The 499,816-nt window shown below is 42.8% G+C and overlaps 26 protein-coding genes and 5 long non-coding RNA genes across 63 annotated transcripts; 21 read left to right on the forward strand and 10 right to left on the reverse strand.

Annotated features, from left to right (window-relative positions):
• The first annotated feature begins 2,031 nt into the window (after positions 1 to 2,031).
• On the forward strand, positions 2,032 to 11,181 carry shkbp1 (SH3KBP1 binding protein 1). Of its 2 annotated transcripts, none has more exons than XM_028045228.1 (17): positions 2,032 to 2,220; positions 3,370 to 3,423; positions 3,507 to 3,552; positions 3,623 to 3,755; positions 4,542 to 4,622; positions 4,727 to 4,897; positions 4,963 to 5,053; positions 5,133 to 5,323; positions 6,574 to 6,689; positions 6,774 to 6,861; positions 6,954 to 7,070; positions 7,975 to 8,145; positions 8,217 to 8,372; positions 8,487 to 8,583; positions 9,105 to 9,289; positions 9,362 to 9,464; positions 9,896 to 11,181. In XM_028045228.1, exons 1-17 carry the CDS (start codon positions 2,165 to 2,167, stop codon positions 10,617 to 10,619), a joined length of 2,580 nt encoding a protein of 859 aa, XP_027901029.1. In that variant the 5' UTR covers positions 2,032 to 2,164; the 3' UTR covers positions 10,620 to 11,181. The 2 variants fall into 2 exon arrangements, with proteins under 2 accessions (XP_027901029.1, XP_027901028.1); XM_028045227.1 differs by having other exon boundaries at positions 2,035 to 2,281.
• Positions 11,182 to 12,906: 1,725 nt separating this feature from the next.
• Positions 12,907 to 69,899, reverse strand: LOC114161699 (estrogen-related receptor gamma-like). 5 transcript variants are annotated; one of them, XM_028045198.1, is made up of 32 exons: positions 69,503 to 69,894; positions 60,228 to 60,298; positions 58,455 to 59,004; positions 55,019 to 55,236; positions 42,574 to 42,810; positions 42,393 to 42,463; positions 41,582 to 41,767; positions 41,322 to 41,424; positions 41,167 to 41,226; positions 40,616 to 40,738; positions 38,748 to 38,924; positions 38,542 to 38,670; positions 37,108 to 37,542; positions 36,440 to 36,571; positions 35,516 to 35,629; positions 35,130 to 35,249; positions 34,930 to 35,043; positions 34,737 to 34,856; positions 33,269 to 33,394; positions 33,069 to 33,194; positions 32,173 to 32,295; positions 31,863 to 32,084; positions 31,293 to 31,559; positions 31,129 to 31,200; positions 30,920 to 31,048; positions 30,709 to 30,849; positions 29,579 to 29,731; positions 29,416 to 29,511; positions 28,984 to 29,152; positions 28,621 to 28,910; positions 28,180 to 28,332; positions 24,766 to 28,117 (listed from the first exon to the last, which is right to left on the reverse strand). In XM_028045198.1, exons 1-32 carry the CDS (start codon positions 69,697 to 69,699, stop codon positions 27,975 to 27,977), a joined length of 5,367 nt encoding a protein of 1,788 aa, XP_027900999.1. In that variant the 5' UTR covers positions 69,700 to 69,894; the 3' UTR covers positions 24,766 to 27,974. The 5 variants fall into 5 exon arrangements, with proteins under 5 accessions (XP_027901003.1, XP_027900999.1, XP_027901001.1 ...); XM_028045200.1 differs by lacking the exon at positions 32,173 to 32,295 and having other exon boundaries at positions 69,503 to 69,899; XM_028045199.1 differs by lacking the exon at positions 40,616 to 40,738 and having other exon boundaries at positions 69,503 to 69,896.
• Positions 69,900 to 72,254: 2,355 nt separating this feature from the next.
• ilkap (integrin-linked kinase-associated serine/threonine phosphatase) lies at positions 72,255 to 79,315 on the forward strand. Of its 5 annotated transcripts, none has more exons than XM_028045313.1 (10): positions 72,258 to 72,553; positions 73,715 to 73,822; positions 73,949 to 74,066; positions 74,166 to 74,272; positions 74,340 to 74,433; positions 74,511 to 74,598; positions 74,674 to 74,804; positions 75,750 to 75,869; positions 78,901 to 78,982; positions 79,072 to 79,315. In XM_028045313.1, the coding sequence occupies exons 1-10, from the start codon at positions 72,511 to 72,513 to the stop codon at positions 79,213 to 79,215; spliced, it is 1,035 nt and encodes a 344-aa protein (XP_027901114.1). In that variant the 5' UTR covers positions 72,258 to 72,510; the 3' UTR covers positions 79,216 to 79,315. The 5 variants fall into 5 exon arrangements, with proteins under 5 accessions (XP_027901116.1, XP_027901117.1, XP_027901114.1 ...); XM_028045314.1 differs by having other exon boundaries at positions 79,075 to 79,315; XM_028045315.1 differs by lacking the exon at positions 75,750 to 75,869 and having other exon boundaries at positions 72,255 to 72,553.
• A 384-nt stretch (positions 79,316 to 79,699) lies between these two features.
• Positions 79,700 to 91,214, forward strand: LOC114161713 (arf-GAP with coiled-coil, ANK repeat and PH domain-containing protein 3). Of its 4 annotated transcripts, none has more exons than XM_028045244.1 (22): positions 79,700 to 79,877; positions 79,998 to 80,085; positions 80,227 to 80,284; positions 80,438 to 80,557; positions 80,641 to 80,694; positions 80,766 to 80,824; positions 80,926 to 81,109; positions 81,187 to 81,231; positions 81,317 to 81,412; positions 81,484 to 81,558; positions 82,372 to 82,475; positions 83,023 to 83,074; positions 85,489 to 85,589; positions 85,672 to 85,962; positions 86,038 to 86,107; positions 86,277 to 86,371; positions 86,444 to 86,520; positions 87,016 to 87,224; positions 87,307 to 87,416; positions 87,952 to 88,062; positions 90,379 to 90,440; positions 90,726 to 91,214. In XM_028045244.1, exons 2-22 carry the CDS (start codon positions 80,033 to 80,035, stop codon positions 90,872 to 90,874), a joined length of 2,175 nt encoding a protein of 724 aa, XP_027901045.1. In that variant the 5' UTR covers positions 79,700 to 79,877; positions 79,998 to 80,032; the 3' UTR covers positions 90,875 to 91,214. The 4 variants fall into 4 exon arrangements, with proteins under 4 accessions (XP_027901045.1, XP_027901046.1, XP_027901044.1 ...); XM_028045245.1 differs by having other exon boundaries at positions 80,016 to 80,085; XM_028045243.1 differs by having other exon boundaries at positions 79,701 to 80,085.
• An 841-nt stretch (positions 91,215 to 92,055) lies between these two features.
• LOC114161756 (galectin-9-like) lies at positions 92,056 to 117,790 on the reverse strand. Its single transcript, XM_028045327.1, has 9 exons — positions 117,785 to 117,790; positions 103,811 to 103,871; positions 99,743 to 99,831; positions 99,094 to 99,298; positions 94,673 to 94,792; positions 94,464 to 94,571; positions 94,283 to 94,371; positions 92,821 to 92,977; positions 92,056 to 92,370 (listed from the first exon to the last, which is right to left on the reverse strand). Exons 2-9 carry the CDS (start codon positions 103,841 to 103,843, stop codon positions 92,224 to 92,226), a joined length of 948 nt encoding a protein of 315 aa, XP_027901128.1. The 5' UTR covers positions 103,844 to 103,871; positions 117,785 to 117,790; the 3' UTR covers positions 92,056 to 92,223.
• On the forward strand, positions 94,799 to 107,092 carry LOC114161797 (uncharacterized). Its single transcript, XR_003599072.1, has 3 exons — positions 94,799 to 94,907; positions 106,236 to 106,395; positions 106,479 to 107,092. It is a non-coding gene; the product is annotated as an uncharacterized LOC114161797 (long non-coding RNA).
• Positions 107,908 to 111,158, reverse strand: wdr74 (WD repeat domain 74). Its single transcript, XM_028045289.1, has 2 exons — positions 110,439 to 111,158; positions 107,908 to 108,471 (listed from the first exon to the last, which is right to left on the reverse strand). Exons 1-2 carry the CDS (start codon positions 111,045 to 111,047, stop codon positions 107,941 to 107,943), a joined length of 1,140 nt encoding a protein of 379 aa, XP_027901090.1. The 5' UTR covers positions 111,048 to 111,158; the 3' UTR covers positions 107,908 to 107,940.
• Positions 113,513 to 123,376, forward strand: iws1 (interacts with SUPT6H, CTD assembly factor 1). 3 transcript variants are annotated; one of them, XM_028045234.1, is made up of 17 exons: positions 113,513 to 113,737; positions 114,666 to 114,748; positions 115,252 to 115,972; positions 116,613 to 116,678; positions 116,775 to 116,991; positions 117,063 to 117,120; positions 117,192 to 117,298; positions 117,389 to 117,539; positions 117,671 to 117,753; positions 117,835 to 117,964; positions 118,652 to 118,769; positions 118,848 to 118,959; positions 119,865 to 119,921; positions 120,447 to 120,503; positions 120,980 to 121,091; positions 121,802 to 121,953; positions 123,057 to 123,167. In XM_028045234.1, the coding sequence occupies exons 1-16, from the start codon at positions 113,707 to 113,709 to the stop codon at positions 121,925 to 121,927; spliced, it is 2,229 nt and encodes a 742-aa protein (XP_027901035.1). In that variant the 5' UTR covers positions 113,513 to 113,706; the 3' UTR covers positions 121,928 to 121,953; positions 123,057 to 123,167. The 3 variants fall into 3 exon arrangements, with proteins under 3 accessions (XP_027901035.1, XP_027901034.1, XP_027901036.1); XM_028045233.1 differs by lacking the exon at positions 121,802 to 121,953 and having other exon boundaries at positions 113,515 to 113,737; positions 123,057 to 123,376; XM_028045235.1 differs by lacking the exons at positions 119,865 to 119,921; positions 121,802 to 121,953 and having other exon boundaries at positions 113,516 to 113,737; positions 123,057 to 123,376.
• Positions 123,350 to 129,005, reverse strand: ostn (osteocrin). Of its 2 annotated transcripts, XM_028045364.1 has the most exons (5): positions 128,901 to 128,989; positions 127,869 to 127,958; positions 125,745 to 125,977; positions 125,538 to 125,648; positions 123,350 to 125,444 (listed from the first exon to the last, which is right to left on the reverse strand). In XM_028045364.1, exons 2-4 carry the CDS (start codon positions 127,956 to 127,958, stop codon positions 125,561 to 125,563), a joined length of 411 nt encoding a protein of 136 aa, XP_027901165.1. In that variant the 5' UTR covers positions 128,901 to 128,989; the 3' UTR covers positions 123,350 to 125,444; positions 125,538 to 125,560. The 2 variants fall into 2 exon arrangements, with proteins under 2 accessions (XP_027901165.1, XP_027901166.1); XM_028045365.1 differs by lacking the exon at positions 123,350 to 125,444 and having other exon boundaries at positions 125,538 to 125,644; positions 128,901 to 129,005.
• Positions 129,006 to 143,496: 14,491 nt separating this feature from the next.
• On the forward strand, positions 143,497 to 147,659 carry gmnc (geminin coiled-coil domain containing). Of its 2 annotated transcripts, XM_028045323.1 has the most exons (5): positions 143,497 to 143,902; positions 144,457 to 144,569; positions 145,079 to 145,158; positions 145,355 to 145,471; positions 146,328 to 147,659. In XM_028045323.1, the coding sequence occupies exons 2-5, from the start codon at positions 144,476 to 144,478 to the stop codon at positions 147,057 to 147,059; spliced, it is 1,023 nt and encodes a 340-aa protein (XP_027901124.1). In that variant the 5' UTR covers positions 143,497 to 143,902; positions 144,457 to 144,475; the 3' UTR covers positions 147,060 to 147,659. The 2 variants fall into 2 exon arrangements, with proteins under 2 accessions (XP_027901124.1, XP_027901125.1); XM_028045324.1 differs by lacking the exon at positions 143,497 to 143,902 and having other exon boundaries at positions 143,968 to 144,569.
• A 3,333-nt stretch (positions 147,660 to 150,992) lies between these two features.
• On the reverse strand, positions 150,993 to 179,114 carry LOC114161795 (uncharacterized). The gene is made up of 3 exons (XR_003599069.1): positions 178,333 to 179,114; positions 153,666 to 153,668; positions 150,993 to 151,027 (listed from the first exon to the last, which is right to left on the reverse strand). It is a non-coding gene; the product is annotated as an uncharacterized LOC114161795 (long non-coding RNA).
• On the reverse strand, positions 159,690 to 172,524 carry il1rap (interleukin 1 receptor accessory protein). Of its 2 annotated transcripts, none has more exons than XM_028045259.1 (12): positions 172,003 to 172,524; positions 170,109 to 170,179; positions 165,945 to 166,140; positions 165,781 to 165,864; positions 164,424 to 164,646; positions 164,176 to 164,344; positions 164,024 to 164,098; positions 163,223 to 163,355; positions 162,842 to 162,987; positions 162,228 to 162,371; positions 160,468 to 160,611; positions 159,690 to 160,391 (listed from the first exon to the last, which is right to left on the reverse strand). In XM_028045259.1, coding segments are annotated over exons 1-12 (1,836 nt in total). In that variant the 5' UTR covers positions 172,005 to 172,524; the 3' UTR covers positions 159,690 to 159,942. The 2 variants fall into 2 exon arrangements, with proteins under 2 accessions (XP_027901060.1, XP_027901061.1); XM_028045260.1 differs by having other exon boundaries at positions 164,024 to 164,095; positions 172,003 to 172,523.
• A 636-nt stretch (positions 179,115 to 179,750) lies between the features above and the next one.
• On the reverse strand, positions 179,751 to 215,974 carry LOC114161774 (fibroblast growth factor 12). Of its 3 annotated transcripts, none has more exons than XM_028045348.1 (5): positions 215,698 to 215,974; positions 185,932 to 186,042; positions 185,303 to 185,406; positions 182,935 to 183,133; positions 179,751 to 181,411 (listed from the first exon to the last, which is right to left on the reverse strand). In XM_028045348.1, exons 1-5 carry the CDS (start codon positions 215,723 to 215,725, stop codon positions 181,260 to 181,262), a joined length of 594 nt encoding a protein of 197 aa, XP_027901149.1. In that variant the 5' UTR covers positions 215,726 to 215,974; the 3' UTR covers positions 179,751 to 181,259. The 3 variants fall into 3 exon arrangements, with proteins under 3 accessions (XP_027901149.1, XP_027901148.1, XP_027901147.1); XM_028045347.1 differs by lacking the exon at positions 215,698 to 215,974 and adding an exon at positions 200,497 to 200,921; XM_028045346.1 differs by lacking the exon at positions 215,698 to 215,974 and adding an exon at positions 191,152 to 191,845.
• On the forward strand, positions 199,006 to 220,970 carry LOC114161801 (uncharacterized). Its single transcript, XR_003599076.1, has 3 exons — positions 199,006 to 199,020; positions 211,623 to 211,627; positions 218,381 to 220,970. It is a non-coding gene; the product is annotated as an uncharacterized LOC114161801 (long non-coding RNA).
• Positions 201,078 to 203,424, forward strand: LOC114161798 (uncharacterized). The gene is made up of 3 exons (XR_003599073.1): positions 201,078 to 201,189; positions 202,475 to 202,631; positions 202,710 to 203,424. It is a non-coding gene; the product is annotated as an uncharacterized LOC114161798 (long non-coding RNA).
• On the reverse strand, positions 219,322 to 228,051 carry LOC114161726 (protein MB21D2). The gene is made up of 2 exons (XM_028045270.1): positions 227,699 to 228,051; positions 219,322 to 223,463 (listed from the first exon to the last, which is right to left on the reverse strand). Exons 1-2 carry the CDS (start codon positions 227,943 to 227,945, stop codon positions 222,199 to 222,201), a joined length of 1,512 nt encoding a protein of 503 aa, XP_027901071.1. The 5' UTR covers positions 227,946 to 228,051; the 3' UTR covers positions 219,322 to 222,198.
• A 3,124-nt stretch (positions 228,052 to 231,175) lies between these two features.
• On the forward strand, positions 231,176 to 235,511 carry parlb (presenilin associated, rhomboid-like b). The gene is made up of 9 exons (XM_028045290.1): positions 231,176 to 231,320; positions 232,936 to 233,140; positions 233,200 to 233,340; positions 233,418 to 233,466; positions 233,874 to 233,966; positions 234,132 to 234,352; positions 234,434 to 234,535; positions 234,620 to 234,717; positions 235,036 to 235,511. Exons 1-9 carry the CDS (start codon positions 231,244 to 231,246, stop codon positions 235,154 to 235,156), a joined length of 1,107 nt encoding a protein of 368 aa, XP_027901091.1. The 5' UTR covers positions 231,176 to 231,243; the 3' UTR covers positions 235,157 to 235,511.
• A 618-nt stretch (positions 235,512 to 236,129) lies between these two features.
• On the forward strand, positions 236,130 to 239,457 carry LOC114161779 (claudin-19-like). Of its 2 annotated transcripts, none has more exons than XM_028045355.1 (6): positions 236,130 to 236,825; positions 237,603 to 237,954; positions 238,140 to 238,304; positions 238,415 to 238,496; positions 238,591 to 238,704; positions 238,805 to 239,457. In XM_028045355.1, exons 2-6 carry the CDS (start codon positions 237,738 to 237,740, stop codon positions 238,896 to 238,898), a joined length of 672 nt encoding a protein of 223 aa, XP_027901156.1. In that variant the 5' UTR covers positions 236,130 to 236,825; positions 237,603 to 237,737; the 3' UTR covers positions 238,899 to 239,457. The 2 variants fall into 2 exon arrangements, with proteins under 2 accessions (XP_027901156.1, XP_027901154.1); XM_028045353.1 differs by having other exon boundaries at positions 236,132 to 236,825; positions 237,611 to 237,954.
• Positions 239,458 to 242,689: 3,232 nt separating this feature from the next.
• exoc3l2b (exocyst complex component 3-like 2b) lies at positions 242,690 to 277,868 on the forward strand. Its single transcript, XM_028045214.1, has 15 exons — positions 242,690 to 242,988; positions 258,931 to 259,434; positions 259,971 to 260,212; positions 267,249 to 267,502; positions 267,578 to 267,841; positions 267,917 to 268,035; positions 268,713 to 268,827; positions 268,944 to 269,054; positions 269,416 to 269,516; positions 269,924 to 270,040; positions 270,990 to 271,125; positions 272,103 to 272,225; positions 273,012 to 273,167; positions 273,944 to 274,065; positions 275,386 to 277,868. The coding sequence occupies exons 1-15, from the start codon at positions 242,705 to 242,707 to the stop codon at positions 275,669 to 275,671; spliced, it is 2,934 nt and encodes a 977-aa protein (XP_027901015.1). The 5' UTR covers positions 242,690 to 242,704; the 3' UTR covers positions 275,672 to 277,868.
• Positions 277,869 to 278,476: 608 nt separating this feature from the next.
• Positions 278,477 to 317,662, reverse strand: col4a4 (collagen, type IV, alpha 4). Its single transcript, XM_028045672.1, has 46 exons — positions 317,592 to 317,662; positions 312,338 to 312,478; positions 312,123 to 312,165; positions 308,705 to 308,776; positions 303,112 to 303,246; positions 302,975 to 303,019; positions 302,775 to 302,891; positions 302,626 to 302,694; positions 302,516 to 302,551; positions 302,379 to 302,441; positions 302,026 to 302,061; positions 301,776 to 301,817; positions 301,068 to 301,148; positions 299,199 to 299,243; positions 298,968 to 299,030; positions 298,845 to 298,889; positions 298,715 to 298,768; positions 298,526 to 298,586; positions 298,359 to 298,463; positions 297,554 to 297,706; positions 297,393 to 297,482; positions 297,116 to 297,273; positions 296,947 to 297,036; positions 295,939 to 296,193; positions 295,675 to 295,858; positions 294,596 to 294,841; positions 294,448 to 294,516; positions 293,701 to 293,850; positions 292,635 to 292,814; positions 292,381 to 292,539; positions 292,164 to 292,307; positions 291,936 to 292,043; positions 290,905 to 291,083; positions 290,562 to 290,625; positions 290,363 to 290,437; positions 290,170 to 290,277; positions 289,981 to 290,088; positions 289,434 to 289,505; positions 284,715 to 284,852; positions 284,519 to 284,626; positions 284,275 to 284,430; positions 283,488 to 283,727; positions 283,291 to 283,407; positions 282,474 to 282,662; positions 282,097 to 282,383; positions 278,477 to 280,998 (listed from the first exon to the last, which is right to left on the reverse strand). The coding sequence occupies exons 2-46, from the start codon at positions 312,382 to 312,384 to the stop codon at positions 280,762 to 280,764; spliced, it is 5,223 nt and encodes a 1,740-aa protein (XP_027901473.1). The 5' UTR covers positions 312,385 to 312,478; positions 317,592 to 317,662; the 3' UTR covers positions 278,477 to 280,761.
• Positions 317,663 to 318,020: 358 nt separating this feature from the next.
• col4a3 (collagen, type IV, alpha 3) lies at positions 318,021 to 347,278 on the forward strand. The gene is made up of 52 exons (XM_028045373.1): positions 318,021 to 318,144; positions 321,531 to 321,587; positions 323,314 to 323,403; positions 323,531 to 323,575; positions 323,985 to 324,029; positions 324,206 to 324,268; positions 325,505 to 325,558; positions 325,633 to 325,659; positions 325,748 to 325,822; positions 326,410 to 326,472; positions 326,550 to 326,585; positions 327,221 to 327,268; positions 327,369 to 327,443; positions 327,540 to 327,584; positions 327,662 to 327,724; positions 328,276 to 328,320; positions 328,951 to 329,004; positions 329,078 to 329,119; positions 329,266 to 329,347; positions 329,973 to 330,008; positions 331,288 to 331,452; positions 331,580 to 331,672; positions 331,759 to 331,854; positions 331,969 to 332,039; positions 333,300 to 333,488; positions 334,178 to 334,346; positions 334,440 to 334,532; positions 334,784 to 334,888; positions 334,975 to 335,069; positions 335,898 to 336,048; positions 337,557 to 337,670; positions 337,756 to 337,923; positions 338,067 to 338,156; positions 338,237 to 338,371; positions 339,745 to 339,843; positions 339,944 to 340,033; positions 340,140 to 340,276; positions 341,025 to 341,151; positions 341,224 to 341,304; positions 342,083 to 342,184; positions 342,257 to 342,304; positions 342,377 to 342,565; positions 342,641 to 342,771; positions 342,855 to 342,927; positions 343,795 to 343,866; positions 344,416 to 344,541; positions 344,615 to 344,713; positions 344,872 to 345,099; positions 345,349 to 345,520; positions 345,661 to 345,775; positions 345,887 to 346,062; positions 346,946 to 347,278. The coding sequence occupies exons 1-52, from the start codon at positions 318,049 to 318,051 to the stop codon at positions 347,028 to 347,030; spliced, it is 5,025 nt and encodes a 1,674-aa protein (XP_027901174.1). The 5' UTR covers positions 318,021 to 318,048; the 3' UTR covers positions 347,031 to 347,278.
• Positions 347,279 to 354,952: 7,674 nt separating this feature from the next.
• sst1.2 (somatostatin 1, tandem duplicate 2) lies at positions 354,953 to 356,688 on the forward strand. The gene is made up of 4 exons (XM_028045358.1): positions 354,953 to 355,148; positions 355,224 to 355,408; positions 356,280 to 356,489; positions 356,568 to 356,688. Exons 1-3 carry the CDS (start codon positions 354,968 to 354,970, stop codon positions 356,475 to 356,477), a joined length of 564 nt encoding a protein of 187 aa, XP_027901159.1. The 5' UTR covers positions 354,953 to 354,967; the 3' UTR covers positions 356,478 to 356,489; positions 356,568 to 356,688.
• Positions 356,689 to 363,451: 6,763 nt separating this feature from the next.
• Positions 363,452 to 364,789, forward strand: LOC114161773 (uncharacterized). Its single transcript, XM_028045345.1, has 2 exons — positions 363,452 to 363,856; positions 363,971 to 364,789. The coding sequence occupies exons 1-2, from the start codon at positions 363,760 to 363,762 to the stop codon at positions 364,693 to 364,695; spliced, it is 822 nt and encodes a 273-aa protein (XP_027901146.1). The 5' UTR covers positions 363,452 to 363,759; the 3' UTR covers positions 364,696 to 364,789.
• Positions 364,790 to 370,222: 5,433 nt separating this feature from the next.
• On the forward strand, positions 370,223 to 373,191 carry sst1.1 (somatostatin 1, tandem duplicate 1). The gene is made up of 2 exons (XM_028045366.1): positions 370,223 to 370,445; positions 372,814 to 373,191. Exons 1-2 carry the CDS (start codon positions 370,299 to 370,301, stop codon positions 373,024 to 373,026), a joined length of 360 nt encoding a protein of 119 aa, XP_027901167.1. The 5' UTR covers positions 370,223 to 370,298; the 3' UTR covers positions 373,027 to 373,191.
• An 8,184-nt stretch (positions 373,192 to 381,375) lies between these two features.
• On the forward strand, positions 381,376 to 408,054 carry ece2b (endothelin converting enzyme 2b). Of its 3 annotated transcripts, XM_028045229.1 has the most exons (20): positions 381,376 to 381,408; positions 388,457 to 388,543; positions 391,211 to 391,346; positions 392,498 to 392,713; positions 392,796 to 392,920; positions 393,716 to 393,862; positions 393,945 to 394,010; positions 394,254 to 394,442; positions 396,270 to 396,412; positions 396,916 to 397,030; positions 397,107 to 397,112; positions 398,916 to 399,026; positions 399,111 to 399,209; positions 399,338 to 399,415; positions 399,538 to 399,641; positions 400,355 to 400,465; positions 400,559 to 400,626; positions 403,275 to 403,465; positions 403,584 to 403,679; positions 404,942 to 408,054. In XM_028045229.1, exons 1-20 carry the CDS (start codon positions 381,376 to 381,378, stop codon positions 405,116 to 405,118), a joined length of 2,298 nt encoding a protein of 765 aa, XP_027901030.1. In that variant the 3' UTR covers positions 405,119 to 408,054. The 3 variants fall into 3 exon arrangements, with proteins under 3 accessions (XP_027901030.1, XP_027901031.1, XP_027901033.1); XM_028045230.1 differs by lacking the exon at positions 397,107 to 397,112 and having other exon boundaries at positions 404,942 to 405,118; XM_028045232.1 differs by lacking the exons at positions 381,376 to 381,408; positions 388,457 to 388,543 and adding an exon at positions 390,410 to 390,748.
• Positions 408,055 to 409,663: 1,609 nt separating this feature from the next.
• On the forward strand, positions 409,664 to 425,979 carry LOC114161707 (anoctamin-7-like). Of its 4 annotated transcripts, none has more exons than XM_028045224.1 (23): positions 409,664 to 410,093; positions 413,694 to 413,745; positions 414,008 to 414,135; positions 414,331 to 414,438; positions 414,510 to 414,646; positions 414,734 to 414,791; positions 415,198 to 415,308; positions 415,380 to 415,545; positions 416,158 to 416,248; positions 416,400 to 416,496; positions 416,999 to 417,142; positions 417,221 to 417,358; positions 417,433 to 417,528; positions 417,669 to 417,771; positions 421,147 to 421,258; positions 421,414 to 421,468; positions 422,333 to 422,430; positions 423,291 to 423,421; positions 423,510 to 423,730; positions 423,801 to 423,931; positions 424,013 to 424,103; positions 424,843 to 424,962; positions 425,069 to 425,979. In XM_028045224.1, the coding sequence occupies exons 1-23, from the start codon at positions 410,004 to 410,006 to the stop codon at positions 425,216 to 425,218; spliced, it is 2,628 nt and encodes an 875-aa protein (XP_027901025.1). In that variant the 5' UTR covers positions 409,664 to 410,003; the 3' UTR covers positions 425,219 to 425,979. The 4 variants fall into 4 exon arrangements, with proteins under 4 accessions (XP_027901025.1, XP_027901026.1, XP_027901024.1 ...); XM_028045225.1 differs by having other exon boundaries at positions 423,525 to 423,730; XM_028045223.1 differs by having other exon boundaries at positions 409,669 to 410,093; positions 423,291 to 423,439; positions 423,525 to 423,730.
• On the reverse strand, positions 419,970 to 431,043 carry LOC114161800 (uncharacterized). The gene is made up of 3 exons (XR_003599075.1): positions 431,033 to 431,043; positions 430,403 to 430,405; positions 419,970 to 420,103 (listed from the first exon to the last, which is right to left on the reverse strand). It is a non-coding gene; the product is annotated as an uncharacterized LOC114161800 (long non-coding RNA).
• On the forward strand, positions 426,732 to 448,029 carry ano7 (anoctamin 7). Of its 7 annotated transcripts, none has more exons than XM_028045216.1 (25): positions 426,732 to 426,755; positions 427,205 to 427,275; positions 427,384 to 427,499; positions 430,965 to 431,016; positions 431,255 to 431,382; positions 436,480 to 436,587; positions 436,659 to 436,795; positions 436,870 to 436,927; positions 439,545 to 439,655; positions 439,727 to 439,892; positions 440,196 to 440,286; positions 440,420 to 440,516; positions 441,074 to 441,217; positions 441,296 to 441,433; positions 441,923 to 442,027; positions 442,175 to 442,277; positions 442,999 to 443,110; positions 443,266 to 443,320; positions 444,508 to 444,605; positions 445,838 to 445,980; positions 446,066 to 446,271; positions 446,344 to 446,489; positions 446,958 to 447,048; positions 447,193 to 447,312; positions 447,406 to 448,029. In XM_028045216.1, the coding sequence occupies exons 3-25, from the start codon at positions 427,410 to 427,412 to the stop codon at positions 447,562 to 447,564; spliced, it is 2,658 nt and encodes an 885-aa protein (XP_027901017.1). In that variant the 5' UTR covers positions 426,732 to 426,755; positions 427,205 to 427,275; positions 427,384 to 427,409; the 3' UTR covers positions 447,565 to 448,029. The 7 variants fall into 7 exon arrangements, with proteins under 7 accessions (XP_027901017.1, XP_027901018.1, XP_027901020.1 ...); XM_028045217.1 differs by lacking the exon at positions 426,732 to 426,755 and adding an exon at positions 426,794 to 426,811; XM_028045218.1 differs by lacking the exon at positions 426,732 to 426,755 and having other exon boundaries at positions 426,877 to 427,275; positions 447,406 to 447,612; positions 447,703 to 448,029.
• Positions 448,030 to 448,799: 770 nt separating this feature from the next.
• eif4h (eukaryotic translation initiation factor 4h) lies at positions 448,800 to 457,214 on the forward strand. Of its 2 annotated transcripts, XM_028045349.1 has the most exons (8): positions 448,800 to 448,945; positions 451,620 to 451,807; positions 452,750 to 452,814; positions 452,954 to 453,050; positions 454,209 to 454,292; positions 454,575 to 454,724; positions 455,151 to 455,266; positions 456,799 to 457,214. In XM_028045349.1, exons 1-8 carry the CDS (start codon positions 448,896 to 448,898, stop codon positions 456,802 to 456,804), a joined length of 756 nt encoding a protein of 251 aa, XP_027901150.1. In that variant the 5' UTR covers positions 448,800 to 448,895; the 3' UTR covers positions 456,805 to 457,214. The 2 variants fall into 2 exon arrangements, with proteins under 2 accessions (XP_027901150.1, XP_027901151.1); XM_028045350.1 differs by lacking the exon at positions 454,209 to 454,292.
• A 6,749-nt stretch (positions 457,215 to 463,963) lies between these two features.
• Positions 463,964 to 465,834, forward strand: LOC114161788 (von Willebrand factor A domain-containing protein 7-like). Its single transcript, XM_028045368.1, has 3 exons — positions 463,964 to 465,170; positions 465,433 to 465,518; positions 465,614 to 465,834. The coding sequence occupies exons 1-3, from the start codon at positions 465,053 to 465,055 to the stop codon at positions 465,728 to 465,730; spliced, it is 321 nt and encodes a 106-aa protein (XP_027901169.1). The 5' UTR covers positions 463,964 to 465,052; the 3' UTR covers positions 465,731 to 465,834.
• A 13,934-nt stretch (positions 465,835 to 479,768) lies between these two features.
• Positions 479,769 to 485,390, forward strand: rffl (ring finger and FYVE-like domain containing E3 ubiquitin protein ligase). The gene is made up of 7 exons (XM_028045322.1): positions 479,769 to 480,025; positions 481,342 to 481,522; positions 481,922 to 482,119; positions 482,224 to 482,451; positions 482,534 to 482,738; positions 483,643 to 483,666; positions 483,740 to 485,390. The coding sequence occupies exons 2-7, from the start codon at positions 481,343 to 481,345 to the stop codon at positions 483,925 to 483,927; spliced, it is 1,023 nt and encodes a 340-aa protein (XP_027901123.1). The 5' UTR covers positions 479,769 to 480,025; position 481,342; the 3' UTR covers positions 483,928 to 485,390.
• The last annotated feature ends 14,426 nt before the right edge of the window (positions 485,391 to 499,816 follow it).

Below are 499,816 nucleotides of genomic sequence, written 5' to 3' on the forward strand. Positions count from 1 at the left end.
ATTTTAGGGTGTGTCTAGGCAGAGTTAGTTGGCTGCTGGAGTGGAGCTACAGTTTTTTGACCTCTCTCTCTTTAGACTCTCTTGTTTACTCTTTATTATTTTGTGGAAAAGTAACATTTGTACTGTTTTTATTTCTGAAGTAAACCGAGGATCCAGTCTGGGTTTTTTTTCATTTCGTCATCAATGAGAAAGGCGGAGATGAAGCTTATGGCTTCATTATTTAGGAAGATGGTAGTACAAAACCGTAACAACCATAATAATTATAGTAATATTCAACAATAATCCAAGAACAAACACTAAACATAATGAGTTGGATTAATTCAATGCAAGAAAATCCTGTGAATGTGTTTATGTGTGTGAAGTTAAACAATCATCTGTTGTGCCTGTAATTCTGAAAAAACTTTGATTTAATTAACTGGTTAATAAAACGTCTTTAGAAGATATGTAAGTGAAATGACTTTAGTTTTTAGTTTTAGTTTTTTGGAGTGTGTGGCATCACCACCAGGTGTTAAATCTATTTTGAGGAATTCCAATAATGAGTTCCAGATATTGATTAATAGAGCTAGATTATCTTTTTGATAATGGTAATCCTTTCCAGATGTATAGATTCAGTAAGAAGGTTTGTCCAGATGTTAATATGTAGTGAGTTTTTTCATTTCCAGTTGAGAAGTTTTACTTTCTTGGCAATAGAGAAACTAGAAATGGATCTTTGCATTTATCTGGAAAATGTTCAGTTTCAGTGTGGTTACCAAGTAGACAGGAGAAACTGGGACTCTGCAAGCCAAAATGGCGGAGAGATTTTGGTTACTAATATCCAGAAGAGTTGAACAGGTGTGCAGGTCCAAATGGCATGGAAATAGTTGTCAATACGTTTACAGTGTCGGAAATGGTAAAACCCATTTTAAACATTTTTCTCTGAGTAATGTGGCACCTATGACATGTTTTATACCGTATTAGTTGTAAGTTTGTGTTACTGCTGGCGGAGAACATGTTACAGATTTTGATCCAGAAGTCAGATCAGTTTCCCATTTGTGTTCTGGGATTGCTGCTGTTATGTCTGTCCAGGAAATGAATTGATACAATCTGGATACAAGTTTACCCCTCGTATCAAACGTTTTCATGAATTCTGCTAATAATTTTGGTGTTTCCAATAAATAGTTGACTAAGGATGTTTTGAATTTAATGATGTGTTTAAGTTGTTGGTAGTGGAGAAACTCTTCTTTCCCAACTCCAAGCCTCTGGACCAAATCACCAAAAGATATAAATAATTTCACTGATTATTGTGAAATATATGTTGGATTTGAGTGATTCCCTTTTCTGCCCATGATGAATACTAGATTGATTTGTTTAATGCTTGAAAGTCTGGATTGTGCCAAATTGGAGTATATTTGCAAGGATTCAATGATGTTTTAGTGATTTTTCTAACTTTCAGGCTGTCAGAGTAGATTTTATTGTGGGTGTTTGAAAGTAATTAATTTTTTTATTGATTGTGTAAAGAAAGGTAATTCTGATATTGAGGTATTTTTACATTGTTTTGTTCCATATTTAACCGGAGGTGTTTCCCAGGCTGGGTGTTTGTGGACACTGCAGCCGGATAATGGGAGGAAGAGGAACCCAGCAGGGAGGAGGAAGATGTCCGACACGCCAGAAGGAAGTGGAGCATCTCCGCTCATCTCTGCTGAAACAACACTGTAGATCCGAAACCGACACCTGCTCAGTGAATGCAGCTCAGCATGTAACATATGGCTGTAACTTTCACTTAGTTCATGATGTTTTTATTCATTACAGTGACCCAGAAATTTACTTTTTTCCTTATTCATCATAAAATGTTATTATCCCAAAGGAGTTAGCAGGACTCTTGTTCCCTTTTTGTTTAAAAACTTGTTTCTGAACACTAATGGGATCCGAAACACGTGAAAGATAACATGTTTTCTGTTGTAATAAAAGAAATATATATATTTTAAATGTCCTTTTGTTGGAGTCCGGAACCATGGAAAATCCGGTCCGGAGTTTACGTCGTCTCACTTGTCCGCAGCTCATTTCCGGTTTTTAGCTCCCACCTTCATCGTGTAGCAGGAAGTGCTTTGTTGAGCTACTTTCTGCTCAGAAAATGGATTAAATTCGTATTTTTCTGGATTTATCCGAGTCACTCGGTCTCTGGAGAATGTCTTCCCCGGTGAAGAGTGGGGATATTATCCACCTGAATGTCGGTGGGAAGAGGTGAGGAGCACCGGAGGTTCTGGGCTAACTCGGCTAGCTGGAGAGATGAGACTAAGCTAATGTAGGGGCTTCCATTGTCGGACAGCTTGCCATCCTTTCAAGATTAATTCTCTCTTTATCTAAATAGACCGTTTTATACGACATAAAAGGGAATAGTCAGGGTTTTATATAAAGAATTGTTTGATTTACACCTTTTTTTATTACCCCATGTGTTCATTCTTAGGTTGAATAAAAACAAATGAAGTTATAATTCTAAATTGGTTGGGTTTTTACTTTGTGTCCGAAAATGGACGCATGCAGATGGAATATAAAGCTTAACTGTCACTTTATGCTAAAAACTACAAATACATTAGATTTGCACAAATAGGAGTATTATTTCTGATAGTCTGGATTTAATAGATTGACTTTGGAGATGAAAATTATACAAATATCTCCTTGTCCGATAATGGAACCTTAACAAACTAGCTGCAGGAATGAGCTTTTTCCCGTCAGACCTGGTGTTGACATCAGGATCACTAAACTGGAACTCTGACTGGAAGCTTTAGTTTCTGTTAGCAACAAACATCTTGACAACATGAAACAGTTCCGTCTTCCTTTCTGCATGACAACTTCCCAAAGTTGGTGGGAAAATGAAGATTTGTTAAGTATTGCAATATTTGGTTGACTGCATGACGTTTCGCTGTCGTCAGCGTCCTTGACTTGTGAAGAAATGGATCTTTGAGTAGCAGAAACTTACCGAGTATGGAGATAAAAGAGGAGGGTGAGGAAAATACGGTTAGTTCAACTAGGTGCTGTTAGAGCTGAGCTGAAAGTTAAACCCCTGGTAGGAAAACTTCCGCTAATGCGCTAACAGAGGAGCTAATTCTTTCATTTAAATACCATATGGTAAATTGTTTTAACATAGCGTCCACTCAATACCATTTTAATATAGCATTTAGCATTAGCTTATGCTAAGTTGGGGTAGTGTTTTAGCAATAGTGGAGCTACTCTTTATGCTTAGTGATTAGGGTTAGCATAGCTAGTGGTGCGCAGCCCTAATCAGAACCTGATGTTTCAGCTGGTTTTGTTGATTTAAATGTAATTAAATGAATTTACTAGTTGGATTAAATCCTTGAAGAATAAAGCGATGGGCTCTGTAACATTTTACAGGTTCAGTACCTCCAGACAGACGCTCACCTGGGTTCCTGACTCCTTCTTCTCCAGGTGAGTCAGCCTGACTTTATTTATCTCCGTTCAGGCTAAGACCAGCTTCCTGAACTCTTCTTCTTCCTCTTCCTGTTGTTCAGCCTGCTGAGCGGCCGCATCTCCACCCTGAAGGATGACGAAGGAGCCGTGAGTGTTCCTGGACTCTTTTCTGGTTGAGTCGTCTTCCTCTTCGTCACGCTGCCGTTTCTCTCCTCAGATCTTCATCGACCGCGACCCGTCGCTCTTCGCTCCCATCCTTAACTTCCTGCGCAGCAAAGAGCTGTACCCGCGCTCCATCAACGTGCACATGCTCATGCACGAGGCCGAGTTCTACGGGATCACGCCGCTGGGTGAGAGCAGCTAAAGTATTCACACCCTTCGCTGGTTCTCAGCGCCTCAGCAGCAGGTAGAGGGATGTTCTGCTGACATGAACCATGTCAGGTCAGGTTGATGTCTAAAAACGGCCCCACAGCATGATGCTGCCTCCGCCGTGCTCAGGTCAGGATGAGGAAACGTGACGTTCGGGCGTCACGTTTCGTCCTGAGGCTTCTGGTTCTCCAGCTGAACATAGATCTTATATTTTAGATTTCTGTTCTGGTTCTGCTTGGAAACAAGAAAACCTGGAGAACAGTTCAGTTCAATCCAAACTTACTTCATTTATCCTAAAGGGAAGTTAAATGACACCATCACTTGTTAGCTAGCACTGCTAATCCACCTCCTTTGCTTTTGCTGCTCCTCTTTAAATCTGTCTGGCCGTCTGGTTAGAGGAATGAGCAGAGAGATGTTGGAGTGGGGGATAAGATGCTGCAGCCATGATGCACTGAACGCCGTAATAAATATAAAACTGGTTGAAGTTCATCCAGTTTGCCCGTCATGATGGAAGAAACGGATTGAAATTCTCTCTCTGCATCCATGAAGCCTCCTTCCAGCTGATCAGGGGTCAAAGTTCAGGTAATATTTGAGCTGCTAATCAGCTGTAAACCTCTTTGCCATGGTGACGCATCACAGCTAAAAATTCAGCAAAAGTCCTTCCAGATGATTCCAGAACCAGAGGGAATAACTGTTGGAAAAAACCGACCCGCTGCCACCAGGAGGCGCTGTTCTGATTATTAAATCATTTTTTCATTTTCTTTCAGTGCGAAAGCTGCAGCTGTGTGACGAGTTGGACCGGTCCTCCTGCGGAAACGTTCTGTTCAACGGATACCTGCCTCCCCCAGGTACAGCTGGACCAGCAGCAGGCCCGGTTCTGGACCTGACCCGGTCCTGGACTCGACCCAGTTCTGGTCCAGACCCGCCCTGATCCGTGTCCATGTCTCCCCAGTGTACCCAGCGAAGCGTCGGAACCGCCACAGTGTGGCCGGGTCTCAGTTCATGGCGGGCCGGGCCGGGCCAGCGGAGCGGGCGCCGGTCCGACGCAGCAACACGATGCCGCCCAACCTGGGGAACGCCGGGCTTCTGGGCAGGACCGGCGCCGAGGACAGAATGTCTGCAGGTAACGGGTCGGACCGCCGCCACGGCTCTACAGGAAGTGATGTCACTAACTCTGTGGTTCTGCAGGAGGATTGTCTGATCCCGGCATGGTCCGGATCATCTGCGGCCATCACAACTGGATCGCGGTGGCGTACGCTCAGTTTGTCGTCTGCTACAGGTAAGCGACTCCTGCAGCGCTCTGATTGGCCGGTTGGCGGGCGGAACCAGGAAGTGAAGGTTGTTCTTCCTGTCGTCAGGATGAAGGAATCCAACGGCTGGCAGCAGGTCTTCACCTCGCCGCGCCTCGACTACGTGATCGACAGAGTCGCCCTCAACGCCAAGGTGTTGGGCGGGTCGCTTGGAGACAACGACAAGATGGTGGCCGTCGCCTCGGTGACGGAGATCATCCTCTGGTCCATCTGTCCTGATGGCAACGGGAACGAAATCGGTACGATTGACGGTCAATTTTCAGATTAGCTGCTTCAACCTGCAGGAAGTAAAAAACATTTATACTTATATTTATTTTTGTTTCCTGATGCAAATCAAAGTTATGAGTTTACATTTCTATGAATGCTTAGAATTAAAAATTATGTTTTAACGTTTTTTATAAAACGTGTTTTTTGTTTAGATTTTATATTTTTGGTATGGTTTTTATAGTATTTTAAATTTTTATTGTGTTTCTTCAGTTTTATTTTTTCTTTGAAAATTTTCTCAATTTTTATTTAATTTTTTAGTAATTTTATATTGTATTTCAGCTCTACTTTTATTTAACTTTTCTACATGTATTTCAGTTTTCAGTTTGTTTACTTTATAAAATATAACATTTTTTTTTTTTTTTTCATTTTTTAAATTGTTTTCAGTTTTTAATCTTTTTTTGTGCTTTTTTCCGTTTTCATTCTTTGGTCTTATTTTGTAGTTTGCATGTTGATAGGTTTATTTTAATTCCTAACCTGCAAAGAATCAACCAGAGACACGATTTACTTTTCTGCAGAAGAGGAGAGTAGACCCGAGACACGGAAAGCCGCTGTCAAACACTGTCTGGGATCAACTCTGCCTGATCTCTCTCTGCATTTGGCTTTATTAGAAAATACAAGGAAGGAGGTTGGGCTTTTTCACATAGTCACACAAAGAATTTGACCAATGACCTTTTTCTACAGGGTGTTCTGGAACCTTCTGTGGACATGCCCTTACAAGGGCATGAGGCTGACCGCAACTAATCCGTTACACATGAAGCTGATAACACAGGAATGTGCAAAAGTCTCTAGCCTCCAGGCAAACATCCTAAAAATGGTTAATAGTGTTTCACAGAAGAAAATGAGTCAAGTAACATCAAACAGAATAATAATATGAAAACATAACCTTTCAAATAAACTCACAAGTAAATGAACTTAGATAATTTTTCTAACACATGTTTTTCTCTTTTTATTGAGGAATTTTTAGAAATAATTTTTCAGCACTTTTACATCGCCTCAACATTATTTCTTAAAAAATATAGACTTTAAAGTTTAATTTGATCAGAATCAAACTAACAAAAGCCTTCTTGTGGTTTTTAATATCAATGAGAATCATTTAAATTACTTCTTTCATGCTGTCTAACTGGGATCAGGCTTGTTTATGATAATCAGACCTGAGCAGAACCGGGACAGATCTGAACAGAACCTCAGAACGGCCTGTAAACGCGTGTGCTGCCCCCTGCAGGCGTGTTCAGCCTCAACGTTCCGGCCGAGGCGCTCTTCTTCGTTGGTAACCAGCTGATCGCTACCAGCCACACTGGGAAGGTCGGTGTCTGGAACGCCGTCACCAAGCACTGGCAGGTGGGTGGAGTCAGGTTCTGGACAGCTTCAGGTCCAATGTTGGTTGCTAGGCAATAAGCCCCGCCCCCTCCCCTCTCGCTGCAGAACCAGGATGTTGTTCCTATCAGCAGCTACGACACGGCCGGATCCTTCCTCATCCTGGGCTGCAACAACGGATCCATCTACTACATCGGTAAGACTGCCGTGTCCAAGTCCATTGCCATGGCAACATGGTCCAAGTCCATCACCATGACAACAGGTAGCTGATGTTTTTGTCTCCGTCAGACGTCCAGAAGTTCCCTCTGAGGATGAAGGACAACGACCTGCTGGTGACGGAGCTCTACAGGGACCCGACCGAGGACGCCATCACCGCCCTCAGCGTCTACCTGACCCCGAAAACCAGTAAGGACCAAACCACTCATACTGGGAGGACTGGGCAGGACACACAGCCAACAAACTGAACATTACAACATCCACAGCTAAATAAAGAATAAAAGCATCAAATTAGGACTTTGGTTTAAAAACAAAATCAAGTAAAAAGCGAATGTTGATATATATAAACCTTTAAGCTGTTAAACATCAAACAAAAGCATAAAAATAACATTAAAAATATACAGTTAGGAGGGGTCAGAGTTTCTCAGAGCTAAAATTAAAGGTTTGTGATCTAAAAGAAGTGTGAATAATAATTTAATGAATTAAATAAGAAGGAAGACATTTAAAACTGATAAAATAAAATAAAAACAAACATTGAATTATAACCTAAATAAAAAGCTGTAAAGAAAAAAAGGTAATGAAATATAAAACAAAGCTGTTATAAATGGTTGAAAGGATTAATTTAAAATATTTAAAGAAAATAAATTTATTTATTCGTAAAACTCTAATATGAATCAAAACATTATTGTTTTTTTTAAAATAAATATGAATAAATAACAACATTTATTTATCCTTCTCTGACAAAAGCCAGAATTCAACAGTGGCATTAAAAACTAAAATCACTTATAAAAGGAGAGAAAGTTTAATTAAAAACATTTAAATATTTGTAATTAATTATATAATATTTTTTAAATATTAAATTTCATCCAAAAAAACAAACAAAAAAAATAAAATAAGCAGATGGATTAGACACAAAATTTTAATCTTTAAAGATTTGAAATGGCTCCAGTTTTATCGGTGGCCACAGGGGGCAGCAGGGGGCAGGCGGAGGAAACGCTGCCCCCTGCAGGTCAGCGTCAGCATCACATCAACTCAACGCTTTTCACTGTTTTGTAACGAATCTGCAGTAGAATCAGAACTGTGGTGTGTTCAGGTGACAGCGGGAACTGGATCGAGATCGCGTACGGAACCAGTTCTGGTACGGTCCGGGTCATCGTCCAGCATCCGGAGACGGTCGGTTCCGGTCCACAGCTCTTCCAGACCTTCTCTGTCCACCGCAGTCCCGTCACCAAGATTATGCTGTCTGAGAAGCACCTCATCTCAGGTACCAGGCCCGGTTCTGATGGGTCCAGGCGCCGGCATCAGGTTCTGATGGTTCCTCCTTATGTTTTCCAGTCTGTGCGGACAACAACCACGTTCGGACCTGGACTGTGACCCGGTTCCGAGGGATGATCTCCACCCAGCCCGGGTCCACTCCACTCACCTCCTTCAAGATCCTGAGTCTGGACGACGTGGACGGACACGGAGGCTGCAGCGCCGGAACCGAGATCGGTCAGCGGGTTCTAATGGGCTCTGTTTGGTTCTAACTGATTTTATTTGATTTTGTTGGGTTGTACTGGGTACTGTTGGGTTCTGTTTGACCTAGCTAGGTCTGTGTGGTTCCAGGTCCGTACGGGGAGCGGGACGACCAGCAGGTGTTCATCCAGAGAGTTGTTCCGGACACGGATAAGCTCTACGTCCGGCTGTCGTCAAACGGGAAGAGGTGAGGGACGTTTCCTGATGACGGACCAATCAGAGGCAGCCTGGTGGCGATTGGCTCCCAGTTTGGAGTTTAATCATGGCGACGCTTTCATCTAGTATCAGCTGTTAGATCTGAATCGAATCTGGATTGAAGTATAAATGAAGAAAAAAAAGCATTAAGGACGTTCCATCTCAACGTTTTATCTGATGTTAAATGTTTAAAGACTTCCTGAAGCTGATGTGTCTCACTGATCGATTCAGTTTAGATTGTCAAAGGATTGTGGAAGAAACATGTTTTTATTAAACACAAACTTCTGAAAAAATAGGGAAACATGTGAAGATGCTGCTAAACAGAATATTAATTATTCAGAACAATTCAAAGAAAATATCCTGAAAATACAAATTAATTGGGATAAATCAGATTTTTTAAAGTGTGAAGGTCAGATGAAGCAATTTTCCTGCTTCAGTAAATGAGCCCCTCCCACTTCCACCACCTTCAGAGTGAGTAGTCTCTGGGTTTGTTGACAGCAGCTGTCTCTCCAGGGTGTGCGAGGTGCGGTCGGTGGACGGGACGTCCATCACGGCCTTCATGGTCCACGAGTGCGAGGGCTCGAGTCGCATTGGCTCGCGCCCGCGCCGCTACCTGTTCAGCGGCCACGGCAACGGCAGCATCCAGATGTGGGACCTGACCACAGCCATGGAGATCGCCGGGAAGGTCGACATCAGAGGTCAGTGGCGCCCTGAGCACGTGAGCGCTCTGATTGGTCAGAGGGGATGACGAGGTGTTTTTGTTCCGGCAGCTCTGGGCGGGCCGACGGAGGAGGAGCTGCTGGAGCTGCTGGATCAGTGTGACCTGGCTCTGACCCGGACGCCCGACAGCACGCCCAGGACCTCCACCTGCAGGTACAAAGAGAAAGACACACACCTACATCTATTCATATTGAGCATTTTGTCTTGATTTCTGTGCATTTCTGTGCATTTATGCCTAAACCAGACATTTTCTTAACCATCAACTAGTCTATTTCTTACCTGAATCTTAACCAGAACTGAACTCATACCAAATATCTAAATCTGACCAGTGGAGCTAAGAAAAAAGTGAGGACCTAGAAAACGTCCTAACTTCCACAAATGACCTCCCTTCACTGGTGAAAGCTGTGAAAAAGGTCCTCAATATGTCCTATAAACAAGCACACACACACACACACACACACAGATGCTTGTCACACCAGTCAGGATCTTTTGTTCCTTCCTTCATTTCAGGGTTTCACACACACACACACACACCTTTTTAAATTAGTGAGGAAGCTTACTGATGTCACTTCCTGTCTCTGCAGCCTCCACTCTCAGCTCAGCGACAGTTACCGGGCCGACCGTTTCCGCGGTTCACCCGGAGCGTCGGGGTCCTCCGCCTCGCTAAGCGGCAGCCTCCCTCGGCAGACTCCGCCCCCAGCTCCCCTCAGCAGACTGCCCAGAGACACCGCCCCCTCTGCCAGCTTCCAGGGCCTTTATGGCCCCACCCACCTCCAGAGCCCCGCCCACCATCAGGGCCCGAGCCCCCAGGCGCCTCGGTACCACCCGGAGCGGGAGCGGGACCGGGAGGCAGTCCGGCGCGGCAGCTTCGTGGAGCGCTGCCAGGAACTGGCCAAGGGCCCTGAGGCGGCGGCCAGCTCGGCCTTCGGCACGCCACCGTGGTCGGAGGGCATGAGGCGCAGCGTGGCGGTCTGTAGCGAGCTGGAAGCCAGGTTCAGCCTGCGGACCCCCACCAGCTTCACTGTGTCCCCTGGAGCCCGCTACACCCTAGGGACGCCGTCCTCCATGTCTGCCTCCCCTCTGCCCTCCTCCTCGCACCGCAGGGCCACGCCCACCTCGCCCACAAGCCCCGCCTCCTCTATCCCCAGTCCAAGCCGCTCCTTGACCCCCGCGTCATCCCCTCGCCGTGGCGCTGCGGCGTCGCCCTCTGAGGCGGCGGCGACACCAGAGAGTCCGGCAAGTCCAGAAGGAACCGGAGCGGCGGCGCCGTCCAGCCCCAAACCACACATGAACGAGACCAGCTTCTGATTGGCCGACCAAATTGAGACGTTCGGATTCCTTTAAACCTCTGGATGAACTGCTTTTCTCCAGCAGGTGGCACTACAGAGGAATGAACTCTGCAGCTGGAATTCTCCAGAACCAAACCCGGTCCAGAAATGAGGATGAAGGTTTTTCTTCACTGCATTAATTAATTTCACTCAGAACCTAAGAGAAAAGATGGACCGGACCGGATGGGACTGGACTCAGCTGATGGTGTTTGTGACGTTTTCTAACTTTTATATCTGACAGTTTTCTGCTCCGGTTTCTAGAGAAGATTTATTTTTATCATTTCTACCTGAAGTTTGATTTAAAGCCTGCAGGGGGCAGCAGGCGATTCTGTCGGATTCTCTGCCACCATCAGTTCCCAACAAAAAAAAAAAAACTCTGTTTAAGCTCTGAAGTATTTATTCCAAAGGTTTTCTATAATGCTGATGTTTATTTGGATGTTTTGTGTCTCTGCAGTTCAGCAGAAGGTTTATGTGAAGAAAAACACTTTGTATGCAAGAAGTACTTCAGTACAACATAAATATACTTTTCTGTATTTCTGCCACTTCCCTCTCTGGCACTTTTATCCAAATACTTTCAGTTCAGCAGCTGATTAAATAACCAACGGTTCTGAAAGAGGAGACGCTGGTTTGGCACAGAGGGATTTAGTGGATTGCTGCCGAAGTCGTTTTCAAGTCCTTTCATAGTTCAGTCTAAAATCACAAACTGTTTAAAAACAGAGAAGGAAAGAAAGTGACAACATGGCTGACGGAGCAGAGAGATCTAGCAGACCGGCATTTGTGGAAGCATTTATTAATTGAGCTCAGACACTGAGGGACAAAATTATCCAGCCTCTGCTGGATCTAATGAACTTTATGCTCACAAACAACACGCTGAACCGCCCAATTTCAATCTTTTCATGCAAAAGAAATCTGACTTTTTTGTGTGAAACTAAATCAGATACATATCCGATAGTTTCCCAGCATCTACAGTCTGAACGGTCACGCCGCATTTTATCCGACTTCTACTTCACTGAAGTGAGACGTGTCTTAGTTCTGCTCCTGAAGAAGACAGACCTGGTCGATGTTCTTACGTTCCTTCGTCTGGTTCTGATCGGGTCTCCATGCTGTTTAAAATCTGTCCATGGACGGCGGCGGCCATCTTTCCAGCTGCTGAGCGGCGACTACGCTTTGACCTCATTAACCGTTCAGAGAGAAGTTTGACTGCAGCCATTTAATTTTAGCATGAACAACCAAACAAAACAAAAAAAGTCGGATTTCAACAGAAATATAACAAAATATGAAGACCTGCTGTGTTTCCTGCTTGGAGGATGTTAGTAACAAATAATCAGACAACTTATTCCTCCTAAATTTGTCTGAAATAATCACATTCTAGCTGCTAATTGTCCATATATGGTCATGCCTTCCTGGTCTAACAGGCATGAGAGAGAAAATAATTGATTTCTGGAAAAAAAAAAAGTATTCTGGTTTTGTTAGATTTAAAATGTTGATTTTCATTCTTACTGCTGTATTTAAATCTCAATCTGCTGCCTTTACTGCCACCTAGTGGCCGGAGGGACAACTGCATTGATTCGTTCTGATTTCTTTAATGAGGTGTGAAACTTCAGAAAACCGTCCTGAACCAGAACCGTTGATCCGAACCAGTTCAGTGACCTCTAAATTAAAATAAATGTTTGTTGTATAAAGTCTAATAAAAAACTAAATTTTTGATACAATAAAATGTTCTCTCCTAAATTCTCCTAAGTATTAAAACCTAAATTCACGTTAAAGCAAATGTTTCCCTAAGCCTTTGAACGCATCACTTGTGTGACGTTTGAACCTTAGTGATTGTGAAACGGTTCGTATTGAACACTCAACAGATTTTGTTGTAAAGGTTTTGGATTTATTTTGCCTGAGAAAACGGGAGAAGCTGAGATAAAACTTTACACAGAAATAACAAAAATACATGAAAACGTAAACCCAGGAAACATGATGACACTCCCTCCTCAGTCCCTGAGAGATAAACGTCCATAAAGGGGGCGGGGCTTACACAGGAAGCCCTGATATCTGATGCTGGTATTGATCGTTTATTGGTTAAAAATGTGGATATTTTATTCCCATTTTGCAAAACTGCTAGAAATCCAGTTTCTGTCTGCTGGTTTCTTACAGTTTGGTCACATGTTCTGCCTTTCTTCCCTCTTATTGACCTGGAAGTGAATTTGTGGTCTGACCTGGACGACCTCGCTAATGACGGCAGGATAGAACCAGAATGGTTTGGGAAGAGAAGCTGCTCAGCTCTTGGCGTCCAGCATCTCCAGCAGCAGTTTGTGGATGGGGACGCGGCGCTGGCGGTGCAGCCGCCGGAAGGCCTCCATGGCGCGGGCGGCGCTCTGCCGCAGCAGTGGGAGGCTCATCAGCAGCCGGCCCGCCCGGTGCGGCTCCCCGCGGGAACACTCGTAGTCCTGCAGCGCCTCCTGCAGGCCGTCCTGGAACCGCTGCAGCGAGTCCGGAGAGTCCGGCGGCTCGGTGTCTGAGGGGCGGAGACCCAGAGGTCAGTTACTGCACAAACCCAACAAATTAAGGCCGAGGAAAAAACAAAGGAGACACTGAGAGCTACAGCTGATCGTGATCATCAGTTATTGATTGGTTAATCCGTCCCGCTGTGGCCCCGGGTCACGCTTCCCTCTCATTTAAATCAGTTCATGGTAACATTCACCGCTCATTGGATACACCGCCGCCTCCTACTGGTCATGGGGTGTTACTGCAATCTGATCACAAAACAGCTTTATTATGAAAATATCCCTGTTTACAGTGAAACACTGAAATGTGTCCATTTCTTTATCAAGTCAAAGGTTATTTATATGGCAGCTCAGCTGACCCAAAGTATTGGTTGTCAGTCAGCGAGGAACATTATGCTAACTGACCCCTTCAGTTTTAATCTGTTGTTCAGTTCACAGTTGCAACATCGATTCCTGTAAAATAAAAGTTTCCTCTGCAGTTTGTGGCCGTCGACGCGCGGAGCGGCCATATTGGATCTCACAGAAAAATTCCCTGACTTTAAAAGTGGGAAGTAAAAAAGAATCTGCTGAGTAATAAAATAAGTCAGCAGATCCAGGAAATGCTGAGTCACTGGTTGCTATGGTGACTCAGAGGGAAGTGAGAAACGGAAACGAATGAATGCTGTTAAAGTCCAGTTTGCTTTGATTGATGGTTCTGCTGGTTGTTTCACTGGGATCCAGTTATTATCGAAACATTTTGATCTGTAACTTTGTTTTGAAAAACAGACTTCCTGTTTCCAGGCAGGATTGCCACTACCAGGTTGTGGTTCTGGTTCTGATGTGGGTCCGATCCTCTTTTCTGAGGAACCTCTTGTAAGCATCTGAAAACTTCTGGGATCCCCAGGAATCTGCAGGTGTTTTTCTGCCTGTAGGTGGCAGCAGAGAGGCTGGTTTCTGCTCAACAGCTTGAATTTTGAATTTTGTCCCTTTTCCTGCCCTGTAGCTGTTCAGTGTTTGTAGGTTGAATCAGGCAGGTCACCATAGTGATTGTTCCATCATTAAAAGTATTTCAGGTCATTAGGAATCCAGATTTAGATCAGCTCTCAGTGTTTTTTCGTGCCGTCTAATAAAACGTTTGTACCTGAGTTGGCGAGCGCCATGGCCTTCATCATCACCGCCTCCTCTGGGCTCATCTTCATCGCCCGGTACCTGGCCGCCAGGTGGCGCACTTCCTGGTAGATAGCAGCCAGCCCGGCGGCCCGGCACTGAGCCTCGTCCAGGCACAGGTTTCTTGCAAACACAAGCTCCTCCCCCGGCCTGCCCTGCGAGCGCCAGGCCACGCCCACCAGCAGCGCCTCCATCCAACCGCTCTGCAGCAGCGACATCTGGTCCACCAATGACAGCTCAGAGAAACCTGGCGGGGAGTGAGAGCGGAGCAGCGAGGCATCAGCGGATCGGTTTGAGACGCTGGTCTTCTACTGGAAGCCATCTTGGTTGCTTCAATAATGTGAATCTGTTTCAGGAGCCCGTTTACCTGGGATCTGCTTGGCCCAGCCAATCAGAACCAGCAGCTCCCGGTTCAGAAGGTCACAGAGGGTCAGGAGGGTCCGCAGGCTGCCGTCGTCCGTCGAGTCGTCCTGATTGGCTGCCAGTGGGGCGGGCTCTGTCAGCAGCAAATGGGAGATCAGCTTGTTCCCTGAAACAGACAGATGGGACCGTCAGACTGGGAAGTCTGGGCGGACTGGGAACCTTCAGAGGGAACGTCGGGGAACTCACTGGAGCCGAGCGGCAGGCTGAACGGAGCTCTACCGCAGGAAGCCCTGCCTGGCTCCACCCGCCTCCGGTACTTCTGCCGGCCTCCTCTGACCCGGTCCAAACGCACCCCTAAACACACAAACAGCGTTTTAGAACTCCAGTTTCTGACGGGAAAAACTCAGAACTTTGATACGACGTTTGTTCTGATCGGCGCTGAGTTCTGGAGCTGGATCACATTTATGAGGCATTTTGTCTCCTTATTAATATTTTAGTTTGTCCTTCCACAGATCTTTCTTTTCAGTCACAGAGCAAATGTCCCATTAAAGTTTCCTAAAAGCTGCTATTTCAACAGGATGTGAACTTTGACCTTAAAGCCTGAATTTACATTCAATTGCACAAAAACACCAGTTTTTTTTCTGTCAGTTAGATGTTAAATTAATCAGAGGATATACATTTGAAAATTGTGTTTACAGTTAGTGAAAACTGAAGTATGATGCTAATTAGCAATGCCAGGCATTTAAGGAAAACTTTTTATTTTAATATGTTTGCTTTAATGATGATTATTGATGATTATTGATGTCAATCAGGCCTTTGAATCGGAATAAAACTGATTTCTGAGCAGCTTTTTCTTCATCACCGTGTTTGGATGCAGCTGACTGGTGGAAATCAGCAGAACAAACATTTAGAAAATTAATTTTTATTACACAACACTTTCAGTTTATCAGTCAGATTAAATGCGGTTCTGCCCAAACGTATTTATCTATGAAGCAGGTGTAGTTCACACTCCAACCACTAGATGGTCCCAAAGCCCTTCTAACAGTATCGTTGAGCCCGATGTATCAGCCAGCTGAACCGGGTCCCATCCTACCTTCCCGCATCATCCCGGCCTGCAGACACTTCTGGAAGCGACACGCCTGGCAGGCTTTCCTCCGCCGCTTTGTGATCTCGCACTCGTTCGTCACCGGGCAGCTGTACTCGATGTTGCCTTGGTAACCAGAAAACAGGAAACGCGTCAGGCCGTCTTTCAACAATGAAACAATGCTGCTGTGGTTCTGATGGTTGAGTTTTTAGCAGTGATCCGATGGGGCCAGTGGAAACTTTAATTATTATTATTGTTTAGGTATTTATTGGGCTGCAGATCTTTACTGAGGAACGGTTTGCATGAACTGAAATCATTTTTAAAGGGTCGGTGGTTTTTCTAGGGGTGTAATTTATCATTGTTGTAAGCTGGTAACAGTTATTTTTTGATATAAATAACTTAAACTGATTTTACACTCAAAATTATCTTAAAAATGAATAATTGAAAATAATTATGGGTTAATAATTTCCTGGCATATTTTAGTGTCACATTATTCTCTGCTGCTGATGAGGATGATGAAGGTCACCTTGGATGGTCCTCTTGAAGAAGGCCTTGCAGGCCTCGCAGGACGCCACCCCGTAATGATAACCAGAGGCAAAGTCTCCGCAGACCAGACAGAGCCGCTTGGGCCCCATGGGGCCCATCTGGGCCCGGCACTGCACCTGCCAGAGAACACCAGGTAAACCCAACATGAAGCCTGGAAGACGCTCCAGTCTCATTTTAGATTCTATTATACATCATGATACATTTGTAAATATGAAAACCAATAATCCCTGAATCTAATCTGGATTACGGAGCTTCAGCACAACCGGAAAATGTTTGTTAGTCCCGATGGAGCAACAGGAACCAGTTCCTACCTTCACTGAAAAAGAGTCCGACTGAAACTCCACGGCGCCCCCTGCAGGGCTTCCGCTGGAACTGCACCCCGCTGGAGAGTCAGGAGTCTGGTCCCCGCAGGAGGAAGAGGAGGATGGGCTGGAGAGGAGGAAGAGCGGAGAGGGGCTGGGAGGAAGGTGACGGATGAAACAGGAAGTAAAAGAGGAGAAAATAAAAAACTTTATTTCTATTTGATGTAAAGAAAAGAGAAAAATGATTCAATAAACGTTAAGATGCTGCAGCTACGGAAACCCAGGAGGGCCACAGCGAGGAACGCTTCTTAAAATAAAATAACTTTATCCTTATATTTATCTGCGCACCTTTTAAGGTAACTTTATCTAAATTCATGAGTCTATTGCATTTCTGACTGTTTTCTTATTTATTTCTGTGTTTTATTAAACAGACATGAAAACATCTGGTTATTAAAAATCATGAGGAGAACCGGTTCAGAACCAGCGAACAAAAAGAAAAACATCTGACAAGAAATGGAAAAGTAAAACTTCGAAGCCTCTATTTGCATTTTATTAATGTTTACAAACACTGATGTTTATATTTCCAAACATTTGAGCCGCATAAATAAATGAGTTCTGTTGTTTCTGCATGTTTGCAATAAATTTATGATGGATTCACTTTTTTAAGGTTTTATAATAAATCATCTGATTGTTTCTGTCCAACTGCAGACGTCTTAATATCAGAATCTAGAATCGCTCTGAAATATTTCCATCCATTTTTATATTTCATGGCCGCCAGCAGGCCTCAAAGTCGTTGTCATGGTAACGTTCAGCAGTCTGTCTGCTGGATGTTTTACTGCAGCTCTCTGTTATGAAAGACTATAGAGTTAAAGTTCAGTAAAAATTCAGAGGATCATTGAACTCACCATGGGGAACCGAGGAAGAGTCCAAAGTCCTTCAGCTCCATCCTGACCCAGTCCGGGTCTGCGGCCCCACGTGAAGCCGCCCGAGGCCGGACTCTTTTATTCGGAGGCGGCAGGGGGCGGGGCCTGCAGCCTCAGCCAATCAGCAGCCAGCAGACTTCTCGGCCATTGATTGGGACAGTGACAGATGTAGGCCACGGCCGCCGCAGCCGAGGTCAGAGTTCAACCTCTGCGCTTCAATAACATCCAGAAATTCATCACTGGAGGAAAATCCATCCATCCATCCATTTTCTGTTCACCCTTGTCCCTAATGGGGTCGGGAGGGTTGCTGGTGCCCATCTCCAGCTACGTTCCAGGCGGGAGGCGGGGTACACCCTGGACAGGTCGCCAGTCTGTCGCAGGGCAACACAGAGACATACAGGACAAACAACCATTCACACACACACTCACACCTAGGGAGAATTTAGATAGACCAATTAACCTAACAGTCATGTTTTTGGACTGTGGGAGAGAACCCACGCATGCACAGGGAGAACATGCAAACTCCATGCAGAAAGACCCCGGCCAGGAATCGAACCCAGGACCTTCTTGCTGCAAGGCAACAGTGCTACCAACTGCGCCACTGTGCAGCCCCACTGGAGGAAAATTCAGACATTAAACAATAAAAACAGATTTACAACGTCATCATTTAAAAAAACACTCTGAGGTCACAAACATTTTAAACGATGTTAATACACAATAATGATTTCAGAACAAGGTTACATTTTACAGTAAGATGTGTATCATTTATATTTGAAGGAGGAATTTGTAGCAAGTTCTAACCGACCCCACAGAAGAACCAACGAGTCCAATTCATCAGCTGCTACATTATTAACCCGCCGCCAGAGCAGCAGAACCTCAACAGTTTCCACAAACTCTAAATTGTTCTTCAGGCCCATTTTTACGTTTCAGTGCAAATTGTTGCATTTTCGTGCAAGTTTGTTTAATTCTGCTATATTTTAGCGGACGGCGTCACAACCGAACCTCTGTGGGATGAAGCTGCTGCTCTCGGTTCCTTTGGTCCAGTTTGGTTGTTTTTTATTTTTTTTAAATTTTTTTAAGTTTGGTTGATGATTAGGAAGCGGAAGCGGCTAATGGTAGCATTGCTTGCTAACTCAGGACTGTTGCTATAACCACCGACGTGTTCACGTGTTGTCGCCATTAAAGTGTCCAGTAATACAAAGAAGTTGTTGGATTTTTCGCGTTTGTGCAAAAACGTTGCTATAGAGGCTAAAAAGTCACTTAATACATGGATAAAGTTGCTACGTCACTGGTTAAGTTCACTGAAACGCTCTCGGTTCAGTCTGCCCTCTAGTGGTAACAATGAAGCAATGCAATCACCATTAGTAACTAGTAACTAGTAACTAGTTACATTTACATTGAGCAACTTTTTTGTATTTTTACTAAGCTGTACTTTTTACTTTTACTTGAGTAATTTTATTATGAAGTATTTTTACTCTTACTTGAATAAATTTCTGGATTTTCTTCCCACTAAATGAAAAACAAACATGTTTTATAAAATCCACCAGACAGACTCACAGCTGCAGTTTCTGTTAAAGTTTCAGAAGTTTTTTTATTGAATGAAACTGATTTGGAAAAATGTTCTTTATTTTTTGTTACTCATATTAATTATTGTCATTTTGGTCCTTAAAATACCAACATTTCAACTTAACTTTATATTTTGGTTCGTCTGATGATGTATCTTTAAAATATTAAATGATTGATCATTTGATCAGTTACTCAGTACTTGAGTCGACTTCTTACCAAATACTTTCTACTTCTAGTTGAGTAAAATAAGTTGAAGTAGTTCTACTCTTACTTGCGTATAATGTTTGGGTTCTAAATTATTATTGGATGGCAGAAAAATGTCAGAGTTTAATATCTGGACAGGATCAGCAGAACTACGTTTGATTTTGGACTCCAGCTTCCTGAGTCGCAGCTTGACCTTTGACCTCAGGTGGTTTTAGGAGTTTGTTAGATTGATGTTTGTTAGAAAAACCACATTTGGACACTTTTAGGGTCTAAACTTTAAATTTAATTTTCCTGTCCAGTAGAGCATCAACTTGAAGGTAAAAACTGGTAAATGGTGGCATCAGGTCCAATCTCAGACCTGTAAGAACTGCCGGCGTTCCCAGTGGAACTAGTGAAACCAGCAGCTCCAAGTTCTCTGGACCTGCTTTGAACTGGAGCTGCTGAGGCTGCAGTTCCTGCAGCAGGTGAGAAATAGTCGGTGTTAATCTTACACTCAGACGCTCCTGGATCAGCCTCACCTACATCTGCTGTTTCATAAGAGCTGCATAACTGGACCGGCTGTCTGTCTGTCCGACCAGGACACGGAGCCACCCGACCCGCGGGTCAAAGTTCCTCTGAAGCCGTCCACAAGCAAAACTATCAGAGAATAACAACAGATGAGTGGCAGCTCTTCATGGTGTTATTAGTCATTCAGTCGTTAATCTGAATTAATATAAATCATTTAAATGTTGATTTGATTCTATTTCATCTGAAGATGGTGACAAAATCACCAAGAGCTGCGATGAGTAAACACACAGTGTCCTGAAATTCATGAGACTCTAATCAACCAAACCAGCAGTAAACAGAAAACCAGAGAATAAAAGGTTTGGTGTCTAAATGAATGAATGGATGAATCTCCATCAGAAGTTTGTGAAACCTCGTCAGGAAGGAGTTCTGCTCCACCTGGTCAGTGAGGTTCTCCGTTTGGATGTTTTCTCCTCCAGGTCTCTCAGACTCGTCCCACATCAAGTCAGAGTCGTTCACAAGTCATTTTAGTCCAAGTCTCCATTGAGTGAAATCATCGGTTCCTCATTAAATTCATGCCGTCTAGTCCGGCTCTAACGGCGTCGCTGCTCAGAAACCCAACCTGCTATTCCTCCATGTTTGATCTTTAGCTGAACCATCAGAACCTGCAGGTCTGGCCCGGAAAGGTGAAACTTTGGAGGCGACAGATTTGTCTCAGCAGCCAATCAGTGAGCAGCAGGCTAACCTGAGCAAAAATATCCTGGACTGTGAGACCCGGCTCACCCGGCCCGCTCATCCTCATCTTCATCAATCAGATCTGGGTCAGCGTGGCTCTGAGTCAGCCCTGTAACCCAGATTGCTGCAGGGCTTAAGGTCCACTCTGGAACATTTCTCTGCCCTGGTCCAAACATTTTGCAACCCGGACCCGGTTCCAGCTGCGCTCGGTTTGGAACCGGAGTGTAAATAACAACGTTTAATGTTTTCAGCGGCCGAAATGGGTTTTCTCCCCAGGGTGGCTGGGCTCTCCCTTAGAGAGAGAAGCTCAGTTATCCGGGAGGGACTCAGAGTGGAGCCGCTGCTCCTTCACATCGAGAGGAGCCAGTTGAGGTGGCTTGGGCATCTGGTCAGGATGCCTCCTGGACGCCTCCCTGGTGAGGAGTTCATGTCCCACCAGGAGGAGGGGAAAACCCAGGACACGCTGGAGGGACAATGTCTCTCTGCTGGCCTGGGAACGCCTTGGGATTCCCTGGAGGAGCTGGAAGAAGTGGCTGGGGAGGGAAGACTGGGCCTCCCTTCTGAAGCTACTGACCCCGCGACCCGACCCCGGATAAAGGGATGGATGGTGTTTTCAGTCACTGGAACAAAAGAACTGCTGCAGTTTTTACTAACATGGTTTTAGTCGTGTTGGCGTCTATGAGCAGACATTGTGGAACAGGTCGGGTTTACCTGGAGAACCGGAGTTTAAATTTATACTCGCTGATGACATCATTATCCTTGGTTAATGTACTAACTCATTTCCTATCAGAAACAGATTCACTGCTTCAATAAAAATTATCTAAAATCTTTTATTTTTAAATTTTCTTAAATAAAAACACAATTTAAGTCTGACCGACCCAACTTCAACATTTGACAAGAAAATCGGATCAGTTCCCTGAGAAAAACTGTTAAAACCAAGTTCACATAAATAATCACAGTAATTTACTGGATGGATAGATTTAACCTGTTATAGATGTTGGAGTAGTAAAAGATAAGTTCTTACTTCTACTCAGTCCTTTAAACATGTAAATATACTTTACAATTATTCCTTTGTTTTAAGTGTGTTTTATTTGAATATAACTTTATTCTTTTATATGTTCAATATGGTCAAACTTGGCTTGACTAAACTTTAAAATCAATCCACAGACGGCGGCGGCCATCTTTACTGCCGTAAACAGAGCGCTGCTGGGTGACGGCTACGTTCTTCTTCTGCACATGCGGGTCGCTTTGGAGGCGTAAACCGTTCACACAGAGGAATGAACGTGTGAACGTGTTCATGTTGCATTTAATTAGCAACATGAACAACTGGGCAAAATAATAAAATTGAGCATCAAGACCTGCTGGGTGAACATAGCCTTAGTCACTTTGCAGGAACTACAGTTATAGAAAAATAAAGTAAACTGGTTTATTGATTTAGTCGATGTATAGAAGATCCGGTCATTTAGAAAGTAAGCTAAGACTTTCTTTGCTAGCTTGAGAAATCCAAGATAACAACATGATGCTTAAAAACCAGATCATGAACTTGCAGTTTGAAGCTGACAAGGCTGATGGACCAGTTTGAAACCTGACTTCAAACTGGTTTGAGCCTCTTCGGTCCATTAAAAGCAGTGTTGTATAGTAACGAAGTAAAAATACTTCACTACTTTACTTAAGTATATTTTGGAGTACTTCATACTTTCCTGGAGTATGAACATTTTTGATGACTTTCACTTTTACGTCACTATATTTCCGAACTTAATTGCGTACTTTTACTCCGCTACATTTTCAATGTGTGGTTTAGTTACTCGTTACAAAAAAGCGAGAGAGAGAAACAAAGTGTTTTGACCCCACCTACTGATTAGCAAGTAGCAAGCAGGCTACCGAACAAAGTCCGTAGCCTACTTGCCTGGGCTTGTTCATCACCACCAATAGGATACACCTGTTTCGCTTCTCCCATTAAACACAAAGCAAGTCTCGCAATCAGCAGCAGCCACATGGAGGAGGAGACGGAGACCACAACGACTGCAACTACGTCGGACACGGCTCCAGGGGAACCACCAGCTGGTGATGAGAGCCCATGGCCTTATTTAAACACAATATACTCTTTCGTGGGTGTTAAAGATTCGTCGTACCGCAGTTTATGTTATTCCTGCCCGAAGATGTGGAAATTCTATCTTACAAAAACTCCCCGTCCAACTTGAAGAAACACATCGAGGTAACTTCTTATGAAATGGTTATAATCCTCCTGTTTCAGTAACTATAGCTTGGTCACTAGACACTACTGTATTGTGAAACGTTGACCATAAATGAACTTTGTTTGGCATTGTTTCAGTTCCATACGTGGTGTATTTAGCTTAGGCCTAATGTTGACTGTAGCAGGCTACCTAGACTCCTCTGTTCAAGGGGGGACAGAAGCCATAGCGATAGCATTTTAGACTCAATTTAACGAATATAGGAAAGGCATGCAAGTTCAAAACCAGGTTTACAGATGCCAATAAGCTGCATTTCCCTCCCAATTCTTTTTTTCTTTTGCATAATGACCAGTTGTGTGCACCACCTACTGACTGTAGCATTGACTGATTCACTGATTTGTGAAGTAGAGTAATCGTAACAGATCTTTTTCTTCATGTTGGCCGCATTTTCTGTACTATTTATTTTTCTCATTTTCAGCACTGACCTTACTTGAAGGGAAAACTTGAGGCTTACAAAAACTTTGTATTTTCTGTCCTGGAGGGTTTACTAAGAAGCTGGTTCAGTTGTAAAGCAGGTTAAGTTAACCTTGTGCTATAGGTAAAGCACCTAATTTTCTTAACTAAATGATGCCTGCAGGTATATCTATTAGCAGGTTTAATTTTGCCTGCACTTGGTTGTGTACATTATTTTAAGTGTATTTGACAAGTTTACCAAAATATAAAAAATGTCATTCAAACTGCATTTGCTTTGTTTTACTTTTTACTTGTACTTTTCATTACATTACTTGAGTACATCCATTTTTACAGTAATTTCCATACTTAAGTACAAGAAGTTTCAGATACTTTAAGACTTTAACTCAAGTAACATTTCAGTCAGTGACTTGGACTTTTACCAAAGTCATATTTTGGAGAGGTACTTATACTTTTACTTGACTCTGAGATTTCAGTACTTTATACAACACTGATTAAAAGCCTCCGGGTTTCTAAGAACCAGTTCAGGAGTATCAGAAGAGAAGGACGGGACTTCCTTTAAGGAGAACAGGATGGATGTTTCGTTACTACGTGCAGTTTTGACCCAAACCGCCTGTTCTGATGCAGCGTTACTGTTCGTTGAGTCCAGTGAGATTCTGTTTTCATCTGAGCAGCGATTCTGGACGGGATGTGTCCTGAGATTTAAGCTGCGCTGCTTGTTCTGTGAAAGTGAAAGCTGATATTCCGCTGGCTCATAGGTTCAGCAGTGCAGCGCCTGGACCTCGCTAATCCGCTTAAAACTGGCCGGTGTGAACGCGGGATTGGCCTATAATTCAAAGTAGCTTAGAGACATAGATCTACATAAACAGAGTGAGCATTAAGGTTATGGATCCAGGTGGAAGATTAGTACCAGGCTGCACGAGAAAATCACCTGCAGTGACTCAACAACTGAGCTGCAGCTAACAAGCTAACGCTATGCTAGCAAGTCTCATGAAAACAAAGGTAATAAAATCCGCTGTTATGTCATGCAGGTTTATAAAAATGGTTCTTAACTGGAGAGAAAAATAACATCATGATGAATCAATGCTGACATTCTTGCCCCCCTACTGGTGAACCATGGGAATTACAACTTTTCTTTTTTTTCCAATTCTCGTCAAAAAATTTTTATTTCAAATTAAATAAAAATCTGTTTCAATAATATTTAGTTATGTAATCAGGAGTCATGTTCAGCTTTGCAACATTTTTAATTTAGCCTAATTTAGTGACATGCTGTTATTGTTTGTCGTCTTTTTAGCCCTTTTTTGCAACTCTCTCCTTCAAGAAGTTCTTCTGTCTTTATACAACCTGCAACTATTTTCAATCTGTCCTGCTGTTGAAGTTTAAATATAATAAAACAAACTAATTTGGTTGTGTGTAATTTTCATCCTGATTAGCCTTATGCTAGCTACTATCTTTTATGACGTTTTAACAGCCGATAATGGAAACATGTGAGGCCCTTTTGGGACCTACAGTAATTTATTTATAGTTTCTTTAAAATATTGCAAGTTTGATTTATTCCTAAATAGGTCAGAAAAACCAAAAACCACAACAACACATTTAAGAGTTAATGTGTGCAAATGTATTTGCAGTCCTTGTCAAAGAAACAAGAATACAAAACAGTTTTATCAAACTTTAAAATAAAACTATTTAAAACCCAAAAATATGGTTTCAGATTGGTTATGAAACCCACTGTGAGGAACCTGGTCTTTGGCAGATACAGTGCAAGTTTTACTTGAACCTTCATGTGCTGAAGAGGAAAAATAAAGCTATGACATTTGATTTAGCATAATATCACATAAAGGAAAGTTTTATACACACATTTCATTTTCATTTCAAATTTCTGCTGTGGAAAAATACTGCAGGCACATCAAAATAGTCATAAAACCAACTGAAAACAGAAATTAAACATATCACTCACTGTTTTCCACTGAAAATGTAATACAAATATTTAACAAATAAGTTGAATATTTGGTGGAATATCAGTTCATATTTAGATCTGTACAACAAGTTTAATTAAAAATGTTAATTAAAAAATCATTTCAAATAAAATGAAGTTGAAATAAGTATATATACAGTAAAAATGGTTATATTTGAACTAGTAACTACAAAAACCAAGAGCTTTGCATTTACTTCTAAACTACAAGTAAACACAGGTGGCTAAAAACAAGCTAGCTAATATGCTAGATAGTAAAAACAGCCAGAACTATTTACAATTCAACTATTTAAATGAGCAGATTAGATTTGAAAGTTGTGATGAGTTCAGTCACAACTTTCTGCTTTTAGCCTGAAAACTCATCTGACACTAAGCAGGAGGCTGTTAGCCACGTAGCGCTACTACAAAATGTAACTAAATACATTTCACAAAAAATAGTCTTAGTGGAATAATAAAGGAGTGAACATATTAGGATATTTGATTTTTTGGATTAAATAACACTTGCTAACTGATTAGCACTGGTGCCAACTGTTAGGAAAAAACTAATCATATTCAAAATGACACACGTTAAAGCCATTTAAAAGGTTTTATAAAGGTAACTTTCAAGCCCAAAAGTGTTAATTGTTTTGACAGTAACACGTTTGAGCTTGATTATTAGCATCTGAGCTAACTACAGCCAAACAGCCTACAAGCTAATAAGCAAACCAAACGGCTCATTTCAATAGTTAGCGGTTGATCGCTAAATGTTTTTCCCAAGTATTTCAGCAAGTAGCAAGCTTTGATTTTAGACCTTTAGATTTCAATCCCTTCAACTATTTACAGTTAACAGGACTGAATGCTAATGAATGCTAAGGACCTCATTAATGTCAATACCTTCTGGTTTTGTCTGTTGGCTAGTAAGTTAACAGGTAAAAATTAAAGAAAATGTTTTTAACTACTCATTGTTAACCCATAAATGACTTTGGTGTATTGAAAATAAAAAAATCACTGCAACTTTAGAAACAATTAAATATTAGCAAATAATCTTCATATCAACTGATCTTTAAAATCTTTGCTAGCATTACCTGGTTACCTGATGTTCCAACTGTTGAGGACCAACAGTGAGTGCTTTAATTTTTATACAAGTATATTTAGGTTGAGCAGAACCAACATTAAAATATTTAATCAAAAACTAGAAGATATTTTATTGCCTTAAACTTTAACATCTGCATGAATTTTTCTTAAACATAGAGTTTTTATTAAACATCTGAAGCTCTGAGTTCTATTATTGTTATAATTGTTTGTTTTTTGTATCAACTTCTCTGGCCAACAATATTAAATTTGGTCCATTCAAAGCCTCTTCCTGTGGATAATGTGACTAGAAACTAAAACAGTCATTTGGGATGAAATGTTTGATCTACGGATACATAATTAATTTAAAACAGGATGTGGAAACATTACTTTATATGAAGCAAAACTTCAGCTCCGTCAGTCTGAATCTGCTTCATGTGACTGACGTTCAGCCCATAAACGTCCTCAGGAAGACAAACTCTGAGCGCTGCAGACAGCAGGGATTTGAACCATCAACCTGATTTATTATCGTTAATGTTGTTTAATCTGTAAGTAAGCAAATAAATAAAGTTTATTTACTCAAATCTGGGCTGTAGAAAGGCCACAGGGCCCACTTTGCTTTATATCAACACTCCTAATCTGCTTTTGTTCAAATTCGAAATGTTAACGTGATAAATCCAAACCTGTTGAGAGAAATACGGTGATGTTGACATCAGGTGGCCTCAGAGCAACAATGCTGGTCAGAACAGGAGCAACAACTACACACAATCCCTGCTTCACACGGCAAGACTTAGAAATTTAGACGACAAAACTTTGTATCAACTTTGGTCCTGTATCGATAGGTTGTGGATTATTTTTAAAAGATTTTTTTTTAAAAACGATACCAAGAGATCTCTGATGATTTCTACTGGACTTTCTGGCGTGCCAACGCAGCTGTTTCAGTTTGCTCTCTGTTTCTGATTGGCTAAACGTAACAGACTGCTGCTTTCTCGTTTGATGCCACATGATGCGATACCAGGCCAAGACGATCCGATATGATGAAAATACCTGATTTCAGATCGGAGCGGTTCCTTCAGAGCGGCTCAGATTCCTGAACAAACGGCAGGAAAATTATCCTAAGTCATACTGATAATCCTTAAGATTATTGGAAATGAAAATTGGGACTAAAATTGACTTAAAAAATTAAATATTAGTGGTGTGAATAACAGATTTTGTCTCAGCAATTGTTTGAAACTCACCACAGAGAGCTTTTAAATCCTTCCTCATGGTGCCGGTTTGTTACGTCTCCTGTTTCTCCTGACTTTCTACTCACAGGATAAATTTTCACTTTTTACTTTGGTCATAGGTGGACGTTTCTACGCATCAACACCGTCGTTTTGAAGCCGTTTTTTCCATCTTTGTTTCTCATGTTTAGTTATTTTTTGGCAGTGAAATAAATAAAACTGTCCAGGATTGAAACGGAAAAGTTTTCTGAATGTTGATGTGCCTTTAGATGAAGACCAGAATGTGGTTCTGTTTGTCATGGAAGATGTTAAATCAGCTCTTCTGTCTTCGGTCGGTTTAGTGCAAACAGGAAGAACTGAATACTTCAGTGTCATTCCACCTGCTAAAGGTCAGAGGTCAGCAACCTGCTGTTAATGGTTCTGTTAAGGAATCAACAGATGATTTAAATTTAAATTTTATGAAAACTCCTGCCTTTAGCAGGTCAGCTCATGTAATTAATAAATGTTTCACAACAGAATGGTAGTCCAGTGAGCGGCCGGGTCGCTGGTCCCGCCGGGTCTAAGCAGCGATGCAGTGGTTGCGTCTGCGCGACATGACGTAACCTCTCCTGCAGACGCATCGGAAGGAGCCTTCTGTGTTGACGCAGCGAGCGTTGACGCACGGGAACGGCAGCGCAGCAGCGTCTTCACACTCGTTAATGTCTGGAAAATGGACAGCGAGTCAGAGACGGCCAGCGCGGCGCGGCGGCGGCGGCGCTACGTACCGATGCAGCTCATGGAGGTCAGGTCCAGCTCGAAGCCCACATAGCAGTCGCAGGTGTAACCCTCGGCAACGCGGATGCACTGGCCGTTCTCACAGCCGTGCAGAATCCCACAATCCTCGGTGGCACTCAGGCTGGCGTGCGTCTCGTAGCGCCCTGGAAGAACGACTCAAAGTATTCACACTCAGAAACTTATTTTAATGGGATTTAAATGAGACTAAAAGGGGAAACTATTCATGTTTCAAACATTAATAAAAACAGTTTTTCTAGATCGGGGTCTTCAACCGGCGGCGCTAAACGAGTTTTATTCTGCTGGACTGATGGAAAAAATGTCTCTTTGGCTTGTAAAGGCTGCAGATCCCTGATCCTGACCTATAGACTACGTTTCCTCCGTAAGGAAGATCAGTTCTCATGTTTTCTGGAGTTTTTCCACCTCACACTTACTCTCATACACCCTCCGTGGCCCGCCGCCCTCGCCGCCTCCTCTGTCAGTGAACGGAGGAAGCCCCGCCCCCGGCCTCCACCCCCTGAAGCCTCCTCCCTCCTCCTGGTCACCGTACGGCGGTCCGGGCCGTGGCGCCAGGCTGAGCGGCGGTGGGTCGGATCTGGACGGAGGCAGCGGCCGGGGCACGAAGGCGATGTCGGACCGGGGGTCCGCAGGGAGCCGGAAGGTGGGCGTCCTGGGCGCGGAGCCGTCTGGGGAGCCGTAGTCTCCATCCGGGTAGAAACCGGGGCTGATGAGAACATCAGAGCATCAGAAAACACGAGAGGCAGCTGGACGTCGGGAGCCGGCGCCGCTGGCCTCACCTGAACTCAGAGCCGCCGTAGGCGTCGTCCGGCGGGCTGAAGGAGACGGGCGGCCTGGCCCTGAAGTCGGACCTGCTGCGCCCTGCTAGCGAGTAGTCGATGTAGTCTTGACTGAAATCTACGTCAGGAAGCGGCTGTGCAGGAAAGAACTCCGGACCGTAGGGGGCAGCTGGAAAAACCAGGAGACGATCAAGAACCACAAAACGTCTCAAAGATTAAAGCTTCAGTTCAGCAGGTGAAACTATAATAACAAAAGTTTCTAGATATTTATTAAAACTGTCTTCATGTTGAGACGGTTTGCAATGAGTCAGATAATCTGAGCAGATCGATCTCCTCCACATCCGCCCCGGTTTGCTACTGCTGTCTGAAGGAACAACCAATCAGCTGGAGGCAGACGCTGCACAGCCTGATGAGGTCATCATCTTATCGTACCTCCTCGCCCCGGCCCGGTTTCTGGTCTGCCGGAGTCTGGGAAGCTTCCTGGGAATGCCGCTGCAGAGTAGGAGCTGCACAGAGAGGCGTATTCCTCTGCAGACAGACAGATGGCCGTTAGCATGCCGCAGCCCACCTGCGGCGGCTGCGGCGCGACGCTTACCTGAGTCGGTGCGGGGGCAGAGGGCGCAGCCCATCCCCCAGCCCTCGCCGTAGAAGCAGCAGCAGTCGATGAAGGTGACCTGCGCCCCCAGCAGGGGACTCTGGCACAGGAGGTCGGCGCTGACGTGCTGCCAGCACACGGACAGGTTCTCATCTGGAAGCAACACAAACAGCAGCTCTGTCGATACGCAGGCGACACGCCGCAACCTGCAGGCTGGCGGCCGGAAGGAGGTTTGACCTTCGACCTCCGGCTGAACGGCAACGCCGCAGGCGGCCATTTTCTTTGTCTCCACAGCAGAAAGTCAACAGAATGTTTTCATAGATGAACCGTTTTTTATTTATGTAGGTTTTAAAGAAATGGAGGGACAAATGTTTGGGCCACTATGAACATGAAAAATCTGAAACGTTGCATTTTGCGTATGATGTGTGATTTGTCAACGACTGTAAACTAATCTGGGATTATTAATCTGGGTTTGACCAAAGGTTCTGGGCAATGAAACGATAATCGTAAAGAAACACTTGATCAATACGTTGATCATTTCACTGAACTCTGATCCAGAAACGCAAGGCATTCTGGGAAATGGGAACTTCTCATGGCTAGCTGAGAGAGGTTGGTGGCATCAACTAACCCACTCTTTGGTTACCTAGCAACAACCTGCTGAGTAACTTGCGCAGCAGCAGTTTGAGGTTTGGACAGAGTGAGGAACTGTTTGGGTTTAAACATTCTCACTTGGATTTAAAATTTTAAAAATGTTAAAATCGTTGTCAGAAATAAAAATGTGAGTTAGCCAGAAGTCCATGACCTTGTTTAGATGTTCTGAGACATAATAGTTCAAAAATGTGAACATGGAAAATGGATTGGATTGAAAAATATGATCCAGACAGAATAGAAAGAAATGTGAGCAGCAGCAGGAGATTCAGCTTTTCTGCTCTCACTGAAACACCAACAACGTTTCTGAGGACTGAAAACTGGAGTTTCTGTTTTATTTTCTCTCCGGTCCAGAAAGAGCAACCTGAGCACAGCATGCTGGATAAAACTAATCGTTGATTCCCGACATGGACTGATCTGAGAAGCTGGGTGTTTTTCAGCCCCGTTGGTATGTGATGAAGATGAGGATGAGGAAGGGTTACCCCTGGTGAGGTGCGAGGCGTTGACGCAGTTGCTCTGCGTGTCGTCCACCACCAGCGGCGGCGGGCAGCTGCAGTAGAACGACCCCACCGTGTTCACACACTCGCCGCCCACGCAGCTCTCCTCCTCACACTCGTCGTAATCTGCAGACGGGAAACGGGTCAGCGGGCTCAGCCGGAGGTCGGGCGCAGCCGGACCCAGCTGTGTCCGTACCGATGCACTCCAGCAGGGCGGAGCTGTAGACGAAGCCGCTGGAGCAGTAGCACCTGTAGCCTGGGATGTTGTTCACACACACGCCGTTCTTACACACCTCAGGCTGGAAGCGCTTACACTCGTCCACATCTGGGGACACACAGCAGGAGGCTGAGAGGCCGCAGTTGCTACGGCAACCAGAGGGTCAGACATGGCGGGTCGCAGCGTACCTGAGTAGCTGAAGGCGCTCGATCCCACCGTCACGTAGCCCCACCCACTGGGACACAGGGACAGGAAGTCAGCTGCAACACAAACGGCAGCCGTAAGAACGAAGCAACGCAACTGCGGCAATGCAGCCGCAGCAACGCAGCCTGCTGCGTCCTGCAGGTCCCACCTGTGTTTGGGGCGGGGCAGGCGTGGGCGCGGCAGCCCCGCCCCCAGCCCTCCCCCGCGGTGCAGCAGCACTCCTGCTGGGTGGTGTTGGCTGCCAGCAGGCTGCAGCCGCCTGCCGCCAGGTTGTAGTAACAGTCCCTCAGATCACCGGGCTGCGCCGCAGACTGGCGGTGCAGAACCGCAGAAACGTCCACCGCACTGATCTGGACCCCGGAGGAGGAAGAGGAAGAGGAGGAAGAGTGTGTGGACTCAGGGCGGGACCCGGACTCTGGAGAGGCAGAAAGACGCTGAACTTTAAAAGATGTAAACAGAAAATCTTACCAAATATTTGTAATAAATTTATTTGTATAATCCTTTAAAACAACCTCCAGGTCAACCAGAGAGATTCACGGTTAGTAAAATAAAACAGTTTGAGGCTGTCACTCTGAACTATGAGAAAATATGACAAAAGGTTAAGGAGAGATTTTATAATAACCATAAACGATGTGAAAAAGTTAAATCATAGGGTGGAAGCCATGAGGAAGCAGTTCACACACAGAGAGAGCAAACTCATCATCTTCATCATCCTGACCTGAAGCAGACGATGGAAGCTGTGGTGCAGCGGGCAGCGAGAACGTTGTCGCCGCCGCCGCCGCAGAGGCTGGAGCTGACACGGCCGGCCCGACGCACGAGCCGTCGGCAGCGACCCGCTGACCCGCCTGGCAGGCGGCGAGGCAGCGGAACGAGCCGATGATGTTCTCACACCGCCGCGACGGGCAAACGGAGCCGCCGCTGGACACGCACTCGTCCACGTCTGGGGACACAAAGAGACGGGAGGGCTGAGTGAGGACGCAGACGTCCTGGACGGCGCGGCGCTCCGGCGGCGCTCTGGGCAGGCTCACCGAGGCAGGCGGTCTGCTCCGGGTTGGCGCTGAAGCCCGAGTTACACTGACACAGGAAGGAGCCGTCGGTGTTGACACAGCGGCCGTCCGAACACACACCGGGCCTCACACACTCATCCACGTCTGGGAGGGAAATTTAAATATGGCCGTCAAGGTAAAAATATGAAAACCTGAAACGGCTAATCAATTACTGAAATAATCATCAACCAATTTATTAACCAATTGATTATTAACTGGAGGCCGTTTGTTGAAAACACAGAGCAGAATCAAGTCAAAACTGTACGAAAACACAAACAAAAATGCCACTTTTTACATTTTAAATGTGGCATTTTTAGCTTCACTGGTTCAAATTCTGGTAAAATCTGATATTAAGCATCTCCTGCAACCAGTTATTAATTAGCCTATAATTAATCACCATGTAAAGCCATAATAACGCTATTTATGCTCAATCTGAGCTTTTCTCAGGTTAGAGGATTTTTAGCTGCAGATTTATTAAAGCAAATGAAGGAATGCTGCTCCTGCATTTTAGAGAATAAAATAATTATTTTCTTACTTACATTTTTTTAAACTAAGATTCAACTTTTGATTGAACCTTTTAATCTATTTCTAAGTTTTTTTTTAAAAAAAAGCTTACGAGGTTCAATGAAAAATCTGCAGAATGGACTTTTAAAAATCTTATTGATTATCAGAATAATCAATGAATCAACATCATCAGTTGCAGCTTTAATGTTCAGCCAAGTCTGGGTTTGCTAATTAGCCTGTGGCTAAAAACCGTCAGTTTGTTTTGTCAGGTAACTTCATCACCTTGATTAATAAACTTCAATCAAATGAAAAATCAAATGAAAAGAGAAGTTTGACGGCCAGAAACCAGAACTCTGAGTCTGAACGTGGCTCACCGAGGCAGGCCGTCCTGTTCTCACTCAGCCTGAATCCAGGTGAGCAAACACAGGTGTATGATCCAGGTGTGTTCACACACTCCCCTCTGGAGAAGCAGAAGTCGCCCTCCAAACACTCGTTAACGTCTGGAGACATAAACCTGATCAGAAGCTCAGTTTAAAAGGTAAAAACCAACCAACCTTACTGGCGCTGCACTCACCTGTGCACCGCCTGCCCAGGCCGGAGCTCCGGTATCCGGGGCGACAGTCGCACCTGAACGAGCCCACGCTGTTCACACACACCTGCTCCGCGTCACACGCTCCGGCGCTCGCACACTCATCCACGTCTGCAGGACAGAGCTAGCTTAGTGAGCTCTTCCTTCTGCTAGCGCGCTAACAGAGGAGCTAATTTTTAGCTTAGCGCTTAAACGTTTTCGCTAACTTTTGAGAACACTTAGCTTCAATGTTCCCAGAGAAAAGAAAAGTAATTGGCTTTCAGCTAAATAAAGTTCCATATCTGTGTTGAAATTATTTTCCGAATGTTAAGAAATCTTCAACAAATATAAACAAATATAAAAGCAAAAGGCATTAAAGAAAAAAATGATAATATCAAAGTTAAACTGTTAGTCTTTCAATGACAGATATAATCTGAACTAAAGTTAGCACTTTAGCATTAGCTTCCACTAAATATTGTGGTGATATAGCGCCTTAGCGCTAATAAACTAATATTTATTAGTGATTTAGTTAGCGCTGTTTCAAACGTTCAGAGCGCCAAAGGTTCCGGTTCCACCTCTGAATGTTACATCAGTTCCTGGTTAGTAAGAGTAAAACTGAGTTGAGGTTCAGTGGAGACGAACTGAAGACTTTCATGATGATGATAGTGATGAATCTGTCCAGCACTTTGTTTGATTTAGGCACTGAAAACCAGGTGACAGACAGATATTCCTCCAGGACCCACGGACCGTGGAATATATTTTTAAAGACCTTCTCAGTCAGAACCAAGAGCTGATGCAACAAAACACACATTTCATCTAAAACAAGACAAGATGTCTGCAGGAGAAACATGCTGGAACGTTTACGGTGAGTCGGATAAAAACCTGAGTATCATCAGCAAACAGTTTGACTCTTATGGCCCAAAACGATCTAGATGAGAACAACCATAAAAACAGAACAAAAGTGGGCCAAGTACTGGTCTGTGTGGCACACCAGAACTAGAATAAACAATTAATGCTGAACTTTAGAAATGTGAGGTTGGTAAAGTAAACATAAAGTCCAGAATGACGTTCAGGGCCGTCGTCCATTTTTTATCAGCACTGCTACGAAGGTCCATCTATACGACTGTACTCTGAAGTTCCCATGATGCAATGTTCACTTCCTTTAAACACCACAAGCAACGTCAGGTGATGCGCCATCTGGTGGAGTGGTTAGGTACTACACATATCAGCAGCTGAAAACAAAGCTGTTGAGTAAAAATAACCCTATATCTTCTTTATTACTTATGTGACATTTTGTTTTAACTCTCAAAATATAAATAAGAAAAATTATAAACTAATTAATTTCACGAAAAATGATGATAATACTTCCAATAATGTGGAGGATCCATCAGATTTCTGTGATTCTTCAGTTTTTACCTGAATAGTGTTGGTCTGATAACAGAACCTCGGTGTGTGTTTGTGAGTGTGAACACACCTGTGCACTGCCTGTTGGTCAGTGTGTATCCTGGACGACACGACACACACCTGTACGACCCCACAGAGTTCACACACATCTGCCCCGGACACTGAGACGGCTCCGCGCACTCGTCCACGTCTGAACACACAGCGGACCCGGTCACCGACCCGACCGCTCCCCCCGAGCGGCGCCACGACCAAACCGCGCCTACCTGTACAGGTGTTGTTCTGGAGCCTGTAACCATGGCGACAGACGCAGCGAAAGCTGCCAGGCGTGTTCTCGCAGCGGCCACCGGAGCACGGGGACAGCCGGCACTCGTCGATGTCTGCGAACACGACACAAGAATGGGAGCTGGACGGGTCCGGTCCAATCAGAACCCGGCGTCTCAGGTGAGAGGCAGGTGAGCGTTACCTGTGCAGATTCCGTTTAGTAACCCGAGTCCCGGCTGGCAGGGCGAGCAGCGGTACGAACCCGGCATGTTGACGCACTCCTGACCCGGACACTGCAGCGGATCCACACACTCATCCACGTCTGGAACACACACAGGTAAACACACACACAGAGGTAAACACACACACACCCAAACACCCCCACACACAAACACACACACACACACACACCCACAGGTAAACACACACACACACACCCAAACACCCCCACAGGTAAACACACACACACACACACCCAAACACACACACCTCTCGGATTCCTCCAGTCACATCAGAGCTCCCAACATTAACTTCCGTTTATAACGTTTATTTTTAGGAATTATTTCCTCGTTAAGCTGCTACCTTTACCTTCACAGGTGTTCCCAGCGAGCCTGTAACCATGGTAACAGACACACCTGAAGCTCCCTGGGGAGTTTTCACAGCGCCCGTTACTGCAGGGATTCTGCTGACATTCGTCCACATCTGGGATTCAACACGAGGAAATAAATTCATTTAAACAATATTTCAATATTTTTTTTATACAAATTTATTTCTATGTTTAACCTTTTACATTTTATTGACATTTTTTCCAGTTATCTTTCAACAAAGTCAATGTTTTTGGCATTTATTGCTATAAAAAAAATGTTAAACTAGAAAAAGATGTATGAAATTGAAAAAAGGTTCAAAAATACTTTTTAAAGTTCAAGTTTGTCCTTTCAGCTTCAGATTTAGTTTTAATTTTAACTTTTTCTTCAGTTTCAAAAAACCATTTTTTGAACAAATGTAGCTCCGTACTGTCAGTTATGATTCTTCTTCCTCTGAATCTGATAAAAACACTTAAATCAAAAAGTAGATTTCAGTTTTTTCCATTGAATCTTTTTTAATTTAAGTTATTCTTCAATTTAAAATATTTTTGTTCAGTCTCAATACTTTTTTACATCCAATTTTTTTCACTTTCAGTTCAAAGTTGTTGAACAAATTTTATGGCCTGAATTTAGCTCCGTACATTTTAATGAATTACTAACAACTGAATTATTGCTTGTTATTTCTGGAGCTTTTGATTTTTTAAAATTTGGTGGAAGATATATATTTGATAGCTTACTGTTTTCAGATTTAATAATATTTCCTATAATTCTGACTGAATTGTTCTTTATATGTAATATTTTGCAATGTTTTCTCCATTAGTCTTGATTCAAGTTTGTAACAAAATTATCTGAATAATTTATGATTCAGGATGAAAAATGAAACAAATGAAACATTTGGAGGTTTCGTCCGTCCAGTGGATTTTCTCACCGAAGCAGCGGCTCCGCTGAGCGTTGGGCTGGAATCCCTCATCACACTCACAGGTGTGTTTCCCACCTGGCAGATCCACGCAGCGGCCACGCTCACACACACCTGGTCTGATCTGACACACACCACGGACAGCTGCACACGCACACACACACACACACACACACACTAATTAATACTCATCGGCCTTTCACAATAAACAATAACATCATGAACTAAACTGAGATCAATACTTTCCAATCTGAAGATGAATATTTTGTTATCAATATATTGAAAATGGTCTCGAAACAATATTATCATTTATCACAATAATTACTGGTCCAGTAAAATTTGTTATTGTCTAAACATGATGCTGCCAGAAATTCTTTTAAAAATTTAAAAATTATTGATTTTTAATCTGAAATTATAAAATACTTCAGCGTATGAAAATGTTTGTAACTTTTTCTTTAAAAAACAAAACAAAACCTAAACTCAGAACCTTCTTTTGGGTCTGAAGTTCAGAAACTTTCAGACTTTAGAGGAAAAATTAATCAGAATTTGGTGAAACTGAATCATATTTAATCTAATGAATCTATTTCAGATATTTTGACGTTTTAACAGAAACTGAACTGGTTCCTTTACCAACACACAGCCAGAACCGGATGATCAGTTCTGGTTCTGGCTCTACTCACGCTGGACTCTGGCGGGCCGGTTGGTCGGGTTTGCAGCCGGCCGTCTCTCCGGACCAGGCGGTTCTGGTCCAGGTCTGGACCCGCGCTCTGAGGTCCGGGGCGGGGCCGGGGTCGGCAGAGAGTCTGCTGGTACCGGCGCCGGGTCGGGTCGCAATACAGAGGAGGGGAACGCCAGCGGCGGCTGCGGCCTCGCCAGAGCCAGGTCCAGTCGGATATTCTGGATGTCCGATCGGCCATGTTGGACCTCCAGTCGGGTCTGAGCGTTCCGGGTTGCTGAACCAGCAGGGGCCGTCGGTCTGGAACTGGCGGTCAGACCTACCTGAGCAGGGACCTGGACCTGGACTGGACCGGTTCTGGTACCAGACGGTGACCCGGACGAACTAGGTCTCTGCTGAGAACCGAAGGCTATAACACCGCTGGACCCGGGAACTGGATCTGCAGGGAAGAAGGACGTCCGGACCATTACTGAATGATCATCGGCATCAAACGTTCTGGAGGTCCGATTCTGCTGAGGAGAGAAAGGAACCCAGTTTATGTTCTGATCCAAACAAAGAGGCGCTGGTTCCGCCTACTGCCCACTGAAGAAAGAGGAGAGGAAACGGACCTTCCTCCCCTTCAAAATAAGAGCATGAATATAAACATCTATCTGAAGGATTCTTAAAAGGCGATAATCAAAACTTCAACACAACTTTATTCATCTGAATAAATCTGAATAGAGCTGTAGAAATTTTCATTTAGCGGGAGCTAAGTGCGCTAAATATTTCTAAGGTTAGCAAAACCGCTACTCTAAAATGTTCTCTGCTAACAACTGCCAAGCTAATTTTTAGCTTAGCATTTTATTTATTCAGAATAAAATAATTTAGCAGAAGCTGAGAGCATTGACTGTTTCAAAACTACCAAAACACTAAAGAGATAAAAAAAATTAGCTTTGCTGATAATTGTGGTGCTAATTGTTAGTTTTGGAAGTTATCCAGAAATGTATTTCAGTGAAGCTATGTATGTAAGCTAAATGTTTTCAACCTTAGCAAAAGCACTGAACCACAAAGCTAAGCTAAAACTTAGCTCCACAAATAACCATGGAGCTAGCTTAGCGCTTTAGGATTTATTTGGAACTTTCAATGTTAATAAAAATACTAGTGCTAAATGAAAATTAGCTCGCTATTAGCGGATTAGTGAAAGTGTTCCCCAAACTGCTCATCAGTTTTGCCAATTAAGAACAACAATCAGTTTTTAGGGAGCATTTTGTAACTGAGGTATTTTTGCTCAAAGTGAATTTGAATAAAAGGTTTTTCCAAAAGTAAAAATAACAAAATCTGATTTCTTTTTTTTTTTTTTTAACCCATAAACAAACACTTTAACATGTTTAATGATTAAAACCTTCAGAAGCGGCCCAGATAACGTGATGCGCTGCGTTGGATCCAACTGGACGCTAACCTGCGGCGTCCAGCGCCGTCAGCAGGAATTCTCGGCCCGTCGAATCGCCGTCCGCTCTTTGGCTGATCTGCAGAGTGGAAGCCGAGTAATGGTAACCCGGGCCGGCCGGACAGATCTCCTTAAAGGCGACTGGGGAGCAAACAGAGCAAGCAAACAGAAAGACTGACGAAAAGCTCCAGAGAACCACTGGAACAGAACCGACCCACCTGAACCAAAGTAGGGGCACCGCACGCAGTCGGGCCCCCAGGCCTTCCCGACCCGGCTGCAGCAGCAGATCTGCTTGGTGATGTTCCGGACGATGGGCAGGGAGCAGGTATACGGACCCCGACTGGAGCCCAGGACCCGGTAGCACTGACCCTTCTCCTCTGAAATCACGCTCTGCGCTGAGGAGGACACAGAGACGGAGACACGTCACCGAGCACATTCTGGTCCAAACGGGCCGAGACGCCAGTGCGCCACATGCAGAACCAGAACATGCTGATCTCTAGCCAGCAGAAACACACAGGGTCCAATTCCTGGTGCTTTCAGAGATAAAGGCGGATACAAGACCAGAACAGAGCCGAGCAAGACCAGAACCGGGTCGAGACACAACAATCAGGGAGATGGATGGGAAGTTCTGGAACCAACCAAGAATCAAACACATCTGACGTTTTTTCAGTCAGGAGCAGTTAGAAATCCACAGATAGCGCAGCTAGCTTTTCCTGTAGCATGTTTGCTAACTTTGAAAACGTTCAGCTCACTTAGTTTCCCTTAAATCAATTTACTAAGCTGATTTGTAAACTTTCAGTTAAATAAAGTTCAACATCTGTGTTGACGTTTTGCTTATCGAATAGTAAGAATTATTCCACTTCTTAGACGTTTATTCATGCTCTTATTTTTTTTACCCCCTCCAGGGTCTTTTGTGGCTCTAGTGTCCCTAATATGAAAGCAGGCTGACAGGAAACGGGGAAGGAAGACATGCGGCAAATATCGCCGGGTCCAGGACTCAAGGCCTCGTGGATCCCGTTATCCCGTACGCCACCACAGCACGCTCCATTCATGCTCTTATTTTGAAGAATGTTTACTTAGCAGTTCCATTTCCTGTCCCCATGTTATTCTGTACCCAGAATGCATTTCTGTAGTTGTACAGGAAGCAGTTAAAACCAATGTCCTGCTGCTTTCTGACCGCAGCACTACCGTGGTCAGTTAGCAAAATCCAGCAACTATAAAACTGAAACCAAAAAACTGTTAAAAAAAAAAATCAAAAATCACTTCCTGAAGCGCAAACCGGACAGGCTGGTATGCAGTAGCACATTTGACCCTGTTGAGGGCGATACGATGGTGTCGCTACTAGCTAGCACATGGTGGTTATCAACATGATTGAACTTAGCGCTTTAGCATTAGCTTACTAAATACTTTGTTGATATAACTTCTTAGGTACTGTTAAATACCACGTTGGTACAGTGCTAAAGCAAAGCTAACGTTTATGATTAGCACTTCCTGGTTAATGCAGTAAATATGCCAGTTAGTGTTGCTCACTACTGTCTGTTCTTTATTACGTTCTCCTACTGCTCTCTTATCGGTAAATGTTGCTGACATTAACTTTCTGTTGTATCTGTTACAGAGGTTACTCCTGGCTTGGTGTTCAGCTAATCAGCTAATCCACGCTCCAGCCATAGATTTTACTGCTTCCTGTATCTCAGATGAATCTCTTCTGGATCAGTTTCTGGGTCCGAAACAAGACAGACGCTCAGGAACTGGAGCAAAAAGGTTTGGATTTAAAAACAATCCTGGAAAATGAAAGTTTTGAGAAGAGAAAACAGAGACGATGCCATCAGACAGCAGCCAGACCAGCATCCTGCAGCTCCTTCCTCCTCCGTCGACCCGGAGAATGCCGGTCGGAATGACGCAACTGCAGCCAGGACTCACCGAAACCACCTGAACGCCTCACCTCCCACCTGATGGGAGCCTGCGCAGCGCTACCCGGACGTTCAGGAGGATTCTGGAGGTCCGAGTTGCGTTATTCCTCTGGTGAAGCCGGCGGCGGAGAGAGTGTGTTTGTGTGTGTGTGTGTGTGCGCGCGCGTGTTACTTACAGATGCAGATTCCATGTGTGGCGTCGAGGATGAACCCCAACCGACACACACAGCTATAGCTCCCCCTGGTGTTCACACAGATGCCGTTCTCACACAGCCCTGGCTGCAGGCACTCATTCACATCTACACACACCAACACACACACACACACGCGTGAGTGACGGGATTTCACTTCCATGACTCCGACACTCGGAGACGGGAGGAGAAATGCTGTAACCCAGAGACCTGAAGCTCAGCTCAAAACCACGCAGGTTTCTGCAAGAAAATTAATCTGCAGATTAAAATCTCCTGATTATTAAAACGGGAGCAGATGTGATTTAGAGGAATCCTTGGAAAACAACTTGAATAGAAAAAAATATAAATATAAATATTTTTCCAGGTTTCTGTAAAAAAAAAATTTGAATACAAAAAGGAAAGCAAAACCTTCTGCTCATCTTTTCATGTTGTATATACTGGAGGATTAGCGCCCCCTTCTGGACTGGGTAAAGTCATCTTTGGAGCACTCCACCTGCCTCTGACCTCTGACCTCTCTGTGTGAGTGTTTAACTCACCGACACACTGCGTTCCATTGGTTCGCTCGAAGCCAACAGGACAGCTGCTGTTTCTTTGACCTGCGAACAAATAAAAGATTAATTCAGAAACGTTTTCTTCAGGAAATCAGCATTTATCTAACTTTGTGTCCTCTGGGGGTTTGCTGTGTTTCTACCTGGAGCTTCAGGACAGAGGCTGCAGTCGGTGAGACCCCAGGCCTTCCCGATTCCCCTGCAGCACACCTCTCTGCTCCTCAGACCCGGAAGTGGAGAGCTGCACTGCAAACACACAAACACAGCGAACACAGATCACACCGCAGGAATAATCTGCTCCAGGAGGATGGAAACTGGCTAAATATCACAAAAATTCACAGAAAACATCTTAAAGTTCACCGTCTGTCAAACAGGAAGCGGTTTGTTACCTGCCTGCTCTCACCTGTCCGTCTTTCACCTCTCTGAAACAGTATTTGAAGCCAGACTGCGGGTTGTAGGTACCGCCGCCCCTCAGAGTCTGGGCCTGGATTCTAGCGCCACCTGCTGGAAGCGGAGCCTGGGCCGGAGCGCCAGCCGAACCCGAAGAGGAGGAGGAGAGGGTCCGCGGGGCCGGACTGGACCCGGACACCTGGAGCGACACGGAGGCAAAAAATCTGTGCTTTTGTTCAAATTACACAGAAATGTAATAAATAAAAACAAAGATAATTAATCACACAAGGAGATTAAACAAAAAAAACTAAATTATTAAAAATACATACAATACATATTGTCAATTAATATTAATGAATCATAAAAACTATTAAAATAATTTTTAACAACCTTTAGAATGAAATATTAAAATAAATGTTTTTTTAAATAAAGTTAATAATACGGGGAATTTTACATTTTTTACAACACAATGCAAAATGAAAAAAATATAGGAACTACCAAATGAAAATATTTGTAAAAAATCAAATAAAACTTTAAATTTAAAAAGTATTCAAATAAGAAATTTAAAAAACAAAAGTGAAATGGATAACATAACTAAATAAATCGAAAAATATTAGTAGGAATTTAATAAAAAATAGAATCAAATTACACAATTTAAAATAAATTCAAACTACATTTGTAAAAAAAAGACATAATTGAAAGAAAGTCAAATGAAAATCCTAAAATAAATCAAAATTCAATGAAATTCATAAGAAATCTGAAACCAAAATATTTCTTAGTTTTCTGAGCAACTTGAACAGGAAGTTGATTCTAACTGGTTTTACCTTCATCACCTGGTGGATCTTCACGCTGGCCTCTTTGGGGTGCTGAACTCTGACCTTTACCATGCGGGAGTCTTTGTGTTTGGTAAAAGAAACACGAAACTCACAGACAAACCAAACGTTTCTCTGAAAACATCCAAACGTCTCATAAACACTTTGACCAGCGAAAGGTGTGGCGGCTCACCTGCGGACGGCGGCGCCGCCCGGTTCTGGCCGAGCGGCAGCAGGAACTCCGACCGCATCAGCTCTTGATTGGCTGTCGCGGAGGAGGGCCGCGGCGGCTGGACGATCTCATTGGTGGAGGCGGCGCCGGGGGGCGGGATGGGGATCTGGCAGAACTTCCCGGTGAAGTTAGCGGGGCAGAGGCAGCGGTCCATCTGCAGGCAGACGCCGCCGTTCTTACAGAGCAGCGGGCAGAGGACTGCGGAGGAGATGGACCGGGTTCTGCTCAGTTCGGGTCCTTTTGGGTCGGAACCAGCAGCAGAACCGCTGAAGAGAGGCTCAATGATCACAGCGAGAACTGAACTGCATTATTATGCTTTTAAATTTTATTACTGTTAATATTTGAAACCTCTAAGCTTTTAAATGTGTTTAAATCCTGGAAGCTAACCAGGGATGAACATTAGCGTTAGCATGAAGCCTCCATGTTTAAAAGGCCCAGCTGAATTAGTTTGTTCCTGTTAAATAAAAAGAAACTAAAAAACATTTAGACCATCTAATTATTCCTAGTTTGTCACATCTACAGTAAAAACAACAGAAACGTATAACATTTATAATTAAATTTAAGAATTTGTCCAAAAATATGAAATTATTTTTACTGTTAAAATTTAAATGCAAAAAAAAATTGGAAATTTTTGTAAATATGTTGCTAAATATGAAATTAAATTTCTAACAGACTTTAAATATAAAAAACAAATACGTAACTATTAAATAACATTTTAATAATTAGTGGTCTTAGTTTAAACCTACAAGGAAATAGAACAAAATTAAATATAAAATCATTTAAATATCAGATCTTAATAATCCACTAAAATATGGGAGAAATGATAAAGTTCAATATTCCAAGCAACATTTTTAATAAACTTCCAAAAACTAATCCAAACAATAAAATGTTTAGTAAGACATTTTATTTTCATTGTTTGAAAAAAATTCAGTAACAAAATGTTTAATTATTCCACATTTTTTACTGAATGGTTTTGCTTTATTGGAATTCCCAGTCTGTAATTACCAACATTCCCAGTTCATCCATATCGGAGCGCTAACAGGTGAAAGGTGAGGATGGCGCCAACAGAACCAGCCACCACTTCCTGCTTCCTGTTTGAACCGACACCACAGGAAGTGGCTGCATTGTTACTCCGAGAGCCGCTGGAGTCCAAAACGCCGCCAATCAGACGGAAACTCACAGAAACCTCTGGATGTTTACGGTGCTTTTACTTTGGAGGAAGGACCAGCGCCATCATGGACCCAGAGCGTGAGTGTGTGTGTGGGTGTGTGTGTGTGTGTGTGTGTGTGTGTTTGCTACGCTCAGGTTAGCTGCTACAGAGCGGATTTGTCCTGCTGTAAACACGGTCATCAAACTGAATCACAGATGGAGCGCATCAACGCTCAGAGTCTGGAGCGAGTTTCAGTCCCAAACCCAGAAAACAGCCGAGCTCGGGGTAAACAAAGGCGCACTGTGACATCATGAACACAGAAAAATCACAGAAACACAAACAATCTGTTGGGCTCAGCGTAGGAGGAGAAAACTCTGGAGTTTAAAACCTCCAGCAAGAGATCAGATGAAAGGCAACATGGTGGGTTTTCCTTCAAAAAGACAAATTTAGTTTATCTTCTGTAAAAACAATAGAAGGGGTAAAACATCCAGGGGGTAAATACTTCTAAAGGCACTTTATGACCCCACAAAGATCTTGGCTCAACATACAGCTATCAAAATGTTACACAATATGAAGTGAAACAGAGAGAAACGTGTTAAAACATTACTGCAAAGAACATGTTTCAGGGATTTATATTTTAAAAATAAACCATTTCAAAACTTTGACTCCAATAGAAGCAATAATCAATCACATGATAAACGGAAACAAACTTAATGATTTCCATTTCAATTATTTTTTTTGTTTTTCTCTTTCTACCAAAACTGGAAGATAAAAGTCTTCAGTCTGTTGCTTTGGTCTCAACTAAACTCTTTATTGAAGGATAATTTTGTTTCCAGAGACTTTATAATTCATTTTATTTATTGTTTGTTTTGTTTATTTTGGATATTTAAAACATCTTCTGGTTCCAGTGTCAAATGTTCATTAAAATTTAAAGTTTTTAAAGATTATTGATCTTTGCAAATGTTTTCTTGCATTATTACCATTATATTACTGGAAAATGGTCTCAAAACAACAATACTATCATTATCACAATAGCTTCTAGGACAATTTATCATCCATAAAAACATATTATCATGAGGCCTGGTTTCAGGTTATTTCAGCCATTAACAGAAGAGAACCAACAACTTTGTCAAAAGTGTCAAAGTGTTTCCATTGGAGTTTTGAAATGTTGAAAAACCACTTCAACCTTGCGCAAAGATTTTAAGAAACAAAACTTATTTTTTCAAAATTGACATTTCCATTAAGCAAATTTATTTTCACAATTTCCTGGTCAATGGAAACGCAGCTAGAGAGGAAAAAATGCTTGGATATGTTACAGTAAATATCTGGTTTCAACTGTATGATGGATAAAATGCAACTGAAGTACTGCACAGCCAGACTCAGGTCGTCTCTCATGTTATGGTGATTTTCTGGCTGCACGGGAAAGCCTGACCTGGAGGCTTTTATTTGGAAAATGTCGTGTAAGCAACAGTAAATCATGCAGAGGGAGTCAGAAGGACTGCGACCGTTGAACTCATTACTGCGCCGCTGTAATGTTGGCTACAGTTTATACAAACAGAGAAAAACAAGACACTCCTTCAAACATTTCTGCTCTTCATGTTAAATCACTAAAAACTGAGCAGAGAACAGCTGTGAGGTTAGGGGAGTTGACCTCTGACCCCATGATGTCATCACCCCCACCCTTTTACCTCCCAGAGCGCGTGTTTGTGTTCATTACCTCACTGCAAGTTCAAACATTCACACATCACCAGCAAAACATCCTGCACACATCGATCAGAGTGTGTGTGTGTGTGTACTTGCATATGCTACATATAGAGGACCGATTCCTCCACTTTCACCCACAAATTTGAGGTCACTGTGAAAAGTGAGGACATTTTCGCTGCAGCTCTACTTGTTAGGTTTAGAGATGTGGTGTGAATTAAGCTTTGGTTAAGATCAGGAATAGACTAGTAATAGTTAGACTAGGGAGTGATTTAGGTTTAGACAGTAGTGGTCACTACTAACTAAACAACTAGCTGCGCTAACCATAAAGCAGTAATTGTAAACATTAGTTATTTTTTAAGTGCTACACCAACACAATATTTAATCTAAGCTAATGCTAAAGCTCAACACCAACACAATATTTAACTAAAGCTCAAGCAGTAAATTAAAACATGTTGTGTTTTTGTTTAACACCTCTGGCTGTTTATTTATGCAAGTGCTGTATTCCTCTGTATACAACACATACTCATTTGCTTGTTTGTTGTATACTTGCAATTTGTTCAATCAAGAAAATAAGTTTATTTATATTAAATATTTCAGCAGCAAGGCAGTTCAAATCTGTTGCACCATAAAAACACGAGAATAACAAATCATAAAAACATCGTAGAGTCAACAATGGAGAAACCAGTAACAAACAAAATGAATGGAGATCAATATAAAGTCCTAATATGGTACAAAATATTAGGACTTTGTATTGACTTCTGTCTGTCTGTCTGTGTGTGTGTGTGTGTGTGTGTGTTCTGGTATTTATAGTACTGTGAAAACCGTGAACACAACACGCATTGCAAGGACTCAACTCTGTAGCAAGAAAAAAAAACCCTACGATTTCTGATCGACTCAATAGATTTGATCAAGATTAAATATGCTTGGAAATGTTCAGGAAGTAAATAAAGGTTGCTTTCTATTGACAGAAATACTTATTTTCAGTTATTACAGCTAGGAACTGGAGACCAGGCCTGGAATCTGAGTGACGGACTCTGAGTTACATAAAGGCAATTAGAAAGTCGGCCTTCTATCACCTGAAGAACATTTCCAGGATTAAAGGACTAAAGTTCCAGCAAGGTCTAGGGAATTGACTTTAAAATACTTCTGTTAGTTTGTAAATCACTGAACAGCTCAGCACCAAAATAAGTTAGACACCGAGTAAATCAAGACTAAAACCCATCTGTTCAGAGCTGCTTCGACAGCAGCTCTGAATTTGCTGAGTATTTGTTTGAAGATTCAGATGATATATGACAAAATGTGATGTTTATTGCTTGTTTCATAACTGATGACTGAACGATGTTTTTATGTTTTTCACTTTGAACTGCCTTGTTGCTGTAATGTGTTACACAAATAAACTTGACTTATTTTGTTTTGAGAGTTGTCAGCTAATGAAAAATGAAAGCCACATGTCAGCGCTGTTTCCTCTCCCTGTGACTCTTTTTCCATTAAACTGGGCAACATTGTGTACTCATTAAGTTAAAATCCTTTGAGTTGCAGAACATAAAAGACATCTGGATCTTTCCAGCTTTTCATGTTCAACAAATCCAGCTTTAAAAACAAACACACATGATCAGAACGAGCGAAAAACCAAGTTCATCCGTTCAGTTTTCATATAATTTACGAGGAAGCTGCTGATCAACTCATCATCTTCAGAGTGAAACCCCAAGAACAGCAGGTGTTTAGCAGCTCCTGCTCCAGGGCGTTAGCACAATGCTGGTGTGGAAAGACGACAACAATGACCTGAGAAAAGCAGCTGTTCCTTTATTCTCCATCAGGGTGTGTCAGGTGACATCCACCTGTGCTGTTTCTGGTAAACGTTCAGAGCCTGAACCTGAATTAGCATGTCAGCGCTAACAGAGCTCGGCGTGTTGAGCGAAGCTGCTCTAGCTCAGCCATGTGACCTGCAGATCGCTGTCTCTGAAGAAGAGCCAGTGAATATTTGGGCCTTCTGGACTGATCCCAGATCAGGAGAAGTTAAATCATTGCTGTCGGCAGCAACAGGTCTGACAGGTGCTTTCTCCTGAAATGTTGAAGCTTTTCTAGTTTTGATTCAGTTTATGGGACCAGTTGGACTAATCTAATCTGATCTAATCTGGTCTAGTGCTTTTAGTGGGTTTGTATGTTAAATCTGAAAGGAATTGATTAAGTTTTAACATTTTTATAGGTAAAATACACACAATTTATTTTTTTCTTAACTGAAAAACAGTTAAGAAGATTTGACTAGACTGATCAAGATCAGTCAAGTCAAATGGAGAACAACAGCTTTTAAGCCATAGATTCTCAGATGTGGACTTTGATTAGGCCACTCTAACCAAACAATGAATCAGCTTTGATCTAAACTTGTTTTACAAAGTGGGAATTGCGGCTCCCTTGGGGACCACCAGGAGGCGCCAGGCGGGCCTGAGAAAGCTGAAGGGAGGATGACAAAAATAAATGCGACAGTAAAAAAAGAAAAAAAAGGATCTCAATTTCTTAAATAAATTTTTCTTTATTGTTTTTGTTTATGTTGTTAAAGGCCCATCTGAGGATGCGCAATGCTAACTGGCTTAGGCTAGAAATTATATTTTTCAGTGTTTGTTTATACTAAACACTTGTCGCTATTTAAAAAAACAAGAAAGAAAGAATAATTTTTTCTATGATAACATATAATCTGTTTTTCAATCATTATAGCAAAATATAAATTAAAATAATTTGTTGTAAAGTTAATTTTTCTGACTGGCTGCCAGTCAAATCAGTCAAGCTAGCATAGCGAGCGCGAAGTGGAAAAGTTTCTGAAGCGAAAAAGACCAAAAGAACCTGCAGAACCTCCTGTAGATCTGAACTGATCCTTGTATCAAATCATGAGATAAAAAAAATATAAACCCCAAAGACGAGCCATGCACTCTTTAGACTTGGTAACATCTTTGCTGCCTGTGGCCAAAAATAAACTCGTTTAATAGAAAAGCACATCGTTATTTTATGACAAGCTGCTTTACATGTTCCATTATTTCTTGGTGCACAAAAACCTATGAAGTTTAACGTATGTGATATTTCTGAGGTCATCACTGTTCCATTTTTTAACAGAACAAAGTCTGAGCGCCCCCTAGTGGAATTACAGGAGTTATCTGATTGGTGGTTTGAACACAACCTAAAGCTTTTCCCGTTATCCAAGCCTGAATGTTGCCAGGTTTAGTCCCAGATCCTGGGAACTTACAGACTCTGAAGCCGGGACCGTGAGCGCCGTCTCGCCTTCCTGTGGCTCTGCCGTCGGCGCTGTACAGCGTGGTCACGTTGCCCTGCTCGCAGCGGTTGATGCAGCCGTCCTGGTTGCAGAGCACCTTGCAGATGGTCGGCGTGAACCTCACCTGAATCCTCTCCAGTCCTCTTCTGGCTCCCGTCTGTCCCCGCGTTGGCCCAGGAGAGGCCAGGAAGATGAAGAGGAGCGGGAAGCAGGCGAGTCTCAGCTGCTGCATGTTCACAGTTGCAGGCAGAGTTTGTGAATTTGTTGCATGGCCAGAAAGCCTCAAAGCTCTGCGCTCTCTGACTCTGAACTCGCTCTCCGTTTCTTGCTAGTTGGTGGAGTGAAAACAAGCGCTGGAGGAGGGAAAAAAAAGGGAGGAAGAAGAAAACGGCATCTCCCTCCCCTCCCCTCCCCGGTCAGTTTTCACTAAACCCTCCAGAGTGTGAGCAGGCAGAGAGAGCTGGAGATAATTGGAAGCAGTGTGCAGCGCTGGGCTCAACTCCAAACTAAATGTTTAGCAGGAATCTGCTCCATTGGTCGGTGTGCGGAGCGCCAGTGGTTACTCCTCTTCCTCACTCCTGAGGCCCCGTATCTCTGGTTTCGTAACGTGCTGCCGAGCTTTAGAGGATGTCAGGCTGATGATGCAATCTGGTTTTGGGTTTCAGGGGTCGGGTTGCTCAGTGTCTTCATGTTGCTGCAGGCTGAGCAGGAACTGATGAGTTTACTCACTTGTTGTTGACATGTTGTTGTCTGCTGAACCTGATGTGTTGCTGTCGTGTTTACATGACGCATCTGGAGCTCGGATTCCTTCCAGTTTCCTCTGCAGCTCCTCTGAGGAGCTTCAGGCTCAGCAGCTGGGCTTTAAAGCTGGTCAACTAGACCTACAGCTCAAAGAAATAAAAACGTCTCCAGATATTTCCTAGGAAGTGATGAAGTATGATCTGTCGGCGAAATGTTGAAGCCTTGGCTGAGAAACACATCAAGGGAAACATCATGTTTATGTCCAACTGCTTTTCTACAAGGAAAGTAGAGTTTCTGGTATTATTGGGATGTAAATTCATCTTAGCTTCGTTTATTTTACCTCAGCTCATGCTAATTTATCTGACCGTATATTGGTTTATGTTATTTTATTAGCGCAGGCTTTGTTTATCTTAATTTCTCTTTTTTAAGCACCTATTTAAGATTAGCTCAGTTGGATTTGTTGTAGTTTACCTCAGTTTAGTTGACCTTATTTTAACATTTACAGATTTGAGTTAAATGTTCGTTTTGTTATATTTTTGTGATTTCTTGCACGGGAACAAACTCAAACATCAGAATCTTGTCACAGTTTCCGCTCTGACTGAGCTTAGCTTGATTCTCATCTCCCTTCAGTGCTCTGTCTGATTATTCTCCCATTGAGTTTGATTTGTCCGGTTGAATTTCAACTGGGATAATCAGCAGAAAGAAAGAGGATTCATGAAACATTGATGTTGTTGTTTTATCTTTGTAGTCTGCCTGCAGTTTTGGCGACGGCAGCAGAGGAAGTGAACGAAGCCGTTCAGTCCGTGTTGGTCACACTTCCAAATATGGAAGAATTAAAGTCGGAGCAAGAGGAATGTTTAAGAAATTTTGTGCCTGATAGAAATGTTATGGCTCTACTCTCCATGGATTTGTGTAAAATACACGCAATTTCCGGTAAGCTTCATCAAGCTAACGCTAGCAAACATTAGCTATTAGGTAAAATCAGATCCAATCATTTAAAGCTTCAGCAGAAGCCTCCAGAAAGAAATCACTTCTCAAGAGCTGAGGGTTCAGACAGACGAAGCGAAGCGAAGAACTAGCAGCTGGTTTTTACCAGGCGTGGTTCAGCTGATACGTCTGATGTCTTGGTGAGTCCTTTGATTGGAAGGTGTCCAGAAAGTATCACTCAAACTGGTTCCGTCAGATGGAGAAAAGCATCAGCTCCACACTGAACTCAGAGTCTTAAGTCTGGTTAAAAACACCAATCATGGAGTGCTGTGGTGGCGCAGGGGCAAAGCACAACCCATGTATTGAGGCCTTAGTCCTCGTGCCGGTGGTCGCAGGTTCGATTCCCGGCCTGGCGACGTTTGCCGCATGTCTTCCCCCTCTCTCATAACCCTCTTTCCTGTCAAACTACTTTCAAATAAAGGCCACTAAAAAAGAGCTTTTTAAAAAAAGCACCAATCATCTGAATACCAGAGGAACACGTCATACACCAGGGAGCCCGCTGTTTGGCAAACACTGTTAACAAACATGAACAGGGATCACAGAAGCACACAGGCCGTCCACCATCTTGCTACTAAGCTCTTCTTCAACAAAACACCCACTGTGGTTGGTTCGGGTGTTCGTCACACTGAAGAATACCACAGTGACCGACTGGAACCGGACTGGACGTTCTGGAACCTCGCTCTTCCAGTGGAAACGCACGACATCAATTCAAAACCACATCCAGGAACCAAAACAGGCTCCAAACCACTTTGCTGGAAAGTCCTATCAGTAGCCTTCAAGGAATCGCCGTCCAGAAAACCAGAGCAGTGAATCTTTTTTGTGTTTGTTTCGTCATCGAGTTATTAGTCCATTAATTTAAATGTGGTGACGTGTAGAACATGCAGGACAGTGGCCAGTCAGGAACAAGACTGAAGGTCACTGCAATAAGGAACCAATGTCTGGCCCCTGAACCTGGATTTCCAAACAAACTTCCAGCCTCATTGCAGAACATGATCGAACCTCCTAAACATCCTGCTGCAGTCTGGTTACTCTACAGGGCTTCCTTCACCACCAGCCCAGTTCAGTCCGCTTTAACCCGCCTCCAGTCCATTTGTCTAGAAAGTCTGGTCTGGTTGGTGAGGTGTGCTAGTCGACCTTTGACCTCTGGTCCTCCAAACCTCTGTCTGGGTTTGGCTGAAGTGAACTCTGGTTGGTTTGAATGTGAACCCCAAGCGGACCAGAGACCGCTCCAAAAGCAGGAAGTGGACTACAGCGCAGGGCATTCTGGGTAAATACAACCAAAGCTAAGGTGTTAGCCTAGCGCTGGCAGTAGAAATGTCTCCTTCAGCCAAAGACTAAAGAGAAATCCTCCAACCGCTAAAATCTGACGCCTCCATCTTGTTTCCATCTGGTGAAGAAGGAAGTTGCTCTCAGTGTCTTCAGAGGTTTTTGTGTCGTTTCCTTCAGTGGTTCTTGGTGCAGCGCCCCCACAGGCCAGGAGGGGAACAGGTTGGTTTGACTCAGAACCACAGCAGCTGGAGGTGGAGCAGGTGATGAAGTTCTGGTTCCAGTAGAACCGGGTCGACCGGACCATCAGGGGGATAAACAAGCTAAATGTCAACCCTAAATCTTTTCACCGTGATAAATGACAGGAGCTTAGAGAATTTTATGTACTTCAACACATTTACATTCTGTTTTTGAAAGTGCAGTACCTGATTCCTTGGATCAGAGTGAACAGTAAAGGACCAGCTGAGGCTGTATTATTGGAGCTAAAATAATAATAATTATTATTAATAATAATAATAATAATAATAATAATAATAATAAGGCTCTCAGTGGGTCAACTTTCTCCCACTGGTGGTTTTTGTAGTGTTTCTGCCTCACTGATCCTGGCTTTACATCAACCCTTATTCAGTCAGGACATGAGATCATACACAAACACATGCGGAAACAACCAGGCTCTATTCAGCCAAACACTGTGGTCCTCTGCCCTACTGGGGCTCTACTGGGGCTCTACTGGGGCTCTACTGGGGCCCACCAGAATGGTGTCAGTCTCACCGGTTGATCCCTGCTGTCAGGCCTTTGCTTGTTGGAGTGCATCCATTTTCCAGTGCCTTCACTGGACGTTGGCTCTGCTGGTGGGAGGCCAGCAAGCGAACGCAGAGAGCCTTAAACGGGCAACTTTTTCCTGCTCCGTTTGAAGCATCATGATGTTATTAAGAATATACAATAGAAACCATGGATACAGAAGGAAAGAGCTCAGGTTGTTCTAATGTGGGGATCATTGTTGTAATCAGCAGGCAGAAAGGTACCTACAGTAAAAAGCACTCAGTCGTTTCTCCTCCTGATGGTCCGGTCGACCCGGTTCTACTGGAACCAGAACTCCATCATCTGCTCCACCTCCAGCTGCTGCGGTTCTGAGTCAAACCAACCTGTTCCCCTCCTGGCCTGTGGGGGCGCTGCACCAAGAACCACTGAAGGAAATGACACAAAAACCTCTGAAGACACTGAGAGCAACTTCCACTGAACCCAGACCGAGGTTGGGAGGACCAGAGGTCAGAGGTCGATTAATGTTCACACCTCACCAACCAAAGCGGACTTTGACTAGACAAACGGACCGGAGTCAAGTTAACGTGGACTGAACAGAGTTGGTGTTTTTTGCAGTCTTTGTGTTTGGACTTGATAAAAGCATCTGCTGATGGAAACACAAAGATCCCAACAACAAAGATGGTGAAAGTTGGATCTCTTGGCAAAACTAAAGTTACTAAAAGTTACAGCTTGGCTTATGTACAACAGAAAACCATCATGTTAAAAATTTTTTTTTTTGCACCAATGTCCTTCACACGTGAATGAAACATTTAGACCTTTAGTTGATCCTGATGAAGAACAGTCTGAGGTATTTTCTTCCAACAGCTGAACAATAACAGGAACTGTTTACTGGTCTAATCGCAGCGATCAGGCCTGAACCGTGTGACTGATTTAACACCCAGCTTATCGGAGGTTTACAGCGAACGCCAGGCCGCCGGCTCCATTAACACATCAGGGATGGAAAACATTCCAGCAGCAGCCTGCGCTGTTTCACTTTATCTCCCAGAACCAACTTATCAGCCACAAAATGATCCACGTTCTGTGGTATGCTGCATAAATGACCCTGTTCATTTACTTAAACAACAACCAACCGACTGTCTGCAAGACAGGAAGGAGAAACACACTGAGCTCCAACATTTATAGGAAAACATCAGGCTGGATGCTGTTAAAAATATAGGAAAATATCAAACAGGGCAATTTGAGGGAAAATAATCATTTCTAGAATGCATGTAAATTTAGCATCATAATACTTATTTTATTTTGACATGACTGTGTAGTTGCTGTTAAGAGGCTAAAATCAAGAACACTAATCCTGAGCCAAAAAATAATTTATAACAGATAAAATCTGTCATAAAAACATTTAAAATAAGAGCTTTAAAACTAATTTGATATAATTTTCTATTTTAAATTGAACTGTTTAATATTTAACTCCTTAAAGAAGGCAAGCTTCTAAGAAACCTCAGGCTAATGTGGCGCTAATGCTAAGCAAAAATGACATTTATTGCCATGTACTTTATATCAGCCATAAAACATTTAAATGAATAGTTTTACAATTAATTTCACAGAATAATGTGTTTTAAATCAATCTGTTTTAATATTTACTTCTTAAAGTTTAAGTCCTAAGAAAACCCAAGCTAATGTAGCGCTAATGGGAAATGCTAAGCCAGCTAATATAAAAAAAGCTATTTATTTTCACAAACTTATTTCATATCAATAGATGCCTTCATGTTTATTCCAAAATTCTGACAGAACCATCTGAAGCCGAGACTCACTGGACCAGTGAGTCCAGGCTAACAGGAAACGTTTTCCTGTTACCCTGTGCGAGCCGTTGCCCCGGGTTACAGCCCTGGCAGCCATCATGGTCTGCTGCTGCTGTAGCTCATCTGCTTCAGAGCTCCGGCTGTTTGGCCGTCAGAGCTGCTGTTCTGCATCGTCTGGTGGTAACGAGTGCTGCAACTGCGACGCCACTAATTTACAGCTTTTTCAAATGTCTTGATTTAACGGTTTAAAGGACGTTTCCTCAGCTTTAGCTACATTTAGCTTATGAAAAACCAACAACATGTTTGTTTAGGATGTACGCTGCCTCACAAACGTCACACAGAACGTTTTGACACAAAAGAGCATTTTTAATTGTTTTTCCACAATTTTGTTTTTCATAAAGAGCAAAAGTCTAATAATTATAATAAAAACGTTTTTTAAAAACTCAAAGGTCACCTGAGACTTATAGTCAAGTGCGTTTTATATGTGTAATTTTTTATTTTATTTTTAAAGTCAGTGCATTACACTAGATATCTGAGCCTTTCCCCTCTGACCTCTGACCTCCACAAACACTTCCTCCTTCTTAGACCAGTGGGTAAATTAGTTCCTGTTATACGACTGGCTGATTTATTACTTATCTTAACAATCAGGGTCTTAACAATCTAACTTATAAAAAGGAAACCGACGGAAAATTAATGATCATTTCAAAGCAGGAAACAGAAACATGACAAACTGACCTTTAGGAGCAGCGAGGTGGGAGTCGAACCGACCTCTCTGGTTCTGGAAGGCCCTCCTGGTGGATAGTGAGGAGGAAGAGGAGGAGGAGGAAGAAGTCAGTGTGTGTAGCTTCCTCTTCTCTCTTGTTATGTGCTTCATCAGCAGGGCGGCCATGTTGCCTCCTCTTCCTCCTTGTGATAAAGAGTTTCTCAGCAGAACGGACTGGGCCTCCCTCAGACTGACACAGAAACAGAAATATTTCCATCACAAACAGGAAGGTGTTTACTATAAAATCCAGCTTAAAAAATTTAACTATTATCAAAATGTTCCGTATTTTACGTCTCTATAGGTTCATGGCGCAGTGAATATTTCAAACTTTTTTTGCTTACAGAAACTAAAAATACAAAAATCAGGATCTCAGAAAATCAGAACGTTCTGAAAAGTTAGAGTATTCAAAGAACGTTGAGTGGAAGGAAAAAGTGTGCACCATCAACAGGGATAGCAGCAACTTGGAGAGGATTGTTGGGAAAATTCATTCAATAATCTGTTGGAGCTACAAACATTTTATAATAAGCTTTTTTGGTACCTTTTTTATTTTATCTAATGAATAATACACTAAACAATTTCAACTTTATTAACATTTTTGTAGAAAATGGATCATAGATGAGAAACATAAAGAAACCCCAAAGTTTCTACATTTTCTGTGTTGTTTCCTTATTTGGTTTTGAGGAAAATGTTTGCAGTTCCAGTTACGGTAAAATGAAGATGAATGCAAAAACTTTGTTAATACGTGTTAATAAATCTACATCAATATCTGCTTAATATCTTCTATTAAGCAGATATTATTTATCTGTAAAACATGCTGCCATGAAAACGTGTCCAGCTGCATCAACAGACCAGAAACTAAACTCCAGTTAGAGCAGCGCAGCTTCAACGTGTGTTTACTCAGGTTAGTAAAAAAGTATTTGGTAAAAAGTACTGAGTAACTGATCAAATTATCAGTCATTTAATATTGAAAAATCACATCATAAGACGGACCAAAATATAAAGTTAAGTTTAAATTTTGAATTGAGTTTCATTCAATAAAAACTTATAAAGCTTTAATTAAACCTGCAGGTGAGTCTGTGTGTCTGTCTGGTGATTTTTGGTTAAAACATGTTTTTCATTCAGAAAATCCAGAAATTTTATTCAAGAGTAGAAATACTTTATAAAGTTACTCAAGTAAAAAGTACAGAACAGTATAAATACTCCTAAAAGTATTTTTTGTTTTTTTAAAGTTACTCAGGTAAATGTAACTAGTTATTACCAAACTGCAACAGACCAATGCTTACAGAACAGATCTGCTCCATTTTAGATTTGAGGGCCTCCCAAGATCCTTCAGAGGGTCACAAATGGTCCCCGGCCCGCACTTTGGACTCCTCTGATCTAGATCCACCACACTCAGACGAAATCTTTTCTCCGTATTCTGGCTTTCTGCGCTGTGCTGCGCCAGGGAGCTCAGCGCCGGAGCCGATACCAGACTGAAAGCCTGATCTCGGTTCCCGTTCCTGGTGTGTCCGGATGCTGCAGCTGCTGGTTTTTAGCAGCACAGCGAAGCGGACAGGGCAGATAAAACTGCCAGGAATGGGAATCTGCAGGGGTCACAGTGCAGAGATCTGAACATCGTGTTCCAGCCACAAACTGTCTCAGCGGCTTTAAATCAGCCCCCAACAAAAACCAACAGGCCAAACCTCAGGAAGCCTCTGGGGTCCTCCATGTTAGCGCCGTGTTGCTTAGATAAGAAAATGCTGCTTGGAGCAACTGGAAATGAAAAGACGAACATCGTTACAAAGCAGCTGCGCGGCCAAACCGAACTCAAATAACGGCTCCAAAATAAACGTAGATAAAAGAGCAATTATTAAAACAACTAGGAAGAATAAGATGATGTTGTGATGCAGTCTCTCTTTTAAAACAGGCTGGGATGCTGATAGGCCAGGGGTGGGCAGTCCTGGTCCTGGAGGTTCGGCGTCCTGTAACTCTTAGACGTCTCCCTGGTCCAACACATTTAAATCCAACAGCTGAATCTCCTCCTCAGTGCAGTCAGGTTCTCCAGAGTCCTGCTGACGACCTCATTATTTGACTCAGGTGTGTTGAAGTGGAGACACATCTGAAAGTTGCAGGAGACCTTTAGGCCCTCCAGGCCTGGAGTTGCCCACCCCTGTGATAGGCTAATGCTAGGCTAACGTAAGTTAAACCAAGCTAAGCTAAAATAAGGGAAGGAAAATGTGAACTAAACTAAGTAAAAATAAACTAAACTGACCTAAACTAAGCTTAGCTAATGTAGAATTAGCCAAGTTAAGAGATAATTCAATATAATTTAGCTTGTCTAAATTAAGCCATGATAACCCAAAATTAGCCAAGATCAAATGAGCTTAGATCATCACAGTTTAGTTATAGTTTAGCTTAAACTTAGGCATCATAAACTAACGGGCCAAGTTGTTGATAATTTCCAGGAAAACAGGTTTTCAGCCAACAGCTCTCTTCCAATCCCTCTGCTAGAGTTAAAATCCTTATTTTTATCTTTAAGGCTGAGTTTGGTGTTTTTCAGGGATTTACCAAAGAAACTGGAACAAGCAGAGATGAACCTGAAACTCTTTTGTGAAGTTTTCCGTGTTGAAGCAGCAAAAAAATGATTTGAATGATTCATAGCCATGAAATAGGTTCATTGATCTGAAAATGGGAAGGTTCCGGACTGAAATGGAACAGTCAAAGTCCCAGGAAATCCTCAGAATAACTTTAATAAACCCTGAATTACTTGCAAACATTTCAAACGAACATGTTTTTATCCACAGTTGGTACGTTTAAAGATGGATTCACTCAGAATCTCCCACAGGCGTCATGACCCAGGCTCTGACCTCTGACCTTCACCTCTGACCGCTCAGTCAGAGCATTGAAGTTTGGTTTATTCATCTACATTTCGGACTCTGCGGCAGAGAAATCCCAGTCAGCTGGTTTACTTCTTTACAGACAAACAATCGGGTCTTTGTTCTCTTCTGCTTGAAGAAAACTCAAAGTAGACGTTTCAGTAGAAACCAGGACTACTGTCCTTGGTCCTTTTGGACTCTTTGAATCTATAGCCGGAAACTGCTGATGCAGCTGTCTGTTTCAGGGCTGAGTGGAAAAAAACGAGGTTTACTGCATAGAACAGGTGACAGTCTCCACCTGCTGGCTGAACAGAAAACTTGATGATGTGAGATGTACTGAGAAACAGACGAGGAAAGGAGTAGAGAGGAAACAGTGGTAGGACAGAAGAACGTGACAAGACTGTGAGTGGAGAAAGCCAAAGGTTTGAAAGGTAGGAAGGCACTGCAAGTGAACGGCTCAAGATAAAAGATGATGAGAGAGTTGAGGAGATCGCACAACGTTTTGTGACTAGGTGTGAGGAGACGTCAGAGGACACAAGGGATTGACTTTTACCTTGGGATCTGCCTCTTCATCTCCTCTGGCCTCCTCTCTGCTCCAGTCGGATCCTCATCTTCTTTAACTTCCAGACTTGCTTGCAGCTCCAGGGACTCGGATCTCAGTGGGTTCCTGTTTTCTCTGTTAGTTTGGGGCTTGGACTCCAGGACATGTTCTGAATCTGAGCTTTGCCTCTCTGGATCTGGATCTGCCCTCATCAGACCTGTGCTTCCGGGAGACGTTCGGTTCAGAAACCTTAGGGTAACATCTCCTTGATCCCCCTTCACGCCTTCAGCTTGACCTGCTAGACATCCAGACTTCAGAGGACCAGAGTCGTTACCGTTTAATGGCTTCTGAAACGAACCTGGAGGTTCAGGTTTCCGACTGGACCCGATTGGTCCAGCTGCTGTGGTTGTGGAGGCAGGATGGCTGGATGTCTCTGGAGGCCTTCCCACAGGAAGAGGAACTTTGGAAAATTGGCAGCGGATGCCATAGAAACCTTTCCCGCACAGACAGTTGTTGGGAAGTCCACACGATGATCCGTTACGGCAGGAAGGAAAACATCTGGCTGAGGGAAAAGAGGACAGTTATACTCCACACTCCTGCAAATGTCAAGCACGGTGGTGGAAGGATGATGGTTTGGGAATGTTTTGCTACATAGGGATATTTTGTGGATAAGTCAAGCAATGGAAAAATATGTTGGGACATCATATCATGACTCTTGGTTATTGGAAATGAAATATGATTATGCTAACAGTCACAGAATCTTTTAACAGGGCAAGAAGGTTGGGACATGGAGTCAGTAAGGCAGAGGTGGGAATCCACAGACTAGAGACTGGAAAACATGAGGTCCAATTCAGGTCTGAGTAGCTAGACCCAAAGAAAGAAGAGACCCTAAGAAAGGGAGCATGTCGAGTACCTCCTGGTGGGTCAGGGAGCCAGGCTAGAGGCGGCGACCAACAGCCTTCAGAGGAAACGTTTTCACCAGGCAGAAAGCAGGTGAACTCTGCCCGTTCACCTCCAGGGAAACGGGCAGAGTAGGAGGATAGAAGCAGAAATGTCAATAACCTGAAAGGACTAAACGCCTCCACATACTTCACTTGGTGTAGTACTTGGTAGCAAGTACTTCACTAGAGGAAGAGTCAAAGCAGATTGCTAGTGTCCCACAGTAAACTACTCGGCAGAAAAAAGTCTTGACATCGAACTGTATACAACCAAGACAGGCTGATGGTCGCCGTGACTGCGGCTCTCTGACTGATGTGTCATGGCGGCCCTGGGTGGGCGCCTAGCCCAACTAGCTACTCGAATCTGCTAACTATCAATTAGGATTACGGAAAATGTAGGAATTTATCCCCCGGCTCAGAGTAGACCAGAGTGTGAGGGAGTCTGCATGCGGCACTCCTCGCAGGTCCGCTGGACACGTCCGAGCAAAGTACTCGGTGTCGCACAGTAAACTGTTCGGCGGCACGCAGTGTCCACGTCCAGCTGTTCTGTAGATAAGTTAGAGTCGGCGCCACCTTGTGGTCACAAACGAGTCAAATTTCGAAGAGCCTCTGATGGAAGCGATTATAAATAACTTGTTTGATACGTGAGTCAGGGAACATATTGGCTCTAACCTGGTCTGGGTAGATTTATGATCTGTCTGTAAAAAGATCATGTTGGAAAATTTGACACCTTAAAACCTGCAGGAAGACTAGGAGAAAATAACACCTGAACGTCTTCATGGCGAAAATTAAACGAACATCTGAACTTAAAATGAAATAAATCCCAAAGTAGAAAGTAAATGCTTACGCTTGGTGCACCTCCTGGTTTTAGGGGACACAGTCCAGCCGAGACAACATCGACCTCCACAAACACGAGGTCTGCGGAGAAAAGGGTCATTTATGGTCTTAAAAACACTTCATTTATCAGGAGTTGGTCTGTTATTGAATAATGCCTCGACTTTCAGGTCCATGTCAGAAACATCAACCTTTCTGTTTATCTGCAGACTGTTGGACATTCAGCTGGTAGATCAGGGGTCCCCAAACTTTCTCCTGTGAGGGCCACATAACTTGTCCCTTCTCTGATGGGGGGCCGGGGTCAGTTTGTAACAGAAAAAGTGTGACGATTGTAAGAATGCTAAACATAAAAATGTATTGTTTTTCAGAAAGCACAATCAAATAACCTTTTCTGGATTCTTCAGAGAACAAAAGTCAGGAAATAACACTATTTATGAAATAAATAATAACCAAATAACACTGGGTTCTCCACATAAAAAAAAGGGTTAGGGTCAATTATATGCATGTATAAAATAGTTACTAACTAGTAGTGTTACAAAGGTTCGGGTGTTTATTACTTTGGACTGGGAGAGGGAGGTGCGCCACCCGGTGGCGAGTGCGTTATTGCACATTCAGCAGCTGCAGAAGCATTATAGCTCTGGGAGTGGAGACACGCAGCTGCTGCTTACCGTTTCGGTTGAGGTCGATGTGCGTTCTTGACTCACTGTAGGTAATTGCTGTTATATGTATCAAGGCAGTTAATTTAGTAGTTCCGTCTGTATTACATGTTGATGTTTTATGCATAAGAGTCGCCGGTTTAATGCAACCTTTTACTAACTCCACGTGGGTTAGCCTGTTAGCTATCGGTTGTAGCATTCAATATACGTGTGGTTAGTTTGTGGCCAGTAGATGTCACTGCAGCAACTTGTACGTGATAATGTGTACAGTGAATTAACGTGGGCTTTATTTCTGTTGTGATTTAGACCACATCACCTCACCTCCACATCCACACCCCCAACTCCAAGCCTGTACTACTGTTGTAATAACCAAATAAAGAGAGCTTCACAAGTAGGAAATCCCCTCCTCAGTTTGTCCTGATCGACACACAGTGGCGAGTGTAACATTCCACCAGCCTCAAGTTTTGAACATAGAACCTTCGCTACAATTTATGGTCCTTCGAGCCGGAGCGGGACACTTACCACTGTTTCAGCATGCAGTTCAGCCGTGAAGCAACGACGAGACCAAAGCGGCGAACCCGCCCGCCTTCGTATTTACAGGATTATGAAACCAACAACCAGGAACACCGGTTTCAGCCTCTGTTTGATTATCGAGGTGTGCGAGCTGAGCCAAGATGTGAGGATAGCTCGTATTCATCGTCGGAGGAGGGAGCTGCCAAGATGACACCCCTCAGACCCCCATCTACCGCAGCCGGATGGCCCAGTAAGCAGTGGGAAAACACGGTAGATGAGTGGGTTGGTTACCCCGAACAGAAGCTTACCGAACCGCAGCGGCGGAAGAGCTTGGCAGAAGAGGATAACAGAGATTATTCTACTGGCTCTCCACATCACAGGCAGCAGCAGCAGAGCTTCGCACCATACCACTCGGAGCTGGAGCAGTTAAAGATGAAAGAAATCGAATATGAGCGGGCTAAAGAAGAAGTACGTTATGAGTTAGCCGAACTCAGGGATTTAAAGGAAGAAATGAGGAGGAGAATGGGATATATGCCACAGAGTACGGCTATTTCACAGCAGCGGTTTGAAATCCCATCACCGACATACGCCCCGCCTCCTCCTTCGACATGGTGGAGTCACGGTGAGGAGGGGGAGGAGGAATGGCCTGAACCTCCACCGTGGCCCGAGACAGAGGAGGAGGGTGAACCTTCTCCATCAACCCAGCCTGTCTCGGTCATGTTGGAAAAGCTGATGAGTGATCTACAACTCATAAAGAATCGGACCATGGCACCACAGGGCGGAAAGCCACGGTTCATGAGATCTGTCCCCACACAAGAAAAGATGCCGATAGATCGTCGGGGATCATTGAGGCCAGGAGGCCCGGCTCGACCAACGAGTTTGTATTCTCCTTCGATGTTGCCAGTTGTCACAGAACAAACCTATCAAGGTCCTAGGCCAAGCATCCCCTACTTCGCTAGACGAGATCCCAGGGACTTTGCTCGGTTAAAGATAGCGTTGATTAATCTATTACCACCAGAAGGGACAGAGCTGTTCAAGTACCAGATCCTGGTGGATCACCTCAAACTCGAAGAAGCTAAACTCATAGCAGACTCTTATTTGAACTCCGCCACCCCATACTCAGACACTATGAGGGCTCTAAGTGAGAAATTCGGCCAGCCACACCAGATGGCATTGAACAGGATTGCCGGTGTAATGGATGCTCCAGACGTCCGCCGAGGTGACTCGGTGGCGTTTGAGAGGTTCGCTCTCGAAGTTCAGTCTCTGGTCGGGTTGCTCAGGACTTTGGGTCCAGAGGGTGATGCTGAGCTGAGATGCGGATCTCATGTGGCCCGTTTGTTGAGTAAACTACCTGCAGAGCAGCGTGCAGACTTCCGTCGAGCCATGTTCCGCCATCCCAATGCAGTCTACACGTTAGTGGATTTCGCTGAATGGCTCCAGTACGAGACCTGGTGTCATAATTCGGACAATTATGATTCCGGAGCAGGAAATAAAGACAAAGCAGGACATCAGAAGAAGAGGGCCACGACGGTGCTGCATGGCACCAAGGATGGTTCTGTTTCCAGGGCTTCGGGGAGCACGGGCATCAAATCGAATCGTTATTGCCCATACTGTGAAAGTAATGAACATTACCTCAGCCAATGCACGGGCATTCAAAGGTTGTCTAAGGACCAACTATCGCAGTGGATAAAGGATCACGACAGATGCTGCCGCTGTGCGAGATCTCACCATGCAGCCCAGTGTGATCTTCGGAAACCCTGTAACCTGTGTCAGGGGAAACATCTTCAGGTGCTTCACGATGTGAACACCAGAGACACTAAAGACACCACTAGAGAGGAGAGTTGCCTCATCAGCACCACTGACCAGCTGTATTTGGGCCGACCGCTGGTGTACGGCAGAGTTCTGCTGAAGGTGGTCCAGGTCACCTTGCATCACGGGAAACAGAGCCTCAAAACCTATGCCTTACTCGATGATGGTTCTGAACGTACCATGCTCCTGGCTCCTGCTGCACACAAGCTTGGTCTGCAGGGCACCCCAGAGACTCTGAATCTGAGAACCATAAGGCAGGACATTCAGACCATGAGAGGTGCTTCTGTTTCCTTTCAGATATCTCCTTCCTTCAGCAAGCGCCGCCGCTTCGCGGTGAATGGAGCCTTTACGGCCGATCGCCTGGTCCTGGCAGAACAGTCCTACCCGATTGACAGACTCCAGAAACAGTTCAAGTATCTGTCCGATCTGCCTCTACATCCTTTCAAGAATGTGCAGCCTCTGATCCTCATTGGGACTGACAACCCTCACCTCATTACTCCCATTGAACCGGTTCGGTTGGGTCCATCGGGAGCACCAGCTGCAGTCAGAACGAGGCTCGGATGGGCTCTCCAGGGACCAATGAGAACAGAGCACAGTGGTCTCCAACACTCCCAGTGTTTGCTTACATCTGCTCCCCCCGCTAATGCGGAGCTGCTGAGGAATGTGGAGAAACTCTGGCAGGCTGACGTTCTTCCCTACCAGAAAGAGAAGACCGTAACTCGTTCCAAGTTGGACCAAGAAGCTGTAGACCTGTTGGAGAAGAGGACCGAACGGGTGTATGTTGATGGGATTCTCCGTTACGCTACACCACTGCTATGGAAGAAAACCATGCCTGTCCTCAAAGCCTCTCCTGAATCAGTGATGTTCAACTTACGGAGCAATGAGAGAAGATTGAGTAAGAACCCAACAATGGCTAACACATACCAGGAGGAGATCCGGAAGCTGGTCCAGGCCGGTAGTGTGGTGAAGTTGGGCCCCCAAGACACTGCATCAGAGGGGGAGTCGTGGTTCATTCCTCATCATATGGTGAACCATAATAACAAGGACAGGCTGGTGTTCAACTGCTCTCACCAGTACCAGGGCCTTAATCTGAACGACTTCCTACTACCTGGACCTACCCTCAGTGCATCACTTATAGGAGTGTTACTGCGGTTCCGGGAACATGCCGTCGCCATCAGCAGCGACATAAAAGGGATGTTTCACCAAGTTCGCCTCCTTCCAGAAGACAGACCCCTCTTAAGGTTCGTGTGGCGGGATCAGGTCAAGGACCGACCACCAGACATTTATGAATGGCAGGTGCTTCCCTTTGGCACCACTTGTAGCCCCTGTTGTGCGACCTATGCCCTCCAGCGGCACGTCACTGACCATAGTCAGGATGGAGAGGATGTGCGGTTTTCTGTGGAGCGGTGTTTTTACGTCGACAACTGGCTACAAAGCTTACCATTTGTGGATACAGCAAAGGCCTTGGTGGAAAAGCTAAGAGCACTGCTTCTCTCCGCAGGATTCGACCTTCGTCAATGGTCAAGTAATGCGATGGAGGTGATCAGCCACTTGCCAAGTGAGGCCCGTTCCCCTGCTACAGAGCTCTGGCTGACCCAAGACAAGCACGATCCATCTGAAAGCACACTTGGGCTTAGCTGGAACCCTCAGCAAGACCTCATTGGCTACAAACACAGGCCTCTCAGCTATGGGACCTTGACCATGAGGAACATCTACAAGGTTCTCGCCTCCCAGTACGATCCTCTGGGTTACATCCTACCCTACACGACTCGGGCCAAAGTGTTGGTTCGTCAGCTGTGGGAGAAGCGGCGGGATTGGGATGACCCGTTGCTCCCCCCGGATGTACAGCAACTATGGGCGCAGTGGGGAGGTGAACTCCGACTACTGCCCCAGGTCACCTTACCCAGACATTACACGCATGCGGCTGAAGATGCTTCGATCATCAACAGACAAGTACATATCTTCTGCGATGCTTCGGAACAGGTTTATGGGTCCGTGGCGTACCTCAGGTCTGAGGATAGTCAGGGACAAATACACCTAGCCTTCCTCCTCGCTCGCTCACGGGTAGCCCCCAGGCGACAGCTGTCCATACCTCGGTTGGAGCTTTCTGCAGCCTTAACAGGAGCCCAGCTAGCCAAGCTGTTGAGCGCAGAGCTCACCCTGAAGATTGACACTACCACCTTGTGGACAGATTCCACCACAGTGTTGAGATGGATACTTTCGGACTCATGTCGCTATAAAGTATTCGTGGGAACCCGAGTGACGGAGATTCAAGATTTAACAGACTCACAGTCCTGGCGTTATGTAGATTCAGCCAGCAATCCAGCTGATGACATTACCCGGGGTAAGACCTTGCAGGAGTTGTCTGAGCTGAACAGATGGACAAGAGGACCCCCCTTTTTACTTCAGACTCCAGACTACTGGCCCACGCCACCAGCAACCCCACTCGAAGAGGAACCCATAGAACTTCGGAAGTCAGCCTTTTGTGGTGTGACTTTGATGTCTACCTGTCCGAACTCAGAATCTGAAGCCTACAAGGACTGGCAGGAGTTGCTCGAGTCAACAGCACAGACCCTGCAGGATGCAGAGGGGACAGATGGAAATTTGAGTGCGGAAAATTATCGCAAGGCGGAAAGACACCTTATCAATAAGATACAGCACGACAGCTTTCCCGAAGAGATTAGGCTTCTTAGTTTAGGCAAGCCGGTTGCCATCAACAGCAGGTTGCGTGCCTTGGCACCCCAGTTGGATGAAGCAGGAGAAATCCGAGTAGGTGGCCGATTGAGGTATGCGACGGATCTTGAGCTAGGAGCGGTTCACCCCATTGTTCTGGATCCGAACCACCCGTTCACCAGACTGCTAATACAGGACTACGATCGTCGTTTGTGCCACCCCGGTCCCGAACGATTGTTCGCTGACATTCGTCGGAACTTCTGGATATTACGAGGAAGAGAAGCGGTTCGACGTCATCAGTCCAGCTGCTCTGACTGCAGACGATGGAAGGCCAAGCCTACGGTTCCTCAGATGGCCGACCTGCCAATTGCGCGTCTACGCCTCTTCAAGCCTGCGTTCTACTCCACAGGCACAGACTGCTTCGGACCATTTCAGGTCAGAATCGGGAGGCGCAACGAGAAACAATGGGGCATAATCTTCAAGTGTTTGACTACCAGGGCAGTCCATCTTGATGTACTTACCCACCTTGATGTTGACTCCTTTCTTATGGCCTTAAGGAGATTTATACCCCGTCGGGGTACGCCGGCGGAAATTCTCTCAGATCAAGGAACTAACTTCCGTGGAGCGGAACGAGAGCTACAACAGGCCATGACAAAGATGTCTTCGGACCTGCAGCAATCCCTCGCCAAGCAAAGGATCGCTTTCAAGTTTAATCCCCCTGGTGCATCTCACTTTGGTGGAGTGTGAGAGAGAGAAATACGCTCCGTGAAAATGGCTTTGTATGCCACCGTCGGGGCTCAACCATTGCCCGAGGAGGTGCTGAGGACAGTTCTTATAGAAGTGGAGGGCATTCTGAACTCGAAGCCATTAGGCTATGTTTCCTCCAGTATCGCTGATCCTGACCCTATGACGCCAAATCATCTGTTGATGGGGCGGCCGGATGGGTCGCTGCCTCAGGTTGTGTACCCGGCAACTGAACTTCCCAGCAGGCGTCGCTGGCGGCACTCCCAGGTGCTGGCAGACCAGTTCTGGTCCAGATTCATCAGGGAATACCTTCCCAATTTACAGGTTAGGCAGAAATGGCAGACCACTCAAGCTGACCTGAACGAGGATGCTGTGGTCATGCTCATGGACCCGCACCTTCCCAGAGCCTTGTGGCCCGTTGGACGGGTGACTAAGGTGCATCCCAGCGCTGACGGCCGCATCAGGTCGGTGGATGTTAAAGTGAAGGACAGAGTCTATACTCGACCAGTAGCAAGGATGGTTGTTCTTCCTGCGGCACCTGAAGAAGCCAGCGATCAGGATTCATCATTGAAGACTTAGTTTGTCTCCTTTGTTTTGTAACAAATGTACTTCGTACATTTGGGGGCGGCTGTTACAAAGGTTCGGGTGTTTATTACTTTGGACTGGGAGAGGGAGGTGCGCCACCCGGTGGCGAGTGCGTTATTGCACATTCAGCAGCTGCAGAAGCATTATAGCTCTGGGAGTGGAGACACGCAGCTGCTGCTTACCGTTTCGGTTGAGGTCGATGTGCGTTCTTGACTCACTGTAAGTAATTGCTGTTATATGTATCAAGGCAGTTAATTTAGTAGTTCCGTCTGTATTACATGTTGATGTTTTATGCATAAGAGTCGCCGGTTTAATGCAACCTTTTACTAACTCCACGTGGGTTAGCCTGTTAGCTATCGGTTGTAGCATTCGATATACGTGTGGTTAGTTTGTGGCCAGTAGATGTCACTGCAGCAACTTGTACGTGATAATGTGTACAGTGAATTAACGTGGGCTTTATTTCTGTTGTGATTTAGACCACATCACCTCACCTCCATATCCACACATCTCCAACTCCAAGCCTGTACTACTGTTGTAACCACGAATAAAGAGAGCTTCACAAATAGGAAATCCCCTCCTCAGTTTGTCCTGATCGACACACAGTGGCGAGTGTAACATTCCACCAGCCTCAAGTTTTGAACATAGAACCTTCGCTACAAGTAGTTAATAATAAATAAAGTTCATTACTAAGGAACATTTATTTTATTGCAAAAGTCCAACTTATCAAATAAAAATGCACATATATGAAAATACTCTGGTATTGTTCAGGGGGCCGGAAGAAATGTGGAGGCGGGCCGCATCTGGCCTGCGGGCCGTAGTTTGGGGACCACTGTGGTAGACAAACAGTCACAATAAACACATCCAGCCCGGATGCTTCCCTCCATGTCCTAACAGCGCCCCCTGTTGGCTGAGGAGCCAACTGAGCTTCAGCTTCATGAATGATGGATCACAACCCAACTACAGTAAGGGACACTGAAGGGTTTGCTCTCCATCTATCCATCCGTCCATCAATCCATCCATCCATCTGTTCATCCATCCATCTGTCCATCATCCATCCATCCTGTGTTGTTCTTCAGATCCTCTCATGGGTTCTGCTGGTTCTGGCTCAGAGGTTCTGGTTTCGGTTCAGTCCCTGAATGCGTGGTGTCCATGTTGTTGTTTTGGGTTCAGGTTGTTGTTTCGGTGAGTTTGGATCCGGCCTCAGCAGAGGATTTAGTCATTACTCACGGCGTACTGGTCGTATTGAAGCGGAGGAGGCCCGTTGACTGGATTCGAACTGGACCCAGTGACCGCAGAACCACAGACAGTTTCACCTTCAGACTCCAAGCTCTGCGGTTCTGCCGGTTCTCTTCCGGATGACGGGCCTGGAAGGCATTTTCTGCTCGTGGTTCATGAAGGAGCTGAGTGCCTGATGTCTGTTTCTGCCCTGCGGCTCAGAGAGTCTGAATGTTAGGAAGCAGGAGCTCCTCTGCTCTCTGAACACTAAAGGAGGAAATGTTTGAAGCTCAGCAGGAAGCAGCTGCTGCCTCCCCGGTTCCAGCACAGCTTTACCTCTGGTCCTTCAGGCTCATGTGTCTCGGTTTAGTTTCTGCTGCCTGGAATTCTCATTCAAACCTGAACTCAACTAAAAAATAACAAAATAAAATATTTATAGTTTTAAAATACCCAACAGATGACTAGATCTGCTTGTTGAGCCTTTTGCAGGAAGCAAAGCCATAGTAGTGAGAAGTAAAAAGCAGAATGATGTTTTTTTCTTTTGTTTTTCTCTCACCTGCTCTGCGTTCTGATTGGTTATGATGCTGCCATCACCTGACCGCTCTCACTCTCCTGATGTTAACGTTTCACTTTTCATATCACTTCTTCTGTTTCTGTCTCTGCTCCGTTTTCTCAAACCTTCAGATGGCCGCTGGTTCTGGTTCTGGTTCTGAACCCAGTTCAGAAGAACTGTAAAACTCTTCTGTGTATAATTCATGTTGCATTTTATGGATACAGGAAACATGTATAACATAAACACTAACCATGATAAAGAATTCATCTCCTGTGCTTAAAACACAAACATTTAACAAAAAACGCAAAGAAATCACCGATAATCAGCTCAGATATTAAAATGATTAATTGAAAATATTAAAAAATAAAACAGATTAAAAGCGTTCAGAGAATAATTTGCTGTCAGTCAGATGATGTCTTATATTTAAAGACATAAAGAAAAGTTAAAGATTAACATTAACATTTAACCAGCACTAAGTTTTATTTTAGTGAGTTTCTGTGATTTCAAGTTCCGGCCCGCGGTGTTCCTCCTGCTGCTCACCCGCTCAGAGCTGCTCTCCTCCGGGCTCCACCTGCCGGTTCTCCGGTGCTCTGGCTCCGGAACCCGGTCCGGACTCCCCCCGGGTCGGTCTGCAGCTGTTCGCCGGGTCGCACGCCTCCGTCCTCCGGCTGAGGAGGCTGCGACGCGGCGCTCCGGAGCATCCAGCCGGTCCACAGACACAGGAGCCCCAGCCGCATGATGAGAGCCCGCAGACTGCGCTGAGCGCGGAGCCCGGCCTCATTCACCTCCGGGTGATGCGTTCAGGGTCACCGCTGCGGTGGGAAGGTCTCCACAGACCGGGCACCGTTCCAGGGCCGGAGGAAACTGAACCAGGGACCAGGGCCGGACCAAGCCTTTTCGGGGTCCCCCATACTAACATGTCAGCACCAGATTCTTTATCATTTCTAGCTACTATCATAGCTAATGCTATTAGCATCATTTCTAATTAGCTTACATCATGCTGGTGTTTTGGTTGTTGATTTTCACTTTAAAGGAATGAAAACCTAGAAATAAATAATTTAGGTCTTGAAATGCAGAGTAAATAAAGTGTGCCATTTTATTTTAATTATTTGAAAGTAGACACTAAATTTACAGAAAACAAGTTGACAAGTTTGATTTCTGATATTTCCCCAAGAGTAGCAGCAGGAAGAGATTAATGTGTCACCACTATAAAAATAATATAGAAAATGATTTCCATGTGTAACATGGAACTGAGAAACGAGTCTGAGGAAACAGCAATCCGGAGTCGAGACGCCAGTGATGCTGCGGTGAAATGCAGTGATGCTGCGGTGAAATGCAGTGATGCTGCGGTGAAATGCAGTGATGCTGCGGTGAAATGCAGTGATGCTGCGGTGAAATGCAGTGATGCTGCGGTGAAATGCAGTGATGCTGCGGTGAAATGCAGTGATGCTGCGATGAAATGCAGTGATGCTGCATGTTAGTATTTAGCGAACTGGAGATCGAATTCTCCGTTTTTCGCTCAGAGCTTCTGATGTTGAAACTTCAGAACAGCCTGCAGAGATCATCATCATCATCATCATGGCTGAAGGATTCCTGTTTAACTCTCAATACATAGAAAACAAAGTGCATTTGCTTTTCAATCAAGAAAACATCATTACAGTCCTTGAATATCCACATCAATGGAGACCCTATTGAGCAAGTATCACAAGAAAAATATTTAGGAATAATTCTGGATGCTCAGTTAAATTTTAGGAGCCATGTTGATAAAATCAGGAAAACTGTTAGATCAAATATAAACTGTTTTAAAATGATTAGAAATTGTTTAACACGTCACTGTGCAGAGATGTTTTTGAACTCAATAATCCTCACATTTTCCCTTTGGAGCTGCTGTCTGCTTATAATCAGGCTTTGAAGGTTTTATATCAAAAGCCAATCAGATTCCATCATCGTCACATTTTGGCTAAATTCGGCATTTTGGACTCTCCTGATTGATTTTTAAGTGTTTAAATGGATATGCACCTACACCATTAAGCAGTTGCATAGAGAGACTGCAGGGCAACAGCAGATCTACTAGAGCAGCTTCAGATGGAAATTATAACTTTCTCTTTCTAAGAACCACTTTTCCTCAAAGTCTGTCTGAGAGAATCTGCCGTTTTTAACTCACTTCCTGTAGATTTAAAGTCTGTAACCAGTTTTAATACGTCCAGGAAACAGAACTGAACCCATTTTTCATGTTTCATGTTTTACTGTTTGTTTGTAGATGTGGTCAACATTATGCTATGCTATTTTAAATGATTATTATTTTAACTTTTAGAGGTACTTTTTAAAAGCCCATCTAGGGACAAGTGCTGTGAATTAGCTGTTGCTATTGCACTATGATGCAAACATGGGACTGCTGTTTTATTCAGTTTGTTTATGTTGATGTGTGTCTGTCCCTACAAAATAAACTAAACAAAAAAAAAAGTAACTTGAAATCATTGATTTGCAGTGTGATGTGGAATTGAAGGACAAATGTGCATCAGTTGGCTTGGACACATTTTACAAGTGTCTCCAACCAGGACATCATAAATTGGCAGCACTGGCTGCAAAATGTCCATGTTTGGGGCCACCTGCCTTTGTGAGCAAATTTTCTCACTAATGAAGAAATTAATGTGTCACCACTATAAAAATAATATAGAAAATGATTTCCATGTGTAACAGCATTTAGTCTGCAATATTTAATGCCATTTATATGTCTTTTATTTTGAAAGATACTAATATTATTTTGTGGATTTTTATTCTGAAAAAAACTAATGTGATTAATTTGAATGACAAAATGTTTCTTTTACTCAAACTATATGCTTTTATTTTGAGCTTTGTATTGTGAACATTTTTATGCTACGGTAAAATATGTAAGCATATATTTGCAGAGTAATAAAGGAAACAGTCATAAATGTGTGCTTTTATTTTTGAAAGAAATTGCTGTACATATGGGATGTTTTATTTTTAATTATTTGATTAAATGTTAGCTTTTAACATTTAAAAACTACTTTAAAATGTGTGTAAATATTAGTTTGTAAAGATTTTTCTTTTTTAATTTTTGAAAGAAATTATAGTAATTATAAAATACTAGCTTTTATTTTGGAAGAAACTCAAAGAAACATGTAATATTTTATTGTGAAACTTTAGACTACTTTTATTTTATTTTTGAAAGACATTTATAAAGTTGTAAATGTAAATGCAAGTTTGACAGATTGGAAGCATTTATTTGGAAATAACTTCAAGAACTCAACGAGCTTTTATTTTGAATGAAATGACCGGAACTTGTATTATCTTCAGCTAGCTTTATGCTAACCGTTGAATTTGGTCCGCATCCTGACTTTCTGCGGTAAAGCGGGACGAACCCGACGACCTGTTCACTATTGGACCGTCGGAACCGGTTTAAAGTATAAACGGGGTTTGGAGCCGATCTGTTTGCGGACCGGGTCAGAACACTCACACACACAGCGGAACCGAACTGAAGGTTAGTTAGCCTAGCCTGTTAGCTGTTGGGCTATTCCAGGAGAAGAATGGACCTGTTCGACGACCTGCCAGAACCGACACAGACGTCCGGTGAGTTCATAGCGACCGGTAGCGGCAGCAGCTGAGATAAGGTACGGTTTGGTACCAGAACCAGTCCGGGTTTAGCAGCTAGAACCAGCTTCTCATTGATGCATCTGATTAAAGAAAACATCTGCAGTGGACTCAGAACCAATCAACACCTCTGGTTCTGCTGCAGAAATCTAATGATTACTGTTCACATGAACTGATCTATAGCGGACCCGGAACCGAACTGAGTCCAAACCACAGCCAGTGATGGTTCTGCAGGACGGAAGTGGTAACATGACTTTAGCTTAAGAAAATCAGATAAATCACTGAAAATAAATCAGTTAGGGAGGCCGATATATCGATATCGGTCCGATAAGTAAAGCTGGGTCAATATTAACAACAGATGTTTATTTCCTTTGTGTTGCTGCTTGTGTTTCTGGAGGGAGTCGGTCTGTTTGTTTGGTCATGTGACCAACAGGGAGGTCTGTAAGCATCGTGGTCACATTATTTTAATGATGCTGAAAGGTAGGAAAATATAATTAATATCGGCCATAGCAGCAATATCAATATTGGATATCGATGTCAATTAAAGTTTTCGTATCGGTGAAACCTTAAAACCCATAAACGTGAATCATCTGGGCATTTTCTTCTGTCCTTTGGAGCTAAACTGGGACCATAAAGTTTTAAAGAAATAACAAACTTTGAAACTGAGAAAAAAAAGTAAACGGATAAAGATTTGAATTTAAGAAATGTCCAGTATTGTTTTGTGAAACAGAAAACAAAATATTGAAAATCTATTTTAAAGATGAAAAAAAGATTTCAAACAAAAAAACTATTTTGAGATTGAAAACAAAGATTTAATACTGAAAAAAATTAAAACCTAAAAATGACTTGAAACTTAAAACATTTAGGAATAAAAAAAGATTTGAACCTGGTGGAAAATTGTAATGAAAATTTGAAACGCACAAAAATGAACTGAAAAACAATTTTGAAGCGAAACAAAAATGTTTGAAACAGAAAAGAAATATCCAAATTTTTCTGTAAAGAGAATCTATTCAGCTGTATAGCAGCTAATGATCATAGACCAAAATAAGCTAAGCTAAATTCAGCCAGCTAATGCTATGCTAATGTTAGCTTGGTGATCTGAATGACATTCTTGTCTTTAAATGTCTTCTTTGTCTCCAGTTGCTCCTCCAGCTCAGGATGAAGAGGACAGAAGGTTCAAACGGAGGCGAGACGACGAAGAGGAAGAGGAAGAGGAGGAGGACGAGATCAAGAAAGTTTGTAGAGAAGGTTTTCAGCTGTTCCACCACAATGTTTGTTTTCTTCCTTTGCTCTCATGAAGCTGTCAGCCGCTGAGTAGATGAGGCGAGGCAGCAGCCGACCCACTCCGTCCGTCCGTCTGTCTGTCCGCCGCAGGTCTGCCCCGGCTCAGAGGCTACGCGGCGGCGCGGCGCGGCGAGCGCGAAGAGATGCAGGACGCCCACGTACTGATGCCCGACATGAGCAGCTGTCTGTCCTCGCTGCCGGGACACGTGTAAGACCGCCTCGACTTCCAGTCTTCCTGACTTCCTGTTTCCTGTCCTGCTCTGGTTCAGGAGGGAATCAGTCTCTGGGTGTTTCTGTGTCTCTGCAGCTCTCGCGTCTCGTATTTCGCCGTGTTTGATGGTCACGGCGGCGCTCGAGCGTCTCGATTCGCCGCTGAAAACCTTCACTTGAACCTGGCCAAGAAGTTCCCCTCAGGTGAGTCTCACTTCCTGTCCAGATGGGATCTTCTGATGAACGCTTTTTGATGGCGTCTCTGTTCCAGGAGACGCTGAGAATCTGGACAAGCTGCTGAAGAAGTGTCTCCTGGACACGTTCCGGCAGACAGACGAGGATTTCCTGAAGAAAGCCTCCAGCCAGTAAGACATCAAAACGCTTGGAGCTGAAGGAGCTCAAGGGGACGCTTGTTGAGACGCCATCTTGTTTCTGTGAGCAGGAAGCCGGCTTGGAAGGACGGATCCACGGCCACCTGCATCCTGGTGGTGGACGACACGGTGTACTCCGCCAACCTGGGGGACAGCAGGGTGAGCTGGGCTCGGCGCAGCGCCCCGCGGTCCTGCAGGGGGCCCCGCTGAGCAGCAGCTGCTGTGTGTCTGCAGGCGGTGCTGTGTCGAACGGAGGCGGCGGCAGACGGCCAGAGGAAGTCGGTCACTTTAGCGCTCAGCAAGGAACACAACCCAACCATCTACGAGGAGCGCATGAGGATCCAGAGGGCAGGAGGCACCGTCAGGTCAGCCGGCACGCAGCAAAGGATTGTGGGAGGTTTACCTGAAGCATAGAGGTGATGGCAGCCATGGGAACAATTTTTACAGCGTTGAAAAGGAAATATTAATATCATCTATAACAATAATACTAATATTGGGGTCGTGCTGTGGTGGTGCAGCGGGTTAGCACGCTCCACGTTTGGAGGCCTTAGTCCTCGACGCGGACGTCGCGGGTTCGACTCCCGGTCCCGACGACCTTTGCCGCATGTCTTCCCCCGTCTCCTCACCCTCCTTCCTGTCTGCCTACTGTCGAAAAAATACGAGCCACTAGCGCCGCAAAAACTCTTCGGAGAAAAAGAATTAATAATAAAAATAATAATACTAATATTGAATATCAATATCAGCTCACACCTTTGTATCGGTGCATTATTAAAACCAATAAACACGCCGCATCCGGCCATTTTCTCCAACCCTGTCGGCCCAAATTCCTTACAGAACTGAGTTCTACGGAGCTACATTAGGGCCGAATGGTTTGTCAAAAATATTATAATTTGAAACTAAGAAAACATTTTGAAATAAAAGACATGGATTTGAAACTGGAAAATATTGTAATACAAAAATTATTTGAAACTGGGAAAAAAAACAAAATAAGAAATTATTTTAAACTGATAAACAGAAAAAATGCAAACAAAATCAATAATAAATTGAATTGTAAAAAATTTAAACTAAAGAAATGTAAAGAAGAACTCAATTAAAACTGAAAAAATAATTTAGAAAAATAATTTGAAACTGATAAAAATTATATTGAAAAAATCAAACTGAGAAAGTGAAATAAAATTTGAATCTGAAAAAGAATTGTATTCTAAACATTATTTGAAATCCAAAAAAGGGATTTGAAACAGAAGAATGAGGTTGTGTGTTCCAGAGACTCGTCCAGCGTAAAGCGGCGTCTGTCTGTCCGTCCCCCACAGGGACGGCCGCGTCCTCGGCGTCCTGGAAGTGTCCCGGTCCATCGGAGACGGTCAGTACAAACGCTGCGGCGTGATTTCTACGCCCGACGTGAGGAGGTGCCAGCTCACAGCCAATGACAGGCAAGAACGCAGCCGCACACGCTCCATGCTCCAAAACACCGAGTAGAGTAGGGAGGAGATCCTAAAATCAGGACGATCCACTGAATAATAACGGTCTGAACTTCTTCCTTCTCTCTCTGCATCCATTTTTCAACTCCTTTAGGCTCAAAGTTCAGGGATTATTTGAGATGCTAATCAGCTGCGTCCAGTTGTTGCCATGGTTACTCAAACGCAGAAATCCTTTCAGCTGCTCAGCGTCCATAACAAGAAAGAATAGTTGTCCAAACTGGCAAATATTCAGCCAGGAAATGATGAACAAAAATTAAAAAGAAGAAATCAGAGCAGAGCAGCTCCAACATGCTGCCACCAGGAGGCGTTATTCTAGATTATTCTGGATTATATTCTAGTTCTCTAGATGGAGGAAAGGGAAAACACTTCAAAATCAGGTGGGAAAACTGTTTAAAGAGAAACCAGTCTAAAAACCAGGCAGTGTTTAAACTGGTCCATGTTTAAGTTTAAACAGATTATGTGATTGACCCGTTTAATCCCACCGGCAACAATTGTTGCCAGACATTTTATCTAACTTCTAGAAGCTCTAAAAGAATAGTTTTGAGTTTTGGCAGCTAATTTAAGTTTTAAAAAGAAACAATAATGTGTCAACTCTAAACCATATCAATTTCATGTATCTAGTGTGAAAGGTCACATGACCAGAGCTCTTTACTTCCTGCCTGTGATCCTGTAGGTCAATGTCTGTCACAAACCTGTACAAGTCAGTAAAATACTTTAACAAATATAAAAAAAATATTTTGTACATATGTTCTTTCAAGTGTCTTTTACTAATATATAAAGAAAATGGTATCCCTTCATCCATATTTTGATCATAAGAGAAGTGAATATGAGCGTGGCAACAATTGTTGCCGCTAGCATAACACACAAACAGCATTATGCTGTGAGTCAATGGTTTGCCTGTTTATTCTATATGCCCTGCTGTTCCCTCACAGCTTCAATTATCAGATGTTTTAGATCTTCTGGACCTGAAGGAACCTCAAAATGATGTCTTCTACATCACACAGTTGATGTACCCTGCTACTGTTACCCTGCCAACAGGAGATCCTTTACACAAAGAATAGAATAGAATAGAATTCAACTTTATTGTCATTGCACTGTCACAAGTACAAGCAACGAGATGTAGTTTGCATCTATCCAGAAGTGCTCTACGAGATATAGATATTTATTTACAGATGTACAAGACTATGTATGTATGGACTATAAGGGGTTATAGCAAGAGATATAGATATTGTGTATAAATATAAATATGGGAGCTATATGCACAGATTATACAGAATATACAAGAATGTTAGGGAACGGATTATAGATAAATAATGGCAGATAGAATTTACAGGTTGTATGTGTGTGTGAAGAAAACAGTCCGTGATGTGTGTGTGTGTGAGGATAGTCCATGTGTTATTGTTGTATGAGAGGATAGGGGAGTACAGTCCTTATAGTTTATGTTTTATGTCAGGAGGCGTTCAAAAGCCCGACAGCTGTGGGAAAGAAGCTTTTCCGGTGCCTGGTGGTTCTGGTCCGTAGGCTTCTGTAGCGCCTCCCAGAGGGCAGGAGGGAAAAGAGTGTGTGTGCTGGGTGAGTGGAGTCCTTTGTGATTTTCCCAGCCCTTTTCAAACACCGCTTCCTGTAGATGTCCTTGATGGCAGGGAGCGGTGCCCCGGCGATATACTGGCCAGTTTTCACCACCCTCTGCAGCGCCTGCCGGTCGAAGACAGAGCAGTTCCCGTACCAAGCTGTAATACAGTTGGTGAGGATGCTCTCAATGGTGCAGCGGTAGAAGTTCGTGAGGATCTCTGAGGACAGGTGGTTCTTCCTCAGGGTCCTCATGAAGAAGAGGCGCTGATGCGCCTTCTTAATGAGTTTGGAGCAGCTGGTCGTCCAAGTCAGGTCCTCGGAGATGTGGACTCCCAGGAACTTAAAGGTGTCCACACGCTCCACCACTGTCCCCTTAATGTGAATGGGTGGATGTGGGTCAGCGTTCCTCCTGAAGTCCACGATAAGCTCCTTGGTCTTCTCGGTGTTCAGCTGCAGGTTGTTTTTGTCGCAACACTCAGCCAGACGGTCTACCTCCTCCCTGTAAGCGGCCTCGTCATTATCTCTGATGAGGCCGATCACCGTGGTGTCGTCTGCGAACTTGATGATGGCGTTAGAGCCGTGGACAGGTCTGCAGTCGTAGGTGAAGAGGGAGTAGAGGAAGGGACTCATCACACAGCCTTGTGGTACTCCGGTGTTTATGATGATGGTGGATGAGAAGTGGTTGTCCAGCCGGACATGTTGAGGTCGACTGGTCAGGAAGTCGAGCAACCAGTTACACATGAGTGGACTGATGCCAAGGTCTGTGAGTTTGGTAATGAGTTGTGATGGGATGACAGTGTTGAATGCTGAACTAAAATCTAAGAACAGCAGTCTGGCGTAAGTGTTCTTACTGTCCAGGTGAGAAAGGACAGAGTGCAGCGCTATAGAGACTGCATCCTCTGTGCTCCTGTTCTGCCTGTATGAAAATTGGTGGGGGTCTAGTGTGGGGGGGGAGACAGGATCTGAGGTGTGCTAGGACCAGCCGCTCCAAGCACTTGGTAATGATGGGGGTAAGGGCTACCGGGCGGTAGTCACTGAGTCTGGTTGGGTTGGGATTCTTGGGGATTGGGACGATGGAGGTAGACTTGAAGCAGGTCGGTACCACAGCGCGGGCCAGGGACAGGTTGAAGATGTCCATCAGCACTCCTGCCAGCTCCCCAGAGTGTGGCCTATGCACTGAATGACGACTACAAGATGACGCCACGCCTGAAACTTTAGGACAGGGCCACAGTGTAGTATTTGGTCTGGTAGAACTGGGAGAATTTCCTCCCAGATTTGTTCACACTAACGTTTTCGCCTGACTTTGATGAAATGACCAAATCTATATAAATATAAACAGATTATGTGATTAATCTGTATAAATATAAACAGATTAATCTCCTCCAACAGTAATAAACGTGTTTTTCTGCAGGTTCATCCTTCTGGCCTGTGACGGTTTGTTCAAAGTGTTTTCAGCCGACGAAGCCGTCAAGTTTGTTCTCAGCGTCCTCCAGGTGTGTTGTCCATGTCGAAGCTGTACATCCGCCTAGATACGGCTCAGGTCTGACAGGAAGTGAGGTCACAGAGGTCCTGTGTCTTCCAGCAGGAGACGAGCGTGGAGCAGAAGGACGAGCTGACGGAGGAGGAGCTGCGCTTTGAGGCGGCGTGTCAGCAGCTGGCCAGCGAGGCGGTGAGGAGAGGCTGCGCCGACAACGTCACCGTCATCCTGGTTTCTGTCTGCCACTGAGCGCGCTCAGAACCATCATCATCATCAGCAGCAGCAGCATCATCCTGCCGGCTTCACTCTGCATGTCTCGTTTGTTTGCAAATAAAATCTTTTTTTTTTATCTTGTGTGGTTTAGATTTTCTGTGATTGACTCAGATGATGCGTTCAGGAAAAAACTGACATTTATAAAGCAGAGCTTATAAATGTATATATATACAATTTATATATTCTACAGCTTTGAAGATGAAAAAAGAAAATTATTCTGATATTGAAAGATTTCACGTTGTTAGTTGTGATACTGCATTATGAAAATTTTAATAAAATAAAATATGGAAGGAAAATTAAATATAAAATTATAAATTCAAAGACTTTTAAGACTTCTCTAATCATTAAATCTTTTGTGATTTTCTTTTTCCAAAATGAAAATTTCAGTGAATCAGGCAAGATTATGAATGTTTTTTTTCTTGGTGTTATTGGCGCTCAGTGACTGCAGTCCCACTCCCAGCCTCTGGGTGTCGCTTTCTCCTGTTGAACCGACGCCAACGAAACCGGGTTATTATCTGACAGTAAAACGGAGACAGCTGTCAGGGGAATAAAACAACAGAAACACGACATATCTTCAGTTTTATCCGAACCGAGCTGGTATGCGGATCGGGCCGGGCTCTCCCGTAGGCTCCGTGCAGGTTTGTGTTCACAGGGTGTCATTTTAAAGACACGTATCACCGGAAGTTAGCGGATTCTGCAACGGAGCTAACAGGCTAACTGCTAACTAACGGTTAGGATGTTGAATAAACTTTATTAAGACTCGGTGACGTTACCAGGGATCCTGTGTGACGTCATGGAATCCCTTTTAGACTTTGAGGAATGCATCAAGGACTCACCTGAGTTCAGGTAAGTTCTATTTTTATTCAGAGGTTATGAATAAATAAGAGACTAATTCAGCTGTTAATGATTATACCGACTATCAGCTGAAGAAACATCCTGGAAAGGGATTCCAGGTTACCCTGATGATGGTTTGTTTTATTTCTTCAGGCTAACTCTGGATCAGTTTGAGGCAGATGTTTCCCTGCTGGAGACTCATCTGGATAAGGTAAAGCTCTGGTTTAAATCTGGATTTTCCTCATTCTGGTCACCTGACCTGCTGCCAGTGTATTTAAAACACGCCTTGTTAACTTTTCCAACATTAAACCTTCACCTGCTGCTGGATGGATAGTCTCTCTGCTCACTCTCTCTGACCAATCAGGTGATGAAGCTGTGCGGGAAGATGGTGGAGGCGGGACAAGGGTACAACGCAGCCAATCAGCTCTTCCTGAGCGGCTTGGCTGAGCTCCTGTTGTATCAGAAGAAGGATTCGGTGATGATGGTGAGAAGTTGGGGCGCCATCGCTGCTGGTCTGATTAGTTGGGATGGTTTCCTGTATGTGACTTCCTGTTTCCTGCTCCACAGAGCTGCCTGAACCAGTTCCAGCAGGGTCTGCAGGAGATGCTGAGCTTCCACACCGTGAGTCCTTCTGTTGTCTTCTTCTCTGGCAGCTGGAACTGTCTGGCTGACCTCTGACCTCTGCTCCTCAGATGCTGCTGGACCAGATGCAGAGAGCCATCATCCAGCAGCTCTCCAGCCTCTGCTCACAGTGAGTCACTCCTCATCCAGTAGGATCCTGATCTGGTTCCAAGCTGATCTTGACTCAGTCATCATCGGTCCTGATCCAGTCCTGCTCTTTGTTCCTCCCAGGTTCCAGCCGCAGCTAGCCGACACCAGGAAGGAGTTCGTTCGGATCGGAGAGGATCTGGAGACGGCGGCGGCGAAGAACGCCCAGGTGTCGCGTCACAAGGCGGCCGATGCGGAGCGGGCGAGCCACCTGCTGCTCGCCACCCGGAAGTGCTACCAACACTTTGCCCTGGATTACTGCCTACAGGTAGTAGGTTCCGGACCGGAGGGTGGAACCGAGCTGACATTTAGGTTCTTTAAACTTTGGTTCTGATTCTCTTCCAGCTCAACACCTTTAAAACCCAACAGAACATCGACGTCTTGAACTCTGTGAGTCGTTTCTGCAACGTTTTGGATAAAAAACTTTATTCGTTTTGTTGTTTTTGTGAGCTGCGTTAACAATCTGGTTTCTCAGGTGTTCTCCTTCGTCCACGCCCAGTTCACCTTCTTTCACCAAGGCTTCGACCTGCTCAGAGACCTGGAGCCCAGCATGAAGACCATGGGAGCTCAGGTTCTGACCTTTGACCTCTGACCTCTCTGGTGACCCCTGTTGGATTATCTGACCTGATATTTGTTCCTCAGCTGTCTCAGCTTTCTGCCGCCTGCGCCGCCAAGAGGAAGGAGCTGGAGAACCGACACCTGCTGGTGCAGCAGCGGGTAAGGAGCCGCCTCCCATCTGGGTCCGGTCCGGTCCGTTTCGGCATCAGACACAGCTACAGATCCCAACATTTCACTGAATCCTGATGATTAAACTGAAGCAGGAAGACTGAACCGAAATGACTCCCACCAGCGGGTGGCAGTATTTCTTCCTTCTGCTGCCTCAGTGTGGCGAGTAACAAAATTTTAGACACTTGGATTCTTTCCTCACCGTTTTCTTCAGGTGTCGTGTTTCCGTCAACTTCTTTTTTTAACTTGCATCAGAAAGGGTTCATGGGAAGGCAACATTCAAAATAACTTCCTCAGTTTCCTCAAAGAGGAAACACATTTCTGACGTAGCGAACGTTCCCATCCACTGGTGGGTCTGCGCCTTACCAGAGGCATCAAACTCTCAGAAACCTCCAGCTGCGAAGGAACGGCTCTCAGGCTCTATGCTAGTTAGCATCCACTACTTCCTGTTAGCATTTGCTACGTCCTGTTAGCAACTGCTACTTCCTGTTTGTTATAGCCATGTGTAGCATCAACATCTGATGACATCACACTCTGATTGACATGTCTTCATATTTTCTTTTTTGTTTTTTTATGTTTTTGTGAGACTTTAAACTCAAAATTTGCATGAAAGTCAGATGGAGATGTAGCCAGTATGTTTCCATCTGCAGTTTAATGAGGAAAATATATTGCAAATATTTCTACATTAGCACCACAAAATGAGATCTCTGTATCCGGCGTTCCCACTGCTTCTCCGTGTTTTTGGTCGTTTACTTTTAAGATGTGAATGGTCAGCAGGAAGTGACGCTGTCGATGTTTCCTCAGGACGCTTCGGGCGAGCTGATGGTCAGCTCGTGTCCCGACAGCGGCGACATCATCCAGGGTTACTTGTTCAAACGGTCCAGGAGGAAATCCAAGACCTGGAAGAGGTACGGTGACAGGGGCCGCCGTTTGGAAAGTCAAAATTAACACCAATAATTTCATAAGAGGAAACACTGGGATTCATCTTTCACAGTCATTTTTCATCATGTTATTTAGTTTAAAACTCTAAATATTTAGAAAACTAAGTATTTAGTATGAAGCTAAATATTTATTTAGGAAGCTAAATGATTATCATCAAACTAAATATCAGAAAATTATTTAGTTAGTTTGAAGGTAGATATTTAGCTTGAAGAAGCTAAATATTTAGCTAATTATTTGGTGTCAGAGCCTGAATGCGTAGTTAGCAAGCTAAACAAAAATCTTAAATATTTAATTTCTAATGGTAGCTATTTTGATGAAAGTTGACTATTTAGTTAGTAAGCTAAAAGATTATCTTCAAACTAAATACTGTAGTTAATTATTTATCTAAATATGTATTTATGTAAAATTTTTATTTAGTTTTTAGTTTGCTAGCTAAACTAACTGAACATTTAGTTTGAAGGTAAATTTGTGCAGAAGTTGCTGAGGCCCTCTGGCATGTTTCCTCTGCTTCAGGTGCTGGTTCTCCATCAGAGACAATCAGCTGATCTACAGGAAGTCCCACAAGGTAAGATCCTGCGCTGCTCCCAGGAATCGCTCACCTCCAGCAGATCGTCTCCTGATTCCTTTCTAAAGTCGTCCTCAGTTTCATTTCCTGTACATTTACATTATTTATGATTCACAAACTTTGACCCAATGAAGCTGATCAAACTGAGAATCTGATCTCCTCATGAATCCTGGAAAATGTTCTGATCCGTAAATTACTGCTGCTGATTCACTCACCTCCAGAAATCCAGAATCCGCTTGTTTCAAATCCAGAGTCCAGAGTTTAGATCCTCCAATCATAAATGTTCAGCTAAATCAGGAGATTCTGTGAAATCGTTCAGCCAATCCGGCGGCTCTCTGTCGGTCATGTAACCCGTTCCTGTTCCAGGAAGACGGCGCGTTAAGGCAGCAAGCGGCGGCTCCATGGTGAGTCTGTTCTCTGACACATTTAGGTTTGGGTTCTGATGGGATCCGGATTCTGGAGTTTCATTCAGAACCGGAGGCGGTTCTACATCCAGAGTCAGAACATCTGCAGTTCTTACAGCTGGAAACCTGAGAAACCTTCAGAGACGCATTAAGACAGTTACAAAGTCAGTTTTAATCTCCATGGCAATCATTCAGCTGTTCAAAACGCCTGGGTGGACGTAGCCCCGCCTTTGAGGCGTAGCTCCTCCCATACTCGGACAGCAGCAGTTAGCAAACAGCTGGTGGTACTGCTGAGCTCCTTATAGGAGCTGCTGCTCAGAGCAACGCTGGTAAAAACCTTAAAGGGTTAATAGAGGAGCCATGTTGGAACGACTTCCTGGAGGAAAGAGCAGGAGCTTCTTAAAGAGACAGAGGCCCAATTTCAAGGCATTAAATCAGGAAGTAAAATTTCTTTTCAGTCATATTTGACATATACAGTGTTTTAATAAGAACTGAAGGTAACATAGTTACTAGATTATGCTATAAAATGTCTCTAAATAGTTGGAAAACACGTAGAACTGCCCCTTTAAATCAAGGCTAGAAATCCACCCGGTGTGATTTATAATATATGGATTATTGATCAGCATATTTGATGTGTATTTGCTTGATGAATTGATGACATTTGACAGAATTAAGTGTTTGAGATTTTATGATGTAAAACGTTTTGAACTTCCTTGTTTCTGAAATGTTTTCCATTTTTAAAAGGATCCAGGACTAGTTGAACATGTTGACCTAAATATGTTGCAATTTTCCTATTACTTAAAAAATTGCTGTTTGTGATACGCCAAAACTCATAAATACTTCATAAATGCACATCTTTTGTTACATTTTTCACCCATGGCGGTCGCCATTTCTTCACCGATGGGTTGATGACGTCATCTGGTCCAATCTGTACTGGAGTCTAGAGTAAACACAGGAAGGCTAACTTTACCCCAGTAGTTGTTTATCATATTGGATTTTACTGGTTTAACTTTAGATAATGCCACACTGTGTCACTATCAGCTGTGATAAAAAATACATAAATAAAAAAAATGGAGACGAATCTGGATAATTTCCCACATGTGAGAAAGGAGAGCGCAGTGCGAGAGCTGGAGAGGAACAACAAAGGGCCCAATCTGGACCCTGGACATTTCTCCACAGCACTTTAAGTCATTTATAGCAGCAGAACCAACGACCGTTACCTTAGCGAGCTAAAAATAAATGCCGCGCAGAGCTGGACAGGAGCTACACTGTCTGGGTACTGACATCACCGATCTGACCGGACCCATGGAGGTCCGGGTCGGTGTTAGCACCCCTACCAGACTCTACCCAGCACAGCTGATGCCGAACCGGACACAGCGCTGCATACGCTGGGAGAATCAAAGACAAGCAGCGCTAACGGAGCTATTACTACTGGAAATGCTGAATGTGAAACCACTACTAACACCGAACAAAGTTCAGACCCTAAACCGCTGTTGCCTAACTGGACTCAGAGCTACAGAAGTACTTACCGAGTCTCATTCATTGTTTCATTATGAACCTGAAGGCAGCAGCAGCTGCTACGGCCAACTCTTCCTCTTCCTCCGTCTGCTCCTCCTCATCATCACCTCTTGTTATTTCTAGTTCTGATCCATTTCAATTTGCTCCGGTTCAAATTAAAAAGGCTTAATAATGTTACTCATCACTGTTTTGGCTGGAGGAGCCAGGCAGTTGGACCATTACGCGTCATTTACCCAGAACGCATTGCAGCGTGAACAACTTGGTGACATTCCTGTGAAAATATTTTATTAAAATTTATGAAGGCTAAATAACCTACAGTACTGTTTTTACATCTAAGATAAATATTTCCCAATAAGGTCTATTTTTATAACTAGTCGTGGATCCCTTTAAACTGGACTAACTGGATATAACCATGACAACCGAAAGCCTGTTTTAGAGTCATGGCGACTGTTGTTGGTGATGTCACTGATGATGTCACCTGTCTCCCCTCAGGATGATGCTGCCGTCCTGTTTGAGGATCTTCGGCTGTGCGCCGTGAAGCCGGCGGAGCATCTGGACCGCCGCTTCTGCTTCGAGCTGCTGTCCGTCCAGAAGTAAGACGCCGCCTGCGGCACCTGCAGCAGCATGGTACCACAGGCGCCGCTCATGCACTGTGTGTGTGTGTGTGTGTGTCAGGTGCTGCGCCCTGCAGGCCGACTCGGAGCCGCTGCAGCAGGCGTGGCTCACGGCGCTGCAGGGCAGCATCGACCTGGCGTACCGGGAGCGTGGCGACGCCCGCCTCATCCTACCGAGCGCCGGAGACCCCGCCCCTCTGCCGGCCACGCCCCCCCAGAGGCCGGCGGCTCTGGCTGTGGCCCTCGGGGGCCCCGGGAACCAGCGGTGCTGCGACTGCGGCGAGCCGGAGCCGCGCTGGGCCGCCGTCAACCTGGGAGCCACCGTGTGCATCGAGTGCTCCGGGATCCACAGGTGAGCCGGAGTGCTGGGTTCTGATGGAGCCGGGTACTTTTGGCGGTTCTGAGTTTCTGTGTCTCTGTGTCCCAGGAGCCTAGGCGTCCACCTGTCCAAGGTGCGGTCCCTGACCCTGGACTCCTGGGAGGCGGAGCAGCTGAAGGTACGGAAAGCTGCCAACGGCGATAATGCTCAGAGAGAATCAGCAGTGAATTTTGCTGGATGTTAAACTTGCCGGTTCTGATGGCGATGAGCGACGTTGTTATGTTGAAACTGTAAGCCGCTCACACAGAGAAACATGAACGAGCCTCCAGGAACTTCCTGTTTTCCAGCTCCTGTGCGTTCTGGGAAACGACGTGGTGAACGCCATCTATGAGGCCAGATGTTCTGAGGACGGCCGGGTCAAGCCCCGACCCGACAGCCTCAGGTGAGCCGGTTCTGCTGCAGGGTCTGTGCCGTTTCCGCTGGTTCTGATGCGAGCCGCTGCTCTGTGCCGCAGGTCCGAGCGGGAGGCGTGGATCCGGGACAAATACGTGGAGAAGAGGTTCGTCCAGCGCCGCCCTGCAGGCAGAGCCGGTATGTCCACTGAAAAACCCATCTGATATTAACATCTGTGGAGGTGCTCCGATTTATCGGCGTCGATTTCCTGAGTTTTGGTGATGGGCAGATATTTACATGAAGCCGACGGTATCTTCCTCAGGGAAGATCTAAAAGCCGCTGTTGGACCGACAGCCCGGCCCACCGGGTCACGGCTACAACTCAGACTTTCCTGCTTTAGTTCACAACATTTCAGACAAAAAACCTCGGAATCAGCAGGTCAGACTTTTTGCATTGAGTGTCGGTGACACTGTGTCCGACCAGTGAGGACGGATCTATTCAGTCTAACTCTATGCTTTGTGTTGTGGGCGGCGTCTTGGCGGGCTGCCAGAGTTCAACTCCTTTAGCAAAATAAAATGTTTATCTCAGCCGTAGTGGAGTTGTCAAATAAATGTATAATTCATTATATTTCTGTCTGTGTTTGAAAATAATCAAAATGTTTGTTTTCTGGTTTCGGACGATATTTAACCTCAGATAACGGAAGTGAAAACATCAGCGCATCGCTAATGTTTCCCTGTGATTCTGCTGCATCGCCTCAAAAAGGGGCAGGGCTCCGACTCTACCAGGCCTCCGTGGCCGGAGACCTGGTTTCCATGGCGACGGCTCTGGCGGAAGGGGCGGAGGTCAACGGCGGCGTCGCCGAGGAGGAGGGGCGGACGGCGCTGATCGGAGCAGCGGTCGGAGTGAGAGACGTTCCGGCGTTTTTCTGTCGAACCGATTCGAACTTTCTGACTGTGACGCTGCGATTCCATCTGCTGCCTGCAGGGGTCGCTGCTGGCCTGTGAGTTCCTGCTGCAGAACGGAGCCAACATCAACCGTAGAGACCTGAGGGGGCGTGGCGCGCTGCACGCTGCTGCCACCGCTGGACACACGGGGTAACTGCACTGGCGCACACTGATACACCAACACATTCTCACTCCCGACTCGTCATATATTGACGAGTCGGGACGTTTTCTGACCATGCGTCACATATTGACGCGAAGGGGGTACCCTTTGCGTCAATATGTTGACGACTTGGGCAGGGTCCTTCAGCGTCACATGTTGACGATTTGGGAATGTCACATGTTTTACATGGATTTTTGACGCGAAGGGTTCTCGTAACTGCTGCCGAACCTTCAAAACCCAACGATTTGGTTAGGTTTAGGGCAAAAATTATGGTAAGGCACAGTGTAAAACACCTCGCGTCACATATTGACGCGAAAGGGTACCCTGCGCGTCAACATGGGACGAGGACGGACCGTCCCATGCGTCAAAATATGACGAGTTGGGAGTGAGAATGGGTTGGATACACACACCCATACTCACAGAAACACACACACAAATACACACACACACAGATAGACACACACCGATACACTCTGAAACACACACTTCACAGCCAACATGCCTTGCTCTGATTGGTCCACACAGTCAGGTGTGTCTGCTGCTGAAGAGAGGAGCCAATCAGTACGCTGTGGACGAGAATGGGCAGGACCCGCTGGCTATCGCCATGGAAACCGCCAATGCTGACATCGTCACTCTGTGAGTCTCACTTTCATCTTCATCACATCTTATCTTCAGGTTCTGATGGATCTCTGCTGGTTCTGATGGATCTCAGCTGGTTCTGATGGATCTCTGCTGGTTCTGGATTGTGACCCGGTCGGTCGGTTCTGCTCTGTGATGCTGGCCGCTGCCAGACATGGAGGAACTTCTGAACAAATGAATGAAGGGGAAGCTGGTAATCATTTCAGTTTTCTCCAGCAGGGGGCATCACATCACCATTCATACCATCACAACCACTTTATTCTGACCAGTGATCTCCTGATCGATCCCACCGAACCACAGCCTGCGCTGGCATGTTCCTCCTGTCTGTACGCTGCCAATAAAATGGTTAAAAAACATTTAATATTTAATATATGACCTGATTTTCCATAATTTAGCTCATTTATATAATGTACAGTGTTTTTGACCATTACTCTTTGCAAAACTATTCCAGTTGCGTTAAGTTTGATGGTTGCTGAGCATGAACAGCTTCAAGTCATCCTGCAGATGTTCAGTGATCTTCAGGTCTGGGGGCGGATTTCCTTTGCAGAACTTTTGTCCTGTGTGAGAATGCTTGAGTAGATTTGGAGCCTCGTTTTGGATCGTTGTCTGATTCTTGAACATGATTCTCAAGAATCTTCTGATATTGAGTGGAATCCATGCGACCCTCAACTTTAACAAGATTCCCAGTGCCGGCATTGGCCACACAGCCCCAAAGCATGATGGGACCTGCACCAAATTTTACGGTGGGCAGCAAGTTTTTCTTGGAGTGCATGATGCCTTTTTTATGACCAAACAGCTCAATCTTTGTTTCATCAGTCCTCTGCACCTTATCCCAAAATGAAGCTGGCTTGTCCAAAGTAGAGTCGCTTGCAGACCGTAAGCCACTCTGATTGTGGCGTGATTGAGAAAAGACTTCTGCCGCATCACTCTCCCATACAGCGGCTCCTTGTGCAAAGTGCTCTGTGAAATGATGCACAGTAACGCTGTCTGCAGCAATGTGATGCTGCAGGTCTTTGGTGGTCTGTGAATTTTCCTTGACAGTTCTCAGCATTCTTCTTCTCTGACTCGCTGGTATTTTTCTTGGTTTGATACTTCTTAACAAGAACTGTCCCTGAGGTTTCCATTTCCTTTCTCTCTTCCTCAGTGGAAACTGACAGCTGAAACCTCTGAGACAACTTTTTGCATCCTTCCCCTAAACAATTATGTTGTACAGTCTTTGTTTTCGAGGTCCCCATGATGCCCCTCTTCAGAGGACATTCAGATGGAGAACAACTTGCAATTGGCCAACTTAAATCCCTTTTCTCATGATTGGATACACTTGTCTACGAAGCTCAAAGCTTGATCAGGTTACCAAACCAATTTTGTGTTTCAGTAAATAGGTGATAAGTATTTAAGTATTCAAATCAATAAAATGGTAAGGGTTCCCAAATTTCTGCACCTGTCAGATTTAGTTCTGAGGCATATTGCCCATTTTCCGTTAGTCCAATAATACTGAAATATCAACTGTGTCCATCAGTTATTGGACTTCCCAAATGAAATGGCTTAATAGGGTCCCACACTTTTCCATATGACTGTAAAGAAAGCAGAAAAGAAACATAAACCACAGACTGTTAGATTAGCTAATAGCAGCTATAATATACTTATTAATAATCATAAATAATCATTAAGTCTAAAACCATTCTACTGCCACAGACTGAATGTTCTGATCTTTGAAATTATTTGAATGTTTTTCCTTGTTGAATCCTGAAACATAAAGTGGTATTGTTGTCAGTTGCTATGGTAACGAGTCTGAGTGTAGGCTGGCCGATTCAGAGAAGAAATGGGGTTTTCCTTTTGCTGTGGAGCATAGCATTAATTAATAACACCTTCATTTCCAAGTTTCATAGAATAAACTGAATTACTCTACGGCGGCTGTGGATGCATGGAAACGTCTTTTTGCCTCCAGCTTTGTCCGCATGCGTGAAATCTCCATATGTAAACAATAACATGCAGGCGTCGATATTTGTAAATCTGATTATGGTTAAGTCAGAGCCTCACCATGAATCTCACCACGTCACTGACTCTGAACTCTGAAATGACCAAACGTCCATTTTTATGCTGCAGATATGAACAAAGTCCTGAATATAAACTCAATAATGAGAAACATTTCCAGTCTGATGATGAATATTCACTAAACATTTCTTCTGCCATTGGCAGCTACAAATTACAAGAACCAATCACCTGATTCCTGAGCTGTTAAAGGGATACACACACGTAAACTGGGGTCGGTTCTGGTGGTTGGGTTCTGATGGGTCTGAGCTGGATGTGTTTCAGGCTGCGAATGGCCCGGATGAACGAGGAGATGAGAGATTCAGAGGGAGTCTTCAGCACCACAGGTCAGTCGCCTCGTTAAGGAGAAGCTTTCCTTCTTAATTGATGTTAACTAATTGTGTCATTAAACAATCACCTCGTTAAGTAATTGTTTTGTCACATAATTCCCTCATCAACTTACCAACTTAAACTCATTACCTGTTTCACTCAGTGCCGCGTTAACTTGTTAACATCTCCTTACCTCGTTAAGATATTGCTTCGTTAAGAGCCTCATTATTTAATTGCCTGGTTAACTACTCACCTCGTTAGCTCATGACCTCATTAAGCATCGTTCCTGGTGTGTCTCCCAGGTGACGACAAGACGTTCCAGGACATCTTCAGGGATTTCAGCGACATGGCGTCCAACGACCCGGAGAGGCTCAGCAGGAGGCATTTCGGCCGAGGAGGCGAGGAAGAGGAGGAGGATGAAGGAGGGGGACATAAGAGCAGCTGCTGCTGACCCTCCAGGTTACCATGGCAACGTTTTTAGAGACTTTGGACCAAACCAACTAGGATGAAGATTATCAGAGAGTTCAGCTGTCGGTTCTGATCCGGAGCCACCGGGTTCCCGGTTCTCTGTTTCTTTAGGAGTCGGGCTTTTATCACTGTGAATGGTTCAGATCATTTCACCAGAACCAGAACCGGCCTGGAGGATTCACGGTTGGGTCCAGGAGGTTCTGGTTCTGGAAGGAGATCAACACTAACCCGATTGTTCATCTTGTTGTTAATCATGAGAATCCAGAATGTCAGAAACATTTCCTGGTGAATAAAGTCAGAATCGGTTCTGAACGGGTCCAGAAGCTGTTTGTGTTCCTCTGTTTCCTTCCTGCCTCGGATCAGAACCGGTTCGCTTTCATAACCAAGCTGCAGAATACACAAGAGGTCTCACTCTGACACTTTTACAGACATTGAACTCATCATCAACCAGTTAATTTAACAATTTAGAATTTTTCCAGGAAAAGCTAGCTAGTGGGCTAATGCTATGTGCTAATGCTATGTGCTAATGCTAGTGGGGTAATGCTTTCAAAGTTAGCTTAACCACTAAATGAGAAGCTAGCTCCTCTCTCTTTGTTCTCCCTGTATTACATGTTGAACACTGTGTTTTCCTAGGATTTAGTTTACGTGATAAAATCTTCAGTTCTGGGAATATTAAACTTTCTGGACAGAAGCTCATTAATGACTTGCAGGAACAGAAAAGCTGCTATTTATCCAGAAAATCATCTCAATATATGAGCTGGTGACAAACAGGGTGTTTTTATGCCCCCTGCTGGCAGAACCATGGAAGTTCCCTGATTACTGCAGCAAACATCCACTGCTGCTTTACGGGCAAAACAAACAAAAGGTAACATAATAAAGGGGATCGGAGAGGCAGCCATCTTTTCTTTAAGGCGCCAGAATGATGAAATCCACTGTATCTTTGTTAAGTACAAAAAAACCTCACAGTGAACCATGACACATTTTATTGGTGTTCGAAGGAGCGATGGTATGGATGTTACTGAATGAAGTTCTGTGTGCTGAAGCACCTGGGGGCCGACGGTGAACCTCGCTGTCACAGTTTGGAGCAGTAACAGATCTGAGACACAAGCTGGTTACATTCGATAAAAGCAGAAACAAAGTGAATAAATGAAGCATAAACAGAAACCAATTTAGACATTTGTCATTTTTATCACAGATGGAACCATAACAAATCTCATTATTTGGCTGCCATCTACATCTTGACCACTAGATGGCAGTGAATACCACAGCCTGCTTCTTTCAACGCCAGCAGGTTCCAGGTTTTCAGGGTTGTTGGCTCCTCTGGATCAGAACCTAAACGATGACGGAGGTCAGCTGGACGTCTCCTTCGATCTCCAGGCCGGTGATGTTCTGCAGCGGGGTGAAGCGGTGGTTGTAGTTGTGGGCCTGCATCCCGTTCACCACCAGACGGAAAGACTTGTTCTCACAGATAACGGTCAGCTGCAAGAAGCAAAGGTCACAGAGGTCATCCCAGCTGCTGTCACTCTGCTGTCTCTGGGATTTCTAACAGAACTGATGAAGGAAAGTCATTCTCACTTCAAACTGTTTCTGGCCTGGGAAGAAAATGTTTCTTTCCACATTTAACAGAAATAATCAAAGATAGGACTTTATTGGACAAATATATATTTTTCCATGAATGAGGAACATGATTGAAACTGGCAGCACAACCTAATTTATATTCATTCAGCTGATGATCATCACTCCTAAAGCATTAAAATGTCATTCCCAGATGATCAGTTGATCCATAAATATGGGGAAAAAACAATGAGATTGTAACGCACCCTGGCCTGCAGCAGCAGAACACTGAATTCCACACCACTGATCCCAGTACACATGCACTGTTCAGAGTGGGTTCACATGGGTTTGAAGACGCATTTAGAGCCCTCGTACCGTGAAAGGCTGTCCTCGATGGAAGGGCATGCCGCCGCCGCGCTCCTCAGAACCCCACTTGTCCCACTGCTTAGTGTTTCGGACCACAACGTTCTCGTTGAATCGTGGATTGTAATGTAGAGCGATGCCAGACTGGTGGGTGAGGTTCATGTGGAACCTGAGAGGAAAACAGAACATGGCAGAAAAAGTTTTTAATGTCAGAAATGAAGAACAAACTTTACTGAACGTCAGAACAGATTCAGCAAAGACTGAATATGAGTTATAGACAGATTTTCCACTAAAGTTAGACAGAAACTTTAGTGGAAAATCTTCGTCTAGTTTAATGTTGAGCATCGGACTTATTTACTGCGCCTAGTAAGGGAAGGAGCTACGATAACGCTACTTTGTGCACTGAGGATGCATGAAGCCATGACCTTACCAGAACCGGTCTCTGTTTCTGTTCAGGTTCATTGTTTCTGCTGACTTCAGACTGAGTCACTGTCTCATGACAGACGCTGACCTGCTGAACGTCCTGCTGCACCAGCCGGATGTTCGGCAAAATGGTTCTGCTCCGGTTTCAGGGAACACCGGACGGAGGCTCTTTTCCTATCTGGTCAAGGTTTTCTCCTGAATTAATCAACATTTTCAAATCCTGAAAGTCCGACTGTGATAGAAACAGGTTTTCCCGAGATGGACTGAGGGACTGATGAGTCCACATGTCGTCGTCTGAGGAACGTTTGGAGGAACAGCAGCAGAACTCAGAGACTTTTATGGGTTTTATTGGATGTTATTCTCTCTGTGTTCTCTACAAGCTGATCGATCCTCGTTAAACTCCACTTGTTTCAGTATTTGATGTTAGACGTTAACAGAAGTGGACACTAATGCTAATCCACTAATAATGGAGCTAACTTTTCATTTAGTCCTTTAGCATCTTTGAACACGTTTAGGAAACGTAGCTTCCTGTAAATAAATTTTTCCAGATTGTGTTGGTATAGCATTAGATTGTGCTAATTACCATGTTGGTATCATACTTCAGCATTAACGTTTGTGAAATATTGTGTTGGTAAAACAGTTTAGCATTACCTTCCGCTACTTACCGTGTCAGTATTGCCCTTTAGCATTAGCTTTTGATAAATACCATGGTGGTATTTTGCGTAAGCTTTAGCTTCAGCTACGTATTGTGCTGATGATAAAGCGTTTACCATTAGCTTTTGCTATGTACCTTGTTGGTACAGTGCTTTCGCATTAGCATCTGCTAAATATTGTGTTGGTATAGCACTTTAGCATTAGCTTTAACGAAATATCATGTTAGTATTGTGCTTTAACTTTTTCTGAATACCATGTTAGCATAGCGCTTTACCATTAGCATTAGATTCCACTAAATTCTGTGTTGGTATAGCGCTTTAGCACATGGTTAGCGCAGCTAGCTTTTCAGTTAGCGGTTTCCACCTGTGACCGTGACGTGATGAAGGTTTGGTTTCACCTGGTGGCGCTGGGCTGGACGACGCCCTGGATGGTGATGGTCCTGCCGGGCTGGAGTCCGCCGCTGATGAAGTTCCTGTACGGAACAACCTGCAGAGAAATGGAGACGAAACTACCAGTGAGAAAACTCAAATCTCTGGGAGCTAAAACATTGAGGAGGTTTATGTTTTATCTGAACTCACAGGCACAGCAGGAGGAAATCCAGGCTGAGCTGGGAATCCAGGCTGGGGGGCGAAGCCGGGGTAGGACGGGAAGGCGGCTTGGGTCGGGAAAGCCTGCTGCGGAAACGGCTGCACAGCAAACAGTTTGCTTCAGTCACAGGAAGTTTTCTCTACTGGATAGCTTCATTATCACCTCAAACTCCCTGAACACAACATGTTTTGTTGCTCACCACTGGAGTGGAGAAGGAAATGGAGGAAATTTCCACCCTTCCGCCGACTGTGATGGTGTCAACCTGCTGGAACGGGATGCGATGCCTGTAGTCCATGAAGTGGCTGCCGTTCAAGCTCACCTGCAGGGAAACAGCAGTTCACTTTCATTACTAACAATCCTTCAAACTGGAAGTACGTCTGCCTGACTTCAGCTCTTTCACTTCGATTACCTCAAGTTTGGAGAAAACAGAAAAAGTAAGTAGCTTCTATCTAAATAAATTGACTTTAATTATTTTAATCCATACTTTGTCTTTGTTTTACTTTTACTTATTCCTCCCACAGTGATGGAAACATGATTATAATGAAGTTCCTGAGAACTTGTGAGCAACGTTTCCACTGAAAGTTAATGGGACGGCAGTGAGTGAAACCAGATGTTTGGACCTCAGCAGCTCAGCAATACTTAATGCCAGAACCTTCATTCAGTGATTAAATGACTCACTGCAGGCTGAACTTTAACTGACCCGCTTATCATTTTGATCCCTTTAACAGTTTTCACACAGTTTAAGTTTGAGGATTTTTTCAACTCAGTACTGAACAAAATGTTTTGACCCATTTAATATTCAGAAATTTTTCCATGACCGCAGTCTCATCCTCACCGGATCCAGTTTCTACCTCCAAACATTCACAAATCATTATCTTCTTGAAAGATCCAGACTTTTTCCTGGTTTCCACTTCTTGTTTTTCAGTTCAGTCTGAACGCTTCAGCTGATGTTCAGTTCTGGTCGGGTTTCAGCCGGTTCTCCCCCGGGTCTGATCTCTGAACATCTGGTACTGCTAGCTACTCCAGCTAACCTACAGAACTACAAGATAATGGCTTCCAGTTAGCTTCCTGGTAGCTTCCCGTTAGCTCCCTGGTAGCTTCCCATTAGCTTGTGCTAGCTCCCTGTTGGCTCCCATTCGCTTCCAGTTAGCTCAGTGTTAGCTTCCCATTAGCTCCCTGGTAGCATCCCGTTAGCTTCCTGTTAGCTTCCTGTTAGCTACCTTTTAGCTTCCCATTAGCTGCCTGGTAGCTTCCCGTTAGCGTTCTTGGAGCTTCTTGTTAGCTCCCTGGTAGCTTCCCGTTAGCTGCCTGGTAGCGTCCCGTTATCTTTCTGTTAGCTCCCTGGTTGCTTCCCGATAGCTTCTTGTTATCTTCCTGATAGCTTCCCGTTAGCTCCCTGGTAGCTTCCCGTTAGCTCCCTGGTCGCTTTCCGTTAGCTCCCTGGTTGCTTCCTGTTAGCTTCTCGTTAGCTCCCTGGTAGCTTCCCATTAGCTTCATGTTAGCTTCCCTTTAGGTCCCTGGTAGCTTCCCGTTAGCTCCCTGGTCTCTTCCCCATTAGCTTCCCATTAGCATCTTGTTAGCTTCCCGTCACCTTCCTGTTAGTTTCCCATTAGCTCCCTGGTAGCTTTCCGTTAGCTCCCTAGTAGCTTCCCATTAGCTACCTAGTAGCTTCCCGTTAGCTCCCTGGTCGCTTCCCCGTTAGTTCTCTGTTAGCTTCCTTTTAGCTCCCTGGTAGCTTCCCGTTAGTTCTCTGTTAGCTTCCCTTTAGCTCCATGTTAGCTTTCTGTTAGCTCCCTGGTCTCTTCCTGTTAGCTTCCCGTTAGCTCCCTAGTAGCTTCCCGTTAGCTCCCTGATCGCTTCCCCGTTAGCTTCCCTTTAGCACCCTGTTAGCTTCCCGTTAGCTCTCTGTTAGCTCCCTGGTAGCTTCCCATTAGTTTTCTGTTAGCTTCCCTTAGCTCCATGTTAGCTTTCCGTTAGCTCCCTGGTCTCTTCCTGTTAGCTCCCTGGTCGCTTCCCCGTTAGCTCTCTGTTAGCTTCTCGTTAGCTCCCTGGTAGCTTCCCATTAACTTCTTGTTAGCTTCCCTTTAGGTCCCTGGTAGCTTCCCGTTAGTTCTCTGTTAGCTTCCCTTTAGCTCCATGTTAGCTTTCTGTTAGCTCCCTGGTCTCTTCCTGTTAGCTTCCCGTTAGCTCCCTAGTAGCTTCCCGTTAGCTCCCTGATCGCTTCCCCGTTAGCTTCCCTTTAGCTCTCTGTTAGCTTCCCGTTAGCTCTCTGTTAGCTTCCCTTTAGGTCCCTGGTTGCTTCCCATTAGTTTTCTGTTAGCTTCCCTTAGCTCCATGTTAGCTTTCCATTAGCTCCCTGGTCTCTTCCTGTTAGCTCCCTGGTCGCTTCCCCGTTAGCTCTCTGTTAGCTTCCCGTTAACTCTCTGTTAGCTTCCCTTTAGCTCCCTGGTAGCTTCCCATTAGTTTTCTGTTAGCTTCCCTTAGCTCCATGTTAGCTTTCCGTTAGCTCCCTGGTCTCTTCCTGTTAGCTCCCTGGTCGCTTCCCCGTTAGCTCTCTGTTAGCTTCTCGTTAGCTCCCTGGTAGCTTCCCATTAACTTCTTGTTAGCTTCCCTTTAGGTCCCTGGTAGCTTCCCGTTAGTTCTCTGTTAGCTTCCCTTTAGCTCCATGTTAGCTTTCTGTTAGCTCCCTGGTCTCTTCCTGTTAGCTTCCCGTTAGCTCCCTAGTAGCTTCCCGTTAGCTCCCTGATCGCTTCCCCGTTAGCTTCCCTTTAGCTCTCTGTTAGCTTCCCGTTAGCTCTCTGTTAGCTTCCCTTTAGGTCCCTGGTTGCTTCCCATTAGTTTTCTGTTAGCTTCCCTTAGCTCCATGTTAGCTTTCCATTAGCTCCCTGGTCTCTTCCTGTTAGCTCCCTGGTCGCTTCCCCGTTAGCTCTCTGTTAGCTTCCCGTTAACTCTCTGTTAGCTTCCCTTTAGCTCCCTGGTAGCTTCCCATTAGTTTTCTGTTAGCTTCCCTTAGCTCCATGTTAGCTTTCCGTGAGCTCCTTGGTCGCTTCCCCGTTGGCTTCAGCATTAGCATTACTGTATCTGACATACACTAAAGATTTTATTTTAGCAGAAAAGGTTTTGGACTAAACTGTTACTCTTGTTAGCCACGTTAGCACCAAGTACAGCTAGTCAGTCAACCATCGCTGTGTTCAGGGAAGCTCTGATTAATAATCGAGAAATAAATATCAAGCCTGGAAACTTGATATCGTAACGGACTGAATGTTATGTTTTTAACTTAATCTTTGCTCGTCTTGCGGGGCGCAGGCGGTTGCCACGGTAACAGGTGTGCTTAAACTACACAGAGAGAGAGAGAGTAAAAAGGTACGAGTGGATTTGAGTTGATCACCTGTTCGGGTTATTTTACCTTTGTTTCCCTTTGCTGTGGCTCATTACAGCCGCTGTAGTTTCTAAACGTTGGACTAATTACCTCGTTAGTTTGTGAGTTTACGTCATTCACAACAAACATCAAATATATTTCATAAAACTTTAACAAACAAATGGCTTCTACCGCGGTAATTATGTGAAATTAAATGAATTATATCCCAACTTCAGAAGATTTGCCTTTACCTTTACAGAGCTCTTTGGTTCCTCCTATCAGTCTGTAGCTTCTCATTTTGAGGTCAAAGTTCAGATCTACCATAACTGACTGACACCTGCTGGCCTCAGGTTTGCAACCAGCTTGTGACTGAGAAACCAGTAACTTCCTCCCAGATGATGACATGAACTTGTTAGTTCCTCTGTCCATTTAGCAGCTGATTTATTGTGAAAATCCGGTAGAAACGATTCACTAATCAGTCATGTTACCTAGAAACAACCAGGCTTTGTGTCATGGTCTGTGTTTTTCTCTGTGTTTATTTTTAGTTTTCTGAGTCTCCATGTTGTCCCATCTCCCCAGGTGTGTCTGTTCCCTGATTACCTCCTGTGTATTTAATGTCACCTGTGTCTCTGTGTCTTTGTCGGCTCCTTGTCTGATGTTTGCTGGTCGTCGGGTCCGTTCCTTTATCCTGTTTGTTACCAGTGTTGAGCCTCAGCTGTGCTGCCAGGTTTTTTTGGACGTTGGGTTTGTTTTTCATTATTAAAATAATCATTTTCTCATATCTGCCTGGATCCTCAGCGTCTGCCTCACGGACCTCACACCACCACTTCATGACACTTTGTGAGTCTTGAGGTCACGGGTCGGTTGTGGGCGGAGCTTGGTAAGGTTCTGGTCGTGTTCTTGTTGAATTCTGGTCAGGTTCTGGTCTCGTTTTGGTGGTGGTCCGGTCAGGTTCCGGTTGTGTTCTGGTCAGGTTCTGGTCAGGTTGTGGTGGTGTTCTGGTGGTGTTCTGGTCAGGTTCTGGTCAGGTTTTGGTCGTGTTCTGGTCTCGTTTTGGTGGTGGTCTGGTCAGGTTCCGGTTGTGTTCTGGTCAGGTTCCGGTAGTGTTCTGGTCGGGTTCCGGTTGTGTTCTGGTCGGGTTCCGGTCAGGTTTTGGTCGTGTTCTGGTCTCGTTCTGGTGGTGTTTCGGTCAGGTTTTGGTCAGGTTCTGGTGGTGTTCTGGTCGGGTTTTGGTCGTGTTCTGGTCGGGTGCAGTACCGGACCTGGTAGAAGTCCCGGGTGACGGTGATCTGCAGGGTGAAGTTGGAGCCGGCGGGCAGCGGCGCGTTCTGCTTCCTCTCCTCGGAGCCCCAGTTGCCGTACTGGAAGCTGTTGGTGACGACGTAGGGATGGCCGTCGTAACGCGGGTTAAAATGGAAGGCGATGTCCGCCCCGCTCCTGGAGCCGCACTGGAGGTTCACATTGAACCTGGGGAACACAGACCAGTTCAGACCAGTAAAAACCAGCTCCATTCCTACTGGGCTGATGTAAACACACTCTGAAGACGTTATGTTGGCCAATTTTAAAAAAAACTGATCTCAGTTTCTTTTATAAGAAATTACAAATCCTCAAACACGCTTGTCGGACAAGATGGCCGCCTTGGGTGAGCTGACATCACTGGAGAGCGATCGGTGCTTCTACACATCAACATGAAAGTCTATAACAGAAAAAAGTCTCAAAATTTTTCCCTACTCGCTTTTTTAAGGAAGTCATTAGAGTCTGAAAAGTCGCAAATGTAGCAACAAACTCTCTAATTTGGCAAACCGGGATTTAAAAATCTGTCAGGGGGCGGAGCTTAGCTAGCTACATGTGAACATGTGGCTGATAGTTTGATCAGATGTGAGCGAAGCTAAAGACAGTGGATGGACGGACCTGTCCACGCCGGGAATGACGCGTCCGCTGATGATGATGGACTTCCCCTCCTGCAGGCCGCCGTGGATCGATCCGGTGAAAGGAATCGGCTACAGCACAGATCAACGCAGAGGACAACATTTAGCTTACAGTGGAAAGAACAAAGGTTAAAGGTCACTGTGGGAACTGGCTTCTGTCTATCAGCCTGCTGCAGCTGCTCCGTACCGACGGCAGGAAACTGAACTTTCCGTTACAAATCTCAGACATCCAGCTGCTGCAACATGTTTTATCCGTTTTTATTTGTTTTTATCTGTTTTTATTTGTTTTTATTTGTTTTGATTTATTCTTATTTGTTTTTATTTATTTTTATCCATTTTATTTGTTTTGATTTGTTTTTATTTATTTTTATCCATTTTATTTGTTTTGATCTGTTTTGATCTGTTTTGATTTATTCTTATTTGTTTTTATTTATTTTTATCCATTTTATTTGTTTTGATCTGTTTTCTCTCTGTTGGCTGAAATGCGCAGCAGCATCTGAGCAGTAAATACTGACAGAGTCGCCTTTAGTTACTCAGCTGCTTCGATTCATTTTAGGGTTGATGAACTGGCAGGAAGTTCATCATCGCTGCTGTTCATTTTATTTATTAACTTCAGTCAAACTTTTACTTTTCTTTCTTGTTTCTGTGTGGAAAACTGGTTCTGTGTGCTTGGGGTTATCTTGAGTAATCTCTGTAGTCATGCTGCTACAGGCTGAGGAATAATTCTCCACTTTTACTCACTTTCTTCTCCTACTGCTCTCCAGTTTGGTTTACTTGCTGGTATTCCAACTGTTAGCTTCATGTTTTCAGCTATTTTCTCTCTGCGTTCTGATTGGCTGATTCCTTCCTGGAAACTAATTTGAATAATTAACTGAATTTTATGCATTGATTGATAACTGGGATGGACGATCAGATTCAAATAATTTGTTTTGGAAATAACTTTGAGACGACGTGTTGTGAATTGATGGAATAGAAATAAACTGAATTAAGTAGATTTTTTTAGTAGGAAGCTACAAACCAAACTGAGCTGCATCTCATTCACTTCCTTTATTGAATTGTTTTTCAAACTGTGGTTTGTGGCTTTAAGCTCCATGTTTGTTTAACGGCTTTAAAAATGAACTTTAATCAGCAGTTAGTACATTTAATTACACAAAACCTGAGTTATAAAACGATGATTAAAAAAATTGGTCAGAATTAGTTTTAAAGTTGTAATTGAGACAGAAACTCATAATTACGACTTATTTTCTGAATTATGACTTTTATTCTCATAGTTATGACTTTAAAACTTGTTGACTTCTTCCTGAGTTTGTATTTTTTTCTTTGATGGCAGAAATGGGCTTCCGTAGTGAAAGAAAAAAACATTTTAAAAACATCTGAAGGCGGTGAGAGAAACTCAGCATGAATTTTACTGTTTTCTGAGTCCTTTCTGAATATTTTTGGTAGATTTTACTAAAATAAATTCACTCAGATTAACATTCATTCAGTGCGGTTCTGCTGCATCCGCGGCGCCTAAAGCAGCGTTAACGCAGATCCTTCCTTCCAGCAGCTGTTACTTTCTAAAACATTCAAACCCAGAAAGTATTCACACCCTGCTGCTGTCTGCACAGCTCTGTTGCTGCAAAGTTTTATTATTGTTGTTTTTAATACTCATTTTGTACATTTCAATAATTATCCTGAGTTTTCAGCTTCGATTCACTTTGAAGCAGGTGAATCTAATCTGATCCGTTGTTTTGGATCAGATAACTTTACAGGATTTATGAGACCATTTTGTCCAGTATGTTGTTCTTTATTCTATTTTTGTGTATTTAACATTTTTATCTTTGTGTGAATCTTTTAACTTCCTCTCACTTTGTTCCTCTCTGTGGGACAATAAGATATTTCTATTCTAGTTTTTTCTTCTAACATATGATTATATATATATATAATGATATAATTAATTAGAATGTGATGAAGCAAAACTCCAGCGTGTATTTCTGGTAAAACTGAGGCTCAGTTGTATTTTCAGATTTCAGGAAAATTGACTCTTTCTTGGTGACTGCAGAGAAACCCAACTGTAAAAACTAAAAAGTATTTCATGTTGAATTTTACAGAAATGTTCCTGCAGAAAGTTTGCAGGAAGGCGAACCGCCAGCAGAGTTTTTCTGCTCTGGGGACGTTTTTATTTTCGGTTTTCTCCTTTAAATAATTGAAACTCATTAATGTGCTGAACGTATCAGAGACCAAATAGTCTCAGGCGTGTTTTGATCCAGGCCCGGTTCTGACCCAAACTGGTTTATTTGTCTCATATGTTAATACTTTCTGGATCTTTTCTTTTGGTTTAATCTCCTCCTGTTGTTGATCTTTGTCTTTCCACGCTTTCCTCTCCACTTCCTGTGATTTTTATCACTTCCTGTCTGTTTCTTTCTGTAGCTTTAGATAAAAGTTCTTGATCCAACGAAACACAACAAATGACAGAAATCTTCCTAAGTGACTTTCATCCTTGGGAAAGTTTTATTATGAAAGTATGAGGCGATTTATACTTTATAAAAATGTATTTGCTGTGAAAACCACATTCTGTTCTCTAATTTGGTTTCTTTTGGTTATAAAATCAACATTTAATATATTATTAAACTGTAAATATGCACAAAGAAACAAACAATAAAATTCTTGTGTTTATTGCTTCCATATTTAAATCTGCAGGACGTAACTTTAATTTTAAAAAATGTATATTTTTTTTCCATATTTATTAAAACTGTTTCCATGTTGTGACAGTTTATGAGACAGATAATCAAACGAGTCTCATCGCTGTCAATCACCCTTCGTGTGGTGCTGCTCATTCCCCTTTGGTGCAGCTAGCGTAGCCTGTTGTGAATGCTATGGCTAGTTAGCATAGCAACCAATGGCAGCAGATAATTGGCTTTCCTGTAACTGTGAGTTGTTTCTCCATCGTTAGCAGATTTAGCAGCGAGTACATGAGTTGATTGGCAGAGCTAAGCCCCGCCTCCTGGCTCTGATTGGTTGCTTTCGGTGCTTTTCTTCAGACAGTAGCAGCTCAGGGAGGAGCTGGAGGAGTTTGATCTTTAACTAAACAAACTTTAACAATATTTTCCATAAATATGTAAAAAGAATAAACTATTTTTATAAAAGTTACAAACTGCAGCTTAAAAAAGTTGGTTAGTTGGTTCGTCATCGTTTTGATCCAGAGCTTTCAGGAAGATCCACAGAGCCACCTGCAGGATGGATTCCCCTGACCTCTGACCTTCCTTAAAAAAGTCAGTTATTCTGTTAGCGCCATTAGCATAGAGATGCTAATTATTTACATTGACTGGAGGAATGTTTTGAAACAAAAGCACATTTACTGGCAGTTTTACTTTTACATAAATATTATAATAAAACGTTTGCTAATAATGACCCAATGTGAGTCACTGCTGACGTTTCAGCCGAAGACACGTTAAACAGTCCCAGAGTTTATGTTGGAGTGAGACCTCTTGTTCATAAACCAGCTTTGTCCATTTGTTCCACCTGATGACCCTGTTGTAACTGATGCTACATTATTTATTGCTATTTTCATTTTACTCCTTAAAATACCAGAATTTGACACAAACTTAATATTTTTTCCTATAATGTCATAATTTTAAATAACTATTCAGATGATCTGATCTGTTCCTCAGTCCTTGTGTCGACTTTTTTTTTCTTTTTTTACTGAAGGTTTTCTTTGTTGCTTTTGTTAGTAAAAGCACATGAGGCCCAAAACTCAGTGATCATCAGAGGGAGACAGAATAGAAACATTGTTTCACAGGAAGAGCTGCAGAACCCAGTCAGAACCAGGAAACCAGAGCTTCATATTTTCCCGTTTGAGTCAGAATATTTGGAGCAGCTGGAGGGAAGCGGAGCATCGTGGAAATGTCACACAAACATCTGCATTCGGGGAAACATGTGGAACATCTGGGATGAACCTGCTTCAGTTTTCATGAAGCTTCATTAAAAGCTGATTGTCGGAGCGGCTGCAGGAAACGATGCGCTTTGCTTTCATAACGGAAACATGAAGCGATGAGAATAAAACTTTACTCACCGGGTTGTAGAACGGAGACTGGTTGAAAGCCATGAGCAGAACCGGGCTGTGGGAGCAGAAAGTCTCCTTCCGCGGACTTTGAGTTAAAATGGAGGCGTTTAGGAAGCAGCGGCTTTTTAAGCTCGCTGGAAGGTTTCGGTTTCCCAGCAGTGGGAGGCGTTTCTGCAGAACCGAGGGTCGGTTCAGGGGAGATTACTGGAACCAGTCTGGGCCCGGAAGGAATGGGGGAACCGTTAACACCGGAAACCAGGATTTATTCCCATGCAGATCCAGTTTCACCTGAAATATTCACAACTTAGGAGAAAATCTGACCATCTGATCAGAAGAGGCCGAAAAGTTTGGTTCGCTACATTTACCTCATCTAACCAACACCGGGCCTCCTTACTGTGAAACATGGTGGTGGCAGCATCATGACTGTTCCCTGTGGTTCCTAACGGTTACAGGGCCGGTCCGAGACTTTTTGGGGCCCTGAACAGATTTTCATTCGGGTCCCCCAAACCAACATGTCAACACCAGATTCTGCATCTCTGTGTGTGACGTAGCTAGTAGCATTAGCATCATTAGCATCATTTGTAGTTAGCTTACATCATACCAGTTATTGTAACTATTTTAAACTCACAATAGAAGAAACCTAAAACTATATATTTGTATTTTGAAATGCAGAATGGAGTTTAATTGTTCCGCATTATTTTAATTATTTAAAAATTACATCAGATGATAAACAATAAATTTTCAGTAAACAAGTTAACAATATCTTATATTTCAGCAGGAATAGATGAACTATCGAGTCTGTAACAAATATAATATTTTTTTAATGTGTAATGGCATTTAGTTTGTTTTATCCAGAGTTATTTTAAACATATAATCATGCTAACTTAGTGCTCTTGGGGCCCCCTGGTGGTGTGGGGGCCCCAAGCAGCTGCTTAGCTCATGTATGCCTTGGGCCGGCTCTGTCCTGGGGCCCAATTGACAAAACAATGAAATATTCATATAACCCTCAAGACAATTTTAGCATTAAAGTATAATATGCACAAGATTAGTCAGACATCACATTTTACAAATTACACTCCAGAACCTAGATTCAAAAAATAAAATAAATATTTCAGGCATTTTGAAAGGAAATAGTGTTTTTTTAATTCTCTGATGTTTTTGTGTAGTTTATTATTGAGTTGTTCTGCAGACGTAAAAGGATCTGATGAAATGATTATCTGATCATTATCTAAATCATAACTTAAATAAAGCAGAACTTAAGAAACTGCAGTCACTCCCTTATTTAGTTTTCTGACAGAAAGTTTTCTGCAGATGAAGGATTTTAGTTCCCAGGAGTTCGAGTCCGGGTCCAGATTCATGTCTGGGTGGGAAAATAAAAGTTCTGGAGCGAATCTGACAGAGGAAGGCTGCAGATTAATCTGAAGCTGCTGCAACAAACTTTCAGGATGTGAAACCAAATTATTTAAGATTTTTATGTATTTTTCACTTGAGCAGAATATTTCCCAAACGTCTCATTATTCACAGGACCAGCAGGTAAACGGACCTGGTACCAGCACCGGGTTTCCACGGCTGTCAATAAAACCATAACGTCTTTATTACGTCGTAACTCAGAAACTTTTAGAATCATCCGGCTATTGTTTTATATGAACAGATATATGGAACTAAATTGGGGCTGTAAAGTTGAAAATTTTCAAAATAAATTTTCTGAAACTGAAAAAACTCTTTAATTTGAAAAGTAAACTTGGAAAAGAATATTCATGACAAAAAAATGCTGAATGAGATCAAAGTCAAAATAATATAATAAAGTCATATTTGAACAATATTTTGACTTTATTTTCATTGACAAAATGAACAATTATATAAGTATGTAAACATGTTGGCCCATCTTCACTGTAACTGTTAAAAATAATAAGAAAAAAAATGTTTTCGATTCAAAATAATTTTTCACTTTAAATTGTTTTCATTATTTTTTTAAGTTTAAAAATAAGTTTTAAAAAACAAGAAAACTTTTGTATTTTTAATTTTTGCAGTTTCAGTTTTTAAAGAAAGTTAAAAAATAATATATAAAAAAGAAAAACTTGAGATTCAAAGTTATTTTTTTATTTAAATTTTTTCAGTTTTCTAAAAAAGGTTTTTAAGTAATTTAAAAAAAAAACCTTTATGAGATTCGAAATTATCTCTCAATTATTTATTTTTTTCAGTTTCACAAAGAATTTTCCAACAAACTTTGTGGCCCTAATGTAGCTCCGTAGCTGGCCTGTCTTATCTGCCAGCTTTACGGCTACTGCAGGTTTTACTGCTGCCACTTTCTGAAGCTCGTCACATTCAGTTCCTGTTTCTGCTTCCCCTCTATGGTCAAAGTTCAGGCGCATTTCGCCACATCTGCAGCTTCCTGCAGCCGCAGGAATTATCCAGATTATGGTTTTATTACCAGAGGATGAAGAAACCAGATGAAGAAATGGAAACTAGAAGCAGAGATGGACTTTGGCTGCAGAGTCTCTGCAGAATGATGGACTTCAGGTGGATTGGAGATGACCTTTGACCTTTCCCAGAGTGATGGGCAGCTGCGGTCACTGTGACTGCCAGAGCAGGAAGTGAGAGTCGGGTAGAATCTGGCAGATTGGTTCTCCCTTCCTGGTGAAGGTTTCATCACTTCTGCTTTGTGGTTTCATTTTAGTGGTTTAAAGCAGCAGAAGAGAAATCCTGACTGACCCACTGCCTTCGGTTCCGGTCCGGTTTCAGACGATGCCGACGCCATAAGCACACAGGGAGGGCTGGCGAAGAAGAAGGGCATTATGGGGGAAATGAACACCAACAGTTTGGGTTGTTTGGCCCCTCAGAGCAAAACATGCAGATTCATTTGACAAAGAAATATTTTCACCATATTATTCATTCATTTGTAACTATTCCAAATCCATCCCAAAGGGGAACATTTAGCTCTGGATAAATAAAGTATTTTTAAATCAAAGATCTGAAAAAAGTTCATCAACTTTTCTGGGTCATAAATGTGTTTAAACTGGAAACGTGGCAGGAAGCCAGACTTTCATTTACTCTGGACCCATTCTGCATGTTTGAAAGCCTCTGGGACCGGAAAACAGATGAGCTCAGCAGAACCTCCATCTGACCCACTGACGTCATGCGAGACCGGCTCGGAACCGCGGGGCCGGGCCGGGTTGGGCCGGGTCCAGGAGGAGGAGGCTTAATAACCTGACAGACAAATCATACTGATAAAAAGCAGAAGCCGTTTTCCTCCGGGTCAGCCCGCAGAACATTTCAGGTCCAGTTTCTGACCTTAAGCAGAACCAGAACGTTGCAGCGGGTCAACCAGAACCATCCCTTCCTTCATTTCCGGTGGAGCCGCGATCCGGCGAACCCGAACCCAACAGCTGAAGATGGGCTCGTTTTTCAGACTCATGTTTTCACCATGTTACTCATTTATGTCAACTTCAAACGTACATTTTAGTTAGCAACCCAAATCTTTAGCTTTAAGCTACATATTTAGCTCCAGAGCACATTAGGCCAGCAAGCTAAATATTGTTAGCAAGCTAAATATTTAGCTTTAAATATTTTTCCCTGAGCTGGCTAAATATTAAACTTGTAGCTAAATATATTTGCTAACAAGCTAAATACTTAACTAGCAAGCCAAATATTTAGTTTGAAGCCAAGTGTTTTGTTGAAAGCTAAACATTTTACTCATATTTAGCCCAGGTAAAAATTTAGTTTGCCAACAAAATGTTTAGATTGAAACTGTGAAATTTAATATTTATCAGAGGACGATAACATGGAGGAAGAATGACAGAATGTGACAGGCTAAATAAGTTTGTGGAAGTTAATTTTCTCCTGCTGTACAGTCGGGTTTTTAACGTGTTGACAAGCAAAGCAACAGAAAACTTTGCAGATGCAACCGTTCGGAAACCAGAACTTTTCTCGCGACTCTGAACTTTTTTATTCACCAGATTAAAGAGAAACACAATTTTAGTTTCATTTATAAAAAGGTAAATTTATTAAATTAGTTACAGAATCTGACCCGACAGCAGAGGAAGAACCCAGTCAGAACAGAACCGACGAGGCGTTCAGGTGGTGAAATGTCTACATTCAGTCTGAGATTTCCCATGCTCTCCCCATACCCTGAACGCCTCTCAGTCTCCTCCTTTCTTCTTTTTCTTCTTCTTCACCTCCTCCTCTCCTGCTGCTGGTTTCCTCTTGGTCGCCTCTTCCTCCTCCTCCACCCGCTCCATCCTGTCCCACACCTCGTCCTCTTCCTCCTCCTTCACCTGAGGCTCCGCCCCCTCCGTGGCCCCGCCCCCCTGGCCGGCCTGCAGTTCCCGGCTGGCCAGCAGGAGGCAGGTGAGCCGGGACTTGAGGTACACGCGATGCAGCGGCTGCTGGTCCTCCAGGCTGTGGACCCGCAGGAAGCGGTCCAGGCCGCAGGACGCCACCAGCGGCTGGGAGGCGTGGCACTGCAGGGCGCGCACGCCGCCCGTCGCGCCCTTCAGGCGCCCGCGGACCAGCCCCTTCCTGAGGTCCAGCACCGCCACGTCGCCCTGCGTGTTGCCCACCACCACGGCGCCGCCGCCGGCCGGCAGCGCCAGCGCCGTCAGCGGATACTCGCCGAACTCCGCCTCCAGGACGGGCCGCCGCTGGGGAGTCGCAGGGTCAAACACGTGAACCTGAGAATGACAGGACGCGTCAGCTGACATCACTTCCTGTTCCGACACAACAGCACCGCCGCTGGAGGTTTGTTTTTACTTTAATAACATTTACTGACAACACAAACATCATGAACGATAAATCTAAACCACGTGGCAGAAATTAATCAATCCTGAAGGTTCAGTAATATATTTAAAAAGTGTTGAGCCTTTAACTAACGTAACGAAGAACTTGTCACCAATCAATCAATAATTATTGATTCGTTTGTAGTTTGGTTCGCCTGTTTTTCTCTCTTTTTCCGTCTCATCTGTTGTTTCTGTATTTTCTCCGCCTCTCCTGTGATGACTGACTGTTTCTTTTTATTGCTGCCGTTTCCTCCAGCCTCCTGACTTTGACAGTTTACCGGTTTTTCTTTCTGGGATTAAAGCAACAGTTTCTGTAAGAACGTCCATCGCTGCGCTCAGGACACAATCTTGCCTCCTTTACTGATTTTTCTAAACATTTTTTCTGCTAATCGACGACGTTGTTGGATATTTCTCCAGGATGATCTCTGATTAATTCTCTCTAATGATGAACAGAAAACTCTGTGTTTTAAGTTTTATATCAGAGGAAGAGAAGATGTTAATATTTATGCATTTAGAGCGAAACCTGATATTAACGGTAGAAGAAATGCTCAGTTCCTCTTCCAGCTGCTGTGGCGCCCCCGCGTGGAGCCACGTGGTAACTGCAGCTGCCTCCATGACCTTTGACCTAGTTCAGCCCAGTTCACCAACTGGCCCATTTTAACCTTTGATACTGGAATGGAGCCACAAAAGAAAACAGGAAAATGTAGAGAAACTAAATGAATGACTTTGGTTGTTTTTTGTTTGAGGATCTGAGCGGATCAAGTTCTGCTGCTGGTACCAACCAGGACAAACATTAAATATTATTTCACTCATACTAAAGTAGAACTTCACTTTGTGCTCAATAATCCTCATTTTAATTATTCCTTTTTGGAAAATTACAACTTTACTCTCATATTTTATTTGTATTGTTTTGACTTTATTCAGGTATTATTATGAAATTATTCTGGTTATTACCAAGTTTATTTTTGCACTATCAATTTTTTTTCTCAGATTGCTACCAAGTTATTTTTATTTCTCTCTTGTGTTATTACGGCTTTATTCCTGTGTTATGAAGACGATCTTTATTCTGATCATTTTAAAACTTTATTATTACAACTTTAATCTTCTCATTCAGATTGTTTTGCATTCTTAACCTGGTTCCAATATTACATTTTAATCATGAAAAAAAATCACTGTAGAAGGTTCTGGACGGGTCCAAAGTGTGGATCAGAACATCCAGAACTCAGCTGGACCTTAAACTGGTGTAACTGGTTTTATAATCGGTTTAATCTCAGATTTTTGTAGATATTTATTATTTTAATGTCAGCAGTTATTGTTCTAACAGTTTAATGGCCGAAATATCGTCAGTGACCCCTCACACCCCCACCATGGACTGTTCTCCCTGCTGCCCTCTGGAAAGAGGTTCTGCAGCATCCGGTGCAGGTCCACCAGGTTCCCAAACAGCTTTTTCCCACTTGCCATCAGACTGCTGAACTCTTAACTGGACTGCACTCAAAAACTAGTCTCCACTTCATACCTTGCACATGTACAGAGCTAAATAACTTGTATTTTACTGTCAGTCCTGCACTTTATATTTTATATTTATATTCATATTTATATTCATATTTTATACTGTATTTTATTTTATTCTGGAGTAACCTCACAACACTGGAAGCTCAAAACATTGTCCTGAGCCGTATGCAACAAAATTCGTTCTGTATTCACCCTGTGCATGAAAAATGATAATAAAGTCAGTCTAAGTCTAAGTTAATGAGTAAAGAATGAAAGATTCAAAGCAGATTTGATTTTAATGCCTCCAGCTGCTCCACGCCCTGTGACGTCATGCGGACTGAGCAGCCTGCTTTACAGGTGTAAGCAGTTACCTGATGGTAGCCCGTGCAGGTGACCACCTTGTCGGAGTCCGGGATGAAGCCCATGTCTCTGACCCAGTGCGGCCTCCGTAGATCCAGCCAGTCGTCCCGCAGGTTCTTCGCGGTGAATAGCGGCTTCTCAGGCCGCTCCAGGTCCCAGATCTTCAGCCCGTTCTCCTTCCCACCCGTCGCCACCCGGTTCGGGTCCATCGGGCTCTGCCGCATCCGGCACACGTTGCTGCCCGCGTCCAGCTCGGCCACCGGCCCGCTGCCGTCCTCCCGCCACACCCGCACCTTCCCGCACTCCGCGCAGGTGATGATGGCGGAGCCCCGCAGCGAGGCCAGCCCGCTGAAGCAGCCCTCCTGCGGGTCTCCGCAGCTCCGGGCCTCGGTGAAGACGCCCTTCTCGGTGCTGAAGGTCCGGACGGTTCCGTCCGCGCAGCCCAGCAGCAGCTCGCTCTCCGCCGGGTCTGCCCAGCACAGCGCGCGCACCTCCTGGTCGCGGCTCAGCGCGCGCGTGTTGGAGAAGTTAAAGGCCTGCTTCCGGTCCAGACTGACCCCCTTCAGGATCCCGGTCTCGGACCCGAGCCACACGGAACACAGTCTGCTGCGCTCCTCCATCACAGCGGGCTGACACCAGCCGGAACCCGAACAGAACCAGAATCCGACTGAACGCACGTGGAGCGGCTGCGGCGACGAGAAAATACGTCACTACGTTGTGTTCTTCTTCTTCTTCTTTTTGTTTTTAATGGCGGTTGGCAAGCAACTTAATGGTGTGCATTACCGCCACCTACTGGTATGGAGTGTGGATCAGAACGCAACTTAAAAAAAAAACACTAAATCCTTTCTATCAGTTTAGTTTTCTTAAGAAATTTTATGAAATGACATAAATATTCAGAGGAAGAAGAATATCCCAAAATATCTGATATTTTTAACTGTAATTTATTCTTTAGAAGCCTATATTCTAATTTCCTTCTCTCCTCGGAGTACACGTTGTGTTCTTCTTCCTCTTGCTTTGTTTTACGGCGGTGCATTGCAACTGTGATGGCGCCTTACCGCCACCTACCGGACTGGAGATAAACACTAAAAACCGCATATTGTGAAGTCAAATTAATAATTAAACTTTGTATTAACAGACTAAATTGTACGACGGCAAATTACCGCCAGCCTAGGTAGAAACCACAGAGTAACAGAGTACATTTCCACAAAAAACAAAAAAATATTGTAGAAAAAACAAAGAAAATTCTGAGCTTGAAAAGTCAAAAATTTGCTATAAAAATTTCAGAAATTTTGAGATCAATTCCCAAAATTTCCTTGAAAAAAAACATTATATTTTCTGAGTTTCAAAAGTTGAAACCTTTCCAAAAATTTCACCAACCAAATTTAACCAATGAAGAAGTTTAATCTCAAAATGTCTGAGTTTCTTGGTGGAAATTTGCTAATTTCTTGTCTACAATTTCTTGTCTACAATTTCTTATCTACAATGGCCTTTAATCCATCCATCCATCCATCCATCCATCCATCCATCTTCTAACACCCTTGTCCCCAGTCTGGTCAGGAGGAGCTGCTGCCTCTCCAGCTAACATTCCAGGTGAGAGGTGGGGTCACCTGAACAGGTCGCCAGTCTGTCGCAGGGCAGCACAGAGACAGACAGGACAAACAACCAGGCACACACACAATTCTAGGGAGACCAATTAACCTGACAGTCATGTTTTTGGACTGTGGGAGGTAACCGGAAAACCCATATATATATATATATATATATATGGAGGGTTCCATCCCAAATCCAGCACCCTGAGACTGTACACGAGTCGCAAGGAAGGAGGCAGAGGACTAGTGAGTGTGAGAACCACAGTCCAGGACGAAACAACTAAGATCCATAAATACATCAGGGACAAAGCCTCAACAGACAATGTGCTCAGTGAATATCTCAGACAACAGGGAACGGAGGTTGAGGTGCCAGAGATGCCATCATGGGAGGACAAGCCCCTACATGGGATGTACCACCAGCAAATAACCCAAGTGGCTGATATCAGTAAATCCTACCAATGGCTGGAAAAAGCTGGACTCAAGGACAGCACAGAGGCCCTCATCCTGGCCGCCCAGGAACAGGCCCTAACCAGAGCAATAGAGGCCCAGATCTACCACACCAGACAAGACCCAAGGTGTAGGTTGTGCAAGGAGGCCCCTGAGACAGTCCAGCACATAACAGCAGGGTGCAAGATACTGGCAGGGAAAGCGTACATGGAACAACATAACCAAGTTGCAGGCATAGTGTACAGAAACATCTGTGCAGAATATGGACTGGAAACCCCGAGATCAAAGTGGGAAACACCCCCAAAGGTGGCGGAGAACGCCAGAGCTAAGATCCTGTGGGACTTCCAGATCCAGACAGACAAAATGGTAATGGCGAACCAACCAGACATTGTCGTAGTGGATAAACAACAGAGGAAAGCCGTTGTGGTAGATGTAGCAATACCAAGCGACTGCAACATCAGGAAAAAGGAGCACGAGAAACTAGAGAAATACCAGGGCCTCAGGGAGGAACTGGAGAGGGCCTGGAAGGTGAAGACCACAGTGGTGCCTGTGGTCATCGGGGCCCTCGGGGCAGTCACCCCCAAACTGGACCAATGGCTACAACAGATCCCAGGAACAACATCAGACATCTCAGTCCAGAAATGTGCAGTCCTTGGCACAGCCAAGATACTGCGCAGAACCCTCAAGCTCCCAGGCCTCTGGTAGAGGACCCGAGCTCAGAGGATAAGAACCACCCGCGGTGGGCGAGAAGGGTAAACCCCGTTGAGATCTAGATCTCATTTTCAAGAGGGACCTGAGCAAAAAATTTGCAATACATAGCAACCTGGTTACAAGATATATATATATATATATATATATATATATATATATATATATATATATATATATATATAATTGCGAAAACATTAGCAAAAATGTAAAAAAAGAATTGTTTGGTTCCACTGCCTTTCCTCCAGGTCTATAGGTGGCGGTAGGACACACTAATGCTTGTTTGCACTTCACCATGAAGCACCAAAAGAACAGAACTAAATTACGTAATCCACCACACATGCGCAGACGGTGGTGGTTCCGCCATTTTGGCTGTCGGTGTGCTAACGGCAGCTAGTTTCTGGTGTATGTGCGTCTTGTTTACTCTTCTCTGTTGGGTTTTCGGTTTTTCCCTCCAGCTGCGGTACTAAAAACCAGTAAAGCGGTACCAGTCCGCCCAGTAAGGTTGGAACCGGAGTCTGTCTTCGTCTGAGAGATGGACGGAGGAGAGGAGGAATTTATGTCCGGTAAGTGCGCTTTGTTTCTCGGCTGACAAACTTAAGAGCTCGCCCATAAAACGCTTTTCGTTTTCGGGGTTTTCCGGGTTTCATCCCTGTTCCTGAGTATTGGTCCTGAAGTTTGGACCCGGTTCTACGTTCAGTTAGCTGCTCCGGTTCTGATGGAGCTTGTTTTCAGATCTAAACTTTGCGTGCTATGTGTTTCTTCCTCAGTCAGTTTTCAGGTTTTCCTGTAAATCAGCGGTTCATGACTGAAATCTGCTGCTCAGCAGAGCCTGGGTCATTCTGGAGGGAGATCCGTTCACATCCTGGCTGACCTCTGACCTCTAGCCCACAGCATCACTGACTGTGAAAGTTTCCAGCCATGATTGTTTCTCCTCTGGTCACTAAGATCATGTTTGGATCTGTTCAGCTGCTGGTTCTAGCGGATCTCCTTATTCTCTCTGCTGAGTTTGATTCAAATTCAGAAATGCTGTATTGATTCCAAAGGAAAATTAAAAACTGCTGTAACTCAATTAATTCAAGGTTATTCAAGAAGTTATTGTTGATGCTGATTACTGTTGGGAGGACAGATCTCCTGTAGCAGTCTGTATTACAGCTATTCTGAAGACGTTTCTGACTGAAGACACTTTGTTGTTGTTGACTGAAATGCTTTTACCTTTGATCCATGAATCATTTGGACAGGAAAATCTGAAGTCTTAAAACGTTGGTTTGTGCTGCAGATTTAATCAGCGCAACAGAAAGCCTTCAGTCGGTAAACTTCAGGTCTTCAGAGAGTTGAACATCTAATCAGACCAGATTCTATCTCATTATCTTTGTTGTGATGAACGAGCTTCATCCTCGGCTCTCTGAGTGGAGCTGCTGTTTCTGGAACATGTGAAGTTTTAATCTCTGAGTTTGTTTGATGCTGAAGATTTGTTCTTCTGTTTGTCTCCAGACGATGGGGGCGGGACTCCGGTTCAGGATGAGCATCCTCAATCCGACGGCGAGGAGATGAGGAGCGACGGCCGGCAGTCTGAGGTCAGAACCGGCGATTAGTTATGAGTTATTAATGTCCTGGTTGATTCCAACCAGGGAACCAGATGTGTTTCCAGTGCGTTTTTTAATGCACATTTTGAAATATTGCATTAGAATAAGTTGATGGTAATTCAAAATAACTTAAACCATTTTGCAAAACAAAGTTGTTGTTTTTTAACCTCATATGAGGTGGTTTTTGGCTTTTCTGAGAAAGAGTTAATGCACTAAAAGGGAGATGGAAACACAAAGCGAACGCTCCCAGACCCTGGTGGGTCTGTCAGACCAGAGTCCGAACCTCCATCTCTACTTCCTGTTTATTCCAGCCATGCGTAACGTCAACATCTGATGACAACAAAGTGCAGAAAATGCAGTAATGATAAATCTAAGTGGAGAGTAGTAGGAGAAAGTATTGCAGTCTGGTGGTGAGGAGCTGAACTCGACCTGCTGGCTGATTCTTCTTCTGCTGTTTAATGCCAGTTGGTGTGTTGACGTTGTGCTCTCTGCAGGACGACGGCAGCAACGACGAAGATGCCACCATTGCCATGGAAACAGGTGGAGCAGCCAGCAGCTCGGACGCAGAGGACCGGCGCCGGGCCGACAGCGACTCGGAGGACGAGGCCCCCGGGGGCCGCCGAGACAAGAGCGGCTCAGAGGCAGAGCCTCGTCGGCACGGCGACAGCGACGATGAAGACTCTCCAGCGAAACGCAGGGCAAGTGCGTCAGACGAGGAAGAGGAGGAGTCGCTGAGGAAGAGACGGCAGAGCGGCTCGGAGGACGAGGCGTCGTCTCCGGTCAAACGGGGAGCGTCCGACAATGAGGGAGAGGAGGAGGAGGACGTGTCGTCTCCCGCCAAGCGCCGAGGAAGCAGCTCTGAGCCGGAGGACGCCCCCAGAGGAGATGGCGCCCGCAGCAACTCCGACAACGTAGAGGACAAACCGGTGCCAGCATCGTCTCCACGGCAACACTCCGACAGTGACTCTGACGCAGAGCCACCCGCCAGACGCCACGTGGCGCCGATAGACTCTGATGAGGAAGATGAGGGTAAACGGGAGGAAGAGGAGGAGACCGGGGGAGGGAAGTGGAAGGGTGTGATGCAATCCGACAGTGAGGATGAAGAGGACGAAGGGCAGAGGAAGAAGGCTGCAACAGGAAGTGATGAAGAGCAGCGCGAGGAAGCAGAGAAGAAGCAACAGAGAGATGACAGCGAGGAAGAGGACGACAAACCAGGTAGGGACATCAGAGCCAGAACTGATCTGGAGGGGTTTATCACATCCCACATCATCATGCTGCCACCACCATGCTGCAGACAGACGTCTCCGGTTTGTAATCCGACAGAACTTCCTGTCTTTCAGTCCAATCAGCTCCGTCTCCGTCCCTCTGAGTCGGACAGTCCGAACCGTTTAATGACTGCTGTCCGTCACCGTCAGGGTCTGGAATTATTTAATCAAAAATATATTGACAAAATCTGCAACATTTTAATTTCCAAACCTTTTTCTTGCTAAATTATTGAATAAATATCCACATGAGCTCAAAACCAGAGATTTATTTACAGATTTTACTCTTCAGGTTCTTCAACCATCAGATTGGAGCAAAGTGTTTCAGGAAACCTGGATCATCCTGGGCTTCTTTAGAAATATGGACGCTAACATTAGCATGTTTAGCATTCAGATGCTACATAGGCTAGCATAGCTTCACTGCTAGGCTAACTCCTTTTAGCACAACTTGCACCCAACAGTAGTCTTCCAGTGTGTTTATTTATATATATATATATATATATTTATGTGTGTGTGTATATGATTACTGGTTCTGGACCATCTGAATCGGGCTTCTGTGGTGGTTCTGAGGTTCTCTTCATGTGTTTCTGCAGTGAAGAGGAAGAAGGTCATCTTGTCTGACAGCGAAGACGAGGATGAAGAGAAGGAAGATAAACCAGGTGAGTCAGTCTGATGTTCTGTTCTGACCGGGTTTGTTATCCCAGAACTCTAGAACCGATCCAGTAGTTTCATCTGTCCACTTCCTTGTGTCTCAGCGGCGAAGAGGAGCCGAGCAGTTTCCGACGACGACGAGAACTCGGGCAGCGGCGACGGCTCTGTCGGCCCGGATCGGAGCCTGGCGGCCAAGCTGAGGGAGCTTGGGTCAGACAGCGGCAGCGACGAAGAGGACCGGTCCAAACCCGCGGTGGTGAAGAAGGACGAGAAGGCGCTGTTCGGCAGCGACAGCGACTCTGGCGAGGATGACGGAGAGGAGTGAGTTTGAACACTGACTCCTGCTGGCAGGAAGCGGAACTGCAGCTGACCCAGAGTTAAATGTGTTGCAGGAAAATGATCGCAGACATTTTTGGAGAGTCTGGAGATGAGGAAGAGGAGGAGTTCACGGTAAGGAACCGCTGTTGGAGCTGGAACCGATCGGGAATCGGCCCCTCTTCATCCTCCTCTTCCTCTTGCAGGGCTTCAACCAGGAGGAGCTGGAGGCCGACAGCAAGCAGCCGAAGCAGCAGCAGCAGGCGGCCGATGAGTCCGACTCTGACGAAGGAGTGGACCGCAGCGGCCAGGAGTAGGTGTCCCCATAAGGTGCCCGGTGCTGCGTGGACCCAGCAGGGTGCTAAACCTGTGTGTGTGTGTGTGTGTGTGTGTGTGTGTTCAGCACTAGCTTCATGTCTGACTTCGACATCATGCTAGCCAAGAGGAAAGCCATGAACAGTCGGAAGAGGAGGCATCGAGACGGAGGAACGTTCATCAGCGACGCCGACGACGTCGTAAGCGCCATGATCACAAAGATGAACGAGGCCGCAGAGGTCAGCCTTTCAAAATAAAAGCCTAGAATGTTTAGTCCCAACTGTTTTTCACAATAAAAGCCTAGCAGGTTTAGCCTTGCCTGCCATCCTTTCATAATAAAAGCCGAGCTCCTGACTGGTTTGTTGACCAGGAGGACCGGACTTTGAACAGCCAGAAGAAGCCGGCTCTGAAGAAGCTCACGCTGCTGCCGCAGGTCGTCATGCACCTCAAGAAGTGAGTTTCTGTCACTCTGTTTGGACCTCAGAACCAGAACCGACCCGGTTCAGTCTGACAACCGTCCTCTCTGTCCCCCAGGCAGGACCTGAAGGAGACGTTCATCGACAGTGGCGTGATGTCGGCCATCAAGGAGTGGATCAGTCCTCTGCCCGACAAATCGCTGCCGGCGCTGCGAATCAGAGAGGAGCTGCTGCGGATCCTGCAGGAGGTAGGAAGGACTGGGGACGGACTGGGAGTTACTGGGATGAACTGGGAGTTACTGGGATGGACTTGGGAGGGACTGGGATGGTCTGGGACGAAATGGGATATTATATTTTATTATAATTAACAAAAAATAACAAAAACTGAAACAGAAAATATTTTTGTTAACTGAAATAAATAAAAATGTTAATGGAAAAACTATAACTAACTGGAGCTATATCATTCATTTATAAAATGAAAACTTACTGAAATTTTAGACGTATCCTTCAGTTTTTCATTTTATGATTCTGTTTATTAGCCTTTCAAACTGATGTGAATTTAGCAGTTTCTGTCTGCATATTACGGCGCTCCATGCTCATCCTTACGCAAAATGGCGACAGCAAAAGTTGGGAGAAAACTCCCTTCAGTGGTTGTTCAACAATAATTGAATACATTTTTTGGAAACTGTTTCTTCTGAGTATTCATTACTAGGCTTGTCACGATGATTAATTGTACCAGAAATTATTGCAATAAACAGTAATGTTGTTTGAGACCATTGTTGACTAATTTAATAAAAATACCATAACAATGCAAATACACCCTCAAAGACCACTAAAATAATTTCTAAAGACCGTTTAGCACTGGAAGTGGGGACGGACTGGGGACAGACTGGACGTCTTCTGGACCCCAGTGACGTCCTGTTGTCCTCCTGCAGCTCCCCAACGTCAGCCAGGAGACACTGAAGCACAGCGGGATCGGACGGGCCGTCATGTTCCTCTACAAGCATCCCAAAGAATCCCGGGCCAACAAAGACCTGGCGCTGAAGCTCATCAGTAAGACCTGACCCGGTTCTGGTCCAACTGCAGGAAGTCCAGATGTTCCTGACATGTTTCTGGTCCGTTTCCTTCCAGACGAATGGTCGCGGCCGATCTTTGGTCTGACGTCCAACTACAAGGGAATGACGAGGGAAGAGCGGCAGCAGAGAGATCTGGACCAGCAGACGCCTCAGAGACGCCGGCTCAGGTAGCAACAGAAATAAGATTCAAACTTTGACTAAACCAGATCGCTTTGAGGCTTTTTCAAGGTCTGCATCACACATACGCACACACACACACACACACAGATCTCTGACTGGCAGTAGCAGGTAGTCGACTCTGGCAGGTAGTCAGATGATGTGACAGGAGATTCTGGTTTCAGCTGGTCAGATGTTTTTAATGGGAAACCCAGAGAGGTAAATTTATCCTTCTTGTGTGTGTGTTTGTGTACTTGTTTAGCTATTGTGTGAGGACCTACTTAAACAACAAAAACTGTGAGGACATGTCTATTTGTGAGGACATTTTGCCATTTTCACACAATGTAAAAACATAATTTTTGCATGCTAATTGAACTTAAATGTCAACATTAACTTCTGAGCCATCACACAACACACTACACAGAGCTCTGTACCTTGGCTATTATTTGCATTGTTTCTATCTTCATTTTGTGAACCTTGAACACCGTGAAGCTCATGAGCAGCTTGGTCTTCCTGGGAATTGGGGAAAAAAAAAAAATCAGTCAATATGTTTTCCTACAATAAAGACGATTCCAGTGGAATCTCTCGGTTTGTTTTTTGTAGTTTTCTCTTTGTTTTGGAGCTTTCAACCATGCCTATGTTGCAGTATCCTCTGCATTGTTACAAAATGGAGGCCAACAGATGGCGCATTCGTTTGATTTTTTAAAAATTGATTTTGGGGACATTTTAAATCAATTCTGAATCATAGTAATCATGATTCTAATGTGAATATATATTTTTGGCAGACCTCTGTTAGGCTACAGAAATTAATGGAAGCCAATGCAAGTCTACACAAGCATAGGGAAACAGGAATGTGTGTGTGTGTGTGTTTCTTCCTCTCATCCATCTATCCCCCTCGTCCTCCTTCCTCCCCCAGTGAGCCTCAGAAGGTGGAGAGGGCGCAGGAACCTGACGTTTTCTCTCCACCAACCAGGTCCAGTCCCATAGCTGCTGCATGTTTGCGCTGCGTGTGTTTCTGCTGCAGCTCCTCTTGCAGTTGCAGCCTGAAGATGAATGTTAGTGATGCCGCAGAACCGATCCAGAAGCCATAAAATAAGGAATGTTTGTGTTGAGAGAGACGGACGATCAGGGGGCACTCTGGATTTACAGCCTGTAATAATTAAGATGAATAGTCTGTAGCTGTAGACACCAAGGGGCGCTGCTGCACAGAGGAGCTGACTCTCAGGATGGAAATAATTTTCAATCTGATCTTAACCTTCTGGCAGGAACATTCTCAGCAGTTAGAAACCTGAGTGTGAAGCTCAGTGACACTAAAACGTGGTGCAGAGTTTCTGCTGCAGGCCGATCGGACCGGAACCGGCTCCAGGTTCTGATGGCTTCACTAACCTGCAGTGAGGTGAAGCCTGCTGATAACAGCATGGAGCTTCAGGAGGAAGCCCGGGTGTGGCGGCTTGAATCTGAATATTACAGCAGAGCTTGTGTTTGTGTTGGTCTGCAGCTCTGGAGGTCAGACGCCCCGCAGAGACCTGGAGAAGCAGCTCACCGGGGAGGAAAAGTCAGTGCATCACTATTTATTTTTATTGTAAATATAATTAGGAAATATTTTTTTAGGAATTCTGTGTTTTTTTTACGTTGTTTAATATTTTGTTTTGTTACAAATTGTTTTAAACATTTTATGTGTGAAATTTTAGGGGTTTTTATACATATATTTTTAAGACTTTTATTTTAAAATCTTTTAGTATTTATGTTAATTATAATACATTTATTTGTACATATAAGTTTTTTGATTTTGTTATAAAATGTTTCTTTTCTATTTTGAATGTATTTATACATTTTTCATTTTATTAAATTAACTATAAAGTTTTTGTTTTAATTTTTTTCACTTTTTATAATTTATAAATCTGTTCTCATTTTGATGTATTTAATTTGAATATAATTGAATTTACTCATCTCACAAACAGATTGAGTGACTAATCACTCAGATTTTTTTTTAAAGTTGACGTGAACCTTATTGATGTTTCTGACCTTCAGAGCTCTGCGACCCGGTGATCCCGGGTTCTGTGCCCGGGCTCGGGTGCCGATGCCCTCCAACAAGGACTATGTGGTCCGACCCAAATGGAACGTGGAGGGGGATTCCAGCAGGGTGAGTTTCCATTTAAAACGCATTTATTCTGGATCATTTTGAATATACAATGTTCAATAAAAGTTTTAGAAGTTAAAAGGTAAATTTGAGTAAAAGTATAACCTTTCTCTCAGTTGCTATTATTTAATGGTCATTACCAAACACTTCATGTTTTATTCAAATACTGTTAGAAATCTTTGAAAAAAAATAAAATTAAAATATGAACACTTCATATTAAAGTTGGAAAATACATTTTAATTGTAAGTTATTACAGTTTCTGTTGCTCTAGACACCAGATCGATTCTGGTATTTAATTTTTATATTAGACAGAATTCTGTTGTTTGTCATGTATTTTTATATTTTTCATTTGGGTTAAGATTATTTTTATTTTTTTGTCTGTACTTTAATTCAAAATCATTCATGACTTAACATATTTTAAAGTACATTTATCTGGTTGAGGAATATAAATTTTGTTTGAATAAAACAATCAGTTCATCTCTAAAGGATAGAAACAGTTGAGGGTAAAAATTAGACCTGTAACTTCTCTTTGATTGTTTAAGCTGTTTGCTTATGTAGTTTGTAGGTATTTACATAAAATAGATTATACCATCAAAATAAAACCCGTCACTGAAGGACAGAACCTCGTAGAGCAGAGACGACACCTCACCTGCGGGTTGTTACGATGCGACTCAGGTGAGGTGTGCTGCTGAGCTCTGATTGGTCCTCTGTAGAGCGGTTATAAGAAAGCCATCAGCCTGCTGGAGAAGCACAAGCGGCGCTTCGCTGAGCAGAGGAAGCTGCGGCGGCCGCAGGGAGCCGTGAAGATCAGCATAGAGGGGAACAGGATGCCACTGTAGCTCCTGCTGCTCGCCTGCAGGGGGCAGTAAGTCTGTCTGCATGGTGTGGAGCGCAGCGGCTACGTAGAACTAATCAGGTCGATAAAGTGAAGTTTCAGCCACTTCAGAGCTCATTGGTCTGACTGCTGGTTGTGCTTCAATTAGAGCTGAGCTGATTCCACTAACAGAAGCTACTGGTTCTGATCCGATCAGAGCTCCAGACACAGGGTTCCTACACACCATCAGTCTTTGTTTCCAGGAGGCCGCTGTCTGGAAGCTGCTGGTATGTTCAGATGCTGATTGGGGAAAAGTTCCACATTTAGACACCTTGAATCCGCTGTAGCTGCCATGCCAGGCCACTAGATGGCGCTGTGATTTTAACATGTCATTGAAACCCTCATGTGCTTTTGACCCTTAACTTCCATCTCCCTGAGAAAACAGCAACCCGTCTCTAATGAACTAATGCTAATTTAACAAGTTGTGTTAAACTGAACACATTAAGCAGCTCGCTCTGCGATGCTAGCCGCTGTTGGGTTTGTTTTTTTAGCCCATGCATGAACAAACCAAACCCAGCAGCTGTCCATTCTGTACATGTGCGCTTTGACACCTCCTGCGGTGACGCGCCTGAAACGATCCACTCTGAAACCTGGTTTCATAAATCACTAGAGTCAGAGAGTCCAATCACTGGAGACGTGAATATGAGCGGTTGGATCGCAACTAAATGTTATGGTTTTACTGAAGAGCGCATAAACGGGACAGTAGTCTTTCTCTTTCTCTTTTTTCCTCTTTCTTTTTATTCGCTATCTTCATTCTTTCCATGTTTCTGTCTTCTTGTCTTTCTTTATTTCTTACTTTCTTTCTGTTAACTTTCTCCCTGTTTTTTATGTCTTCCTGCCTTTCTATATATCTTTGTGTCTTCCTCTCTTTTTCTTTTGTTTGTTCTTTCTATTTTCTTTTTCTTTCGGTCTCGATGTTTACATCGAAATTTTAGGCCTAGTCGAGTTTATGGTGAGTATACAGATGGATAACTCTGGAAATTTGGGAAAATCTGGAACTCTTCCCTGAAAACTGTGTAGGAACCCTGTTCAGAGCTATGGTGATGCTCTTATTTTGAAATCTAAGCTTGTTGCTCCCTGTCTTCCTCCTGCAGGGGCCGGTGAAGAAGGGTTTGTCCCGGGTCGATAAACAGATGCGAAGGTTTGCGGACATCCGGCGGCTGACGAAGACTGGTCACGCTGTGAAGATCAGCGTGGAAGGAAACCGGATGCCACTCTGATCCAGTCTCCGTCTTTAGTTTTTTAGGATTTCTTCTTCGTGTTTTTGTTTTAAGGTGGTTATCCTGAACCGTCTCAGTCGCTCCCTCCTCAGGTCCAGCTCTGCCTCTCTAAGGGCTTCTTAACGAATGTGATCATCTGCTGTAAACTTTTCTGCTCTCTGAACAAATTCAATAAACTCTCCATCATGATGTCACCAGCCGTCCGTTTTTCATCTGTTAGCTTTAGGAGCTGGTGAACCGTCAGGAACTGTAACACGTTTTAAACCTGAAACTGTTTCAATATCAGCCAAAGTTTAGCTAGTTTGGGTTATTAGCCATTAGCAACGCCTGATTCAGTCTGTTAGCCTTCATTTAGGGTAACTGAAACATTTACAGGCTCTGTGCTTTTATTTAATATATTAAACATAATAAAGCAAGCGTTTTGAAAGAGCGTGACTCACATCCTGTTTCTGAAACTGAGAATACATTTGTCCAACCAAACCTAAAAGAATTTTGTTACTATCCCAAAATGTTATTTTTTTGCCATATATGTGTATGTATATGTATATAAATATATATATTTTTGTACAAAAATCACTTTTGGAAAAAGATAAAATAGGCCATTATTTTTATGAAGGTGATGATTTGAAAACTGCCTTTGAAAAAATGCCTTTCTTTTAATGAAGCAAATGTGCAAAATCCTTTTCAGTGTTTGGTTGACAAATAATCCAAACGGATGACTCCTTGCTTCGTTTTGTCTTTATTATGCACATTTAAGCACAGGCAGAGAAAAATATTTGAAAATCTTTTTCAATTTTAACAGGAAGGTTTTTAAAATGAGGAAAACTGGATTACAGCTCCAGCCAAACATCAACTGAACTGCTGTAACCAATGGAAAAACTTAAGTGCAGTACCACTGTTCAACCCAAGGAGGGCAGAACTGAGACAGATTTAGGCCACTATTGCAGAATTAAGCAAATCTAGATAAAAATTCAAACATTTGGACTCAAACACAAAGACAGTTTCTATCTGACAGTTTAAATGCAAAACAAGTTAATTTTGTGTTTAGTTACTCTTTAAAGATGTGATAAAGTTTAAAATGCTATGCAGTGTGACTTTCAGTTCATACAGTTTAAACTTCTGAATTTCACATTGTGGTGACAAGATACAGAAAATCATCTTTTCATCCTATATGTTAAAATAAATGGGGTAAAAATGTTTTTTTTACAAGAATGGAAGACAATGTGAAAACTGTTTCAAATAAAAGTTAAACATTGGTTAACGTGGTTTTCTGCTTTTTAAGACGACACTTATGAATTTACATACATTTTGACTTTATTTGATAAGAGAAAACTTAAAAAAAATTGTTTGGCAGTTTTAACATCGCTTGGTGAACAAACAAGTTTCATCGTTGTAGTGGAAACCGGCTCCAGCCTCCCATCGGTGTGTTTCTGTGTTGCAGCAGAAATGCGCCCTGCTGTGCAGCTGCAACATGAAGAAGAGACTTGAGCAGAAAGCTCCAGTCGTGTCGGACGTTTTGAGTCGAGGCGGCAGTCGCTTCCCGTCAGGTGACAGCAGGGAGAGCCGGAAATGGTGCGTTCAGGTGGAGCTAAAAAGTCTGATCCAAGATCAGCCCTAACAGTAAAAATTAACAGCAATAATAAACGTAGACCTGATGATTTAGTGTAAAATAAATCTTAAAAATCTGTAGCTAATTAACATTTTGTGAAAGATTTATTTATTCTTTGTTTTTTTTTAACTGTGGTAGAAATAAAATGTTGCCCCAAAAAATGCACCAAAATGAGCTTTTCTAAATGAATCACATTATTTGACCGAAGGTATTTTTCTAACACCATTAATAGATTGTTGGACTTAAAGTGTTCAAATCATTTGAATCAGTTCTGGTATTATACATTTATATTTGATCATAATTGACTTTGTTGTTGCATTTATTTGAATATTTTGGGTATTTCTCATAATTTTTGCCTAAAATAATTTGATGCGATTCTTTTCACTTCTTCTTTAGCGAGCTATAAAAGCAGATTTAAGCTACTTGCTAGTTTTGGTGTTTGATGGAAAATTACATTAAAATGCATGAAATGATGTAATGTCGTCATGAATTTTGTGTTTTTGTGAAGAAGTTTGTCTCTCCTTAAGACTAAGAATTGGTCCTGAATTTACTGAGCTGCACCTGAATGCACCATCATTTGTAGCGTGTCCAGGTGAGGTGATCAGTCATCGTGGTTCAGCAGGTGGTAGGCTGATATTTATGCAGAGATTCGACTGAAGAGAGATAAAAATGGATTCCTGTGTTTAAAATGAGACGTTTTGTTGACATTTATTACTGAATAGACACAGTCATGTGCAGTTCTTCACCTGTCCAGATGAGGGCGTCCTCGCTATCCTCGAGTCGTCGGTAGACGGCTCATTCCAACTCGGTCGATGGGAGGCAGATTGTTTCGTCGCCGTGGCGACTCCACCACCTTGCTGGGAAGAAAAGATGAGCATCAAGACAAGTGGAAGGTGAAACTTCCTTCACCTGTCCTTCATCTGTTGAATTCACCTGGGAAAGGTGAGTCCTACCTCTGCTTCTTCTTGCCCTGTCTGGTTTCCATGGAGCTCATGGACAGCCGGTCCAGCGGGGCATTGTTCCCAGGGAAACTCCTCTTCCTCTTGGGCTCAGTCACATCATTCTCCATCATCATCACCAGGTTGTCTGTTTGGAGGAGTTTGGCGCTGAGCTCCAGTCTGGGCTTCATCCTTCCTGGATGGCGCCACAGGACGGCCAGCGTCCTCAGCCCGGCCCCATCTATGTGCTGGAAAAGGGTCGATTTAATTTAAAAGAAACAACAACAATCCTCCTGTTTGGCTTCTTTTCAACTAGCAGCGAAGAAATAAAACCGACATGACAGAAAAAATTAATTTTTTACTGAGGGAATTTGGGTTGAGTAACAATTTAAATTTCCAGAGGATAAAATGGAACAGAGTATATCCTAAAAGATAAAATATGGAAGTAGTTTACACTCTGAATGTAAATAATCTGCTTTGAGTTTCTGAGATTCAACATTTTCCTGCAAAGTCTAACTAATAGGTTGCAACCAAATAATCTTCCCTCTGAAAGGTTCCTGATTAATGTGGATTGAGGGACAGTAAGAGGCAGAGAACATCAGAAAATCCCTGGCTGATAGATAGAGGTGCTGGTTGCAAAGACAGAAATTAACAGCAAAAAACTGGTTAAGTTAGTCATATTTACACCATCTAATTCATTCATGTCACAGTTTCAAAATAAACATTTAATTATCAAGATAAAGATTTATATTTATATCTTGATTTATAGCTTGCTAACTGAATGGTTAGTTAATAACCTAAATTTTATGTTGGAGGATGGGGAGTAAGGATGGAAAAAGCCTCCAGCTTCTCCTGATAGGCTTTGGTTTTGTTGTAGTGTGAGTTAGCTTCTGACTTTCTCTCTTCCTGTTCGTCTCTAAAGACTCCAGCAGATGTGGTATAAAATAGCCTGAGGAGAAAACAGATTTCTGCTTTTCTTCCTGCTGCTTCACACCATCTGATACCAGCACCTAGGAGGAGCTGCTTGTTTTGGCCCTCAGGATCTTCTGTCTGATCAGTCAAGAGCACTTTATGGAAAATGTGACTTACTAAATACTAAAGTGAGTATGAGCCACACTAATCTGCTCATACCAGTCTGAGAATCTGCTTGAGTTTATTTCACTTTTTGAAGACTCTTCTGATTCATGAAAATATACCTTCCTTATGGGGACCAGCTGGTTTGTGAGGACATATATATTTTCAGGACTTTATTACATTTTCATGGCACTTAATAACAGATTATGCATTGTGGAGGCATTTTCACATGAGAAATGCATTTCTATAACAAAGGAAAATGTCCTTTGTCAAGAAATGTTTTTGCTTGACAAATGTGCATTATGAGGACATGCTGAACTATGAGGACATTTCTGCTTTTTGTACTTATTTGAACCTTTTTATGGCATTTCTACATCATTTTAAAGATCTCTGTAATTTAAGGACATAAACATAAAATAAATACAGATTAAAAATGTCTCTATATCAGTTAATTTAAATGGGTATTTTATTTATCTTTAGTTGTGAGTGCACAGGATGTTGCATATGCATCACATTTATGGATGTCAACGTCCCAGCTCTATGTATCCATCTATCCATCCATCTGTCTGCTTTATATTTTTTGATTAAGGGCATCTCTGGTTTCTTTTAAACGTTCTAGAAACATAATAACAAGTGAAATCTTATGTTTTAGTTCATACATTACAGGTCTTTTTTGAAGGATACCTTGCAGACCTTTCAGTATGTACAACAGCATGTGTTAAGCTGTCTAGAAATGCCTGATAAGTTCAGCGCACCACAGCCTTTTCATGGTTCACCTATTAACAGATTATTCTGTGTAACGTGACACCAAATTATTATTTTAATTTTAGCCTATTTATGGATGTTTTTAGAGGATATGTAAAATTTTAGCCCTTAAATTAACCTTGGGAAGGTGAGATTCCTCGATGCAATTCTGCTTGACCTGCTAATAGAACTGCCAACCCCCCCGGTTGGAGGATGAACCCCGTACTAGCGCCCTGATTCTAATGCTTCAGACACTGACTTGAGGTTAGTTTGGTTTAGTTCTGGTTCCTCTTTTAGAAATGTGTGTTTCTGTGTCTTGACCTGAGCCGGCTGTTGTTGGACTCCAAGGACGTTGCATTGCAGGATGATGGACAGCAGGCAGATGATCAGAAGATGGCTGCAGAGCTGCATCTGAACACAACAATGAATCTCAACAGAATGCTGACAACTAAACTCTGAGCTAAGTCGAATTTAAGAACCTGATAAAAAAAAATACAACCTGCACAGCTGAACATGGTTATGGCGATAAAACTAAATAAAATAAAAAGTTAAGAAAAAAAATGTTACCCAAAAGAACAACAGACCAAAGACTTAATTAACCCAAACAAACTTTAAAATTTCTCTTCTCTGCAAATGAAGTAAAAATATTTCAGCCTCACATCATTCTGAATAATTATATTATTATTCAGAACCTAAAAGCAGGAGAGAGAATAAATCTCTGCTTAAAAACATCCTCTGATTAAAACCTGAGCTAACCTTCCCATTCATGGTTTCAAACACAACTGGCTCCCACAGACAGCGGGACACTTTTAGCTCAAACTTATTGTCCAGCAACATCTTCTAATTTTAGCACTTTCCATTCCTGCAAATAAACGCCTTTTGAGCGTCACTTACACGCTCGTTGATGCGCGTGCTGCTGCATTCCCTCCATCACACATCCGGATAAAACACACACACACACACACGCCTCATGATGCACATACTCCTTGTTCTGCTGGACTCAGAGCTTCCTCCCTGCAGCCTAACGCAGGAGGTTCACCTTCTCCAGAACCAGAACCTGCCCTCTCAAGATCTGTTTTATTTCTGCCACGTTTAGCTGCTTCAGCTTGGATTTTTATGCAGAAATAAAGATGCCTTCAAAGTACTGTTATACAGAAAACAGCAACTTTAAACAAGAAAAGTGTTACAAAGCAGGAGCACTGCAATAGTTAGAAAATTTCTTACTGACAGTCTACAGAAGCATTAAGAAATTCAACATTTGCTAAATTTAAGTTTAGGCATTTAGAGTAAAAACATTTGGAATGAAGAAAGTGATTTTTTTTGCAGGTTCATCCAGTTTCATGCCGCTTGTACCTTGATTCTGGAGATAAAACTCTGCTGTCCGTCGTCTTCTCTGTGTTTCCGTGTCTTCCTGCAGGTTCAGGTTTTATAGCAGCTGCTCAGGAGCCTCCTGTCCAATCCAGACCCTTCCCTCCTGTGACATAATGACTTCCCTTGCTTCTTTTCCACTCTGCGTGAGATGTTTGATCACCAGGTCCATTACCTGTTAAAGAGCTCTCCTGGGATCGGTCACACCTCACCTCCTCCTGGAAGTCCGCTTTTAAAATAAACACATTCGGACTCTCGTCTGCTTCCCAACAGCACGGCCGTTCCCTCAGCGCCTGGATGTGGAGGCATCAGATATCCCCGCAGGAAGACCTGCACTCAAACCTTTCACTTTGATCAGTGACTGCATCAATATTTTATGAAATAAGGGAAAACATTGAGACATAAAGCTCCAGAAACTTTTAGTTTAATCTTCGTTTAATCAAATTTAACTTATGACATCAAGGAACCTCTGGACATCAAGAGAAACTGTTTCCAAAAGGCAGAAAAAATAAAACAGGTATTTAACAGAAGCTAATGCTCAAATTTTAACCTTGTTGATACGACCATTTGCTAACAACACAACATAGTATATCGCACTCCACAGGGTTTCATATGTCATTATACAGCTATCTGTAAGGGTTACGCTTCAGTTCCGCTAAAGCGCTATACCAACATGTAGAAGCTAATACTAAAGAGCTAAACACAACCATGTTGAAACGCGTATGTCGCTGTAATGCTAAAGTACTAAACAAAAAAATGAGCTCTGCCCTCAGCGTATTAGCGGCAGTGTGTCCACCACCGGGATTCAGTAATCTGTGTTTATAGGTAACCAAACTGTTTTGGAAGGTTTCTGTTGAATTATTTGGCTCCATTTGATGCTTTTTGTGACTTTTCCTCAAAGTTCTGCGATGAATCCAGTCAAGAGAGTCTTTACACTGATGAAGTGAAGTTGCAATGTCTAGTTGATGAAGTGTTTTTATTAAACCCAACGAGAGAAAACGTTTTAAATACTTAAAGAAGTTGTTGGGAAGGACTTATCTGACTGTTTGCTCACTGACTGACAACCTTCTCCAGGTGATGTCATCCTGCACCTCTCCCTGTTGCCATAGAAACAGGATACATTAAAGGTTGAACAAAGTATCCTCAGAAATGGTCTCAGTCGCTGCCTCTCTGAAACATACAGATGTGTGTGAAGGTGGAAAGATCTCAGGAGTGATCTCAGAAAGGCAGCTGGGAAAAGGTCAAAGGTCATGCCCAAACCGTCTGAAGTCCATCATTCTCCAGAGAGCAAAACATCTCAGACATCCCAACAGATTGAGCCCAACATCAGAGCGTGAAGCTCACAGATGAACTCAACGGCTCCATTTACGACTCTGCAGACCTCGGTTAGCAGGCTAAAGGGTAAAGGTCACGATAGGACAGTTAGAGATGAAAGAGAACACCTCTTTCTCCTTAAAAAAATGGCCGCAAAGTTTAGGTCTGATCTGACTTCTGGAGCAACGTAGAGATGTTGAACCATGATGGAGGAAACCAAACGCCTCATACCAGCTGTGAAGCACGGTGGTGGAGGAATGATAGCAGCTGGGAGGCATGAATGAGTCCATCTGTAGCCCAAAGTCTTCTAGAGTCAAACATGAATCTACTTCTGACATCTAAGAAATACTCAGATGACCCTGAAGCTGTCCTCTAAATGCAATGTTGACAGAGCGCTTTAGCATTAGCTGCTACTATTTACAATACTGGTATAGCGCTTTAGCATTAGCTGCTACTATTTACAATACTGGTATAGCGCTTTATTGCTGTTTTTGATAAGTAGTTCAGTGTTAGTGCGGCTAAGTTTTAAGCTAGCACTGCTGGTTCTTTTGTTGAACCTCTGAATTCGATGGTGCAAAGAAAGATTCTTCAGTGGAATATTTTGTGAGGCAGAAAATAGTTTTTAAAATGATGAATTGCTTACCTTGAGTACCTGCTGTACCTGAGTTGAGCGGAGCTCCATGTTGAATGTTTTACTGCAGCCAACCTTACAGCAGCTCTCCTGGAGCAAAAGCATCATAATTCATCTGGCATGGCAGAAACTGAGAGTTTAAACTAATAAGAACATTAAACTTCACTCTACCTGCCTTCAGAGTTGTATTATAAGAGCAGCTGGTGACTCATGGTTTGGCTGTTTCACCAGAATCTTTGCTAACGTCATCGATTTAACGGTCGTTAAAGAGCTAACACGGCTTCAGGTCCAACATTGGACATAAAGGGATCCAGAACATGGTGGAGCTGCAGCTGCCTCCCTGTTTGGCTTGGAGCTGCTGTTTTCTTTTATTTTGGAAGTTTTTTATTTGAACAAGTCTGCAGAAAACAAAACACTTCATCTCTCATCATCTTCATACCAAATAAACACAGAGCCACTTACAAATGCATAAAAGTAAATACGTGTATAAACAAAGTAAAGTCTTGATCCTTAAACTGCTGCATGCGGTGGTGGTTGTCAATCTAACTTCCTGAGCCTGGCGGTTCTGCCTTTGTCTGGAAATGTTCAGATCCTCTGAGCAGGAACAGATTCTCTGGTAAACCTACAAGATTTTTTGTTTTCAGCTCATAAATAATGAAAATGTGACTTTAAATGTGAGACCAAAACAGTTTTCTAACAGTCAGAGTGAGTTGACTTTTCTATTAGTAGATTTTCATTGAAGTTTATGATATAAGCCTGTAAATGATCACTTTAATGCCGACAAATTGTCAAAAAACAAGTCGCCATAACATGAAGTGTGGCGGTGAGGGGTGGTGAGGCAGACCCAGGTAGGATGAATAAATGATTTTAATGATGAATGTCCCAAAAAAGTCCACAAACAACCAGGCAGCACGACTGAGCTGAAGCCAGGGCTCAACGCCGGTAGCAACTGGTAAATAGACTGGGCAACACGAAGGACTGAACGCACATAAGACGACTGCAAGACGAGGACCCGACAGAGACGCAGAGACACAGGTGACACTAAATACACACGGGGTAATTAGGGAACGAGAAACACCTGGGAGTAATCGAGGGGAGAACAGGACAACACGGAGACACAGAGACACAGAAAACTCGAAATTAACACACAGAAAACACAGATCACGACATTTTCACAGAGTTTTGTTGGCTCTGGTGGATTTTATTTGATGCTTGTCAGGAAGTGAAGCAGGTTGTGAGGGAGGAGGAAGACATGCAGCGAAGGTCATCGGGGTTTGAACCCGAGGCCTTCATACATGGGATAAAAGCCTTCACCCCTCCGCCTCTGCCGCCCCCAAAGAAACTCATCTTTCTTGTGCCTTTGATTTGGGAAAACAGCAGAGGTGAATGAGCATTTGGCCGACCATCTCCGTAAATCAGAGCGAGACTCTCGGAGCGGAGAAGAAAGCTCGTTTGTTTCCCCTCCTGCGCTGCTGACGCTGCAGCCGTGATGTTCACACAGATCAGGTGGCTCCCGTCTCCAGAGTGAAGGATCCCCTGGATGTTCCCGCCGTCCTCCGCCTCCTGGGCCTCCTCCGTTGACCCAGACCTGTTGACCCAGACCTGTTTACCCAGACTGCTCTCACGCTGAAAACCGATCCTTGGCTCTCTGTGGATCTGACCTGGAGTCAACCAGGAGCAAAACCTCAGACAAAACAGAACCTCCCAGCTCCATCGATCCGTCTGTGCTGCCAGCAGAGGGTCAGAAACTCGCCGTTCGCTGCAGCAAGGAAGCAAAGGGAGCAGTTTGCTTTAAAACACGTCGGAACAGATTATTAAGAACTGAAGCGGCTGGAGGAAATCAAATCAAACTTTATTTCTTCAAAGTGCTTTACATCACAAAAATATAAAAATCAACAAATGAAGCATTAAAAATTTCCAAGTGGCATCAATCAATATTTCATTGATTATGTTTCCATAGCAACTCTAACCAGTTGGTTTCAGTCTGGATGAAAGAAACTCAGGGTTTCTGCTGTTTTACTCTTTTCTGGAAGTTTGTTTCACATCCCTGGTGCATAGAAGCTGAAAGCTGCTTCTCCATGTCTGGTTCTGGTTCTGATGCAGAACAGAACCAGCAGGTTGATCCAGCAACAGATCTTTAAGCTCCTTCGATGGTTGACGCCGTTTGCTTTAGTTTTTCTCTGTTCAGCTTTGTGACCTGATGCTCTTCACAGATGGAAACAAACACACTGAGATCTCAGCAGAGGAACCGAGTTTCGTTTTGTGTCTGCAGCCCTGAAGGCCTCAGAACCGACTGATGGGAAACAGACGGGTTTACTTAATGTCCCAAACAGACAAATCCAGAGGAAAAAAGCTGAAACAACAGGACAGAAGAACAGACGTCTCCTCAGCTCCTGAACATGAACTGAAATTAAATGTTTCTAAGAGATGGACAAGGCCCTACACACACTTCATAAATCTCTTATCGACTCCAGGAGGAGCTAAGGAACCTAAACCTGATCAGTTTGCTCCTCTGACCCTTCAGGGTTTGACAACAACATGCTGCATGAAAAGCTGGAGCACAAAGAGAGAATCACAGGAAGATATGCAGCTCAAACCTGAATGAATACTGTCCCAAAAATAATCAATAAGTACTCCAATAAATACATTTCCCCGTGAAATTGAAACAAAAAATTTTATGGGAACTTAATTGATCTGTTTCATTTATTATTTCAGTCCCAAAGCACAGAACAAAAAAAAAACACTCTCAGTGAAACGCAAGAACATAAAACCAAAAAGTGAAATAAGCCCATGAAATATTTTTACTGAATGAAATTGTCACAAAATAATAAAATGTTATGAAATTCTTCTTTTACTTTCAGCTTTTTCCCTTTAGGAGTCGAGAACAGCGAGTCGTTTGTCTCCATCTATTCCTGCTGAACCTCAGCTGTCCATCACACAGCAAACAGGAACGGCTCAGAGATCCTTCAACTCCTCCTCCAGCACACCTCACCACCACCTGACGTGTTTCCCTGCTACTGCAGACTAAAACAGCTCCTCTCTAGGAATCCTGTCATCTGCTTTCTCTAGATCTACAAAAACACCATGCAGCTCCCTCTGACATTTTCTATTAACATCCAAATAAAATACATAAATACAACTGATTTACTAAATAGATGCTATTTTTAAATTTATCTATTTTTATGTATAGGTACATTCATTTATTTGATGGGAGTATTTATTGGTTAGTTTTTATTTATGTAATTTGTTTTTTGTTTTTCTGCCAGCTGCAGTTCATCCGGCGGCCAGGCGGTGGCAGCACAGCGCAGCAGCTGAACTCAGTTCATGTTTTCTTTCGAGCAAACATGAAAGTTTTTCCATCCTAAATTTTAGTTTGTTTCTTAATAATTCAGAAAAACATTAGTAAGTTTTTCAACAACAGAAAATGGCCAGAGCATGTAAAACATATTAAAATAAGATAAATACTTCTGTTTCTAAAGTGAAACGTGACTGACACGTTTCTGTGTCAGTCTGGATTTTTGTTCACTCAGAACCTGACAGATTTTAGGGTAAGTGAAATATTATTGAACATTTCCAGTTATTGTCTGGATGCTTTTTAAATGTAACTGTATGAAAATCTGATCTTTGTGTTGATCTTGTTCTTATTTTGTTGTCAGTTTTCAAGAGAAACAACAGAAAACAGAAGCTGCTGATGAAGACATGATGTGTCTCTTCAGCCTCAGCCTGTGTGAACCTGATGAACATGAAGTGGAAACATTTTATTCCTGCTGATGTCAGCGAGCGTCTGTCCAGAGATCTCAGGCGGTTTCTGGAAACACCAAACGCTGAACAAAGATGGAGGAGTGAAGGTTTGAACTGAAGCTGTCCTGTGATTGGCTGCGTGTTATTGGCAGGTGAAGCCAGCGGCCTCCTGGACGCTGCGCTGTGACTGGAGCCTCGATTTGCTTTTTGTTTCTCTTTTTGTTTCTTTATGGTAATTTTGCTGTGATCAGCTCTCTGCCTAATCAACCAAAGTTTCTTATTTGGTAAGTTTCAACCTTTGTTTCTTCAGTTAGCGTTTGTGTTTTTTGTTGTTTTATTCGTCTTATATTGTTGCTCTTGTCTGAGGTTTTCCTGTTTTGCAGTTATTTGCTTTTGTTTGCAGCCAGTTTTGTTCTCCTGATCAGTGTTGGTCTTGTGTTCTTACCAGACTCATCTTGTTTCTTTAACTTTTGCAGAAACTGACTTTCAGTCTAAACTGTTTTTATTCCAGAGATGAATGAAAACCAACAGCAGAAAAACCATGAGAACCAGTCCATGTTACTCTGCAGTCTGTGCAGGTTTTCTCTTGGCCTGGTCCACTACTGCTCCAGCTGTTGCCACGGTAACGGGATCTGTTGGCTCGGCGGTGACCCCTTGAGGCTTGGCCGCAGCTCAGCGGCTCCCTGTTTGACTTGGAGCCGCAGCAGCCGGCCGGCCGTCCCGCTCTGGCGGCTCTTCAGGCCTGCAGGGCGAAGAGTCTCAGGAGCCTAAAGAGTCTCTTTCTTTCCTAAACACCAGATCACTGATTGGAGGCTCTTTGTGTGATGAAAACTAACTGACAGATGAAATTTAACTTTCTGTATCTCAGTAAAAAGTTATGTTAAAATTAGAAATACATTTTTTATCCTCATTGTTATTTTTTGTCTGGTTTGTGTAAGTTGATTTTATTACTATCATTATTTATTGTTGTATTTTTTCCTTTTGACAAATTTGCGTCGTGTGTAAATTTGCATACGATGTAAGCTAGCGAGCTAGCTAGCTAACTTTTTAGTGTCTATCCTGGGGTCCAGCACAAGGCAGCTAGCATCATGTTGGTTGGCAACAGAAGAAAGCCAAAACAAACGTCACTCAGCAAACTGGTAAAGTAAAACAGAGAGCTAGCTAGCAAAGGTATGTTAGCGGCTAAGTACCGTAGCCTAAAGTGCCTCCAGGCACAGAAAACTTTGAATATGTCTGTGTATGACTAAAACTTTTTCTAGAAAGGACAGAGTTGCAGTAATCAATACATTGTGAATGAGGAAAAGACTAAATTATTTCTCTTACGTAGACGGAAATATGCAGAGCAGGTTATGGATATGAGACTCTGATAACGAGGCGCTGAGGATGAATGGAGGGAATCGCTCAGGAACCGTCTGTTGTTAGAACAAAGTTACCAACATTTCATAATATAGATTTTGTGCCAATGAGAAAACTTCAGTTTTATTGTTTAATTTGATCAAGTTTGAGGCGAACCTGGATTTGACCTCATATTTGGTAAAAGTTGCCGGAGTTTTCACTCTGACAACAAAAACCCATTTAAATCAAGCTCAGCCCTGAGCCAACACTTCTGGAAATCATTAATCAGATACTCCTGCAGAAAAATGTTGGACTTGCAGTGATCTGTTATTTTCTGAATTAGCTTGTTTTTAAAAGCACCTTAAACCGAGTTTAGTTGTGAAGAAGATGCTTCTCTCCATCTTTGAGTTTAAGACGTTCAAGTTTTTCATCGTTCTTCTGGTTGCAGTTGCTCTGAGGTTAAATTATAATCTACAGAAACAGGAGGAAATGGCCTTTATTTCACACTTCACTGACCAGGGAGAACTCTGTCCAAACTATTATCACGCTTCAGTGGTGGCGCACGTTGACACACGATCCCAGTCAGCCAATCAGAGGCCAGGACCATGGTGACATCATCAGGTGCGTAAACCAGACGACGCGTTTTAACATGTTTTTGTTTGCTGGTTTCAAACCAAACTCCAAACAAATAAATTACCAAATGGTTTGAATAAAGAGAAACACTGTTAGCTTAAATCTTTCAATTTTATACGGAACAAAAAACAGTTTTTAGATTAATTCTGACTCTAATCGTTTATGAAACAGTGGACATTCCTGATCAAACTGGACAGAATTTTTATCATTTATATATCAGTAAATCATTCAATATACCATAACGTGAAAAAAAAAGTTTAATTAAATGTTTTAATAATTCATTCAATGTATTAAATATAATTAAAATACAAAATTATAACAGCCCATGCAGATAATGAATTAAATGTGGATTTAATTGATTTATAGTTCTGTTCCTGCAGCATCAACATGAAATAATTTTATCTGTTAAACTCACCAATCAAAGTGGAGGGGCGGGGCCGGGGACGGGAGTGGGGCCGGGGGCGGGGCTAACGCTGATCTGTTGAGCTAACCTAGCTTAGCTTGACTCGGTGAGAATCATGACAGCCGTTGAAATGGAAGATTTCCATGAGCTTTCCGGTGAGTTTTTGTGATATTTATGATTAACAAACATTATAGAAGCAGGATATTCAGTCACGTCTCGGATAAAGATGAAGAATTGATTTGATTGAATGCTACGAAGCTAAAGATGGTTTCCGGCTAAAGGGCGATTCCAATTTATAATCTAGTATAAAAACTAAAAACGGACTGAAGCCTGGACTAGAATATTTGACACCAAAAGCAGAATAATTCAGACCAGTTTGGGATTTTTGAAACATTTATCTGATTTGTGAAAATGTTCCTGCCGTCATTATGAGGCAGAAAAATGATCCAGGTTTGAAGAATCTCAGTGTTTTAGTTTTAGTTAAATGTTTGTAATGTGAGCCAGATAAAAAACTAAACAAAGTTGACTTGACTTTTTATTTAACTTTCACAAATCAAATAAAGCTTCCATAAATAATGAGTTAAATTACTATAAAATAACTCAAACTAGATGATGATGATGATGATGATGATGATGGGTCTCTGAGAAGCTGATCAGTGATTGGTTGCTTATGGTTTTCTCTGATTGATCCCTGCTTGTCGTTCTTCATGAACAGATGCAGCAGATTGTTAGCGCAGCAGCTGGTCGACCCGCCTCAGCCTCGGATCAGAACCGGGCCGGCCCGCTCCTCCCGGGGCTTTAATTGGCCCGGAGCTCGCCGCAGGCCGCCATTATGGAGGTAGAAAAGGCTCAGCAGCACGAGGCCGGCGGCTCACACACACACAGACTGATGGTGTGTGTGTGAAATCATGCATGCATGATGCAGTGTGTGTGTCAGGGGCAGTTCATGATTTGAGGGGGGTAGTTAATGTGTGCAGCTGCCTCCTGTGCAGAAGTCAGGCGTCGTCTTTAGATTATCTCTACAGGAGACAAACATGCTCAGGATTAACCAGCCAGGTCCACACACACACACACACACACACACACACACACACACACACACACACACCCTGACACACGCACACACACCTGACAGGTGTGTGTTGCTCTACAGCTGCACTGCAGATGTTAGCGCCTTCAGCTCCATTTTAAAGACGGTAAAACCTCCTGATCCTGGTCCTGGTCCTTCTGGTCCTGGTTCTCCTGGTCCTGGTCCTGATCCTGGTCCTGATCCTCCTGGTCCTGGTCCTTGTCCTCCTGGTCCTGGTTCTCCTGGTCCTGGTTCTCCTGGTCCTGGTCCTGATCCTGGTCCTGATCCTCCTGGTCCTGGTCCTGGTCCTGATCCTCCTGGTCCTGATCCTGATCCTCATCCTCATCCTGATCCTGGTCCTGATCCTCCTGGTCCTGATCCTGATCCTGATCCTGATCCTGGTCCTGATCCTCCTGGTCCTGGTCCTGGTCCTCCTGGTCCTGATCCTGGTCCTGATCCTGATCCTGATCCTGGTCCTGATCCTCCTGGTCCTGATCCTCCTGGTCCTGATCCTGGTCCTGATCCTCCTGGTCCTGGTCCTCCTGGTCCTGATCCTGGTCCTGGTCCTGGTCCTCCTGGTCCTGATCCTGGTCCTGGTCCTGGTCCTCCTGGTCCTGGTCCTGGTCCTCCTGGTCCTGATCCTGATGATGTTCTAGTGAATCTGTTTTGTTTTCTTTCTTTTCGTTTCTCCTTTTTAAATCAGAAAACAAGCTGATACTGAAAAAGCTTCATTTTTTAAATTCATCTTATATTTTATCACCTGATTTACATAATTTGCTTTAATATAAATTGTATGAGTTTATTTTACCTCTAGTTTCCTTAGCTTAGCTTAGTTTATGTTAGCTTAGCTTAGTTTATTTTAGCTTAGTTTATGTTAGCTTAGTTTATGTTAGCTTAGCTTAGTTTATGTTAGCTTTGCTTAGTTTCCGTAGCTTAGCTTAATCCTACCAGCTTAATCATAATGTAGCTTTTTATTTTAGCATTAAACAATCAAACTCTGAATATCAGCTCATGCTAACCTTTTTAATCATTGGTGTTACATTTTTATACAGATATATTTGAGCAGTTTTATGCTAAGCTAAGCTAATCACCTGCTCTATAAAACGTGTTTGTTAGTCTTCTCTCTGTTTCTCATGCGTGTTTCTGGTTTTTCCGTTCAGCAGCAGATGAGGCCTGTTTCCTCTAGGCGAGCTGGGAGTGGCCGACGCCGCCGACGTCCAGCGGCGAGGAGGCTGCTGGACGTCAGGGAGCCGCCGCTGTGGTCCAACAAATCCCCTCTGCCCGGCCCACCGTCATTAGGATCCCAGCGGGGAGGAAGGGCAGGAAGGGAGGCGGCGGGTTTAACATCTGCCCCGCTGAACCTGACTTAGACCACCAGGTAGCCCACCTGTAGCCGGCCGCCTCATTAGGCCTGAACTGCTGCCAGAACCAGAACCTTTACAGCTGACAGGCCGTCTACCAACAGACCAGTCAGAACCAGAACCAAAAATTACATGACACAATAAATGTGATTAAAAGTTCATCTCAGATTGAACCACATTCCCATAAAACACTGAAATAAACTGGCACAACTTCACTTCTATTTTATTCACATTGCCTGCATTTTTATTTGCACTATTTATTGTATTCAATTATAAATAGTTATTACTTTTATCCTGTTATTGGTCCTTTTAGATCATATTTTCTAAGGTTATTTTACATTTCATCCTTTTTTAAGTAGCAATCTTGCAGACAGAAAAGTTTTTCATTGTAGAAGGAAACTTGTTTCTACTTTGCACATGATAAACAAACGTTGAACTTGAACTAAACCATCTTTATTTATCCTGGGCAGAGGCGCCGTACAGGGGGGGAAATTATAACAATTCCCGGGGCCCCTGACCGACAGGGGGCCCTCCACTATCTTTCTTGTTTTTTTTTATACAAATAAAAATAAAATGGGGCCCTGTCAATTACAAAGTTAATCATGTAGTGTTTTCTAAAATTGCTTTTAGCAGTAAAAATTAAATGTTACCCCTCCCAGACCAAAAAGCACAAATCTATATTTGTCCTGAACCTCCTGGATCTGCAGGAAATGGTTCGTTCCTGCTTGATGGTGACGATGTTCAGCAGCAGTCAGTGGAAAACAAGAACGACTGTGGCTGTTATTATGCTGCTAAAGAAAGAGATAAAATCAGGTTTTCAAGAAAATAGAGAAATAGAGAGAGAAAAAGGTAAAAGTGTCAATTTATAACCCAGTTTTTCTCTGAGAGGTGAGTAGACTGTGTGAGATTATCAACATTTAGCATAGTTAGCTTAGCTACAGACTGTTTGCCTCCATTTTACTAACATTTAATGAATTAAGGAAAGAAATTATCAACATATTCATATATTTAACTTGAACCTTTTACCTCTTAACAACGGGTGAGTCAGTCAGCAGCAGCTCTGACCTCCTGACCCGTCCTCTCTCCTCTCCTAGTCAAATTAAAGCTGCACTAACTTTTATAAAAATATTTTTTTACATATTTGTTAAAACTGTCATTATGTTGTGACAATTTGGCATGAGAGATAATCTGTGAAAAATCTATTTCCTCTGCTTTCTCCCAGTTCTCTCTAGAAACAGCCAATCAGAGACAGGAGAGTTTTAGTGCTGTCAATCACCATCTCATGTGGCTGCTCATCCCTATGCTGTAGCTAGCTCAGCCTGTTATGAATGCTCAGTCCAGTTAGCATAGCTACCAATGACAGCAGATAAACATTTTTCCTGTAATGATAAGTTGATTTTCCACCATTAGCACATTTAGCAGCGAGTGAATGAGTTGATTGACAGCGCTAAGATCCTCCTCCTGGTTCTGATTGGTTGTTTTGGTCGGAACGTTGCTTTACTTTAGCTAGCAACAGCAGTTCAGGGAGCAGGTGGAGGAGATTGATTGTTTTCACGGATTATCTGACATGATGACAGTTTTAACAAATATGGAGAAAACATATTTTTTATTAAAGTTACAAACTGCAGCTTGAATAAAATGCAACTACATAGAATTTTATGAGACGTCTGGATGCTTCATGTATATTTTGCATGTTGCTTTTGACTGTTGCTGGTGGGGAAACATTTCAGTATCTAAAACTAATAGAAAAAATTTAAGCAAACTGTGTGTGGACAGTTGGATGGACGGTTGGATGTTAGATGGATGGATGGATGGATGGATGTTGGATGGATGGATGGATGGTTGGTTGGATGGATGGATGGATGGATGGTTGGTTGGATGGATGGATGTTGGATGGATGGATGGTTGGTTGGATGGATGGATGGATGGATGGATGTTGGATGGATGGATGGATGGTTGGTTGGATGGATGGATGGATGGATGGTTGGTTGGATGGATGGATGTTGGATGGATGGATGGTTGGTTGGATGGATGGATGGATGGATGGATGTTGGATGGATGGATGGATGGATGTTGGATGGATGGATGGATGGTTGGTTGGATGGATGGATGGATGGTTGGTTGGATGGATGTTGGATGGATGGATGGATGGATGGATGGATGGATGGATGGATGTTGGATGGATGAATGGATGGATGGATGTTGGATGGATGGATGGATGGATGGATGTTGGATGGATTAATGGATGGATGGATGGTTGGTTGGATGGATGGATGTTGGATGGATGGATGGATGGATGGATGGATGGATGGATGGTTGGTTGGATGGATGGATGGATGGTGGGTTGGTTTGGATGGGGATGGTTGGATGGATGGATGGATGGATGGATGGTTGGTGGATGGATGGATGATGGTTGGATGGATGGATGGAGGATGGATGGATGGCTGTTGGTGGCTGGCTGGATGGATGGATGGATGGATGGTTGGATGGTTGGTTGGATGGATGGATGGATGGTTGGTTGGATGGATGGTTGGATGGATGAATGGATGGATGTTGGATGGATGGTTGGTTGGATGGATGGATGGATGGTTGGTTGGATGGATGGATGGATGTTGGATGGATGGATGTTGGATGAATGGATGTTGGATGGATGGATGGATGGATGTTGGATGGATGGATGTTGGATGGATGGATGTTGGATGGATGGATGGATGGATGGATGGTTGGATGGATGGATGGATGGATGGTTGGTTGGATGGATGGATGGATGGTTGGTTGGATGGATGGATGGATGGTTGGTTGGATGGATGGATGGATGGTTGGTTGGATGGATGGATGGATGGATGGAGACCCTCCTGTCTCTCTGATCTGATCTTCATCGCTCCTCCACCTGATTAGTGCGTCGGGCTGCTGGGTGAATTAGATGCTAACTGTTGCAGTTTAACTGAGCTTCTCTCAGGTTTCAGGTTAACTCGCCTTGAAGGGAAAGTGACTGAATTCGGCTTTATGCACAATTTCTAAAATGTTTTATCCATAATCTCAGAATCTGAAGAAAACTTGATAAATCAAACTTTCAGTAATAAAAATGACCAGAAAAACCCGGAGCTGTTTGGTCGCAGATTAATTTCTCACATTTCCATCTGGACCGGCTGTCTGATCCGTTTCCTCGGCTTTTTGGGTTTTTAGGTTTGAAGCTATTTATGTTTACAATATTTAGCTTGTTAAATAGCATTCAGCTGGAGCTCAATATTTAGCTCAGTATTTAGTTTTAACTGGCGGATATAAATGAATCATCCTGTTAGTTTTGACTGAACTTCACATGTTGGGGTTTTAGGAGGCTACCTGTCCCCAGGTGAGTCTGACTCGGTTCGGCTCTTTCTGCGCGCTGATTGGACAAACCGGCACGTGCGTGACTGCGGGCGGTGACACCTGCTGCTGCGCGTGGGAGGAAACCTGCAGCTTTGCTCACACTGAACTCACATCACAGGCGGAAATTCACCCTCTCACCAAAACGTCCTCTCATCTTGCAGCTGTAGAACCAGAAGCTGGACCTGGACCTGGTTCTGGTTCGGCACTGAGGTTTTTCCCCGCCTCGCTTCCCGTCCCTGTTGTGCCTGGAGAGTCCGGCGCGCTTTACGCACAGCGCGGAGGAAACGCGGCGCGTCCAGGTCTGAATCTGACGGCGGTAAAGTTCTGCTGGGTTAATCGGTGGAGGAGAAGCTGAGTTTGTCTTCAGTTTGAGCAGCAGCTCGTTAAACTGAAGATCATCCAGCAGAAATCAGCTGTCAGAAAAATTAAAGACGAATTCAGATTCCAACCTGCAAAGTCTGAACGTTCAGTTTAAACCCAACATTTAAATGAAACCTTCCGAACTTTGCTTTTAAACGTTTAGTTATTATTTTAGAGATGATCTTTTGTTGAGAAGGTTTGTGCTGTTTTATGACATTATTGTGTAAATTCCGGGTAAATCTCTTTAAAAACAGTAAAATCTTAAAAGATGGTGCTGTTTTACTCACTTTAGGTTCAGGCTTTATTTAAAATCAATTTAAATTTATTTAAAACCTGTGCAGGATGGAAGAACTGCGTGACTTTCATCAGACTGTGGTAGCTAATGAGGTTCTTATTAGAATGGAGGAGGGAAGGAAGAAATTAGGAATCAAAGATCAGCAGCAGCCAAACTGCAAGATTTTCCCAGAAAATATCAGAAGGTTCTTGATATTTGAGCTTTAAATCGGTTGGTGGGTTCACCACCCGGAACCACCTGGAGCAGATTTTCTTTTCTCAGTGAAATGATGCAGAATGCAGTAAATTTGTCGGTTATTATTTCAGATATTTGCAGCGTTTCTGGTCTGGACTGCAGGAAATCCGGTTTGAATGTTTTTATGTGTAACGTGTTCTGAAGGTCTGCATGTCGAGGTTCTGAATGGCTCAATCTGAAGAGGACCACAGCATCATACTGCCACCGCCGGGTCACCTGCTCCACAGAGTCACGTAGAAAAAGTAAGTTATTTAATTTACATAGATGCTGATTCACTTCTGTAAAGCGAGTTCAGGGATCAGTGTTTCTGTAGTTCCTCTCTCTGCCTGTAGGGGTCAGTGTTTCTGTAGTTCCTCTCTCTGCCTGTAGGGGTCAGTGTTTCTGTAGTTCCTCTCTCTGCCTGTAGGGGTCAGTGTTTCTGTAGTTCCTCTCTCTGCCTGTAGGGGTCAGTGTTTCTGTAGTTCCTCTCTCTGCCTGTAGGGGTCAGTGTTTCTGTAGTTCCTCTCTCTGCCTGTAGGGGTCAGTGTTTCTGTAGTTCCTCTCTCTGCCTGTAGGGGTCAGTGTTTCTGTAGTTCCTCTCTCTGCCTGTAGGGGTCAGTGTTTCTGTAGTTCCTCTCTCTGCCTGTAGGGGTCAGTGTTTCTGTAGTTCCTCTCTCTGCCTGTAGGGGTCAGTGTTTCACCTTGAAAACTTCCTGCTGTTTAGGCTGAATGTGCTTGTAAGGAATAAATTAAACTTCTGTGGGGATTTCTTCTCAAGCTGTTCTTCTTCTTCTCTTCTTCATCACTTCTTTGGCAGCGTCATCATTGGTGTTTCCATGGAAACACTGGCCTCTATGTGGGAACATGAGCATGACCCCTCTGACCTCTGTGACCTCAATGAGAGCAGAAACATGTTGTCGTCTTTGTGGGGTAAGTCAAGCTAACGCTAATGTTCTGGACCTGACCCTGACCTGACCCCGCCCCCATCTGTAAATCAGCCAATCAGAGTGCAGCATGAGCAGGTTTTTATGTATTTATCAAACAGACAGATCCGTTCCATTCACTAATAATTAAAGATCATTTTCTTCGTCAGTCGGAGTTCGGTTGGTCGGATCCCAGCTGGATTCTCCTGACCGCCTCTTCTGACCAGAGGGGGCGCTGTTGTGAAGTCCAGGTCTATTTAAATCACTAAAACACATCCCCTGAGATCTCATGTTTTAAATGTTATTGAGATTCTTTATTCTGCCAGCAGGGGGCAGGGTTTCTGTAGTTAGATTAAACTGAAAACGTTTTATTATCTTACAGTAAAAATCAGATTTGAACGTTCAGCCAAACCCAACATGGTCAAATTATTAAAACCTGTTGACTTTAGAGGTTTCGTTTGACCATATGAAGGATTGTTTTTGATTATTACATCATTTCCTGTGTGTTTTTGTCAGAATCCAAATGTGCTTTCACTCCCCCTGCTGGTCTGATGTGGACACAGCAGCTTTCGCCTCACCTCCAGAGGAACAAACAGGTAAACAACACCTTTTCACTGTCCGGCTAACATCAATTATCATTCAGATTTGAGTTCTTATTCATTTTAACACCTGCAGTTAAACCAGAAAAGAGATCATAAATCGTCGTTATATAAACTCTGAGTGCAGATCGTTGAGGATCTGGACCAGTTTTCAGTTTGTTTCTGGGGCTCCTGATGCTTTTGGTGCTTCCAGCTGCAGGACACGCTGCTGCAGAGGGAGGAGGAGCTGGCCAGGCTGCAGGAGGAGAACAACAAGCTCAGAGGATTCCTCAGTTCCTCTTTCGTGACGAACCTGCAGGAAAAAGCGAAGGTGGGTGATTGGACTGAACCTGCAGTGATGAAGGATTTACTGAGGTTCAGATGTCTGATCTGGATGTGTTCTGCAGAACACATCGAGTTTGGACCGAGTTTCCTGAGGCTTTTAGTTTTGGGACAGTTAGGCTTTAAGGGTCAGTGTGTTCCAAAGGAAGAGCTGTGTGTGGTCAGCAATTTACAACTCCAGTCCTAAGCGTCAGTCTCCTGAAACGTTTAGATTGGAACCAGAACTCCATCATCTGCTCCACCTCCAGCTGCTGTGGTTCTGAGTCAAACCAACTTGTTCCCCTCCTGGCCTGTGGGGGCGCTGCACCAAAAACCTCTGAAGGAAACCACACAAAAACCTCTGAAGACGCTGAGAGCAACTTCCTTCTTCACCAGATGGAAACAAGATGGAGGCGTCAGATTTTAGCGGTTGGAGGATTTCTCTTTAGTCTTTGGCTGAAAACCAGGAGCCATTTCTGCTGCTAGCGCTAGGCTAACACATTAGCTTTGGTTGTATTTACCCAGAATGCCCTGTGCTGTAGTCCACTTCCTACTATTGGAGCGGTCTCTGGTCCGCTTGGCGTTCACATTCAAACCGAACCCACACTGAGGTTTGGAGGACCAGAGGTCAGAGGTCAGAGGTTGATTAGCGTTCACCCCTCACCAACTGGACCAGACTTTGATTTCCCAAAGAAACCTTAGAAAGAGATTCCCTTCTTCTGAACTTCCTGAGAAATGTAAATAGAGATATTTAGAGCACAGAAGGATGAAGATAATTTATATAGACCCGTTAGCCTAGCAGTCATGTTTTAGAGCTGAGAGACATGAATGCTACCTGAATCTGTCTCATCTGTTCTGCACCACAGAAACTGACAGCAGACAGGAGGAACCTGAAGAGAAACCAGAGCAGCTTCCATCATGAACCCTCCGAGGTCAGAGGTCGTCCGTTCTCCAAGCAAATCACCAAGAGAGTCTGCAGAAACCTGACTCCTGAGTTCTGCTCTGAGTCCTCTGCCGGGTCAGCCTCTCCAGAACCAAACCTGGATCTCTGGGTGCTGCGAATGTTGGGCCTGAAGGACCAGAACACCATTGACATGTCCAGCGAATCAGAGTCCAGCTTAAGGGATCTGGTGTACGGCGACGCCTTCGGTTCCCCGGTGTCCACACCATCCTCCATACACAGCTACCGCCAAACCGCCGCAGGGGAGACGGACCACCCGTCTCTCTGCGCCTTTCCTGCCGGGCCAGCACCAACCTGCTCCGGACCTGTAGGAGCCTTGCCTGGCTCTGCGCTGACGGAGATCTGCTCCACCAGAGGCGTCCAGCCGCTGGAGTCCAGCTGGACTCCAACCGAGCCACTCTGCTTCACCTCCAGGTCGTCTTCCTGCACAGTTCTGAACAAATCTCAGGCGCCCTCTGGTGGCTGCAGCGCTTCGTCATCGCAGTCGCTTCACAAACCGACAGATTTGGCTTTCAGCATGTCCCTCAGTCCGTCCAGCAGCGTGAAGACACACAGCTTCCCCCAGGGACAGGCCTTCATCAGGAAGGACACGGGGGGCCGGTGGAACTTCACCTGGGTTCCTCGACAGGAACCGTAACCGACACGAAGGAACCGTAACCAACACGAAGGAACCGTAACCGACCCGAAGGAACCGTAACCAACACGAAGGAACCGTAACCGACCCGAAGGAACCGTAACCAACACGAAGGAACCGTAACCGACCCGAAGGTTCCCCCTGCAGTAAGAGACACCTGCTGTCTATAAAGTTACTCAATTAAAACCTAACAGCAATAATTTTGATTATTTAGTTTTTACAAAAGTAAAAAATGGGGATTAATTTTTCACCGTGGTAATCAATTTATAAATGTCAGATTCAAACTAAAATATATGACAGTTTAATTATCTCCAATGTTTAGAAAGTAAATATTTAGTTCCCACCCAAATATTTAGTGAGCAAACAAACTATTTAGCTCAAAACTAAATATTTAGTTCTTAGCTAGATAAACATTTAGTTACCTCAGAGTTAGCTAAAAATGTCATTTACAAACTTGCTCACCTCATAGTTAAATGTTTAGTTAATCTGCAAATTCAATTCCAGATAAGTGGAAGTAGACTATCAAAATAAAAGTTGGGTCTTCAGAAATTTGGCTTGAACCAAATTTGGCTAAATATTTAGCTTGCAAAAAAATTTTTTTTTCTTGTAACAAGATATTTGGCTTGCTAACTAAATATTTAGTTAACGGTGACATTTATAAACTTATGAATAAAATGGTGAAAATATGACTGAAAAATTAAACCCCCCCTTTTTTCATAAGCGCCTAAATAACTGAAATTACTTTTGACAGTGTAGTTTTATAAAATGTGCTCAATACAGCTCTAACTGTTTTCTGTTTTTATAAGTTGATCTGTTCTGGTGACTGAACGTTTAATGTAATTTATATCCTGCTTGGTAAACTTTTATTCTGGCCAAGAATCAAAACAAAAATCCAACAAGATCCTGAGATGAGACTTCAGATGCTGAAACGAACCAGAACACAATCCTTCCAGCGTTTTCTGGATTCTCTGCAGAGAAGAAATACAAATACCACTGACCAGCCAAACTGTGACCAATGTTTACACTTAGAGCCTGCCGTCGGTGAAAAACCAACTTATGACCCGTTAAACTTTTAAAATGAACAAAACTGCCTGAAATTTAGTCTTAATGTTGAGATGCTTATTTATTTAACTTGCTAAACTGCCAGTTTGATAAACCAATGAGCCGAAACATGGTGACCACCAGCAGAGAGAGAACAAGGACAACTGCACGAAGAATCCCTGAACAGGTCGGTTCGGATCCGTTCAGTTCGGTTCGATTCGGTTCGGCAAATCCTGGTCTGGCGTTTTCAGGGGAGTTTTTCCAACACAGCTTTGATTCTCACTGCATTAACGCCTAACATAAACGCCACACTAGATATGCTAACTAAATATTTATTTTACAAGTTAAATATTTAGGTGGCTACTGAAGACTTTAGATTTGGAGCTACATATTTAGTTAGTAAGCAGAGTATTTAGCTTGTTAACTAAATATTTAGTTCGCAAGTTAACCAGGAGGCTTGTAAAAGAGACCTTGGTCTCATTAGGTTTTTATCTGATTAAATAAAGGTTAATAAAAATGATAAACAAATAGTTAGCTCAAAACTAAATATTTAGTTAGCGAGCTAAATATTAGATCCATGCTGATTTTGTAGCTTGGTAACTAAATATATAGCTTACTATTGATATCTTTAGTTTTAGAGCTAAATATTTAGTTAGCAAGCAAAATGTGTAGTTTGATAACTAAATATATAGATTGCAAGTTATATATTTAGCTTTAAGCTAAAGATTTAGTTAGCCAGATAAGTATTTAGTTAGCATACTACAAAATCAGCATGGAGCTAAATATTTAGCTCTGTGTAAAATCTTTAGCTTGCTAACTAAATCTTTCATTTTGGAGCTAAATTAGCAAGCTAAATATTTAATTTCGTGCTAAATATTTAGTTAGCAAGAAAAGGATTAAGCTTGCTATCTAAATATACAGTTTGCTAATGGAACTGGAACATTCATAAATATATGAAATATATGATGAAAGTATGACTTTGAAAAATGAACCCCCATTTTTTAGTTTTCCTGCAAACTAAAAAACAAATTTATTGCTGTTAAGTTTTGACAGTATAACAAGTCTCACTAGACTTGTCTTGGGACTTGTGAACATGCTAGCTAAATTATAACCTAATTAAATCTTCCAGGACTAAAAAAAATCTTCCAGCAGAATATTTTGGTTGGTGGTCATTAAGTCTTGGTTTGTTGGTGCCAAAAATCAGATCTTGTCCTAAAAAACAAGCAACAATTTTACGACTGTAGAAGAAATTGAGATCAGTTAATATTAAAACATGAAACTGCCTCTGGAGCCAAAACTGTTTTCATAAAAACAACAGAAATAAATTATTTAAAACATTTAAAAACAGGCTGAAATCTAAAAAAAAAAACATTTTAGCACCACATTACAAAAGGTTGTCCAGTTTTATCAAACAGATGTAGAACAAGTTTAACTAACATTTCCTACCAATTAAAGTCACGATAAATGTTGTATTAGATAATAAAAACAGTTTACAATTGGTTTACCTTTTTTTTTAGAAACGTTGATGAAATAAATCCAGAATGAATCATTTTCAGATCTTATGTTTTGCATTAGCTGCTAGAAATGAAACATGTTTAATCTTTTTTATATCTATTAATGCAGTGAGATAATGAGCCATAAATGCTAACCATGCTAACCATGACAGCCAATGAAATTAGCTCCTGACCTGTGACGTTGCCTTGCTAATATGCTTTAAACACTCTATGTCAGATTATTTGTGCTGTTTTTATACATGAGTTTTAACTGAACAAATAAAATGTGTTTTGGGATGAAATGGTTCGTTGTCGACCCAAAGAGACTATTCAGAACTTGAAGCTGTGGAATCAGAACTGATCCATTCATTTGTTGCTTCAAGGCAAATTAAAAGCTTTTTCATATGTTAGCTTCCCTTCATTGGCTCAGAACAGAAATACAAACAAACTGGCCATTTTTCTCACTTTATTATCCTACTATTCTCCAGTTTTCCTTATTTTCTGGTTTTTGAACAGTTAACTTCACGAATAACTGGCGACCGGATCAGGAGTTCTGGATCAGGATTTGAAACAAAAGTATCAGATTTTTAAAATCCGCTGAGGCTTAAATTAAAACTCCAGGATGAAAAATTTCATCATGAAAGTTGATTATTTTGTGGTTTGGATCCGTTGGATCAGAACCGGAGCGTCTCTCCGTCTTTAGCTCAGTTACCAGTGAAACCAGTCTGACCAGTCTCCTCCTGGGAACAAAGCCCCTGTGGCTCCCCGGGGACTGGCCCTGATGATGGCGGGTTTCACTTTCTCCCGAGGGGTTCTCAACACAGGGTCCCAGTCCCCTGAGAGGCAGTGGGGGCCGAGGGAGAGTCGGGCCAGGTCGTAGTCGGAGTCGGGCCGGCGGAGCGGTCGGCCTCTAATGACAAGGTGGGAGCTGCTGCAGATGTCCGACAGCTTGGAGGCCGGATCAGGACCGGAGAGGCCGCCGCCCCGGAACCTGCCAGCAGGGCCGGTCCGGGTCGGAGAGAGGTGATTAAGGAGGCCGGTCGGCTGAAACCCGACCTGGCCCGGCCGGCCGGGGAACGGCCTCTCCACCAAGTTCTCGCAGAACCCGACAGCTCGGCTGCTAATGAGCTGCCTGCTCAGCCGGTCCGACCCGCTCCAGCGCCACGTTCAGCTCTGATCAGCCAATCAAAGAGTAAAAGTTCTGAGGTGCATCCATGTTATTCATACATTTATAAATGTGAGAGTTTTAAACTAATTATTCAACTAGCAAGCTAGATATTTAGCTTCAAAGTAAAAGCTTAGTTAGCGCACTAAATATTTACTTTCAAACTAAAGGTTCAACTAGCAAGTGGAATATTTAGTTTGAAGCTCAGTATTTGTCTCAAAGCTAAATATTTAGATAATATGCAAATTAACTTACCGATAACCAGAAGTGGACTACCAAAATAAAAGCTGGGTCTTTGCTTCATGTTGTCTTTTTATCGTCGTTTCTTTTCTTCTTAAACATCATTTCAGTTTAAAGTCTGCTTTTGCTTTTTGGCAAGCAAACTTATGTATTAGCTAAGTATTTAGCTTTAGCATCATCTGATCCTCTAACATGTATTAGTCATTTTTGAATAGCAGATCTTTGATATGTTTTCTGACCCAACAGATCTCAGCAGAACGATGATTTTTCTCTGATTTTTTCTGATTTTTCTTTGTCTCTGTGAACTTTATTGATCTCTGACTGATAACTTGATTGATGAAGATTCTGTAGTATCAGGAATGCAGAACAGAGACGCAGAAGTGGTTACAGATTGACCAAGCGAGCACTGTGTCTTCACGCTAATTACTTCTAGCTAATCGGTCATGTATAAGTGAGTGGATGCTGCTGACCTCTGACCTTTGGATGGAGTGATCAGCGAGGGAGAAAACCTGATGCGGAATGAGAGGATTCCTGCTGCAGAAACCAAATGAAGAGCGTTGAGAGGACTCTGGGGACACTGGAAAAACTCGATGTTTTTCATCCTAATGACTCAAAATAAAATACCATAATTAACGAATGATCAGAGATTGGCTTTGAATAAAACTTAGCACAGCATTTTCTGATTCTCCAGGCTTGATCGATTAATAAGAAACACTTAGAGGTCTCCAGAAGAAGCTGGATGGCATTTAGCTCTTTGACTGATGAGGAGCAAAGTTTCCAATACGGAGACGCAGAAAAATCATTTCTAAACTGATTAAAAACCTTCACAGCTGCAGACTTAATGCACTTTAATTATCAGTCTGTTAGCATTTTTAGCAGTCCAGAATCTAAATAAAAGTGCCAACATTAGTCTGCTGAAGGTTTTGTATCTAAACCCAAGTCTGGTTTTGTGTATTTTCAGGTCATTTCTAGGTCAGGGTGACTCTCTGCCTGAAGTGAACCAGTTCCAGTCTCCTGGTGTTTGACATTTCTAGGATGTAAACTAAGTTATCTAATTGTTTTAGTTATTTTTGAGAAGCAGATCTTTGTGAGCTTTTATTCTGGATCCAGAAGCTCAAAAACATAAACCATGGTCTTCCCCCAGGTTCTAGTCTGGGCCCTTTAGTGTTTTCTGAATAAAAATGTTTGTTTTTATGCAGATGATGTAACATCACAACCTGCAGATCTTAACTCACCTCAGTGTTTCACATTGTCTGATGATGAATAGTTTCTAGAGCTGATTAAGAGTTCAGTCCCACCAGTCCTATTCAGTCGATCTAATCCGACTCCAGTCGTTTCGTTTTGTCCTGTTTAGTTTGGTTTAATAACCAGAAAATCAAACTTTGATCTACCTCCAAGCCTGGTCTGGGTTCGGTTGAAGTGAACTCTGGTTCAGTTTGAATGCAAATACGAACGCCAAGCGAACCGGAGACCACTCCAAAAGCAGGAAGTGGAACACAGCGCAGGGTATTCTGGGTAAAAACAACCAAAGCTAACGTGCTAGCCTAGCGCAAGCAGAAGAAATGGCTCCTGGTCTTTAGCCAAAGACTAAAGAGAAATCCCCCAACCTCTAAAATCTGACACCTCCATTTTGTTTCCATCTGGTGAAACAGGAAGTTGCTCTCAGTGTCTTCAGAGGTTTTTGTGTCGTTTCCTACAGTGGTTATTGGTGCAGCGCCCCCACAGGCCAGGAGGGGAACAGGTTGATTTGGGTCAGAACCACAGCAGCTGGAGGTGGAGCAGATGATCAAGTTCTGGTTCCTATACAACAGGTGGAAACAGTAAAGAAGAGGAAACCTTGAGTCTCTACCTGAACCCTAACAAAGTTTTCTTCTTTGTGAAAGCTGACAGGGTCAGCCAGAGATAACAGAACCAGGGCATCCTTGTCTATCATCAAGTAACCCAGAGAATGCCTCCTGCCCTCTCTAATGCCTGCTCTCTATCTGCAGTGAAACATATTGAAATAAATTAAATGTCTGCAACAAGCAGCAGATTTCTACTCCTTCTACATCAGCATCCAAGCTGCTGCAGTTCACCTTCACAGCTTAGCATCAGAATCAGCAGAAAGGCCTGTTAGGTCCAGGAAATCCCATAAATCATTCTGCCTGTGGTGCAGTTTAATGGTTAATGGATCTTAATGGGATCCTGTGTGATGATGAATAACTGCACACTAACTGCTGCTCAACACATAACCATGTCATCAAACTCGCCAGCCAGCAAAGATTCATGCTTGTACACACATTACAATAGCCAAAAAAGCTAACTAATGTCTTTACTTCAAACATTTATGCTGTTTAAAACTTAAAACTAGTTTCTATGCAAACTACTAAAGGGTTTTCCACATTATGTGGTTATGTGGTTTCATTATGCAGTCATTTCTAAAAGTAAAAGTTTATTTATACATCACATTTTCACAGACAGTGGTGGTAAAGTGCTCAACCAGAAACCCAATAAAATAGACAAAAAACAAACACAATTCAAGCAACAAACAACAAAATATTTAGTTTGGAGCTAAATACTTTGATAGCAAGCTAAATATTTACCTACAACTAAATATTTAATTACAAACAAAATATTTAGTTAACCAGCTAAATCTGAGTTTTTAAAATAGTCTCACCTATGGCACAAAACATTCTATGATTTCTGTTTATAAATTCGATTATTTTGTGCAAAGTGTCTTGAGACAAATTTTGTTGTGAATTACTGCTGTTTAATTTATTCAGTGACATTTAAACAAAGATGATATGAAGAAAATGCACCAGGACACTTCGGTCCCCATAAACCTGGAGGGCCCCTTAAAGCAGGTGACTTCCCTGGTCCCCACGAATACAGGAAAGAAAACATACTTACACACACAGAAATGATGGATGGTGCAATAAAATGAAACTTCGTTTTTACTCCGAAGAGCTGTGGTGTTTCCCTCAGCATCATGTTGACCTCATGGTTTTTCCTGCTTGCAGCTGAAACCTGAATGCATCACAGGTATTGAAATGCTGACTGGATTTAATTTGCATATAAAGTGCATCGTCTTCTTTCTGTTAAATATTGTTTCTGAAGCAGGATTAATGACTTCACCTCCAAGAAGACATTTCCTTATTAATTTATGAAACATAATTTATGTGCTTGGACTTCTTCTTTGTCTCGTCTGTAGTCTGTTTTAAAAATGTTTTACCTGTTGTATGTCTTACTTAATTATTTTAAGTATTTTAAACCACAAGTTAAGGAACAAATTAATGAGGAGTTACCATTTTTAATGTTGTAAAAGACAGGATGCTCAAACAATTAAAGAAATAAGCTGTTACTTCAATTTTAGTCATTTTAAAGCTGATTATATTTAATGAAACTGTCCTTTAAAACTCATATTGTCATGCAGGGATATTAAAGTGTTTTCGGAAATGAAAACACTTTAATAGTGAAAACACTTTACACTAAATAAAAAAATTAGTGTTAGATTTTAGTTTCAGATTCTGTACTGAAACCTGAACCAGCAGAGAGCAGATACTGCGTTTTCAGTCCAGGAATAAAAAGTATGTGATTAACAGATTTATTCAGAGTAAAAACTGTAAGTAAATCAAAGAAAGTGATGAAGTCACTCACTGAGGCTTAGATTAGAGCATTTTGTTTCTGCTACCTTGGACCGACACAACAGAAATAACTCAAACTGGAAGGAAATCACATTTAAAACTGCAGATTTTCAGCTCCAGTTCTGGTTCAGTCATTTATGAAACTTGGAAAAAGATTTTTTTTAAATAAAAATGATAAATTCAGTTCTTAAATATTAATAATTAACATATTTGTTTTTTATTTTCAATTTATTTTTTAAATATTTGACATCCATTCCTCTAACATTATTAAATGACCTTATGGAACATCATTGTTTGGACTGGTACTGGAGTCAGTTTTCGTGTGGGAAATGACCATTATTCAGTTTAATTTACTTTATTTGGTTAAGAAATTGTGAATTCGGGGAGTTTGTCTAATTTTTAAAGAGGTCTGCAGTGTTTTTATCATGGATGTAATATTCTGTTTCCCTGTTTACAGCAGAGATTAGCTTGGCTCACAGATGGGAAATTAATGGGGAATTAAATGTTTTCCCAGCTCAGCAGAACACAAGGTCAGAGTTTCCACTCCATCTCTGTCAGGAAATCCTTCTCTCTCTCGTTTGGAGGCTGGGAGGAGATGAACTGAGGTTTATTTTAAAGGTGACGGCTTCCTGCCTCGTTTTGGGCCCTTGATCAACTGATGCAGAAGCCTCCACATGTTTCACATCTAACTGTGATGTGATGCTTAAAAGCCTGATTTTATCTGTAAAATTACATTTTCTGTGATTTTACTTTCCTGGAACAAGATGTTCAGCATTTTTCATGTTTTATTTTCTTATATTTATTCTGATTACTTTAAGATGCTTCTGCTTCATTTGACCTGAAACTCTACAACAACACAGGAGGAAGATTTATTTTGTAAATCAAACTTTGCACAAAGTAAAAACTCCAGAGTGTCAAATTTTAAACCAGGCAGGATAATAAATGAAGTTCAAACAGGTAGATGTGCAGGATGTGAATATGTTTCCTGCCTCATTTTACCACCAAAAAGCAGGATTTCACTACAAAAGTATCGAATGTTTCATATTGCAGGTTATTCAAAGATTTTCTTCCATCAGAAAACATTTATATTTATTTATCAAATGAAAAACCAACACAGAGGAAGGAATGAAAAACCAGCAGCGCCCCCTGCAGATGGCCGCATTAACAGCACCTTTAGATAAACCACTTGTTAAGGATTTACAGTTGTTGCTGCTGCTAATTTAATCACTTTATTCAAGAGTAAATAAAAACATGAGTGGAAACATGATTTTTTTAAAAAGTTTATTTGAATATTTTTCATGCAGGCTGAAAAGGAGCAGATTGCATAAAGTTCAGCTTCTCAGAAGAAATCTGATGTCTTCATGTATCAGGAGTTTGAGCTGATCTGAATTCAGCTACTGATGTATGGAGCTAAATTACGGCAACAAAGTTTGATCAAAAAATGGGTTTTGAAATTGAAAAAAAACTTCCCATATGAAGAACTGTTTTGCACTTTTCTAGTGTCAAAATGACTTTTCAGTTTCAAAAATTTTTTTCAGCTGTAAAATTATTTTCAGTAAATTTTGTCCAATTCAAATTTTTTAATGGAATCATAAAACTTTTCAGTTTCAAAACTTTTATCAGTTTCAAAAGTATCTAGCAGTTTCACACTAAGTTTCAAAACTTTTCCATCATGAAATTGTTTTCCTGCTTCAGCTTCTTCTGTTTTGAGAATACATTTAATATCTGTTTTCAGTTTTACTTTTTGTTTCAAAATGATCTTTCAGTTTAAAACTTTTTCAGTTGAAATTATTTTTCAGATTCCAATGATTATTTTTGAACACACTTTATGGACCCTAATTTAACTCCGTATCAGACAGAAACATGTTTATGTGCCGATTCCTGCAGCTGCTGACATCATGAAAAGAAAGACAGCTTCCAGAAAACACTTGGTTAAATCCATGCAGGAATATGTCTGCTTTCGATTTGTATCTGAAATGTTCATGAAAAACAAACAGAGACTTCAATAATAATGTCAGAATGTTTAAATCACTAAACAGTTTTCTGCGACTTTCTCCTTTTGTCTCCATAATATTGCTAAAATTAGGAATATTTCGTCCCAGAGTGACACAATGAAATTGTTTCTTCAAGACTGGAATGCAGTAATTATTTACTATCAGGAAGCAGGAAGAACTCAGTAAAACATCTTCAGCAGATTTAAAATACTGCAGTTCTGACTTGCGGCTTGTTAAATCCAGAGTAGTGTTAACTATTAAGCCCAATAAAAAAGTAAAAGTAATCACACTCCTTCAGATTAGTCCAAATGTTCACCGATTCAATCAGAGAACGATTCACATCTTAGAAATGAACGGCTAGGCGGGGTTTTCTGCTGGGGCGCAGTTGGTGCCATCTCAAGCTTAAGCTCCTCCCCCTTTTCACCTGACCGATTTTCCTCTGAAGTCCTGGAAGTATCCACTTCCTGCTGACGGCTGGAGAGGGCGAGGTCAGAGGAGGAGGCAGAGTTATGGATGTCATGGTTTGGTGAGGGGGCGTGGCTGTGTGTTTTGTGGGCGGGGTCAGGAATGATGGAGTCTGTTTCTGAGACGGCGTCGGTCCCGTTACGCAGCTCCTGCTGCATTTGGATCTCCCCTCTAATCTCCACCCGCCTGTCCTCTACCTGGCCCATGAACCCAGCGCACCCGGAGCACCTCCTGCTGTGCTGCATCCCCTCCTCCCTCCAGAGGCCGCCCCTCCCTCTGGACGGAGTCTTTCTGTGATTGGCTGAAGCCCTGCGGCCCGTGCGGCTCTGCGCGGCCCGGTCCTTGCGGTTCTGGTTCTGGATGCGTTGAGCTCTCTGCAGAGCCAGCACCGCCAGGTCGGAGTGCGACGACGTGCTGTCGATGAGCCGCCGGCCCAGAGCAAGCGGCCGGACCGGCAGCGCCAGCCGTAGCCTCAGCCAGAACCGGGAGCGCCGCGGTTCGGACCGGCGCCCCCGCCAGGTGGCTGTGCAGATGGCGGCGCGGCGGAGCAGGGCCGCCTCCGCGCAGGGCAGCTTGCTGACGGAGCGGCGGACCACGGCCAGGATGGAGGCCCGCTGGCAGCGCTGCAGGTACAGACCCAAACGGCACTCCAGCAGGCTGAAGCTCTTCTCCACCAGGAAGTCGGGACTGAGGACGAAGAGGAGGCGCCGGCTGCGCTGCATGGACTGCAGGATGGACTCGGACAGATCTGAGACAAAGGAGAAGCACTCAACAGCAGCTTCACACCAGAAACGAGGTTTCATCAGAGGACTGAACGATTCCACCTTTAAGTTTGGTTTAGTGGGAGTCTGCAGGGCTGTGAGCTGCTGGTTCTTAAAGGGCCAGGATCAAGTAAAATTAACTTTTCTGATCTTTGCATCATGTTTTAATTTTTTCCTCATCAAAAACAAACCTGCAGTGTTGCTTCTTTCATACATGTATGAGAAATCCTTTAATCTCCATGGCAACCATTCAGCTGCAAAATGAATGGGTGGACCTAGCCCCGCCTTCAAGGCGTAGGTCCTCCCCCACTCAGCTCCTTCAGACTAGCCAGCACCAATTAGCAAACAGCTGCTGAGCTCTTTGTAGCAGCTGCTTCTCAGAGCAATGCTGATAAAAATACTAAAGGGTTAATAGAGGAGCCATGTTGGGATGACTTCCTGGAGGCGGAGCTTCAGAAAGAGCTTTTAAAGAGACAGAGACCCAATTTTAAGGCTTTAAATCAGGAAGTCAAATTCCTTCTAATTCATATTTGATATATGCAGCATTTTCATAAGAACTGAAGGTAACATAGTTACTTTATTATGATATAAAATGAAACTGTGGCATAAAAATTCACAGATTTTTTTTGTTTGGTATGGAGGCCCTGAAAGGCGAAAGGTTTTTTAAGGAACCCATTTCCTAAGCCTCGTCATTTTTTTCTTGAACTTAATAGTCATAAATTAAGGTCAATCTAGATTAAAGTTTATTTTTGTCCTTTTTTTCTTGACATGGAGGATAAAACATTTTAATAAAGAAATATTTCCTCCAACAACTAAAAGAAGATATGATAAATGTTTTTTATAAGATTTTCTTTCTTAAGCTCTGATGGACCAGTGAAAAAGTTCTGCTGTGCCATTTTTACCTGCTTTTATCTTGCATAAAAAAAAGACAGAAAAATCACTTCGATTTTCTTTCTTATTTCCAAGATCCATTTATGAAGATGAAATGAAACCAACGGCAGAAAATCTGTCGTGGTTTTGAACAGCAAACATTAATGAGAAAAAGTGAAATCATCAATGAAAGCAGAAATAAATGCAAATATTATTTAATTAATCAAAAAGAAAATATATAAAAAACAGATGCAGCAAAGCATGACAAAGTGTAGAATGCGTTCTAATATTAAAATACTGACCCATAAATGTTAAACGGCATCAGATTTTTTCAACCCGAAAAATATATTTCAACTGACTAAACTGTACGAACTTTTCTTAAAATAAGATGAAATTAAATAATGTGCAGAAATGAAAATATTTAATGCTTCAGTGGATTAAAATGATTCAATCGGCCTCTATGCAGATGACACCATCCTTCATCTCCATGTTGGTTTCTCTTCAAAATGATCCAATGAAATGTCTTTGATGAAACATGCAGTTCCGCTAATGACCACCAGGTGGAGCAAAAAACCCCAAAACAAACAAATTGATCCAAAAGATGAGAAAAACATTCATCTTTACATGGAGCTACATTCACTGATCGATTTATCCAGCTAGTTTAACCACTTTCTGATAAAACTGTAAATTTACATTTAGAAACTAAATGTGACTTTTTGGCAAATGTTTGAAAATATTGTTTCATTCAACATTCATGATTGTCAAAACCTGCGACAGACTGGCGACCTGTCCAGGGTGTACCCCGCCTCTCGCCCGGAACGTAGCTGGAGATGGGCACCAGCAACCCTCCCGACCCCATTAGGGACAAGGGTGAAAATATGACTTTAGAAATTAATCTCCATTTTTCTCCCTTATGTCAAACTAAATATCCCAAATTATCGATGCTAAGTTTAAAAATGGCTCCCTGTGTGTCTGACCCGGTTTGAACCCAACTCTTGGCTCAGGTTCAGCAGAAAATGGTTGACCTTTGACCTTCTTTGGCTCTCCATGGATGAATCCAATCTTCTGTCGCCTCTGTTAGCGCATCCTGATTGGTTCTCTCTTCCAGGACCAAATAATCAGCGGGTACCAGAGCAGAACTTGCTCCTCTGAGCGGGTCTGACAGTCTGACTCTGGAGCGGTTGGACTGGTTTGACTGGTTTGTGCTCCTCCAGTTGGTTTGGAGCCGTCCGGGTCAGGCTGCGGAGTTGGGGATGTTCTGAGGCGTTTTGGTGATGTTGCTGATGAGGCCGGTCTGGGAGTTGGTGCTGTTCTGGCTGATGAGCCTCATCAGCGCCGCCTCCTTGCTGCTCCCCTCCTGCTGCTCCCTGCCGGCTCTCCTCACAGGAAGCTCCACCCTCAGCTGCTTCCAGAAGCGGGACGTCAGCTCCTTGGACTTGTCCCCCTTCCAGCGGACCAGCGCCAGCGCCACGCGGGCCCGCCGCAGCTCCCGGACCAGGCTCTGCCTCTGGACGGGCCGGTACTGGACCAGGATGACCCGCAGGTGGCCGCCCAGCGCCATGCTGTCGATGCCGGCCTTCAGCTCCAGCAGCGCCTGCGAGCCCCGCGAGGCGTATCCGGGGCTGACCACCACCAGGAGGCGCCGGCTGCGAGCCACGAAGCTCAGTGTCTCGTCTGTGATGGCTGCAACGGAAGATGGAGGGATGAAGGGGTGAAGGGGTGATGAATGAGTGAAGGGTGGAGGTTTAGAGGAACTCACTCCCTCCGGGCAGACTGTCCCGGTCGAAGATGCAGACGGAGTAGCCGAGCTCGTTCTCCAGGACGCCGCGCAGCGTCGACAGGACGAACTGCTCCTCCTCGCTGTTCCGCGCGTACGAGATGTAGACGTCAAACTCCTTATCGTCTGAAACACCAGCAGAGGAAAATATTTGCAAACGTTCATCGGCAGGAAGTGGTTTTATCTGATCTGAGCGCTGGGTCATTTCCTCAGATCTGTCAAAACCTTTACACGGTTTCCACTGTGACGGCTCAAACAAAGTACGCCCTCCTTCCTGCTTCAGGTTCTCGGCTCACGATCAGACAGTTTTACTTTAGGCTCATCTGTGACTAATCATGCTGCCATATTGTTTTTAGAGAGAGGACGCTTTCTCCTTCAACCTTCCAAATAAGACAAACTGGTTGAGTATTTTCTTACTTTTCAGGTAAGAAAATGAAAATAAAGCTAAACAACAAAACCTACACCAAGATTCCAGAACCTAAAGAAAGTTCAGCCAGGATTAACGGCAGGTTAAGTTAAGTTAAAGTAAGGTAAGCTACGCTAAGCAGAGGAAAGCTGAGTAAACTATGCTAATCTCAGGCAAAATAACCTAACTAAGCTAAGTCAAGGTAAAGTATGCTAAGCTAACACAGGCTAACCTAAACCAAGGTAAGCTAAAATGTTAAAGATAAAGTAACCTAAACCAAAATAAGATAAATCAAGCAAAAGTAAGCTAAACTACTTTTAACTAAATATGATTAGCTAATTCAAGGAAAGCTAAGCTAAACCAAACTAATATAATATATAATGAACTAATATAGGCTGTGCTAAACTACTGTGAGGTGAGATCATTCAACATAAAATAAGTTAAAATCAGATAAATTAAGATAATTTTGAACTTATGAGGTAAACTATGCAAAACTAAACTCAGCTGCACTAGGCTAGGCTAGGCTAAAGAACATTTTGTTGCGACTTGCAGCTTGGTCAGGAACATCCAAGTGTGATTAAGTTTGATTAAACTTTACATTAAACAATTATATGAAAAACAGCTGAAATTACTGGTTATGATTTATAAGAATCTGTTGAGGATAAATTATGATGCGTCAAACAAACAAGTTTTAACTTACAGCTAAAAACTGTAACCTACAAGCTTTTTACCAATAATTAAAATAAATTATTTTCCACTTTTAAAGAACAGGATTTAATATAAATTTATAAACATGATGATTGGGGGTTGTGTGCAGTTTCCAAATGTGTCGCAACAGTTTGTTTTTTTTCCACAAAAGACCAGATAATTTTTTCTTATCTACTAATTTTGAGATCTTGACTCAACATGTTTTGTGAAACCAGTTTTGCATGAGAGAAAGCAGAAAATCCCCCATGATATCAGATCTATTTGACATTTAAGGTGACGTTGGTGCAGCTGCTGTTTATTTCTCAGTTCTTAAAGGTCTGCAGAGTTTGGACCTGAGTCGCAGGAAGATGTTTACAGCTTTCACTTTGTAGATTTAACTGGCAGCATAGCAGGTGGCTTTCAGATTTAAAAGCTTTGCTATAAAACACGTCTGGGTGTTTGACGGCGTCGCCCCGTTTTTATGAACGGTTTAATACACTAAAAGCTCAGGAAAATAAAGAGTGAAAAGATGGTGGTGATGCAGACCCTTCCCCTCTGAAAGGCAGCGAGTCGGACCGACTGTAGCTGGGATGCTTGAAGCCAAACTGAAGTGTCCCGTATTCTGGAGGTGCCGAGTTGGGGAGCCTACCTGTGTGCCGCTCGTCGGTGCCGAACCAGGAGCGGTACAGCAGCAGCAGCTCCAGCCAGAAGACGTGATAAACCACAAAGAGCAGCAGCATGAGCACCAGAGTGACGCCGAGGCCGCAGCCCAGCTCCACGGAGGGCAGCGACACTGGAAACAAAACAGCTGCAGGTTAGCAAAACAGCTGCAGGTTAGCAAAACAGCTGCAGGTTAGCAAAACAGCTGCAGGTTAGCAAAACTGCTGCAGGTTAGCAAAACTGCTGCAAGTTAGCAAAACTGCTGCAAGTTAGCAAAACTGCTGCAAGTTAGCAAAACAGCTGCAAGTTAGCAAAACAGCTGCAAGTTAGCAAAACTGCTGCAAGTTAGCAAAACTGCTGCAAGTTAGCAGAACATCTGCAAGTTAGCAAAACAGCTGCAAGTTAGCAAAACAGCTGCAAGTTAGCAAAACAGCTGCAAGTTAGCAAAACAGCTGCAAGTTAGCAAAACAGCTGAAAGTTAGCAAAACAGCTGAAAGTTAGCAAAAAAGCTGCAGGTTAGCAAAACAGCTGCAGGTTAGCAAAACAGCTGCAGGTTAGCACCCACAGAGCTTCAGCTCGGGTTCAACCCAGAGTCTTCCTCACCCTCTTCCTCCAGCTGGACCCAGCGGGCCATGGAGCCGCGCGCGTTTTTCACTGAGCAGGTGAAGTTTCGCTGCAGATCTTCAGATTGGACGTCTGTGATCTTCAGGATGGTCACCGCTGTCAGGTCGCGGTGGTCATCTGTTGTGCTGCAAGCGGACAATTCAGACACAAACACCATCAGACCAGAGGAAATCAACTGAAACCCACATCCTGCATGGTTTGGTTAAGAACCGGTTGGTTTACTGGTTTGGTTAAGAACCGGTTGGTTTACTGGTTTGGTTAAGAACCGGTTGGTTTACTGGTTTGGTTGAGAACCGGTTGGTTTATTGGTTTGGTTGAGAACCGGTTGGTTTATTGGTTTGGTTGAGAACCCGTCTCTACCTGTTGGTTTGGCTGAAGCGGCCGTCGTTCAGCTGCTCCACCCTCTTTCCGTCAACCGTCCACCAAATCTCCCGTTCAGGTTTGTCGATGATGAAAGGAAGCTGGCCTCTGCAGGTCAGGTGGACGTCTGAGTCTGACAGGAAACAGAAACCAGAATCAGAACCGGAGCAGCCTCCTCTGCCTCAGTGCTCTGGAAAACACGCGACCCTGAACGCAGCACGGAGCTCCAGATTTACTGGATAAAACGGATCAACTAAATAAACAGTTTAGGTTTGCTTCCTTCTTCCTGAAAATCCTTTTCTGAGCCTTGAATTCCTGATCAGGATCAAATCTCAGCAGTAAAGGTTCTGCTGCAGAACTGCGGCGCCGTGTATGAACATCGGATCGGGTTCTGCTAATGTTCTTTGGGCTCAAATGAACATTTTAACTAAATGATTCTTATTCTAATAGTTTAAAATAGAAAAGGCCTTGAAAACATAAACTCGCTGAAAATATCTGGTCTATATGGAGCTAAATTCGTGACATAAAATTTGCACAAAAAACTGAAAAAGAAAGTAAATTTAAAAAAAGGTTTTTTTCCAAGAAAAAAAATTGTTTAAACTGAAAAAAGTTTCAAGAGAAAATTCAGTTCAACAGAAGCTGAAAATATTTTTTCAGTAAAAAAAATTATTGAATATTTATGGCCCCAATGTAGCTCCATAAAACCATATTACACCCCAAGTGGTTGGTAGGAGTGACCGATCTGGCTTTCAGATCCAGACCCGTGTTCTGCTGATCCGGTCCGGTCCAGTAGGTACTTACTGGTTCTGACCGGGAAGACCTTGCCGTTGGTCGGGTGGAGGATGTTCGGGTCTTTGGGCAAGGTGGTGGGATCTGCTGGCAGAAGACAGCAGAGTTTACCTGGGTGGATCCGCCCGGTACCGCCTGGACCTCCAGAGGTGGTTCGGACTTACAGATCCCTGAGACTTTGATGCTCCTGGTGAAGCTCAGCGACCCGCCTCTCCGCCGGTACCAGACCGTGCAGAAGTACAGGCCCTCATAGGGGATCAGCATGTTGTGGATCTGGAGATCGGTTCTGACCTGCTCCCGGTGATTGTCCCAGAACGGGTACGGATCACACCTCTAGGAGACAAGATGGCGGCGTTTAGAGGCCGACCCGGATGATTCTGACCCAAACGGTTACGGGTCGCCGCCGCCTTACCGACATGTCTTGGTTCACGTAGGTCCAGTTGACCGTCGGGTCGCTGTCGGCCATCTTGGAGGCGTCCTGCAGGTTCGGACAGGTCAGCGTCTTCCCCTGCTGGAAGCCGATCAGCGCCTCAGTCGCTGCCATGGCAACCTGCGGGCATCCGGCGGATCGGACCGCCTGGTCTCGCAGCAGCACCTGGAGACGCACGGCGATCCTGCTGCAGGACGACTTGTTGCTGCGGGCGGAGCAGAACCGGCAAATTGATCCAAACATGAAACCCTTTTCATTTCATCATCATCAGTCGGTAACGTTGGCGTCAGCTAGAGCAGCTGATCCAGGAAGAAAACCCTGAACGATCACTGATCGTTATCAGTGATCAATAAAACGTTTGGTGGAAAACAAACAGTGAAAGTGGAAACTGGAGGTGGAGGCTGTTCTACTGGAAATGTTGGACAACAAAAACTATTCCTGCTGTGTTGAGATTAATGGGAGAGGTTGGTGAGGAAGTGGCTGAACATCAATCATTGCTGCCAATTATTGATCTAATCCAGTGTTTCTCAGTTCCGGTCCTCAGGCCCCCTGCTCTGCATGTTTCAGCTGCACCCCCATCTCAGAACAGCTGATCCAAATGATTGCATTACCTGTTCTGAGCCACCAAGTACTGCAGAAACCTGTTAATCACTCATAGATTCAATCCAGGTGTGGCAGCAGGGAAACACCTAAAACATGCAGGGCAGGGGGCCTGAGGACCGGAACTGAGAAACACTGCTCTAATCAGTTATAGATGTAATCAGTTATTGATCTAATCAATCAGTTATTGATGTAATCAGTTATTGATCTAGCTTCACCATATTTTGTGTTTTTGTCTGTGAAAAAACAAAAAAGCAGGTTTATATGAAAAGGGACGAAAATGTATAAAGTGTTTATAAAGCAGCTGAGTGAGTTAATGCTTTCAATTTATCTGGAGAAATTAATTTATGTAAGCTAATGTTTTCAAAGTTAGCAAAAAAACCTAAATCTAAAGTTAGCTCTGCTGTTAGCACATTAGCGGTTAGCGGAAGTGTGCCGCCTACTGCTGAGTTTGTTTAAACTCAGAACCAGGTCAGAACGGGTCCATCTGAGGTGCACAGGAAGCTGAACCTTCTGGTGGTTTTCTGAGCTGCCAGGAAACAGAACCGGGCCGTGACCCAGAAACCCGGCAGAACTTTGTGTTGTTGGTTTGTCTTGGCCTCACTCTGTTTCCACTTTGACTCTTTTTTACGTTTCTCTGAAAACACACGAGCTTGTAACTCAGAGGGAAACGCTGTGCGAAAGCAGGGGCAGGTTCTGCCGACCAGAACCGGTCCGTTTCCGTGGAAACGGGACTCACCGCAGCATGCAGATGTACTGCCCCGTGTCGTTAGCGACGGCCGGCTGCAGCCAGAGCCGTTCCCGCTCTCTGCTGACCCGCGAGCTGCAGGCGACAATCAGAACCAGAATCAGAACCGACCCGGTCACAGCGACCCCTGGCGGGACGGCGGTTTCCATGGTTACCTGTAGGGGATGGGCTGCTCCAGGTCGTGGCCGTCCAGCAGGCGGTACCAGACCAGGTCGTGCCCGGCGCTCTGGGCCGTCGTGTAGTTGTAGACGGCCGGGTGAGAGAAGAGCGGGCAGGAGACCCAGCCGGCCTCGCCGTCCAGAACCAGAACCGCCGCCTGGCTGGACTCGCCCCAGTCGTAGCACATCGGTTCTGCACAGGCAGGAAGACAAAAAAGTTTAGCCTCAAAACTTTATTTAAATATTTAAATTCCTGCGTCCAATCAGAACGCAGCTCTGGATGAACCAGCCAATCAGCTGTCAGAAAAACTTTAACTCCTTAAACTCAAAAGAGGAGCCTAACTGGGCTTCTGGGCCGGAACAGAACCGCCTGCAGAACAATGAGCTGATGTTCGGATCAGAACCAAAGATCCGACGGTTTCAGGACAGCAACTGTCGTCATGGTTACACCTCTTAATGAGATTCAACTGAAATCCATTTAATGTTCAGAGAGCAGCTTTTACATCAGTTAGATATTGATGACTACGCCTCCCTCCATCCACCTGATCCGATTATCAGACCGTCCGTCTGTCCTGAGGGACTGCAGGGTTTCCAGGACAAGATGGACATTTAGTCTCTTCTGATTAAAACACAGCTCAGTTCTTCACCGTTCCTGTTTTACTGGACCGAAACCAGCAGAACTGCTGCTGGTTCTGGAGAGGCGCTGGGAGGGACAGACGGACCAATCAGGTTCCATTCAGAGTTTTATGTTACGTTCTTCATTATTATTATTATTATTATTAACATGATCTGTTTCTACATCTAATTTAATTTTTTCTTAAATGGATCTAAAAGTCTTTATTCAGAGTCTCAGAGGTCGGACCAGAGTTTGGAGGAACATCCAACGGAGCGTCAGGGTCAGAGGTCAGAGGGCAGCGACCCCTGACCTTCACCACGATTTCCAATCAAACAGTCGATGTTCTGATCGTCTGCCAGAGAACTGGACCCAAATACTGTCCATGTGAAGGAACCAGCTCCACAACCCAAACACCTGCTGCTGGTTCTGGTTCTGATGGATCCAGATCCGCTCCAGAGGTGGAGCTTTTATGTTCCAATCAAACAGGGTTTAGAGGACGGTCAGTAACCGGGCCTCGTTAACCAGACTGCAGTCCATCAGCTGGCGGATCCATTAAATGATTTCACAGAACCGACCCGATTGGTCAGCAGGAGGTCAACGGTTCATTAAATCTGACCAGAGTTTTCCGATCCGAACCGTCATCCTGGAAGTTCTGCTGCTTCGGGTGCTTTTTATTAATACACAGAATGAATGTAAGGTATGAAATATCTCTGAGGTTCAGAACCCGGGTCGACCCAAAAGGTCTGAACCCGTTTTTACCCCCAAAGCTGCGGAAACATTCAGCTTTTATTGCCTTTAAAAGGAAATAATCAGTTTGTATCTTCAGCAAACAGAAAGGCGTCGTCTGCATACAGTCGAACTGCAGACACAAAAACCTCAAACCCGATCAGAACCGGATCATTTATGACCGACACAAATCACATCCCATAATAGGATGAAGCCGCCTCAACGCCGGAGCTTTAAACCCAGATTCTGCAAACTGTCGCTCTGGAAATTCACACCGGCCATCAATCATCTAAATTAGCGTCGACTCATTTCCGTCCAATTGATTTTCTGACTGATGGTTCCGTCCCCGACCCAAAGATGGAGCCAATCAGTCAGCCGGGTCCAGTCGGACCGCAGATGATCCCCATTCATCAGGGGATGCTTAATTGGACTGGAGCCGGATGATGACACGGACAGACGGCGCTGGGACCTTTAAAGGTCCCAGCGCCATAGAAACGCCTCAATGGGACCGCAGACGGCTCGTCCAAAAAAACCCAAACTTTGACTGGACCGTCAAGGACCAGAACTATGAACTCCTTCAGAAGCACCGCAAAGATAACTTGCAGGAAATCTGAAATGTCTCCATGATTAGATTGAACAATAGTCTTTATTTTAGGAGGAATAATAGTTTGAAAAATTGAAATAAAATATTGTCATTCGGCCGCCGCCATGTTAAGCTGAATCCTGGGAAAATGTTGTATGCTAGGTGCTACGAAGCTTTTAGCTCCTTCGATTTGAAATTGAAGGTAGTGAAGAAATAACCAGCAGAAATGAAGATGAGGAGGACCAAATGGAGGAAGAGGAGACTGTTGGCTGCTAGCTCCAGATGCTAACTACAGGTGTTTATGGTTAGCATCAAAACATTTTGTCAAACATACTAGAATGGTTCCAAAGATCTCAAGATGCTTCATTGTTACTTTAAACATTCATTCATTCGTTATCTTGCAATTTGTTTTGATTTCACGTTAGCCCCTATTAGCTCTAGCTAATGGTGTTAGGTCTAGCTGATGACATTAGCTTCTGCTAATAATGTTAGTTGTAGTTGATGGTGTTACCTCTACCTTGAATAGCTTGTGCTAACGGTGTTAGCGCCTGCTAATTTTGTTAGCTTCTCAAGATTGCGATAGCTCTAGGTGATAATGTGTTCGCTCCTGCTAAGGTCTTAGCTCCTGCTAATGGTGTTGTTAGCTCTAGCTTGAATAGCTTGTCCAAAGGACGTTAGCTTCTGCTAAAGTGCTAGCTCCAGATTTAAACTTTGTGCTAATGGCGTTAGCTCCAGCTTTTATAATAAACAGTAGGTCACAAGATGATCACATTTGTTTGTTCCAACAGATATTGGAGCATAAAAACTTTAAACAATATAATAAAAATACACAAAGAGCAACTTTTAGGCTGATAGGGAAATTAGAACATATTTATCTTCCTGTTCAGGGAGAACCCAGTTCGGCCCGGCGGCTCCTGGATCTGAACGCCGAGTTCTGGATTAATGGATCCTCTCTGAGCAGAGCGCCGCGCTGCGTGTCAGTAATTGACCTGTCAGCTTTTCCCTGCCGGAGGATTCGTCTTTCTATTAAACCCTCCACGTGTTCACATCCTGCTGCTGCTGCAGGGAAACGTCCGTCTGTCTGTCCGTCCGTCTGTCCGTCCGTCCGTCTGTCTGTCCGTCCATCCGTCCGTCCGTCCGTCCATCCGTCCGTGTTTCAGACTCTGACCTCATCAGGAAACAGGAAGTGCTTCTCCAGCTGGTTCTGTTCAGCAGAACTCAGATGAATGTGAGGAATTTTACTCACAGCAGATTTTATCTGAATCCAGGTGGAAATGACTTTAATCAGGAAATATTTCAACCTTTCAAACAGAAATTTCTCTAAACAGTAAAAACTCCTCACTGAAAATAAATAAACTGCTTTTCAAATCGCGGCGCTTTGACTGCAGGAAGGGAAGCAGCAAAGAAGTGAGACGGTCAACAACTAACAGCAATAATTAGAGATTTCGGCCTCAGAAGAGACAAAAATGTTTTTTTGTGCATTAAGACTGAAAAAGTTAAAGGTCATGTAGTTCAACCTGCGGCTCCGGACCCACAACTGGCTCTTCAAAACTTTGATAAACAACTGCAGCTCTAAATACTTTTAATAACAAATGCAGGTTTTAGCTACTTGTCCTTTTTTCGAGGAATAATTACATTTAATTTCCAGACCAGAATGAAACTTCAGGTCAGTTTTATTTAAATCCATTTTCTTGTTATTCAGCTGGAAATTATGTGCAAATTTCAGCATCAAAAAAGAAAATGCAGCTGTTCTGATTTTTAAAAAGATTTTTTCTTTACATTAAAACCTAAAAGTGGTTTAAAAAGTGAAAGCAGATTTCCTGTAGATGTTAATGAGAAGTTGTTATTATTCTGTGTGATTGATCGGGTCTGCAGGCGGAACCGGCTGTCTGGAAACTGAGTCCGGTTCCGGTTCTGCTTCCAGAACCCGACCCGGACTCAGCAGCGCTGCTCAGCGTGAGCGGCCCGTTTTCCCAGAATCCCATGCGGTTTTCCTCCATCACCCCAGCAGCTCCATCCATCACCCCCTCCCCAGACATTAATGAGCCGTTGCCATGGAGACGCTCGGCTCCTCGTTAACGTCATCAGATTAAATAATCTGCAGAAAAACTTCAAACGTTTCATTTTGAAGCAGAAACAGTTGGAGGAGAAACTCTGAAGTTCGGAACCGACTCGGACCGCTGACTCCGCCTCCCAACCGCCCACAGGGACCGGCGCCCCCCGACCCGTCACCCACCTGTCGAGTCGTTGGATTGGCTGACGGCTCCGCCCGTCACGGCCAGGAGGAAGAGGAGGATGAAGGATGCCCTGCAGAGAAGAAGAAGAGCCTCGTTAGTAACTTCCAGGTTTTTATCTGGTTTAAACCGGATCCAGAAGTCGACCGTTTTCACTCGGGTTTAAAGGTTCTGCAGGAATTACAAGATAAACAAATACTGCTCTTGAGAAACATTGCCATTGTAAAACGCATAAAGAAGAGTGGCGTGATTTGATTTGAAATGTATGAAAATATGATTTTATGTGACTGATGCTCCCATTGAACAAACAGTGGAGAAAAAACCGGACAGCTTTGGATTCTTTCAATCATTAATTAAAATTTATTGTCAAAATCAAAATTCTTATCAGAAATTCATCACAATAAATGATAAACGATACGATAAATGCCCACTTTTTACTGTACGTAGCACATGCTAGCTAATGTAGCACAAATATGTCTGCTGTATTTTTGAATGCCTCATCTGATCCATTTGTATCCACCCAGTAGGCAGTCAGGTAGAGCCTGACCTTTGACCTGGAGGGAGCGGTACTCGCTGCTGGTCAATTCCTCCAGAATTAAACCCATTTCTGTCTCCAGGACTCCATAAAACCGGAGGGAAAGCGAAGATTTTCCCTCCGTCAGTCGGGACGTTTGTGAAGCTGAAAGCTGTCAGGGGGAAGATGGAGGACGGCCGGAGGAGACAGACGGAGGCTAATGTGACACGGAGGATGATCAGGCGGAGTGAGGGGATCCCAGGAGGGACATACAGAACCAGAGCCGCCCAACAACACCATCCATCACACACACACACCTCCTGCCAGGAGGAGCTCAATAAAACCAACGCTGGAACACCTTCCTCCCTCTGCGTGGGTCTGTGTGTGTGTGTCTGTGTGTGTGTGTCTGTGTGTTTGTGTCTGGGTGTGTGTGTGTCGGCGTGTGTGTGTGTGTGTGTGTGTGTGTGTGTCTGTGTGTTTGTGTCTGGGTGTGTGTGTGTCAGCGTGTGTGTGTGTGTGTGTGTGTGTCTGGGTGTGTGTGTGTCTGGGTGTGTGTGTGTTTGTGTGGGCGTGTTTGTGTCTGGGTGTGTGTGTGTGTGTGTGTGTGTGTTAATGGGAATTCTGGGAAGTTTATCACTGCAGTGAAACTTCCTTCAACCATTTTCCAGGTTCTTGTGTTTATTAAAGGAGAGGATTAAATGTGGAGGAAATAAAATCGTCCTGCTGCTTCATGAAGCGTTTCGGCATCTGATGATGAGGATGACCGTGATGAAGATGAGGAGGCTGCAGCTCTTTCTGCTGATCTCTGCAGAATCTCCAAACTGACCAGAGCCACCAATGAGCAGCACAAACAGATAAAACTGCTCCTCAGATTAATTATTCACAGCTGACCGTTAACGGTCTCAGTTTCAGAAATAATACACATTTTTGTCTCAAGTGTAAACTTTCATCACAAATTTTTTACTTCCAGTGAAATCTTCAACTAAAATGATGGGTGCATGCAGTTTGGTGTTTTATGGATGACGAAACGTTCAATTTAATTGGAAACTATAATTCAAGTGTACATGTCTACTTTCAAACACTGGTTACGGGATAAAATCGATCTTAATACATACATTTGGGGATTTTTAAAGGAGGTCCGGTCAGTGGATCTCCGACCAGAAATGACAGAGAGCAGAACTCTGCTTTGGGTCAGAACCGCAGTAGAACATCAGTCATCGGGCTGGTGGTCTGATTGTGATCGAGTTTTAATGAGTCAAAGAACGCAAAGTACTTTTTATTATCAGAAAAGCGTAGGAGGTAAAGCGTAACAGTCCTCAGTACCAGACTTCATTTGAAAAACTGCAGATTTAGAGAAAACACTCCGACAGGCGGTGACTTACATGACGTGCAGGTCGGAGGGCGTCGGGACAGTTGGATCCGGTCCGGACGAGCCTTTCGGGACTGTTCCGAACCTGGAAACGGTACAGAACCAGGATCTGGACCGGGGTGTCAGAGTCCTTGTGCCCGGGATTGGGAGGGGAGCAGCTCCGATTCGGGCAGCTGCTGATCAACGACCCACTTCAGGGTTCCGGTCCGGCCGTAAATCTACAGCACCGAGCCGGTCCGGTTCGGTCTGGGTGGTCCGGGAACTCCTCCAAAGTGTCCCGCTGATTAACGATCCCAAAACAGAACCATTGCACTATTACTTCTCTAATTAAACCCGCCCAACCCGTTAACTGGACCCAACCGTCCAGTAGCGGTTCGGCCCAAGAGGAGGGAGCCGGACGGAACCGAATCGAGTCGGACTTTGCGGGACTTGGAACCTGAGAAAAGTGCGTGAAACCCGCAAGAAGGTGGTTGAGTCACGCAGAGCGGAGTTGGTGTGTTTGTGAAGCAGGAAGTAGAAGTTGATTCCGATCCGCGCTCCGCCCCCTCTATGAGGTCATTATGACGTCACGTGATTTCCCAACAAACTGACCCAAAGTTTCAGTCCGTACCCAACATGAGTGGGAATCAACCGGGTCAGAAATCCCGCGGAACGCCCCGAACCTTTCAGTTCAGAGAAATGTGACGTAGAGGAGAGAGAGCCGCAAATCCGCGGGAAAACCTCCCGGCCCGGTCCATCCGAACCTCATTCAGTAACACTGCAGGAACCCAAACTGATCTTACAATAAAAATATCTCATATCAGAAAAAACAAGTAACTTTTCAGCAAGATTTAGTTTGTTCCGAGTTTATATTACTAATTTAGAAACGCTTTAGATCCACTGACAGATTATTTAAATTATAAGACAGAAAAATGTCTTTAATTTGCTTTGAAACTAGAATCTCTGCATTAACAATAATGAATAATTAAATCAAAACAAACTCCTGCCTTGATGAAAAGTTACTTGTATTTTAGTTTTGTTTTATTTTAAGTGAACTAAGACAGAAGTTCCCAAACTTTTTCAATGCTGCAAAATATGTAAACAATCAACTTTTAGAATGTTTTTTATTCACTATTCAATAATTATTACATTAATTTAGCATAAATGCTAACCTCTACGTTTGATTTTAGATAACTATTAGTTATGTGGTGGAAAGTTTTATAATCAGATAATATATTATGACCTTATTTCCAGATAATACTGTTTTTAATCACAATCCCCCTTTTTATTACAAGGAAATATGTCATATTTCATATTTTTCACATGAGATTTTATTTTATGTCCACAGTTCTTAAGGTTTTTATGGCCCATTTGATCTTTTTCTTGTCAGAAACTTTTTCATTTCCTGTTTTTAGTTTAACTTAGATTTTTTAAAAAGAAGAACAAAGAAAAAGATTTAACAGAAAATTATGATGAAAATTTTCAGATTAGAAAAATCTTGGGGTTCCTGTTTTTTAGTTTAGTTTTGTTCTCCTTCATCTTCCGTCCAACTTTCTGAGGCCCCCACAGCGCCACCTGGCGGCACCACAGCGGGCCGCGGCCCCCACTTTGGGAAACACGGTACTAAGATGTTGGCACTAGAAACTGATCTAAAATATTAGGTAGGATCTTGTGTTTTTTTTAGTGTGGACTCTCTGGCCTTTTATTCTCTAGACCTGAACAGATTCTCAGGTGAGCCTGACGGCGGAAGTCTGCAGGTAAAACCGGAAACATTTTGTCTTATCGTGTTTTAAATTACACTAAAATCACTCAGCCTTGGTTTCACACTTAACTGTGAAGTAAAAATAAACCTATGAAGTTAATTAAAAGGAAAAGCAGGAAGAATCTGACATCTACTGTTTTCCTTCCGACTAACTTTCAGGTAAATTAGCATGTTTTCATTCAGATGCATTAATCTTTCCAGTTTCAGCTGCTGAGCTGGAACTGGAAAGTTTAACAGGTTGTTGATTAAAATCAGGGAAGATGTAGCTGATCGCGGCTTTCTGCTCTCACTCCTGATTGGATGTCGCCCCCTGCTGTTCCTACTGTGTAACGACATGAGGCCATAAATACTTTCTCTGCTGGATTAAAGTATAAAATGAGGACAGGAGTAAAACCCGCAGATTTTGTTCTGTCATTTGTTCTTTTTGGTTTCTATTGAATCAACAAACACTTTGAAGGTTTTCTGGTTTGAGAAAAATCATAAACAATCAGGAAAATGTCAGAAATAAACAGCTTTAATTTTATGGTCAATTTCAGTTTTATAATTTTTAATCATTCAAACCCAGAGTGAGTTGATCCCATTCAACAAATTAAGCCTTTAGTTTGAAACTGTGATATTTATGAATGAATGAATGAATGAACATGGTGAAAATATGACATTGAAAAATTAAACCCATTTTTTTCTCCAATAACAGGCAAAATCAGGGTTTTCCAAAGTGGGGGCCGCGGCCCGCTGTGGTGCCGCCAGGTGGCGCTGTGGGGGAATCAGGAAGCTGGAGAAAAATAAAAAAGCAAAAATAAAAAAAATGAAATCCCACAAACTGTTTAATAATAACATTTTCATCACAATTTTTGTTTTCTGTTATTCAATCATTTTTAAAATATAGAATCTAAAATAAAATAAATGATTTAAAACTTTTTTCCTTGTGCTCATTTTCTGATTGGCTGCTGGTCAAATTCATAAAATAAAATAAAATTTTTACATATTTTGTAGCTCAGTCTACAGGAGGCCATGGCCTGGAAACGTTTAGGAATCTCAGGACAAATTACTGTTACGAGTCTGAAGCCTTCAGACTCGTTCAGCTGCAGCAGACTCGTGTTTTTCTGTCTTTCCTCATCAAACATGGATGAAGCCGCTCGGCCTTTAGGACACCAGAACACTTAACAAAGCGTTCTGCGAAGTGGAAACTGGCTGAGTGCTTTTCCAGCTGAAACTCGACGAGCTTTTAACTCACAACTCAAACCGTCAAACAGAAAAGCAACAACAAAAAAGAAAAGACAAACAATGATAAAAATAACTTTTCCAGTTTAATCATATCCAAAAAGTAAAAATATATTTGTTCATTTTGTTGAAAGAAAGAACAGCTTTGTGTTTATGTGTTAATCTTGTTTTAACTCGCTCACAACAGAGGAAATAAAGTAAAACATAAGAGGAACAGAATGTTTATTTTAAAATAAAGGATATAAAAGGACCTTGTAATGTTGCAAATGCTAATTTTGTTTCACAGCAGAGTAACTGACTACTGTATGTTCACTGTGTCACAGAAACAGCCTGGGTCTATGTCTAATCAATTAATGTCCAGCATGTGTGTGATCTGCAGAGATGTTAGCTGCCTTTTTCCTGACCCTTGACCTGGTTGGAGGGAAGGTTAGATCTGATGGTCCTCTTTGCACACTTGATTATTTGTTGTGAATGGAAGGGAAATTAAAGAAACTGACTCATTTAATCAACAAAACATGACTTTCTTTTCTGAAAGAATCATTGTGAAAAATGTAAAACATCACATAAGCGGCGCAATGAACACTTTTACGTTCTTCTGGGCAAGATGACAGATGTGTCTTAAAAATAACATTTTGACGGCTAAATTAAACCTTCACAAGTAAAGTGAGACTTTTAACTGCTTCCATTCACCACTGCTGTGTTTAACACATTAGAACATCGTCAGCAGCAGTTATTTAAATCAGTTACCATTATTGATTATTTTTATTATTAGTTATTACTATTACTAGTAATTAATAAATTAAAAAATGAATGCAAAGTGATAACATCAGGATTATGAATCAGAGTAATTGTGTTTTAAACTAAAATAATGTAAAAATGTTAATGCACCCTGTGTATTAACTTTGTGTTTGTTTAACATATTTTAAAAATAATTTTAAATACACTTTTTATATTTAAAATGTTACTTCAAAGTACTTTCATACCTAAAAACTTTTTTTCTGTTCAAATTGAAGTTCCATGTTTCTGCCACCCGGAGGCGACAACAACCAGCTGCAGACAGGATCAACGTTTCAACCCACTGGGCTGTAAATAAAAAAAACAAAAACAACACAGACACTGAAATTCTTCTGTCATTCCTTTTTTATTTTTCATTTATTGTCATTTTTATTTTTCATCCTGCTGCGTAATTGCGATGAGTTTTTCTAATACATGATGCGTTTATATGATGGTGCAAACATCAGCAAACACAAAAAAACGTTCTCAAACGGATTCCCACATTTCATCACTGATTCCTGGCGCTGATTCCAGCGCCCCCTACAGTTTCAGAACCGAACAGCTTAGGGGATTACAGACTTTCACTGCTCTGAGTCTCTGCTCTGCCGGGGGGATGCCTTCAGGTGACAGGATAACCATTGGAATAATAAGCATTCACTTTGAGGTGATTTGTGTTTTCTGACAATACAACAAATTAATGTAAAATTTTATAATAACGACTAAAATTAAAAATCAAAAATACCAGCGGGATTAAACAAAAAAAAAAAACATGCAAAAGTTTTTACACTTAAAAGAAAAGTTAATCATTAATAAGGAAAGCAAAACATTTATAACAGAGATGTATGTTCTTATGTATGTTATTAATTTGATTATTTACAATTATTGTTAAGGGAAAAATAATTTTCCTTTCTGATTTTCTTTTTTGGATTTATGAACCTGGAAGAAGAAATTAATAAAATTAGAAACCTAGATGAAAAGTTAATCATAAATGTAAAAAACTAAACATACGACAAAGATTTATGCTTTCATGAATGTAATTAATTAGAATTTTTTACAATTGATTTTAAGAAATAAAACTGAAGCACAATTTTTTTTCTGATTTTTTTCCCATCTTATACACATGAGCTCAGAACAACAAATTAATAAAAATTTTAAAAAATTGTTCATCCATAATAATGTCTTGTTGGCCTTTCATACATTAAAGTCTGAGCCGTGATGTTTTGCAGTCACCTGAAGGCACGGATGCTTCAGAGCAGAAAGCAACTTAAGACACGTTTCTGTTTGGTCTGAAGCAGCTGATGTGGCAGAAAAAGACGCTAAAATTTCCCCGGCGCTCTGGGAAAAGTCAGCAGTCTCTACAATCCTCATGGTCCAATTAAAATCCCAAAGTGGAAGACTTTCTCAGAGGCAGAATGGTGGGTTGTGATTGGTTCATTCATTTCCCTCCATCAGTTCGTCTGTTTTTAATTTGATTCAGGAAGCCAATCAGACAGAGGATTCTTGACCCCGCAAACTGTGATCATAAGGGTCAGGGGTCAAACAGAACATCCAAACAGCAAACAGATTTATTGTCCCGGATTCGGCTGATGGGAGGAAGCAAGCTTCCTAAAAATGCTGAAAAACCAAACATCTGAAGTTTGTCAGGTTTCTGGCTGCAGGTCAGCAGGTCGTAAAGACGTAAACAGGAAAAAAAACTCAGAAAATTAAAAGATTACTCCCAGTTTTTTTCTATCTATGTCTGCTTTTCTATCTGGACCTGTTTTCAGGAAACCTGGTTGGTGTCAGGAGTTAAAGGGAGAAAACAACAGCAGGGGGCAGTGCTGCTTGAACATCACAACAGTTAAACAAATATGGAGGTTATTGGATGTTAAAATGTAAACGTTTCTCCGATCTGTCAGCGATTTTCCTGATTCAGATTTATGAAATTCAGATGGCGTTGCAGTAAAGTAGCTTCAGTTTCAGGGCAGTGCTGTTCGCAGAAGAAAGGCAGTGTTGAATCTGCTGCCACCGCCTCCCATCAGCTGACGCCCAGACGACGCCTGAACACAGCACGGTGGGGAAAGAAACCCGGGAAAAAAACAACTTTTAGGTTTTTTTCAATACATTTTATATTTAAACTACATTAATAAATCTCTCCAAAAAAACTGAGTCATATAAAAACATCTATAAATGCATTCATCCATTTTCTGAACCTATTTACACCACAGGGACACACAGGTCAACCATGAACACAACTACAGCAGGCTGTTTTAACATAAAATCAGCTTCGCCACACTTATTCTAGATGTCTGAAATTGGTTTATTTATATAGATTATTCACATATTAGTAAATTAAGATCTCTCTAATTGTATTATGACTAAATGACATCAGATTTAGCATAAAGTTGACTGGATGCTTCAATTCAAGGTTGATTACTGACAGACATATTAAATAACTAATCACAAATTTGAAAAATTTCACCTTTTGTTCTGGCTATAATTCTAAATAAAGTTATCTTAAAAGTATTTTTGGATAGGTGACATATAATCTTCTACTAATGAATACATTTTAATTTGAAATATATTACATTGCAGATATCTTGAAAGCAAATAATAACTCGGCAAAACTAATACTTAATACTTTTCCAAATAAATTTTAAATATCTGGCACATTTTTAATCTAGATTACTTTTCTATTTCATATATCTTGAATTAACCTTCTGACTATATCCTGAATAATTATTCTGTCTAGTCAAAACGTCCCAGATCTACATAGAATTTTAAAATTTCAAAGAAAAAAGTTATGAAATATTTTTTGAAAATACTCCGTTTTCACCTTGAGAATGGGTTACAGCAGTACTTTTACTCTTTAAAGCCATTTTTAAGTGCGTTGTTTGGCAGAGAATAATAGGAAATTCCTTGTAGATTTCAAAAAGTTCATGCTCTTACTAGTCAGAATGTAAATGCATAAATCTTAAATTATCAGTCAGTATAGTCAAAATGTATTATTTCAAATTAAAACACATTTTTAGTCATGAAAGTTATTTAGACAAAACAAATTTTATGCTAAAACTGCCTGCCATACACACGCATACTTAAGAGCAATTTAGAGAAACTAATTAACCTAACAGACTGATGCTTAGAAATCCCAGGTTTCTTTAACACACCATAACATTAACAGTTTGTTAGAAACACTCGACCATCTGCGGCTGTGAAAGCAACAAGAAAAACCAACACAGCATTAAGATGCTTCTGGTTTTCATCTAAAGACATTAAATTAAAAATGACCTTTTGCTGAGTCAAAAACAGTTTGCTAAGATCCTATGAAACTTAAAAACAATTAATATTTGAGAAAAATAAAAATTAATAAATTTTAATTTGAAATATATTAGGCTAAACTGGTATAACAATATAAAATGAAAATATTAACATTAAAATAAAATAGAGAGATTTAATCCTTACAAAATGTTTTGAATAAAATGATATCAATTAATAAAACAAAATTTCTTTTTTGCCAGCTTTCACTATTGGATATTTCTCATCTTTTTTAAATTTAAATTAAAACAACAAAAAATGACACATTCCACCAGGAGTTATGGATTATCAGCTTAACCTGAAATCACCTGGTTGCCTTTGGTTGGATCAGAAAATACTGCCCTCTTCCCTCCTTTACAGATGTAATTGGTCAATAATTTCCTTCCTTACCCTATGGATTATATTTTACTTTAAAATCAGACCAATAAGAGCTCAGCGTGTTATAGCACTCTGATTGTATTTCATATATTTGAGGTCACAAGGTGGGTGGAGCCTGTTTTCCGTTACACAACTCTGCTGTTAGTGAGTTAATAAATCATTTAAATTCTCCTGGCTGCGGGGGCGCCGCTGTGCTCTTAGGAAATACATCATGCAATAATCTCTTCCTACAAAGTGTCAGTACTTCGGACATGTGTGTGAACACTTAGACTCCTCCCACTCCTGACCTGTCACTCCCAGCATCAGCACTTTCTCCACAAAGCATAATTCCTATGAAAACCATCATTTCAAAGCATGCCAACATTTTTGCATTTTATTTCTGATTTTGGGAAGTGTTCGCTTTCTGGCCAAAGAAGCAGCAAATAGTCGACTGGTATTCTTAAAGTAATCTAAACAAAGCTCAATAAAATGTATTTCATTTATTGACCTTAGCTAGCTTTACATACACTTCTTTTATTTTGAAAACTGTAATTACTTCTCCACAGACAGAGAAATGAAAAAAATTGTCTTGTACATAGAGTTATTTTTGCATTACTTCATGTAGTTTGTAGAGAGACCTGTGTGTGTACTCATTTTTGTTGCCTCATTGGGAGCTTTTCTGGCTTAAACATCAACATTCTCAATAACCTCAGTGGTATTAAAGTTTTTGGGTTATATTTAGACAAACATTTAGCTGGAAATTAATTTCATGTAATAAGGATGACAGAAAAGCTAAAGGTTTGGTTGTGTGTGTTCTTGTTTTTATGTCCCCATGAGGACCCAGTCTGGTCACCAGCTTTATCAGGACCTGATGTCCTCACAAACCAAACCTTCTTCCCAGTGAGTTGGACATCAAATTCAGGGTTCAGGTTTGTGGTAAAACTTTGTTTCCATACTAAGTTTTTTGCCTTTAACTTCAACTGACATGCAGAAAGTGCCCCCTACCAACAAAATGCATTTCCACTCAGGTAAAAACTTAAACACAGAAATGTTAACAAATGGTTTTACCTGTTTTCTTGTATGGTGATTTTAGTAATGTTTGACAGAATATTTAACCACATTATTTATCAAGACAAGGTAAAATAGGGGGAAGTTGTTAATTTTGGTTCATACTAACATCTGTTAGCATGTTTTTTTTTCTTCAAATGAATTTCATCAAGAGCACCTGGCTTTGTTGTCTTTCTTTTTCGCTTTCGAGAAGCAAACTAAAGTTGTTAACTAAACCCAGAACAAGTCCCTGACCTTTCAAACAAAGAAACTAAACAAATTGTGGCACCTGAAACAGAACCTCCTCCGTCTGATTTGACAGAAAACACGGAGAGGAAGAAGAAGAAGAAGAAGAAGAAGAAGAAGCACAGCGTGTGGGAAGTGCGAAGGTTTTAGCATTCATTAGAAAACAAAGAGAAGTGAAGTTTCTACATGACTTAAAGCTTCAGAGTTCGGAGCGCTTGCCCGACTCCACAGATATTTTGTCATCATTGTGACAGAAATGATGATGATTACAATGTGTTGATGAGGAGTAGGTGTGCTAGCCTCCTGGCACTATTTCAGCAGGACTTTTTGCATAAAATGTAAATCTCAATCAACGTCCTGATTTTTTTTTTCATTTTCAAGCAAGCCCCTCCCCCATGCCCTTGCTCGTTAAAATATTTCATCACAAGCAAGAAGAATTTTCCCGGATTTTTAAAATCTTCTTTTTACATTGTTTTCTTCGTCATCGTTGTCTTGGCGGTTGGTCGGTGTGGTTGTAGTTGCTGAACACAGGGATTGTTAAAATGGGAGTTCTCATCCTCTTCCTCCTCCTCCTGTGGGGGCGCTGCAGGCTATGACGCCTCCCGCTCTGTGGAGGAGTTGGCGGACCGCCGCTGTGGTCGGTCCAGGCTCCTGGCGCGGCCGCTGTTCAGTGTCGGGCTCCGCGATGACTTCAGCAGCTTCTCCTCCAGCTCATGCAGAGACGGCTCCTTGTACATGCAAACTGCAGAGGAGACAAGAAAACAACATGTCAACCCCAGTAGTGTGCCTTGACATCTGTTGTAAATTTGCGCTGCACAAATAAACTGAATTGAACTATATTGTATAAATAATGTCTGAAAACAAGTTTTCTTTTTTCATATCAATGAGCTTGGGAAAATTGTAAAATTAACATTCCTTCAGACTTCATACAGGAATTGTATCTTTCCCATCTGAAAAGTAAATTGGTCAAAAAGCTATGAAAACCAAACTTTTATCAGGTGCAGAAACCAGCCAATAAAATGATCGGACCAGTGTGGAACCAACTGTTCCTGATGCTGATCCAGTTAAATCCCAGAATTCAGTCCAGTTGCTTATGACCTGCTGGAATGAGATAGAGCTGCTTAATCTGAAGGAAAACAATAAAACCACTAGCAGAAGGTTCTTCAGCCTGAACTGAGGTTGTAGGTGAGGGAAACGGTGTTGCAGCAGAGCTGCAGGGTGAGGACAGGGATGAAGAAGGTGATAGCAACGAACAGCTGAAAGCAGAGACGGAGCCTCATGTTTCCTATTGAAGCTCCAGCTGCGTCATTAGAGATTCACCTTGACCTCAAAGAAGCTCCTGTAGCTCATCTGACTAAACCCTGAGCTCAATCTGAACTTTAGCAGCTTTCACACAGAACCAGACTCAAAACAAAGAAAAGAAATAAAGACTGAAAGGTTTCATAAAACACATTCTCAAATAGGATTTGCTCACAGTAATGATGAAGGTATGTTGATATTCTTCTTCAGTGTCTTTATAGGAAAGGTTAATGTCTCCACCTTCTAAAAATGAAGAAATCTGAATTTTAAACTGAATATTGATTTTCTCCTACTTAGAAAACAGATACTATCCAATAAATGTGTGAGTGAAGGGTTTCACTTAACCCCAAATTTGTTTTGTTAGTTTTTTGCTGTTAAACTGTTTAAATAGGTTCTATTTGAGGTTCTATCTTTGTTTCTGTTTTGACATTTCATATAAATTTGTCTACTGCTGCATTATTTTGCCAATAATAACCTTAGTGCTGCCCTCTTTGGGTTGAACAGTGGCTACTGCAGTTGAATTTGTGTACTGGTTAACCAGTACAGCTTTTACATCACACAGTGCTGCATTCAGGTGTGAAATCATCTCACCCAGACAAGCGCCCCCTGGTGGTGAGTGTTTATCAAAAAGTTGCTAAATTTGTCGCTTGTCACTTTTTTGATAAAAAAGTTACTAGATGGGTTTGAAAAGTTGCTTAATATAGCAACAAAGTCGTCAGGTTGGCAGCAGTGCTTCCCTTGTCCTGACCACACCCCCTTTGCGCTGATCTGGACACTGATCAGTGCTCATCAGTATATCTTGGCTCCGCCCACTTTGCTGGAATTTAAAAACGTCTAATCTGGCTCTGACAGGACTAAACTTAACACCAAATGAAGCTGTTGCTAAAGCTTACCGGTAACCTGGGAATCCTAGGAGACTGAAAGGAAGGTGACTAAACTTCTTCAGAAAGGAAAACGTCTGCTCACCTTCAATGGGTCTGGGAACGAAATGTGAGCAGGGTTTAGTCTTCTTCACTCGGTTCCCCTTCATAATGATGCCGTCCTTGTTCAGACCCAGGAACCAGGCCCGGCCCGACTCGTGCTGCCGGTACATGGTGGATGAGTAGATGACGTAGTAGTTCTCAAACACAGACTCCTTAAATTTACACTCTGGTGTGAAAATATCCTGACAGAGACACACAAAAAAATTGTTTTTATTTTAACTACTAAACAAAAAGTCATCCAAACATTGCTGGTTTTGGGTCTGACAAATACAAATATGTTAAGATACAAAAAAGAACATTTATGTAAATTATTAATTTAATTAGCAAGTCAAACCTCCATTTCAGTTTTAACTCTCATGTGTAACAAAGTGGTTAAATTATACAAAATCCAACTAATTATTATAAACTTAAAATATTCATGCTCAGTACATTGAACTAAATAGGATCCAGAAAGTTTTTTTTTCTTCCCATAAATAATGTTTGAAACTGAAAGTTCAAATCTATTTTTTAGATTAAGGATTGTTCCTTTCAATTTCAGATCAGTTTCAAAAGTTTCTTTAATTTTTTTTAGTTTAGAAAACACATTTTTGAACTAACTTTATGGTCCTAATTTGGCTCAATACTGTAAGTTATGATTCTACAGCCAAGCCAAACAGGGCCAGAATTTTGAAACTGAAAAACAAAATCTGAAAAGAAAAATACCCAGCGAATTTCAAAAGTAGTTTGGAATTTTTTGTTTCAAAATTGTTTTTCAGTTTCAAATGTTTGTTCTTTAAGTTGACAAATGATCAGATTCAAATATAATATGTGATAATAGTTATTTTTTCTTTATTTGACACAACTCCCACTATTATCTCACATCACTGTAGCTACTGTGATCAGACATTAGCCAAAATAAACCTCTGTAACATAACAGATTAACACAAACGTTTTCACACTTTTGACTGATTCTGTTATTTTCTGGGTGCTGTAGAGTTGGTACTCTACACTAACCCTCTGTTTCCCTTCATAGCTAACAATAGCAAGTAGCTTGAATGCATCAATAGCAGAAATGTTAGCAAGAGCACTGTTGTGGTGCAAGACAAATACCTATTCATTACAGTGCACTGAATAGTTTAACAGCATTTCTTACCGTGAATTTAACAAAGCCTTGAAGCAGATAATTTGTTTTGAGGATTTTTAGTAACAGAGTTACTGGTTAACATGAGTCCTGGTGTCACGTTCCGGTACTGTAGTACTCGGTATGTCAGAGTTTGATCAACATACCTCTAAAGCTGAACTGCAACCACAAACACAGACTATTTTAAAATGCTACGATTAGTACCTGAAGTAAAACCTTAACTTTAAATATTTGTTTGTCTAGCGCAGAGTTTATCTGTGTCTGTCTCCCATGGAGTGGGCAGGGCAGCAACGCTGACCTCATTCTGCAAATATCTGATGGTGACCTGAAGCCAAACGTGAGTCTGCTGAGCAAGTTTAACCTCCACACATGGAACAGGTGTGTGTGTGTGTGTGTACTTGTTTATGTCGCCATGAAGGTCACTGGGTTTTAAAAGGACCAAATTGAAATACAGACTGATTTATAGGATTAGGTTAATTGTTTGGGATTGGCATAAATGCAGTTATTAAAATGATTGGAAATTAATACAAAGTATAAATATGGGTAGAAACACAAATTTCTGTGTGTAAGTGTGTGTGAGGCCTCAGGATATAACAGGTGGTGAGCAGTTGAGCCAATCAGAGCAGAACACTTCCCTTCCACATTTTGTCTCATTCCATGTATTTTATTAGGACTTTATGTGACAGACCAACACAAAGTAGTGTGCTAGCTAGCTAGCTAATTAATTAGTTGCATATACAGTATATCTACCTGAATATATATATATATATATATATATATAATTAGATGTTAAATGTTTAGCTAAAGATTTAGATGCAGTGTAAGTCTTTAGTTAGACATCTGAATATTTAGCCTAAAATTTTGCTAAATAATTCAATATTTAATTTGAATCTAAATATTTATCTAGCTAGCTAAAAATTCAATTTCAGGCTCTATATTAATTTCAACTAACTCAATGTTTAGCAAAAATATTTGTATAAGATGTTAAATATTTAGCAAGTTGGCTAACAAAATATTTAGCTTCATAAGTATTTACTTTCAAACTGTAACAATTATGAATGAATGAATATGAATGAATGCCTTTGAAAAATTAGCAATTTTCCCCTCTTACTTTAGGCTAAATAACTCAAATTGTTCATTTTTGACTGTGTAATTTAGAAATCAAGGAGCCATTACCTAGTTTGATTTTTTCCAGCATAATGAAAACATGTAAAGTGTTGAAGAGTCTTACAGATGTGTAGAGGAAGCCCTCAGCGTTCATGCCCACATAGAGGGCGGCCTTCACGCCCTGGATGGCCACCACCCTCAGCCCCACCGGGATCAAGTTGAACAGAGCTGCAGGACGAGACAGAAACACGCTCAGAGACAGAAACACGTTCAGAGACAGGAACGCGTTCAGAGACAGGAACGCATTCAGAGACAGGAACGCATCCATCCTGTAGTTGAGTTAAATAAGACATGCGCTGCCTCTGCTTCTGCCGCTCGCCTTCAGCTGAAAAATGCAGAGAAACAGAAGAAAAGAGCGAGGGACCGAGTGATGGGAGGTGATTTAATCCTGGGAGACTGAGAGCTGGCGTGTGGGTGAGGAGGATGAGAAGGAGGATGAGGAGGAAGAGGCCTGTGGCGATGCTGCTGCTAATCCTCCTTTATTTAACTCAGATGATCTGAGAGAAAACCAAAACATCTCCTCCTCCTCTTCGTCTCCATGTCCTCCTTTTCATCTGGTTTTCAGCAGCAGCTCTGATCTGCAGCAGGAACGCGGCTGGAAACATTCCGGAGATCAGCTTCCTGTGATCTGCAGCTCCGAGCCAACGGGGCGGCTCGGTGTTTCAGATCAGCAGGTCGCAGCCTGAAGCTTACTGTAGTCGCTGTTCTCGTCTTTGCAGCCGCTGATGGTCCCATCGGGAAGCATCTGCAGGAAGAAGCCCTGCTCGCTGTGGAGACGCGTCACGATGCCTTTCAGCTGCGGCTCTGCAACACAAACACACAAACACCAGGTCAGATCCGCGCCTGCTTCCTCTCCTGCTTCCTCTCCTGCTTCCTCTCCTGCTTCCTCTCCTGCTTCCTCTCCTGCTTCCTCACCTGCTTCCTCTCCTAGTCTGCTACACATTTAAATTCTGGAGATCTTATTGCAGCTTTCCTTTCCTTCCTACCATCTGATCTTCTGATCCAACATCAAGCAGCCAGACTTTCCTGTGATTTCCTAAAGTCTTAATCCACACCTGAAGCTCTTTATGTGTTTTTCAGGCACATAGCGCCATTCTGTAGTACAATCAGATCAAATGAAATGTTACCTTCATTTCCTGTAATTATTATATAAAATTTAAATTCCCTTCTCACCCACCGCGGGTGGTTCTTATCCTCTGAGCTCGGGTCCTCTACCAGAGGCCTGGGAGCTTGAGGGTTCTGCGCAGTATCTTGGCTGTGCCAAGGACTGCACATTTCTGGACTGAGATGTCTGATGTTGTTCCTGGGATCTGTTGTAGCCATTGGTCCAGTTTGGGGATGACTGCCCCGAGGGCCCCGATGACCACAGGCACCACTGTGGTCTTCACCTTCCAGGCCCTCTCCAGTTCCTCCCTGAGGCCCTGGTATTTCTCTAGTTTCTCGTGCTCCTTTTTCCTGATGTTGCAGTCGCTTGGTATTGCTACATCTACCACAACGGCTTTCCTCTGTTGTTTATCCACTACGACAATGTCTGGTTGGTTCGCCATATATATATATATATATATATATATATATATATATATATATATATATATGGGTGTGTGTGTGTATGTGTGTCCACCCAGGTGTTTTGCAGCTGTACGGTTGCCATGGAGATATAAAGATTTCTCAAACTTGAAAGAATCAAAGCAGCACTCCAGGTTTGTTTTTGATGAAGGAGTAATAAATATAACATGATGATTTTACATGCGCTGCCTCTTTAGTGTTTTTCTTTGGATTCAAACTCTGAGATCCTTTGATGCGTAGAGAACATGCGGCACAATTCAGCGAAAAAACAAACTGAGTCTTTTGGAGTTCATAGCTGACATCAGTCATCGTGAGCCTGAACTAAAACTCTGAGGTCCTTTAGCTAAAGCTAGCATTAGCAAGGAGGTAAAATGGCTCCAAATGCGTCAGCAGAGCGTTGCAGGAATCTGCAGCGACGTTTCTACCCCACGACTTCTTGATTGATCAAAGAAAATGAAGTATGAGGGGTTAAAACAATTGAATGTTTCTGGGAATCTGAGAACAGATGAGACAGCTTCCCTGTCCCACAGCATGACGCTTCCCCCACCGTGTGTCACTGTGGGGACGGCATTTTAACAGCAGCTTAACGACACGCTTCAGTTAAAGGTTTGTATCTAAGATGAATAGAAAAAACACAGTGGTTGGCACCACTAGCTAAAAGTTAGCTGTGCTAACCTGAAAACACTAATCATAAACATTAGTTCCGCTAACACGTTGTATCATCATGGTATTTAGTGGAAGCTAACGCTAAACACATCATGTGGATGTAAGAACATGATTACGCTCTCACATCAATTCATAAATGTGAATTTTTCCATATTTGTTTATTTGACATCCCTGGTTGTTTGTGCATGTTAGTGTTGTATTCTTCTGTATTTTTCATTGTTTGTTGTATAACTTCTGCCAGATTAACAAAGTCTCTTGAAAAAAAGAGGAGTGGAAACAAAATTGCTGCATAAACAAACTTCAAAATAAGAGCATGAATATAAACGTCTAACTACTTGAAGAATTCTTCAGAGTCAATAACCAAAACTTCAGCACTGATGTCGAACTTCATTCACCTCAACGTGCATTTCACCTTTATAATTTATCTGGAAAGATTAATTTAGTGGAAGATATGTGAGCTAAACTTTTTTCAAAGTTAGCAAAATTGCTAATTAGTGAAAATGAAAAAAAAAAAAATCCTCCCAGTAAAACCTCAACCAGTGTTAGCAGGTCCCAGCCTGCTTATGCTGCTCCGTCTCAGCGTCTCCATCTCTGATCTGTGAGCCGACCGAGGCTCAACTGATGGTCCAGCTGGACCGTCTGAGGAGGAGGAGACAATGTGGGCCAAGAGGCCTCAAATAGACCAGGAGACACAGAGCTGAATGTGGAGCAGCCACTAACCTCCAGACAAGGCTGCTTAATTAACTGCTTCCTTAGCTGATTGGTTAGCTGCTTCGTTAGCTGATTGGTTAGCTGCTTTGTTAGCTGATTGGTTAGCTGCTTTGTTAGCTGATTGGTTAGCTGCTTCCTTAGCCTCTCCATGAAACAACAGAAGCCTGAAAACTACCTGAGGAAGTCAGAGCAGCTTTTGTCTTTCATCTGGAGAGAGAAGAGTGAAACAGAAACTTTGTTTGACTCCATCTCATGTTTGATTTGAGGATGAAAACAGGCAGAAAATGTTCCTCTGAAAATGTTGGACTGCAGGATGAGTTCAGGGCTAAATGACCTTTGACCTTTTCATGTGTTCCTCTGCAGCTTGTTTGTGGTGTTGGCAGATCTGCCCTGATGTTAGCAGATCATGTTTCTGTTTCCTGACATGAATCATCTGCTAGCTGCTCACGCTGATTAGCATCAGCTCATCCAGAGGCGTTTTCTCCCTGCGCCGCTAAATTTAGACGGATTTCACACTTCCTGACTTCAGCAGCTGCAAAGAGAAGAAGAAGAAGAAATGTCTCATCACAAGGCGAGGCGACATGGAGCTGACTGAGGGCGACGCTCAGAACCGGACCAGAACCTCCCGACGCGCTGCTGTCCGACCAATCAGAGCACGCTTTACTGGAGGAGAGGTTTTCCCTAGACATACAACGACTAGATGCTGCAGCAAACTCAGAGAAAACTATTATTAACCTAAATACATCCAACCTTTCATCCAACCGTTCATCCATTCGTAAATCACAGCTTGGTGATTCTGACCATCAAAAAGAAAATGGCGGCTGGTTGGGTTTATAGTTGAGTGTGCGATTGCTAATCTCGCCGTCCATTAGCCGAGCTAGCGCACCGTTAGCCACCTTTCACTCAAAGTTGAAGATCTGGTTGGTGATTTTTAGCATCAGTTTGATTCGGTCTTGATGTGATCGCTCTGTGAACGCTGTCTTTTCACAGAAAGCGGAACCAACTTTCCCGTCGAGTTTAAAAGCCACTCGCTGGCTCGGTTCGCACATGCTCAGTGCGAACTTTTAAAAGCATGACTCAGCAGAGACCAGGGAGTTTGACGAATCCTCTTCTGATCCAGAAACCTGTTTACAGCAGTTGATTAACTGAATGTGTTTGGAGACTTAAAACAATAACATAAAATTGTTGCTAATTTATAATCAAGTGATTGAATGGAAATGCTGATACCAGCCGTTTGTACAAATGAACAATTAGTTATTGTCAGGCTCTGAAAAGTATTTCAGTTCATTTTAATCCAAACGTTTTTTGTTCACCTCTCCTCATGCAGTCAGAAAGCCTCGCTCAGCCGTTTGGCTCTAAGGTTTTTACAGAAGTCCGACTGCAGGGACGCCGGGTCGGAGAGAGATCTGCAGAGACCCGGTCAGCAGAAAGCGGCGCCGTCGCTCAGATGTGGAATCACAGTAAACCGCTCAGAACTAGCTCTGGAACCACAAAGACCGAACAGAACCGGGTTCTGCAGCAGAACGCAGCCTCCTTCAGAACAGAACACTAATCATGCTAAAAGGATTTTCTGAACCTCCAGTGGGAAACCGAAGCTGGAATCAGCCTCATCAAATATTTACCACCGAAGAAGAAAGTTATGCAATACTAGTGGCTGTTTTTAAGTTTTTGCTGCACTCATGAAAGCTGCTTACGTTCTGACGATCCTCCTGCCAGCAGCTTTATTTATTTAATACACCAACATCAGTAGTTTTCCCTTCAGAGGAGATAAAACAAACATTTTCCTTCTGGGTTGGGTCGTAGCGTTCATCTTTAGACGGACGGTTACCAGAACCGCATGATGGGTGAAAGCAGAGGAGGGAACATTCCCGCTAAAGTGCTAATAACAGAGCTAATTTATCATTTAGTGGTTTAGCTAACTTTCTAAATGTTTAGCGCACTTAGCTTCCTTTATACATTTTTGCAAATTTGCTTCCACTAAAATATCTTGTTCATATAGTGCTTTAGCATTAGCGTCTACTAAATAAGGTGTTGATATAGCATTTAGCATTAGCTTCTGCTAACTACCATTTCGTTATTGTGCTTTTGCATTAACAGAACTAATGATTAGTGCTTTAGGGTTAGCACAGCTAGCTGGCTAGTTGAAGTAAATCCAGTAAATCTGAGGACACAAGAGGAACAGGGAATCCATGATTCTTTAGTTCCAGGAGTTATGGAGGAACGAGGCGGAAACCTTCAAGTTGTTGAGTGATTTAGTGTTTTTGGTGATGAGACCCATCAGGGTTAAGGATTGTCCAGTCGTTCCTCAAGTCTGGAAATAAATCTGAGCTGTTTTCTGCAGCAGGATGGATCCTCTTTCTGGTTTTACAGGATCTGAAGGTCTAGTCAGGGATCCGTTAGCGTCTTTAGCTCTTCAGCTTGAACCAACCCTGTAAGCGGATGAGTTCTGGTGGGTCAGAGCAGATGGATCGGCGTTTCAGGCCAGAAGAGTTGAGATTAGACTCATGGATGAGAACATCATGTTCTCTGGTTAAAACTCCTGGAGGTGGTTGAAGGAGAGTAATCTTAGTATTTGGACCAGTTTAGCTTCCATCTTTGTTCTGGGTGCTAGCTAAAACGGGATAGTGGTCTGACTTTTAGCACTCTGCTTCATCAGGAACACAAGATGAGAAATAATCCAAACCATTTTAATTTAATGCATCTAGAACAGTAAACACCTGAAAGACCAGCCTTTCACTTATCTTCACTTATTTTCCTACCAACTTATGAATCCTCCAGCCATCGTCTGATGAGCCGTTGCCAAGGAGTCGATGCCCCCAAGAAACCCAAAAGGTAAAAGACAAAAATGCCAAGAAAACACCAACAGGCCACCAAACGTCAGACTAGTTCATCCCAGATTCCTCAGACATCTACAGACGGTAAAAACTTGAGAGCACGTTCATAAATGCTGGTCAGAACTGGAGCGCCCACCTGGTTTCCGGCGAACCGGCCGCTTCTTCCCGCTGCAGAATCGGACCTTGCTGAAGACGCTGAAGATGTGTCTCTCGCAGAGAGAGCGCGGGTCTTTACTGGGGCTGGAGCGCTTCTTGTTGGTGGCGACCTTCTCGTTGTTGGACTCTCGCGCTTGGCGCTTCTGTCGGATCAGGGAGCTGGCGATGGCCGCTGCCATCTCCCCGAGGAGCCGGATCCCTCTGGGTCTGGATCTGTCTTCAGTCCGGGTCGGACCTCATGACCCCCAGGAGAAGCGGGTTTAACGGCGACGGGGTTGACCCATGATCAGACCCAACAATGATCCTTCAGGTCCAGCTGCAGCCGCATTCCCGTCCTCACCGCGCGAAGGGTTCTGGGTAATCCGGCAAAGTTTGCAGGAGTTCAGTTTCACATGGTACAGGTCCGGTTCTGACCCACTTAGCCAACGCTGTTTGATCAGTTCCAGCTGGTTTTCCTCCCGTCACAGCAGGACAGAAACATCTGCAGAACATTGACTCAGAAATAACCAGGAGAAAAATCCACTTGATTTCCAGAACCGCCTGAACGGGTCGCTCCAGCTGCAGCTCTTCAGCACTTTGCCTAAATTCTCTGGAGGAATCCGATCCTGAAACCCCGAATCAGGAGAATCTGATCCAGAAGCTGAGAGAGCGAACAGAGAGGCGTCTTCCTCCTGCCTCCTCTTCCTCTGCTGCATGTGAAGAGCAGCAGAGAGGGAGAGGAAGCAGCGAGCCGCCGTCAGCGCTCGCCGACGAGAGACGGAGTGATGGAGGGATGGAGGAGGAGGAGGAGGAGGAAGAGGTGTGGAAGAAGCTCCTAAAAATATTCCGCCTGATGTTTCATGTTGCTCCCACATCGGACCACTCCACCTTCATCCTGATGCTGCGTTCATGCTCCTCTTCCTCAGTCCCACCTGACGTTAAAATCCAGACGGAGCGGGAAAGCTCAGATCCCGTCCAAACGGCAGGAATAATTTAAACGACAGGAAGTTGATGCCATTAAAGTGGAGACAGAAGATAAGAGCTCTGATGTTTGGAAACAAGCAGCTTCGTTTCACTTCACTGAAGATGAACAGAAAGTTTTAAAATTTGATGTTGAATGAGAAAACTTGTTTCAAGCTGCTAATATTACGAAAACTTTAGAAAAAACTTTAATATTTGATAAATATCCACCAGAAAAGCCACCAGCTTTCCTCTAATTTTAAGTCTGACTTTTGCTCTATAAAATTATGCAGAAAAGGCAGCGAGCTTTCATCCTGATGAAGAAAAATGGCAAAAATAAAATAAAAACTGGTGTTATTAAATCTATAATAACCCTAACCCTGAAACACAAAACATAAATATTAGTTACGCTAATGCTAAAGCACTACAAGGTACACCAACAGGATATTTAGCAGAAGCTAATGCTAACGCACTACGCCCTTTAAAGAGCACCAATTTAATAATGACATTTTAATCTACAAGTTGTATAACGCCTTTAAATATTATATCTACGTTTATAGCTAATTCTCTACTGTCCATGTTTATTTTGTTCCTGTAGGTTTCCTGTGTTAAATAAAGTTATTGGAGAAAAAAGAGAGGAGAGGAAATGGAAGTCCTCACCCACTTCAAAATAAAAGCATCAATACAAACGCCTAACTACTTCAAGATTTATTATTGGTCGTTAAACCAAAACTTCAAAACAGATGTTGAACTTTCATCAACTGAAAGTTTACAAAACAGCTAAGTAATTAGCGTAATTAGCGCTTTATAATTTATCCCAATAAATTCACTTAGTGGAAGCTAAGTAAGCTAACTGCTAATGATAACCAGCGGGGAAAGCAGTTAATGCAGCGTGAACACAGGGACCCTGCAGGTAAAACCTGATCTGCCGCTCAGGGTTCAACCACCAAATCCAGAGAAATCCCTGGGATCAGTTCCTGCTACTTTACATCAGGCTAACGCTAACCAGTAAGAGCTAAACCTCCCATCCACCTGATGGCTGCTGAAGATGAGGAAGGTATGAGTGGACGCCCCAATTATTAGCGAAGAGCTCGTTACACAACCCACTTATCAGATGAGTCTCCGATACGCCCATGGATCCCAGCGAGCGTTTCAGGGTCCGAAAACTGACCAGGGAAAAGAAAAGGTAATTTTATCAGGCGGTCCAGAGGAAACGCGATTCCCTTTAACATTCATCTCCCGGCTTTCTGGAGATCTAAATCGATTTCATTGGGGATTTAGATGATTTTCACTCAGATTCCTGACTGTGACAGCAAAGCTTTAAAAAATAAAGTTAGCGAGAACACGGTCGAGTTACGAAAACTATGTTCAAAAAGCTAAGCTAATATAAAGCTAAGTTAATTTAGCAAGGTTACACTAAGATAAGACAAACTATGTTTAGCAAAGATAAAATAAAATATGATACATTAAGTCAGCTCAGACAAATAAAATAAGATAAATTAAATGAACAAAGCTAAAAATTCTTAAGTTAGTCAAAAGTAGGACAGGCTAACTAAATTAAGCTCAATTAATATAAATTAAGAAATCAAGTTAGGATAAACTAAGAAACTGCATTTAGATGTGCTAATATGTGCTAAACTAAGCTATGCTAAACTAAGATAAACTAAACTAAGCTGCACTAAGCTAAGCTAAAATAAGCTACATTAAACTAAGTTGTGGTAAGCTAAGCTAAATTAAACTAAGATAAATTCATCTCAGACTAATTAAACAAGCTAATCTAGATTAAAATAAGCTCTGCTAACATAAACCTAGCTAGCGAAAGACAAGCTAACCTAAGTTAAGCTATATTGTGCTAAGATAAACTAACTCAAGCTAAACTAAGCTGTTTTAGCCCAAGCTAATCAAAGAGAGTCAAGCAAAGACACAATAAACTAAGCTAAGCTGAACTAGGAGAATTTCAGCTTTGAATAAAAAGTAGCATAAAGTAAGCTAAAATGAGCTAATCAATCCCAAGCAGAGCTAAAATAGCTAAACTAAGATAAGCATCCATCTTGGATTTTCAGAGCAAAGAAGAAACGGAGCCAAAGAAAAGAAACTTTTTCTCCCTGGTGTGAAACTGTTTTCTGTGTGGATGTTTTTACTGAGGGGGAAATGATCTAAAGTGGATCCGTATTTACTTCTGCAAACTTCCTAAAGTCTCTACGTCTGATCCAGGCTGGACCAATGGGAGCCCCTGGCTGGGTCATGTGACCTGCTGAGCCACAGCGAGGTGTCAGTGAACGCACCATCACGCTGAATGTAGGCCTGCCGAGCGGAACCAGGTCAGGTTCTTTAATTACTGACGAGTATTTGTGTCCTGGTACCTGCGCTCAGGGACCCAGAGGAGGAAGAGGAGCCATCATCATCATCATCATCCGTGATGTGCAGCAGGTGATGATGATGATGATGGTGGTCAGGCAGGCTACCTGCCCAGTTTAACGAGTCAAGAAGTCCGACTGGAGGAGTCTGCAACTGGTTCTGGTTCTGCTGATTAACGGTCCGATAATTTAACATCTGAGACTGAAGAACAAAGGATCCAACGGAACCGCATCAGCAGTGTGTGTGTGTGTGTGTGTGTGTGTGTGTGTGCGTGTGTGTTCTGTTTTCAGGTATGTTTCCGGATCAATAAACAAAATGCCACATCAGAGGACAGCAGAATGTCATCAGGACACTGGAATGATGACGGAACCAGGAGAGCGCTGGACTCTGAGTGGTACCAGTACTCAGAACACACACACACACACACACACACACACGCTCTCTGGTTCTGAAGAAGTTCTGATCACCACTTTTGATTTTCCTTGGTCTGAATTCTCTCTGGATTTCAGTTGAATTCACATCCCAGTTGTGTCTGAGCTTCAACTGTCCTGTCTGGGTTCCGTCTCGGTTCTGCTGAGTTCTGGGTTAATTTGACTGAATTTCAGCTAAATTGTGGATCGAATTCAGACTCAGGTTGCGTTCCCGCCAGCCCAGTTCAGTCGCTTTAACCTGATTCCAGTCCATTTATCTATAAAGTCCGGTTGGGTTGGTGAGGTGTGAAAGCTAATCGACCTTTGACCTCTGGTCCTCCAAACCTCGGTCTGGGTTCGGTTGAAGTGAACTCTGGTTCGCTTTGAACGTGAATGCCAAGCGGACCAGAGACCGCTCCAAAAGCAGGAAGTGAACTACAGCACAGGGCATTCTGGGTAAATACAACCAAAGCTAAGGTGTTAGCCTTACGCTAGCAGCAGAAATGGCTCCTGGTCTTTAGCCAAAGACTAAAGAGAAATCCTCCAACCGCTAAAATCTGTCGCCTCCATCTTGTTTCCATCTGGTGAAGAAGGAAGTTGCTCTCAGTGTCTTCAGAGGTTTTTGTGTCGTTTCCTTCAGTGGTTCTTGGTGCAGCGCCCCCACAGGCCAGGAGGGGAACAAAAATGAACTCTGGAAAAACTCTGATAAAACATTCAGCTGCAGCTGAAATGTTTAATTACAGATTTATTTAACCAGAACCAACAAATCTGGTTCTGGTTCAGATAGATTTTCTTAATTTGCTGTTTGATTAAAACTCCAGTCTGGTCCCAGAAATAAGAACTTTTAACAAACAATTACATTTCTAAACAAAAATGCAAGTTGAACGTTTAAAAACTGGACATATTTTTAGAGAACATGAACCTGTGATTGCCAGAGAGAAGCTCTGGTTCTGGTTCTGTTTCTGAGTCATGATGATCCAAACCAAACATTCGCTGCTCAGTAGCTGCAGCTCCACTCCATCTATTGTCCCGCCGCTCTTTGTTTCACAACAGGAATATATTTTTGGATCAAACTCCCACAGTTTCTGCTGCGGCATGAATAAAACCTGACCCAGCTGGGTTGGGCTGGGCCTGAGCAGCGCAGCGCTTATTCTCAGATTCACTCATATTAGGAAGGCTTTTACTTTGAAATATAAGAGAGAAGGTTTTGTTTCATAACTTTGAAGGAGCCGTTTTTTTCTGATTTGGGTTCTTCTAATAGTAATTAGACTGTAAACATAAATATTTAAAACTATAACAGAAAAGTGAAGAACGAAGAGGAAAAGCTTCGGCCTCATGTAACTGGAAGCATGCTGCCATCTGCTGGTGGTTCACCGAGACTGCAGATCAGTTTATGAGTTTTTATCTCAGCCCTGCAGTTCGTAGCATTATGAAATTTTAATGAAAAAAAATTAAAGATGTTTTTAAAATGCTGCATTTTCAGCTTGTTAATGTGTTACAGCAGCACATTCTTTGCATATTTCTGATTTCTGTGTTTAACTTTACAAAGTTCATGTCCTCGTTTCCCATCCTGCTGAGCGCTTTCCACATTCTGGCATTTTCTGACAATTTTGTTCAGGAAACCTGATGACTGGTGATGAAACCTGGTGACTGTATGGACAGCCCAATGGCAAATTATACATAATAATTTAATAATATTAAATTATCATTCAGGATACTCAAAATGTAACTGAGTCTACCTAAAACTTAGTTTTAGATATCTAAAATGTAATTACAGGCAGTCAGACAAAAGCAATTTTATGTTAAAACAGTTTGCCATACGCAGCTGCAGCTGTTCCCAAAACACAATAAAGACATCAGTATCTTAATATGGCTGAATATAATATTAATAATGCCCAGAGCTTCAAAAATCTGAGCTAATTATGCAAGAAGATGCAAAAACACAATATCTTACCAAAAATCTTTTTCTAGATTTTAGTTTTAATATCTTAGTACATTTGAAATAAGACAAACCCAACTTTAAAGTAAGACATAGGAGCTGGTTTTAAGTAAATCATTCCTTGATATTGATGAAAAGGTTCTAGTTCCACTTGCAGATTATTTTACTTGTAGTAAGACATTTTTCTCACATTAAAAGTGAAATAATCTGCAAATAGAAAAAGTCATTTTTCACAAATATTTATGAATCATTGGGTTGCTAAAAGCTACTTGTAATTTCGCTTCATTTAAAATACCTATTATTTGAAATAAAGTATACTAGTATACCTAGTAGTATTTTATGTTTTTCAGTGCTGATTTTCCCTCCAGCAGCGCCACAAAGAGCTGATTCTGGTGTTTCTGTTTGCGTCTGAATGATTTAGTGCGATCATGTGAAAACGTGCAGCGAACATCTGCACAGCTGCTGCTGAATGTTTGATGCTGAATCTTTAATTCAATAGATTCAGTCTCTGTAAAATTCATGATCCTGAGAACCAGAGAGCTTCTGAACGTCCAGAGTCACAGGAAGCCATCGGCGACCCGGTCGCTTTCCAGAACCGCTACCTTTGGTTTAACCTGACATATCCTGACGTTACAGAGAGTCTTTCAACGCAACGTGACTCAGTTTGAAGGCAGCCTTGTTTTCTGAGCTTCTACACGGTGAAGTTACCCGATATAAACCGTGCTGTAAGCCAGGTTTAAGCTGCAGAAACATGAGATCCTGATAGATCAGATGAAACGCACAGCTGCTCTAACAGGAATACATAAAGCTGGGAATGCAACCAAGACGCTCCGGTCAAGTGTTTTAAAACTTTAAACTTTAAAAAAGATGAGCCAGGCCTAAGAAACATCTCCAACCGACATGAGCAAACATGCCTAAGTTAAATTTTTATGACTTTAATGTTGATTCAAATATCACGTACATAGCAAATAAAACAAAATTAACCTCCATTAAAATGTCTCTAAAGTTAGAACTAAATATGCATAGAGATAAAAAAATATCAGAATTTCAGACAAACACATTCACAGTATGACAGGTTTATGCTAAGCTACGGTGAGATGAATATAGCTAATGGGAAATAGATTAGCTAAGTTAGCTAAGCTAACTTAAACTACAGTCAGACAGTACAGTTTAAATTAAAATTAAATAAGCTAAGTTATATCAACTTTTATTAAGCTAGGCTATAAAAAAAGAAGATCAAGTAAGACAGTTACCCACTGGCTAAGCTAAATTCTGATTAGATAAACTAGATCACTTAATATAAACCAAGAGAAGAAAAGCTAAACATAAGATTAGCCTTTAGCATTGTTTTTGCTAAAGTAAGCTAGTGTAAAGTAATGTAAGTTAACATTTGCAATGCTAATCAAAGCTAATTTGGTATAAACTAAGCTAACAGAATCCATTTTTAAAAATTTTAAATCAGGAACTTATGAAACAGTCCAACACATTTAGCAGGCTGCTAAAGCTATGGTAAGGTAAGAAGCTAAGATAAGTGAAAATGAGCTAACATGAAATGCTAATTATAATTAGCCAAACTTAACAAAATTCAAAGTGGAGATAAACTAAGCTAACCTTATATAGTTTTCTGAGGACTAGTATTTGATCTAGCAGATATTTTCTCTTTTGAATAAATGACTAAATAAAAAACGAGATTGAATTTACTCCATGAGTTAAAATGGATCAAACTCAAGGTTAGCTCATCCCTTTGTAGCTAACGGCTATCTGGGAATCACCTTGTTGGAGCTAGAATCATTCTAGCGACTTTTTCATGAATAAAGAAAACAGAACTAGTTGTGTTTTGTGACAGGCTAACAGCAACAGAAGCTAATGATTCTAATTTAAAACGGGTTTTTTGCTGAGGTGTCACTGTAGTTAAAAGTTTTTTTGTTTAGGTAGAATTAAGTGGCTAAAATAAAATAAAAACATTCCTGACAACGATGAGATAGAAGGACTGAAACTGAGAAAAAAGCAGCAAAAGTAGAAGAAAAATCCTGAAGACTTGTTGATAAAGATCACCTTGAAAGGTCAGAGTTCAGCTGCATGATGTGTGTTTGATCGTCCGCTGGGTTTATTTGTGGTGCAAGCGATGCGTTAATCAGGGGAGGTAAAGGAGCTAAAGCTGGAAGTGAAAATCACAGGCTGCAGATTAACGTCTCTGCTTTTAGTTTCCAGTGGAAACCTGGAGTCCGACGATTCCAGTTTAATAATAACGCAGGAAAGTTTTCTGAGTAGCGAGTTTCCACTCAGTCTCACTGGAAGTCTGTTTATATGTAAAGAGATATGTGTGACATGAGAGGAGTGGGACCCTGAGAGCAGATCGGACGCAGATATTTATAATACAGAAGCCTCCGACGGGAGGCGACGAGGAAGAGGAGGAGGAAGAGGAGCTGCTGAACTACAGCATCTACTACATTGCACATTTTTAGAGACAAATTTACACTCTTATGAAACATTTTGCCTAAAAATGCTATTTCTGTTAATGCTAAATAGTTCTCAACAAAAAAAAGAATCCAGATCAGGCTTCGTAAGCAGATATTTCTGCAAAACAGACGTAAAAATACCTTAAAAAATATCAAACTAAACATCTGTTTCTGTGATAAGTGTGGAAATATAAATGGAACCAAAAGAAAAATGTATATTATTAGTTCCGTTTAGCTCATTTCAAACATATTCACAGTGAAACGCCGACATACATATTTAAATAAATATATGTGTGATAAAGAAACAGGCAGAAGTATAAACTTCTGACCCTCTTGCTTTTATTTGTCTTATTTTACACATAATTATTTAAGAAAGGTGGAAAAACAATAAAAAACACAAAATAACGATAAAATTGTTTTTTTTTTTACAATTTAGGTTTTAAATATTATTTTTTTAGTATTTTAATTTAGCAAGAAACAAATATTAAGAAGAAAATAACAAATAAACCAACAAATAATGTCACTATATGTTGTCATGTTAAAAGTGAAATTAAAATAAAATTTTTGTTTTTTGTTGCATTTATGCTTATTAAATTTTTTTATTATTGTTTATTGTCTATTTCTGTATTAGTTTTGTTTTTACTTCAACATTTTGTGTTTTTGATGGAAAATGGCATAATAATAATAATAATAATAATAATAATAATAATAATAATAATAATAACCAAAGAAGACACCTGTTAGATCTCTAACCATGCACTCTGAAGCCTAACCCCCAACTGAAAACAGTATTTCCCCTCATAGGAACCAAGAAAATGTCCCCACAACCCCAACTCTAGACAGAGATAGGTCCCCACAAGGATATAAAAACCTGGTCCACACCCACACACACCCACCCACCCACCCACACACACACACACACACACACACACACACACACACACACACAAACACTGCTGTTGATTTGAATGCTTTTCTTCTTTTGCATCGGGTTGTTTTGCATCAGACCTGCAGCAGCGATGCAGCCAGATGCTCAAAGCCTCAAACGGCTCCCAACATCTGGATCAGCTTCAGCTGTTCTGACTTTGTTTACACCGAGCGCGTTGACCCAGATGGTTCTGGAAACTCTCTGTCTGTACCGGGCCTGGTTCTGGTCCATCCCAGCTGCGGAGCGTTTATTTCGGGTCCGAGGCGAACCGACCCGTCTCTGACAGACTCACCCTGCTGACTGCTCTCCTTGTGAACATGACCCTTCTCCTCATCCTCCTCTTCCTCTTTACCCTTCCTCAGCAGCAGGCGTCGGAACAGGCTGCAGTACCGGGTCATGGTGCGCCGACCCGACCCGTCTGGTCCGTAAAGGTTGGACACCTCTCAGTAAACAGAGTGAAACTTACACATGGGACTGTGAATCCCAGTCCATCCCACAAACTGGGATGGACTGGGCTGTACTGGGCCGGACCGAATCCCAGGAAGAGGTTCAGGTTACAGCGGCTCGGGTTACTGCATGTAAAAACACCAAACACCTCTCTGGTTGTGATCAGGCTACTAAATCTGACCTTCTAAAATTAATGCTGGACACAGGAAAGGCAGCAACAGGAGACAGGACACCAGCAGGGGGCAGCAGAGAGCAACAGGACACCAGCAGGGGGCGGCAGAGAGCAACGGGACACCAGCAGGGGGCAGCAGAGAGCAACAGGACACCAGCAGGGGGCGGTAGTGTCCAGTGTCTGAGTCTTTGGTTGCCTAGCAACAACCTGCTCAGTAACTTGCGCAGTAGCAGTTTCAGGTTTCCTCAAAACTGCTTAAAAACGTGGAGAGAAAACTGGTTAAAAAGGAAAAGATCACGCCACCAGTTTGGCAACAAACTAATCAATAATTACCGATATCAACTGATAAGAAACGCTTATGTCAAGGTAAGTTATTCAGCCATATTGTCCAACGCTAACACCACATGACCAACCCATTCCTGAAACACAAACAGCTAAAAGATAGAAATAAACATCAGTCGTACATCTCGACCCAGTTTTATTATCGATATGTCTCAAACATTGTCCGATACCGATGTTAGTCCCGATATATCGCACATCCCCAGAAGAAACAAGTGAAACGCTGTTCAGATGCTTAAGACCTGTTTGATTCTGAAAACTGTTTAAATAATTTAACAGGTTTATTTTAGCGCTGCTCAAGATTCAGGAAACTGAAATTTAATTATTTGTTTATTTGCATCTTTTTTTAATATTGCAAAATAAACGAAAACTATGCAGAATGTGCCACTTTTGTGTGATTAGTCATCAGAATAATCAATTTCTAAAAGAGTTTGTTGCTGCCATAAACTAATATATACTACCTTTATGATGGTGTTGTAGTTTCATTATTTTGTATTTATTGTTTGTATTGATTGCATTATTTGTATTTATTGACAGAATTTGTGAAGGTCAGTCATTTAAATTTTGTATCTCCTTTGTTTGTTTTTAGTTTTGCAGGGACAACAAATGAAAAATAACATTTTGACTAATTCTGGATTTTTTACAGAAATGTTTATTAATGTGCATTTAAATTAAATTGCTGTTTTATTCTGAATACCTCTGAATAATTTGAGAAACAGGGCATAACAAAAATATACAAACATTTTATATTTATTAAATATTTTAACTTAGACACTATTGCAATAGATTTTATGTAACAATAGGCTGGAAACAATAATCGTAGACTAATTTAGTAACTAATTAATTGTTAACTCGAGTATAAAAACTATAACAAAGACCATTTGTTAAAAACAGTAGTAAAAAAGCAAAAACTGAACAATAAATATAAACATTTTGTATTTAAGATAAAAACCTTGTGTCTGTGAAAATGTTCTAATTATGACGAATAGTTTTAGCTTCACTAAAAGAATGCTGCTGTTGCATTTTAAACAACAAAAAAGTTGATTTTCTTGAAAAAGGAAATTAATTATTTGTTTATTTGCATCATTAATGTATTTCAAGTATTGCATTAAATGATTTAAGTTATTAAATAAAAGATCTACAGAATGTGTCAGAATAATCAATTATTAAAATAATTGTTTGTTGCAGCCCTGAACTAATAATATAGAAATTATGTTTGATTCCATATTTCTGAATATGTAACACAGGAAGACTGTATTCATGTATTAAATATTTTATGGTAAAGATTTTGACATTTTATGTCTCTGTGAAGTTCATCCAGATGTGGAGCGTCTCTGTAAACCTGTGGATTATTTACTGAACTCTGACCCGATAACGAGGTTCCGGATGAAACCAGAGACGGCTCGGCTCACATGAAAAATGTTTTCCATCCTGCTCTTCGTCCTCCTCCTCTTCCTCCTCAGCTGCAGGTGAGCAGCAGCTGCTCAAACACTCTGCTGTCTTTGTTCTGCTGTTTGTGTCACTGCAGCCTCATGTTGCTGCTGCAGTGAGTTCCCGGTGCGGCCAGCAGGGGGCGCACGGCGGCAGCGGCATCAGGGCGTGACCGGGAGGAAGAGGAGCAGCAGTGAAGGACACGCTGCTGCATCCAGAGGAGGCACGACGGGGAAAGCTTCTGCTTCTGCTGGTTCTGATCAACACTTCTCCAGATTTTATCTGGACTTCTTCACTCCAGAACCAGAACATTGTTTAATTAGCAGAATTATATTTATAAATTTATCAAATTAGACGCAGAAAAACTCAATCAGAAATAATCTGCTGAAAGAAGTGAAGCTGAATTTATTTCTATCTTTTGTCTCTTCCACCTATCAGAGGAGGCGCCGGTCCAGGAGGGAAACTGTCGCCATAGCAACGCCCTCCAGCTCCTCCTGGAGGCCTGTTGAGCTCCTTTAGTCTCCCCAAAGTTAAATGTTCCCAAACAGTTAAATGTGTCACTTCTGCAAGTGAGAGAACAGATCAGCAACCTTCTTTCAGCCAGCTGACTGGCAGTGTGCAGCACCAGCTGTGGGAGGGGCAGCTTTCAATCAGCTGGAGAAAGTTCTGGTAACTAGAACACTGAACCATAAGAAGGGCGTGATGGGTCGTTGGCACATTCTGCTAATCGTGATGCTAGTTTTTCTTTAGCTTTAGCTAACTAGCTAAAATTTCCAGATAAATTCCTGTTTGTAAACATTCAGTTGAATGAAGTTTAATGTCTGGGTCGAAGTTTTGACTGTTCAGAATTTTTCGTAGTTACATGTTTACATTCATGCTCTTATTTTGAAAAAACAGCAGTTCCATTTCCTCTTCTCACAGGACATGCAGAGAGGTTAAATAAAAAATCTAATGATGGTTCTTCTGTACCCAGAATGCATTGCTGCAGTTCTTCTAGAAGCTGATGTGCAACGTGTTTTCTGACTGGTCAGTTAGCTAAAACCAGTAACAATAAAACAGAAACCATGAGAGAAAGATCTGTTCCAAAAACAGTCCAGGTGTTTTTTATTTATTTTTTTAATTCAATCGTGTTGAGGGTCATGAACTCTGCTGTAACACATGTTGTGTTATTGAAACATGGTGGAATTTAGCTCTTAAATACCATGTTCATTTAGCGCTTTAGCGTTAGCATAGTCAATGTTTATGATTAGCGCTTTAGTGTTGGCGCAGCTAGTTTTTTAGTTGGCAGTGTGAAACTGCCAATCGCTCCATGCTAGCTCACATCAGAGGTTTGTCGTCTCCATGACAACACCCTGAGATGAACAAACCGGACCCGGATTAGTCCAACCAGGAAGTTCAGGCAACAGCATGAAAAGCAGATGGAGAACAGAGGCTGTGTTTCCAGTTGCTGCAGCAACGGTGAGGAGGGAGGTCAGAGCTGCAGCAGAAGATCAGAGGATTTAAATTAAGTTCATTTTTCAGCAGGAAGTCAGTTCCTGCTGACAGGAAGTGGAACAATCTGGATCAGGATCAGCCTGATGAGCCTTCAGCTGGACTTATAGGGTGGAGACGGATGGACAATCAGTCAGTCAGTGATTCAGTCAGTCAGTGATTCAGTCAGTGATTCAGTCAGTCAGTGATTCAGTCAGTGATTCAGTCAGTCAGTCAGTGATTCAGTCAGTCAGTGATTCAGTCAGTCAGTCGGTTTGGTTCTGCTGCAGCGTTCCAGTAACCGGCGGGTCGCCCTCCAGGTTCTGATCATTCCCTGAACTGGATCATGAATTATGGAGAAGCTCTCCTCTCTTTAAGGTTAGCGTCGCTCGCTCGCTCTCTGACCGCCTCTCTCTGCCTCTGACACACACTGTCTCCATGGCGACGCTCTTAAAGAGCCACGCCAGCCGGTGACTGCTGAGGCTCCGTCAGTCTGTAGCTGATCCAGATCCGTCTACAGGCATCGAAATGCTGCAACATGATTGGCTGATTCACCGGTAATCTAACAGTTTTTAGGAACTGGAAGAAACTCAGTTAAACGAGTCGATCTGAACGGAGAACTTCAATTTCTGATTTTTATTTGGGTTTTTTGAATATTGATGATATCAGGAAGGAAGGAAGGAAGGAAGGAAGGAAGGAAAAAAGGAAAAAAAGAAGGAAGATGCATTTTCCATATTATCATTTAAATCCCATCAGGAAGGTTAGCGTTAATAAAAATATAGTCCCAGTATTTTCTCCTGCAGACGAGGATGTTTGTCAGAAGAATAAATGAAAGCGCAGCAGCTAATTTAGCGTTTCCAGAGTCCGTCAGCACTTTGTGTTGATGAGTTTATCTGCAGCGGCGGATTCGCTCCAGAGATGCCGTTCTGTTCGCTTCCTGGCCTCATAAAGTCCGTCTCTGGGAGGAAGCGTCGCCTCGGCCTGGATCTGGGGAAACGAGTCTGTTCTTGCCAAGTCCCAGTTGTTTCTGCGCTAACTGGTCCAGGCAGTCAGACTGACTGCTGCTGCTGAAACTTTATTTAGAGTCACTTTGTGCTTCACAGAGACGAATGTTTACATTAATATGACAAACTAAGCTAACCAAGCTAAACTGCTGAGTCAGGCCCATTGTCTCCACCCAGAAGAAAAGCAACATTATGGATGGATGTTCTTCTCACTAATGGACTCTGACTCTATTAGGACAGTCGGTAATATTCCCTATCTGAAGCATTAGGAGGCATTAGTGAACATTAGCGAACATTAGCCTCTCTATATGAATCCGAACACTTTATTTACTCTGCTGAGGTTCGTCTATCTGAAGGTTTTCTGTTGCTTTGAAATGTGAAAAATTCTTTGTTGTCATCATTCAGAGAGACAGATTTAGAAGAACTGACAAGTTTCCTGTTAAAACGGTTCTGGTTCTGGTGTGACTGATGAACATCATGAGGAGGATCTGTTGGTATACAGGAATATTCTGGAAGGATATGGAAAACTGTTCCCAACTAAAAATCTGAACATTATTTTCACAATTAAGGTTTCTAAGTGATGCAGAACTATATGGTTAAATTCTTAAATTATATATGGTAAATTTCATATTCACACCTCCAGACAATTTGAATTATACAGTACAGACCAAAAGTTTGGACACAACTGTGTGTCCAAACTTTTGGTCTGTACTCAGTACATATAGGACTAGCTGTTAAAATTAACTTTAAATGCTAAACATATCTTTATTCAACTGAAAGGTTTACAAAACAGCAAAGCTACAAAAGAGTTTAATAAAGATTAGTGCTTAAAATTTATCTGGAAAATTTATTTAGGGGAGGCTAAGTGTGCTAAATGTTTTCAAAGCTAGCTAAAGCACAGAATAAAAAGTTAGCTGCACTATTAGCGACTGGATCAAGCTATGTAAAGATGGTACATAGCTTTAAGTTGATTGAATAACCTAAGTTGTGAATTTTAATTGTTTATGTTGAGAATTATAGAATACCGTATTTTCCGCACTATAAGTTGCACCTAAAAACCTTCAATTTTCTCAAAAGCCGACAGTGCGCCTTATAATCCGGTGCTCCTTATAATCCGCTGCGCCTTATATATGGACCAATATTGAGCCACAACTGGTCTCACAACTACGGTAAGCAGCCGCCGACTTCATTTCCCCCGTAGAAGAAGTAGCGCGCGGTGCAGGCTGGGTTTTGTGTAAAGACCCCAAAATGGCTCCTATTAAGAGACGAGCTGACGACGCAGTTTAAGCTCCAGGCGATCAGTGATGCAGTAAAACACGGGAACAGAGCAGCAGCCAGAGAATTTAACATGAACCAATCAATGGTTATAGTGGAAGTGGATATATATTGTGATTTGATTTACCGTAACAGCATCAGACTGTTTTCTACATGTTTATTGAATCGAGGAAAAGTTCCCCTCTACTATATGTTACACCTTGCTGTTGTTAAAAGATAAACTGTCACCAAAATACCACGTCACTGACTTTACCTCAGGAAAATAATAAAAAGCTGTTTATACGGAGTTTCAGAACGCTGGTTTGTAATCTATTAATAAAGTTTTACTGACCTCTCGGACTGTTTTGTTGACATTCCCTTTAGCGCAGCTCCATCTAATGGATGCATAACGTAACTGCAGCCTCTACTGTAGCGGCTATTCTATGCGCCTTATATATGAAAAAAGTTTTAAAATAGGCCATTCATTGAAGGTGAGCCTTATAGTGCGGAAAATACGGTAAACGTTGAAACTTTACAACCTGCTGTGTATTAGCTTGCTAGCTTCACAAGCTAACATTGATGTTCTCAGAGGGTTTTTAATCATCAAAAATCATCAGAACAAATTTCAAACAATTTAACATTTCAGTACAAACTCAATATTTCAGTTTTGTACTTAAAACATTTTCAAAGTTTTGGGCCTCTGGTAAGGCACAGACCCACTAGTGGAAGGAAAAATTTGCAATGTCATAAATTATTGTTAAATTGATTTTAAAAAATAAGACTTTATCCTTTAACATTCAGAGATAAACTTCTCCTTTATTCCTTTAATATAATTACTCTGATGATGTAAATCTATAAATACTTTTTCTCTGCTGCCGTGAAGCACCTGCTCCTCTGAACAAACATCTGTGGGATAAAAGGCGCCGTCAGCTCTTCACTGTCGCTGAAGCTCTGAGGTTTGAATCGATGGTAAACAGATAAACTCCTCCATCAGTCAGCTCTGAGTTGGTTTCCTCTAACAGCTTAACTCCATAATGAGGAAAGCTGCCAGCAGCTGGCAGTGATGGAGGCAGCAGGGAGGGAGTCTGGACCTGCTGAGCTCAGCGCCTCCTGCTCTTTATCTCCCACATGCTGGAGGAGGGGAAGAGACGCAGCAAAGACTCAGCAGAACTTCAGGTCACAACGAAGGAAAACGTTCATCTGTTCGTTCTAAAGCTCCTGCGATTCTGGACACGTGATCCATCCTGAGAAGAACAGAATATTTATAGAACACGAACATCTGGAAACCGTTCTGATGAAGTCCACGAGAATTTCCTAATTGTAGACATTTTTCTTTCTCCTCTGAACCCAAAAACTCAGTGACACCTGCAGTACCAACCAACTGGTACCAAAACAACCAACTAACCAAACAACCAAAATAACCAAAATAACCAAACAACCAAACAACCAAACTAACCAAAACAACCAAAACAACCAACTAATCAAACAACCAAACAACCAAAATAACCAAAACAACCAACTAACCAAACAGCCAAAACAACCAACCAACTAACCAAACAACCAAACAACCAAAATAACCAAAACACAACACTAACACAACAACCAAAACAACCAAAACAACCAAAATAACAAACAAACAAAAAACAAAAAACCAAATAACTCATAAAAAACCAAACTTAACCAAAACCAAAACAAACCAAAATACCAAACAACCAATAACCAAACAAACCAAAACAAACCAAAATAACAAACAACCAACTAACCAAACAACCAACAACCAAAATAACCAAAACAAACCAAAAACTAACCAAAACCAAAACAACCAAAAATAAACAAAACAACCAACAAACAACTAACCAAAAAAACCAAACAACCAAAACAACCAAACAACAACCAAACACCAACAAACAACCAAAACAACCAAAATACCCACAAAACAACCAACAACCAACAAACCAAAACAACCAAAAAACCAAAACAACCAACCAACCAACTAACCAAAACAACCAAACAACCAAAACAACCAAACAACTAACCAAAACAACCAAACAACCAAAACAACCAACCAACTAACCAAACAACCAAAACAACCAACCAACTAACCAAAACAACCAACCAACTGGTACCAAACAACCAAAACAACCAACCAACTAACCAAAACAACCAACTAACCAAACAACCAAAACAACCAAAATAACCAAACAACCAAACAACCAAACTAACCAAAACAACCAACTAATCAAACAACCAAACAACCAAAATAACCAAAACAACCAACTAACCAAACAGCCAAAACAACCAACCAACTAACCAAACAACCAAAATAACCAAAACAACCAACTAACCAAACAACCAAACAACCAAAACAACCAAAATAACCAAAACAACCAACTAACCAAACAACCAAAACAACCAAAATAACCAAACAACCAACTAACCAAACAACCAAAACAACCAAAATAACCAAAACAACCAACTAACCAAACAACCAAAACAACCAAAATAACCAAAACAACCAACTAACCAAACAACCAAAACAACCAAAATAACCAAAACAACCAACTAACCAAACAACCAAAACAACCAAAATAACCAAACAACCAACCAACTAACCAAAACAACCAAACAACCAAAACAACCAAACAACTAACCAAAACAACCAAACAACCAAAACAACCAACCAACTACCAAAACAACCAAAATAACCAAAACAACCAACTAACCAACACCAAACAACCAAAATAACCAAAACAACCAACTAACCAAACAACCAAAACAACCAAAATAACCAAACAACCAACCAACTAACCAAAACAACCAAACAACCAAAACAACCAAACAACCAAAACAACCAAACAACTAACCAAAACAACCAAAATAACCAAAACAACCAACTAACCAAACAACCAAACAACCAAACAACCAAAACAACCAAACAACCAAAACAACCAACTAACCAAACAACCAAACAACCAAAATAACCAAAACAACCAACCAACCAACTAACCAAAACAACCAAACAACCAAAACAACCAAACAACCAAAACAACCAAACAACTAACCAAAACAACCAAACAACCAAAACAACCAACCAACTAACCAAAACAACCAACCAACTAACCAAACAACCAAAACAACCAACCAACTAACCAAAACAACCAACCAACTGGTACCAAACAACCAAAACAACCAACCAACTAACCAAAACAAACCAACTAACCAAACACCAAACAACCAAAATAACCAAACAACCAAAAACCAAACTAACCAAAACAACCAACTAATCAAACAACCAAACAACCAAAAATAACCAAAACAACCAACTAACCAAACAGCCAAAACAACCAACCAACTAACCAAACAACCAAAATAACCAAAACAACCAACTAACCAAACAACCAAACAACCAAAACAACCAACTAACCAAACAACCAAAACAACCAAAATAACCAAAACAACCAACTAACCAAACAACCAAAACAACCAAAATAACCAAAACAACCAACTAACCAAACAACCAAAACAACCAAAATAACCAAAACAACCAACTAACCAAACAACCAAAACAACCAAAATAACCAAACAACCAACCAACTAACCAAAACAACCAAACAACCAAAACAACCAAACAACTAACCAAAACAACCAAACAACCAAAACAACCAACCAACTAACCAAAACAACCAAAATAACCAAAACAACCAACTAACCAAACAACCAAAACAACCAAAATAACCAAAACAACCAACTAACCAAACAACCAAAACAACCAAAAAACCAAACAACCAACCAACTAACCAAAACAACCAAACAACCAAAACAACCAAACAACTAACCAAAACAACCAAACAACCAAAACAACCAAACAACTAACCAAAACAACCAAAATAACCAAAACAACCAACTAACCAAACAACCAAACAACCAAACAACCAAAACAACCAAACAACCAAAACAACCAACTAACCAAACAACCAAACAACCAAAATAACCAAAACAACCAAACAACCAAAACAACCAAAACAACCAACCAACTAACCAAAACAACCAACTAACCAAACAACCAAAACAACCAACCAACTAACCAAAACAACCAACTAACCAACTAACCAAAACAACCAACTAACCAAACAACCAAAACAACCAACCAACTAACCAAAACAACCAACTAACCAAACAACCAACCAACTAACCAAAACAACCAAAACAGAACCAGGAGAAAACCTTCTTATACATCAGACAGCAGATGGGGGTTTTTATGTTATTGAACTTTACAAATGTCACCGTTTCAAACTAAAAGTTTAGCTTACAAACTAAGCTAAATAGTTTGTAAGTAATTTGGATTGGAGCTAAATATTAGGTTAGCTCAGTCTTAGCTTGTTACCTGGGTCTTCCAAACATTTTTATAAACTGCTTTTCAGTTAAAACATTGGATGAGTCTTTTTCAAGGCAATACAGGCGTTGAGCAATGGATCTACAGCAATGGTGTCTGCACCAATTCACCAGAGTTTACAAAACCCAACTGTTATTTTGAAAAATACACTCAAAGTTAGCTAGTAATTTTGTATATCAGCTAGTAAATAAAGGTTTAGTGTTGACATGAAATTTACAATTGAATGACTAACATGGTGAAAATATGACTGAAAAATGAACCCCCATGTTTTTCTATAAATTATTGCTGTTCATTTTTAACAGTGTAATTTTGACTCCGTTCGGTGCAGCTGTCAGTGGATCAGCACTGAAAACAGAGAACAAGATAAACAGCCACAGAAAAACAGAGAGACAAAACCTGAAGTCAGATGTTTCTGTGATGAACTCAGCAGGAGGTCAGAAGGTCACATCTGAACTGGATCCTGGATCCAAACTCCAAGAACTGAAGTAAAGAACTGGAGAACCGGACCAGACAGACAGGAAAGAGGAGGAACTGGTTCAGACTGAATGGACTATGGAAAGTTCCCAGATCTCAACCTCAGAATTTTTTTTTTAAAGATTTTAACTTTTTTGCTCCACTTAAAGTTGTAAATAATAATTTTAGCAAATAAAAATAAATAAATGTTGATTCTCAAGTTGGAGTCAGGATGTGAGGGATCTCTGCTCCTAAGCGCTGTCTGTGTAGTCGGCTTGAGTCGGATCGGGTCGGGTCGGATCGGGTCGGGACGTTAAGGCTGTGCAGCCTTTCAATCAACTCAACCCGGTAAGAATTGTTCCAGTACAAAGATCCATCAGGGATCCGGAAACATTCAGCATCAGAGAGAGACGGACAACAAGGTCCTGCCTCAGAGAACCATAAAGATGGTTCAGAACCAGTTCAGAACCAGTTCAGAACTAAAACTGGACCAGAGACTAAATATAACTAACAGAGTAGAAAGTACATTTATTAATGAAGGACAAACATCCATCCATCCATCCATCCATCCATCCATCCACTGTACATCATGTACGGCTGAGGCAGAATTGCAGTTGAAGTAAGACATACTGCCCCCTGTAGGTTGCTGTTAGCACCAGTTATAATTAATGTTTTTGAACATTTTTGTGGAAAATTTGCATCAGAACAAAATAATCTGTTGATTTTGTGCGAATTCTCCCAATAACAGAATCAAAAACTGGCAGGACTGATATTTGTGCTTGAATTAGTTGATATTTTTGTTTTATTTCCAAAGGTTTGTAGCTTAATTAATAGTAATTGTTTATGTCAGGCAGGAGAAACTGGTAAAGCTGCAGATATGGGACCAGCATGCACTGGGGCGGGCCGGCGGTGGAGCAGAAGCCAATAGGAAACCTGCTCCTGCCTGCGTCATCAGCATACGAATGAACAGAACTGTCGTTACTTTGGCTCCATAAACAAAAACATGCCACACTTTTCAGTTTCTCCTTCCACTTCACAGTGAAGGTGCACTGTAAAAAATATTTGTATATTTGACAGTGGTAAACCGTAAAAATATGTCAGGAAAAACCATAAAGCAACGTCAACCTGTTGATTTGATGTGAGGTGAAAACAATCATTTATACATTTTACATTAATTTTATGGCTTGTTTTAATGTTAATTTTAGCAAAAACGATTGTTTTTTCCATTAAGTTAAAACATTTAGTTTTATAGTGAAACATTGACTCCAGCATCATTTCAACAGTAAAATCAACGACGACTTCAAACCGTGAAGAAAACTAAATGTTTCACAGCTGCTGGTTTTTCACCAGAAAATTTACATTTTTGTTTTTACAGTGTAAGTTTGACCGGAACACGACGGACCGGTCCGGATCCGTCTGGTTCTGCTGCGTGTTCTCTGACACAAAGTCCTGTTCTGACCCAGTCTCTGGTTCTGATCCAGTCTGTGGTTCTGATCCAGGCTGTGGTTCTGGCCGTGTTCGGCCCGCCAGCAGAGCGCCGACAGGAAGCCTCAGGTGTTTGTGTCTCAGGTTTCTGCTGGATCACAGAATTCCCTGGAGTCCGGTGAAACCGACCTGCGGGTCGATACCGCGCTCTGATCCGCCGTAAACAAACACACTGGCGTTCCCTCAGGAAAGACCGCGTCCCCTTGAGGCCCCGCCCCTTTATGCCCCGCCCATTTGGCACCCGCTCCTTTAAGCCCCGCCCCCTCCGGCTCCGCCCCCTGCTGGTCACACCGTTTATTCTGAGGTTTCGGGCCTGAATGCGAGGATTATCCAGCAGGTGGGAATAATCCTCAGACATTCAGCGTTTCTCTGATGAACACAAACAAACCTGCAGCGTTCTGGTTCTGGTTCTGGTTCTGGTCGGCTGACGGCTGCAGATTCACTGAACACACTCTGAGCAGCAGCGAGCTGACTCATGGCAGCTTTAAATCTCCTCTCCTCTGCAGTCCGGACGGCCGAGCCGGGTCCAATCAGGGCCCGGCTACACCCAGAATAAACTCACTGCTTCCATCAAACCGTCTAAAATGATCTGGAAGCAGGATAAAAATAGCCTCCTTCTGGCTGAAAATACATCTGACGGTAAAAAAAACCCTGCTGGGCGTCTGAAAACGGAGAACATCTGAGTTCTTCTGCTGCTCAACATTTCTGGATGGAAAAGGATAAAAATTAGTTTCAGCCTGAATGTCTGCAGAACTCAGAGCTGATTGCAGCTTTTCACGGCTCTGATGTCTGCGGACGGTTTAATGGAGTCTTCCTCATCCCAAAGGAGAAATCTCCATTGGACCTATTTACTGATCATCGAACCAACCCTGTTAATTATGTCACCGCTGAAACGTTTAAACAGGCAGAAGATTTCTGCTCTCTGCAGATTTACTGGTCTTTATATCACTGTTTTCAAAAACTAATCAGCCAATCAGAATGAGTTACAATGAGCAGAACAAGAAATGTTCCACAGCTAAAAAGCTAAAGAGCTAGCAGCGCTAACCCTGAAGCGCTAGTCATGAACATTAAAACATGTAAAGTATAACGTTAACCTGGAGCTGGAAGGTCTTTCAACTGCAGCTATGATTTAAACTGAAGTTAGCGCTTTAGCATTAGCTTCTGATAGATATCGTGTCAGTGAAGCATTTTAATGTTAGCTTCCGCTATATACAACGTTGGTCTGGTGCTTTAGCGTTAGCAAATCTGCAACACCCTTAGATTTTCTATTTATGTTAATATCTTGTTCTTTACTGTCTTTGTTTCATTTTGTTCTTGTTTGAAATAAAATCATTGGGGAAAAAGAGGAGAAAGAATTAGAGCATGAATATAAACTATAGTTTATAACCAAAACTTAAACAAACATGTTGAATTTTATTCAACTCAAAGTTTACAAAACAGTCGAGTAAATAAGATCTGAAATCTGGAAAAGTTCATTTAGAGGAAGACAAGTGGGATTTTCAAAGTTAGCAAAAGTACCAAAGGAAAAATTAGCTTCTCTGTTAGCATAATATTAGCATAATATTAGCATATTAGCGAAAGTGTGCCCACCAGTGAAAGGTCTGATCTTTTACAGGAGGATCTAAATTTGATTTAGTAAGAATGGGTTTTCAGATGAAATATTCTATAAATGACTATAAGTTTAATTAGCAACTTTTCCCTTTAATATGATATTAGAGACACGTTAGCTTGACTGCACTGATTTTATCCCAGCATTAAACTGTGCAGGCCCTTTGTCTGTCTGAGAATATTCAAAGATACTTAACGTCTCAGTCAAGATGGCCGCCTCTCTCAGGCCACAGTCAGTTTCCTCTGGAGCGCCTCAGGGCTGACGGCTCAGAACCCGTCACATCTGCAGATGAACCAGCTGGATGATCTCAGTTAAAAATTTAACCTGCTTGATTCTGACCCTGAACCAAAACCATGAAGCAACACACGAGCCACGCAGACTCTGGACGTCATGACAACTGTTCCTGATTGCGTCCATGTTTCCAGTTTGGCTCGCCCGCTTCCGGTCCCAGGAGGATGGACTCCGACCATCTGTCGGCCCGGCGGGCGGTTGGCGCGCTACGTCCGTTATCTGCTGCTACGCTTTCATCTTCTCCTCACACCAATCTGTCCCCGCCGTCCCCACTGTCCCCTGGAGGACGGATTTCTGGGAACCAACACTAAAGAACCGTTTGGATTCTGTTGGAAAAACAGCTAAAACGTCCGACAGTTTTAAACATATTTAAATAAAACCTGTTCTCAGGTGGAAAAGGCAAATAGCTTTAAATCTGTTTTAGAGGCGAAGGACTGCAGGCAGGACGCCATCATGGACCCAACCAACAGGCTCCACTTCAACCCGAAGAAAGTTGCTTTGAAGGAAAAGCTTTTTGAGAAACAAATCATCTAGAAAGAATAATGGATATACAGCTGCTGTTATCCCTATTATTATTAATCGATATGAATAATAATCATTCTGAGTTTGTTTTCACCACTGCAGTTCAGAACCAACCAGAAACCAGAAGATTTGGTGGGAAAATCCTGCAGGACGTCCGTCTGTTTCCCCTGAATGAAGTTTCTAAGGTTTAAAACGGAAACAAAACGATGACTCCACTTCACTGGCGCAGATTTTAATCTGAGTTTTATCTCATCACACAACATTTACACCAGATGAGGCCAGAGGCTGGACCAGTGTCTGCTGTCTCATCGGCCCACCTGTCTACACACAGTCCTCCCAGCTCCCCACAATCCCACCAGTCCCCCCAATTGCACCAGTCCTCCCAGTCCCACCAGTCCCACCAGTCCTCCCAGTCCTCCCAGTCCCACCAGTCCTCCCAGTCTTTCAGCAGGTTCTGCTGCATCAGTTTCTGGGTTGAAAACAAACAGTCTGCACCCCATCCCATAATAACCACACCTAACAGCCCCAGCAGCTGCAATCAGGATGGAGCAGCAGGATACTGCAGCACCATCCATCTGTTCATCCATCCATCCATCCATCCATCCATCCATCCTCCATCCTACCTGCCGCCTTCTCTTTCTCTTTCTCCATCTCCGGCGGTCTTCCTCCGGCCTGCTGCTGCTTCCTTCCCGGTCAGCTGATCCCAACAACAGGCGTCGGTTCCCGGGGAACAAGTCCGCTGCGGAGGAGGAAGAGGAGGATGAGGAGGAGGGACCAGGCGCGGTGTTTTTCCTCCTCCTTCTTCTTCTCCTGTCCTTTTTCCGTCTTCCAGTCCTCCCTCCTGCGGACGTTCGGGCTCGTGCGTTCACCTGGTCCGGTCCACGCGCCGCTCTCTCTCTCTCTCTCTCTCTCTTTCTCTCTCTCTCTCTCTCTCTGCACGCGCCTACTGCTGCAGCCCGAGACAGGAGTGACGTCACCACCGGAAGAGTTTTTAGGGTAACTAAATCAGGATAGATTTGGGGTTAGAGGTCAGTGTGATACTCCAAACTCTACTGCACATGCGCAGACATTTTCATAAAACCAGTTAAACAGCCAGTTTCTAAAAATCCTTTGAAGTTTTCGCCAGTCCAGTTCACAACAGGGTGACCAGGACTGGCCCGAGGCTGCTTGGGGCCCTGGGCAGGGCAGGACTTAGGGCCCCTCTTCCTGTTGAAGCTACTTAACAAAAACATTAAAAAATGTTTTTCTTTCTTCCATGTTGGTTAAATCCGTCACCAGGAGACAGATAATCTGTGAAAGGATCGATCTCCTCCACCGCCGCCCTGAGCTGCTGTGGCTGAAGAAACGCACCCAAAACAACCAATCAGAGCCAAGGGGAGGGGCTTAATGGTGTCAATCAACCTCATGTACTCACTGCTAAATGTGGTAAAGAATCAACTTACCGCTGCAGGAAACGGTTTATATCAGTGGCTAACTAGCCTAGCATTCATGACAAGTTAGTGGAGAAGCAGCTGTAACATAGCAGAGAGCAGGGGGTTCTGAGCAGCGCACACATGTGGATGATTGACAGCACTAAGACCCACTTCCTGGCTCTGATTGGCTGTTTCTGACAATGATTGTATTTCTACTGTTAACTGATTTTTTCACTGCTGTTCTGAAAACTTATGATCGATTAGTAAAGTTTGACTGTGGAGTGAAATTAAACATCATGACGGACGATTTACCGATTTACCAAAACACCCGAGGAAGATTTAACAGTTAAAACAAGACAAGAAACTCATTGAATGATAAATATCTGTTTTCAGTTCAGTTTATTTATGTTCACAACAAGTGTCGTCTTGAGAAAATAAAAACCATTACAGTAACTGATCCCAGTTATCAATCAGTTTATTATTCAAATTAGTTTAAACCAGACCAGAGGTCAGAGGTCACAGGTCGATTAGCGTTCACACCTCACCAAACGGACCGGAGTTTGTAGCCAGAGGGACCGGAGTCGGGTTAAAGTGACTGAACTGGGCTGGTGGGAATGTAGCCTGAATCACTGAGAGGTCAGAGTTCGCCGGGTTAAATACTCAAATAATTCCTCTGTAAATGTTCAGTTGAAGTGAAATTAAGTGAAAAAGCAGCTAAAGTCCAAAACAGTCTCAACGCGCTACGGAGCTAACGAGGTTCACTGGGAAATCTGGATCACAGGACGGAAAACAAACTGGAGAAGGTTCTGTTTCTGTACAGCGTCAGGGCTTTTCTGTGAGCGCTTTGTACTTTCAGCATGTTAGGATGATGGATGGTTTCCCGTTGGCACGGCAACGAGCTCAGCCATAAACGCAGCAGGACGGAGAGAGGCGGAGAGCAGGTGGAGGACAGGTGCTGAGACGACAGGAAGCTGGAGGGAAAAACAACTGAATCAGGAGAAAACAGGAAGCAGAATCAGAGAACAGGAAGTAAGAAACTTTAGGATGGAAGCTGAAAAAAATGAATAAAAGAATAATGACCCGAGAATTAACACATTAAAATAAGAGAAAAAATGTGGGAAAATTCATTATTTCTTTGCTTATTAGAAATAATAATACTGGTCACACACTGTTGTGGGACACCAGCTCCAGTCTTAAAGCACAAGTCAGCCGGTGTGTTAACAACGTTTAGGTAGGAGTAATCAGACTTTCATGAATTATTAGATTTACTGCCAAGAAGTGTCATAAAAACAGAAACAAAATCAACCAAACATTAAATTCTGAGTTTCTGTGAGAAAGAACATAAATCTGAATAAATCTGGAAACCGACAGCGAAATGAACTGATAGTGTAAAAATAAAAGAAACAGCTGAAGAACAGAGGAGAGAAGAAATGAAGGGGTGAGATAATAAGGAAAATGAAAAGGAAGAAAAGCAGAGAAACAAAAAAAGACTAAACAAAAAAGAAAATGATGACAAAATAAATCAAAATAAGAAAATAAAAAGTTAAATTATCACAAAACAGCAGGAAAAAAGAGAAGATGGAAATTAATCATGTAGGAGAGAAAATGATTGAAAAACAGGAAGAAAGGAAAAGACAAACAGGAAGTGTTACCAGAGAGGAAAACTAAAAACAGAAACTAGAGAAACTAAAAATCATCCTGAAGCTGAAAGACATCCAGGTTCTTTATTCATCATGACGGCTTCCAATATAAAACTATAAAAATAGAAATAGAGGAAGAAAAATGTAAAAATAAGAAACAAAATGGACAGAAAATCTTCAGGAGCTGCTGCGCTCACCGCTGCCCCCTGGCGGCAGTCAGACGAAACTACAGCAAACCACAACACCCGACTGAGATCAGGAACCAGGTCACGTGTCTGTTTTTAAACCAATCAAAAGAAGTCATAGGTTTACCATAAACCATGTTCAGCAAGTATGAAAAGTTGTCTATCCTTATTTATTTTACCTTCTGAATCCTTTAAAAAGAAATCAGTACTAATTTACTGTAAGGATAAAAAGTTTATCAGTTCATCTGCAAGGACTTTAGAAATCATTAATAACTGTTTATTAATGATTAGTAAAGGTGAGCAGGAGACGATATGCTAAAAGTTATGTTTACAAATGCTTATTATGTCTGAAATGTTTAGTATAACTAAAATGAGCTGATCTGACTCTAGATTTTTCTCTTTCTCATCCTTATTGTATATTTTCCTAAACAATCATTTGTTATCATGACTTTTCTGGAGAACATTTTTTGTTTTCTCTTTGTTGCTCTGTGAAATAAAACACGGTGAAGCACCAGAGACCCGCAGGAATCCACATTTCTAGATTTCAAGTTTCAAAGCTGCTTCTGCAGGTTAGGGAACATTTTTCCATACAGTCTATTAAAAACGGAGATCCACAGGGTTCTGCTCTAGAGCCTGTAGTTTTAGTCTTATTTTCTATATGTATAGTATAATAAAGTTTATCTTCATTGAAACAAAATGAAGATTTTTTAAAGGTTGTTTTTAATGGATTTTTGTGAAAATGTAAAAAAAATAAAACAAAATCAGGTTTCCATCCTGATAAGAGAAACAGATCTGAGTAAATATTTCTTGTAATTGAATGTAATTATTCCATGGAAAATCTTCATTTGTCATGTCTGGATTTAAAAACATCAGTTTTTTCTTAGTTGGGTTTTAGAATCATAAGGAGATTTAAAGGAGGCAGCAATATTAATAAATAAACATTTCTGGTTAAGTTATGATTTATGAATAAGAGTCAAGCGAACACAGGAGAGAGGAGCAGAGGCGGTGCGTTCAGGTTAGACGTGTTTATGAGGACTCTGGTGTTACAGTGCAGGAAGTTCTCAACCATCTGAGTTCAAAACTAAAATCCATCATCAGCAGGAAGCAGCGAAACACAGAACAGAAAGAGTCACAGCCCAACAGGAGACCAGGTCAGAAAACACCGACGACATTTCCACCGAGCAGGAGTGTGTGTGTGTGTGTGTGTGTGTGTGGCACTTTGATGGCTTCAGGGCCTCTGAGTGAGTCAGTGGAGGAGCTGAGCAGCTCAGACCTGGAGTGTCCTGGAGTGTCTTCATGCTACGTGTCTTTGTGTACATTCACTAATTGCACTTGAGGATGAGGATATGTGGAGACGACATAACTGGCCCGACGGCCGCAGGAGAAGCTTCTTGTTTTGGTGGTGATGTTCGGGACAGACAGCCGGTGTGGGAGCGGGTCGGCCGAGAAGCAGCCGGACCCGACCCGTCGCTTTAAACACAAAGAAGCAGCTGGAGACAAGAGTTAGCTTATCAAACAGGAAGTTCCTGAATCAAGTGACCATCCATGTGGAGGCGGCGACCTGCGACCCTGTAGCCGATGCAGGACCGTCATCCGGCAGGTCCACCTGACAGATGAGCCGACCGACTCTTCCACTTTCACACTAACCGGAACCAAACCCAGGAAAACTCCTCCAGAAACTCCTAAACCCGAATTAAACCGGTTCTGTTCTGCTTAACCTACAGAAGTTATTGCTTAAACACATGATCTTACTAAGAGCAGAACTGATATCAAACTGTGTCACCGGTTCTGGAAAAACATCTAGAAGACGAGAGCAGAGTCACATGTGCTGATAAGATGTAACTCCAGGGTCAAAGGTCACTCTGATATATTAGAGGTGAAGTATTTGTGACATTGATCTGATATCGAGGATAAAAAAGCATCAAAATGTTTCAGCTGCTATGAATGTAAAAATGTTTGCAGACGATTCGCTGATCTGTTCACAAAGTTTAGTAAAAATGTTAAGACCATGAGGGAATTTTTGTGAAAGCTGTTTGGATCTCCATGTCAGTCATTCTTCCCAGCAGAACCATGGTTCAGTTTAAACGGGTCACAGGAAGTCGGGTTTCCTGTCCACTCAGCTTCAGCTCAGAGTTTAACGTGTCAGATCTCCACCAGGAGCTTCTGACACTCAACGTTCAACAAAACAGAGTTTTAGATTTAGCTCCTGTTTAAAGCTTCACTTGTTAACGAACTGTCACTGAAATGCAGGGAGTCGCCATGGAAACCGGTCTGGTTTTGACTCTCCAGGCATTTCCCCTCTGTAATATTCTTGCATTTTTTAATTGACAAGTTAATTGTGACAACAGCAGAGTGAACTTCATTTACCTGACCAACCACCAGGTGTCCCTACTGAGGCGTCTGCTGGTACCGACTCACCTAACTGGACGGTTTTGGTCCATTCGGTACTGCAGCCACTAACTGAAGGAGTCCAGCTGAAAATGCAGAAGTCATGAGAGTGACCCCGATACATTTCTAAAGATTCACAGCAGCGACTGAGCGTACGCTGAGCGTAACGGGAAACAGAAATCACGGCGGTGTCACGGGAGGAGCATTCTTGTGTCGGTGGCCGATGAGGAATCGTTAGCGGCAGCTAGTGGTTGTTGGTCGCGTAAATGTCCCAGAACTTCAGGTACCTTAGTGTCAGTTTTACACCGAGGTTGAGAGCTTTGGGTCAAAGATATCTCTCTGTAGGAGTCAAATATGCGTTTTATGTGTTTGGTCACCAGATGGCGCTGCTATATGAGCTGGAGTTCAACAGTTAGCATCCAGGTGGTTTTGATAATTGGTGTAAACGCTGTTCTTGTGTAGCTTCGGAGTTACTTCACGTTCTCCGTCTTATGGGAGTTGAATAAACTGGTGATGTTGCATTGAAGAAGAGCTGCCGTTTAAATGCCACACCTGCTACAACGTTAGCCGCCTAGCACGTCCTAACCAGGCGGCTGCAGGCCAACACTTCACTACTGCAGCACTAGGCTCACTAGCTCCCCCTTCTGCAAGTTTAAAGCATATGAAAGTGGAAGAGGCCAGCGTCTGTCTGAAGGTTCCTGCTGTTTGTTCTCCACAACACAAAGAAACGCAACATGAACCAGATTTTCAGAGGAAACGCGGTGGAAGTGACAGCAGCTCCATCGGCACAGTGTCGCCTCTCCGCTCACATTCAGTTCAATTTAAAACCACAATCAGGAGGAAAGGAGGTGATTTTTACATTCTGTGCAAAATTAGACGAAAAGTAGCCCACAAATTAACATTAGTATGTTTTCCGTCCGTCTACACTCTTCAGTCAGTTTTTCTTCTACTTATTTACAGTTAGTTTCTAAGACTTTAGTACCGTCGTCCCCCAGCAGGGACAAGACATTCCTCAGAGGGACTGAATCCACCGTCACAGGATCTCTGCCGGGTCCACTCCTGGTTCCAAGACAACACAACAACTTCTGCCCCAGTTATTCACTCAACAACGGAGCTTTTACGTCTCCAATCAAGAGAACCCAAAATACACCGGATTTATTCAGGAAATTGATGTTTGTCTCTTTTCCAGGATCCCTGATAAGTATCAACATTTTTCAGGACCAGCACTCGGATCAGGAGGTGGATTTCAGTCCCTTCCTTCAGTTTTAAGAACAAGCTGTCAGTTTAAAAGGCATTGAGAAGGTAAAAAACACAGGGCACACAGTGAAAAACCAGGGCAGAGGGGAAGGGAGTAGAAAAATAAAACTAAAAATAAGAAACTGTGGCAGATTACTAGACAATCACTTCACTTTGTGGCAGGAAACATAAAAAAAGTTAAAAAAGAAAGTTTCAGAGGCAGGGTCACCGGGTGAAGGAGAGGGGAGGGGAACGTCTCAGTCTCAGAAGAACTTGTCGTCGATGCGGAAGTGCGGCCGCGTGACGTCGTCCGGGTTGATGAACACTGAGATGGACTTCCCGGGATTCTCCGTCACCAACTGCTGAAGCTTCTTGGCGAGCCGATCGTCAGGCTGGTTCTCACCGCCGGCGTCGGACTGCGGCGACGGCAGGTTGGTGGAGCTGCCTCGCCACTGCACTTCCACCGTCAACCTGTTGGCGGCCTTGGCGTGCTCGATGGTGGTGCGGAGGTGCTCGGCCGGGTCGGAGCGCACCGAGGACAGTTTGCGGGCGTGCAGCATGGCCGTCTCGTCGGACAGGTGCTCCAACATGTTGCACTGAGGGATGAAGTAGTTGGGACACATCTTGTTGACGAGACAGTGCTGCAAGTCGTCAATCAGGCCCAGCAGGAAGTGGGCGGAGAAGTCGTCCTGAGCCAGATAGTTGGCTGGGAGACGGTCGCAGGCCCACAGCATGATGCTGCGCAGATGGTAGGGACTGATGGCTTTGGGCCGGGACAACAGCTTGATGATGATGGCCTTGCAGGCCTGGTACGCCTGCATCAGGCTCGACGAAATGCACTTCTTCAGCTGAACCTCGCTGCGGGCGAACGACAGCCGCCACTCGTTCTCCTTGCGGCCTTTGTAGGAGCAGGCGGGGACGAGGTAGAAGCCGCTGATCACCTCCTCCTCGGTGATCTTCCCGTCCCAGAAGTGGTTCTCCATCAGCCAGCTCTGGGCAACCGCAGGCCAGCCTTTAAACGACACCACCGGGACGATGTCGTAGAGCATCCGGCTGCTGCCGACCCCCAGGATGACGGAGATGATGGTCCCGTTCCGATCCACCTTCTCCACCCTCGGCATCCCTCTCTGTGGCTTCTTCTGCACCTCCAGCAGCACAAGAGAGATGGACTGGTAGAACCAGTCGGCCACCAGTGTTGGGGAGAAGAAGTAGTTGGTGGTCCCATTGATGTGATCGACGACAGTGCAGCAGTCCTTCCACTTGTTGATGGTTCCTTCATCAAAGAGCCGTAGGCTGAGCCAGGAGTGGCCCAGCGCCGAGTGCCGCATGTCCAGGGTCACCGGCTGGTTCCGGTCGTGGAGTTTAAGTGCGGGGACCAGTAGAGTGAAGTCCATGTCGTAGTCTGTGCCACGGGCGTAGACACTGAGCTCATCCAGGTCCATGTCCACCACACCTTCCCGAACGCCTCCAGAAAGGAGTAGGTACTCATTGGCCACTGGGAGCTTCTGGTCCAGTTTCTGAACCATTCCTAAGACAGGAAGAAAGAACCAATCAGGAAATGAATGAGCTCATCATGCACAGAATGAAGTCCAACTGCAACAGTACTCACTTCTCCAGCCAATCACCAGAAACCTGGCCAGACAAATCTTCAACAGGTGGAGGGTTAAAGGTTATGAATAGTTAAGGCTTCAGAGAGTTTAAAATGTACTTTTGGTGAAAATACTCTGTGCTGGCGCAGGAATAAACAAACAGACAGAAGTAACTTACTGCAAGGTTGTGTTTAATCTAAAGTCATGTACGTCACTGAGGAAGTGACCCCAGGAAAATCCCTCAACTCTCCAGTAGGAGACACTGATGGTGGGAAGCTACTGGACAGTAGCCACAGCTGCCCTGGGGACAAATGCAAGGTTGCCCTCTGACCTTCTGACCACCACCAGTAGGCAACGTGTCCAATCGCACAACGGGACAGACGGACGGGCCGGCGTCTGAAACCGGCAACCCACGGGTCGAAGGACGAGCCAAAGAAAGAGCTAGAAGGAATTTCCCGATTGGTTGAAAATTCCCTTGCAGTAAATCTTTCAAAACAAGAAAACTTTTAACTTCACTGAGGTGGTGCTGCATTTGGTAAGAAAATGTGTCGGTGGGTCAACGAGCAGAGTGGACCCACTGGACCCACCGACACTCTATAGCCACCAACACAGCTATAAAACCATTACCAAATCCTCCAACCAATGCAGAGCAGCACTGGTTGGATGCAGCATAATGGTGCGGGGCAGCCTGTCTCTACACGGAGCAACAAGGGGCCGTTTGTCCCAGTCTGTCCCGGACTGGTGCCATTTGTCCCAGTTTGCTCCAAAATCCACATATTCATTTTCTAACAAATGCAGCAAATTTAACGAGAAATAACCGACTTTCTGAGATCTTCGATCCTGAAGGATATGAAGGATTAGTGGCTGGACAGAGGGATTCTCCCGTCTCATCAGCGCCATCAGGAGGTAAAACCATCAGTCCCATTCATAAGTCAGAACTAACTCTATTTCCTTTTGGGTCAGTTTGGGTCCAGCCCTGCTTTTGGAGGCGTTTCTCTAAGGGTGGCCGGTGGCCCCTCTCTGGGACCCCCGATGAGTCTGGACGGGTCATTGTGTCTGCAGATGGACCGGATTGGTCGGGTCCGGAGCTGAAAGGACTCCAGCCGGCTCCAGGCTGCCGAACGCATTCCAGCGCTGCGGTGAGGCGGACCGCCGCCGCCGCCTGCTTCTCAGACACTGTCAGATGAAAGGTCAGAGGTCAGTTCAGGAGGCCGAGTCTCATTCTAAATCATGTTTACTGTTTGTCCTCCTGCCGCTTTGTGGCTCATTAAAACGGTTGTCATGCCAACATAGTTTTAGACGTTTATAAATGTCCTTTATAAACGTGGATGTACTTTGAATGTGGATGAAAGACGAGAGAAAGCTGGGAATCTGTCCAGGACGACGCAGCGGATCCAACTCAGGCTGAACAGGTTAAAGGTCACAACAGGGAAAAAGTGAGGCGGCTTGATCAGCAGCAAAGATGTTCACAAGTCAGTCGGGAAAGAACAGAACCGGTCCGGTTTGTCCTCAGGCCAAAATTGTTACATGAAAATGTAACAATTATTTGTAAATCTTTACATTTTCATGCACAATGTTCTCTGACTCTTTAAACATTTACAGCCCAAAGCTCCGCTGGCAGCAGGGTGGCGCCGTTTAGAAACTGGGTTTTCCCGGCAGAAACTCGTTGGACCCGCCTGGGATTCATGGGTTCAGTTTCACAGAGCAGATCTTCATCACATCCGATACAAAATGGGACCAGGACTCGAGTCTCAGAGTCCAAGTCGAGTCTGGAGTCTAATTTTACTGAAGAGCGACTTGAGCGGTGAGTCTAAAGCACGGTGGTGGAGGGATGGTGCTGTGGGCTCACCATGGATCCGTCTGGACCGGTTCGGCTTATCGACTCTAGATAAGCTAGTTATGAATAATGCTGCATATTGAATGAAGTAAATATTAATTAAGTTTAATTAAACTTGTTTCATAAAAACCAAACATGTTTTGGGCTCAGCAGAAAACCCAAAGAACCGAACCGGGACACAAAACGAGCTCAACCCGAAGTGGATTCATGACGCTTTGGTTTGTTCTGGGGTCACGGCGCCATCAGGCCCAGATGGAACAGAGGTGTTGGGATGGTCTAGTCAAAACCTGAACCTGACTGAGCTGCTGGGACCTTCAGAGATCCGGCAGAACCCGGTTCTGATCCGGGTTCTGATTAATCCTCAGATTGTGTTTCCTGCTGAGTGAAACCAAAACGATTCATCAGGAATATTAATCTCTTCTGGGTAAAAATAATCCAGCAGGACGCAGAACTGGGCCGGTTCTGGTCTGGATGAACGATCCAAACAACCAGGAACAAAAAATTAAATAAAAGCTTCTGCTTCCTGTTGGTTGCTCAGTCAGAACCAACCCGTTTTACCGGGTTCTGTTCTGGGTTAGACTGCAGAACCGAATGGTTCCGGTTCCAGGTTCTCTCCGTCAGAACACAGCAGACCGCCCGGCGCCGACCCGATGGGCCGACCCGACCCGGCTGCCTCTGCTGCAGCAGTAAATCCTCCATCTGCCTCTTTTTTTGGCATCTTTCTCTAATCCCCTCTCAGCTCAGCGCTTGGTCAGCCCGGACCGGACCGGTCCGCCTGCAGCTGGGAGAACCTGAGCCCAGTTCTGCTGGGACCGTTTGGGTCCGATCAGAACCACCAAAATTAAACATATGACCCGATTTCACTGAGCGTGGCGATGGCAGCGCCATACTGTGGGGCAGGAAGAGAAACGTTGGTTTTTTTAGTTTGTAAACTTAAAAATTTAAATTTATGCTGATTATTTACTTAGTTAGCTAACTATTCGCTCCAAACTAAATATTCAGCTAATATCCATTTTCACTTTCTGATAAGAGGAAGTGGACTATCAAAATAAAAGCTGGGTGTAGACCGGATCCTTCCAAATTGATGCCGTTTCTGTAGATTTATTGGAAACGTCTGGATTGTCTTTAAACGCCTCATCCTTTGTTTTTAGCTGAAAAGAGGAAAAGAAACGAAGGAGAAACAGGAAGAACTTCAGGAGACTGAGCTTTTATTTTGGTAGTCCACTTCCTGTTATCGGTTAGTGACCTCATATATTAAAATATTTAGCTCTGAGGTAAATGTTTAGCTTCAAACTAAATATTTGGCTTGCTAACTAAAGACTAATTTGAAACTAAATGTTTAGTTAACCTACTAAATACTTAGTTTGAAGCTAAATATGAAGCTTCATAACCAAATATTTAATTTGGAGTTAAGGATAACGAGCTTAACGAGCACATTAAGCTCGTTATTATTAATGAGCTTAACGTGCATGCTGTGTGCTAAATATTACGAGCTAAATATACGATAATATGTAAATGTACTAAATATTTAGTTTGAAGGTAAATATTTAGCGTCCTATTTCTCTCTGCTGTTTGTCATTAATGATTTATTTTAGTTGCTACATTAACTATTCAGAAATGCCTGAATCTGAAGTCGTCTCTAAATGTTTTTATGGCTCTTATGAATTATCTGTCTGTAAATGTTTTAACCAAAGAATCTGAATTATTCATGATGCTGTTCATCATTTTTCTGTTTTTCTTGTGAAGGTTCTGTAAACTCTGTGCTGGTGATGATGGAGAAATACAGGCTAAATATACTTTTTTTTAAAATCATATGTTATTGAGTGAATAAAATATGAAAATCAAATGAAAATATCAATAAATGAATGACTAACATGGTAAAAAAAATGAGCCACATATTATTTTTCTGATGGCTGGATAGAAAAATAGAATGTTTTAGTTCAACAAAACTAAAACATGTTTGAATTAATTTATTTATTAACAGATTAATAAACAAAACTGATATCTAACAGTTTCATTTAAGTGTTAAACAAATAGCAGTTAAATCAGTTGTTATTTGTCTAAATGACTGTTAAATAAACAGTTAATTTATTTAACAGAATGAAATAAAAATGATTTAATTCTGTAATTATTTGTGTTAATTTTTACTGAGTAACTTTATGACAGAAAACCTTTTAGGAAACCAGGTAAAACCTGAATCTGACCCCAGATCTGCAGGCTGGAGCAGGTTTGCGTCACAAACACCTGAGGACCTGATCCCGGATCAGCGGTCCTGGATGCTGCTGCGCTGCAGCGCATCATCCAGACTCCGGGCCGGTTCTGTTCGGTTCGGCTCACCCAGCATGGAGAAGATGAAGTCCTTGGCCGTGTGGATCTCCAGAGCCCGCTGGTCGTCGTACTCCCGCTGGTCGTGCTTGCTGAACTCCTGGATGAGCCGGTTCAGGTCCTCCATGCGGGCCGCGGACCTGAAGTCCAGCTCGGGCCCGGAGCCGCCCTGGGGCAGCCTTCCCGCGGCCGAGGATGTGGGGCTGTTCCCGAGGCTGCCCGCCGAGCCGGGCCGACCGGAGAGCGCTGGCGCCGCCATGGTTCCTCCCTGCGGGTTCTCTCTACAGCTGGTGCCGCTGCCGTTGGGCTGTTCTGGGCCGAGCCAAACCGAACCGAACCGAGCCGCACCAAACACAAGCACCGGAAGCAGCTGCGCCGCCTTCACAATAAAAGCCCCACCCACCGAAAAAATCACTTCATCAATAAAACTGATTGATGAAAACATTATTTACTGTTGAACAGAGACGGGCAGGTTAGCCAGAAACTGCTCAAGTGAGAGTAGCACCACTTCAACTTATTCTTTCTCAAGCAAAAGTAAAATGTAGCAAGAAATAACTCGATTAAGAGTAAAAACAGTGTTTTGTAAAAGTTTACTCAAGTACTGAGATCAAATATCGATCATTAAATATTTAAAACTTACATTATCAGACGAAAGAAAATATAAAGTGAAGTGGAAATTTTGGTATTTAAAGACAAAAATGACTAAATCAAAAGAAGGCAACAGAACATTTTCTCCAAATCAGTTTCTTTCTATATAAAACTTTCATGCCGTTTGTAAAGAATCCACACATTTTATTCAAGTAAGAGTAAAAATACTTCATAATAAAATTACTAAGGTAAAAGTAAAAATACTCCTCATAGTACATTTTTCAAAAAGTTGTACAAGTAAATGTGGTTGAGTTAAAGTAACTAATTTCCTAATTCTGGTGTTAAATATATTGAAAAATTAACATTATTAACGTTGTAATTATCAAAAATACAAATTGAAGTGAAGTAATGTGTTTATATGTATATTATAGTAAATAATCAAAGATTATGGGATGTTTACTAATATTCAAATATATATATATATATATATATAGATAGATAGATAGATAGATAGATAGATAGATAGATAGATAGATAGATAGATAGATAGATAGATAGATAGATAGATAGATAGATAGATAGATAGATAGATAGATAGATAGATAGATAGATAGATAGATAGATAGATAGATAGAAGAGCCTTCATTGCAAACTCGATGAGGCTGTGGAAAACCACCCTTGAAGCCAACTGCAAACCACTTGCACAAGTGTCCATCAAATGGGGCATATACCAAGGAGATGCTCTGTCCCCGCTACTGTTCTGCATAGGCCTGGACCCCCTCAGCCAAATTATCAACAAGACTGGCTACGGATACCGACTCAAAAATGGGGCCAACATCAGTCACCTTCTCTACATGGATGACATCAAGCTGTATGCCAAGAGTGAGCGAGACATCGACTCACTGATTCACACCACCAGGATCTACAGCACGGACATTGGGATGTCATTCGGACTAGAGAAGTGTGGTCGGCTGATCACCAAGAGGGGGAAGGTCATCCTCACAGAAGGGGTCTCACTCCCAGAAGGAACAATAGCAGACATAGAGGACAGTTACAAGTACCTAGGTATACCACAAGCAAATGGCAACCTCGATGAGGTCACAAGGAAAGGAGCCACAGCTAAATACCTCCAACGAATAAGGCAAGTCCTGAGAAGCCAGCTCAATGGCAAGAACAAAATCCGTGCGATAAACAGCTATGCCCTGCCAGTAATCAGATACCCTGCTGGAATAATTAGCTGGCCAAAGGAGGAGATAAAAGCCACGGATATTAAGACTAGAAAACTACTAACAATGCATGGAGGGTTCCATCCCAAATCCAGCACCCTGAGACTGTACACGAGCCGCAAGGAAGGAGGCAGAGGACTAGTGAGTGTGAGAACCACAGTCCAGGACGAAACAACTAAGATCCATAAATATATCAGGGACAAAGCCTCAACAGACAATGTGCTCAGTGAATGTCTCAGACAACAGGGAACGGAGGTTGAGGTGCCAGAGATACCATCATGGGAGGACAAGCCCCTACATGGGATGTACCACCAGCAAATAACCCAAGTGGCTGATATTAGTAAATCCTACCAATGGCTGGAAAAAGCTGGACTCAAGGACAGCACAGAGGCCCTCATCCTGGCTGCCCAGGAACAGGCCCTAACCAGAGCAATAGAGGCCCAGATCTACCACACCAGACAAGACCCAAGGTGTAGGTTGTGCAAGGAGGCCCCTGAGACAGTCCAGCACATAACAGCAGGGTGCAAGATACTGGCAGGGAAAGCGTACATGGAACGACATAACCAAGTTGCAGGCATAGTGTACAGAAACATCTGTGCAGAATATGGACTGGAAACCCCGAGATCAAAGTGGGAAACACCCCCAAAGGTGGCGGAGAACGCCAGAGCTAAGATCCTGTGGGACTTCCAGATCCAGACAGACAAAATGGTAATGGCGAACCAACCAGACATTGTCGTAGTGGATAAACAACAGAGGAAAGCCGTTGTGGTAGATGTAGCAATACCAAGCGACTGCAACATCAGGAAAAAGGAGCAGGAGAAACTAGAGAAATACCAGGGCCTCAGGGAGGAACTGGAGAGGGCCTGGAAGGTGAAGACCACAGTGGTGCCTGTGGTCATCGGGGCCCTCGGGGCAGTCACCCCCAAACTGGACCAATGGCTACAACAGATCCCAGGAACAACATCAGACATCTCAGTCCAGAAATGTGCAGTCCTTGGCACAGCCAAGATACTGCGCAGAACCCTCAAGCTCCCAGGCCTCTGGTAGAGGACCCGAGCTCAGAGGATAAGAACCACCCGCGGTGGGTGAGAAGGGAATTTTTATAAATGTAAAAATATATATACATTTTGAACATTCAATGTGCCATATCTTCTTATTCAGAAAATAAATGTTATTATAAACTTTTTGACAAGAAAATTACTAATAAAATGACATAAATAAATAAATAAATAAATAAATCAGAGACAGTAGCTGTAGGGTTACACAAAATATACATATTTTTAAAAATAAAGTAAAAAATAGCTGAAACTGATTTTAAAAACTATTAATACCTAAGATAATCACTAGAGATTCAAATAGACATTTATTGAGGTTCACATTTAAATCAGAACTTATTTAAAGAGTTCAGTTGTGTTTAGTTCAATTTAGTTTATTATTATTATTATTATTATTATTATTATTATCATTATTATTATTATTATTGTCTTGTTTTGTAGCTGATTTTTCCTATTATCATTTTTTTTTTTACTTTTTTGGTATCAGTTCTGTCTTATTTTGAAAATGCAGACGGATGTGATGCTGTGTCTTTATGACACTTTTTATTGTTTTGTTTTTGTCTGAATGCGCTCTGTCCCCTCCCGTCCGCCAGGTGTCGCTGTGATTCTCGCAGGGGCGTTCTGGCTGCTGGGCTCCGTCCTCCTGACCCGGTAGTGGCGTACCTGCCGGTGACCAGAGGACTCCAACATGGCCTGGCGGAGCTGCTCAGTCCTCTGCAGACTGACCGGAGGAGACCCGTTCCTGTGCTCCGTGAGAGGAGGGAGGTCAGTCAGCGCCCTGCAGCCGGAGGGAAAGCAGCCGGTCCCGGCCAGCGCCTCAGAGAGCTCAGCTGGGTGGAGTTAGCATCTATTAGCATGAGTTAGCATTAAGGACGGTCAGATCCAGCTTATTGGGTTAATAACAAAGTTAGCTGCTGCTGCTAGCTGCTGCTTGTTTGACTCAGTTTTTCAGTTAATTTATTTAAATTAAAGCATTTCGTTTATAAGTTACTGAAACATATCAAATAAAAATGCAAATCAAAGTGATGTTAAGGCCTTATTTCATATTAAAATGTTTTTGATAACGAAAATATTTCATTTACTTCCTGAGTAACAGTTAGCATTAGCATTAACAGTTCTTCCAATTCCTCTAGACTTGCTAATTATTGCAATGCTTATCGATTATAATAAATCGAATTTTATTTCTCCTTCATGACGTCAACAGCCATCATAACAGTTGAGTATTTTTTCTCGCTAGCAGAACTTGCAGTAAAATTTAATTTCCTACTATTTACCACAGTCTGTTATTCAATCTATAGGTCAGTTCCAGTATAAAGCAGTGGAAACAAAACAACAACATTAATAAAAAAAACAACAACATTGGGTGGGGGATATGGACTTAAAGTTTTATTGTGATATTTTGTGGTACTATTGTGATAATGATAAAAGTGTCAATAAGAACTATTTATTACTTATAGGTAACTGAACAGTCAATGCCCCATGAACACAAACACTTCTACTGAAAAACAAACCAATGTGTAACACGCTTCTTTATGACACCAGCCTCATGAAAAAGTTTGATTTGTGTAAATAAAATGCACACAGTAACTGCATTTAATCATATTTTCACATTTTTTGGATATTTGTTGATGCTCAATTATTGAACAAACAGTAGATAATAAAGTAAAATAAATAATCCTGACAGTTTTATGGATTTTTAAAAATCACTGATTGGAATTTATCATAACGATAAATCAGAATTATTCTAAGAATTTTAATACTATGAAGGACAACTGATACGATAAATGTCTGCCCCTAAAGTACACATTTAAAATTACATATAAAACAAATTGAAAACCAATTAACAGCATTTGGTAAAAAAATTTTATCCCGGTGCTTTTAGCATATTGGGGCCGATGCCTGGAGAGCAGAGCAATGCCTCGCGAAGCAACGTCCACTCAGTGTTTATCGTTCGGCACGGAGTAAGTCAACATGCCAGCGATGCCACAGAGCATTGTTGCTAACCTTAGCATTGTTGCTAATTGTCAGCACCAGTCGCCCTGATTGGGTCAGATCAGAACACTGGTTCCCTTAAATTCAGAAATGTTCTAGTTTTTTCTTTTATCCTGGAGAACCTTTATATTTTAAAATGTAAACTACATTATAAAATATAAAAAGTATTATTACAATTAATTAAAAGAAGAAATTGAATAAGTGGGGGAAAAAATAAAAAACTTAACTTTTTAAAAATTAAATAAAAACTTAAATGCTAAAGTAAACAAAAGTCTAAAAAGTAAACAATGGAAGCCAAATAAATCTGTGTCCTTCCTGCAGCCTGACAGGTTCATCCCGTCAGGCTGCAGTGTGATTGGCTCCTTGTGGTTCCCTGTGTGTCCACCAGGTGGCCCGGCGGCTTCCAGCAGCGCCGCGGCTTCAAGAAAGCGTCCAGAACGCCGGAACCAAAACAGCCGGAACCAAAACAGCCGGAGGGTCCGGTGCTGCAGAACCAGGCCCCGGCGCCCCCGCGGGCCCCGGCGCCCCCGCGGGCCCCGGCGCCCCCGCGGGCCTTCGGCCGCCTCGTCAGGCCCTTCCTCTTCACCGTGGGGGTAGGTGGAGCCTGATGACCTCATCAGTGATGTCACAGGTCGCTCTAACTTCCGGTCAGTTCTCAGGCAGCTCCTTCGGCGTGGCGGCCATCTGGCAGTACGAGTCGCTCAAGTCCCGAGTCCAGAGCTACTTCGAGGAGCTGCAAGCTGATTGGCTGGAGAAGCTGCGGCCTCAGAAACGAGGAGACGTCCGCAAGGAGGTGAGCGGGTCGGGTCGGTCTGATCGGGTCGGTCTGAATCGACCTGGGAACCTGCTGATTGGCTGCTACTGTTTCAGATCAACCAATGGTGGAACAGCCTGACAGAGGGCCAGAAGACGGTGGCAGGTGAGTCCAGGTAGATCTGCAGCAGGTAGATCTGTAGGTCGGCCATCAGGTTCTGACAGGAACGATCCAGAAACAGGCGTGGGAGGGGCAATGTTTACAGAAAACATTCATGGAGAAATTTAATCAAGGATTAAATCCAAGAGACATGAGAAGAAATTAAAACTCGTCAGAAACCTGGATTAAGCAGATGATCCTGGATTAAATCTGGAATCAAATCTGGGATTAGACATAGATTAAAACCAGAATAAAAAGATTTTACTCTAGTTTTAGGTTGTGGTGTCTGGAGCTCAGAGATCGGACCAGAACCGTTTCCTCCTGGCCGGTTCTGGAGCAGAACTCGGGTCGGGTCCAATCCGACTCAGAGACGCTTCATTTAATCCAGACTTCCTCCTCCTCCTCTTCCTCAGGGATCATCGTTGCCAACGTCTTGGTGTTCTGTGCCTGGCCGCTGGTGCCGCTGCCCATCATGCTCCGCTACTTCACCTCCAACCCCGCCTCCTGTGAGTCAGTCCTCTGGGCCAACTGCTGATCAGATTATCGATTATTGAAACAGTCGTTAGCTAGTTTAGTCTTTGATTAATTATTAACTGGAGCATAAAGAGTTTAATCAGCTGAAACACAGTCAGAGCAGCAGCAGCAGTCAGTGACGCAGCGTGTCCCCTCAGCGGCCCAGTGTGTCCCCATGTTGCTGTCCACCTTCAGCCACATGTCCCCGTTCCACCTGGCGGCCAACATGTACGTCCTGTGGAGTTTCTCCAGCAGCGCCGTCTCCATGTTGGGCAGGGAACAGTTCCTGGCCGTCTACCTGTCCGCCGCCGTCACCTCCTCCTTCTCCAGCTACCTGTGGAAGACGGCCACAGGACGCTACGGCCCGTCTGTCGGAGCGGTCAGTCCTCTCTGTCTGTCAGTGCAACATGTCCTCCTGTCCAACATGTCCTCCTGTCCAACATGTCCTCCTGTCCTGCAGTCCGGCGCCATCATGGCCGTCCTCTCCCTCGTTTGCACCAAGATGCCTGAAGCCAAACTGGCCATCATCTTCCTGCCCATGTTCACCTTCACCGCCGCCAACGTACGACGCCCCGCCCACTTCCTGTTGTGGTACTGACCCGGTTCCGACCCCCTGCTTCACCCTCTGCCCCCCTTTCATCTGCAGGCCCTGAAGGCCATTGTTGCCATGGATACGGCCGGCCTGCTGTTGGGATGGAGGTTCTTCGACCACGCCGCGCATCTGGGTGGAGCTCTGTTCGGGATGTGAGTTCCTCCAGAAAGAAAGTACACAAAATAAAATTCAACTTTTGGGAATTTTCTGAGTTTCAATAGTTAAACCATATTTGACTTTTGAAACTCATACATTTCCATGTTTTTCTGAGATTAATCTCAAGATTTTGCAGGGTTTTTTCTAGCAAATTTTCCAGAAAATGTCTGAGAGTTTTTTGGGTAAACTTCCTCCGTTCTTCCTGTCCGATGGTTCTGTAGGCGTCTTGTTGTTTTTGGGCTGTAGTTCCCAGTCTGACCTGAAGGAGGCAGCGCTGTAGGCTCATGGCCTGACCTGCCGCTCTCTCTCCTCAGATGGTACATCCTGTTTGGACACGAGTTGATCTGGAAGAACCGCGAGCCGTTCGTCAAGCTGTGGCACGACCTGCGGACCCGGAGCGGTGGCGGGCCCGGTGGGCCCGGCGGCACCGTCTAGGGACCACAACCAGGACTGGACTGTAGAATCATGTAAAGTTGTATAAATGTACAGCCAGCGCTCCACATCGGGAACCTGTGGGTCCGTCTTCTGGGTTCAGACCGATCAGAACCGCTGCTGGTCGGGTTCTGATCCGGTATTTCTTCAACCGGATGACGTCTGACTCGGCTAAACAGAAACTCCAGGTTCTGATGTTTTTTAGAAAAAAGTCAGATTTCTAGTTTTCTTTGTTTGTAGAGCTGAAGAAGAGTCAGCCAATGAGAGGAGGCGGAGGAGCAGCGATCTGATTGGCCCGCACTCCGTGTCCGGACTCATTCTTTATCTCTGTCAAATAAATGTATACGATGTCACTGCGCCCTCTGGTGGGCTCTTTATGAACAAAAGAAACCTTTATTTTGTAATAACTACATTGTTTATTAGCTAAAGCTGTTATCAGACTGATGGGACTGTATCACTAATTTATAATTTATAACATATTTACTCCCATCTGATTATTGAACACACACATATTTATTTGTTTATTTTTATCACAAAATGCGATTTAATCATAATTATATTTATTTTTTGTTTTCTTTCAACCATACACTATTTTTATGACCATAATGAAATACAAAAAGAAATAAAAATTAGTTCATCATGCTTTTTAGGACAGATCGTAGAGTGACGTTTATATCCGTGCTCTTATTTTGAAGTTTGGCCATACAAACAAGACTCGACAAATAACCAAACTGAAATAATGAGTGAAGGTTTGTTCCAAAGAATCTCTTCCTAAAGCGCTGAAGTTATAGGTAGATGTGTAATGACAGATTTAGACCAGTTGGGGGCGACATACTGGGACGTTACTGAGACATAGCTGGTATCAAGGTGGATGAATTTAGCGTTAGCTTCCACTAACTACCATATTGGTGTACTGCTTTAGCACTAGCATCAGCTAGTGTTGGTATTGTGCTTTAGCGCTAGCTAAACTAATGTTTATGATCGTTGCTGTAGGGTTAATGTGGCTAACTGCACAGCTAACGTGTTAGTGATTTCCATCACCGGTAAAAAGGAGTCTCCTCTGACTGAACTGTAAAGGTTTCTGGTTGGGTTGCCTGGTTTAAACCATTAGAGGAATGTTGCTGAGTGCTGGAGGATCAACCAGCAACTGTTTTCTGTTTCAATACTGAACTCAGCAGGCGGTTTGGCGTGATGAAGCAGACGTGCAAACATGGAGCCAGTTAGTCAACAGGAGTCTGAAGTCCACCAACCGTCAGAAACCAGAGGAACATCTCTTCTCTCCAATCTGCTGCTGCAAAGCTTCAGTCAGAAAGACAAAGACTGTCAGAACAATAAATTCATTCTGTCTGGTTTTAATTTGGTTCTCACGGAATCAAAAAATAAAACTTATCGATGGTGCTGAAGTTGGAAAAGAAGCCAAGACGGTCTTGACTCTGTTAGAACCTTCAGAACTGCAGCAGAACCTCTATAGAGCCGAAACCAGAGGTCAGCGTGGGAGCTGCTGGTGGTGAAACTGGGAGTCGATACTGGTGTGTGTGTTCAGCCTTTCCCAGAGTTCATCGACCTCCAGCAGACCTCGATCAGGCCGGGTTCCCACAGAGACGCTTCAGATCCGGCCGCGGCTCCGCAAAGCAACAGAAAACCTTCATCTGCCCTGAAATCTGAGCAGAAGGTAAGAAACAACCCGGCACCGCTTTGGTCGGCTCAACAGAACCTTTATAGGGTTGGAGTAAAGACGGACGTGTTGCATTCATGACCCATTTTTGAGTGAAGACCAAAAGCTCAGGCGGTTTCAGGACAAACCTTCGCTGTTCAGTTTTCTCTCCCACCATCAAATTTAAAAAGTCAACATTACCTGCTGTTCTCGTCTTTTGAGAGTTTTTTCAAGTGTCTGTTAGTAGTTGTGTTTTTATGTCCTGTCATGTTATTTATTGTACTTACTGTATTTACTGTTGGGGTCATTAGACATACGTTGACCTAGAAAGATCATCAGGTCTGAACTTGTTCCTACTGCCATGGAGAGAATTAATCTGAAACTGAGAGTAAACAGTTAAAAGTCAGAGGACTCCAAACGTTCACTAAACCGACGTAGCGGCTCTGACTAAAACTGGGTAAAGAGGCAGGCAGAGCGGGGTTCAACCGACAACCCACCAGTTACAGGACAATGCAAAGCATTGTTGATCTGATGGAGCTTTCCAGAAGAACTCACTCAAAGTTTTACTGACTTTGACTGGGCCATGACTGGGTTGCTGGTACAAACCGCTGCTGAGTCGTCGTGTCCTTGGGCAAAACAATCCACCTACTGGAACCACTGGCGCGGTGTATGGCAGCCTCCACCATCAGGGTGTGAATGGATGAATGTCGGGTAAAAGTGTTTGGAGTCCTCTGGACTTGATAAAGCAATACACAAGTACAAACCTTAAAGGCGATAGCATCCTAACTTTAACAGTTTTTAAGGTAAAGGCATAGAGGACCAACAACGCCACCCTGAGGAACCCCAGAAACCAACATCTGCAGAGGAAGACCATAGCTGCTGAGTCCCTGCAGTCCCTTCATTGTCCAGGTGTGTCTCTACGTGGACAGCATGGGGGTGTGTCTCCAGGTTCTGGGTCTGGTTCTGGGCGTTGTGTCTTGGTGTCTGCAGTCCAGCTCTACGTCCTCTCACACTTGGAAGGTGCGTAGCCAGGCAGAGACGGTCACCACCAGCTCATGGCAGTTTGAAGGCCTGTGGATGAGCTGCGCTGCCACAGCGCTCGGGTCCGTCCAGTGCAGCAAGTTCAAGACGGTCCTGGGCCTCGACTGTGAGTAAACCTGAGCTTTCCATGATCTAAAATCCTCCAAAATGTTGTAGAATCGAGTCCAGCGGACCATCAGAAGGAAAATCATCCTAAAACACGCTGATGTTCTGAAACTCCTGGTGCTCCTCTCTGACGGCGGATGGGGTGTCAGAGCGCTCACTTTGAGATCCTCCTGTCTGTGTCTGCAGCTCATCTGCAGGCCTGCAGAGCTCTGATGATCTTGTCCCTGATCCTCGGTCTCGTCTCCATCATTGTCTCCATTCTCGGACTCAAATGCACGAAGATCGGCCGGATGGCGGAGCAGGTCAAGGAGCAGGTCGCCCTGAGCGGAGGCGTCTTGTTCATCCTCTCTGGTACAGAAACCCTGCAGGAAGTCTGGAGCACCAGAGGTCCAGATCAGTCTGTCAGACCAGAGTTCTGGACCGGTACTGCTGGCTTTACATTGCTCTGTTTCATCCTTCAGGCGTCTTCACCCTGACGGCGGTCTCCTGGTACGCCGCCAGAGTCATCAACGAGTTCTATGACCCTTTCCACGCCGGACTGAAGTCAGTGACCTGGAGACTGACTTCAGTCAGTCACACACACTTCCTGAGTGTGTGTTTGTGTGTGTGTCTCTGTAACTCTGTGTGTGTGCTGCAGGTTTGAGATGGGTACTGGTCTGTACCTGGGCTGGGCGTCCTCTGGTCTGGCCATACTGGGAGGATCTCTGCTGTGCTGCAGCTGCAGGCGGAGCGCCTACACACCCCCTCTGAGGTAAACACCCAGCAGACTGCAGTACTGCGTTGTGTCCAGTTGGGGGCACTGTGACAAGCTTTGTAGGCTGTTTCTGACCTCTGACCTCTGGCCTCTGCAGGCAGTTCTCCTACCACTCCAGCTCCAGTGGCGGTCAGAACATCTACAAAGCGGCTCCGGCCTCAGAGAGCAGCAGCTCCAAAGCGTATGTCTGATCCTGGCAGCCGCCGCGACCTGATGAGCCGCCGCCAGAACCCTGTCTGAACCCAGTTTTAACCCGGCCTGAACCCAGTTTTAACCCTTCAGGCCCGGAGTCCCGCAGGCTTCTCACCGTCCAACAGCTTCAGAACTCTATAAAGTTCTGCTGAAGCCCGTTTATGACTCGATCATTCAGACAACAGAACATGTAACGCAACCCAAGGAACATGATGTTGAACCGTTTGTCCACCAGGTGTCGCCAAAGAGACGCAATAACACAGTTAGTTTAGCAGATTAAAACATTAAAGCAGCTCGTTTATTTATTCTAAAAATAAAAATTTAGCAATTTGTTTTTAATACTTTCACTCGTTAAATTTTCTCGTTTCTCTCTTTAATCTTGAATGTGTGTAGTTCAGTCTTTTCGCCACCAGATGGCAGCAGATAATTACGTCTGATTCTGAATCTTAACGGAAAGTCCGGTCTGATTATGGATTTATGTCCGTCTCTGTTGGCCCTGAATGTTTTTATTGGTTTGTTTTATATGAATGATAAATAAAATCAAATGAAAATCAGAAATGCGCGTGGATCATCCGTCTCTGTTGCCTCTGAACTTCCTCTGTGGTTTAAAATGTCCTCTCTCTCCTCTGGACGGTTTATTAGAGCAGAACATTTCAGCAGCATGGCAGGTCAAAGTTCACCTCACCGCTGTCTTCCTGTCCTTATAAAACTAAAACTTCATCTGTCTGTTGAAGTGACTAAAACTTTTTGTTTGTTATAAGCGGCAAACTGATTTGGGGAAGAAATCTGGTCCAGTCAAAGTAAACGCACAGTTCCCGGTCTGCACAGAGATTCTTGTAAGTTTCTGTTTGGTGTAAAATTTATCAACAAGAAATCAAATGTACATTTTCTTTACTCCGTACTGTTCATCAGACGGCAGAAACGCTCTCAGACATCCTGTGACACTGTGGTGCGTTCATGTCCGCTAATGTACTAACAGTGGAGCTAATTTTTTGTTTAGCTCTTTTTGTAACTTTGAAAACATTTAACACACTTCGGTTCAACAAAATTATTTTTTACAGATACTAAAGCGAGTAACAATTTACTTATTTTGCAAACTTTCATATGATTAAAGTTTGATATCTGTGTTTAAGTTTTGGTTATCGACTGTTATATTCATGCTTTTATTCTGAAGGGTATTTAAGCAGCAGTTCCGTTTCCTCATGTTTTACCACTGAATGTCTGAGGGCTTTAGAAAACATGTAGATTATGATGTGATAATTAAGATGGAGCTTGAGGGTTGAGATCTTTTAAAGGCAGGAATAACTTGTAGTTAGCGTGTTAGCATTAGCTCCTGCTATGTTTTTAGCGCTAGTAGAACCAACGTTTCTGGCTGTTTTAGGGTTTAGCTAGCGGTTCTCCCCACTGCTGGGACTGAGTCTGTCCTCTTGGTGATAAAGTTCATGTGAACAAGCAGGACGGTCAGAATCAACAGTTTCAGAGCAACCAGACGAAGTAAAACGGGGTTTTAGGGACAACAAAAAGCTGCTGGTTCTGTCCCGGTTCTGGTTCCGTCTGTTCCTGCAGGTTTTAGCTGCAGGACGGAGGTCCAGTCGGCTGGAGGCCCCAAAAATCTCTCATCACATTTTAATGGAGGGAAATCTTATCCCGCCGCTCCGTGAAGGAACGCCAGGAGGAAAGGAGTGTGTTGTTATTCCAGCAGTATATCACACGGAAACAGGAACATTAATTCAGCTGCTAACAGCCATAAGTTATCCAGCTGGAGCAGCACATCCCAGCAGGATCTCAGTTAATATTCTGAATAGTGTGGCAGGCATTTATATTAAAACTTCAACACAGATGTGGAACTTTATTCAACTGAAAGTTTACAAAACAGCCCAGAAAATTTATTTAGGGGAAGCTAAGGACGCTAAATGCTTTCAAAGTTAGCAAAAGCGCTAAATGGAAAAATGAGCTCTACCATTATTGGATTAGCAGAAGTGTTCCCACTGTGTTCTCACTGTGTTCCCACTGTGTTCTCGAAGTGTTCCCACTGTGTTCCCACTGTGTTCTCACTGTGTTCCCACTGTGTTCTCAAAGTGTTCCCACTGTGTTCTCGAAGTGTTCCCACTGTGTTCTCACTGTGTTCCCACTGTGTTCTCAAAGTGTTCCCACTGTGTTCCCACGGTGTTCTCGAAGTGTTCCCACTGTGTTCTCACTGTGTTCCCACTGTGTTCTCACTGTGTTCCCACTGTGTTCTTGAAGTGTTCCCACTGTGTTCCCACTGTGTTCTCACTGTGTTATCGAAGTGTTCCCACTGTGTTCCCACTGTGTTCTCACTGTGTTATCGAAGTGTTCCCACTGTGTTCCCACTGTGTTCTCACTGTGTTATCGAAGTGTTCCCACTGTGTTCCCACTGTGTTCTCACTGTGTTCCCACTGTGTTCTCACTGTGTTTTCACTGTGTTCCCACTGTGTTCCCACTGTGTTTTCACTGTGTTCCCACTGTGTTATCGAAGTGTTCCCACTGTGTTCTCAAAGTGTTCCCACTGTGTTCTCACTGTGTTCCCACTGTGTTTTCACTGTGTTCCCACTGTGTTATCGAAGTGTTCCCACTGTGTTTTCACTGTGTTCCCACTGTGTTCCCACTGTGTTATCGAAGTGTTCCCACTGTGTTTTCACTGTGTTCCCACTGTGTTCCCACTGTGTTTTCGCTGTGTTCCCACTGTGTTATCGAAGTGTTCCCACTGTGTTTTCACTGTGTTCCCACTGTGTTCCCACTGTGTTATCGAAGTGTTCCCACTGTGTTTTCACTGTGTTCCCACTGTGTTTTCGCTGTGTTCCCACTGTGTTATCGAAGTGTTCCCACTGTGTTCTCAAAGTGTTCCCACTGTGTTCTCACTGTGTTCCCACTGTGTTTTCACTGTGTTCCCACTGTGTTTTCACTGTGTTCCCACTGTGTTCCCACTGTGTTATCGAAGTGTTCCCACTGTGTTCTCAAAGTGTTCCCACTGTGTTTTCACTGTGTTCCCACTGTGTTCTCACTGTGTTCCCACTGTGTTCTCAAAGTGTTCCCACTGTGTTCCCACTGTGTTATCGAAGTGTTCCCACTGTGTTCCCACTGTGTTCTCAAAGTGTTCCCACTGTGTTCTCAAAGTGTTCCCACTGTGTTCTCACTGTGTTTTCACTGTGTTCCCACTGTGTTTTCACTGTGTTATCGAAGTGTTCCCACTGTGTTCCCACTGTGTTCCCACTGTGTTCTCACTGTGTTCTCACTGTGTTTCCACTGTGTTCTCAAAGTGTTCCCACTGTGTTCTCAAGGTGTTCCCACTGTGTTCTCACTGTGTTCCCACTGTGTTCCCACTGTGTTCTCACTGTGTTCTCACTGTGTTCCCACTGTGTTCTCAAGGTGTTCTCACTGTGTTCCCACTGTGTTCTCAAGGTGTTCCCACTGTGTTCTCACTGTGTTCCCACTGTGTTCCCACTGTGTTCTCACTGTGTTCTCACTGTGTTCCCACTGTGTTCTCAAGGTGTTCCCACTGTGTTCTCACTGTGTTCCCACTGTGTTCTCACTGGGTTCCTACCGTTTTTATTTTTATTTTAGTCCCTCCAGAAGCTCTGCCATCTGAGGTCAGAAAGAAGAAACCGTCTCAACTCACCTCAATGAATCAGCTACTGGAGCCGAGGATAATTAGGTAACCAATGGTGTAATGAGTGTGTGTGTGTGTGTGTGTGTGTGTGTGCGTGTGTGTGTGTGTGTGTGTGTGCGTGTGTGTGTGTGTGTGGGTGTGTGTGTGTGAAATCTCCTGGGACCGGAAAGGGAAGAGATGACCATTTCCTGCTGCAGCAAGAAAATAAAACAAACAGGAAACAAGGAGCAGAGCTCACAGGGAGCAGAACCAGGAGAGGAGGCTTTGGACCGACGGAGCTGCAGGACCAGGAGAACCCAGTGGAAGAAGCTGAAGGATCTTGAGGAACTCAGCAGGATCTGGTGTTCTGGGCAAATTGAGGAAGGAACCGGGTTTGGATCCTGTAGGAACATCAAGGGGAACCAGAGAGGAACCAGAACCAGAGATGTCCTCCACCTGACTGGATTTCTCTTAGTGAAAAGGTAAGAACCGCAGCTTCGGGCCGGGTTGTGTGGTTCTGTTCGGTTCTGACAGTGAGATCCATGAAAGGTGGGTTTAAACCAGCAGAACCAGAACCTGCAGCTGCTGGACATGCTGAACCCGGCTGCTGGCGGCTCAGAACCAGCAGGATCCTCCTAATAAACGTCTGTTGGGTTTATCCGTATCGTTGCTATAGCAACACATTATGCTCAATGTTCCCAAAATTAAATCAAATATGGAGGAATATTAAATTCTGAAGTCAAAATGAAGCTGATTATTCTGTCGATATGAAGCTTTAAAGGTTTTTAACAAGAAACACATTTCAGCTGAAAATGTAAATATTTTTATTTTCCAGTGTTTTATGTTATATTTTACAGTGATGATAATGTTTGTTGTTTATAAAGTTTCTTTGATCTTCCTGCCCATCAGATAGATGATAAATTATTGGTAAAAACTCACCTGGATAAACGAAACAAACAAAAGAAACAAACGAAAATCCTCTGATGGGGCAACAGAGAGAACGACACCAACGGGACGGGGTCATGGAGGGGTCATGATGGGGTCATGGAGGGGTCATGACGGGTCATGGAGACAGGCTGCTAACGGCTCATCATGACTTCATCAGAGAACTGAAAGCAGAGGAAAGTTTTCACCTCCTTTCAGATTCTGCTGGGTTTTTAAAAACCTATTTTAAATTCTGATCCGGGTTCAGAAAACCCACCCAGACCCGTCTGGTCTGGAAATATTCGCCTCTCAGCCTTTCAACCCGTTCCTCCTCTGCAGCAGCTAGTTGCTAGCAGCTAGCGGCTAACGGGTCTTTGGCATCGCTGTGGATGAACTTTGACCCTCTCTGCTTTACTGAGTTGATTTCATTCAGACACATTTGAAGGTTTCCCAGCAGGTTAAAGGTCGTTCCACAGGATGACTAGACTTAAATCCAGACTTTGACTAGGCCACTCCAAACCTTCAAGCGGACTTGCTGGTGTGTTTTAGTTCTGCTGGAGAGGCGTCCAGGCCGGCCCAGAGCATCATACTGCCACCACCAAGGCGGTGGCTAGCTAAGAGGTTAGCTAAAAGCACTCATCATAAAGATTAGCTCTGCTAACTCGCTTCACCAACATAGCATATAGCTAAAGCTAATGCTAAAGCGCTAACATCAATTCAAATTATATCTACCTATGAAAGACTTTGACCCTCAAGCAGCAGATTAATTTTTATATCATCATTTTACATGTTTTTTATAACCTACATAAAATGTTTATATCTTGTATTTTGCTCCTGCTTGTTTCTTGTTTTAAATAAAAAGCATAAACATCTAAATACTTGAAGAATTCATAAGTTTATCACCAAAACTTCAAACTTTATCAGTTATCAAACTTTATCCAGCTGAATTTTCACAAATCAGCCGAGATAATTAGAATTTATCCTGAAGTATTAAATTGAGGGACGCTAAGCGCGCTAGATGAAAAATTAGCTTCTCTGTTAGCGGATTAGCAGAAGCTAGTTCACTGCTGGTCGTTATGAGTTTTAACTTCCAGACGTTTGCTAACGTCTCATCAGAACTTCATGACGGGTTTTCTGGAGAAGGTGAGTCGGGCCTTTGTGTTCTGTTGGGTCGGCTCTGGTTCTGGCCGGTTTTCTCTCTTCCTTGCTGCTGAATCATGACAGCGGGTTTGTCTTTCTGCAGGATCACATTCAGCAGATGTTCTGTTTGTTTCTGGATCCTTATTTCCGTCCCAATCTGGCAACCAGCTAAAGTCCTGTGAAAATGTCCAGACCATAAAAATTATATTTTCTTTATTGGCTCCTTGGTTTTCCAGTCTGCCAGCTGGAATACTGGTTTATGGCGACTGGGATCCGGTCAGCTGTTGGACTCTGGACAGAACTTTAATTTCTCCTTGAGGAGATTTAAAATGTGCCGATCGGAGCCTGCAGACGTTGAGTCGTTGTGTTTTTTGTGGAGCTGCAGAGATGTTTGGCTGCAGTGACTCATCGGTTCTTCTATCTCCTCTGAGCAGAGCTGAGCCGCGTTTCCTCCTTTCCTCACCAGTTTTCCTTCAGACACGGAGAGTCGGAGGAAACCGACCTCGTTTCAGACGCTTTCCTTCCTAGCTGGCAGGTAGAGGAATCTTCTGCTGACGCATTTATGGCACAGTTTTCTTCTGATCTAAAAACAAACCTCCTTCCTTCTCAATCTGCTGGACATTTTTCAACTACTGACCAAATGAATCCAGGAATAGTTGTTAATAGCAGAAACCCTTTTTTCATGAAGAGTTGATGTTCAAACTTTCGATTCTTCCCTGTTGTGAAACCAGGATGAACCAACGACCAGAGCAAAAGAAAAGCAGCTCTCAGCCCTTTGACTGTAAGAACTTCTCCTTTCGTGACCGACTGACCCGATTCAATCCACAAAAACACCTTTTAATAAATTTGTACCACTGACTCAGCAGGACAGCTTTCCTCTTTCAGCAGCAGTTTGACTTCAGACGCCTTCAGAGTTTAACCTGAAATCTGACCACAGCTGCTCTGTTTGACTTCTTCTAGCTGATTTTCAAGTTGCACATTAAAATGATATGATATCTTTCATTTTTAAAATACAATCGTTTACACAAAGCTCCTCCAAGAAAACAGAAATCTGTAGAAAGGGTTAAACCTTTGTGTTCCTCAGGGCTGCGTGTCAGGAACACTGTTCTTAGACTGATGTGGAAATCACTTTAGAAGCAGATTTATTCATAATGATGGGTTTTATTTAGCTGAAACAGAACCTGAGTCTGTTGATGTTCATAAACAGCAGAATCAGTTTAACCCTTCACTGCCTGGAAGAAGAAGAACAGCTGACCTCTGACCTTTCCTCTGCTGACTCTTTAAAACAAAACTACAAGATTTTTCAGTCATTTCTGTTGTTTTGTCTTGTTGCAGCTCGAACTTTACTGTCCCAGCGTAGCGCCGCCTGATGGCAGCGTGGAGGATGCTGGGAAGGTTTCCTCTGGGGGGTCAGTCTGCCGTGACCTCCGTGACCCCAGAGGTCAACCGGTCCGGGTTCTGATCCAGGTTCTGAGAGCACACATGTAATTCCTCACCATGACGGATTTCAGCCCCTCTGCTGTCAGTAGGAACATTATTAATGTCCAGAACCGGAGTGAGACAGAGCCTGGCGGTTCTGGACGACCCGAGCGGGTCTCAGGGATGAAAACAACCCTGCAGATGTTTTCCAGGATAACATTTATCTGCAACATAAAACGTTTTACACATTCTCAGGCTTAATTAAAAACTGCCTTTAAGAAGAGAACAGAACCGGAACCAGAGGCTGCCAGTGGGAACGGAGGTGGCTCTGCTAGCTACAAGCTAACTCAGCTAAGCATTGAGATACAATAGTAAACGATAGCTATGCTAACGTCTTAGCGCTAGTTTAAAACAACATGGTATTTATGAGCACAGAATAATTTGCTGCTCTGCATCACAGCTGGACAGGAAGCTGAGCTGAACCAGGAACACAGAGGTCAAAGGTCATGTTGGGCTAACTGTTTGGTTAGGGCGTAAGTAAATTTACCAAAATGAATGAAAGTCAATATAAAGTCCTGATCTGGGTGTGAATAGAGACATGAGGTGTGAACAGCGTTCTGTTGATCGATGACAGGAACGAGGTTCTGCTGGACTCTGAGGCAGAGATCCGATCAGTTCACTGCAGCACAGAAACATTCCTGATCCTTCCTCAGCAAATTTACCGGGAGGAGTCAAAGGTTTTTAACCAGGGAATATTTCAAGGTTTCATAAATGAGCTGAGCCGCGATCAGAGGCGGCTACGTTTCCCTCCGTAGACGAGTTTAAATGTTCAGATGAAGGCTGGAAAATGAAAATAATCCACGATAATACGTTATTACAGCAAAATAACACAAAGGGTTAAATTAGCTACAAGCTAACGTCCTGCAAAATATGCAGAATTTATATTTATAATCATCAAATCATCATTAACAATTTAAATAAAGAAATCTTAGCAACATTTATCAAGAACACCATTGGCATCATGCTAACCAGAGCAGAATTAGCACCATGCTAACCAGAGCAGAATTAGTAACTGATTATAAAGAACAAATGATTTTATTTATATTTAATTCAGTGACTCTGATTGGCCAGATATTTATTAAATTTGCCTAGCAACCACACATGATTGGCTGTTGAGCTGTAGACTAGCAGATCAGGAGAGAAATCCACTGTTGAGTGAAGCTCAGTTGGTGGAAATATTGTATAAATATTCATATTACATTCAGTAACACTATGAAAGAAAACTGGCTTTGATAATACATTTTTAAATAATATTTATATGTATATATCGTATGGATCAGTTGCCACTTTAAGCTAAATTCAACTTTAAAGTAAAGCTGCGAAGGTAAAAAATGAAATTAGTTCAATAAGGGACTAATTAACTCTGGTTTCTGTGGCAACGCATATCACTGTAAGGAATTACTGATGATCAGTTCTGTGATCGGCCCCCTCCTGGCCCCCGTCTAGAACCGCCCATGCTTCTACCCATCAGGTGGAACCGCAGAGTGACAAACACAAATCATATTATTATGAACATTATTATTATTAAAAGCCCATCAGAAACGTCCTGATCCAAACTTTCCTCTCATTTTACAGTTTTCAGTCCAGAACCGGAACATTTCCAGAGTTTGGGCCGAAAACGTTCAAAACAAACATTAATTCTTCATAAAAACACTGAATTTTTATTTCTGGATTTGTTTTCTGTATTAGAAATATCAGTGTGACTGTTGGAGAGCCCTTCAGGGACCGTAGGAAATCTGAGAGTCAGCTGCTAACTGCTGCGTTTAAAAGCTTGTAAAACATTTTGGTTCTGGTTGCTTTTGGGTCACCTGATGGATGTTTGCAGTAAACACACAAATAAATCATTTCCTGTCTCTCCCGTGGATCTGTTACCATGACAACAAGTTTTTAATTCAGGAAAGTCATTATTAAAGAAAAAAAAATCTAATATCTATAAAAAGTTTTAAATCTGGTTTTTAAGTATTGTTATAGGTGGAAGGTTAAACTTTCAGTATGACCACTTCACGGTCTCCCCGCGCCAGCAGAGTTTAAAACAACATAAATTAATCTGTTGTCAGAGTGTCCCTGAACGCCCCTCGGGGCGGCTCGGGGACTCCCGCCGTTGCGCACATTAAAGGCGCATTCAGTGCAGCCAGCTGCGGGATTCTGACCGGTCTCTGCCGACTCCCTCTCCCCGCTTTGGGCGCTCCCAGCCCGGGTCAAGCCGCCGGACCGAACCGCCAACATGTCTGCCACCAGTAAGTGGAGAAACAAACGGAATCTTTTTCCACGCAAGTTGCTAAATATGAACAAAACCAACAAATTTCCAGAATTTTCCAGATGATTAGAGGCTGTAAAATAATGAATTCTGCTGGTTCTGACGGGCTGGTGTTCTGGATCTCTGATGGTTTTAAGCAGATCAATGAGTTTCTTTCTTCTTTTCTCCAAACTTTCTGCCCTTTTCTCCTCTTTTTGGTCTCTGAATGACTTTGATTTCACATTGAAATTAGTTTGAGGTCGCAGGACGCGTCACTGATTAACCCCGAGCCTGGCACTTATTTACCGGCATAATTTAATTTAATCCCAAAGGAAATTCAGATTTTACTGCATCTGATCCACCTGGCAGATCTGTCTGATAAATAACTTTTATGAATTTATTTACTCATATAATCTGTAACTAAGTTTTAACTTGCAGCAAGATATTTAAAGGTGCTGCTAGCGCCTCACACTGCCATCTAGTGGTCCAGTTTGGGACGACAGGAAGCAGCCTGGCCTGAGATTAAAGCTGCATGTGACTCGGAATAAAAGATTTGGTGAAAAAAAGTTGATTTATTCATAAATATGCTCATGTTAAAGGGTAAATTTCGCTGCACAGACATTTTGTGGGCAGATGAATAAAAATGGAGGCGGAGCATCTGGAACATCGTGCAGATTTATTTGTTTCGGATCAGAGCCAGATTCTCTCTTGAGCCACAAACACTGGAAAAAATATTCCTTCAGGTCGTTGTTTTTGTCCAGAGGGAAAAGGACAGGTGCTCTAGCGCCTCCTACTGTCTGTCTGTGCAGATTACAATTCAATCAAGAGACTGAAAATGAAAAAATGACGAACAAAAGAAAAGTTTGGCGCATCTTGTGAAACCATCTTAGTGGCATATTGATCTAAAGGTTTCATACATTTTAATTTGCATAATTTAATATTTTTCTTCTCTTTAACTGAAACAAACCAACTGTTTTAATGACAGAAACAAAGTTCTTGATGTTTTTTACTGTTTGAGGCGCTGAGGAGCTTCTGGTCCTCTATTCACTTAAAGGTCTCTGCATCCATAAATCTGTACTTTTATGTTTAATTTGAGTAATTTAGTCATTTTCTCTGATTTTAAATCTGCTAAGTTGGGTTTATAAAAAGAGGGAACTGAAAATCTCCAGCGTTTTGTAAAAGCTGATGTTTGATCTGAACCTGGAAGAGTTTTTATTGATCAGGTGGATCCCATCAGGCTGAAACATGTCGACATGTTAGAAGGGATTAAATTTCTTCAATGTCCAAACTTCAAAAAAGAGAAAACTTTAGAAAAAGGAGGCGGGAAACGCAGCAAGCCCAAAGCCATGGTGCCTTCACTGACTGCAGGAAATCTGCGGCTGTTTGCCTCCAGATGTTGTGGGACTGATGAGTAAAGTCCAGGATCTGGTTTGGATTTGAGTGAAAAATGCGAGCAGCAGCCAGTAGGTCTGGCCTGCAGACGCGCCTGAAACACGGAGCAGATTCTGGACCGGTTCCAGGGCGAAGCGGGTCGGTTCCGACCGCCGACCCGGCCGAGTCCGGAGGAGTCAAACAGAATAATGGAGGCTGGTTAAAGCCTGTTTATCCCTCTTCATTCATCTGTCACTCTCAGCCTCCTCCTCTTCCTCACTGAAGCTCTGCAGGATGGAGTCATGAGATGAAGATGAAGATGAATGACCCCCCCCCCCCCACTGGTTCTGTCACTTCAGCTTCCTGTCGGTGACAGAAACACAAACGAACCCCGTTGTGACATCACAGCAGCGCCAGCCTCTGATTGGTCGTCGGAGCAACCGGCCTGAACTTCCTGGTGGCTGGCAGTGAAAGATGAGACGCGTCGTCATGGTTACGGCTTCCTGCATCATGCTTCTGGACAAAGAGCTGCTTTGAAGCCTCAGCATCTCCTGGAGAAAAAAACAGTTTGAACTGAGATGAACCGAATCGTTCCCAGAAGTCTGTGGGCTCCGGTTCACGTCTGAACAGGCCGATCCAACCAGCCGTCCCGCTGAACGGACCAGGAGCTCCAGGAAAAACGTTTCCTGGAGCCGCACTCGCCTCCGCCTGCCAACACATACTTTACAGCAGTCGCCATGGAAACGCGTCAAGATGGACGTCCAGAGGCGTTTTAACAGGCGATCGGCCGTCATAAAGCAGGAACGCAGACACACAGTCAGCCGTCACCGTGACCCCTCCGTGACCCCAGCAGTTCTGGACCGCCTGAGTTCAGAACATCATCAGGCAGAACCAAAGCTGCAGATCCGGCTGACCGGGTTCAGAAGTGAACTGGGTTCTGCAGCAGGTCAGGTTTTCACCATGTTCAGTATGGAGAGTCAAACTAAATACCAACTATATTTAGTTAGGAAGCTAACTAATTAGCTCCTTAGAAACTAAACACACTTGCTGATAAGTGGATGTGGACTGTCAAAATAAAAGCTGGGTGTTTTCCCTTCGTTGCTGGTAAACGTCTGGACATCAAAGCGGCTCAGAGTTTTAAGCTGAAATGTTGAAGAAGAAAAGAGGAAAATGATGACGAGGCGATTCAAAAGGCAGAGACCAGCTTTTATTTTGGTAGTCCACTTCTGGTTGTTGGCAGCTGAATTTTCATATTAGCTAAATATTTAGCTCTAGGCTAAATATCTAACAAAGTAAATATTCAGTTCACTAATTAAATATTTAGTTTGAAACTGTGGCATTTATGAATGAATGAATAACTGGAGCTGCGACGCTAATTGGAGCTAGCACCCTAGTTAGCTGCGACGCTAACTGAAGCTGTGACGCTAACTGGAGCTGTGATGCTAACTGTAGGTGTGACGCTAACTGGAGCTGTGATGCTAACTGTAGGTGTGACGCTAACTTTAGCTGTTACTCTAACTGGGGCTGTGACGCTAACTGGAGCTGTGACGCTAACTTTAGCTGTTACGCTAACTCGGGCTGTGACGCTAACTGGAGCTGTGACGCTAACTGGGTTTTGCTTACTTTGTTTAGCCACTTAGCTTCCCCTAAATCAAATCTTAAATCGCTAATTTACTTTGCTGTTTTGTAAACTTTCAGTTGAATAAAGTTCAACATCAGAGTTGAAGTTTTGGTTGGGAGTTGGATGTTTAGATTCATGCTCTTATTTTGAAGTTTGTTTACATAGCAGTTCCATTTCCTGTCCTCCTTTTCTCTCTTTTTACAAGAAGTTTTATTTCGGAATTGGAAAGTATAAAACAAATGAATAAATGAGGTGTAATGGTTAAATTTGGTGCTTTAGCATTAGCTTCTGCCACACCATGCTGGTTTAGCTCTTTAGCATTAGCTTCAGCTACATACCATGCTGGTTTAGCACTTTAGCATTAGCCTCAGCTACATACCATGCTGGTTTAGCGCTTTAGCATTAGCTTCAACTACATACCGTGTTGGTTTAGCATTAGCAGAATTAATGTTTATGAGTGTTCAGGGCTACCAATGCTAACGTTTCAGCTAGCAGTGCCCGCCACTAGTTTAATTGTTTTAGTTTAAAGACGGAGACCATCATGGTGGAACCATTTTATCCAGGGCTTGTAAAGATTAGCTGGATGTTATCAGGGTGAAAATGACTCTAAGGAACAAAAAGTCTTCGTCCCTTTTGCAGTTTTATGTGTTTGCAGGTTTGACTTCATCATTCGATTCACTCGAACAACAAAACACAAAGTTTAATCAAGATTAAAGCCTTAAGATAAGGGTGAACAAAACAAGCAGGATTACACAGGAGATCCGATGACACCTGGATGTGTGTTTAGAGTCAACATCAGATCGGATCGTCTGGTGGTGACACCAACAACATGAGTGACCCCATCTGACCTGCAGCAGCATCAGGGCAGCAGCAGCATCAGGGCAGCCGCTGCGCTGCCTTCAGCTGCTGTTGGATCGCAGGAGAACAAACAGTGAAGATAAAATCTGCAGTAAAATGGAGGCTGTGAACAGGAACCATGAAGAGTTCAAGACATTGAGACGTTTTTCCAGTTTTGAGTTTGTGGTGATGCAACATGTGAAACTCTGGTTTTTATGTTTCAGGTTTAAACTGTTGGAGTTTTTACAGTAGGAACCAGATGTTTACATACGCTATGAAAACTCCTTTGTCTCCGTCAGATGAAACTTCCTGGCATCGTTTTCTTTGAACCGGTTTGAACTGGTCAGTCGCTCTGGCCCGTTTCTCCAGACGGAACCGGTAGAACTGGGTCGGGTTTCTGGGCCGCCTTGCTCAGAAACCTTTGGATCAGACTTTGCTTTGGTCCTGAAGTCACTTTGGAGCCACTATTAACGGGTCAGGGTTTAACCAGGAGCTTTCTGCTAATGCGCTAATAGCAAAACCAATGGATAAAGTTCAAAATCTGTGTTGAAGTTTTCTCTTATTGACTGTAAGGACGTTTATATTCATGCTCTTATTTTGAAGTCTGTTTCCTCTTCTCGTGTTCTCTCTTTTATTCCAAGTAATTTTATTTAGCAAATGGCAAGTATACAACAAATGAACAAATGAAGATTAATGGTTGAAATTAGCATTAGCTTTTGTTAAAACCTGTGTTGGTTTAGTTCATTCCTTTTGTTGATCTAACAGACATTAGAGTTTATTCTGATTTAAAGTCAGATGGTCGTTTTTTACAGTGTATGTAAATATCTGGTCCTGCTGATCAGGAACCAGTGGAGCTGATGGTGGATCAATAAAAACCTTTATTGGCTCCAAAGTCCTGGTGCTGCTCTGTCAGACCGGGCTGACTCATTTGGGCTTCGTCCGCTGATCCGAACTCTGGAGCTGCTGGTTCTGGATACTGGTTCTGTTCCTGGATTGGAGCAGAAGAGTTTCTTATTGTCTTATTGTCCAAAACAAAAAGCCATGAACTGTTTGCTGCGAGTTGATCCACTGAAGAACTTCTGGTTCTGGTTCTGGTTCTGGTCCGGCTGATAAATCAGAGAAATCTTCCTCATTCAGCCTCTTCATTATGTTTAAGAAGGAACTGGGAGAAGTTCTGTGGATTGTTTGCTGGAGAGCAGTGAAGGTCCAAACATCTTTAACCAGTTGAGCTAAGGTGCTGTTAGCTTATTAGCTTGTTAGCATATTAGCTTTCTAAGCATTTACCACACTCAGCTTCCCCTGCATTAAATGTTCCAGATAAATTCTAAAGCATTGATGAACCTTTTGTAAACTTTGACTTGAATAAAGTTCGACGTCTGAGTTGAAGTTCCTGCTCTTATTTTGAAGTGCTTGAAGACTGTTTAGAGCATTTCTGTTTTTCTCTTTCTTTTCTCCAGTAACTTTATCTCAAACAACAAACATACAGGAACAAAAATCTGAGGTCATTATGGAAGAAGTGAACTGTTGCTGCTCCTGCTGACTCTCAGGACCAGATGAGTTTTGAATTGAAGTTAGCGCTTTAGCATTAGCTTCCACTTAATACCATTTGTTGTAGTGCTTTAGCACTCAGCTACTTAGCCATATTCAATGCTAACCAGCTGAGTGCTAAATATTGTGGCTAAGTGTTGATGTTGTGTTTAGTGTTTTAGCATTAGCTTCTGCTAAATACAGTGTTCATTTAGCGCTTCAGCATTAGCAGAACGAATGTTTATTATTAGTGTTTTAGGGTTAGCATAGCTAACCTTTTAGCTAGCGGTGCCTAGCTGCACTTTATCCATAATTGATGTTTAATTATGGGTTTGGCTGATCGGGTTTTTGTAAAGTTCTTTAGATTCTGACATTTTTATATTTACGACTTTATTTATTTACATATTTCAACTCCTGCTGCCTGCCAGCTGGGTTCGACTCTCCGTCACCTTTTTAACCACTGTGAACCGGTCCGGACCGACTGTGAACCGGGTCGACTGTGAACCGGACCGGACCGGCTGCGAACCGGGCCGGCGGCCATGTTTTTGAGGAGTTTCTGCATTCATACGGCTCCGGATATTAACCAGAGACGCTCCGTTAGTTCGGGTTGTGTAAGTCTGGCTGCAGGCTGAAGGATGAGGGCGGTTCTGAGCTTTCAGAACCCGCGGCCCGGTTAGCGACCGGGCTGCATCTGTGTCTCATTAAAGCAAAGCTCCGACTCAGCAGCGTTTCTGCAGAGAAGCAGCTGCTGGGATGAAGCTGCGGAGGAAAGTCCAGGTTCTGACCCACAGGATGAGTGAAAGGTTCTGACTGGGCTCATGTTCCAGAACCAGCTGACTGACCCGGCCTGCAGCGCCGAGGGAAACGTCCACATCAAACTGATGAAACAAGATCATTTCTGTTTGAGTCAAATTAAATTGAAGCTCAAAGAGAAACAACGGCTGATTTCTGCAACAAACCCAAAATGTTCCAGTTCGTCTCCCGTCATTTCAGGACAAACGTTGCAGACCAGTTGGTTCAGTTCAGCTTTTCTGGCTTTGAGTTCAACAAACCAAGGAGAGTTTCAGTTCTGCAGAAAAACCGAAGCTTCAAATTCACCTTTAAAACCAGAGACGTTGGTCCGTCCGGCAGCGGTCAGCTTGGTTCTGATCAACTTTACTGTAGTAGAATAATTCTGCCTGTTTTAACTGAATGCCCTCTTTCATCCTGTGACTCGGCCGCCTTGTTTTCTCCTGGAGGTTTTTCTGCCAGGCCTCAGATTAATAACCTTTAAATCTCCAGGATGTCCACAGATGAACCGGGCTGTTCTGCTGTGTTCAAGTCTTTTTCAGCAAACTATCTGATGAATGCAGGAATAAATCTGTGACTACTGTCATTTGTTTTCTGCTGTGTTTGCTGGAAAGTGATGCGTTTCTGACCAATCAGGAGCTGGGAGGTTGAAGCAGGAAGTAGTCGATCAGCTTATGAAATGATTTTTATTCCAGTTGACGGTTTCCTGCTGCAGTCTGATTATCTCTGCAGTCGTTTGTCATGAAGCGGCTGCAGGTCAGGGCGCAGCCTGATTGGGTATCTGCTCGCCTTCCTGGTTTCCTGTTTGTGTCTGGTGACCATAAAAGGTCGAGACGTCGTGGCCTCGTCCTGTTGAACACGACGTTCTGTTCGCAGGAACCTGAGAGGGAGGCGAAGGTTGACCTGCTGCTGGCAGGATGAGACCAAGAATCAGAGCAGAGTTTTATTTTTCTGTGAATTTCATGGAGTTGCACAATATAAATAAATCCTCATGACTTCGTCAGGATAAGAGTCTGACTGCAGGAGATCCTGGCAGCTGCTGATCCTGAAGATTTGCAACATTTGACAAACAAAATCTGTTTCTGATATAATATTATTATATTATATCAGATAATATAATAATTAATTATATAATATATAATTATATAATTATAATTATATAATATATAATAATATAATATAATAATTATATTATCTGATATCATTTCCAAAGTTCATCAAATTAATAATCCAAAGATTCATCAGCTGAACATCAGAAGCTGATGAGTGAAATCAAACCGTTAGCGTCTGGTAGCTTCTGGTTCAGGTTCTTCAGGGTTTTTATTTTTTATTCTCAGTCATGGGCGCCGCTAACTAAAATGTTAGCTCTGCTAACCCTGCAGCACTAATCACTAACAGTAGTTCTGCTAATGCTAAAACTCTACAGGCCCATGATAAAGCGCTACACAAACAAGGTATTTATCGGAAGCTAATGCTAACCTGCTAAATCAACGAGGTATTTAGCTAAAACTAATGCTAAAGTGTTAGCTTCAATTCAAATGATATCTGCCCTTGTTAACCAGTTGAATTTGGATGTGTTGTGTATCGCTCCTAGATGTTGTTTTTATTTTGTTCCTTTATGTTTCCTTTAGAAATAAAGTTTTCGGGTCTAATAAATCTTAAACGTCTTGAAGGATTCCTAACCAAAACTTCAACACAGATCTTCAAATTTATTCAACTGAAAATGAATGAACTCTTCAGGATTTATCTGGGAAAATTAATTCAGGTGAAGCTAAGTGAGCTAAATGTTTCTGAAACGAACAGAAAATGCTAATCAAAAAATTTGCTTCTCTATTAGCACATTAGCGGGTCAGTAGAACGTGAACTGATGTCATTGAATCAATGACTATATTAAATTGAATAAAGTGAATGTGACGTGACACTCGGGTTATAAATGTTTTAAATGTTAAATATTTCCAGGTTTAAGAGGCAAAAAATCAGCGACAGAAAAATGTGAAATTATTCAGAATCAAAGAGAAACAAACAACCTGAAGTGATGAAGCTTCGGCCCTGAGCTGCTGTCTGATGTTGGGGGGAACCGGTGGCCTTTGACCCCACCGTGCCCAGGGGCCCCTGAGCATTGTGCCAGCCAGGCCCCGGGCTCCGGGCCCCGCCCTGCGGCGAGCAGCATGGGACCCCGGAGTCCTCGCCTCCGTCCGTCACACTATCGCTGTCCTTTCCGCTCCATTGTTTGTGTCCAGCAGCTTCCGCGATGCCCTGCGACCCTCTGGAAGAAAACAGGCTGTGCGAGCGCCGCCGGGGCTGCTGGGTATTTATGGAAGCAACCGCCACTGAATCACTTCCCACTTGACCCTGTAGCAGCGTCTCTGTGTGTGTGTGTGAGAGACTTTCCTTTACAAGTCTGTTTGCTCCGTTAGAAGCGGTTTCTATTTCTGGCAGCAGCCGCGTGTCCTGAGCTGGTGAGACTGGAAACCAGCAACATGAACAACATCCGCTCCCAGTCCACCTCCAGGGGTGTTTACCACTTCAGAGGCCGCTGCTCCGGCTCTCATTCATCTGGGGCCAACCCGGATGCTACCAGCTAGCATCCAAACCTGCATGCTAGCTGACTGCAGCAGTTGGTCTCCATCATTTATAAATACAGAAGATATGGCTTAAAAAATTAAATTACAAGAATTAGCAGATTAAAGTTCCAATACTAACAGAAAAAAGTCGTAAAATTACAAGAAAAAAGTTTTTCTGATGAGAAAAGTTTCAATATGTGACGTTTGTGGTTCTTTGAAACAATCATTTCAGAATCCTCCTATTCAGTCATGTGATGGTTATGTGTTAAAAAGTTAAGCATTTCCTTAATTGTAAATTAACACCTAGTGGTTGACACATTTCTGCTAACAACTGCTAACAGTAGAGCTACTTTTTAGCTTAGCGCTTCATCAGTTAGCGCACTTAGCTTTCCCTAAAGCTTTCCGGTGTAAAACCCTTATCGGTCATGATGGATGTTCAGGTTCATAGAAACGGCTTAAACCAGCGACGCGCCTCACCTGAGGGCCGATTTAATCATTAACGTGTTTCCTAGGAACCGTTGCGGTGTCACTAAGACGGCCTCTGCAGCCGCCTGTTAATGTTTGCAGACTTTATGGCTCTTTGTCCTGCTGGCGTTCAGACCGTTTATAACTGATCTAATGATCTGCGTGGCGTTCCACTATGTTTTATGGTGATTACCTGTCCTCCATATTTAGGGGTTTGAGCTGAACGTCACTGTAGTTGTTGGTAGCAGAAAGTAAAACTGGAGACTTGATGTTTCAGCCAATCAGGAAGGCAGAGTGAGATTCTCAGAGCAGGTCTTCAAAATGTTTCAGGAAAAGCAAAGTAAAGTCAGGAGGGTGGAAGTGTCTCTGCGGTCCTGAAGTCAGGCGTTAACGTTTAGCTTCTGATCAAACATTTACCTGCTGGACTCAGTTTCTCAATAAAACGAACACCGTCAGTCAGGGTGTGTCTCATAGTGTCTGATTTGTTAAGATATTTCCATTAAAATGAACAAGTTGACGATGTTTGTAGAGGTTTCTGTTGATCTTCTTGATCTTTCCGTCAGACTAAAACCAGTTTATGACACAACAAATGAGGATTTGAAGTGATGATGATGATGAATCAATGACCCGATGAAGACATGTCAGGAGGAGACATGTTGTCCCATCGCCGTCAGTCTGGTCCTGAACAGCTCTCAGAAAGCATAATCAGATCCCATCATCCCTCAGGACTCCATGTCCGGAGGACAGGAAGTTACTCTGGAAACAAAACAAAGTTTAGATCATTCCTGCAGAGATTGGACCAGTTTATTGCTCAGAGATCTGTGGCTTTCCAGAAAGAAGTTACCTGTTTTTAAAAGTATGGATAAGCTAACAAAACAACAACAAGAAGTCTTGTTTCCAGTCTGGACTCTGGTAAAGGTCAGAGGTTAAGGTTGATGAACCCTGCTGGACATTAGGAAGTAAACATGCAATCTAACTCTAGTCTGGAAAAGTCCTTGAATGTCTCCACTGGTTGATTTATGTCCAGATGGACTGTAGCTGGTCCAGTGAATGCATCGTGATGAAAAATTGTTGCATGGTAAAGCTGAAAACCTTGGAACTAGTGATGAGCCAACTGCGACCTTTAAAAAGTTTGACCTTCTGATTTTTCTTTGCCAAGTTGGCACCAAAAGGGTGGCCAATGTAAGCCACTGGAGGAGGCTGATTTTCAGATCTTTGCTAAGATATATAAGGTTGGTGGATATGATCAGTTTCTCAGGGAAGTGTCGGTCGATCAATGATCTCCCAAAATGAAGGAAATCTGAGCCGATTTGTTGGTGCACATGTAGCTGGAACATTTTTACCTGATCTGGTTTTAAAACACGGCATCGTTGATCATATCTAATTTCATTTTGGTTTAGATCGGTACTTTAGAGACTCTGATTGACTGGTTGGTTGATTGATCAATCGATGTCTCTTCTTCCATCCTCAGGTGTTCCCACCCCAGTCCCCCCACCCCCGGTTCCATCATGCCTATCTTCAAGAACCTCCCTGTGCGCCTGAAAGGTGGTGGTCCAGTTCTAGACAACGCCTTGTTCTTCCGCAGGATGAGTCTCAACATCACTCCCCACCACAACCCCTTTGAACACGATGATGACAATATCCATGGCAACGGCGGCCATGAAAGCCACTGGTCACCAGGAAGCTCGCTGTTGGACGGCGACATGCCGAGGGACCGCAACCCATTTGAGGACGAGGAGGACGAGAACGAGGCCAACGAAGGCAAGAAAGGAAACGGCAGCGGAGGGTCAGTGAAGGGTTCGTTCAAGTTTAAGTCGCCGCTGAAGAGTCTCGGAAAACTCGGGAAGAACCTGAGGATGTCGGGAAAGAGCAAAGATGGCGACACGCCGTCCCCACAGGGGTCGCTGCAGGGAACGCCGTCGCCTTCACAGAAGAAGAAGAGAGGCAGGAGGAGCTCAGAGGGCAGTCTGCTCAGGTGAGACACCGCTTACCCTTCTGTAGATTTCACCGGACAAGAGACGACAGAAACAAGGGACATATGACTCAGATCCTCTAGTGACGTGTTTCATCTATTCATAGAAACATTGATTTCTCTTTGGTTTTGTTGACTAAAGGTACTTTGATAAAACTTGGCAGTAGATTTGAGATTTTTTGCCTTTTCATAATAAAAAGATACAAACAAGAAGGATAACAGACGAATGGTACATCAGCAGAGATGCTCGACCTATGACCCTTAGTGGTTGAATGGCAGACAGTCGGACTCTTCTTTTTTTTTAAGATGTTTCACCTGTGATTTGAAATCTTTCTAACGACCTCAGGGATGCAGGCCGTAGAGGTTAAAGTAGTTTGTAGAAAGTCTTCTATGTTTTAATGTCCAACTGGAAGACTTTCTTTACCTCACAACAGCCAGAGATGCTGTAGTCTGAGTTGGGTGATTGAGTTGAGGTTCCAGACAAAAACAGAATCGTGATGAATAAAGATCAGATCCTGACTTGCTGCCATCTTTTCCAGATTTGCAGGAAAATACCGCGACTCCCTGAGCTCCCGCAAGGAATCCTTCACCAACGGCGAGCTGAACTGCTCGGAGAGCGACTGCGACTCCATCAGCCGGCGCCTGACCTTCATGAAGATGGTGGGCCTGGGGAAGCTGAAGAGGGAGTCCATCACCGACCGAATGTCCCAGGGCCCCGAGGACCAGCCGGTGCAGGAGGAGGAGGTGGTGGAGGAAGTCAAACCCAGAGAGCCTCTGTCAGGTAGGAGAGCCACGAGGAGGCGACCAAACGCCCCCTAGAGGCCGATTGGCTTTGGTCCATTTAGTCCTAGTGACCTTTCTCCTGAAAAACATGTTGGCGTTAGCTCTGAATATCTAGCTAGCTTAGAGCTACATAGAGCTTAGCGCTAAATATAGCTTAGAGCTAAATATAGCTTAGCGCTATCTCCAACATGTGTTTCAGTAGGAAGGTCGTTGGGATATTTAGTTAGTTCTGATATTTAGCGCTAACTAAATACCAGAACTAAATATCTAGTTAGCTCTGAGATAGCTAACGCTAGTGGGTGTTCCCTGTGTGGTCCGTGGGCCATTTGTGGCCCTTCAAATGATTCTATTGGACCCCTGACCACGAATCAAGAATGGTTAAAATCTGGCCAACAAATGTTTGGGTCATCAGAAATTGACCCAAGCATTTTGAAAATGGCCCATTTTTCAGTCTGAAGCATTTTTCATGTTTTAGATCTTTAATGAATTTCATAAATAATTAGTTTATTGTTGAGCAGGTGAACTAAAAATGTTTTCATTCATAATTTAATGAACTCTGTGACCTGCTTGCAGTTTTAAATTTGCCAGTTTTTGCTCTCCAGAGTTAAAGGTTTGAACACTGATGTAAACATGAATGGTCCCAGTACTAGACTGTAGCTTCTGAATCGCAGTTTTGGGAAATCGTTGAGTGAGTTTGAACTGGAGCGCCATGCGACTCGGTTACCAAACACTCGGAGTATTTTGGGCTCAGGGGAAGTGCTTGGTCTTCTGTGGCTCAGTGTGAGGAAGGGAAGTCCAGCGGCGTGATTGCGGCTCGGCTCCTTGTTTTGGCTTTGTATGGAGAAACAATCCAACGGCGTTCCTCTGGTCCGCTGCGGCGCTCCATGTCAGACCCGAACCCGGCGCTCTCCAGGTGTTTTCCTCCCCTGGAAGCCGTTTTATCGTCCAGTTTGTTTTCACATCACCCTGCCGATCTTATCAGCGCTTCTTAGACGTGACGCCAACAATCAGCCGAGTGCCGCTGAAGGTGATCCAGTGACAAACTGGAATCTGACTGGGAAGTGTGTGATATCGTAAATATGTGGAGACTTCCTTTTGTTTATTCCCAGCCTGTTGACTCTGCTGTTTCGTAATGAGGGTTTGGTTCCTCCACACCCTTGTTTACACCCTCAACCAGAGCAGGTTTGTTTCCATAAATGATTAATCACATCTTTTCTCCATCATTTGTCCGACTCTGAAAGGTCGGAAAAGGGGAAAGTTTGCGGTGGAAAGTGCCAGAGTGAAACAAAGTGGGTTTAATCAAAGTTTGAGTGTTTAAAGCTCCATGATCACCATCTGCCAACGTTTACTTGACCTCAAAGAGCCGGTACTGATAAGAGCAGAGCGGCTCCACCTGCCGAGCCGAACCGAACCGGCTGCTGCTCTTTATCTGTAACTCTGGCAACTCATTAAAGCTGCAGATAAGCCCAGAACTATTCATACCCCTGCAGCTTTCTGTTATCTTTGGTAATGAGCTTTGAGGCTGGAAGGCCTCCTTTCCATCACCCTAATGATTCCCGTCCTCCACAGATCAGATTAGAGGCAGAACTCCAGGACCTGGAGATGACCTCCAGTCATTAGAAACACCGGGTCAGTTTGGGGAAAAATGACCTGAACCTGCTGGGGGTATGAATATTTTTGGACTTGATTGTATTTGATTGTGAAGGACAAACGCACAGAGAGAGAGAGAGAGAAAGAGAGAAAGAGAGAGAGAGAAGAGAGAGAAAGAGAGAGAGAGAGAGAGAAAGAGAGAGAGAGAAAGAGAGAGAGAGAGAGAGAGAGAGAGAAAGAGAGAGAGAGACAGAGAGAGAGGGAGAGAAAGAGAGAGAGAGAGAAAGAGAGAGAGAGAGAGAGAGACAGAGAGAGAGGGAGAGAAAGAGAGAGAGAGAAAGAGAGAGAGGGAGAGAAAGAGAGAGAGAGAGAAAGAGAGAGAGAGAGAGAGACAGAGAGAGAGGGAGAGAAAGAGAGAGAGAGAGAGAGAGAGACAGAGAGAGAGAGAGAGAGAAAGAGAGAGAGAGAACTTGCGTAATTTTTTCACTGTCAGCCATTCATGAAGCAGAATCCAGCTTCTGGCTTCAAGCTACACATTTAGTTTGAGCCTAAGAATTTAGCTAGTTAAATATTTAGCTCCAGGCTAAATACTTAGCTAGCTATTATGCTAGATAAATATTTATAAAGCTTAATAACTAGCTAATTGGCTAGTTAAATAGTAACTGAAAGTACTAAGTAATTGAAACTAAATATTTAGTTGTCAGCTAAATACTTAGCTCTAACCTAAATATGTGGCTAGTAGTTCCATATTAGCTATATGCTAATATTTACAAATATTATAAATATTTAGTTCATATATTCATATTAGCGAATTTATATTGACTATATCCTAATGTGAATTGTTTAGCTAAATGTTTAGTTTGAAACTGTGACATTTATAAATGAATGAATGAATGAATAAATGACGTGGTGAAAATATGACATTGAAACCTGAGCCTCATTTTTTGTCATATAACAGGCTTAATAACCCTGTTAATTTTTGTTTGTGTAACTTTACAAACAGCGCCCCCTACCGCTTCCCCCAAATGTGTTCTCTGTGGACTTGGAGACCTGAGGAGTTCCTCAGGGATCACGCCACATCTACCTGTTTTTTGTGATTGTTCCAAGTACTTTGAGTCAAATGAGGCTTGTGATTGTTACCAGCTTAAAGTTCAGCTGCAACAGATTAGACTGAAAGTCTGAATAAACGAGTTGAGCTGCTAATGAAGCGACATGAAGCTGCCTGACGTCAGGAGGATGGTTGTGTGACGTTCAGCTGGGGTTAACGTAGCATTAGCGAGGAAGCTAGCTTGAGCCTGGGACCAACGGGTTTGGTTGATCAGGGAGGATAAACCGTCACAAGCTTTCAGGGATCCACATGTGACATCACTTCCTGTGGACATTACCGAACATTTCCTACCCGAGCGACTGTCTGGAAAAGGTGGATACAGATTTATGTTTAAAGTCCGGTTTATTATTCTCCTCCTGGAAACCACAGAAGAAGAACCAGAACAGCTGGACAGTTTGGATACGAAGCCTAAACGGAGGAAAACGTTAATTTTTCTTCTGCTGTGATGAACCGAAGTTTAGCGTTCAGGTCTCTGGATTTTATTCCAAGACCACAACTGTGGAAATGTCACAAAGTTGCCAGCATATTGTCCAGTTTATTTGTTAACATCTTTGTTTTCACTGGATGAAAAACCGATTAAAATCCAAGCTGTAACGTGGTTTACGTCTTACCGCGCGCGGCGCTCTGAGACATGCGCAGTGGGTTCCTCTGAGACGTCAGTAAAATAATCCTGCTACATAAATGATCAGACATGGTGACATGAAACTTCAGCAGCGCTTCGCTTTCACAGACGGTGGGACTAACTTTATCACTCAGACAAGAAGTTCAAAGGAAGGTAAACTCTGTGGACGTGTTGCTAGCAAAGCAGCTGTTCAGGGACAAACTGTTGTTTTTTCATATCAGTGTGCGCTTTTTTCAGATTTTTTCATATTAAAACTTGCTCCTTGTTCAGTGTCCATAGTTGAGCTTGTTTTGCTCTGGTGGTTTTTGACATGGGCAGAATGGGCAACCGCCCAGGGCGTTATCGTTTTAGGGATGGCACCAGAACTGATTGTAGCTCATAGAGTTTGAATTGATAATATTATCTAAATATATTTCTGCTCTAAGTATTTAATATCTAGATGTTTTTATGGAAATATGATTTTTTTTCAGTTCAATTTAAGAAGCAATTTTGATCATATTTCACATTTTATTGAGTGATGCAGCGCGAGGCGCCGTCTTGGTCTCGACTACAACACGACCGAAGCACCAAAGTTTCTGTCGGTGAATTTCCAGCCTGGATGTTTACGAAATCTCCGTTTGAGGGAAGGTTGATGAAGATCAGCAGGTTTGTGTTCAGGTGACGCTAAAAGCAGCGATTCAGCAGAGCAGATCAGGTTGCTGCTGATGGTGTGTGTGTGTGTGTGTGTGTGTGTGTGTGTGTGTGTGTGTGTGTGTGTGTGGGTGTGTGTGTGTATGGGTGTGTGGGCGTATGTGTGTGTGTGTGTGTGCCATCCAGGTCCAAACAGCCTTTAATCCTGTTTAAACTCATCACACATCAGGCTCCGCTTTACTGAGAAGAATTTCACCTCCAGGTCCGGTTCCAGGAATCAGACATGGATCAGAACCGGAATGATTACTGGAACCGGAGCGGTTCTGATCCTAAAGGAACTGGACCAATGAAGCGTCCCGATCAGAACGCAGTCAGGCGGACAGCAGCTGCGTTTTGATTGGCCAGATAAAAATAAATTCACTTTACAGAAAAACGTTTATTTAGAAAAAACTTTTTTGATAAAAAGTAATTGATGTTTTTTATTTTTCTTATATTTCACAAAGCTGCAATGAAAACACTTTTTTTACATCAGGAGTCACATGATCACATGACCACCGCTGGTGGAAACCACAAAGAAGACGACAGGAAGTGGTTGGAGGGCGGCGTTTTTTTAATGACTTAAACTGATTCACCTGTGATTTTATTGTTTCTTATTAGCTGGATGAAAAGTCAGATGAAATGAAAATATTGTAAATTATTATTTTATTTGCAAAATAATTATAGTAATAGTTTGCATAGTTTTAGTCTTAATTTTATTTTACTTTTGCTCTATATTTTATTATTTATTTGCTATTTGGGCGAAAAAATGTTCATGCATGGATTAATAATCTTCAATCTTGAAATCTGTTCCTTTGATAAAAATGTTTTTAATTTGCATCAAAAAGCAAAATAAACTTCATATTTATCTGGTTGCGTTTACTGAACTTCAGTGGAAGAAATTAATTTATTGTTTGCTTCATTTTAAATTTTAAATACTGTAAAACTAAATGTTAATTTTTCTCGACTTCAAAGAAAGGAGCGGTGCGTTCACTGACCGTAGGAAAACTCAGTGTTTGCTCTGCTCCGGGTTCTGATCCGGTTCTGGCCCGGTAATGGTCCGGTTTTTATCTGGTTCTGATACGGTTATGGACTGTTTCTGGCCCGGTTCTGATCCGGTTCTGGCCCTGTTCTGGTCTGACCCGGCTGGGACGCTGCAACGATGGAATCAGTGAACCGGGTCGGCGCCAGCAGCAGAGACGTTTTGCTTCAGTTCATCTCAGATGAAATCAGGAAACAAATTCTTCCCTTCAAAGTAAAAGAACAGAAATCTGCTTCCGTTTAAACTGCGTTTGTTTGAAATAACAGCAATAATTTTATCATTCAGCCCAAAAAACGACACATTCTCACCACAACCTTCAACAATAAATGAGAATTTTGAGCTGAATTTTTAGCGTCACTCTAAATATTTAGCTATAAACTAAGTATTTAATTAGACTAAATATTTAGTAACTGAACTAAATATTTAGCCTCAAACTACATGTTTAGTTTGAGTTGTTTATCTTTTATAAATGAACATAGAACATGGAGATAATATGGCTGATTTTTAATCCCCTTTTCTTCTCTTATGACATAAAAACACAAACCTGCCTCCTCAGTTTGCTGACTTGAAATCAGACTAAATCTTTTCTGTTGGAGGATCACATGATCCATTAGGCGCTCTTATTGTGAAAACAACCCGGGGTCATGTGGAGACACCTGGAGACAGAAACATGTTACCAGCCTCAGAAATTCTCTGTGACCTTCAAACTCCCTGCTAGCATGTGAGCGAGGTCAGAGCCGGTCCAGGGACAGAGCGCCGTTTGTTCTGCTGCAGCGTCGCCGTGACGACAGGCCGCTCCGTCCCGCTGGGGAATCTGACCTTGAACGCAGCGTTTCATGAACGTTCAGCTACCTGCAGCTTCCAGCAACGTGATGCTGCAAAGCTAAAAATAGCTTTTAGTTAGCTAACCACATTTCTACTTAGCAAGCTAAATAATTAGCTTGGAACTAATATTTTTGTTTGTAAAGCTTACAAAACAAATAAGCTTACAAACTAAATATTTAGTTTGTAAACTACATATTAATCTGTTTGAATATTTAGCTTGCTAGCTGAATGTTGCTGCTAGCGCCTTAGCGTGTGTTTACCGTCTTGCTGTGTGATGATGTAGATTCTCGGTTCAGCTTGATGAATTTTAAACTAAATGAAAATGAAAAGCGACTAAATGTCTTTATTCTCATTTCTTGGTAAAAAAAGATTTTCTGGATTTTTTGAAGTCAGTCCAAACGACCGCTCCCGGTCCGCTCTGAGTCGGGTCGGTCCGGTTCTGTTCACCCAGCAGATGTTCTGGACTCAACTGGTCTCGGTCTGGCCCGGTTCCTGTAGGGGACAGAACCGCTGTGGAAAAGGATCCTGGTTCTGGACAGAACCGACCAATGGGAGCGTGGAGACGAGACAAGCGGCAGCTCTGATTGGTCCAAACATGATGTTACTCTGACATGAAGTCAGCGAGTTTCTGACTTCATCATGACGATGATGATGGTGATGATGGTGTGGTGAGGCAGAGGGTGGAGGTGGGCGGGGCCAAATGCTGCCAGCTGGAACAGATTTCCTCTGCAGGCCCAAACTGAACAATAAGAGCTTTAACACACTGTAACGTAAGGAGAAGGCGTGTGTGTTCCTTAACATGCGAGGGTGTGTTTCCCTCCATCCAGAGGTCCCACCCTGTGTGTGTGTGTGTGTGGGGGGGGGGGGGGGGGGCATGTGTGTGTGCGCCTGTAGGGACCGGCCCGATTCGGGATCAGGCGTGTTGGGACAAAGTGAGGACATTCAGGCTGACCGTCTCCTGTTTCCTACTTTATTCCAACATTAATGCTGCGTCAGTCGCCCTCTCATACCCCCCCCTCCCCTCATACCTCCCCCCCACCCTCGTGTGCCCCTGATACCCCGTCTCCCCCTGATACCCCGTCTCCCCCTGATATTCCCTGTTTTGTTGTGTTTTTGTCTGTTTTCTCCTGAACTCAGTTTGTTTTTGAAATCGAACATTTTCGATCCCATCTCTCCTCCAGTCCTGGAGATCCTGCAGCTGGTCAAGAAGCGCGACCTCTTCCTGGCCGACGCCCACATCCTGGAGCTGGAGCAGGAGTGCAACGCCGCCGCCGAGCCCGAGGACGCCGCCGGCCCCGCCGTCAAAGATGGCGGCCGCAGGAAGGCGAAGGACGTGGAGCTGCTGTACGAGGAGCTGCAGAAGGAGCTGTGGGCCGTGGTCAGGGAGTCGCTGCGGGCCCCGACGGCGGGGCCCAACCTGGGGCTGGTGGTGCAGGTGAGGACCGACAGGTGAGGGAGAACATTCCTGTGACATTTCAGGCCTAAGAGAGGAAGAACTTCCTGTCCCCAGGTCCTGCAGCAGGAAGAGGAAGCAGATAAAACCTGGGCCCTCAGTGAGGCGGCCCCCGGGGGCCCCAGGCCTCGCCGCCTCAAGCAGAGGTGGAGGGAGGCGGTGGAGGAGGCAGCCGACTCCTCGCTGCCCCAGAGGGCAGAGTTCACGGCCGGAGAGCTGGACAAGTACCTGGACCGGCTCCGCGCCAGGGCGGTGGAGGACCTGGGGGCGGCCAAGAGGAACGCCGTCTCCATCTACCCCGAAGACTTCCAGGCCTTCCAGGTGAGACTGGACACCGAACTGGACCTGTCCGCCTCCAGGCCCTCACTCATTACCCTGACCTTTGACCCCTACCAGGTGTATGTGGAGAGCTACCACCAGGCGGTCGCCAGGCGCCTGAAGGTCATCACCGACAACCAGCTGGAGATCACAGACATCTACTCTCTGCTGGACTGGCTGTACAACATCTACAGCAGGTATGGACCGGCTGGTTCTGGAGAGACCCGAAACCTTCATACCGCTTCAAACCGGACCGGGTCGCCTGATCAGTTGGACTGAAGCTGATCAGCTGACTCAACCATTTATAGAGAGATCCTGCGCTGTAGTCCACTTCCTGTTTTGGAGCGGTCTCCGGTCTGCTTGGCGTTCACATGGGCATTCAAACCAAACCAGAGTTCACTTCATCTAAAACATGAAGGGAAGTAACTAAACAAACTCGGCTGCATCGTCTTTTGGCCAAAATAAGTTGTTACTTTCTCTGGTCTCATAGCAACCAGCACAGACAAGCCTAGGTGCAATTTGGAGGCGTGTGTCCTGCTGCATCCAACTAAATCCAGAATTATTTTAACTATCGTGCAATGGAAAAGAAGGCCTGGAGAACGACTGACATAAACATTTCTCTGTATATTAATTGGAATTAATTTTTAGTAAAGTGTCTTGAGACGATAATTTATGGATAAAAATCTAAACTGAACTGAATGAACTCAATCTGGAAACTCAGGGAGGTGTTTTGATCTTCTGGGTTTTACTGAACTGGAGTGGATTGGGCATTGAGCTTGAGTGTGAACCCTTACGTGTCTCTGTGTGTGTGCATGTGTGTGTGTGTGTGTGTGTGTGTGTATGTGTGTGTGTGTGTGTGCTGGATGTTTTCCAGAGACGTTCTGGGGACGGTGTGCATCACCAGTCCGTTTAACCGCGCCCATCTGAGTCCTCTGCTGCCTGCAGAGACGGTGGACCGACTGGAGCTGGACTGCCTCAACTCTGTCCGGGTGAGACGCTCAAACACACCCGCAGGGGGCGACATTCCCAGTCACCACAGGCAGATGATCTGAGCTAGGAATGTGTGAGGCGCGTTTGATTTGATGGCCGGCTCCTTCCTGTGCAGGCGAAGGTGACCACTGAGCTGAGTCAGGTTCTGGAGGACGAGGAGAAACGGTGGATGGAGACGCTGCAGGTCGAAGAGTACCACATCACGCTGGCCAAAACCGTCATCCAGGTAGAGCGTTTCCACGGTTACAACACATGGGATAGGGCTTCCTGTTTGACGAAGTTAACAAATCAGAGCAAATTATGAGTTGATTATGAAGAAATTCTTTTTGTTTTCTGGATTTGTCCTTCAGCTGCAACCAAAGTCAACATTAAGCATATCCTAATCTCACACACACATCTACACACACACTTCTGGTCAACTCTCTGCTGCTCTCTAGTGGGCAAAGCAAGTCACTGCAACCCGAACCAGTTTTCATCTGCACATCAGAAAATTCAGGACGATTAAACACCATGAAAGTAATTTTACGGCTTCAGCTCCATATAAATAAAGTCATCACCATGGTAACCATCTGCTGCTGTCGTCTCAGAGGCTGCAGGTAGATCTGGAGCAGTCGGCGTCCATCAACAGGAGTCTAGGCTCCCGGGTGGCTCAGTGCAGCCTGAACGGACTGGCAGACTTCCTGTACAGGTACGCCGACTTGCTGCTGAGCTTTGGATCCTCTTCCTGCTGCAGAACCAAAATGTGACTGGACTTAAGGTCCGGTTCTGACTGCTGGACGTTCTTCTCCTCAGAGATTTTTTAAAATTTATCTTAATAACCCTCGTTCTTCTTGGTTTAACAAAAAGCTATTTCTTGAGGTCAAGTTTAAAACTTTGTTTGATCTGAAACATTTAAGTAAGATGAAAAAAGCAGAAGAAATCTGTAGGAGGGTGAATACTTTTCTCTCCTTTAAACAATTTAAAGTTCTAAATAACAATGAAAGTTCTGGAAGCCAGTGAATTTGCGGTGCTCCATTTTTTGTTACTCTGGATGTTGTAGAGTTCAGTCCTAAAGATGTGGAGCCACAGGGTGAAAATGTCTCTCTGTCCCCTCAGCTTCCAGCGTAAAGTGGAGATGTTCCACGAAGGGATGCAGAGCGGCATGTTTGGAGACGACGACAACGGATACGTGTCCAAAACCATCGCCATGGTCAACTGCTGCCCTCCTTTCCGGTACGCACCAATCCCACTTGGTGCATACAGTGTAAATATCTGTTTAAAAAACTGTGCTTCCCATACAAGCACAGTTTAAATGAGGAGACGTTTAAACTGTATGTCTGATTGCTACAGGTTTTTATCACCAGGACGGTTTATTTTTCCGTCTTTCCTTGAAGAATGTTATGCTAATGTTTCCTATTTTCTGTACGATGTTTATGGTTGGAAATAATTTGGTAATATTATGAATGAAATATTAAATGACATTGTTCCACAATATTGGGCATGTTTTGGAAATACTGATTCAGGGCCATAAATTAGGAGTTAATGGGGCCCCAGAGGCCTCAGTTTGGTGTTGAAATAATTCAACTTCAGTTTTCTCCAGTGTTTTGCTCCCTGACCACCAGCATCGTTTATTACTGTAATATATTTAATTGTTTGCTTTGTTCCACTTAAGAGAAATACTGGGACTAATAAATCCAGTTTGTGTAATTCTGCATAAAAGTTTCCTGAAACCATGAATTGGCAGGAAACAGAAAACTGAATGTGACTCCACAATGTCTATTTGTTCTGATTTGTATTTTTGACATAATTTCTGTCTTCACCACATACAGGGAAAAGTGAGTCCCTATAAACACCCCAAAAGTCACAGTGGTGTCATGAACCATGAATACCTGTATGCGTGTGTGTACACACACACTGAACACACACATACTGCACTGTGTGTGTGTGCGTTTGTTTGTAATACCTTGTGGGGACCATGCTTCGGGAAACGCTGTTTTCGGGGATCAGATTTAGGAATAAGGTGTGAATTGAGTTTTGGTTGAGTTTAGGGTTTAGGTGTAAGAAGTCAATAGAGTTTAGGTTAATGGTCTAGGTTAGGCCATAGAAATTAACGGAAGTCGATGTAAACTCCTTGTGATGATCGAAAGATGTAATGTGTGTGTGTGTGTGTGTGTGTGTGCAGAGGCTTCGTACAGCGCTGTGCACAGTGTGACCCGTCAGTCAATGAGGACTCTCTGCGGCGAGCCAACAAGTCTCTGGACCACATCGTCCAGCAGGGTGTCAGGGTTCTGTCCGAGCGACTCTACCTGCACATCAGGGTACCACACACACACACACACACACACACCCACACACAGTCTAAGAGACTACATCTCAGATGCGTTAAAGGTATTAATATCTGGTATCAATATTTACAGAGAAACTCAGAAATCACAGCTCCGTTTAGAACTGATGTTTTATTTCTCTTATTTATTTTGGTTTATTTTACGTCTCTGACTTCCTGCCTGTTCTGTTGGTAATGAAACTCCTCCGCCTTCAGCGGCTCCACCCCTCCATCCCTCCACCCCTCCAGCTTCCCGTTCGTCATTCCAATAATAGAAGAGCTGATTTTGTTGCTTAGCCCTTTAGCATTTTAAAACATCTAGCACTCTTAGCTTCTAAATTACTTTTTCCAGAGAAATTACAGAACGCTAATTTTCTTGGTCTTCATGAAAAACTTTAAATTGCATAAAGTTCAACATCTGCGTTGAAATCCTGGTTATCATTTGCTAAGAGTTCTTCAAGTAGTTTACATTCATGCTTTTATTATGAAGTCTGTTTACGCAGCAGTTCCATTTCCTCTCCTCACTTTCTGTTTTTATGAAACTCTATTAAGCACATGGCAAGAATGCAACAAACGAACAAATGAGGTTTATAGAAAAAATCAACTCTTACATGATAAACTGCTCTAAGGAATGACTTCCTGAAACACAAAGCAGACAGGAAGAAGAGTAAAGGTTAAATTTGGCTCTATTGAAGGAGAAATGTTTCAACATGGCTGAAATTAGTGCTTTTTGTAGCATTAGCTTCTTATAGCTATGTTAGCACAGTGCTTTTTATGATCAGACTTATTGAAACAAACTTGTTAGTTTGCTGTGTTTTCATTGGAGGGTTATCCAGAGCCGATCCTCTCAGCGGCTAAATATCTGAAGTGATGATGATGATGATTTTAATGTTGTTGATGATGATGATGATGATTTTAATGATGATGATGATGATGATTTTAATGATGATGATGATGGCTGTATTTTTGCAGCTGTTCTTTGAGCGCCTGGTGAAGAGGAAGTGGCTGACCAACGTGGAGCCGTACGATCAGATCGAAGCCGCCATCAAGGAAGATTTTAAGAAATATCGCAGGATGGACAATCCTCCCTATGAGGTAGCATGGTTGCTATGGTTACGGATTTTTCATTGTATTTTAGTTTTATTTTGTTGTGACTTTTTGTTTGCTTAATCCAGTTAGTTTGAATTAGTTTTTAGAGTGTATTTGCTAGTTTTATCAGTTGCTATTAGTTAAATGTTGTTTAGTTTTTGTGTTTAGAACGTAGTTTTAGTTTTTTCATAATTTGGTTAATTTTTAGGTGCAGAATTCAAAAAGGTAATTTGGGTAAATAACAGAAAAAACATTTTCAAAGTATTTATCTGGTTATTGTTGAACAACCATCTGATTGGAGTTTTTGCCGTTGCCATTTTGTGTGCTAGCGTAGCATAGCGTAGCAGCATAGCCGCCAGAAGGAGAACGGAGCGCCGTAATTTACCGACACCTGACGTAAACCGCCTGTGTGGGAAACAATTTTATTTCACATCAATTCAAAAGGCTGAAGAATAGATTCATAAAGACAGAAACTATGGATATTATATCTATAATGACAATATGTTTTAGTTGCTATAAACACACAGCATTTATAAAACTAATTAAAAGTTAGTTATTTTTATAAGCTGACCTTTAGTTTATTCTGTGCCCAGAATAATCATCATCAGCTGCACCTGTTATCGTTTTCTCCCATTAATTACAGTTTTTATTCATTTCAGTGGCTTTCAAAATTTCAGTTTTTGTTGCTTTGTTTGTTTTATTTAACTGTAATAACCTCGGTATGAGAGGTGCTGCTGCAGCGCCTCCTGCAGGCTGGAGCTGCTGCATTCAGCTATGCTGTTTGTCCCTCAGCTGCTGGTGGCTGAAGTCCACCGGCGGGTGGTGATGGAGTACCTCCGCTCCGTCATGAGGGGCCGGATCATCTGCACCTCCATGAAGATGAGGAAGAGGATGGCCGGCCGGCTCCGAGACGAAGGGAGGCAGATCAAAGCGCTCTTCAAAGACCTGGTGAGTCCTGAATTAAGATCTGAGCATCTTCTGGTCTTTGAAACCTGACGTAGCTACACCCAGGAGAGAAAGCAGGGTTGCCAGATCTGACCATTTCCAGCTCAACAACATAAAGTCCAAAACCCAAACCTCAACATTCAGCTTAGCTCCAGAAAGTCATTTCAGTACCGTAAATTTAAAACCTTATGTCCCGTCGACTGTGTTCAGACTTGTGATGATAATTCACATTTCTGGTTTATTATATTCTGACCAGAACCAGATGACATTGGGACTCCAACCGACTCTTTACACTCAATGAGAGTTGAACGTTTTGTGGCAACATTACCTTTTACATCATGATGTTGGGATTTCTGTTTTACATTATTACCACATAGTGACATGTGACAAATCACTGATGATGTCACATTTGGCAGGTTCTAGAAATTTCAAAATAAACTAAATAATAAGTGCAGCAACGCAGCATTTTATTAAAAATTTGTGCATTTCTGCCACATGACCAAACTTTTTAAAGAATTTTTCTCTAAAACTTTTCTAAAAATCCAACAAATGTTGTGAAAAGCAGCTCAAATTTAAATATCCCACCCAAAGCAATCCAATCTGGCAGCGCTGAAACAAACTAGCCGTCTCCCTGAACTGTGGCGCCCTCTGGTGGATCAAAACAGTGAGAAACGTCAGCTTCTTTTATGGACCATTCCAATCACGTCTCAGAACTCAAAAGAACCTGAGCAGGAAGTGTCCAGATGAGTGTGTCAGTGTGCGGTCTGTGTGTGTCTCAGGAGTCTCCGTCCAGCTGGTTGGACGGCGCGCTGTCCCACATCTCAGAGCTCATCCAGCTGGAGGACGTCCCGTCCATCCAGATGGAGGTGGGAGTCCTGGTCAGAGAGTTTCCAGACGTCAGGTACATGAACCGTTCCTCCAGCCGAGGCTTTCAGTCGAGACTAGACCAGCTGCCAGTTATTTTACATGCAGTTGTTCACTACAGCAACAATTAGGAATACAGAAGCAACCAAGACATGAAAATGACTCCATGTTCAGCCTGTTACCTCCTTTCTGCTTCCAAAGTGATTTATTTTGAACTGCAGTTAAAATCTGCTGATGTAAAATAATATTTAATTTAATGTGAAAAGGTTCTGCAGATCAGCTCCTCCCAACGAATTTTCCTCAGGGAAACAAAACCTGTCAGGATTTTCTGGCTCAGTTGCCTCTGAACAGTCAGAAGGTTTCTGTGTTTTCAGGTTTTAGCATCACATAATAACATGGAGAATAATTCTGATTTCCATTCAAATCTGTTCTGAGCCTTGATTTTCCATCAGCAGCTAAAGAGAAGCTCACTGACAAACTGAATCACTCAGTTCCTCCAGTTTTTAAACTTCTGAGAAATGTTCCCTGATTTCAAACTTTGACTGATGTGGAACTCGTGTCCCAGATCAACATCAAGGAAGTTACCAATTAATTAACTCTTTTTTCCTCTATATTTACATTTTCCAGGGTTTTAAAGCTGCAGTAACTTTTCTAAAAAATATTTTCTACATATCTGTTGAAACTGTCGGCATGTCGTGACAGTTTATGAGACAGATAATTTGTGAAAAGATCGGCCTCCTCTGCGTTCTCCCAGTTCTAATTAGAAATAACCAATCAGAGGCAGGAGGCAGGCTTTAGCGCTGCCAATCACCCTCTGTGTGGTGTCACTCATCCCCTGCATATTTTTCTTTCTCTCTGCTACGCTTAGCTAGTTAGCATGATGGTAGATAAATGGTTTCTCTGGAATGGTGAATTGTTTCTCCATCATTAGCACATTTAAGTACATGAGGGTGATTAACAGCGCTAAGCCCCTCCTCCTGGCTCTGATTGGTTGTTTTGGTTCATTTTGCAAAACGGCAGCAGCAGGACTTCCATGTTTCACAGATTATCTGTCTCATGTTAAACTGTCACAACATAGTGACAGTTTTAGTAAGTATGTAAAAAAAACATTTTCTCTATTAAAGTTATAGAGAGACATTGTGATTTTTTTAATGAGAAAAAAAATATCACAATATTGTTTGCAAATATTTCTAAAGTTGAGCCAAAAATCTACGATTTTGGTTGCTAAAAATCCCAGATGTGAGACAGAGGAGGTGCTGCTTGTCTCTGTTTGGGTTTTTACCAGGAAGCGTCGGCGGTTCTGGTGTCAGAAGAATCTTTCTGCTGTTTGATTCTTCTCTCTTCGCTCCGCCTTCAGGAAGAAGCACGTGTCGGCCATCTTGAACATCCGCGGGATGACCCGGCAGGCGGAGCGCCAGGAGATCCTGAACATCGTCAAAGACATCGAGAGCGACAGCGGACCGGGTCCGCTGTCCCGGGACCGGGCCCTGTTCGCCGAGGTTCCGGTCACCTCCGAGGTCCATTGCCTGAACGTGGGCCTGAGTCGGATCGCCCTGACCGCCTCGTCCTGCGTCAGCGCGCTCAGACCGCGCCGCCGTAAAACCAGAACCGCCACGCAGGAGAACCCGGACGATGCTCTGTAACCGGGCTCAGAACCAGCAGAACTCTCTCACTTTTATTATCAACTCCAATCTGCTGGTCCAGATGGTCAGAACCGGATCTGGAGTTAATGCTGCTTCTGGACCCCGGTCCTGTTCTGGTTCTGACTGAAATGGAAACGGACATTTTGTTTCCCAAAGCCTCCGAGGTTCTGACCCAGACCGGACCAGATCGGACCTCCTTCAGGATCAGAACTAACCCGACCTGGTTAACGATGAAAACCAGAGGCTGGTTCTGGTTTGAACTGGAAACCAGAATCAGTGCCAGTAGAACCAGGTGGACCCATTGGTCCTCCTGTAGAACCTCTGAAAAAGAAGCACTTTATCTGGAACCAGAACCAGGAGAACGGATCTCTGTGGTACCAGTCCGGCTAAGATGGACTCAGAATCTGGAATCTGGGATTCGGACGGGCGGATTCAGGATTTACAAAGTACAAAGATAAAAACTGAAAGTGCTGAGTCAGCAGACTGCGGATCGGGTCGGTGTTGGAGAACCCGGTGCCGGACCAGTCAGATAAAATCACAGGGGTTTCACCAGAACGGCGGGATCCAAACAGGAAGTGACGGAGTTTTAGCGCCAGACTAAAAAAATCATTTAGTTACGACAATAAAGTTTCTTCAGATTATCACAACGTTAATGTTGTTCAGCTTTATCCTCATAATTTATGTTTTTTCTTAGCCTGGTCGCAGTAATCCGTCATTTTAGAAAACTATTGAGTAGATTTTTTTTTTCTCAATTTTATCTCCTTTAGTTCCGACCCCTGACCTCTGACCCCTGACCCCAACACCCAAACATCATCTCCAAAATGTCTTTTAGTCAAATATTAACGAAAAAAATCAACGATGCAGCTAACAAGCAGTAGTGGGCACATTTACGCTAATGTGCTAATAGCGGAGCTAATTTTTGGCACTTTTGCTAGCTTGGACACATTTAGCTTCCCCTTAATCACATTTTCTAGATCAATTCTAAAGAGCAAATTTTTTGATTTAGAAACATTCAGTTGAATAATTTCAACATCTGTGTGAAAGTTTTGGCTATCAAATTCTTCAGCAGTTAGGTGAAGATATTCATGCTTTTATTTTGAAGTCTGTTTACACGAACAAAATAAAACATGGATATAAAAACATGTTTTAGAACAAGTATGTAAATTATAATGTTGGTGTTTGTAGCCTTTCAAGGGAAGATATTTGAATTGAAATTAGCACTTTGGTATTAGCTCATGCTAAGTAATATGTTAGCACAGCGCATTAGCTTCTGCTAAGTACTGTGTTGGTGAAACGATTCAGCAGAACTGCTGATTATTATTAGAATCTTACGCTTAGTCCAGCTAGCGTAGTAGTTAGTGGTGCCCACCACTGGTAGCTAGCCAGCATTTTATTTTAGCATCAAGAACATTTAGGCTAGTGCTGTTGGACACGATACAATCAGCTTTTAGTCGACGATTCATCTCCCTCACTCAGGTGAATTTAGAGTCAGAGCGCCACCTGGAACGTTAGCACGAGCTATTGTTATGTTAGCATGAGCTACTGCAACATTAGCATGCAACGTTCATATTCTTTGACTTTTGTCCCATTTTCATTTTGGCTTAGTATTATGACCTTTTGTTCTTTTTCGTGTCTATAAAACAAATTTGTCTACTAAGCGATTTACAAATTCACATCTTAATCCAGAGGGTTTTAATATTATTTCCAATTATTGCTAATAAAATGTGATTAATATTACATCCTCTGCTGGCCACCCGGAGCTTTGTCCCGTTTGGTTGACGATCCCAGGAAACCTCCAGAAACCGGAGCGTCGGAGTTTTCCTGAAGCTCACAAGAAAAGAAAATGAAAAGTTGAATCTAATCAAAGGTACTTGATGTTGAGTTTCTGTATTTAAAGCATTAATTCTAGTGTTGAAGCTTCTGGGTGCGACGGTGTGGTTTATTATGTGTTTTATTCTTTCAGATTCTTGACTTCTGTTCGATTTAGATGCAGAGAAATGAAAATAACATTTTAAATTTAAACGATTTAGGAGATTTTCATGTTTTTACTGTCGAGCTGAAACCTTTCAGAAAGACTGAGCAGCTTCTTCTAGTTTCATCAATATTTGTGAGCTGAGACTGAATTCAGATTAACGGTAAATTTCTCTGCTGCTATTACTTATAAGATTAACAAGACAATAAAATCAGATTAAATCATGCTGTGTTTTATTTACCTCGTGTACAGTTCTGGTGTAAAATTACTGATTTTAATTTTTAATTAATGCTGAAATGTTTGCCTAATATAAACATTCAAAATTCAGAATAACTAAAAATTAGAATAAAATTTTCAAACTGAAATTAAAGAAACATTTTTTTCATTTATCTTTTGAAAATGTAAAAAAAATTATACTGAAAAACAAAACTACTTTTAAAATAGTTTTAATTTTTGTAATTCAAAGGTTTCTTCAAAGGCTGAGGTCTAAACTGTCGTGCGTCGTCATGGCTACAGCACTGCTGGAAAGGGTGAATGTGATTGGCTGAAACAAGGAAGCTATCTGATTGGTTACTCATCACCCAATGAGATAGACCAATTATTAAAAAAGACATTTGTGGATTGACAAACAGGATAGTCTCAAAATTCACACACAAATGCAGCGAAACTCACAGGCCAGAAGCAGCTGGTAAATCAAGATTCATTTGTGTTTGCATCAAAAATACAAGCGTGAATCTCGTCCAGTGCATTTGTGAATTATGAGACCGTTTTAGCTCCATAAAGATTCACATTTTATGGTTTTAAGATTTATGAGTAAAGAACAAAAAGCCAGATTGACATTTTGATGCAGTTTATTGAGTTTTCCATCAGCAGGAAGTAGAAATGTTTCAGGAGTGTTAGTGGGAAGTTTCCTCCTACAGAGAATAAAATATAACCAGCAGCTTTAATTAGAATGAAAGCAAAATAAAAACAGAGGGATCATGGGAACTGTAGTCTCACAATAGTTATTCCTCCAGATTTTATTCCTAAATCTAAATTTCAGTCACTATTTGTCCTCCAAGACCCTTTGGGCTTTATCCACTTTAATGTAACTTGTACATTTTATAAGTGCGCTTCACAACTTGAGAAATTGTTAGAAATCCATTATTTGTCAGATAATTGCTTTATTTTGGCGGAAGATCAGGGTGGGGTTACATCCTGTCATCATTTACCAAAATAAGAGACAAAAACAAAAATGAAATAGCACCAGCATTATTTTCAAGGCTAAATAAATACTCCAATGAAATTTACAGAAAACTTATAAAACAGTTGAGATCAAACATATTTACAGGGCACTAACGAATCCAACAGAACCAGAACCAGAAAACTGAACCAGGACCAGAACTGGAACCAAAACAGACAAAAACCCAAAAACCAGATTTAAAGCAACAGGAACGCAGGCGGAACACAACGAGCGCCACTTCCTACTTCTAAAACGGTTCTGGTCCTGGTTCTGAAGTGGTTCTGGTTGTTCTGATTCTAAAACATTTCTGGTTCTAGAACGGTTCTGGTTCTGAAGCAGTTCTGGTTCCAGTTTTTTCTTGTTTTGGACCTCAGATCTTTTCTGCTGCATAACGTTCTGAACTTGATTCTTTTGTTTTACTCTGAAAATCCTGAACACAAACAAACAGGAAGTTGTTTCTATTGGTTCAAAAACATTAAAGCGGATCAAAGATATGAAAAAATATTCACAGCTTTCCACGCAGTTCTCAACAAAACAAAAAACAGCGACTTGTTTTCCATTGCTGCCTCCCAGCCAACCAATCAGAGTGGTCGCTGCTGCCGCTAGGAAGAAGCGGGGCTTAGTGCCTGACAGGAGGAGAGAAAGGTCGCAGCAGTCAATGGGCTGCCAGGGTCGGGCGTCAGGCTCCGCCCAGATGATGGACATAAATACACACCATGCAACGACACAACTAGCTTGTGAAAGGAAGGTTAGCATGTCTAAAGCTAAGACCTGAACTTTGACCCCAGATCCAGGAGGAGCTGAAAAGGAGGAAGTTCAGACCATCTCTTCCCTCCATCGTGTTGGCCAATGAGAGATCTTTGGCAAACAAAATGGAAGAAGTTCAAACTCGAGCCAGAGTTTCAACTGACTTTAGGGTTGAATCCCCTACTCCAACATCTCTCTCACCAAACAGCCAGGCAGAGACATACAGAGGAGCAGCAAAAGCAAAAGAGGTGAATTAGCATCGCTAGCTAACAACTGATGATGTCACCCAGGATATGTTCCTGTGGAATATCATCTCTGCTGCCTGCATATTAGCATGTTAGCATGTCACACAGCAGCAGTCTTCAGTCAGATGCCTCTGCAGAATCGTTGGAACCCTGACTGCTACTGGAGATCCTTCCTGCCTGCAGCATCGCCTTCAACACCAACTCTGAAGAAACTGGGATGATCTGAGTTACATTTCATTTCTCTATGGGATCAATAAAGAATTTTGAATTAAAATGAACTGAATGAACAAAATATGAGGATAAAAACCAGAAAAACATTTAAGCTGAATTGTGTTAAACAGGAAATGATTTGGCAACATTTAAAAAACTTTAAACTCTGTTTTTAGCTGGAACTGTCAGAACTGTGAACTTTTAAAGCTCCAGAAGTTCCTGAGTTTCTGTTTCTGGCTATGAAGTGAACTTTAGAGAAGGATCTGGTTCTGATCCGGTTTAACACCTGATGAGGGAAAACTGAGAGAAAGGAGGACCTGAAATCATTAAAGCTGTTGATTTTGTTTATGTTACTTTTTAACCTTTAATCTGATTAAGTTCGACTGTTTCCTTGATTTCAACTCTAATAATTAGGACTGCCAGCATCCTGCTGTATTTATTCTCTAAATTGTTTTGGTAAAATCCGTCTGCAGGAAGTCAGCACAAGCTCGGCCATTTTAGAGGTTAAAACTAAATATCTTTCCATTTTCCAGTCGCCATGTTGGTGACGGACCCACTGCGCTCCCAGTCGCTCCTGATCAGCGTTTCGGCAGCCGGGATCATCACAGTTTCTCCTCTTCAAAATAAAAGCCTCACCCTGTGCCCCGCCTCGGTCTTTAAGGCACCAGTCTCTCCAGCGCCGCCCTGCTGCGCCTCACATGCGGATGCAGACGCTGCACTGGGCGACGTGCGCCCTCTGCTGGTCGGAGTCGGTCAGCGCGCCCTCGGTGCCGCTCTGGGTGGTCAGCCAGAAGCTGTAGATGTTGGCGAAGAAGTGGCAGGTTCCCCGCGCGCCCTGGCACTCCACGAAGGGCTGGGCTTTGAACTGAGACAGGCAGCTGCCCGGCGACATCAGAGAGAGGCCGCCGCCCTCATCACCGCCACCTGAAAACTTCACACACACACACACACACACAAAGAGAGGACAGAATTAAATCATCCTGGCTTTATTCATATTTAGGCAAAAAACAGTTTTAAAATCATTTCCTCTATTAAGTGAACAGCTGAACTTCGAAACTTTGAACTGTGCCTTTAAATGTGTCTCCATGTTTTAATTTCATGAATCCTCCAGATTTCCTCCCAGACCGGAGACCGCTCCAAAAGCAGAAAGTGGCATTCTGGGTAAATACAACCAAAGCTAACGTGCTAGCCTAGCGCTAGCAGGAGAAATAGCTCATTGCTTTTAGCCAAAGACTAAAGAGAAATCCTCCAACCACTAAAATCTGACGCCTCCATCTTGTTTCCATCTGGTGAAACAGGAAGTTGCTCTCAGTGTCTTCAGAGGTTTTTTGTTTTGCTTCCTTCAGTGGTTCTTGGTGCAGCGCCCCCACAGGCCAGGAGGGGAACAGGTTGGTTTGACTCCTGAAAGAACCAAAGCAGCTGGAGGTGGAGCAAATGTTCTGGTTCCAGTAGAACCGGGTCGACCAAGGATATCAGCCTAATAATAACATTTCCTTTAACTAGATCCATTCTACAGAGGCATCAGCCATCTTCCATGCCGGTGGACAGCGTCCCTCTCACATGAAGCTGTTGCTGAACTGCGGCGCTCCATCAGTGACAGACTGCTGCATCCTAAATGGACTAAGCAGCTTTTCACAGATCCTTCCTGTTAGACTCCTAACATTCTCACCAAGTATTCCCACAGATGATATCTGCATGACTTCAGTGTGAATGTTCATCAACATTTCTTTCCTCTACATGTATAATCTGTCCTTTTTCTGTTCTGTTGCTTCGTCTGATTTTATATTGAACTCCAGTAAAACATCTTTGAGTACCAAGAAAAGCACTATATAAATAAAATGTATTATTATGATTATGATTATTATCATTATTATTATCATTAACATCTGCCTGTTTTAGCTGAGTCATTGGATGAGAACCAGCGGACACTCTGGTCTTGTTACCACGACAACACAGAGACACAAAGAACAAACAACCAGAGGGTGACCGATGAACCTCTCTGCCATGTTTTTTACCCAGCATGCCTCACCATGATGAAGGAGTATCCAGTCCACAGGCGGCTCCAGTTGGGGGGACAGCTTGGTGGCTCTCTGGAGTTGGGGTCATGCATGGCCACGGCAGCAGAGGGCGCCTCACACACCACGCAGCGACTGATGTACTCCTTGATGGTATCTCCTCTGAATGGATGGTCTGGTTGCGGCTTCATCGTCGACAGCCAATAGGATTTGTCGTTTCGATTGGCGTATTTGCACTTTTTGGTCTCGCAGACGGAGAACGGCAAGGTGGAGAACACGGGAATGCAGGAACCGGCCTGACCTGGGAACATGCAGGAGAATCGTATCACAGCGCTACAGCATGGCCACGCTGATTTGAAGACCTGTAGAGTATCTAAATACATCTCCTTACCCAGATCCTGGGAGTACGCCTTCTCCTGCCCCTCCAGGTACAGCAGGCTGTATCCAGTCCAAAGTGGATGCATATTTGGCGGACATGTTGGTTCATTCTTTGATTGGCTGTGTTTCACCAACAGGAACCCTGGTTTCATGCCTCCGGTCGGCCCAGGTGGACCTGGGTCACCGGGGGGACCCGGATCACCTGCGATACACAGAGAGCATGACAGGTGATAAAGCCGAGCACCATTTGGTCAGGTTGTGTTTGGGCAACACCTTAAGGACCTGTGAGCAGCAGAATGTGTTAGGACTTTGAAGAAGTTAAAGATTATGAATGTAAACAACAAGCCTTCCAATATAAGGAGCAATATTACTGCCAAAAATAAGACTATTCACCCAAAGCGCAGGAGGCTGTTTCCATTTCCTACTGATCTGATTAAAGATCAGCAGGAAATGAGCAACCAGCACTGACAAATGAGAAGAAGAGTACTATCTAGCATTAGCATCAGAGAGGCTAATGACTAGCATGACTAGTTTGGCAACCCACTGGATTGCCTGCTTCCTCTGCTGCCCATTAGCATGGAAAGGCTAACAACTAGCATGCCTTGTCATACGCGACTCAAGCATTTTCCTTTAAAGAAACCTTTATCAAGAAAAATGGTGGAGTACTCAGAGAGAAACCAGGCAGACCCCAGGCCAGGAATCGAACCCATGAGTGCTACCCATCGCTCCGCTGTGCACCGCCTCAAAAACGTGTTGCCCAGGCGTAAAACAAGTGATCAGATACCCCACAGTGATGATACTGGCCCCTAACTGAAGGTGAGACGTCTTACCCTTTTCTCCCAGATCTCCGTTCTCTCCAGGCTGGCCTGGCTCTCCCATCTGTCCCAGGGAACCTTCTTGCCCCTGGGGTCCCATTGCTCCATCAGCCCCAGGATCCCCCTTTATCCCTGAAGCACATTGTCAACCATCAGGAAAATCAGATCAGATCCAAACAAGCCTTTCAAACCGAGTTCCTCACCATTCCTACCTAAGAGGCCAATTTCTCCCCTCTGGCCCCGATCTCCGCTAGCTCCAGGAGGGCCAGGTGGCCCGCTAGGGCCCCTAACTGGTGAGCAGGGAGGGCCATTCGATAAGATTCGGCCCTTCTGCCCTTTTGGACCGCCTGATCCATTGACCCCAGGCCTTCCTTTGGGCCCTGGGCGACCTGGGTGACCCCTCGGACCCTGTTCTCCAGGTATGCCCAGCAAACCCGAGTCGCCTCTCATACCTGATCAGACAAACACACATTTATTAGTCGCCTTTAACCAATCATGGTGAACCATAATTTTTGGTTTACCCTGACTGTAAGACCGGTCCATCTGAGATCAGCTAGCATGCCAGCTAACATCAAGAAAACACAGCTGAAAGTCTGAAACAATTTGGCACACTGTCACTTGACACGCTATTGGCTGTTGTTTGTGAAGCAGCCAATCAAAGAGTGACGTTTGTTTTCCTTGGTGCTGATTGGCTGTACCTGCAACACTGAAACTCACAGAAGAACCAACCTGGACTGGTTAGAGGTTTGGGGTTCTTAGCTGAAGGGGTTTAGGGCAGCATAGTGGAATCAGTCGTTTGTTGTCTGGAGATGTTGATTAGTCAACGTGAAAGTTCAACTTGATCCTCACAAAACAGACAAACTGAGAACCATCAGAATTTAACTTCACCTTAAAACCTGTGAAACCTCAGATTTCCCCCAGTTTTCTCTACAGTGTCTCCATTCAGCTTCATAAGAACCAGCACCAGAACCTCAGTGCTGACGGTGGAAGCAGTCTGACCTTTGGGCCCTTGGTTTCCAGGGTTGCCTGGCGGTCCGGGTGGCCCCTGATATCCATGGCGTCCTTTTGGCCCTGAGCACCCTGGATCACCGGTGTCTCCTTTGTCCCCACAGTTTGGTGTATTTGGACCAGGATCTCCCATTTCACCAGGACAACCTGCAAGGTCAGCGCCAGGTGAGTGTCGGATTAGATTCAGACTGAAATTCCTTCAAGAGGAAAAGTTAAAAGTCACGCTATCACTGACCTGGATCTCCATCTGGGCCCCTATCACCAGGATCCCCACATAGCCCTGGTTTTGGGTTTTTACAGTCGCCTCCAGGTGGACCTGGCGGTCCACTATCACCTGGAGGCCCTGTAAGACGAACACACAGGTGAACCGTTTACGGTCAGATTTGGTTTGACGCAGCATGAATTCATTTGTTTTACGAGTCGTTGCAGACCCTGGGGTCCCGTTGGGCCTTTCGGTCCTGGTGGGCCGTTCTTGGGTGGACAAGTGGGACCTGGTGGACCTGAAGGACCTGGAAGACCTTTAGGGCCTGGAGGGCCTTTTTCACTTTTACTGATGTCCGGACATACACCTGAGGATGACCAGCATTCAAAGGAAGTTATGAGAAACCACAGAAAGTCCAGTAGCTAAATGAGAGCATGACTTAAATAACAAGCAACCTGTAATAACATGCAGCCCAGTGGTAAACTGAGGCTTCTGTAATGTTAAGGTTAATAGAAATCTTACATAGTTCAAGACAGGACACAAATATATTAAAAGAAAACCTTCATTTACTATTGCATAGCATTGGTGACAGCTATGGATTTCATATTCTTGTTTCTGAAAGAAATACACTAGTATTTTCCTTTATTTTAATATTTAACAAATATAAAGGGTAAAAGTAGCTATTAAGTAATTTGCTTACTTAGTAATTAAAACTGTATTATTTGTAAATCGACTAAGAGAAGTATTAGTGTGACGTAAGATTCACTGTGTGTTTTATTTGGCTTTGCCCTTTGATTGGTCCCTGAGACAGTCCGTCCGGTCCGTGACTCGTGATTGGTTGAGAGGAGAGAAGGAGGGAGGAAGAAGGAGAGGAGAACCGTGATGGTGGCGACCGGAGGGAAGACGAGCGGACAAGAAGTGAAGAAATACAGACTCCAGGGAGAGAAAACCGGACAAAGCCGGACGGGAGAGGACGGAATTCAGGAGAAGTTGGAGGAGTTTGGTCGACGCGAGAGGAGACAGGCGGAAGTAGACGAGCTTTGAGCTGAGCTAAGTGAGCTAGCTAGCTTCTTCAGCCCCACGTTTCTGCTGCGTTCAAGGGAAGTCCGGAGAAGAGGACGAGCGAATTTCAACGCTCTCAATGTTTTTTCCTCTGGGATTTCAACTCCTCGCTTCTTTCTAACAGGCCTGCAACGTTTTTCCCAAAAGATTCACAAATGCACAGAACAAGCAGCTTCACCGGGTCACACAGCACATCTGGTGACACTATGCAAGAGAAAAAATGTACTGATTAATCCACAAAAATGTATATTGCAGTATACAGTATCTTTAAAAAAAATCTGAAGTAATGATTGTCTCAAATTCATATATAGGTATACTTAAACAAATCCAGTTTTGAGACTGAGATAATCCAGTGCAGATTACATGCTTGCTGATTAGACATGGCTTTCAAATATAAGCCATATCTAATCAATATTAGTCCATCAATATTGATCTGTCAATATTGATATTGACAGATTAATATGCTACACTTCAAAATAACAGTGCCGGTGCAGTCTTGTAAAAGTCTTTACCTTGTAATTTAGAATGTTGAAAGTTTTTTTTAAATACTATGAAATATAAACTGTAAAATATTCATATTTATTATGGATTGATGGTGGTTCTGGTTAGTGGGGTTAAACTAACACCCACCAGCGCAGCTCACATGTAAGGTTCGAGGTTATGTTCTGTTGTCTTGGTTACCATTAAAAATAACCGAGGCCGAATAGATTACATAAACAATGTATGAATTATCATCTACCAGGTTTCTGCATTTATATATATTTTTTTCTCAGTGTGAGCTGGCTGGTTATCTCAGACTCACCAGCTCCCCCTAGGAAAAAATTAAAGAAATGCACATCAAGGTGTATTTTGAAGATGGATACATATTTTAGCATATTCAGCTTTGTATGATAAGTTAAGAAAAAAATCACTCTTTGTTTCTCAAAAGTGTGAATTATTACATTGCTGTAATTTATTTAAGGGTCAGGACTTTATAACAATTCATAATATAGAAAGACTATTATTATGGTGTGGAGAACAGATTCTGTGGCGATAATTAAGGCCAGAGCTGCTACCTGGGTTTGGGGCAACAAACCCAGGCTGTTAAACAGTTACTTTAGACACAAGCCTGATGCTAATAGCATGCAGAAGCGCTAGCAGAGCTCGGTAGCACAACTTACTCACTTAGATCGCTAGCTTGTGATGATGGTTGCAAAGTTAAATCGATTAACATTAATAATGATAAACAGCTAAATACATCAGATAGATATTTCACTTGCCGCTTCCAGAAGCCAGGCTGAGGTCTAAACTGTTGGTGCGTCGTCATGGCTACGGCGCTGTTGGAATGGGATAATGTGATTGGCTGAAACATAGGTTACCCCAATGTGGGCCTTCGTTCATATGATTGGGTGAAACAAGGAAGCTATCTGATTTTTTGTTGATCATCCAATCAGATAGACCATTTATTAAAAAAAAGAGATTTGTGGATTGAGAGTGAGGGGAGTCTCAAAATTCACACACAAATGCAGCAAAACTCACAGGCCAGAAACAGCTGATAAATCAAGATATATTTATGTTTGCATCAAAAATACAAGTGTGGATCTCGTTCAGTGCATTTGTGAATCTTTTGCATTTGTGAATTATGAGACAGTTTTAGCTCCATATATTTGTTCTGCCTTTTGTAAAGAGGTTTATGTTCTTTAGATCTTATTGAAGGGTCTTTCAACTATAAAGTTACAGTGGTGACTAAATAGTTGGATTTCCTGTCACTTTAGTTTAATAAAGTTAGGCTGAATCATTTTGCCTAAAATTCTAATGTTTCTCTGGGTCATATTTGTCATAAACTTGGTCGTTGGTGCCGCACACTGATCGGGATACTGGATTGATATCGAACCCAAGTACCCTCCATTTTAGTTTTCTCGCATAGAATGGTTAAAGGTGCTACAAACAAACATTTAACAGGCCTGCTAGTTTCAGTTTGAGCTGCTCTGAATCAGACGTAGCTTCAGTGTGGAGCTTAGCCTGGCGCACTACAACATTCAGGTCCGTTTGGTTACTTTCTGCTAGGGGTTGAACGACTACATATTTTTTAAGGTCGACTACATCATGATAATAGTCGATGTCGACTAGTCGCGGTGACGTCATAGTGACGTAAGCGCAAAAACCCTTCACAGCTACTTGGAGGCTTTATTAGCTATTTTCACGGCAAATATTGCCGTGAAAATATTGCCCCCCCCCCCACACACACACACACACTCTCCCCTTCTCCTGCTTTTACTAAGTCTATTATGGAGATTCTTCGTGAGCAGCGGGGAAAAGTTTGTTGCACAAAGTCGGGTCTGACTTTTTTTTTCTAAACACCGGCTGATGCTGATGATCTCTGGATAGTTACTATAGGAGTCAAACTATCACACTGACTACATGGTGCTTTTGGAACATCACAAGCCAAACTTGTTATGAACGGATCCCGTTTGGTTACAGCTGAATTCAACGAAACCACCTGCTTCTCCTCCGCCCGATGCGCGGCAGGAAGCTCTGCTGACTCAGAGCTTAAGATATTTTCTAGTCAACGTCAACATGATAAAAGTCGAGTCGATGTCGAGTTGACTAGTCCTTGTGACGTCATAGCAACGCAAGACGCAAAGCTTTGGAGTAACGTACAGGCTTTATTACCCGTTTTCACGGAAAAGCTAGTTCGAGCTAGGTTCGAAAAACTGTAGCAAATCTCTAAATCCTTCTCTGTGGACAGCAGCTAGAGGTCTCATGTCTTTGACAATGAAATTCACAAGCAAATTTGTGATTTGCTGCCGCCGGTGTCCTGTCACAGCTGGGCGTTTCATGAATGAAGTTACTGACAACTGACTGGATCGAGCCGGTTGTTCAGGAGCTAGCATTAGCATTAGCGGATGCCTTTTCAAATGACTGTGCATCGCGGTCGTACTTTTGTTGTACTTCAGCACAGCTTTGCAGATTTTGCATGTTACGGTAGTTAAACCAGAAGAGTCATCTTTAGTGAAATATTTCCACACTGTTGACGAATTTCTACCTGTTTGACAAGATGCGGGCTTGTCCTCGATCTGTTTTGAAGACGCCATTTTGTAGCCAGTGTTCTGTCAGATCTGCTGTCAGAGTGTCATACACTTCTGACAGCAGATCTGATGACACTTCTAAGGACGAAGTGTCATTCTTAGCACGAACTCACGGCTATATATATGTCAGACAAGTATACACTGTCATTACCAACTACAGGCTTTTATTTAATCAGCAACATAACATCATAATGTATTAGTTAGATCGTCGTGACAAAGACACTCGCGAGCCGGCTAAGTGACATCCTTAGCGGGAAGGGGGCGAGTTTTAGACGGCTCGTGTTTTGTAGTGGACTGCAGCTGCAACTCCATCTCCTTTTAAAAACACTGTAAAACCACATATATGCATCCATCTACATATCATTTAAACTAATGTATTAACTTATTTTTCTTGTGTCTTGTGACGTATACTGTGCTGTCAGATCAGCACAGGCTGTCACCACCGGCAATCACATGACTGCGACTAGTCGACATGAAATGTAAAAACTCGCGAGACGTCCTAGAGTCGACTAGTCGACTAGTCGACTAATTGGTTCAACCCCTACTTTCTGCTGGTTTTTAAAAGGCTTTACTACCAACACAACATCCAGCAAAATAGAACAATAAAAACACATCAGGATAATCCTTTACAGTGGTTAGCACTGCTAACTGAAGAGCTAACTGTGCAAATCATGATGATCTAACCATACATTAGTTCAGCTAACGCTAAAGCGCTAGTGTTCAGTTGAACTATAGTCAAATGAAAGTTTACAAAATGGCCAACTAAAATTTATTTTTCTACGTTTTCCTTCTTAAAATGTGTCCAGTGTTCCTCACACCTTTGGACCCCATGGCACCTGCCTGTCCACTCAGTCCGTCTAACCCATGAAGCCCTGGTGGCCCCGGAGCTCCTGAAGAAACAAAAATAAATTATTTAAAAAAGAAAACCAAACTGTGGCATCCATTTTTGTTTGGCCTTGGTGTGCCTCAGGGCTCTGTGCTTGGCCCACTGCTGATATTTTGCCTTCAGAACTCTGGTTGATACGAGCCAAATGGATTATTCTCACATAAATTAACTTTTTGTGAAAAAAATAATCTAGAGGGTCTGAAAAGGCCCTAATATGGCGACAAAGTCCTGAAGTTGGCTACACCTTGTTTATCCCAACAATTAGTCCCCAATCTCTTGGCTCCGCCAACTTTGGAATTTTTCAGCATTCGTCTGAGGGCCGAGTTTTGCTTTCACCGGATGGTTAGACTCACTGAGGCCTGGAGTTGGACTTTGTGGTTCCAACATTTTAAAGTCTTTAATCGTGGGAACTATCATCACTAAAAACAGCATCGATGTATTTTCATAACTTTATGTTTTCTTCTTTGAAAGGTTTTGACCTCTGTTTCCTGGGTTACCATCCCTCCCCGGGGGACCGTCCACTCCATCTCGACCAGGAGGCCCTCGAAGCCCATGGTAACCTCTGGGCCCTGGAGGACCAGCCACACCTAACGGAGACAACATCTCTGAGTCACCATGATCCCAGGTCTTCCTCCACTTCCATCACAGATTTAGGAAGGTCTTTGTACCTGGTTCACCAGGGCATCCTCGTAATCCTTTGTGTCCCTTGCATCCTCTCTGTCCTTGTGGCCCACAGAGGCCTTTGTGCCCACAATCTCCAGGAGGACCACAAGGGCCTGAGAGGCAACAAGCAGATCATTAATGAAATAGGTTTTTTTCTGTTTTCCTAAAGAACCAAACCATTTTAAAATAGATTGTCACCATCAGGGCCTCGGTTCCCAGGATGGCCCTTATCTCCAGGTGGACCAGGACCACCAAGGGCGTCTCCTTTATCACCTGAAACGCAGAAAATCGTGTTAAAACCAACCAATGTTGCTTAATTATGCAGGAGGAATAAAAAATAATCTCTGGTAAACTGAAGTAAGACTTTCTGAGTCATGGCGATGTAGTCAGCAGGTACCTCTAGGTCCACGACATCCTGGACTCCCAGGTCTCCCAGGGGGTCCCTGACATCCTGAGTCGCCCTGTAGCAACAACCAGAGGTCATTATGTTTTCTGACCATCAGACAGTTTTTATTTATGAACAAAACACAACAACATCTGTTTGCCTCTCCTGGGGCCTCTGGCAGGATCCTGAACTCCCTGATGGACATCTCTAACAACTGTTTCTTGTTTTATTCCAGCCACTATAACACCAATTGGACCTCAGACCTCTGTGTTCTGCCTGACCCAACAGAACTCTGACCCAACAGAACTCTCAGTCAGTGACGGTCTCAGTTCTAGCTCTAGAAAACTCATCTCACCAGTTCTCCATTCAGCCCAGGAAATCCGAAGTATCCTTGATGTCCTTTGGTTCCTGGAGGTCCGGGCGGGCCTTGCTTACCCTGGGGCCCTCGGGGTCCCTGAGGTCCCCTACAACCTGGGGGTCCATTGGGGCCCGGATACCCAGTATTCCCTGTGCATCCAGCCTCACCTTTGTTTCCTGTGGAAAAGACAAAGTTGATACTAAAGAGATCAGAGCAGAGGATGAGACCCACACCCAGAGCTGGATGGAAATCTGACCGTTGCCATCTGGTTTCCATGGAGATGGCACCAAGCTACTCAAGCTTTTAAGCATCAAGTTAGTGGATTTGTCATGCTGCTTACAGAATTGTATCAGAGGGAAGCGAACAGTTCTTAGAGTCATCTGAACTGAGTGACCTGCTGACGGTTTCAGTCTTTTTCCACTGGACCTGGACAGAGGGGTCCGTCTACAGCAGGGGTCTCCAACTGCAGTCCTTCAACTGTCCAACACAACTGAATCAAATGATTGAACTACCTGTCACCAAGTTTGGTAAAGGCCAGGTGACTGTAACGCTTGGGTTGTGTTTAAGGGAGGAGAGGAGGCGGCAACCTCGTCAGGACGGTCAAAAACTCACAACCACACTGGTACTGGGAATTCCCCAGTGTTGTCCTTTAATAAACTCTCTTCACCAACCTTACAAAGCCCGGTTGAACGGCTGCTATATTATCAGACATGAAAGTTGAGCAGCGTCCAAACAACCCGTAACATTACTAAAAAGTTTAGGAGTCTCGGTTCATGTGTCCGTCTATATCACGTTTCTCCCACGCTCTCTACAGAGAAGCCGTGGCGCATACTTCTGACATCATTAGAAATACTAGAGTATCTTAAAGAGACACTACACAATTACGGCTGTTACATGACGCTGCATCTAAATCTGCAGGACAGTAGATCTTGAGGACTAGAGTTGGACGTTTCTGTCCTCTGTTATCTAAGACGGAACCAGAGTTTGACCAACATGGAGACTTTCACAGAGTCTCCGGTTTCTCTCACCTCGTGGTCCGGAGAATCCGGGATCGCCGGGGCATCCTTGTGGTCCTCTTGGGCCCTTTTCAGGTCTGGGGATGAGTTCTCCTGGAGGACCAGCACAACCTTTGTGACCTGCAGGAGGACACAAGTTGTCCATAATCTGTAGCAGGTTAGCAAAAACTGCAATCTGGATGAGGAACATGATCCTGGTATTGTATGGTTTAACCGGTAGTACTATAACCACAGTAGTACCTTTTGGTCCCTTTGGGCCTGCACAACCCTGACCTCCATCTTGTCCTTTAGGCCCCCGCTCTCCGGGCTTGCCTGAGCCTCCAGGATTGCCCTTGTTTCCTGGAAAACCTGGCCTTCCTTCAAAGCCCTCCGGCCCAGTCAGACCTAAAGCAGGTTCTTAGTGAAGGACTTTGAACAGAAGAACATTCCTTCAGGCGTGTTTCTGGTAGGAACTCACCTTTCCCACCAGAGGGCCCCATTGAGCCAGTGTCCCCAACAGGGCCTTGGGGCCCCTTACATCCTTGTGTTCCTGGAGACCCCTGAACTCCAGGTTCTCCAATCTTGCCTTTTGGACCAATAGCTGAATGACCTTTATCCCCAACTTCACCTTTACAACCTAAAAAAATGAAGTTAGACTGATTGTTCAACACAGGAAATGACTAAAGCAAAACAAATAAAGGCGTCAAGAAAAAAAAAGAGGTAAACGATTACCGCGAGGGCCACGAGGTCCTTGAGGGCCACAAGGTCCCGGAGGGCCTGGAGGGCCCATGTTACCAGGCGTCCCTGCCTTACAATTGTCTGATGTGGACCCCGGAGGACCTGGTCGGCCAGGGGCCCCGGCATATCCTTTGTGTCCATTCGCTCCAGGGTAGCCAGAAGGCCCCTGGGGACCTGTGGGAACACACTCAAGTCTTCATCTCTTCTAGACCTTCAACCTTCCACTGTGATTCATACTGCGTGTTGTTGCAGACCACAGCATTTTGGGTGTGGTGAAAGAATTCACTGGATTTCCGGCATTTGCAGAGGTTAGGGGCCACAACCAGTCACAGCTGAACCCCATCAATACTGGAGATCTCCTCTAAAAATGCTTATACCACTAAATATAACTTAATATGCATTAATACACACAGGAAACCATCTTACACTTAGTGGAAGCTAACAACTAAGGACTTCCTTAGCTACACTCAAGGGCTCAGCCAGTCAGCAGCAAGGAAAATGAATGCTGCTCTGGGATTGGTTGCTTTACCAACGCCAACCAATAGCGTGTTAGGTAGCGCTGGGCCAGAGAATCTCAGGCTCTTTTGAATATTGTAGATATGCTCTATGAAAAAGTGTGAACTGGTGTTGGTCCTCTGTAGTTTTCTGTTTATCTTTAAACTAACAAACATTTGTGACTCTCCACTGCAAAACCAGGAACAAGTTGATAGAGAAGAAACAGAGAAAAAATCAAAACCATCAACTTCCGAGAAAATAATTTTAGTTTTTTTTTGCTTTAATTAAATTGGTTAAGTCATGAAGAAACCCTCCATGTTTTAAATCGCAGCTTCTGAAGTTTTCAAATGTGAACTTTGAGTTGAATTCAGTTTGTTTACAGAGTAAAAATGAACCAGCAAATAAAGAGCTGATTAACATGCCGCTTCTTATTGGCTCTTCTCATGCTATTGCTGTTGGTTTCAGCCAATAAGAGGCGAGTTTGATGAAAAAAAAACACGGTGACTTCACATCGCCACCACAATTCAGTTATGGTGCCGACCTCTGACCCAGATCCATGACTCACCTGGTGCTCCCTGGTTGCCCGGGGGGCCGAGGCGTCCTTTACGTCCTGGGGACCCCGGCGGTCCAGGCTGGCCTTCGGGCCCCTGGGGGCCACTCTGAATATTGCCTCTTGGTCCGGGGGACCCAGGGGGGCCCAGCAGCCCCGGACAACCTGGAGCACAGAGTTAGGTAAACTGTAAAACACTCAACAGTTTGACTTATTTATATTTCTGAAATGCTTCCAGATATTCAACACTGAAAAACACAAAAACTTACCAAGAACTTCTGGTTTAGATTCCAGTGCAAAGATTTTACTACACTTGGAATAAGACAATAATTACAAGTAACTATATACTTAATAAAAAAAAACGTTCTGATCCACTGGCTGATGATTTTAATTGTGTCTTATTATACGTGAAATAATCTGCTAGTGAAAAGTTATTTGTAAATTGGTTTTGTTTTATTTCAGGTGTACTAAACATTTGAACTGATCTTAATCTTTGTTTCACCAATCAGAAAACAGACTCAGTAGCTCCCCCACCTGGCTCAGGTAGACCCAAAATGGCTGACATGGTGAATTTTAGGGCAAAGCTTTTGTGGGCTCACCCTGGCTGTTTAGTATTTAATAAATTTAAAGTTGTCACTGTTCTGGAGGAGTCGGCTGATTCCCACCAGTCCAGATGTTTTTGAATCAGGAAAGTAGGAGTTTCTTTGGTAGATTCTGATCTTCCTTTACATCAGAAACTGTTCAGCTGATGCTAGATTTTACCTGGACTTCCATCATCACAATAACTGTCGGTTCCCTTTTCTCCAGGATCTCCAGCAGCTCCTGGAGGTCCTGCAGGGGCAGAAGAAGAAACATGGAGCCGTCGGCTCAGACAGGACAGGTGTGACACGCCTACCCAACGCCGCGGTACCTTGGTCCCCAGGCGGTCCTGGAGCGTAACACAGTCCCTGGTCCCCTTTAGGCCCATCCGGCCCTCGGAGGCCAGCGGTGCCATTAGCACCTGGAGGACCTGGGGCACCTGATGATGGAGGCAGGTGAGCAGGAAGCTGCACTAACAGGTGAAGATACGGGTGTTTCAGACGAGGCTTACCTGGTGGTCCACGGTGTCCCTTCGGCCCCTGACGGCCGGGATTCGAAAACCAGAGGCCATGGTCTCCTACCGGAGGAGAAACCAGAGAACTGGAGTCAAACAAAAGAAGGTGTGATCACACATAATCAAAAAGACGGAAAGAATCAAAAAGTAAATCCAAGAGAGAGACATTTTCTGAAGCAGAAAAAACGTTCGATCACCAGAGACTAGAAACGGCAATACTTGGTAAGATTTTGTGTTTTTTCAGTGATTACTGTATATTTGGAAAGACTTCATGTAAAACAATTGCAGTTTAATACACAATTATTTTCTCAGAATAAAATTCAATAAATATAACCTGCAGTCTCACTTATTGAACTTCTATTCTGCATTTTCATTTTCCAAGGTTGGAAAAGGTCATAGGTCACCTCAAATCAGATGCTTGCCTTTATGATTTGGTTGTCTTGGTTGCTACATGCAGCCCGGCTGCCGCTAGCAGCCATTTTGTTTGGTTTCAAGAACTGAGCTGATCTGGTGGAAGTGAAGGCGGTGGATGCAGAATAACTTATTTTATGTTTTATTTCTTTATTGTTATTAATATTATTATAACGATGTAAACAAAGGCATTAATAGGTGAGCAGACAGGAGATGTTATTAAAGAACGTGTTTGATCTGGAACAAATTAAATAAACAGAAAAACCAAGGCAGTGAGGCTGAAATGTCCCGACGTTATCACTCTGTCATACAGACTGGGGACAGGACAACTGGGAGAACTGGGAGAACTGGGACCTGAAGTGAAGTCAGAGTAAATTGATTTGTATTCAGAGCAAAGCGCTTTCTGAATCTGGTGCAGAAAAACAGAAAATGTTGTGAAATAATTTCACTACAGTCATTTTATCTGACTTCACCAACAGCTTTACCTGGATCTCCCTTCAGTCCAGGCGGTCCAGGAAATCCATCAGGTCCCGGGTTCCCAGGGGTCCCGCGCTCTCCACGGGGCCCCGCCACGCTGACTCCAGGGGGCCCCGACCGTCCTGGGAATCCATTCGGTCCCTGGGGTCCAGGGAAGCCTTTGTCTCCAGGGAAACCAGGGACACTGTCCCCCTAAACCCAAACACAACCAGGAGAGAGGTTCGGTTCTGCTCTGGTCCGGTTTGCTCCCTGACTCCGCCCCTATGGCTGACCTTAAGTCCCGGGTCTCCAGGTGGTCCTGGGCGCCCCGGGGGTCCGACTGTCCCCCAGGTTCCTTGGGCCCCTTCAGGGCCCCCTTTGCCCTTTTCTCCCTTTTCACCTGGAAACAAAATCAGAATGAGAATCTGAAACATGAAAACAAGATTCATTCGTTCATCGCACTGCAAAAATGCTTTTGGTCCAGTTTCCAGTGTAAATGTCTTGATAAACTTGAAATAAGACAAAACTAACAGAAGTAACATTTCAGAAACTTGTTTTTAGTAATTAAAGATTTAATATTAATGAAAAAGTATTAGTTTCACTCTGTGATTATGTCACTAATAATATGGGAAAAATCTGAAAGTGGAATTAGAACTGGGTTGCTAGGCAACATCTGGGCTTGGCCGGGGTTGCTAGGCAACGGCGCAGGGCTTGTTGATTGTGAAGTAAGTGAAAACATCTGCTGGTGGAATCAGAACTTTTTCAGAACTGCTGCTGCTTCTTGCTGACGGTGATTTGTTTTTCCGTTTTCTTTTCTTCCACTGGAAACTAAACCAGATTTTGTGTTTTTGCGGGTGAGAAGAAGTGGGCAGATTGATCCACATATTGATCTGAAGTCAGGATCGGACCAATAACGCTGTCATGGGTTCAGTCATTAAGTTTCAGATTTCATCTTGAAATTTCATTTGATTTTTGCCATATTTTCTCAGCTCTTCTTGAAAATGATTTATTGATCATTTTTTGCACTTTGCAGTTTTTTTGGTTCCTTATTGTTTCTGTTTGTCATGTTAACATGTTATTAAAGTATTTTATAGACATTAAACTTTCTTTCTTGAACAAAATAATTCAAAGAAAATTTTTAAAAATCACCTAAAGGTCAGAGGTTTGTTGATATATCAAACTTAAATAAACGTAAACATCTACAGCAGTAAGCAGAGGGAAACAGGAAGTTCAGAGACTGCTGCTGTTCCTCACATTCTCTTAATTTGCTTTAATTTAATTGGTCATGAACTGGAAGAAACTGTAAATGTGATGAACTCGCCTTTCAAGCCGGCCACAGTGAAACCTTTTTGTCCTGTCTGGCCGTTGGGCCCCCTGAAGCCCCTCGGTCCCTGCAGGAAAAACATAAACCTGCTGCTTCATTCGGAACTTACCTGAGATTTCCTCCCATGTTTTTGTTTAGAAACTCACCTGGGCCCCTTTCGCTCCTGGGTCTCCAGAGTAACCCATCTCTCCTTTGGGGCCTGGGGGTCCGCGCTGCCCTATTGACCCTGGGAGCCCGTTAGCCCCTGGAAGCCCTGGAGGGCCCTTCAGGTCAGTAGATTTGCATAGACATTCACCAGGATCACCTGAAACACGACGGCTGAACATGAAGTCAGAGCTAATCTGCCACTTATTGGTTCCTCACAGGAACTTGTTTTCCTTTCATTTCAGACGCGTTTTAAAAAATCAAACGATCATCACTGACCTCTAAAGCCATCATCACCTCTCGGTCCTGGAAAGCCCCCATCACCTGGCTCTCCCATGCCTCCTTTGTCTCCTTTAAGACAGACCGTTCCTGCAGAGACGGAGACCAAACATGGAGGACTGACCGCTGGGAGCCGCAGGGACCAGAAGCCGATGTGGTACCTGGGAGGCCCTGCTGTCCCTTCGGCCCTCGCTGTCCCCGCTGTCCTGGTTTTCCAGGTTCTCCGTGTGCCACTTCGTCCGTAGTCTGACCCGGATCTCCTCTCTCCCCTTTGTACCCAGGTTGGCCCTTCGGACCATCAAAACCTTTAAGTCCTGAAACACAGAGATGACCCTGAAAATGGACCTAAGACATGAAACTCATCCCACCTGAATCTGAACAAGTTCATGGTAAGACATTTAGCTAGCGGGATATTTGTCTTGCTAGCTAAATGTTTAACTTAGTGGTTAAATATTTAGTCTGTAAGCAAAATATTAGTTTGCAAACTAAATATTTAGCTTTCTAATTTAATATTTATTTTGGAGATAAACATTTAGCTGGTAATCTAAACGTTTAGCTTCAAATTGAAGAATTTGTTAATTACATATTTACTTTGGACCTAAATACTTAGTTGGTCAAACGTTTAGTTTGAAATTGTGACTAGCAGCTACAAATGAATTAATATAATTTTGAAAGGCCATTTTTTCTCTTGTTAAAGAACCAAAATTATTGCTGATCATTTTGACTAACTTTATTATTAACAGCCTTTTTGTTTATATTCATCACATCCTGAATATTTACTGTAACTAACACCAACACTGTCCTGCTACCTTCAGTCCTCCTCGCCCTCAAAGTGACATTGATTTGACTAGACCACCATCATCCCTCTTTATGACATCACCCTACAATGATTGGTTCTGATAGTTGATTGGATGCTTTTCTATTGATAATCAGCTTTGATGTTTAATGTTAAATGATTTTACTAACCTGGTGTTGATGATCCTGGGAATCCTGGGGGACCAAGCGTTCCCATTGGCCCCATGTCGCCAGGAGGGCCCCTCTTCCCGGGGAACCCAGGGTCCCCGGCCTCGCCTGGAAGACAGGATGTTGAGAAACCAAACCGACCGATGGCTGATTGGTGTATTGATCCGTACCTATGTGAGTGATATCATCGATCAGAGGGGGGCCTTCGGGACCCGGATCACCAGCAAAGCCCTGGAAACAAAGAGTCATATCACAACAAAGGGCTTAAATAATACGTCCTTTAAATCTGCCCTGTCTCTTCCAGAATAAAGACTTTAACTGGACTCAGTTTCAGAACCTGGGTCGCAAACCCAACTGACCTTAAAACCTTCTTGACCTATCAGTCCTGGGAGGCCCTGGCTCCCTTCCATCCCCTGAAAACCCAAAAACACCTTTAATTAACCCGACCCGGAACCATCAGACTGGACCAGTGTTTCTGCTCTGACTCACCCGGGGGCCTTTCCGTCCGGACGGGCCGGGTCGACCAGAATCCCCCTGGAAGAAAAACCAAACTCATGCAGCAACCGCAGCGGGCTAAACTTCTGGAACGGATCGAAGTCGAAGGAAACGTACTCTGGCTCCTGGAAATCCAACGATCCCCACCTCTCCTTTGATCCCAGGCGGCGCATCCCGACTCTGAAACCAGAACAGAACTTCCTCATCACGGCCCACACCAGTGGTCCCTACAGGATCCAAAATGACTCTTATTCTGGGATATTTAGCTTCATTAACATCAGAATGACATCATTTATTCAAACATGGAATAAATAAACAGTCAGCAGGTTAATAAATATTCTACCTTACCTGGAGTCCCTGAACGCCACGCTGTCCTGGTTTCCCTGAAGATCCCTGAGAGAAACAACCAGACCTGATTTAGGACAACCTTAAAAAATGTCCAAACCTTTTTATACTGGATAAAACAAACAAAACAAATCCCAGAGCAAAGGTTCAATAATCAGACAGAAAATCTGCTTCAGCTTCTATTTAGCAACATTTTTAAAGTACAGATCAGCTTCTCTTTGCCCACTGGGCGTTAATTTCTGCTTCTGAACGATCTGATTGGATTCTGGAAAGACTACTGTTGTGTGCAAGTTGTGCTAAAAGGAGTTAGCCTAACAGCGAAGCTATGCTAGCCTAAAACAGCACCTCAATGCTAACATGTAGCAGCTAGCGCTAATGTTAGCATCCACATTTCTAAAGAAGCTCCATGAAAGATCAGGACTTCCTGAAACTCTTTGCTCCAATCTGATGGATGAAGATTAGAAACTTTCTTTGTTGCTGAGCTCAAACGGCTATTTACATTCACCGGCCACTTTATTAGGTACACCTTGCTAGTACCAGGTTGGACTCTCTTCAGAACTGCCTTAATTCTCGGTGGCAGAGATTCAACAAAGTACTGGAAACATTCCCCAGAGAGTCTGGTCCATATTGACATGATGGCATCACACAGTTGCTGCAGATTTGTCGGCTTCACATCCATGATGCGAATCTCCCGTTCCACCACATCCCAAAGGTTTCTATTGAGATCTGGTGACTGTGAAGGCCATTCGAGTTCAGTGAACTCATTGTTCAAGAAACCAGTCTGAGATGAAACCAGTCTGAGATGATTGGCGAGTTATCCTGCTGGAATAACAGTGTACCATCAGAAGATGGTACACTGTGGTCATAAAGTGATGGACGTGATCAGCAACAGTAGAGCATCGTGGCGTTGACACGGTGCTCAGTGGGCCAGGAAAATATCCCCCACACCACCACCAGCCTGAACCGTTGATACTAGACAGGATGGATCCAGGCTTTCATGTTGTTGACGCCAAATTCTGACCCGACCATCCGAATGTCGCAGCAGAAATCGAGACTCATCAGACCAGCGTTTTTCCAATCTTGAGCCTGTCAGTTTCCTGCTGCTACCTGACAGGCGTTGCAGGAGGGCAGCGGCAGTCTTCTGGGTTCGATGTGTTGTGCGTTCAGAGATGCTCTTCTGCAGACCTCGGTTGTAATGGGTGGTTCTATAAGCTCAAACCAGTCCATTCTTCTCTGACCTCAACAAGACATTTATGCACACAGAACTGCCGCTCACTGGATACTGTCTTTTTCGGACCGTTCTCTGTGAACCCTAGAGGTGGTTGTGGGTGATAATCCCAGTAGATCAGCAGTTTCTGAAATACTCAGACCAGCCCGTCTGGTTCAGAGTCACTTTAACCTCCTTTCTTCTCCGTTCTGATGTTCAATTTGAACTGCAGCGGATCGTCTCGGTCGTGTCTACATGAAGGAACGCAGCGAGTTGCTGTCATGTGATTGGCTGATTCAACATTTGCGTTAATGAGCAGCTGGACGGGTGTACCTAATAAAGTGGCCGGTGAGTGTAGTCAATCATTTAGCAGCAAAAATGTTAAATGTTGCTGATTAAAATATGATTAATTAATTTCAGACCCTGGAATTAACTCAATAATTTTTTTATCACATCCGACCATTAAAGAGAAACTCAATGAAAATCCAGCAATAGGAAGTTTAACTAGAACTGAGACTCCAGTTTTCTAACCTGACACGGGAACCCGACGATGAGAACAAAATATTTAAAACATTAGAAATATTTATATATAAAAATATACTGAATATTTAAAACCAACAGAAACACAAGAAAATAAAGCAAAGGAAGACTAAATGTCCTCTGACCTTCTCCCCTTTGATGTACAAGTCCTCTGGAACGTCAATGTACTCGAAGGGCCCTGGAGGCCCCTGGGGGCCCTGGTCTCCCTGTGGATCACACAGGAAAGGGAAAAAGTTTGGTTAATGCAGGTCACAAGACCAAAGAGCTGCAGCAGAGCTCAGCTGGCTCCCAGTAAAGAGCCACAGTGATGTAATGCACTGACTGACCTACAGGGGGCATTACAAGGCCTGAGGAAGGTCGGCCATGTTCATGTCCTCAACATGTTATTCTGTGAGTAACTGAGGGGCCCAGACAGTAAGGGCCGGGTCAAAGGGGGCGTGGCCAGAAGAATGGATGTTAATGATGGGGCGTGGCCAATGATAAATATTTAATTGGGTGATCAGACTGACATGGTTTTTGGGGGGGCGTGGCCAAAGGGGGCGTGGTCAATGGTAGATGGACTGAATATGTCTGGAGCTGCTGCAGTCATTTTGACTGCCTGAAGCAGGTGAGAGTCTTCAGGGGCACATTGACCTGTGGCAGGAGGAAATCGAACCTTCAACCTTCTGACTGCAAGACAACAACTTTACCTGCTGAGCCACAGTCAGAAGAGTGGAGTAAGAGGGCTGTGATGTGAAGGGGGCGTGGCCAGTGTGATGTCATATTTCTGGGGCGTGGTCTGGTGGATGAACCACTAGGTGGCGCTACATTAACTCTGTAAACAGTCTCTGTACCTTCTCTCCTTTCGGTCCCGGCAGTAATCGACCTTTTTGACCCTAAAACAAAAACATAAGCCGACATCAGAACATCCAGCTGGAGAGATAATCGATCGATAATCAATAACTGACTGGAGGACAGAGAGCTGTAAACAGTTTTACTGCTTCAAAATCACAATAAAAAGATAATATAAACTGTAAAAGGAGTTAAAACTGCTGTAGATCCTAAAATGATCAAATGAATTAAAGCTGCCAGGTTGTGACTCACAGGCGGGCCCCTGGGTCCAGGGGAACCAGGAGAGCCCTGAGGAGACAAATACACATCAGTTTAAACATTCATTTACTCCCCAGGGAACCAAACTAAAATTCACTGAATTGATCCAAACTGTGTTGAACTGAACTACGAGTCAAACTGAACAGAAGTGAACTACAATTGTGTTGAAATTCACTTTTTGTAATGAACAAAAAAATATCTGAACTGAAATCAACTGAAGGTATTTCATTAAAAGTTAATAAAACGTACCTGAATGGAAATAAATTGATTTAAGGTGGACTGAACGGAATTACATGTTTCCAACTGAGTTTAGCTGCAGTGAGCTGAAATGAAGTGGAGTGACTCACAGCGGGTCCATCTGATCCGGTTGGCCCCGCGGGTCCGGTCGGTCCCGGCAGACCATCTTCCCCCTGCAGGCAGAGACAGAAACCTGAAGCAGAAGCAGAACAATGTGACGCACTCGGCTGCTTTCAGGCCAACTCACCGGCAGACCCAGCAGTCCGCTGGGCCCGGCGTCGCCCTGTTGGACCCAAACACTGCGGTCAGGCGGGCTGAACGTACCAGAACATGATGCTGCAGGTCAGCTGTACTTACAGGAGCTCCGGGGTACTGGATGAAGTTGGCCGATGGCTCTCCTTTAAGTCCCTTCGGACCGGTAAAACCCTGCAAAGGATCTCGCAGGATGTGAGATTCTTTCACCTCCACATGGCGTCAAATAGTGACAATCAGCCAATGCTTTTTACCGGTTCTCCGTTAGGGCCTTGTTCTCCTGGAAGCCCCGGATACCCCTGATTTCCTCTGGTTCCGTTGCATCCGTCCAGACCTGGATGACCAGGCCCTCCAGCCGGGCCGGGGAGGCCCTGAACAAACACCAACCAAAAGAAGCTGAAGGATTCTGCGCTCCAGCGGCTGTGGGATGTCGACAGGAGGCGAAGACTCTTACCGGGACTCCGTCCAAACCCGGAAAACCCTGCAGACCGATGGGGCCCTGAACCCACAGAAACAGACGTTCACCATGTTGGACTTCAGGAATGTTATTTAGGTTTTCTGCTTTTACAGTTAGAACGGTTGTTTACTCACAGCATCTCCTTTTACCCCATGACCTCCCATCGGCCCCTCGGCTCCTCTACCGCCCTTCTGCCCTGGAAGTCCCTGTCCGCCCGGGAAGCCTGCAGGCCCCCGAGGCCCCTGCGGACCAAGAGGACCTGGGAAACCCTGCAGAACATAAAACTATTAGAAGCTTCAGCGCCTGATACAACACAGTGACCCATCACCAAGCAAAACGTTGAACATCCTAAACCAGCGGCCTCCAGCCCCTGTCCTGGAGAGTTACCGTCCAGCCGGTTTTAGATGCAACCTTGCTCCTACTTCCTACAAGACAAATTCCTTCATTTCCCATAATTCCACGCAGCTGAGTAAGAATCAGTTCCTAATTCTTACCCATTCCAAGCCATTTCCTCCCATGTATTTTTCATTCTTTGAAAGTCCTTACGTTCCCCTCAGTAATCTGTCCTACAAGTATTGATATTTTCTAATCTCGTCCTTCAGACTCTCATCATTTCGGTGTCGCATACAGAACAGACCGATGTGAACGTTTACTGTGGGACATTTGAAATGACGCGTCTGGCAGACAACGGATTTAAACATCTGACAGAACAATGAAACCAACAGAACCTGGTCCACAACTAAAAACATTCAATTTGGTGCCAAGAAATTATGTTGGAGCCAAAACTGACCCAACCGGGACGGAAAGCCAGAACATGAACCCACATTTCAACTGCGATCAGCTGGTTCTGTTCACAGACAGAACCAGCAGAGTCCAGTGAGCCAAACCTGCAATGACATCATCTGACCACATGGGGGCAGTGTCACACAAATCAAACCAAATACAAACTGAGAACAGCAGCTCAGCTCAGACGTTAACCTGCAGAACTGAGATCAAAATAAAATCTCAAATAAAAATATGTCAATAAAAACATATTTAATGATAAAAAATTTGAATTTCGAATCAAATTCAGCACAGCTGGTTAGACTGAGCAGTTTTCTCACAATAATACATACAGGATTATTATTCTGTAAAATTGATAGAAATTAAACTAAAATTAACAAACAGACTGCAGTTTCTCATAAAATATATATATATATATATATATATATATATATATATATATATATTATGGTAGAAAGAGAAAGGATAAGCTATTATTTATTAAAATGATGCAAACTAAAACCATTTTTCCCTTTATGTGAGACACATTTATAGATATTTTCTGAATCATTTTAATCCCCAAATCAAGGCATGTTGTTGAACCTGCAGCAGAATTAAAGGCCAGAGGAAGTCCAGCTTTTTTCAAAACTGCATTAAATTAATCTAAAAATTCTACATGCAAATATTTCATTATGACAACGTGGAAAAAAGTTCAAACTTTTGCAAATTTATTAGACATAGAAAAATCACATTAATGTAAGTATGAAATTGTAAAAAGGCTGAAACATAATGAAATGTGGAAAAAATAAACACTATAAATAATTTTTATAATCAAATAAATGATCCAAAATGAGTAAAATGCTGTTGATTCTAGAAAACAAACTATATCTGAAAGGAAAATGCTTTAGATCCAGAGACTGATGAATGCAGGGAAGATGAAAACAAAGATGATTCTTTCTGATCCTAAAGAGATTGAAGTTTTATTTTGACTGAGTTCTGAGGAGATTTTCTTTCATCGCGTCCAAAAACCTCCAAGAAGAAACCAAACCCAAACAAGAGCTCAGCAGCTCCACTTTCTGGACAGAGGGACCAAACATTTAATTTTTCATGTCATTCAGTGTTTTTGAGGCAGGCTTGTAAATATGTTTGTCCTGAAAGTAGCAGCCATGTCCCGGTTTGATCTCTGCAGCTGAACCTCCATGAGGCTGTGGGCGTTTTAACACCTTCACTTTCCCTCCTATTTGCTGGAAGTGAGATTATTCTGAGCACATATATCTATGTAAGCAAACAATAACTTGTGGTGTTTGTGTTTAAATCTCACAGGCGTTTGACTAAAACATCTCCGCTCTGGCTCGCCTGCTCCTCATGTATGGAAGGCCAAAAGGGCCAAAAGACACAGAACATTTGATGTGTCTTTCACACGTAAAGTTCGTTTTTTTATGTGCACACAACTGTTTTCACAGTGTAATGCCACAGACTTTTGGTTTGTGTCTAAACTGAGTTTTTATTGGATGAAAAAGATGAAATCACATCCAGCAAATCAAAATTTTAGGGCTGCAACTATTTTATCAATTATTATTTTAGTAAATTGATTATTCTATCAATTATTGTGAGAATTAATTGGATTTAAAAAAATTCTTGAGATCATGCAGATATTTTGTATAAGTCTTCTACAATGTTAGAAACACATTTAAAGATGCAAATAATTCAATTTCTTTCAAAAAAAAAAAATACAAAAAATGAGTCATTTAGTAACCGCCTCATACCAAAGGGTTAATCTGCAGCCAGAAACTGTAAAATGTTCTGCCATTTCTGCTGGACTGAACATCAATACAGGGTAGTTCTGATCTGGAGATTATTTTCTGGATTGTGTAATAAATGGATGCAAACGGCAGATTTTTTATTATTTTTTTACAGATTCTGAACCAGTTGAAGCCAAAACTGGCACGAAAAGAGTTCTGGGTAGATCAGAGAAAACCTTTTTTATCTTAAATGCAAAATGTGCACATACATATAGTTTATCTTAACTGCTGATTGGCAGATTAATCGATTATTAGTTGACTATTATTTCAATTATCGATTCAACACAAGCGTTTCGACTCTACAAAATACTTCCGCAAGTGGCAGAAATGCCAAAGCATTTGTGGCCGTTTTGAAAGTTTGCCTCATGGTTCTGCGGTTGGAGGTGAGAAGTTCAGGAGGAGCCGTGCAGCTCAGGGAGGAAGCAGGAATATCTGCTCGGTAATGAGGCTTCAAACGGAAAACAAAAACTACCATCATGAGCGTGTTGAGACCGAGTCGCAGAGGAGGTGAACCCGGGGAAACGGTTGACCTGAGCTGCCTACATTATTAATGCAACTCAATGTTCAGCAGAAGAGTCTGCTGCTATCGCCTGGATCAGGTGTTTACTGACCACAGGTCAGTTTACATCACAACACTGGGCTCAGCTACAGCTCCTCCACTGCTGGCTGCTTTTTCTTACCAGGAAAGACTTACCAGCGTCCAAAAGTAATTGCTGCACAATAAATCAAATATTCTATTTTTATATGAAAACGTTGAGAGCGGGAACCTTTGTTTGTGTGTTTCTGGTACGCCTGTAAATCTGACGCACAGCTGCGTCCGCTAACAGCAGAGATGAAGCGTCTTCACTTTTCCCTCTGAGGTTCACTTCTGCTTCTAAATGATCTGGTTGGAAAAGATTATTGTTGTGTTTAAGTTAAAAGGAGTTAGCCTATCAGTGAAGCTATGCTAGCATCTCAATGCTAAACATGCAGCAGCTAACGCTAATGTCAGCGTCCACAGTCCACATTTATGAAGAAGCTTCAGGAATGGTCAGAGAAACTCTGGAAAGATAAGCAGATAGAAAAACTCTTTTCTCCAGTCTGATGGCTGAAGAACCTGAATGTCCCGTTCAAAATGTCTTTTATGAGCTTTAAAAGCAGAAAATGTAAGTACGGAAAAAATCTCTTATTTTGAAAATTTCAGGAAGCCTCATTTTAAAAGGCGGAAATTGAAAAAGCAGCAGTGTGGCTTCAACTGAGTTTGGATGGATAAGGTTTTCAAAACAGAACCAAAGAAAATGCTGCAAATCCCTATGTTACCATGGTTACCACAGCAACCATTAACACCATCAGTTACGTTAGAGCCTCATCATGATGCTTCCACCATCATGCCTGACAGTGGGAGAAGCGTTTACTGATGCAGCTCGGTTCGTCTGACCAGAGATCCGAGGTGTGTGAAAGGGCTTTGAGCGGATGTCTGTGTTTGTGTGTCGGGGTGTGTGTGTGCGTGTGTGTATGTGTGCGTGTGTGTGATGGGATGTGACAGCTGTGATCTCTGCTAGTCCGCCCTCCTTTATCTGAAGTCATTTGGTTGTGAAATCACAGAGACAGACGTCAAATCACAAACCCCCCGCCTGTCTGCTGCCCCCAGCTGAACACACACACACACACACACACATGCGCACGCAGCGCCACCCTGAGCCACTCACAGTGGGTTGCTTAGGACCTGGATGTCCTGTTTTTGCTGTTGTTTACTTGTCAGCTGACAGCAGGAAGTGAACAGTCATGTGACGCTCTGTCTGTTGTCTCATTGGCTGCTGACTGTTCTTGTTTTCGGTACATTGTGGGGACGCCTGGTTCCACGCATCCTTATGTGGTCGTAGCAGGATGCAGGGCCACAAACCAAAATATGGAGAAAAAACTTCAGTATTTTTATTGAAACTGGAATAAATAAGATCCAGAAGACATGGAGTAAATATTTTATTTATTTCTCATAATTTTGATGGTTCTGAATATTTCATCCAATTTGGCTTCTCTCATCTTTCCCATGCTAATCTGCAATAGGTTCCCTATAAGGTTCTGGTCAGGCCTGTTTCCTGGCCCATCAAGCCCAGAACCTCTCTGGTCTTTAGACCAGATTCTGGTACCTCTTTGGGTCAGAACCAAGTCCTGCTGGAAATGAACTCAACATCTCCATGAATCTGGCCAGCAGAAGGAAAACTGAAGGACTCTAAAATGTTCTGGTCAATGGCTGGGCTGACTGTGGACCAGAACCAGAACCAGCTGGTGACCCAGATTATCACTGACTGAGAAAACATCAGATGCAGCACCTTGGTTCTGGTTTAGTCCCATCAGACTCTGAGACCTTGAGGTCCAGATAAAACTTTACTTTCATCTGGAGTTTGGACCTCTGAGCAACTGCCCGGTTCTGGTTCTGGTTCTCTCCTGTGTCCCAGGTTCTGGACCCGTCTGGGCATAGGGGTCGAGAGGTTCTGATTCCAGCCCAGTTCAGTCCGGTGAAGATCCCTCAGATTTTTGAACAGATTCTCCCTGTTCCTACCACACTTTTTCTGTCCACTCAACTTTCTATAAAATTGCTAAGAGTTTTTCACAATATTGTAATTTTCTGAGGAACTGATTTTTATGTTTTATTCTCTGTAAACGGGAATCATAAAAATGACAAGACAAAGTTTTGAAATGTTTCAATAATGTTTGTGTCACCAAAAATATTTAATTTCTTTGTGATATTTTAATCTTTTGAGCTGTAATTTTAAATCCAGGAGCCACTGGACACCAGTCAGAGAGGCAGAACAAAACCTTGTATACAGCCAGTCGGAGACAGCAGCCAGTTACCCAGTTAACCCAGCAGGTTTCTGAGGAAGGAAGCTGGAGTATCCAGAGAGACGCCACGCTCGTACGGAGACTCCAGGCTGCGATTTGAACCTGTAGTGAACCTGGAGCTACATGTTGTTAATTAAGTCCTCTGATGTGATGGAAGTGTGCGTGTGTGTGTGTGTTCAATCTGCTGTCCTCTAACTTAGCCCCTGGTTCCTGTCCGACTCTGCCGGTCCAGCAGCTGTGAGCCGCTCCGTGTTCCTGTTTTCCGAACTGCCAGTAAACGCGTCGCCGCTCCAGTAACTGGAATATAAAACGGACCGCTGTGATTGGCCGGATCAGGACTCACCCTGGCTCCTTTGGCAGGTAAACACTGGCAGGTGGTGCAGTCCCGCCCGCCACACGGCTCCATCAGGTCGCCCTGGAAACCAGGAGAGGACAGGAAGTCAAGATGATGAGGATTCAACATGATTCACGAATCTTTAACTTCTGCTTCGTTTTGTCTGGTTGTAGTTCAGGTTCTACTTCCTACACCATTAAATCCGGAAGAGTTTTGTCATTTCGTCTTGTTCTTCCTGCTGTCCTGTCTTATCGTGTCCAGCAGTGCAGCTTCGTTCCAGGTGGAGGTCAACCTGAAACGCGGCCCGCTTCTGTCATGCAGCAGGGCGGTGTGCAGAATGTGGTGATCCATGATGGAAAATTCATGGAAAACCAGAAGAAAACGTGGCCTAAAGACAACTGGAGAGCTGGATCGGGTCCAGAACTGGACCGGTTCCAGTCTGACCCACAGAGCAGGGATTCGATTGGGTCAGTAGGAAACTTCTCATTAAAGCAAAGTCACATGTGGAGTTCCCCAAGGTTCAATCCCAGGATGCCTCCTACTCAGCACCTGCATGCTGCCGCTAGCTTTGTTAGCATAACAATGACACACAGCTCAACGTTATGATGTCACCAGGTGACCTTTCACCCCATCCAAACACTGAACAGATGCTGAGAAACGGGAAATGTGTGGATATGCCAAAACTTTTTCCAGCTGAACAGAAACTGAAGTTATTAAAGAGGAACAATCTAGAGTTACAGATCTAGATTTATAGATCTAGAGTCAACGCACAGCTTCAGGTCTTCAGCTGGAAACCAGAGATCATTTCAAATTCAAATGTTTGAGGCTCTTATTGTGAAATTTTGCCCTGAATCTGCTAATCCACCTCCTTTGCTTTAGCCGCTCCTTTTAAAATCTCAGTTTTCTCTTTTGATCATTTCCTTTTTGCTATCTTTATTTATTTTACATTTATCCTGCTGTACTCAGTTAATTTATCTGTTTTTATTATTAGTAGCATATTTTCATATTAGGTAATAAACTGTATGTTTCGTCTACGTTTATTTTTGTATTCTTATAAATTTCTTATTATTTTGCTCTGTCTGTGTTAATCCCAGTTTTCCTGCGGTCTCCCTGCCACAGCTGTTCCTCATCATTTCTAATTATCTCCTCCGGTTCCCTTCTTGTTTCCCTTCCCTCAGTATTTAAGCTCCTGGTTTTTCATCGGTTCTTTGCTGGGTTCTGGTTCCTCTACCTGTAAGTTTCCTTCAACGCACCTGTTTTAAGTGACTCTCTGCACCTTGGCAGTTTGTTTTTGGTGAGTTTAAAAGCTCTGACTCGGTGCGAACACGTCGGGCAGGCAGCAGTTTGTCCTCATGTTTTCGTTCTGGTGTTTCTTGTTCCACAGGAAGAATGTAAACAACAAAAAAGATTTTCCCCGTTCTCTTAGGAAGCAGACAGCTGATGGTTTTTTGATCAGATCGGTCGTAGACAATCGCGCTCTATTTTTTCTAACTCTTTCAGCAAAAAAAATGGTGAATGAGGACAGATGTTCCTCTGATCCAAATCAACTGGCGGAGAAAGAACGGCAGCTCACGTGGGCCGTTTACAGACTAAACATATGACAGCACCGCTAGCTTCTGCTGAGGCTTTGATAAGACCGAGGCGGCTCTCTGGAGGAAAGTACAATCATTCAAAAGGTGAAAGAATTATAAATATGGACATAATAAAACCAGGTTTAAAGAGAAAACTAAACTAAGAGCGGCACAATGTGTAATACTCCGTTGTATTATAACAACTTCAATATTTGCAATAAAGGTTCTGCTGCAGTGAAGAGAGAATAAAGTTTGACAAAGTTTTGGTTATTGATACTTAAAATTCTTCAAGTAGTTAGATGTTTATATTCATGCTCTTATTTTGAAGTGTGGAAAGAAAGTATTGTTTCCTCTTATGTTCTCTTTTTTTGAAGAAACTTTATTGAGAGTTATTAAATATATGTACAAAATACACATAATTTGTTTTGAGAGACTCTTCATGTTTTTTCTTGTGACAACATGGCTGAATTTAGCACCTTATTGTAGCTTCCACTAAATGCCATATTGGTATAGCACGTTAGCATTAGCTTCTACTTATTTGTATGCGCATTTGCATTGTTTCCAGTAAATAACGTGAGTGTTGCACATTAGCATTAGCTTTCACTAAGCTAATGTTTATGATTGGTGTTTTAGTGTTAGCACAGCTGCCTTTTCTTAGCTAAACCTGTAGTTTGTACTCTTGCTAGCGCTGAATCTGGTTCCCTATAAGCCTAATACATCCAGACGTCCCTTCAGGGTCCGAGGGGCCGGGTGCTTATTTCCAGTGGTTCTTGGGCGAGAGGCGGGGTCCGCTCTGGATGGGTCCCCAGCCCGGCCCAGACCAGATAACTCAACAGTCGTGTTTTCAGACTGCGGGAGGAAGCCGGAGTACCGGGTGAGAACCCAGAACCTTCTCACTGCAGGGCAGCGATGGACGGTTTGTCTCGGAGCGATAGGATCATAGGACTTTTCCATCCAAAGGTCTCCTGTAGCTGTTCTGACTGAACCCAACGTTCTGGCCCACAGAGTCCGTCTCAAGCGTGACTTTCTGTCCCGATTCCTGCTTGTAATAAAACAACATCAGACAGAGAGGAGCTAATCTGGGCTGTCCCTGCTCACATGTCCCACACTCACTGTCCCTGTTGATGTCCTGACTATGTTTTCTTTTTCTCTGTGGGCCCCAGACGGTGAGTTTCCTCGCATGCAGCAGTGTTTGTGTAGCAGCCGCATTCCTGCAGCGTTGTGTAAACGAGGTTATCAGTGAGGCATGGTTATTGGCAGGAATGCTATCGCTTTATCTGCTGTCATGACTTTGTTCAGAGAACACCATCCTCCCTCCACCCAGTCATCCTCCATCACCGCTCTAATGTCCCGACTGCGCCCCGATCTGGGCCCAGTAACCGCTGACCAGCACCAGCCCTCCGTCCTCATCCCACCGATTGGCTCTATGCATCTAACTGGCTGCTGCTTGCAAAATGAATCTAATCTGCAAATGTTCGTCTTCCCTTGTTAGTTTCCATCTTCTAGTCAGTTAATCATGCAGAAAGATGGAGGACCGGTGTGTGATCCAGGAGGAACGCCTGGCCCTGTGCAACACTCAGTTGTTTCCATGGATACGGTTCACATTTCTATGAAACCTTCAGCTGCAGTTCCTCCACAAATAAACCGCAGAAAATGAGTCTGAGCCGCTCTGCAAGTCTGAGGAGGAGAAATGTCACCATGGCAACCACATGGGGGACATAATGAGGATCATCCAACATGAAACAACCCATCCATCCATCTGTTCATCCTGTATATGCTACGCTTGCTCAATTGTTGGATGGTCAGATGGTTGGATGCAGTCTTGTCTAACTCTTGGAACAGAAAGTTGGACTCACCCCTTGACCTCCTGGAGGAGCTGTGATCAGAGCCAGGAAACACCTGTAGGAGAGGAGACACAGGTGAGACGAGACAGAGCCTGTTACCATGGCTACAGTCCACACAAACAGAGACAGAACAGTCCAATGTTTGACTTCAGAAATGTAAAATCTGATCCCATTTCTGGAAGTTAAACTCTGAACATGAATCATTTCGTCTCGCGCTGCTTTTTTACCAGATCCATGGATGGCGCCGGGGGGCGGAGCCTGCACCGGCAGACATCTTGTCCTCAGAGTGGAGTCCTGGTTACAATATGACCCAGTTGGGCTGACTCCGCCTCCAGCAGGTGATCATCCAGTGAGTGCGCTCCACACTGCTGCAGACACAAACAGAAGACGTGACGGCGCCACCTTCAGCACGGGCGGCGTCTGAGCAAGAAACAAGACGGACCAACAGACTGTCTCAGTAAAACTTGCGTTGATAAAATCCAGTCCGAGGACAAACTGATGCACAGGGTTTGGGGGATTCTATGGAGCAAAATTGGGGCCAGAAAGTTTGTGCAAAAAAAAAAAAAAAGTACTGAACTGTGAATCTGAAAATTAGCCCCACCCCCCTCAAGTATTAAAACTTTTTTTTTCTGTTTCAAAATTGTTAAAAAAATAAAAAATGAACATTTCCATTTACAAATTATTTTTCAGTGTCAAAACTTTTTTTATTTTCCACACTTACTTAGTTTGTTTTTTTTTTAATCCGACATTCTTATTGGCCCCAATTTAGATGTACTGCCGGTACATCTTGAACCAGAAAAGTCTCTTTATAAGTTACATTTTATAAGTTGTGCTGGTTCTAACATGAAAACTCTGCTCAGTTCAAAGTTAAGCAGAGTTAGGTGGAGGCTGCATGATGCTGTGGGCCAGCTTCTCTGTGATGGAGCTTTAAAGCAGAGTTAAAGTGATCAATCTGTCATCTGGACACGGTTCTGTTCAGAGATCGAAGGTCCAGCTGCAACGCTGCATTTTCTGCACGTTTCCTGGGATCCAGCATTTCACCGTCAGCCTGGGAATTAGTAAATAATTAATCATAAACCAGTAAAGACGTCCAAGTGGGACGAATGGAAGAGCGACGAGTTCTGGTCAAAGCCTAGTCAAAGTCCAGACCTAATAACTGAGAATCTGTGGTCCGATTATTTGTACAAACTGTTGGAACCGATTCTTTTACAAACCGTGAAAAAGTTCGAGGGGTGTGAAAACTTTTGCAAAGTTTCATTTTAGGGAAACGTGGGAAAACATCAAAGCAAAGAATTTAGTCCCGTAAATTTGTCGGCCATGTTGTCCAGTTCTGCATTGGAATGCTTTCTTCTGCGGTGGAGGGATTAGATACGAGCAGGGGCCCGGTCGGATCAGGGGCTGGTCATATCAGGGGCCCGCCGGATCAGGGGCCCAGCAGTGTTTGTACTGGAAAGTAGGTCAGATGGGCGCGAGAAGAGAAAACGACCGGAGATGTGAAACGACGATCACGAGGCTCAACAACAGCAGAACAAATTAAACCAGTGGAGCCCAAAGTGGGTCCCTGAGGGCCCGGATCCTGGATGTTTAATTCTCTCCCTGGTTTTAGTAACAACCGTCTCAGCAGGTCCAAGTTCTTCTTAGACCTCTAATGATCCATCTTTGGATCCAGGTGCGTTAAACCAGGGAGAAACTAAAACACGCAGGATGCCGGGCCTCAGGGGCCACTTTGGGCTCCCCTGATAAACCGTCTGCAGAGAAATTAAAACCTGGATTTTCCCTCATTTTAATATTTTTTATTTCTCAGCAGAAATAAATTAAAGTTATAACAATCAGTTATAATTCAGATTTTAAAGGTAAATCCCAGAAACGATCCAGAACATCTGAACATCCTGTGACTGAGAGGAATCAGACCTGAGCAGAACCAGAACCTGAACGACCTGACTCGTTCAGGTTCATTACATACACAAATGCAATTTTTGATGAATAAGATCAATGGATATCATATAAGATATTTAATAAGATATTGATCTTATTCGATAAGATCAATATTGGATCTTATTCAATAAGATTGAATAATCGTATATAGTTAGCTTTCAGATGTTTTCTTTGCTGTTCTTCAGGTATGAACAGGCTGCTTCAACCGTCGGGTGATCCAGTAACCGCCTGTGCTGTCGGTACAAAGCAGAACAACAGAGACGGTTCTATCTGAGACGGTTCTACCTGAGACGGTTCGGTTCTACCTGAGACGGTTCGGTTCTACCTGAGACGGTTTGGTTCTACCTGAGACGGTTCGGTTCTACCTGAGACAGTTCTACCTGAGACGGTTCAGTTCTACCTGAGACAGTTCTACCTGAGACGGTTCGGTTCTACCTGAGACGGTTCGGTTCTACCTGAGACGGTTTGGTTCTACCTGAGACGGTTCGGTTCTACCTGAGACAGTTCTACCTGAGACGGTTCGGTTCTACCTGAGACAGTTCTACCTGAGACGGTTCGGTTCTACCTGAGACGGTTCGGTTCTACCTGAGACGGTTTGGTTCTACCTGAGACGGTTCGGTTCTACCTGAGACAGTTCTACCTGAGACGGTTTGGTTCTACCTGAGACGGTTCGGTTCTACCTGAGACGGTTTGGTTCTACCTGAGACGGTTCGGTTCTACCTGAGACAGTTCTACCTGAGACGGTTCGGTTCTACCTGAGACGGTTTGGTTCTACCTGAGACGGTTTGGTTCTACCTGAGACCGTTTGGTTCTACCTGACCCAGGTCTTCAGAAACACATCCTGAACTTCCTGCAGCAGGTATTTCAGGGATTCGCTCCAATTATACCATAATTTTTTTATTTTTTATGTTTTACTTCCTGTAATCAAAAATTACCTTTCATATTTTACAGCCGTCATAATAAAACCGATTCCTGGGATTCTGAAGATCTTTGAGAGTTCGATGCCAACACCTGAACATGTTTGTAATAAAAATATCAGGCACCGTTTCAGGATCTTGGTCTTCTGTTATTGTTCGTCTCTCTGTCTCTGCATTTCAGGCGTTAAAGGAGCTGGTTGCCTCCATGCAGCTTCACACACAGAGAGCAGGAGATGACAATCTGGTTCTGTTGTTGATTTTTATCAAATCGAGTCGGGATCCAGCATCACAGTAGACATCTGATGCTGGCGTTTCTCCACCGGGGCAGCCACTCAACGCCTGTCCGCTTTTATCCACAGCACAAAAGATTTTAGCTCCAAATGAAAGATTTACCACAGTTAGCTAAACATTTAGCTTGAACAAACTTAAGCGTTTAGCTTGTTGGCAAAGTAAACATTTAGCTATGAAACTAAATGCTTAGTTCATTAACTATTTGATTAGAAAAATAAATGTTTAGTTAAGATAATTAATTTGCTACAAACCAAATATTTAGACAATAAGGTCAATGTTTAGTTGACAAGCTAGATATTTAGTTTGCAAGCTAAATGCTTTGTTTGCTAACCAAATATTTAGCAATATTTGTTGTCCTCTTTTATCCCCAACACAATAAAGGAGACAGATTGTATTGTGAGCTTAGACAGTTTAATAGTTTTTGAGCCAGAACCAGGACAGAAATAGTTACAGTAAAACATAATTTAACAGGATTTGTTCTGGACAGACAAACGTCTCTATTAGCAGACGTTTTTAACTGACATTAAAAAGTTTGTTTCAAGGCTTAAGAATTGGCTGAAGATGAGCCAGAATTGCACTCATTTTTAAATATTGTAATTGTTTTTGATTCATTAGTTTTAAGTGCATTGCTTTAGGTGTCTTTTTCATCATTTTATTGTATTTACTGTTAATCTTAAGATTTCATTTTAATCAGCTGTTAAATGTCTTTCTAAGAGCTTAGCAAACTGTGTTTTGATCTGTTTTTTTATGTTTACTAATCAATTAAACAAAATTTAAAAACTGTCATTGCGATTGGTTGAACAGTTTCCTGTCAAACAGCTTCCGGTGTGAGTCAGCGCGTCACTAAAGAATAAAATAAAAAACAAAAAACAAATGGCGCCACAGTACTACTGCTTAGTTTCTCAACAGGTTGTTGCTAGGTAACAGAAGTTGGAGGGCAAGTTCAAACGGATTGTCACCCCCCCCCCGCCCCCCCCACCTCAATCTGCAGGTTGTTGCTAGGTAACCACTGCAGGCCTTAATGCTCAATTACGATTTTTTTGTGAAATCTTTTTATTATTTATTTATTCATTCCTTTATTTATATATTTATTTTGTGTGGTCATTTACGTTTCCAAATAAACGCGACCAGCAGCAGTGTGAACTCCATATGACCTGAAAGTGTCACGCATGCGCAGGAGAGGGCGCAGTGACGTCACACGTAGCGAGCGTGCTCAAGTGTTGTTTTTTTTTGCCAAACCCCATAAGAAGTGCTCAGGATCTGCGGAAGTAAACATGGATGCTAACGGTGGAGCATATCTTCCTATTTTAAAGTCGTTGCCCGACCGGAACCAGCACATTAACAACTTAATCCTCATTATGGTCCGCCATGGTGGTTGTTTTCCTTCCCGCCCGCGCGTATCAGGGCGCGGAATAGTGACGTTCGGCGAATATCAATGACGTCCAGGTCTGATGAAAGCGACCTGATTTAGAACCACATATTTATTGTATGTCATGTGGTTCACACTCCGTACCAGTAGGTGGCGGTAATGCGACTAAAAGTTTGTTGCCAACCGCCAGCAAAACCAAGAAGAAGAAGAAGAAGAAGAACCACATATCCAAGTATCCTGGATCGCAGTCGAAAAGAATCCGATCTATGTTGTTCAGACTGTCATGAAAACATCAGCTACAGGTCGCATTAAGGAAAAACTGAATCGTTTTTGGGTCACTTCCGGCTGCAGTGTGAATGTAGCTTTAGTTGATGCCAGTTAGATGGAGACGGACGGAGCGGAGCTTGAACCAGCAACCCCCCGATTAAAGGACAAACTCTTACCAAAAAATGGTCTTTATCTTAGAAAAGCAAAAAGTTGGTATTTAACTCAGATTTTTCTTTTAAGGGGCCACCTGATGTCTTTGATATGTCAGAAAGCTTTGTACTTTCTTAAAAATCTGTGGAGGGCAGAACATTATGACTTTAGGAAACGGGAATCCAGCAAACAGTCAAATAAAAGATCCGTGTGAAATGTTCTGGACCTGAGTGAGAAAGCAGCCAAAGTCCCAGACCAGGTGAGAACCTGGTGCTCTGACAGGTTTAATGTTTCTCCACATGTTGACTCAGCTGATCCCATTAAAGCTGAGTCATCATTACTGAGTTTTCAGCGGATTTAAGGGATCAAAGTTCACTAATTTCATCCTGAAACTTTGAATCTTTACTCACATATTCACAGCAAAGACTTTTCAATTATTCATACTCATTTGAAACTTTTCTCTCTTCATCAGCGGCTCATTAATAAAACCTCCGACGTCACGCGTGATTCCACTCCAATCAGCCCTGACAGCAGCTCAGGTGAGTTCCTTACCTGCGGGGAGACTCTCAGTCCGCAGCTTCACGCACTTTTCATTCCTCAGGCGGAGGAAGTGAAAGCGGGAGTTTTGTCCGACATTGGGCGCAGCTGCTCGGCTCCAAACACCGAGCTGCTTCCGTTCATTCCTCAGTAAAATCCACGCAGCAACAAAATGTGAAAGTTTGAAATTTTTTGACCAGAAAACGCAAATTTTCAGAGCAAAAATATGAAGGTCCCTCCATAAAACGGACTGATCTGTTCTCAGCTTATAATAACTGTCCGGTCTGAGATGGAGCCAGTCTTTAACCGGCAGGGTGGAGGCGAGGTGGGGGCGCAGTGGGAGGTGTGGAGTGGGGCTTCCCTCCACTGCTGCTGGGGTTTCACTTTCCCAATCCGCACAGGATCTCTGTGAGGAGAACCGACCCAAGCCGGTGCTCCGAGCCGGGAGGTGCGCTGCTCTCTGCCCGCCTGGATGGCGTCTTCGGCGGCTGCGAGGCGGAGGATCCCCCGCCTGCTGGTCCGGCTGCTGGTCCTCGGCGCGCTGCTGCTGCTGGCCAACGGCAAACTGGTGAGCAAACTGGTTTCCCCGCTGTGAGCTCACCTTGCTGCTGGGACACCAGTCCAGGTTCTGGTTCTGCTGCTTCTCACACTGGATGTTAATTAGACCAACTTATTGATCCGTTATTACTTCGTTAACTATTGGTTGCTTATCCGTCTGTCAGTGACAGATGATCAGATTTCCTTAAAACTCTCAGGTTTTATTTAGACAGTAACTTTCTGTGCATAACTTTAATTATTTTAAAGGTAATAATTAACCTTTAAGAGGTGAGTGTGTGTTTGGGTCTGATGATTATTATAAATTAAAACGATTGAATATTATAAGACTAGTTAAATTAAAAATATTAATATTATTAATGAAAATAATAAATTCACAACAATAAAAATAGTGAAATAAGTAAAAAATCTATATAATGAAAATATTATATTGACAATAATATAGAATAGTTAAAATTATTACAAAGTAATAACATTAATAATGAAAATAACTGTAATGGTAATAATATAATAGAAAGTTTGGCCGTTTCTGATTAATTTAATATTGTCCAATAAAAATCATAAAATACTTTTTAATCATCCTGCTTCTCTAATTTTGCAGATTTGTTGCTGTTTTTAAAAATAATTCTTAAACACCAATTATTATTAATTTTTTATTGAACCATCTGCACCTCCATTTTCTGTCAGTGATGCTTAAGAGATCGTCACTGATTGGTTGGCTGTCACAATGTATTCTTTGAAGCATTTTGATTGGTTAAGGCACCGGAAGCGTTCAGGATGATACTTCGCCAAATGCGAGGCAAGTATAACTGCTTAATATTTCTGAATATTTTTAGATGTTTTTCGATATTTTGTGATAATTAATAATAAATCTACGACAATCGAGAATAATTTTGAGATAATTTCTGATAATTTCTGTCAGATAGTTTTTGTCCAAAATCTTTTTGATTTTTTTATTCTGTGTTGAACAAAATATACAGCTGGTCCATGTTAGAGCTAAAGTCGCTAAGCTAACTGCTGCTTCGGGCTGGAAGACGGAGAAAACGGAACAGGAAGGCGTTTACACAGGAACTGGTTTAGAACAGGAACTGGTTTAACACTAGAACCGGTTCAGTGCTGGAACGTCAATATGTCCGTCCTTTCAGCTGAACGTCCTGCAGGAAGAGAGAAGATCAGAGTTTAAGTCCGTCTGGTTCTGAACTCAGGCGGGGTCTGTGTTGGTTTAGTTAATCTGTTCTGGGTCAGCCCTTTGTCCAGGTCTGCTGTTATGAGAGCGCGCGCGCGCACACACACACACACACACACACACACACACACACACACACACACACACACACACACACACACAGAGCTTCCGGTTGTTGCACTGGTTTGCAGTGGGTCGGTCCGTAAGCTGACGGTACATCATGTTGTCTGTGTGGCTTCCTCACGTTTCGTTTCTCACAGGTGAAGGTTTTCCTCAGACGTTTCACACACAACTCCCCGAAAACGACTCCAACACCCAATGCAAACTAAAGTAGATGTTAGAAACAATTTTAAAACAAACAATTTTAAACATTAAAGTTAGAATAATTTTTTAAAATTAAGAAAATGGAGACAAAATAAAGAAATTAAAAGGATAAAGGAAAAAAGAAATAAAAAATAGAGAAAAAAAGTGAGAAATTAACAATAAGAAAGAAAAAAACATTAAAGGTAAAAAAAAGAAAATTATTTACAACTATCTTCAACTTTCTTTACTTTTAAGGATGAAAGAGATGACAGTAACTTTCTGTGTACAACTTTAGGTTTTTACCCAAACTGAAGACGTTTTTATTAATTAGTTGATGGATCCTAATAAAAATCACGGCGGCGTGAATCTGAGGAAAAAATGCGACGTCATGAGTTTTTATCCGGGTTGCGGGGCGTGTTGCTGCAAACACTGCAGGGAGCAGATGAGCAGATTAGAGCGGGATCCGTCTGTCGCCATGGTTATCGCAGGAAGAGGACAGTCTCACCTGCTGGATACAGAAGGTGTTTGGGTTTGGCCCCCACGCCGGGGCCCCTGGGACTCCGCCGTCGTGAGAACGCACGCTCCGATGCACAGCAGACGCTTTACGGAGGAGCTGAATGCAGCTGCCACCATGACAGCCGATGTCTCAGCAGGCGGCGGCGTGCCTCAGGGCGCCGCATCCTAACTGTCACGTTTACATTCCTCTGAAAAACACGATGTTCTCTTTTAAACGCCTGAATGAAGTCAAAGCTTGGAGATTTTTGTATCCACAGCTTGATGATTGCACCGTGGACGACCTGACCTCTGACCTCTGACCTCTGACCTTCAGCTTGTCCAAAACGTATTATTTCTTTTTTATTATTTATTTATATATTTGAGCTGCTCATCGTTCCTGTTTTTAATTTAGCATTTTTTTATTTAACTGCTCATCTTTTTTGCCTTTACATTTTTATTTTTTCTGTTTATTTGTATTATCCTCATGTCTTTATTTTTTTCATTCATTTATTATTTGTATTTATTTTAGCTGCTCGTCTTTCTATTTAAAAAAAAAAGTATTTATATTCCTTTATTTACTTAAGCAGCTCGTCTTTGGACCGGATCACTCAGGCGAAAACAAATCACTCACTTTTACTGGTGACCATGAAAAGTTATTTAAAAATCGAAACTTTTTCAAATCTTAAAATCTATAATATATAATAAAAAATTGTTAATTTATGAACGTGTGTTTGAAATTGTTCTTGTTATTGATTTTAATTGTTTTTGGGTTTTAATTTTGTGATGTTTGTAATATTCTGATTTTATTATAATGCTTTTTGTGTCAAAATCAGGATGGAGATTCTCTGCTACAGGAGGGACTAATGGGGATGCTAAGCTAAATCAATCAGAGCTAAGCTAAATTAGTCAACTCCAATGAGCTTAGCTACATTAAGCTAATCTAAATTAAACCACATAAGGCTAAATTAAGCTAAGCTAGGCTAAGCTAAACTACTCGCTGCTCTTCACTAGCTCCTTGCGGCCACAGAATGGATTATACTGTATATATCTTTTTGTTTTTAAAAATCGTCATGTCTTCGCCCCACCTCGTCTCTTTGACTTGCTTCGGCCATCTTTCCTCGCTGTCTCTGAGGTCGGAGGTCGCCGTTGGCGGCCGGCGGCTCTCAGTCGTCGCTGTACACTGGGCCGACTCCTTTCTGTAAACTGATCTGTTTCAGTTTCCGCAGGACATTTTATGTTGGTTCGTGTTGATTTGAGCTCTTTCTGTTTTACTCAGAACGTTTTTCAGTTGCTGAGCTGGAAATGAAGGAACGTAAATCAGACGAACGTGAAGCTGAAACTCCTGCTGGTTCTGCTTAAATCACCTTTAGTTTTATCTGTTCTAACATGGAGTTTGCCTGTTTTTGTCTCCTCAGGTCTGTCACTGCACTGGGAAGTCCCGCTGTCACTGCGAGGGGGTCAAAGGTCAAAAGGTGAGCAGATCTCCTCTTTAACAGGTCGGGTAGAACAGCCTTCACCTCTAACATCGGGGCTATAATGTGGTTTCAATTCAAAGCTCTTAATATATTTCTTCATTCAACACAAAGGGAAATATTTCTAATAAGCTAATTGGATTATTCTGGCTTCCAGCTGATAATTACACTGTAAAATATAACGCAACGTAAAGGAAAGATCCTGACAGGAAATCACAGCAAACACTCACACAAAGGTAAAATATAAAGAATAAAACTGTACAGTAAGGGAACAATTTCAACATAAACATTGTATATTTGCAAAAACAGTCCAGAGGAATGTCCAACTGAGTCGTTTTATTAAAACATTTACAAAATGTGCTTTGATATTTGAGCATTAAGACAGAATGTTTATAATTAATGGAATAAAAACGATGAACAGTGAAGTTATCAGATACTTTCTGGGTTTGTTGAAGCAGTGATGATGCTAACTAGCCGACGACGGGAGAAGCTGTAGCGTAGCAGAAAGTGAGGGGAGGGTGTAAGGAGCTTATACATGAGTAGATTGACAGCACTAAGACCCTCCCCCTGGCTCTGATTGGCTGTTTCTGACTGAGCTGTGTGTTTCTGCAGTTAGTCCTGGAAGTAAACAGGATTATCTGTCTAATATTAAACCTTCACAACATGGTGACAGCTTCAACAAATATGTAAAAAAACAATTTGTATAAAAGTTACAAACAGCAGCTTGAAATAAAGTTCCACATTTCTGGACAATAAAGAGTTATTGACTAGAACAGGCGTGTCCAAAGTCGGTCCTCAAGGGCCGGCATCCTGCATGTTTTTGTTCTCTCCCTGGTTGTAGTAACAACCTTCTCAGCTTGTCAATGTTCTCCTAAGGCCTCTAATGAGCCATCATTGGATCCAGGTGCGTTAAACCAGGGAGAGAACTAAAACACACAGGATGGCGGCCCTCCAGGACCGACTTTGGACACCCCTGGAGTAAAACGTTAGAGCATTGAGTTTAGTCTGAATGTTCCTGAGGAAATGTTCTACTGCTCTCAGCCGGTAAATCGGACCAGAATCTGCGGTTTTGTTGCTGAACAAACATTTTCCAAACAGTGTCTTGGTAAGGCAGCGGCGGTGATGCTGTGGGCTCTGCAGCAGATGGACAGATAGTTGTCTGGAATCAGACTCTGAAAGCAAACGATGCTTTCGCTGCAGACATCAGATCAAATCTCAGCTCTGATAAATGAGCTCAGCCTCAAACACGGAGAGCAAAACGATTTTAATCTGCTGCTGTTGTGTCTGTGAGGGCGCTGCCGTGCCGCGATGGGGCGACCTCCAGGTCCAACGGGGTCAAACGGGGTCAACATGTGACGCATGGAAACGGGACTGAATGTGTTTTTTATCACCACATTCAGTCATTTTCTGCTTGTATTGTCAGTTCGCTCTCATCTTATCATACTTCTTTTCTATTCATCTCTCCTGTAAAAAGATCAACAGAATAAAAATGTGAGGTGTGCAGCGGTTTGTCGATGCTGCCGCCTGATTGGTCCAGGGCGTCGCCACCTGGTCCCAGGTGGCGACGCCTGAACAGCCGGCTTCCTGTTGGCTGAACATGAAACATCCATCTGTTCGCCTGCAGCGCAGAGGAAAAGCTCACTGACTCGGGACAAACACTGAGTTCAGGAGCGCTGCTGCCGCTCAGTGGACAGGAGGAGAACTTCACCTGTTTTTATGTCGTCAGGGAGAAGCAGGATACACAGGAGACCCAGGACTTCCTGGAGTGATGGGATTTCCTGGAAGCGAAGGTCACCTAGGGTCACCAGGAGAAAAGGTAAAATCCTTTTATAATTATTATTGTTATTATGCAGCTTGAATTTTGAGTATTTAAAAAAATAGTCACGATTTTTTCTTTTGTTTCTGATGGATGGATGATCTAATCTGCTCTTTCTTTTGCTCAGGGTAACCCGGGAAACGCAGGCATTGTAGGAATTAAGGGCTCTCGGGTAAGACTGATGATGATGATGATGATGATGATGAAGCTGAGGTCAAACATCTCGGAGTCGACATCAGAACCAAACTGAAACTCTGGAATCGAACTGGAATCTTTATGCTTCTGCGATGGCGGCTTGAGGCCATTGTAGATAACAAAAAATAACAATAGTAAAAAACGGAATAAATTACTGAAAAAAAACTCAGAAACTTGAGATTAGTCTCAGAAATTTTCTAGAGAAAACTTGGAAATGTCTGAGATACAAAACTCAAAAATGTTCAACTTTGAGCTCAGAAAGTTTCCAGGTTTTTTCTTGAAATTTCTAAGATTAATCTAAAAAATTTTGAGTTTTTTTGTGGAAATTTACATGAATCTACAGTGGCTCTAAAACTCCAGTTAATATTTTGGTTCTTTGTTTCCAGGGACCTCCTGGAACACCAGGTTTTCCAGGACCGCCAGGTCTCCCAGTAAGTCACAAAAACAGAAAACAAAGCAATCATAACTTCTAAAACAATTAACAGACATTTGAAAGATTTGCTAAACATTTGAAAACGATTATTTAAAATGAAGTCACTGTCTTGTTTTTGATAAAATACATTTTCTGCTCTGTTGCTGAGATAAAGATTCAGTTTTTATTTTTCAGGGGCTTCCTGGGCACGAAGGGCCAATGGGTCAACCCGGGCTCCCAGGATGCAACGGGACAAAAGTACAGATGGATTTATTTCAGAACTGATTCTGTCCAGTTTGACCCAATGCAGCTTATTTACATTAAATCCATACAAAAAGTCATTTAAGGCAGTTTCACATAGAAGTAAAAACTCTAGATCTGAACTGTGGCTGTAAAGTCTTCACAACGTTAAAATTTAAAATGTCAAAGAAGAAAAAAGAAACCAAGGCAAATCAAGTCAGATTTTTCCCACATTTAATGTGACATGTAGTTAGCATGCTAACTAAAGGTTTAGCTTGAAGCTGTGATGTTTATAAACTATTGATTCCATGTTGAAAATATGACTTTGAAGAATTAACTCATTTTTTCTCTTCTGGCAGGTTAATAACCCAAATTATTGCTGTTAAATTCAGACTGTAACTTCACAATTGGCTCCCCAATGTGAAGATTCAAGGTTACGATAATGAGGTTTACAGCAACAAAAACACTCACATCATCAGAATTTATTTAAACTCAAAAAGGAGTTGAAGTTTGTGCTGCAGTTCACATTTTACTACTCAAAGAAAGTGTGTGAAGAAATAAAACTGACAAGTTTTTGGGTGTCAGGAAGATAAACGAGTTTATCATCAGCGTAGAGATAGAGCGGCTAGTTTGGTTCCTAATAAAATCACTTTTCTGACCCACACAGAGTTTACAGGGAACGGCAGAGTCTTCAGCCGAGCCCTGAAACGCCACAGTCATATCTAGTTGGGTTTGTGTTTTCAGACCATATTTTTATTTGAATCTAAGCAATCTGGGATGTTTTGGATCCAACAATCCTGATTTTAGACTCTGTGACAAAGATTTCTGATCCACGAGTTAGCACAGCAGCTTCTCCCCTGCATTAACCCAGCAGGGGGCACCGCTAACCAAAATGTTGTGCTAGCTCTAAATCATAAGCTTTACTCCAGCTAGGCCAACTAGATGCTAATGCTAAACCTGAACACAGTGGAAAACTGCAGTTACAGAATGCTGTATGCAGCGTCCCGTCACTGAGTCGACCAATCACGTCGCGACGTGAAGTAAACCCTTCAGCTATCAACTTGGATATTATTTTAAGGTTTATTCAACTGAAAGTTTACAAAGCAGCACTTTGAAATTTACCCCCAAAAATTTATTTAATGGAAGCTAAGTGCAGCAAACGTTAGCAAAACGCTGAAATGCTAAGTGAACACTTAGCTGTTAGCTTGTTAGCGGCCGCGTCCTAACAGAATGAGGCCTGCTGTCATCTGCCAGGGGGAGGCCGGCTACCGAGGGGTTCCTGGACCTTCAGGACCGCCGGGACCACGAGTACGTCCTCTCATTTGGTTCAAGTCAAACACATTGAACCAGACGTTAGAGCTAACAGTGTGTGTGTGTTTCAGGGGGCCCCGGGGCCACAAGGCATGAAGGTGAGCCTCACTCACAGCCTGCAGACACTCAGCTTGATCTGCAATAATTCATTCATTAATGAAGGTTTCAAACTCGGCTTGACTTCAGGGAGACTCGGTCGTGATTCCCCTCAGTCAGGAAATAAAAGGAGCAGCGGGACCACAAGGGCCAACCGGCAAAAAGGTAAACCATTTATTATTGTTATTATTATTATTGTAGCGACTATTTGTCCAAAAACTCCAAAATAAAAAACTTAAGACTTCAAGGTGATTAAAGCAAAAGTGAATTCATCTCAAATAGTCACTTGATGCACCGCAGGTTTCTGGCTTAACGCTCCAAAAGGATCCAAAGTCCAAAATACTGTTCTGTGTTTATTTATTCCATAGTAAAGCATGCAGCACTTCACCGGAGCCCTGTTGTTTTTCTACCTGATTGTCTGACCGACTGACTGACTGACTGACAAAGTAACTGGGAACAAACCATGTGACCCACGAGCAGAAAGGACTCACTGATACTGACGTATTTCTACGTGAAACTCCCAAAATGTCCCAAACTGAAATGAACTAATTAAACAAATTACTAGACAACAAACTTATTATAAATAACTAAAATTAAACAAAAACTCTAATTATAAAATAACCAGAAAGTAAATAAATAAAAATAAACTAAATAACTGAAGGTCTAAGATTTAACTGAAGGTCTAAGATTTAACTGAAGGTAGAGGCTCAACAGGTTGGGATTAACTGAGTGGTGTCTGCTTCATGTTCCAGGGGCAAAGCGGACATGGAGGAGAACCGGGCGAACCGGGACGGCCCGGAGCCCATGGACTTCCTGTAGGCCTTAACTTTGATTTAAAGAAAACTACATATTTTATTGCACTTAAAGTGACCAGGAAGTCTTTATTTTCCAGGGAAGACGAGGATCTGCAGGAATTGAAGGAGAAAAGGTTTGTATGTTTGAGTCTGAGAAACATTTCCTGATGTGAGAATGTTACAGTTTATGGTTTTACTGTTTCTGTCCAGCGATGATTCTGTGAAACCAGCAGCTCCGTTTGTGGTTCATACTGTAACACTGGGTCAGTATGACAATAATGACTTATTGTCATAAATGGGAGTATTGTCGTTTAAAGACTATTTTCAGATAATGTAATGTAAGAACACATTCTCAACGATCTGTGAAGTTTAAATTCTAGTAAACACTTAACACAAACAGAAACAAAAAATAAAATGAATTATGAAGTTTCTGTAAATAAAACTGTTAAAAAATCTTTAGCTGAGACCAAAACAAACAAAATGAAGATTCAAAATGATAGATCATCCAAATGGAAATCATTATTTCTAGTTGAGTTATTGTGACAGGCTGAACAGGTTTCTGTGTTTTCTGGGTTCTTTAATCTGAATTAGCTCCACTAATGGTTATTAAGGGTTTTTAATGCTTATTAAAGGTTATTAAATGTGATTAATGGTTATTAATGCTTATTATAAGTTATTAATGGTTACTAATGGTTACTAATGGTGATGTGATTAACTAACTTACCTGGAGTCGAAGGTTTCAGCCTGAAACTTCCTGGTTTTGTTTCAGGGTCAGGAAGGTTCCAGTCCGACGAGTCCCGGTCCACAGGGAGGGAAGGTGACCGTCTGCTCCTGACCCGCTGTAAACAGTTGCCATGGTGACGGCCTGCGAGTCGCCACGGTGACGGCCTGCTAATAGCAATGTGACTGATTTTCAGGGCGATCGTGGCCCTCCAGGGATCCCCGGGATGCAGGGCATCAAACTCTTCGCTGAAGGACCCAAAGAGCTGAAGGTGTGTCTGTTTCCGCTCCGAGTCCGAGTCTCATTCAGCGCCCTGACCTCTGCGCTCCATCCGAGTCTCATAAAACTGTCTGGTTCTGTGTTTCAGGGCGAGCCGGGCGAAGTGGGGCAGAAAGGTTTCCCCGGTCTTCCTGTGAGTCCGTCATTAAACCTGCCCAAGGTTTTCAGCTGATGTGATTATCAGACTCATGTTTCGACCTCCGCCTGCAGGGGGAGCCGGGGAGCCCGGGGGCGAAAGGAGAGAAGGGTGACAGAGGAGAACCCGGCTCACTGGTCAGAACCAAAAACACAAAACAACCAGTAACCAGAATCTGACAGTAACTAGTTACATTCAATCACTTACAGTTACTTCAGTAACTTTTTGAGAAAAAAAAAACTTTTAGGAGTATTTTTACTTGAGTATTTTTATGAAGTATTTCTTCTCTTGAGTAAATTTCTGGGTTTTCTACCCACTGGATGAAAACCAGAAATGAACCAGACAGACTCAGCAGCAGTTTGTGTTAAAATTTCATCAGTTTTTTATTGAAAGAAAAAAATGTATTTTTGGCTGATTTTGTTATTTTATAATTATGTTATTTTTATAAATCCTTTTGGTCCTTAAAACAACAAAACTTCCACTTTATATTTTGGATCGTCTGATGATGTAACTTTTAAATATTAATGATAAGTTGATCAGTTACTCAGTACTGTTGACGTTTTACTTTTTTTGGAGTAAAAATATGTTGAAGTAGTTCTTCTCTTACTGGAGTATAATGATCTCTACCCCCCTCTGCTGGTGACTCAGACAACCGCAGTTAATCTGAGCGTTTTTGTTTCTGCTGCAGGGAAAACCAGGGAAGACGGGATTACTGGGAGAACTGGGACAGCCGGTAAACACTACAGTCTTTATTTTAACTGTTGAAGTAGACTTCATGTTTAGACCTAAATTTGATTCTTGTGTTTTAAATTAAACCATAAATGAGAGAACAAACGTCATAAAAGGAATCTTTTATTCTCTCACCATTCGTATTTGACCAAAGGATTCTGATGATTTCCTGCTGATCAAATCAGAACAAATTCAGACATGAAAGTGTCTTTTCCACATTTGTTAGGTTTTAACCTTAATCTTAGTGAATCACTTCCTCCCTGATCCTCGAAGTGTCACAGAGAGCGCCACCTTTCTGCACACAGCCTCCATCATGTTTTGTAGATGTTTAATTTAATTTCTCAGTTATTTCAGTAATATAATGAAGTGATGTGTGATTAACTCGCTGCAGCTAAACGTGGATCTTAAATACATTAAACTTTCCAGAGATTTGTGCCAGAGGGAACGTTGTACCTTATTGGCTTCACCTTGTGAACTCTGACCTCTGTGAGGCTCCGGTCCAGCTCCGTATTCCTGGGAACTCAGTAAAAACCCAAATTGGCTGCTAAATGTTCTGCGGTCCAGTAAAACCGGGTCAACAGAACTTAAACGTTTCCAAACGATTCAGACGGTCTGAGTTTGGTTTTGTGTGCAGGGCGACCCCGGAGAGTTCGGCTTCATCGGCCCGCCCGGCGTCGATGGCGCCGCGGTGAGTTCATCAGATCTGCAGGCTCAGGGATTCGATCTGCGGCTCAGTTTATCTGTGTTGTTTCAACCTCTAGGGAGAAAAAGGCGACCGAGGGCCTCCAGGTCCCCCAGGACAGGTGAGTGTTCAGCTGAGATGTTTCTGTCAGGTCAGTGGTCCAGGGGGAACCGGGAACCGTCCAGGGGGAACCGGGAACCGTCCAGGGGGATCGAGTGACGTTCTGCTGCTGGACTGACCAGAAAACTCTGCTTGTGTTTTTATTAGACCATCTCTAATTACATATCCGTGAAGGGCCAGCGAGGTTTCCCCGGGCCCTTTGGACCCGCCGGGTTCCTCGGGATTCAAGGTATCTACATTTTAATTCATTCATAAGGGCAGAGGATTGAAAATAATTCTGTAATCAGCTTGATTTAATTCACTGTTACTCATATTGAGACATTTTAGAAAATAAAACTAAACTAACCTCAATCCAAATCATTTACATCAAAATCATCCCAATTATTAAACAATATTCAGCTTAGTGATCAAACTGGTTTAAAAGCAGAGCATCGAGTCGCTGACTTGCAGCATTAACTCCTCCTGACCAGCAGAGGGCAACAGTGGGGAGGAAAAACTCCCCTTTAACAGGAAGAAACCTCCAGCAGAACCAGAACCAGAACCTGGCTCGGTGTGAACAGCCGTTCAGGAGAACATTCTGTGTTAGAGTTAATGGCAGCTGGAGCTCATTTAGTTACTTTGTCTAGGACAGAGACGGGTTGAAGATTTCAGAACCGCTGGAGGAGAGCGTTGTGCTGTCAGCAGGTTAACCTTCAGGAAAGAATCGCAGCTAAACAGAAAAACCGAAAGCAGCTGGAGACGATCAGACGTTTCTCTGCCTGTTTGTCTCGCATGTTCTCTAATGAATGATGGGAGTTGTGTGTTATGTGTGCATCAGCAAATTAACTCACAGAAACATCTCTGATCTGTCGCAGGTCCGATCGGGTTCCCGGGACTGAAGGGCGAGTCAGGTACAAAATCACTGAGTTCCTGTTGGACCTTAAACTGACCCAAACATGATTCATAGCTGATGTTTCATTAACTGACCGGATCTTTTCTGATCCGTTTGACTTGGACTGAATGTAGAAATTCACTTTTTTATGATTTAACTCGTATTTCCAAGAAAACCCAACTGACTTATTGAGACTTGTTGTAGTTTGATCAAAAACTCTGAGTTTTAAAACAAGTCCAGATGACTCAGGGAAGAAACTTATGAACACTTAAATCTATCCAAGGATTTCATTATCATTGCTTCTCTCTAAACCCAAGAACTGGCCTGGAGTTAGACTTTCCTGCATAAACTCGACCCACTTGAGTTTCTCCAGTCGGTTCTGTTTGGATGTGGCTCTAGTCGGTTCTTCCACAGTCCGCCTCGGCCAGATTCGTCTCTATTTGCAAATCCTGCGCGATTCCTCCAGGTTTTCTGGAACCACCTTGGTGGTGGTACAAGCCGCACCCAGCCTGGTGTGGCAACGGCGTAGGCAGTTTGATTGGCAGAAGGATGAATTTGTTAATTGGTTGGTGGATTTCTCCTCGACTGCCAGCAGTTCCACCAATCCAAGATGAAACTGTAGCTGGAAATCGATAACGCCATGGCCCAACCCCGAGGTCCAAACCTCAACCGGAAGAGGCAACCTGCAACATGCAAATATAGAGAGAGTTCAGAGAAGCTGGCCGACCAACGGTTCAAACGGGAAACGGCGTCATGCTCCGCCCATGTTCCCACCCTACACCATGGTACTGCTAACAGAGGCTTGGTTAGAACCGAACCGGACCGGACGTCAGCCGGGTAGAGCGATACCAGACGGTGGAGAGAGGCCTCAGTAGAGGAGGACTGGTAACGGTGCATAGTGGGCCAACGCCGCCACACCGTCTGCCTGAGATTCTCAGATTCCTTCATTCGGTCTGAATGGACATGATTGAGTGACCCGGCTGGCGCCTCGCCCCGTTTCCCCATCAGAGCAAACGCCAGCAGCTGCTGCACGTTCCCACGATTGGTTGCATTGACCCTCAACCGGATCAGCTTAGTGTCGCAAACATCCCGCCATAAAATCTGACCTTTGCACGGCCGAGTCTGGAGGAGGTCCGACTTGAGTCCGCCCTGAGTGAAGTACGGCCGAGTCGGTGGGCAACTTTCCTCTTGAGACTTGAAGTTGGACTCGTCAGTAAGAGACCAGAACTTCGTCTTAAAGACTCAGAGCTGCATTGGATTGGATCATGACTGGGTTTTTAACATGTGTGTCCTTGAAGGCGAGGCCTCCAACGGACCGCCAGGTTCTCCTGGTCCAACTGGCTCAGGGGGTCCCAAAGGGGAACCAGGACCGCCGGGCCTGGTGGTTACCGGACCGCCAGGATTGACCGGAGCCCCAGGACCTCTTGGACTTCAGGGAGAACCAGGAGAGCCTGGAATACCAAGTACACCAACGTTCTTTTTGGTTTTTAGGCTGATTTTGTTTTCAAACCAGAGAAAGAAAATTAGTAATTGTTTTATGAAACATAAATCTGCCTCCCAACAGTTTAAACTTTGTCATTTTGTCCCCAGACATGGACATCGTAGGACAGGGTGTTCTTGGTACGACAGGTTCAAAAGGCTCTCAAGGCCCTCCAGGGGACAAAGGGGCGGTTGGGGAAAAGGGTGAGCAGGTTTCAGATTTATTAAATCCCAAATGGGCCGTTAGTGTTTCAGCGAGTAGCTGCAGAATGTTACCTGTGTTTCACCAGGTCAGAAAGGGCAGGCTTGTATAGACTGCCATTTTCAGGCTGGTCCTCCTGGACCTCAGGGACCACCAGGGGCGCCAGGTCAGAACGGGTTGCCAGGTAAGAAGGATTCCAGTCTTTCCACCTGGTTATTCAGGCAGCAGCTTTTCTGTTTTTATGGAGAAACTCCCAAGTGTAGAAATCAAACGCACCCTTCTGTCACCTGGGTTCCAGGTGCGGCTGGATCTCCAGGACCAGCAGGTAATAAAGGCTTCAAAGGAGCCGCAGGCCCACCTGGAGAACAGGTGAGTTCTGATCCCACGCTAAATGCTACGTTTTATGTTCATAAAATTTAATACAACAGAGTTTTACAGCCACGCTGGATTTATTTTTGTAAGAATAAAGTTTTGATAATAAAGTTGTAAAATTATGAGAAGAAATGAGTTTTAATGTAAAAAACGTTGATCGTTATTAAGACCGCTCTGGACGGTCATGTGGTTTTTCTACTAAATAAACTCAAAGTCCTGCTGCTGAAAATGACTTCATGTGTTAAAATATAAAATATTTCTTTATTTGTTAAACTAATATCAAAGCAGAACTTCTTAACATGCTCAACATTTTTAGTTTTAATTATTTTTTGTGATTTGGCATCAAATTACTTCATTCTACCAGAGTATAATGAACAATATGATTTTATTCCAGTAATATTTCGTCTTTATTCTTATAAAATTGTAACTTTAATCTGGGAATATTATAACTTTATTCGTATTATCACAATTTTTTATTTGAGTTTATTACTGTGACATTATTATTGGGATATTTTGAACTTTTTCTTATATTATTTAGATTTTATTCTCGTAATATTAGAGCTGTTTATAATGTTACAATTTTATCCAGATAAGATTTTGTTCTCCTTATGACTTAACTTGTAATAAATTACAAGTTTATTCTTATAATATGAGTTTATTCTCATACTATTTTACTTTATTGTCATGAGATTACAACCATAATTTGATAATATTATTCATATTATCACAACATTTTGTATTATTATGAGTTTATTCTGGTGTTACTGCGACATTATTCTCATGTTTTTATTTGTTTTGTGTATTTTTATCTTATTATTATGACTTTAATATTACAACTTTATTTTTAGAATTTTATGACTTCATTATCGTACATTATTCTTGTATTACAATTTTATTCAGGTGATATTATGACGTGTCTTATGATTTTATTCTGCTATTATTACTTTATTCTCGTAATATTGCATTATTCCATATTATTTAGACTTTTTTCTGGTATTATTACCAGTTTATTCTGTTATTATGTTGACTATTTTCATATTGTTATGACTGTATTCACTATTTAGGCAACTTTATTCTTGTATTGTGTTATTCAGGTGATGTCATGACTTTAAATTTTTACTTTATTTGTGGATTATTTTGATGTTATTCTTGTGGATAGTAAAACATTTCTCAGTTTGGCTCTGATCCTGTCGTATTTTACCGTGGGATGAATGAATCTCCAGCCTGTTTAAGTGTCTCTGCCTGTTTTCCCCTCAGGGCCCCCGGGGCCCCCAGGGGTCCCCGGGGGCCCCGGGGCCTCCAGGCGAGCCGGGGTCAAACCCTCGGCCGGGGCAGAAGGGGGAGGCCGGGGACCAGGGCGATGCGGGGCTGCGGGGAAAGGCGGGGCAGCACGGGTACCCAGGACCGCCGGGTCCCAAAGGCGAAACGGGACAGAAAGGAAACCCGGTGAGTACCGCCGCTGGAACCGGACCGGACCGGACTGAGCCACGTTTTCACTACCGATACCAGAGGACAGAGAAAAACAAATGTTTCTTTTCGAAAACACGTAAATATACTGAAGAAGAGTGAGTAAGTGAGTAAGTTTTTTTTAAAGGTGCGACGATTTTTATTAATTTGCAAAGACAAACAAACTGGATGTTTCTTCTGACAATATTTTAACATTCATCAATCATCCAGACGCATTTATGGTTTCCCACCGTTTGTCGTTTCTAACTCCTTTAAATCCGAGGTTTCCTCCACAGCCCTGATAAAATCATTTCATTTAGACAAATTTATTTTATAACTTCAACACAAACAGCTTCATGAGTTCAAACATGTAAAAACGTGAATCAGTTCGGAGTGAAACATGAAAACAAACCTGAGAAACGACTCGGAGCCGTTAGTTATTCTAAACATGATGTAAAATATTCGACATGACGTCGCTCAGAGCACAAAGCATAGAACTAGACTGAATAGATCTAGTTTTCAGTATTGGCTCCAATTATAGATATTAATATCAGATCAATAGATCTCTGATATTCAACCTACGATTTTTTTACGGCGTCTGATTTTTTTTGTGTTCATCACTAAAACTGATGGTTGTAAGAAACCATCTACTCTGTTGTCATGGTAACAGTTGTGATTCCCTCGTCCAGGGGCTTCAGGGGTCAAAAGGTCACCGGGGCCTGCCGGGCCCCTCTGGTGCCAGAGGAGCGACGGGGCCACCAGGCCCACCGGGCCGCAGCCGTCCGGGTCGTCCAGGACCGATGGGGCCCAAAGGAGCTAACGGCTACATGGGAGACCGTGGAGCACCGGGCCCCAGAGGTCAGTTTGTCAGAAGGGGCCTGGGCCGGAACCGGGCCCAGAGCGGACCGGAACCGGGCCCAGAGCGAAGGCTGACTGCTCTGCTTGTTTCAGGAGAGAAAGGCTCTAAGGGGAACATCTGGAACATTCCAGGAGAACCGGGACCGAAAGGCTCCAGAGGACAGCCGGGGGAAACCGGACCTGAAGGTAAGAGACGGATCCAGACTTTGGTTCTGGTTTTATTTCCTGCTTCACACAGGAAGAAACACAAACGGATTCTTAAAACGAACATCAACAAGGATTTATTTATTAGATCAAAATACTTCAAACGTTTTCATAGACAATGTTATAATTCAGTTCCGATCTGTTCCGGTCCTGGTCCGGTCCTGGTCTGGTCGTGGTCCGGTTCTGATCCGGTTCTGTTCTTCCATGTTGTCTCTGTTCTCCTTCGGTCCCAGGTGAGAACGGACTTCTGGGTCTCCGAGGATGTACTGGTCCAAAAGGTCAAAAGGGCAATGACGGTTTCTCTCACAAGGGTAACCGGGGCAACGTGGGGTCAAAAGGTCAGATCCAGAACAGCACTCGCTAACTTCTCAGCGTTTATTCAGAACCAAAATAGAACCTTCAATAAACGTCCTTCTGCCATCAGGAGTCAAGGGGTCCAGAGGAGAGCCAGGGTTCCCCTGTTATGGCATGAAGGGGCGAGTGGGGCCGCCCGGCCCCCCAGGGCCCGTCGGCCTAAAGGTAGAGGAAGACCCGAACGCCCAGAACCAACAGTTTGAGTCCATTTCCATTTTCTCTGGAATAACAGACAAAATGGAGCCAAACAGCAGAACAAGATGACTGAACTGTTCACTACTGACTGAACTGTTCACTAACTGACTGAACTATTCACTACTGACTGAACTGTTCACTAACTGACTGAACTGTTCACTAACTGACTGAACTGTTCACTACTGACTGAACTGTTCACTACTGACTGAACTGTTCACTAACTGACTGAACTATTCACTACTGACTGAACTGTTCACTAACTGACTGAACTGTTCACTAACTGACTGAACTGTTCAATAACTGACTGAACTGTTCACTAACTGACTGAACTGTTCACTGACTGACTGAACTGTTCACTACTGACTGAACTGTTCACTAACTGACTGAACTGTTCACTAACTGACTGAACTGTTCACTACTGACTGAATTGTTCACTAACTGACTGAACTGTTCACTAACTGACTGAACTGTTCACTACTGACTGAACTGTTCACTAACTGACTGAATTGTTCACTAACTGACTGAACTGTTCACTAACTGACTGAACTGTTCACTACTGACTGAACTGTTCACTAACTGACTGAATTGTTCACTAACTGACTGAACTGTTCACTAACTGACTGAACTGTTTTCATAAACGGAACAACTTCATCTAATTAGCGATGTATTGAACTAATTAAAGCTGCTGGAAGTAATTCTGCCTCAGAACAAACAAGAATTTGTGATTTTATTTGAAATGTGAACATTTTGAAGTGATTCTGGTTATTTTGACTCGTTTCCTGCTCTGTGTGGTAAAAGGGAAACAGAGGTTTTGGGCTGCCGGGTGAGGCGGGTAAACCAGGCCCTCGGGGGCAGGATGCCTGTGAAGGACCTCCGGGCGATCCGGGACCGCCGGGACTGCCGGGAGTTCAGGGACCTGCAGGACAAGATGGCCGCCAGGGGCCCAAAGGTAGCAGGACGCTTCAGCCATCAAACTGACCATCATCAGCAGAAATGACCAAAGTTCAGCTTTTATTCAGGTCCCACTTAGGAACTCTACCTCCTCACTTTCTCAATAAATGTTTAAATTAGCCTGAAAAAATAATATGTATAATTGCATACTGCAGTATATTTATCAGTTTTCTGTTATTTTATAAATGAATCAGTAGCAAGCAGCTGATTAATTTATTTCTGTTTTAAAGAAAAGCAGAAATGAAGTGGATAGTTTGAAAGGTCAGCTTCTATGTACACAGTCAGAACAAACTAAGGTTAACTAAAACTTACTAAATAACCAAAAGTGAAATTCATAAAACTTTTTTTTACTGAACTAAATAAAAACTGATTACTGGGGAAAAACAGTAGCTAACTGGAACTATATCCTGAAATACTAGACATAATATCCTTTGTTTTCATGTTCAATAATCTATTTATTAGCCTTTCAAACTGTGGCTTTGACTTTTTTCCCTCTTTACAGCTCAGCTGGTTGTTCAACAATAACTGAATCATTATTTGGTTTCTTCTGTCGAGTATTTATTACCCACCTGATGCATTTGCACTATAAGGCGCATAGAATAGCCGCTACAGTAGAGGCTGCAGTTACGTTATGCATCCATTAGATGGAGCTGCGCTAAAGGGAATGTCAACAAAACAGTCAGAGAGGTCAGTCAAACTTTATTAATAGATTACAAACCAGCGTTCTGAAACTCCGTATAAACAGCTTTTTATTATTTTCCTGAGGTAAAGTCAGTGACGTGGTATTTTGGTGACACAGTTTATCTTTTAACAACAGCAAGGTGTAACATATAGTAGAGGGGAACTTTTCCTCGATTCAATAAACATGTAGAAAACAGTCTGATGCTGTTACGGTAAATCAAATCACAATATATCCACTTCCACTATAACCATTGATTGGTTCATGTTAAATTCTCTGGCTGCTGCTCTGTTCCCGTGTTTTACTGCATCACTGATCGCCTGGAGCTTAAACTGCGTCGTCAGCTCGTCTCTTAATAGGAGCCATTTTGGGGTCTTTACACAAAACCCAGCCTGCACCGCGCGCTTCTTCTTCTACGGGGGAAATGAAGTCGGCGGCTGCTTACCGTAGTTGTGAGACCAGTTGTGGCTCAATATTGGTCCATATATAAGGCGCACCAGATTATAAGGCGAACCGGATTATAAGGCGCACTGTCGGCTTATTGAAGGTTTTTAGGTGCAACTTATAGTGCGGAAAATACGGTAAACATAATCACAATACTTTCACCTTTTTGAATTCTGCGCCTAAAAATTAACCAAAGTATGAAAAACCTAAAACTGTCAAACTAAACTAAAGTCTATTTAACTAATAATAACTAACAAACACCCTCTAAAAACTCACTAAAACTATTAAAACCCCGAACAGGTTCTGGTTCTGGTTGTAGAATCAGAACCAGCCGTTCTGCTGCCGGATGAAGGAAAACCGAACTGGTCTGAAATCTCCTTCAGGTCACCGAGGCGTTGATGGGGAACCTGGTTCCACGGGTCCGCCTGGGCCCTGTGTCCCCGGATGTCCAGGACCTCCAGGACTGCGAGGTCCAGCGGGTCCAATTGGACCCACAGGTAAATAAGATCAGATTAAAGTAGAGCTGTTAGCTGGATTCTGTCTCTTTAAGATCACAGCGTGTTCACACTGCACCGTCTGCAGGAACGAAGGGGCCGCCGGGTCTGAAGGGAGATTCTGGGACCCACTGCCCCAGAGTCCCCGGGCTCAGAGGGCCACCGGCGCCACCGGGACCCGATGGAGTTCCAGGGCTGGCCGGGGAAGTGGGACCCAAAGGCTGGAGAGGGAATCCCGGAGAGCCTGGAGGCCCAGGTGAGACGCCAGTCACATCGTTGGCTGTAGCGTCGACATTTGGACTTTAGTTGAGGATTTCTTGTGTTCTCTGGGTTTTTGGTGTCAATAGTTTTTATTGAAAGACAAAGGAAAGGAGCCTTGTCTGGATGTTTGTGTTTTAGGGCCGAGAGGAGACATGGGTGTTCCAGGGCCGATGGGGTGTCCTGGAAACCTCGGACCGCCTGGGACCTGCGGGGAACCGGGACCAAAAGGTTTTATTTGAGTGGCTGAATCAGGTTTGATCTTGTAACTGTTTCTCTCTGAAGCCTCTCTGCCATCATTTGTCTCTTAGGTCAGAAGGGTGGAGATGGTTCAAGAGGTTCTCAGGGACCTCCAGGAGAGCCAGGGGACAAAGGGGGAACTGGACCAAAAGGGTTCCCAACAGTCATTAAAACAACAGGGAATCCCGGAGACTCTGGATTTCCAGGTGTTGTATTGTCTTGCATTGTGGCCACGCCATTTTGGTAGGCAAGAGCAGCACAAAGCATAGATGAACCATGGCTTCCAGACCTACAAAAAGAAAGTAAATTCACTCTCTTGATCAATGTGCCAGTGAAATGTAAATCAACAAAATGGCTGCTGTCGGGAGCTACAGACTCCTTCAGATCACAGTGGCTGAACAAGCCAAGAAGAGACATTTATCGGAACAACCGAGGAAACTCTCAGCTTCTGCACAAACGCAGCACAAGGTTCTTGTGATGTGAGACGGTCAGGAAGACTGTTTGATACAGTTCATGCTGCTTCTACTCTACCTGGACCATCTGACATCAAACTCACATCAACCTCTGCAAAAACTGTTAGCTTGGTGAAGACCGACAAGAAAAGAGGAATAATCGACTTTTTGAGAAAATACAGTTCATGTGTGTTTGAGCCGCTGTGCTCTGTTTACTCCCTCTATAGCAGGGGTGTCAAACTCCAGTCCTCGAGGGCCGCTGTCCTGCAGTTTTTAGATGTGCCACAGGTACAAAACGCTGGAATGAAATGGTTTAATCACCTCCTCCTTGTGTAGACCAGTTCTCCAGAGCCTTGCTAACGACCTAATTATTCTATTCAGGTGTGGTGCAGCAGAGGCACATCTAAAAGTTGCAGGACACCAGCCCTCGAGGACTGGAGTTTGACACCTGTGCTCTATAGGCTCTAAGAAGTATTACATCCCAATACCAGATCCACACTCTGAAGTCCTTCTAAGGGTCAGAAAGCCTGAGGCTTCATCTGGGCACTCGGCTGCCTTTCTCTAGCTCTCACTGGACAAGAGGCAACGTTCACCAGCAACAATGAAACATCAGCGACAATGGCAACGTGCCACCAGACTCAGATGAGTGAGTCAATAATCAACCAACCAGCTGGACCAGCAGCAGGTTCTGGACCAGCAGCAGCGTTCTGGACCGTTGGGTTGTCAATCAGACCTGTGAAGACGCTGCTGCAGGAATCAAAGCCACTAAAGAGAAACTAAAGCCTGGATGAGTTTCTCTGATCTGAGACTTTAGTCTCTGGTTCTGGAGATGTTCTGCAGCTGCTGGAAGGCCCACTGTGGAACCGGCTTTATGTGGTTCTGAAGGTTCAGGTCAGAGGTCAGCCTGATCTCTGGTTTCTACCTGGAATAACTGAAGCTGTGCACTGACTCTAGATCTATAATTCTAGATGGTTCCTCAGAGATAATAACTGGTTTTTGTTAAACTAAAGGACTCAGGATGTGTTTGGCTGATTAGAACAGATACGTTAATGTTAGCAGCTCGTAAACATCCCTGAAATTTGTTTCTGGAGTCTTAATTCTCTGTTTGCTTCCTGATTCTTGATCAGGACCCAGAGGTTTCACTGGGGAAAAGGGACAAGGAGGCCCCCCAGGGAACCGAGGGCCAAAGGGCCTGGATGGAAAATCTGGAGAGACAGGGCCGCCAGGTAAACGTTTGGCTGCACTGTGCGGACTGAGTGAAGCAGTGGAGGTTGTTTCCATGGTTCTATTGAAGGTAATGAAATGTTTCATGTCTCTGGCTGTCAGGATGTCCTGGAGATCCAGGTAGAGATGGAGAGAGAGGTCCTTGTGGTTTCACTGGACCCCCAGGGGACAAGGGATGCACTGGTAGACCAGGTAAACGTTTACACCGCCAAAGATCCGACAGCATGAAATAAGTCAGAAATGAAAACGAACTCCTGGATAACTGCGTCAGTTTCAGCTCCTCCGATGTTTTCTTCAGGTGATCCAGGTGAAAAAGGTGCAACGGGAACCAATGGGCTCCCTGGTTCAGATGGAGGGTCAGGGAAACCCGGGGATAAGGGACGTAAAGGAGAAGCAGGTTTTGGATGGGGAGCTAAAGGCTGTAAAGGAATGAAGGTACAGCACAGAAAAACACCCACTGTGCCCCTTACATGACATTTGATCAGGTTCTGGTGGATTAGACCCAAAGCCAACACGACCCGCCGACCGGACCAGCAAGTAGTTCTGTTTCTGTCCGTCTGTCCATTGCCTGGTACCTTCAGCGGTTTACCGCAAACAACCAAACGCACGCTGACTTCTAACGTCCGTCCCAACAAACGTCCCTCTGTCCGTCCCACCAAACTATATTAAATAAACTAAAATCAGTTGTTCTACAAAAATGTCAGACTAATCCGCCACTGTGACGATAAGTAACACCAAACAAAACTGAAACGTCTCGTTGGATTTATTCTTCGTAGAAACAGATTCTGAAATAAATCCTGTTTCATAACACAAGAATTTTTCTCAAATTTTTTTTTTAAAATTATCTGGTGAAAGTCAAAACAACAATGTTTTGGGGCCAAAGTGATTTGCATTCTTGGTCTTTTAGAACAAAAGAGAAGGAAAGGTTTGACCGGGTCTCTCTAGTCGGATCCGTTTACAGAACCAAGCCTTTTGGTTCCTACATGGACGGAGAACTCAGGCAGAACCTTTAGAGGGAATAGTCAAAGTAACGTTCTCCTGCGTTGATGCTGGATGATTTCTAGTTCTAGAACCAAAGTCCAGGTTCTGTGAAGGGCTTCAGTTTAATGCCTAATAAAGTATATTCATTCATTCATTCATTCATTCATTCATTCATTCATTCCTATTCTTATTTTTCCCACAGGGGATTCCTGGACGTCCAGGACCTTCAGGTCCAAAAGGACCAGGAGGACCAGCTGGAGACGTTGGCCCTCTGGGGCCCTGCGGTCCTTGTGGATTTGTGGGATCCAAAGGGCCGCCTGGATCCAAAGGTCTGATTGGTCGCATCATCGATTCTCCTCTCAGTTTGAGATCTGGACTGAAAACGTTTCTTTTGTCTGCAGGTTCTCCTGGTAGAGCCGGTGAGAAAGGTTGGGACGGCCCGCCTGGGAACTGTGGCCCTCCAGGGCCTCCTGGAAATCCAGGTACGCCAGAGTTGCTTCACCAGCAGCTTTAAACTCACTGGCTGCGTTTCCATTAAATAAGAAACGATTAAAATCTCACATGAATGTTTGTTTATGTGACAAATCATTAAAACGCCTCCATCACTCGACCACTTCCTGTTGTCTTCTTCGTCGTTTCCAGCAGTAGCAACATCCAGCTGTCGGTCATGTGACTTCTGAGATAAAAACAAATGTTTTCATTGCAGTTTTATGAAATATTCATTTCAATATGGCTGAAAAACAACTTTATGAAAATCCATTGAAGCTGCAGTTTGTAACTTTTTAAAAATTTACATATTTATTGAAACTGTGAGCAGATAGTCTGTGAAAAATCCTCTGCATTCTCCAAGTTCTAATTAGAAAACAACCAATCAGTACAAGGATTACTAATCCTTGTTCTGCTAGCTGCAGCTCTCTGCTAAGCTGCAGCTAGCATAGCCTGTTGTGAATGTTCAGGCTAGGCAGATAAACGGTTTTCCTTTAACGGTGAGTTGTTTCTCCACCATTAGCACATTTAGCAGCACGTACATCAAATTGATTGTTAGCGCTAAGCCCTGCCTCCTGACTCTGATTGGTTGTTTTTGGTGCAGTAGCAACTCAAACTTTTCACACGTTATCTAACAAACTGTAACAACATGGAGACTTTTTTCAGAAGTTACATTCTGAAGCTTCAACCAGATTTATTTTTATAATTCCATTTTGAACGGTTCCATGGTGAATGAAGCGCAGCTTTAAGCCTCTGTCTGACCTTCGTCTCCAGGATGCTGGGGGTCTCCTGGAGCGCCTGGTCCACTGGGACCCAAAGGAAACCAGGGCCGGGACGGGATCCCCGGGCCTGACGGAGAGAAAGGAGATATGGGCTGTAAGGGTGAATAGACGTACGAACCAAAACGTTGCCCCACGAACCTTCACTGATCTACTTCTTTATCTGCAGCATGTGTACCTGGACCGAAGGGGCCGACAGGACGAAGAGGTCCCCCTGGTAAGGCTCTGGTTTAATTCTGGTTGGGGTGGGTTCAGAAGGAAGCTGTAACTCTGCCACCTCCTCCTCCAGGATGCGTGGGGGACAGGGGCCCGCTGGGATGCTGTGGGCCTCCTGGACCCTCTGGACCTGCAGGAGACCCGGGTTACAAAGGCGCTAAGGGACCCCCAGGGCCTCCTGGATGTGCTGGGAAGAAAGGGGGAGAGTGCATTGATGGGACAAAGGGATATAAAGGATTTCCTGGACCTAAAGGACCGAAAGGTGGAGAGCTTAGTCTGTTTGACAGCTGGATTCGTCTCTGGATTAAATAAAACTATAAAATCTGTCACTGTGTAGGCCCTAAGGGTCCGTCCGGTCCACCTGGTCCACCAGGTCCTGGTTACAAAGGCCATAAAGGCGTTAAAGGAGAACCGGGTCCCCCAGGACCACCGGGACCAATCGGTGACCTCGGTCCTTGTGGACCTCCTGTGAGTCCCACCCAGAGGTCAAGTTAAGAGAAAAACAAACTGAAACTTGAATGAAGTGTCATATTTACTTGTTTTGCCTTCAGGGTCCTTGGGGGCCGCCTGGATATCCTGGAGAAAAAGGCTACAGAGGACCGGTTGGAGCAAAGGGTCCAATCGGTAAGAACCGCAAACCGATGGGGAGCAGCCTGATCGTTTTCAGCTGAACAGTTTGTCTTCCTGTTTGTTTATGATTCAACAAATTCACAGCTGATCTCACCTGAAGCCACTTTAGAGAACAAAAAGATCTGATTCCATAAATATGTCAGATCAACACAAATAAGATTCCCATGAAGGTTCTTGGGTTCCAGTTTGATCAGTTATGATAAAAAGCAGCATGTCAACATGGTATTTAGCGGAAGCTAATGCTAAAGCTATCAACATGGTATTTAGTGGAAGCTAATTCTAAAGCTATCAACATAGTATTTAGCGGAAGCTAATGCTAAAGGTACCAACAAGGTATTTAGCAGAAGCTAATGCTAAAGCTACCAATATGGCATTTGTCGTACGCTAATGCTAAAGCTACCAACATGGTATTTAGTGGAAGCTGATGATAAACTATCATTGTATTTAGTCAAAGCTAACATAAATCACTAAACTGAATCACATTGATAGCCAACATGTCAGTAGCATGCTACATCGTAGCATCTTGCTCTCAGTTTTGTTACAGAATCGTTTTTATTTGACCTTCAGGAAGAAATTCTTAAGAACTGACTTTTCATTTGTGGTTTCAGTTCATAGTTGTTGCGTTTTGCTAACTGTGCTGCTGATTCTGGCCTAACTTGGTCGGGAAGCAGACAGGACTGTAGAAAGACAGCAATGCATTCTGGGTAGAGAATCATTGGGTGAAATGTGGCTTCAAAACTAAATTAGGTCAAACTAATTTCATGATCTGATCTGTGAGCCGTGACTCGTTGCTGTTTGGTCAAAGTTAAATAGGATCTACATTCTTACTGACCTCAGAGCGCCCCCTGGTGTGTGTTTCAGGTATGGAAGGGGAGAAAGGACCGCCAGGTAACCCCGGTCCAGGAGGACCAGCAGGACGAATCGGGAACCCGGGTAAAAGGAAGCCGGCAGACCTGAGACAGGCCAGCTGTTGGATCGGCTCTAATTAACCCAATACTGCCCTAATTCTGCCCCAATACTGCCCCAATCCTGCACTAATCTTGCCCCAATTCTGTCGTAATCCTGCCCCAATCCTGCCCTAATCCTGCCCCAATCCTGCCCCTATCCTGACCTACTCCTGCACTAATCTTGCCCCAATCCTGCACTAATCTTGCCCCAATCCTACACTAATCTTGCCCCAATTCTGTCGTAATCCTGCCCCAATTCTGCCCTAATCCTGCCCCAATCCTGCCCCTATCCTGACCTACTCCTGCACTAATCTTGCCCCAATCCTGTACTAATCTTGCCCCAATCCTAAACTAATCTTGCCCCAATCCTGCCCCAATTCTGCCCCAATCCTGTACTAATCTTGCCCCAATCCTGCCCCAATACTGCCCCAATTCTGCCCTAATCCTGCACTAATCCTGCTCTAATCTTGCACTAATCCTGCCCCAATATTGCCCTAATCCTGCCCTAACGTTGCCCTCCTGCTGCCTCCCGCAGGACCAAGTGGGAAGGACTCCTATTTTCCTGTGCAGCTGGCATCAGGAGACCCAGGTGAAGAAGGAACTCTAGGCCAAGTGGGAGGAGTCGGATCGCCGGGTTTCCCTGGATTGAGGGGAGCTTTTGGTCAGTCATGTTGCCATGGTTACTGCTGAAACACCTGAAGCTCTTTCCTGATGTGACGTTTTCCCGGTTCCAGGTTCAAAAGGCTCATCTGGAGCACCGGGTTGGACAGGAACACCTGGGCGCGACGGACTGAGAGGAGAGGATGGAGAAAGAGGACGAATCGGCCAGAAAGGTATGAAAACATCCGACTCGTCCTAAAATCACCATGGCAACAAGTTAAACGTCAACAGAGTCGATCTGTTGCCTTTAGTTTCTGACCCTGTCCGTCTTGAGGCTCAGAGTTTCTGCATGTTGAGTTCAGATAAAGTCCAACCATCTGCTTGGTTCCAGGTGCGAACGGAGAGCGTGGCAGAGTGGGAGCCAAGGGTCCTCCAGGTGAGCCAGGTGAACCAGGTGAGCCAGGCGCCGGCCCGCCACCCAGGAGGAACGGCTTCCTGTTTAGCAGACACAGCCAGGACAGCGCCGCCCCTGCCTGCCCGACCCAGTCCACACTCATATTCAGAGGATACTCGCTGCTCTTCATCAACGGCTACAGCCGCGCTCACGGACAGGACCTGGGTAGGTCTGCAGAGGTCACAGAGGTCACAGCCTACCTCAGAAATATAGATCAGAACCCTCCATGTCCAACCGTAGCGTTCTGCAACACAGGGCTAGAGCCACACTAGGAAAAACTAAAATACAAAACTGTGAGAATAAAGTCACAACAGAACAACTTTATTCTATTAATATCCCAGTTTTGTTGTGATGGAGGTTTTTCCTGATGGTTTGTTTTTGGCCGTATCGCCGCGCCACACCGCGTTCCTGCAGGAACGGTCGGCAGCTGCCTGCAGCGTTTCAGCACCGCTCCCTTCCTGATCTGTGAGACTGGAGAGGAATGTCGATACGCTGAGAGGAACGACTTTTCCTACTGGCTGTCCAACATCAGGAGCCCGACAAACCAGACCGACCCAGAGGCGGCGCTGGAGTCCAAGATCAGCAAGTAGCGTCAGCACTAAGAGGAAAACCTCCTAATTTCAGATCTGAACATCAGAAAACAATATTTTTAGCTTCATGAAGAAGAAAACAGCAGACTGAGGATGAAGGTGTTCCACCTGGTTCAGGTTTGTTTCTGGGTTTCAGGTGTTCGGTGTGCGAGTCTGAAGCCAATGTGATCGCCATCCACAGCCAGACCAGCGCCGTCCCGCCCTGCCCTGCGGACTGGCAGTCGCTCTGGACCGGATTCTCCTTTGTGATGGTCAGTGGGACGTTTCCTTTAGAGCTGCCCGAGTCTAGAACTGCAACGTTTAGATTCATCTCTGCCTGAAATCACCTGAATCACCTGAATCTGAGCCTCTTCTGTGTTCAGGAGACGGGTGTAGGCGCCGAGGGCTCGGGTCAGCCTCTGGTTTCTCCCGGATCCTGCCTGGAAAACTTCCAAGGAATGCCGTTCATGGAGTGCAGCAGCAGCTCAGGAACCTGCAAGTACGACAACAGCCTGTACAGCTACTGGCTGGCTGCTCTGGACCCTGACAACATGTTCAGGTGAACCTCCATCCACCTGCTGACAACATGCTAACCGTTACACGACTCCCTGTTGGTGCTCAGACTCAGAGGTTTAACACGACATCATCAGCGTGATGCGTAATCCACATCCAAGAATAAATCGCTGCTAATAATCTGACAGATTTTGGTTTCCTGTCCCATCAAATGATCCGTTTATGATAAAAAATCAAAGGTTGTGAAGCAAATCCTTCAGCTGATGATGAATGAAGGTGTAAAGCTATCCTACCTGGATTTACTTTAACATAAGGATGAAGTAGAAAGTCATTCATCTAACACTGACATTTCATAAGTTAGTAAAACTTTATTTTTAAGATATAAAATCACAAAACATTTCACAAAAAGTCAACAGTGTATAAAAAACCAAGATAAGTTAATAAAAATCAGGTTTTATAACCTACCAGAGGTTCTGTGACACAATGATGAAGATTTCTCCAAGTCAATAAAATATTCTTACGTTGCTCTGTAAAAGAATCCTGAGGTGACCGGCATCAACGTTGGAGTCGTGTCCAAAACTTGGCAGCAGCATTTTGAACAGTTAGTAGAAAAATTGTTTTCCACTAACTGAAAAACAATTAATAAAATACTTTAAAATCAAATTAAAGCCAAACTATATGTGCATCTGTATTACTGAAATAAATAACCCGAGATAAAATTAGGAGTAAATAATATTAATAATCCATAAAAACGGGTGAGCAGCTTCGGTCGGACCCAAACGACCAGGAGAGACTCAGAAACTCCAGAACTGAGCCGAGTTTAAATGAAAACGTTCAGAAAAACCGTCAGCAGTTTCCCTGATGGCCAGCAGGTGGCAGCATTCTCTGTGGAACCAGCAGCTGAGGTCTGATTCTGTTTGGATCTGCAGGAGGCCCAGCAGCTGGATCCTTCCAGGGAACAACCCAGACAACATCAGCCGCTGCAGAGTCTGCATGAAGATCATGCAGATGTGACCTTTGACCTCTGTCCTCTGACCTCTGTGGGTCAGAGGACAGGTCGGTCCAACAGCACATCTGTCCCCCAGGACTCCTGTCCTCTGAGACAGTCAGACATGAGCAGAACCGGAACCGGTTATGGTGCCGCTGCGGTGCCGTTTGGTTCTGAGCAGGAAGACGTTGCGTTGCCAGGTTGGTGAAGAGCCCCAACCCGTTCACAAACTCCTGTTGGGTTTGTTTCATGTTTCTTATCAGCAACTTTTAATGTGTGACCTAATCTGAGAAAACTTCAGGGTGAGAGTTTAGTTTATGAAGAGGCAGCATCGGCCAATCAGAGGCCAGCCTGAAGCTAACAGCATCGGCCAATCAGAGGCCGGCCTGACTCTGGTCTCTGCCAGCCTAAAGTCACAAATTGGTTGAAGATTTTGGGACTTCCTGGGTCCCTGATAGAAAATCCAGGTCCAGGCCCAGAGCATCATGCTGCCACCACCATGACTGACTGTTTTCTGTGAGTTTTACTGCTGTTTTGGTGTATTTATGGAAACTTTTCCAGACTAAAGCTACGTTCACAAACAGGTTTAGATTTTTTTTTAGCTGAAATCTGATTTTTTTTTCCTGTTGTCGTTCATTTTACTAATTAAATGCGATCAGATTTCTGGTTGAACGGTCTCCAACCCAAAAGAATACCGTAGCCGCTACCCAGCAGCTCTCTGTGTTCGGCACTAAACATGGTGGTTCTTAAAGAGGCAGTATCATATAAAATCTACATTTTTGTTATCTTTGTCATGTTATAATTTTATTCCATCATGAAAAACAAACCTGCAGTGTTGCTTTGAATCTTTCATGATTGAGAAATCTCTATGGCAACCATTCAGCTGCAGAACACCTGGATGGACCGAGCTCCGCCTCCGAGACACAGCTCCTCCCCCACTCAGCTCCTCCAGACCAGCTAGCAGCAATTAGCAAACATTTGGTGGAACTGCAGAGCTGCTATGTTAAAAATGTTAAAGGGTTAATAGAGGAGCCATTTTGGGACGACTTCCTGGAGGCGGAGCTTCAGATAGAGCTGGAGCTTCTTAAAGAGACAGAGACCCAATTTCAAAGTCAGGACATAAAATTTCTTATAAGTCATATTTGATCTCTAGAGAATTTTTGAAGGAAAGCAGCTGTGAGTTCACTGATTCAGAATGCTTTCATGTCCAGGCATTGTTTATGTCCAGATTCACCGTCTGGCTTCTTCTGCTGCTGAATTATGATGCGTCTCGTGGCAACGATGGAAAAGTCTGATAAAATGTGACACAACTTTTGAAAATTATTAGAGACGATTGAATTCCACATAGATCGGATTTTAGTGGGGCGAAAAGACGGAAAGTCTGATATGATTGCAGTCCTTGCTGTGTGAACGCAGCTTTAATGAACAGAACTTTAATGAACAGAACTTTAATGAATGCAGCTTTAATGAACGCGGCGCCTTGTTAGGGTTTTCTGCCTACTTCATGTTGTCATTGAGGTTCTATTCAGGTTAAGACTTTAAAATGGTGAAATGTTGTATTCAACTGTTCAGTGCTGTTTCTCTGATGTAACCAAACAACAAACTGTCTGTGGCTGACATCATGCTCACATCTGATTGGCTGAGAGGACAGGAAGTCTGGAAACTGAGGTCTGCAGTTGGACGATATGAAATGTGCTGTGGGATTCATTACATTTTTATTGTTATTGTTATTATTATTATTGCCACTGTCACATATTCACTCACAGTGGCTGTTAAAACTGTAGATAAATCCGTAAATGTATTTGAATCATGTTGTGTTTGAATATGTTGTTGTTTAATCATTTAAGCAGAAATGGACCCAAAGCATAGAGAACATTTATGGACTCAACATGAACACGTAGAAAACCTGGAGCTCTGTTTTCTCTTGTGACCTTTTTGTAAAACTAATTTGTTGTTTCTGAGGTTTTAAATCCAACAGATGTTAGATCTTTAAAGATGGCTGACCTCAGCGTGACGCTCTCATTCGGTCCAGAATGGTTCATAGGTCTGATTATCTATGGAGGAATTTTACTGCCATAAGTTGACATCACACATTTTCAGTCTGAAAGCAGAATTTCATCTCTTTGTTCTCAAAACTTGTAATGCTTGCACTCAAACTTCCCTTTCAAATATTTTCTGTTCTCTCAAATCTTTGTGCTCACACTCAAAACTTGTCTCCATACGGATTAACTCTCCACTTGTAAACCTTGCTGCGCGCTTGTGAATTCTTTTCTGCTCTCTCTCAAAACAAAGAAGTACTGTTGCCTAGCAACTTCTCAGCCAATAGAACGAAAGGGTTATACTGGGCGGTGGGAGCCGCCTCGGGGTGCGTTTGTTTTCTTCTAGTGGCTGTGCTCCATCTATGGATAGGATCAATCCATCTAGGTAGATATTACTAGAAAACCATCAAACTGATAAAAATTGCGGAGCCCTTCAGGGGGCATGGGAAAATATCTTTCTTTTGCGTTTCCTCTCAATAATCTACTGATCAGTTCATGAGGCATCATTGAATCCTACAAGCCTTTCTTACGCTGGCCGCCGTACTTTCTGCCTTAATACAAGGTTATGTGAGGTTTTTCCATCTATGTTAAAATCTCTTTGTGGGGGCGTGCTGTGGTGGCGTAGCGGTTAGCGCGACCCGTATTTGGAGGCCTTGAGTCCTCCACGTGTCCGTCGCGGGTTCGACTCCCGGACCCGACGACATTTGCCGCATGTCTTCCCCCCTCTCCTTCCCCGTTTCCTGTCATATAAGAGACACTAGAGCCACAAAAAAGCCCCCTGGAGGGGTAAAAAAAAAAAAAATCTCTTTGTGAAATATGACATTTTATATCTTTCTTTAGGATAAAAAGGCAACACAAACCTGTGATATAAACAGAAACTTTTCATAAGTAGGAAAGAAATAAAAATACATCCAAACTATTTGGACTATTTCTGAGTTATTATCGCGGGTAATAAAACATCTGACAGTTTTAATTGTGTCTCTGTTGTGTTCTAGTCTAAATGGTTTAAAGGGCTTTCAGCTCCATCTCAGCCTTAACAGACATAAACATGCAGGAAAAAATAAATCGATTTTCAATCAGTTTTTGTCCAATTTATGATGTATTTTTATTTCTTTCCTACTTATGGAAAGTTTCTGTTTATATCACAGGTTTGTGTTTCCTTTTTATCCTAAAGAAAGATATAAAACTTCAGATATTTCACAACGAGATTTTAACGTTCATGGAAAAACCTCACATAACCTTAAATTAAGGCAGAAAGTACAGCAGCTACATTAAGAAAGACTTTCAGGATTCAATTATGTCTCATGAACGGATCAGTACAGCATCGCGAGGGAAAGCAAAAGAAACCAAAATCCCCATCTTCTGAAAAAATGCTGCGACTTTTTAAAGTATGAAAGCTAAACCCCGCCCCCTGCAGAGACTCGGCCCAGTGAGGCGATGAGCAGAGCGATGGGGCGTGGCATCACCACTTTGTCGCTATGTTTATCAATTTTTGGCTAATAGTAAATTTAGAGTCTTATTCTGTGTTGTAGACTTTTGTGGCTCTGCAGCCCGTTTGTACTGAGCAGCTAAAGCTAATAGCAGCTATTAGCTTCTGCTGCTTCCTCAGCACTGCAGCCCGTCTGTACTGAGCAGCTAAAGCTAATAGCAGCTATTAGCTTCTGCTGCTTCCTCAGCACTGCAGCCCGTCTGTACTGAGCAGCTAAAGCTAATAGCAGCTATTAGTTTCTGCTGCTTCCTCAGTACTGCAGCCCGTCTGAGGCAAACATTCAACACCAAACCTTCACCAACAGTCAGCAGAACAGACTCATTTGTGACCACATTGTAAATAAATCACACATATGTAAAGCTGAGTAACGCTACCCATCAACGCTCGCCAGTCGCCACGGCAACCATTGCTACTTCAAATTCTGACAGAAAATATTTGAAACAGAGCAGTTTAGAGAGCAAAGATTAAATTCTGTTTGCAAACTGAAAATGTGTGTTGTTGACTTATGGCAGTAAAATTCCCCCATAATTATCTGATGGATCTGCTGGACTTTCAGAGTTTTCTACGTTTTTCTCCTCCTGTTTCATCGTGTTTCCGTACTTCAGGTTTCTGTCTGTTGGTTCAGTGTAAATGTGTTTCTCTTGTTTCTCTTTGTTTTATTAAAATTGTTCCTTCAATCGTCTTCTATGATGTTCACCTGGTCTACTTTTTTTACACCTGAGAAATTATATCCATGCGTAAAATTCAGTTTAATATATAAATTAGTTTTATCTGCTCCACCTCCAGCTGCTGTGGTTCTGAGTCAAACCAACCTGTTCCCCTCCTGGCCTGTGGGGGCGCTGCACCAAGAACCACTGAAGGAAACGACACAAAAACCTCTGAAGACACTGAGAGCAACTTCCTTCTTCACCAGATGGAAACAAGATGGAGGCGTCAGATTTTAGCGGTTGGAAGATTTCTCTTTGTCTTTGGCTAAAGACCAGGAGCCATTTCTGCTGATAGCGCTAAGCTAGCATGTTAGCTTTGGTTGTATTTACCCAGAATGCCCTGTGCTGTAGTCCACTTCCTGCTTTTGGAGCGGTCTCTGGTTCGCTTGGCGTTCACATTCAAACCAACCAGAGTTCACTTCAACCGAACCTAGACTGAGGTCTGGAGGACCAGAGGTCAGAGGTCGATTAGCGTTCAAAACTGGACCGGACTTTATGGGCAAACAGACTGCAGTTCACGTAAAGAGAGTAAACAGGGCTGGTGGAAATGGATCTTCAGTGTAAGAAGTTTTTTTTAAAAAAACAACCAGCAGAGCGCGGAGGTTTTGGCTTGCAGCATTCAGTCCTCCTGACCAGCAGGGGGCGACAGTGGAGAGGAAAAACTCCCTGTTAAGAGGAAGAAACCTGCAGCAGAACCAGAACCAGGGTGAACGGCCATTTGCCTCAACCAGCTGGAGGTTTAATAATAATAACACCTTTATTTTGTAGGCGCCTTTTGATACTCAAGGTCACCTTAAATTATTTAACACAAAAAACACAAAATTTAAATACATGATAAAAAGTAAAGTACAAAATGACTAAAAGACCTTAAAAAATGAGCGGCAGCGTCCACTGTCACCGGAAGCAATGAAGTATGAATGAATGGATGAATGAATGAATGAATGGATGAATGGTTTGAGAAAACAGACAAAAAGAAACCGAAGTGGTATAAAATGCGACATGGCCGTTCAGACTGTGATTTGAAAACTACCGGATCGGACTTGGTTCCACATCTGGAAGTGGAACCGATCAGATGTTTTTGGGGTGAAAACATTGGAATCGGATTTCTCTGCCCGCTCGTCTCATTGAATGTTTCTGCTGCGTTTGGATCAGCTGAACGTTTCAACCCTGAAGGAATAAATCGTGGCCCGGATGTTTCTGGTTTTTAACATTCTGACAGGAAACCTGGATGTTCCTCCTGCAGGTTGTTCCTCACCTTCATCTTCTGAAACTTTCTGGTTTCGTCTGAATGTCAGCGTTTCGTTCTGCTTCTCTTTACAGCAAATTAAACTTAATGTTTTATTATTTGAATAATCTTCATGTTGGAGTGACTCAGGGTCTGAAACATTTGTACGCATCACAGCGAGGAGCGGTGATGTCATCGCTCTCCCACCAAGCCCCCATGTCAGGGTGTGTGTGTGTGTGGGGGGGGGCGTGTGTGTTGATGCCAGCAGGTCCCTAGTGACGGCAGCTCGCTGCTAATGTGTTGCCACGGCAACCACCTGCTGTTAATGTGCTGTTTATTAGCAGAGATGATGAAGACGCTGGAGATGGAAATGTTTGACGACTTTATGATCTCTGGCAGGAATCTGTTCAGTCATCGATCAATAAACAATAAAATCTGTTTTATTTTCAAACAAAAACTGTTTTTTAAAATCAGACTCAATAAGGAGAAGTTTTAGATCACAGATCCGTTTCATATGAAACCTACAGAAAAGTTTAGCTTAGCAAGTTGTCAGCAGTAATAAATCTAAAAATCATTTTCATTTGGAATAGCTGCAGTTGAGCTGAGTTCATTTTCTGAATCGTTGCAGAATCAGCAAAACTAGTTTGAATTGAAAGTCTGGCAGATTTGCTGGTCCAGTTGCAGACCACGCATATGCTGGACATGAACCATTTAGACTTTAACCAACATCAAGCGGTCATCATCTGTCAGAAATGACCTGACAGGGCGTATTTTGAAACACATGATGTGATCTATGAAGAGCTGGTAACTGCTCACAAGGTTTTCACAAGGAAATTCTGAAAAGTGTGGCATGCATCAGCAGGAAGCCTATCTGAGTCGGAACGCTGCAGGTTTGTTGAACATCTCCAATCTTTGTAAAACGGCTCAACCTCAGACTGGATGGATGGTTTTCAGGTTTTACCACAGAGTTCGGCTGGATTAAGACCCGGACTTTGACTAGGCCATTCTAACCCATGAATCTGCTTTGATCTAAATCATCCGTTGTTTTCCTGTCAACTCAGACCAGCTTCCCTGATCCTGCTGGATAAACTTATTCCCACAGCATGATGGTGCCACTACTTTTATTTTCACAGAGGGGAGGGCGATGCTAACTGTTAGCCGAACACAGAAAACCTGCATGACGAGCTGCGAGCAAGACTGAAGGCTTTAACTCCATAATCTGCTGGTTTCTCAAGAACAATCTGGTGGATTTCCTCTGGCAAGTTCATTCCAATTTTGTTGCATAAAAATAAACAGTTTCTTTGCAACAGTTTCATAATTTTACATTTGATGGACAACATCTGGTGAGGGACGTTTCTCCTGCCAACGTCTTAAAGGTGAGGTTCTTAAAGGTGAGGTTCTTAAGGGACAACAGGGAAAAATGGAGCTTCATTTTTATAGTCATACGTTTAATGTTCTTATTCATTTATAAATGTCAGTTTCAAATATAATATTTAGTTTTAAAACAAAACTTTAAGCAGTAGCTTAAATATTTAGCTCTGTATTAAGTTTAGTTCCAAACTAAATATTTTTATTTTTTCTCCAAAGAGTTTTTGCGGCGCTAGCGGCTCGTATTTTTGCGACAGTAGGCAGACAGGAAGGAGGGTGAGGAGAGAAGACATGCGGCAAAGGTCGTCGAACCCGCGACGTCCGCGTCGAGGACTGAGGCCTCCAAACGTGGAGCGTGCTAACCCCCCGCGCCACCACAGCACGCCCCCAAACTAAATATTTAATTAGCTCTCGGCTTGATACATTTTATGTTGCTAACTAAATATTTAGCTTGATAACTAAATGTTTATTTTAGAATGACATATTTAGTTTAACACAATATTTTGCTTGATAAACTTTAGGCTTCAGACTAAATGTTTTGCTCTGAGCTAGCTAAATACTTAGCTAGCTAAATATTCAACTAGCTAAATATTTAACTGACTGACTTAGTTTTAAACTAACATTTTAACAATTATAGACGAATGAATGAATGACATAGTGTAAATATGAAAAATGATTTGCTGGTGACGGCAGCTTTCCATTCCAGATCCCAGGTCCAGTTGGATCCTGAATCTGACCTTCGTCTCGCCGCTTCACTCAGACTCTGAATCTCAGTCTTTGAACCTTTTATTCCATGTAAAGTCGGTTGTGTTTTGAAGTGTGTATCTGATGTACATCTCGTTGTTTGTCATGTTGGTGCTGCGGTGAGTCCTGATCCGGCGGCGCTGCAGCAGGAAGTGTGGGATTCCCTGATGTCACTTCCAGCAGCAGGTTTTGTCGCCTGGAAGCCTGTGAAGTGTTTGCGTGGCCGTGGAGTGGGCGGCTCTGCGCCGTGTTTAATGGAGATATCAGTGAATGCTAATGAAGTCTGCTAATCCTCTGAACGCTCCGTTAACCCCCCCCACATTCTGCCGTTGTGTTTGAGCGCTGATAGCTTTCTGCTTTTATTGTCTCCATTTGAAGAGGATGAGGACTAATGGACTTCTGTTTAACTTTAACTCGGCGTTCCTTCATCGCCCTGCAGCTGCCAATCAGCCGCACCGAGTCATGTGACCCTCTGGGGGGGAGCAGGCCTCATAAGAGCAGCAGCAGCAGAACCAGCAGCTCAGAACCAGAGCCAGCACCAGGACCAGCAGGAGAAACCCGACCAGAACCCAGTAGGACCTCCTCCTCCTCTTCCTCTTCCTCAGCTCTTCCTCTCTCACCTCCTTCTTCTTCTCCTGTTTCTGCAGGTATGCATCACGCTCGCTGTCCCGCCATCTTGGTCCTCGCCGCGCTGGCCGCGCTCAGTCTGGGCGTTTCGTCTCAGGCCGACAGAGACCAGGACCCCTACCAGAACCAGAACCTGGACCTAGACCTGGAGCTGCGTCACCACCGGCTGCTGCAGCGAGCCCGCAGCGCCGGACTGCTCTCGCAGGTAAAACCGACCTCTGGCTTCACCTTTGACCTCAGGATGAGAACCAGCTCGGTTTTTATAAAACTGGGGACGTTTTCCTGGACGGGAACCAGTTCCAGTTACTGGTTCCAGTTCCAGTTCCTTACTGGTTTCAGCTGCTTCTTTCCCACCAATCAGATTAAAGAAACCAGTGGAGCTTCTGATTGGCTGGTTGTGTTTGAACTGAGCTCCGTCAGAAATCTGCATCTCTAAATAACCGAACCCTGAGGAACTCCAGATTCCATCAAACTATTTAAATTACTGCTATGTTCAAAACCAATTCGGTTGGTCCAATACTGACTGCCTGTGAATTTAGATTCATTTTCATAAGCTATATGATTCTTACTGATGAAAATGAATATTTCAGATTTATTCAGAGGATGAATAAATGAATAAATTTGCCTCTGAATCTTAAATCACCTGCAGCAGTTTGATGGAACAGATTAAAATGTTTCAACTGAGATGCAAAACATCTGATTTATGGCTGATTTCAATGTGTAGCTAAATAAAAACATTTATAATAAAAGACAAAAATATTTCAAAGCAGTTCATGTAAAAATAGTTTTAAAAAAATAAAATGTTTTCAACCCGTCCCTGATGAATGTTCTGGTGTCTGAAAGGTTTTACTGCATTTTGATGCTTTAAATGTTTCTGTTTGTAACAGTTGAGTTTATTTTTTCATGTTTGAAACTTGGATAAAAATGTTTTCTTACTTTGTTTGAACATAAAGTTCTGGTCCAGTCAGTTGGTCAGAACCAGACGTCAAATATTCCGCAAATTATTTCGGTCCGGTTCGACCTGGGCAGTCGGTCTGCAGCTGACCATGTGGTTCTGGTTCTGTCCGGTTCTGCAGGACTGGTCCAAGCGGGCCGTGGAGGACCTGCTGGCCCAGATGTCGAGGTCAGAGGTCGAGGCCCAGCAGGACGGTCCGGAGGCGGCTTCCAGAGGAACCGGCTCCAGACTGAACCTGGAGCGGTCCGTCGAAACCACGGCCCGCGAACGCAAAGCCGGCTGCAAGAACTTCTACTGGAAGGGCCTGACTTCCTGTTGAAGCAGGAAGCAGGTAACTGACTTCCTGTTGAAGCCACGCTAACGTCCTGTGAGCCATGTTTCTAACTGGTTCCTGTTCCTGTGTTCCCAGCTGAGGCCACGCCCCCTGGAGCCAAACAGCCAATCACCTGCAGGGGTGGCTGAACCGACCAATCAGCAGTCTTGCCTGAGTAATTATTGTAATTGTCCAATAAAGAACGAAGTCAATCACTTTGGTGGCTCCGCCTCCTTTAATCAGAACCCAAAACCAGGTCAGGGGTCAAAGGGGCATCAGGTTTTTCAGCCACAGAATCATTTTCTGGAATTATCAGGGAATTCTGCTGACTCCAGTTACTATCGAAATGCTTTATGTATCAAATATGACGTAAAGAAATTTAACGTTGTAACTTACGTTTTTGAAATTGGGTCTCTGTCTCTTTAAAAGCTCATGTGCTTTCTGAAGCTCCGCCTCCAGGAATTCATGTCAACATGGCTCCTCTATTAACCCTTTAATGTTTTTACCAGCGTCACTCTGAGCAGCAGCTGCTATAATGAGCTCAGCTAATTACTAATTGCTGCTGGCTAGTCTGAAGGAGCTGAGTGGGGGAGGAGCTGCGCCTTCAAGGCGGGGCTAGGTCCAGCCAGCTGAATGGTTGCCATGGAGATTAAAGGATTTTTCAACAACAACATTATAACATGATGTAAAGTTTTAAAAAAGTTGATTCTACGTGATACTGGCCCTTTAAGCCAGAAATGCTGCTGCAGCACTGGGAGCACTGGGAGTGTTTGTGTGGAAACAGCAGCAGGTTTTCTGTTTGAACAGAAAGAGGGTCGAGTTTCATGAACCTGTAATGGAGAACAGAGAGAGAACAAACACTGAGTTCAAATGACTGGAGATCTGCAAACACTCAGGGCGCTAAGTGGGGTTTAGCTAACAGGGAGGGGGGTATTAGCACTGGGGGGTTGTGGATTCAGGCGGCTCTCATTATGGAAGCATCTGAGTGTCATCAGCTGCTTTGTTTGCCAAAGTGATGGCGACTCTGGACAGGTCACTGGCTAATCTAACGGCTCCGTGTGTTCATGTCCTTCCCCCCAGAGAACAAGCAGAAAAACCCCAGGAATATGAACACATTCAGCTTGACTAGCTAACAACTTCTCCACTGGCTAACTGAGCTACAAAAGTAAGAATTTATTTATTAAACTAGGCTACATCTCATGCTAATACCAGAAGCTAGCTGCAGTAGCTCTGCAGCGCTAATAACAAACATCAGTTCCACAAACTATAAAGTGCTACACCAACAAGGTAGCTAGCTGAAGCTAATGCTAAAGCTTCGACATTAACATGCTAACTATCATATTCACACCTTCAAACATCTGCAACAAAAAACTAATTTTATTGGTTTTAATGTCTTTTGTCCTTTTCATATTTTAAATGTTTGTAAAGCAGTTTGTCACAGCTGTTGTTGTTTTAAAGTGTTTTATAAATAAAATAGTAGTAATTTCTTGATTTTCTCATCTTTGCTTATTTATGACTAAAATCTTTAAGCATTTAATGTTGACATTATAATTTACAGGTTCCAAGGACCTGTAAAATTATGTTACAGGTAAATTATGTTGCTGTTCACAGGAAACATTGTTTCCTGTTCACATCTTGTTCAAATCAAACTTTATTCAACTGAAAGTTTACAAAACATCCAAATAAATAAGCAGTTTTACAAGCTAAGTGCACCAAAGGTTTTCAAAGTTAGCAGAAGCGCTAAAAATTAGCTCTGCTAATTCTTAGCGCTTCAGAATTTATCAGGAGAATGTATTTAGGTGATCGTAAATATACTAAACATTTTCAGTTAGGAAAGGTGCTAAGCTAATATTAGCAGAGCTAATTTTTAGCTTAGAGCTTCAGAATTTATGCCAACAAATTTATTTAGGGGAAGCTAAGTGTGCTAAATGTTTTCAAAGTCAGCAAAAGCACTAAACAAAAAAAATTAGCTCAACTATTAGCTTATTAGCAGAATTGCGTCACTACTGATGAATAGATTTCTGCTTCCTTGCTAACTATGTTTGTGTTTGTTTATTTTCTGTCTCTGATTGGTCGCTGAGCAGCCAATCCGAGGCAGTGGACCAGTCCAAGGGTTTTCCCCCTGAAACCAAGTTACTGGTTCAGTTCTGAACTTTCTGTTCCGCCACCTGGTTCGCTCCTCATCTGGCTCTCTTTTCATTGGTTGGTTGGTCGTTTTACCTTTAGCTTTTCAGAGTTTTACAGATAAAATGGAGGTCAAAGGTCAGGGGTCATAGAAACACCTGAGCAACAATTTAAATTCAAAACGTGGCTGAGAGATGAGATTAATCAGGAGAAACTTGAGGATTCTTTTCCACAACAGAAATGTTTGACCCAAAGCTTGTCGCTCCGTTTGAGTTTCTGTTTTTCTACAGTAACGTTTTTCCTCCTCCACATGATTTCATCTCCTGACAGCCATCCAACCCACTGCGCCGTCCTTCGCTCGTTGTGAGTCTGTCACTGTTTTCTAAAAGCTGACATGAAATCAGACTGCAGGTGTTTTTCTGTCCAAAGCTTTTCATCTGGTTTAAAAAGGTCCGATCGCATTCAGACGTCAAACATGCAGGTAATAAATCCAGCAGGACGAACCTTCCCGTCACATCCTGATGATTTAGCTTGAATGGTAATTACTTAGCTTAGAGCTAAATAATTAGCTTGCTAACTAAATATTTAGTTTGTAAGCAAATTAATTAGCTAAAAACTTAGCTTGCTAATTAAATATTTAGTTATTTCTTTCGGCCTTCTATGTGAATATTTAGTTTGAAACGGACATTTCTAAATTAATGAATAAAATGTTGAGAATATTTGGAAAATGAATCCTGAATTTGGTTAAATAACTCAAATTCTTCCTGTTCATTTTTCACAGAGTAACTTTTCAAACGGCACTTTGCTGCTCAGTCAGAGAGAAACTTCCAGATCCCAGGAGAATCTGACCTTTGACCTGACTGAACTCACCTGAGCGAGAATATGGAGCAAACAGAACCAGAACATCCAGAACCAGCCAACACATTCTGAACCGACCCATCAGATTGGTTCTGGAGCAGTTTGTGTTGGGAACGATCCAGTTTGTGTTGGGAACCTTCCTGCTTCCCAGTAGAAGGAGCCATTACCACCATTTTCTCCAGCGATCCGACAGAAACCCAACGGGAAGAAACGAGTTCTGATGAATAAACAGGAAGTGACCCGATGGCAAAGTGGAAGAAATTGGAAATAATTGAATCCTGATTAAAATGTTATCAGCTGAGTGTGTGTGTGTTATCTCAGGCTCTCAGGTGGTTCCTCAGTTACAGCCTCCCTTTGTTTCCACGGTGACGAGCTGACAGGTGCCTCCGCTGCGCGGCTTTGTTTCGGTGACCTGAAGACGTTCGAGTCTTTAGAAACCAACAGAACAAATCAAACTCACCGAATCAGCAAATCCATCCTGCTGCCAAGGGACAGAAAATAACTACAAATAACAAGAAACTTCACAAAAACAAAGAAATTTAATTTATTTTCCCTGCTGCTCTAAAGCCAAACCATCGACCTCCATTTTCATTTCTGAACTCGTGAGCCACGGCTCGTCGTTCATCGGCGTCTCCATGACAATCACAGGAGAGAAAAACGTCAAAAAGCCGCGAGACGTTCGTATCGCAGGACGACATCAACCTGCGTCAGCAAACGGTGAAAACAAGAACATCCATCCTAGAAAATGGTTGGTGAGGTGTGACCTCTGACCTCTGGTCCTCCAAACCTTGTCTGGGTTCGGTTTGAATGTGAACGCCAAGCAGACCAGAGCAGGAAGTGAACTACAGCGCAGGGCATTCTGGGTAAATACAACCAAAGCTAACTTGCTAGCCTAGCGCTAGCAGCAGAAATGGCTCCTGGTCTTCAGCCAAAGACTAAAGAGAAAAATCTGACGCCTCCATCTTGTTTCCAACTGGTGAAGAAGGAAGTTGCTCTCAGCACCTTCAGTGGTTGTTGGTGCAGCGCCCCCACAGGCCAGGAGGGGAACAGGTTGGTTTGACTCAGAACCACAGCAGCTGGAGGTGGAGCAGATGGAGAAGTTCTGGTTCCAGTAGAACCGGGTCTACTGGACCATCGGGTCTTTAATGTCACAAAGTTCTGACGTTCCTGAACTGGAACAAACATCCAGAGTGAAAAATAATGAAAACATGATGAATCAGTTTATCTTGTTCATAAACATGTCAGGATTTTTCTCTCTGATAATTCTTTATTGATATGAACATTTAAGAAATTAACTTTCCATTCTGAACCAGAGACTCGTTTTGTTTGATGAAGCGACTAAAAATAACTTTTCCCAGATTTCTGTCCGTTTTCTGCTCTCCAGCCTCCTGCTCTTCGCTCTGTTCTCTCATTTTTATTTTCTGTCCGTTCCTCCGTGTTTCCATCCCGTCGTGACGACATGTTTTCCACGTCGCTTTGTATAAGCAGCCTTACCCAGAATCCTGCTGGGCGTCAGCGGGGGTCACACGGCGTTGAGCTAACGGGCTAATCATGGAGGGCGAGGTGACTCGGTTCGGGTGAGCGTTTCTGCGTTTGACCGACAGTCGCCCGCTGAGTCTCCGCTCATCGATTAGTCCGGACTGACGGGCACGGCGCCTCCAGCCGGGCGTCTGATTGGCCGGCCGCGGCGAGGCGTCTGATTGGCCGGTTCTCTACGGACCTCGGCTGGACGTGCGGCCTCCCGTCAACAACGCTCGGACTTGACCTTTGAACCCATTAAGGGAACGTTTCACACATATTAAAGTGTTTATTATGAGGAGAGGCAGAGTGACAGCCGGAGATAAACCGGATTTCTTCTGCATCCCAGAGTTTAAATTTCAGATCAGCAGCTCAGCCAGAAACATTTCACCTGATGGTTTTATTTTCTGACTCATTTCATCAAAGGACATGAATATCCAGGATATTTCAGATCTGTTTACCAAAGATGATGCATTCACTGAACCTCAGGAAATCTCTCACTAACAGTTTAAATTATATTTTAAAATAGGTTTTTAAAAAAGTATTTATGGCATCCCAGTGTGGCAAACTGTGCAGCTCAATCTCAGCTCTATGAACACGGAGGTCAGATTAAAGATTATTTAGAAAATGAAAAAATCAAGCGAATAAATGTCATGTTTTATGTGCAAGAAATGGATTTTATTCATCAAACAGCAGAAAAAGGATTTTGCCACATTAAAAGGAAGAAAATGATTTGTTTTGGGCTCAAATTAATAATCATCAGTTACAAAAACAGGATCTTCCAAAATGTTTTCATAAATTCGGTAGAAGCTCATTTGGATGCAGCAAAAACGACTTTTCAGTAAAAGTCTGAATAAACACAGTTCTTATGATAAAATCTTAATTGTAAAAAGATGAAAATATTTTGTGCTTTACAAGAAAAATTATGTCAGTAATAATTTTACACAAATTAAAATTCATCTGCATCAACCACTGTACCATTCTTAATTCACAGTTGGGGGCCACAAAAAAATCAGTCCAAGGGCCACAAATGGCCCAAAAGCTGCACTTTAGCATTTTAGCTACTTTAGCATCCAGCTTGTAGATGCACGACCTAAATGCTAAATTTAGCCAGGATGCTACAGTTAGCTTAAATGTTGTCAGTAGCATATTGAATTTACTTTACATAAAAAAATGATATAAACATCTAAACATCTAAACATTCCTCGCTGGCTGATCCTCCTTATCGAAGTAGAAATGAGGTTAATAAAAAATTCTTAAACTTAAATTACTTTTCAACGTCCACTGACTAAAGTCATGCTTTCGTACCACGTGCATCTTCTTTCCTGGTGCCCCCATGCTGGAGTCCACTTCCTACTTTAACCTTTCAAAATAAGAGTTGTAATAACAAAAATATGAATAATACAAAATAAAACATGCAAACTAAAACTATGGCAGTAAAAATGAATGCATATTAATATTTGATGTTTATACACAACCCAGTGTTGTGTAGTTCTGTTAAATCTGCTAGTTTTACATGTGAACGTTTGAATTTCTGTTTCTTATAACAGAAGATAAAAACTGGAACCATATTGTTGATGATGTCCAGCAGGTCGGTGCAGACGGAGTAACGATCCGCTCCTCCGGTCTGACTCACTGGCAGCCTGAACCAATCAGCTGCCAGAACAGGAGGCTGCCATTTCCCGCAGTAACAGGGCGGGACGCATAGACATAATATAAGGGTAGACGCCGCATTGGCCGCTCCGGCGCAGGAAATACGGCGGCCATCTTAGAGCGGTATACCCTCGTACTTTGCTGAACCAAAACAACAGAAGATGCCTCAGTTCTGCTCGGCTTATTCGTGTTTAAATCTACGAACTGTTGATGTCAGGGACCGGGGGATAACTTTTCACAAGTAAGAATGACATATTATTGTTAGTATGTTGTGAATGTAATATTACTGTACTGTATTTATGCCCACCAGCGAAATGACAGCAAATGTTAGCAATCGGTCTTCAGCCGGAGATTTGATGACAGGAATATGTTTCAAACAGGCCTACTCACAATTTCAGTAGCTTTGTTTAATTATCATTATCAACAAATTTTAATCAAATTTGGAGTTTTATGTTCTTTAAAATATGAAGATCAAAAATAGTGAGTGTAACGTTTTTCTGAATGCTCAGCTTAAGCAGGCAACAAGGCTCCTTAGTTAGCTCCTTAGTTTTGTGCATAAATCATATTTTATGTACATTATGTTGCTATGATTGTGTATGTATGTGATTGTGTGTTTGGTGATGGTCAGAGTGAATGTCAGTGCAGAATGGCAGTACCGCTTCTATCAAACTGACCCAAGCTGGGCTGTGGCTCCAAACCACCAAGAATGAGAAATGAATAAAAAAGATATATGTTAAGTGTCTTAGAGTGTCGAGAAAAGAACTGTACAAAAATGATTTTATTTGACATTTTAAACAATGTTCTCTTGTTTAAATTTTTTAAGATCTGCAGTTTTGTTTCTGTTGAATCGTCTTTTCTTCAGTGTGTTACAGGTCCCTAATGCTTTTAAATGGTAAGTACATTATTTAAAAAATTAACTATAGGTAAGTGTGAAAAAGGTATGTATTGTATGTGTTCTGGTTCAAGTTCATATTGGTGGTTTCTGAAAGTACCGTTTGAAGCAGCATCATTATGCTTTTCTGTGGTGCTTTTTTGAGGTGTCTTGTTTAGCCATGTTCAGAGCAATAAAACATTTTTCTTTTGCAGGTACCTCTCTGTCATTGGATTTGTCATCAACATTAACACGTTACTGCTGATGATTCCTGAACTGCTCCAAGTGCAGCGGTATGTCCTCACATACAGGTTCAGCCAAGATCACTTGGAGCTCCTGTTTAATTCCATCAGAGCGTCAGGTACTGTTGATGTCCTTTCAGTTAGAATAACTTCATAAAATATACTTCATGAATGTGTTCATATGTTATGTCGTATGATTAACACATGTATTGTATCCCTGTATTCCATTCAAGGTGGCTGGAATAACAACCCATCAGCATGCCAGTTCCAGGCCATCTTCCGCCGGCTGATGGTTCGGTGTGGGGTTACACCCAGTGAGACTGGCAATGTGGCAGCACAAGACAACACCGTGTCCCTGTCTGCTGTTGAAATGTCCTCTCCTGAATCTAATGAAGAGCATCCCTGTCCTTTTGCTAGGATTTCAGCCATTCTGGATGACCACAGCTATCTTCCGACCAAGTTTGGTGGTCTGGTAGAAAATGCCTTGGTTTACATATCTGGATTTGTTGTGAGGCAGATTCTGCGTAAACTAACCTGTGACCCATGTCGAGTCAGTTTGATTCAAGATGCCACACCGTCTTCATTTGATGAGAATTACCATCTTCTGACTTTGAAAAATAATGGCGGGTTAGTGATTCCCTCACAAGGCGTAGTGAAGGTGGTGAGAGCTGCAGAGAGGGTGATTCGTGGTGCTTCACCAAACCATCCTCCTAAGCTGTCCGCCGTCACATACATAGTCCGTGAAGACATTGGAACAGAAGATGTTTTCCAGCTTGGGGAACACACTCAGGAGACACAATTTGGCATTGACAATCACCATTCTGACTTGCTGTCATTGGTTGTGTCTGTGTTTCTGAAGATAAGGATGCACCACATTGCAAAAGTCACATGTCTTGGTTTGCAGAAAGGCAACACCAGAAAAAAGCTCTGCAAAACTGTCCTATTTCAAGGCTATTAGATTGTGTAAAAATGTAATGAATATGTAAATACTGTCACAACAGATAAGTATGCATGTGTGTATGTGTGTATATATGAGATTATAGGAATATATACATAATGTGTGTGAATAAATTGCATCTTTGGTTGTATCTTGCAAAACATGTCATACTTTAAAACATTGTATTCCACCAAAATTATTTAAATATGCTAAACTATACGTTCCTATACATGCAATTTTAATAGCTGTATGCCTAAAATTTAATTATGTGACAATGTGATTACTGTTCAGCGTGTTATGATCTATTAAATGCGCTGATCCTTTATTGTGCCTGCCAAATATATAAGGCTGAGTGGAGTGGTATACCGCTCCAAGATGGCCGCCCTAAATCTCGTCAGCTCCAATAGGCGAGAGCGGCCCATGAGGCGTCTATCCATATATTATGTCTATGGCGGGACGGGCGTGAAGCTCGACGTGTCCTCTGCGGTTATCTTCCCCACACGGCTGCAGGCAGATCCAGGACGTTGCTAGGAAACCAGAGATGTCACCATGGTTACCAGGTGAAAGGACGGTTTTTTTCTCCCGTTGGAGTTTAAAGTTCCTGCAGCTCTAAGGGATGTTGGGGGGCATATGTGAAAGAAAATGGAGTCCACAAAAAACATGAAAGTTCCCAGAATTCACTGATGTTGGCGAGAAGGAAAAGCTGTTGTGTTTCGGCGGTACGCTCACTTCCGCTAATCCGCTAATGCGCCACTAGCAGAGCTAATTTTTAATTTGGCACTCTTGTGTTTTTGTAAACTTTGAAAATGTTTAGCACACTTAGCTTACCCTAAATATTTTTTTTCTGTATTAATTTTAAAGCTCTGAGCTAAAAATGAGCTTTGCTAATAATAGGGGATCTAAGTTTTAGCTTAACATTTTAGCTAACTTTGAAAACATTTACCTCAGTTAGCTTCCTCTCAATAGGTTCACTGGAGAAATTATAAAACACTAAGCTAAAAATGAACTCTGCTAATTTTTAGCTTTGCAAATTTGCTTTGATTAAATTTAGCTCACCTAGCTTCCACTCAATAGATTTTATAGGATAAATTATAAAGTGCTAAGCTAAAAATGAGCTCCTCTAGTAATAGCAAAGCTAATTTTTACTTTAGTGCTTTTGCTAAATTTAAAAGTACTTAGTGCAATTAGCCTCTACACAAGTTTATTTTTAGTTTACTTGGATGTTTTGGAAGTTTTCAGTTGAATAAAATCTGACATCTGTGTTGAAGTTTTAGTTATCAACTATTAGATATTCTTCGAGTAGTTTGGTATTTATATTAGTGCTCTTATTTTGACATTTGCTTTGTAGCACTCCTTTTCTTCATGTTCTCTCAAGTATTTTACAAAACCCTTTTTGTATTTTATAAAATACTCATAGTAACAAAAAAATTAAAAATAAAACTCAGCAACTATAAAACTGAAACTGTGAGTCAAATGTCTTACAAAGAATCACAAACTGTTGGAATCAGGTTTCAGCTCTAATGTTTATAACTTCAGAGTTAGCATAGCTACATTTTCAGCTAACAGTGCCAACATTTACAAAAATGTTTCTCTTGTCCATAAAAACTAAATCTTGGCGCAGCCGATGAATACATCTTATGGTAAAATCAGGATCCAGCAGAATCTTTGACGTTAAGATTTATTTTTTCTGATTCAGAAAAAGCTTTAAAATCTGAACATTTGCCTGATTTGCCCCAAACCTTTTGGGGGAAGATCTGAGGAAGCAGCAGGATGGATGTACGCTGTGATGGATTCTTCAGTTTGTTGTTTCCAGACAGAAGCTGATGGATGGTTTAAACACAGCTCACAGCTCACAGCGCAGTAAAACAAACAGCAGAGGTTTGATTAGTGTTTGCTGTAGCAGCAGGAACAGGAACATTACTGAAGCTCCCACAGATTTACCACATTAAAGAAGATTACAGCCTCCACTGCGGGATGAGTTCAGGGCAGGCTGGGAAAAAAGAAACACGCAGAGATTTTCAAGTAAAGCCAACAACTTCAGGCAGAAGAAGCCTTCCAGGTCCAGAAGACTCACCGGGCCGACTCACCGGGCCGACTCACCGGGCCGAGCCCCGCTGCAGAAACACGTCACGATGTTTCAGCTTTGGTTTCATAAGGAAAGAGGAACGGCTGTTAGGAGGTCATGAGGAATAACTGAGGTCAGAAGAGCATCATGGGACGGTGGGACGGACCGGAACCGAGGAGAAGGAGTTCAAGGTTCTGGTCCAACAGATATGCATTTCATCTGTGTTCTGATGTCACCTCCCGTTTTAATGACCTTGTTCATCCAGCACCTAACATGCCGGTCTCTGTAGAGGAGAGGTCAGAGGTCACACAGGTTCGTTTCCACATAAAAAACAAACCAATAAAATTCTAACCAAACACAAAATCACTTTTCAGTCAAAACTGGTTGTGACAAAAAGAGTCTGAGAACAAAACGTTGTGATCTTCATGGGCTCTCTAATGTTTTTAACCAAAGAGGTCAGTTGTTATGCAGATGACGCCTGAATCTACAATTATGACCTGATAATCTTAACTCATGCTACATAACTCACGTCATGTTTGATAATAATGAATAGTTTCTACTTATGGACATGTTAATGGTTCGTCATTCATTCCCACCAGCCCAGTTTGACTTCGGGTTCAGTTGGTGAGATGTGAATGCTAATCGAACTCCGGTCCGCCGACAAACCTCAGTCTGGGTTCGGTTGAAGTGAACTCTGGTTCACTTTGAATGCAAATGGACCAAGTGGAGCAGAGACCTCTCCAAAAGCAGGAAGAGGACTACAGCACAGGGCATTCTGGGTAAATAAAAGCAAACCAAACATGCTAGCCTGGTGCTAGCAGCAGAAATGGCTCCTGGTCTTCAGCCAAAGACTAAAGAGAAATCCTCCAACACTAAAATCTGTCGCCTCCATCTTGTTTCCATCTGGTGAAGAAGGAAGTTGCTCTCAGTGTCTTCAGAGGTTTTTGTGTCGTTTCCTTCAGTGATTCTTGGTGCAGCGCCCCCACAGGCCAGGAGGGGAACAGGTTGGTTTGACTCAGAACCACAGCAGCTGGAAGTGGAGCAGATGATGAAGTTCTGGTTCCAGTAGAACTGGGTCGACCGGACCATCAGGAGGAGAAAACACCGTTAGATGTTTTTTCAGGAATAATGAGACAAATTAACACCTGGAACTTCAAGTGGATTTTAAGAGAAACCATGAAGCTAATTAGATGAAATGAGTTGTTGTTACAGACAGGAAGTAAAGGCTCAGCGATGTTCCAGGTTCTTCCTTCATCTGTCCTACAAACACGAGCAGCTCAGGCAGGAGCTCAGATATTTGTGTGGAGGAGGATTTAATCAGGAGAAACAATCAGTGTCTGCAGCATTTAATAAGCGTTCAGCGGAGAGTTTGTGCATCAGCGAGTTAATGACAAACCTGCAGGCATCGGGACCATTACAGGCCGGCGTGGCCAGCGGCTCGCTGTGATGGACCCAACTGGGAACCAGGAGGAAGAGGAGGAACTAATGACTAAAAGCAGATTCTACGCTTCACCGAATGCATGACATTTATCACTGGCTCCTCAAACCGTTGAAGCCTCAAAATGGGCGAAAATTTGATCATCTCTGCAGGAAGAGTCAAAAATCCTCCTTAATGCTGCATGAGTTCAGTTTGACTGGTTTGGTACCGACGGCTTCAGACGGCCCAGTTACAGAAAACCGAGTTTAAACTCAGCTCTGATTTATTCACTCAACTAAAAACCATCAGGACTCTAAAATCTGCATTAAATGAGGTGCCACTTGCTCTCAGATCTGCCACACTATTCAGATTCTCTAAACTCCCTGGTGCTCCAGATGTTTCTGGACTTTCCAGAAGCTCTAAGACACTTATGATAAAAAACATCTGGAGGTCGTGACCGTTTGAGAATCCAGTCGCTCGGTTTTGCTCCTGATGCTTCAGCTGAAAACATTCTGGATGTTCTGGTTCTAGATTCTCCAGGCGCCTCAGATTCTTCGGAGGACATTAGTTGTGTTTCCATCAAAGTTGCATTAAAAAGGTTGAATGAACAACAAAGTTCAAAATAACTTCCTCATCTTCTGAAAAAAGTTTTACTCTCGTTTGAGGTGGTTTTTGGTTTTTCTGAAAAAGATTCGATGCGTTAAGAGGAAATGGAAATGCTGAATAAGTTCTGACGTGGTGAACGCTCCCATCCACCGGTGGCTCTGAGCCTTACCAGAGGCACCAAACAGGGGAATCTCAAAGTCTCAGTTTGTCTGAGATGTTTGCTCTGTGCTAGTTAGCGACTTCCTCTACTTCCTGTTTACCACAGCCATCTGATGACATCAGGCTTCCGGCGCCTGGTTGAGTCTCTCTAAGCTGGCAGATGGGAACACAAATGATTTGTGTTTTTTGTTGGGGGTTTTTTTTGCGACATTTCAAAAATCTGCATGACAGTTAGATGGAAACATCTGAAGCTCCAGAAACAATAAATATTCTGGACCTTAAGACTCTGAGTGGTCCTCTGGACCGTCTAGATGCTCGAGGAGATCTGAATGTTCTGGACTTTTCGGAAGAAGCTCTAAACAATCGGAAGCTTTTTTATGTTGAAGAAAACTTCTAAACATCTGGAAACTCCAGACGAGCCACAGAGGCTGCGACGCTCTGCTTCCTCCAGATGTTCCAGGTTCTTCAGATTTTTGGGATTTTAAGAATTTCACTGGTCATCATTCCCACCAGCTCTGTCCAATCCGCTTTAACCCAACTCCAGTCCGTTGTTTAGAAAGTCCTGTCTGGTTGGTGAGGTGTGACCTCTGACCTCTGACCTCTGGTCCTCCAAACCTCGGTCTGGGTTCGGTTGAAGTGACCTCTGATTTGGTTGAATGTGAACACCAAGCGGATCGGAGACCGCTCCAAAAGCAGGAAGTGGACTACAGCGCAGGGCATTCTGGGTAAATACAGCCAAAGCTAACGTGCTAGCCTAGTGCTAGCAGGAGAAATGGCTCCTGGTCTTTAGCCAAAGACTAAAGAGAAATCCTCCAACCGCTAAAATGTGACGCCTCCATCTTGTAACCTTAACCCTTGTTAAAATGACTCAAGTAAAAATAAAAAGTAAAATTAATCCTAAAAGTTTTTTTATTTTCTAAAGATTTACTGAAGTAAATGTAACTAGTTACTAGTTACCCTTCAAATAAAGTGGTACAGAATATTCTAACGGACCAAATACAAACTAAACTGATAGAGTCAGGAAAACGCCTGAACTCTGAACTCTGAACTCTGACCCCCGGATCGCCTCTGAGCGTCCTGCTGCGGGTCCGCGGGCCTCAGGTTGACAAACCCACGGAGCGATGAGCAGGAAACCAGAAGAAGAAGATTTTAAAAACGGATCATTTCACTAAAAAGATGGAAACATCATCATCATCATCATCATCATCATCATCATCATCATCATCATCATCATCATCATCATCAGTCACCCCCTCCGTCCATCGGGTGACGCCAGCAGGGCTATAAGAGCCGCTCTGTGCCGGGACAGAGGCAGAAGAGCCGCCGCGCCGCAGACAGTCAGTCAGACAGACAGTCAGACAGACAGACACACAGAGGATGAAGATGTTGTCCTCCCTCAGCCTGCGCTGCCTCCTCCTGCTCCTCCTCTCCCTCAGCGCCTCCATCAGCTGCTCCTCCGCCGCACAGAGAGACTCCAAACTCCGCCTGCTGCTGCACCGGACCCCGCTGCTCAGCTCCAAACAGGTCGGTACCGATCAGAACCGATCAGAACCGCGCTTTAAACTGGACCAAAGTTCTGTTTAAAGTTACAGAGAAATCTGAAATGATCCCGGATCATAAAAGTAAAGTCGGTGTTTTAATATTTGTAATTTTGCGCAACAAAAGATTTTAATTATCGGAAAAGTTTATTTCTCTGAAGTCAACAAATTAAGACAAAAACTCCGCAGTTTGTAGTTTCATTAATTTAATCTTTACGGTGTTAATTAATAATTATCATTAAAGGTAAACGTTTGATTTACAGTTGCTAATAGAGAATAAATATTCTGGATTTTACATCTGAGTTATTATATTTTACATTTTATTAATTTAAAAATATGATCTGAACTTTAGAATCCCTTTTAGAAACATTTTTATTTAACTTGTGACTAAACTGATTTTCAGAAATCCCATTTGCTGGTGAAAATTATGATTATTAATATTATTAAATATAATATTCTCATTGCATTTCCTTCTGTTTAACTTTATTTTACCACAAACTTACTCTGGAATATTTTAATTTATTCTCCTTATTTGCTGAAGAATAATTATCCTGTCAGTTTATTTCAATATTTCAACACGGCTTCAGTGAAATATGAAGAAGTTCAGAGTTCAGTTTCTTTAGTTTCATCCAAAACTTTTAAAATACAGTAAAAAAAAAAAAAAACAGTTTTTTTAATCAGTTAATGTTTTCAACAGAATCAAACAAAAATAATTTTTTTGTTGTAATTTCTAAATGTGTTTTTAATATATAATAATTTACAAATATCATCTTTTCAAACATTTAAACTTTTTTTTACATTTGTGTTTTGAAATGAGTTTTATTTCTCTGGCAGATTGTAAATGTTGCAGAAGCCTGGTTCCAAACTGGAACCGAAAATATGAAACAAACTGAAATGAAGGTTTTAAATGAAGGTTTTAAATGAAGGTTTTAAATGAACCTTTTAAATGAACCTTTTAAATGAACCTTTTAAATGAACCTTTTAAATGAAGGTTTTAAATGAAGGTTTTAAATGAAGGTTTTAAATGAAGGTTTTAAATGAAGGTTTTAAATGAACCTTTTAAATGAACCTTTTAAATGAACCTTTTAAATGAACCTTTTAAATGAAGGTTTTAAATGAAGGTTTTAAATGAAGGTTTTAAATGAAGGTTTTAAATGAAGGTTTTAAATGAACCTTTTAAATGAACCTTTTAAATGAAGGTTTTAAATGAAGGTTTTAAATGAAGGTTTTAAATGAAGGTTTTAAATGAAGGTTTTAAATGAAGGTTTTAAATGAAGGTTTTAAATGAAGGTTTTAAATGAAGGTTTTAAATGAAGGTTTTAAATGAAGGTTTTTATTTGAATTGTAATGACTGAATGAGTTAAAGCTGCTGGTTTCTGGCTGATCGACGTTTCGGCTCAGAATCTCCAACTGAACTAAAAATCCTCTGAAACGAATAAATCAGAAACAGTTCAGTCTTAAAAATCTCCATCTGAGGAAAACAAATTTTATTTACTATTTGACTATTTTACTATTTAATGTTATTTATTTTGAACTGGTTTTATCCCAGAATGAACCAGTTTAATGAAGCTGATGTGGTTTATGTTTATTATCTGCAGCTTCAGAACAAAAACTGAATCTAATCTGTTTTCCTGTGAAGATCCAGAAGAACCTCAGGTTAAAAGATGAACTCTGACCTCTGTGTGATCAGTTCACATCCAGCTCTCCTTGTTATTGAAGCATTTTTAGCTCCAGATCTGGAAACTTTCAGGATTTTTCCTGAAGCGCAAACGTCTCGTTGTTTCATTACAGTCTGGCTTTTAAACTGAAGACGTGACGTTAATGAATTATTATTATTATTATTATTATTATAATACCAATGTCCTCAGTGATGGACATTGCTAACTGAAAGGCTAGCTGTGCTAACACCACAGTGCTAATCATAAACCTTAGTTCAGCTAACGCTAAAGCGCTAAGTTCAGTTCAAATCATATCGGACGTTGAAAGACTGTAACCCCCAGGAGGACAGGAAATGGAACTTCAAAATAAAAGCTGAAAAACAATCGTCTAACTGAAGAATTTTTAACCAGAACTTCACGCAGGTTTGCTGAACTTCCAGGTAAAAAACGCTTTAGATGTAGGGGAAGCTAAGTGCGTTAAGTGCTAACCGAAAAAATTAGCTTGGCTATTAGCAAATTAGCGGAAATGTTTCCCTTTGATCCCAATGGGTCCAAAAGTCAGAACTTTAACATTTATGTGTTAAAGCTGTATGGTTCAGCGAAAGAGCAGGCGCCCCCTGGTGGCAGCAGGACGTTTTCTGATTCCTTCCTGTGAGTTGGAGGAACCTGCAGGTGACCGTGTCCTCTGTCCCTCAGGACGCGTCTCGCTCCTCGCTGGCGGAGCTGCTCCTCTCCGACCTCCTGCAGATGGAGAACGAGGCTCTGGAGGAGGACGGGTTCCCTGAAGGCGAGCCGGAGGACATCCGCGTGGACCTGGAGCGCGCCGCCAGCAGCGGGCCGCTGCTGGCCCCCCAGGAGAAGAAGGCGGGCTGCAAGAACTTCTTCTGGAAGACCTTCACGTCCTGCTGAGCCTTCCTCCTCCTCCTCCTCCTCCTCCTCCTCCTCCTGTACAGAAACTGATCCCTGGTCAGTTTGGGTGAAATGTTCTGACCTTTCTGAGCTGATTCTTTCTGAATGTAAACACCATGAAGCTATTTTTAATTGTTGGTTTGAATAAAATCTGTTTGAGAAAACCTCCTGTGTCTGCTGAGGAAGACGAGGGGCGGGCTCGGCCTTCATCGGGGGTCTCCATGGCAACGAGGAGCTGATGACAGATCAGATCTGAGCTCCTCAGTTTCCGAACAGGAACCATTCAGTTCACTTCACTTTATTTAGTTATTTATTTATTACTAAAATCACCTCCAGGCAATTTTTAAAAGTAATAAATTGAATTCAAACATTTAAACAATCTGGCCAAATTAACTTTACTTTTCTGATCTCTTCCTCTTTCATCTCCATGGCTCCATTGGTCCAGATTGATTTAATGAACTGTTTGGATTCAATTATACTGGCTTCATATAATCTTCCAGATATTGTGGTTCACATGCTGAGAGGGTTTCAAGTAAAACATTAAAAGAACCTTTCAGTGGGTTGATTGAAAAAGTTCTGGTTTTATTAGAAGATTGTTTCATTTATAATATGATAAAATGTCTTATTATATGTGAAATAACAGAACTGGACCTATTTTTCCTAACATCTTGCTAAAAAGCTGCTTGTTAGTTTTGTCTTATTTCAAGCGTACTGAGATGTTTGCACTAAAAATATTACCAATCTTACTTGGTAAGATATTTTATTTTTGCAGTGTTATCAGTAAAGTCACATCTTCCACATTTATCAGCAAGTTAATTTGCAAATTAGCTAAACATTTAGCTATGAATTAGCGTTATAGCTAAATGATTAGCTAGCTCAGATCTAAATATTTAGTTTGGAGCTACATTTTTAGCTCCTTGCTAAATATTTAACAACAAACTAAATACTTACTATGAAACTGTTACATTTATTACATAATTAAAAGGACAAATATGACTTTAAAAAATGAACCCCCAGTTTTATCTCTAATGACTAAAAAACCCAAATTACTGCTGTTAATCTACAAACGGCCCATAAATGAAGCTCAGTTTTTTCTTGCTGCTCTCGTCTCCGTTTATCCAACATCATATTGAAGCTTTTCACTCACAGCTTTTCCTCTTGTTAGTGTTTTTAATGAAATATGCTTCAGGGAGAGACGATGGAAACAGAATTGATTTAAAGTTTCACTTTAATAAAACATTCGCAGCATTAAAATCCTGGTTCTGCTTCTTCTCCCACGTTTGGAGGAGAAAGAATCAGTTCTTCACACATTTTACGTCCTTTGGATTCATTATGTGGCAGGAAAAATCAGTATTTAATTACTCATCAAGTTTCTCTAAATAAAGAATATTGAAGTTTATAATTATTAAGTTGAAATGTGCAAGAAAACAATCTAGAATAATGCAGATAATCACATTTATTTATAAAAAACCCACTTTATTTAGTCATGTTTGTATCAGAAAATAAGAACAGACGATCAGAACATGAACACAAAAGTCCAATAAGAAATATAAATATTATTTATTATTCCTCAGTGAGAAAATTTAGCAGCAAAGTGACGAGCAAAAAACACACATAGGTTCAGAAAATACTGAAAAAAGCTGAAGTAAGAATAACAACGTTACAAACTGCAACATGAAAGTCTGTGAGGTCGTCATGACGCTCGTCTTTTCTCTGCTGGTTCCCCTCAACACACCGTCAGGATGCTAAGCTAGTTAGCATAGCCGCCACTTACAGTTTATCTGCAAAGGTCTGATGTGTCCCCACCATTAGCACACTGAGAAGCGTACACCAGGGTGATTGACAGCGCTAAGCCCCTCCTCCAGTAGCAGGACCTTTTCACAGGCTAACCGTCAGGACTTTATTCTCATAATATTAAGACATTTTTTGTCATTTCACTTTATTCTCGCAATATTCTGAGTTTATTTTTGTATTATGATTTTTTTTACAACTATTCTTTTTATATTATGACTTTTTCTCATACAACTTAATTCTAATTATATTGACTTTATTCACATAATATTCTCATATTATTATGACTTTCTTTTGTGTATTATTGCGAGTTTATTTTTGTGGTTTTCTTAGCCTGGTCTTATTACTGCGTCCTAATTATGGATGTAAAAAGCCAGTTTTGGTTTGAGATGCTTGTTGTTGAACGAATGTCACAAATTAAAACGTTTCAGTAAATTGCAGCCGGTTCTGAGGTTCTGCAGCTCCGTCGGTCCAGAGCTTAACTCTGAGCTGAAGTCGTCCTGCGGCGCCGCCGGCGCGCTGCAGGTGTCTTCACACGCCGAGCGTTTCTCCGCTAACAGGAAGCTGCAGCTGCAGAGGCACAAAGAGCCCAGCAGCCAATCAGATGGCTGCGTTTCAAACGCTCTAATAAACGCTGATGAGCTTTAATTACAGCTGAAAGCTTTACTGGAACACACACACTTCAGCTCAAAGTGTGTGTGTGTGTGTGTGTGTGTGTGTGTGTGTGTGTGTGTGTGTGTGTGTGGGTGTGTGTGGGTGTGTGTGTGTGTGTGTGTGTGTGTGTGGGTGTGTGTGGGTGTGTGTGTGTGTGTGTGTGTGGGGGTGTGTGTGGGTGTGGGGGTGTGTGTGTGTGTGTGTGTGTGGGTGTGGGTGTGTGTGTGTGTGTGTGTGTGTGTGTGTGTGTGGGTGTGTGTGTGTGTGTGTGTGTGTGTGGGTGTGTGTGGGTGTGGGGGTGTGTGTGTGTGTGTGTGTGTGTGTGTGTGTGTGTGGGTGTGTGTGTGTGTGTGTGTGGGTGTGTGTGTGTGTGTGTGTGAATACATGCTGATGCCGTTTCTCACCTTAAAAAGTCGATTCATTGGAAACAAAAAGACGACTAATCAGCAGCAAGAGGAAGCATCTCACTCACACACACACACACACACAGCATGACAACGTCATTCCATCTTAAAGGGGTCAAAGGTCAAGTTGCCATCAGTCAGCCCTGACTAGTGGGACAGCAGCAGAAACAAAGCTGGTTGCCACGGTTACGTTATCGGGTGTCGGCAGATTTGGATCCGAGTTTAACCCTGGTGCATTGTGGGTAAAGCGCCGTGCCCTCGGGTCGGTCTGCAGGCCAGTGATACGGAAAGAGGGCGGAGCCACAGTTTGACCCGAGAGGCGGTTCTGTTATCGCTGGAAGGTTCTACTTCCTGAAGGAACAAACTGGGAGACTTAAAGTTTGAATCTGATAGAGTGTGGCTCCTCCCCCTCAGAGTTTAGCCCCGCCCCTCAGAGTTTAGCTCCGCCCCCTCCGAGTTTAGCTCCGCCCCTCATAGTTTAGCTCCGCCCCCTGGGTTTGTTTCCTTTGCTTTACTGGTTCAGATCCACAATCAACAAATAAAACAAAACATTTATTTCCGACCCGGAGAATAAACAGAGAATGATGAAAATAAAGATCTAAATAAATTCAGTCCAGTAATATTTTCATTGAAATCGTACTGGTACCGTCAAACAGTCGTTGTGGACGGTGATGCAGTCGCAGCTGTAGCAGTCAGTTACAACAAATCCAAAGAGGCCTCTGACTGAAGACCGTCATGCCGAGCTAACAGCAACCTGTCCTGGATGACTCCATCAGCTCTGCTGTTCCACCTCCTTTGCTTTTGCTTCTCCTCTTTAAATCTCTGTCTGGCCGTGTTGGTTAGAAAGATGTTGGAGTAGGGGATATGTGACGTTTTGTTTTTGCTTTTCACTGTTAGCAGAGAAAAACAAAACAAAAAATTTACTAATGTAAGAGCAGAACCACTTCAACATGTTTTTATCAAGTAAGAGTAAAATAATGAAACTTTTATTTCATGAAAATAAAAGTTTTAATGAAACTTTTATTAAAATGTTTCATTTAAAAGTTTGGTAAAAAGTATTTACAATACTTTTACAAAGTAAAAAGTAATGAAAGTTTGGTATTTTAAGGACCAAATGACAATAATTCATATAAGTTACAAAAAATAACAAAATTAGGCAAAATAAAATGTTTCCAAATCAGTTTCTCTCAGTAAGAAAACATAAAACTTGAACATAACTGCAGCTGTGAGTCAGTCTGGTGAATTTTTAGTTAAAACTTGTTTGATTTTCATTCAGTGGGAAGAAAATCCAAAAATTTTACTCAAGTAAGAGTAAAATGTAATAAAAATACTCCTAAAGGTAAATTCTTTCCAAAAGGTTAGTGAAGCAAATGTAATGAGTTTATGTAACTAGTTACTACCCGACTCTACATGGATCCAATCAGGACAGAAACACAGATTTGAATCTAAACTCATCCGAGTCGTTTTTTTTTTCTCTGTTAAATGTCGTCCACTGTCGCCACGGCGTCTTCCTCGTCGGCCATGTTTGTTTCCTCTGAACTCACATCCGACCTTGAGAGGTTTAACAAAATTTCCCGTCTGAATGTTTTGAGTGAAATTGGTTTGTATTTCACTCCACACACTGTACAACCAAACCTGTTACAGCCAAGATGATTTATTATCAGGTTTTGAAAACTGGCCGACAGTTTTTAAACCAGGCTTTACAAAAACATTCAGTACCACTTCCACCTGTGAGTCCAACTGAAGCAACCTGTAGATGCATTAATCCAACAGTAGGTGGCACTATAAACAGGTCAGGACTCTTAGGGTTGGTTCTGTTGAGAAGCTATGAGTGGTCATCATCTTCCTCCAGCCATCCTTAAACTAAGAAGAGAAATGATCATTCTCCAGCTAACAGCTGCACAGAATCCAGAACCAGAGGGGATAATCAATCAATCAATCAATCAATCAATCAATCATTACAAAGGAAACACCGTACAGTCAACAACTGAACAAACGTTACATTTCGGTGAGTGACATCATCAAAATCATTGATACCCATCAAACATATTGATTAATGTTCCATTGATTATGGTTCAGAATCGACTCTGACAAGGATTTTAGTCTGAAGTTGAAGGAACTCAGTGTTTCAGCTGTTCTGCAGTTTTCTGGAAGTTTTCTCCAGTTTTGTGGTGCATAGAAGCTGAATGCTGCTTCTCCATGTTTCGTTCTGGTTCTGATGCAGAGCAGAACCAGAACCAGAACCAGGAGACCTGAGAGGGCTGACAGGTTGATAGATTGATCCAAACATCAACGATGAAAAAGGTCAGGAAGGAGAAATCAGAGCTAACATTCGATCAGTTAGAGGCCATGAAGCCTGAAAACCCAAACCCGGTTCCTCTGTTCTGCGCTGAGACCCAAACGGCCTTCAGATGTCAGCAGGCTGTTTGTGTTTCTGCATTTTTCTGTCAAACTGCAGAAGACGAGGTGCGCGCTCTGACAGGTGAGGATGATTCAGCTTCCTGTCGCCTCCGTCTCTCTGAGAACAAAAAGCTGCAAGAGCGAGACGGCGCCACCGCGAAGGTTTTCATCTTCGTCTCTTTCAGAGACGCAGCTGCGGCTTTTCTTCTGCCGAACGACAAGGTGACGATGAAGAGCTGCTCTTTCACGAGTTCCTGCTGACGGCGCCTTGGGAAGCAGCAGAGGATGGAAGGAGGAAGAATGAGGGGCTGGGAGGAGCTGCTGCTGCTCCACACATTTCAGGATGTTTCATTAAAACGATGCGTGTGTGTCTGATCCTCGTCCTCTGAGTGACTTCAGCTGAGTTCTGGTCCAAACCGAACCCAGCCAGGTCAGAACATCAGGCTTCATCGCTGTGGGTTATGTGTCCAGAACCCGCGACACCGCGGAGCTGAAGGAGCACGCTCCGACGTCAGAGAGGAAAACAGGGACACTGAAGACCTCCTAGTGCAAGACTGAGTCCAGACCAAGACCAGAACATATCGAGTCCAAGTCGATACCAAGACGGTATGGGCTGAGAGCGAGACTGAGGGAGACCAGAACCAAACTAAAGACTTTCAGGAACTAAGACACGTTGAGTTCACTAACAGGAAAATATTTCACAATTTGACTCTGAAAATAAGGAGTCAAACCCTTGATACTGACCCGATCCACTGCACCAGCTGCTGCAGCGGATCAGAACCGAACATCTCCCGGTCCAACAGTTTGCTGTTTTAACACTTCCAGAACCAACCGCCGTCTCATCACCAGTCCGACCGTCGGACTGACTAAATTTTTATAAAATGTAGCCCTGAGTTAAACATTTAATTAGCAAACTAAAAGTTGAGTTTAACTAAATAAATAATTCTGATTATATGTTTAGTTTCAAACTGTGAAAATATGACTCTGAAGATTAAACCATTGTTTTAGCGAATAACTCAAATTATTGCTGTTGTTTGACTGTAAGTTTATTATGTCCAGTAGGTGGAGCTGTTTCCACATGTATTGGACTCATCTGACCTCTGACCCCACTCTTTTTCTCACCTTTAAAAGCTGTGAAGCCTAAACTCTCTGATTACCTCCGTCTGCAGCAACAGCAGATTTATTCTTCTTCTCCTGTTTCTTCTTCTTCTGCAGAACTTTTCCTCAGACTCAGCAGCCGCAGGACGACGAGCCGCTGATGTTTCCTGTCAGAGAAGATGAAGATCCTTCTGAGGATGAGGAGGATCGACTCAGATGAATAAAGCTGCTGAGAAGCTTCCTGATCTTCAGACTGCGCTGTGGGTCTGTGACCAGCAGGGGGAGCTGTAAGGCAACACTTAGATTTAACTGATTCCCAGCTAATCAGCCAATGAGCTGCAGGAAAACAGGTCAGGACCAAAAACTGATTTAGTTAGCAGACTAAATATTTAGCTTCAAACTGAATATTCAGCTTGCTAGGTATTTTGTTTGAAGCTAAATATTTATCTCACTAGCTTAATATTTAGCTAGAGAGATAAACACTCAGCTTCAGACATTTATCTTGGATCTAAATATTTAGCTTTAAACTAACTCTGCTAATGCTAACGCTTAAATATTTTTCACCAGAATCTCCTCTGAAGCTCAAACATGAAACATAAAATGACCAAGAAAAGATTGTCTTTTTATCAGACAAATATATTTTTATTCAGTTTAAACAACATTAAATATATTTTTAAGACTCAGTCTGAAGGTTTCCATCGGCGCAGTTCCACCTTTCTGCCTGCAGGGGGCAGAACTGTTTATGCTTCTGGATCATCTCAGAGGCTCCTGACGGAATCCCCCTGATGCCTTCAGGTGCAATCAGGATATTTATGCATCCCGCTGGGTTACAATCCTCCCTGCTGCAGAGCCGCACCTGTTCAGGTAACAGGTAGCAGGAAGTAGGAAGCAGGAAGTAACCGCTCTGACACGTCGGACAGGTGGTTTCCTGCAGAAACACGGTTGGAGCTCAGAACAGAACTCTGCAGAACCTTCACCTCAAACCAGAACAATCAGCTGCCCGACAGGCTGCAAGTTCAAATCCCTGCCAAGGCCCTGGTTCTGGTTCTGGTCCAAGGCCCTGACCAGGTCCTGGTTCTGGTGCTGGTTCTGGTTCCGGTCCACTGTCAGCTGAGAAACCCCAACTTTCTCCTCATGATGACTATCAACAAAGATGGAGTCAGAAGGAAAATATTAAAAACAAATAAAATGAAGATTTACTGGAAGAAAACAGAATTATGGAGCAAAACATGAGAAAATCAGAATTAAATCAGAATTAAATCAGAATAAAATCAGGTTCTAACCAAGAATATAAAAAATAAAAACAAGAAAAAATACAACAGAATAAAAACTAAAACAAATCACTTTGCATGTGAAAATAAACGAACAAACAGATAAAGACAGAACTGAATCAGGATATAAAAACAGGAATAAAGTCTGGATTCAATTATAAATGAATAAATAAAAATATAGTATGAAGAAAAAGGTTTAAATAGGACAAACTCCAGGTCAGAATGAAGGGAATAAAATCAAGATTAAATCAATAAACTAAAAATAACAAATTATAAATAAATGAAAAAAGAGGAAAGTTGGGAGGAAAAAACATGAAAAAATTAGAACCTCAGTAGAACTTCAGGTTCTGACCATCAATGCATAGATCCAACTGACCCGGATCCACCAGAACCAGAACAGATACATAGATAGATGTGGGAGCTGGAGGAGGTGACGTAGGCCGTGTGATGACGTCAGTCCCCGTGTGTCTCGGGGTGTGTTTGTTTGTGAGAGGAAGCGGCTGGTTGGATGTTGGGCGGGGTCTGAGGAGTCACGGAGAGGCAGAGGAGAGGAGAGAGCAGAAACCCGTCCTGATCCCGATCCCGGTCCCGGTTCTGCTCCCGGTCCCGATCCCGGTTCTGTTCCAGCGGCAGCGGCGGACACACCGACCCAGCGGAGGCAGCGGACAGGCGGACAGCCCGGGGAGGATGGGCCGGCCGTAGCGCGCTGCTCTCCGGCTCGCAGCTCCAGGATGAGCGTAGCGCTGCAGGACCTCCGGAACACCGTGAGAGACACGCACACGCGCACACCGGCACGCGCACACATGCACGCGCAGATACGCACGCGTTCACCGGCCCGCGTGACCGTCACAGCGCACGCGCTGAGGATGCTGATCAGCTGTCAGTCACTGAGATTGATTAGCGCGGAGCTTCCGGCCTGTAATCACCTTCCCGGTGACGTCACTGAGCAGCTAGATGACGTCAGATTAGAGCTTGACCTTCTTCAGCAGAGTCTCAGGTGATGCTGGGATGGTTTCCTGCAGGGTCTCCTCAGCAGAACGGGTTCTGGTTCTGGTTCTGGAACCAGAGGACCTGGAGGACATTCCCACAGGAAGTCCAGCTCCAGGAAGTCCAGCTGCTGGTTTCCAGGTTGGACCGAGGCTCTGAGACAAACCGGTTCGGCTGGTTTCAAACTGGACCAGAACCTCCTCGCTGCTGGCAGGAAGTGGATCTGAATAAAAACGGCTGTTTGCAGTAATAGATCCAGAACGACTCCAGGAGTCCAAACACTTGGCCAGGTGGGACTCCAGGAGCATCAAACATTAAAACTTAAAACCGTGTCTTTATCGTGTATTTAATACAAATAACTCATCTTTTCATTATTTGATATTTTTATTACAAACATTAATATAAGCCTACGATCATGAAAAGGTTTTAACTTTAAACTTTCAAAATAATGAACAGATTTTCACTCGCTGAATGTTTTCATTTCTCTCTAAAATACTTTATTCCTCATCTTGATACATTTTAGAATCTGTACTTTAAGACATAACATCAAATTTAAAAAAACACGAAAAGTTAAACAAAAGTTTCTCAACGCCTGTGGTTGTACATCTGTTGAATGTCTCTGATGTAAAGGAGCTGAAAATATTAAGAAAATTTAGCTTAAAATGGTAAAATCTTCTTTTGCTAGAAGAAATAAAACTCCCTGGAGAATTCATTAAACGGTCGGAGACGATGCAGGAAACAGCCATCAATGACGGCAGAAACATCCTGTTAAAGTAAATATTCCTGCAGCAGCCGTTTAGAATAGAATAGAATAGAATAAAATAGAATAGAATAGAATAGAATATACTTTATTGATTCCCAAGGGGAAATTGCTTATTTGTTGAAAGCTACTCCATCTTAGGTAATAAATACAAAGTTTGTAAATATATCTATATACCTCAGAGTAATAATTTCAAAATGACTGGATATAAATAAACAAATAAATAAATAAATAAATAAAGAACAATCACATGCAATATATTAATTAATAAATAACCTGTAAGTGAGCGCAGAAATTTTTTTTTATCAATTAGCACAAACTTGGGCATCATAAAGCCTGATGGCAACAGGCAGAAATGACTTCCTGTGGCGTTCTGTGCTGCACTTTGGCTAAATGAATCTGTGGCTGCCGGTGCTCCTGTGTCCAGCCAGCAAGTCATGGAGCCGATGAGACTCGCTGTCCAAGATGACCTGCATGTTGGACAGGATCCTTCTTTCTGACACTGATAGATATAACGCTGATATTACTGTGGAAAATATTTCATCTGGTTTAAACATGAAGCTGTGTCTGTGGAGCATCAGCGCTGCAGGACAGGCTGCAGCCTCGTGGCCCCAACGTACCGGGGGCCCCAACGTACCGGGGGCCCCAGTAAAGTTGTGATAAATTATTTTGGTCATGCTATCTGAGAGCTGTTTTGGTGTAAAATCTGTTTTTAAAAGACAAACAACGGTGAACTTGTTGCTTGTGGCAACAAGATTTCCACCATAAAAAAAAAGCTCCAAATATGGCAAGCCAGTTTATCATTTAGTGTCCTGACGTTTTTTTGTGCAGGTCTAACTCAGCTGGATTCTGGTTGTTTAATTTTAGCTGGTTTAAAATTTGTTTTAAACCGCGGCGTCCTTAGAAGGAGAAAATCTGCTCAATTATTTTGCCATGTGAACTAGAAATTAATTACACAGGACGTTTTATGTCGGGGTGTCAGGAGGAAAAGGAGCTTCATGCAAATGCATGCCACACTTTTCAGATTACACATTGTTAAAAATGTTGTTTTGATTCCATATCACAGTTCAGTTCAGGGTTTGGAAACTTTCTTTGTGCTTCTCTTACTCATTCTCTGCAGAGAGAAGGTCAGCTTTGACTTCTGAGGTTTGGTGAACGTGTCACAGAGAGGGTAGCAATACTTTCATGCTGCTGTGCTCCTCCCTCCCCCAGGAGAAGCTTTAACTCCCTCCTGAGGTCCTCGGGTCAGGAGGTTAATGCGTTCCTCTCAGATGCGGCGCTCCATGGAGTTCCTGCTAATTAAAGCCATCGTTCCCAGCAGGAAATGAAACTTCCTGAATCAGTGCTCGGCGACATGTTGAGAGCAGAGAAACCTGCAGAGCTTACCGGAACAACCTGTCGGGCCCGTTCAGGCTCCGTCTCCACCGTCTCAACGAGTCTCTGCCTGCAGGTTCAGGAAATGAACCGAACCCTTACTGACCAACTGGGACTGGTTTCATTAGAACCGGAGGGGCAGTAGGAGCACATAAACCCATGACTGTCGCTAATAAACTCAATCTAATCAAGCTTTGTCTGTTTCTGGTGATGATATTAAAACTCATCTCCATGAGAGAAAAATATTTCCCAACAGAGCCACGCAGCAGCACGGGATCCATTCAGCTGCAACTTCAGAACCAGTTCTCATCACAACTTCTCTTCAGATCCACCATCAGACACAGAACCAGAACCTTTTGCTTGTCTGCCTTCACACACGATCTCTACTGACACCCAACAGCTTCATCTCCTCTGGGATGCTGACATGTTTTTAGAGAGGTTTCTGACCAATTCTGAGGTCAGACACTGATGTTGGGCAAGAACTCACAGCGTGTTTCTATGGGAGCATTTAACTGCTACAGCTGGAAAATAAATTCAGTAGCAATGCAATGAGAAACTTTCTCATTAAAATGAGACAACTTCATGTCATTGTAGTGTACAAGTTTCTCAATGTAACAAGATATAAAAATATCACAACACAACTTGTTAAAAAGCCATTAAGAGACTCGCCAAGACTTTCCTTCTTATCACCCCGTTTCTTCTAAAAAGTCCAAGAGTTGTTTCTGTTTTACTACTGTGGTCTATCTTGTTTAACATAGAAAATATTTTTGGTTTTCTTGAGATATAAATCTAGTTATAATGAGATACTGCTCCTGTATCTGGTAGTTAAAGGCTTCCGTACATTTCCACTATACAAACTCTCATTCTTGAACTGGTTTGAGTTTGGATACCTTTGAACTTTGGTGCCCATTTCTGCCAATTTGGGGAAACCAGCCTGTGTCAGTGGGAGTTACACAACACGTTGGAGAACATGGTAGCAAGATGGCGGCACTAACTAAACTGTAAGCGTTACTGCTTTGTTGACATATTTTAATTTAATTTAATAACTCTTGCTGCACATGGCAGGGAGGATAATGTCATAAATCAACAGAGACGTTGATGACTTAGCGTGGTGCTGTGTGAACTTGAACCCGGTTTCTATGCTAGCTGTTTGAAACTTTTGTAAATCTATGAAGCCCAACCAGGTCTCTTACGTTCACAGACAGTTAGCTCAACTCGAACAAGTAAACGCCATGAATAAACTGGCAAAAACAACTTAGGAAAACTTTTGGAAAACAACTTCATTCACTCTGTTCAAGAGATGATCTTAGATCTTCCTGCCGTGTGTTCAAGTGATCTGGGGCCTCATTCATAAAACACTGCGCAGTTTTCACACTAAAACTTGCTGTGCGGAAAAATGTAGAAAAGTGCGGCGCACAAAAAAACCCAGATGCATAAAGCCGTGGCTGCGCACCTTTCCTTTATAAATCCTGATTTGTGGGAAACAGAGCAGCTGCTGCTCCGCCTGTCGCCTCCATAAATACATATTAATGTAAATTAGTATAAATACCCGGAAGTCTGCCGCTGCGTGAAGCAGTAACCATAGCAACGTCCTTGTTTGTAGCAGTATTAGTATTTATAATAGTAACAATTATATATTTTATTTAAAAGGTGCTTTGAGGACACATAATGTCACCTCACAAAATAAAAATACATTTTAAAGAAAAAAAAATCAAAATTAAAAAATTAAAAATAAAGAGATTCTGTAAATGGCTGTTAGAGCAGCAGAGCGTTCAGCCGGATTTAAAGACAGTCAGAGAGACTCTGAGTGGGAATGTAGACGATTATTCTAAATACTAGAGGCTTCATGTCCAGAAGGCGCATTCACATAGCAGGCGGCTCGACTGAAGGATGACTCCAGCTGGACCGGTACTGGTACCTGTACTGCACGGCTCTTTTGCTCAGAGCTCCAGGATGATCAGTGTGAGCAATCTAAACGCTCATAAACCATCATCAATATTTCCCAGCAGATCAGTATGATCTCTGAACAATCGCTCCCTCTCATCCTTCCATTGGCGATGTTCTCCATCAGAGCCAAAGCTCCACAATTATATGGCTCACCTTTACGCAGCTACTTATATATGTGTGATTGCATACACGCCTTGATCACCTTAAAAATAACCAAATCTGTTGATGTGGTATTCCCCCAAGGTCAAACGAGAATGCAGCCTGTTGAATGTGATGCGAAGCCAATCAGATGGTGAGACGGAAACATGGACGGCAATCCAAAACACAAAAAAAACAAGCCAACTGCCATGGAGAACCAGGGAGTCCAGTGGAAGTTGGAGATCATCCAAGATCTCTTTGTATTGTTGTCCACTGATTATTGCCATGGGCGGCCATGTTTGTTTACTCTGAACTCACTTTTGATCTTGAGGAGTTTTTTTAAGTTTCCCATCTGACTGAGTGGTGGTGATTGAAATCGGTCGGTGTGTTGCGTGTTGTCACATTGTGCGACCAAACCACCAGGGAGGCCAGTGGAAGTCGGAGATCATCTGAGACATTAGTTTTGTTTTTCTCTGTGAATATCGTCCACTATCGCCATTTCTTTCTTTCCGTTCCATCTCACAGGTTTGGAAATGAACAATGGCTGATGTGACATCAGCAGCGGTGCATTATATGTCGCAGACTGCACACGTGACCTCTACATGTCCGGTTTCCAACGTAGACACGTAATCACAGATAAGGATTCTCAAATCTCCACTTAGGGCAGAGTTTTTATTAATGAGTGTTATTAGTTATATTACATAGAGTTTACATGTGGATGGATATGGAAGAAAGGGAATTCTCACTTTTCCACAGGTTTTTTTACTTTTTTTCTCAGAGTTTTGACTTTTTCTCAGAATTTTTTACATTTACTCAAGATTTTGACTTTAATTTACTGAAATCAAAAGTTAGAATTGTGATTTTAAAAGGACTTCTCTTTTCCAAATGGCTCTCTTCCTCCTCTGTAGGTGGATCTGTAAGTTTTTATAACTTTGGAAAAGCTGGAAAAACTTTGGTTTCTGTAGATGTTTAGCACCAGAACCTGATGGATCTGGTTCCGGCGTCTCAGAGCTGCAAGATCTTGGGTTTTTCCTGCCGTATTTGTCTCAGGTCAGAGTATGGAGGCTGGAAGGGGACAAAGAGCAGACAGACAGATGTTATATAAGCTGCAGAGGACTCCATTAGAGCTGAATGGAGATGATTCACACACATTATCTAATTACACACACACACACAATGACATCAGGCTTCACAGGGAGAGACAACACACACTCCCATCTCCTGGCAACCTGATCGCTGACCCCCCCACTCTGCGTGCGTCATCAATTAAAGAGAACACAGCGGGGCAAGTGACACAAAAGGAGAGAGAGAGAGAGGGAGACAGGTTTCAGTGTGGGTCCTGAGGAAGGAAACAGTTGGAAACCTTTTGTTTCCTGCAGGACACCGACGCTCTGCAGGCCAACGGGAAGCTGTGCTGCAGGGCCTGCTGCAGCAGTGTGCTCTGCAAGCTGCTGCCGCCGCCGAGGCCTCCAAGGCCACGCACTGCCGCTCACTGCCGCCACAGCTTCACATAGAGCTAAATTATTTACATATAGAGTTAAAAAGCCAAGAAAGCAACAACAAACTGATAGCCGACAAGAAAACAAGCTGTGATTGATTCAGAGCGATTAATCAGATGAATCACTTAAGCAAATAATCATCAGCTAATTTAGTGATCGATTAATCATTAACTGGAGTATTCAGACTCAAAATGCAACTTGAATAGAAACACATTTATGTCATAAAATCCAAGCTTTGTTGATTTGTGAACGCAACAAAAGGGGATGGAAACTTTTGAAAACTTTGTGAATACACAAAGGTAAACTTAAATCTCCTCTAACATTTTACCGCCGGATTGTTTGACTTGAAAAGGTGGAATTCAGTTTTATTTGACGTGTACTTTGTTTTACTCTCAGCTTGAGGGGCTTCGTGTAACTTCACTCGAAAAGTTTCTGGTTTTATGGAGCTCTGATTTTAGTCAAAATCTTTATGAATAAATAAAAAATATAATTTTACTGGCCAGCCTGAGTAGTGAAAGAGTTACTGTTGTCCCATTTTAAAGAAGTAAGGACAAATGAAAAATTCACCTGGTACAACCTGACCTTTAGAACATAGCTGAGACATAAAACATTGACAACACTGCAAAAACACAAAATCTTATCAAGTATTTTTGTTTGGTTTCTAGTGCAAATATAAAACTAAACTAAAATTAATATATATACACATATAGATTAGTAAAGTCATTAGTCATTAATGTTAATGTAAAAGTTGTGGTTCCACAGATTTTTTCACTTATAACATGGAAAAAATTTATTCTAGGTAAAATAATCTGACAGTAGAACTAGTACTTTTTAAATATTAATATTAAGGAATTCTTTACTTAAAACAAAGTCCTATATCTTGCTGAAAAGTTAATGTAAGTTAGATTGATCTTATTTGAACTGAGATATTTGCACTGGAAACTGAACAAGAGACCCAGAGTGTTTGTTTGGGATGATGCGTTCGAGTCCCAGTAGAGCGATCCAGCTTCCCGGCTGATGCAAACAGACAATGGATCGACGTAAAAACGCAATCTGGAGCGGAGCACAGAGTCTGATCTGATCCCGGGTCTGTTTGTCTCCCTGCAGATGTCCAGCTACAAGCGAGCTACGCTGGAAGAGGAGGAGGGCTCCGACACACCGGCTGAGGCAGCCTCGTCTCCCGACAGAGTGGAGGTCAGTGAACGCACCGCACAAACAAACAGGAGCCAGGCTACGGGGGATCCTGTGAGCTTCCAGTTGAAGTCCTGTCCGGACGGACAGGGGCCTCGCAGGGAGGAAGCTCTGCAGGGGCCCCCCGCTGAGAGGCCCCCTTCAGTAGGGGGCCTCTCAGCGGGGGGCCACAGCCACCAACACAGCATAGTAGTATGGGGCCTGGAGTGCAGCCAGGCCCTGAAAACAAACACGCTTTCTGTGTGAGAGAGAGAGAGCAGAAAATCATAAATCCTGATAGGAAAACAGGCGTTTAAACGAAAACACAGTTTCTCCCAACAACAGCTGACAACAGCAAAAGTTTAAGTAGAATTTGTGTAATTTGGGTTTTATAGTGTATCTTCCACACAAGCTTCTCCTTCTTTTTGGTTGCAGCTGAAATCTTTTCATAACTCAGTTGGGTTTCGCTCAATGTGCTCTACAAAACATTTTTAAGAAGCTTCCATCCATCCATTTTCTAACACCATTGTCCGTAGTGGGGTCAGGAGGGTCGCTGGTGGGGTCAGGAGGGTCGCTGGTGGGGTCAGGAGGGTCGCTGGTGGGGTCAGGAGGGTCGCTGGTGCCCATCTCCAGCTAACGTTCCGGGCAAGAGGCGGGGTCACCCTGGACAGGTCACCAGTCTGTCGCAGGGCTTTAAGAAGCTTTTAAAATGGAAAAATGTGGAATATTTGACAGGAAAATATGCACAAGCTTTTTATTCAGTCCGATATAAACCTTCTGATCCAACCTTCTTTTTAAATATGCCTTATTGTTGAACCAGATGTCAACAGTGATTACGACTGATCGGCCAGTTAGCTTAACAAAAACTACAAACTAAACAAGATATATTTAGACATTCATAGAAAAATAGAAATTAAAAATTGATGGTTGGGTTCTGTCATTTTCTGAAAATGGCAGGCTAACATATTCACAGTTTTATAGCTTTATGCTACTCTATGCTAACAAAAGGTTAAGTAAGATAACTTATCTTTGCTTATGTTAGCTTAAGTTTGATATGCACGAGTAAATCAAGCCAACATTCATAAGATGCTTATGCTAAAGTAAGCCAAGATAAGATAATCTAAGCTACACCATGCTAAAATCAGCTAAGCTAACCTCAGGTAGCTAAACTGATTAGATTATGTTAGCTTACTAAAACTTTAAAACAAGCTAAATACAGATAAATTAAACTAATATAAGATAACTATAATTAAACTGTACCAAGCCTAAATAAACCTGTCAAACTAAATTAAGGCAAGAAAAGACAAAAGTTTGTTATTTTGACCTAAAATAATACAAGTATAAAAAACAAACTAAGATAAACTAATTATAGCTAAGTTAAGCAAAACTAAGTGACACCAAGCTTAAATCAGTCAAGCTAATCTCAGGTAAACCAAGCTGGTGTAGACTAAACTAGATTAACTAAAACCACTAAATATAAATGGAAGCTCCTGGTAGATTTCTACTTGGTCATTTTTACTGGGCTAAGACCAGCAATCTGTTTTCCAGTTGCTCTTGAGATAAAATAATTTTTCTGAAAACTTTGGTCAGTTATCAACTCAATGCTGAATCATTCTGAGTTCAGGAGCTTCTGTTTATGCTGGAGGTCAGAGTGAAGGAAAACATTCCTGTATATTTGGCCCAGAATAAAAGCAAGAGTCTGAAGAAACCCGAAGCTGCTCTCACTAAATGCTGCAGGAAATGAGTCTGTGGAGGCGAATCAGCCTGATTACAGCGGCGAATGTTTTCTATCCCAGTAGACTCTAATCACTTTAACTCCATCGTCTCCGGAAGTCAGGATGGATCCATGTGGTTCTGCACGCTCTGCTGTTTCAGAGAAACACAGAAATCAGCAGCAGGAGCACAAAACCAAATGAGCTCCACCTGGAGCAGAGTTGTGATGTCACAACGAGAGGGCATGGCCTATTTAAAACCTGAACGCACACGCTCACCTGCAGCGTTAACACCAGAGATAAATGGATAAAGAGAAAATGTTGAGACGGGATAAACAAATGAAATCAGGATTAAAGAAAACAGAAGATAATCATCAGGAACCAGACTCTTTCTGACCCAAAAGGGCCAAACAGAACATTCTGCGGGTTTCTGCTCAGTCAACAGTTTGTCTCGACCCCAATCTGTTTGACTGCAAGAGAAATCCAGAGGAAGGGATCTGGAGTTCAGATGGGACAGGTTGGTGTTGGGACTTTGGTGTCAGATCTCAGATCTCAGAATTATTTTAGAAAAAAAGTCAGACATTTCTGAGTTTAAAAAGTTTTAAAATTCAGACATTTCTAGATCAATCTAAGAAATTTTCTAGATTTTTTTAACTCTATAAATTTTCTTGTTTTTCTAGAAAATTTGTGAGATCTCAAAATTTCAGAATTTTTTTCTTGCAAATTTTAAACTTTACAAACTTAGAAATTTCCACAATTTTTTTTTTAAGAAATTTTTTTTAGATTTATATCAATATTTCTGAAGGTTTTTTTTTTTTCTAGGACATTTTAGATTTTGAAACTCTTTTTCTCATTGAGTTTTTCTTAGTAGAAATTTACTCCTCGTTCCTTTTCTATCTACAATGGCCCTAAAACACGGTTGTAGATCGGACAGGTGTTCTCCAGGTGTTCCTCAGATAAAGCCTCCTCTGTGTCCCAGGTGGGCTTCAGGAAGGGAGGTGTGGACATCCTGGGCCGCCGGACCCAGCTGGAGGTTTTGCTCTCCGTCATGCTGCTGGCCGCCCTGCTGGCTCTGTTCGCCTGCCTGGTGGTTCTGGGACTGGGATTCAGCTCAGGTAACTGGTCCTATCTCTCCCTCCCTCTCTCCTTTTGTCCTCTTTTCCACCTCCTCCCTTTCCTTATCCTCTCCTCCTAAAGCTTCCTTGTTTTCCGGTCTCCGCCTTTCCTCCTTTGCCTCCTCCTTTCCTCTCTGACTGATCTCCTCTCTTTCCCACGCCTGATTATTTTCCTCTTCCTCCTCCTATTCTTGGTTTTGGTTCCATCTTCTCATCCTTCCTCTTCCTTTTCTCTGCTCCTTTCTTCTTTCCGTACCACGGCATGGGCGTCTCCTCTGCATTGAAACACCCACGTTTTTCCCTCAGCTGAGCGTTTAAACATCATACTCACTCACTCCATGTGTGTTCTGGCGATCGTTAAACTCTGACAAACTAATGATCACTATGGGAAGCCAAAGGTGCCACAAATTACAAATTTTACCACAAGTTTGGTTAAAAACTGTTTTCTAAGTTGAGGCCATAAATATTTAGAAAATTCTGTCAAAATTCTGTCAATGACCACATCCAGAATGTGGTCATTATAAGGCCACATTCTGGATGGTGGAAAAACAATTTCATTCTGGTCATTGAATGCCTCTTTTCACATGTGATGGTGCTCAAAGAATCTATTAAATAAGTAATTGCTGCTTCTTTTTTTTTGATGCTTTGATGAGATTTTTATCATATTTTACGTTGTCCTAACTTGTAAAATGGTGTTTTTTATGTAAGTTTTTAGCCACACATGGCAGCTAAAGTGTGATTTTTGGCACTATTGTTTTGCAGTCCACCTTCAGATATAAAAAACAACTTCCAATAATCAGAATAAGCCCAGTAGGGCCAAAAATACCCAAATGTTAATGTGTTTTTAACATAAAAGCAACTTTTTAAAATTGTGTTCACAACTTGAAGGGTAAGTAAAAGAGCCACACCACCAGCTGAGCGCAGACAGATTGCTTGCATCCAATCAGAGTATTCCCTGCTATTCCCTGGCTGAAAAAGAACCAATCAGAGGCAGAACATCCTGTTTCCTGCCAAACCTCTTCGGTTCTTTCCTGTGGTACCCGTCTGTATCTTCAGTCATCCTCTGATTGTTCTCCTCCGTGGTTCTTCCTCTCCCTCGGGTTCAGCCTCTTCTGAGCCGTGACCGTTTTGCCCTCCGTGTTGTCTTGCAGACAGTGGGCGGGGCCTGTGCCTGTCGGAGGCGTGCGTCACTGTGGCCAGTCAGATTGTGGAGGCAATGGACCGCAGCGCCGACCCCTGCCAGGACTTCTACCAGTTCGCCTGCGGCGGGTGGATGAGGAAGAACCCTCTACCGGACGGACGCTCGCGCTGGTCCACCTTCAACAGCATCTGGGAGCAGAACCAGGCTCTGCTCAAACACCTGCTGGGTAAATGACATAAAAACAGACAATGGGTCAGAACCGGCCAGAACCAGGTGAACACATTGATGGGTTTTCTTCCTCTGTGCAGAGAACGGGACGTTCAATGGCACCAGTGAAGCCGAGAGGAAGACCCAGTCCTACTACCTGTCCTGCCTCAACACGCAGCGCATCGAGGAGCTCGGCTCTCAGCCGCTCATAGACCTGATAGCCAAGGTAGCTGCCAGCAGAGGGTGCACTTCTGCTAATAGCGGAGCTAATCTTTTTCTGTTTTGCATATGAGGGTTCTTTCTAACTTTGATAATATTAGCTTCCTCTGAATTACTTTAATTGAATTTTTATGGATAAAATCTAAAGCGCTAAGCTAAATGTTAGCTCCCATAATAGTAGCAGAAGTAATTTTAGGCTAGTGCTTTTGCTATCTTTGAAAACATTTACCATAATTAGCTTCCACTAAAAAAAATGTCTGGGGAAATTGCTAAGCAAAAAAGTTTCTCAGCATTTTGAAAATTTCAGAAATATTTACCACGATTAGCTTCCGCTAAATACATTTTTCTGGATAATTTCTTAGGTTAAAAATTTGTTCTGCTTTTCCTAGCTTAGCGCTGCTGTTAACTTTGAAAATGTTTATCGTTCCCTAAATACATTTTTCTAGTTAGCATCAATGTGGTTGAGGTTAGCGGTGTTGGAAGCATGCGTTAAGATTAGCAGATCAAATATTTATTTTTAGCTCTTAGCACAGCTAGCCTTTTAGTTAGCGGTGCCCACCACTGATAACCGCCCATTCAAACTGTCTCCATAGTAACCGCATTGCTAAAATTACGACCCACTTGACCTCCATGAAGATCAGTAGTCTTCCTCTCTCTGGAGGATGATGGTCTACAGTCATTTTGGAGATGACCTTTAACCCTTCCAGTAACAGTGGCTGCCGTCTTTCCATCCTGGTGTTGTGGTGAAACACCACAGTCTGCCCGACCCGTCCTGACCTCTGACCCTGTGGTCCGTCTGCAGATCGGCGGCTGGAACATGACGGGTCCGTGGGACAAAGACAACTTCATGGAGGTTCTGAAGATGGTGTCGGGTCCGTACCGAGCCCAGCCGTTCTTCAGCGTGGGCGTCAGCACCGATCCCAAGAACTCTAACAGTAACGTCATCCAGGTACTGATACGGTTCCAGACGTGTAGACTAACGAGTTCCTGACCTCCAGGTAAAACCGCTCACCTGCTGCTTTGCTCTCCAGGTGGACCAATCAGGGCTCTTCCTTCCGTCCCGGGACTATTACCTCAACAAGACGGCCAACGAGAAGGTGAGGCTCCCTGCAGGGGTTCAGTGGCCCGATACGGTCTGCCTGTGGTTCAGTGATCCCTGGTGACCGGGTTGATGACCCGGTCTGCCTGTGGTTCAGTGATCCCCGGTGACCGGGTTGATGACCCGGTCTGCCTGTGGTTCAGTGATCCCCGGTGACCGGGTTGATGACCCGGTCTGCCTGTGGTTCAGTGATCCCCGGTGACTGGGTTGATGACCCGGTCCGCCTGTGGTTGCCCTGCAGGTGCTGGCGGCGTACCTGGACTACATGGTGGAGCTGGGGACGCTGCTGGGCGGAGAGAAGAGCACCACCCAGCTGCAGATGCAGCAGATCCTGGAGTTTGAGACGGCGCTGGCCAACATCACCGTTCCGCAGGACCAGCGCCGCGACGAGGAGAAGATCTACCACAAGGTCACCATCGCCGAGCTGCAGGTGAGAGCCGGGTTCTGATTGGTTCTGAATGACATGAAAGAGAACTTTGGACCGGTTCTGTTCTGTGGTTCAGGTTCTGAGTCCAGTCCTGCTGAAGCTCAACCAGATTCTGGAATGGATTTTGCTGCTGAAGGCTGCAACAGACTTTTTCCTTCCATTCAACTTTCTATGAATATGCCTGAATGCAGCACTTTATGAACAATCATCAGACTCTTGAAGGATTTTGATTGATAATCTTAAGGCTGCGGTTATCCCTGTTGCTTCTTTTCCTACTACACTTTTTCCTTCCACTCAACTTCCCCCTTCTATAAATGTTTACCAGCGCCCTCCTGTGGTTCCAGTTTGGACGGCAGCAGAACTGATCTGATATAATCCAGTTTATTTTTAGTTTTTTTTCAGCAGCTGTAAGTCAGAATCAACCAGTTCATGTTTTTTGTTTTGTGTGTGTGTGTTTGTGATGGACTGAGTTCTGATTCGGGTCCGCCGCCATTGGTTGGGGTCAAAGGTCGTGTTTCTTCCCTCTGATCTCTGCAGGATTTAATCTCTAATCTGATGGGAAAGCAGAGAGTTTTCAGCTCTGTGCCGTGCAGCATCCTCTGTCCTTCAGGCCTGTGGATGCTTCAGGGTCACCATGGCGACTGTTGCCATGAGCCGTTGCTATGCGCCTGTATCTGTTAGATAACAGGTTGTTGCATAAGCCAGAGTCGGTCTGGTTGTTTTGGACCGTGGTGCTGCTGCTTTACCTGCAGATTCTGATCAGATTTGATTCTTAATCTCCGTCCTGCATCAGAATAATCCAGAATATTGGGATTAAACATCAGCGCAGCTCAGGGAAAAAACAACTCCGATCAATAATCTGTCAGAAGTCATGTGACCTCTAGCAAGAATGTGAGCCACTAAATAACTTATTTTATTAATTCAAATTACAGAACATTAATGTAAATGATGTTCTACATCAGCAGGTGTGAACGGATGAATGGGAGATTAAATGCGTCACATTTCAGCATCTGACCCCCTAAAAGTGCTTATAGTTATTTCCCTCTATTTACTTAAAAATAAATGTAGATATTTATCAGTATTTTTAAGTGAATTTAAAAAAAGTTTTTACACGTTTGTTCAAACTGAAACCATGTTATGAAAATTTGAGAAATAATCTGTGAAAAATTTTATCTCCCTCCTGAGCTGCTTCCCTCTGAAGAAAACAACCAATCAGAGCCAGGAGGCGGGGCTTAGCTCTGTTACTCAACCTCATGTTGTCATTGCTAACTGTGTGGCGTTCAATGTCCTGGATATTTTTCAGAGTTAAGAGCGTCGGGCTTAAAATGTTGTTAAAATCTCCAGTTGGGATTTTCCTCACATTTCATGGCGTCCTGATTTTCAAACGGCCATTTTTTACTTCACAGAAAGTAACAGGTTCCACAAATATGTAAAAATGATTTTTTAAAAATGAGTCACATACTGCAGCTATAATAATAGTCACCTGATTGCAAAACATGCATCTGTGAACAATAATAAAACAAATGTAATAAAATTTTGAAAACGTCTATGTGACCACCTCCCCCTAAAAACCTGCAGCCCTGGGCCGCTGCCCTGTCTGAATTGGGTCCAGCTCTGCTGCCTCCTGCTGGTGGGAAACGGTAGGAAACCTTCTCATTTGTGTTTTTCTGAACGTTCAGGTTCTGCCTCAGCGGGGATTATTTTTGCCCTGCAGCACGCTCATATTGCTGAGCAGTCTGGATCAGCGTTACATGTCTGGTTTCCATGGCAACCTGCAGCCGAGGCTCATGGGAAACGTAGTGCTGAGTGTGGCCCCTTCCTGTTTTGCAGCTGCTGGCTCCAGCTGTGGACTGGCTGGACTTCCTGACGTTCTCCCTGGCTCCTCTGGACCTGAACGACACCGAGCCTGTGGTTCTGTACGCCAGAGAGTACCTGCAGCAGGTGTCTGAGCTCATCAACAAGACGGACCGCAGGTATCTGCTGCCGGTCCTGGAAGGGCCCGGCCCTCTGACCCAGACCACACACTTCCACTCCACAACACTGAACAGCTTCTGATCCACAGGCAAAATATGTACAAAACATTTAAATTTACTGTTTTTTTTTCTTGTTGCATCCATTTACCACAAATGCTGCTTTGTACCTTCAAATTTTAGACTTTATTATAACTTTATTAATCTGATGTTGAATCAGACCATGCTGTACTGTATTGATGTAGCGCTTTAGCAGAACTAATTTTATCTTGATAAGAAAATATGTGATTTTAGATTAATCCCATCATTTTTTTAAATCTCAAACTATATTTTATAATGATTGAAAAACAAATTAAATTTATGATTAAAATGATTAGTTTTCCAATGTTTTGTGGCCCTCTACCATCTCCTGCGGCCCCCCCATGGGGTCGCGCCCCTCACTTTGAGAAACGCTGCTCTACCTGGTGTTTCAGTCGCTGACGTTCCTGCTGCCGTTTCGCCTCTAGTCTGCTGAACAACTACATGATGTGGACGTTGGTCCAGAAGGGCGTCGCCACCTTGGATCAGCGCTTTGAGAACGCTCAGGATAAACTGCTGGAGAGTCTCTACGGCACCAAGAAGGTACGTCTGCTAACGCTAATGCTAACGCTACCTCACCTGAGCTCAGTTCACCTGCTGACAGCCCTGTCTCTTCCAGATGGAGGTAGGAATTCCCCATGGTTGGTAATCCTCATCCCTGGGCTTTGAACTGGAAAAACCGAACTGGTTTAAAGTGGTTTCTTGTGTGTGTTGATGGTTCCAACTGGTCCAGTTCTTCTGTATTTACTGGGAACACTTGATTCTCTCCTGTTGTAACTGGTTCTCACTGGTTCAGCTCTGCTCTTGATGGAAAGCGGGAGTTAAACATAATTTCAGAGATGAAAGTCTGAAAGGATGTTGAATGATTCTGTGGTAAATAATTAGCTCCAACCTTCTTAACCTGACAGGTAATATCAAAATAAAGTCCTAAGCAGTGGTGGGTAGACTTCCTCTAATCTAATGGTGGAGCTAATATTTTGTTGAGTGCTTTATCTAACATTGAAACTGTTTAGCACACGTTGCTTCCCATAAATTAATTTTTCCAAATAATAAAATGTGAAGCTAAAATTTAGAGGTATGTTTTGCACTTTTGCTAGCTTTGAAAACCTTTAGCTCACTTAGCTTCCCCTAAATACATTTTCTACATACATTCTAAATCTCTATTTTACTTGGCTGTTTTGTAAACATTCACTTTAAGAAAGTTCAACATTGTTTTGAAATGTTATCGACTGTTTAACTTTATGCTTTTATTTTGAAATGGGGAAAGACTGTTTACACAGCAGTTCTGTTTCCTGTCCCGTTTTAATTTTTTCCGTTTATTTCAACTCCAGTTCTCCCATTACCCAACCTGCATTGGGAACACCTTGACCCGTTCAATCTGGTTCTGTTAGGTTCTAACTGGTCAGAAGAGATTAGAATTATTTTGAATTACACCGCTCAAAAAAATAAAGGGAACACTTAAACAGGTGTTTAACACTTAAAGTGTTCCCTTTATTTTTTTGAGCAGTATACTTTAAATTTACCAGCTTTGCGTTAAGGTGATGAACTATGTCTGACCTGGGTTTTAGTCGCTTATTGAAGGTGGACGTTTCTTCCTTGAATTAAGTCATGTTCCTAAATTGAAACGGTCATTTTTACCCCATTAGCCTGTGAGAACCAGTCCACCTTTTCTTCTTTCTTCCTGTCTGCTGCTGGTCCTAACATTTCTGCTGCAGCTGAACCCGGTGTCTCTTCAAGCTGTTTTTCTCAGGCACTGAGGATCATCTTCCTCTGGATGATTGGGAATCACTGAAGCATGCTTCCATACAAGGCAACTGGTCTTCCTGAAGATGGTTCTCATCATGAAACCTCCTTCAGTATTGGTTATGGATTGGGATGTTCTGATCCTTGCACTAATTGGGTTTTTGAAGTCACTCGACTAATTCACCTCTTCCTGATGTAGAAGCACTTTGGATGGAGGTGAAACCTCATCGAGAAGCAAACCGAGACCAGCTGCCCTCGACTGAGGGGCTGTAGGTTGTCATCACCTGAACCACCGATGTAACTCACCAAGTTGGCTATGCTCATCCTGGTTTTAATGGTCTCTTCAGTCCTCTCCTGTCCATCAGTGGACATAGTCTTCTGTAATGGACTCTAATTCTTGTCTAATTTGGGTTTTCACATTTGTGGTTCAAAGTGAAGAATGTTTTGTTGAAACTGGTTTTGGACACTGGATTTTTCTTTCATCGCTGCATGCCAATGGTTCTTAGAGGCTGGCAGGCTTGACCTCACCTCTGGTTTGGCTGAACATCGTCTAAGCTGACCCTACCTTTCTCTATTACTGCCTGTAACTGGCTGCAGCCACCTCCACCCGGACGCAGTCAGCTCCAGTTGGTTGCGGTCGGCCTCAGTTAGCTCCAGCCGGTTCTAACTGGTCATCTTTTTGCAGTCCTGCACCCCACGCTGGCAGACCTGCATCGGGAACACCGACGACACTCTGGGCTTCGCTCTTGGCGCTCTCTTTGTTAAGGCAACGTTTGACAAGCACAGCAAAGAGATTGTAAGTCCCTGTGTGTATCTGTTGCCTTGGTCTTGGTTGGTCCAGGAGGTCCCACCTGGTTAACTTCAGCTCTCGTCCCATCAGGCGGAGGAGATGATCAACGAGATCCGCTCTGCGTTTAAATACTCGCTCGACCGTCTCAGTTGGATGGATGATGAGACGCGACAAGCTGCTAAGGACAAGGTATGTGGATTGAGTCTTAGGACTACCAACAACATTCAGACATGTCATTGATGATGCCTGCCTGACGAGTTGTTGTCATGGAGACATGATGTCCTGAAGGTACTGGTGGTGTCTGTGTCTCTTGGCAGGCAGACGCGATCTACGACATGATCGGTTTCCCAGAGTTCATCCTGGATCCCAAAGAGCTGGACGACGTTTATGACGGGGTGAGTGACTGGTGTCCGGACAGAACATGGCTCACTCGTGTTCTGGTTCAGATGTTAAAGTGGACCTCCTCTGCCCCCTGCTGTTGGAGATGTGTCATTATTTCATCTGGGCTCTGTTTCAGTATGAGGTGTCGGACGACAGTTTCTTCCAGAACATGTTGAACTTCTACAACTTCTCAGCCCGAGTGATGGCCGACCAGCTGAGGAAGACTCCCAACAAAGACCAGTAACCCATAAACGCACCTCAGAACATTTTCAGATCCTCCTTTCACCCAGTTTCACCCAACTATGTAGCTTCATCAACAGAAAATCATGAACACCTTGATAAAACCTGAACACACACTCTGAGTCCATTACCATCAGATTGTTGGACTTATTTTGAGACTGATTCCAATTCAACAGCAAAGTAGGAACAATACAAAAAAAAAACATTTTATGCAAAACCTTCAGCTACACACTGATTTAATTCATTTTTGTATGTGTAATCTTTAAGTGATGACTGTTTACTGATTTCCATTAAATCTGTTATCTGCAAACACAACCAGCCAGGAATGGAAGCGGGAACTGGACTGAGAAAATGTACACAATGTGCAGAGTCACAGTTTCAGTTCTTATGGGTCACCACAAACCTGTTCTTGGGTTTCTAGGTAACAAAGCATTGTGCTGATATGAAACCGGTCTCATTTCATAGAAATGAACCTTTGTTCTGTGATCATATCAGGGTCTGACTTCAATTGAGCCAAGAAAATCTAAAAGGCATTGCTTCTTTGTAGAAAATCTGTAAGAAGGTCTGTAAACCCATCTCTTGATGTTTTGGTCAAGAACTGGACTTAAACACACTAGCACACTGTTGCTTCTGGAGAAATGAAGAATGTTTGAAACCCGACAGATTGAATTATTAACTCCAGTTTGTCCTCTTTTCCTCTTCTCCTCCTGCAGGTGGAGCATGACTCCTCCTACAGTTAACGCCTACTACATGCCCACTAAGAACGGCATCGTCTTCCCCGCCGGGATCTTGCAAGCTCCTTTCTATGCCCACGACCACCCCAAGTCCGTTTACCTCCACATCCACCCTTCTTCAGAATTTCACTTCATGTTGTTGTCAAAATATTTTAAACTGAATGAAATGGTTTTGTTTTTCAGAGCGTTGAACTTTGGCGGTATTGGGGTTGTGATGGGTCACGAACTTACGCACGCCTTTGATGATCAGGGTAAGGACACCTACCTAATGTGTTGCTGCTCTGAAGCCCTGTATGTCTTAGAAATAGTCCACAAATGTTGTCCTTTCACTTTATTGCTCTAAAAAAGAAGAGACTGAGCAAAAAGGGCATCCATGGTAGGACACCAAAACACACTTTAGTTCCTTCTCCATTGTCAGATCTCACTGTAGCCGGTTAATGTCTGATTGGGTTCTAGCCAAGTTCGGTGCATCTCCATTGGCAGCAATGTGGATGGTCCCAATATGGAGCCCTGAGGAAGACAAACAAGCCCTTAGATCAGGGGTCCCCAAACTTTCTCCTGTGAGGGCCACAAAACTTGTCCCTTCTCTGATGGGGGGCCGGGGTCAGTTTGTAACAGAAAAGTGTGACGATTGTAAGAGTGCTAAACATAAAAATGTATTGTTTTTCAGAAAGCACAATCAAATAACCTTTTCTGGATTCTTCAGAGAACAAAAGTCAGGAAATAACACTATTTATGAAATAAATAATAACCAAATAACACTGGGTTCTCCACATAAAAAAAAGGGTTAGGGTCAATTATATGCATGTATAAAATAGTTACTAACTAGTAGTTAATAAAACATAATGTTCATTACTAAGGAACATTTATTTTATTGCAAAAGTCCAACTTATCAAACAAAAATGCACATATATGAAAATACTCTGGTATTGTTCAGGGGGCCTGACCAAATGTGGAGGCGGGCCGTAGTTTGAGGACCACTGCCTTAGATTAACAGAGAGGCTCCTGCCTGTGAGGTCTGACCCATACCAGGAAAGAGTTGTGCCACTAAAACATCTGAATCCCTTGAGAATTCAGTTATAAGAATGTTTGTTTAAAAAGTCTTGAAAGGGTTGAGATTAAAAACGAAACTCCTCATACATGTCACAAGTTTTTAAAAATGTTTAGGAGTCAATTAAAAACCTCTTTCTCCAAAACTTTGGATAGAAAAGGCAGCATGAATTTTTGGCTTGCAGTTGGAGGGAACAGTTGGGTTGAGGTGGAAAATGAAACAGCTTTAACATGTTAAAATAACAGTTTCCTTTAATCTTTACAGGCCCTGCTAATTGAATCCAGATATATCTCAATAAAGGCAATTCTTAACCATTTCAGCTCAACTACCCTCTGGTAGCTTGAAGTCTACCAGAGGGTGAAATGATTGGACTATAACTGTAATATTGTCAATTCCTAATATTCTCATAAGCTTCTTGGAGCACATTGTCCTAATGTACGGTAAATAGAGTTCAAGTAAAAACATTTAAGAAAAAAAGATGAATGGCTCCATCTGGTGGCCGAAGTTAGGAAGTTAATATTAAAGTGACTTGGCACCCTGTCGGTGTCTTCTTCTGACATAAAAACATGAGAAACACAAATATTAAATCCTAAAAAACGTTTTCATGGAAACACATTTCTATGCTGGTCCAGTTATTTTTTTTATAGCACATTTCAGTAACAAGGCAGTTCAAATTGCTCTACATCACAAAAACATCATGCATTTGACAAACTGTAATGCATAAACATTACATTTTGTCGAATATCAACATCAAAATAATCAAGCAATTATACATCAGTTTTGTTGTTCAATTTTCCACTTCAGCAATCTGATGGTAGTTGAAAAGAAATCTCTTTACCTGCAATTCAGGCTGTGGTATCATCAATGAGAACTTCTTGACTGTGGTTATGTCCACACTGCAAGTCTTGATGCTCAATTCCAATTTTTCCTTGCACCAATTTTTGTATTTTTTGGTTTTTGCTTGGTTGGTCAGACTAATTACATGCGGCTGTAATCAGACTTCTGTGTGAACAGTTCACGACCCCAAAGCAACCCACAACCCACCAAGCATGGATGTCACACGGCAGCGGGTTTTTTTACGGCAGTAATAATGGATGCTATCATCTATGGATGGATTTCTAAAGTTATTCAGGAATGGGAGCCCACAGCATGATCACCAGATCAGAACAAGACGATGGAAACTGATTAAAAAGAAAGGCAAGCTAACAGCAACGGCTGTTAGTTTGGCTCCAAACAGGCTGTTAGTCTGTTTGGATGTGGAGTTGGACCAGGAGTTGTGGGATTGGGATCTGATGCATGTCACTGAGATTTTTTTCCTAAGTTCATAATTATTATAATTATAAATTGTTTGTGTCTGAATTTACTGCATCTGGTTTCTTCTGGTGAAGAATTATGACTCATGTCTCACATTAATAATGTAAAATTTGGATAGAATTTGACGTGATCATTCAGACTGCAGACACTTTGAAAACTATTGGATACATACGGTGAAAAGATCAGAATTGGGTCGTTCAGACGCCAGTGAAAGTCTGACCACATCCCAAACCCTCGGCTGAGGAAGAAGAGGGTACGGCTGTTGGACTTCCCTTCATGCAGTCCTTATTGGTTCCCAGAGGAGATTGATGAATGATGTGAAAGTCAGAGATGTGAGGAAACCCTCATTCTAAGAAATTTGGAGCTAGAACAGGACAAACATGCCACCTGGACCCTTTCATAGCTTGGTTCTCAGTGCTTAAGGTCCAGACTGAGTTTCAGTCTAAAATGCTTGAAGTTGATTCAGAGCGCATGTTGTGTTTTAGAGTTCTGATGCAACACCAGGCTATTTGAGACCATCTTCTTGTTCATCAGGTCGGGAGTATGATAAAGAGGGGAACCTGAGGCCATGGTGGCAGAACTCCTCAGTGGAGGCGTTTCGACAGAGAACAGAGTGCATGGTGGAACAGTACAACCACTACACCGTCAACGGAGAGCCAATCAACGGAAAACAGACACTAGGAGAAAACATTGCTGACAACGGCGGACTGAAAGCAGCTTATCATGTCAGTATGCGCACAAGCTGTACCGTTGTATACTACAAGCACCTCAAACCGCTGAGTTTTCTTGTTAATGTTCATGCTTTAATTTGACATCATCAAATAAAACGATATTTTTCTTAAGGCATACCGATCATGGATCCAGAAAAATGGAGAAGAAAAGAGACTCCCTGCAGTCAACCTAACTAATGACCAGCTCTTCTTTCTAGGATTTGCTCAGGTGAGTTTCTTCCAAAAAATAATAAAAACTTGCTTATCTTTCCAGTAAGATTGAGTTATGCAGGTATTGATACTCAGCAAAACATCTACAGCAGAATGACTGAAAATGAAAAGAGCCACAGTTGTCCAGTCCTTAACTTGATTGAAATTCTGTGTTGGGGGATTTGGAGAGATGTACAGAAACCTCAGTAAAATCAGAATCAGATTTATTTGTCAAGTTCCCAGAGCTTTCTCTGTCATGGGCCCCAAATTATGGAACAACTTGCCTTTGCAGGTCGGGGAGGCCCCTTCACTGTCCACTTTTAAAGCTCGTCTTAAAACCCATCTATTTTATTTGGCTTTCAACCCTAGCGGGATCTAGTTTTAAATTGTATGTTTTTGTTTTTAAACTGTAAGTTTTTATTTTATGTTTTTTTTATTATGTTGTGTTTTGATGTACAGCACTTTGTATCAGCTGTGGTTGTTTTAAAGTGCTTTATAAATAAAGTTGGTATGGTAAGTAAATTTGTCATGTAAACTATCAATTTGACTTTAGTTATACTTGTCTCAAATGTTAATCAATAAACAAATATAAACTGTAGAGACTGCTGCAGTCTCTGCAGCACTACCTTAAAGGTGAAAGACTACACCGTTTGTGCCCAACATGTGTGGAGTCTGCAGAGATGCTACCTGCCCTTTTCCTTACACTAGACCAGTTCAAGTTCTGGATTGAGGTAAGGTCAGTCCAAATGATCCTCTCTTCAGATCTGACTGGTCCCTGCAGTCTGGATGATTTTTGTGGACGATCCAAACCACACAATGATGGACCAACAATAATGAATAATGACCATGGAGGAGACGACCAGCAGACAGTGTGTAAGATTGGAATTCTTGAGTTGCTGCAGAAAGTCTAGTCTCTGCTGGATCTTCTTCTGAACAGCGTCGATGTGTGCGGACAATCTCAGGTTCAGACCAATCTTAGTGACAACTGGAAGTGATCGACAGTAGACAAGGTGATCCACCTCTAGTCTGCACTCATCACTGACTGAGGTATCATCTGCCAACTTTAAGAGTTTCCACAGATAGGCCTGCTGAGATCCAATCAGAGAGAGAGAGGGAGAACCCTGGTGGTTCAGGATGAAGTTTAGTCACAAGTTGGCAATGTCAACTAAAAACAATGTGAGAAGTTAGAAAGTCAAACAGAAAACAAGTATAAGTTACAAGTTATGCTGGTCATCTGAGGTTGGATATATTGTCCTGATCTATGAACCATCTCTCTTTCAGGTGTGGTGCTCGGTTCGAACACCAGAGAGCGCTCACGAAGGCCTGGTGACTGACCCTCACAGTCCCCCCAAATACAGAGTCATCGGCACTCTGGCCAACTCGCCGGACTTCAGCCGCCACTTCAACTGTCCGAAGGGCACGCCCATGAACACAGGGAAGCCCTGCGAGGTCTGGTAGAGGAGCGAAGAGGACCGGTGGTGGTGATACGGAGAGGTTAATCAGGTCAATCTCCGCGTTGGCCGCTGTTTTAGTGTCTTAGATTCTGCACGACCCCATGTTGCGTTCGCGGCCCATGTGTAATCTTTAGTTCATCAGTTACTCGGCGACGATCAGACTGACTTCCTGTCTGGAAACCGAATGGCGTCGTTTGACTTCAGAGACGTGACGGACCGATGGCGATGAAGCCGCTGGAGGGGGGCAGTGTTGCTGATGTTTGCTTTATCACCGTTAATATTAATGGTTATTTGTGGTTGTATTTTGTATGAGAGATCTCTGTATCTTCGTCTATCACTGTGATGACCTCATACCAAACTGGCCCATAACTTCCCTTTGTGTGATGAAGCTGTCGTTTGATTGGCTGGATGTCGGGAGGTGAATGAGTACAGTTGTAAGAAATCAGAGGATTTAAATGATCAATCTGTACAGTTTGAGGTTTTATTATACACCAGATCGCTTTAATGTTTAAAGATCTATGTAATGTTTTCATTAATCCCACTGACGGCCAATTGAACGGACAGTAATTGGCATTAGTCTTGGCTTTAATCATAAATGTGAGTTTTGCCTTTCTTTTCATTGTCGTTGATCCCCATTTTAAAATATTTCATTTCTTTTGTTTGTCTGTCACCTTGAATCCAAGTGGAATTAATCACCATTTTATTTGTGACAGTTTCACAGTTGAGTCCTTTATAGTCCACTCTATCTAGAATTCATGTTAAACTCAGAGGTTAGTGACTTTTATTTCTTCAGCTGTGAGGAACAATGTGCCATGATCCAGAATGTTGCCTTCAAAGTCCAAAATAAAGTGTTGAAATGTTAAATGAGACCCAGAGAGTGTGGCTTAGACAAAAACGGCTGCAGGTATCAAGCATTGGAGCTTCAGTAAAGAAATGATATTTCACAGATGAAACCTAAAGTCTCTGAAAGACGTAACCCTTGGAGAGGTTGAGGTGTTACTGGGGGTCAATTTCACACCGAATAAGGACCAAGATAGACTCCATGGTCTATTGGAACATGGCTGGATTACAGCCAATTTGGAAAGGCACTCACAGTGCTGCTATGCCCCGCACTCAACAGCCTACATCCTGAAGACTCCTTCACCATGGTCTTTAAGGGAGAAGCAAATTCTCTACAAGGGGTCTGCAATGCCAGTCCTTGAGTGCCACTGTCCTGCAACCTTTGGATGCATCTGTGCTCCTATACACCTGACTCATAAGGCCGAATTACCTTCCTGGCACGTCATCCAGTTCATCTACGTTCCGAGCCTCACCTATGGTCATGAGACATGGACACAGAACTAGTGTCCTCTTGTAAGGTGGCTGGATTCTGCTTTAGAGAGAGGTGTGGAGCGCCATCATTTGGGGGGTGCTCAAAATAGAGTCACTACTTCCCCATATCAAAAGGAGTGAGTTGTGGTGGTTTGGGCATCTGATCAAGATGCCACCTTAGTGCCTCTCTTCAGAGGTTTTCTGGTTCTGTCCCACTGGAAGGTGACCCCTCAGAAGATCCAGAACTCACTGAAAGGACTGTGTATCTTGTATACCCTACAAATGACTTCCCCAGCATGACTTGAAATATGTTGCTGGGAAAAGGATGTCTGGAGTTTGCTCCTGGTCCTGTTATCCCATGTAACCCAACTCAGATAAGTAGAAGATGATGGATAGATGGCATGTCTGTAAGTTTTGTAAAAGACTGGTCATTTGACTCAAGTGTGTTGGAGCATGGCTACAAAAGTTGCAGGACAGTGGTAATTGAGAGCCATCAATTGCAGCTTTGTCAGGATTTTCATTCACCACCTAGTTTGGGTCTATGAATTGGATGAAGACTGCACCAAATTCATTACAACAGGTGTTATGCAACTGGATCTGAAGGCATTGTGATAACTTGCTTGATGTCCTCCAGGGTGGAGTGGGTGGGATTGAGAGACATTTGGAAACTAACACAGTAGGAAAGTAGTTACCATCTAAAGTTTTTGTAAGGGAGAAGAGTTGAGTGTAGCGTGAAATATTTACCTACCGACTACTCAAGATGTGTGAAGCATTCAGTGAAGAAACTACCTCTAACGATCGGTTCAGGAACTTTGGCTTTGAAAATATAACCAGAAAACTTAGTTGATGTTATAACACCATCACATTCTGTCACTTCCTGATGACATCATTACTGTGCAACATCTCATTTGTTTAAGAAAGCTGCTTCCTGCCAAAGATATGTGCGTGTTTCATCCATCCTAGTGAGGACCTGTCTTCATCTTGTGGGACGTTTTGGGGAGTTTGGGAAGTTAGATCCAATCCTCACTTCTTTGAGTTAAAGGGCTTTCAGTCAGGGCCAGGTTCAGTTCAGGAGTCTGGGGTTGCTCCAGATTTAAAGGGTTCCCAGATAAATTAAAACAGAATGTATGCCCATATTCCTGAATTTGTGTTTGTGAGGACCTACTTGTGTTTGAAACCTTTTCTTCACCCATTCACTGGGACTGCTCATACGCTCATAGTTAGATGGGTTTTTGGAGTCTACAATGGTCCTTACAGGCACAGTGTGTATAATTATCTGTCAATGAGACAAAACTGATATAGAACAACGCTGCTTGTTGTAACCTGTCTGGCCTGAAGGGGGCAGTAGATGTTTTCTCTCAAACACAATAAATCACTTTTCTTTTCTCTCTTTAAACACGCAGCATCCCACAGAGACCCTCCAACATCAACAAAGTGAAGTAAAAATGCTTCATTTAAGTGTCCCTTTAATAAAATTAAAAACTGATTTCAGATGTTTATTTTTTTAAATAAATGTTAGTTTTAACTGTATAACAAAACATCCAAACATTGCCTTTTGCTGCTGGTTGTTTGAATCCAAGCCAACTTCTAATTATGCATGAAAATATTAAATATTGATTGTTTCATGAACTATAACTGCTAGTTATGATTTTTCTCAGCCTCCAAAGAAACCAGAGACATTGAGTACTGAAGAACTTAAGCCAAAAGAATTTAAGAAACATGTCTTTTGAAATGTGTTTCAATCTGCACAAAATGTTGCTTTGATTTTGAAAGTTTTTGTCATCTTCCCAAAGTCTTTCTCACTGCTGATTACATTAGCTTGTGTAATGCCATGCTGGGGAAACAATGGTTTCCGGTTGACGGTAAATGAGCGTCTAGGCTGAAAGTTCCACTAGTTCCACCAGTTTTTAAGGATTTTACAAAGAAATCCATCAAATTACTCCGGAGTAAAGCTGTTTGTAAAGTCACACTGTCTAAAATTACCAGCAATAATGTAGGTTATTTAGCCTGCCATAAGAGTAAAACATAGCGTGTTTTTCAAGGTCCTATTTTTCCTAAGTTGTTTATTTACAAATGCCACAGTTTCAAACCAAATGTTTAGCTAGGAAGATAATTATTTAGCATGGAGCTGGATAGTTAAATGCTTTGACTAATTTAATAGGCAGTTATAAGCATTTTTATAGAGAAACCAAAAACAACTCTGTCTCAACTGTTTGCTGAAAGAACATGGAAGATAACAAGGAATATTTTAGCAGAGCATCCATCCTCTTTTTATGTCAGTTTGAACCTTCTGAAGGCGTTTTTGTGTCATTGTGTCTGACACTAGGAACATCGATTAGAAGTCATTTATTAACAGTACAATAATTATTCTTAACCAAACTACATGATAGCATTTAGCAATAGCATGCTAACTGTTTAACTCTATGCACAAATTGTTGATATTGTGATTCTATGAATGTTTTATTGTTTTAGGGTCGAAGGAAAATTTCCACCTTGATAGACTAAATAATTTCATCTTATTTTTTCATATATATGACTCTGCCAACAAAAAGTCTCTCAGAATAATATATGGCACCGTAAAAGCAAAAATGGACATTTTTGCTTGTATCTGTTTAACAACCAGATTTCTTATTCTGTGAGCCGCGGATAGACATCCATCCATCTTCTTCCGCTCATCCGGGGTAGCATTTAACTAACTTTATTAAATTATTTCATAAAGTTCTTTTGTAGTTCCAAATGTCTCGACTAATTTTGATCACTTTTCCTGATCACACTTTTTTTTTTTTAACTTTATTATAATAAACAACAATACAATTGTACTGTGAACAAATCTCAGGAAGATAATAATAATTTACCAGGGGGAGAATAAAATAAAGCAAAAAGATCAGAAAACGACAATCAATATAAATATGTATAAAGGAAATAGCACAAATTGTGATATGTGTGCCAGATGTCACAGTGCATTAACATAAAAGATAATCCAAAATTTCAAGTTGATTCCAAGCCAGTATTGTTGATTCTGCTTTTTGATTAGTGGAGGATTGAATTGTTGATAAATAATGTTTAAGTTCGATCAAAAAAACTAAAAAATTTGGTTTTTTCTTCAAAAATGTGCATTTATGTAGGTGAAATTTAGCCTTAATAATTAGTAAATTGATAAGGAGACTCTTTACATTCATTCCTCCATTTTGTTGAGATCCAAATAAGACATTTTCCCAAAATAACTGAAAACCTGCAGAAATTTTGGAATCAACAAAGTTACAAAAATGTTGCCAAAATATTTTAGAATGAGGGACAACCAGAACCGATGAGTGACCGGTTCTGGGCGAACGACACAGAAGGAACAGTTCACATCAACGTTAGAACTGAATTTCTTTAAATAGACTTTAACGGGGTAGATTTTCCTGATCACACTTGACCAAATATGCAAGTGATGCGATGACGTCACTCATCGAATTTTAGAATAGCCAATAGCTACTTTCCTTGCTGACCGGTTGGCAATGGCAACAGTGGCGGCGGCGTTCCTCACCGTTAGCTTGCCGGGGTCGTTGCTGGTTAAGTGGATGTAGTTAGAAAACATGAACAGAGCGCCAGAAAGCGGACAACCAACCTCTGTTCAATGTTGGACGAATACACCGCCTATTAAAAGGAAGGAAAGGAAAATTCAGGTGAATATAAATGTACAGTTAAGTTGGCTGACGATGTAATGACTCCATGCCAGACGGTTCAGGTGTTTTGGCTAGCTCCGTCAGACCTGGTAGTCCACCTAGCATGACGATGAGGCTTAAGAAGACGAAGATAAACAGGCATATTTGAGGACAAATACGATAGTGGAGAGGACCTGCATCATTTAAAAACAACAAAAAAAGCTTCTTTAGTTCAGTCAAAATACAAGTATTTAATGTTGAAGTAACTAAAAGGTCCATCAGGTAACCAAACTGAAGTTGCCAGTTCTATCATTTAGATTTACATGTATACGGAAGTATATGTATCTCTATGGGCTCTTTGCACCTGCTGCGCTGACGTCACAACCGCATGCGCAAATGCGGCTCTCTTTTTTCCGCTTTGAGTTATGAACATTGCTGTCTTCCTAATATAATGGGCTTTTAAGTTTTCATGGATTTCCAAACGGTCCTGAATTAAGAAGACGGTGGTTTGTAAATATCCGTCGCTACCAGTTAAAGCTAACGCAGCACAGCAAAGTTTACAGCCTTCACTTCACTCCGGATCAACTTCTTCAGCCTAAAGCAGAAGGTAAAGGAGCCTCCTGTGTTATTTCCATGGAATCACTTCTGTATTCAGCCTGAAAGAGTTTATGGGAACCAGAGAGCAGACCAGAACCAGACAGCCGAGCTACTGACCCGCCTGAACACACTGCTGGAAACACCGTCCTGCTTCACAAGAAACATGCTAAACTAATAAAGTGAAATAACACGGAGACCTTAAGGAACACGGCCATATTTTTCTAAAAGCAACAACTGAACCTGAACCGTCAGCTGAACTAGAACTCCGACACCAGAGCTGCTCTACTGTTAAGTTATGGGCTTGTTGTTCCTCAGGCTGCAGAAGCAAAAAGCCTGAACCGTAAAATCCCCGTTACTTGGTCTCTGACACTAACGACAATAAACCACCTAATATACTTGAACACAAGGTAAAAACATTGTCCGTTAGAATGGATGAAAAATGTTTAGATACTTAAATAGCACATTTTTACAAGACAAATGTCAGAATATTTCCTACTAGCATAAGCTAAAGCTAATGTTAGCCACAAAGTTTAAAGTAAAACTCACCTTCGTATCTGTGTATAACGAGGCGAACATCTTAAAACCTTTCTCCAGCTTATTGTCGGGGCTTCGGATCGATGTTCATCATTAATTGTTACCTTGGACACAACCAGTGGAAAGAGACATTTTCAATAGATCGGAAAAGATTGAGCCGCTTTTCCCCGAACGCGGAAGCTGAGGTGCAAAGAGCCCATTAACCTGAACAATATCAGCAGGTGCCAGGAAGACATATTAGTAATTACAAAAACCTCCTCTTTGTTTAAAGGTGCATAAATAAATAAACTACAGCAATTAATGAAAGGTATACCCTTAATAATTGAACTGTTCTATTTTTCTGTAATATATAAACTAAACTAGTTTTACTCAAGTTTTTTTTTCTTTTTCTTTATTTAATCAGGTAAACCCCGTTGAGATCTAGATCTCATTTTCAAGAAGGACCTGAAACAAACTTCCCTCCCCGTCGGGGAATCGAACCCCTGTCTCCCGCGTGACAGGCAGGGATACTCACCACTATACTAACGAGGAGACAAAGTTAATGCTTACATAAGATTTTATGTATTCAGTTATTAACTAATATTAGTTATAGTTATATATAACTGTAATAAAGCCTGAAACTGGAGGAATATGGGGTTCCATTTGTGTCAAAAATAAGCAGAAGTCATATGTGTAGATGTTGTGGGTCTATGCCGTTGCTATTTGTCTTTGGTAGATGTCTATGTTCTTAGTGCTTTATGGATATGTCAATGTTGCATGTAGATGTTGCATATGTCTATGATGCATATATATCGTATATAGGTGATGCATATATGCATCATATATACATACATCATATATGCATCACCTACATATGCAACATTTACATGACATAGACATATGCATCATAGACATATGCAACATCTACATGCAACATCAACATATCCATAAAGCACTAAGACCATAGAAATCTACCAAAGACACATAGCAACGACATAGACCAACAACATCTACAGACTTTCTTCTTCTGTTTTATTTTTTAACTGATGAGGAGCTGTGATTTAGCGTGGCGGCAGCAGGAAACAGGAAGTCTGTGTGAGGAGATGAGATCTTTGTTTTCTCCATCAGCGACATGTCTGTCATAAGTATCGAAGACATAAGAAACAGAGTTTAAGAGGAAGGAGCTGATTTAAAAAAAAATACCATGATGAAAATGAATCATATGGGATTTCTACACATAAAAATGTTGATTAATGCAGTGTTTGCCAACCCTGGTCCTCCAGACTCACTGCCCTGCATGTTTTAGATATTTCCCTGCTTCAGTCCAGCTGATTTCAATTGATGATTGATTAACAGGCATTTGTTGAACTGCAATCAGTTGAATCAGGCACATTAAAGCAGGGAGACCTCTAAAACATGTAGGACAGTGGGCCTTGTGGACCAGGCTTGGGAAACACTGGATTAATGGAGCAATCAGCAGCATGCGTCATCCTGATAATGTTATCAACTAGCTCAACTGGAAAATGCTGGTTGGGCAGCAGGAATCAGAGTCTCTAAGCAGAACAACAGGAGCTCATTTCTTCTGGAGTTTTGTCAAAAGACACCATTTTTTTCTTCGGGTTTTCTTCTTGTACATACATATTTTCAGTCAATACATCCTTGAACAAAATGTCTTGATCTTGTTGCCCTGAAGACAAACATCATATCCAGACTTTTTCCAACATAGAACGCCACAATAAACTCCAGTAAATAACACAGTCGGGGTGTGGTGATGGATTCTGACCTGAACCTTCATAGCCACATAAAGGCAGTGAAAGTCGGTCTTCTATCACCTTAAGAACATCTCCAGGATTAAAAGACTGATGTTCCAGCAAAATCTAGAGAAACTCTTGCACCTGTTTGTGTTTGTACCAGACAAACATGGAGAAGCAGCATTCAGCTTCTGTGTACCACAAATCTGGTACAAACTTCCAGAAAACTGCAAAACAGCTGAAACACTGAGTTCCTTTAAATTGAGATTAGAAAATCTGCCTGGTTAGATCTGCTTTTGAACCATAAGTAAGTTGAAAGTCTGATCAATATGGCGAGTAACAAAAAGTCTCATTTACCGTCATACATAAGCACAAATATCGGAACATTTCTTATGAATATTTCTAAAGTAGCGCCACAAAATTTGAGAGTTTGATAGAAGGAAACGTATATAAAAAAATAAATCATAAATTCTTGGAGTGACTGATTTACAGTCCCACGAATGATTTTGTTTCTCTTCATGACTTGCCTCTGGAAACTGATCATTGATGGAGGAACATAAACTCCACAGACCCTGAACCTGACGGGGAAACGACTGGGAACCAAAAACCAACAAGAAAACACAGAAAGTCAAAGTTTTCATGAGGAAACCGACACACATCAGCCACAGAGACTCAGAATGCATTCTGTTCATTGAATACTGGTTTGTTTAGAGTAAACTGTGTGTTTCAGGTAAATTGGAAATTTCTTGTTGTTTTCCAGCGAGCATCGACTCTAAACAGGAACGTGTTCAGAGACGGAAAGATTCGAATTGGTGAGACGGATTTTACTGAAGTCCTTACAGTTTATAGAAATTTATGTTAGAAAACTTTGGTCATTTAACATCTTTTTATTGGGAAAAAACTGAGGGATTAATTTCAGTATTAATTATTAAAATATTGTAAATCAGCTCACTGTTGAAATTCTACAGCTTTATGTTGCTAGTAAAACATTAACTTGTTCATAAAGAAGGAATTAGGAATATCTTTTTCCATCTGCATGAGTAAACGTTTGAGTGCTGTTTTCCGATTGGTCAGATTTTGTCCTGGTGTGGGAGGAGCTTCGGGGTGCTAATGAGAACGACACAGGTAATAGCGCCACCCAGAGGAAGTGGAGGGAACAGTTTCTGAGCAGACTGAGACAAGTAGGCCTGCTGCAGGAGCAGGTGAGCAAAACAAACACACCTGAGAGTGAAGTCAAACCCAAACAGAGCGACATGTGAGTGAAACGGCTGCCTCTGATTGGCTGTGATGAGGGGATGGAGGGCGTCCCACATCATGACGCCTCCTCCGTCGTGCTGGACAGGTGCTCTGTGTCCTAACATGTCCCCTTCAAGGTCTTTCTGTCCTGTTGTCCACAGAGAGAGATCTTCAGGGCGAAGAAGAGGATCCGCTTCATCCTCCTCAGCGCCCCTTGGAGGGTCCTCTGCTACTACGCCGAGGAGATCAATCTCAAAGTCCCGCTGGAGGTAAAACCCTCCCATGCAGCTGTCCTGCCTCTAGTGGACGTCCTCTCACAGTGTCCTCCGTCCTCCTGCAGGTGGTCACCGATCCGATGACTAACTGGTCAGAACATTTCCTGTCCAAGCTGTCCCTCCCCAATCCACTGTCCCAGAACGTCCCCAACCCGCCGCTGGAATACTACACCTGTCAGTTCAAGTCCAACAAGCTGGAGAGGTCCGCAGTGTCTCCATCTTCAGTCTCTGTCCTCAGTCTGGGACCAGACTAGTTTCTGAGGCAGCATCACCTGTCCTCTGTCTGCAGGTTCCTGGGAAGTGGTGACAAGGAGACGTTCTTTAAGACCACCCAGAGACACCAAGTGGTGAGTTCAGGCACCGTACAGCATCTAATTCTTCTTCTTCTGAGATGAGGACAAGAAGAAAATGAGTTCAAGACGAGTGTCGAGCCCTGCATCCCTGATAATCTGATGTAAAAAAAAAAACAAGTTGTTTCTGTCGGACAAAAACTGGGTATCCCCAAAAATATAACTTATGAGGAAAGAAATTAATTTGAACTTACGTACTGTACATACCCAGCTATAATTTATCAGGGTCAGAAAATCTGAATTTTGTGACAGTTATTTCCAGTCAAAACATGTTAAGCTGTGTTTCTCATGGAACATTAATAATTCCTCCGGGACATGTCTTGGTGTCCCTCATCTTTCTGGTTTGTAATAGTTTGATGTCCTGAAGAAACTCAACATAAAACGTTTCTCTGTGTCTCTGCAGCTATATGAGATCCTGGCCAGAACTCCGTACGGTTCTGTGAACCGGGGCGAGGTGGGCATCGACCGGCTGATCAGTGAGGAAGTCTTCACGGCAGCGTACCCACTGCACGAGGTCTGAACCTGACATTCCTGCACGTTTAAAATGGCTTAGAGGAACCTTTACAATGTCAACTCTGTTTGCAGGGGGACTACAGGATGCCGGACGACCCAGTGCCCCTAAAGTCTTTAGTACTGAGGCAGATCCTGCATGGGTACTGGTCCAAGTGGTCCTGCTGGAGACGCTACCAACCTCTGGGCCACATAAGGGAGTATTTTGGGGAAAAGATAGCTCTCTACTTTGCATGGATCGGTAATTACAGTCGTGATTGAAATGTCCTGATCCAGTCCAGACATGCCTCGTTTCCTCTGAGCGCTACGGTTCGGTACGCTATTCTGTTTGTTTCCATTGTAAAACCGACCCATTCAACCGGCCCTACTGGGTCCCCTTCAGTTGTAGGTCCATAGGACAACGGTACAGTGCGGTTAGGATGGCGCCACACAACACAGTCCATTGATTGTGAGACAGAAAACGTCACTTTGCAACAAGTTTGTTGTTGCACTCATATGGCGTAATGGTCCAACCAGCGGAGCAATGGCCACACCAATCCGGACCGCACTGCTCTGTGGAAACGAGGCGATAGTCTTCCCCCGTTTTCCATGCTGTGATCCAGTTTTTGCCTTAATCCTTTAAAGTGGTCTAAATAAACCCTTCACCAGTCTGACTGGAGGATATGAGGGGTCTTTAAGATTTTCCCTGGACTTCAACAGCTTTCTGTAGGATGAGGTGTTCCCATGGCCGAGTACTGGAGTCCCTGGTGTGGCACGTTAAAAGATTTTAGTGTGTTTTCTCCTCAGAAGGCAGATTTAACCCAGAGTACATGACTGTAATCCTACTCAGTGTTAAGTCAGTGGGTGTCTGCAGGTTTCTACACTGCCTGGCTGCTGCCTGCATCTCTGATTGGGACTCTGGTCTTCCTGTTGGGTTTTGTAGATTTGTTCTCTGACGTCCCAGCGTAAGAACACATTCTACCTTTATTGTTTTGGCTTTATGCTTTTGTAACAATCCCAATTTCTGTGCTGCTTGACTTGTCTGTGGTGAAAATGATTCACCACCCAAATAAAAGCCTGGATAGTTTCTACAGAAGATGTGTTTTGCACCTGCAGGAAGGAGGTGTGTGAAAGCGGAAACTCTTTCATCATGTGTCCTCTCTGTAACATCTGCTCCACTTGGAACTATTCCAGCATCTGCATCACCTATAAGGTACTTGTGAATCAGTTCATTCATTGTTTCCTACCACAGCTGGGCTCTGCCTAAACCAGCCTAACCTAACCGAAGCATCCTTAGATGCAGAGGTTGTCTAATCTAAGTGGTTTGATTTCTCAACGGTGCTTTTAATGTCTTTCAACAATTTGCTTTAGGTCAGTTGACTTGGATCTTATTAATGGATTAAATGTTTTTTACACATATTTTCTATTGGTCTTTGCTATTAGAAATTCAACATATTAGTATAAATAGGACATTTTGGCCTAACGTGCCCTGCGTTGTCTTGTAGTTAGTACTCTGGAAGAATCGAGCTGTAAGCCACCTAACGAGGCAATTTCAACTCCCTACAGCAGTTACATCTTGTTTCCAATGACTGATGATGCCTCTTTCCTGTATCGTTCATATCTGTATGCTCCTGCTAGCTCAGGTTATAACAAATAATAAATAAGAGGCACAGCTCTGCCTCTGAATGCACTCAGCATGTCCTTCGTGTCTGCAGGCGGGTCTCCTGTTTGACAACTGGGGGACAGTGTTTCTCAGTCTCTTCATGTCTTTGTGGGCCGTCACCTTCCTGGAGTACTGGAGGAGAACTTCTTCAACTCTTTCCCACCGCTGGGGCTGCTCTGACTTCGAGGACATTGAGGTTAGATGCCGTGATGCCTCGCTCTAAAATGGTTCCACTTTCCAGAAGCTTCTGTAAGTCCTTTCCTTCCCCGAACAGGAGCGTCCGCGTCCAGAGTTCTCGGCCATGGCGCCGATGACCACGAGGAACCCGATCACTGGGGCCGAGGAACCTTACTTTCCTGAGAATAAACGCTTCCACAGAACTGTGACTGGATGCATGGTCATCATTGTCATGGTAACTCTCCTGATCTTCAGCGTATACCACCAGAAGTTAGAATAAGAGGTTGAACTTGAGTTTCCTGTGTGCAGATTTCTGTGGTCCCGATGTTCCTCATTTCCATTATTTTGTACCGTACCATCCTCAGAGTCGTCATCTACAAGTCAACTACAACTGACAGCTCCTCTGTGAGTCTAACTGCCGGGGCGTGCCTTCGAGTGTTCTCAGAATCTGTACAGACAGTACAGATTTCTGAGAACACTGCCCTGAGGGACACCATGCATTCCTGATGTTCTGATCCTGAGCTTGAACTGGTTTCTGCTTTCAGGCTGGGACGATAGCCAGCATTTCAGCATCAGTGCTGAACCTGATCATTATCCTGACATTGTCCAGAATTTACACCTGGCTGGCCGGCGTCCTCACACGCTGGGGTGAGTCTCTGTTCTCGGGTCTAGTAGAGTTTGACCAATCGGTTTTGTTTCATCCCTACTGACCGACAGAGGGCATTGCTGAAATCACTGAACGTTCCCTTCAGGCATTCGCCGTTCCAGTAGTAATACTAACAGAGTCACACCTGTAACATAACAGAATGATCAATCAGGGGATATATAGCCTGACATCATCTGTGGCTCTCTTCCTCTTCTCATATGCGGTTCGTTTTGCGTGGCATCAACCTTTTGGATGTTGGATCATTTCACTGCCATGAGGTGTCCAGTTGCCTGTTGGCTGGAATAGTGATGTACCGCCCTCCTACAAACTTTGATGGTTTGATCTTTGTTCAAGGTACTTTTGGTCTTTGTTGGTGGTGACAACATTTGCGCCTAACAAAAACATTAACAATGCTCCAGCTTTATTTGCAACAGTTGACAGAATCACAAACCCTCCTGTGACGTTACCACCTGAATTCCAATGTTTTGCCGCCTGCAACCAGTTTTCCAGCTTCTTTTCAGAGAAAATTTTAAAAATCAGAGCATTAATCTGAACATCCACTATAAAGTCAGTACCAATGCTGAGCCCAAACAAAACAAATACAGGAAAAATGACCCAATTTCAACTACTTCATTATAAAACCTTAGAGGAAATTATAAGTCAACTAAGCTCCAGTTCCTACTGTCTGGATGTCCTAGATCTATAACTCTAGAACATTTCTTTAAGAAAGTCCTGCTACTATTATTGATCTGATCCAGATAGTAACTCATGGCTCTCATCAGGCGTTTTCCCCCAGGCTTTGAAAACAGCAGTAATCAAACCACTTATAAAAAAGAACAATCTGGACAAATCACTACTGCAGAATTACAGGCCGACCTCTGACCTCTGACCTCCCATTCATCAGCAAAGTTATTGAAAAAGCTGTGTAAACAATTAACTAGCTTCCTAACGATAACCAACCGCTTTGACTCCTTCCAGTCTGGTTTCCATGGTCACCACAGCACAGAGGCTGGCCTAGTCAAAGTGTTCAATGACATCCATATAAATACGGACTGTGGCAGAACCACAGTGCTGGTTCTGTTGGACCTCAGTGTTGACCATGACATATTACTGAATCGACTGGAGAGTTGGGTCGGACTCTCCGGTCCAGTGCTCAACTGGTTTGAATCCTACATAAAGAACAGGGATTTCTTTGTTTCAATTGGAAACTTTTCATCAAAGAGGTCAAAGGTCACCTGTGGGGTACCCCAAGGTTCAATGCTAGGGCCCCTTTTATTCAATATTTATATGCTCCCACTAGCTCAGGTTATAACAGGAAATAATATTAGCTACCATAACTATGCAGATGACACACAGCTCTACATTACGATGTCACCAGGTGACCTTTGACCCCATCCAATCACTGAACAGAAGCTTAGAACAGATAAATGTGTGGATGTGCCAAAACTTTCTCCAGCTGAACAGAAACAAAACTGAAGTTATTATTTTTGGACCTAAAGAGAAACGATCTAGAGTTATAGATCTAGAGTTATAGATGTAGAGTCATAGATCTGGTTATAGATCTAGAGCTATAGATCTAGAGGTATAGATATAGAGTCAATGCACAGCTTCAGTTATTACAACTAAAAACCAGCGATCAGCCCGAAACCTGGGAGTAGTGATGGACTCTGACCTGAACCTCCAGAGCCACATAAAGACAGTTACAAAGTCGGCCTTCTATCACCTGAAGAACATTTCCAGGATTAAAGGACTAATGTCTCAGCCAGATCTAGAGAAACTCATCCATGCCTTCATCTTCAGTCGTATTGATTATTGCAACAGCGTCTTCACAGGTCTGTCCAACAAATCAATCAAACAGCTGCAGCTGATCCAGAATGCTGCTGCTGGCGTTCTGACTAAAACCAGGAAGATAGAGCACATAACACCAGGTCTAAAGTCCCTCCACTGGCTCCCTGTAGCTCAAAGAATAGACTTTAAAATACTGATGTTAGTTTATAAATCACTGAACGGCTCAGCACCACAATACATTAAAGATCTGCTGTTGTTGTATCAACCTTCCAGAACTCTCAGGTTCTGGTTCTGGTTCTGCTCTGCATCCCCAGAACCAGAACCAAACGAGGAGAAGCAGCTTTCAGCATCTATGCACCACAAATTTGGAACAAACTTCCAGAAAACTGTAAAACAGCTGAAACACTGACTTCCTTTAAATCTCGACTAAAACCCACCTGTTTAGGATTGTATTTGAAATGTAATCAATTACAAATTTATTGATGGAACTTGACTTAATGCTGTGTTTTTGATTCTATGTCGCATTGGGATTCTGTGTTTGATATTCTGATATTCTGTGTTTGAAATGCCTTGCTGCTGAAATGTGCTATACAAATAAAATTTGATTGATTGATTGATTGATTGATTGATTGATTGATTGATTGATTGATTGATTGATTGATTGATTGATTGATCGTCTCCCAACTCACAGCTCACATTTTAGCCAACCTCATAATTGGTCTTGAATTGAGCTAGCAGTGTTAGCCTCTTTCTTTTTGGTGTTTTGCTTTAATTGTTGATGGCAGTGTTTCCCTCTCCCAGTTTTGGTTGTTTTTTATGCACTGTGTTTAAAAGCAGCCCTCTCTCCTCTCCTTCAATGCTTGTAGTGGCAATGTCATCATTCTGGTGTTGATGGCTGAATGGTGGGGGGAACTAATCTGGTTTCTCTGTTTCTGCTTGGTGCTCATTGGTTGCACCCACAGTCGGTTCCACAAGCACCAGTTTGGGATCTGCCCTTGTTCTACCTACCCTCCATTAGAGGCAGGCAGACCTCAAGTGGAGATCTACTTGCTCTTTCTGTCAGCCCTTCATGTCTCAGACGGGGTTTTGTTGGCTATGATGTTACCATGTGGCCAAACACTGCATTTGTGCCTAAAGTGTTATCTCATTCTCACTGGAACCAGCCACTGAGATTGACAGGATTTCAGCCTACGTCAGGAGGATGGTTATGGTACCACCCCTCATCTTCTGGGCCAGGTTCTTCTGCAAGAACAGGTTCTTCTGAGCCTTCTCAGTGAGGTTTGTGCTCTGGACTCCTTGTGACATCGCTGGTATTAGTCACCAGGGTTTTCAGCAACGCCCTCTGGTGGTCAGTAGGGATGAAATAATATGTATGTAGCTATGGATCAATGAATCCCAGATGACCATAAGAGATTCTCTGAACTTGCATTCCATGACAAGATTCTAAGACCAGAGCCTCAGATGATGTCAGGCGATATCATATGGTTGATCAGCCAATATTTCACAGCTGTGACTCTGTATCTGGTGTTTAAATGATGGAAACTTTTAGTCTTCACCATCTTCATGCCTGTGTGTTTGTTGCCATTCAGAGATGCATCGCACTCAAACCAAATATGAAGACATGTTCATCCTCAAAGTTTTCATATTCCAGTTTGTGAACTTCTACTCAACTCCAGTCTACATCGCCTTCTTCAAAGGCAGGTGAGAGCTGCTCCAGCAAATCACGACAGGCCTCTAAGCTTCTTCAGTCTAACATTTTTATCAAGTGGTTCTGCTTCTAATCCTAAAGTTGTTTGATTTTCTCCAGACTTGGCCTGTGTTTGTCCTAACGATCTTGTTTGTTGATGTCTCTTCAGGTTCGTTGGTTACCCTGGAATGTACAACACTCTGTTTGGACTTCGTAATGAAGAGGTGAGTTTGTCATCGTTAATGTTTGAAAGAAAGACAGATATTTCCTTAATGAGAAAATAATTTTTCAAGAGGCTGCCTGCAAATGTCATGTTAGGGGATGAATCTACCTCAACCTCTAACATCCTGAGGCTCTTCAGGGATGGCAGGCTAGAACCAGGGTGAAGGACGAAGTTCTGATCCAAGTTCTGATCCACACATGGATGAGATTAGGAGACTTCCTGTGGAAGGCTTCATTTGGAGGCTTTCCAGGCACATCCTACTGGGTTAAGACTCTCAGACTGATCCAGAACTTTCTGAAGGGCCTGTGAATGCTTATGCCTTATTTCCAAAATAGCAAACCAGTGCGGTTTGGTATTTTATAGTCTGACGTGTTTAGGAAAGTATTTCAACCACCAGTTGGACTCTTACTGGGCATGCGGGGTTAAACCCAAGCGCCTACCGTTGCATCATATTAGTGGGATGATGGATGTGATGTTTGTCGCAAGCAGTGACATTTTTCCACCCCCAATCAATAGACGGTGTTGTGTGATTTTTGCAGTATGGGTCACAGGAAACAGACAAACTAGCGAACCGAAGTGCAACAACCTGAGCTGTAGCGCTCAGTGGAGATTCTCAGACTGAGCCTGAGAGTGTTGCTGCAGTAAGTGATGTCTGGGTTTGCCTCCTGGACATTTTGGACCTGCTGATGTTGTACCATGTGGACATAGGATCTACCAGTTTGTTATGTTTAAATATGTTAGAGGACAGAAGCTGCTGTAAATATTGTATTGACCTCAGCAAAAAGTTCCAACGGGTTGATTTTTGCCCCAGGCAGATAATATGAATGAAGAAGATGATGTTCTTGTCTCTGGGTTTTGGTTCCAGTGTGGAGCCGGCGGGTGTCTTATTGACCTGGCTCAGGAGCTGCTGGTCATCATGGTGGGAAAACAGATGATCAACAACGTCCATGAATTCATCTCCCCGTAAACGACACACACAGACACCACACCATCACCAAAATCTAATCATTTCTCTGCTGTTCACGGCTGGCAGGAGAATTTAAACTGCTATTCAGAATCCTTTCAGATCCCAAAAACTTAGATCCAGGTTTAGCTTATTTAGCATGGTGCGCATGTCCACTCGCATTTCAGGTCTGGATTTATAAATTGTACTGCTTTGAGTTTCTGAAATGGCATTGATGATTCTGTTGCATCATAATATGTTTTGTTGCTATATAAAAATATTAAATTATTTTTAAATGATCATTTTTATTGATAATAATAATAAATACCAGTTATAATACGCCGGTGTTGGTCCAGGTCATGGCTCCATGCTGTTGCTAGTTCTGGTCAATATACATTTCAAGCAAGTTACTTAAAAAAGGACCAGTGAGATTTGCTCACCCAAGCCAGCTTTAAATTTGGCGAGTGAGCCAGGAGCCATGTTATGTGAAGAATTAAATAGGACCGTATAAAACAGATAAAAAAGAGGGTATAATAATTATAGCTTATTCCAGTGTCAGTACAATGTATTTGCTCATTCACTCATGACTCCATGCCATTTATACTTCTGGTCAATGTAAAATACAAGCTAGTTACTCAGAAATATTTCATATTTGCGCATCAAGCCAGTGTTTCAATGCTTTAGCTTCTAAGACTATTTCATCTCCAAGAATGGACAATTTTCAAACCACACTTACTCCAGCAGTGGAGAAATATATTTGACAACATCGATTTGATAACTTTTCAGAGACTTTATGTAAATCAAGTTCCAAAAGAGTCTGTCAACAGCTTTCAGACTAGACTGCAAGACGCATGAAGCAGAAGGCTTCTTGTTTCGGCAGGAAGGTTCAGGCGTGGTGGCAGAAAAACAAAATCCGTCCTCCACAGATGGCAGGGGAGGGGACTCAGACGATGATGAACGTTTCTCCTTGGGAGGCAGATTACGACCTGCTGGTCTGTGAGGGACTCTTCGGTGAATATCTGGAGATGGGTAACCAAAGCCTCTGTTTGCTCCAAAATAAAAGAATCCTCCATGACTGTGGGTTGTTTCTGAAATCTAGTGCTGCTCTTCTCAGTGCTTCAGTTTGGTTTCATCACCATCTTTGTGGCGGCGTGTCCTCTCGCTCCTCTCTTTGCTCTCATGAACAACTGGGTGGAAATCCGTTTGGACGCTCAGAAGTATGTTAGAGAATACCGCCGCCCGGTGGTGGAGCGAGCTCAGGACATCGGCATCTGGTTTCACATCCTGCAGTTCATCTCACACATAGCTGTCATCAGCAACGTGAGTCTGATCAGGAGCAGCTTTCCTGAGTGAGAGAAACAAATTAAACTTTTCCTAAATTTGTTTCCAGGCTTGTCTCATTGCCTTCACCTCGTCCTTTGTGCCTCGGCTGTACTACCGTTACACCAGAGACAGCACCCTGAGCGGCTTCGTTAACTTCACCCTGGCAACAGCCCCACTCAGCCACAACACCACCTGCAAGTAATGTCCTCAGTCCGCCTGTCCAATACTGTTGTCCTCCCAATGGCAGCAGTTTTGCACCTTAACATTGGTTTTGTTCAGGTATAGAGGTTACAGGGATGATAACGGTGAATATCTGCCGGAGTACTTTCACCTCATTGCTATACGACTCAGCTTCGTCGTCGTCTTTGAGGTCAGTGTCTCTTACAGTTTCTAATAGTGCATCCAGACCAAACGCAACTTGAACGTCGGGGGCGTCTGGTTTACAACCTCGGTCTATGGTGGATGCGCGTCTAGGGGCATCGAAGTCTCGGACACCCTGGTGCTGCACCTTTTGAAGTGTGTCTGGCAGCAAACGCTAGAGTTAGAAAATCTGAACTTTTGCAGGTGACCGCAGCGTGTCAACCCATCATAGAGACTTGAGTTGGTGTTCTGGCAGGAGAAGAAGATCAGCAAGTTGTCAAACTGGGCTGAGACGTGCTAAAAGCAACCCTCATCAGCATGCAGCTCTGGTGAAACTCACCAAACTCAGAATGCCTCTGAATTATCTGGTGAACTCAGACACAGCGCAGAGAGACATGATGACCAGTTTTTCCTGCTTTCAGAAAATAAAGCCAAGCCGCTCTCTCTATTTCCTCTGCCTTTGTACAAAGAGACTGAAAGAGAAAAACAACTTAAAGTCAAGAGGCTCCTCCCTTTCCACACTTTGCTCAGTTGCGATTCTAGGGCGATTTTGATGCTCAGTATCAAGGGTTTGACTTCAAAGTGTCCAATTTGAGGCGTTGGCTGCCTTGTTGACCTGTGAAACGTGTTCGGTCTGAATGCTCTATTAGTGTCATGGACCTTCACTGGAGAAGCTTCTAGTTGAGAGAGAGCGCCATCAGAGGTGAGTGAAAGGAGATGATGTGTGTTTCACCATCTTTGTACCTCAGCATGTGGTCTTCTTCATCGGCCGACTGATTGACCTGACAGTTTCTAACATCCCAGAAGAGGTGGAGATTAAGATAAAGAGGGAGCACTACGTGGCTAAACAGGCGCTGGCTGAGAATAAGGTCCAATATTTAAGTCCTTGAAGTTTAGTTTGATCATAATTTCCTTTCGGTTAGGCTGTGTGTTTGGCAGGAATGGTTTTAGATACATTATCTTGTGTACCTCCAGGCTTTGGGGAAAGCCATGATGCCGAATGATAAGGACGTTGGGTCAGGTCATTGTGGATCCAGAAGCCTAGTACAATTAGATCCCTGCATTGCATTACCAACACATCTGATCACGATCCCAGAGAAAACGGATCCAGCTAGCGGCTGCTGACCTGAAGCCCGACTGGATCAGAACTGATGGCTATGAGACCGGTTCCTGTGGAGGTTTTACAACCTGCAGAATGGGGCTCCTTCTGGATGTTTACTGGATTTATATACAATAATTTAGCTTTCCAACTTGTCATAGAACAGTGTGCCGATGAAGTATCTTCCTACCTTTACCTTCTGAAACCGGAAGACCTGTTAGATTTCTGAGTAACTCTCCTGAGAACCTCGACCGACCCAAAGCTTCTCAGGAACTTCCTCAGACAGAGAGGCTGGAAGTAGAACCACTTAAAATGAAAATGTGTTTTATTCTGCTGTTGGAGGGAACTAAAGCTTATTCCAAGGTGTTTGTGATGTACCATCATATTTAGAAAAACTGACATCTCCAGCATTCTGGATGTGGGAACTTTAAATATTCTTGGCTTAGGCTATGAATGTTTGTGTTTTGGTCACTTGCAGAGATATAAATTAGTCTGCATTTGCAGCATTAGATTATTTCCATTTCTTCCCGCTGCTCAACTATTGGTCAATTAATGTAGATTTTTAAAAATATTTTAAATTTAGCTCATTAAAAGCAACACCAACTTGTCTTAGTGAGAAAAAGTAAATATTTACTGCAAAGTTCTGAATGTTACATATTTATTTTATAGGTCAGATGTGATGTTATTTTTATTGTATTTTTGCTAATGCTTGATTAAAAATGAAATGTAATTGTTGCATGGGAAATTATTCATTTTATTGTTACAATAAAGAAACCATTGATTTGAAGGCTTGTTTCATTCAGGACATTTCAGTTCATGTTATTCACAATATGTCTGATTAGTTCATAATAATTTGAACATAAAGGTCAAGATTTACTGAGCCCTCCTGAAAGGTAAGAGCCTCCCACATCAGACAAGAACTGATATCAGAAACATTAATGATGTTCATCATGAGTCCAGACAGAAACAGCTTGGTGTGAGACGCAGGTCAGCAAACTTCACATGAAGATCATAACCAGTCAAAGTGGGAGATGAACAGAAAAATCAAGAGTTCAGAGGAAATGGAAACGTTGTAGAAAATCTTTAGAGTCCTGCCTGCTTTGACTCCTGAACTGGTAACGTAGCTGCAGCAGATTGAAGACTAAAGCCTCTGACCTCTGACCTCTGACCTGAAGGCTTTGAGCTGCAGAAACATGATTAATATTCAGCGGTACGCTGCAGTTCTCCTGAGGCGCCAGCAGGTGGCAGCATGTTGCCACCTGGTTCATTTAGATCCTGAACTAAATATTTGAATATGTCTTATATTTAAAAGACCTGCCATGATTTATAAAATAGTTGTTTTAAATATGATGCTTATGCCATAGTGTTGTTTTTTTTAACACATTTTTTCTTGTTTTTGTTAGTATATAAAAGTTACTCACTGTACATCTGAAAACTGTGAGATTTGGGTGTGGGCGGGGTTAGTGTGAATGGGGGCGGGTTTAGTGTGAAGGGGCGGAGCTTCACGGTCTGGGTTGCTGACCCAGACCGTTTCCACTCAGAGGAAACCAGACCGGTTGCTTGGTGGGTGAGCAACCTGAGGAAACTGATCCTTCATATCACTTTGACTCACTTTTAGTGTAAACAGGAAAATCAATTATTATTTATTAAGACAGCAAAACATGAAATTGATTCAGGAAATTGTTTTTCTTGTAAATATTTATTCTTTTATAGTGATTAATCGCTATATACTTTTCAATGATCAAGCAGTGATACAAGTTGAGATTTTATTAATTTTTGATTGTTTATTCAAGTCGTTCTTTTTTATTATTAAGCTGGAATTAAGGACAATCATTTTAATTTGTTGGATTTTCTCTGATTCACACAGGATCAAAATGATACTACATGCGTTAATTAGTGGCTTCCATTTAAAATTAAATCTAAACAGCAACAGAACATTTAGACGGTTTCTGAATTTAAAACCACGACCTGAGCCGTTTTTGAATAAAAACCTCTGCGTGTTTCTGCTGAAGAATCAACGACTCCAGCATTTGAGCTGCGCTGAATTTACTGGGGAAAACGGTGCAAGTGTTCATTTAAACGGGTAAGACACCCGAACAGCGCGACTCGGAACGACGGCAGACCTGGTGGAGAGAAAGAGGCGACAGGACGGGAGGTGAGAGTTAATGTGCGTGTTTGTGGGTTTCCACAGGAGGAGGAGGAGAAAGGTGAGCGAGGATGAAGAGCAGAGGGGACAAGATAGAGGACAGCAGCACCCTCATCGCCATGGAAACGACCTCTGAGATCAACTACGGCAGTACCACCAAGGTATCCGCTTTCCATTCACCACAGACGAGGAAATTCAAACAGCATCCGGAAGCTGTAGTTCCTCCTGGTGTCCTGCTCGAGTCCCTGCTTTTTAAGTTGGACATTATTTCAGCTGAACTTAAGGTTTTTGTCAGACTAACACATCAGCTTCGTTCAGAAGGACGACGATTCATTCTCACTAAAACTGAAGAATCATTTGTCTCCGTGAAAAGCAGAACTTCTGGTTGCCTTAGTTTTGCCCCTGAGTTCTGATCAGTGATGATCGATTATCCTACCGAGATGCTAAATGTTCTTCCTGATTAGAAATTAAAGCTATTGCTGGAAGCTAATTCATAACCCAGTGTAATGTTTTTACATTTCAGTGCTGTGGGGAAATTTAAACAGGAAATGTTTAACTTGTGTTCAGCCTTTGGCAGGAAGTGAACCAGTAAACCTATTTACAAATGTGCTCATAAGTTTACATACCCTGGTGAAATTTGGGATTTTTTGAAAATTTTTCAGCAAGTAGAATATAATAAAAACTTTATACATAGTCCCTACAAGTCACAGAGGAGGGTTTAGTACTCAAAATGGTTCTCCAATAACTGTTGTATGTTGTTTATAAGTTAGACAGGGACGATGCTAGAGCTGGTTCAAACCTTGTGGCTTGTTTATTGTTGTCATAGCAACTCCATAGCAACTGTCAGAACTGTTAGTGCCTACCAAGATGGCTGTCAACTACAAAGTTGACGTCACATGAGAACTATGTATTGAAGAGGGAGTCTGCTGTTGTTCAAAATGGCCGTCGGTTTGGTGAATATCCCTCCCTACTGCAGACCTTACAGCTCTTCCCACCAGCTTGTCCAGAAGATTAAATTCCTGGTCTGTGAGCTGCTTTTGTAGTTGTCTTGTTTTCCTCATGACTCAGAAACCAGAAACGTCAGTGCAGGCCTGGATGAAAGATACAAGCGTCTGTCGGGAGCCCAGTAACTCGCTCAGCTGTTCACACTCGTTTGTGTCAACAGGAATGCACGATCTGTGGCCAAAACCACCAGGGTATGTAAACTTTTGATCACACATTAGCTAGTTTCTGTTGTCCTTATCATTCAAAAAGAGCAAACGCAATTGTTAGACAATAAACGGCTCGACCCAACCACTAAGTGAAAGGAACAGTTTTGTGTTGTCCTTTACATTCTCTTGAAAAATGGCCAAAAGTCAAAATTAGATAAATTAGACACCAGTGGTCCTGTGTTCACCGGGGTTAGAACCACAGCCACCAGGCGCCTCCACCCAAGAGTAGCTATGACTATTTTAATAGTTTAAATAATAAAACAAAAGACACTTTTTGGGAAATGTAATTATTACACTAAAAATATAACCTAGTTCAGGTTGGAAGAGTCTAAGTATTGAAGTTTTTAAACTGGACAAATTAAAGATGCTCCAGGAAGTGAAAACTTAGGTGGAATCGCCCGAATTGGTAACTACAATCGGAAACCAACTTCAGTATAAAACAATGTTTCTTCTTGATGTCACAGCATACTCTCTTAAAAAACTCGTGTCAATGGATCCAACGTGTGTCGCTTACAAGTGTTCTACGTCAACCATTGTTCTTGATAAAGTTTTCTTTAAATAAAAAAGCACAAGTCGAGGGTGACCAACCTGGAGACGCTAGTTGTTAGCCTGACAGTTGACATCCTCTCAGCCTGTCCAAAGTTTTCTGCTCTTCTCATCGGGCAGCGCCCGCTGCTCAGTTACCGGTGCCAGCCCACCAATCAGAGCAGTAGCTTCGGAATGGGCATATCCTCCTGCAACAACGAAGTAGTCACCGCTGGCTGCACAGTAGTCTTAATTTTGACCATAACACCACAGCAGAGATGTTTCGCAACTTCTAGATGCATTCATGGTCCAACACACTTGAATCAGACGAATGGTTAACGACCAGGCCTCTGGAAAACTTGCTCACTCGCCGAGGAGGTGATTCAGCTTTTCGGTTCAGGTGTGTTGGAGCAGCGATGGCGATTCAGTCACCCTGAATCGCACCATCTCTCAGGTGTTGACTGCCAGTTAGACCCACAATGACGAACCTGTTACTGACTAAAAACTCTATTGGTTTTAGTTTTATGATTTAGTCAAAGCTTGGAATATCAAGAAAGTCTGAGATGCAAGTATCTAAAATGCAAAAATCAAACAAAGTTGAGCTCCGTACCTCCATTTCAGCCTTTGTTTCTGTTTGTAAAGATTCATATGGTTAAAGTTCATCATTATAAGCATCGTGTGACCTCAGTAAAGCAGGGTTAGCATAGCTTAGCATTAAGCTTGGAACTGGAGGAAAACTGGTTGCTCAGAGACTTTCTCCTTCCTGCTGAGGAGCTGGGATCCAGCATGGCTGCAGCAGGAAACAGGACGTCTGTGTGAGGAAATAAGATCTTTGTTTTCTTCATCACTGACATGTCTGTCATCAGTATCATTACCAACGATAAAGACACAAAAATCAGAGTTCATGAGAACAGACCAAAATACACCATGATGAAAAGGAATCAAATGAGATTTCTACACGTGAAAAGGGGATTAATGGTGAAATCAGCAGCATGCGTCATGCTTATAATGCCATGAGCTAACTATTAAGGAGGGACAGATAAAGCCTTGAAGGGGGCAGATCGCTTTAACAAGATTTGAAGTTGACTGTTGCCTGCTTAAATCCAGCTCTAGTTCATTTGCCTAGAAAGTCTTCTTCGGTTGGGGAGGTGTGAACGTGTTATCAAACTCTGAAACAGACCAACAAAACAAACTCTGGTCTGCCTACAAACCTCAATGTGGGTTTGAACTCTGGTTCAGTTCGAATGCCAAGTGGACCGAAAACCGCTTCAAAAGTAGGAAGTGGCCTACAGTGCAGGGCATTCTGGGTAAATACAACCAAAACAAACATGCTAGCTTAGTGCTAGCGGGAGAAATAACTTGTGGTCTTTAACTAAAGACCACAAGTCAGCTAAAATCTGACGCCTCCATCTTGTTTCCATCTGGTGAAGAAGGAAGTTGCTCTCAGGGTCTTCAGAGGTTTTTGTGTGGTTTCCTTCAGTGGTTCTTGGTGCAGCGCCCCCACAGGCCAGGAGGGGAACAGGTTGGTTTGGGTCAGAACCACAGCAGCTGGAGGTGGAGCAGATGATGGAGTTCTGGTTCCAGTAGAACCAGACTATCAGCTGGTTGTTACATTCAGCAGTCCCTCCAGTTTTTCGCCATCCTGTGATTATGAAAAATTTATGCAAAATCACCCGATTTGTTTTTTTTTTTTTTTTGCGCTATTGCATGATTTTGAATTCATTGTAAATTTTTCACAAAAATTGTCATAAATAGTGGGTTTAAGTGACTGCTAACTCTCAGCTGCACTGCACTGCTGTCTCACACTTACTTGATGTCAGTGTATTGTCTGTGATCATTATGGCATGTATTAGAAAATCTAATTTACAGAATATTCTTCTTGTTTTCCAGAAAGCAGCGACTCAGGACAGGAACGTGTTCAGCGACGGAAAGACTCGAATTGGTGAGACGGATTTTACTGAAGCACTTTACCAGAATTCATGTCAGGTATCATTTATTGGAAAAAGACTGAGAGATTAATTTCAGTATTAATTATTAAAATATTGTAAATCAGCTCACTGTTGAAATTCTACAGCTTTATGTTGCTAGTAAAACATTAACTTGTTCATAAAGAAGGAATTAGGAATATCTTTTTCCATCTGCATGAGTAAACGTTTGAGTGCTGTTTTCCGATTGGTCAGATTTTGTCCTGGTGTGGGAGGAGCTTCGGGGTGCTAATGAGAACGACACAGGTAATAGCGCCACCCAGAGGAAGTGGAGGGAACAGTTTCTGAGCAGACTGAGACAAGTAGGCCTGCTGCAGGAGCAGGTGAGCAAAACAAACACACCTGAGAGTGAAGTCAAACCCAAACAGAGCGACATGTGAGTGAAACGGCCAGTGTTGTATAAAGTACTGAAATCTCAGAGTCAAGTAAAAGTATAAGTACCTCTCCAAAATATGACTTTGGTAAAAGTCCAAGTCACTGACTGAAATGTTACTTGAGTTAAAGTCTTAAAGTATCTGAAACTTCTTGTACTTAAGTATGGAAACTACTGTAAAAATGGATGTACTCAAGTAATGTAATGAAAAGTACAAGTAAAAAGTAAAACAAGGCAAATGCAGTTTGAATGACATTTTTTATATTTTGGTAAACTTGTCAAATACACTTAAAACAATGTACACAACCAAGTGCAGGCAAAATTAAACCTGCTAATAGATATACCTGCAGGCATCATTTAGTTAAGAAAATTAGGTGCTTTACCTATAGCACAAGGTTAACTTAACCTGCTTTACAACTGAACCAGCTTCTTAGTAAACCCTCCAGGACAGAAAATACAAAGTTTTTGTAAGCCTCAAGTTTTCCCTTCAAGTAAGGTCAGTGCTGAAAATGAGAAAAATAAATAGTACAGAAAATGCAGCCAACATGAAGAAAAAGATCTGTTACGATTACTCTACTTCACAAATCAGTGAATCAGTCAATGCTACAGTCAGTAGGTGGTGCACACAACTGGTCATTATGCAAAAGAAAAAAAGAATTGGGAGGGAAATGCAGCTTATTGGCATCTGTAAACCTGGTTTTGAACTTGCATGCCTTTCCTATATTCGTTAAATTGAGTCTAAATTGCTATCGCTATGGTTTCTGCCCCCCTTGAACAGAGGAGTCTAGGTAGCCTGCTACAGTCAACATTAGGCCTAAGCTAAATACACCACGTATGGAACTGAAACAATGCCAAACAAAGTTCATTTATGGTCAACGTTTCACAATACAGTAGTGTCTAGTGACCAAGCTATAGTTACTGAAACAGGAGGATTATAACCATTTCATAAGAAGTTACCTCGATGTGTTTCTTCAAGTTGGACGGGGAGTTTTTGTAAGATAGAATTTCCATGTGACTGCTACTGATTGCGAGACTTGCTTTGTGTTTAATGGGAGAAGCGAAACAGGTGTATCCTAATTAAAAGTAAAGAAATCGAACAACAAGAAGTCTTAGGTGCTCCAATCTCTCAGAAAGAAGTCAGAGAAGCCATCACCTCCCTTAAGGGTGGAAAAGCTCCTGGACCTGACGGCTTCTGTCCAGAATTCTACAAGAAACTAAGCCACCTAGTGGTAGGACCACTTACTGACATGTTTATACACTCGTTTGGGCGTGGAGACTTGCCGCCAACACTTAACCTGGCGAACATTAACCTCATCCTTAAAAAAGATAAACCATCAGACGTCTGTGGCTCATATAGACCTATTAGCCTTATCGGGGTAGATAGTAAGCTGCTCTCTAAACTACTTGCAATGAGGCTGGAGAAGCTTTTGACCTTCTTAATAAACCCAGATCAGACTGGGTTCATACAAAATCGTTTCTCCTTCACAAATATGAGAAGGTTACTAAACATAATTCAGTACTCAACCCAAACGAATTGTAGAGCCTTTGCTGTATCTTTAGATGCTGAAAAGGCATTTGATAGGATTGAGTGGAAGTACTTATTTAATGTTTTGGAGAGATTCGGGATAGGAGGCGATTTTCTGAAATGGATCAAGATACTTTACAATTCCCCATCTGCCTGTGTTATGACTAATGGAGTTCTATCTCCACCTTTTGCAATACATAGGGGAACTCGACAGGGTTGTCCTCTATCCCCGCTTCTATTTGCTTTGGCACTGGAACCCCTAGCAGTGGTTATTAGATCACAACAAAATATACATGGCGTGATGATTGGCGGTAAAGTTCATAAAATAGCATTATATGCAGATGATATTCTGCTATTCGTAACAAAACCTGACATCTCGATACCATCCATCTTGTCCACTATTTATGAGTTTGGTTCTTTCTCAGGTTATAAAATCAATTTTGATAAATCGGAAGCATTGCCATTAGGTAGTGCTACTGTCCAGGACCTACCCCCTAGTTGTTCCCTGAGATGTTCCCAACATGGCTTCACTTACCTTGGAATTAATGTGTCCCCTAACCTGACAGAGCTATGGAAGCTTAACTTCTCTCCGATACTTAGGAAAATAAGAAGGGACTTAGAAAGGTGGTTTGACCTTCCTCTATCACTTATGGGGCGTATAAGTTTAATTAAAATGAACATTTTCCCACGACTTTTATATCCCCTCCAAATGTTACCCCTTTGGCTATCCAAAAAAGTTTCTGCGGATATAGAGAGAGCATTTTCCAGATTCATTTGGCATGGCAAGAGACCACGACAGAAAATCACATCTTTACAGCTCCCTGTGGACAGAGGTGGCTTGGCTTTGCCAAACATCTATTATTACAATTGGGCTTGCCATGCTCGTTTTCTGTGGGAGTGGCTACATGCTCATCTCAACTCAAACCCTTGCCTTGACTCATGGGCCTCTCAGCCTGCTTCCTTGTGGAGCCTCACAACCGGAGATAGGAAAAGGCTATCAAAAGCTATTAAACATAATCCAATCATTTATAACACAGTTAGGGTGTGGCAGAGAATTGGGAACCACTCAGGAGGTGGGCTCTGCTCCTCACTCCTGACACCTCTTACAAGAAACCAGGATTTTATCCCAGGCCTTGAGCCCAACATTTTTGACCTGTGGCATAGCAGAGGAGTGAGAGTGATCGGAGATCTGTTTACAGAGGATGTACTCATGACATTTCAACAATTGCAGTCAAAATTTGGTATCCCTAAAGAACACTTTTTTGGTTTTCTCCAAATTCGCCATTTCATTGGTTCTATGAGGCTCTCTCATTCTGGCTTGGTCACACACAATGAGATTGAGAAATTCCTTGTCGACCGGGAAAATCCTAGGCATTTTATTTCCGCTTTCTATGCAGTGCTCTACTCTCTTACCCCAGGTGGTGCCGGGGACATTGCACGGAAATGGGAAGGAGACCTTGACACGGTATACATCGAGGATGACTGGCAAGAAGCCATTAATGTGGTTAATTCAACCTTTATATGTAATACGCTCAGAGAGACACAGTATAAAATACTACATCGTCTACATATAACACCTTTTATATTGAATAAGATGGATCGCCAGCTCTCTCCCTTATGCAATAAATGTGGAAGAAAGGTTGGAACGTATTACCATTATTTCTGGCAATGCAGACTGATTAAACGATTTTGGAGTGCAATCTCTAAAGAGCTGAGTGACGTGTTTCATGTAAAAATCAGATGTGACCCAGGTCTGTTTCTTCTTGGCCTCCCGTCAAAATCAGTCACTCTGACACAATCACACTTCAAACTTTGTGACAAATTATTGCTTTTGGCTAGAAAATGCATTTTAATTAATTGGATTAAGGATAAACCACCAACTATCACACAATGGTATAGAGAAATATTTAGGGTCCTCCCTCATGAAAGAATTAGTGCAGTCCTTAAGGGTAATGAGAAACATTTCATTGATATGTGGTCTCCTGTTCTAAACTATTTACCTAAAGAGCTGACAAGACTTGTGATGAGAGGTCAGAATCCTATAAAGTGGAAGGTCTCACCAGATCTTAACTAATGGACATCCTCCTTCTGTATTCCTATGCATCTTTCTTCTTTCTCTGATCACCCGGCTAGATATGATTGTGCTGATGTCAGGCTGTAAACATGTCTGTTAATGTTTGCCGACCACTGAAGGCATGATTTAACGTGAATGTTACATTGTACGGCAGCTTCCTTTTATTTTATGTATTTTATTTTATTTTATTTATTTATTTATTTTTTTATGTTTGTTTTGTTTTTGTTTTGTATCTCATACTCATGTAAGGTGACTGGCAGCACAGTGTACAATGTTATATATATTTTTTTCTGTTTGTGAAAACACAAAACTAATAAAAATGTTAAAAAAAAAATTAAAAAAAAGAAGAAGACAAAAGTAAAGAAATCAAGAAATGGCAAAAAAATGTGGAATGAAGATAAGAAAGGAAGAAGATTATATGAAGTACAAAAGTCAGTTCAAATTCGAAGCATTAATGAAAGAAACAGAAGAGAAGAAATAATAATTAGTAGATTAAGAGTAGGTCATACCTACTTAAATGACATGCTTTATACAATAGGGAGGAAAAATAATGATAAATGTGAGAGATGTGGAGAGAAAGAAAATGTAGAACACATATTGATGAACTGTAAGTCAAATGAACTCGAAAGGGAAGAATTAAAGAGAATAGTTAGAAATATGGGGCATGAATGGAATCTTAAAGGTATATTAGGAAATGAAGGAAACATAACAGATATTCACAAATTAAGGAAAGCATTGTTTATTTATCTTAAGAATACAAAATTAAAAAATAGAATTTAATAGATATGAAGTAATGCTTCTACACACTCATGTACAGTAGGTGGCGGTATGCACCTTAAAGTTGCTTGTGATCCGCCATAATAGAAAAGAAGAAGAAGAAGGTGTATCCTATTGGTGGTGATGAACAAGCCCAGGCAAGTAGGCTACGGACTTTGTTCGGTAGCCTACTTGCTACTTGCTAATCAGTAGATGGGGTCAAAACACTTTGTTTCTCTCTCTCGCTTTTTTGTAACGAGTAACTAAACCACACATTGAAAATGTATCGGAGAAAAAGTACGCAATTAAGTTCGGAAATATAGTGAAGTAAAAGTGAAAGTCATCAAAAATTTTCATACTCCAGGAAAGTATGAAGTACTCCAAAATATACTTAAGTAAAGTAGTGAAGTATTTTTACTTCGTTACTATACAACACTGGAAACGGCTGCCTCTGATTGGCTGTGATGAGAAATGTGATGCCTGAATGTAAACAGTTCAAGAAACAGAAAGGCCATAAATGTTTGTAAAGAGAGGTAAACAGGTCCAAGCCCACATCATGAGGCCTCCACCACCGTGGCGGCGTTCTGTTTCTTGCTGTGCCAAACATTCACTTGTGCCTTTGTGTCCTGTAGAGTTTCTGTGGGGTTGGTGGGATCAGCATCGCTCTGATGGTTCTGTCCTGTTGTCCACAGAGGGTGGTCTCCCAGGTCAGGAGAAAGATCAACTTTGTCCTCCTCAGCGCCCCCTGGAATGTCCTCTGTTACTACGCTGAGGAGATCAGTCTCAGAGCGCCCCTCCAGGTAAAACCCTCCCAGGCAGCTGTCCTGCCTCTACAGGACGTCCTCTCAGCATGTCCTCCGTCCTCCTGCAGGTGGTCACCATTCCAATCACTAACTGGTCCGAAAGATTCCTGTCCAAGCTGTCCCTCTCCAGTCCACTGTCCCAGAACGTCCCCAACCAACCACCTGACTACTACACCTGTCAGTTCAGGACCAACAAGCTGGAGAGGTCCGCAGTGTCTCCGTCCTCAGTCTGGGACCAGACTAGTTTCTGCTGCAGCATCACCTGTCCTCTGTCTGCAGGTTCCTGGGAAGTGACAACAAAGAGACGTTCTTTAAGACCACCCAGAGACACAAAGTGGTGAGTTCAGGCCCTTTTTGTTTTTCGTGGGAAAAAAATCCTCTTCTTTTAGTCAGATTTGAAAAATACGGCATTCCACCAAATTACCTTTAACACCTTCTCTAAGAAAGTGAGCAAAATGTTGTGTTTTGTATCATCATATGCAGATGATATTCAACTGAGCCTGAAGTTACTAGCAGGTTACCTTACTGTCTCATTCAGACGGTATTTCAGATCAAACCATCCACAGAATAAGTTAAATTCAGTCAGTACTGAGTCAGTGCTGTGGTTAACAGCACAGTTAACCACATTCAGAAAAGGCTAAAGTATGCATGTGAAAAACTGTAGGAGGAGCAACATGTCTAAAAGAGACAAAAGGTAAAGTAAGGTGATTTGATTGATATAGCACATTTTCAGCAACAAGGTAATTCAAAGTGCTTTGCATGAATTAGAAGGACATACAAACAAAATAACAAACCAAAGAAAAGAGCAAAAAAAGAAAAAGAAAATAGTAATGTTGATCCAAAGTATATAAACTATATACTCCTGTTCAGGATTGCTAGATAAGCATAAGTAAGTAAGTATCCTCTGGACTTGCTATGTATGCTCTGAATTTGTAAAAGTAATTAACTAAATATTCCTGTTCTGGACGGTGGTTTTGATCCAAAATGGCCAACTTTCTGTTTATTTTGGACCATGGCTCCAAGAGACTTTGTAGTTGGTTCTGACATGACACATAGTGCCAAATTACATCATTCTATGTCAAAGCATGGTACGGGGCTGATTTTAAAAAACAGATTTCCAGGGGGCGCTGTGGAGGAATTAAGCCACACCCACCAAAAACTGGACTGCATTCCTGTTGGGGGTAAAACAGAATCGATCAAGTTTGGTGCAGCTCAACTTTGCTTTGTGAGTTACAGTGTTTGTTTTGGCGAGTATGCAAAGTTCAGTGCTTGGCTTCTCCCCCTAAACATACTCAAAAAGTTGAGATTTTGATAACCTTTTATCCCCCATCCCTTAACTGCACACTGATCAAAAATGACGCTGATAGGTCAAAATCCCTACGAGGATTGTTAAAGTTCAAGTTGAGTAAGCAAGAAAAATGGCCAAAATTGCCCTGTGACCCAAAATGGCCGCCTTCCTGTATATTTTAGGGCAAATCCATAAGAGACTTTATTTTCTGGAGTTGGGGGGGCCTCTACCTATGTACCAAGTTTCAGATTTATGCAATGAACAGTTTGTCCTATCTCACTTTAGGGGGCGCTGTAGAGCCGCTTGGTCACAAACACTTTTGATTCTATAAAAATCCAATCAAGCAGGAGACAATTTTGGGCAGTTGGTGAATTTTCAGCCAAAGTCCCAATAAAAATATGAAATCCTACAATAACAATATACCTGTAGACAGTTTTAAAAAGTAATTTATTTTTACAGATAAAAACAGTTCCAGCTGCAGCAATAGCTGTCAGTTCAGATCCCACTCAGACTTCCAGCAGAGCTCCAGTGAACTGGACTCTGTGAACTGGTTCCAGTCCCATCACCAGGACCCAGGCTGCTGCTCATCCAGCCTCAGATCCAGGATGTATCTGTCAACAGACGGATCCTGCAGAGAGCAACGCCTCCTTCTGCAAACACTCAGAGTCTAACACAAACAGAGCTGGAAACGCTGCAGGAAACCAGTTTCAGAAATTGAACCATCGACCCCAAACAGGAGCATGAATCCAGAGCAGAGAGCTGAAAATGGGCATAATGTTGCTGCTGTACATAAAATCTGAGGGTTTTTTCTGTCTGGCTTTTTATAAAGTTACTTTGTTTTCAATAAACTAATTTTAGAGAATGAAGTGATTATTAAAGGGTGCAGTACTTTGTCTGACCTGTAGGGGGCTGTATTTGACAAAAGAAGCTAAAAACACAGATGTTAGATTATGATTTTTTTTTATTATGTATTTTTTTTTCATTTAACATTTAACTGTATATTTTTAAAGTTGGAATATTGCTATCATTTAGAAAAATTCCTTAAATATTTTTATGTTATTTCTTAATTTTTAAGATCTTAAGGATACAAGAAGCATTTCCCCTCTCAAATGTCCTTGAACTCCTAAACATTTTGAATTGTTATTGACAATTAATGTTGTTTTAAATTAATGATATAATATCCTAATAATATATGTTATTTCAAAAGAAATCAGTATGTCGTGTTTTCAATACTGCGACAGACTGGTGACCTGTCCAGGGCGACCCGCCTCTGGCCTGCACCCTGCTGAGCCCACTGGGGACCAGGTGTTAGAAAATGGATGGATGGATGTTTTCAATATGAAAACAAGATGGATGAGACGGAAACGCTGCATCTAAATCAGCAGCAATGGCGTAAACAAAAGAAAAACATGTTGAAAACAGGAAATATCCTCAAATATGTTTGTGTTGTTTTGGCAGGAAATTAAATCATTTTAAAAATATTTTCAATTTCAATTAGTCGTGTTTTGTTTAATAAATCGAAAGAAGCTGTTTTTCTCATAAAACATAAAATACTGAGAAGTTCCTCAGGGGCATGTCCTGGTGTTCCTCATCTTTCTCTTTCAGTTTGTAACAGTTTGAGTTGAGGAAGAAACTCAACATAAAACGTTTCTCTGTGTCTCTGCAGCTATATGAGATCCTGGCCAGAACTCCGTACGGTTCTGTGAACCGGGGCGAGGTGGGCATCGACCGGCTGATCAGTGAGGAAGTCTTCACGGCAGCGTACCCACTGCACGAGGTCTGAACCTGACATTCCTGCACGTTTAAAATGGCTTAGAGGAACCTTTACAATGTCAACTCTGTTTGCAGGGGGACTACAGGATGCCGGACGACCCAGTGCCCCTAAAGTCTTTAGTACTGAGGCAGATCCTGCATGAGTACTGGTCCAAGTGGTCCTGCTGGAGACGCTACCAACCTCTGGACCACATAAGGGAGTATTTTGGGGAAAAGATAGCTCTCTACTTTGCATGGATCGGTAATTCATGTCTTGTTTAAAATGATCCGGTCCAGATTGTCTTTCCCCGTTTTCCTTGCTGTGATCCAGATTTTCCTGTAATCCTTTAAAGCGGTCTACATTAACTAGTCTTAGACTTTCTGTAGGATGAGGAGTTCCTCAGGGACGTGTGCAGCGTGGCTCTCAGTAATCCATTAACTTTAAGTGAAAAACAAAACAGCACCACTTTAAATGATTTCAATCAATTCTCTCCTCAGAAGGCAGATTTAACCCAGAGTACATGACTGTAATCCTACCCAGTGTTGAGTCAGTGGGTGTCTGCAGGTTTCTACACTGCCTGGCTGCTGCCTGCTTCTCTGATTGGGACTCTGGTCTTCCTGTTGGGTTTTGTGCTTGTGTCCTCCGATGTCCCAGCGTAAGAACAAATTCCACTTTTATTGTTTAGGCTTTATGTTTTTGCAAGAATCCCAATTGCTGTGGTGAAAATGATTCACCACACAAACAAAAACCTTGATAGTTCCTACAGAAGATGTTATTTGTACCTGCAGGAAGGAGCTGTGCGAGAGCAAAGACTCTTTCATCATGTGTCCTCTCTGCGACATCTGCTCCACCTGGAACTATTCCAGCATCTGCTTCACCTATAAGGTACCTGTGAGCCGTCTTGCTTTCCTTGAACCAGCCTCAGTCGGGCCTAAACAGCGAAGGGGTCAGTTATTGTCAGAACTAAGAGTTTTCATTTCTTATCGGCAGTTTTATTAACTTTTAAGCAGTTGTCTGCTGCTGCTCAGCTGATTGGCTCTCAGCGTTGGGTTTTCAACGTTCTCCTGGGTTTCCTTAGATAAAAAACTTTTTATACTAAATTGAATAATAAACTTAATGAAGTGTTTGATAATTAGGATCAACTGAAATTGTTTATTGGATTAAATTGACCTTTTTTTGTCGAGCGCATCGAGATGATGCGTGTTGTGAAGAGGAGCTAAATAAATGAATTAAACTGAACTGCACTGAGCTGGAGGCAGGCCAAGTTTGTCTCTTTCAGCCACACAATCACTCTCAGGGTCGTAACTTTTGACACGCCTGATTTAATGTTTCTAATGCAGCTTTGTGTTTATGTTTTATGCTGACTCCAACACTGTGATTTCCCAGCATTTCCAGTGTTTTGGGTGCCACTGCTCCCCTCAGCATGTCCTTCGTGTCTGCAGGCGGGTCTCCTGTTTGACAACTGGGGGACAGTGTTTCTCAGCTTCTTCATGTCTTTGTGGGCCGTCACCTTCCTGGAGTACTGGAAGAGAACTTGTTCAACTCTTTCCCACCGCTGGGACTGCACCGACTTGGAGGACATTGAGGTTAGATGCCGTGATGCCTCGCTCTAAAATGGTTCCACTTTCCAGAAGCTTCTGTAAGTCCTTTCCTTCCCCGAACAGGAGCGTCCGCGTCCAGAGTTCTCGGCCATGGCGCCGATGACCACGAGGAACCCGATCACTGGGGCCGAGGAACCTTACTTTCCTGAGAATAAACGCTTCCGCAGAACTGTGACTGGATGCATGGTCATCATTGTCATGGTAACTCTCCTGATCTTCAGCGTAATCCTAATAATAATGGTTTTGTCTTCATTAGTACAGCAAAAAAAATTTGCTAACTATAAAGATGATTGTTTCTCAGTTTGTCTCTCATCTTCATCTCCTTCTAGTTACGACTGAGCTGAGACTCAGTCCTGTTTCAGTTCAGTCATCTGATTTTAATAAATGTTGCTCCATTAAAGTTACATAAATTGAATGGCTATTGTCGAAAACATGTGATGTGACATAAATTTAATCCAAGTCATGAAAATGGATAACAACTTTATGAAAATAACTGTTTTAAAAAGCTCAAAAACAACGGCCATCTTGAATGGGAAATGTGAAAAACCTACAATCTGAGGAGTGAGCATGCAAAAAAAACAAATAAATAAATAATAATAATAGGATGTAAGAGTTTTACAGTAAGAAACTGCACCATAGCACCAAATAAAGGTGAGAATAAGAGGCTGACCTTGACTTTCCTGTGTGCAGGTTGCAGTGGTCCTGATGTTCCTCATTGCCATTATTTTGTATCGTACCATCATCAGTGTCGTCATCTACAAGACAGTTAGAACTAACAGTTTCTTCGGCATATCTGTGAGTCCAATAACTGCGGCGTTCCTTCAGATGTTTTCACAATCTGCACAGAAAGTGCAGGTTCCCGAGTACGCTGCCCTGAGGGACACCTTATGTTCTGATCCTGTCTGTAACTCTGAATGAGCTTTACCTGATTTCTGCTCTCAGGCTGTGACGATAGCCAGCCTCTCAGGGTCAGTGTTGAACCTGCTTGTTATCCTCATGCTGTCCAAGATTTACACCACGCTGGCCGACATCCTCACACGCTGGGGTGAGTCTCTGTTCTCGGATGTAGAGTGTGACAAATGGGTTTTATTGCACCGTTTATTTACTGACAGTTTAAAGAATGCAGCAACAACAGAAAAAGAGCAAAACCATCCATCCATCCATCCATTTTCTGTTCACCCTTGTCCCTAATGGGGTCGGGAGGGTTGCTGGTGCCCATCTCCAGCTACGTTCCGGGCGAGAGGCGGGGTACACCCTGGACAGGTCGCCAGTCTGTCGCAGGGCAACACAGAGACATACAGGACAAACAACCATGCACACACACACTCACACCTAGGGAGAATTTAGAGAAACCAATTGACCTGACAGTCATGTTTTTGGACTGTGGGAGGAAGCCGGAGTACCCGGAGAGAACCCACGCATGCACAGGGAGAACATGCAAACTCCATGCAGAAAGACCCCGGCCGGGAATCGAACCCAGGACCTTCTTGCTGCAAGGCAACAGTGCTACCAACTGCGCCACTGTGCAGCCCCCAAGAGCAAAACCAATAATAATAATTTAAAGTTATCAATGCTCAATTAAAATCAATCCTACTGAGCCAAAGTAAAATAGCGTGAGTATCGTAGTCATTCCTTTCTGCTTAAACAGGATCTAATGATGAAATTAATTTTTCAAAGTGAGCAGTTATCAGGTGTTCATGTGAAGAAACCTCTCAGTCTTCACCATCTTCATGCACGACTGTTCCTGTGTGTTTGTTGCCATTCAGAGATGCATCGCACTCAAACCAAATATGAAGACATGTTCATCCTCAAAGTTTTCATATTCCAGTTTGTGAACTTCTACTCAACTCCAGTCTACATCGCCTTCTTCAAAGGCAGGTGAGAGCTGCTCCAGCAAATCACGACAGGCCTCTAAGCTTCTTCAGTCTAACATTTTTATCAAGTGGTTCTGCTTCTAATCCTAAAGTTGTTTGATTTTCTCCAGACTTGGCCTGTGTTTGTCCTAACGATCTTGTTTGTTGGTGTCTCTTCAGGTTCGTTGGTTACCCTGGAATGTACAAAACTCTGTTTGGAATTCGCAATGAAGATGTGAGTTTGTCATTGTTAATGTTTGAAAGAAAGACAGATATTTCCTTAATGAGAAAATAATTTTTCAAGAGGCTGCCTGCAAATGTCATGTTAGGGGATGAATCTACCTCAAGAGAAAGTCTTTAAGCATCCTGAGGTTCTTGAGGATAGAAGGATCAGAACTTCATTCACTGGTGTCCATCTGATTAGGAGACTTCCTGTGGAGGGCTTCATTTGGAGGCTTTCCAGGCACATCCCACTGGGTTAAGACTCTCGGACTGATCCAGAACTTTCTGAAGGGCCAATGAATGCCCTGACCGTTACAGCATGGGTCAATGCTGTTTTATGGTCCAGCTCGTTTAGATAAGCATTTCAAGGGTCAGTTGGGCTCTTATTGGGCATGCGGGGTTAAACCCAAATCCATAACGATGCATCATACTACTGCGATGATGGATGTGATGTTTGATGTCTTTCTGTCCCCCAATCAATAGACGGTGTTGTGTGACACCAGTAGATCCTCAAAACTGGACCGTACCATTGTCCTTAGGGCCTACAACAGAAACAGGCTCAGGAATATTGCAGCATGGGCCAATGGAAACAGACAAACTAGTGAACCAAACGGACCTGAGTCGTACCGCTCAGTGGATATCCTCCGACTGAATGTTGCTGGAGTAACGCTGCATTCACACTGCAGCACGAAGTGACCCAATATGAGAGCTGATGCATATGCAGTCTTTTCAAATGTGACCTGAATCCTAAAGGCCAGGTCCATGATACTCCATAAATATCATTACTCTGTGTCCTGATACTCGCAAGCTGGAAGAAAAACAACAACCATGGTGGACAATAATGAGGATTAAGTTGTTAATGTGGCTCCGTTGGATAACAGCTTCAAAATACGTAAGATAATCTCCGCCGTTAGCATCCGAGGTCAGGATGCGCAGATTCTGACCACTACTTTTTTATGGCGGTTGGCAAAACTTTCTCTATGTCTGATGTTATTGCGCCCTCTACTGTGCATGTGAGACACTTTCAGGTCTGCAGTGTGAATGTAGCCTAAGTGATTTCTGGGTTTGCCTCCTGGACATTTCAAATGATGTGGCATCATAACTCATATGGACAAAAAGCTCCAACAGTTGGACTTTTTCCAGAGGCAGTCAGTGTAAATGAAGAAGATGATGTTCTTGTCTCCGGGTTTTGTGTTCCAGTGTGGAGTCGGCGGGTGTCTTATTGACCTGGCTCAGGAGCTGCTGGTCATCATGGTGGGAAAACAGATCATCAACAACATCGAGGAGTTCGTCTCCCCGTAAATGACACACACAGCCACACAAACAACACACCATCAATAGAAATGTCTTAAGTCAGAGGAATTTAAACAAGCATTCTACATCCTTGTAGATCCCAAAAAATATAAATCCAGATTTAGTTTAGTTAGCAGCGCCACAGAGGAGCTAAGCTAAACCCGTGGTATCTTAAACAGCTTGTAAGTGAGAAGTGAGGATAAAATTAAAACCAGTTTAAAAATAGTAGAGTAATTCCAGACAAATCCAGCTTGAGGTATTGTCTGGATGTGGTGATATCTTTTATCTTCCTCTGGCAGGCAGCTGAAGCCCAAATGCCTAACTAGGTATCATACCAGTGTGATGACAAATGTGACACATTAATACTTCTCTTGATTGTTGCAAGCAGTGACATTTTTCTTTCTCCCAGTCAATGGACTTTGTTGTGTCACCCTAACTGTACCATCGTCCTCTGGACCTTCAACTGAAGGGGGCCCAGGAATGGTGCAGTACGGGTCCTTTGAGTGTTTGATCAACACTTCTCCAGCTTGTTGAGCCAATTTTAACATAGAAACAGACAAAATAGCATAGCAAACTACACTGACCCATGCAATACCACTCATTGGAAACGAGGCACGAGATGCATGATGGAATATCATCTGCAGAATAATGACGAGGGAAACTGAGGGAAACACAATCCATTGCTAAGGAGGCCAAGTGCTGCACATTGGGAAACATCTTAATGAAATTTCAAAAGTTCAGAGCTTTTCTTTTCTGATAGAAACTCAGCGATCCAGAACTAGCATCCACCTGCATCACTGAGGCTAAACAGCAGGTTCAAACACAGAGATCCCTCAGTGGGCAGAATTACAGACTTGGATTTGATTTGGTCAGGCAGCCTTGCCTGCTGGTAGGTGGTGGGCCAGTGGGGCCGGAGGTGCCACAAAGCAAACTGTGGCTACAATGCAGTAGCTTATCACAATCAGCTTGTGAATGACTGAATATACTGTGGAGCTTCAAGGTCATCTGGATTTGATGAAGCACAATACAAGTAAAAAATATGTGCTAATGTCGTCCTTTTTCAAGACGATTTGGACATTTTTTAAGCCCTACTTACTCCAATAGTGGAGAAATTGGAAGAGTATTGATTTGATAACTTTATAGAGACTTTATGTAAAACAAATTCCAAAAGAGTCTGACAACAGCTTTCAGACTAGACTGCAAGACGCATGAAGCAGAAGGCTTCTTGTTTCGGCAGGAAGGTTAAGGTGTGGTGGCAAAGAAACAAAATGCATCCTCTCCTGACGAACAAGGCTCAGACGATGATGAACGTTTCTCCTTGGGAGGCAGATTACGACCTGCTGGTCTGTGAGGGACTCTTCGGTGAATATCTGGAGATGGGTAACCAAAGCCTCTGTTTGCTCCAAAATAAAAGAATCCTCCATGACTGTGGGTTGTTTCTGAAATCTAGTGCTGCTCTTCTCAGTGCTTCAGTTTGGTTTCATCACCATCTTTGTGGCGGCGTGTCCTCTCGCTCCTCTCTTTGCTCTCATGAACAACTGGGTGGAAATCCGTTTGGACGCTCAGAAGTTTGTGACTCAATACCGCCGCCCGGTGGTGGAGCGAGCTCAGAACATCGGCATCTGGTTTCCCATCCTGCAGTTCATCACACACATAGCCGTCATCAGCAACGTGAGTCTCCAGTCCTGATCAGGAGCAGCTTTCCTGAGAGATGGAAAAAACTTCCCCAAAATCTGTTTCCAGGCTTTTCTCATTGCCTTCACCTCGTCCTTTGTGCCTCGGCTGTACTACCGTTACACCAGAAACAGCACCCTGAGCGGCTTCGTTAACTTCACCCTGTCAACAGCCCCAGAGAGCTACATCCAGCAGCACCACAACATCTCCTGCAGGTAATGGCCTGAGGTTCCTGTTGAGAGAAAAACAAAGGTCCATGGCATTTACCTCATCCATCCATCCATCCATCCATCCAACCAACCATTCATCCAACCAACCAACCATTCATCCAACCAACCATCCATCCATCCATCCATCCAACCAACCATTCATCCATCCATCCATCCATCCAACCAACCATCCATCCATCCATCCATCCAACCAACCATTCATCCATCCATCCAACCAACCATCCATCCATCCATCCATCCATCCATTAATCCATCCATCCATCCATCCATCCAACCATCCATCCATCCATCCATTAATCCATCCATCCATCCATCCATCCATCCATCCAACCAACCATTCATCCATTAATCCAACCAACCATCCATCCATCCATCCATCCAACCATACAACACTGTTTTCCTCCCAATGGTTGCAGGTTTCAATCTTGATGTCGGTTTTTTCGTCTGCTGCAGGTATCGAGGTATCAAGGATGAGAAAGGTGACCACCTGCCGGAGTTCTATGAACTCCTTGTTATACGACTTAGCTGTGTCATCATCTTTGAGGTCAGTGTTTCTCACAATCTGTACATTTCATGAACCTTCACTTGTGAAGCTCTGAGTAGAGGGAGAGATCCATGAGATGTGAGTGAAAGAAGATGTTGCATGTCTGGGTTTGATGATGTGTGTTTCACCATCTTTGTACCTCAGCATGTGGTCTTTTTCATCCACCGACTAATCGACTTGATAGTTCCTGACATCCCTGAAGACGTGGAGCTTAAGATGAAGAGGGAGCACTACATGGCTAAACAGGCGCTGGCTGAGAATAAGGTCCAACATTTATTGTTTGAGCTTTATTTCCTCTAAGTTAGACTGTGTGTTTGGCAGGAATATGTTTAGGCACTGTTTGTTGTTTACCTCCAGGCTTTAGGGAAAACCTCTATTGCAAACGATAAGGACGTTGTGTCAGGCGACATGCATCATCGTGGATCCAGAGGCCTAATACAATGGAATGACAGTCAATCACCAAGTCTGAAGAAGGTCCCAAAAAAACGGAAATCCATCATGCAGCTGCAGACCTGAAGCCCGACTGCATCAGAACTGAAGGCAACGAGACCGGTTCATGTGGAGGTTTGACAACCTGCAGAACGGGGTTTTCTTCATGGATCTTCTGGATGTTTACTGGATTAAATAAAATAATCCAGTGTTTACTTGTCATAGAACAGTGTGCCAGTGGAGAAGTTGTATCTTCCTGCCCTTATCGTCTGAAACCGGAATCAAAGACCTGTGAGATTTCTGAGTAACTCTCCTCAGAACCTTGACCGACCCAGAGCTGGAAGCTTCTCAGGAACATCCTCAAACAGAGAGGCTTGAAGAAGAATCACTGAAAATGAAAATGATCCAAGGCTCTGCTGTTAGAGAGAACTAATGCCTGTTCCTTAACTAGCTTTCGTTGAGTAATTAAGCAAATGTTTGGGATATTTTATAATATTTTGGAAATAATTTTGGAGATGTTTCTGTTATTGCATTAAACTTCTGATACTGACATTGTTTTTCTCATAATTTCTCCTCAGTTGCAGTTATATGGGTCATTGATGTATAAATAAAAACAATAGTGTCGATGAAAGTCTTCGGATAGTGAACCTGTAGTACAGCTAATGCTCTGGAAGTCGGTATATTACTGGACTGGACTTTGTATATTAGCCACGGTAGCTGATGACGATCCTCAGGCGCCATTACTATGCATTGAATAATGTCCACAAAGCCATACTTCAATGCAGTATAAGCAGGATTCTGTCATAAACATGGTTGTAGCGCCCTGAATTCTTATCTGTTTTCTATAAAATATGGATTAAATTAAAGCTGAGAACATTTCCAATTTTTCGATAAAAATATATTTTCTACCCGTATATAAATCAATAAACAGTTTGGTTTATGTTAGTTCTGTCAAAATGCAAGAGAGGACTAAGCTTATTTCTCTTTTGTATTGATCAACAAATTGTAGAAGTCATACTTGGGCTCTTATGCTTTATGAAATATTTCAACCAATTTAAAATTGAATATTGTCACATTCTACAAATAAAGTTTGTTTTATTCAGGACATTTCAGTTCACGTGATTCACAATACGTCTGATAGGTTGGGTAACTGTGTGTATGTGTGTGTACTTTAGTACTTTAGTAAGTATTGATTCATTATTTCATTTCATGTAATTTCATGTAATTTCATTAGTTTAATTCAATCCACATTAGTTCAGCGTCATTTACTGAATTGCGAGGACACGTACTATACTAGTTAGTTTAGTTTAGTTTAGTTTAGTTTAGTGCGTTTGTTGTTTCCGGTCAGGCGCTGAGCGGGCAGCTGAACCCGCTCGGCTGTGACGTGTAGGACCTTCCTCTCCGACACAGCAGCAGTAATGGCGGACTACGATGATAGGGCCTACGGCAGCTTCGGCGGCGGCAGAGGGTGAGTCCTCGTTCCGAAACCCTAACGTAGAGTCGGACCGGACCGGCTTTTTCTGAATCCCGGCTCCGGACCCCAACCACACACGCTGACTGGACGGTACTGATAACTATCGGCTCGGAGCTCTTTGAGCCTCTGCACTCTGTGAGCAGGCCGCGCTGGGGTGTGGGGAGGCCGGTGAGGGCGGCCGGGAAACACCGGGGATCCTGGAGCTAACCGCTTCCAAAAAAATGCAGTGCTGTGGCGCATCTGTCACCGACCAGAACAGCATGGTTCTGATCGGTGTTCGTAACAGTGATCGGGTTCCGGTGCCGGGCGGCACCAGAGGCGCGGCAGGTGGAGGCTGAGGTGGAGCCGGGTTGCTGCTGCAGGCTGCCCGCATGGCTGCATCATGTGTCCGCAGAGGCATCCACAGGTCCCACAGTGAGCCCGAGGATCGATCGCTGCGATCAGATACCGACACCGGACGGTTCTCGTGTTCCTGGTCGGGGAGGCTGCTGGTTTCTGACTGTTTCAATGGTTTTATCTGGAAACCAGTTGGTTTTCTTCAGCATGTCTGCATCTTTCATTGAACGGCTTGATGCGTCTATAGGTTCCCATTCACTCAGATTATTCATTCAAATACTCGATTCAGTTACATTTAGAATCCTGAAGTCGACATTTTAATTAAAAATACACAAAAAATTCAGCTTTTAAATATAAATAGATGAATTTTTCAGCCCCCCAAATCCTTTGATTTATTTGTATAGTTTGTGCTTACGTTTTTTATTCCAGTTTGCTGGAATAAAACATATTAGTAGAGAAGTGCATCACTATTTAAATATGTGACATTTACAGGAAAATACCAGAAAATATTCTCATTCACCTACAAAACATGAATAATAAACGTATAAATCCTTAAATCTGCCAGTTATGGAAAACTCAGCTGGAAATGTTGTAACCTGGCAACTGTAACTGGACACTTGATCACATGATCAATACTAGATTTATCTGTGATGATTGGTTAGAGGGATTTGTGATGCAAGAAGAGTTTTCAGGAGTGAAGTCTTTTCAGGACATCGGATCGTATTTTAAATCCTGCAGCTCTTTGATTGGATGTGGATGCTGTGGAGTCTCCTGTAACAGTCAGTTCTGCTTTAAACCTGAATATGCCTCTGACTGAAGACTACTAATTTGGTTTTGCCGCTCCTCTTTAAATCTCTGCCTGGCTGTACGGTTAGAAATGGGCGGCGAGACGCTGGAGTAGGGGATACGATGAATGAAGGAGACAGTTTGAACTTCCTCCTGAAGTCTCCTTTTCATCTCCTCTGGGATTTTGGGTCATAGTTTAGGTATTGTTTCAGCTTTTGAGATGCCAATCTGCTGCTCTGTTGTAAAAATACCTTGTTGCAAGAGCTACAAATCATAACAGCTGCCTTAAAGTAAAGACGTTGGAGCAAAAGCATTCTGGAGGGAACCTTTGGGTCGGCCATGTTTGTCTTTAAACTGGTTTCATGCAGAAACCAGTGGAAATGCCTCCAGTGCTCTAAGCTCTACTGGTGACTAGAAGCTCAGAGTTTTGTGTCAGAACTTTATAATTAATAAATGTTATTTACTTCATAACCAAAGGACCAAACATGTTCCACCGTCAGTTTGTTTATAGTCCACAAGTGAAACAAAACTGAAACTGTTGGTGTTGGTAGGAGAACCGGATCACAGATCAAGAACAGATGCTTCATTTTAATATTTATTCATGTTTTTCCTCAAACAATATTTATTTATCTGTGAATGATTGTTGTTTCAGTACATTATAATATTTCTATAATAGAATCTGCTGGGCATCGATATTTGAAACTGGTCAGTTTGTCTCCATCTTGCTGCTGTTTGTGTTCTGGACGGTGGTATTTGTTTGGTCAAGTGATGCTGATGCAGCAAAGGATTATGGGATGTTTAACTGAAGCAGAAAAGCAAGGTGAGCAGTTCTGGTTGGTTTTCATGGGAAATGAGAATAAAACATTTAATATCTGTAAAAATTCATTGACTGTTTATCACCCAAATTTTCATATGAGTGCGTTCTTAAAATCTGTGATATCTCTAGATTTTACTTTATTCACTTTTAGTGTCTTGAAAAAAAGATGCTCCATGTTTTATTTGGCAATGAAAAATAAAATTATAGATGTTAATATTCATATTATTTCACTGTTGAAGTGTTTATACCTGAATTAAAAAAACACTTTCCTAAAATACATTCATAATTTTTAAAAAAAAAAAATTTATGCCTAACATTTTATTCATTTTTATATTTTTGGATTTTTCATTAGTTTTTATAAATTTTTATGTATTAACGTTTTTTTTTTAATTAAATGTGTTTTTGTTCCTTTATTTTTATTCATTTTATGTATTTTTGAAATGTATTTATTAAAATAGTTTTTTACCATTTTTGTGTGCGTTGCAGCAGCTTGATGGAGAGTTTACTGATGAATGGGAGGAAACATCAAAGTGATTATTATTCTGATTTTTTATTCCTAAATTTTCCTCTGTAAGGATGAAACCAGATCCAGACAGTTTGGTCCTGAAATGGTTTGCAGAATCTCGGCTCTGCAGGTTTTCTGTCTGAGCAGAAAACTGTCAGATTGTTTAGCAGCATCAGGAAAACGTGCTCAGGATGTTGAGCCTGATTTTGTGGTGCGTCCCTCAGGCCGCGCGGCGGCGGAGGGTCCGGAGGCCCCCGGAAGCAGAAGGAGCTGCCCACAGAGCCCCCGTTCACAGCGTACGTGGGAAACCTGCCTTTCAACACGGTGCAGGGCGACATCGACGTCATCTTCAAAGAGCTCAACATCCGCAGCGTGCGATTGGTCAGAGACAAAGAGACAGACAAGTTCAAAGGTGAGCGGATGTTATTGTTTTGATCCGGTCGGAGCGATCTGGGAACGTTTAGGGAACATGGATTCTTCACTTCAACGGTTTAGTGATGAAGGAAAGTTTATTTTACGGCACCAAAACTCAAACATCCGTCAAACGTTCATCAGGTTTCTGATCAGAGAATCAAACTGAACATAAATCCAGTTTATGGACCAGCAGAATTTTAACTTTAAATTAATTACTTAATAGTGAGAATAATAATTTGAAATAAATAGTATGACAGCGTATTTAAGCAAGTAGAATATTTTTAATAAATAAAATAAAAACATATTCAAGTAAATATTTTCAAACATAAACAAGTTAGATAAAAAAAATACTATTTTAAATATGAAAACTAATAAATAGTTTTCTATCAATAAAATAAATACATAAAACAATACATTCTAAAATATTAATAATCTGCTATATTCAGCGTTTTGCCCAGTGTATAATCAGCCTGGCGGGCCACCAGGCTTTACTTTGGTCCCCACTGCACTAAGCATTATTTATTTATTTTAGCTTTTTAATGCCTGAGATTTTAAGACTTTATAGTTGGTGGTCAGGTATTAATCTTCTAATAACACATAATTATCAAGTAATATTTTAAAATTTAAACATTTTTAACTCTAAAAACTGGCAGTCATATAACACTGAGCTCAGCAGGTTTTCTGGGGGAAACTATGTTAAAAATATATTCCAATAAAATACTTTCCTCAATAAATATAAATACATTTCTGAACACATTCATTACATTAACAGTTTATTCTTGGAAAATATAATTAATAATCTTTAACTGGAATGTGTTGAGCAACTGTGCACTTGATTTTTAAAGCAATTCAACATTATTATTATTATTATTATTATTATTATGCCTAACGGCTCTGAACTCGGTGACACTCCTGACTGAGTTTGTTTTTGTCTCTTCAGGTTTTTGTTATGTTGAGTTTGATGATTTGGAATCTTTAAAAGAAGCGTTGACGTACGACGGCGCCGTAAGTTTCCGCTCAAAACGGTTTTTTACTTTAATCATTCAGTAAAAAACAGACTGACTCCAGACTGGCGGGGGATGATCAGGAGTTCAAACAGCTGGTTCCGTCCTGTGAGGCTAACCTGACCCTTTGACCTCTGCAGTTGCTAGGCGACAGGTCACTGAGGGTGGACATCGCAGAGGGACGAAGGCAAGAACGAGGAGGGAGTGGCTTCGGCTTCAGGAAAGACGACGGTAGAGGTATGAGCACCGAAACGCCAGCAGGTGGCGCCAGGTGTTTGGAGAAGCCAACAGCAGGAGAACAAATCAGTTTAAAGTTTAAAGATCCCGGACGAGCCCCCGGTCAGATGAAAACCAGACCTGGGTTATATAGAACAGGCGCAGAGGGAAAACATCCAGATGCCTGATAAGATGAGATGTTAGCCGCTGGTTTAGCTAGTGAAAGACCTTCCAGGTGGGTTTACCTGGTTAACATGTTTCTGCTGATTCCAGCTGTGCACGGCGCGTCGTAGACACGGCGTCCAGCCTCATGCTGGGCCGGTTCTGGTTCTGGTTCTGGTTTTCTGCGTTGTTCTGGTGTTTTAATGAGGCTGCAGCTTTGATTCATGATCCAGGATTTTATTCTCCTTCTTTTTGTCCTGTACTGTTTACTGAAGGTTGAAGAAAGAGAAGAACAATAAATCATGCAAACGGAAACTATTGAGTTTGTTTTAATTTATCACTTGATCAATTGATTTATTGATTATTGATTCCAACCATGCTGTTTATTAAAGCTAGAGGTTTAATATGAATCTATTATTTGGTTCTATACACAGGGAGTTAATAAATAATGAAAAGCAGCTGATTGTAGTAACAGGGTTCATGCTATAGGTGGCGCACCATGACAGGAATGTTTCAAACAGCTGAATTAGTGTTTCAGCCAGCTGGCCAGCAGCATGCAGCAGCAACAGGGGAGCCTGGAGATCCTTTGGCCCACAGGAACATCTGGATCAGGACTGAACTGTGGGAGACAGAAAGGAGAATATCAGACAATAATTAATAATATAATTACTAATAATGAATAAAGTTATGAGAGTTTTTAGTATTTAGATCAAATGTTTTTAAGTTGTTTGGTTCTGACGCTCCTTTTCCTCCATCCTCCCTCTCCTCTCCTCTGACCAATAACAGCTTCTGTTTCTGAGCTTCACTGCTACTGCTTCTAACGCCTCCTCTGATTGGCTGATGGGACACTAACAAGCTCCGCCTCCTCACTAGCTGCTTCTAGAAGGAGATGCCGACTCCTCCTCCTCCTCCTCTCTCTCCTTACAGCCTCCTTTCTCCTCCTCTCTCCTCCTAACCTCCTCCTCTCCTCTCTTCTTCTTCTCTCCTGTCGGTGTTAAACTCCCGTGTCGTCTGCAGGACGAGGAGGTCCTCGAGGAGGCTCCCGAGGAGGAGGCGGAGGACGGGACTCGCGAGATGACTTCTACGACCAGCAAGGAGGAGGTGGGGTCAGATGTTGCTGGCCAATCAGACGGCTGCTAGCTGGGCTGCTGCCAATCAGACGGCAGCAGGGTAGTTTGACTTACGAGCGACTTTTTAACTGAAATCAGATCCAAGCAGCGTCAGAGTTGCTCTACTTGTCCAGCAGGTGGCAGTGAAGCTCGCGGAAGCCCCCCCCCCCCCCCCCCCCCCCCCGTATTGCTTCCCATCATCCCTTTCTGTCATCTCATGTTCACGGCGCCCCTAGTGGCGGTAAGCTGGCTGACGGTCCGCTCGTCTCCGCAGGTTTCAGAGACGACGACTTCATGGGGGGGCGGAGTCGAGGCGGCAGCAGTCGTCCCGGCGACCGGCCGCGGGGAGGCGGAGGAGCGATGAGTCGCTTCAGAGACGGGCCGCCGCGCGGCGGAACGACAGACTTCAGGGAACCGTCTGAAGGTGGCGCCACCTGCTGTTACGGCTCGCTGGGCTCTTTACAGAGGAAAATGATTATTTGCTCAAATTTAAACTTTTCTGAACAGATGATAGAATTTGAAAATCCTTCAATAACAACAGGAAAGTTTTCACACCCTGACTGTTGGAGTCTGAAATGATCGCCTGGGAAAAGGAGGGAATCACCATAGCAACCAGCTGTTCAGTGTCTTCCTTCAAACATCAATCAGATCCATATGAGTCTAAAATAGGAACAAAAACTCAAATAATTCCTGAACTTTGACCCCAGATCACATCAAGTCCCCTACTCTAACATCTAGTTAATCCCAGCTTTTGCATCAAGCTGAATTCAGCCTGAGTTTGAACGCTGACGTTAACCTGTGTGTGTGTGTGTGTGTGTGTGTGTGTGTGTGTGTGTGTGTGTGTGTGCAGAGGAGCGTGCACAGCGGCCCCGCCTCCAGCTGAAACCCCGGACCGTCTCCGAACCGCTCAACCAGGTCGCCAACCCGAACTCCGCCATCTTCGGCGGAGCCAAGCCGCGAGAAGAGGTGATCTCAAAGGAGAAACCATAAGAGACTGACGGGGGGAGGAGGAGGGGGGGCGGGGGAGGGGGAGGGGGGTGGGGATCAGGGGGCAGAATCAGAGGATGAGTGAACTCTGGGTTAAAAACGCGGAATGATGAAGCGGCACAGTTAGCATTCCTTCAGACAGATGGCTGGACGGACGGCGAGGAGAAGCTCCTCCTCCTCTTCTTCTTCCTGTTGGAGCAGAAAATTTATTCTTAGTGGGAATAAATGGGAACCACAGACACTCTGTTCAGTAACAAACACAGCGAGCAGCTCGCCAATGCATGTCCAATCTGGGTTTCACCTCCGCTTACTGTGACGTCACACCTGCATCCTCCCGTAGCCCCGCCCCCAGCAGGTCAGGGGGGTCAAACTCCAATTCTCTCTTTACCCCGCCCCTTTTTTACGTTTCCATGGTGACTGATCTTCAACTTTTATTTATCTGCTTTTATTCTGAAGGGGCGGGGCTTATCCTACAGGCCCCGCCCCTTCAGGTTGATCCCCTGGTCTCACTTGCTCAGATGGAGAGAAACGTTGCCTTCACTGTCCGCAGTATTTCCCGAAACGCCGACTCACAGGTCACATGGTGACCACCAAGGGGCGTGGCCTGCTAAGCGGCCCGCTCTCATTGGTTGTGTCAGGCGGTGATGTCATCCTCTCAGAGGAGGAACTCTCCTCTGATTGGTCCGTTGATCCACACTGAAAACAGGAACGTTCCGGCTTTTCCTTCTCCGCTAAAACGTAACTGGGAAGTTTATTCCCTCCGTTCAGCCGGGAACGGTTTTCATTTTAGTGTCATTTTAGTCAAATTTCCTGGAAACTTTCCAGTTTCATTTCTCCCCACAGGGTGGCGCTCATGCTGCTTTCTGGACGGTTAAGTTTTTACAAACAGCTTTAATTACTGGTTCTGGTTCTGAGTCGGTTCTGATTCTAAATTTGCTGCAGTTATTTATTTATTTTTTTAAGTTTTGAGCTGCCATCTCTGGACCAGAAGAACCGGCTCCTTCATTTCTGTGCTGATTTCTACGACGGCATTTTAAATAGAAAAACGAGGAGTACTTTTCTGCCAAAATACTCAGAAATCTTAAAAATAATATCAGAAATTTTCTGGAAAAATCAAGGAAATTTCTGATCTCCAAAAGTCAAAAATTTGCTAGAAAAACTAAGGAATTAATTTCTGAACTCCAAGAGTTCAACATTTTTTAAAATCAGAAAAAAAAATCAAAAAGTATGAGAATAATCTTTTTGACTTCTTTTCTAGATCATTTTTGAGATTATTCTCAAAGTGTTTTGGTGGGAATGTACTCCTCCGTTCTGACCACAAGATGCCGCTGTAAGTGTCTGAGTAGCAGAGCGGATCTGTGAGGTTCTGGGTGTTTAGCTGAACGGATCGTGAATGAAGGAGGAAAGAAAGAGATTCTGAAATGTTGTTTAAATTCTCATCTGCTTTTTTCCCCTTCTTTCTTGCTGCGTCTCCTCTCCCCGACTCTGCTTCCACCTGTCTTTGAATGCAGCACTGACTCGTTTAAAGCCGCCGCCACAGACTCCCCCGACCAGACGGTGGCGCTAACACGCCTTGTTGCCAACCCAGAAGAAGAAATTAGAAGTTTTGTTTGTTTCAGTGTGGATCAGACGCAGACTTCCACCGAGATAAATGTTGTAAAGTCCAAACTCTTCCTGTCCAATAAAGCTGGATCTTTGGTTTGTAGCTCCAACTGTAGCGTGTGCTTCTTTTGGTTTGTCGGACCGGGTCACCGGGTCTGGGTGTCAGTGTGGATCTGGACCGGGTCTGGGTTCGCTTCCCGTCTGACAGAGCGGTTTTTCTTTAGTGGGACGGTGAAAGGACGACGTTTTACTTAATCTGCCAGCTTTTTGTTCGTTTCTTGATCCAATCTGTTTATTGCAATAAAACTGTGTCATCATCATCCAACACCGACCCGGGTGAGTTTGATTTCATGGCGGAGGAGGGCGGGTTGCTGCCGGGTCCGTTTGGACGAGCAGCAGAACCGGCGAGCTGCTTCCATTTACTTTAGTTACTTTTTGAAAAGAGTACTTCTAGGAGTATTTTTACTTTTACCTGAGGAATTTATTATGAAGTATTTCTACTCTTGAGTAAAATGTTTGGATTTTCTCCCCACTGAGTGAAAAACTAAAGGAAAAAACAGACAAACCTGCCGTTTCTGTTATTTATTTATTGAAAGAAACTGATTTGGAAAAACTTCAATATTTTTATTACATGAATTATTGTAATTTTCGACCTTAAAGTAACAAAATTTCCATGTGGCTTCATAGTTTGGTCCGTCTGATGATGCAATTTCTAAATATTAAATGACTGATAATTTGACCAGTTGGTACTTTTTACCAAATACTTTTTACTTGTCATTTCTTGATACTTTTTTACTTGAGTAAAAACATTTGGGGTATTTCTACTCTAACAGTTTTTGGGTTCTCTGCCGCCTCTGCTCAGAAAACTTTGACCACTGTAACCTTGTGAAGGTCTTCAAGGTCAAACCAGCATCAAAGTCGACCCCATTTTTATTTTTTATTTATAGAAGTGAACCATTTAAATCGGCGGTGGGAACACTTCCACTGATAGCTGAGCTGCTTTTTGATCGTTTCAAAAACATTTAGCAAAGTTAGCTTCTCCTAAATACATTTCCTGGAATAAAGATATAATTTATTTAGCTGTTTAGTAAAATTTTAGTTGAATAAAGTTTATCTGTCCTGGAAGTTTTGTTTATCGACTAGTCATGTATTCACATATATGCTTTTATTTTGAAGTAGTATAAGCAGCAGTTCCATTTCCTCTGATTTTTTCAAAACCATTGAAATAAATATAATCAATTCAAAACAGTCATTTGTTTAGAGTTAGCCAAACTGAATAAGTATAAAACTGAAACCATTAAATATCTGTTTAAAACAGGGGGGTCAAACTCCAGTCCTGGGGGCCCGCTGTCCTGAAACTTTTAGATGAGCCTCTGCTGCACCACCTGATTAGAATAATGAGGTCATTAAGGTTCTGGAGAACCGATCCACACCAGGAGGAGGTGATGAAGCCGTTTCATTCCAGTGTTTTACCTAAAACCTGCAGGACAGCGACTGGAGGCCTGGAGTTTGACTCCTGTGGTTTAAAAGAATCACTTCCTGAAGCGCAAACGTTCAGAAACAGCCGCAGTAACAGCTCAGGCCTGCTGAGGGCGCTGTAACGTGGTGAGTATCAACATTGTTGAATGTAGCGCTTTAGCAGCGCTGACCTTTATGATGAGTGTTTTAAGGTTAGCGCAGCTAGCATTTTAGTTAGCGGTTCTCACCGCTGATTATAATAAAATGAAAACCTTCGTCCCAGTTTTGGTTGCTGCTTCCTGTTTGCTGAAATCCTCCACTTCCTGTAAATTCTCCGTTGTTCCTGGAATTCTCTCAAAAGTGTCTCAAGACCAAGATGGCTTCTCCAGGACCTTCAGTCTTTACTGGGCAAAAGTTTTAGAACACCTCAGATTTTTCAAGGTTTTTCCATGAAATGATGCAGTTTAATGTCTCATTGCTCTGAAACAAAAGTAATTGTAGTTAGAAAAGAAATTGTAAAATCAATTTGTAGACCAGAACTGGTTCTAGACGTTTAACTCATGGACGTTGCCGCCTTTGGCAGAGATTAAAACTAAACACATTCATGGTTTCGTCTTCAGAAAGTTGTTCCAGCAGTTCCCATGACTGTGGCCCCTGGACGTTGCTTTGGTTTCTCTCCTGTCCAGTTTACCGTCTCATCCTTTTTCTCCTTCCACCAAGAAAAATGTTGTAAAGTCTAAACTCATTTCAAGGTTTTCAGATAAAAATCTTGAAATGAGTTTCAAGGCAGGTTTTGGGTCAGTCCTTGGTTTAGGATGAACCCTGACCAGACGGCACTGCAAAAGGCCGTGGTAGCCATTTTGGTTCAGGACGCCTCCCACTCTGAAAAGGTCGCGGAGCCCGACTCCAGTCTCCGCTCTCTGTGTCCGCAGGCGACATCGATACTTTTGAGGAGCGATGATCAGATGCACTAATGGATGCTGGCCGGTTGGATGACAGTTGTTCGTCTCGCCGACAGATCCACGGTCACGCTGCGCGTCTCTCCGTCCGACTCTCAGTCTTTTCTCATTCAAAACATTTCGATGTGAACAATGTTTTTCGCCAAGCATCTTACCGTTTGACACCAGGCACACGTAAAAGTCCATCTCTGGTCGGATGTGACCGGCGGACGTCAGCGAATGTCGGAGCTGCTTTGTTACAGAACAGATTTAAATTGTAACTAATTTTCTGTTCCCTGAAAATATTCAGTTTGGTGTTACTTTACTTTACTTTACTTTACTTTACTTTACTTTAAATACAGAACAAGAAAGATTTGGGGAGTTGTTGTTGTTATTATTGTTGTGTTTATTGTTGTTATTATTATTATTGTTATTATTATTGTTGTTATTGTTATTGTTGTTGTTATTATTGTTGTTATTATTATTGTTGTTGTTATTATTGTTATTTTTATTATTTTTATTTTATTTTTTTGACCCGTAATGTAAAATGTCTCTTTATTTCTCTCGTCGGCTGAGAGGTCCAGAAACCTTCTTCCTTAAGGTTCTGACCCAACACAGAGTCCGTCAGGAGCCGGTTCTGTTCCCGGTTCAAACCCTCAGAGGATGAACTTTGACCCGATGGATGCCATGCCTGATTTCATCTCTGACATTTGTCTGCTTTAATGATATTTCTAAGTGATCCGATCCGTTCCACCCAGCAGGACTTCCTCATACCGGCGCCGCCGTTCGCCTTCAGGGTCGGATTATTTACGCTCAGAGTAAAGATGAAAACCTGCAGCTCCTGTTTGGATGACGCACAAACTCCTGCAGAGCTCAGTCTGCTCCCCTGAACAACCCGCCCAAGGCTCCAGGTAACCTTTGACCTTTGACTGGGCTGCCGACATTCATTGAGTTTTGACCTTTTTGCAACGTTATTCTTGAAGGTTTGGTGACGATCCACATCGGTTTGGATCCAGGACGGATCAGGAAATTCAGTTTTACTTTGGCATCTGATTCTCTTAAGTTTCCCTTCTTATAAACCAGTTACATTTACTGGTTTATAAGTAAACCAGTAACTGAGTTACATTTACTTAACTGTTTTCAAAAAATGTACTTTTAGGAATATTTTTGCTACTTTTTACTTTTACCTGAGTAATTTTATTATGAAGTATTTCTACTCTTGAGTAAAATTTTGTCAGGATCTGTGTTTTCTGTGTGTTTATTTAGAGTTTTCTGTGTCCGTGAGTCTCTTCGTTGTCCTGTCCTCCCCTTGATTGTTCCCAGGTGTGTCTCGTTCTGTCATTACCCTCCCATGTATTTAACTCCACCTGTGTTCCTTGTTCCTCGTCGGGTCCTTGTCAATGTCTGTCGCTTGTCAATTCGTCGTCCAATGTGCGTGCTGCCTGTTTGGACTGAGTTTCTTCATTAAAATCATCATAATTCATCTTACCTGGGTCTGCTGCGTCTGCCTCACCACCCCTCACCGCACCACTCCATGACAAATTTCTGGATTTTCTTCTCATGTTTTAACCAAAATTCACCAGACTCAGACACACCTGCAGTTTCTGCTAGAGTTTAATTATTTATGTTATTGAAAGAATCGGATTTTGAAAAAAAGTTTCTGCCTAATTTTGTTAATTATATGAATTATTATCATTTTGATTCTTAAAATATCAATATTTGGTGCGTGCCGTGGCGGCATAGCGGTTAGCGCAACCCGTATTTGGAGGCCTTGAGTCCTTGACGCCGTCGCAGGTTCGACTCCCGGTCCCGACGACATTTGCCGCATGTCTTCCCCGTTTCCTGTCAGTCTACTGTCATATAAGGGACACTAGAGCCACAAAATGACCCTGGAGGGGTAAAAACAAAAATCTAAATTAGTTTGAGCCCACAGACTTTGCTCAGTTTGGAGTTGCAGTAAACGTGGCTGTGATTTTACACACCTGTTTTCTAAATAATCATGTTTCCATAACACATTATTGCTGAAGTGGAAGTGAAGAAACCTGAAGAACTGGAGGCGTATCAAATAGTTATGAACTTAATGGTCTAGAGTGGATGAGATTTATGGTTTTTGTTCTGGTTAATCCTAAATTAATTTGCCTTTGGGTCACAGAGCGACCCGATCATCGCTGGACCAGATCTGACGTCACTCAGCTGATTGTGATGAGTTTCTCTGGTAACGTCAGAAAACCCAAGAGTTAAAGGTAAACCGAAACCTTAAGAAGAACAGGAACCAGGTGACGGGATAATATGTGTCCTCAAGCAAAAAACCATGTTTGACAGATGAGCAAAAACAAAAAGCAAAGAAGAAAAACATCTTAAAATCCCCTTTTCATTGTGACATAACAGAATAAACACGTTGAGGTGATGGACGGAAACAAACCTTTTATTTCCAGACGTCCCGCCTCTGCATTCCGGCCGCCGCGTTTCACGCTGCACAGGAACGATCTCTGGGATGAACTTCGTTAACCCGGCACCAAGTGGACGGGCCAAACGGATCCCGACCCGCCCTGGTCACTGCGGCGGTCCGCAGGGCTCTGTTTTCAACCCACTGAGTTCTGACAATATTCCTGTCGTTGTTTTGCTGATGATATCCAGGTGCTTTTCAAACTTCTTCCAAATTAAGTTTAAAAACTGCTATTTTTTTCTGAATTCAATTATTGAAGGAAAAACGAGAAAAACCAACGGTAGAGATGAAGCAGGTCCTCGGCTCTCTTGGTTATTTTAGTTCAATCTTTGGTTAGAAACCTTGAAATGACCTGCAGCTCTGTAAAATCATGTCTCATCTCTGGTTCCTTCCTGTTTCCAAACTCAACCATATTGTCTGTTTTCCAGAAACGGGAATCTAACTCCAGGCTTTAGTTTCTTCATGACTGTCGCTCTGAGCGTCTCGCCAAAACCAGTCGGTCCAACATTTAATGGTTATTGTCTGCAAATTTATTGCTGTTATCTCACCTTGGTTTGTTCAAAATATCCCAAAATTACAGCATAATAACAAACATATATATGAATTCTGTAAAATAATGAATTCCCACTTTTTGTTGTCAAAGAAAAGAATAATATGAATCTGTCTTCATTTAAACCTGGTTTTCTCTGTTGAATTGGAGTTTAACACCAGAGTCGGGTATTAACTCATTTACCTGAATAAAGTTTTAAATGTACTTTTAAGAAGTATTGTTACATTTTCCTTTTACTTGAGTCATTTTGTTATGAAGTATTTCTTCTTACTTGAGAAAAATTTCTGCATTTTCTTCCCACTGAATGAAAAACAACATAAAGTGAAAATCCACCAGACGGAATCACAGCTGCCCGTTTTCTATTGAAAGAATTTGGGAAAATTTTATTTTGAGAAATTTTCTTTTTTTGTTACTTATAGAAATTATTGTCATTTTGTTCTCTAAAATACCAAAATTTCAACTTAATTTTATATTTTGGGCTGATGATGTAATTTATAAATACTAAATGATTGATAATTTGATCAATTAACAGCACTTTATACTTTTTACCAAATATGTTTTTACTTTACTTGAGTATAGTCATTTTTGGATGCTTTTCTCTGGTCTGATTCCTTTCTGCCTCCCTGCCGCAGCGTCAACATGTCAAACTTTTCTCAAACGTTGGATGAAACGTCGCAGACTTTGACTAAACGTCCGTTAAAAACAGGAGATTTCATTTTCTGAGTTTTAAACTTTGAGTTTAACGTTTTAACTGTAAATGTAGCGTCTTCTAGCAGGTATTGAAACGAAAAGTCTGTCAATAAAATCTATAAATACATATTCTATCTCCATGTAATTCCAAAATAAAAGCCTTTAAAGCAGATTGTGAAAGGTCAGCATCTATAAAACATCATCTATTGATGACAGTAAATAGCTTAGATTTTTCTTTAATTATGTTTCTGTTTCTCCTGGTTTGGTAATAAATTTAAAATAATTACTGGTTTTAAACTGATCCAGGTTTGAGTCTGCAGACAATTCCACAGATTTATTCTTTTATAAAATAATCTGCCGGTGAAACTAGAACTTTTTCATCAAATTTAAAGAATTATTCACTTAAAACAATTTTCTATGTTGCTGAAAAGTTATACGTTACTTTTGCCTTATTTCCAGTGTAATAAGACATTTGCACTAGAAATCAAACGTAAATATTTGGTCAAATGTTGTGTTTTTACAGTGCAGATGCACCTGTACATATTTTATTTCTTGTGAAGTTCATGTTTTTGGGCTGTTAGAAGGTGAAGTTTCGTTTGTCGGTCAGTAAATCTGATTGTGATCAGATCTGTGATGGGTGATCAATGAACCTGTGAGGAACATGGAGGACGGCGTGGCGCGTGTTCCCACCACCTCACGCTCAGAAAACACCGAGGCGTTTCACTGAGCGGAACAATGCAGCTGATTTGGTTCTGGAGAATGAGGATATGAAGTGTTTTTGAGTGCAGCGTCACCCGCTCTCCTCTGGTGGAGATATAAACGGTCCGCCGTGGCGTCGGATCAGAACTCCCTCAACGCTGCGCTGAAACATCCAAAGGTTTGAAGATGCAAAACATTTCCTGGCTTTTTAAAAACATTTTGCATATAAGAGATTTTTAAATTACATTCATTGGTATTTAGTTTAGTTTGTTTAGATCTGTTTAATTTTCCTGTAACACTTCATTTGATCGCACTGCAAAAACAAAATCTGATCAAGTTTTTCTGGTCTGGTTTCTACGGCAAATGTTGTAGACAGAATGACAGAATAATTAAGACAGAATGACCTTAAAGTAACTTTTCAGCAAGATACAGGAGCTTTTACAAAGTAAGTAATAATTGATATTGATGAAAAAGTGGCAGATAAGTTTACTTATAACATGACAGAAATGTTTTCTTATAAACGAATTTATCTGCCAAAAGAACCGGAACGTTTTCATCAATGATCAAGAATTATTGGCTCCAAACGAGTTTCTGTCTTGCTGATCAGTTCAGTTATTTTGTCAGATATTTGCAGTAGAAACTCAATCAGATTTTGTGTTTTTGCGTCAGAAACATGAAGGAGTTTTTGTGACTGTGGTAAATGATGACATTTTTAAAGTGTCATTATTTACCAAATGACAACAGTTAGTCACACAGTTCTGATCATTTTCCTTAAAGTTCATTTTCTTTGTGATTATCTGATAATAATCGGACTTATCTTTTGCTTCACTTCCATGTTTTCATCAGAGACTCAGTCGGTTTGGGAACATTGATTTTTTAGCAGCTGTTTGTTGGCGGATTTTAACTGTAAATATTCAGCGTTTAAATAAGAGCCTGAAGTGAAACTCTGTTGTTCCTCAGATCCAAACTGCATCCAGTTCTGCAGCAGCTGGAACAGATCACGTTTGACGCTTGCGGTCCTTGCAGCTCCACCATGGCAGTCGGAGCCTCTCTTCGCCTCCTGGCAGCGTTGATTCTCACCCTCCCAGGTTTCGCTCAGAGCTTCATGCCGAACTCTTTCTTCTCCTGGACGCTGAGTCATCGTGACATCACCCAGTTCGCGATTCTGAGGAAAACAGCCGAGGTTTGCCGGGACGTTGCTGCTGCAGAGAGCAGAAGCTTCACTTTGGAGGTGACTGAACTGGAAGTGGTCTTCTTCTGCTCAAACATCCTCAACATGATCTGAGTTTCACTTTTGCCCCCAGATAACCGACACACTGTCGGTTAACAAAGTCCAAACGGCCTGCTCTGTCCCGCTGCCCGGCTTCCCCGTCTCCAGCGAGATGCTCCAAGCTGCAATCAACAGCGTTCACGGCAGCAGCGACGCCCTGCGGTCACCAGACCCGGCCTTCCACTTCCACAGCGAGGCCTTCCTCACCGGCAGGGACCTCATCACTCAAGGTAGAACTGCAGCACAGAGTTAATCAGAGAAATGAGAATCATCAAATTCAGAAATAAGGGTTGGAAATATTTCAGTGTAAGTCATCTTTATTATTAACGGTGTGAAAGAAGCAACGATAAATGCTCATATTGAGGCAGACAGAACTGCAGCTGCTTCATTGACAAACTTGATCCAGTTTGTGACGCCAAATGGCTTCAGTGATGTTGCATCTGTTCTACTTCTTTCCTTTAGTTTTTCATGAATCTTTTGTCGATCTCTCAGGATTGTCGTCTCTAAAAGCTTCTGTGAAGGAGCAAAACTTTCAGGCAGCCAGAAACACTCTTGGAAGAATCTGTCACACCCTCCAGGTGAGGCTCCTCTTTCTTTGGAACCAAGATACTTTTAAAAAAAGATTGTTATTTATTGTTAATTGTTAATATTTCTATTTGTTTTTTATCTTTAGGACTTTTACAGCCACAGTAACTGGGTGGAGTTGGGAAGAACCGCAGCTTACAGCGCTCTGATCAGACCAGATCAGCCTCTGGAGAACCTGGCAGGTAAAACGCTGCAGGGAATCTAAAGCAACAGACATGGAAGTTTAACAAATCTTCAATTAAAGTAAAGAACATGATAAATAACCAGCTTTCTGAACGCATCAGGTCCTGATGTTCCAACCTGTAAGAGCTGTGCTGGGCTGAGCTGCAAAGACAACATACTGCCTGCAGTCCTGGAGCAGGGACTTCTCACCTCAGGCTACTACAGCACCGAGTCTCCAGCAAAACCTGCAGGTAGAAACTTTAATTCCTCTGGAAAAAAACCAGATCCTTCTGTTTAGTGTCCAGAGGGGTAGGACTGCACCTACCCTGAATATTTCCAAATATTATGACTGTAAGGGGCATAACTGAGACGTGGAGTGGAAGAAACACACACACACACACACACACACCCACACACGAATACACACACACACACACACACATATTTGTCCCGTTGTCCGAGTTGACCCTCATTTCCTGCTGGTGGTGATCATTGACTGATGGTCGCCTCGTTTCACCAGATTCTCCGTGACTCTTACTGATCTGAATCTATGTGTATTTTTAAAGGTAAGTGCAGCCACGGTGGTGTCTATGACCAGACGAGCAGAACCGAGCCGACCGGCGGCATCAACAAGGACACAAACTCGTCTTCTCACGGGCAGCTGCACCGAACAGCGGCGAACCTGGCCGTGGACGCCACAGTGGACCTGTTGGAGGACATTAGAGTCGCTATCGGAGACAGAACATTCCTGAGGTAGGAAACGCAGCGAAGCCTGCTGAGTCCCAGTGTCCACATGAGAAACCTGACTGGTTCCTGTGTCCCCACAGACTGATGGACATCTCACAAGCACCTGCGCTGGTTTTTGTGGTGGACACTACGGGTAGTATGGGTGATGACATAACTTATGTCCAAACAGTCACAGCTACAATCATAAATGAAAGAAGAGGAACACCGATGGAGCCCTTCGAATACATTTTGGTCCCTTTCAATGATACAGGTATACAACCAGCAGAAGAAAAATAACCATTTTAATTTATTCCCAGGTTCATGACACCCTTTATTAAATCAATTTCTCTTAGGTGTAATACAGATAGCTCAAAATTAAATTACATTTTTGGGTACTGGTGAGTGGACCGGTACCGGGCTGATTCTGAGCCTTCAATTTCTTTAACTTATATGTTGTGAAAATAATGTTTGTTTCAGCCACATAAATGATCATGCACAGCAACAAACAGCTACATCACTACAGCTTAGAGCAGCTTATTGAAATATTAATTAGCCTGATCTAAAAACATTTCACTAGATCAAACCCTGAGAAGTTTTAACTAATGTTATCAAACGTTATGAAGCCAAAAACCCTCAAACATTTAGGACCAAGAACCAACTTATTTCAAGTTAAAACTCAGTTTCACACAAACACAAAGACGCTATCAAGCTAATTTTCTATTAGCAGCTCCACTCATCTTTTTTTATAACATAACATTACCAAGATACATTTAAAAACCTTTACCTTGGCTTTTTCTATTCTTCCTCTTTGTTTTCTCTGTCCTTTTTGGGACATTGTTTTGCTAATTTGGAGGTTTGGATGCGATCTGCACGTTGCACGGCAGTTCAGACCACCGGCCACTAGGGGGACCCCAAGAGCAATTTGTTTTTTTTTTTAGCCCGCTGAAAGAATGATTTCTACATGATCAAATATATATTATTGTAAATGTTAAAGTCACAATTTTATAATGAAATTGTGTTTCTGTTAATGTAATCACAGAAATGATTACTAAAAACATAAATAAATCAGCTCCATTTTGGGGAGTTCACAGTTCTACCTCCTCTGCAGAATTTGGTCCAGTGATGAGGACAACGGATGCAGATGAAATGATGACCAAGATAAACAGCCTGACTCCCAGTGGAGGTGCAGACGGCCCGAAGATGCGCTTGTCAGGACTGAGAGTGAGTCGACACTGGATTTTAACAAACTCCATCAAAATCATCCCACAACCTAAATGCACACGGATCCAAAATGTTTCCACTCAGCCCAACAGTGAAGTTCCCCTTTTTACTGGTCTGTCTGGTTCCGACCTGTGAGGCCTGGATCAGCATCAAATCAACGAGATTTGATCCTTGGTAGTGATGTGTGGATTGATACTTAAATACTGATACTTTCATTACTTGAGTCACTTAAGATAATAAATCTTAGCAAGATCTTGTTAGAAAACAATTGAATTATTGAGATCTTTCCTAATAAGAGAATCTTTACGAAGGCAGGAGAAGTTCTGGAAAATGAAACAGACTGAAGGGAAAACAGTAAATATCACGTTTTTTATTGACAGAAGCTGATTTTGAATTTTTTTTTTTTTAATCTTCTTTATTTTATTTTTTGCTATTTAAATGAATTATTGACATTTTCGTCTTTAAAATACCAAATTTTCACTTATACTTTGGTCCATCTGATGGTGTAATTTTTAAATATCAATGATAATTGGATCAGTTACTCAGTATTTGAGTAACTGATCCAATTAAGAAAAGTAATACTTTTCTTACTTTTACTTGAGTGAAAGTTTGTGCTGCTGCCAGTGGACTGTAATATTTTGTAATCTGCTTCTCCTGTAAATAACGATTCTTGTTTTCTCTGACAGCTTGCCCTGACAGCAGCTCCTCCTTCTTCCTTTATTGTTTTGTTCAGTGATGCTGAAGCCGAAGACGCGTCTCTGAAAAATGCTGTGACCGCTCTGATAGAAACCACAAAGTCGAAGGTAAAATACAGATGAGGCCTAATGGGCCGTATGAACTTTATTTGCATTATTTTCCAGTTTTCCAGTTCCTACAACTCTTAAGCAAGTTTATTGTTTAATGTAAGATAAGTTCTGCTATTTGTGTTGTAATACTTATGTGAATTTGTTGTTTAAGTTTTATTGAAATTTAAACCAAATTGGCATAATTATCAAAATTACTTAATGCAGAAAAAGTATTGAGATATATTTTTTTGTCCATATCACCCAGCTCTACCTGAACCTGTTCAGGTGTTAGCTACTGTTGCTAACCGTTGCGTAGCAACAGCAGCTAATACCTGGCAGTGAGTCTTTAACGTCTCAGTGGAGGAAATTGATCCGTAATCCAGACTGATAGATCTCAGTTTGAGATCAGGAAATGATTTGTTTCTTTCTTTCTGCTTCATTTTGTTGAAAATCCACACATTACTTATGGATGGTATTTATTAATCTTTCTCTTCTTCCAGGTCTTTCCCATCTTGACCTATTTTAATGCCAGACGACGCAAGAGAACTGTAACTGTAGCTTCTTCCGAGCGGCTGGATCTGGATCTGGCCCAGGCGTCTGGAGGTCTGGCCATTGAAATCAGCAAGTCCCAGATTTCTGCAGCAACTCCTATTATAGAGCAATTTTCAGTCGGAGCCGTGGTGAGACTCTGAGTCTGAACCTTGGACATGGAGAAACGAACAAGTCTCCATGTCGTTTGCAGCTTTGTTTTTCACCGGCGCAGCAGCTTTCCTTCCTGTTCTCCTCCAGGTCACCGTTCTCCACGCGGCGGTGGATCCCGGCACGCCGAGAAATTTGACCTTCCTCGTTGACACGACTCTGAGCTACATGCAGATTTACATCACAGGAGACTCATCTCTCACCTTCACACTGACAATTTCAACAGGTTCAGTTCAATACAATCTGCTTTTAACCTAGTATGGCTCCACCTGTTGGTGGCCTGTTGTAACAACACAAAGTCTTACCAAGTGTTTTTATCTTTATTTGAAGGGATGTGCATCTCTGCCAGAGCTGGGTACTAACTAGTTACATTTACTGGAAAAATGTTACTTTTACTTGGAAAAATTTACTTTTAGGAGAAATTTTACTCTGCTGTGCTTTTTACTTTTTCTTCAGTAATTTTATTCTGAAATATTTCTTCTCATACTTCAGTAAAATTTCTGGATTTTCTTCCCACTGCATGAAAACAAACATGTTTTAACCAAAAATCCACCAGACAGACTCACACATGCAGTTTCTGTTAAAGTTTTTTATTGAAAGAAACTGATTCAGAAAAATGTTCTTATCCTGATTTTGTCATTTTGTAATTATGATATTTATGACTCCTTTTGGTCTTTCTGGTACTGATGGTGTAACTTTTACATATTAAATGATTGATTGATCTTAACTTTCATGAAGATTCCTTCATGTTCAGGTGTTATCAGTCTTCAGGCCTTCTAATAAAGTGTTACCAAAATATCTTAGCACACTTGAAATAAGAGAGAACTAAATTACAACAAACATTTTTAGGCAGTACTGACTTATTCACTTCTTTTGCTTATTCAATTAACATTTATTGTAACATCCAGGAGTTTCTCAGAGCTCCAGTGAGTCCAGCGGCTCCCTGGCATCGATTTCTACAGCAGGAAACCTGTGGGTGTTAAGGCTGAACCCTAAGAACCAGGCAGGGCAGTGGGCGATCGCGCTCAACGCCAACACCGCCTACACAGTCAAGGTCACAGGTGAAGAAAGAAAGGTCTGCTCAGAGGCTTTAAATCTTTATTTTTTCCAAATCTGAGATTTATTTTCTTTTTGTGTGAATGCATTAGGTCGGAGTTCCTTGAACTTTGTCTACAACCTCGTTGAACCACAAGAGGGCACCAACGGCAGCGTCATTCCCAAGGAAGGACGACCCTCCACAGGTCAGAACCCAAAATATCACAATATTAACCATCCTGAAGAGACTCAGTCTCTGTTCTCAGACATTAACGCTCCTGAATTTTGTTTTTATAATTTGTTCAAACAACCCGAAAAATAAATTGAAAACTAGATGCTGCCATGTTGTGTGTTTGTTAACTGGATCCAGATCAGCTGAGGCAGCGAGTTGATCTGAAGATTTAACTAATAAAAAAAACCTGGAAGCACAGGGAGCCAGAGGAGAACAAAACACATCAGGAACAAACAAAAGCAGAAGGATCATGACGGGGGAACAGGATTAAACAGGAGGAACTGAGAAAGAGTTTTATTCGTCCTGGGGAGATTTGTTACCAAACAAGGAAACAGACGGCTGATTGGAAACGGGGTCAGAGGTCAGGAGAGAGAGAGAGAAAGTGGCACAGGGGGCGAGGGACTAAAGAATAACTAGACCTAAGAAACATAATTAAACTGGAGTAATATAGAATAACTAGATACAAGGAATAAATGTAGTAAACTAGAATCAATACACCGTGTTCCAAATTATTATGCAAATTGGATTTAAGTGTCAAAGATTAAATTTTTTGTTGTGCTATTAAATTTATAGATGCTATTGTGTGTCAGGGCTCTTTGAATCACTATAATTAATTTCAGAGAGCTGGTTGATTAGTTTGTCTGCTGAGCTCAATTAAAGGAAATCTACTTCAGAAGGATGTTCCACATTATTAAACAGGCCACAGGTTTCAAGCAATATGGGAAAGAGAAAGAATCTCTGCTGAGGGAAACCATCAGATAGTGTAGTGCCGTATGACAAGATATGAAAACTTCAGATATTTAATGAAAACTGAAGCGTTATGGTCCTGTGAAGAGATTCATGGCTGATTCAGAACAAAGATGGTTTTACAGATGAAGGCAGAATGAGGAAAGTTTCTGTTGGACACATTCATGGGATTAAGAGAGCAGCTACTGTTAACATGTAACTGGGTCTGTTAAGATGTTTTTGATTGAAATAGCTTTTGATTTTAGTACATGTGAACACTTAATGCTGCACATTCAAAGAATGACCATGTGCAGTTCTTTATAATCCATAAAATGTTTAGAAAATCTGCTGTGCATAATAATTTGGAACACGTTGTAAGGAAGAGCTGAACTAAAGTAAAACAGAAACAAGAAGAACTGATCAAATAAAAAGAAACTATGGAAAACAAAATAATAAATAAACCTCAAAACATCTCAGGATCCTAACAGATATCAAACATTCAAACTCTTCCTATCTTCAGATCTACAGTGAATAACATCTCTCTCCTACGAAACAAAAAACAATCAGATGACTTTATTTGTTGTATTTCAGTTTGGACTCCTCTGTCCTGAACTGTCTCAGTGACTCCGTCTCTTCTCTGATCTTTAGGTGATAACGTCACTCTGTGGGTCACCGTCACAGGAAGTGACACAGCCACAGTCAGAGACGTCTCTCTGTTCGACTTCTCCAGATCAACACAACTCAGTGGATCAGTCCAGGTGATGCAACGTTCGCTTTGTAGAGCAATTCACTTCTTCAAGAGATTAACTCTAGATTAGGACCCAACTCTTTTCTGTAAAATCACAGAAATTAAATATCAATTTAGCAGGAAATAGTCTTAATCTGGAATGCCTCAAGTAGGTAAATCTGGTAAAATTACAGAAGAGGATTAAAGCGGCGGAAAAAAATTTATTCTGACTTTTTTCTCAAAATTCTGGGGATCTCAGCAGAATAGTCTGATTTCTGAGAAAAAAGTAAAAATTATGAGATTAACGTGAGATTTTTTTTCTTTTCAGTGGCTCTAATTCTCTAACATATAAGACACACAAAGCATAGTAAAAAAGATAATACTGTGTCTAAATAATATAGTTTTTAATGCATAATTTGGTGGAAACACTGAATAGATTAGGATGGGGAACCAAGTTTTTGTGTTTTGTTTTTTGGACAGTCGATAGGAAACGGCGACTATCTTGTGGCGTTCAGTGAAGTCCCGGCAGGGAGCTTCCTGCTTCAGCTGACAGGGCAGGAGACGAACTCCACCTCCGCACCAACCAGCTTCCAGAGACAGGCTTCCACCCAGATCACAACCTCCAGTCTCTCTGTTACCGTCAGTACCCTTTCTGTTCACTCCGGTCTGCAAGGTGTGTCCACCACTGTGAAAAATACACGAAGGGACAAACACCATGGTTATCTGAAGGATACACTACCTGTAGGGAGGTTTTCTCAAATTGTGGTTTCCAAACAACTGGTGGTCCGCGGGCGTCCCCTAGTGGTCGGTGAGATACTGCATGTAAACAACCGAGCTCAAAGTGCAACGCTACAGTTAGCTTACCAAAGTACTGTGTTTAAAAATAGTAATGGATTAATGGCTTAAGACTGGGTCACTAAAATGGATGGATCGCCCATCAAAGCGATCACCCATCGCAGGTAGCGATGAGTGACCCATCCGTACCTGCGATGAGTGACCCCACCTCTCGGCCGCTGACATCTGGAGAGGCACCAGCACCCCTCATGACCCCAGTGGGATAAGGGTGTAAGAAAAAGAAAGAATGGATGGATGGATGGATGGATGGATGGATGGATGGATGGATGGATGGATGGATGGATGGTTGGATGGATGGATGGATGGATGGATGGATGGTTGGATGGTTGGTTTTATGGATGGCTGGATGGATGGATGGTTGGTTGGTTGGATGGTTGGTTTTATGGATGGATGGATGGATGGATGGTTGGATGGTTTTATGGATGGATGGATGGATGGGTGGTTGGATGGTTGGTTTTATGGATGGATGGATGGATGGATGGATGGTTGGTTGGATGGTTGGTTTTATGGATGGATGGTTGGATGGTTTTATGGATGGATGGATGGATGGATGGATGGATGGATGGATGGATGGATGGTTTTATGGATGGATGGTTGGTTTTATGGATGGTTGGTTTTATGGATGGATGGATGGATGGATGGTTGGTTTTATGGATGGATGGATGGATGGTTGGATGGTTTTATGGATGATGGATGGATGGATGGATGGATGGATGGATGGATGGATGGGTGGTTGGATGGTTGGTTTTATGGATGGTTGGTTTTATGGATGGATGGTTTTATGGATGGATGGATGGGTGGTTGGATGGTTGGTTTTATGGATGGTTGGTTTTATGGATGGATGGTTGGATGGATGGATGGATGGTTGGTTGGATGGTTGGTTTTATGGATGGATGGATGGATGGATGGTTGGTTGGATGGTTGTTTTTATGGATGGTTGGTTTTATGGTTGGATGGATGGATGGATGGATGGATGGTTGGTTGGATGGTTGGTTTTATGGATGGATGGATGGATGGATGGATGGATGGATGGTTGGTTGGATGGTTGGTTTTATGGTTGGATGGATGGATGGATGGATGGATGGTTGGTTGGATGGTTGGTTTTATGGATGGATGGATGGATGGATGGTTGGTTGGATGGTTGTTTTTATGGATGGTTGGTTTTATGGTTGGATGGATGGATGGATGGATGGATGGATGGATGGATGGATGGATGTTGGGCTACCTACTGGCTGAAAGAAAATGTCTGTTTTTGCCAACTCTACTCACGTCTATTTTTCTTTTATTATGCTTCTAAATTACAAATATCCCTAAAATGTTTTTAGTGCACACAACACTGAGAGCTTTTCCATGTGTTTTAAGATAAGATAGATAAGATAAATCTTTATTGTCATTGTCACAAGGACAACAAAATTCAAAAGGTGCCATCAGTCGGTGCACATGCCCAAAAACAAAAAATAACTGTCTCACAATTCACACACAATTCACTCATTTCTGTCAGTGGAAAGCTTAGAATCTTTACTCAGAACCTCTCATGGTTTTATTGTGGCCAGTCACACTTGTGAGTCGAGCTTTAGGCACATTGCCCTGGAAAAAAGGTTTGGTTTGGTTTAGTTACTTTTTTAGTACATTTCCTAAAAGATAAAACAAAATAACACATACTGTATGTGCACATACATAGTTTTATTCTGGAGTTTTATAAAAAGGACAATATTGACCTGATTTCAGATGTGATTTGATTAAGTTAATTACTATGTTGAATCAAAGTTTGATCACGACTTTAGAATTGAATTGAATTGAATTTGAATGAAATCAGTCCTTTTATTGGTCGAATTGATTACTGTGGTTACCTCAACAAAAGATGATTCAAGTTACCATTTTTAACCAGAATTACTCCATCAATTTAAAACCAAACATTTTTTTCTTGTCCTTTATACCAGGCTCAAGCTGACAGCCTGAGCATCGAACCAGGCTCCAGCGTCTCCGTATCTTTCACCGTAACCTCAGAGGAAACTGGGACATTCACCATACAAGCCAACAACGACCGCGGTTTTGGCACTGCATGGAGTACCTCGGTGAGCATCGGCGCAGGTGATGGCGGTCAAGCTAATGGCACAGTGACCTTAGCAACTCCAGCTGATGCTGCTTCAGGAACAGATGTTTCCCTCACTATTGTTGCCGAGAACGCTGATGGTACTGAAATCAACTACGTTGTGCTCAGGTTTTCAATAGCTACCAAGGTGAGATATGACACAGCTGGGCATGTTCAGAAATCAGATACTTGCATCTGATTTCTGAACACAACATCTTGTTGTGTTGAACACAACAAGATGGAGGGTTATAAGTTTTTAAAATAATTTTCCTTAACCTCGTTTACCTCCTTCTCTGTCCAGGTAACTGACCTGTCTGCTCCAGTGTGCCAGGTAGTCAGAATGTCAGGTGTTTGTCCGGCCTCTCCTCTCTTCTGTGCATCTGTCCACTGGGAGCTTGTTGTTAATTTCACAGATGGAATCAGTGGGACTGGTATTGAAACCATTTCTCTACGCCAAGGGAATGGTACTTTGAATACCAGCAATGTGGTTGAAGTAGGGGGGGAGAATATAACAGTAGTTTCTTACAGCTCCACCTGCTGTTCACAGAGTGTACAGCTAGCTGCTGTAGACAGAGTGGGAAATGTGGGCACATGTACAAAAACCACCATAGCCCTTACTACACCTGCCCCAAGTAGCACACCTTCACTTGTGACCAACATCAGTCATATAACCACAACCATTCCTGTGCTCAACAGCACCTCTGCTTCTACACCAATGCTTATCGCCGAGAACATGGCAGTAGTCCCACTAATGGCTGAGAACATGGCAGTAGTCCCACTAATGGCTGAGAACATGGCAGTAGTCCCAAAGATGGCTGGGACCAACAACACTCCTGAGACTACACCAATGCTCATGACCAACACAACTCCTGAGACTACACCAATGCTTGCGACCAACACAACTCCTGTGACTACACCAATGCTTGCGACCAACACAACTCCTGAGACTACACCAATGCTCGTGACCAACACAACTCCTGAGACTACACCAATGCTCATGACCAACACAACTCCTGTGACTACACCAATGCTCGTGACCAACACCACTCCTGTGACTACACCAATGCTCGTGACCAACACAACTCCTGTGACTACACCAATGCTTGTGACCAACACAACTCCTGAGACTACACCAATGCTCATGACCAACACCACTCCTGTGACTACACCAATGCTCATGACCAACACCACTCCTGTGACTACACCAATGCTCATGACCAACACAACTCCTGAGACTACACCAATGCTCATGACCAACACAACTCCTGTGACTACACCAATGCTCATGACCAACACAACTCCTGAGACTACACCAATGCTCATGACCAACACAACTCCTGAGACTACACCAATGCTCATGACCAACACAACTCCTGAGACTACACCAATGCTCATGACCAACACAACTCGTGAGACTACACCAATGCTCATGACCAACACAACTCCTGAGACTACACCAATGCTCATGACCAACACCACTCCTGTGACTACACCAATGCTCATGACCAACACAACTCCTGAGACTACACCAATGCTCATGACCAACACAACTCCTGAGACTACACCAATGCTCATGACCAACACCACTCCTGTGACTACACCAATGCTCGTGACCAACACAACTCCTGTGACTACACCAATGCTCGTGACCAACACCACTTCTGTGACTACACCAATGCTCGTGACCAACACAACTCCTGTGACTACACCAATGCTCGTGACCAACACCACTCCTGTGACTACACCAATGCTCGTGACCAACACAACTCCTGAGACTACACCAATGCTCGTGACCAACACAACTCCTGAGACTACACCAATGCTCGTGACCAACACCACTCCTGTGACTACACCAATGCTCGTGACCAACACCACTCCTGTGACTACACCAATGCTTGTGACCAACACAACTCCTGAGACTACACCAATGCTTGTGACCAACACCACTCCTGTGACTACACCAATGCTCGTGACCAACACCACTCCTGTGACTACACCAATGCTCGTGACCAACACAACTCCTGAGACTACACCAATGCTCATGACCAACACAACTCCTGAGACTACACCAATGCTCATGACCAACACAACTCCTGTGACTACACCAATGCTCATGACCAACACAACTCCTGAGACTACACCAATGCTCATGACCAACACCACTCCTGTGACTACACCAATGCTCATGACCAACACAACTCCTGTGACTACACCAATGCTTGTGACCAACACAACTCCTGAGACTACACCAATGCTCATGACCAACACCACTCCTGTGACTACACCAATGCTCATGACCAACACCACTCCTGTGACTACACCAATGCTCATGACCAACACAACTCCTGAGACTACACCAATGCTCATGACCAACACAACTCCTGAGACTACACCAATGCTCATGACCAACACAACTCCTGAGACTACACCAATGCTCATGACCAACACAACTCCTGTGACTACACCAATGCTCATGACCAACACAACTCCTGAGACTACACCAATGCTCATGACCAACACAACTCCTGAGACTACACCAATGCTCATGACCAACACAACTCCTGAGACTACACCAATGCTCATGACCAACACAACTCCTGAGACTACACCAATGCTCATGACCAACACCACTCCTGAGACTACACCAATGCTCATGACCAACACCACTCCTGTGACTACACCAATGCTCATGACCAACACAACTCCTGAGACTACACCAATGCTCATGACCAACACAACTCCTGAGACTACACCAATGCTCATGACCAACACAACTCCTGAGACTACACCAATGCTCATGACCAACACCACTCCTGTGACTACACCAATGCTCATGACCAACACAACTCCTGTGACTACACCAATGCTCATGACCAACACCACTCCTGTGACTACACCAATGCTTGTGACCAACACAACTCCTGTGACTACACCAATGCTCGTGACCAACACCACTCCTGTGACTACACCAATGCTCATGACCAACACCACTCCTGTGACTACACCAATGCTCATGACCAACACCACTCCTGTGACTACACCAATGCTCATGACCAACACAACTCCTGAGACTACACCAATGCTCATGACCAACACCACTCCTGAGACTACACCAATGCTCATGACCAACACCACTCCTGTGACTACACCAATGCTCATGACCAACACCACTCCTGTGACTACACCAATGCTCATGACCAACACAACTCCTGAGACTACACCAATGCTCATGACCAACACAACTCCTGAGACTACACCAATGCTCATGACCAACACAACTCCTGAGACTACACCAATGCTCATGACCAACACAACTCCTGTGACTACACCAATGCTCATGACCAACACAACTCCTGAGACTACACCAATGCTCATGACCAACACAACTCCTGAGACTACACCAATGCTCATGACCAACACAACTCCTGAGACTACACCAATGCTCATGACCAACACAACTCCTGAGACTACACCAATGCTCATGACCAACACCACTCCTGTGACTACACCAATGCTCATGACCAACACAACTCCTGAGACTACACCAATGCTCATGACCAACACAACTCCTGAGACTACACCAATGCTCATGACCAACACCACTCCTGAGACTACACCAATGCTCATGACCAACACCACTCCTGTGACTACACCAATGCTCATGACCAACACCACTCCTGTGACTACACCAATGCTCCTGACCAACACAACTCCTGAGACTACACCAATGCTCATGACCAACACAACTCCTGAGACTCCAAATGTCCCTCACAATTCAACTCCTGCCCAAACTACAAACAGCTCTGTTGTCACTACAGTTTTTGAAACTGCAGGTACAACTATCTCAACATCCACTGGAGGGGAACCTGTATGCTTGTCCTTTTCTCTGTGCATTGCAACTATGATTTGTTCAATCCGAGTATTATTGTTCAATGAGGCAAATTGAAATGTATGTAATTGACTTGATTGTGTCTCTATAATGGGATTAAATTGACTAAATATTTGTAGTGAATCAGCTCTATATTAATTTAATGAATTGAATTGATTTTTGTCTGGGAGTAAATAATTTGAGCAAATTTTAATTGTAGTTTATCAAGCACTGTTAAAATTGCATGTAATTTGTATTATTTTAGCTTCTGTTTAATATGCCTGTCTTTTGTTTGAGAGGTGGAGGGGGAATTCATGCAAGAACTGTTAAAGTGATTCTGTCAACTAAATAAATGAATATACTTACAATTGAGACTTGTCTTATTGAATCTTATTGTAGCCAATATGCACTGCCCTGCATTAATAAATGCATTATGACCAAAAATCTGCCTCCTATTCTACTTATAGAATAGGATAAAGGCCAACATTTTTACAAGTAACTAGTAACCATGATGGACTGGCCTCTTAAAATGGTCTTGACCTTTGAGACCACATGGCATGGTTTTATATTAGTTTTTTCTACATTTTGTGTATGACTTTAACTGCATGTGTAATTTTATTTTAGGTTTCATTGACTACCTTTTCTGTTTTATGTATTTTATTTTCCCACATTTTTACGTGTTGTACTTTGGTCCAACATCATAATTTTGTGGACTGTATGACTGAAACTTGATTGGATCAGATTGGAGTTTTATTTTTGCATGACTGGAAAATAAATAGAAAATGGCAAAAATAAGGCTGGGCTGAGCCCCCTGTACTGCATAGTGTTAGGAACGGCCCTGGATAAAAAACTGAAAACTATTAATGTTAAAGTTTTAGTTCCCAACTCTAATGTTGTGCATTAGTGCAGTGTTTCCCAACCCTGGTCCTCAAGGCACACATCCCATTCAGATGACTACAATTCAGCAAAACCCTGCTGGTCAGCCATCAATTGCAATTTGTGTGCTGAAGCAGGGATTGCCTAAAACATGCATGGCAGTGTGCCTTGAGGACCACTGTTGAAAAACACTGCGTTAGTGTGTGTGTGTGTGTGTCCTATTCACACACACGCCCACACACACGCGCCTTAGGGTGTGCGTGTGCGTGTGTGTGTGTGGTTAAAAACTCTTCCTGGTTCTGCTCTTATCTTGTTGCCTTCACTTTGACTTTATCGTTTGAGCTCCTCCATGTTCAAACATCGTCATGCTAACTAGTTTTGTTAACCAGTTCCCCTCCTGAGGCTCAGACTGCTGGTTAGTTCTAGTTAATAACATTAACTAGTTGCTAAGTTAGCCAAGGCTGACTGTTAGCGGTGGCTCTCCTGTCTCCAACAGGTAAGCATTTCGGCTTAAACTTCTTTTTTTATTATTAATCTGGGTTAAACGGTTAACCAGGTTACTTTAAATCCACTCCGACTCTGAACTAAACTAGTCTTCTTTATTGTTTTGAGTCGGTTTTCTTTTTCTTCGGTGTTTATAAACTTGTTTAATTAGCCTGGCGTTAGCCTGCTAGCAGCCTGGGGTAATTTCCAGACTCGCCAGCCGGACTCCGTTAAGAGAATACGCCATTAAATATTTTGTTCTTTCGGTAAAATATTTGCTCACGTAAAACGCACATACTGGCTTAGGACTGATAAGATGCGGTTATGTTATAATTCGGCTTAAATAAAACTTGAAATTAAGATAAAACAATAACATTTTTTATATTAAATTAAGTTTCCTCCATCAGCGTTACATGGATTCAAGTTGCTAAATAATGATCGTCTTCGTTAAATTATCAAGCCGAATTTATCCAATGACATTTTTTTGTTGAATAGTTTTTAGTATTAGTTTTTCAAAGATCATGTCAAATGTTTGGTTTCTGTATAATGAAAGTAAAAGTTTTCTCTCCGTGGTTTGGCGTGACGTCATCTGTAAACAAACCCAGTTTGTGGTAAAAAGGATCTGCTTTTATTTTTAATGACAGCAGCAGTTTCAGCCTGTATGTTAATTCCTGTAAAATGCCACTTCATGAATTTGTCTTTATTGGGTTTCACAAAATCACTATTAATTAAAAAAAAAAAACGCATAAGGAATTTTATAACCAATAAATAGAAATGATATTTCTTGTTCAACTATGTAATATAGACTTCTGCCATTAGGTTATGTAAATAAATTCACATAAGAGATATCAGTGTGCTTAATGGAAGTGATAAAGGCCTTTCACCTATGATAAAAGTCGTAGCTGTAGTTGAAATAAAATATTTTATCTGTCATAAATGAGTCCTGAGAGCAAATATTAAAGCAGAATCTCGTCCAAAGTTCAGTCTTGTACTCCCTCTCCTTCAGGCTTCTCTGCAATCATCTAAAGTTTTTAGATTGATAGTTTCCGAACTGCAAGTCCTGGTGGACTGCAAAAAACAAAAAATGTTTTTTGAGTTAAAAAAATGTTAAGTTGCAAGAATTTGGATGTGTGCAAGCAGGCATCATAATTTGCGAGTTAAGCCTGGCGAGACTCTGCGTTGGGATTGTTCCCACCTCATTTTTGGTTCCTATGCAGCTGATGACACATTTCTGGTCTGACTTCCAGTGTACGGAAGAATGTGAGTGCTTCATGGTTCCAGATCTGTGACCTCTCGGGTCGGGCTAACGGTTCTGCTTGTTGTGGTCAGGATGTTTGCCTGCTGCTGTAACTGGCTCTGCCTGGACTCCACGGATGTGGACCCGTCAGGCCGAGCTGACAGGAGACACCAGTCCTACACCAACTCAGCCTTCAACTCCCAGCCGTCTCCGCCTCCACCTGAGCACACCTGTAAGGCGTGCGGCGGCTCCTTCGACACACCTGCCAGGAAGGTAACTCCGCCCCAATCAGTTTCAGTCTGGAAACTCCCGAACCTCATGGACTCTCAATTCAGGAGCCGATCTGATGAGTTCAGGAGCCGATCTGATGAGTTCAGGAGCCGATCTGATGAGTTTGGTTAAACAGACAGATTAAAGTTAGAAATGCAGGAAGTTCAGTCTGTTGTTCCAGCTGGTAAATGTCCTCTGTCTAAAGAGATGGAGGACAGAAGGTGTAACATGAAACTGAAGTTTAGTTGAAGTCAAACTGTGAAACGTTTCAGGTGAAATGGCGCCCTCTGGTGGAGCAGCCTCGGTTTGACAGTTCTGATTTTGCTGATTTTTTATGTTAAACTGGAAACTGAGTCTCCTGCTGTCCACTTATGTCTCCACCTGTCTCCACCTGTCCCGCAGCATGTGTGTGTTGACTGTAAGAAGAACTACTGCAGCGGCTGCTCCGCCCAGCAGGGGCTGCGGCCGCGCCTCTGCCACACCTGTCAGCGTTTCTATGGCAACCTGCTGGAGCGGGCGGAGCTGATGAAGCTGAAGGTGAAGGAGCTGAGGGACTACCTGCACCTACATGAGGTCTCCACCCACTTGTGCAGAGAGAAGGTGACGTGTCGTCGTGGTTTCAGCAGCAGCCAATCAGACAGAGGCTGCAGGTGTTGTGGACGTGTTGGTTCCCTCCAGTTAAACCACTGCTTCATGTCCCCCAGGAGGAGCTGGTGGAGCTGGTGCTGAGTCAGCAGTCGTCGCCTTCCGGCAGCTCCGCCCCCGACACCCCCACCATGACCTCTGACCCTCCTGACCCGACGCCTCGCATCTCCGTCTCTGATTTGTCCTCTGACGCATCAAGTCCGGCCCCGCCCACTCCGGAGCCTGAAGCTCCGCCCCCAGACTCAGAGACTCCGCCTTCTGATGCTGAGCTGGAGGAGGATGACCCGGTAAGTTCCATAGAAGAGATCTGGACGTCCGACCCGGTTTGGTTGACCGACCCTGTTCGGCTGACCGACCCGTGTCTTCCAGGCCTGGGACCCGGAGGAGGCGCCCGTGTCGGGGCGACGGGCCTCGCTGTCGGACCTGAAGAGCGTGGACGACATCGAGGACCTGAGCGTCCGGCAGCTGAAGGAGATTCTGGCCCGGAACTTTGTGGATTACAAAGGCTGCTGTGAGAAGTGGGAGCTGATGGAGCGCGTGACCCGGCTGTACCAGGACCAGCAGAACCTGCTGGGTGAGGATAACCCAACAAGTTTCACCGTGTTTGCAGGAACCCATCAGAACATCTGGGTTCTAATGGTTCTGATCCAGTCAGACCAGTATCAGTTCTGGTTCTGTTCCAAACCGAGCAGGAAGTGTTTGATTGGTGATCTGCAGTGGTGGACACACTTATGCTAACCCTCAGGTAGCAGAGCGAATGTTAGCTTAGCAATTAGCCAATTGTTAGCTCCTAAAATAATATTTCTGGATGAAAGCTAAGAATTAGCTCTGTAATAAAGGCGGAGCTAATTCCATTTTTGCTACCTTTAGAATTATTTCGAGCACTTTACTTCCTCTAAATTAATTTTTCCAGATAAATTCTAAAGCTCTAATTTTCTTGGCTTTTTGGTAAACTTTCAGTTGAATAAAGTTCAACATCTGTTTTGAAATTTTTATTGACTGTTAAAAATTCTTCAAGCAGCTAATCTTTTATATTCCTGCTCTTATTTTGAAGCGGATAAAAACTGTTTATATAGTTTCTCTCTTATTTTCCCCCAATAACTTTTTGTATATCAAGAAACATATAGTAACAAAATAAAACGGACAGTAGAGAACAAGATATAAATATTATATATAAGGGCATTACAGGACGTGTAAATTATAATGTCAAAATTAAAGTGAAGCTTGAGTGTTGTTGTCTGTCGATGGCAGTTAATTTGAATTCAAGTTTGAATTCAAATTAATTTGAATTAAGCTTTAGCATTAGCTTTCACTAAATTAGCTTCTGCTAACCACTGTGTTGATAGAGTGATTTAGCATTAGCTTCTGCTAATTAACATGTAAGTGGAGCGCATCATCGTTAGCAGAGCTAATGTTTTTGGGGATCGCTGAATCCCATTGGCTGCTTCTCTGATGATGTCACTGTTTTTCTGTTTCAGCGGCTAACTCTGTGAACGCTGCAGGTGAGTGTGGTTCTGTGGGTCCGGTGGGAGTGCTGCATGGTTCCGTGTGTGATGCTGTCCGGTCCTCCTGCAGGTGGCGGCGCCGGGCCGGCGCCGGGCCAGGAGGAGAACCTCTGTAAGATCTGCATGGACTCGCCCATCGACTGCGTCCTGCTGGAGTGCGGTCACATGGTCACCTGCACCAAGTGCGGCAAGCGGATGAGCGAGTGTCCCATCTGCCGGCAGTACGTGATCCGGGCCGTGCACGTCTTCCGGTCCTGAGCCGCGGTTCTCCAGAACCAGCCCTCATCTCCTCTTCAGAACCGACCGCCTTTAAAGCTGCGAACCAGAACCAGAACCTGCGAGGAGACCCGATGACTGCTTCCTCTTTTCTTCTGCTGTGATCGAAGCGTTTGGTACTAGTGTGACACTGTGAGATCGGACCTGGCCCATTTTCAGGTCCTGGACCAGAAACCCAGAACAAACAGAGCAGGAATCCTGCAGCTGCTCAGACTCTCCGCTTTGCCTTAATCTGAATCACGTTTGGGTCACGATTGGACCTGACTGGGTCAGAACTCTGAGCTTTTTAATGTTTCTGGTTAATTCTTCCTTCAAAGTGCCTTTTGGGAACCGTTCCCACAATCCAGGTGTACCGGACCTGCTACTGGACCAGGCCAGTGGAGAGGGGCGTCTCCATGGCAACAGACTGTAGCATGTGCTGCTATCCGACCCGTTACTCACCGTGCCCCAAAACCATAAAGAAGAGTCTTTGGACCAGACAGGAAGTTTTACTTTACCTGAACAAACCAGCACTTTTTTTTTTCCAGAGTCACAGTTTGTTCTCCAGATAGTTCACGGGCCAGAACTGTTCTGATGCTACGAGGGAATTGCCATGGCAACCAGTGACTCAGCATTTCCTTATGAAACCCGTCACCAGGGGTGCTGGCAACTCCCAACAGAACCAACGGATGCAGGACCTTTTAAAAGTCTGTAATAAACTGATTCAGCTCTCAGGTAACAAGCTCCAGGTGTGCCGTGTAGCTCCGCCCCCAGCCTCAGATGATTGGCTCAACAAGAAGAGTCTGAATCTAACCAATCTGTTTTCATTATTTATGTTGAAATTATGGGATTTAAAGTGTTCAAGAGAAGTATCTGACCTCTTACAACTTTTAATGAATTACTGAATGAAAGGGAAAATAGAATCTGATCAGGATTTCACTGCCGAGCCACCAGGGGGCAGCAGAGGCGTCCTACTGCAGTTTAAAGGGAATAAGTGAAGTTTTCTGGGAATGTCCAGAGCAGGTTCCTTCCTGCTCTGGACCTTTAGGAACCAGGAAGGTTCTGCTGAATGTCTGAAGTCTAACAGATGATTTTATGATGTTTACCGGCAGCCTGTGTGAAGTTTTCTTCTTCTTCTGTTTGCACTAAAACCTTTTGATGCTGAATCACTTTAAACTTCCTTCTCTGGGGTTTTATTTTGCTCTTGATTTTTCTCTGATTGTGTTAAATCTGTTGTTTCTGCCTGCTGGTTTTGGATCAGAACCGGACCCTCCAGCTTCAGAGTTAAACTGATCCAGTGTCCGGCCCTCACAGGGGCCCCGAGCCACAGGTTGGGAACCTCTGCAGATACTCCAAATGAAGCTGGAAGCTAAATAAACGTCCAGATGATTCTGGAATCAGAGGGATTATTTGTAACAGATTTTAGTTTGTGGATTGAGCACAGAATAAATTTGTAGTGAAACGGATCTGAGTCGTGTTTTCATTCAGGCAGCGTTTTAAAAAATTATTAAAATAAAATTTAAGGTATTTTAGAGGAAGTATTTGTTGAAATCTTTAATTCAATTTATTATTGATCAAAAAAGGGAAATTAAAGGTAACTCATTAATTCAATAATCTTCAGAGCTAAACTAGACGTTGAAGCTGTGGGTATGAAATTTCCTGTAGCAGTCTCTGTTACAACTACTTTGAAGAAACCTCTGACCGAAGACACTTTTTTTCTGTAATTTTCTTAATTTTATGTAAAATCTGTCTTTGCACCATAATCCCCAAAGGTTCTACAGTCATCCCTGAACAGAACCAGCTTTCTTCATCGGATTGTTGAGCCTTTTCTGGGATTCAGAGTTTTTTCTTTTCCCTTTTGCTTCCAGTTGCTGTTTGATTTTTTTGCTGGATCCAACAACTTCCAGGACAATTTTCACACCTACAGAAACAACCTTTATGATGAGACCTAAATGAATTTACCTGGGAATGCTGATAATAATTGGGAGAGTACCCCCTAAAAATCTTTTTTTTTTTTTTAATCAGCTCCAAGCCATTCTTTGACCAGCAAACATGGAATTTGCTACACATGTAGCATGTCAAGATATATGAAAAAAAATCTATTGGAGACGTGATCAATACCAAACAGGAAGTTGGCCATTTTGGAACAATGCCACCTTTTGTCTCTTCTAGACATGTTGTGTCTGAGTGAACTCCTCCTACAGCTTTTCACATGCAGACTTTAGAATCACTCAGCACAGTCTTGAGGCTCTGAGGATCAAAAATTATCAAAAGTTTTGATCCTGTCTAATTGCTCCATTTGAGGCAAGATGGCGCCTGTGTGTGTTCAGGCTGCCACTCGCCTGTTACATTGCTGCTTTTTTGCCATTTTTCTGATTGTGTTTGCTGTCATATCAACTCTGATGGACAGCGTTTGCGTGAGTGCAATAAGGACTTATAATCGTGACTTTCTTTTCAAAATCAAAGAGTCAATGGAAAGCCCCTTTCACGACTGGGACAGCAACAAACAAACGTTTCCACCTCCGTTTGTGGGTCCCCCAACCTCCCGTGAGTACCTGGCGTTGTGGCGACGTCCAGGAAATCCGAAAAGGAGGAGAAGAGGCTGCCGAGCGGGTGTCCAGGTTCGGATCAGGCGTGGCGTGCGGCGTACGGTTCATGCTAATCGGAGCTACAGGTGGCTGCGTCAGGTGCCGCTCGTACACGGCCTTACAGCTGGGGGTGCTGCCCCATCTACGCATCTCGCCACTCTTCCGGGTTGTGGAGTTAGGCGTGGACATCGCTGGACCCGCGATGGACGAGCCGCCTGGGCCCCAGGTCCATTTCAACGTTTCGTGCTTACATCAGGAGAGCAGTATCGGTCATGCCAGTACAGTAGTGATGGTGAGATGAAGCCTCATGAGGCATTGAACCACTTGAGCCAACTGGTTCTAGAAAGGGTTCATTTCTTGAGGCTTCATGTGCACACGAAACCACCTACTGGCCAGGTGTATAATCACAGCCAGCTGTATCTTAACGTATGATGCATTGAATTTTTGTTTATTATGGCTCTTGGGAATGACGTCACAAAAGGTGTAGGACGAAATCATTTGTCTACATAAATTATGTATACACATATGTGTATAATAAAATATTGTTTGAATGTATTCTCTGTGTGTAATTATTCCCAAAATAGTAGTGTCATGTGATATGGCATGTTGTGTAATAATGTTTTTCTGTGACTCTAGAAAAATGGCCTGGACTTAATCAGGCAGAGGACAGTGAAAGTGCTTGTGGAACTAGGGAGGGGGCAGTGAATAGGCTAATGCTTGTGTAACTTGGATGATTTCATGCATTTTTATTAAGAAACAACAATTTCTCCACAGTTTTTGGTTTCAAACGATTTCTCTTTTTTGACACTACATGGATGAGGTGTTATTATTGTACCCCAACTCCTTGGAGCACAATAAACACCTCACCTTTACAGAACATAAGAAACAGTGAAAAATACAGTTCCTCATAAGCAAACCTAATGCATCTGCAAATGTTCAGCTCACCTTACCTTGTTAGGGCTTATCAATTCGAAATGTTCCCACATAGGAGAAATCCTCCTCTTTCTCGCCGGCTCCATCCTACTCCTATCTTGTCCTCGCGCTCCTAAATCTCCTATCTATCTATCTATCTCTCTATCTATCTATCTATCTATCTCCTAAACTCTTCAAACACCAAACTAACTGTCTCAAACTAAATAACCATTATCCAAACTCTGCTATCCAAACTATCAAAACTCTATCCACTCTCTGAACTGACCGTAACTCGCCTACAACAACCCACATATTGAATGGAGCCTGTGGGGTTTCTAAAGCTGGCAAACGCCGCGCCAAACTCTGAGCCACTTCCCGAAGCAGTCACGTGGTACAGCCAGGCAGCGGACGTCATCGTTTTCAGCTCCTCCCCTAAATGAAGCAAGCCTCGATACGCGCTTTACGGAAACGCCCCCTCCATTACTCGACACACACCTCGAAGCCTCGGCACATCACGTAACATCACTACAGTACAGCTGTTTGTCACGTGACCGTGGGAGATGTATTCAGCCTATCCCGCGGTGCCCAGCCGACTGGACTTCTGATCTGACTTCTTTGTCATCGCAAAATCGGATTGGATTATTGAATGCACGTTCAATTTCAAATAAATCGTTCTCCATTAATAAACTCATTGTTAGGAAAAACTTGGACTTCCTTTTCCTCACAGAGACGTGGCAGAGGGAAAATGAATTTGTCCATTTAAATGAGCTTTGTCCTGCTGGTTGCTTGGCAGTAGGTAAGCCTCGCTCCGGCCGCCGTGGAGGAGGACTGGCTGCTGTGCACCGTGACTGGTCCACATGCAGACTGTCTAAAACAAGCCACACCACCTCTTTTGAAACCCTCATGATGGAAGTTGGTTCCTCAGATACATTTTATACTATTTTGATATATCGTCCTCCTGGCCCTGCTGGGACTTTTCTTCAGGATTTCGCTGACTTTCTATCTTCTATAATTAGATTGGGAAAGGTCTTGATTGTGGGTGATTTTAATTTGCAGATTGATGATGTTACTTCTATCCCAGCAAGAGATCTTATATCACTGACAGAGGCGCCTAACTTTACACAGTATGTGTCAGGTCCCACACACAACAAGGGTCACACGTTAGACCTGGTTTTTGCACTGGGCTTGCAAATTACCAATGTGTGTGTGGAGGATGTGCTTCTCAGTGACCATTACTGTGTTTTCTTTGACTTGATGGTGCCATCTGAACCTCGGCCTGTATTTACTAAGGCAAAGAGGAGAATCATCACAGAGGCGACAGCCATGCTTTTCTGCGATAAGTTTGATCCTTCTCTTCTTAATAATCTCACTGAAACTGACTGTTTTGTGAATTGTTTTAATAGCCAATGTGCTGATATCTTGGATCAAGTAGCGCCAGTTAAGGCTAGGAAGGCACCACAGGAAAGTTTCTGTCCTTGGATAAATGATGAAATTATGTCTGTGAGGAGAACATGCCGCCAGACTGAACGTTTATGGAAGTCTACTAAATTGGAGGTTCATAGGCTGCATTTAAAGGACTTAATATTGTTCATAAATAAGAGGATTGAGGAGGCCAGGGCAAGTTATTTTAATTGTCTGATTGCCTCAAATAAAAGAAATCCTAAAGTGCTCTTCGACACTATCAGCTCTCTTGTGTCACCTGTTGCTGTAAATCCTCGTAAGTCTACAACTAGTTGTGATGAGTTCCTGGATTTCTTTATTGATAAGGTCAAAGTAATAAAGGACAGCTTGCCTCCTTGCCATGGATCCCAGCATTTGGAACCTCCCACTCAGAGCTGGGCCTCATTTGAGCCTGTCACTGTGAAAGACATCTCAACCATCATGAAAAAAATGAAACCGTCCTCTGGTACTTTAGATGTTCTTCCTTTTAAACTGTTTGTGAGGGTTTTTGACTCCATTGGGCCCTATATTGCTAAAATGTTTAACATGTCTTTGCTTAGTGGTGTGTTTCCTTGTCTTTTCAAACATGCCATTGTGGAGCCACAGTTAAAGAAAACAGGACTGGACTCTTCCGAACTCAAGAATTTCCGGCCAATATCCAAGACCCCTTTCTTGGCCAAAGTCCTGGAAAAGGTGGTCTGCACCCAACTTAGATCATTTTTGCAGGTAAATGACATTTATGACACTTTTCAATCTGGGTATCGTGAGTTTCACTCCACTGAAACAGCCCTGTTGAAGGTGTTTAGTGATATTATGATGGCAGCTGACACCGGTAAATGTTCTGTGCTGGTTTTGTTGGATCTGTCATCGGCGTTTGATACAGTGGACCATGGCATCCTGATAAACAGGCTCCAACATTTGGTTGGAATGTCGGGTTGCGTTTTGAAATGGTTCACCTCTTACCTGGTTGGCAGAACTTTTAGTGTATCAGTGGGAAATGCAGTGTCTGATTCTGCAGAGCTTTTGTGGGGTGTGCCGCAGGGATCGGTCTTGGGACCTGTTCTGTTCCTGCTGTACCTACTTCCTCTGAGCAGGGTCATCCAGAAGTTCAGTGATGTGTCCTATCATCTGTACGCCGATGATCTGCAACTGTACTGCTCTTTCAAGCCAAGTGAGCCACATAAACTTTGCACTCTCACTAGTTGTTTGGCCGAAGTGACAAAATGGCTCACTGAAAACAGCCTGTTATTGAACTCCAACAAGACCGAGACCTTGATTGTTGCTCCTGGCGGTGCTGTGCCTGGAATTAAGCAGCACCTCGGAAACTTGAGCTGCACAGTTAAAAGCAACCTGCGCAACCTGGGTGTTTTCATGGATGGAGCGATGTCTATGGAGCGGCACATAAATCAGCTTGTTAGGAACTGCTTTTTCCAAATTCGGAACATTTCTAAACTTCGTAAGATGGTGACTTATGGTGAGCTTGAGATGATTGTTCATGCTTTTGTCTCATCGAGATTGGATTATTGTAACAGTCTGTTCACATGTCTTAACAAGACGGAGTTTGCGCGTCTGCAGGTTGTACAAAACTCTGCTGCACGCCTGCTGACTCGCACTCACAGGAGGGAACATATTACACCCATCCTCAAAAGTTTGCACTGGCTGCCTGTATCTTACAGGATGCACTACAAAATCCTGGTACTGACTTTTAGAGCTCTTCATGGACAGGCGCCAGACTATATTAAGAACCTCATCCAGCCTTATGTTTCGACTAGGAGCCTCAGGTCGTCCAGTCTGAACATGCTGATGGTTCCTCGGACCCATTTTAAGACTCGAGGAGACAGATCTTTTAAAGCTGTGGCGCCTCGCCTTTGGAATGAGCTACCTTGTACCATTCAATCCTTGGATTGTATAGACACTTTTAGGAAACAACTTAAGACCCACTTTTTTAAACTTGCTTTTTAGCTTAATACTGTGTTTTATTGTTTTGTATGTTGCTTTTAATTTATTTTATTTTTTACACTTTGTGCAGCACTTTGTGACCCTGGTCTGTGAAAAGCGCTATAGAAATAAAGTTTACTTACTTACTTACTTAAATCTTTTGGCTGCATCAAAGCATGTGGGCGTGGCCAAGCCTCAACATCTGACCATAAAACATCAATGGTGAAAAAACTTCCACTGTGCGTCATTCCTGACCAGCACTGATCACATTCACATGGTCACTTGGTGACATCACCTTAGCCCCGCCCACTTTCAACAGGAAGTCACCTGATGGGCGTCTTCATCCATCTGACATAACCAACTGATATAAAATAACATGATGCTGAGTCCTCTCATCACTGGCTGGTGGCTGAACCATGGGGGCGTGGCTAACTCTTGATTACAACCGTGTTAACCACTCTACAGGAAGTTCTCACCAATCATTCACCATAAATCAGGAAGTGATAATAACTCCTGTCTTGGTTTCCAGCCTAACTTTAAAAACTTGCAGTTGGACTCGTACTGATCTGGAATGAAGACTGTTATGAACACTCTCCAAATGGATTGCCTAATTGAATATGGTGTGAGAGGGTTCTACAGGAACGGGGTGGCAGACCCGGCGCTCCGGCGGCCGCCATCAGGCCGGAGCGGCGCTGAGCTGCAGAGCTTTCAGCTCTAATTGTTTTTCTTTCTGTCTGATTCACAGCTCAGATCTGAAATGAAAACTGGAAACACAAACAGACAGAAACCAACATCTTCCTTTCAGAGCCTCTTGCTGAACATGGACTACACCCTGACGGTGCTCCTGCTGTGGCTCTGCAGTTCAGGTAACTGATCAAACAATGTTTGGCTCAGTTAAATAAAATAATGCAAGCAATTACTAACAAACTGTCATCCAAAGTTCAGCCTCTGTCTGCAGCTGCACTGATAAAACCTGCTTTCTCTTTATTTTGAAGGCAGAGCCTTCAGTTGTTGCTGGGAACTAATGAGATGTGTTGAGCTGAAATGTACTGAGATAAGAGAGATTAGTGAACAGTAAAGGAAAATCTCACTGTGGTTCAGATCCTGATCCTCTCATCTCTGATTCTCCTTCCTGACATTTGTCCCAGATGTTCATGCAGATGAAACCCACAGCCTGAAAGGTTTGTTCAGTTCTAGACTTTAGTTCAAAATGAAACTTAGTTTGTTAAACAGTAAAATGATGAATCCTCTGTCTGGTTTCTGTCCAGAGTCCATCAAGTTGATGGAAGGATCCAGACGCTGTGAAGGTCAATGGCAGTTGAATCTGGGAGAATGGAAACCAGTTTACATCGAATATTTTTCTTATGACCTGAAAGAAGCTTCAATCATCTGAAGACAGCTGGACTGTGGCGCACCTGTTTCAGCTACAGTACATCAGCCGTTAATATTAATCGATGTATGGACGATCACCTCAGAGTGTCTTCTGTCTGGATCTGATCTCAAGGACTGTGCACAAAAAGGAGAAACATTTGGTTCTACATGGTTCACCTGCATAGGTAAATCTGTCACAAACATCAAACTTTTCCTCACTGGTGAGTTTGACTGAGATGCTGAGCTATGTGAAGACTGCATCTGGGTTTCAGTTTCATCATTTAACCTTTGTTAAATGTAAAGAATCAAATCTCCTGACAAGTCAAATAAATGAGTAAACTAAAACTTCTCTTAGAGTTTTCAGAGGTTCTAAATCCATCAAACGAGATGTGACCAGTTAATGTGACCAGTTAATGTGACCAGTTCTTCTTGTCTTGTTTTAACCTCAGAAGTGATGACATCACTTTTACTTCTTCACACACCTGTGTGTTTCCTCCTGTCAGGTTGGTGATGTTTGTTGTTAGCTAAGAACTTGTTCCAAAGTCCTGGTAGGGATGGACGATATGACATTTCATATCGGTCAATATGGATAATTATTGATTTGTTTTTTGATTTTAAAACTCCGAAATACTACCAAACACTTCCTGTGACATTTCCTGCTTCCTCCACAGGTTTTTCTCCATGTTGTTTTTTTATTTTCAAGCAGTAATGAGGCGCAGTGGTGAAACCTGAAACTGCTGCTGCGCAAGTTACTCAACATGTTGTTGCTAGATAAACAGAAGTTACTCAACATGTTGTTGCTAGATAAACAGAAGTTACTCAACATGTTGTTGCTAGATAAACAGAAGTTACTCAACATGTTGTTGCTAGATAAACAGAAGTTACTCAACATGTTGTTGCTAGATAAACAGAAGTTACTCAACACATTGTTGCTAGATAAACAGAAGTTACTCAACACATTGTTGCTAGATAAACAGAAGTTACTCAACATGTTGTTGCTAGATAAACAGAAGTTACTCAACATGTTGTTGCTAGATAAACAGAAGTTACTCAACACGTTGTTGCTAGATAAACAGAAGTTACTCAACACGTTGTTGCTAGATAAACAGAAGTTACTCAACACGTTGTTGCTAGATAAACAGAAGTTACTCAACACGTTGTTGCTAGATAAACAGAAGTTACTCAACATGTTGTTGCTAGATAAACAGAAGTTACTCAACATGTTGTTGCTAGATAAACAGAAGTTACTCAACATGTTGTTGCTAGATAAACAGAAGTTACTCAACATGTTGTTGCTAGATAAACAGAAGTTACTCAACATGTTGTTGCTAGATAAACAGAAGTTACTCAACACATTGTTGCTAGATAAACAGAAGTTACTCAACACATTGTTGCTAGATAAACAGAAGTTACTCAACACATTGTTGCTAGATAAACAGAAGTTACTCAACATGTTGTTACTAGATAACCAGAGTGAGGGAGTTAGTTGATTTCAGCAGCCTAGCTTAGCTAACTGTGAGATGTTGATCAACTAAAGTCTTTCTTCTGCCTACATTCCCCAGAATGCTGTACGATTCTGGATCAGAGTTCAGTGAAATTATTGAATATTCTATCAGACATATTATTTATTGACATTGATCATTTACCCACCTCGATATACTGTATATTGTCATTGATTTATAGTCCAGCTCTAAGTCCTGGTCCATTTGATCTCCAATTATATAAAGTTTGCATAATTTTCTAAAGCTAATCCCTCATGATGATATTCCAAAAATTCACCAGTAGTGTGGTTTGTTTGGCATGTTGTGTAGTGTCATACCTCCTACAAAGATAATGTGAGTGCAGTGTTGGAAACCCACCACAGCCACATAGAGAACAAGAACTGAACTGCACACAAAGAACCAAGCAGACCAGTAGGGAACTGGGAATCCTTGAATTGTTACCATTAACCAATGGGCATCATGTGCTCCTATGAAGGAGGTATTTTCACAAAGTTGGGGAGTCCCTGTGATGTCAAAGGTTAAGGTCCATTCACTTCCAGAAAAACTGTAGCACTGGAGTTCAGGGCGATGGGATGGAATAGGGTTTGAGGTCAAGGGATTTGGGTTTTGCCTTGATGGAACAGTGAATCTCTGGGTACTGGGTTTTGCTTGGCTGGCACGGGTTCTCCCTGACTGCTGCTGCTTCATGGACCACTACTCTGTCTGGGTTCCCTGGGGTTCCTCAGGGGCTCTGTGGATCTCTTGGAGTTCCCTGGACTTGGTCAGCACAGTAATGGTCTGCAGAAACCGTTCATGCACAACATTGTGGATAAAATATTTTCTTTGTCTCTGCAGAGTCTGTGAAATTGGTGCATGGGGGAGATGACTGTTCAGGCAGACTGGAGGTGAAGGTCTCCCAGTCTGACCAGTCAAACCAGAGCTGGTATTCAGTTTGTGAAGCTGACTTTGACCACCAGGATGCAGAGGTGGTGTGTAGGGAGATTAACTGTGGGTCTCCTACAGTCCTAAAGGGAGGGCTCTATGGAGAGGTGGAGGCTCCAACATGGACACCACAGTTCCAGTGTGAAGGAAATGAGTCTTCTCTCCTGGACTGTAGAAGGTCCAATTCAGCCAGAAACTCCTGCTCACTTGGAAAAGCTGTTGGACTCACCTGCTCAGGTAGAGGAGGAGCCACAGATATGATAATTTCTGCTCCATGTTTTGCTGATGACTTTCTGCTTTCTCTTTAGAACCATTGAGGTTGGTGGGGGGACCCAGGCGTTGTGAAGGTAGACTCCAGATAAGACAAGAGGGAGAATGGCGACTAGTGCATTTTAGTGGGCCCTATTATTGGGACCACAACCACCCAGAGATTTTCTGTAAATGGCTGAGCTGTGGCTCTGCTGTTTCCATGGAAGAAAACACCGAGTCATTAAAGCAAGAAATGTCTTGGATCAGTGCTGGATGCATTGAGCAAGTACCTTCTGTCAGGTGCTGTGGGTTTCATTCATCATATTCAGCTGTAACCATCAAAATCAACTGTTTAGGTGAGTCCAACAGTAACACTTCTTCTCTAACTGGGTCACAAGTTCTGCAGAGTAACATGAAAGTAAACATGAAGGATGAAAACTTATCTGGAGTCAGAAACATGTTAGGCTGCTTGAGGAACATAACAGGTTCCTCAAACAGCCTTTTAAGGTTCGCTTTAATTTTCCTTCATGTCCAGACGAGTTTGGAAAAATGTTGGATTTTCCAAACTTCCATTTCATAAGGAACAACAGTTTGTCAATGCTAAATAAACCAATGGTTGCTTTTGCTTCAGATTTGATAAATTTCACATCAATCAATCAATCAATCAATCAATCAATCAATCAATCAAATTTATTTGTATAGCACATTTCAGCAGTCCAAAGTTGTTTAAATCATAAAAATACAAAAATACAAAGTCATAAAGGGTTAATTCTGCTCACGTCCAGCCAACAATCTCCCTCTGCTTTGTGTTTCCAGAACCAGACAGAACCACAGATGGGAACCTTCGTCTCACAGGTAAATATATGCAGAGGAGAAGATCTGACCCAGAGTGAAGTGAATTAGCTGAACTCACCTGCTAGCTGACTTGTTCTCCTGAAGACTGTCTGATTCTGATTCACTTTCAGTTTTTACAACAGTTTTTATCTTCTGTCTGGTTCTCCTGCTGCTGAGCGTCACCTTCTTCATCTTCGCTCTTTGTTTTACCTACAAGGTACTCCTCGCTGCAGAGCTCCTGCACATGTTGAGCTGTAGAAACCCCGCAGTAACTGTGATGCCATGTCTCCGCAGCCCAGCAGGTGGCAGCAGTCAGGACAGTGAGCTGAAGATGCAGCAACGATCGATGATGGAGATGTTCTCTTCACCCTGACCTTAGAGGAAATGTTCAGTTTCCTCAACTCCTGGCCTCAGTTATAACACATATGGCTCCTTATTAAATCAATTAAATTTTGTTTTTCAACTATAAAAAGTATTTTCCTGTGAAAGAGACAGTAATATGAGCTTCTATCTTTCTATCATGTTATGATATTTTTCCTTTATTAAAAACAAACTTGGACTGTTGCCTTGATTCTTTCAAGCATGTTTGATTAATCCTTTAATCTCCTTGGCAACCATTCAGCTGCAAAACGCCTAAATGGACCTAGCCCCAGCTTTGAAACTGCCTGGATTCTGGATCTGAATAGTTCCAGTTTTCTTCATAGCAATGAAATTCATCAAAATCACAAATGACCTCCTTATGGCAGCTGATTTTAGACTTCATTCGACACACCACCCTGCTAAAGACTATCTTCACCTCCAAATAAAATGTATTTTTACGATCTGTAAGTGTTGGTTTCAAACGTTTTATGTTCAAAAGAAGTGCTTTTTCTACCTATTTTGTATGATTTTTTTCTATTTAGTCATTCTATTATCACAATTTGCACATAAAATTATGCTTTTCTCCATCTGATGACATTATCAGATATTCAGCTCTTTTGCAAAGAAGTACGGTAGTTGTTTTTCTTACTTCGCACTTTAGCCATGATAGATTTTCATGAGTTTTAGAGCTAAAGGACTTTTTTAAAATCCTTATTTGCTGGTTGTTTCGCTTGAATAAATCCCTAGTAGCTGATAAACCCTTTTCACATGACGTCACACAACTTCCGTTTTGGCTCGAAGCTGTGTATCCTTAGTTCCGGTCTTGTGCGCTATTCGGTTCCCCTGCGAAAATCTGTTCCCCCTGTGTCGGGAGCGCGCATTACAGCCGGAGAGGCGGATCTGACCATTTTCACGGCGCTTCTGATCGATTTCTCGGTAAAAACAACTCAGTTAATCATGTCAAGCTTGTAACATTTAGTTTAATCGGCAGCTATTGTTTACAAAATTGTAAAAATAATTAAATAAACGAGGTCTTTTTACGCTGTTTTGTGTTATTTTAAACGCCAAGAGAATCGGTCTTTTTCTAACTTTTGTCACTTACGCCTGACAGAAATAAAAGTCAGTCAACACTTAGTGTGTATTTATAATTTTTCATTGCTGATATAAGACGATTGCTGAAAGCATGGCATAATTATTAAGACTTCCTGAAAAGACGAAAGCGTGGACTTTCTGGTAAATCCCGTTCTAATGTAAAATATGACAGATTACTGTAGTAAGGAAATTTCTAGTTTACTACAGGCTATCACACATAACAATTTTTGAGAATTTGGCAACAGTTGCCCTTTATTCCCAAACGTTATGGGGGGAGGAGAGTAGAGAATGAATATTTCAGCTGCCTGAAATAACCTGTTCCCCTCCATAACATGGGAACAAATTAATTCACCAACAAGGCCTTAACTCTGTTTATTCCTCTTATCATCAACAATAAATCCTGTGAATTTGGTAACATTTGCTCTTTATTTGACAAAGTTATGAGGGGGGAACCATATATTTCAGCTGCCTGAAATAAACCATTCCCCTCCATAACATGGGAAAAAATAAGCAAACCCTGTGAATTTTGAAACTGTTGGTCATTATTTGTCTATATATCGTTTGAAGCAATTAATTATTTGATATTTTGAAATCTAAGATGGTTATAATAAATATTACTGTTGATGTGATTATCTTTATGTAATGTATGCTCTCAGAGAGGCGGTCCACAGCATGAGGTTGGAAATTGCTGTGAGACTAATCCTTAACAGTGGTGAGGATAACATTAATATTCTTATTTTGAGTGTTTATGACAATTGTTATCATGATTACTATTATTTGTATGTTTGGCTAAAACATCTGTACTTAGCAAAACTTAAAACATTAACATGGACTCTGAAAACATTTATTTAAGGAAATTGTTTGTCTACAAATTAATAAGTACAATCATTTCATCTTCTATATTTTTTTCATAAATGACTGTGTTGGTGCTTAGCACATCCTGTGTAACAGTTTCATACACACACAAACACACATATATACGGTCACGATTGTACATGTATAATCGTGTGTGTGTGTTTTTATACTTTTGTTGTTAACAGAGGACCTAAAAGACTTGTGTCACTTCTGTGGAGAGATGGAAAGTGACACGGATGTGAACTGGAAAGTTTTTAGAATTATTCAAAGACTTGGTGTTAGAAAACTAAATGAAGAGGACAAGTTTTATCTAATCTTATCTTGCGTAAACAATGGTATATGATCCTCCAGCAGTTGGAATATAAAGGAATCTAAAATGATTGATTATATATTGTAATTGTAAAGACATATTTTTCTAAAAAAAACCTGATATTTTTGGTTTCTTTCCTAGATCCAGTGTGACGTGTGTCTGAGGTGGTTCCATCATGCATGTGTGGGAAGCCCACCAACTGAAAAAACATCACTGCTTTGCGTGTTTGCCTTAGTTGCCTTTGTTCCTGAGATTGCTGTGGTGTGCTTGTTTATGTATGTTGTTTAAAGGTTAATAAATTACATTTTGAAAACTGTTTGATATTTATACTTACAAGACTTTGATATAAGGCAGCTATGGAAAAAAGTTTAAATCCCAAGGCCCCTCATAACTTTGTCAAATAAAGAGCAAATGTTACCAAATTCACAGGATTTATTGTTGATGATAAGAGGAATAAACAGAGTTAAGGCCTTGTTGGTGAATTAATTTGTTCCCATGTTATGGAGGGGAACAGGTTATTTCAGGCAGCTGAAATATTCATTCTCTACTCTCCTCCCCCCATAACGTTTGGGAATAAAGGGCAACTGTTGCCAAATTCTCAAAAATTGTTATGTGTGATAGCCTGTAGTAAACTAGAAATTTCCTTACTACAGTAATCTGTCATATTTTACATTAGAACGGGATTTACCAGAAAGTCCACGCTTTCGTCTTTTCAGGAAGTCTTAATATTTGTGCCATGCTTTCAGCAATCGTCTTATATCAGCAATGAAAAATTATAAATACACACTAAGTGGTGACTGACTTTTATTTCTGTCAGGCGTAAGTGACAAAAGTTAGAAAAAGACCGATTCTCTTGGCGTTTAAAATAACACAAAACAGCGTAAAAAGACCTCGTTTATTTAATTATTTTTACAATTTTGTAAACAATAGCTGCCGATTAAACTAAATGTTACAAGCTTGACATGATTAACTGAGTTGTTTTTACCGAGAAATCGATCAGAAGCGCCGTGAAAATGGTCAGATCCGCCTCTCCGGCTGTAATGCGCGCTCCCGACACAGGGGGAACAGATTTTCGCAGGGGAACCGAATAGCGCACAAGACCGGTGTACATAGTAAGTAATGATAAAGTTGTCTATTTCATATATATATATATATATATATATATATATATATATATATATATATATATATATATATATATATATATATATATATATATATATATAGAGAGAGAGAGAGAGAGATGTATAAATCTGACAGCATATGTTGATCAGACAGATCACCGGAGCATGGAGTTTACACAGTCTCTAAAACATTTGCCTAAAATAAGATTTGAAGATATATCACGATTTGCAAACCAGTTCTCTCTGACAAAAAAATCTAAATTAGACAAAGGCTACATATTCTTCACCGAACAATACCTGTTTGACTATGAAGGTAGGTATTTTTGTTTTGCGTAACCGTTAGCTTAGCATTAGTGAATTTTGTTAGCTAGCTAACTACGTGACATAACTGTTCCT

The sequence above is a fragment of the Xiphophorus couchianus genome, chromosome 18 (assembly GCF_001444195.1).
Source record: "Xiphophorus couchianus chromosome 18, X_couchianus-1.0, whole genome shotgun sequence".
Classification (NCBI taxonomy): Eukaryota; Metazoa; Chordata; class Actinopteri; order Cyprinodontiformes; family Poeciliidae; genus Xiphophorus; species Xiphophorus couchianus.

Bases quoted from the DNA above. Each gene is read 5' to 3' on its own strand.
- sst1.2 (XM_028045358.1), top strand. From the start codon at position 354,968: ATGGACTTCTGTTTAACTTTAACTCGGCGTTCCTTCATCGCCCTGCAG. The intron at 355,149-355,223 runs GTAGGACCTCCT...CTGTTTCTGCAG, and splicing joins AGAAACCCGACCAGAACCCA to GTATGCATCACGCTCGCTGT. The intron at 355,409-356,279 runs GTAAAACCGACC...CCGGTTCTGCAG, and splicing joins GCGCCGGACTGCTCTCGCAG to GACTGGTCCAAGCGGGCCGT.
- ilkap (XM_028045313.1), top strand. From the start codon at position 72,511: ATGGACCTGTTCGACGACCTGCCAGAACCGACACAGACGTCCG. The intron at 73,823-73,948 runs GTTTTCAGCTGT...TGTCCGCCGCAG, and splicing joins CAAGAAAGTTTGTAGAGAAG to GTCTGCCCCGGCTCAGAGGC. The intron at 74,805-75,749 runs GTCAGCCGGCAC...CGTCCCCCACAG, and splicing joins AGGGCAGGAGGCACCGTCAG to GGACGGCCGCGTCCTCGGCG.
- rffl (XM_028045322.1), top strand. From the start codon at position 481,343: ATGTTTGCCTGCTGCTGTAACTGGCTCTGCCTGGACTCCACGGATGTG. The intron at 482,120-482,223 runs GTGACGTGTCGT...CATGTCCCCCAG, and splicing joins CCCACTTGTGCAGAGAGAAG to GAGGAGCTGGTGGAGCTGGT. The intron at 482,452-482,533 runs GTAAGTTCCATA...CGTGTCTTCCAG, and splicing joins AGCTGGAGGAGGATGACCCG to GCCTGGGACCCGGAGGAGGC.
- ano7 (XM_028045216.1), top strand. From the start codon at position 427,410: ATGAAGAGCAGAGGGGACAAGATAGAGGACAGCAGCACCCTCATCGCC. The intron at 431,017-431,254 runs GTGAGACGGATT...CCGATTGGTCAG, and splicing joins CGACGGAAAGACTCGAATTG to ATTTTGTCCTGGTGTGGGAG. The intron at 436,588-436,658 runs GTAAAACCCTCC...GTCCTCCTGCAG, and splicing joins GTCTCAGAGCGCCCCTCCAG to GTGGTCACCATTCCAATCAC.
- parlb (XM_028045290.1), top strand. From the start codon at position 231,244: ATGGCCTGGCGGAGCTGCTCAGTCCTCTGCAGACTGACCGGAGGAGAC. The intron at 233,341-233,417 runs GTGAGCGGGTCG...CTACTGTTTCAG, and splicing joins GAGGAGACGTCCGCAAGGAG to ATCAACCAATGGTGGAACAG. The intron at 234,353-234,433 runs GTCAGTCCTCTC...CCTGTCCTGCAG, and splicing joins ACGGCCCGTCTGTCGGAGCG to TCCGGCGCCATCATGGCCGT.
- eif4h (XM_028045349.1), top strand. From the start codon at position 448,896: ATGGCGGACTACGATGATAGGGCCTACGGCAGCTTCGGCGGCGGCAGA. The intron at 453,051-454,208 runs GTATGAGCACCG...TGTCGTCTGCAG, and splicing joins CAGGAAAGACGACGGTAGAG to GACGAGGAGGTCCTCGAGGA. The intron at 454,725-455,150 runs GTGGCGCCACCT...GTGTGTGTGCAG, and splicing joins CTTCAGGGAACCGTCTGAAG to AGGAGCGTGCACAGCGGCCC.
- iws1 (XM_028045234.1), top strand. From the start codon at position 113,707: ATGGACGGAGGAGAGGAGGAATTTATGTCCG. The intron at 117,299-117,388 runs GTAGGTGTCCCC...GTGTGTGTTCAG, and splicing joins GTGGACCGCAGCGGCCAGGA to CACTAGCTTCATGTCTGACT. The intron at 118,770-118,847 runs GTAAGACCTGAC...GTTTCCTTCCAG, and splicing joins CCTGGCGCTGAAGCTCATCA to ACGAATGGTCGCGGCCGATC.
- exoc3l2b (XM_028045214.1), top strand. From the start codon at position 242,705: ATGACCATTTCCTGCTGCAGCAAGAAAATAAAACAAACAGGAAACAAG. The intron at 259,435-259,970 runs GTGAGACACCGC...CATCTTTTCCAG, and splicing joins TCAGAGGGCAGTCTGCTCAG to ATTTGCAGGAAAATACCGCG. The intron at 268,036-268,712 runs GTATGGACCGGC...GATGTTTTCCAG, and splicing joins CTGTACAACATCTACAGCAG to AGACGTTCTGGGGACGGTGT.
- il1rap (XM_028045259.1), bottom strand. The intron at 164,647-165,780 runs GTGAGTCCCGTT...CTCCGCCCGCAG, and splicing joins CAGTACATCTGCATGCTGCG to CAACAAGTCGTCCTGCAGCA. The intron at 162,372-162,841 runs GTGAGGAAGACT...TTTTGTTTCCAG, and splicing joins GGTCCAGCTGGAGGAAGAGG to TGTCGCTGCCCTCCGTGGAG.
- ece2b (XM_028045229.1), top strand. From the start codon at position 381,376: ATGAGCGTAGCGCTGCAGGACCTCCGGAACACC. The intron at 388,544-391,210 runs GTCAGTGAACGC...TCTGTGTCCCAG, and splicing joins CGTCTCCCGACAGAGTGGAG to GTGGGCTTCAGGAAGGGAGG. The intron at 399,642-400,354 runs GTAACCCATAAA...CTCCTCCTGCAG, and splicing joins AAGACTCCCAACAAAGACCA to GTGGAGCATGACTCCTCCTA.
- ostn (XM_028045364.1), bottom strand. From the start codon at position 127,958: ATGCAGCTCTGCAGCCATCTTCTGATCATCTGCCTGCTGTCCATCATC. The intron at 125,978-127,868 runs GTCAAGACACAG...ACCCTTTTCCAG, and splicing joins TCCAACAACAGCCGGCTCAG to CACATAGATGGGGCCGGGCT. The intron at 125,649-125,744 runs GTAGGACTCACC...TTTTCTTCCCAG, and splicing joins CAGGGCAAGAAGAAGCAGAG to CAAGGTGGTGGAGTCGCCAC.
- col4a3 (XM_028045373.1), top strand. From the start codon at position 318,049: ATGGCGTCTTCGGCGGCTGCGAGGCGGAGGATCCCCCGCCTGCTGGTC. The intron at 330,009-331,287 runs GTACAAAATCAC...GTGTCCTTGAAG, and splicing joins GGGACTGAAGGGCGAGTCAG to GCGAGGCCTCCAACGGACCG. The intron at 346,063-346,945 runs GTGAACCTCCAT...TTGGATCTGCAG, and splicing joins GACCCTGACAACATGTTCAG to GAGGCCCAGCAGCTGGATCC.
- LOC114161707 (XM_028045223.1), top strand. From the start codon at position 410,004: ATGAACAGAGCGCCAGAAAGCGGACAACCAACCTCTGTTCAATGTTGG. The intron at 415,546-416,157 runs GTAATTACAGTC...GGGTGTCTGCAG, and splicing joins TCTCTACTTTGCATGGATCG to GTTTCTACACTGCCTGGCTG. The intron at 417,359-417,432 runs GTAACTCTCCTG...TCCTGTGTGCAG, and splicing joins GCATGGTCATCATTGTCATG to ATTTCTGTGGTCCCGATGTT.
- LOC114161788 (XM_028045368.1), top strand. From the start codon at position 465,053: ATGCTCCAAGCTGCAATCAACAGCGTTCACGGCAGCAGCGACGCCCTG. The intron at 465,171-465,432 runs GTAGAACTGCAG...TCGATCTCTCAG, and splicing joins CAGGGACCTCATCACTCAAG to GATTGTCGTCTCTAAAAGCT. The intron at 465,519-465,613 runs GTGAGGCTCCTC...TTTTATCTTTAG, and splicing joins GAATCTGTCACACCCTCCAG to GACTTTTACAGCCACAGTAA.
- sst1.1 (XM_028045366.1), top strand. From the start codon at position 370,299: ATGAAGATGTTGTCCTCCCTCAGCCTGCGCTGCCTCCTCCTGCTCCTC. The intron at 370,446-372,813 runs GTCGGTACCGAT...TCTGTCCCTCAG, and splicing joins CGCTGCTCAGCTCCAAACAG to GACGCGTCTCGCTCCTCGCT.
- LOC114161774 (XM_028045346.1), bottom strand. From the start codon at position 191,350: ATGGCAGCGGCCATCGCCAGCTCCCTGATCCGACAGAAGCGCCAAGCG. The intron at 183,134-185,302 runs GTAAGACTCTTC...TGTCTCTGTCAG, and splicing joins AGGGCTTCCTCTACACATCT to GATATTTTCACACCAGAGTG. The intron at 181,412-182,934 runs GTGAGCAGACGT...TCTCCTCTGCAG, and splicing joins CGTTCCCAGACCCATTGAAG to TTTGCATGTACAAGGAGCCG.
- gmnc (XM_028045323.1), top strand. From the start codon at position 144,476: ATGGAAACACTGGCCTCTATGTGGGAACATGAGCATGACCCCTCTGAC. The intron at 144,570-145,078 runs GTAAGTCAAGCT...TGTTTTTGTCAG, and splicing joins CATGTTGTCGTCTTTGTGGG to AATCCAAATGTGCTTTCACT. The intron at 145,159-145,354 runs GTAAACAACACC...TGGTGCTTCCAG, and splicing joins ACCTCCAGAGGAACAAACAG to CTGCAGGACACGCTGCTGCA.
- LOC114161779 (XM_028045355.1), top strand. From the start codon at position 237,738: ATGGGGGTGTGTCTCCAGGTTCTGGGTCTGGTTCTGGGCGTTGTGTCT. The intron at 237,955-238,139 runs GTGAGTAAACCT...CTGTGTCTGCAG, and splicing joins GACGGTCCTGGGCCTCGACT to CTCATCTGCAGGCCTGCAGA. The intron at 238,305-238,414 runs GTACAGAAACCC...TTCATCCTTCAG, and splicing joins CGTCTTGTTCATCCTCTCTG to GCGTCTTCACCCTGACGGCG.
- LOC114161773 (XM_028045345.1), top strand. From the start codon at position 363,760: ATGATTCCTGAACTGCTCCAAGTGCAGCGGTATGTCCTCACATACAGG. The intron at 363,857-363,970 runs GTACTGTTGATG...ATTCCATTCAAG, and splicing joins TAATTCCATCAGAGCGTCAG to GTGGCTGGAATAACAACCCA.
- LOC114161699 (XM_028045198.1), bottom strand. From the start codon at position 69,699: ATGCGGCTGGGGCTCCTGTGTCTGTGGACCGGCTGGATGCTCCGGAGC. The intron at 31,049-31,128 runs GTACGCTGCGAC...GTGTGTCCCCAG, and splicing joins GAGCGCCTTCAGCTACTCAG to ATGTGGACGAGTGTAAGCGC. The intron at 29,732-30,708 runs GTAACCCTTCCT...TGTTGCTTCCAG, and splicing joins CGCCTCGCACCTCACCAGGG to ATGAGAACCTGTCCGTGTGC.
- LOC114161713 (XM_028045244.1), top strand. From the start codon at position 80,033: ATGGAATCCCTTTTAGACTTTGAGGAATGCATCAAGGACTCACCTGAG. The intron at 80,558-80,640 runs GTGAGAAGTTGG...CCTGCTCCACAG, and splicing joins AGAAGGATTCGGTGATGATG to AGCTGCCTGAACCAGTTCCA. The intron at 81,559-82,371 runs GTAAGGAGCCGC...ATGTTTCCTCAG, and splicing joins ACCTGCTGGTGCAGCAGCGG to GACGCTTCGGGCGAGCTGAT.
- shkbp1 (XM_028045227.1), top strand. From the start codon at position 2,205: ATGTCGGTGGGAAGAGGTGAGGAGCACCGGAGGTTCTGGGCTAACTCG. The intron at 3,424-3,506 runs GTGAGTCAGCCT...CCTGTTGTTCAG, and splicing joins CCTGACTCCTTCTTCTCCAG to CCTGCTGAGCGGCCGCATCT. The intron at 9,465-9,895 runs GTACAAAGAGAA...CTGTCTCTGCAG, and splicing joins CCCAGGACCTCCACCTGCAG to CCTCCACTCTCAGCTCAGCG.
- wdr74 (XM_028045289.1), bottom strand. From the start codon at position 111,047: ATGGAGGAGCGCAGCAGACTGTGTTCCGTGTGGCTCGGGTCCGAGACC. The intron at 108,472-110,438 runs GTAACTGCTTAC...TGTCATTCTCAG, and splicing joins CCTGCACGGGCTACCATCAG to GTTCACGTGTTTGACCCTGC.
- col4a4 (XM_028045672.1), bottom strand. From the start codon at position 312,384: ATGTCTGCCGGTGCAGGCTCCGCCCCCCGGCGCCATCCATGGATCTG. The intron at 290,089-290,169 runs GTACAAAGACCT...TGTCTCCGTTAG, and splicing joins AGGATGCCCTGGTGAACCAG to GTGTGGCTGGTCCTCCAGGG. The intron at 284,627-284,714 runs GTCTGCAACGAC...TTCGTCTTACAG, and splicing joins AGGCCCAACGGGACCCCAGG to GGCCTCCAGGTGATAGTGGA.
- LOC114161756 (XM_028045327.1), bottom strand. From the start codon at position 103,843: ATGGCTTTCAACCAGTCTCCGTTCTACAACCCG. The intron at 99,832-103,810 runs GTGAGTAAAGTT...TCTGTGCTGTAG, and splicing joins AGTCTCCGTTCTACAACCCG to CCGATTCCTTTCACCGGATC. The intron at 99,299-99,742 runs GTCCGTCCATCC...TGTGTTCCCCAG, and splicing joins GTCATTCCCGGCGTGGACAG to GTTCAATGTGAACCTCCAGT.
- LOC114161726 (XM_028045270.1), bottom strand. From the start codon at position 227,945: ATGGCGGCGCCAGCGCTCTCCGGTCGGCCCGGCTCGGCGGGCAGCCTC. The intron at 223,464-227,698 runs GTGAGCCGAACC...TTCCTGTCTTAG, and splicing joins CTTCATCTTCTCCATGCTGG to GAATGGTTCAGAAACTGGAC.